Consider the following 539,185-nt stretch of genomic DNA (forward strand, 5'->3'; position numbering starts at 1 on the left):
AAGTAAGAAGTCTTACAACACCAGGTTAAAGTCCAACAGGTTCGCCTCGACATCACTAGCCCCCGGAGCGCTGCTCCCTCCCCAGGCGAACGAAGAGGCATGCTCCAGAAACATACACATAGACAAATTCAAAGATGCCAGACAATGCCAGAAATGCGAGCATCAGCAGGCGATCAAATCCCCACAGATCCAGAAGGGACGGGAACGTGGCCCACAGCCCGTACCTGTCAACCATTCGGTCCATTTCCCTTTGGAAGACCGAGACCCCGTTGGTGACGCCGAAGGGAACCTTGAGGAAGTGATAGAGGCGGCCGTCTGCCTCGAAGGCAGTGTATTGACGGTCCTCCGGGCGGATAGGGAGCTGGTGGTACGCGGACTTCAAGTCGACTGTAGAGAAGATTCGATACTGCGCAATCTGATTGACCATGTCAGATATGCGGAGGAGGGGGTATGCATCGAGCTGCGTGTACCGGTTAATGGTCTGGCTGTAGTCGATGACCATCCGGTGCTTCTCCCCAGTCTTGACGACCACCACTTGGGCTCTCCAGGGGCTGGTACTAGCCTCAATGATCCCCTCTCGCAGGAGTCGCTGGACGTCTGACCTGATGAAGGCCCTGTCCTGGGCACTGTACCGTCTGGTAGCGACGGGCTTACAGTCCGGGGTGAGGTTTGCAAAGAGAGAGGGTGGGGCGACCTTAAGCGTCGCGAGGCTCCAGACGGTGAGGGGGGGCAGGGGTCCGTTGAACTTTAGGGTAAGGCTCTGGAGGTGGCACTGGAAGGCGAGCCCCAGTAATAGGGCAGCGCAGAGATGGGGGAGGACGTACAGCCTAAAGTTGGTGTACTCTACGCCTTACACAGTGATGGTCGCGACACAGTACCCCGGATCTCCACTGCATGGGGTCCGGAAGCCAAGGAGATTTTCTGGGTCGCGGGTAACATGGGGAGGGAGCAGCGCCTTACCATATCTGGGTGTGTGAAACTGTCTGTGCTCCAGGAGTCGAAATGCAGGCCGTCTCGAGCCCGTTGATCCGGACGGTCATTGTAGACTTCGCGAGGTGGTGCGCTGGGACTGGTCCAGTGTGACGGATGCAAGTGTCGGAAGACGGTCAGCGGACCAGTTGGTGATAGCGGCGGCCAGCTTACGGTCGGGCGAGCTGGGTTCCCGGGAGGCAGCGGAGGGGTCCCAAGATGGTGGCCCCCATGAGTCGCACGTGGCGGGCGAGGTGCAAGATGGCATCCAAGATGGCGGCCCGTGAGTCGCACGTGTCGGCTGAGATTAAAGATGGCGGCGCCCACGGGTCGCACATGGCGGGTGGCACGGCAGCTCAGGGTGGCCCCCAACCGGCAGCAGGCAGCGCTGCTGGGCCTAGAAGATTTGGGGGAGGGGAGGGCCTGGAAGGCTTTTGCGAAGTGGCCCTGCTTCCTACAGCCGTTACAAGTAGCGTTCCGTGCCGGGCAGTGTTGTCGAATGTGAGTACCCTGGCAGCAAAAGTAGCACTTCGGGCCTCCGGCGTTGGCGGCCCGCTGCGCGACGCAGGCTTGTGTCACACCCGGGTCGGTTGATGGCTGCACCCACAAGGTCCACGAGGGTGCCACTCGGTCGCAGGTGTAGGCCCCCATGTTCTGGGAGGTCACCTCTAGTGAGTTGGGGAGCTGGACTGTCTCTGGGAGGCCGAGTGTCCCCTCTTCTAATAAACGCTGGCGGATATAGTTTGAGTGCATGCCCGCGACATAGGCATGCCTGATCAGCAGCTCCGCGTGCTGGGTATCCGATATCGCCCGGCAGTCAGTTTTGACAGAGGATGTGCAAGGCGCACAGGAATTCCGCGAGTGATTCCCCAGGGCATTGGCGTCTCGTGGCGAGGAGGTGCCTAGCATATACCTGGTTGACGGATTTCACATAATGTCCTTTTAGCAGCATTATCACCTCCGCGTTCAAGGGGGCATCCCTGATGAGGTTAAAGACTCTTGGGCTCACCCGTGTGTGGAGGACCTGCTTCTTCTGGAGTACCGTGAAGTTTTTGTTGAAAGATGCAAGATAGGCCTCGAAGCAGCTTAGCCAGTGTTCAATAGTCTCTGTAGTGTCAGCTGCTTGTGGGTCCAGGTGCAAGTGATCAGGTTTGAGTGAGGAGTTCACCTTGAATGAAGAGTCCATCTTTAGAAGTTTAGTGTATTAAATTGATACACCATCAATAATAGCCGACGAGTGATAAATGTAATTGAGGCTTTAATACAATAAACAGCAAGTCTCCTGCCTCTAGACCCGAACTGGGTCCGGAGGCGGAGACTTGCCACTTTTATGCAGAAGCCCCGAGGGAAGGAGCCACAGGCAGAGCCAGCCTGGACAAGCCCAGTGAATCTAATACAATGAACACAATAATGTGGTTTACCACATTTGCCACGATATTGGCGGAGCTACTGGGGGAGGAGGACGATCCCTCTCGATACGAACTGGATCTGGCTCATAGGTTGTGGAGGCCTGTACCAAAGGCGAATGCGCCGCCAAGAGTAGTAACTGTTTGTTTCCATATGTACAGAGGCGAAGGCAGGAGAAGGTCCTGTGCTGGGCAAAGCAGAAGCGGGAGATGCAGCGGACTGGAGCTGGTATACGCATATACCAGGGGCGGTATTCTCCCCCCCCCCCCCCCCCCCCCCCCCCCCTGCCGGGTGGGAGAATCGCCGGGCCCCTGCTAGCCCCATGGAGGGGGGAGAATAGGGGTCTGGGAACAGGCACCGACGCCGGAGTAAAACACTCCGGTTTTTACTCCGGCGTCGGCACTTAGACTCCCGTTGGGAGAATCCCGCCCCAGGACTTTACGGTGGAGCGGGCGGCCTTCAGCCGGATGACGAAGGCACTGTACAACAGCAAGTGCAGCATAGTGTATCCTGCTAAGTTGAGGGTGACCCAAGGACTTTTATTTTGGGACGGCGGAAGCGGCGGAGGGGTTTGCGAAGGCAGAAGGACTGTGGCAGAATTGAGAATTGGGATTGAGAGTGGGTCTTGTACCGATGTAGCCTCATGTAACTTTATTTTTTCACTGCGTGTTGGTGTATGTACTAAATGAGTCGACGCTGTATATATTTGGACAAGGGAAGAGATGGGACTCTCATTTGCAATGATGGTTCTTTGGGGCTTGGGTTTGTATGCTGGGGTTGTGTGCTCAAGGGGATATCTTGGTTTTCCTGCGGCCGGGCAAGGGGGAAGGAGACCCGAGCGGGGGCCTCCACGCTGGCTTGTTTAAGCCGGCCAGTGAACGGGAGTGAGGTGGGGGGAGGGGAGGCGGCCATCGGAGCCTGGTAGAACAGGTTTCGATGAGTCTAGCCAGGGTCAAATTTGGGGGAAGGAACCGAGGCTGGGAGGAGGAGTTTACAAGAAGTGGAGGGGAGGAATTTGTGTGTTGTGGGGGGGGGGTCTACAATTCATGGGTGTCATTCACAGTACTCTTTCGGGGATTGAATGGCGTTGAATATTGCGGGGGAGGAGGGGTGGACTATATATGTCAATGGTGACCATAGCCGATTCCTTTATCTTTTCTCTTTTTTTTTCTCCTTGGGAGGTTTTGTTTTATTTGATGCTTATATTGTCAGGTGGGCCATTGTTTGGGGGTTGGTGGGAGGATGGGATCGCGGTTGTTAATAAGGGGATTGACATTGTATTCGTTGGTGGGGTGCAAATCTTGGAGAAAATGTGAAAATGGAGAATAAAAATATTTTTTTAAAAAGAAAGCATCCTGTCTGGCTGCATCACAGCCTGGTAAGGCAACTGCTCCGCCCAAGACTGCAAGAAACTTCAGAGAGTCATGAACACAGCCCAGCCCATAACACAAACCTGCCTCCCATCCATTGACTCCATCTACACCTCCCGCTGCCTGGGGAAAGCGGGCAGCATAATCAAAGACCCCTCCCACCCGGCTTACTCACTCTTCCAACTTCTTCCATTGGGCAGGAGGTACAAAAGTCTGAACACGCACAAACAGATTCAAAAACAGCTTCTTCCCCGCTGTTACCAGACTCCTAAATGACCCACTTATGCAGTGTTCTTCAAACTTTTTTTCCAGGGACCCATTTTTACCAAACGGCCAACCTTCAGGACCCAACCATGCCGACCTTCGCAACCCACGCCGGCTGACCTTCGCGACCCACGCCAGCTGACCTTCGCGACCCACAGCGGCTGACCTTCGCGACCCACGCCGGCTGACCTGCGCGACCCACCACTTTCTCTTACCTTGTTTGCTGCTGACAAAAATGGATGAAATGGTTTTGGATCCCTTTGGCCCTCGTACACACTCCTCCAATGGAACCTGTTGGGTGAAGGTGAAGCCTTCCGGTGTCGGAAAGTATGAAGTCTCCATCTGTCCAAAGTTCTGAATTTTTTTCCTGTAAAATGTTATCAAATAAAACCCCCACCGAACTTGTAAAAAAAAAAATTTCAAAAACATTAGTGAAAAAAATGAATAAAACCCTCTGAACTTGTAAAAAAAAATGAATAAAATAAATGAAAAAAAAATTAAATGAATAAAATAAATGAATAAAAACCACTATAGAACTTGTAAAACAAAAAGTTGCAACCGTTTAAACAAATAGCGGCCGCACTGCGCATGCGTGCCCGATTATCGGCGCGCATGCGCATTTGAACAATGGCATGCACATCTCCCAAATACAACACGTAATCACTAATCTTCTGTCCTCCCTCTTGCTGGACAAGGTGGCAATTGCAGGGTGTACAGCACAATCAGTGGCAGACAAGTACACCTGCATGTCCTGCCGAGGCGAAGTCTCTCAGTATCATGGCATCCAACATCGCTGAGAACATTCAGGGTTATGGTATGTTCCTGTCTTATGCAATTTCCCAACTCTGAGCTCACCCTCATTCTGCTATTGGTGTGACCATGGGGCCTTCTGCTTCCCACTTTACCCACCCTCCCCTCACCCCAAACTTCCTCTCTGATTTCCTATTCTCAGATACCTAGGAACTGGCATCTGCCCGCAGAGTGAGAGAGAGAACAGCAGCACAATAGTTTCTTCATTAATGATCTGACACTGCAGCCACCAGCTCAGATACAGACACTGCACATACCATGGAGGCAAGTGTAGAGGTGGAATCGGCTCGGTGAGTCATCTGGGCATGAGTGGATTGCAATCAGGCTGGTGGGAACAAACAGGTTGTTTGCCTGCTCATCAGAAAGTGAAATTGTAGATGCTTTTTGCCAAAGAGGATTATAACAATAACTTACACAAGCTAGGGTTATGTTAATGGAATTTAGAACAGTTAAGGGATACTTTGATCAAAGTTGCATGATGTTACGTGGAGCAGATAGGGTAGATAGAGAGAACCTATAGCTGCTGGTTGGAGAGTTCCGGACTCGGGAGCATGGTCAAACATTTAGAGCAAAGTGTTTAATGGGGAGGTTTTATGGGGAGGCAGTGGCTCAGCGGTATTGTCACTGGACTAGTAATCCAGAGACCCAATGTAATGTTCTGGGGACCCGGGTTCGAACTTCACCACAGTAGATGGTGAAATTTGAATTCAATAAAAATCCGGGATTAGAAGTCTAATGCTGACTATGAAACCATTTCATAGAATTTACAGTGCAGAAGGAGGCCATTCGGCCCATCAAGTCTGCACCGGCTCTTGGAAAGAGCACCTACCCAAGGTCAACACCTCCACCCTATCCCCATAACCCAGTAACCCCACCCAACACTCAGGGCAATTTTGGACACTATGGGCAATTTATCATGGCCAATCCACCTAACCTGCACATCTTTGAACTGTGGGAGTAAACCGGAGCACCCGGAGGAAACCCACGCACACACAGGGAGGATGTGCAGACTCTGCACAGACAGTGACCCAAGCTGGAATCGAACCTGGGACCCTGGAGCTGTGAAGCAATTGTGCTATCCACAATGCTACAGTGCTGCCATTGTTGATTGTTGTAAAAACCCATCTGGTTCACTAATGTCCTTTGGGAAGGGAATCTGCCATCCTTACCGAGTATGTCCTATATGTGGTTGAATCTTAACTACCCCCTCAAGGGCATTGAAGGGTGGACAATAAATGCTGGCCCAGTCGGCGGCGCTCATGTTCTGTAACAGAATCTTTAACAAATTAGGATATACTTCCGCACACAAAGGGTGGGAGACTGTGGTAGTCACCACTGTTGTATTATATTGTATATATGGGTATTACGGTAAGGCCCCTGTACTACAGGTACGGGGGTAGATCCCTGCCTGCTGGCTCCACCCAGGAGGCGGAGTATAAATGTGTGTGCTTTCCGAACAGCAGCCATTTTGTAAGCTGCTGTAGGAGGCCACACATCTCTGTGTAATAAAGCCTCGATTACATTCTACTCTCGTCTCGTCGTAATTGATAGTGCATCAGAGACGTTTGGAACACTTCAGCAAATGGCAGTTGATACTGGATCTAAATTAAATGGCCTACTCCTGTTTCTGTGTTCCTCTCCACAAGGATGCAGCTACACTCCCTACACTCCCTGGCACATCCAGGGAAAAACTGCAGCCATCCAAAGTCACACCTGTGGTCGTGTGACCCCTTTAAGGGCCGATTGTTTGCGGGTCATGTAACCGCCTGGGGCCTAGCATGCGGGAGCGTATGAACCCTGGCCAATGGGAAGAAACATGGGACTCGGGAAGCAGGGGCCTGGGGAGTGTGGATTCAGGAGTCAAGGAGTAAACTGCTATTCCTGTACATAGTTTAACTTTATTGTTTGTTCCAATAAATCACTTGTGATTCAAGTAGCCTCCTTGTTGATACCTAACGCTATTACAACTCCAGAATACTTCCAGACACTTTTCAAAAGCAGAGGTTTTTTTTTTTAATTGCTTACGTGCAAGTTGGGAGCCTGACCCTTTAAGGAGCTCAATGCCGGACCCACCTTGCACCTTAGCACTTTTTTGAACAGTGATGTTTGAATTTGTCCTGGCATTGTATCATTGGTTGGGCTATGCCCACACCCCACAACAACATCTTTGTCCCCCTCCCTGGCAGCTGACGGTGACCAACTCTTTAAGTTACAAAATAAACGGTTGCTTTCTTTTGTAGAACCCCTCAATAACTCCCCTCATGGTGTACTTGACCTTCTCGAGGTGTAAAAACCCTAGCCATACTGAGGCACTGGGTGGAGAAGCTGACCTCCACTCCAACAGAGCCCACCTGTGAGCAATCAGCGAGGCGAAGGCCAGAGAATCAGCGCCCGTCCCAGTCTGCAATTCCAGTCGGTCTGACACCCCAAATATGGCCCCTAAGGGACAGGGCTCCAATTCAATTTGCAGAATCGCCGACATGGTGCTAAAGGAGACCTAGAATCTCACGAGCTCAGGACATGACTGCAACATTTGCACACGGTTGGCTGGGCTCCCCCCACATCGCTCACACTTATCCTCAACTCCCTTGAACAACCTACTCATCCTAGACCTGGTTAAGTGCATCCTGTGCGCCACCTTCAACTGTATTAGCCCTAGTCTGAAATACTAAGATGTGGTTTTCATCCGCCGCAGTGCCAAACCTTATTTCAACAGTTGGAGCTTCTGCTGGAAAGATGAAATTCACAGCCAGGGTGACACAATAGGTTTAGATTGGATTTGTTTATTGTCACGTGTACCGAGGTACAGTGAAAAGTATTTTTCTGCGAGCATAATAGGGCAACACAAGGTACACAATGTAAATACATAGACACTGGCATTGGGTGAAGAATATAGTGTAGTATTAATCAGCTCAGTCTATAAGAGCAGTGTTCTTCAAAGTCGGGTGGCTCGCGGGCGGGTGTCGGGAGGGTCGCGGAGCCGTTGTCCTCGGCGCTCCCGATCGCGCAAATCCCCGCGCAGCAGCCGGCTTTTCATTACGCCGGCTGCAAGCGGCCGCGAACATCTTAAAAAGAAAATTTGGCCGCACATTGAGGCAAATGAAGGCAGCAAGGGGTGAGTGGAAGGTTGGGAGCATTGGTAAGTTTGTGAGGGAAAGGAGAAGTATCGGATTGTCAGGGAATGCTGATGGATGAGTGATAGCAGTGTGATGCATTGAGTAGTGTGAGATGTTGATGCTGTGTTGGGTAGACAATCTTATCAGAAGATGCATTCACTGATTTTGACCACCTGTGTGAGGTATTTAGATTTTTTGTGGCACAACTGCCCGATCCTGGGTCCAGATTCCAGGAATTGATCTCCCAGGCCACCTGACCAGTTGAAAGTAGCCCCTGAGGGCCTCCTGGCCTCCCCTATGGTGTCTCTCCCCCTACCCATCTCTACCATTAATGCTGTGGTATTCCATTTTCAATGTTTTAAATTCCAACACCATTAATCACTGCAGCATCCCTTTAAGGATGAACCTTGCTTGTTGTAGTGCTCTGAATCTCACGCTCGCTGGGCGAGATCCAAATATGCAGGTTTAAATGAGCCGTGCCTGGGAAACCTTGCCAGAGCACCATTTAGCACTGCTTTCCACAAATGTGGACCAGGCATAACGGCACCTGAGGGAGTCTTCCAGACCATTCAAGACCCCAGAGTGATCAAGCATTGGGCAGGGTGGCACACTGGCACGTTTGCTGGCACCTGGGAACTTTGACACTGCCACCTGAGCACCCTGGCAGTGCCCCTCGATCAGCCAGCGTGTCCAGATGGCACTGCCAGGCCAGCACAGGCATTGCCAGGGTGCCAGGCTGGCAGTGCTAAGGTGCCCAGCTGCCAGTGGGAGTGCCAGGATGCCACCCTGCCCAATATCTGACCACACAGGGTGCCTTGCCTATAAGAGGATCCTGGAAGAGGCAAGTTGGGTGCAGTGAGGTGGTCTGTAGGCCGTGGTGGGGTTGATGAGTGGGGCCGAAAGATCAGGGCTGGCTTTAAAAATGGCACCCCGATCCACGGGTTCTCTTAGAGCCTTAGAATTCCTTCAGAGCAGAAGGAGGCCATTCGGCCCATCAAATCTGCACCAACCCTCTGAAACAACATCCTACCTAGGGCAGCACGGTAGCACAGTGGTTAGCATAGTTGCTTCACAGCTCCAGGATCCCAGGTTCGATTCCCCGCTTGGGTCGCTGTCTGTGCGGAGTCTGCATGTTCTCCCCGTGTCTGCGTGGGTTTCCTCCGGGTGCTCCGGTTTCCTCCCACAGTCCAAAGGTGTGCAGGTTAGGTGGATTGGCCATGATAAATTGCTCTTAGTGTCCAAAAAGCTTAGGTGGGGTTACTGGGTTACGGGGATAAAGGGGTACTGTGGAGCTGTGGGGCTTAAGTGGGGTGCTCTTTCCAAGGGGCGGTGCAGACTCGATGGGCCGAATGACCTCCTTCTGCACTGTACGTTCTATGATAGGCCCACTGCCCCGCCTTATCGCTGAGCTCGTCAGTGCAGGAAATGATGTAAGTGCGGCCTCGACGGGGCATTCCCCGCCGAAGCAAAAAAACAGGAAAGTGCCATTGAAAAGCAGGGTCTTTGTCGACACTGTAGCCACCTGAAACCGGACTCTGTTTTCTACCGGTTGAATCGTACCCCTGGTTTCTATTGTTATCGTGCCCATCCTGGTGAGATTGTGGAAATATATTATGGCTGTGGTTGAGAATCCTGTGGATGAGTGAGTTGACACTTAACGGCCTCCTCACTCCAAGTGGGCGTAAGCTTTTTCTGGTTTGCTTGGTGGTTCCCATACCTAGGAGTTTGTTCTTCCTGCATTAAATCTGCTCCAGAGGTCCAATGTGTCTGAGTCAGTTATTTTGTGTTCTCTCTCATTTTAGTGGCATGGCCTGTGGTTTTCTTGGTATCAGTGCTGCATTCCTCCAACGCCACTCAGCTTCTGACTCCATTACAGCCTTGGTCAAACAGGGACAAAAGAGCTGAACTCAAGATGAGAGTGACTGCCCTCGACATCAAGGCGGCATATGACCGATTGTAGCACGAACGGAACCCTAGCAAAACTGAAGTCAGTGGGAATCAGAGGAAACTCTCCACTGTTTGAAGTCATACCTAGCGCAAAGGAAGATAGTTGTGGTTGTTGGAGGTCAATCAATTCAGTTCCAGGACATTACTGCAGGAGTTCACACCCCATCCACAAATATTCATTCCCTCCATCACAGGAGCAACAGAGTGTACCATCTAAATAATCTTTACTGTCACAAGTAGGCTTACATTAACACTGCAATGAAGTTACTGTGAAAAGCCACTAGTCGCCACATTCCGGCGCCTGTTTGGGTACACAGAGGGAGAATTCAGAATTCTCAGCTTGTACGGGAATTGAACCCACGCTGCTGGCCTTGTTCTGCATCACAAACCAGCTGTCTAGCCCACTGAGCGAAACCAGCCCCGGTGCCTTGCCCAAAAGAGGATAAGTGGGCTAGACAGACCTCACGCACGACCCACTACAAGCTGACTGCAGGAACTCACCAAGGCTCCTCAGACAGCACTTTCCAAACACCAAGTAGTAATTCGGGGTCAGATTTCACTAATACAAATGTTTAAGAAATAAGTTGTATTGCAAGAATCTGAACAAGGAAATACCAAACATGCTGGAGATTAAACTTCAAGTTATTCATAATGGTAAAATAAAGTGGAGCAATAATTATAATTAAAATGGGAGGGCGGGAGACTTCCGGGTGCGGCGATGACCAGCTGAGTCGCACGTTTCGGCAGCTCCCGGTGAAACGGACTTTTGGGCTCTTGATAGGAGCCCCAACGGCAATTTTGACGGCTAAAAACACTGTGCGGTAAACCAGAAGGGAATCCCCCCTGGATACGGATGAAAAAAGGAGGCGAAAGTGGCCGGATTGCAGTGGATCCTTTAGAACAGCGGCAAGGAAGGCAAGCAAAAACCAAGATGGCGTCGGAAGGTGGCAGTTTAACATGGGACCCTGAACAACAAGAGTTCTTGAAATGCTGTGTGGAAGAGCTCAAAAAGGAAATGAAGAAAGAGCTGTTGGCCCCGATACTACAGGCGATCGAAGGGCTAAAGGAGGAACAAAAGACCCAGGAGTGGGAGCTTCGGGTCGTGAAGGCAAAGGCAGCCGAGAATGAGGACGACATACAGGGCCTGGTGGTGAAGACGGAGGTGCATGAGGCACATCAGAAACGATGTGTGGAAAGGTTGGAGGCACTGGCGAACAATGCAAGGAGGAACAACCTGAGGATTCTTGGTCTTCCTGAAGGTTTGGAGGGAGCGGACGTCGGGGCATATGTGAGCACAATGCTGCACTCGTTAATGGGAGCGGAGGCCCCGGCGGATCCGTTGGAGGTGGAGGGAGCATACCGAGTGATGGCGCAAGGACCGAGAGCAGGAGAAATTCCCAGAGCCATAGTGGTGAGATTCCTCCGTTTTAAGGATAAAGAAATGGTCCTTAGATGGGCAAAGAAAACTCGGAGCAGTAAATGGGAGAACGCGGTGATCCGCGTTTATCAAGACTGGAGTGCGGAGGTGGCGAGAAGGAGGGCGAGCTTTAATCGGGCCAAGGCGGTGCTTCATAAAAAGAAGATAACATTTGGAATGCTGCAACCGGCAAGACTGTGGGTCACATATCGAAGAAGGCACCACTACTTTGAGACGGCGGATGAAGCGTGGACTTTTATTGTGGAAGAAAAACTGGAATGAGCGGGTTATTAAAAAGAACGTTTGAACAAAGTGGTGGGGCGAATGTGGGGGGCGAAGAGGGGGGTTAAAAAGGGGGGAAAGAGGAGTTTTATGTACTAATCCTGCGATGTGGTAACTTTTCTCTCTTCCACAGGTGGTGATGGGGGGAGGAGGGGAGGTGGAGGAGATGGGGCGTTGGCCATTGGGGGCGGGGCCAAGGGAGAAGCGCGGGCTTGGTTCCCGCGCTATGATAATCATGGCGGGAATAGAGAAGCAGGAAGGAGGGGGCGAAAAAGGTGATGGCTAATCGACAAGGGGGGGGGTAGGAAGCCCCACAACCCGGCTGATCACGTGGAACGTGAGAGGGCTGAACGGGCCGATAAAGAGGGCACGGGTACTCGCACACCTTAAGAAACTTAAGGCAGATGTGGTTATGTTACAGGAAACGCACCTGAAACTGATAGACCAGGTTAGGCTACGCAAAGGATGGGTGGGGCAGGTGTTCCATTCGGGGCTAGATGCGAAAAACAGGGGGGTGGCTATATTAGTGGGGAAGCGGGTAATGTTCGAGGCAAAGACTATAGTGGCGGATAACGGGGGCAGATACGTGATGGTGAGTGGCAAACTACAGGGGGAGACGGTGGTTTTGGTAAACGTATATGCCCCGAACTGGGATGATGCCAATTTTATGAGGCGGATGCTAGGACGCATTCCGGACCTAGAGATGGGAAAGCTGATAATGGGGGGAGATTTTAATACAGTGTTGGAACCAGGGCTGGATAGGTCGAAGTCCAGGACTGGAAGGAGGCCGGCAGCAGCCAAGGTACTTAAAGATTTTATGGAGCAGATGGGAGGTGTAGACCCGTGGAGATTTAGCAGACCTAGGAGTAAGGAGTTCTCATTTTTCTCCTATGTCCATAAAGTCTACTCGTGAATAGACTTTTTTGTGCTGGGAAGGGCGTTGATCCCGAAGGTAAGGGGAACGGAGTATACGGCTATAGCCATTTCGGATCACGCTCCACACTGGGTAGACTTGGAGATAGGGGACGAAACAGGAGGGCGCCCACCCTGGAGAATGGACATGGGACTAATGGCAGATTAGGGGGGGTGTCTAAGGGTGAGGGGGTGCATTGAAAAGTACTTGGAACTCAATGATAATGGGGAGGTCCAGGTGGGAGTGGTCTGGGAGGCGCTGAAGGCGGTGGTTAGAGGGGAGCTGATATCAATAAGGGTACATAAAGGGAAGCAGGAGAGTAAGGAACGGGAGCGGTTGCTGCAAGAACTTTTGAGGGTGGACAGACAATATGCGGAAGCACCGGAGGAGGGACTGTACAGGGAAAGGCAAAGGCTACATGTAGAATTTGACTTGCTGACTATGGGCACTGCAGAGGCACAATGGAGGAAGGCACAGGGTGTACAGTACGAATATGGGGAGAAGGCGAGCAGGTTGCTGGCACACCAATTGAGGAAAAGGGGAGCAGCGAGGGAAATAGGGGGAGTGAGGGATGAGGAAGGAGAGATGGAGCGGGGAGCGGAGAGAGTGAATGGAGTGTTCAAGACATTTTATAAAAAATTATATGAAGCTCAACCCCCGGATGGGAGGGAGAGAATGATGGGCTTTTTGGATCGGCTGGAATTTCCCAAGGTGGAAGAGCAGGAAAGGGTGGGACTGGGAGCACAGATCGAGGTAGAAGAAGTGATGAAAGGAATTAGGAGCATGCAGGCGGGAAAGGCCCCGGGACCGGATGGATTCCCAGTCGAATTCTATAGAAAATATGTGGACTTGCTCGCCCCGGTATTGACGAGGACCTTTAATGAGGCAAAGGAAAGGGGACAACTGCCCCCGACTATGTCTGAAGCAACGATATCGCTTCTCTTAAAGAAGGAAAAGGACCCGCTACAATGCGGGTCCTATAGACCTATTTCCCTCCTCAATGTAGATGCCAAGATTCTGGCCAAGGTAATGGCAATGAGAATAGAGGAATGTGTCCCGGGGGTGGTCCACGAGGAACAAACTGGGTTTGTGAAGGGGAGACAGCTGAACACGAATATACGGAGGCTGTTAGGGGTAATGATGATGCCCCCACCAGAGGGGGAAACGGAGATAGTAGTGGCGATGGATGCCGAGAAAGCATTTGATAGAGTGGAGTGGGATTATTTGTGGGAGGTGTTGAGGAGATTTGGTTTTGGAGAGGGGTATGTTAGATGGGTGCAGCTGTTGTATAGGGCCCCGATGGCGAGCGTGGTCACGAATGGACGGGGATCTGCATATTTTCGGCTCCACAGAGGGACAAGGCAGGGATGCCCTCTGTCCCCATTATTGTTTGCGCTGGCGATTGAGCCCCTGGCGATAGCGTTGAGGGGTTCCAAGAAGTGGAGGGGAGTACTTAGAGGAGGAGAAGAACACCGGGTATCTTTGTATGCGGACGATTTGTTACTATATGTGGCAGACCCGGCGGAGGGGATGCCAGAAATAATGCGGATACTTGGGGAGTTTGGGGATTTTTCAGGGTATAAATTGAACATGGGGAAAAGTGTGTTGTTTGTGGTGCATCCAGGGGAGCAGAGTAGAGAAATAGAGGACCTACCGTTGAGGAAGGTAACAAGCGAGTCTGGGAGCGCTGACCGAGAAATATGGGTTGCCCCAAGGGAATGCATTCAGGTATATGCAACTGAGGGCTTTTGCGAGGCAACAGGTGAGGGAATTCCCGCAGCTCCCGACACAAGAGGTGCAGGACAGAGTGATCTCAAAGACATGGGTGGGGGATGGTAAGGTGTCAGATATATATAGGGAAATGAGGGACGAAGGGGAGACTATGGTAGATGAACTAAAAGGGAAATGGGAAGAAGAGCTGGGGGAGGAGATCGAGGAGGGGCTGTGGGCAGATGCCCTAAGCAGGGTAAACTCGTCGTCCTCGTGTGCCAGGCTAAGCCTGATTCAGTTTAAGGTATTACACAGGGCGCATATGACTGGAGCACGGCTCAGTAAATTTTTTGGGGTGGAGGATAGGTGTGCGAGGTGCTCGAGAAGCCCAGCGAATCATACCCATATGTTTTGGTCATGCCCGGCACTACAGGGGTTTTGGATGGGGGTGACAAAGGTGCTTTCAAAAGTAGTAGGGGTCCGGGTCGAACCAAGCTGGGGGTTGGCTATATTTGGGGTTGCACAAGAGCCGGGAGTGCAGGAGGCGAGAGAGGCCGATGTTTTGGCCTTTGCATCCCTAGTAGCCCGGCGCAGGCTATTGCTAATGTGGAAAGAAGCCAAGCCCCCGGGGGTGGAGACCTGGATAAATATCATGGCGGGGTTTATAAAGCTAGAGCGGATTAAGTTCGTCCTAAGGGGGTCGGCTCAAGGGTTCACCAGGCGGTGGCAACCGTTCGTCGAATACCTCGCAGAAAGATAGATGGAATGGAAAAAAGAAGGCAGCAGCAGCAGCCCAGGATCGGGGGGTGGGGGGGGGGGGTGGGGGGGAGAGGGGGGGGGAAGGGGGGGGGGGGAGGAGGAACCAGAAGGACTCTCAGGGTTGTTAATATATACTGTATAATATGTATCGGTCGTTGCTACAGATAATTATATATTGGACTGTTAAATTATATTTTTGGAGAGTATTACTTGTGATAAAGCAGTTGCCAATTAGGGTTAGTTTTCATTTTTGTTATTTATTATTTATTCATTTTCTGTTTATAAAATAGGTCATTGTTATTTGTGTTGCTATAATATTGTGTAAAGGATGCACAATGTACTGTGTTGGTTGACCAAAAATTTTCAATAAAATATTTTTTTTTTAAATGGGAGGGCGGCATGTGGCACAGTGGATAGCACTGGGACTGCGGGGCTGGGGACTGCGGGGCTGAGGACCCGGGTTTGAATCCCGGCCCTGGGTCACTGTCGGTGTGGAGTTTGCACATTCTCCCCATGTCTGCATGAGTTTCACCCCCACAACCCAAAGATGTGCAGGTTAGGTGCATTGGCCACGCTAAATTGCCCCTTAATTGGAATAAAAATAATAATTGGGTACTCTAAATTATAAAAAAAAAAAAAATTAAAATGTGTTTCTATAATCGGAACAAAACTAACTTGATTTCACGTTCTTTAATTTATTTTGCACGCTCTAAGTGTCACATCCATTCAATTAATTTCATTAGATCTTTGTTGAAGTAGGGCCTTTCTTACTCTGTTGCTATACTACTAGTCCTAAAATTATTGTCCCCAGAATATCGGTTTGCAATATGACCACAAACATTACTGTACAAAGTTAAAAGAACAAACAGCTGGACTTTACTTATTAATTGTATATACTATTTCTACTTGAAGAAATGAACTAAATTGTGTTTCTTCCAAGTGGCTACAATTCACACCAAACGTGTGACATGCAACTTCAAATTATAAAACACATTGGGCTTCCAACTAGTGTTAGAAAGCGATGGCCCGCTGGAATTACTTGACTTTCAAGAGCACTTACCTGCTCTCGTAAATTGCACTGAAATCTAAGAGAATGTAGGGTAAGTGGGTCGGACGTGAGGTCGGTGGTTGGGTGGGGAAGTCGGAGTGGGGGGGGGGGGGGGTTGGAGGTCAGAGTAGTGGGTCAGGGGTGTCAGACATGGCGGCAAATATCGGGGAGGCAGTAGGGAGGACCATGGGGATTCGAAGTCGGCTCATGGTGAGGTGGGGTGTCAGGTTGAATCAGGGGGTTCATCTGGGTCAGGGGTTCAGGTCAGATTGGGGGGGTGTTGGGTCGGGGGTGATCCTGCCAAGTTGGGTCAGGGATGAGAGTTGGACCCTGGAGTTAGAGGAGGGGGTGAGCCTGTGTGTGTGTGGGCGGTCAGGGGGTGGAGAATACTGTGAGGGTGTAGTTAGTTAGGCGGGTTGTGGGAGTCCCTGGGGTTCAGAAGTGTAGGGAAGTCCTGTGCGGGCATCTGTCTGGGTACGTAAAATAGTTACACAGACATGTTTTTAATATAAATTTAGAGTACCCAATTGTTTTTTTTCCAATTAAGGGGCAATTTAGCATGGCCAATCCACCTAGCCAACACATCTTTGGGTTGTGGGGGTGAAACCCACACAGACACGGGGAGAATGTGCAAACTCCACATGGACAATGACCCAGTGCTGGGATCGGTTACGCAGAAGTTAATGGTTCTATTTTTTCTAACTTTTTCTGAGTAACTATTAGTGTAACCTTGGCTGACCTATCCAAAGTTAGTGATATAAATTAGTCGGATTGTTCCCAGCGCAGCGTAATTGCAGAGAGAAAGTTGGTGCTTCTGAACAATTGCCATGTAATTCCATACCTGGAACCTTCCCCAGCGCATCTTTGGGGTATTCCCCAAACCCGCCGCTGGGGAGCCAGGTTACAGCCCACTCTTGTCTTGACAGTGTCACCTAATCCTCTGGGAATTTAGTTAACTCTTAATGCATTACTTGCCCTGTACAAATCTTGTTTCATGTGTTTTTTTGGAAATTGGCTTACTCTTTTCCCTTTGGCGATCATTCCCTAATGAGTATGATTGTCCAACTATGAAACTCTGTGTCATTGGTCATGGGTTCTGTGGATCCTTGCGTGGTTGATGAGCCCGATCCTACAGCCACATCTCCGACCGCACTCTTGGCAGGTCTTTCCGGAAGGTGGGATTAGTCCTTGGACTCAAGATCACTGGTATTCATTTGTCTGGCTCCTTTTCCAGACCTCCTCTTGCCCTCAGGTGTTCTCCTCTAGCAGAACAATGTGTTAATGATGACAAGTTGGTGTTCTGTGCATTTGGTGAGCAGGAGAACCCTGTTGGAGTTGCAAGTCCCAACTCTTTCCTTTCCAATGGTTCTTTTCCAGAGCTGAGAGTCCTTTTCGATCCTGGTGTTGAAGTCCGCAAAGTGGATCATCTTATCCTCCTTAGGGATGTTGGAGAGGGTGGGATCCTTCTTTGGACTCATCATCATTATCAAGGGTTGGTGCATCGGCACTCACAAACATTGCCTGCTGGTTCTTGGCAAGCTGCAGACCCAGAGAGTCATGAGGCATTCTTTGTTGCTGGCAGGGAGCCCAGAGTCAACTTACAAGTTTGTTCTTGATGGCAAATCCAATCCAATGCTTTCTGGGCTGATTCTTGGGTTTTCCTCTCCAGAAGGTGTAACAACCACTTTATTCCCTCAGCTGCCCTTCGCCTGCTCTTCAGGTCTCTTGCAGGGCAGCGACATCAATGTTGAAGTGCCTGAGGTCAACAAGGGTAGTCCTCCGTTCCAGTCGATTGTTTTGCTCATTATCTATTCGTACATTCCAGGTTCCGAAATTGAGTTTAACTTTGTATTTCTGACCACAGGATGATGAGCTCCCTGATGCAGTTTTCCAGCCATGTTGGGGCGGAACAGACCATTTTTCGGGCACCTTTTCTAGCCCTTTCCCCATGTGGGGTAAGCAGGGTGGATCCTGAAGAGGGCTGATCAGTCGCAAAGAAAGTTGCTGAAAACCCTCCTGTTCCTATTCCAAGAGCATAATCACTGAATCAAATTCCACCACCTATGTGCCAGTCCGAAGCCAGCGCCTTCCAGATCTTGCAGTTCTGTCCCCATCACCTCTCGCCAATTGCCGCAGGGCTCGTTTGTGTGAGGGTGGTTTCCTCAAAGTAGACATCTTGGGCTGGATTCTCCGATCCCCGACGCCGAAATCGCATTCGGCAACGGGGTGGAGAATCCCCGATGACGACAGAATCGGGGACAGCACCGCTTTTGCGATGCTCTGCCTCCTGAAAAGCGGCATACTCTAGGAATACACCGCACACCGTATCCACGGCCTCAAGGCCATTGCCTGAGGCCCGCCCCACGATGCTTCGTCTCCTACCGGCTGAGTTCCCGACGGCGTAGGACACGTGTGGTCTCATCCGTCGGGAACTCGGCGTGGCGGCTGTGGACTCAATCCAACGCCACCAGTCGGGGGAGGGCCGACCCGCGGGCAGGGGGGGCTTTAATCGGGGCTGGGGGCACTGTGGTGGGGTGGTCCTGGAAGCACAAGGTGGCCGAAGGGGGGACTGTTTCTGCTGTCCGTGTCCGGGGGCTGCGTCCGCCATGAAGCACGGACACGGACCCGGCAATGCTCCGGGCCGTATCGGCAGTTAGAGCTGGGAACTCTACACTGCCTGGCTGCTAGCCCCCCCCCCCCCCCCCCCCCCCCGAGCAGTGAAATCGGTGGCCGTTTTGCACCAGATGTCCTGGCGTAAAACACCACCGTTTTCACGCTGGGTGGGGACTTAGTCTCCCAAACGGAGAATCCAGCCCTTTGTGTGGGACATCTTTTAACGTGGGAATTACCAGACACACCGTCCTTGACGAAGGTAGGTCCAGTTCCAGTGGCGAGGAAACTTCGATGACTGGGAATCTCCCTACTGCTGCAGTCTTCATCACAGCCATTGATATCACGAGTATCTTCTGCCTGATTTGCCACCAAGGACTTGTTTTGTGTTGCGTTTTGTCTGGTTTCTTCCCTCCAACCTGACCATAACGGGTGACTCTGCCAGGAGTTTAAGACTCCTGACGGCATCGCTCTTGGGATCAACAGAATGCTCAAGCCTCTCCACCATGGCAAGGTGGCAAGCCACAGAAAATAATTTGGATTACATCTGATGCATATTTGAGCAGCTAAGCAGAAGAACCTGCAACAATAGTGCTGAATGACCCAGTAACCATTAAAATAGTCAGATAAACAGTATAAATAATAGCCAATGAGAGCTACAGGCAGAAAATGCCATCTTGTACACATTGATTAAGATTACATATCACACTAATTTTTCTCATGGATTGGATCTCCTGTAGAAAATTTTGAATGTTAGTGGGACATACTGGTTATTTTAATTTTCTTCCCACTTTCATTTTTCTAATACTGCTCCTGTCCATAGGGTGGGGCAATTTTCCTCTTACTTCATAAAATATTAGACAGTTTGCAAATTGAAACATGAAAACTAGCAATTTTCTAAAACCTTAAAGCTGAGAAAAATCATGCAGTTTTTTCTAGATGCAATGCTGTTGTATATTTGCAACATTGCAATTGATCTTATTTTAGAAACATCAAAAATAGGAGCAGGATAGGCCAGTCGGCCCTTTGAGACTGCTCCGACATGATCACATCATCTCCGAAACTCCAAATATTGCCACCTACGGGCTCAAAGCCCCCCTTACCCCTAGAATCTCCGACATTGCTTCTGCAAAAGTTTCCCCAAATCCCTCCAACTTCGGACATGCCCAGAACATGTGGACGTGGTTCGCCGGCCCCCCTGCATATCTCCCACATCTATCCTCTACTCCGGGAAAGAACTGACTCATCCTAGACACCATCCTGATCGCCGTATGCACCACTTTAAACTGGATGAGACTCAACCTTGCGCATGACGAGGATGAGCATACCCTTCACAGAGCCTCATTTCATACCCCAGCTTCAATGATGTTCCTCCCAGCTCCTCCTCCACCAAAGATCTCTCTCGCTCCATCAGCTCCCCATATATGTTCGAAACCGTACCGTCACCTATCTCATCATCCGACAGAATTTTATCTTGTAGCGCCGGGGGTGGCAACTCCGGGAACGAAGCCAGCTCTTTCCACAGAAAGTATCTAATTTGCAGGTAGCAAAACCCATCCCCTTTGGCACTGGTACTTCACGTCCAACTCCTCGAACCTCCTGTCTATAAACAGGTCCCTGAGGTATTCTATCCCTGCCAGCTCCCACATCCTGAATTTAGAGCTCATTCCAGCTGGGAAAAACCTATGATTGCCCCAAATTGGCACCCACATTGACATACCTTCCATCTTAAAGTGCTGTCCACACCCTCAACCCTGATACCACTCCAGAGCCCGTGGAACACCTGGCCAGCGAGAACCCGAGGCGCCAGCAATAACGCTCTCAAATGCGACCCTCTGCATGAGGCCTCCTCCATCCGTCCCCACACCGATCTCTCCTCCACTGCCCACTTCCTAACCTTTGCTGCCCAGTAATAGTTCTGCAAGTTTGGTAATGCTAATCCCCCCCCCCACCCCCCCAACCCCACCCCCCACCACCCACCCCCCCCCCCCCCCCCACCCCCCAACCCACCCCCAGTCTATCCTTCTCCAAGAACACCTTTTTCATCCGAGATATTTTATCTGCCCATATAAACTCTGCGGTCATTTTATTAACCTTTCTGAAAAAGGGTTTGGGCACAAAGATCGAGAGGTTCTGGAAGACGAACAAAAATTTCAGCATTTCAGGTTTTTCAAACATGTTTCCCTTTCATAAGTGCATTTTGACTTTGTCTAATCCTGTTGATATTTTCTAAGTTATTGCATCCTGTATAATACAATAGAAATAGCATTATAATAGCATTTTCCATACCACTGTGAGGCTAACCAGTCTGTAATTCCATTTTCTCCCTCCCTCCTTTTTTAAATAGTGGGGTTACATTTGACACCCTCCAATTTGCCAGGACTGTTCCAAAATCTACAGGATTTTGGAAGATGACAACCAATGCATCCACAATTCCATGGCTACCTCCTTTGGTACCCTGGGATGAAGATTTTCAGGCCCTGGGGAATTATCAGCTTTCAGTCCAACAATTGTTCTTTTAGTAATTCTAATATACTTCAATTCCTCCTCCTCACTTGCCTCCTGGTTCCTTAGCATTTCTGGGAAGTTATTTGTGTCTTCCTCTGTAAGATAGTACTGAAAAAATGTATTTCCTTCACAACAATAGTGCCAACTTGTTCCATCCTATTCTTTCAATGCTATCCTTCAGAACTCAAAACTGCCATCATCGAGTCTGCTTCGCCATTCAATCATGGCTGATATTTTCTCATTCCCATTCTCCTTTCTCCCCATAAACCCTGATCCCCTTATTAATCAAATATCTATCTCTGTCTTAAAGACACTCAGTGATTTGGCCTCCACATCCGTTTGCGACAGAGTTCCACAGATTCACCACCCTCTGGCTGAAGAAATTCCTCCTCATCTCTTAAAGGATCGTCCCTTTAATCTGAGATGGTGTCCTCTGGTTCTAGTTTTTCCTACAAGTGGAAACATCCTCTCCACGTCCATTCTATCCAGGCCTCACAGTATCCTGTAAGTTTCAATAAGATCCCCCCTCATCCTTCTAAACTCCAACGAGTACAGAACCAGAGTCCTCAACCGTTCCTCATACGACAAGTTCTTCATTCCAGGGATCATTCTTGTGAAGCTCCTCTGGACCCTTGCCAAGGCCAGCATATCCTTCCTTAGATACGGGCCCAAAATTGCTCACAATACTCCAAATGGGGTCTGACCAGAGCCTTACAAAGCCTCAGAAGTACATCCCTGGACTGGTATTCTAGCTCTCTTGACATGAATGCTAACATTGCATTTGCCTTCCTAACTGCCGACTGAACCTGCACGTTAACCTAAAGAGAATCGGGAACAAAGATTCCCAAGTCCCTTTGTGCTTCAGATTTCCTAAGCATTTCCCCATTTAGGAAATAGTCTATGCCTAAATTCTTCCTTCCAAAGTGCATAACCTCACACTTTTCCACATTGTATTTCATCTGCCACTTCACTGCCCACTCTTCCAGCTTGCCCAAATCCTTCTGCAGCCCCCTTGCTTCCTCAATACTACTTGTCCCTCGACAGATCTTTGTATCATCTGCAAACTTAGCAACAGTGCCTTCAGTTCCTTCTTCCAGATCATTAATGTATATTGTAAAAAGTTGTGGTCCCAGCATAACCCCTGAGGCACACCACTAGTCACTGGCTAGTATCATGAAAAAGACCCCTTTATCCCCACTCTCTGCCAGTCAGCCAATCTTCTATCTATGACAGGATCTTACCCTTAACACCATGGGCTCTTAACTTATTTAAGTCTCCTTGGATAATTGTTTTCCAATGTGACCATGAAATAGAGAGACATGGGTCTTATATATCCAATGATTTCAGCAAAAACCTAAACCAGTGTCAGCTAAAATTGTACCCACCCAAAACATCATAATGAACAACATTCAACCATTTCATTAAGTAAAAATAACGAAACTTTAGTCACCGGATTAAACCAAAACTAAATTCTAATCCTACTTGTATATAACACACACAACCGGGGTGTCTTACACTGACGTTTGAGAGTTTGTTAAAAGTCTGTTTGTGAGCATTCTTAGCAAGTTAACATGCCCGAGTTCAAAGGAGACAGGTGATGGAGGCAGCAGATAGTACAGGAGGCAAAGTAGCCATCCCATCTCCTCCACAGATATATTTTTAGGCTTATGTCCATCTGGTAACTGAAAGTGTGTTCTCATTGACATGAACTTATCCCTCCTTTTCACAGTTCCCTGGCAAACATTTATCCCTCAACTAACACCACCTAAAACAGATCGAGACTGGTCATTGATCGCATTAGTTTGTGGGACCTTGTTGTGTCCATTCTAATGGTCATGATTCCCTAAATAATCATTAAATCTCTAAAATAATTCATTGACTACAAAATGGCTTGGAGCATCCAGAGTACATAAAAGATCCTCTATATATCCAAGTCATATTCTACCAGCAGAGCTTCAAAATCAACATTTTAATCCTTGTGTTCAGCTCCTTCAATGAACTCGCCCCTGCCCATTTTGAACCTCCCACAATCCTCTGAGAACTCTGCTTTTCTGACCTTTTGTACATCATGAATTTCCTTTGCTCCACCATCAACTTTGCCCTCAGCTAATCAGGTCATAAGGCACAGAATTCTTTTCCCAAGACAATCCACAAAACTGCCTTTCACTAAGGCTTTGCTCACCTGGTGCAATATCTCAAATGTTGTTTGGTGTCAAATTTGAATAGTTGATGTTTCTGTGAATGACCTTGGGATTTTTTAATCTTTTAATATGCAAACTGTTAAAAATCCAAGTGTGTGCTTGCACAACAACCTCATTCATATTGTATATACCAAGGCCACACACTCAATTTGCAAGTGTGGATTTTTGGTACACATGGTTGTTATTCTGCCATCCAGGTAAAAGTATTTCATTAACTCTGCTGGTATGGTAACAGGTTGCAAAAAGGCTACAGATGTATTATGTCAAGGATTAATGTGGAAAATGTCTTCCTTTCAACAGGGTGCAGTCACAGGCAATTTAATTAAGGACAATTGAACTTTTCTTTAAATGTTGCAGCTATGCTCAAGGGTGTAAGATACTATGGTTTCAGATAGTAACATATTGGACAAAATACTAAACAAAGCAACAAGATGTTTTCTATTTGAATTGCACACATGTTCTCTGGTTCTGCAATGTTTTCCAACTCCAGGACCATCCATATCTATTGAGCAAATAATACAGCACATGTCAACACAGCCAATATGATCACAGCCCTCAGTTCCTTAAAAATTAGTTCACGGGATAGGAGTTATCCTGGTTGGTCAGCATTTATTGTCCGTCCCGAATTGCCCTAGAGAAGGTAGAGAAGACAACGGAGTGGAATGCTGGGCATCAGAGAACGTTTAAGAGTCAACACATCACTGAGTCTAGAATATGTTGGCAACGAGGGAAGGACAACAGATTCTCTTCCCTAATGGACATTAGTGAATCAGATGGGTTTTTACAACAGTCAACAATGGTTTGTGGCCATCATTAAATTCCAGACTTATTAAATTTGAATTCCATAAGCTACCATGGTGGGATTTGAACCTGTGCCCAAGAGCATCTGAATTACTAGTCCACTGACATTACACCACACGATCGCCACCCTTATTCTTCATCCCACATCAATCCTTGACATGATACATTTTCGTAGAATAAGGAGGCCATATACACTTTGGAAAATGTCAACAGAGTAGACAAGCAGAGGGGCTTAATGGTACACTTAAGTTGCAACATAGGTTGGGAATGCCAGAAGAAAAGCAAACAAAAGCATTGGCTTTCATTTCTGGAGGGATAGAACTAAAAAGCATACAAGTTATTTAAACTTGTACAGAATCTTGGGTCACTTTGATCACTCTGAACAGTTCTGGTCTATCAAATCTAAAAAAGGCACATAAAATGAAAAACACATTTAGGATACCAAAATTGATGTTGTACCCAACAGGAAAGGTTGAACAGGCCAAAGCATTTATGGGTTGAGGGGGAAGAGGAGTGATGGACCTGATATAATCTTTTCATAATCATAAAGACCTACGTTAAGCACAAAAATATAGTTCCTGTTGAGGCAAGGCCAGATGTCGGGTTGTAAATATAAGTCACAAATAAATTGAATCAGGAATTCAAGCAAATTCTTTATCCAGAGAGAGCTTAGAATATTGAACAAGGAACAGCACGGATGATTTAAAGGGGAGAAAGTAATAGGATATGCTGATGGGATATGTTGGGCCAAATGACTTGCTTATGCTCTGTAAATATATTGTAATAGTATGTAATGAAGTTGCTCAAGAGCAGTGAAATATTTATTTGGGCCTGCTGCCATTTCTGGAACCTGCACTCCAAAAAAGATGCCAGTGCAGTTTTTTTTAATATCCGTCAACCTTGGAATAAAGACAATGTTAGCAAGGCCAGGACTTCTTGTCCATCGATCGCTAAGTGCAGTCGAGAAGGTGGCTGTGCTTCAAGCTACTTCATTGTTGTAAAGCATTTTTGGAGACAGAGGATCCGATAAGCTGCAAGTTATTTAATTACTGGTCAACCCTAGCTATACCGATTGGTGTATAGGATTCTTACAGTAGTTACCACCAGTTCGGAGGTGAGTACATTGCAGTTGGATTAGTCAGTCCTAAAAGCATGTGTACAAATATTTTGCACGATGTAGTACTATGCCAGGTCAGTCTTAATCCCTAGTCAATGACTGCCATTTTCTGAACGTGACAAGAGATCAAAAATAATAGGTCAAGTCCTGAAGTACATGGTCTTTTAGTGGAAAATTCAAACTACTAGTGGCAAAATCACCAAGGCCGGTTAAAAAAAAAAAGAGATGAAGACCATTTTAAACTTTACTGTTTATTAAATGAATTCACCCACCTTAAGTTTTTTCACAAACTTGAATGAGAAACAGTCTTATCAATTACAGCAAATTTGTGAGATATTCTCACAAGAGAAAGTAAACTTCAGGTAGTTGTACTCCACCCGATTTTCTTTTGACAGGATCATTAGCAGCTTTTAGTCAGAGATTTATCATTTTTCTATGGTATTCTAAAGGGAAAATTTGACAGCCAAGTATATTAACTAGCCAGGTCATTTTGCCCTACAGAAACAAAATGTTTTTGAAAGGTGAGGATTAAGTTTTTGTTGAAATCAATAAAAAGTTCTTAAACTGTGACCACCTGAATGATTTTACCACTACATTTTTTTTATTTTTATGAAGCATTTGGTCAAACAATAATTACCCAATTCAGAGACTGAAACGAAGAGCATCTCGCTGCATCTTATTCACATCTTCAAGACTAGCTTTAATTTTAGGAAGTCCCAACTATACACGATATTCTTTTCTCGCAAATTCTAAATGCGTGTTTTGGTAGAACCAGACTGTAAACAAACGCAATATTACTTGATACACAAGAGCTGCTTAACAGAAAGTCATTTTCATAAATACAAATATTAAAACAATCCTCAACACACTGACGTCACAATTAATCTGCACCACAATGCAGCAAAATAATGAGCAAAAACTTCCAACAATTCTTATTGAATGAGTTTAGTTTGCATAACATACACAACATTCTAAAGTTTTCTTTTAATACAGCTCTTTTTCCATCGAGAAGTTCCAGAGCATGCCATTATATACACCAACTACTGCCTTTATTAACCAATAATCTTGTGTAACATATATATCTGCTATGATCAGGCAACAAATGTCTTGGTTTCACTCCCTCATCTTTACCCCTCCCCCCCCCATCCAAGTAAAAGCTAAGATTCCAAATGGCTTTTAGATCACCGATGTCATCATTGCCTTGATAAGAGAAAATAAGTTACTCTGCACCACTATTGGATTTATTTGTGGTTCGAAACATTATTGTGGCCATACATTTCAGATATCCAGGTCATTTTTTGTGGGTATTTAGTATTGAGGAAAATTGACAAGACATGAATAGGAAGTGAGGTTTTTGAGAGAGAGAAAGTTTTGGATCCATTAAAATTAATTGCTGTAAGTTTGTCCTTCAGGGGGCTGTGAAATCTTCATATTCTCTTTGCATGTCATCATACGTCGTAGGTCTTGAAGTACAGCCTTAATACTATAGGAATTTTGCCACTTAGATAGAACAGGTATGCTACGTGTATCCACCTGCAGGGAAGGAAAAAAGTTGTGTAAAATGCACAAGTACAATTTTAAATTTTCTTTTAACATAGGCAACCAACAATCAGGCACACGGTCATGGTTTAAAGTAAAGTAACCAAGAGTCAGCCAATTTAAATTTATCCTTGAAAGTTGTCAGGAGATTTTCATCAAGAACGAAAGCTTGTCCGAGGTGTATTCAACATTTAAAAAACTTGCTGCAGGTTTTTTCCTCCTGAATTAGGATTCTAAAAGGAAAGTGACATTTTCTGATCGGATATTCAGAAATTTAGCCAAAATGAATTTAAATGTCCATGAAAAATACATTCTTTGATAGGACTGAATAAATCTATTATTCTATTTCAGCTCTGCCGCCTAAAGTCAAAATCTCAACGACTTAAATCTCACCACACAGAATTAATTTCCACCACGTTGTGCCTGCCGGTACATATTCAGATAAGCTTTTTGTAATTATTCCAAATCCTTAATGTAGTTGCCTAATTTATCAACATGAGAAATAATTTAGCTTACTACAGTCAAACCTTGTTCATAGATTAACAGGTGGTTTAATCAAGGAATTGCATTTTATTAATAGCCTACAAGGGGGTACACCAATATCTATTGCTTTGGTCCAAGTTTTGATCCCAACAATATTAGGTTCACACTGCAGTGGCCTCTCCTCATCGATTCCACTGTACTATCAGCAGAGCGGCAATGAGATTTGGTGAGAATGTGGAAATCACAATGATGCAACAGTATACAGAATCATGAAATGGTTACAGCACAGGAGACTGTTTTGCCTGTTGTGTCCATGCCAACTCTCCAAGAGCAAATCAGTTCAACCCATCAACCACCCCGTGCCCCACCCACTCCCTACCTACGCTTTTTCTCTAGGTGCTTACCAATTCCCTTTCACACGTGACAACGGAGTTGGCCTCCACTACACGCTCAAGCAGTGCATTCCAGATGCTAGTTTGTATCACCATTGCTTCTTTTGCCAAATACCTTAAATCGATGTCCCCTCCATTAATAGAAAATGTTTATCTCTACCTGTTCTGTTTAGATCTTTTATGGTCTTGAAAACCTCACCAAATCTCTTCTAAATCTAAGGGGAACAACGCCAGCTTCTCTAATCAATTTGTGTAACTGAAGTCCCTCATCTCCGAAACCATTCCACAATCATAGAAAATAGGAGTAGACCATTCGGCTCTTTGAGCCTGCTCCACTATTTGACATGATCATGGCTGACCTATACTCCAGCATTCTCCCCATACTTTCGTCTTTTCAACACCCTTGCTAAAGCCTTCACACCCTGCCTAAAATACATCACCCAGAAGTGGGGACAACATGCCAGTTAAAGCCAAACCAATGTTTTATAAATGCTCAACATAATCTTGTTTTTGTATTTAGATTTATAAAGCTCAGGGTCCCATATGCCTTTTAAACACTTTCTCAATGTGTTCCACCATCTTCAATGATTTGTGCATGTGCATCTCCATCTCTCTTCTGTTCCTGTACTCCCTTTAGAATTGTACTCTTGTTTTGCCTCATTCGTCTGAGCAAAATGTATTAACTTCACATTTCTCTGCATAAAATTTTATCTGCTCATTCAGTTCCATTCCCTTCATTCCATCAGCCTCTGTCCTCTTGAAGCCTCTCATTATCCTAGTCACAATTCATAGCACCAAGTTGTGCCACTTGCAAATTTTGAAATTGTGCTCTGTGCATCCAAGCCTAGGTCATTAATACACACTATATATGTGCCAATGGTAGGACACAAGTTTGTCTTTTCAAATGTAATGTCCTAATTACAACTACACCATTGAGACAAACGGGAAGAGAAATTAGAAAGGCTTCCTTGTACTGCTTCCTCTGTAACTGTGCACTAGCTCCCCATCATTTTCCTGCTTACCAAAGAACATGCACAACAACAGATAGCAGGGAATTAATTATTAGTTACCCAAAAATAACTTCTGCAATTGTTTTGTGTGCATCAGCATTCCCCTACCCCACAATCCTTGGTAATATAATGGTGCAAAGACACAGAATCTCTTAGCATATTCATTTCTTTTAGGTGGGGAGTTACAAAAGGATTTACCATTTGCCATATCTCAGTGGTTGTACTAGTTAGTGAAAAAATGCATTTCTATGTCACCTAATCACACCTTAAAATCTCATCAACTTCACACATTTTTTGATGTGCAGTAACTTATATAGATAAACGTTTATGCACCACAATGTCCGAAGCACCAATAAATCAAACTACCAAATGATCTGTTTTGGTGCTGTAGGTTAAAATAAGAATATTAGTCAGGGGAAAGAGGCTGATTTTCATGTATAGTTGGGTTTTTAAATACCTACCTGATTCCTTGGTTTGACATTCCGTACAGATATGGCAAATCCAACATTGCAGCACTTTATTGTACTGCAATAGAATGCCAGCTTGATTGCTTATTAAATTACTGGAATGAGGGATGAATCAAAATTAAATGAGAATACCTCCATTTGAGCCAAGCTGATAGTTAATGGGAGTGGGGTGCAGTTCTTGCAGGGGACAAAATAATTCCAATTAAAGCAAACAGTTTTGCAGTGGCATCACCCAGCATCACTGATGTGGATCCCAACTGTTACTCTACTTGATTAAAGCTGCATCACTGCACTGCCAAATACAGAGTGAGAGAATTATCACAGTGCAGTAGCCCCATCGTGTCTGCACCGGCTCTCAATGAGCATTTCACCTAGCTTCTCCCCATAAACCCTGCACATTGATTCTTTTCAAATAGTCACCTAATTCCCCACTAGAGTGTCTGGAGTGAACTTGCTTCCGCCACACACTCGGGCAGCACATTCCAGGCAGTAACCACTCGCTGTGTGAAAATGTTTTTTTCCCATATCACTTCTGCTTTTCACCAATTACCTTAAATCTGTTCCCTCTGGTTCTCGATGCATCCACCAATGGTAACAGTTTCACCCTATCTAAACTCATCCTCACTTCCACTTATGTATTCTGAACAGCTGATCTTCAAAACTGACGAACATACATGCTGATCATCTACATAAATTCTCAGCGCACCACATGCAGCAAAACTCAATTAAAGGCAAAAAGAAGATTGGAGAGTCAGAAGAAATTGAGAAAGGTCAAAAGGCAAAAAGTGAATGTATCTTAGATTGCCAATATGCCAGTCATTGGATAATAGTTTACTCACCAGTCCATTGGAATTATTTATCCCATTCATATTTATTTTTGTTACAAATCTAACAGTTGGAGCTATATCAGGATATTTACTTCCACACTCTATTTTCAGGCTGTATATTCTGTTTTCAAAGCAAGTCTGAAAAAAGAACATTAGAATTTATAATATTTCATATAGCAAATGCAAAAGTAGGAGTGCAGACATATAAAACATGATCCTGAAAGACTTTTGCATCAAGTTTCACCGGGCACTATGTCAACTGCAACTGAGTGGCAAACAGGTAGGTTTTTAAACTGCTCAGTTGGAAACTGCTTCAGATTTCACCACCGACAATCCAATGCCAACACCTTTATTTCCTTTCAGATAAACCTGAGCAACACAGAGGAGCAGTCAAGGATCAAGGACTCCAATCTTTCCTTCCATCACTAGTTCACCTATTGGATCTTTGTTTCCCCTATATGTAGAATCAGCTCAGCAGCATCCAGCTGCAATGATGTGCTACTTTACGCTCGTAAAGATCACTTGGTGGATTAAACTGGGCTTTAAAGATTCAAGCAATTTGAATGCTTTCCTGCTGTTCAGTGGCAAGTCAAGATCCATGCCAGCATCAATGTTCCAGCATTTACAAGAAAGCTGCCTCAGAACATGTCAATCTACATATCCTTCAATTATACCACCACCCTCCCCTGCCCCCCAGTCTTTAAAACGCTAGTGTACATTAGGTGTGAAAAGAGGATGGTTTTTCCATAGCTCAAGGACGGACTTCCTTCAGCTGGTCCTTCGTTTCACCAAGGTGAGTACCACCGAGGCCCCAAAATTTCCATAAAATGGCAAATATCTACCTCTGAACCTTCTACCCACAGGCTTACAGTATCAATACAGCACAAGCATTAAGGTATTACACAGCATGACAATAGATTACAGCCACTTTTTGGAGTTCATGGGTATTTTGGAAAGGGTCCCTGCTAGTAATCATTACAGCAAAATTTGTGGCAATCAACACTGGAAAGTGGAAAAACAGGAGTATAATTTTCTCTTCAAGATATAACACAATAATACTTTACATTTTCAAATCCCGGCATTGCTGCTAAGTTACTGACCCTGGGTGGCCCAATAATCATTCCTGTCCATCGTGTGAGTGTCATATCTTCATCATCCTCGAGGCCCCAGCTCACAGTTCCATCACCTACACCTTTCTGGCCTTCTTCAAGCTCTTCCAACAAACAAAAATTGCGAGGAACTGTCCAACATAAAAAAAATTTAGTTAGTTGTTGCACGATAAGGCAACATCAAGATTTGTGACCAAAAAGAAACTCCATCAAAGGACCAGAACTATCTTCTCTTGCATATCAAGTTAGAAATATCCATACGGTCTACCAAATGCAACAGTACAAACTATGCAATTCAAGTTTTGTCTGCACATTTTAAAGTATGAAAAGAGTGTTTATGATTGAATTAACAGAAATTGAACTTTAACTATAAACATAAAGTCATTTTTGCTTTATCCTTAATGCGTTGACATTGTTCCAGAAAATATACAATTACAGAAGGTACTCCCAGTAATATACATTTTTAATAAATCTTACACAACCTAAAAATCTAGCAGTTTCATAACCACATTCTGGTAATTGAAGCCAGAAACCACTTCACATTTCAGTCTGCCAAATGTAATACACAGCAAACATGGGCCTATTGCAGAGAAAGGTAATTGCTGGATCGGTTTTACACAATCCCACACATATTATTACAATGGTGTGTATTTTTGCTGCTTGCAGCGTGTGGTGCTTTGCTCCCGAGACAATAACTCCATCCATGTTCAGAACTTGTGTAATATTTGCCGCTTCGCTGCAAACCACATATTCACGCCATGTCGAAGACCTGCTATTTCCACGTCCATAACATCGCCCATCTCTGCCATGCCTCAGTTCATCTGCTGATAAAATCCTCATCTATTTCTTTGTTAAGGGTTCTTTGCTAAGGGCAGCACGGTAGCACAGTTGCTTCACAGCTCCAGGGTCCCAGGTTCGATTCCCGGCTTGGGTCACTGTCTGTGCGGAGTCTGCACATTCTCCCAGTGTCTGCGTGGGTTTCCTCCGGGTGCTCCGGTTTCCTCCCACAGTCCAAAGAAATGCGGGATAGGTGGATTGGCCATGATAAATTGCCCTTAGTGTCCAAAAAGGGGAGGTTGGGTTATGGGGATAGTGTGGAGGTGTGGGCTTAAGCGGGGTGCTCTTTCCAAGAGCCGGTGCAGACTCGATGGGCCAAATGGCCTCCTTCTGCACTGTAAATTCTATGATTACCTCTAAACTGGACTATTCTAATGTTCCCCTGGCCGGCCTCTCTCATTCTCAAGTTTACGGAGGTCATCCAAAACTCTACTACCCGTGTCCTTAGTTGCACCAGTCCCATTAGCCCATCATCCCTGTGCTCCTGGTTGAGCAACACCTCAATCTCTTTGTTTTTGTATTTAGATTTTCTTATCCTAGCTTTCAATTCCCTTCATGGCCTCGCTGCTCCCAATATCAGATCTCCTCTAGCCCCACTATCCTCAGATATCTGTGTTCCTTATTCTAGCTTCCTGAGTATCTCTAATTCTAGCATTCCATCAGCTGACATGGCCCAAACTCGCCAATGCCCTCGCTCAACCTGTCTCACCACCTTTCCCCCTTTTAAAACAGTCCTGAAGACCTACTTTTTTTTTAATAAACATTTTATTGAGGCATTTTTGATACAGCAACAACAAAATAAACAATATACATGAAACCATAAACATAGTGCAAAAGCCATTTACCTCTTGTACAGGTCCCACCATAATTGACCCCCTACTCTAATCTAAACTATTCCCTCCCCCTTCTGCTGACGATTAATTTCCTGCAAAGTCGACGAACGGTTGTCACCTCCGGGTGAACCCTAACGGTGACCCTCTCAAGGCGAACTTGATTTTCTCCAAACAGAGAAAGCTAGCCATGTCCGATAGCCAGGTCTCCGACTTCGGGGGCCTAAAGTCCCTCCAAGCTAATAGCATCCGTCTCCGGGCTACCAGGAAAGCAAAGGCCAGAACGTCTGCCTTTCTCCTCCTGGATTCCCAGGTCTTCCGATACCCCAAAAATCCCCACCTCTGGACTCAGCGCCACCCTTGTTTTTAACACCGTGGCCATGACGTCCGCAAACCCCTGCCAAAATCCCCTAAGATTCGGGCATATCCAGAACATGTGGACATGGTTCGCTGGTCCTCCCGCACATTTTGCGCACCTGTCCTCCACCCTAAAGAATCTGCTCATCCGGGCCACTGTCATGTGAGCCCGGTGAACAACCTTAAATTGTATCAGGCTGAGCCTGGCACATGTTGCGGACGCATTGACTCTACTCAACGCGTCTGCCCATAGACCATCCTCTATCGCACCTCCCAGCTCCTCCTCCCACTTGCGCTTCAGCTCCTCGGTCCGCGTCTCCTCCGACCCCATAAGCTCCTTATAAATGTCCGAGGCGCTTCCTTCTCCTACCTACCCTCTGGAAACTACCCTGTCCTGAATCCCCCTTAGCGGTAGGAGAGGGAAAGTTGACACCTGTTTATGAAGGAAGTCCCGCACCTGCAGATACCCGAATTTGTTTCCCCTCGCCAACCCAAACTTGTCCTCCAACGCCCTCATACTCAAAGCTCCCCTCTATAAACATATCCCCCATCCTCTCAATCCCCGCTCTCCACCATAACCGGAATCCCCCGTCCATACTCCCCGGGGCAAACCGGTGATTATCACAGATTGGGGCCCAGACCGATGCTCCCACTGCTCCCACATGCCGCCTCCATGGCCCCAAACTCTCAGGGTCACCACCACCACTGGGCTGGTGGAGTACCGTGCCAGCGGGAACTGCAGAGGCGCAGTTACCAACGTCCCCAAACTGGTGCCCTTACATGAAGCCGCCTCCATACACACCCATCCCCCACCACCCACTTCCTGATCATGGCTATATTAGCCGCCCAGTAATAGTTGCTAAAATTTGGCCCTCTCCCCGACTCCTCTCAAACATTACCTTCCTTACTCGCAGGGTCTTGCCCGCCCAGACGAAGCCCGTGATCACTCCGTTGACCCGCTTAAAAAAAAGGACCGCGGAATAAAGAATTTCAGACACTGAAATACAAATAGGAATCTCGGGAGAACCGTCACCTTCACCGTTTGCACCCTCCCAGCCAGAGACAACAGAGGCGCGTCCCATCCCCGAAAATCGTCCTTCATTTGGTCCACCAGCTGGGCCAGATTCAATTTATGCAGCCGGTCCCATTCCAGCGCCACTTGAATGCCTAGATACCTAAAGCTTCCCTCCACTGACCTAAATGGCAGCTCTTCCAGTCGCCTCTCCTGTCCCCTCGCCTGGACCACAAACATCTCACTCTTTCCGATATTAAGCTTCGACCCCGAAAACCGGCCAAATTCCCCTAGAGCCCTCATGATTTCTTCCATCCCCTCCATTGGCTCCAAAACGTACAGAAACAGGTCATCCGCAAAGAGCGAAACCCTATGCTCCCCCCCACACCCCCCCCCCCCCCACCCCCGGCCAAACCGCGGACCAGTCCTCTCCAGCCCCTCGAGGCTCTCAGAGCAATTGCCAACGGCTCTATAGCCAAGGCAAACAACAGTGGGGATAGGGGGCATCCCTGTCTCGTCCCCCAGTGCAGTCTAAAATTGTCCGATGTTGTCCTATTCATCCGTACACTTGCCACAGGAGTCTGATACAGTAACCTGACCCAGTCAATAAAGCTCCGCCCGAATCTTAACCGCCCCATTATCTCCCACAGATAGTCCCATTCTACCCGATCAAAAGCCTTTACTGTATCCATTGCGATCACTACCTCCACCTCCCTACCTTCCGGGGGCATCGTGATCACATTTGACAGCCTTCTTACATTGGCCACCAACTGCCTGCCCTTAAAGAACTCCGATTGGTCCTCCCCAATAACGTCCGTAACACAATCCTCGATATCGGAGGATAAGACTTTGGCCAGCAACTTGGCATTTACATTCAACAGGGAGATCGGCCTGTCAGACCCACACAGCTCCGGGTCCTTGTACCGCTTATGAATCAGCAAAATCGTTGCCTGTGACATCGTCGGAGGCAACACCCTTCTTTTCCCTTGCCTCATTAAACATCCTCATCACCAATATCCCAAAGAACTTTTCATAGAACTCCACTGGGTACCCGTCCGGCCCCAGGGCTTCACCCGACTGCATGGCCTTCAGACCCTCCACTATCTCTTCCAACCCGATCGGGGCCCCCAGCCCTTCTACACGCTCCCCATCCACCTATGGGAAATTCAGCCCCTCCAAGAAATGCCTCATCCCCTCCGGCTCCATCGGGTGTTCCGACCTTTGCAGCCTGCTGTAGAAATCCCTAAATGCCTTTTATTCACCCCTACTGAATCACCAACCAGGTTCCCATTTCGGTCCTTTACTTTCCCTATCTCCCTAGCTGCCTCCCTTGTCCTAAGCTGCTGTGCAAGCATTCTGCTGGCCTTCTCTCCATGTTCATAGATTGCCCCCCTCGCCTTTCTCAGCTGCTCCACCGCTCTCCGTGGTCAGCAAGCTAAACTCCGCCTGTAACCTCTGTCATTCCCTCAAAAGCCCTGCCTCTGGGGTCTCCGCATACCTCCTATTAATCTGTAGTATCTCCTTTACCAGTCGATCAGTCTCTGCCCTGTCCACCATCTCCCTATGGGCCCGGTTTGAGATCAGCTCCCCCCTGACCACTGACTTCAGTGCTTCCCACACCACCGCTGCTGAAATTTCCCCCGTGTCATTGACCTGCAGGTAGCTCTGAATACATTTCCTCAGCCGCTCGCACACCCCTTCATCCGCCAAAAGTCCCACATCCAACCTCCAGTGCAGGCGCTGGTTACTATCTTTACTAGCCTGCAGGTCAACCCAGTGCGGAGCAAGGTCTGAGATTGTAATCGCTGAGTACCCAGTGTCCACCACCCCAGCCAGCAAGGCCCTGCTCAAAATAAAAAAATCAATCCAGGAATACACTTTATGCACGTGGGAGTAGAAGGAGATCTCTTTCACCATCGGCTGCCCAAATCTACCTGGATCCACCCCCCCTCGCTTTCTCTCCCCCCCCTCTTTCTCTCTCCCCCCACCCCCACCCCCCTCTCTTTCTCTTCCCCCCCCCTCTCTTTCTCTCCCCCCCCTCCCCTCTCTTTCTCTCCCCCCCTCCCCCTCTCTTTCTCTCCCCCCCTCCCCCTCTCTTTCTCTCCCCCCCTCCCCCTCTCTTTCTCTCCCCCCCTCCCCCTCTCTTTCTCTCCCCCCCTCCCCCTCTCTTTCTCTCCCCCCCTCCCCCTCTCTTTCTCTCCCCCCCTCCCCCTCTCTTTCTCTCCCCCCTCCCCCTCTCTTTCTCTCCCCCCCTCCCCCTCTCTTTCTCTCCCCCCCCTCCCCCCTCCCCCTCTCTTTCTCTCCCCCCCTCCCCCTCTCTTTCTCTCCCCCCTCCCCCTCTCTTTCTCTCCCCCCCCTCCCCCTCTCTTTCTCTCCCCCCCTCCCCCTCTCTTTCTCTCCCCCCCCTCCCCCTCTCTTTCTCTCCCCCCCCTCCCCCTCTTTCTCTCCCCCCCTCCCCCTCTCTTTCTCTCCCCCCCTCCCCCTCTCTTTCTCTCTCCCCCTCCCCCTCTCTTTCTCTCTCCCCCTCCCCCTCTCTTTCTCTCCCCCCTCCCCCTCTCTTTCTCTCCCCCCCTCCCCCTCTCTTTCTCTCCCCCCCTCCCCCTCTCTTTCTCTCCCCCCCTCCCCCTCTCTTTCTCTCCCCCCCCTCCCCCTCTCTTTCTCTCCCCCCCTCCCCCTCTCTTTCTCTCCCCCCTCCCCTTTCTCTCCCCCCCTCCCCTTTCTCTCCCCCCCTCCCCTTTCTCTCCCCCCTCCCCTTTCTCTCCCCCCCTCCCCTTTCTCTCCCCCCCCCCTTTCTCTCCCCCCCCTCCCCTTTCTCTCCCCCCCCTGCCCTTTCTCTCCCCCCCCTGCCCTTTCTCTCCCCCCCCTGCCCTTTCTCTCCCCCCCTCCCCTTTCTCTCCCCCCTCCCCTTTCTCTCCCTCCCCCCCTCTTTCTCTCTCTCTCCCCCCCTTCTCTCCCTCCCCCCCTCTTTCTCTCTCTCTCCCCCCCTCTTTCTCTCTCTCCCCCCCTCTTTCTCTCTCTTCTCCCCCCCCTCTCTCTCTCTTCCCCCCCCTTCTCTCTCTTCCCCCCCCTTCTCTCTCTTCCCCCCCCTTCTCTCTCTTCCCCCCCCTCTTTCTCTCTCTTCCCCCCCCTCTCCCCCCCTCTCTCTCCCCCCCCCTTTCTCTCCCCCCCTCTTCGCCCCCCCTCTTTCTCCCTCTTCGCCCCCCCTCTTTCTCCCTCTTCGCCCCCTCTCTCTCCCCCCCCTCTCTTTCTCGTCTCCCCCCCCCTCTCTCTCCCTCTTCCCCCCCTCTCTCCCCCCCCCTCTCTTTCTCTCCCCCCCCCTCTCTTTCTCGTCTCCCCCCCCCCCCCCATCAGCTCCATGAACCCTCTTAGTTCCTCTGCCATTGCTCGCACCCTGCCTGTTTTCGAGCTTGACCGGTCCAAGCCAGGGTCCATAACTGTGTTGAAGTCCCCTCCCATGACCAACCTGTGCGAGTCCAGGTCCGGTATCTACCCCAGCATCCTCTTTATAAACTCATCATCCCAATTTGGCACATACACATTTACTAATACCACCTGCACCCGCTCTAGCTCCCCACTGACCATAATGTACCGACCTCCCACATCCGAGATTATTCTACCAGCCTCAAACATCACCCGCTTATTGATCAGGATTGTGACCCCTCTAGTCTTTGAATCTAGTCCCGAGTGAAAGACCTGACTGACCCAGCCTTTCTTCAGTCTAACTTTGTCCGGTTAGACTGTTGCGTCTCCTGCAACATTACCACGTCCACCTTCAATCCCCCAAGATGAGCGAACACATGTGCCCTTTTGAACGGCCCATTTAACCCTCGAACATTCCAGGTGATCAGCCTAGTGGGGGGGGGGGGGGGGGCTCATTGCTGACCCCCCCCCCCCCAACCAATCAGCCATCCCCTTCTTTAGGCCCGGCTCCAGCCCGTGCCTCCACCGGTCCATGCCTAGGCAGCCCCCCACCTCCTCTCTGTCCCTCAGCCCAAGTCCCTACCTCGTCAGCAGAACATTCACCCCCCCCCCCCCCCCCAGTAACAACACCCTGTAACGCAACCCCTTTACTAAACCAAACATATGCACACCCCGCACTGCGCTTCCGAAAGCTAGCTCGCCCAGTTAGCTTTGCGGCCCCCACCCCCGGCGCTAGATAGTCTCCCACCTATTGTTCCCTCCCCACCACTCATACAAACTCCAACATCAAACAATCCCCACACAATTGCCCAACAGAAAAACACCAAGATCAAAACAAGCACACCTCCATTCCCCAACAGTGGAAATGAAAACCTTAACTCACTCAGCTCTACCACTGGTTCCAAATCAATGCAAACGGCATCACAAACATCTTCCATGAAATGCAAAACGAGAAACTTTTTACAAACACAGTGAAACAAAAAGAAAAAACAAAAACATGAACGTTGAAGCCAAGTTCAAAAGTTCTCAATCCATCACCAGCCCTTTCTTTTTCGCAAAGTCCAACGCGTCCTCAGGCGACTCGAAGTAGAAGTGCTGGTCCTCAAGCGTAACCCAGAGATGGGCTGGGTATAAGTCAAAACTTCACCTTTTAAAACCTACTTCTTTGACCAACCTTTTGACCTCTTAACCAAATATTGCCTTTAGTGACTCAATGTTGAATTTTGTTTTATAACGCTACTTGGGACATTTTATGTTAATCACTTGTCATGTGAGTGTCCCTTTAGGAAAGGTTTGTTTGACCACATGGCTTGTAGCACGGCTTCAGTGATGTCATTTGTGGGTGGAGCTGGGCTGTGGCGGTCAGGTGAGAGGAGGTTTTGGTGTTTTGGTTTCCTTTTCAGTTTGTTGGTTTGGACTGTAGAAGAAGAGCGGTGCTTCACTGTTTTCTTTTTAAAGCTGTTCCAGTGAGCAGAAAGCACACTGGGTGTGGCAAACTGCTTTGGTAACTTTAAAGATAGAGTTGCTTTCCGGAAAGAGTTTTGAATCTGCTGGTTGGAGGCGGGATCTCAGAGAAAGGACCAGTCCCATTCAAGTGAGATTACACTGTGCTGGGCCATGCTGTTGAAAGAGTTTATTGGATTTTATATCGAATTGAAACAGCTACGAAGGGGGATTCATTAAGAGTTATATACATAGATTACTGTAGCTGTTGTGTATGTTTTTTCACGTTTGTAATGGAGAACAACTTCTTGTTAACTATTTTATATATGTTAACTACATTCTTACATTAAACTTTGTTTTGATAAACACGCCTAGGAAGTCTGATGAATCACACCTGAAGTGAAGGCTCTTGTATTCATCCTAGCCAAATTCTACATAAAAGATATAGGTCTGGTGAGCTTCATAATACACTTGAGTTTCTAAGCCCTGGCCCATAACACACTTTACAAGTTCTATGAGCCAGATGCCATTAGCTGGATTCCTCCTTTCTGCACAGCAGAAAAGGCTCCTTTTAAAAAAAACGGCTGTCCCACTTTTTCCGGGTTCAGGAGCCACACCCTATGGGATCACCAATCTTGTGATCAAAGGAGGAAAATTTTAAATATTCAAACTTGGAATGTTACACTTCTGGATAATCTCAAGAGTCCAGAAAGCAGAACTGCAATCGTATCATGTGGGAAATCAAGATATCAAACTGCCTTCAACGAGACCCGCCTTTCTGGGGAGGGGCAACTGAACAAGCAAGAGGAATTTACCCTCTAAATGGAACAGAAAAACTAACAGCACTCATGTCCACAGAGTTGGCTTTGCCATCCAGAATAGGGTCTTGAGTGCAGAAATTTTATGAAAAACTCATGACACTTCACCTTGAGCTCAGTCATAACCAATATGCCACCGTCATCAGCGTTTATGTTCCGACCCTGGACTTCAATGCAGAAGGAAAAGTTCTATTCTGACCTGGATGATGTCCTCACTGCCATCCAAAGAACTATGATCCTTCTGGGGGCATTTAATGTCAGGGTTGGGCAAGACTCCGATGCCTGGAGCCATTAGAAAAAACAGGGTGGGAAAAGTCAGTGTATTGCAAATGGAGTCCTCCTGCTGACAAAGTGTGCTCAGTATGGCCTCACCATAACTGATGCCCTTCTATCAGAGGGCAAAAACAAAATGCATGGATTTCTCCAACATCATAGCACTAGTATCTCATAGATTGTCATTGTTCGGCTCAAAGATCGAAGTGTTGGCTCTATCACTCAATCCGTGCAGGGGACGGATGCCCAATAGACAGATCTTCGACCTGCTTGATCAGTGACAAACATCCACCAAAACATTGCAACGCAAATGTCCCAGAGGAAGATTAATATTTCAGCTCGACTGAAGAGAGGGATATCAAGCCCAGTTTGGAAAATGTTCACACATCTGTTTGGAACAGCAGGATCAAACAAAGTCAGCTGTACTCGGCTCCTGTTGACCATTGGGTTTAAGTGCAAGCATCACCAGGGCTGATTCAATGAAAACATTGTTGCAATACGTAACCGCCTAGAACAAATTAGGCTTCATTGCCTGGCAGAATAGTCCAGGTTACATGTAAAGGCAGCAGCATTACAACAGTTCAAGGCGGATACCCAAATGCAATTTCAGAAGATAAGGACGAGGTGGAAAGAGAAAGCCTGTGAAATCCAAAAGTTCGCTGACCATGACATGGGTGTTTTGAAGCCTTCAAGGTCAAGATATAGACCAGGGTCAAATGGACAAAATCCCCTTCGCTCACTTGATATCCATCTTCAAGGATGACAATGCCATCTATCGATCCTGAAAAGGACATCTTCAACAACTAAACTGTGAATCCAGAGTGGCAGCTGACGGTAGCAGAGATGCTTCACAGCATCAGGGTCCCAGGTTCAATTCCCGGCTTGGGTCACTGTCTGTGCGGAGTCTGCACGTTCTTCCCATCTGCTTGGATTTCCTCCCACAAGTCCCAAAAGACGTGCTTGTTGGGTGAATTGGACATTGAGTTCTCCCTCAGTGTACCTGAATAGGCACCAGAGTGTGGCGACTAGGGGATTTTCACAGTAACTTCATTGCAGTGTTAATGTAAGCCTACTTGTGACATTAATGAAGATTTGATGTGATATTCTTCAGGCCATCCCCCAATATGCTGTGATAAAATCCACGAGTGAACCACTATCAATGAGAGAGCAGCAACATGCAACCAAACAGATCAGAAACAACAAAGTGTATGGCCCCAATGGTATTCCAGCTGAGGTCTTCAAAGTTCACCGATCTTTGCTCACATCAAGACTTCATGCGCTTATCCTTTGGACTTAGTTCCTCAGGTCCCATGGAGGACAATGAGCATCATGACTCTGCCGCTAGCCCCAGTCAATCGCAATCGTTTTCGCTCGAGCCCAGGTGGTGTCCCACTCAGGGGTGCCCTTAAAATTCTTCGCCAGATTTTCTTTTTCCAGCTTACGGCCTCTGTTCTACTGTAAATCTAGCGACGCATACGCCCAGGAGACATTTTTAATCTGCCTGCTTCACTCATCTGTCACAATACCATCTAGATGGAAGACACAACCACCGTGGATATACATGATCTACAGTTTGCAGAGGATTGCAGTGTTATTGCCCACCCTGCACCATATTTACAATCAACTCTCGATCTCTTCAATTCTGCAAACAAGAATAATAATAATCTTTATTATTGTCACAAGTAGGCTTACCTTAACACTGCAATGAAGTTACTGTGAAAATACCCTAGTTGCCACACTCCGGCGTCTGTTCGGGTACACCGAGGGAGAATTCAGAACGTCCAATTCACCTAACAAACACATCTTTCGGGACTTGTGGGAGGAAACCGGAGTGCCGGGAGGAAACCCACATAAACACGGGGAGAACATGCAGACTCCACAGTGACCCAAGCGGGAATTGAACCTGGGACCCTGGCGCTGCTGAGCAACAGCACTGTGCTACCGTGCAAACTTACCCTGACCCTGAATGTTGTCAAAACAAAACGCATATGAACCCAAACCTGGTCAGCCAAATAATCCACCTGTCATACAAGTTGAAGGAGACACTCTGAAAAAAGTTAAGTACTTTCTAAATCTTGGCAGTGACTCCACTCAAAATGCCACCACTGATTAGGAGATCCAACAGTGGATAAGCTGTCCACAAACCACAGCAGTAAGTATTTGACAACAAAGAACTCCTGCATAGGTCAACAAAAGCCCTACTGTACTGCAGCGAGACCTGGATTGTGTATCAGCAACACACAAGAGCACAAAAAAAAATTCCATCAGCAATGCCTCTGCTGCATACTCTGGATTTAATGGAGGACTAAACAAACGCTAGTGTCCTTCCTGAAGCCAGCTCCACAAGCATTCAGAAAAAAAATCCTACAACATTAACGAAGGTGAACTGGGTGGCCAAAAACAGTCTGCCCTGCCATGTCCTGGTTCCTCAACTCTCAATGTCAACTTTGCAGGGGAGGGCAAAGAAAACACTTCGAAGGCACTCTGAAGCCCTCCTTGAAATGCAACAGCATTAACATTGACAGGGAGAACTTTGCGACCATTTGTTCAAAATAGCGGCAAGTTGCCTATGAAGCTGCATCACACTTTTGTGTGACAACGTCTTTTGATGAGACAGAACAGTGGCAAAGAAGGAAAGAAAGCAAATCCTGCATTCTGGATCCCACTGCATGGTGGGACATCCTGCCCCATGTGCCTGAAGATCTGTGGATTGAGTTTCAACCTGCTCAGTCATGTGATGACCCACATGAAAAACCCGCAACCCCGAATGGAGGTGATCCTTGAATCAAGGGACAGCCAATGGTAACAACAGTTGTAGAAGCAGATAAGAGTTACAATACTGCCTTCAACCACTGTTATTCTGTGAAACATGCACAGGTCATTCCACTGACATAGAACCACTGACATGAAACCAAGCTTATTAAATTAAGTCAAAATATTAGTTTCTGCTCAAAGACAGCTGTAAAAGAAATAATATAAATAACAGTTGCAAAAGAAATAATATCCAATTGCCATGCTGGTCAGGTTACAAAATAATATTATGGATAATGAAACATTTTGTTTACACCAAATACCAAAGTTAGAAACTCATTGATCAGGTACTGAATGTGAAGAGCAAACAGGAAAGTATACCCAAACTTGCATTAATATTTTTATTGTTTCTTAAATATCAACATGTTAAAACTATGCTACAAACTCAAACTAAATTCAAACGTTGAAATCTGAATAAAAACAGAAAACGTTGGAAACACCAGTCAGTCAAGGAGTTTGCAATCTGAATTTTGGAGTGATAACGATGGTGAAACTGGCAGCAGTCACTGTCATTACACTGAAATTGATAGCAACTTCTGCAATCTACTCATGCAGTTAAATTGTTGTTAGTGATTCCCAATCTGCCACAAGATGTTGAAATCCTCACAAATAGAAATCAATAAACTTCCCCTTTTTTGATATGAAAATCCTTTAAAAAGCGGAGACTTGTTGAATGAGGTGTAAAGTAAAAGTTTTTAAATAGCATGGCGGTTGTGTGTTACATGCTTGTTATAGTCCAAAGTTATGGAAAGTAATGGTAAAAGCTACAATGTGTTATTACATGGCTGACAAAGAATCTCTCCTGCTCCTACTACCCGTCATTGGCATGTGTAGGAAGGATTTGCAGATTAATTCTTAACCTGTTTGGCTATCCAGCCCTAAGGTGGGACTTGAACCCAAAGCATCTGACTCAGAGGCAAAGATGCTATTCCAATGTGCCACATGACTTCCCTGTAACATACTAGGTCATAATTACTGAACCTATCTGGCCCTCAAAACTAGTTTCATATTTGTGGACAATGGTCTCAGCTGCATGGCGCCGTCAGAAGTAAAATAACATCAGGAAAGGTGAACCAAAGTTCGCCAGATCTTTGCAGGTTGCTTTCTTACACAGCAGTCAATTATGCCAAGTGTGAAATTAGGGTTAATGTTTCAGACCAATGACCTCATTAGTATCACAACATTTCAAGTTGAATCAATCTCCATGGAAGTTGCCTGGCCTGCCGAGTATTTCCAGCATTTTCTATTTTGATTTCAAATTTCCAGAATCTGCAGTATTAGGTTTTTTGCTGTTAAATATAAATGGCTGAACATCTCCCATCAGCTTTCCTTCAGACCAAGTTCCTGCATTCCAAAATTGAAGGAAATCTTGTATATATTATTGGTTTGATTGATCAAGTTAATCTTGATAATCTCCCCAAGGTTTCTATGCTTCACAGTAAATCTCAGGCAGGAGCCAGAGACTTTGCCCTCATTTAACTATCTCATTCTATTATCCTTATCACTTGACCAGAAATTTTATTTATTCAAATACTGCCTCTGTGGCCCATCCTCCCAGGAATTCTATGCGCGAGATACTGCCTAAAGTTTGCTCCATAAACATCAAAACAAGTCATTTTGTTTGTTATCCCTCGATTCCCTTGGAATCTTTCAAATATATATTGCAAAAGTGTTTGTCATTTATTTTAATATTCCTCATTTTTCTACCTTTAAAGGAGGTTAAGGAGCCATATTGTTTTTAATATTCATTCCAGTCCAAGCTTAAGGAATAAAGCAAAGTGTTAATCAGTCCTTCATTCTAAAACCTCCCCGATAGGAGTTGAGTTCCAATGTGGCCATTTTGGAATCTAAAGGCAGACGAGTCAACCAGAGGCAATACGGTTCCTGCCCTTGCAGTGCCCATAAATCTGCATGGAACATGTAATTTACAGTAGAATTCCAGGTTACATCTTCTGTCCCTTGCCTATGGATGCCAAATCTAGTAACATCTCGCTGCCTCCCAAGCTAAAATCAGCTTAAGACTCACGTGTCTTATCCTGTAATATTCATACTTGTATTTTTTCATAAGAATACCTCTCATTGCACGTCTGCCTTTTGTTCAACATTGCCTACATCAACCATCTGTACAGTCTCTGCTCGTGTTTTAACAGCTTTACAAGAGTGGTGCTTTGTCTTCTGTTGGAATTAAAATATGTCAAGAGTCTGTAACTCAAGCCAACTCTACAATGAGAAACGATTTAGGTACACACACTTCTCAATCCCTATTTGGTATCAAAATGACAAACACTGGAGTATATGGACAGCTAAAGTAGGATACATGAAGGCAAATTAGTGCAACATGGGTACTCTATTAAAACGGACTTGAGCATTGTCAGGGCAGAGTAAAAGAGATTATCTAGATCCTTCAGGTGCTGAAACAGGAGAAGTTATAATGGGGAATATGGAGATTGCAGAGACATTATGCAAACGCTTGTTTTGTCTCCTAACATGAAGACAAGATACAAAACTGGACATAACAAGGAACCAAGGTGAAAATGAAGGATGTCTGTGCCAGCTGTGAAAGTGACTGCTACTCAAGAATTAGCCTCTACAACCTCAACAGATGAGGTTCAATACAGAAGTGGCACCTTCCACTGTCATTCGGGATGGACAGATGCCAATGACAAGTAGTAGGTTGGTATAGAGGGATTAACAGGAGTAAAAGCCAAAAATCCCCTGGACCTGATGGCCTACACCCTAAGATTTTAAGAGGTGGCCACAGATGATGGATGAATTTGTTTTTACTTCCAGAATTCCCTACATTCTAGAACAGCGGTGGGAGTCGCCAACATCAATCACAATAAACAATTTATATTACACTTTTGATCTAACAAAACGTCCCAACACACTGAACCATTAGATAACAATGCCAAAAACATGGCCAAGGAGGTAGGTTTTAAGGAGTGTCTTCGGAGGAAAATAAGATGGAAAGATGTGGGAAAGGGAATTCCACATCGTAGGGCAACATATTGATTAAAATCAGGGATGCTCAAAAGGAAGAGTTGTGGGTTGAAAGAGATTAAATGTAGAGAAAGTCAAGGGCTATGGAGGAATTTGAAAGTAAGGATGTGAATTTTTAAATCATTTTTAAAAAAATTTGGAGTACCCAATTAATTTGTTTCCAATTAAGGGGCAATTTTAACGTGGCTAATCCACCTACCCTGCACGTCTTTGGGTTGTGGGGGCGAAGCCCACACAAACACAGGGAGAATGTGCTAACTCCACACGGACAGTGACCCAGAGCCGGGATCGAACCTGGGACCCTAGTGCAGTGATGCAGCAGTGCTAACCACTATGCCACCGTGCTGCCCAGTGAATTTTGAAATCATGACATCAATCCAAGGTTCCAGTGAATTTAAAAGGTAAAAATATAATCCTGCAATTAAACTATCGGCAGTGACATCCTTCCATCTATGTATGACGGCTATGCAAATCCATTAGGGACGGGAGTAGCTTCATAGCCACCATTTTCTTGATGCTTATGGCAAGGAAGAACAGGTTACAGGTATGGGAGAGACAATCTTAGAGTCTCTGTAGCTGACTTTCCATGTGGACAAATAACACATCATCAGTAGCGTAGAAGAGCTTGCTGATCAAATTATGCTGTATGTTTCTTTGCTCTCAGTTTGGACAGATTGTAGCTTTCTGGCCTAATATGCATGTAAACCCCTTCCTTATCTGCAGGGAAGGCAAGGGTCAGGAGCATAGAGAATACCGAAGTGTGGGCTAGGACAGAGCCTTGTTCCACTCCATTCTTCACCCTGAAATGATGCTGTCAAAATGTACAGCACATGAAAAATGCCAATGAGACAGAAACTTTGGTGGATAGGCAATTCCCCCCCTAAATTTGGAGTCCTCACTGATGGCATTGAATGCTTTAATGAGTTCCACAAAAGGTAATGATGTATATCTTGCTCCTCACACTTCCTTGTAGCTGGTGTATAGAGATCACGATGTTCTTTGTGGAACTGCTAGCACATAATCTGCACTGTACTCTTCTGGATACACTCAGATTCAAGTAGTTGGAGACTTTTAAGCATAAACTAAGTGAAAACCTTCCCAGTGACACAACGGCATGAGGTGCCCTTGTAGTTGTTGCAATCGCCTATGTTAAGTTAGTTTTTGTGTAATGTGGTGATTGTGTTACGCATGTCCTGTGGAATCTAACCTATGGAGAAGCAAGAGGTCATGAAGGCGTGGCTTTAAATGGGACTTTCCTTGCAACAGTAGTTTAGCTGGAATTTCATCCTTGCAGAGTGCCTTCCTGTTGCCAAGGAATCAATGGCCTGTTCAAGCTCAAGTGATGAGAGTTCTTCATCTAACACGACCATGCCAGCAAGTGATGGGAGAGCATCAAGCAGACTGGACGATGCCAATCTCACAGGTGTACAGCTCACAGTAAAGTGTAATGCAGTGGTACATCGGTTTACTTCTGTAGGGGAGTACGTCACTATCTGCCAATTTCAGGAGTGTAACGTTGATGATGGTAGGACGCAGTGCCTTCTTGATCCTATTCCGTTGTCACAGGCAGTTTGTACCTCTTGACACAAGTTGATGCAATGTTTATTTGTGCAATATTTCTCTACCTTCTGCACATTGTCTTGGTTACTTTCAAGTTGGTGTTCTAGCTGTTGGGTATTGTGCATCATATAGGTTTTGTTTTAATGACAGATATGATATGGTGGTATAAAAATTTGCACTTAATTTATTATGCTGACATGTGAATCAAGGTAACTACCAACATGACTCATACTAGGTAAACAGATTAAAACGTCAATTAATAGAAATAAACAATCTGCAACCTAGGTGGCTACCAAAAAATCCAGAAAGGGTTGCAAAGAGCTTCAGTCAAGGAGGCAAAAGGGGAAAAGGACCCATGACAGAGCACCCGCCCCTCTCTGATGTCTCGGATTTAAATGGAAAAAAGGGTTGCGATTTTGAATAAGCATACCAAATATTGTCCAGACTCATAGCTGTAACAGTTACCAAAAGAGAAAATGCTGGAAAATCTCAGCAGATCTGGCAGCATCTGTAGGGAGAGAAAAGAACTAATGTTTCGAGCTCAAATGACCCTTGGTCAAAGCTGAACAGTTACATCAGCTTCTACTAACTTTAAAATTTTAAGATTTGAGTTTATTTTAAATTAAAGTATTATTTCCAAAGATTGGACAATTCCTGCAAAATGAGGTGTACCACAAAAACTTGCCCAGTTTGGTACCAATTAGCAATGTCAACCCAGGACCACAAAAATGGGAAGAGATTTATGAAAGAGGTCAAATTGAGAAGGACCTCGTTACTTTGACATAACTTTCTTGGTTAGGCTCACACAAAGGATGACAACTGAGGCTGATAACAAAGTAAATAGCACCCAAAGAACCAATATCAGTGAAGGGACTGGAGACACAAAATCCTCTATTATTGATTATTAGCTTTTAGTATTATATTTGCCCAACTAGAAAGTGAAAATGCCAAAAGTTCAATGGCTTTTATTTTATAATATTGGGCAGCCATGGAACCATAAATTTCAAGAATTTCTGCTGCATAAAATGTTACTACGAATTGGAAATAATTTTATGGAAGAAACAGACTGACGCACTAAGAAAGCTTGTGAGCTGAAAAGTGAGCCTTTTCTCCAGACAGGCAACAGCATCGACTGTAGGCTTCCTCTCCAACTGAGTTTATGCAATCTCAGTAGAAGGCTGCGTCAAATTATAATTGATAGCACCAACAGGAGTTCCCTTTCCTATTCCAAGTTCCTAACCTCAGCTGCATTGCCATGTAGAGTCACTGATCAATATAGAAAACAAATAGGAGAATCGTTATCCAACTTCTCCCATTTCTCTAAACAATCAAACAGCATCACACACAGCAGTCTCCAAAAAGTCACAACCATAGAAGTCAATTGTGCAGACAAAAAGGGCAGCATGGTGGCGCAGTGTTTAGACTGCTGCCTCACGGCGTCGAGGTCCCAGGTTCGATCCTGGCTCTGGGTCACTGTCCGTGTGGAGTTTGCACATTCTCCTAGTGTTTGCGTGGGTTTCACCCGCACAACCCAAAGATGTGCAGGGTAGATGGATTGGCCATGCTAAATTGCCCCTTAAGTGGAAAAAATGAATTAGTTACTCTAATTTTTTTTATTTATTTATTTTTTAAATTGTGCAGGCAAATTACAGGGTGGAAACAGGCTGGCAAATCAGAATGGATGCTACCTCATCACTACATTACCTTCCAAAAATATCACCCACATGCCAAAAATATTAATGCTTTCAGCTATCACTGCTTCATTAATTTATGAACAAATTGCATTGGATAATTTTCTTTTTAAAAGAACTACCCACCCAATTGACCAAACACTCCATTTTTAAACAAAGATGAAAACACAACATATAGCACAACGGATATCCACTTAATTCTGAAGACAAGTGAGCCATCCCAAATGGTTTCTGTAAAACTGGCATTATCCAGGTAATGGCTATTTATTTCAGGTGACCCAGTACATCAGTATACAAATAATTCTTTAATATCTAAAATCACAAAAATGACAGAAATTCATTTACATGGCACCTTTCGCGTAACAAACTTTCAAAAGGATTTTGCGGGAGATCAGAAAACAAGTAAATTGGAGGAAAGTACAAGAGAGGAAACACTTTGTTCCGTCAAGAAAGTAAAATTTTCAAAATGATACTTTAAATTGGGGCGGAAAAAAGTGGTAAGACAAGGGTTTAAGAGTTGCAGCTGCTCTTTACTGATTCAAATTTCTCACTTTAGCAATATCCTTTAATACTCACTTTGAATGTAGCTATATTATTTTTAATAACCTCCATCATGCTGCTCAATGGTTTTGAGAGCTTGGAATTTACAAACAAAGTTTAAACTATGTCAATTCCCTCCATTTTTAACCTCTCAATCAGATCACCTTTTAACCTAATTTGTAGGGAATATAACCAAGGTTCACCAAGTCTTGCATAGTCATTGCCACTGTTTGGTAACTGCTATCTCCTGGTCCTAATTATCTTGCTTAACTCATTGCCTACCCCCGTGATTAATATTTTCCTTTCTCTCCATGTTATTGCTTCTGTATTTATTTTTTTCTTTTTCCCTTTGCAATACTTTACCTACAAGTCTATCAGCACTCATTTGGTTCAGAATTGTTCAATTTACAAAACTTGCATTCACCCAGAACTCAGGCCAATGATGCAAGAACATGAACTCTCCACAATATCTCAAGCCAGAATTTAATGCATCAATGCAGGCCTCGGAGAACATAAATCAGCACAGGAGTAGACACGCCCCTCGGCCTATTCCATATTCAATACAATTATGGCTGCTCCTCAGTCTCAACTACACTTTGCCGTTTGATCGTTATATACCTCGATTCCCTTATAAACCAAAAATCTGTCTCAGTCGTAAATATATTTACGGTCTTAAACGTATTCACCAATGGAGCATCCACAATCACTGGGGTAGAGAATTGGGGAAGATTCACAGTCCTTTGAATGAGATATTTCTCATCGGAGTCCTAAATGATTGATCTCTTTTCAAGGGGTTGCCTCAGTGTTCTAGATTCCCAAACCAGAATAAGCCTCGTGTCTACTCTGTCAAGCTCTTCAAAATCTACTGTGTTTCAATGAAATTGCCTCATTCTTTCAAACTCTCGAGCCCTCCAGAGCAGAGGCCCAATTTACTCAGTCTCCGATCACAGAATAACCTCTTATCCCAGGAACCAAGCTAGTGAATGTCTGCTCCACTGCATCCAATGAAAGTATATCCTTTCTTCAATATGCAGACACCTGTGCACAGTATTTCCAAGAGTTGTCTCACCAAAATCCTGCACAATTGTAGCAAAACTTTCTTATTCATGCATTCCAATCCACTTGCAATAAAGGACAACATACAATTTTCTTTCCGAATTAGTTGCCATATCTGAATGCTAACTTTGTGTTCCTTGTACGAATACACCCAAGTCCTTTTGAACACAAGAGCATAGGAACTTGGAGAAGGAATCTGCCATTCGGCCACTTGAGCCTGTTCCATCCTACAAAATGATCACGGCTGATCCAATTGTGGCCTTAATTCCACTGTCCTGCCAGCTCCCATAACTATGAACTCACTAGGAGATTAAAAAAAAGAAGAAAAAAGAAAGAAAAAAAAAGAAAAAAAAAAAAAAAAAAAAAAATCGGTCTAACTTAGCCTTGAGTATGTTCATTGACCCAAACTTCCCCTGTCCCCTGGGATATAGAATTCCAAAGTTTTACATCTCTCAGAGGAAACTCCTCTTCATCTCTTAAATGGGAAATCCATTATTTTGAAACTGCATCCATTGTTCTAGATTTCACCTGAATGGGGAAAACATCCTCTGTGAAACCCCCCCTCAGAATCTTTTATGTTTCAATAAGATCACCTTTCATTCCTCTAAACACTAGAGTATAGACCTGCTCAACCTTTTCTTCTTCCCAGGAATCAACCCATTGAAACTTCTCCGAACTGCCTCCAATGCAAGTATACCCTCCTTAAATAGGACCAGAACAGCACGCAGTACTCTTAGTTATGGTCTCATTAATGTCCTATACAGTTGCAGAGCAACGTGCTTACTTTTATACTCCACTCCACCTTGCAATAAAGGCAATGTCGATGTTATAAGTTTCACAGAATAAAAAATATTCTGTTCTTTTATTCTTTCCAGCAAGTGAATATCTCACTTGCTCACATTTTATTCCATCTGCCATTTTGTTATGTACTCACTTGCGTCTCTATCTCTTTGTACCCTTCTCAGTACAAAGCTCCTGGCAAAATGTTCAGAACATGACCTGGTCATCACAAACATCCTGTTCCACCAGAAGACCTCATGGCAACAGCCATGCTCCAAGCACTGGCACCTAATAGACTATATCATAGTCTGGGCAAGGGACCGCCACAACCGGAACCATCGACTGCTGGACTGACCACCGGTTAATCCGCTTTATCATCTACATCACTCTGGCCCCAAACTGACACAGGCAGAAGAAACCCTGCCGCAGGAAATTCAATGTCACTGAACTCAAAGACCCCGAGGAAAAGAACTACTCAGCCAGCGCCTCACAGCTAACCTAGCGACGACCAACGAGCCAAAGCTGCAGAACGTCCGCCTTAAAAGCCACAATAGTCAGCACCTGTGAGCACAGGGGGTTCCTGAGCTGGCGACTCCACCAAAACTCGAGTGAGGGGAAACAAGTCTACAGGCAACTGAAGCCTGAGGTAGCAACAAAGAACCCACGACCTAAAGAACAGATGGTGGGTGGAAAGAGCGCGGGTGACTCAGCAATTCGCCAACAACCACGATGCACACGGCTTCTTCAACACAATCAACACCATCTATGGTCCGAGTATCCAGGGATCCACCCCAGTGAGAGCCAAAAACTAAGAGAGGCACTCAAAGACAGACGGACATTCAATGCCTGCTGGAGGGGGCACTACGAGGACTTCCCCAACCAAGACACAGCCTTCGACACAAGTGTCCTTGACACCATCTCGCAACACGCTACCATCTCAGTACAACTCCAGCTTGCCGTGAGGCCGAAAAAGATACCCGACAGCTGAAGAACAAGAGCTCTGACGCAGAAGGAATCTCCACAGAAGTACTAAAATGTGACGGGTGATGCACTCTCCACAAGAATCCACAACACCATTGTCTGGAAGGAAGAGGGCATGCTCGGTGATCTCAGAGATGTCTTAATATTAACCATCTTCAAGAAAGGGGCAGGTCAGATTGCAGAAATTAGAGGAATATCCCTACTCTCCGCCACGGGAAAGGTCATCGCGAGAATACTCCTCAACCACCTCCAAGTCGCTGAAGAGCTCTTCCCCGAGTTTCAGTGCGGCTTCCGCCCATCAAGGGGCTCAATGGGCATGATTTCAGTGCATAACAAAACCAGGAAAAGTGTAGGGAGCAGCATCAACCTCTCTACATGGCCTTCTTTGATCTCGCAACTGTCTTCGACTCTGTCAACGCTGAGGGATTGTGGAGCATTCTCCTCAAATCCGGCTGCCTGCAGAAATTTGTGACCATTCTCCGCCTGCTCCACGATGACAAACATGCAAGCTGTATTTCTTACCAACGGAACCACCACAGACCCAATATGTGCGCAAACAGGGCTGCGTCATCGCACCAACGTTCTTCTCCATGTTCCTTGCAACAACAATCCACCCAGTCACCCTGAAGCACTCCGAAGATCCCCACTGGAATGGAGCTAACCTACCAGACAAACAGGAAACTGTACAACCTCTTGACACCGCCAGGCCACAACCAAGACCACCCCAACCTCGGTCATCAAGCTGAGGCATGCAGACGATGCGTGTGTGTGTGTGCATACACACACACACACAAAGGCTGAGCTATAAATCGTCGTCGCCGCATTCACTGAGGCATATGGGAGGGTGGCCCTCAGACTAAACATCCAAAAAACAAAGGTTCTTTCCCTGCCCGCTCCTGCCACACAAAACTGCCCCCCAATCATGAAGATCCAGGGTGAGCCCTTGGACAATGTGGATCATTTCCCATGCCTCTGGAGCCTCGTCTAGGTACAAGCAGACATTGAACCGAATGAGCCAGCCGAGGAACAGAGTATTCGCAGACTGAGACCTCAAACCCAGCACCAAGCTTATGGTCTACAAAGCAGCCGCGGACCCTGCCCTCCCCATCAGAAACATGGACAAATTACAGCAGACACCTCTAATCCGCAGTATGGCAGCACAGTGCTTAGCACTGTTGTTTGACATCACCAGGATCCCAGATTCGATTCCCGGCTTGGGTCACTGTCTGTGCGGAGTCTGCATGGGTTGCCTCCAGGTGGCCCGGTTTCCTCCCACAAGTCCCAAAAGATATGCTTGTTAGATGAATTGGACATTCTGAATTCTCCTTCTGTGTGCCCGAACAGGCGCCGGGATGTGGCGACTGAAATTCGGTAGCGCAAGCCCCCCTCCCCCCGATTCCGCTCGAGCATCACCTTCTTCACTCGCGGGGACTTACCCGCCCACACAAAGCCCAGGATGATTTTATTAACCCTCTTAAAAAAGGACCGTGGGATGAAAATTGGGAGACATTGAAATACAAATAAAAATCTCAGTAGGACCGTCATTTTGACCGTCTGCACTCTCCCAGCTAACGACAGCGGGAGCGCATCCCATCTCCGAAACTCGCCCCTCATCTGTTCAACCAACCGGGACAAGTTCAACTTGCGTAACCGGCCCCAGTCGCGCGCCACTTGTATCCCCAAGTACCTGAAACTGTCCCCTACTAATCTCAATGGCAGATCCCTCAGTTGACCCCTTGCCTGGACTACAAACATCTCACTCTTTGTCATATTCAGTTTATACCCCGAAAACCAGCCAAATTCCCCCAAAATCGCCATAATTTCACCCATCACTGCCCCTGGATCTGATACGTATAAGAGCAGGTTTGTGCGCGTACGAGACCCTATGTTCCACCCCATCCCCCGGTTATCTTGTGTTTTAACCGTTGGAAATCCAAGTAGACAACATCTACTGGTTCCCCTTTATCTAGCCTACAAGTTACATCCTCCAAAATTCTAATGCCAGTTTCTTTTCATAAAACCATGTTGGAGGTTCTGATCATACTGTGATTTTATAAGTACATTATAATACATTTTAGAATACTAGATTTCAGTAATTTCCCAACAACTGAGGCCTAACTGACCTTTTTTTTTATTTATTTGTTCATGGGATGTGGGAATCACTGGGACAGCATTTGTTGCCCACCCATGAGGGCATTTAAGAGTCAACCACATTGCTGTGGATCTGGAGCCACATGTAGGCCAGACCAGAAAAGGACGACAGACTTCCTTCCCTAAAAGGACATTAGTGAACCAGATGGGTTTTCATGACAACCAACAATGGTTTCAAGGTCATCCAGATTTTTATTGAATTCAAATTTCACCTTCTGCCATGGCGGACTCGAATCCGAGACCCCAGAACATGGTTCTGGGTCTCAGGAGTACTAGTCCAGTGATAATACTACACCACTCCCCACTGTAGTTCCTCATCTCTCTCCCTCTTTCTTGAATGGTGGTGTTACATTTGCTAACTTGCAACCCACTGAGACCAGATAACCGGTCCAACAGAAGTGTAATTTTAAGATTAAAACGGTTAGGGTCCAGGGTGGCAGTGGTTAGCACTACTACCTCACAGCGCCAAGGACCCAGGTTCCATCCCAGTCCTGGGTCACTATCCATGTGGAGTCTGCACATTCTTCCCGTGCCAGCCTGGGTCTCACCCCCACAACCCAAAGATGTGCAGTGTAGGTGAATTGGCCAAATTAAATTGTCCCTTAATTGAAAAAAAGAATTGTGTACTCTAAATGTATGAAGAAAAAGAACTGTTAAGGTCCTGCATTCTATTTAAAGCACCAAACTACTCTACGTATTATAATTCATACTCAAATTCTCAACCTGCCTTTTCAAAATCACTTTCCTCCTGTGATATTGACATATACATCTTTTTTTCTAACTTCGCAACTTTCTTATCCTGCACCTTAAGCATCAATATAAAACATACTGTCCCAGTTTCATGATTTCTTCTTCACTTCTACAAAAAAGTAAATTTGGGCTGGTGTTTTGGGTTGTCAATGTGGAAGGACACTAGGCTCCGAAGATGAGAAAAAAAGCTTAAATGTATATTTGTATAATTGGCCATCATTGCTTTGCAGCTCAACCAATGAAAAGGGCAAAACAGTATAAAGCTTCTTCACACAATATGCTTCATACTATCTGGCAACCCATACCTCTGGTTCATGCATCTGCCACTATTAGAATAAAGCCTACAATCAGCAATTTTAGTGAGTTACAAAATACACTATTTTAATGCAAATCAATTAACATTTCATCTGAATTCTCTGACTAAAATACTAAGATCACAGTCTAGCAATAACTATTTCAGAAACCTTTAACAAAAAAAAATTAAACTCAAGAATTTACACCAACTGATGACAGAAGAAAATGGCATCATCTGGGTGTGGCAAGTGCCACTATGACGATCAGTGGTTCAGCAACAGGTGCCACCTCTTAAACCAACTCAACGACACTGAATAACCACTTCATCAGCAAAAGTGCCCATGTGAAACTACAAACGGATTTGATTCGCTGCATGTCCTTCAAATAATCTTTTTGGAAAGATGCACGTGACGGTTTTCAATTATTTGCTGAAACTAATATTCTGAACCCACCATAGGGGTCAAACCTGGGTCTTTTAATAAAATTGCAACCGCTGTTCTCTCCCAAGAGTGACATTGAAGGTTGCCTGCCATTTACCAAACTGTATGAAGCCGACTATGCAAAGAGAGCACATTTTGAAATGTGATAGAAACAGTTGGAGATTAATACGCCAAGCAAATGATTAAAATACACCAAAATTCTTAATTCATTCTAATGTTGAAAGCTCGTTCATCTCCGAGCCTCTATCAAGAAATCTCAACACGCTGGTAACAAAACGTTCCAACAAAAACGCAGAAAATGAGGACGATTACGACGGCAAATATTCGCTCGCAATCCACCAAACTTCCAACATCTGAAAAATCACATACAACAAAGTTACAAATTTTGAAGCTAAAAGTGTTCGGGCTGCTAAATATAATGCAGCACTTCCTCTTTGCAACAGCTGCATTTGTAAAGTGCGTCGTCGTCGCTGGAGTTTGTAAATAAACTCGATCTCTAACACACCTTGCAGCAGAAAAACCGTCCTATCAAAAGAGTCTGCAGCGCGCGACAGGACGTGAGATTTAACGCGGAAAGCATTTCACAGACTTCTGCGGCCTGAGAGGCTCTGCAGGCCGAACACGCCGCCAAGGCCAAAACACGCAGGGGCTTTCGATTCACGGACACATTGGCTGCTGTGTGTGTTCATTACAAACACATGGAACTGGAGAAGCCTCCCCTCTGCCCACATTTTCAGATCAGATACAAAGAGTCTCTACTGCACCAGCCCAAACACACATCCAACTTCCTTCCGCTGCTGAGTGAGCGGCGGGCCGCGGAAACAGCGCCTCAGGCTGGCCTAGCCTGGCTCCCCAAACACCCTCCGCCCAGGCCGCAGAGCTGACTTGCAGCCTGCCTCCCCATAGCCGACACGGCGCGACCGCCCGGAACCGATCCCCGGCCGCGCTTCCCATATTCCAGCCCCGGTACCCGCCCCGACCCGGGAACCCTGTCCCACCTTCCCTCCCGGACCCGGATATTCCCCCCCTTCCCCGCTCACTCGGCCCCGGGTAGCCGATACACCCCCTTCCCCGCTCACTCGGACCTCGGCAGCCTGTCATCTTGCTCCGACCCAAGGAACCGGCGCCGACTCCGCCGCCCGCGCGTCACTTCCGGCCCGGCGCTCCCACCGTGTGCGCATGTGCAGCCGCTTCGGGCTGCGCCGACGCAGAGCGCTCGGCTGGACAGACAACTCTTCTCACAATTCTCCTACTCTCGCCACTCTTTTGAGATGCACCAACAAAACAGAAGAAAGGAAACAAACTGATGGACAAAGCAAAAAAGGGCTGCTCCTGTTAGGTGCCCGGCCCAAACATAACAAAGATCAACGGAAAAGTAAAAACATTAAATAATAGTGCAATTAAAGGGGTCAATAAAGCATCCCACCCCTGCGGTGTCCACCGGGCACGGAAGTCTCCTGGTCTTGCCATGTCAAATAATGGATTAATAGATATGTTAATGGAACCATCAGGACATTTTTAAAAAAACATTTTATTAGCGTATTTGTAGTTTTTATAATAACAACATTAACAGCAACATAAACATGGTACAAAAACATTTCCATCCCTATCATGTTCTTCGCATCCCGATCAATGAAACAATAGCCTAATCCCCCGCCAGCCCCTAGATTTCTGCCTCTGCTGACATTTTAATTTTCTCCGAGAAAGTCGACGAACAACTGCCACCTCTGGACGAACACTGACATTGACCCTCTTAGGGCGAACTTTATTTTCTCAAGACTGAGAAATACAGCCATGTCACTAACCCAGGTCTCTAATTTTGGGAGCTTCGGTTCCTCCATATTAACAGTATCTGTCTCCGGGCAACCAGGGAGGCAAAGGGTAAAATGTCAGCCTCTCTCGCCCACTGGACTCGACCGGCTCTTCCCACACTCCAAAGGCACTCTCTCGCCACCTCTGGACTTGGCACCACCCGTGTTTTAAGTATCGTGGATATAGCCTTAACAAAACCCTGCCAAAACCCTCCAAGCTTCGGGCATGCCTAAAACATATGGACATAGTTTGCTGGACCTCCCGCGCACTTCGCACACCTGTCCTCTACCCCAAAGAACTTGCTCATCCGGGCCACCGTCATGTGTGCCTTAAATTGTATCAGGCTAAGCCTGGCACATGATGAGAATGTGTTAACCCTATGTGGACATCTAAAATGGCCACCCGCTAAGGATAATGGGAATTGTGGTCAGGTTGGGACACTGACGATACACAGCCCCTGTGTATTGTGCAGAAGAAACCAGACCTACACAGAGACCTGCACCTGCTACAGGTCAATCACCGATTTCCCCAGGGCAATGGGACACAGATTGAAACATAGCAGCAGTAACAGACTTGGGGGTGCCTATATAGCTTATTTGGGTGTGCCTACTGGCCTTGGACAATAACAACTAGGACTCGCCCAGCTATCAAGGTACCCACCCCTAATTGGCCAGAATCGATTCGGGTGATTGAAGTCCTATTGATCCATTGGATCCCGGGTTGGGACCGCCCAAAAGAGCGCGGAAGATCAGAGGATAAGAACTGCGTGACCAATATTCTGTATCTTTTAGGACCGGCCTCTGTCCCACCAACTGCAGCACATTGATCAGCCAAGTTCAAGGACCCGCGATCGCTACCTGAAGAACGAGTCACAGCCGAGACATACCTGACGACTTCTAGCCGCCACACGTGGGGATTCAGCCAAAGGCCCTGTCTAACCTGCACAGAGCCGGTCACTTGAAAGATAAGTAACGGTAATTTAAGCTGTTAGGTATAGTTTAATGTGTAGCTGTGTGTAGATTATTACGCATAGAACCGAGCCTATGTTTAATAATAAACAATAATTGAACTAATATACTGGTTGTGTGGTCATTTGTCCAATACACGGAACGTACTTGCTTCTTGTGGTTATTAAAGATAAAAGAGCAACACCTGCTTAAGGCATCCGCCCACAGGCCCGCCTCTACCTCTCCCCTTAGTTCCTCTTCCCACTTGCCCTTTAGTTCCTCTATCTGGGTTTCCTCCGACTCCATAAGTTCTTTGTAGATATCTGATACCTTCCCCTCTACCATCCATGTTCTGGAAACTACCCTGTCCTATGTACCCCATGGTGGCAGGAGCGGGAAGGTCAGAACCTGCCTTCTCAGAAAATCCCATACCTGCAGATATCTAAACCCATTCCCTGCTGGCAGTTCAAATTTCACCTCCAAATCCTTCAAGCTAGGGAAGCTCCCATCTAATAATAGATCTCCCATCCTCTCAATTCCTAATCTCTGCCATCTCCAAAACCCTCCATCCAGCCTTCCTGGCACAAACCGATGGTTGTTGTAAATCGGGGCCCAGACCGATGCTCCCTCCACTCTCCTATATTTGCTCCACTGCCCCCAGACTCTCAGAGCCGCAACTACCACTGGGCTTGTGGACCACCGGGCTGGCAAGAACGGCAGAAGTGCCGTTATCAGTGCCCCCAAACTTGTGTTCTTACACGATGCCGCCTCTACTTGCTCCCACACCGACCCCATCACCCCCACTACCCACTTCCTAATCACGGCTATATTAGCCGCCCAGTAGTAGTTACAAAGGTTCAGCAGTGCCAACCCACCCTCCCCCAACTACGCTCCAACAACATTTTCTTCACTCGCGGGGTTTTACTGTTGCTAACTTTGCCTTAGTTCAATTGCTCTGTTTTATTACCTTTGCTCTTGAGTCGCCAGGTATCTTTATGATACCGCCACATGGTTCAAGTCCGAGCAATGATCAATAATCCAATACGCCGATTAGTAAGATTCAAATCAAAGCACATTTATTATACACAGTAATCACTACTCATGCACAAATTCTACGCCTAAGCTACTTCTACAACTAACAGGCCTATACTTAACTTGGAACTGGCCAACCAGGTCAGGGAAACAAATGGCCTTTCTTTCGGGTTCTGAGCTTGCGGGATTCGAAGTTGATACAGATTGGTAGCTAGGAGTGCCTATCTCGTAGCTAGCGTTGAATTAAACTTACGATTCGATCTTCACTACTCCGGTCACGGTCAATGTTGTTTCGTTGTTGCTGGATGACCCGGGCAGGACGAAGAGCTCAAAGAGGTGGAGAGGAAGAGAAAAGAGCGATTTGAACTTGGGGCTCAATTCATATAGTCCCCAGGGGCTTCCCGCCTTTCGGGGCTGACCCTGTACCTGGTCCCAAGTGATTGGACTTTGTCCCAATCGCTTGGTTCGATTTTCTCCAATGCTGGAGCGGTTCCCTGATCGATGGACGGTCTTGAGGTGCTTGTTCACCTCCTTTTGTGTAGGCTTCTGCTGGCGCCGAAGAGTCTGGTTTTGCTTTGTGTGTCTAAATGTTGCTTATTGTTCCCAGGGATTGCTCATTAGTATGCAGATGGTTGTTGTTTTATTATGCTGATGGTTGCTGGTATCGATAGTGTCTGGCCTTTCCAGAGGTAAATACACAGCCAACCTGCAGCTGCTCGTTTTTGTCTTGTTGGCTGACTTTCCCATCAGCCTTTGCCGTTCGCCATTTTAAATCGGGAGTTGGCCATTTTAAGTGGCTACATTACCCGCCCACCCAAAGCTCAAAATCACCTTATTCACCCATTTAAAAAAGGCCCTCAGGATAAAAATGGGGAGACACTGAAAGACAAATAGAAATCTGAGGAGGACCGTCATTTTCATGGTCTGTACCCTCCTCACCAGTAGCCCATGGCGCCAGACATCCTATCTTCCCATTGTTCTCCCTCCTCCCCACGTCTTGGATATACATATTCAAAGAATCACAGTCCCCAGTAAACAAACAGTAGAAAAAATCCCTTCACCCTCCTTCCAATGGAACAGAGTTAACTTACATTCTGAGCAGCTGCTCATACATCTTATCACAATGAAAACCAAAGAAAAAAGGAAGGGGCAAAAAAAAAAAACCCTTGTTACAGAGAGCACTGCAGTTTCAAAACAGCACAGAAGTCATTTTGACTAAATCGCCACCGCAATGCCCTGCCCCAGGGTTCAGAGACCTTAATCCCCTGCTAGCCTTTTGTCCTTGATAAAGTTCATAACTTCGTCCAGTGATTCAAAGTAAAGTTCCTGACCCTCAAACGTGACCCCAAGACGCTCTGGATACAACATCCCAAACTTCACCCTCTTGTTAAATCCAATTCGCCTTCTAGCCAGTTCCACTCCCAGGTCCTGGTAGATGAGCAACTCACAGATCTCCCACACGCAGCTCCGTATCTGCTTGGCCCACCGCAAAATCTGTTCCTTGTCCAGAAACAGGTGCTTTGCACCACCATCGCCCTCAGCGGGTTATTTGCTCGTGGCTTCCTTGCAAGAGCTCTATGCACTCTGTCCACTTAATAATAATATAATAAGGGTTGCCCCAAGGGAATACATTTCGGTACATGCAATCGAGGGCTTTTGCAAGGCAACAGGTGAGGGAATTCCCGCAGCTCCCGACGCAGGAGGTGCAGGATAGAGTGATCTCAGAGACATGGGTGGGGGATGGTAAGGTGTCGGACATATATAGGGAAATGAGGGACGAGGGGGAGGTCATGGTGGATGAGCTGAAGGAGAAATGGGAAGAAGAGCTGGGGGAAGAGATTGAGGAGGGGCTGTGGGCTGATGCCCTACGTAGGGTAAACTCATCGTCCTCGTGTGCCAGGCTAAGCCTGATACAATTCAAGGTGTTACACAGGGCGCATATGACTGGAGCACGGTAGAGGATAGGTGTGCGAGATGCTCGAGAGGCCCAGCGAATCACACCCACATGTTCTGGTTAGAACGGATTAAGTTAGTGTTAAGGGGTTCGGCTCAGGCGTTCACCAGGCGGTGGCAACCGTTCGTCGAGTACCTCACAGAAAGATAGAGGGAATGGAAAAGAAGTAGACAACAGCAGCAACCCAGGGGGGAGGGGGGGGGGGAAGGGGGGGGGGGGGAGGAATCGGACGGACTCTCAGAGATGTTATTGTATATGTATAACATGTATAGGTATTTGTTATAGGTAATTGTATATTGGACTGTTGGATTGTATTTTTGGAGTGTATTTAATTTGGACAAGGCAGTTGCCATTCAGTTTTGCTTTTGTTTTTGTTTATATATTATTTATTTATTTGTTTAAAACTGGCCATTGTTATTTATATTGCTTTATTGTTGTGTAAAAGAAACACTACGTACTGTTATGTTTGGCCAAAAATCTTGAATAAAATATATATTTTTTAAATAATAATATAATAATAATTGCTTATTGTCACACGTAGGCTTCAATGAAGTTACTGTGTGTGGTGAACACCACTAGTGGTATATTATATGTATTATGGCATTGCACGTATATTAGAGGTATGATGGTAAATCCCTGCCTGCTGGCTCTGCCCAGCAGGCGGCGTATAAAAGTGTGTGCTCTCCGAACAGCAGCCATTCTGGTTCCAGCTCCAGGAGGCACAACATCTTGTTCAATAAAGCCTCAATTGTTCCACCATTCTCGTCTTGTGGTAATTGACGGTACATCAATTTATTGAACAAGATTTTTAGACGATGGATCTCCTCATCAAGCCTGGTCGCCTGCAGCTGAGCCCTCAAGCAGCCAACGCCACGTCCACCTTTGACCACTGGCTAGCCTGCTTCGAAGGCTATCTCAGAGCAGCCGCTGAAGAACCCTCGAACTCGCAGAAGCTCCAAGTCCTCTATTCATGGGTGAGCCCTGACATTTTCCCCCTCATCTGGGATGAGCCCACCTACTCCGAAGCTATGACGCTCCTGAAGGGACATTACATTTGACCGGTGAATCAAGTGTACGCCAAGCACCTCCTGGCCACAAGACAGCAACTTCCTGGGGAGACCCTGGACGATTTCTTGCAGACCCTACAGATCCTAGGTAGGAACTGTAACTGCCAGGCAGTTTCGGCAGTCCAGCACACCGAACTTTTAATTAGAAACACTTACGTCACAGGCATGAAGTCTGCGTGCATCCGCCAGCGGCTATTGGAAGGGGGTACGCTCGATCTTGCGGGGACTAGGCAGCTCGCTAATTCGTTAGAAATGGTCTCCCGTAACGTTCAGTCCTACGCCTCCGACCGCGCGGCACCCTCGTGGGCATCGTGGGCCCCACCAGCTGCCGACTCCAGCTCACCGCAAGCCTGCGCCGCGCGGCAACCAGCCAACTATGGGGGGCCCCAAGTGTTATTTTTGCGGACAAAACAAACACCCCAGGCAGCGCTGCCCGGCGCAGCGCGTGACCTGAAATGAGTGTGGGAAGAAAGGACACTTTGTTTCTGTTTGCCAGGCCCGGTCGGTCGCCGCTGTTTCCAGGCCCAGCATTTCTACACCACCCAGGGGTGCTGCCATCTTCCCCTCCACAAGCCACGTGCGGCCCGTGGGCACCGCCATCTTCCCCACTGCAAGCCACATGCAGCCCATGGGTGCCGCCGTCTTTGATGCTGTCCGTCATGTGCGCCCAGTGGGCGCCGCAATCTTCGGCGCCATTTTGGACCGCGCCTCAGGACCTCTGCTCGTTTGTCGCCTACCGCTATCTCCGCCACCACTGATCAGCCCAGGACCTCCCAGCATCTTCCGCAGCTCACCTCTGCCACCCTGGATCAGTCTCGGCCCTGCAACCTCGCGACTGCTACGATGACGGTGAAGATCAATGGGCAAGAGACGACCTGCCTCTTTGACTCCTGGAGCACAGAGAGCTTCATCCATCCCACTACGGTTGTTAACCGTTTTAGTTTCTGTGATATGAAGAGTCTAAAGTTCTTGTTCCTTTTCACCAAACACCATTTATTTCACTTCCACAGCCTCTGCTCAAAACTCTTAACAACACACCACCTGACAGAGGCCACCTGAAGCCCCTTTACATATCAGTGTCAATTAGTGGATACTTAACATAAATGAGACAACTAATTGCAGTGTCTCTTAACCCTTTACTTAACAGTCTCCCCTTCCTTGGAGAAAAAAAAATAATTAGGTGAAAACAAAATTTCAAGAAACTCAAAAACACACATGATGCGCCCCTTTTTTTTGTTTGGACGAGAAAGAGAAAAAAAAACAGTCACAGAAACAAGCGCCCTTCATTAACAATATCCAAAAGTTTCTGTGAACTTGCCCCTCTTTCCGTAAAACAGTCTGACAGTTGAAAGCTCCTGTCGACCCATTTAATTTTTGTTATTTCCCCTCTGTCCAACATCTGCTTCAAACGTGCGATGTCTATCCGTAACCTCTTTTCATTGACACTTTTTGTAGAGTGCACATTTTCCCACAGGGATTTATTGTCAATGTGACAGTCAATAGGTATATTACCCAAATCCCCTAATCCCAAAATTTCTGTCAATATCATACTTATATAAAGGCCATATCCACCGCCTCTATAAGACTTAACGTCTCAGCAGCCAAAGTGCTTTTTACCACTCTCCTTATTTTCTTTGTTTCCCACACAAGCGGGCAACATTTACCATTGTTCCCCAAAAGGAAAATTATAAAACCTCCTGCGCTTGAAACCCCGTCACATAAATTTGCGTAGGACGCATTACTATAAACTTTGAGTTTCAAGTGCTTAAGGTCACCTAAAACTAGGAACTTCAAAACACACTCCTGCATTTTTAGTTTGGCCAACGCTTTATTTGCTCTTATTATGTCTTCCACTTTGGAATCATTCATTTTTGTACTCAACTCTAAGACATCAAAACTCACGTCCGGTCTAGTCTGTCTATCTAGCCAGTTCAGTTGCCCAATTAAACTTTGCAGTTGCTCTTTTTCTATCTTTGAAACCATTGCGTCTTTTTGTGAAACTCGGCCACGACTAATTGCTATTGGGGTGATGCTTTCCAAATAAGATTGCTGACGTAAAGTTGCCCCTAACTTAGTCTATCCAATTTCCAGTCCAATATATTTAAATGCACCGGAAGCCTGACTTCCAACCCTGAATTCTTTCCTCAAACCAGAGATTACAATAGCTTCAAAATCACTAGTCCCACCCCACAAAAAATCATCGACATGCATCATAAAAATGCCAGAAAAATGTCCTTGATGGTGCCAGTAAAACATTGCAGGATCTGCTTTCAACTGGCAACAGCCTAACTTTAACAAAACTGACCTTACCGAAAAATACCAGACTCTAGATGCATCATTTAATCCATATACACATTTGTTCATCTTCCAGAGTACCCCTTCTGTATTAGCTGCTTCTTTAGGAGGACGGAGAAAAATGTCTCTCTGGAGCTGATGCCCCTGCAAAAAGGCAGCTTTTATATCTATAGATTTGCATTCCCATGCCTTTGTGGCTAATTGAGCCAAGAAGATCTTTTAAATAACCTTTCCTGCTGTAGGTGAATCTACCCTTAAATCCTGATCTTCTAAGTTTTCTTCAAATCCCATTGCCACAAGTCTGGCCTTTGCCTTATAAGTTCCATCCAGAAGAACCTTTTCCGTGCAAATCCATCTGTGGGATAGAGCTCTTTGTCCCCTATCCGGTACTTCCGTGTATACCCCAAATTCACTCCAACTATGCAATTCTTGCTGTTTAGCTTCTTTAATAACTTTTTAATCTAATTTATTTGAAGCCACCAAAATCTCACGTGCATGTGGCCTTCTACTCCTATTAGTATTCATAGTCTTACTCATGTTCCGAGATCTTGACAAACTACGTCCCCTCTCCCGCCTGGTATCTCGTTCTGTACTGCTACTGCTTGATCTTTCCCTTCTGCTGTGGGATGTCCTTTCAATAGTTCTTGACCTTTTCCTGCGGGCCTGTTCACTATCCGATATACTATCTGAACTTGCACTGCGTTTCTGTGCCCTCTATTTTTGAACTTCGTTTTCCCAATCCATTGTTTTGACTCCTTCCCCTGAATGCTGTACATTCAACCAATGTTTATACTTTCCAGTGGCCTTCCCTGCTCTACTTGTTGCATCCTTCCATTGACTAGACCCTTCAGGCAAGTATGTCACTTTTGTACCAACTTTTGGCAGTTGCCCTTTTGGAAAAATGGCCTGTTTTAATTCACCAGAAGTGTTGTGTTCCTCCACAGAAACCCTGTCTATATCATTTAATTGGTCCTCATAGTTCTGTAACACATGCGTACCAGATGACTCTGGTTCCTCGTCATGTCTACCTGCTCTGTCTAAATTTGAAAATTTGTAATCTGTACCCATTATTCTTGATGAATGTACCCTAACAGTTTGATTACCATGTTGCAAAATAATTGTTTTGCCATCTATGCCTATGATCTGCCCTGGGCCTTTCCATTCATTAGAATGGTCTCTCTTATAGTATACCGTGCCTCCTTGCTGAAAAACGGCATCTGATGGCCGTACGTTATGTCTTAAAGCTCTGCGAATTCTTTCAGAGACTTCTGCTTCCAAAAAAGCTTTTCTACTGCTATGTAATGCATTTAAATGTTCAGCAAAACCAGAGCTAATTGTAGTCCCCTCCCAAGCTGGGGCTGGTCATCCAAAATGGACGAAATTTTAGGATTTCAACCAAACACTAATTGATAAGGACTATAGCCCCCAACCATCTGCAATGAATTCTTTGCATGTACTGCCCATGCTAAAGCTGAATTTAGCCTGCAATTTGGTCAATCTGCCAAAATTTTCCGAAGCATGTCATCGATGACAGCATGATTTCTTTCACAGACACCATTACTAAATGGGCTTTCTGCAGCCGTATTCATAACTCTGATATTCATGTTTTCACACATATCCCTAAACTCATCATTAGCAAATTCTCCCCCATTGTCCGTAAGAAATTTTGCCGGTGGACCCATTCCTGACCCTATCCATTTTTCCACGATTTGATCCAGAATTACTCTCTTTTCTTTACTTCGTACAATCGTTGATTGACTAAATCTGGTTGCTAAATCTACAAAATGCTAAATAAATATATTATTTGCTTTATCCCAGATCTTAAGGTCCATGGCCACAATGTCGTTAAAAATCCCTGGCCAAAGGTAGGGTTACTATCGGTCGTGCTGGTGTCCTTCTGTACTTCCTACAAACTTCACAGCGGTCACTAACCTGTTCTATCAGTTTAGTACAGTCGTCATCCCTTACCCCTGCATCCTTTAATACATTTTTCATCCTTCGAGGAGACGGATGTGCAAATTGCCTATGCAGTTTTAATACCACAAGCTTTTTATCAGCTAAAGTCCCATTTTCAACTGCCATTAACACATCCTTAACCACTCTACTTGAAAAATTATTTGTCAGTAATGGAATACAATAGTGTCCCGACTGTGTAAATTGTAAGTCCACAGTCTTTCCAAAAACTGTTGCCTTATACTGTTTCATATCCAGTTTCATGTGTGCTTTCTTCATCGATGGTCCGCTCAGAAGCAAAGATATCTCACTTGATACAACATCCATGCTAATGAAATGATTCACTCCCGCAAGATTGCAAGGGATCACCACTCTTTTCAGCGACTTCAGAGTATTATCATCCCCAAACCTGAAACTTGTGGAACTTTCAAATTCCTTAACCTTGTTACGATTTTCAGCATTCAAAGAGTCCAGGTAACATTTTAACCAGTCAATTCCACACACAGTAGATGTGCAGCCACTGTCCAATACAGCACAGTTGAAGGATTCTGCAACCAACACCCTCATTACCGGTGTAAAACTGCTTGTCAATAGGACAATGCCTTCTTTCTAGTCACTATCTTTTTCCTCTTCTGACTCTTCTGTGTCATGTGCCGCTTCAAACACTCTATCATAACGAGTTGGACAGTTGAAAGCATAATGGTATTGAGAGTCACATCGAAAACATCGATTTATCATGCCCCGTGCATTTCTGGGGTTCATCTTCCTATTGTAGGTTCTAACTGGGTTTCGGTCTTCATAATTTCCTTGTCTCGGTCTCCGTCTATAGTCTTGAGCCCTGTTCACAGCCATACGATTTTGCCATCCTGTTACTAGTGTATCTTCCATATCTGCCTCATTGCAGGCTGACCTATTTGGGTCATCAGAGCCATCGGAATCGAATGTTTCCCCAGAAACCTTTGTAAAGCTTTTGTCATCTGTTCAAATAAGGTATCTTTATCAGTAAACTGAACTCCTAACCAGGAGCCTATCCATGTTGCTCACTCTAGCACAGTCAAGTAATTTAAAGGCCAACACAGACTGTGGAAATTCCAGATTGTGTTTCTGCAGCCTTTTATATAGTCTGCCAAATTCCATTATATAGTCTTCCATGGAGATATCCTCCATTTTCTGGAACTTATCAAAATCCAACCATGCTTCAAAAGCACTTAACAAGTCATCTTTCTTATAAATCTTATCCATATAATGTAATAAAGTCTCCAGACCTTCTTCTGAGTCTAACTCTTCCAATTCCAGCTCAGAAAGCACTTTGTTTCGGATTTTACTGCCGTATGGTAGAGAAAGAGCCAATGCCATACCTTGATTTCTCTTTCCCAAAGCAGTTACTTTAGTCCACATAACTACTGCACTTCTCCATTGGTCATACGATTCTCTTTCAGAAAATAAGGGAGGATAGTCATATCCAGCCATCTTTATCCTCGGTTCAGCCATATATCCCTTTTTTTTTCCGTTTCTCACTCACTACTTGGTTTGATCTGGAAAAGTTGTATCTTTCAACACTTCACATTTACACTGCAATCCTCCTCTGCTACCAATTGTTGACCATTTTAGTTGCTGTGATATGAATAGTCTAAAGTTCTTGTTCCTTTTCACCAAACACCATTTATTTTACTTCCACAGCCTCTGCTCAAAACTCTTAACAACACACCACCTGACAGAGGCCACCTGAAGCCCCTTTACATATCAATGTCAATTGATGGATACTTAACATAAATGAGACAACTAATTGCAATGTCTCTTAACCCATTACTTAACAAAGGTAAAGCGCTGCTCCCTCCCGTTACACCCCGTCACCCAGAAAGTCTCCCTGGCCTCCGGATCCCATTCCATTGAAATCCGTGGGTACTGTATCACGACACTCACAGTCCAGGGTGTAGAGCTCAGCAACCTCCGGCTCTATGTCCTCCCCCACCTCTGTGCTGCCCTGTTACTCGGCCTGGATTTTCAGTGCCATCTCCAAAGCCTGACTTTAAAATTCGGCAGACCCCTACCCCCCTCACCGTCTGTGGCCTCACGACCCTTAAGGTCGATCCATCTTCCCTGTTTGCGAATCTCACCCTGGACTGCAAACGCGTTGCCACGAGGAGCAGATGGTACAGTGCCCAGGACAGGACCTTCATCAGGTCGGAGGTCCCACGGCTTCTGCAGGAGGGGGTTATTGAGGCCAGCAACAGCCTCTGGGGAGCTCGAGTAGTGGTAGTGAAGACTGCGGAGAAACACAGGATGGTCATTGGCTACAGTCAGACTATCAATCGGTACACGCAGCTCGACTCGTACCCCCTCCCACGCATATCTGACATGGTCAATCAGATTGCGCAGTATCGAGTCATTTCCACAGTATTGAAGTCCGCCTACCATCAGCTCCCCATCTGCCCGGAGGACCGCCAATACACTGCATTCGAAGCAGATGGCCCCCTCTATCATTTCCTTAGAGTTCCCTTCGGCGTCACCAATGGGGTCTCGGTCTTCCAGCGAGAAATGGCCGAAATTGGCCAAATGTTGCCGAATGGTTGACCGGTACGGACTGCAGGCCACTTTCCCGTACCTAGATAACATCACCATCTGCGGCCACGATCAGCAGGACTGATGCACAATCAATTGCTACAAAGACGAGAGTAGTGAATAATCAAGGCTTTATTGAGCAAAGATGTGTGGCCTCCTATAGCTGCTCCCGGAGCAGCTCCGGTGAGCACACACATTTATATGCCGCCTACTGGGCGGAGCCAGCAGGCAGGGATTTACCCATGTACCTCTAGTACAGGAGCCTTACCGTACTACATCTAATATACAGTTGGTGGTGGCTAGCACATTCACCCACTGTTAAAAAAAGAGTCCGGCGGGGGTGTGGAAAATTTACATGGTCAGGCAGAATTTACATGTTCAGGCAAAATTTACAAGTTCAGTCGGTCGGGTGCCTTGATCCTCCGATGAGATCGCCTCGGTCCCGGTGGTGATGCGGGCGCCGACTTGGTCACCTGTGACTCCGGAAGCATGTTGTCCTCGTCTTCATCGCTCCCGAGTGGAACCAGTGGGAGGACAGATACTCCTGGGGCAGTGGCTGTGGTGAGGTGCGCTGGGGGGAAGGTGAGTGGCGCCGGAGCAACCGCAGGGGGGTGTCGGGTGGTGGGACGTGGGTGGGGATCCAGCGGGTGCCAGGTCCTGGAGGGAGACTGTGTCCTGGCGCCTGTCGGGATGCGCCACGTAGGCTTACTGCGGGTTCGCATGCAGTAATTGTACTCTTTCGACCAACGGGTCCGCCTTCTGGGTCCGCACGTGTTTACGAAGGAGGACGGGTCCAGGAGCTGCCAGCAATGTTGGGAGTGAAACCCCGGAGGTGGACATCCTGGGGAAAGCAAGAAGACGTTCATGAGGGGTTTCGTTAGTTGCGCAGAGGAGTAATCGGATGAGTGGAGTGCGTCGTGGAGGACATCCTGCCAACGGGAGACCGGGAGATTTTTAGACCGTAGGGCCAGCTGGACGGCCTTCCAGACCGTCCCATTCTCCCTCTCCACCTGCCCATTTCCCCAGGGGTTGTAGCTGGTCGTCCTGCTTGAGGCAATGCCCTTGCTGAGCAGGAACTGACGCAGCTCATCGCTCATAAAGGAGGATCCCCGGTCGCTGTGGACGGAAGCGGGTAAACCGAACAGGGTGAAGATGCTGTTGAGTGACCATAAGACCATAAGACCATAAGACATAGGAGTGGAAGTAAGGCCATTTGGCCCATCGAGTCCACTCCGCCATTCAATCATGGCTGATTTCAACTCCATTTACCCGCTCTCTCTCCATAGCCCTTAATTCCTCGAGAAATCAAGAATTTATCAACTTCTGTCTTAAAGACACTCAACGTCCCGGCCTCCACCGCCCTCTGTGGCAATGAATTCCACAGACCCACCACTCTCTGGCTGAAGAAATTTCTCCTCATCTCTGTTCTAAAGTGACTCCCTTTTATTCTAAGGCTGTGCCCCCGGGTCCTAGTCTCCCCTGCTAATGGAAACAACTTCCCTACATCCACCCTATCTAAGCCATTCATTATCTTGTAAGTTTCTACTAGATCTCCCCTCAACCTCCTAAACTCCAATGAATATAATCCCAGGATCCTCAGACGTTCATCGTATGTTAGGCCTACCATTCCTGGGATCATCCGTGTGAATCTCCACTGGACCCGCTCCAGTGCCAGTATGTCCTTCCTGAGGTGTGGGGCCCAAAATTGCTCACAGTATTCTAAATGGGGCCTAACTAATGCTTTATAAAGCTTCAGAAGTACATCCCTGCTTTTATATTCCAAGCCTCTTGAGATGAATGACAACATTGCATTTGCTTTCTTAATTACGGACTCAACCTGCAAGTTTACCTTTAGAGAATCCTGGACTAGGACTCCCAAGTCCCTTTGCACTTCAGCATTATGAATTTTGTCACCGTTTAGAAAATAGTCCATGCCTCTATTCTTTTTTCCAAAGTGCAAGACCTCGCACTTGCCCACGTTGAATTTCATCAGCCATTTCTTGGACCACTCTCCTAAACTGTCTAAATCTTTCTGCAGCCTCCCCACCTCCTCCATACTACCTGCCCCTCCACCTATCTTTGTATCATCGGCAAACTTAGCCAGAATGCCCCCAGTCCCGTCATCTAGATCGTTAATATATAAAGAGAACAGCTGTGGCCCCAACACTGAACCCTGCGGGACACCACTCGTCACCGGTTGCCATTCCGAAAAAGAACCTTTTATCCCAACTCTCTGCCTTCTGCCTGGCAGCCAATCGTCAATCCATGCTAGTACCTTGCCTCAAATACCATGGGCCCTTATTTTACTCAGCAGTCTCCCATGAGGCACCTTATCAAAGGCCTTTTGGAAGTCAAGATAGATAACATCCATTGGCTCTCCTTGGTCTAACCTATTTGTTATCTCTTCAAAGAACTCTAACAGGTTTGTCAGGCACGACCTCCCCTTACTAAATCCATGCTGACTTGTCCTAATCTGACCCTGCACTTCCAAGAATTTAGAAATCTCATCCTTAACAATGGATTCTAGAATCTTGCCAACAACCGAGGTTAGGCTAATCGGCCTATAATTTTCCATCTTTTTCCTTGTTCCCTTCTTGAACAGGGGGGTTACAACAGCGATTTTCCAATCCTCTGGGACTTTCCCGGACTCCAGTGACTTTTGAAAGATCATATCTAACGCCTCCACTATTTCTTCAGCTATCTCCTTTAGAACTCTAGGATGTAGTCCATCTGGGCCCGGAGATTTATCCATTTTTAGACCTCTTAGTTTCTCTAGCACTTTCTCCTTTGTGATGGCTACCATATTCAACTCTGCCCCCTGACTCTCCGGAATTGGTGGGATATTACTCATGTCTTCTACTGTGAAGACTGACGCAAAGTACTTATTTAGTTCCTCAGCTATTTCCTTGTCTCCCATCACAAAATTACCAGCGTCATTTTGGAGCGGCCCAATGTCAACTTTTGCCTCCCGTTTGTTTTTAATGTATTTAAAGAAACTTTTACTATCATTCCTAATGTTACTGGCTAGCCTACCTTCATATTTGATCCTCTCTTTCCTTATTTCTCTCTTTGTTATCCTCTGTAGCCTTCCCAATCTTCTGACTTCCCACTACTCTTTGCCACATTATAGGCTTTCTCTTTTGCTTTGATGCATTCCCTAACTTCCTTTGTCAGCCATGGCTGCCTAATCCCCCCTCTGATAACCTTTCTTTTCTTTGGGATGAACCTCTGCACAGTGTCCTCAATTACTCCCAGAAACTCCTGCCATTGCTGTTCTACTGTCTTTCCCACTAGGCTCTGCTCCCAGTCGATTTTCGTCAGTTGCTCCCTCATGCCCCTGTAGTTACCTTTATTTAACTGTAACACCTTTACATCTGATTCTACCTTCTTTCTTTCAAATTGGAGATTGAATTCTACCATATTATGATCACTGCCTCCTAAGTGCTCCCTTACTTTAAGATCTTTAATCAAGTCTGGCTCATTACATAACACTAAGTCCAGAATGGCTTGTTCCCTCGTGGGCTCCATCACAAGCTGTTCCAAAAAGCCCTCCTGTAAACATTCAATGAATTCCCTTTCCTTGGGTCCACTGGCAGCATTATTTACCCAGTCCACCTGCATATTGAAGTCCCCCATGATCACTGTGACCTTGCCTTTCTGACATGCACTTTCTATTTCGTGGTGCATTTTGTGCCCCCGGTCCTGACCACTGTTAGGAGGCCTGTACATAACTCCCATTATGGTTTTTTTGCCTTTGTGGTTCCTCAACTCTACCCACACAGACTCCACATCATCTGACCCTATGTCATTTAGTGCTATTGATTTAATTTCATTCCTAATTAACAAGGCAACCCCACCCCCTCTGCCCACCTCCCTGTCTTTTCGATAGGTTGTGAATCCCTGGATGTTTAAATGCCAGTCCTGAACCCCCTGCAACCATGTCTCTGTGATGCCTACCACATCATACCTGCCAGTCACAATCTGGGCCACAAGCTCATCTACCTTGTTCCGTACACTGCGCGCATTTAAATATAGCACCTTTAATTCTCTATTGACCGTCCCTTTTTGTTTTCTTAGTGTGGTGGACCTTGGTTTACTGAGCTTTTCCATACACTGTGTCATATTTTGTGGGATGGGGACTATCGTAACCTCTCCCGAGTTTTGTCTTTTCGTGCTTTTTTGTATTCCTAAGCAGCTACGCTTCCCACTGATTACTTCACCTCTTGGTTCCCTGACTTTCCCTTCCCCCCCCAATCTTTAGTTTAAAGTCTTATTGACCACCCTATTTATTCTTTTCGCCAGAACACTGGTCCCAGCTCGGTTCAGGTGGAGACCATCCCAACGGTATAGGTCCCCCCTGTCCCAAAACTGATGCCAGTGTCCCATGAAAAGGAACCCCTCTTTCCCACACCACTCTTTCAGTGTGCTTTAATGACCGTGGCAGAAGTCATATCGGGGCATGGGATGGCGAAGGGAAATCGGGAGTACTCATCGACCACGTTCAGGAAGTACGTGTTTCGGTCGGTGGAGGGGAGGGGCCTTTTGAAGTCCATGCTGAGGCACTCAAAGGGACGGGAGGTGTTCACCAGGTATGCTCGATCTGGCCGGTAGAAGTGGGGTTTGAACTCCGCGCAGACTTGGCAGTCTCTGGTGACAGCTCTGACCTCCGCAATGGAGTAGGACAGGCTGCGGGCCTTTATGAAGTGGAAGAACCGGGTGACCCCCGGGTGCCAGAGACCATCGCGTAGGGCCCGGATTTGGTCCACTTGTGCGCTGGCACATGTACCTCGGGATAGGGCATCGGGGGGCTCGTTGAGCTTCCCAGGGCGATACAAAATCTCGTAATTATAGGTGGAGAGCTCAATCCTCCACCTCAAGATCTTATCGTTTTTGATCTTGCCCCGCTGTGTATTATTGAACATGAAGGCAACTGACCGTTGGACAGTGAGGAGAGTGAATCTCCTGCCGGCCAGGTAATGCCTCCAATGCCGCACAGCTTCCACAATGGCTTTGGCCTCCTTTTTGACAGAGGAGTGCCGAATTTCGGAGGCATGGAGGGTACGGGAAAAGAATGCCACGGGCCTGCCTGCCTGGTTCGGGGGTGGCGGCCAGAGCCACGTCCGATGCATCGCTCTCCACCTGAAAGGGGATGGACTCGTCGACTGCGTGCATCGTGGCCTTGGCGATGTCCGCCTTGATGCGGTTGAAGGCCTAGCGGGCCTCAGCCATCAGGGGAAAAACTGTGGAGTGAATGAGTGGGCGGGCCTTGTCCGCATAGTTAGGGACCCACTAGGCATAATAGGAGAAAAACCCCAGGCATCGTTTCAGGGCTTTGGGGCAGTGGGGGAGAGGGAGTTCCATGACGGGGCGCATGCGGTCGGGGTCGGGCCCTAGAACTCCATTTTCCACAACATAGCCAAGGATGGCTAAGCGGTTGGTGCAGACCACGCACTTCTCCTTATTGTACGTGAGATTAAGGAGTTTGGCGGTGTGGAGAAATTTGCGAAGGTTAGCATCGTGGTCCTGCTGATCGAGGCCGCAGATGGTGACGTTGTCTAGGTACGGGAAGGTGGCCCGCAGTCCGTACCGGTCAACCATTCAGTCCATCTCACGTTGGAAGACCGAGACCCCGTTAGTGACACCGAAAGGAACCCTAAGGAAGTGATAGAGGCGGCCATCTGCTTTGAATGCAGTGTATTGGCGGTCCTCCTTGCGGATGGGGAGCTGGTGGTAGGCAGATTTCAGGTCCACTGTGTGATGCACGATCAATTATGGCGAGACGAGAGTAGAATGTAATCGAGGCTTTATTACACAGAGATGTGTGGCCTCCTACAGCAGCTTATGAAATGGCTGCTGTTCGGAGAGCACACACATTTATACCCCGCCTACTGGGTGGAGCCAGCAGGCAGGGATCTAGCCCCGTACCTGTAGTACTGGGGCCTTTCCTTAATACCCATATATACAATATAAAATAACAGTGGTGACTACCACATTGTGGAAAAGACCCGGTACTGTGCAATCTGATTGACCATATCAGATATGCGTGGGAGGGGGTATGCGTCGAGCTGCGTGTACCGATTAATGGTCTAACTGTAGTCAATGACCATCCTGTGTTTCTCCCTGGTCTTTACTACTACCACTTGGGCTCTCCAGGGGCTGTTGCTGGCCTCAATGATGCCTTCCCGCAGAAGCTGCTGGACCTCCGACCTGATGAAGGTCCTGTCCTGGGCAGTGTACCGTCTGCTCCTGGTGGCAACGGGTTTGCAATCCGGGGTGAGGTTTGCAAACAAGGAAGGTGGATCGACATTAAGGGTCGTGAGGCCGCATACGGTGAGGGGGGGTAGGGGTCCGCCGAATTTTAACGTTAAGCTTTGGAGGTTGCATTGGAAGTCCAGACCGAGTAACAGGGCAGCGCAGAGGTTTGGGATGACGTAGAGCCGGAAGTTGCTAAACTCTATGCCCTGGACGGTGAGGGTCGCGATGCAGTACCCCCGGATTTCCATGGAATGGGATCCGGAGGCCAGGGAAATTCTCTGGGTAACGGGGTGTACCGTGAGGGAGCAGCGCCTTACCATAGTGGGGTGGATGAAGCTATCTGTGCTCCCTGAGTCAAAAAGGCAAGAAGTCTTGTGCCCATCGATTTTCACCATTGTCGTTGCGGTTGTGAGGCGGGACTGGTTGAGGGTGATCGAGGCGAGCTGCGGCTGATGCTGGTAGACCCCCGGTTGGTCAGCGGTAGTGGCAGGCGATGAGTGGCCAGACGAACGTCCCGATGAGCAGGGGTCCTGAGGCGCCGTCCAAAATGGCGCTGAAGATGGCGGCGCCCACGGGGTGCCCATGGCGGGCGGCATTAAAGATGGTGGCGCCCACGGGCCACACGTGGCCTGCAGGGAAGAAGATGGCGGCGCCCACAGGTCGCACATGGTGGGGGGTGTAGGAATGCTGGGCCTAGAAACAGCGGCGATCGACCGGGCCTGGCACAGAGCAGCAGAATGTCCCTCCTTTCTGCAGCCCTTGCAGGTTGCGCTCCGCGCCGGGCAATGCAGCTGGTGGTGTTTGGTCTGCCTGCAGAAGTAGCATTTGGGCCCCCCGGGGTTGACTGGCTGCCGCATGGCGCAGGCTTGCGGTGGGCTGAGGTCGGGCCCACGATGTCCACGAGGGTGCCGTGCGGTCGGGGGGCGTACGACTGGACGTTACGGGAGGCCACTGTTAGCGAGTTCGCGAGCTGCCTGGTTCCCACAAGGTCAAGCGTGCCCCCTTCCAATAGGAGCTGGCGGATGTACACCGACCCCATGCCCGTAACAAAAGCGTCTCTGATTAAAAGTTCTCTATGCTCGACTGCCGAAACTGCCTGGCAGTCACAGTTCCTCGTCAGGATGTGCAGGGCATGCCAGAAATTGTCTAGGGACTCACCGGGGAGTTGCTGTCTCATAGACAAGAGGTGCCTGGCATAGAGTTTGTTAACCGGCCGAACGTAATGTCCTCTCAAGAGCTCCATTGCTTCAGAGTAAGTGGGTGCATCCCGGATGAGAGGAAAAATGTCAGGGCTCACCCGTGAATAAAGGACCTGGAGCTTCTGTGCGTCCAAGGGTTGTTCAGCCGATGTTCGGAGGTAGCTTTCGAAGCAGGCTAGCCAGTGGTCAAAGGTGGACGTGGCGTGGCTGCTTGAGGGTGCAGCTGTAGGCAATCAGGCTTGATGCGAAGTACCATAGTTTTAAAATCTTTGCTCAATAAATTGATGCACTATCAATTACTACAAAGTCGAGAGTAGTGAATAATCGAGGCTTTATTGAGCAAAGATGTGTGGCCTCCTGCAGCTGCTACCAGAATGGGAGCAGCTCCGGTGAGCACACATATTTATACGCTGCCTACTGGGCGAAGCCAGCAGGCAGGGATTTACCCATGTACCTCTAGTACAGGAGCCTTACCGTACTACATCTAATATACAGTTAGTGGTGACTACCACAAGGACCACGACGCAAATCTCCAAAAATTCCTCCATACCACCAAACTCCTTAACCTCACATACAATAAGGAGGAATGCGTGTTCCGCACCAACTGCTTAGCCATCCTTGGTTACATAGTGGAAAATGGAGTCCTAGGGCCCGACCCCGACCGCATGATCCTCCGCCTGGTACTCCCTCTCCCCTACAGCCCCAGGCCCTGAAACGATGCCTGGGGTTTTTCTCCTATTACGCCCAGTGAGTCCCTAATTATGCGGACAAGGCCCGCCCACTCATTCAGCCCACAGTTTTTCCCCTGACGGCTGAGGCCCGCCAGGCCTTCAACCGCATCAAGGCGGACATCGCCAAGGCCACGATGCACGCAGTCGACGAGTCCCTCCCCTTCCAAGTGGAGAGCGATGCATTGGACGTGGCTCTGGCCGCCACCCTCAACCAGACGGGGCAGACCCGTGGCCTTCTTCTCCCGCACCCTCCATGCCTCCGAAATTCGGCACTCCTTTGTCGAAAAGGAGGCCCAAGCCATTGTGGAAGCTGTGCGACATTGGAGGCATTACCTGGCCGGCAGGAGATTCACTCTCTTCACTGACCAATGGTCGGTTGCCTTTATGTTTAATAATACATAGCGGGGCAAGATCAAAAATGATAAGATCTTGAGGTGGAGGAAAGAGCTCTCCACCTATAATTATGAGATCTTGTATCGCCCGGGGAAGCTCAATGAACCCCCTGATGCCCTACATGTGCCAGTGCACAAGTGGACCGACTCCAGGCTCTCCACTATGACCTCTGCCACCCGGGGGTCAACCGGTTCTTCCATTTTGTCAAGACCCGCAACCTGCCCTACTCCATTGAGGAGGTCAGGACCGTCACCAGAGACTGCCAAGTCTGCGCAGAGGGCAAGCCGCACTTCTACTGGCCAGATAGAGCGCACCTGGTGAAGGCCTCCCGCCCCTCCACCGACCGCAACACGTACTTCCTGAACATGACTGACGAGTACTCCCGGTTCCCTTTCGCCATCCCATGCCCCGATGTGACTTCTGCCACGGTAATCAAAGCCCTGCACAGCATCTTCACTCTGTTCGGTTTCCCAACCTATATCCACAGCGATCGGGGATCCTCTTTCATGAGCGAGGAGCTGCACCAGTTCCTGCTCAGCTAAGGCATCGCCTCGAACAGGACAACCAACTACAACCCCCGGGGAAACGGGCAGGTGGCGAGGGAGAACGGGACGGTCTGGAAGGACGTCCTGGTGGCCCTGTAGTCTAAAGATCTTCTGGTCTTCCGTGGGCAGGAGGTCCTCCCCGAGGCGCTCCACTCCATCCAGTCGCTCCTCTGAACCGTGACTAATGAGGCCCCTCACGAACGTGTGTTTGCCGTCCCCAGGAGGTCCACCTCTGGGGTCTCGCTCACAACATGGCTGACAGTTCCTGGACCCGTCCTCCTCCGGAAGCATGGACGGTGCCATGAATCGGACCCCTTGGTCGAGAAAGTCCACCTCCTACATGCAAACCTGCAGTACGCCTACGTGGCACACCCCGACGGGTGCCAAGATACAGCCTCCCTCCAGGACCTGGCACCCGCTGGATCCCCACCCACGACCCCCGACCTGACACCGCCTCCCCCCCCACCCCCAGTTGCCTCATTCACCCCTGCGCCACTCACCCTCCCTCCAGCGAACCTCACCGCAGCCCCCACCCCAGCAGGATCCGTCCCCCCACTGGATCCACTCAGGCGTGACGAAGACGAGGACAACACGCTCCCAGAGTCGCAGGTGACCAGGACGGCGCCCACATCACCACCAGGACTGAGGCGATCACGGAGGAGGCTCCCGACAGACTTAACTTGTAATGTTTCCACCGCCCCCGCCGGACTCTTTTTTTAACAGGGGGTGACTGGTGGTATATTGTATGAATTACGGCACTCCATGTATATTAGAGGTACGATGGTAAATCCCTGCCTGCTGGCTCCGCCCAACAGGCGGCATATAAAAGTGTGCGCGCTCCTGAGCTGCAGCCATTCTGGTTCCAGCTACAGGAGGCACAACATCTTGTTCAATAAAGCCTCGATTGTTCCACCATTCTCGTCTCGTGGTAATTGACGGTACATCATTGTGAAAAGCCCCTAGTCGCCACATTCTGGCGCCTATTCAGGGAGGCTGGTACGGGAATTGAACCCGCGCTGCTGGCCTTGTTCTGCAATACAAGACAGCTGTTTAGCCCACTGTGCTAAACCAGCCCCTCTGTGCTAAACCAGCCCAAGGGCTGCGTAAGCGCCCCATCTCCCATCAATGTTACCAACATACTTGCCACATATGCCCTCACGTCCGAACCCTCACTGCCCTCAGGGAGGCCGACGATCCTCAGGTTCTGTCTCCTGGACCTGTTCTCCAAGTCCTCCAACTTCTCCTGCGACCTTTTCTGGTGGTCCTTCATCAGCCCCACCTCGACCTCCAAAGCGATTAAATGGTCCTCTTGCTTGGACCATTTTCCTCCACCTTCTGAATCGCCCGTCCGTGGGTTTCTAGACCCTGTTCCACCCGATCGATCGATGCTTTAATCGGGTCCAGCATATCTTTCTTTAGCTTGGTGAAGCTCTCCTCAAAGAACTCCACCAGCTGTACCGTCGACCACTGTGCACCGCACCAGGATCCTGCAACTCCGCCATGCTTTCCTGCGCTGCCGGCTCTGCGCGCGTCTTCTTTGCTTGACTATGTCTCCTTACACGGCCACTTCTAGTCGACTGCTCCATACACTGGTGGGGGATTTCTCCTCACTGTCTCACTCTCCACCGATTTATCAAGTGAAATTCTGAAAAAAACAGGAGAAAAGGGTCCAAAGATTTCATCACAAGCAGGAGCTACCAAATGTGCGACCTCCTAATCCACTGGAAGTCCACCATCAAGATATTAATGATGTAACTGTGGCATCAGTAGTCAGATGACCACGGAGCTCAATAGATTGTGTCCTGAATACCTGAGTGCTGAACCTGAGTTCTTCTAAATAGTTCTTTATAAATAGTTTGAAGTTAACTATGCCAACTATCTGAAGTCTGCCATTGGGAATCAAAGCCTCATGGAGGTTTGCTAGAAAGCATAGGATTAGTAAAAGCTCGGTAACAACATCAAAACATCTCTGCGTTATTTTTTTCAGTGTTTTCTTTTGCCCAACCCAATCCCATTTCCCAAGGCATGTACAGACCTAACAAGGCTTTCTTTCAACCAGTACATTTGTGTAGTATCACTGACAAGCATTTTTATATCAGAGTCTTTGGCCATTGATTCAGAAAGATCACATTGCAATTTTAGTACTTCTGTTGACAATTCAGAACTTTCAATTCTGCAGATTCATCAGTTGTTTTCTTATTGTCCATTACTGTCTTTGATACATCAATAATATTATTTGGTTCAGTCCTTTGCTCATCACAATCACTATTTGACAATGAATTTTTATTCACAGGAACAACTTTTGAATTGCGACTTTCCATACCATCCATATTCTTCATTTCATCCATTTTGTTTTGAAGTTCAAAAATCTAATTCTTCTTATCACTACGAAGGTCTTAAAGTTCATTAGTTTTCCTTTTTAATTCTGCACCAAGCAAATATTTAGATTTACCAGGACCGCCTTTTCTTGTTCAAGGCATTTTCTGCAGTCCTTCATAAATACTTCTGATGCTTGATGTTCACCCAGTTTTAATTGAAGATCAATCTTTGCTAGTCCTCATTCCACTTCCCCTGACTGATTCTCAATTGTTCTCATCAGTTCTCTTTTTCATTCGCAATCTCCTGTTTCATATGTGAAATTTGATTTTCTGTGTTGACCAGGTTTTCCTCCAATTGCATTTCAAAAGCTATGTTAAGGTAACACTGTCTGTTGCAGTACGGTTATCATCACATTACTGACTTGACAAGCCAAATTATTACCTAGCATGAAATCTATAATTCCACCATAACAACTCCATTTACAAAATTACTTAAATTAACTTTACACAAAGTAACAGGTTCATCGCTTACATTGATAGCTCTTACTAATACATTTTCCTTCATGAAACATCATGGAATACAAATTGTATCATTGGCCACCATCAATGGTCAATTTGCTCCAGTATATCTTTAAATTTTAATTTGTTCAATTATTTTGTTAGACAAGTAAGTGACTACTTCTCCCTTTGAAATAAAACATCAAGAACCCCCAATTTTGATTTTCTTCACCAGCATTCAAATAATATCTGAACGATCTTGAGATCTATCCCCCTTTCTTGTGGTCTTTGAAAGAGCACAAGTCAGCTGCACCACTGTTACAGTTTTAACAGCCATTTCCTTTTCAGGTGCTTCTTTTCCTACCACTACAACTGGTCTTCCATTTGAAAAAAATGCTTTTTATTGATTTTCCAAAGGAGATAATGAGCGGACAAACAAAGTACAATGTAATACAGTAGATCCTCGTATGGCATACTTAATCTTCTCCAAATACAGAAAAGTAATTACGTCTTCCAACCAGGATGAAGTAATGGTGGCCTGGAGGACATCCAGGTTAATAGAATCTGCCTGTGGGCTATTAATGAAGCAAATGCAACAACCTCTGCCTTAATCTTAGTGAAACTGGACAGTTCAGATGGGATTCCAAATGTGGCATTCAAAGGACAAGGCTGCAAGTCAATATTTCAGGCTTTGGAGAGAGTGTCAAAGAAGGAAGATAAGAAACCGGCCATTGGATGGCACGGTGGCACACTGGTTAGCACTGCTGCCTCACGGCGCCGAGGACCCAGGTTCGATCCCAGCCCCGGGTCACTGTCCGTGTGGATTTTGCACATTCTCTCCATGTCTGCGTGGGTCTCACCCCACAAACCCAGATTGGTCATGATAAATTGCCCCTTAATTAGAAAAAAAAGAATTGGGTACTGTCATGTGAGTGTCCCTTTAAGAAAGGTTTGGTCTCTTACCATGTGACTTGTAGCACAGTTTCAGTGATGTAATTTGTGGGTGGAGCTGAGCTGTGGCTGTCAGGTGTGTCATGTGAGAGTACCTTTAAGAAATGAGTGTTTATTACTGCAGTGATGTCAGAGAGTGGGTGCAGCTGGGCTGCCTGTCAGCTTTTTACTTTCGTTTTAGGATGTTTGCTGCAGGGTATGTTTTAGTTTCATTTTCAGAGCTGGATAGCTGCAGTCACAGCCAGAAGGTGTATGAATCTCTTTCTGTAATCTAAAGACTGTAAATTGATCCTGGTGATTTAAAACTAATAACAGTAGTGACTTTAACCTGATGTGCTTCTGGTAAAAGGTGTTTTAAGTCTTATGGATGTTAAAAGGAAAGCTTAAAGGATTACTTAGTGTTGTATTCTTTGGGGTTGTATTTGAATTAATGGTTGCTAAGATGTTCACTGTATGTTTTAAAAAGGTTAACTTGAGTTCATAGAATAAACATTGTTTTGCTTTAAAAAATACTTTTTCATGTCTGCTCAACCACACCTGTAGAGTGGGCCATGTGCTCCCCATACCACAATCTAGTAAAAGTTGTGGGTCAAGTGAGCTCCATGATACCCTTTGGGGTTCTCAAAACCCTGGCCCATAACAGGTGAGAGGTTTTGTGGGGGGGGGGGGGTGGGAGGGGGGGGGTTCAGTTTCGGTTTCGCTGCTTTGGACTGCAGAAGGAAAGAGAAGTATTTTCCTGTTTTTCTGTTTTCATTTTAAAAGCTGTTCAATGAAAAAGCACATTGTGTGTGGCAAACTGCCTTGGTAACTTTAAAGAAAGAGTTGCTTTCCGGAAGGAGTTTGAATCTGCTGGATCAGAATTTCAGTGAAAGGACCAGTCCCATTCAAGTGAGAATACGGTGTGCTGAGCCACGCCATTGAAAGGCGTTTTGGTTTATTGGATTTTGTTATTGAATTGGAACAGCTAAGGGGGGATTCATTAAGTGTTATATACATAGATTACTGTAGCTGCTGTGTTGCCTTTATGTTTGTAATTGATTAAAAATTCTTGCTGTGTTTATTAATATGTGTTAACTAAATTCTTAGAATAAACCTTGTTTTGATTAAAGCGCCTTGGAAGTCTGATGAATCATACCTGAAGTGAAGGCTTTTGTGCTCATCCTAGCCAAATTCAACATAAAGGCTGTAGGTCAGGTGAACTTTGTAATACATTTTGAAGTTTCTAAGCCCTGGCCCATAACAGCACTCTAAATGTATTTCAAAAAAGAAACTGGCCAGCCTCAGGCACAACCAGAACATGTGGGCATGATCTACAGGGGAGAGTGAGCACCTGCCGCATTTGTTGTTTGTGTTCGAAAAAAAACTTAGTAACTCTGGCCTTGATTAAGTTAATTCTGTGCAAAACCTTAAATTGAATAAAGCTTAACCGAGCACAGCAGGATGTGGTGTTGACCCGAAGAAGGGCCTTCTCACACCAGTCGTCCACAAGGCCAAGCCCAAGCTCCACTTCCCAATCATTTCTTAATGAGAGGGCAGGGTCCAGAGGATAGCATGAGATCATACAATCTTGAAGTAAAACCACCGCTGGTTTGAGGCAATGACAAAATCCCTTCCAATAATGCGCTTGGAGGTAGTTGAGGAAAGGATGAACAGTGTGAGTGAACAAAACTAAGGGCTTGAAAATAGCAGTAAAGACTTGACTGAGGCAAACTAAATTTGGCTGCAAGCTCACTGGAGCTGACAAAGTTCCCATCCACAATGGAAGCCTGCAACAGCGTAGAGGGGAGGTCCCCCCTCTCCCATGCCTCATTAAACGCCCTCACCAGCAGTGGCCCCAGGTCTGACCCAAACTTTTTATGAAGCTCCATCGGAACCCGTCCGGACCAGGGGCCCTCCCTCCTGCATCGCCCCCATACTGTCCATTACCTCCCTCAACCCAATTGGGGTCCCCAATCCCTGAACCAGCTCCTCTTCTACCTTGGAATACTCCAATACTCCAGCCCATCCAAAAACCGTCGTTATCACCCCCCGACCCACCCCCGGCCGTGGGGTACGACTCATATAGCGTTCTATGAAATGCATCAAACACGCCATTCACCCCCTCCCGGTAACGCCACCCTGCCCTTATCATCCTTTACTCTGCCAATCTCCCTCACCGCCTCTTGCTTCCTCAACTGGTGGGCCAGCATCCTTCTCACCTTGTCCCATTTTGTTACAATGGAAACACTTATCCCTCCAAATGTCACTTCCACTCTCAGCACCTTCCCTTCTGATTGGAGGTGAAATTTCATGACCATTCCCAACTGTTTCATCTCTTCCTTGACTATTTGGTTTTTTTTTCTCCTTCCTATCTTTTCTCCTTCTCATGTTGAACTTAATGATGAAAAAAGGTTTGGTTCTATGGACCAATTTGCAATCATCAGCCAGCTCTGCTGCCTGTCGAGAATGTTTTAAATTTTTGTTCCTCAACATGCATCCTAATAACCAAAAGAAATGAATCTTTAAATTCTTCTAAACGAATCTCCTCTCTAAGAGCTTCATATGTTCTCTCTATCTTTAATGCCCTATCCAACAGTGAAACTATTTTGCTTCATGCTCTGGAATTCAATGAGTTTGTCCCAGCTGGTTCCTTGTATTTAAAAATGTCTGTCTGTACACCTCAGGAACCAACTCATATGCACTAAGCATAGCTTTCTTCTCGACATTATTATCTACAGATATATTTTCTGGCAATGATGTATACACCTCACTAAACAAAAACAAAGAACAAAGAAATGTACAGCACAGGAACAGGCCCTTCGGCCCTCCAAGCCCGTGCCGACCATACTGCCCGACTAAACTACAATCTTCTACACTTCCTGGGTCCGTATCCTTCTATTCCCATCCTATTCATATATTTGTCAAGATGCCCCTTAAATGTCCCTATCGTCCCTGCCTCCACTACCTCCTCCGGTAGTGAGTTCCAGGCACCCACTACCCTCTGCGTGAAAAACTTGCCTCGTACATCTACTCTAAACTTTGCCCCTCTCACCTTAAACCTATGCCCCCTAGTAATTGACCCCTCTACCCTGGGGAAAAGCCTCTGACTATCCACTCTGTCTATGCCCCTCATAATTTTGTATACCTCTATCAGGTCGCCCCTCAACCTCCTTCGTTCCAGTGAGAACAAACCGAGTTTATTCAATCGCTCCTCATAGCTTATGCCCTCCATACCAGGCAACAGTCTGGTAAATCTCTTCTGCACCCTCTCTAAAGCCTCCACATCCTTCTGGTAGTGTGGCGACCAGAATTGAACACTATACTCCAAGTGTGGCCTAACTAAGGTTCTATACAGCTGCAACATGACTTGCCAATTCTTATACTCAATGCCCCGGCCAATGAAGGCAAGCATGCCGTATGCCTTCTTGACTACCTTCTCCACCTGTGTAGCCCCTTTCAGTGATCTGTGGACCTGTACTCCTAGATCTCTTTGACTTTCAATACTCCTGAGGGTTCTACCATTCACTGTATATTCCCTACCTGCATTAGCCCTTCCAAAATGCATTACCTCACATTTGTCCAGGTTAAACTCCATCTGCCATCTCTCCGCCCAAGTCTCCAGACAATCTAAATCCTGCTGTATCCTCAGACAGTCCTCATCGCTATCCGCAATTCCACCAACCTTTGTGTCGTCTGCAAACTTACTAATCAGACCAGTTACATTTTCCTCCAAATCATTTATATATACTACAAAGAGCAAAGGTCCCAGCACTGATCCCTGTGGAACACCACTGGTCACAGCCCTCCAATTAGAAAAGCATCCCTCCATTGCTACCCTCTGCCTTCTATGGCCTAGCCAGTTCTGTATCCACCTTGCCAGTTCACCCCTGATCCCGTGTGACTTCACCTTTTGTACTAGTCTACCATGAGGGACCTTGTCAAAGGCCTTACTGAAGTCCATATAGACAACATCTACTGCCCTACCTGCATCAATCATCTTAGTGACCTCCTCGAAAAACTCGATCAAGTTAGTGAGACACGACCTCCCCTTCACAAAACCGTGCTGCCTCTCACTAATACGTCCATTTGCTTCCAAATGGGAGTAGATCCTGTCTCGAAGAATTCTCTCCAGTAATTTCCCTACCACTGAAGTAAGGCTCACCGGCCTGTAGTTCCCGGGATTATCCCTGCCACCCTTCTTAAACAGAGGAACAACATTGGCTATTCTCCAGTCCTCCGGGACATCCCCTGAAGACAGCGAGGATCCAAAGATTTCTGTCAAGGCCTCAGCAATTTCCTCTCCAGCCTCCTTCAGTATTCTGGGGTAGATCCCATCCGGCCCTGGGGACTTATCTACCTTAATATTTTTTAAGACACCCAACACCTCGTCTTTTTGGATCACAATGTGACCCAGGCTATCTACACCCCCTTCTCCAGACTCAACATCTACCAATTCCTTCTCTTTGGTGAATACTGATGCAAAGTATTCATTTAGTACCTCGCCCATTTCCTCTGGCTCCACACATAGATTCCCTTGCCTATCCTTCAGTGGGCCAACCCTTTCCCTGGCTACCCTCTTGCTTTTTATGTAAGTGTAAAAAGCCTTGGGATTTTCCTTAACCCTATTTGCCAATGACTTTTCATGACCCCTTCTAGCCCTCCTGACTCCTTGCTTAAGTTCCTTCCTACTTTCCTTATATGCCACACAGGCTTCGTCTGTTCCCAGCCTTTTAGCCCTGACAAATGCCTCCTTTTTCTTTTTGACGAGGCCTACAATATCATTCGTCATCCAAGGTTCCCGAAAATTGCCGTATTTATCTTTCTTCCTCACAGGAACATGCCTGTCCTGTATTCCTTTCAACTGACACTTGAAAGCCTCCCACATGTCAGATGTTGATTTGCCCTCAAACATCCGCCCCCAATCTATGTTCTTCAGGTCCCGCCTAATATTGTTATAATTAGCCTTCCCCCAATTTAGCACATTCATCCTCGGACCACTCTTATCCTTGTCCACCAGTACTTTAAAACTTACTGAATTGTGGTCACTGTTACCGAAATGCTCCCCTACTGAAACATCTACCACCTGGCCGGGCTCATTCCCCAATACCAGGTCCAGTACCGCCCCTTCCCTAGTTGGACTGTTTACATATTGTTTTAAGAAGCCCTCCTGGATGCTCCTTACAAACTCTGCCCCGTCTAAGCCCCTGGCACTAAGTGAGTCCCAGTCAATATTGGGGAAGTTGAAGTCTCCCATCACCACAACCCTGTTGTTTTTACTCTTTTCCAAAATCTGTCTACCTATCTGCTCCTCTATCTCCCGCTGGCTGTTGGGAGGCCTGTAGTATACCCCCAACATTGTGACTGCACCCTTCTTATTCCTGATCTCTACCCATATAGCCTCACTGCCCTCTGAGGTGTCCTCTCGCTGTATAGCTGTGATACTCTCCTGAACAAGTAGCGCAACTCCGCCTCCCCTTTTACATCCCCCTCTATCCCGCCTGAAACATCTAAATCCTGGAACGTTTAGCTGCCAATCCTGCCCTTCCCTCAACCAGGTCTCTGTAATGGCAACAACATCATAGTTCCAAGTACTAATCCAAGCTCTAAGTTCATCTGCCTTACCCGTAATGCTCCTTGCATTAAAACATATGCACTTCAGGCCACCAGACCCGCTGTGTTCAGCAACTTCTCCCCGTCTGCTCTGCCTCAGAGCCACACTGTCCATATTCCCTAGTTCTCCCTCAACGCTCTCACCTTCTGACCTATTGCTCCCGTGCCCACCCCCCTGCCATACTAGTTTAAACCCTCCCGTGTGACACTAGCAAATCTCGCGGCCAGGATATTTATGCCTCTCCGGTTTAGATGCAACCCGTCCATCTTATACAGGTCACACCTGCCCCGGAAGAGCTCCCAGTGGTCCAGATAACCGAAACCCTCCCTCCTACACCAGCTGTTTAGCCACGTGTTTGTCTGCTCTATCTTCCTATTTCTAGCCTCACTGGCACGTGGCACAGGGAGTAATCCCGAGATTACAACCCTCGAGGTCCTGTCTTTTAACTTTCTGCCTAGCTCCCTGAACTCCTGCTGCAGGACCTCATGCCTCTTCCTGCCTATGTCGTTAGTACCAATATGTACAACGACCTCTACCTGTTTGCCCTCCCCCTTCAGGATTCCCTCTACCCGTTCGGAGACATCCTGGACCCTGGCACCAGGGAGGCAACATACCATCCTGGAGTCTCTTTCACGTCCACAGAAGCGCCTATCTGTTCCCCTGACTATAGAGTCCCCTATAACTATTACTCTTCTGCGCTTTGACCCTCCCTTCTGAACATCAGAGCCAGCCGTGGTGCCACTGCTCTGGCTGCTGCTGTTTTCCCCTGATAGGCTATCCCCCCCGACAGTATCCAAAGGGGTATACCTGTTCGAGAGGGGGACAACCACAGGGGATTCCTGCACTGACTGCCTGCCCTTTCTGGTGGTCACCCATTTCTCTGCCTGCACCTTGGGTGTGACCACACTTACATAACTGCGATCTATGACGCTTTCCGCCACCTGCATGCTCCTAAGTGCATCCAATTGCTGCTCCAACCGAACCATGCGGTCTGTGAGGAGCTGCAGTTGGGTGCACTTTCTGCAGATGAAGCCATCCAGGACGCTGGAAGCCTCCCGGACCTGCCACATCTCACAGTCAGAGCACAGCACCCCTCTAACTGACATTGCGTCAATTAATTAAAATTAAAATTTGTCTTTTTTTTTTATAAATACTTTTTTTTTTTTAAATTACAAAGTTACTGTCAACTATCTGTTTCCTAGCACTAGATTTCTAATAGAAATGCGATAGCTAACTATAATATCCTCCGATCTCTGGCTTAGATATCCTCTAAATTATAATTAAGTTATTATGTTTAATTAGTTCCCAAATAGTCAAAAAAAATTTAGGTTAGAATCCCAACCAGCCACTCAGGTCACAGCTTTTCTGTCCCCCCCGACACACACAATTTGAAAAAAGGTATAAAAGTAAAAATCACTTGCTTACCTTCTGAGATGTTCTCACTGTATCTACTGGTCTACTTCGTAAAAGTAATGTCCAAATTTCTTTTGGCCATTTCATCTGTTTAACTACATTTGCAAAAGAAATAAAGAATGTTTCCTCATCATTTTCTTCAAACTTTGGAAGAGCTTGTTTAATTTAAACATTTCCCTGCTAGGTTCATGTCTAGAACTACGTTCTGCCACAGCTTGCTTTAGTGTCTCTGCTTTTCTCTTTTCGCTAACATCTTCATTTCTAATTCCCTTTTTAAAAAAATTCTTTGTCTCTTTCCCTTTCCTTTTCCTGCATTTCAAGCTTCCTCATTTCCATTTCTTTCTTTTTTTTTCTTCATTTAGAATTGCTTCATTTGTCACTTTTGGTGACAGTGATGTGCTGAGTGGACGCACATCAGGTGTCTCTCCTCCAGACCAGAACCAAATAGGCAATTGTAGGCGAATTTAGCCCAAAAATTCGAAAGTAACTTTGCCTCAACTGAGAAAAGAAGACTTCCGGGTGCGGCGATGACCAGCTAAGTCGCACGTTTCGGCACCTCCCGTTTCAACGGACTTTTGGGCTCTTATCGGGAGCCCCAACGGAAATTTTCAAAGGCTAAACCCAGTGTGAGGCGACATAGGAAGGAGTCCCCCCGGGTGTGGATGGAAAGAAGTGATAGTAGTGGCCAGATTGTGGAGGATCCTCTGGAGCAGTGGCAGAGAAGAGAAGGGAGAAACAAGATGGCGGCTGAGGGAGCCCAGTTGGTATGGGGCCTGGAACAGCAGGAGTTCCTCCGGCGATGTGTGGAGGAGCTCAAGAAGGAGGTGCTGGCGCCGATGCTGCAGGCGATTGAGGGGCTGAAGGAGACGCAAAAGACCCAAGAGATGGAGCTCCGTGGAGTGAAGGCAAAGGCTGCCGAAAATGAGGACGAGATACAGGGCTTGGTGGTGAAGACGGAGACGCACGAGGCGCTACACAAGAGGTGTATGGAGAGACTGGAAGCCCTGGAAAATAGCTCGAGGAGGAAGAACTTAAGGATTTTGGGTCTTCCCGAAGGGGCAGAGGGAGCGGACGTTGGGGAGTACGTGAGCGTGATGCTCCGTACCTTAATGGGAGCTGAGGCCCCGACGGGCCCCCTGGAAGTGGAGGGAGCGTACCGAGTCCTCGTGAGAAGACCAAAGGCAGGGGAAATACCGCGAGCAATATTGGTGAGATTCCACCGCTACAAGGACAGGGAGATGGTCCTGAGATGGGCTAAGAAAACACGGAGCAGCAGATGGGAGAACGCGGTGATCCGCGTCTACCAAGATTGGAGTGCGGAGGTGGCGGGAAGGAGGGCGAGTTTCAATCGGGCCAAGGCGGCGCTCCACAGGAAGAAAGTGAAATTCGAATGTTGCAGCCGGCAAGACTGTGGGTTACACACCAGGGCAAACACCACTACTTCGAGATGGCAGAGGAGGCGTGGACATTCATTCAAGAGGAGAAGTTGGACTAGATTTGGGAAAGGATGTTTGGAATGAAGTAGCGAGGTGGTGGCAAGGAATTGTAAATCAGATGGGGGAATTTTTTCCCCTCGAAGGGGGGACACACGAAGAAATGTGGGCGCCGGTGGGGAAGGGGATGGGGAAGGAGAGAGGGAGCTGCGCCATTAGGGGCGGGGCCGAGAGGGAAGCGCGGGCTTTGTTCCCGCGCTATGGAAACTGTGGCGGGAAAAGGGGGCGTAGGAACGAGGGGGCCTCACACGCAGGGAGGCTAGGGATAAACGGGGGAAGCCGAGGTCAGCCAGAGTTTGCTGACTCCGGGAAGCAATATGGGGGGTGCAAGCAAGCTAGAGCGGGATCTAGCGGGGGGGGGGGGGGGGGGGGGGGGGATGGGGGGGGGATGGGGGGGGGGGGGGGGGGGGGGGATGGGGGGGGGATGGGGGGGGGGGGATTAACTGGGTTGTTGCTGCTAAGGGGAAGGGGGAGCTGTTACGGGATGGGATGGTTGGGACGGGAGGGCGCCGTCTGGGGGACAAGCGGTTGCGTGGGAACCGGGTGAGGTGCTGGTTTAAAAAAGGGGATGGCTAGTCGACGATGGGGGGGGGGGGGTAAAGACCCCCCCAACCCGGTTGATCACGTGGAACGTGAGAGGGTTGAATGGGCCGATTAAGAGGGCAAGGGTATTTGCGCACCTAAAGAAGCTAAATGCAGACGTGGTTATGCTTCACGAGACGCACCTGAAACTGGCGGATCAGGTCAGATTAAGAAAAGGATGGGTGGGACAGGTATTCCACTCGGGCTTGGATGCGGAAAATAGAGGGGTGGCAATACTGGTGGGGAAACGGGTATCGTTTGAGGCGAAGACCATAGTGGTGGACAGTGGGGGTAGGTACGTGATGGTGAGTGGCAGATTGCAAGGTGAGGCGGTGGTGCTGGTGAACGTATATGCCCCGAACTGGGATGATGCAAACTTTATGAAGCGTATGTTGGGGCGTATCCCGGACCTGGAGATGGGAAAGTTGGTAATGGGGGGGGGGACTTCAACACGGTGCTGGACCCAGGGCTGGACCGGTCCAGATCTAGGACCGGGAGGAGGCCGGCAGCGGCCAAGGTGCTTAAGGGCTTTATGGAGCAGATGGGAGGAGTGGATCCCTGGAGATTTACTAGACCGAGGAGTAAAGAGTTTTCCTTCTTCTCTCACGTCCATAAAGTGTACTCCCGGATAGATTTCTTTGTCCTGGGAAGGGCGCTGATCCCGAAGGTGGCAGGAGCGGAGTACTCGGCTATAGCCATTTCAGATCATGCCCCACATTGGGTAGATCTGGAACTAGGTGAGGAAAAGGAGCAACGCCCACTTTGGAGATTGGACATGGGACTGTTGGCGGACGAGGGGATATGTGGAAGGGTGAGGGGATGTATTGAAAGATACCTAGAGGTCAATGATGATGGAGAGGTCCAGGTGGGAGTAGTCTGGGAGGCGCTGAAGGCGAGGGGGGAGCTGATCTCCATAAGAGCCCATAAGGGGAAACAAGAGGGTAAAGAAAGGGAGAGATTGATTGGGGAGATTCTGAGGGTGGATAGGCAATATGCGGAGGCTCCGGACGAAGGGCTGTAAAGGGGAAGGCGGAGACTACACACGGACTTTGACTTGTTGACCACGGGTAAGGCGGAGACGCAGTGGAGGAAGGCACAGGGAGTACAGTATGAATACGGAGAGAAGGCGAGCCGACTGCTGGCCCAACAACTTAGGAAGAGGTGGGCGGCGAGAGAGATCGGAGGAGTTAGAGACGAGGAGGGAAGGATGGAACAGAGAGCGGAGAGGGTGAACGGGGTATTTAAGGTATTCTACGAGAGGCTGTATAAGGCCCAACCCCCGGAAGGGAAAGAGGGAATGATGCACTTCCTAGACCAGTTGGAGTTCCCGAAGGTTGAGGAGCAGGAGAGGACAGGACTGGGAGCGCAGATTGAGGTAGAGGAGGTGGTAAAAGGAATCGGGAGCATGCAGGCAGGGAAGGCCCCGGGACCAGATGGGTTCCCGGTGGAATTCTATAGGAAATATGTGGACCTGCTGGCCCCACTCCTGACGAGAACCTTCAATGAGGCTAAGGAAAGGGGGACACTACCCCCGACGATGTCGGAGGCGACGATATCGCTGATCCTGAAAAGAGCCAAAGACCCGGGGCAGTGCAGGTCATACAGGCCTATCTCCCTCCTGAACGTAGATGCCAAGTTATTGGCCAAAGTGATGGCGACAAGGATAGAGGACTGTGTCCCTGGGGTGGTGCATGGGGACCAAACAGGATTTGTTAAAGGGAGGCAATTGAATACCAATATACGGAGGTTGTTGGGGGTGATGATGATGCCCCCACCGGAGGGGGAGGCGGAGATAGTGGTGGCTATGGATGCAGAGAAGGCATTTGATAGCATGGAATGGGACTACCTGTGGGAGGTGCTGAAGAGATTTGGATTTGGAGAGGGGTTCATTAGATGGGTTTGGCTCCTGTACGGGGCCCCGATGGCAAGTGTGATTACGAACAGGCAACGATCCGACTACGTCCGACTGTATAGGGGCACAAGACAGGGGTGCCCCCTGTCCCCGTTACTGTTTGCATTGGCAATTGAGCCATTGGCCATAGCGCTGAGGGGCTCTAAGAAGTGGAGAGGGGTACTTAGAGGAGGAGAAGAACATCGGGTGTCATTATACGCGGATGATCTACTGTTATATGTCACGGACCCAGTGGAGCGGATGCCTGAGATAATGCAGACACTCGGGGAGTTTGGAGAGTTTTCGGGATACAAACTGAATATGGGGAAGAGTGAATTGTTTGTGATGCACCCCGGGGAACAGGGCAGGGGAATAGACGAGCTGCCGCTGAGGAGGGTAACAAGAGATTTCCGGTATTTAGGGATCCAGGTGGCTAGAGACTGGGGAACCTTGCATAAGCTTAACTTGACACGACTGGTAGTGCAGATGGAGGAGGACTTTAAGAGGTGGGATATGGTGCCCCTGTCATTGGCGGGCAGGGTGCAGGCGGTTAAAATGGTGGTCCTCCCGAGGTTTCTTTTTGTGTTCCAGTGCCTCCCCATACTGATTACAAAGACCTTTTTTAAGAAGGTGGACAGGAGCATCATGAGCTTTGTGTGGGCCGGAAAGACCTCAAGGGTAAAGAGGGGGTTCCTGCAGCGCAGTAGAGATAGAGGGGAATTGGCACTGCCGAGTCTCAGTGATTATTATTGGGCCGCTAACGTGTCTATGATATGTAAGTGGATGAGGGAAGAAGAAGGAGCGGCGTGGAAAAGGCTGGAGATGGCGTCCTGTAGGGGAACTAGCTTAAAAGCACTGGCGACGGCACCGCTGCCGTTCTCCCCGAAAAGGTACACCACAAACCCAGTGGTGGTGGCGACTCTGAAGATTTGGGGGCAGTGGAGACGACATAGGAGAGTGACCGGAGCCTCAGTGTGGTCCCCGATAAGGAACAACCACAGGTTCGTCCCGGGAAGGATAGATGGGGGTTTTCAATCTTGGCAGCGAGCAGGAATTGCAAAACTGAAGGACTTGTTCTTGGACGGGACGTTCGTGAGTCTGGGAGCACTGACAGAAAAATACGGGTTGCCACCTGGGAATGCATTTCGTTATATGCAAGTGAGGGCATTTGTGAGGCAACAGGTGAGGGAATTTCCGCAGCTCCTGTTGGGAATTTGTACTGGATATTGTATGAGCTAGGTATGGAATTCAGAATCATAGGTTTTAGTGAAATGATAAAGCAGATTTAGGTGAGTAGTGAAATGGGTATGTAACCTATGTAACCTAATGTAATTTAGAGTAACCTCGTGTGACCTAACGTAATCAAACATAGAATAGATGACCTAATGTAATCAAGTATAGTTGATATGATCAAAGCAGAAGACCCAGAAAAGTAGTATAGCAGTCACTAATTAACGAAGGCAAACAATAGTCACTTGGGGGAACAATGAATACTGCTCAGTGGCTCACTTTAGTAGTTGACCATAATAAAAAAGAGAGAATAAAGTGAGCAGGTGTTTCCACACATTCGGCCTAAGTCAGCTAAACCACGATTGTTGCACAAGTAGAGAAGTGTAGATAAGGGCAAGAGTTATAACCACCATGGTTTAAGAGACAAAGAGAGGAAAAAGGAAGCGACCAATCTTGAATAAGACAGATAAAAGTCAACTAAAAACAATGGTGGCCAAAGCAAGGTCCGGCTGTAAAGTAAGATAATAAAGATAAGAATCTTGAGATACGGAGCTGAAATGTACATAAAAAGACTGTAAGCCTGAGGGCTCATCGGATTGTTCCGGACATCCCGATTTTATTCTCTTGTGCTAGGTGAATAAAGTCTACTGCTTGGAAGATTGCTGCTCAGACTCTCTGTTTTAATCGGTGTAAACGAATTGTCGTCCTGGGGAACCACGACAAAATTGGCGCTGCGAGCAGGGTTGGAGAGAGATCGCCCAGAAAAGCATCTGGAAGGAGTGGCGGAGGCGGAGGTCCGACCGGGGCTGGACATCCCAAAGCCGGCATTCTGACAGCAAGGTGAGCAGATTTGTATTGCATGTAAATCCTTGTTGTCGGAAAAGGGATCTCGAGGCCCGGCGCACCCGACTCTCTGCTGGTCCTGGATCTCCCCAACCCAAAAGATATCCTGCATAGGTAAAACTAAATTGTGTAAAATATTTTGAGAGACTGAGTCTGATCTGAAGAGTAGAGCTTTGCATGCAAAAGCGCGCTGAGAATACTGTATTGTCTGTGAATGGGTAAAAAGTGAGACGGGAAAAAGGCCGAACGCTAAAGTAATGCAATTAGGTTAAGTCAAGCGGTTTGGAGCGGGTTTTCAGGTTACGACTTGCCCAGAAGAGAGTAAGTGTGGGAAAATCTGCCAGTCCAAACCTACCCAGGGCCTCGGGTAAGGGACGTCAACCGAGAGGGAGAGAGATCAGTGAGAGATCGCTCTCTGACCTAATACGGTAGTCAAAAGCACAGGAGTGGAATCTAACCCAGAGAAGGGGATTAGCAGCTAGAATAGAGGAAGTAAAAGACCAATTTGAACAAACTGATCTGAGGTAGCGGCGTGGAGGACAGAAATAAGAGGGAGAATCGGAACACAGGTAGGGTAATAACTAACAACTTGGAAAGATTACACTGACAAAACCGCCTAGTGGCGAGATTGGTACAACCGGTTGAGAAGAAAAAGTCAGGGGATTAAAAAGAATAATAACAAAAACGGAAGCAACACTGGATTGGAAAAAGATTACACATATAACTAACTTAGAGGAGATAAAGAATGAGTGGCCGTATGTAAACTGGGAAGGAATAGCCGATAGGAATTGGATAGACTAAATAAAATTGGAAACTCTAGAGAAATTAATAAAGGAATCCGACCGATACAGGGTTTCTGTACACATAGACGAGCAAGTGAAAACCTACTACCCTATAGCCCGGGAGAGGAAGATAGTGCCGGGACAGGGGACTACGGGGAAGTGGATATCGGGACCCCGGTTAGAGTTACAGATATTGGCAAGGGAAACCCAAAAGAAAGGTAAACAGGGGACTGAGCACGGAAAAATAATACAGCGAGTAATAATCACTGTGATACCTAACTCTGACAGATTAAGTGATAAAAATTGTGACAGTAGTCCGAAAAGACGAGTAATGGCACACAAAGTTAAAACACCAGTGGAGATACTAGGGGATAAGTTCCCAGCCCTCAGGGGAGATATAGAACACGTCTCTAAAAAATGGGCCAAAAGAACAAGTAAGACCAATACACAGTGGCCGGAGGAAGGCACATGGGACATAGAGAGGTGTGGGGACCAGAAGGGAATGATAAAGAACTATAAAATTAAGGATAGGTCGAGCAAAAGAAGAGAGAAGCGAGAAAAGGAGTTAGAGATACTAGCACTATTCGAACGAGAGGGGAAAGAGAGAAGAAAGGTATGGAGGGGAGGTAGGATGCAGATGCCAGTACAACTTCAGGAAAAAGCAGAATTGGAAGATCCAAACGTAGCCCCGCCCCCATACTTAGGGGAACAGAGCTCCACGGGACTGTACCCAGTTATATCAGGCACAATGAATTTTGAGGGAGAATATGACATAGAACAGATGACGAAGGAGGAATGGGCACAAAGGGAGAGAGAAAAGAGACAAGGTATAGAAGAAGCGGCTAGGAAAACGGAAGAGGATTTGGATGGGCTGAGCCAAAGGAGAAAGGAGTTGGAGGAAGAAGTAAATGTGGTAGAACTTTTGAAATGGGCAAAGGAGGTAATGAAAGTGGATAAGGAACGAGAAGGGAAAGGAAAGAATGTTAGAAAAGAATATGAGGGGAGAACAGAAGATGATCCCTCCGAGTGTGGAAGTGAGACATCACAGGGAAAAATAGAAGGAAAGAGAGTCGGAGTGAACAGAGAGGAAAAAGAAAGAGAAAGGAGCATGGAGGAAATATGCTGGGGAGTGCACAACGGGGCAGACAGACGAAGATTGGGGAAAACATGGATGTGGAAGCACCCAGAGAAAAATAGAATAGAGGGAAAGATGGAGGGAGAGACAGAAGAAAGTAGTGAAGACGAAGGGGGACAATCAGTGTTAGGGGAACAAAGAAAATCAACGCGGAAAAAACACAAACCTGTGAAGTTTCCAGCTGAGGATAGGAGAGAGAAAAGGATGCTCCCGGTGATTCTGAAGGGTGGCAGACTGCAGTATATCCCTTGGTCAGGTCAGGATTTGCCTAGTTTAATTAATGAATTACCCAGTATTTTGGATGGAGCTGGAAGGTGGATTGGACAGTTGGAGGCAGGAATGGTGGGAAAAAGGATGGCATTGGGCGACATCAAAGCTCTCCTGACAAAGGTGCTAGGAATGGACCAAATGGCGGAAGTAATGAGACGTGCTGGCATCCCGACCGCAGCTTATGACCCAGAGGTAGATGGGACACTCATGGACCCGTATCGCCACGACATCTGGCAGGCACTGCGGGATATATACCCCAACCGAATGGATGTAAAAACCCTAAGGGGAGAGCCATTGGGTGAGGAGGAGAATGCAGCTGTGTATGTGGAAAAGCAGTTAAAAAGATGGAGAAGGGACACGGAGAGGGACATTCTAATAGACCCGCTGACCAACTCCATGTTCCGGGCTGCAATCCTAGAGGGCTTGCCAGTCCCAGCTAAGACAAGACTGGAGGAAGTAGTGGGCTTGGACTCAAAAAGCTACCGAGAGTTTGTGGATTATGTTGCCCATGCAGTAGAAAGACATCGCAAAGATGAAAAGAATGCAGACAAACAGCTGAAGGAGATACAACGTAAACTCCTTCAGGCACAATTGGAGGAAATCAAAAGCAAGGATAAAATAAAGGCAAAAGAGGATCTCGTACCCAGAAAAATAGCACCGATGATGGTGGAGCAAAAGTCAGAGGAAATACCTGCACCAATATTAGGGGGGAGCGGAGATGGAGGCCGGCCCATCATAACCTATAACATTTCTGCCTTCCCACTGTCCATGAACCCAGAAGCCTATGGCCTAAATTATCAAAACCCATACGCCCTGCAAAGTCAGACTGACTGGAATAGAAATGGGAAAGGACAGGGAGGTGGTAGGCCACCCTATCAGAATCAGAGAGGACAGGGACAGGTTAATCATCAGACTCCGAGACAGGGACCATTGCCTGGCCCTTCAGGTGTGTGTTGGGGGTGCGGGGAGGCAGGGCACATAAAAAGGAATTGCCCGCGGAATTCCTACAGGCAGGGAGAAAACCAGCAGCAGACAGGCCAGCAACTGATCCAAGTGTCGCCGAACAGCATCCCGATGTTTCAAGGGCCGGTAAACCATCAGAGTTCCCCATAGGGAGGCCCAGAGAACCCCAAAATGGTAGGACAGTACGTACAAATAACAGAAACCGCAGAGCAGGAACCTATAGTTAACGTTAGAGTAGGAGGGATCGAGGTCCCCATGATGATAGACACCGGCGCCACATGTACGTGCATACAAACGAAATATGCGGATCACTTACCATTGTCAAACCAGTTTGTAAAAACTGTGGGGTTCTCGGGGAAAGTAACATTAGCTCGAATGACGACGCCGGTGCCTGTTACCATTGGAAATAAGACTACCCATGTACCTATTTTAGTATGTGATAAAACTCCTTTAAATCTATTGGGAAGGGATGCAATCCTAGGTCTAGGACTGAAATTAGAATGCACTGAACAAGGAATTGATTTGATGGGAATGTATCCACTTGAAATACCAGGAAAAGAAAGGGTTAATGTATATTGGTTGGGAGATATAGAGGAACAAGTTAAAAAACAGATATGGGAAGTTTGGGGAAAACTTATAGACGCCTGGGTTCCACAAGCCAAATGGCCAAGAACAGAATTACACAGTACAATGATATTTGATGAAAAGCAGGAACCTGAGGTACAGGAGAAATGGGAAAGGGAGGCAGGACGAGAACAGGAAATAAAGTCAGGAAGTATTTTAATCGGACTAGAGGGAGCGGCCCTCACAATCGTTAGGAACGAATGGGTTGACAAATGGTTCTCTGTATCTGGAGCGGAGCCACATGTCACATTGAAAGTGAATCCGGGATATAGATCAAAAGACCTAGGACCAATGGTGTTGAGAGCACAAGACTTAGAATTTGTCCAGACAAACAATGTAGATATTTGGACGTCCAGCGATGGACAAATGATGAAAATAATTTTGGATGTTAAGATGCTTGGGAAACCAAAGCAAATAACAATAGGAGTGCAAATTGAGAAACAGGAACTGGAGTGGAGAGAGAGTTTAGAGCAGGATTTGAACTCCCTCCCGCAGGAGTTGTGGTCCAGACAGGACACGGATGTAGGGAGGGTTAAAACCGCTAATCCAGTTGAAGTCAGATTAAAGACAGGACGCCAGGGGCCTTATAGGCCGCAATACCCAATCAAGACAGAAGCAATTGAAGGAATTAGAGAAACGATTAAGGGATTGATAGAAGCAGGGGTATTAAAAAAAACCCGGAGCAGGTGTAATACACCGCTGCTACCGGTAAAGAAGGCGGACGGAGAAAAATGGAGATTGGTGCATGACCTCAGAGCAATTAATGAGGTAGTGGAAGATATGCCAGTTGAGGTTCCAAACCCTTACACCTTGTTGACAAATATACCACCTGAAAGTAGATGGTTTACTGTGATAGACCTATGTTCGGCATTTTTTAGTGTGCCGTTAGCTCAAGAAAGTCAGTATCTCTTTGCATTTACGTTCGAGGGGAAACAATACACATACAATAGGATGCCCCAAGGATTTAAACACTCCCCACATGTATTCAATCAGGTGTTGAGAGCAGATTTAAAAGGAGTGCAGTTGGAAGGAACACTGATACAATATGTGGATGATTTATTATTATGCACAGAAACGCAAGAACAATGCAGGAAGGATAGTTTAAAACTATTGGAAAGACTAGCAGAAGGGGGCCATAAAGTATCCAGGAAAAAGCTGCAGCTGTGCCAGAAAAAAGTAGAGTACTTGGGAAGAGAAATATCAGCAGGGCAGAAGGGGATAGCTTCTCAGCAGATAGAAGCTGTACTAAAAGTTCCGAAACCACAGACGGTGGGACAAATGATGACATTTTTGGGAATGACAGGATTCAGTTCAGAATGGGTGGAAAGCTATGCGGAAAAAACGCAGGCACTACGAAAGGTAATGAAGGAGGCTGGGTGCGAAGAATTAAGAACCAAACTAAGATGGGATAAAGATGCTTCAGACGCATTTGAGAATATAAAGAAAGAGATGGCACAGGCACCAGCATTGGCTTTACCGACCTATGACAAACCCTTTGACTTATTTGTGAGTAACAGAGAAGCCGGATTTGCTACAGCAGTGTTAACGCAGGAAAATTGCAAGGGTAGACGAAGGCAGGCTGTAGCATATTACAGTACCAAGCTAGACGACGTAGCAATGGGATATCCCCCGTGCTATCAAGGCCTGGCAGCAGCTTGGTGGGCATATGAAAAGGCAGCTACAGTCACAATGGGATATCCGATAAACATACATGTGTACCATAAGGTAGCTGAATTGATTGAAAAAGGGAAGTTTGTTCTGACGCCGGCTAGAATTCATCATTTTCAAATGCTGACCACATTCCCGGACATTACGATAGTGAAGTGTAATAGGGCCAACCCAGCTGACTATATGCCATTACCACATGAGGGAGAGGAGCATGAGTGTGTAAAAGAGACAAGAGTGTTTATGAAACTGAGGAAAGACTTGAAGGCAGATAGATTAAGCACAGAAGAGAAGAGGACGTTGTACGTTGATGGTTCGTGTTATAGGGATCATAGGGGAAATCATGCTGGCTATGCAGTAGTTGAACAGAGAGGGGAATCATTTGAGGTAATAGAGGCAAAAGAATGTGAGCAGCCATGCTCAGCCCAGTTAGCGGAGCTTGAAGCACTGACCAGAGCATGTGAGTTAGCAAACGGGGAAGCGGTGGAGATTTATACTGATTCGGCCTATGCCCACGGGGTCTGTCACCTGTTTGGGGCAATATGGAAGCAAAGGGGATTTATGAAAAGTGGAGGAGGACCAATACACCACGAAGGTCAAATCAGGGCTTTAATAAGGGCCATGATGGGTCCAAGGGAATTAGCCATAATTAAGTGTCAGGCGCATAAAAAGGGAACGGATAGCATCACACAGGGAAACACCAAAGCCGACAAGGCAGCTAAAGAAGCGTCAGGATGCATTGAGGCTACGATAGCCCCAGTAGAAATAGCAAGGCCACACCCAGGGCCAGGTGTGGGGAATATCGAACCTCAAATCACATTAGACGATGTGGCACAGTTACAGGAGGAAGCCCCTGTAGCTGAAAAGACAATGTGGAAAGATAGAGGAGCAATACAGGGACAACATGACAAAATATGGAGAAATGGGGAGGGATTGGTCATAGCACCCACATCATTACTAACCATACTAATCAGCGAAGCACATGGAGTGGACCACTGTGCCAGAGGAGAGGTGGCTAGAAAGATCAAGAAAGAAGGATTCTGGTCACCATACCTGCAAAACTCAATTGACTACATACTAAGTCAGTGTGAGGTGTGTGCTCAGAATAATATCAGGAAGGGCATTACTGCCCCAATAGGGCATATACCCATTCCCGAAGGACCATTTAAACATCTATGCATGGACTATGTAGATATGGGAAAGGTGGTGAGGGGGAAAAGATACATGCTAGTGATTATTGATAGATTCAGCAGATGGATAGAAGCAACACCATCCAAAGATCAAGGATCTGGAACGGTGATTAACTTCCTGTCAAAAGAAATTATCCCAAGATTTGGCATACCCATGCAATTAAGTTCAGATAATGGATCTGCTTTTATAGGAAGGGCACTGAGAGAGACGCTCTCAGCGCTCCGAATAAAGCAGAAGTTTGGATGTGTGTATCATCCTCAATCCCAAGGAATGGTGGAGAGAGCAAACGGGACCCTTAAGGCTAAAATAAGCAAAATCTGCAGCGAGACAGGAAAAAACTGGATGGATGCTCTGCCATTGGCTCTAATGCAATACAGGAGTCAGGAAAACAGAATCACACATTTGAGCCCACATGAAATGATGACAGGAAGAGTAATGCCGGTGCCAAAGATCAGGGGAGCAGGGGGCCCCGCGCTGGAAGGTTTAGATCAGGACGCAAGGGAGTATGTACGACAATTAACTATTATACATAGAACTATATTTGAACAGGAAAAGGCCAAGGAGGAGGAGAGCCCTGCAACGGAACACCAGATTAAACTTGGAGATCAAGTATACATCAGGAAGTTCCGGAGACGTTGGAACGAACCGAGACGAGAAGGACCGTTTGAAGTCACCAAAGTGTCTCCCACGGCGTTGCAAGTAGAAGGCAGTACACTGTGGTATCACTTGAACCATTGTACCAGAACGATAACAGGGGTAGGGGAGAGAAGGGAGATTGAAGACAGTGGCAGTGCGGATAGAAGTAGCAGCGAGGAAGAGATAGAACTACACGGGGAGAATCGTGGGGAGGAGGAACAGAGCCAAAGTAGAACAGAAAGAGTAGAGGATGATGAAAGTAGTTCTGTGCATGAGCTGGCTGATGATACAAATGCCCAGCCTGGGCCTGTTAGTCAAGGTGCCGGGGGAGGTGAGAACAGGGAGGGGGCCTCGTTCCCCACCTGGGACTTGGAAACTATTTCCTTTGAGGACTTCATTGACCCGTGACAAAGGAAAGTGGGATGCAGAGGACATAAGGGTGCAGAATCAGGAAGGTGGAGTATTAAGACAAGAAAGACGTAAACGATCAGTGAGCACAGATACTATTTGGGAGAAAGCACAGAAAAACATCTGGTGGAAATGGGCTGAGTATACTGGTAAGAAAAACAGTGATGGGAAAGACTGTGTGATATGTGCGGCAGAAAGACCACGCACCCAAGTAACTGATATACCGTGGGGATCAGGAGACTGTTGGACCATGCTGCTAAAATGGAAAAAGGAAAATTGCCGTACATATAACACATACACACAGACATATACGCATAAGAATCAGACGTACACGTATGAGACGATAAACTGTTCAGGATCCGCGTGTGATAACCTTTGTAAGGGGAAAATGCCGAGGTGTCCATTCGAATGTATCCTGCGTGCTGGGGTAAAAAAGCGCACCTACCATGTGGCCCACGATTGTCCAATATGGCCAAAGACGGCAATGGACGCGGCCCCAGAGGAATGGAGGGTGGAGCCCAACTTACAAATCCAGGATTGCTATTGGAGGGAAGGCAGCACGGGAAGTAGTTTGGGAAACTACACAGGACAGTGTGAAAGGATTTGGGATATATCCGACATCCGTGGTCTGCTCAACCCTGCTGTTCCCGCCCGGACAGGGGGAACGCCACCCTCTCCTTATGTATTAGAATATCAAGTAAATCAACTGGCCGATCTCTGGTGGCTTTGTGGCCCGGAAAAAGGGCTGCTGGCTCGATTACCACTGAATTAGACGGGACTATGTGCCCGAGTTATGCTGGCCCAGAGCACTGTGATACTGCCGGTGGAAAACGGAACTAAATCACAAAGAGTTAAGAGGGCATATACCCTTGACCCTAACGTACAAATGGACGCAATCGGACAGCCCCGAGGCATCCCGAATGAGTTCAAAGCTAGAAGCGAAATAGCCGCAGGGTTTGAATCCATCTTTTTTTGGATCACACCCAACAAAAATACTGAGTGGATCAATTACATCTATTATAATCAGCAGAGGTTTATTAATTATTCAAATGCTGCCCTGGAGGCCTTGGGAGAGCAGTTGGATGCGACCAGCAAAATGGCGTGGCAAAATCGACAGGCATTAGATTGGCTCCTGGCAGAAAAAGGAGGTGTGTGTGTTATGTTTGGGGATCAGTGTTGCACATTTATCCCTAATAACACTAGTCCAGAGGGGTCATTTACACAAGCCATGAATAAGTTAAAGAATCTTGCGAAGGAAATGAAAGAAAATGCTGGGTTTGGACAGGGGGTATGGAGTTGGCTGGATAGAATGTTCGGAAGATGGGGGGCATGGTTTGCCAAGGCTGGAGCTATAGCAATCACAACAATAATCATTCTGGGATTAATATTTTGTTGCTTTCTACCCGTCCTGAGATCCTTCCTTACCAGGGTGACAGCGCGGCAGATGGTGACTCGGGTGATACGCAATTCTCGCTCAAAAGGAAAAACGGAGGAATGGGGAAACTTTGAGCCGCCCCCGCTGAGTGAATTTACCATGACCTTGGTCGAAGTTGAAACTCGTCACTCTGTAAACTAACTACGATAGTGGAAGATCGTCTGGTGACAACGATAAGCACCTTGCTGAAATCCGCGGGGGACCAAGAGAACTTAGTCTGTACACAGGAATCAGTCTTTTTCCCTTCCCTCGACAAGAGTGGGAAGGTTTTTGGCTGATGACTGTCAGGAGCAGGCAATCTGGGGGAGCAACCCAAGAATCAGAACCTGGATAAACACATTATGATAAAGTTAGAACAGGGGCATTGATCCCTGACCAAAGTATTCGGCTCCTCCACATTGCCTGCAAAGAGTGATTAAAATAAAAATGCGAATGGGATCAAGCGAGGGGGTTATTTGAGCTTGGAAATTGAGATGAGGCTAGGAAATAGCCTCAAAGGGGGGACATGTTGGGAATTTGTACTGGATATTGTATGAGCTAGGTATGGAATTCAGAATCATAGGTTTTAGTGAAATGATAAAGCAGATTTAGGTGAGTAGTGAAATGGGTATGTAACCTATGTAACCTAATGTAATTTAGAGTAACCTCGTGTGACCTAACGTAATCAAACATAGAATAGATGACCTAATGTAATCAAGTATAGTTGATATGATCAAAGCAGAAGACCCAGAAAAGTAGTATAGCAGTCACTAATTAACGAAGGCAAACAATAGTCACTTGGGGGAACAATGAATACTGCTCAGTGGCTCACTTTAGTAGTTGACCATAATAAAAAAGAGAGAATAAAGTGAGCAGGTGTTTCCACACATTCGGCCTAAGTCAGCTAAACCACGATTGTTGCACAAGTAGAGAAGTGTAGATAAGGGCAAGAGTTATAACCACCATGGTTTAAGAGACAAAGAGAGGAAAAAGGAAGCGACCAATCTTGAATAAGACAGATAAAAGTCAACTAAAAACAATGGTGGCCAAAGCAAGGTCCGGCTGTAAAGTAAGATAATAAAGATAAGAATCTTGAGATACGGAGCTGAAATGTACATAAAAAGACTGTAAGCCTGAGGGCTCATCGGATTGTTCCGGACATCCCGATTTTATTCTCTTGTGCTAGGTGAATAAAGTCTACTGCTTGGAAGATTGCTGCTCAGACTCTCTGTTTTAATCGATGTAAACGAATTGTCGTCCTGGGGAACCACGACACTCCCGGCGCAAGGGATCCAAGACAGAGTGATTTCGGGGGCATGGGTGGGTGACGGTAAGGTGTCCGATATATACAGGGAAATGAGAGACGAGGGGGAGACGATGATAGAGGAACTGAAGGGAAAATGGGAGGAGGAGCTGGGGGAAGAGATTGAGGAGGGGCTGTGGGCAGATGCCCTAAGTAGGGTAAATTCCTCGTCCTCTTGTGCCAGGCTCAGCCTGATCCAATTCAAGGTACTACACAGGGCGCATATGACGGGAGCAAGATTGAACAGGTTTTTTGGGGTGGAGGATAAGTGCGGGAGGTGCGCGGGAAGCCCTGCGAACCACACCCACATGTTTTGGTCATGTCCGGTATTGCACGAGTTCTGGGTGGGTGTGGCAAAAGTGATTTCAAAGGTGGTGGGGGTCCGGGTCGAACCAGGCTGGGGGCTGGCTATATTTGGGGTTGCAGATGAGCCGGGAGTGCAGGAGGCGAGAGAGGCCGATGTTTTGGCCTTTGCGTCCCTAGTAGCCCGGCGAAGGATTCTACTTATGTGGAAAGAAGCTAAACCCCCGGGCGTGGAGGCCTGGATAAACGACATGGCAGGGTTTATAAAATTGGAGCGGATAAAGTACGCACTAAGAGGTTCGGCTCAAGGGTTCACCAGGCGGTGGCAACCGTTCCTCGACTATCTCGCAGAGCGATAAGGGAAAATAGGAAAGACAACAGCAGCAACCCGGGGGGGGTGCATTCGGGTCTTCGGGGTTTTTTTGTGTGTTGTTATATATTTGCTGTTCATATTTCTTTTTGTTTCTTATTTGTGTTGGCAATTGCCGTTAGTTAATATATTATTTTAAAAACGATCAATGTATATACTGTTACAAAGTTGTAAAAATGGAAAATTCCTGGTTGATCGGAAAACTTTAATAAAATATATATATTTTTTTAAAAACTGAGAAAAGAAATGAATAGAACCAGAATGCCAGTGAATGGGAGCTTCGGGGGGGGGGGGGTCAAAAGGGTGGCAGAAGTGGCAGAAAAGGCCACAAGCAGCAGGTGGACGAGCTGGCAGACCCACAACGCAAGGGAGTCCTGGTCACCCAAGAGAGAGGGAGGCCAACGACACGAGCACCAGCCTCCCCCCAACACCTGGAGTCGGTTGGAAGACATTCTTTATGAAGGAACTAACCGCCATGAAAGAGACGATAAAGATCGAAATCCAGGTGGCGGTGACAGAGGCGATGGTCGCCGTGCAAAACACAATCGACGGATTGGGGAAGAAGGTGGAAGCATAGAAAAAACAATCCACGAATTAGAGAAAGCCTCTAAACCAGAGCGACAGAATCATTGCCCTGGAGGCAAAAGTTTAAAGGTTGGTGGCGGCTCAAGGAAATCGGTCCCGACGCGAGAACATTCGGATCATAGTTCTGCCAGAAGTATTGAGGGCATGGACCTGACAGGCTACGTCGCCCAAATGCTGTGCAACAAGTCGGGAGAGACTGCTTCCCCAACCCCCCGGAGATCGACAGAGCACACAAGTTGCTCAGGCCGAAACCCAAGGCAGGGAACAACCGAGGGCGGTCATCGCGAAGCTATACCGATGCCAGGATCGTGAGTGGATCCTAAGGTGGGCGAGATAGACCAAGGCGAGTACCTGGGAAGGACACAAAATCCGAGTATATGAGGACATTGGGGCGGACTTGGCAAACGCAGGGCCGAATTTAATCAGGCAAAATCGGCCCTGTACAAGAAAGGGGTAAGATTTGGAATGCTGTTCCCAGCCAGGCTCAGGGTCACATTCCAGAACAAGGAGCATTATTTTAACACCCCGGTGGAGATGAACGAATTTGTGCGGACAACCGGCGTGGACAAGGGGCAGGCAAGGCAGCGATGAAGGTGGAACAGAGAAGGAAAGCAAAAGAGATAGAGACTTCTTGGACACTCGATATGTTTGTGCGGGATTGTGCTGCCTTGCTCTGATCAAAAAGACCGGGGTCACAGGAAAAGGCGAGGACAGGGGAATGCAGGTGAGGGTGAGGCACAGGCAGAGGGAGTAGTCAGACAGCGGGCATAAGATAGGGGTAAGATTAGCCCTGGGATGGGGCCTACCACACTAGCAGGGATAGCTAGCACAGTAAGACAGACAGCAAGGGGGGCTGCGGCACACCTCCCGGTTGGGAGGGAGCACCTGGCTAGGGCACAGGGACAGGAGGAGAAACGCATGGGGACGGGGATGGGGACGGGGAGGGTGGTGGTAGGGGGGGAAGAAGGAACACAAAAGGAACACGATGGGAAGAAACGGTTGCTTTCTGGATTGCCTCGGCAAGTAAGGTGCAGGCTGAAGGAACAAGTTGGCGCCACAAGCAAAGGGAGAACCCGGAGTGCAGGAGCGCACCCACGTGGTGTACACACAGTTGGTGGCCATGTTGGGTGCCCCCTGTACAAAGTGAAACCCTGGAGCGCAGGGGCCCGACCTCATGGTGAGATTGGTGACTACAGCCATTCTAGACAGCCCCCTAACAAAGGGAAACTCCAGAGTGCAGGAGCGCATCCACCAGGTAAATATGGTTGATCCCACAGGGCGGGGACAAAAATCCACCACCAGGCCCAGTGAAAAGATCCAGAGTCTTCACCCATTTGAGAAGTTTGAAAGCCGATATAGCCTTCCTACACTTGAGGGAGAAGGACCGAATGCGGGTAAGGAAGGGCTGGGTGGGACATGACGTAACTCATGTTATGGCATGAGGGGTAGGGAAGTAGCCATTCCGATTAGTAAGAAGACGGTGTTTACGGTGACAAGGATGGTTACGGACCCAGGGGGATGGTACGTCATGGTCAGCGGTGTCCTGGACGGCACCAATAGTTCTGGTAAACGTGTGCGCACCCAACTGGGATGACACAGATTTCATAAAAAGGCCATGGCGTAAATCCCCGACATTGACACACACCGACTGACCATGGGGGGGGGGGGGGGGGGGGGCGGCTTCAGCTGTGTTCAGGACCCACTGATGGAACGATCGAGCCCCTGAACAGGGAAAAAGACAGGCATGGCTAGAGAACTCGGAGCATTCATGGAACAGATGGGGCAAATGGACCCATGGCGGTTACTACATTCCGGAATTCTCGGTCTTTTTGCCGGTACACAAAGTATACACACGGATTGACTTATCTACAGTGGGGAAATCGGTGCTTCCAGAAATAGTCAGAGCGGAATACTCCGCGATAGTCATCTCCGACCACGCTCCACATTACATGGATGTGAGGTTGGAGAGAGGCCATTCCCAAAGCCCACGTAGAGGTTGGACACGGACCTTTTGGCCGACAAAGTCTATTGCCAGAAAACATCACAGGCCATAGGCGAGTACATCACTAACAACCAGAACGAGGAAGTCTCACTTTCCACGTTCTGGGAGGCACTGAAGGCAATGATTAGGGGGGAGATTATAGCCTATAAGGCACGTAGAGACAGGGAAGAGAGGGCGGCTAGACAACAACTGATTGACTCCATCCTGGAGGTCAACAGAAAGTACTCCGAGGCCCCGACTGCAGAGTTTCTGTTGGAGAGGAAAAAGCTGCAAATGGACTTTAACCTGCTATCCACCAGGGAGGCAGTGCACCAACTCCACCAGACACGGGGGACCTTCTACGAACATGGGGGAAAGGCTGGCCACGTACTGGCTCACCAGCCAAGAAAGCAGGCAGCCACGAGGGAGATAGCGTAGGTGAAGGACAGCAGAGGTGGACTGGTAGCCGAACCAAAAAAGGTCAAACAAGCATTTGAGACCTTCTACCGGGGACTGTATACCTCCGAGCCCCCCCAATGGGGAAGTGTGAATGAGATAGTTCCTCAATGGACTCGACATGCCAGTCATGGGGGACGATAGACGGAGGGAGCTGGAAGCACCAATAGGACTGGGAGACATCATGGAGAGCATCAGCTCCAAGCAGGCGGGGTCTTCTATAAGAAATTTGCACCTGCCCAGGCCCCACACCTATAGGACATGTTCGTAGATTCACTAGCAAAGGGCACCCTGCCTCCAACGCTAACACAGGCCATGATATCGCTGATACCAAAAAAAGGCAAAGACCCAATGGAATGTGGATCATATAGACCCATTTCACTGCTCAATGTAGATGTTAAAATACTCGCGAAAGCCCTGGTCAAGGGACTGGAGAACTGCATACCAGAGGTGGTTGCTGAGGATCAGACGGGCTTTGTCAAGGGTAGACAGCTAACTGCGAACAGCAGGCAGCTGCTGAATGTAATAATGATCCCATCTGGGGAGAGAACACCAGAGGTGATCGTCTCCCTGGATACAGAAAAGGCCTTCGACAGAGTCGAATGGAAGTTCCTCATTGAGGTATCGGAACGGTTTGGGCTAGGGACGGGGTTTACCTCATGAGTGAAACTCCTGTACAATGCCCCCACGGCGGACATTTGGACCAACACCAACAGCTCTGAATATCTACAGGTGTACAGAGGCACGAGGCAGGGTTGCCCACTGTCCCGCTCCTGTTTACTCTGGCAATCGAACCCCTGGTGATCACTCTGCGAGACGCGAAAGGCTGGAAGGGCATCCAAAGAGGAGGCAGAGACCACAGAGTCTCACTATATGCTGCTGACCTGCTGCTCTACATTTCAGACCCACAGAACAGCCTGAAAGTAATCATGAAGCTCCTGGAAGAGTTTGGGGCTTTCTCAGGCTACAAACTCAACCTGGGCAAGAGCAAGGAATTCCCAGTGAACCCGAACGGAGGAGAGACAGAGATGGGGAGTCTATCATTCAAACTAGCCCAAAGCAAGACTCGTTAGCTGGGGATCCAGATAGCCCATGACTGGACACGGATCCACAACTGGAATCTGACCAGTATGGCGGAGGTAGCTTAAAAGGATCTACAGACCGGTTGCGGCAATGCGGAGCTAAGCCGCACATTTCGGCATCTCCTGCTATCACGGATTTTTGGGCTCTCTAGAGGAGCCCCAAAGGAAATTTTTTGATTGAATCCCGTGTGGGAAGGTGAAGTAAGGTCCCCCTTACGTTGTATGGCAGGGATTAGCGGTGGAGCGTCGGAGAAAGAGGCTTTGGAGCAGCGGCAAAAACGAGGGGGAAAAAACAAGATGGTGGAGATCGAGCAGCATGGGGGCCGGACCAGCAGGAATTCCTCAGGCGCTGTGTGGAGGAGCTTAAAAAGGAGGTGCTGGCGCCAATGCTGTTGGCGGTCGAGGGGCTGAAGGAGACCCAGAAGGCCCAGGCGGTGGAGCTCCGTGAGGTGAGGGATAAAACTAATGAGAACGAGGACGAGATCCTGGGCCTGGCAGTAAAGATGGAGGCGCATGAGGCACAGGAGGTGGGCCGAGAGACTCGAAGTCCTGGAGAACAGGTCGAGGAGGAAGAATCTCCAGATTCTGGGTCTCCCCGAAAGAGTGGAGGGAGCTGATGCCGGGGCGTACGTGAGCACGCTGCTCCATTCGCTGATGCGTGCAGAGGTCTCTCCGAGCCCCCTGGAGCTGGAAGGAGCTCACTGGGTCCTGGCGAGGAGACCCAGGGCTGATGAGCCGCCAAGGGCGATAGTGGCGAGGTTCCATCACTTCACGGACAAAGAAAGTGTCCTGAGATGGGCCAAGAAGGTGCGGAGCAGTAGATGGGAGAATGCGGTGATCCGAGTCTACCAGGACTGGAGTGCGGAGGTGGCAAAGAGGAGAGCTGGCTTCAACCGGGCCTAGGCGGTGCTGCACAAAAAAAGTCAGGTTCGGAATGCTGCAGCCTGCGCGACTGTGGGTCACTTATCAGGACCGACACCACTATTTCGAAACGCCAGAAGAGGCTTGGACCTTTATCCAAACGGAAAAATTGGACTCGAACTGAGGGGCTGTGGTTGTGGGGGGGGGATGTTGACTGTATACGGGGTTGTAAATATGGGTAAAGAATGTTTCATGGGTGGGATGATGGATGGGGATGTGGGAAGAGTTCTTGTTAAATTTTTTTTTTCTGTTGACGAGATAGTGGGAAATGTGGGCGTCGGTGGTGGAGGGAGGTGAGACTCGGGGATGGGGGAACTGGGATAAGGGTGCAACAGGAGCTGCGCCACAGGGGGCGGGGCTGGCTCAGGAAAGCGCGGGCTTTTTCCCGCGCTAGGGAGGGGGGGATGGAGGAAGGTGAGGAGGAGAGACTCCCACACGGGGGAGATCAACGGGAAGGCGGGGGAAGCCGGGGTCAGCGGAAGTCAGCTGACTCACGGTGGGTAGCCCCCCTAATCCGGCTGATCACGTGGAATGTGAGAGGCCTAAACGGGCCAGTTAAGAGGGCCCGAGTGTTCGCGCACCTAAAGGGACTGAAGGCAGATGTGGTCATGCTTCAGGAGACACATCTGAAGGTGGCAGATCAGGTCAGGTTAAGGAAGGGATGGGTAGGACAGGTGTTCCATTCGGGGCTGGATGCAAAGAATAGAGGGGTGGCAATACTGGTGGGGAAGCGGATGTCGTTTGAGGCCAAGAACATAGTAGCGGACAATGGAGGCCGATACGTGATGGTGAGCGGTAGGTTGCAGGGGACGGAGGTGGTATTGGTAAATGTATACGCCCCGAACTGGGACGATGCTGGATTCATGAAACGGATGTTGGGGCGTATTCCAGACTTGGAGGTAGGGAGCTTGATAATGGGTGGGGTTTTCAACATGGTGTTGGACCCAGCATTAGATCGTTCCAGATCTAGGACGCGGAAGAGGCCGGCGGCGGCCAAGGTGCTCAGGGGGTTTATGGATCAGATGGGGGGGGGGGGGGGGTGGGGGGGAGTAGATCCGTGGAGATTTGCCAGGCCTTTGGCCAGAGAATTTTCTTTTTTCTCCCATGTACATAAGGCCTACTCCCGGATAAATTTTTTTGTTTTGGGCAGGGCATTGATCTCAAAAGTGGAGGGAACGGAGTATTCGGCCATAGCCATTTCAGACCACGCCCCGCATTGGGTGGAGCTAGAGCTGGGAGAGGAGAGGGACCAACACCCGTTGTGGCGGTTGGATGTGGGACTGCTGGCAGACGAGGAAGTGTGTGAGAGGGTGCGGGGGTGCATTGAAAGGTACCTGGAGGCCAACGACAACGGGGGGTGCAGGTGGGAGTAGTATGGGAGGCGCTGAAGGCGGTGGTCAGGGGAGAGTTAATCTCCATCAGGGCTCATAGGGTGAAGAGAGAAGGCAGGGAAAGGGAGCGGTTAGTGGGGGAGATTTTAAGGGTGAGGCTCCTGATGAGGGACTACTCGGGGAGAGACGAAGTCTCCAGACGGAGTTCGACCTGTTGACCACAGGGAAGGCAGAGGCACAGTGGAGGAAGGCACAGGGGCCGATATATGAATATGGGGAGAAGGCGAGTCGGTTGCTGGCACATCAGCTCCGTAAGAGGATGGCAGCGAGGGAAATAGGTGGAGTCAAGGACGGCAGGGGAACCACGGTGCGGAGTGCGGTGAAAGTGAATGAGGCATTTCAGGCCTTTTACGAGGAGCTGTATAGGTCCCAGCCCCCAGGGGGAAAAGAGGGGATGCGACGATTCTTGGACCAACTGGGGTTCCCGAGGGTGGAGGAGCAGGAGGTGGCTGGTTTGGGGGTGCCCATTAGGGTGGAGGGGCTGGTTAAAGGACTGGGGAGCATGCAGGCGGGGAAGGCCCCGGGGCCGGATGGGTTCCCGGTGGGGTTTTATAGGAAGTATGTAGACCTGTTAGCCCCGTTGCTGGTAAGGACCTTCAATGAAGCAAGGGAGGGGGGGACCCTGCCCCCGACAATGTCGGAGGCGACGATCTCTTTGATCTTGAAGCAGGATAATGACCCACTGCAATGCGGGTCGTATAGACAGATCTCGCTCCTCAACGTAGATGCTAAGTTGCTGGCAAAAATGTTGGCTACAAGGATTGAGGACTGTGTCCCGGGGGTGATTCACGAGGACCAGACGGGATTCGTAAAGGGTAGGCAGCTAAATACCAATGTGCGAAGGCTCCTAAATGTGATAATGATGCCATCGGTGGAGGGAGAGGCGGAGATTGTGGCAGCCATGGACACGGAGAAGGCCTTTGACCGAGTAGAGTGGGAGTATCTCTGGGAAGTGTTGAGGAGGTTTGGGTTCGGGGGAGGGTTTATTAGTTGGGTTAAGCTCCTGTACAGAGCCCCGGTGGCGAGTGTGGTCACAAACCGGCGGAGGTCGGAGTATTTCCGGCTGTACCGAGGGACGAGGCAGGGGTGCCCCGTCCCCTCTGCTGTTTGCATTAGCAATTGAACCTTTGGCCATGGCGTTAAGGGAGTCGGGGAAATGGAAGGAGGTGGGCCGAGGGGGAGAGGAACATCGAGTGTCGCTGTACGCAGACGACTTGTTGCTCTATGTGGCGGATCCAGTGGAGGGGATAGTTGAGGTAATGCAGATCCTAAGGGAGTTTGGAGACTTCTTGGGCTATAAGCTCAATGTGGGAAAGAGTGAGCTCTTTGTGGTGCAGCCGGGGGATCAGGGAAGAGGGATAGACGACCTACCGTTGAGGAGGGCGGAAAGGAGCTTTCGATACTTGGGGATTTAGGTAGCTAGGAGCTGGGGGGCACTGCACAAACTTAATTTGATGCGGCTAGTGGAACAGATGGAGGAGGACTTTAAGAGGTGGGACATGTTGCCACTCTCGCTGGCGGGCAGGGTACATTCGATTAAAATGGTGGTTCTCCCGAGGTTTCTTTTTGTATTCCAATGCCTCCCAATTGTGATTACCGAGGCCTTCTTTAAGAGGGTAAGCAGGAGCATTATGGGATTTGAGTGGGCGAGCAAGACCCCGAGGGTAAGGAGGGGGTTCCTGGAGCGTAGCAGAGATAGAGGAAGGTTGGCGTTGCCGAATCTGGGTGGCTACTACTGGGCAGCCAACGTGGCGATGATCCATAAGTGGGTGATGGAGGGAGAGGGGGCGGCATGGAAGAGGTTGGAGATGCTGTCCTGCAAAGAAACGAGCCTGGGGGCGCTGGTGACGGCACCGCTGCCGCTTTCGCCGACAAGGTACACCACGAGCCCGGTGGTGGTGGCAACGTTAAAGATCTGGGGGCAGTGGAGACGACATAGGGGAGCGATGGGAGCCTCGGTGTGGTCCCCGATCAGGGATAACCATCGGTTTGTCCCAGGGAGGATGGACGGGGGGGTTTCAGAGCTGGCATCGCGCAGGGATTAGAAGAATGGGGGACCGGTTCATCGACGAGACGTTTGCGAGCTTAGGGGCGCTGAAGGAGAAATTTGGACTACCCCCGGGAAATGCTTTCAGGTATATGCAAGTGAGGGCGTTTGTGAGGCGGCAGGTGAGGGAATTCCTGCTGCTCCCGGCACAGGGGATTCAAGACAGGGTGATTTCGGGCGTATGGGTCGGGGAGGGCAAGGTGTCGGCAATAAACCAGGAGATGAAAGAAGAGGGGGAGGCTTTGGTAGAGGAGCTGAAAGGTAAATGGGAAGAGGAGCTAGGGGAGGAGATTGAGGAGGGGCTGTGGGCTGATACCCTAAGTCGGGTTAATTCCTCTTCCTCATGTGCCAGTCTTAGCCTGATACAGTTTAAGTAGTAGTTCACAGAGCGCATATGACGGGGGCGAGGCTGAGTAGGTTCTTTGGGGTGGAGGACAGATGTGGGAGGTGCTCAGGAAGTCCGGCGAACCATGTCCATATGTTTTGGTCATGCCCGGCACTGGAGGGGAGTTGCGGGAACAGTATCTAAGGTGGTGAAAGTACGGGTCAAGCCAAGCTGGGGGCTAGCACTATTTGGAGTAGTGGACGAGCTGGGAGTGCAGGAGGCGAAAGAGGCCGGCATTCTGGCCTTTGCGTCCCTCGTAGCCTGGCGAAGGATCTTGTTAATGTGGAAAGAGGCGACTCCCCCCAGCGTGGAGGCCTGGATAAATGATATGGCAGGGTTTATCAAGTTGGAGAGGATAAAGTTTGCCTTGAGGGGGTCTGCGCAGGGGTTCTACAGGTGGTGGCAACCGTTCCTAGACTATCTCGCGGAGCGTTAGATGAAGGTCGGACAGCAGCAGCAGCAACCCATGGGGGGGGGGGGGGGGGAGGGGAGGGGAAGGGGACATCTTTCTTTGGGGGGGGGGGGGAGGGAGGGGGAAGGGGGGCCTTTCTGGGGGGCATTTGAGCAAGAAAATACATGAATGATCAGGGAAACGGATATCAAATGTACAAAGTTCTGTATCATATTGACGTGCCATGTTCATGTCTTGCTATGGGGGGTTGTTTTGTATGGTTGAAAATTTTGTTAATTCTTCATAAACATATTTAAAAATAAATAAATAAAAGGATCTACAGAGATGGTCTGCACTCCCACTTTCCCTGGCGGGGAGGGTGTAGACAATAAAGATGAACGTATTGCCGAGGTTCCTCTTCCTGTTCAGATCCGTACCGATCTTCACCCCAAGGCCTTTTTCCAAGGGTTAGACAAATTGAGCATGGCATTTGGGGGGAAAGAACTCAAGGATCCCAAGCCAACATTGCAACGGAAGAAAAATATGGGTGACCTGGCCCTACCAAACTTGCAGTACTACTACTGGGCAGCCACAGCCGAGAGGGTGAGGGGATGGATACGAGAACCCAACATGGAATGAGTGAGGCTGGAGGAGTCCTCCTGCAAGGGAACAAATCTCTGGGCCCTCGCTATAGCAGCGCTCCCATTACCCCCGGCAAAGTACACATCATGCCCAGTGGTAGTAGCCACATTAAGGACATGGAACCAAATGTAGCAACATTTTGGTTTAACCGAGATGTCCTACATGGTCCCCATCTGCGGCAACCACAAATTCCCGGCAGCCATGCTCGGCGCCACCTTCAGAAAATGGAGACCATAAGACATAGGAGCAGAATTAGGCCACTCGGCCCATCGAGTCTGCTCTGCCATTTAATCATGACTGATATTTTCTCATCCCCATTCTCCTGCCTTCTCCCCATAACCCCTGATCCCCTTATTTAAAATTTTTTAAAAAATTCTCCTCCTTTTTCACATTTTCTCCCAAATTTACACCCACCAACAATAAACAATAATCAGTAACAAATATGTCAATCCCCACATCAACAACAACGATCCCATCCTCCCACCAAACCTCAAACAGTAGCCCGCATGTTCACATAAACAAATGACAAAAAGGAATCAGGAATCACCCATTGTCACCATTAACACACACAGTGCCCCCCCGCCCCCCAACACCAAACTAATGTTCGATGATATCCAGTTCTTGGCAGTGCATAATAAATGCCCAAGAATTGTAGAACCCCTCCATCCTTCCCTTCAGTTCAAACTTAACCTTCTCAAGAGTCAAGAATTCCAACAGTCCCCCCGCCACGCCAGGACACAGGGTGGAGAGGCTGCTCTCCAACCCATCAGGATCCACCTTTGGGTGATCAACGAGGCGAAGGCTACAACATCTGCCTCCGCACCCGTTTCCAACCCTGGCTGGTCCGACACCCCGAATATGGCCTCCCGGGGGCCCGGGTCAGGTTTCACGTGCACCACTTTAGAAATTACCCTAAAAACCTCTTTCCAGTAATCCTCCAGCTTTGGATAGGACCAAAGCCTGATCCCCTTATTAATCAAGAACCTATCTATCTCCGTTTTAAAGACACTCAAGTGATTTGGCCTCCACAGCCTTCTGCGGCAAAGTTCCACAGATTCACCATCCTCTGGCTGAAGAAATTCCTCATCTCAGTTTTAAAGGATCGTTCTTTCATTCTGAGATTGTGTCCTCTGGTTCTAGTTTTTCCTACAAATGGAAACAACCTCTCCACGTCCACCCTATCCAGGCCTCACAGTACCATGTAAGTTTCAATAAGATCCCCCCTCATCCTTCTAAACTCCAACGAGTACAGACCCAGAGTCCTCAATCATTCCTCATATGGCAAGCTCTTCATTCCAGGGATCATTCTTGTGAACCTCCTCTGGACCCTTTCCAAGGCCAGCACATCCTTCCTTAGATACAGGGCCCAAAACTGCTCACAATACTCCAAATGGGGTCTGACCAGAGCCTTAAAAAGCCTCAGAAGTACATCCCTGGGCTTGTATTCTAGCCCTCTTGATATGAATGCTAACATTGGGCAGCACGGTGGCACAGCGGTTAGCACTGCAGTCTCACAGCGCCGAGATCCCAGGTTCGATCCCGGCTCTGGGTCACTGTCCGTGTGGTTTGCACATTCTCCCCGTGTTTGCGTGGGTTTCGCCCCCACATCCCAAAGATGTGCAGGGTAGGTAGATTCACCATGCTAAATTGCCCCTTAATTGGAAAAAATTAATTGGGCACGCTAAATTTAAAAAAATGAATGCTAACATTGCATTTGCCTTCCTAACTGCTGTCTGAACCTGTACGTTAACCGTAAGATAATCTTGAACAAGGACTCCCAAATCCCTTTGTGCTACTGATTTCCTAAGCATTTCTCCATTTAGAAAAGTCTATGCCTCCATTCCTCCTTCCAAAGTGCATAACCTCACACTTATCCACATTGTATTCCATCTGCCACTTCTTTGCCCACTCACCTAGCCTGTCCAAGTCCTTCTGCAGCCCTTCTACTTCCTCAATACTACCTGTCCCTCCACAGATCTTTGTATCATCTGCTAACTGAGCAACAGTGCTCAGTTCTTTCTTCCAGATCATTAATGTATATTGTGAAAAGTTGTGGTCCCAGCACAGACACCGGAGGCACACCGCCAGTCACCGGCTGCCATCCTGAAAAAGACCCCTTTATCCCCACTCTGCCTGTCAGCCAATCCTCTATCGATGCCAGGATCTTATCCTTAACACCATGGGCTCTTAACTTTTTTAACAGTCTCCTATGCGGTACCTTGTCAAAGGCCTTCTGGAAATCTAAATAAATCATGTCCACTGGTCCTCCTTTTTCTAACCTCCTTGTTACCTCCTCAAAGAACACAAACAGATTTGTCAGACATGACCTCCACTTGACGAAGCCATGCTAAGTCCTATTTTCTTTTTAGAAAATATTTTATTGAGGCATTTACAATTTTAACATTCTAAATAACAGACCGGTCCAACAGATGCAAAACCCCCATAATAATATACCAAACTTCCCCCCGCCCTAACTCCTAGCTACCCATATATTGGATTCCCTGTCCTTATACTTCACTTCCATGCCTCCCCCTCTCCTGCTGACGGTCAGTTTTCCTTAAAGAAGTCCACACCCTCAGGGCTGCCACTACCACTGGACTGGGGTGCCGTTAACAGAGCCTTCAGATTCGTGCCCTTGCAAGGTGCCGCCTCCACTCGCCCCCACACCAACCCGTCCCCCGCTACCCATTTCCTAATCATTGAAATATTGGCCGCCCAGTAATAGTTAACAAAGTTCGGAAGGGCCAAGCCCCCTTCACCGCGCCCCCGCTCAAGAAAGACCTTCTTCAGCCTCGGGGCTTTCCCGGCCCGTATAAAACCCGAGATCGCCGCATTCATCTTCCTAAAAAATGCCTTGGGGATGAAGATTGGGAGGCACTGAAACACAAACAGCAAACTCGGGAGGACTGTCACCTTCACAGTCTGTACCCTCCCCACCAATGACATCGGTAGCACGTCCTACCTACAGAAGTGCCCTTTCATTTGCTCAATCACCCTGCCCAAATTTAGCTTATGAAGCTGACCCCAGTCCCTTGGCACCTGAATCTCCAGGTACCTGAAACTTCTTCCCACCACTTGAATTGCATCTCCCTCAGTCTCCTTTCCTGCCTCCTTGCCTGGATCGCAAAAACCTCACTCTTGCCCATATTCAGTTTGTAACCTGAGAACCGGCCAAATTCGTCCAGTGTTTCCATAATTTCTTCGATTCTCCCCAACAGGTCTGTTACATAAAGGAGTAAATCATACGAGTAGAATGAGACCCGATGTTCACCCTCCCCCCCCCTTCATTATCCCCCACCAAATGTTCGATGCCCTCAGCGCCAAAAGCTCTATGGCCAGGGCAAACAGTAGTGGGTAGAGTGAACACCCCTGCCTTGTCCCCCTGCACAGACTAAAATATTCTGGTCGAATCCGGTTGGTCCTTACATTCGCCACCGGTGCCTAATAAAGCAACCGGACCCAATCCACAAATCCCTGCCCAAACCCAAACCTTCCCATGACATCCCACAGGTACTTCCACTCCACCTGATCAGAGGCATTTTCTCCGTCCATGGCCACTACCACCTCGACCTCATGCCCCTCTGCTGGCACCATTATTACATTTAGGAGCCGCCTAATGTTGAACGTCAGGTGTCGTCCCTTCACAAATCCAGTCTGGTTCTTCCCTATTATTCCCGGAACACAATGCTCTATGCGCATGGCCAAGATCTTTGCCAGCAATTTTGCATCTACATTTAACGGGGGATTGGCTTAGATGACCCACAGCTCTCCGGATCCTTATCCCGTTTAAAAATAAGGGAGATCGATGCCTGCGATGTTGGGGGGAGCATGCCCGACTCCTTGGACTCATTAAAAGCCTTTACCAGGAGAGGCCCCAACAGCCCGTCAAGTCCTATTTTATCATGGACTTCCAAGAAGCGATCTCATCTTGAACAATGGACTCTAATTTCCCTTCTTCTGCCTCCCTCCCTTCTTAAACAGGGGTGTTACATTAGCCACTTTCCAGTCCTGTGGGACCCTCCCTGCCTCCAGTGAATCCTGAAAGATCACGATCAATGCTTCCACAATCTCCTCAGCTCTCTCTTTTAGAACCCTGGGGTGTAGTCCAACCGGTCTGGGTGATTTATCCACCTTCAGACCTTTCAGTTTCCCCAGAACCTTCTCCTTTGTGATGGCTGCTCCTCACCTGTGCCCCCCCAATTTTCCTGGAGCTCTGGCATCCCACTGGTGTCTTCCACCTTGAAGACTGATGCAAAGTAACTATTCAGTTCCTCTGCCATTTCTTTGTTTCCTATTATTACTTCTCCAGCCTCATTTTCCAGTGGTCCAATGCCTATTTTTGTCCACCATTTACAAGGCACAAGTCAGGAGCATGCAGGACCACTGCTCGGTTGTATGGATGAGTGCAGCTCCAACAATACCAAAGCAGCTTGACGCCAATCAGACAGTGCATCCCAATTGATTGACATCCCATCTGCAAACATCCACTCCCTCCAAAATGGATGCAGTGACAACAGTGTGTACCGTACACAAGATACACTGCAGAAACTCACCAAGGTCCCATTCATGGCACCTTCCAAACCAGTGGCCAATACTACCCAGAAGGCAGCAGATGTAATGGGAACATGACCACCTGGAAGTTTCCCCCCCAAGCCATCCAGCATTCTGACGTACAAATATACCACCGTTCCTTCACTGTCGCTGGATGGAAACTCCTGTAATTCCCACCCCAACAGTACTCTGGGTGTACTTACACCACATGGACTGCAGCAGTTCAAGAATGCAGCTCACAACCACCTTCTGTGGCAATTAGGGACAGGCAAAAAATGATGCCCTAGCCAGCAATGCCCACATCTCATGAATAGGTAAAGAAAATTGGAATGAGCAATAGGTCAAATTTAATGGTCATTTCATTTAATATTAATTTAGGTATTTTAAAAAATAAATTTAAAGTACCCAATTCTTTTTTTACAATTAAGGGTCAATTTAGCATGGTCAATCCACCTACCCTGCACGTCTTTGGGTTGTGGGGGCGAGACCCACGCAAACACGGGGAGAATGTGCAAACTCCACACGGACAGTGACCTGGATCGAACCCGGGTCCTCAGCACCGTGAGACAGCAGTGTCACCACTGCGCCGTCCAAATATTAATTTATGTATGTCCATATTGCACATCTTTCCACCATTCAGCTTGTCCAATCTAAAACACTCACCATTTGAAATGGGTCTCCAGGGTTGCTAGGCGTCGGGGGAAACTGAAGCAAATTGAAAGGACACAGCAACAGTCAATCACAGGCTATCAATTATATTTATTTGGTGACCGTTGTTCTATTTTTTCCTTTGTTAAATAAAACACCTGTTAACATCTTTCAACATTAAAAGCACTATGTAAATGTATCTGCTGTTATTTGCTTAGACGCTCTTAAGCCTTTATGCCAATTGGCATGAAAGGCTAGGTGCATTAGTGAGGCTCTATACCCACACCTGCAGAGGTAAACAAATCATTGCATACCAAGGATGACGATACACAAATCCCCCTTATTCTTCCCCGAAAGAACCCTGATCACAGTCTTACATTCAGGAGGAAACAAAATCCCAGGATCAGCAACCAATGTATCCTGATTGGCCAAACCCTTCAAAGATACCACCAACCGTTTTTAGGGGCATTTGTACATCTAAAGTGCAGTGACCATGGGGAACTTTCTTCTCGTATAAAGCCACATTGTAGATCAGCACATCAGCTGCATGGCCACTATACAGATACTATGCAGCACTGGTCTGGTCTGTTCAGTACAAGTCAGGTGGAGCCTCTAATCTGCTTTTACAGTGCTGCAGGCATGCTGTCATAGTGACCTACCAGAAAGGTGATGAATGCACAATGGCTTTGAAACCCCTTCAAACAGCCCCTCTAGTTCAGGGCAGTTATCAATTGGAAGCATGTGCTTTGCTGGCACCATCATTATCCTGGAAAAACTCACCAACAGATTCCATTTGCTATGATTTTGTCAGTCATTTCTTACTTCTGTGCCTCATCAGCCTTGGCAAAAGTCACAAACAAATTGAGAAGTTTTTAAAAAATGATCTGTAAGATGTTGCCAATCTCAGAGTCCTTTAATTGTTTGATTATCATTAAATTCATTCACTTGCACTTTTCCACTGGCTTAGTCCTTTGCATGTCTAAAACTACCTGAGGCCATGCCAAAGAGCTCCTCAGGAAAAATGGGTGCAAACGAACATCCATGTGAGTTGGTATAAAAAACTTACTGGCTGAAAATCTAGATTTTCTGGTTCTAAAGAATAACTTATTTCTAATGCAGAAGGGTGTGTCTGCTGGCTCAAGTCCATTTTATTCACGTCACTCATCACTTTTACCTATAACAGACTTTGCAGAGTTTGTCAACATCCAAACACCAAGTCTGATACCATCAGTGTTGTCTCAACTTTATCAGCTGACAGGAATATCAAATTTATGTAGACAATTGTTTAGGATTTAGAATGTTCAGTCTTATTTATAAGGCTCAAGTTTAACATCTAGCATTGATAGAGATCCAAATGTCTTTATTTTAATCTTCCATTCTGGAAAGTGGGCAGCTTGCATCTTCATATCAACAAACTCGAGAGAAAAAATAAATTAATGCAAAGTTTTATTGATCGCAGAAATCAAACATTTTCACTACTCGATTAACATCTTTGTCCAAATGATTTCATTTCCTTCAGTCTCTAAACTGGCACGATGCATGAAAGTGTAAAATTCCAATCTGATATTTACATCTCTGGCAGTGACATTAGCTGGTTGCTTTAGTTTTGAATATAATATCAAGAGACATTACCTTAAGCTTGGCCACACAAAACTGAAAAATAGCTCTAAAAAATGGGTATGAGATAATTATGCAAAATAATGTAAAATACATCTACCAATTAGCAAAACAGCTTCAGTAACCAATGTCAGATGTAAGCATAGTTTGTTGAACTGGTGCCTTTAAAGCAGTCTAACAGTTTTCCCAGTTACAGTTAAGAAGTCTTCATCTGCCAGAGCTCGGAGTGCCTCTTCAAACATATCCTTGGTAATCGCCTGAGAAAATGAGAAAAACAATTCGAATCAGATCCAAGTTGCAAGCACACAAGAACAAAAATAGATCTTTTGGTGTAAATACATTGGTGTATTATCTTTGGTATATGATAGTCAAACAATACCAGTAACAGAGTAGCAAGAATCCTTTTCCTGTGCATCATTGGTTGTTCTTGTCCTGTGACCATGGCATAACAAATGCCTACCTGCACCACACAATCCCCAGGAAAGCTCCAGTTGCTGTGGTCTTTGCAACGTCATAAATTATAGTAACTACAAAAAATGATTCCCGTATTAAAAAATAAGAGTGTTGGGTCATCTAGTAAGACTACAAGTACATGGAGCAGTGGCTAGCACTGCAGCCTCACGGCCCCAGGTCACTGTCAATGTAGAGTTTGCACATTCTCTCCGTGTCTGTGTGGGTCTCATCCCCACAACCCAAAAAGATGTGCAGGGTAGGTGGATTGGCCACGCTAAATTGCCCTTTAATTGGAAACATATTAAAAACGACTAGAAGTACATTCAAGTAAGCCTTTGCTCAGAGTTTGAGATATCAGACCTTGGAGAATTGTTTTTTTTCACTCGAGGACTTCTAACTTTCCATAAATGTCACTGCCAATAATAAGAATCCATTTTCTCAATGATAATGGTTGCAAACATGGATCCCAGTTACAATGTTATCAAAAATACCAAAGAGTAGAGTAAGAAGGGAAAATGGAGGGAAGAGAAAGAGAAAAGAAAAACAAACAAACAAGATGATCCTCAAGAGCCCCCATTTCAGACATGGATGTAATAAAATTTCAATTATTTCTGTTCCAGATAAAAACTAACTTACAACATCAGATTGAGATCTCATATCTTCAAAAAGTTGCTGGTATTTCATTGCTGGAGTTTTGCCTTTAGATTGAATGAACTTCTTCAAGGCTTCTGCTAATTCCTCCTTGCGTTTGCGAGCAGTGGCACTCATTCCTGCAAACAATTAAAGGCAAAAGACGTTCAAATTCACTTCACGGTTAGACAATATGGTAACCCTTCAAGCTGAATGTGCAGTTCCACCTAATCCGTGTGCTGCTGAGAACATTAGGGCTGGGGAATGGAATGTTTCGACAATTCAATGCCAGAATTAAACCAGCCCAGGTCCAATGTAGCACAATTAGTTGTACTGATATTCCTTCTTTTAAAAAAAAGTAACAATGGTGCACTGAAGCCTTAATCTTAAAAATGTTATTGGAACAGGAGTAGGCCATTCAGCCCCTCGAGCCTGTCCCGCCATTAAATGAGATTGTGGCTGATCAGTGGCCTCACTCCATATACCCGCCTTTGACCCATATCCCTTAATATCTTTGCTTAACAAAAATCGATCTAACTCAGATCACAAGCCCTAATACATATGTATTTAAAGTAAATTGTGGAAAGCAGTCACAAATACATATTTGTTCGATTGAAACCTCTAATTTATCTTTTATTAAGACACATGGCAACTTCCGTAACTTTGCAAAAGTACCTTTTCCTAAAAATGACACCCAAAATGAAAACAATAACTCATTCTCATTACCTGTTGTAAGGATAGATATATCTACAATTCCAGTCCTCGGGTCAGTGGCAGACTGTTTCAGAGCTTCACGGTGAAGGCGTTTTGCCTCTTCAACATCTATATTTTCCACTTTTTCTGAAAAACGCACTTTGGCATAAGCTTCTGCCAGACGTATCAGTGACTCCAGCTGTCGGGGGTAAGCTGACACCATACCTCTACCACCACCAACCTTCCTCATGTCCACATATGCCTTTAAGATGAAGGAAAACAAAAATACTGATAATATTAAGAGAGGTGGCGTATTTCATAAAAACATAATCAACACTTTCATACATCACAGAAAGAGGCCATTCAGCCAATTGTATCTGTGCCGGCCATCAAGCAGCTATCTATTCCTGGTAATATTAATTTATTTACCCGTCAGTCTGGCCTCAATAAAACTCGAGATGGATTTGTAGGTATAGTATTATTTATTTTTAACCAACTTGCAAGTCTGACTCGCTTCATAATGAGCCTCAGAACACACAAGCTGTCTTCTGAAACCCTAGGAACTGAGTGAGGTCGGAGACAAAGAGATCTCTGCAAATACATTCAAATGGCATCAAATTTCACATACAAGATTCCCATAGGCCATCCTATACACCTCCTGACCTGGCCATATATCCTGATTGGCTCACTTCTCATTCCTTAACCCTGGGCCTCTTGTTACCCAGCATCCTTTCCCCACCCTCCACCAGACACGTCTCCCCCCTCCTTGCCACGCTTTCTGAAATCCTTTGTCTGTGAACTCGCTACTATTAGACTGATCACATCCAAATTACTGTAACTAATATTTGAATTAACTATTTTATATCACATTCGTTTGTTCAATTCCTCATTCCAATCTCATTTCCCAGAACTGCCCCTGATTATTGACCCTTCTACCAAGGGTAGATTCTTCCCACCTACCTTATCTTTGTCCTTCATAAATTTTGTACACCTCAAGTAGATGCCCCCTCAGCCTTTTCTTCTCTAAAGAGAACCCCAGCCTACCAACCTTCCTTTCATTGCTGAAACGCTCCAGCCCAGGCAACATTCAGGTGAATCTCCTCTGCACTCTTTCTAGTGCAATCACATCCTTCCTGCAGTGTGAACAGAACTGCACACAGTAATCTGCCTAACCAGCGTTTTATACAGCTCCATCATAACATCCCTGCTCAAATGTTCTATGCCTTGGCTAATAAAGGCAAGTATCCCATATTCCTTATAACCACCTTATCTACCTCTCGTGCTGCATTCAGGTACCTACGGAGAGGCAGCCCAAGGTCCCTGTGATCATCTAGGGTACCATCATTCATTGTGTATTCCCGTGCCTGGTTAGTTCTCCCAAAATGCATCACCTCAAGCCAAGTATCGAGTTCTCACCTCAATCAATGATTGACCGGCTTCTTCGCTAAGTCTAGGGTGGATATAAGTGCGGCCATAGGCAATGTAATCCCTCAACACTGCCATGTCCAAGTATTCTTCTTCCATTTGCTCTTCACTTTGATAATAAAGTGAAACCAAGTGGTGGGCAAGACGCCGATCATAAGCTTCATCTTGTGGGTCCAACATAAGGAAGATCAAGTCAAACCTAGAAATACAACCAACACGCTTACAAGTGTGCCTAATATGCGGAAACACTAGCCATTTACATGACTTAGGTCTTGATTGTAAAACAGAAAATGTTTATCCTACCTGGACAGTAGTGTATGTGGAAGCTGGATGTTTTCTATTGTTGTTTTTTTGGGATTCCACTGTGATTCCACTGGGTTTGCAGCTGCCAGGATAGATGTGCGGGCATTCAGCTGACAGATAATTCCAGCCTAAAACATACAAAAAGTCATGAGCAATGCAGAAAAATATAGAGATCTTGCCAACTCATAGAGCTGAGTTTTCACATGCTGCTTACATATTTACTCCCAATTCGAAATGCTCATTTTAAACAATAACGTAAAAAATATTACCTTAGCAATGGAAAGTGTTTGCTGCTCCATAACTTCATGCAACACAGATCTTGTACTATCATTCATTTTGTCAAACTCATCTATGCAACAGATGCCGTTATCACTCAGAACAAGGGCACCAGTCTGCAAGGCCAGTTGCCTCGTCTCAGGATCCTTTGTCACATAAGCAGTGAGACCGACAGCGCTGGAGCCTTTGCCAGAAGTGTACTGACCTCTGGGCACCAGGTTGTACACATACTGCAACAATTGAGATTTACTGGTGCCTGGATCACCACAGAGAAGGATGTTGACCTCTGCACGGAAATTACCACGGCCAGTGTGACTGAAATCTTTGCGCGTGCCACCAAACAGCTGCAGCAAGATACCCTGGTCCAAAATACAAAGAACAACTGTCACAAATTTAAGTTTGATATAGAATTACCAGTAGATGCACATAGCCATTAACAATTTAGTTAACCTTATATATTGGGTATCATGTTTCAGGAGTGAAGGATTGATATAAACTATAGTCAGGTTGAGAAACAAGTCTGGAAACTGTTGGCATATGGTGAATTATGCATCCTGTGACAATTTCCCAATCTCAGCCTAATTGGGAGATATGGAGTGGATATTTTGAATAATTCATAAAAAAAGATGGATGACCCAATGTATAAAAATAGTCGAACCCAGATTTGCCATTTAAATATTATAACATGGCTCTAGGAGTTAACATGCTAAAAGCAGTTTGTTCATCTGCCTCTCAGGACTGTTGTGTACTGCACATGAAATAAGGGGTAAGTGGGGAAAAAGGAGAGAAGACAGAAATGTAACACGGTAATATTTCTAAGCTTATTAAAATAAATAAACATACTCAGACCACAGAAACTAACCAATTGTTTAACTGAAGTGACCACACACTTTAAACTTGTACTTTCAGAAAGGAAATTCAAGAAGTAAATGTATGGCAAAGATTCTAGTGATTCATATGCTATGTTTAATAAATAAAGTCATGTGTCATCATATAGGAAAATGTAAAGATGTGTTCCAAGACCATCTTATACCTTTTTGATATCTTCATGCTCATAAATACTAGGAGCCAAAGCAGCAGAAAGTCGTTCATAGATATCAGGCTTCTTAGAGAGCTCTTTCAGCATGTCAACACGCTGTTCAGTGAACAATTTCTGCTCCTTTTCATCTCCAAGTCCATGAAGTCGTTTCTCATCAGTTTTGCGAAAGTGAATGACATCAATGTGAGTCTTGTACACTGATTTCACGTTACTAACTCTGGGATTCACACGGATAGGAACAGCTCTGTAGATGCCTAGCCAAAAAAAAAATTCACATCTTAACACTCCTTCGTCATCTCTAACAATCAGACATGAACCACCTGAAAATAGACATTGTGTTTGAGAATCTAGGTAGGATTTACCTGTGACATTCACACGATCTCCAGGCTGCACTTTATCCACCAGGTCATTGTGAGCGAACAGTATAACTGTATGTGGTGTTTGTCCTGCAGGCATATCTTCAGGGGACTCCTGCAACTTAACCTGCAAGATTATAAAAGTTAAACTAGTTCATTATGAGACCAGCAAGAACAGCTGCACAATATAGTATGGCTACCATTTCTGAAGTTAATACACCTGCTGCATTTGAAGAACATAAAGGCACTATATCCTTCCAAAACATAAAATTCTTATTTGAAATTCATTGGATTCTAGTTACAATCAACACTGTTTTTGTTTTCTGTCACCATGTCTCCCTAGATAGATCCCATTCTTAGAGTTTAGTTTTCTTCTCCATTATAAGCTCTATGTTGCAACTGCTCCCAGACTATCAAACTTGTGCCATTTGGTACATATAATGACGAGTAAACCTAAGTGACTACTTCTGGGGGAGGTGATAGCATAGTGGCATGGTCACAAATGCTCCGTCCCCGGTTCGAATCCCACCATGGCAGATGATGAAATTGAATTCAATAAATACCTGGAATTAAAAGTATAACGATGACCATGAATCCATTGTCGATTGTTGTAAAACCCCAACTGGTTCACGAATATCCTTTAGAGAAGGAAATCTGCCATTGTTACATGGTCGGGCCTCTGTGCTTGACTCTGAAATGGCCTTGCAGGCCATTCAGTTCAAGGGCAATTAGGGATAGGCAATAAATGCTGGCCCAGCCAGTGACACCCCATCCCATGAATGAAAAAAACCCAAAGTTCTGTGGGAAAGTATGCAGTCTATTGTTCAGCACTTCCCTGATGACTGTCAAGTGTGGGCACTTATCAGATGAGCATCATGAACAGTTTTCTTCATTCCATGATGAAGCATAGATATAAGTACTAGTTGAATTACTTCCATCATATTGCACTGACTCTTGTCAAGCATTTAACAGTTATTTTTGAAGCATTGCTTTATGGTTAGGGGGAAAATTATTTTGTTGCAATCCAGTTATTTAGCATTAACTGTACAAGTGTCTTTCTGAACAACTTACCATCTGTTTGTCTGAAAATACTGAACGGTTGTGAATTAGAGCCATGCTGTGTGTGGTATTGCAATTCTTGCACACAGATGGCTCAGCAATCCGGCCACGATCAATCTCCACCCTTGTGCAAAAAGCACACACTTGACAGCTGAAAAATGCCTCTTGCATTTCAGGGATCAGTTGAGAAGATCTGATCACCATGCCACTGATCGTGATCAACTGATCAATATCTGCAAGGAAAAATGCAAAACAATAATTATATGCATTATATTAACTTTACAATGAAAATAAAATCTTCTGAACTAACAAACATGGCTTTACTGCAGATGGCTTACAAGAGAAATCTGAAACTGTTCAAGTTAGCACCGACACATAAAACAGAGTTAACAACTAAAACCAGTTGTCTTTTCTCTGCAGTAATATCCTACCTTCTGGATTCAAACTTCTCATATTTTTGGTTCTCAAAGCGTTGTATGGTCGAACTTGGATCTGATGCTCCAGTAGAGAGTCAGGGAAACGCTCAAAAAACAGTTCATTGACAGCCATGTCGAAAGTAGGAATCACTTCCTGTACATTAAAAAGGATTGTTTACCTTCAAATCACTGATTCACATTTTAAAATTTCAACGTGCTTTCAAAACTTCCGATACCAAAGCAATTATTTATTGTATAACATATATTACCTGTGGGTAACAAATCAGTTGTCTGTATAGTTCAGGGTCAAAAGTTCTTAAATGAGAAGAGTTCACATTTAGAAATGGCTCTCCCACCAAATTCATCTACAATAGAAGCACAAAGTCAAATTTCCTACAGGGCTGGAATATTTACACAAGGAAAACAAAAGAAGTAATTAGTGAAAGTACAGGCGAGGGCAAGATGTACATTACCTCTTCAAGCCGTTGCATGTAAAGTGGTTCATTGATGTCAAGACCTGTAATTTCCTCTTCTTTAGCAGAAGGGTCAATAAAGCGCTGAAGAAACCTCTGAAAGAGAATGGTACAAGGACTACTTTCCCTTCTGTAATATCATGGAAACGACAGATCTTAATACCTGTTTAATATTGCTACTTAACAAAGCCAAGCAAGCCAATTATCGTGCAATAGTCTACTATCAACTATCAGCAAAGTGATGTAAGATTTTGTTGATAGTGCTATCAAATGGCATTTACGCTGCAATAATCTGCTCAATTTCTATTCTGTTCAGCTCCTGACCTCCTAACAGCTTGGTCTAAACGTGGACAAAATAACTGAACTTAAGAGGTGAGGTGGGAGTTACAACCTGGACACCATGGAATTTACAGTGCAGAAGGAGGCCCTACTTAAGCCCAAACCCCCACCCTATCCCCGTAACCCCACCTAATCTTTTGGACACTAAGGGAAATTTAGCATGGCCTGCACATCTTTGGACTGTGGGAGGAAACCGGAGCACCCGGAGGAAGCCCCCAGGGCAGTATCTGACCAAATATCATATCAATAAATTCTAGAAAAACTGAAGTTAATGGGAATTGAGGGGGAAAACGCTCTACTGGTTGGGTCACATTGAGCAGAAAGGAATATGGCTGTGCACAGTCCCAGGGGTCTCACTGCAGGAGTTTCCCAGGGTAGTTAGTGCCATTATTCAAATATCTTGAGCTGCTTTATCAATGACTTTCTCTCTATCATAAAGGTCTTAAGCAGGGATGTTCACTGATGATTGCAGTGTTCAGTGCCATTTGTGACTCCTCAGATACTAAAGCAACCAATATGCATTTGCACCAAGACCTGGACAATATTCAGGCCTGGGTTGGTAAGTGGCAAGTAATATTCGTGACACAAATATCAAGCAATGACCATGTCCAACAAGAGAGAATCGAACCATCTCCGCATGGCATTTATCGGCATTATCTTTGTTGAATTCGAAGTTGAAAATTATGTAGTGGGGAATTCATCTCGCGATTCCCCTAAGCCTGCCAGGAGTGTGATGGACGACTCTTCCCTTGCTTGGATGGGTGCAGTCTACACTAGCCTGACACCATCAAGGACAAAGCAGCTTGTTTGATTGGGATCCCATTCACCTTAAACATTCACTCCCTCCCATTGATGCACACTGGCGGCAGTGTACCATCTATAATATGTATTACAGCAATTTGCCATGTCTCCCTTCGAATCAGCTTCCAAACCCATGACCTGTACCACCAAGGCGGACAAGGGCAGCAGGTGCAAGGAAACACCACCACCTGCAAGCTACCCTCCAAGCCACATATCATCCTGGCGTGGAATAAGATCATCATCCTTTCACGGTCCCTGGGTAAAAATCCTGGAGCTCCCTGCCATAACAACACTGTAGGTGGACATAAATCAGGTGAACTGTAGCTGTTCAAGGTGCCTGCCCACCACCTTCTCAAGGATATGTAAGAATGGGGAACAGTGATGCTTACATCACATGAAAGAATATTAAAGCTCTGGTCTATTTTATAATCTTAAAAAAAAAAGCCCTGCTTCAGCATTACAATGCCACCAAAAACACGTGTTTGTACCGTCAAAAGGCCAGCTATGCCGGATGTATTGTTGGAACTTTATGGTCAGAGAAATAACTAGAATTCTGAGTGGGAACTACAAACTCCAGGGATGTTTCCACTTTTGTGCGCATGCATGACTTGCCTGACAGTTGTGGATGCATTTCAGTAATGACATTTTGCAGCAAATGGTGGATAATTAAGAATTGCTTCCGAATATATTCAAGAGAAGACCGGGCATTTGAAGAACAAAAACAGCAAAAATAAACCAATAGCTATCTGAAACCTACCTGAAACTTTTCTTTACATGCAGCCACATTGACATCTGTTCCCCATATTACCAGTTTCTGGCCAAGGGATTGCTCACTGGTCACAACTTCATCTGCTGAAGGCTAAAAAGAGGCGATAAGGCTCTTAAAAAAGAAAGCAACTGATAATGGTAAATTTACTTCTGCAAAATAATATAGAAAGATAAATTAATTCACTTAAACTTGGCTAATCTGCACATCTTCTATTGGGTACCTACCTGATCTGCATGCAAGTCAACCTGGCGGACCTTACGTGCAGACCCAAGATCAGGACGCTGACGAATAGGTGTACCCCGCACACCACTGCGAGGTGTACCTTCCACTCTAGAGCTGGGAGTGCCATAGGTCAAAGGAGAGCTTATGTCAAATTCACTGGCAGCTGGGAGATATTAAAATATTTTGAGTTACTTGAACAGAAGTGACTAAACCTACACATACATAAGTATATATGTAAACTTTTAAACATCCCGGTATATACTAACTTAAAACGTGTTAGATGCACCTGGCTCTAAAGTTGAAAATAATTTGAAACGTTAATGATAAAACACCAAAAGACTGGAGTTAATGCAATAAGATTAGTGCTCGTTCTCGCAATACAGTACTTAGCAGAAAAATAGGTTTAACACGGGAATGCCCTCGTGTAAAGAAAAAAACTAGATGTTTCTTCTGGTACGTTTCATATTAGAGTCAGAGTCCTACAGCACAGAAAAGGCCCTTCGGCCCATCACGTGCACCTGTCAAAGCCAACCACCTAACTCTTTTAGTCCTATTTTCCAGCACTTGGCCCATAGCCTTCGGATCGAAAGTGCACATATAAATACCTCTTAAATGTAATAATAATAATCTTTATTAGTGTCACAAGTAGGCTTACATTAACATTGCAATGAAGTTGCTGTGAAAATCCCCTGGTCGCCACATGCCGGCGCCTGTTCGTTAATGAAGGTCTCTGCGAGGCAACGAGTTCCAATCTCCCACCACCCTCTGGGTAAAAGTATTTCCCCCTCTAAATCCCCTGCTCCTAACCTTAAATCTATGTCCCCTGGTCACTTATCCCTCCACCAAGGGAAAGGTCTCTTCCTGTCTACTCTATCTATGCTCCTCATTTGATACATATCAATCATGCCGCGCGACCCCCCCCCCGCCCCTCCGCGCCCCCAGTTCCAAGGAAAACAACCCAAGTCTACCCAATCTCTCTTCATAACCGGAACTCTCCAGCCAAGGCAACATACTGGGAAATCTCCTCAGCGCCATTTACAGTGCAATCACATCCCTCCTATAATGTGGATTCCATAATGGCACACAATACTCTAGCTGTGGCCTAACCAACATTTTATACAGTTCCAGCATAACTTCCCTGCTCTTAAACTCTTATGCCTCAGCTAATAAAGGCAAGTATACCATATGCTTTCTTAACCACTGTATCCACCTGCTCTGCTACCTCAGTGCTTCCTAGCTTCCTGCTCTATATTGTCCTCTGCTGTACAGCCACAAGAGGGCAAAATACTTGTTGTGGACATGCTCTGCACTACTGAAAAATATCTGAATTGTTGCATAGTTTAAAATTTAAAAAAAAAAATTCTCCTTTTTCACATTTTCACCCATCAACAATAAACATTAATCAGCAAGATATGTCAATCCCCATAACAACAACGATCCCATCCGCCCACCAACCCCCAAACCTCAGCCCACATGTTTACATAAACAAATGACAAAAAGGAATCAGGGATTACCCATAGTCACCCTTAATCTACACAGCACCCCCTCCCCCCCACCCCACCCCAACTAATGTTCGATGTTATCCAGTTCTTGAAAGTGCATAATAAATAGTGCCCATGACTTGTAGAACCCCTCCGAGCTTCCACTCAGTTCGAACTTAACCTTCTCAAGGGTCAAGTATTCCAACAGGTCCGCCCGCCATGCCAGGGCACTGGGTGGAGAGGCTGCTCTCCATCCCAGCAGGATCCGCCTTCGGGCGATCAACGAGGCGAAGGCTATGATATCTGCCTCCGCTCCAGTTTCCAACCCTGGCTGGTCCGACACCCCGAATATGGCCTCCTGGGGACCCGGGTTCAGTTTCACACGCACCACCTTGGAAATTACCCTAAACACCTCCTTCCAGTACTCCCCTAGCTTTGGACAGGACCAAAACATATGAACGTGATTTGCGGCCCCCCCCCACCCGCATCGCTCACACACATCCTCTACTCCTTCAAAAAATCGGCTCATCCTCGCCCTCGTGAGGTGCGCTCTATATAGCACCTTCAGCTGTATCAGCCCCAACCTCGCACATGAGGTGGAGGCATTCACTCTCCGGAGCACCTCACACCAGACCCCCTCCTCTATAACCTCTCCCAGCTCTTCCTCCCACTTTGCTTTGATCCCTTCCAGTGGTGCCTTATCCTCTTCCAGAATAGCTCCATACACCGCCCCCTTCTCCAGTCCCCTTGTCGTCAACACCTCCTCCAGCAATGTGGAGGCCAGTTCCTCTGGGAAGCTCTGTATCTCCTTCCTGGCAAAATCCCGAACCTGCATGTACCTAAACACTTCTCCCTGCTCTAGCCCATACTTCGCTTCCAGCTCCCTCAGTCCTGCAAACCGACCCCGAAGAAACAAATCTTTTAGCGTCTTAATCCCCTTCTCTTCCCATTTCCGAAAACTTCCATCCCACCTCCCTGGCTCAAATCTGTGGTTCCCCCGAATCGGCATTTCCCTTGACCCTAAACCCAACCCGAAGTGTTGGCGAAACTGCCTCCAGATTTTCAATGAAGCTATTATTACCGGACTCCCTGAATATTTCCCCGGAGCTATTGAGAGCGGCGCTGTTGCAAGTGCCTTCAGCCCCGACCCCCTGCACAAACTCTCCTCCATTCTGACCCACTGAGAATCCACCCCTCTGACCCAGCTCCGCACTTTCTCCACATTCGCCGCCCAGTAGTAGTACAAGTAGTTCGGGAGACCCAAACCCCCTGCCTGCCTTCCCCTCTATAGCAGCACCTTTCTCACTCTGGCCACCTTCCCTCCCCATATGAATGAGGTAATCCTTCCCTCAATCTCCCTGAAAAAAAGGCTTTGGCAGGACAATCGGTAGGCATTGAAAAATAAACAGGAATCGCGGCAACACATTAATTTTAACCGCCTGTACCCGACCTGCCAGTGACAGAGGAAGGCCGTCCCACCTTGCCAGATCGGCTTTCACTCTCCCCATCAAACTAGTGATGTTGTACCTGCGAAGCCTCCCCCACTCCCGGGCAACCTGCACCCCCAGATACCTAAAATGAGTCCCTGCTCTACGGAATGGCAGCCCCCCCACCCCTGGCCGAGACACCACAAAGTACTCCTCTTGTCCAGGTTCAACTTGTACCCCGAGAAAGACCCAAATACCCGCAGTAGCTCCAATATTCCTCCTATCGACGCACTCGGCTCCGACACATACAGCAGCAAGTCGTCGGCATACAAGGACATCCTATGCTCTATCTCTCCCCCCCCTCCCCCCCGCACTATTCCTTTCCATGCTCCCGAACTTCTCAATGCGATGCCAGCGGCTCAATCGCAAGTGCAAACAGCAGGGGGGACATAGGACATCCCTGTCTCGTCCCACGGTGGAGAGAAATATCTCAAACTGATATTATTTGTGCGGACACTCGCCTTCGGTTCCTTATATAATAGCTTTACACAGTTCACAAACCTTGGTCCAATCCCAAACCGCTCCAGCACTGCCATCAGGTACCCCCATTCTACCCGATCAGACGCCTTCTCGGCGTCCAATGCCACAACTACCTCTGTTTCCTTTCTTTCCGCCGGTGCCATAACAACGTCCAAAACCCTCCTAATGTTCGAAAACAGCTGCCTCCCTTTCACGAACCCCATCTGATCCTCCCCTATTACCTACGGAAGGCACTCCTCCAGCCTACCTGCCAGTACCTTCACCAACACTTTTACGTCCACATTCAGAAGTGATATGGGCCGATACGAACCACACTCCGTCGGATCCTTATCTTTTTTTAGTAACAGGGAAATCGATGCCTGCCCCAAGGTTTGCGGCAACACCCCCTTCCCTATCGCCTCCTCAAACATCCCCACCATCAGGGGTGCCAACCTATCCTTAAATTTTTTATAATATTCCACCGGAAACCCATCCGGCCCTGCCACCTTCCCCGACTGCATCCTCCCAATCGCATCTCCTGCTCCACTATTGCTCCTTCTAATGTAGCCCTGTCCCCCTCCCCTAGCCTCGGGTACTCCAACCCATCGAGAAATTCCTGCATCTCACGGTCTCCTCCGAGTGGCTCTGACTTGTACAACCTCTCATAAAACTCCTCAAAAACCTTGTTAATCAGCACTGGGGCCACCACCAACTTCCCTGTCCTATCCTTCATCTGAAGAATTTCCCTTGCCGCTGCCTCCCTCCGGAGCTGACCTGCCTTATCTCCATGTTCATAAACTGCACCCCTTGCTCGTCTCAGTTGGCTCACCGCCTTCCTGGTGGACAGTCGGTCGAAGCTCGCTTGTAGTTCCTTCCTCTTTTCCAGCTTCGCCGGGTCCCCATCCTCTGCATACCTCCTATCTACCTCCAACATCTCATCTATTACCCTCTGCCGCTCCAACCTCTCCTCCTTATCCACCCTAGCCTTAAACAAAATTACCTCACCTCTCACCACCGCCTTTAGAGCCTCCCAGACGACTGCCTTCGACACCTCACCCGTACAATTGAAACCTACATATTCCTTAATTACATTTTCAATATTCTCACAGAATACTTGGTTCCCCAAAAGCCCCACATCCAGTTTCCACCCCGGTCTCGGCGCTGCCCCCTTCTCTAGCACCATATCCACCCAATGTGGAGCGTGATCTGACACTGCAATTGCAGAGTATTCCGACCCCTTGTCTCCAGCTTGCAAAGCCTTCCCCACCACAAAAAAGTTGATCCGCGAGTATACCTTATGGACAGCTGAGAAAAACGAATACTCCCGTTCCCTTGGGTGCAGGAACCTCCAAGGGTCCACCCCTCCCATTTCCGCCATTAGCCCAGCCAGCGCCTTCGCCCCCCCCTGATGGGACCAGCGAGCGCGGCCGTGATCTGTCCAACCTTGGCTCCTGCACCAGGTTCCAGTCCCCCCCCCCCCCCAATCAGCTCATGCGTATCCAAGTCGGGAATAGCCCCAAACACCTTCCTCGCGAATCCCACATCGTCCAAATTGGGACCGTATACACTTAACAGCGCCACTAATCTCCCCTCCAATGTCCCTGTCACAATCACATATCTACCCCCCTGATCTGCCACCACCTTCTCCATCTGGAAGCATACCCTTTTGCTGACCAGCACCGCTACCCCTTGAGCCCTTCCATCAAATCCGGAGTGAAACACTTGGCTAACCCAGCCCTTTTTAAGTCTCACCTGGTCCTTCACCCTCAAGTGAGTCTCCAGCAGCATTGCTACATCGGCTTTCAAACGTTTAAGATGTGCAAGCACCCTTGACCTCACCTCCTAGCCCTCTCACGTTCCACGTGATTATCCTTACTGGGGGTCTTTCCGCCCCCCCCCCCCCCCACTCTTATCCACCATCACCATACCACCGGGCCCTGCCCCATAAGCCTGACCCGCCCCTGTCCATTGTTAACATCGAACCCCTTCCCCCCTCCCAAGAACCCCCCCTACAAAAACATCCCCCAACATCCCTCCCTCCACCCCCTCTTGCTCGCCTCGTAGGCCCATTGAAGCCTGCTATCCAGGCTCCAACGTCCGCAGTCCTCCTCTCACCTCACCCCCGTTCACTAACTGACTCTAGTTAGCTAGCGCGGATGGCTCCCCCCCCCCCCCCCCCCCCCGCCAATACCTCTCGCCCCCTTCCACCCAGTCCCAGAGAAAGAAACACCAAAACAAACCCACCAATCCAACCCCTACAATTCACTAACATAACATTTAACCGTCGCAACACAGAACGCCATTAACTTGAACTCTGTAACAATGCAAAGAGAAGTAAATTTCAAAGCAAATCAGTAAAAAGAAAGTTGTAACATTTGTACATTTTCCAGCCGCTCAAACACAGTCCAGTCTTTCTTTCAGTTCCGCTCTTCACGTCTGTCCCAAGCCTTCTGCCCTCACGAACGCCTCAGCCGCCTCCGCTGTCTCAAAATAAAAGTCTTTGGCTTTATATGTTACTCTCAACTTCGCCGGGTACACACCAAATCACACCCCCTTCTTGTACAAAGCCGCCTTCACTCGCCCAAACGCCGCTCGTCTTTTTGCCAACTCCACCGTCCAGTCCTGGTAGATCCGAACCGCAGTACCACCCCACAGCACCTCACGCTTCTGCTTCGCCCAGCTTAATACTTTCTCCTTCATGCAAAACTTATGGAAGCAGATAATTACTGCCCTTGGCGGCTCGTTCACTTTGGGCTTCGGCCTTAATGACCGTTGAGCTCGGTCTAGCTCATACAGGGTGGGGTTCTCACCCTCCCCCATCAGCTCCGCCAACTTCTTAGCGAAGTATTGCGTTGGCCTTGGGCCCTCTGTCCCTTCGGGCAAGCCCACAATTCTCAAATTGTGCCGCCTTGAGCGGTTTTCCAAGTCTTCCAGCTTTGCTCGGAGCCCTCTGTTAACCTCCACCAACCTCCGCAGCTCGTCTCCCATCGAGGTGACCAGGTCGCTGTGTCGTGACACAGCCTCCTCCACCTCCTTCATCTTCTCGCCCTGCTCCCTCACCTCGGCCAATGCCTTTGCCACCTCCACCCTGATCGGGCCAATTGCCTCCTCCAACAATGACCTCACCACGACCACCATCTCTTTCCTCAGGATCTCCATGTGCCTCACCAAATGTTTTTCCAGCTCCACCACCATCACCTCGGTCATCTTCTCCACCGTAAGTAGTGCGGTCCCGCCTTGCAGTTCGGCTTCCGCCATCCTGTCAACACTTTTGCTCGTCCTCTCCTTCGGCGGCGAACCCACGTTTCCTCCTTTCTTTGACGCTGCTTTTCGCATCTTTTAGCGGCTTATTGTTTTTTATCTTCTTTCCTTTCTCCTCTCTCCCCCTTCACCCTCCTGCCCTTCATCAATCTGACATTCTTCTTTTTTGAGAAAAAAAAACTTTTTCCAAACTTCCATAAATCTTCTTTCTTTCTCCTCTACATTCACCTGGGACCAGCCTTCAACCTTCCTCTTCCTAGGTGGGAGCCATCCGACGTGGAGCAGTCTCCCTACATGGCGCTCGGGCCTGCCGCCACGGCCTCTTCGTAGCTCCGCCCCCGCAGCTCCGACCACCAGGCGCCTCAGGCTCCGCCGCCAGACACCCGCGCGGGGTTCTTCGCCGTCTTTTAAACTGGCCCCGCTGGCTGCCCCAAAGGCCGACGATAGTCGGGGAGTGCGTGGGGTCTCGGGGATTTCCCCGAAATCGCGGCCACCGGCGGGAGCTCTTTTTTTTGCGGCCGCCCTGCTCGCCCACCCCACCGGAAGCCAATTGTTGCATAGTTGTATTAATTTCCTCTTTAATCATGGGCAGTACAGTGGTTAGCACTGTTGCTTCACAGCACCAGGGTCCCAGGTTCGATTCCTGGCTTTGATCACTGTAAGTCTACACGTTTAAGTCTGTGAAGTCTGCACGTTCTCCCCATGGGTGCTCCGGTTTCCTCCCACAAGTCCTGAAAGACGTGCTGAGAGTTGAATTGAACATTCTGAATTCTCCCTCTGTGTACCCGAACAGACGCCGTAGTGTGGCAACCAAGGGATTTTCACAGTAACTTCATTGCAGTGTTAATGTAAGCCTACATGTGACAAGAATAAAGATTATTATTATTAATAGTTGACTCTAAATGACAAGCAGCAAACCTGAATGGCGTGATCGTGCTGGGCTGGATAAGAAGGAGGACTCCTGCACGCGTGGGCTCTGAGCATCTGCTGCTGGAGAAGTTGGCATTGGCTGCAGCTCCCCAATAGATGTTGACTCCTCTATGCGTTGCGTTTGAGAAGACGGAGAATGTACTCCATCACTTCGAGCTGTTAAGAAGTTGATTTATTGTTAGTAACATGTCAACTACATTTTCCAGTTTTTGCAGTGAAGTATTGTTTTGAAAATGCAACTAACATAATTCTAGCCCATATGAACATCAACTACAAAATAAAGTGAGTTCAGATTTCAAATCAGCAGGAACATAACTTGAAATGAACTCTACAAGGGTCTGTAAACATTTTACACACTAATGTGAATAGTTTATCAACCGGAATCTCTCACTGTTACAGCAGTCTATTGTTAGAAACAAATAATATTTTCCCTCCTGTCAGCTGGTAACTTGATGCAGGATTTGGTACATCATTACAAACTGAATATTTGTGTGAAAAAGAGTCAAATATTGTGTGTAACATTTTGAGAAGGAAAGGCATGGCAGGGATGGGAATATCGTAAACTGGCTGGATAATTCAGCCACTTTCAATTCTTCAGTGATAGTTAAAGTTATATGGCAATGATCACCTAATTTAAACTAAAGTAGTCAAACGACTTTTGTTCAAAAGCAATGACCGAAAATGATGTCAGTAGAATATTTTGTACCCAATGAAATAGAATGACTTCAAAGCATTTTTTTAAGTCTCAAGAATTCCGGATACACATGGATGCAGTGAACAGTAAAACCTACGTGTGGGAGGGTTACTGCCTCTTCCACGCTTGTTCCCTTTACGACTAGGCGTAGATCTTGGTGAAGACATCTTGAGTGCTAGGATCGGAAAAAATACAAACATTTTGCATTCAAACATGTTTGACAGATATGAATGTGAAGAGCATAAATACTAGTATTACTTGATTAACCATTCACATTAAAAATCCTTTCCCTTAACACAATTCAACAACATGAAATTTAGAGCAAAAAAAATTAAGCCTTATGTCAAAAAGAATGTACAACCTGACATTTTATTCACAGGCCTTACTCCAATTCTCAAATTATTTATTTCAAAAGCAGCATTATCAAAAATACTCCAACACACCCATTATTCTCTTCCAAGGCTTAGCTTTTTGCAAACATGCTATTTTATTAAATGGGTATGATTACAGGTGAATTTGCCACACTGCAAAGATTGCTGGTCTCTCAGTGGAGCTCACAGGTTGTGACGGTGATACTAATACAGTACACAGAGCGCACCTGACACATTTACATGTTCTGGTCCAGCCTGAAGTTGGAGAATTTCTGGAGAACTTGGGAGTTCTATTGATTGAAGAAGGTTAAGTTCATTTTGAAGGAGGTGAGTGAGGGGTTCCACAAGAGATGGGGTATTATATTGATATTACACTTTAAAGAGCTGGTTACAGTCAGCTGCTGAGTGGGGATTGGGATGTTTGCTCTGAGTTACTGGGGTGTTGAAGGATAGGGGGGGTGGGGTTGTTTGTTTTACTTTGTTGTGTTGCATAGTTAAAATGTTAAAAATCAAATAAAAATATTTTAAAAAAACTAGTCCAGTTTTTCTCTTCTGGTGGTTGAGAAACAATGGGGATACTGAACCATGAGAGAGAAGCTCCACAAAACTGATTTTTGCTGCTATATATCTGAAGAGTTGAGAAACAAGGGACCTTCATAGTGGAAAGATGGTGGTATCTCAGCCATGTACAAGAGAGTTGACAGTATAGAAATGGCTTGTCCCGAATAATTATCCTTTAGTGTCCAAAAGGTTCGGTGGGGTTATTGGGATAGGGTCAGGGCATGGGCCTAGGTAGGGTGTTCTTTCCAAGGGTTGGTGCAGGCTCGATGGCCTCTTTCTGCACTGCAGAGATTCTAGGATTCTATAATTCGAAGGTACGTTCAAACTAGCAAAAACCCAACTTTGGGATATTTCTCAGGAGATTCTTAATACAAAGAGTCATCAATTCTTGGACTGGGTTACCCGGTCAGAAACCGTGGAGTCACATTATCTAAGCAAAATCGCTTTTGTTCCATTCGGGACCTACATGTTTGTTTTCGGCCAAATCATGTTTGAAACTGTCTTGAAATAAAATTGCATAAGCAAAAAGTGATTTTTAAGGAGAACAAAATTGAATCCACGCGGGTTCGTAACTAATCTGCTGGCCTAACGAGAGAACCTTGGGAGAAACTCGCTGGAGGATATACCTTGTCTGACCTGTCCAAAAACACTCTGTGGCCATTTACAATTTACTGACACGACTAACTGCAAAGAACACGCACCTATTTCTAATAATTTGGAATGATTTCCGAGAGGACATCAATTCCTACCTTCCTGCTCTCCCCGGCACTCTCACAACACTTTTCCCGCGAAGGGGGTCAGCTGACTCCGCGAGGCGCGCGTTTTTCCAGCCAATCACCACCGAGCTCCCCATCTGCCGGGGTAAGGGGGGGGCGGACCCGGTAGAGCCTCGGCCGGAAGTTGTTTAAAATGGGTTTTCCAATCCGATTGGACGGCTGATGTTTGTGACGTGTGGGATTGGCTGGTCGGTCGGACTGATCCGGCCCTGTGCTGTGGAAGGTGGAGCAGCGCTGGCTCGCGCGCGGAGCCGGGACAATGGCCGCTGGAACGCAGTGGCGGCAGGGGGCCGGCTTCGAGCCGGAGCGGCGGCTGCAGCAGCTCCAGCAGCTCTTGTCAGCCAGCGACAGCAAGAACGCTGCACTGACCTCGCTCACCATCGTCACCAACCTCAGCCACGACTTTCTGCACAGCGGCCAGGAAAGCCGGCTGGGTGCGTATTTTGCAGCCAGGCTGCCGCTTCCGTTCGGTGGGGCGAGCGACGCCAGGTTTGAGTTTCAGCTTCCCGGGAGGGCACCCGGGTAGGAAGAAGCCCACAGTATCCCGGGGTGGCTCTGTGCAGTCAACGGCAGGAAGACGAGATCATCAAGACGCTCACCTGTGCATGTTGCTGCACCCGCACACCTTTTTAAACATGTACTCGTCACTAGAATACCATTACTCTTCCAGTCAGAGCCAAGCTGACGTTGTAGTAACGAGTAATTTTATACTCCGCCAGTTTGTCTAATAGGGGGTCAGATTCTGGAATATGGAGAGAAACACCTTGCGCACCTGGTGTAGTTGGAAGAAGAGTTAGCACATCTTGTAAACAAACCTATGCACGGGAGTCAAAAGACTTCTTACTGTTTAATAGTAAACATTTTAATCTAGTATTGTGCTATCTCTTTCCCCCCCCCCCCCCCCTCAATAAAAATAAACTGGCGACCTGGACAATGACAGTTGGGGAAGACCTATTTTTAAGGGATTTTGAAATACGCTTTGCATATCGGCGAAGAGTCTTGTAAAATTGAGCAAATTGCTGAGTATAAATTTTACGATTGATACCGATTTGAAGAAGGCACCTCCACTTTATTTAATTTGACAAGATGAATCTGCAACTCCCTTCGCCTTTGTATCCCATTTACAGATAATTTATTTTATTTTGCCCATACTACTTTTGATGACTGGTGATCACACTTGTGTGAAGATGTCAGCCCTGAATTTGACTTGCACTAGTTAATTCCATGACCCCTTTGTACTATTTAGTATCTTTTGCATTTCTTTTTTATAGTGTCCTCTTGGTTGCTTCAAGGCTTTTCAGCTCCTGTTTTTCCAATCATCCTTGTAGCTGTGCTGTGCCCTACCTGCACAACTTCAACATTCCCTTGTCTTGGCATTCAAAGCTGGTGTGGAATGCTACAGTTTAAGCATGACCTCCTTCAAATTATACACTTTCTGGCTGATTCTTTAAGCATTCTGTTGTCATTGGTGTTCTGCAGTGATTAATATTTAAGTATTAAATCTATTAATGCCTCTATTTTTCATGAGTCTCAGCCGGAGTCTCAGCCAGCATGTGTTTTCCAGTTCTTCTCTTCCCGTGCACTACTATGCCCTATAATGTTTAACATTTTCTGTAGGTATTTGACAGCTGTTGAGGTTGATCCACCTCTATTGCCATCCGTTATATTAAATTGATACGTTTGGATTCAGCATCTGAATCCAAGCTATCAAATAGAAATGCTAAGGGTTGCGCACCAATCCTGGGAATGTTCAGCACTATTAATGTTATCCACTGCTCCAGTGCCTGCTGCTTTAATAATCTTTATTGTCACAAGTAGGCTTGCATTAACACTACAATGAAGTTACTGTGAAAAGCCCCTAGTTGCCACATTCCGGTGTCTTCGGGTACACTGAGGGAGAATTCAGAATTCTCAGCTGGTACAGGAATTGAACCCCCGCTGCTGCCCTTGTTCTGCATCACAAACAAGCTGTCTAGCCCACTGAGCTAAACCAGCCCCATATTGCCCTTCAGTTGGTTTTATTCACTTTGGTTTTATATTGAAGTCCCATTACTTAGTGGCAGCCTTTTGTGCAGCATCTTGTCTAAAGTTATGTTTTAAAACTTTCTACGCTTCAGCTGGGATGGCCCTTCACAGATGTTGCTTGCATTTAATCAGCGATTGCGATCATAAATATTTTTTTATTCATGGGATGTTGGCATTGCTGGCTAGGCCAGCATTTAATGCCCACCCCTAATTGCCCTTGAGAACTAGTGAGCTGCTGCCTTGAACTGCTGGAGTCCTGAATTGTAGGTACCCCCACAGTGCTGTTAGGGAGAGAATTCCCAGATTTTGATCCAGCGACGGTCATAATGGCAATTATATTTTCAAGTCAGGATGGTGAGTTACTTGGAGGCGAACCTCCAGATGGTGGTGCTCCCATGTATTTGTCCTTGTCCTTCTAGGTGATAGTGGTTGTGGGTTTGAAATGTGATGCCTAAGGAGCCCTGGTGAGTTCCTGCAATGCATCTTGTAGATGGTGCACACTGCTGCCACAGAATGTTGGTGGTGGAGGAAGTGAGTGTGAATGGGGTACCAATCAAACAGGCTGCTTTGTCCTGGATGATGCCAGGCTTGAGTGTTGTTGGAGCTGCACTTGTGGAGAGTATTCAATCATACTCCTGAAGTGCCTTGTAGATGGTGGACAGACTTTGTAAAGTGATGAGAGTTACTCTGCAGGATTCCCAGTCTCTGGCCTGCCCTTGTAGCCACAGTATTTATATGGCTAGTTCCAGTTCAGTTTCTGGTCAATGGTGACTCCTAGGATGTTGATGGTGGGGATTCGGTGATGGTAATGCCATTGAATGTCCAGGGTGATGGTTAGATTCTCAGTTGGCAATGGTCATTGCCAGGCACATGTGTGGTGTGAATGTTAACAGCCCAACCTTGCATATTGTCCATGTCTCGCTGCACTGGGGAGCTGTGAATGATGCAATTGTAGCAAACATCACTTCTGACCTTATGATGGAAAGCAGTCATTAATGAAGCAGCTGAAGATGTTGGGCCTCTGAGAAGTACCCTGAGCAACTCTTGCAGGTAATGTCCTGGATCTCATGATTGACCTCCAACAACCAGAGCCATCTTCCTTTATCAATAGAAGGATGGATTTGTGTTGAACAGTAACCTTGAATTATCATAACCTAGTTAATAGGTTACAGGCTCAGACTATTTCTAGCATTTCAAGTACAAGTATTTTATCATCTTTCTAGCATCACTTTAGTTCCCTGCCCTCGTCTCCTGGTTCTAACTTTTAACGTTCATAGCTTAACTGAATTTTATTTACATTTTGTTCTCTTTCCATCTACACCTGTTGTAGCGATCACCCCTTCCGCCCTCATAGCAAAAAACATTCAGGAATATGGGGAGCCTGGTTCATTAATAGATGTGATTTAGAAACGGAAATCAAGTTTTTCCCCATCTGATTGGTTGATTAAAGCACTGGCAGAAATTGCCAAATTACTGCTACTGGGTTTTACTAACTCCGTACATTTCTGCTGTTTCAGGTTCTGTATAAAGCATTGTACTGAGTCCAACTATTTTCTGGCCACTAACAGTTCTGTAACCTGTGTGGCTTGGCTTTAAACACTCAATAGTGGAACTTAACACAAATTTCTGGCAGTTGGGGTCGTAGTGCAGGCTGGCTTGAAATATTTTGCCCCTGATCTGGCCTCCAGTAAAATGTCTCTTTGGTGGGATGGTATAGGCAAATGGGTATACCTTCTGGTCATGGGAAATGACATGCTCATCTGACTCCACTCGTGCTGAAAATCCGGCTCCATGCCACTAATTAGCACCTTCTGCATCCATGGTTATGAGACTTTTGTTCCATGATCCATTCCGCACTAAATCCTGACCACTCAATGACGTTTGTCATAATCCTCTATAGTTTTAAATAATTCCCATTACTATTCCCCTCCATTTCAAAACTGCCTCTCACTTGTCTCTTCAAAGAATCTGTCTTTGAGTCTCCCATCTTAAATCATTCTATTTGTAGCTAAGAAACTTTCGCCAGCTCGTTCTGTTTATCTCCAGCAGTTTCCAGTTTGAATTCCTACAATCGGCCTTTTGCTGTGTTCGGAACAGAGACTGCCCTGGTCATAGTCACCTATGCGATTCCCCGTGGCATAACCATGGCAAGCTATCTGCATCAGGTTTGATTTGGTTAGCCGTTCCATCCTCTTCCATGGCCCATCTCCTTGGCCACCATCATTTGATTTAATTTATCTGCTCTAAAGTAGCTCGCGTTTTTAAGCAAAGTCAGTTCCCCTCTTGCATATGATCACTGCTGAGTAACCTAAAATTTGATCGTTGGTTTCTTTCCCTCCTCTGTTTCTGTGTATATGCTGATGATATGCAGCCCAGAGCTCCATTTCAGTTGTGGATGCGCCACCTCTTGCTTCAACATAACATTGCCAAGACTGAATAGATGTTATTTGTTTCCATTGGAAACCAGTCTCATTCCTTCATGGGTGTCAAAGCATACAGTTGTTTCAGTCTGACCCTGGAACCCACTCCCTAAATTGTTTTTGCCGTGCTACTTCTCTCCTTTTAAAAAGTTTTTCCAATCCCAATCTTTTGCCATATATTTGATCATCTTATCTGTGGTCAAGTTCAGTATCTCCTAGTGAAGCATCATGGGAGCTTTACTTTATTAAAGGTCCTATATAAATGCACGCTGTTATTTCTTTCCTTGTTCACCCACCCTCCTGTTTCACACCTATCTTGCTCTGCAACAAATGACTGGGGGATATATGAGTGGCATGAGATGAAGCAATGCTGATTTTCACCCCTTCCTGTTGGGAAAGTGACTGGGACATTTCTGTCACTGTCTGAAATCAGGAATTCAGGCTGTTGGGACTTATGGATTCTAATTGACGTTGTTTCACTACATGGCAAAGGCTATTGATTCAGATTATGTGCAGCCTGGAGCAACTTTAGTTGACCAAAGAAAAGTAAACATTCAATGCCCCACAAACATTACAAAAGACTACTTTTATGTTAAATGTACTCCCGTTCATCACTGACTTGCTGATCGACAGTTTAAAATCCAAACTTGTGATAATATTGAGTAAATTGACTGAATATATTGAATTAGGGTAAATACCTTTCTATTGCTAATATATTTTCTTCAATAACTTGTTCCATTTTTAAAATAAATTTCAATGCGTTTGCATTGGTCTTTTATGGTATAAATAGTGTTTCTTTTGATAGTACATGCTCACATTTCTTTTGTTTGTACGCAGCCCTACACAGCTCATTGATGTTCTCCAAGGATGAAGGGTTGCTAATCTTTCTTCGAAAATCGCTAAGCAATGAAGACGTAAGTTTCCCATCAAAAATAGACCTTCATTTCTATAATGCCTGCATTATTTGCCAAAATGCATCACTGTCAATGTCACTATTCTAATGTATTAAATTTGGTAGCTAATTTGGGCACAGCAACTTCCTACAATTAGCAATGTAATAATGCTCAGGTAAATTTGTTTTCTAGATTCTTTCATGGGATATGGGTGTCGCAGGAAAGACCAGTATATGTTGCCCATCTCTAATTGCCCTTGAATTGAGTGGCTTGTTAGGCCATTTCACAGGGCAGCTAAGAGTTAACCACATTGCAGGTCTGGAGTCAAATGTAGGCCAGACTGGGTCAGGGTGGTACATTTCCTTCCCTAAAGGACATTCATGACTCAGATGGGTTAATTGAATTTTGGGTTTTGAACCTGTGTCCCCGGAGAAATCTGGGCCTCTGGATTACGAGTCCAGTGATATTACCACTACACCACTAACTCCTATGTTTTGCGGATTAATATTGGACAGGGTACCAGGGAGAACATGCTGTTCTTCAAAATTGTGACATAAAATATTTAATGTCCACATGAGAGAGCAGGCAGAGTCTCTATTTAACTTCCCATTTGAATGATTGCACCTCCGACCATGCAGTACTCCCTCAGTACTGCACTGGAGCGTCAAAGTAGGTTTTGTGCTCTCATTTTAGATTTTGGGACTTGAGACCTTCAGACTCTGAAATGATCGTTGTCACTGAGCCACAACTAGCATCTCAACAGATAAAATGTGTTCTTAAAATTTTTCTTGTGTAATTTATTGTGTAAACTACTTAGTAGAATATCTTGTATTTGGATTTCCAGTTTCGGGATTGTAGAGATGACGTTTTGAAGTTAATTACTGCATTTGTTGAAAAGATTAAAGAGACAGTTGGACCATATGCAGTTGAAATCAAGGTAAGGGACTTTGTGCCATAATTTCAAAATAAGGAACTTCTGGTGATGGCGTGCGGGAGGCAGCCGCACACTGGAGGGCTCCCATTCAGGAATGGAATTTTCGGGGTCTTAATGCCTGGTCCCAGGGGCAACGGAGGTTGCAAAAGCAGTAAGAAGGCACAGTGAGGTGAAATGTCCAGGTTAGGGAAACAAAACGGTCGTGAAAAAAGTGGTTAATGAAAGTCCGCCGGGGAGTGGAAAGGTCAGCGCGGGGAAAGTGGAGGCTGGGGCACCAGGGGAGGCCGCATTGCTCACGGCAGAAGAAATTACCAAAGTGATGGCCGTGGAACTTGGAAAAACAGTTCACAAAGCACATGGAAGCAATGAAGAAGGAGATGGAGGCGATATTGAAAGTGCTGGTGGAGTAGGCGATTGCCCCGGTGAAGGTGGTGGTATTGAACACGATGGTGGAGGTGCGGGAGCAAGGTGAGACACTGAAGGAAGTGGAAGAGGCATTATTGCAGCACAGTGATGGGGAAGGAGTTGCGGAGGATGATAGAGGCCAACAAGGGTCTGCGAGCCAAAATGGAAGACCTGCAAAACAGATCCAGGTGACAGAATCTGAGGATTGTGGCTCTGCCCAAAGGAGTGGAAGGCCCGAGGCCAACTGAGTATTTTGCCACTATGTTTGCGAAGCTATTGGGAGAGATGGACGATCCCTCCCGATATGAACTGGATCGGGCTCATCGGTCGTGGAGGCCAATATCAAAGGCGAGTGAGCCGCCAAGAGTAGTGACTCTGTTTCCGTAGGTACAGCGTGAAGGAGAAGGTCCTGTGCTGGGCAAAGCCGAAGCGGGTGGTGCAGTGGGCTAGAGCTGGTATACGCATATACCAGGACTTTCCGGTGGAGCTGGCGAGGGGGTGGGCTGCTTCAGCCGGGTGAAGAAGGCACTGTACATCAGCAAGGTGCAGTGCGGATAGTATATCCAGCTAAATTGACGGTGACTTAGAAATCCAATGATTTTTATTTTGGGATGGCGGAAGCAGCGGAGGAGTTTGTGAAGGCAGAATTGAGGAATGGTGGTATACCGATGTAGCCTCGTGTAACTTTAGTTTTTCACTGCATGTTGGTGTATGTACTGAATGAGTCAACACTGTATATATTTGGAAAAGGGAAGAGATGGGACTTTCATTTGCAATGATAGTTCTTTGTGGCTTGGGTGTGTATGCGGGGGTTGTATCCTAAAGGGGATTTCTTGGTTTTCCTGGGACTGGGCAAGGGGGAAGGAGACCCGGGCGGGGGTCTCCACTCTGGCCGGTTTAAGCTGGCCAGTGAACGGGAGCGAGGTGGGGGGGGAGGGGCTGCGGTGTTCGGAGCCTGGTAGAACAGGTTCCGGTGAGTCTAGCCAGGGTGCAAAGGTGGGGTAATGAACTGAGGTTGGGGAGAGGAGTTTACAAGAGGAAGAGGAGAGGGCGGGTGGGGGCGAGCGGTGTCTACAATTCATGTGTGTCATTCACGATTCTCTTTCGGGGATTGGATGGCATTGAATATTAGGGGGAGGGGTTGGGGGGTGGATTCTATGTCAATGGTGACCATAGGCGATTCCTTTTTCTATTTTTTCTTTTTCCCACCGTGGGAGCGTTTGTTTTATTTGATGCTTATATTGTCAGGTGGGCCGCTGTTTGGGGAGTGGTGGTAGGATGGGATCGTTGTTGTTGATAAGGGGATTGACATTGTATTTGTTACCGTTTACTGTTTGTTGGTGGGGTGTAAACTCTGAAGAAAATGTGAAAATGGAGAATAAAAATATTTTTAAAAAATAAATAAATAATAATTTCAAAATAAGCCTGAACAGGTACACTCAGAATTAAACATAACAGGACTTGTGCAGTTCAGTAGCCTGCTTAGAGAACAAAAACAATCAGCGCAGTTTTAGTTTCCTAACCTTGATCAAAGGGGTAGGTTTTAATGAGGGTCTTGAAGGAGGAGCGCCCAGGAGAGAGGCAGAGCGTCTGGGGGATGGGCACAGTTCCAAAATGTGAAACTTAAGATGAGCCTGTAGGTGATGGGCCAGTTAAATTTGGATGAGCTAAAGTTTATGGAGGATTGTAAATGGGAGTCTGGCCAGTAAAGGAGTTATCAAGACTGAAGGTGACAAAAACGTGGATAATGGTTCCTGTGGCAGATGGGCTGAGTTGGAAACAACAGGCTATGTTGATGGAGTAGATATGAACTTGAAAGCTCAGTTCAGGGTCAAATAGAAGGCTTCAGTTGTAGTGGTCTGGTTCAATCTCCGTCAGTGACCAAATCTTTCCATTATTTATCTGAGTAAATTGGGGCTCATTCCAGACTGGATGACAGTCTGACATCACGGGGGGATCGAGAGAGGTTGTGGAAAGGTAAATCGGGCTTCCATTGGCATACATGTGGGTGCTGACCCCACATTTCAAACGATAACAGGAGGAACATGCAAATGGGAGGGAATCAAGGATAGATTACTTTGGGGGAGGTCCCAGAGATAATGATGCAAAGGAAGAGAAGCAATTGCTGGCGATGCTCTGGATTGACCAGATATCTATAAATGGAACCTTGTAAGGACAGTTACACTATAATGGACGATAGAGGGAAGGTTTTGGAAGAGGGTGGTGCGGTCAACCATCTCGAAGCCGCAGAAAAGATAATGAAGAATAATGCACCACGGTCACAGTGACGGAGAATGTAGTTTGTGTTATGTTATGGGAGGGCCAGCAACCTGATTGAAGAGGTTCAAATGGAATTTCTGGAAAATTGCATGGATTTCTGAGGTGACAGCACTGACGGACATTAGAGATAAAAGTGGAGAGTAAAAAAAGAGTGGTTGGAGATGGCGCAATAGTTAACACCAGGACAGAGGGGTTGAGGGTATCTTATTTTTAATAAGGATACGAGTGGTTCTGAAAAGGAGAGAACAATCGCTGAGTTAATTGAAAGGAGAGGGGACCATTTACAATATTAGCTGGTTTGGGATTCAGGAAGGGAGGTTGGGTGGAGAGTCGTTTATTGGGAATGTGATTAAGGGATAGGATGTGGATCTTCGAGATGAGGTGAATTTGGATGAATGGGCAGCAGGGAGAGAAACTAGACAGTAACTGGGATCCAGAGCTAATGTAGAGGGAATCGTGGGGGAATTTTGGTTTAGTGGGCAAGGGTATGAGGGGAAACTGGAGGCATCCATTTATGTCCTTTAGCAGATTTCAGAGGCTCTTTAATGATGCAATGGGAACTTTACTATCCACCTGAACAAATGGTCTCCATTTTTGATGGCAAAGAAGTTCATTAACCCCTTTTTATTTGATGGGGGTGATGTGGAGTGTAGTTTGTACTAGATTTTATTATCTATTTTATAAAACATGATATTAAGGTCAAATTTATTTGGTAAAATGTAATTGGCTCCTTAATGTTGATGATGGAAAGAGCAGTAATTGGATTTTTCATGTGTGAATAAATATTGGCTATCGGACAGACTTTCAAAATTTCTTGATTGTACGCAGAAATGTTTTGAGCCACTATTATATTGAATAAATTTACTGGCGCATGATGACAAGATATGATTGCGTGAAAGAGAAAATTCTGTATGTTTAATGCCTTTCTTTATTTTCTTAGGACATATGTCTTGTGGTGTACACCAAAGAAAGGGCTGCAAAGTGTAAGGTTGCTGCCTTAGACCTTCTTCTTGTGGTAGGAGTCTTTATTTTCATTCCATTCATTGTTAGATATGTTTCACAGGTAATTAATTATCTTAGGTTTTTTTAACGGATAGTTTCTAAATAAGGGTGGATTATATATATATTTAAAAAAAAATATTTTCAGTATGTACATAACCAAGAAGTACAAAAGCCAACCCCGGCAACAGGAAACAACCCTCTCCCCTTTGCATCCCCACCCCCAAATAACACCCCCCACTCACCCTGCTGGCACCCGCCCCCCTTTTCCCATTTTTTCACCTCCACCCCCCAGACAAAAAAGTAAAACAATTCCCCCCCCCCCCCAGCAGATGCCACAATACTCCTTAAAGAAGTCAATGAACAGCTTCCACCTCAAGGTGAACCCCTCCTCTGAACCTTGAATGGTGAACTTGATCATTTCCAAATGCAAGAACTCTGCCAATTTGTTCACCCATACCCCTGCCTTCGGCGGCTCCAAGTCCTGCCAGCACAGCAAAATCAGTCTCCAGGCTATCAGGGAGGCAAAGACCAACACGTTGGCCTCTCTCCCCACCTGCGCTTCCGGATTCTCCGTCACTCCAAATATCGCCACTTCTGGACTCAGCTACATCTAGCCCCAAAACTTTTGACGGTAAAGTTCAAAAATCCCTTCCAAAACCCCCTCAACCTTGGACACGCCCAAAACATATGCACATGATTCGCCGACCTCCCCGCGCATTTCCCACACCTACCCTCCATCCCTGGAAAGAACCAAGCTTATTCTGCTGCACTGGGAGCGACAGAATTGGAAATGATGGCACCTCCTTTCTCATGAAGTCCCTAACCTGCAGATATTTGAAAGGATGCATTTATAAATGTTAACCCTTTTGAGTGCAACATTATTATGATCTCATTTAGGTATGAAGATAAGAATTTGTTTTCAAGTATTGGTGCCATTTTGGTTTAGTTGGGTTATGCATTGAAGGTTTGAGCGTATCATTTAGGCTGATATTCATTCCATGCAGAATTCTAGGAATGCTGTAGTGTTGGAAGCACCCTCCAGGGGCTGGTTTAGCACAGGGCTAAATAGCTGGCTTTTAAAGCAGACCCAGGCAGGCCAGCAGCACGGTTCAATTCCCGTACCAGCCTCCCCGAACAGGCGCCGGAATGTGGTGACTAGGGGCTTTTCACAGTAACTTCATTTGAAGCCTGCTTATGGCAATAAGTGATTTCCATTTTCCAGAGGATAAAGTATTAAGATAAGGCCTTGTCTGCCAATTCTCGTTGTAGTAAATTTTCCATTGTAGTATGCAGAAAAAAAATAGAGATTTCCTGCTGTTTCTTATCTTGTATTCGCCCCATAAACAATATTACTTAAACAGATTGATTTCACATTAATTTCATCATAGTTTATGCAGCTGATGAAAGTTAAGTTCAATAGTGAGAGCTTTACTCTGTATTTGGTTTTACTATGCTTGGAGTATTTTTAGTGCCAATGCCAGATGCCTGAAATTAAAACTTGTTCCATTCATCAGTGCTAATATTTCTCACCTTGAGAACAAAACTGAAAGGAGGGAAACATTTGTTCTGATAGGTTATTTTTTTATTAATATAGATTTTACCCGTAAAATGGACAGTGGAAAAGGAGGAAAAAATAGCAAGGGAAAAGTATCTTAAACTTGGAAGCATAATATTTGATACATTTGTTATAGATAAATTTACCTGTTGTATATTAAAAATGTTGAAAAGTCTGTAATAGTCCATCTGAAAATGCAGTGAAAGTGATGTCAGGCTACATCATAGGGGAAATTCATTTAAAATGCTCAAGTATTTGCGTACACCTGTAGATGATGTGGTGATGAACATTTAGTGTCAAATAATTGACGCATAAAATTAGGTGGAAACTATCCTATTGGTGCTGTGTTTTGGCTGTAAGATTTGGCACTCCACTTCAGTGCAAAGAACTGATTATGCTATGCCATTAATGTGATGGGTTGGAGTTTTGTTATTTATGCCAGTTTTATAATGCCTAAACTGAAATATAAATGCAGCAATTATATATGATAAGTAGTGTAATTTGCTTTTATTTATTAAGAAAAAGGTTAAATAACATTATTATAATTTCAGTTGTTGCGCTGTAAAATCAGTCTTCAGGACTTTAAAATTGGGGAAATATTCAACAAATTCTATGGAGAATTGGCACAGAAGAGCAAACTTCCAGACACAGGTGGGTTTAATTTCTGTTAAAACATTTTCCCTGAGAAGCACAAACGGCAACATATTTCTGATTTGCAGTGTTTTTTTTCTATATCCATGTGAACAGAATCTTAAGCATCTGCAGATGAAAAAAAAATGTTATAATTCATCAGTGTCGTAATTGATTTAGGAATGTTTATTGCTGCCAGAACTGGCAGTATTACTTGGAGACACAGCAAAGCTTTTCATTAGCCAACGTGTTACGATTGTCAGTTGGGCTTGCAGTTGGCACATTTGTATGTACTGGAAGCAACGTATTTACACACAGAGCCCTGTTCAATGCATATAGAAAGAACCCATATAGCTCCTGTTTCAGCTAAACCAAGTAAGTGACAGCCATTCACTGATTCATTTCCCAGGGCAATGCCTTGACCAAACAGGGTCAAGCTGCCTGGTTTAAATTTCAAACAATATTGGCGGTTAATTGTCGGTCATCATCAGCTAGTGCATTCTCCATGGCAATGCCTCTGCCAATCAGAGTCCATTTGCCAACCAATCCACATTCTCTTGTGCAGTGTGAATTGTTGTTTTCCCCATGTGTTGGTATTCTTGCATAGCATCCTGATGAGTGCAAGACAAAAAACTTTGACATGTTTCCTTTTTTCAGCAATACTCAAGTTTTGTATTACCAAGTAATTATTTGAATAACACAATGGTCATTGGAAAGTGTTCCATTCCCCAGTACTAAAACCTCACTCACAATGAGCAAGAGTTGATGGAATAGCAGTCTTTGGGCTCCATATTTATTGGTTTATCTGTTTACTTAACCTGGAATCCATTGTTTACTACTGTTAAACATGCCTAACAATCACATTATTTGTGTAAATTACAGATAATTGCATTAATATTTATTTTAAATTACTTGTCTTCATAGTGTTGGAGAAGGTATATGAGCTATTGGGTGTTCTAGCAGAAGTACAGCCTACTGAAATGCTTGATAATTCAGAAAAGCTTTTTCGTGCTTACTTAAGTGAATTGAAAACGCAGGTGAGTTTGAAATCCATTTTTTGTGTAAGATTTTATTTTCAACCATTGCTTGTTTTGTTTTTTTACCTTTAAGTCTTTCCAACATATGTTAATACATTTTCTACACTCTGTCATTGGCTTTTTTTTGTTTATTTTATCTTCTAGAAATTTGTTTTTGAGTCATGCTCTTTTCAAAGTTTGCCAATTGCCCAAAGTTTTGCCTAAAGTAATTTGGAGAATGCATGGTTTTGTAAGGACAGGAGTGATATGTGGTTTGGTCATTCTGCTGTTGGGGTGGAAGATATTCTGGTTGTATTCTGGTAAACAACTATTTTAAGATAGTAGTTCAATGGGGAAGATGCTCTTGGTTTCCTTTTTACTTGTAAAATTGTTAAACCTTTCTTTAACAACGTGTTTACCATTTCTAATCCCTCAGATGACCTCTGCAACAAGAGAGCCCAAACTTCTGGTGGTATCGGGATGTCTTAGAGGATTAATAGCACTTCTGGTAAACTTCACTAAATCTGTAGAGGAAGGTGAGTTCCTCATTTGTATTACGTTGAGATATAAATTCTTAATATATTCCAGCAATGTGGAAACAAAAGTAACCTTTTGCAAATGTACCTTTTAGATCCAAAGACGTCAAAGGATATTTTTGACTATGCAATGAAAGCCATAAATTTGCAGGTTAGTTCTACAGTGCTGGATGTTGTGCGTAGTAAATTGCCTGCTAACTGGCCGGAATAACGAATTAAAGAAGGCTTGTCCACCCGGCTGGCCAGAAAGGCCCCTCTGTGGCCCTCAGAGTGACTATTGAAAATGTTGGTAAGATGGGTCAGTGAGTTTGAAGATTTCTGCTAACACAGTGTTTCTTTTGACAGATTGACATAAAGAGATATGCGGTACCGTTGGGTAAGATATTTTTGATTAATTTTCATCACCTTTCCAAATTGATATAATGACTATTTGAAATTCAAGCTGTTTTGATTGCAGAGTTAAGCTGATCCTGTCCTCATTGGATATTTGTGCATGTGGAATAACATGATCGTGATCAGGAGTGGAAAACATTGATTATTTTCTTGCACATTATATTAAGCTAATTGCAGCCTCCCAATTACCAACCTATTTACCCACTTAGCGCCTTCCAGGAATGAATCTGGCATCTTCATAGTCTGTATGGTTCCATACTACATCACTGGGTATATTTTTCCATCTAACCATTGGTTTATTTCTGTTCAACCTGGTTGTTCTGAGATGTGCTTATAAATTTAAATTAAGCTGTTGCTACAGTTGTAACTGACTATGAAGAGAGAACCTAACAAAATCACTGATGGATGCTCAATAGTTCAACTTCTTATTTTTTTTTTAAAGCTGGGTTACGCTTGTTCACAGTACATGCAAGTCAGTTCAGCACCTGCCTCATGGACAGCTACCAAACGCTGTTTGAAATGATGTCGAAATGGTGTGGCCACTCAAATGCTGAAATGAAAAAAGCTGGCTACACTGCTCTTGAAAGTTTCCTTAAAGAGGTAATTAATTCTCATTGAATTACTACAGTATTCTGATGGAACATTTGAAAATAATACATATTTGTCAAAAGTGAATAAAAGTATTTTAAAAAAGGTATTTAACTTTTTAATTTAAAAAAAAAAGTTTAGAGTACCCATTTCTCTCTCTTTCCAATTAAGGGGCAATTTAGCGTGGCCAATCTACCTATCCTGCACATTTTTGGGTTTGTGGGGGTGATACCCACACCGACATGGGGAGAATGTGGAAACTACACACGGACAGTGACCCGAGACCGGGATAAAATTTTAAAAAAATCTAGCTTCCTCTTTCCAGAAACTGGAGTGATGCCCGCGTACTCATCAGCGGGCCACGCATCTTGGTTTCTTCAGAAAATTCATTGTTATAAATTGCAAGAAGTGAAGAAGCATTGTTTCATTTTAACAGAACCAAAAATAAGATTGTGATTCCTTTCCAATCATTGCATTATGGAAATTGTACAGCACAGAACAGGTCATTCCACCCAGCTAGTTTATGCTGGTTTTATGCTCTACTTTAATCTCTGCAACTCCTCCCGGCTCTTCTTCAAAAACTCCATTAACACACCTGTCTATTTTTCCCCACATACTCTTATCTAATCTCCCCTTAGATGGTGGGGGAAGTGAGTCCTTCTCTACACTCTACCTTATCAAATCCTTTCATAACCTTAAAGAACTTTATCTGGCCACTCCTCAGCCTTCTCTTTCCTGGAGGAAAGAACCTCACCCTGTCCAATCTTTCCTGCTCGGTATGATTTCTTCGTTCTAGAACCATTCTACTAAATATTTTTTACATCTTCTCCAGTGTGTCTAACTCATTTTTCTAATATAGGATAAATTTTTGTTTACAGTAGTCCAATTGCAACCATCATTCTAAGCTTGTTTTAAATTTTGTCCTGGAATGCACCTTTTGTTTTTTTATTTTCTTATGAACTTGCATTGTTATTTTTAGTGATTTGTGTATCTGTACTTCCAGATTCCTCCGCTCCATTTACACAGTTCTTTTCCAAGAAGTATGGGTCTTCCTTATTCTTATCTACCAAAATATACCACCTCACATCTCTACATTGAAATTAGTTTGCAATAGATTAGTCTTCCATTTTTGTGTTAACCTTTTCCTTGGTTAATTCTGACAATTTAGAATTTCTTGATACAGTGCACTGTTTTGGTTACTGTGATGATTTCAAAAGTTTTTTGAAAACAAAATTATTAATTCAGTGCCAGATAGCGTGTTCCAAGCCTGTGCGATTTTGTCCCATCTTCAGATAATAGGTAGAACTTCCACATTTTGCTTCGCTGTATAATGGGTGATATTGGGATCAACTGCTCATTATATACACTGCCTGATTTTATTTTCCATTGGAGTCGGTTAAAACAAATTCTTTGCTTCCTGAGTATTTTCAAATTAATTCCAAATCCAATTTTGCAGAAGTGTAAGTGGGACATTTTGACCATTAGTAGTCTTATCAAAGATCTATTTACATACAACGTCGTGAAAGCGACTCAGCAGAGTACTCAAACTGTTAACCCAAGCTCTTTTTATCTTTGTCATATACAGATTGCATTACAGGTGGCAGAAAATGCTCATCTACACAAAGATAAATTGCAGTACTTCATGCAACAGTTTTACGACATAATCCGGACAATGGAGTCCAGCACTAAAGAGCTTTCCATAGCCATACGAGGATATGGACTTTTTGCAGCTGTATGTTTCTCTTTTTTAAACTTGTTATATAAGCTATTACTTTATATGTATAATATGACCAAGTATAAAAGCGAGAGAAATGTTTGCATAAACATTATCGCATTTTATAATTAATACAAAAAAAATGCAAAGTACACTGGTTGCCATTTGTCATTAGTGAGTTGTGATGGATGAAAGCCACTTCTCTGATGATTGAATTAATTGGACTGGAAATTACTTGGACAACAGCAGTGCAGGTGGTATATCAGGACTCCAGAAATAATATGTACTTGCGGTAAACTGCAGTGTTAGGTGCCAAAGGCGTGTTTGATTATAATTTACTAGGATTGAGACACTATTGGGAAAGATAAAATACCTCATTCCTTGTTTAGTGTACATGGAGGGCGCTTGTTCCAGAAAAACATTTGCTGAAGGATATAACTGAAGCCGATCTTTACACACACTTCTTTGCACAGTTGCAGATTACAAGCAAGTACCATCTAATGTAAAAGCCATTGTGTGTCTATTTATAGGCACACACAGGTTATTCCCCATTCAATGCCAACCCCCTACCTACAATTAGCCAGGATTTAATCTTTTGCAGATTGGCTTCTGTGTTTTATTTTTTTAATTCTCCTTCGAATTTCATGGTTTCTTACAAAAACAAGTGTAACTTTTCACTGCACCAATCATCAAACTAGAAAGAAAATTGTACAAAAAACTCAAATATATTCATTAAGAGCCTCAGCAGTATATTGTGTCAACTTACAGGAAGTTCCCTTTCTCTCTTGTAGGTAGAAATCAATTATGAAATTGTGTTAATACTGATAAAATAAGAAAAGCAATCATATCATTGCTAATTTATGTTTTTGTATCTCAAACATCTGTTTTTATTCCTAAGTAATTATTTTGCAAAAATTAATGAAAGCTGCAGTTTCATCCCAGGCCATTCAGAATTTAAAGATAATTAGCTCCATATTGTGATTCATTTCACCTGTTTTGTTTTGTTGCAATTATATAGTTGTTCAGCTGCTTCTGTGAAGCACCTTGGCATGTTTTATTATGTTAAAGGAGCTATATAAATGAGTTGTTGTTGAATTCTCAGTACTGACTTGTAGAAGAAAACAATTGCAATATGTAGGTTATAATACAAGCAACATCCAAGGTTTCTCATTTACCTTATTGAAGATCCTTTAATGTGGATACCTCTTTCAGATATCCTTTCAGTTTTGTATTTTCTAAGGTAATTTCTGATGGTTTTTCCTTATTCCTGGCATCATCTGAGCCAATTTCTTAAGTACCATAGAACCACTACAGTGCAGAAGGAGGCCATTTGGCCCATCGAGTCTGCACTGACCCTCTGAAAGAGCACTTCACCTCGGCCCACTCCCCCCGCCCTATCCCCGTAACCCTCCACCTAACCTGCACATCTTTGGACTGTTGGAGGAAACTTGAGCACCCGGATGAAATCCATGCAGACACGGGGGGAGAGTGCAAACTCCACATCAGACAGTTACGCAAGGCCGAGGTAACCAAAGGCAACTTCTCTGGTCTTGATGTTCTCCCTAAAGTCCAAAATTAACACTGTATTCCGATTACAGCCTAATCAATGATTCACCATTAATTCTGCTTTAGTGCTCTCTGCTCTTGTTTATTAACCTTGAGCTCCCTTAAGCTTTTTAAGTCAGTTTATCAATTTGTTCTCCCACTGTTGAACATTCTTTCTGGTGTTGAAATCCTTCTACTGATTATTATTCCCATTTATTGTTTATACATTCTCCTTTTCTTCCTTTTAAAATGTACCAATAACTCCTTCCCTTTGCATTCTTCTCCGCAAAAACTTCTCTGGAAATAGTATAAAAATTGCTATGTGCTGACATTTGAACATCAATTTTTAAAAATTCACTCAAATGACGTGGGTATCACTGGCTAGGCCAGCTTTTATTGCCCGTCCCCAATTGCCCCTGAGAAGGTGGTGGTGAGCTGACTTCTTGAACTGTTGCAATCCATGCATTGTAGGTGCACCCACAGTGCAGCTGGGGAGGGAGTTCCAGGATTTTGATACAGTGACCGTAAAGGAACAGCAATATATTTCCAAGTCCGGATGGTGTGTGACTTGGAGGGAAATTTCCAGGTGGTAGTCTTCTCATATATATGCTGCCTCTTGTTCTTCTAGATAGTAGTGGGTTGTGGCTTTGGAAGGTGCTGCCTAAGGAAACCAGTTGAATGGAAACCATTGATTTTATGTACATAAATACATGGCAAGAAAAACAGGGAGATGATTAGAATTTTTTTTCTTATGCCGTGTGTTCTGATCTGGAATGCGTGGCCCGAGTGGTGAAAGCAGATTCAGCAGTTACATTCAAAGGGAAATTGGATAAATACTTTAAATGGAAAAATTTGCAGGACTGTAAAGAGCAGGAGAGTAGGATTCATTGAGTAGCTCTTTTAAATAAATGCTATTAAATCACATCACAATTGCATTAAATTTCATTCAATATCTATCTGTCCAATGTACCTTGCTGCCTGTATCCCTTCATTATTACCATCCTCTTCCTAGTTAGCCAATCTCTCCCTGTTGTCTGTAAACGCAAGAGTTCGGATAACTTTAGAGATGATTACTGGTCCCAACTCAGACTGCTGAAGAAAATCACTGTTTACATCTTTCCACTTCATCAAGAAATATCTCTTAGCCAGAATGCTTTTGTACAAATCTCAAATTGGCCTCTGTCTTTTGGAAATTTTATTCTTTTAATTTTCCTCCTGATCTGTTTTTTTTTTGCTTTCATGGTTTCTCTTTATTCTTTCCTAAACTCCTTGTCCTCTTGGTATTCTTTTCAACATCTGCTTTCTAGCAATTTCCTTTGCTTATAAAGGAAATTCCCACATTACAAATTAATCAGGTAAGGTCCATCTTTCTTGATCAGACCACTTCTACCCTGAACAGGTCCCAATGCCCGAGGAATCTGAACAGCATCCAGTCATATATTTACCTCTCTTCACTCTTCACAGAAACCTGGGAGTTCAAGTACGCACGTAGCTGAAAGTGTGAGAGTGCAGGTGGATTAGTCCATTAAAAAGGCCAAGAGCATTTTGGGTTTTATGAATGCAGGGATAGAGTATAAGTGTTAAGGTGTGCTGATAAATTTGTAGAAAACATAGGTTAAGCCATTAATAAAGCACTCCATTATAGGAAGAAGATTAAATCCTTAGAAAGCACATAGCATGGGTTCACCAGGATCACAACAGGCTTGTAAAATTAGTTCTGAGGAAAGACTTGAGATACTGGGGCAATTCCTACCAAAGCAGAGAATGTGAAGAAAACATTAAAATTGTGAAAGGTTTTAGCAAGGTAAATTGTGCTAATTAAACTTTTTTTTTAGAATACCCTATAATTTGTTTCCAATTAAGGGGTAATTTAGCGTGGCCAATCCACCTAACCCGTACATCTTTGGGTTGTGGGGGTGAAACCCACACAGACACGAGGAGAATGTGCAAACTCAACACAGACAGTGACCCGGGGCCGGGATCGAACCCGGGTCCTCAGTGCTGTAGGCAGCCATGCTAACCACTGATAAATTGTGATAATTGATTATAGTGCCCTTGATGAGGGTGGCACTAAGTTTTAATGGGAGGTTAGAAGAAATATCTGTGGAGGATTAACATAGTTTAACATAATTACAGTATAGAGATGGGCCATGTGGCCTGCCTACTCTATGGTGGTGGTTATTTTGCACATGAGCCTCTCCCATCCTCCTTTGTAACCCCTGCTCATTTTGCCCCTTGTGTTTATCTAGCTTGCTCTTAAATGCATAAATGCTAGTCACCTCTTATGCTAGCAAGTCCCACATTCTAACCACACTCTGGAGAACAAAAGTTTCTCCTATTTTAGTTATTCGTGATTATCTTATATTTATAGCCCCTCATTCTGGTCTCCCCTTCAAATGAAAACACCCTATCAAAGTTTCTGACTGTTACCTCTGTCGGGTCACCATCAGTCTCTTCTACAGAAAAAAGACCCAGTCTATTCAATCTTTCCTGGTAGGTATTATTCAAGCTAATCATGTTTTGCTCCTTCTGTAGCTTTTTGTGCTTCCTATAATATCGAGACAACTGTTCATGGTACTCCGAGCTTGCTGGTTTAGCACAGTAGGCTAAACAGCTGGCTTGTTATGCAGAACAAGACCAGCAGCGCAGGTTCAATTCCCGTACCGGCCTCCCCGAACAGGCGCCGGAATGTGGCGACTAGGGGCTTTTCACAGTAACTTCATTGAAGCCTACTTATGACAATAAGTGATTATTATTAATTGTAGCTTAGACAAGGCTCTAAGTTTTTTGACAAGGAGCAATTGAGACACACACACCTTGTGTCTTATTGAGAAAAAATTAGTTAAATAATTGAAGCAGAGGAAGAGCATGAGGGAGTGTGATTAGTTTTGGATTGCATGAACAAAGGTGGCACAGAGCAGATGCACAGGTGGTTTCTTCATGTACTGTAAACCTATATGTAATAAATTAAGCAAAAATGCTGAAAAATAATAGTGTAAGACTGGTACATTCATGTTCCTTTGCATTTAATTCCCAATAGTACATTCCCAATGCAGACTTAAATTATTTAATTTTATTTTCCTATTCTATGATTTTAGCCCTGTAAGGCTGTGAACTCTCAGTATGTTGACTTTATGTATACGGAGCTGATTCAGCGTTGTAAACAGATGTATCTCACTGAGGCAGACACAGAAGATGACAATGTTTATCAGCTTCCCAGTTTCCTCGACTCTCTTGCAAGTGTCATCTTCCACATCGACAAAGTAAGTGTTAGTTTCTTCGGAAAATGTAATAACTAACCAGTGTTTGTCCATTTTTTTTTAAATGTGGGAGTTCTGTGTTTTGAGAATATGCTCGGTTCAACCCTCATTTGCATTTTTCGACTTTAAGAATGGGTTGCGTTTAAAATTTTTTATTTTAATGGCGAAGGTTGCAAAGCCATGAAGTCATAGGTGAGATTGAGCAGCAGTTTCATTATTTTTCTTAATCTTAAAAAAATAAAAATAATCCCAATGTCATTCTGGATCCAGTCACTGGCAGGTGAGCCAATCTTTGATTTTCTCAATTTTATTGAGGTATTTTTGGTCTAGAAACAACAACAAAATAGAACATGAAACCATAAACATAGTGCAAAAATCGTTTACCTTTCGTACAGGTCTCACCATTATTGACCCCCTACTCTAATCCAAACTAATCTTCCCCCCCCCCCCCTTACTGACAATTAACCCCCGTCTACTGACGATTAATTTTCCGCACGGAAGTCGACGAAAGGTTGCCACCTCCGGGTGAACCCTAACAGTGAACCTACAATCCCACTTCTACTTAGTTCATTTACTGACCGCATTGCTGAAATCTTAAGCTGCTTTCCTCATGGGGAATTGCAGGTGTAGCCAATGAAATGCCAATCTGCAATGGAATATGAATACCAGTGCACTTCCTAGCTAAGATAGAATTGATATTTTAGTCACCGTGCCTAATTTGTTGGCAAGTGTACTTAAAACCCAAAATACGTCTTTGCAGAGTGATTTTTAAACTGTACTAATACTAATTAAATTGTATTTACTCTATTGGTAATGACAGAACAAAAGAAAATGTTGTTCTTCAGCAATTTGAATATTGTGAAGGAATAATTTATTGTAAAGTTTGCATATTCAGAATTTATTTGCATCATTGGATTTATTTTTCCATTCAGATCCCTGGAGTTTACACTTCTGTGCTAGAACGTCTACTAGTGGTTCAGATAGACAGCTTCCCACAGTACAGTGTGAGGATGCAGCCAGTTTGTTGCCATTCCATAGTTAAACTGTTCATTGCTCTTGCAGGAAAGGGCCCTGTTCTATGGAACTTTATTAGCACTGTAGGTGAGTACCACAATAAACAAATGTATTAAATTGTTAGACCCCCGTCAGCAGTGCACCTTGTGCATTGGTGAAGCACTGCAGGGTTTTGTGGTCATTCTACTAACATTGAAAAAAACCACAGCTAGACTGGCAAAGTATTCCCTAAGGTTTGTTAACACTGGGTAGTATTAAAGTCACATTCATTTAAACAAACTGTATGTGTAGTTCCGTGTTACTGAATCCACCTTGTTATGCTAAATCTGTTTATGCAATAGAAAACAACAAACTTTGAACCATTTCCAATGGAAATAAGTTCATTTTATATTATGTGGCTTTCATAAATTACGGGCGGTTTTCAGTGAGATGCCGCAGAATTTGTGTTTTTGAGAATTATTGTTCCCTTCAGGCCAGCTTTATATGACAACATTGATCTAATCTATTTTTTGCTAAATTTGTAAGAACAGTTGGAATCATTTTTGCAAGTAGTGAAGAGTTTAATGATTTGCTTTATATTGTTTATATTGTCGCTGAGCTAAATTAAAGTTGATTTGTGAAGATAGGGAGTTTTGTTGTTCCGATTGGGAGTAAAATAATTCGGTGCTTACACAGGCATAGAGCCACTGATGTTACGAGAAAAATTCATTGCAGCTATGTTGGTGAATTATTGAATCACATCAAGTTTCTACATAAAATAATTTGTCCAATTAGTGTATAGCAACGGTTTTGAAATTACCCTCAAATGTGGCAATTAATTTAGGATACCTATTCAAGGTATTAAACTTCGACTCATGAAAATGATTCTGACTATTCTTACAAATGTTGCACAAAACGCTTTGGCACAACATTCCCACATGTAGCTTGACCCACTTACATTTTGTGAATTGTTTTTTTAATTTAAAAAAAAAAATCTGTTTCAGTGCATCAAGGTCTGATTCGTGTCTGTTCAAAGCCAGTTCTCCTTCCTGGGGTAAGAAAAATTTACGTGACATCTTGCTTCGTTCAGCAACAAGCATCACCAGTTGCGTTGAAATTGGGTTGTGTAAATATTAGCAGCAAAATGCTCATGGACTTAGTTTATTGGGAATAAAGGAATTTCATACGGAGGCATTGAATAATATTAAAAAAAAAAAAAAATTTAGAGTACCCAATTAATTTTTTTCCAAATAAGGGGCAATTTAGCATGGCCAATCCACCTAACCTGCACATCTTTGGGCAGTGGGGGCGAAACCCACGCAGACACTGGGAGAATATGCAAACTCCACACCGACAGTGATCCCTGGCCGGGATCGAACCTGGGCCCTCAGTGCCATAGGCAGCAGTGCTAACCACTGTGCCAACAGTGGGGAGAGGGGACATCCTTGCCTTGTCCCCCGGTGCAGCTTAAAATAGCCTGACATCAGCCAATTCGTTCGAACGCTTGCTACTGGTGCCTGATATAGCAACCGCACCCAATCAATGAAGCTCTGTCCAAACCCAAACCTCCCACAAATAATTCCACTCCACCCGGTCAAAGGCCTTCTCCGCGTCCATCGCAACCACCATCTCCATCTCTTCTCTTTCTCTTTCCCCCCCCCCCCTCCCTCTGAGGGCATCATGATAATGTTTAGGAGCCTTCTAACATTGGCCGTAAGTTGCCTGCTCTTCACAAACTCCGTCTGGTCTTCCCCTATCACCTCTGGAATACAGCCCTCTATCCTTGTGGCACAACATCTCGGAGAACTTCTTGTAAAATTCCACTGGGTAGCCGTCCAGTCCCGGGGCCTTACCCAACTGCATGGCCTCCAGCCCCTCCATTATTTCCTCAATTTCCATTGGGGCCCCCAACCCTTCCACCAGTCCTTCCTCCACCTTCGGGAACTTTAACTGACCCAGGTACTGCCTCATCCCTTCCAACCCAGCCGGGGGTTCCGACTCTCATAACTTGCTATAAAACTCCTTAAACACCCCATTCACCCCTACTGGGTCCAAGACCGCATTCCCTCTTCTGTCCTTTACTCTCCGTATCTCCCTGGCCATCTCCCTTTTCCTCAGCTGATGCGCTGGCATCCTACTGGCCTTCTCCCCATACTCGTATACCCCCCTCTACTTCCTCTATTGCTCCACCCCCTTCCCTGTAGATAACAGCCCAAACTCCATCTGTAGCCTCTGCCGCTCCTTCAGTAACCCTGCCTCCGGAGCCTCCTATCTGCCTGGAGTATCTCCCCAACCAGCATATCCACCGCTGCTCGTTCCATCTTTTCTCTATGGGCCCGTATCGAGATTAACTCTCCCTTAACCACTGCCTTCACAGCTTCCTGCACCGTTGCTGCCGAGACTTCCCCCATATCATTTATTTCCAGATAGTTCTGGATGGACTTGCTCACCCGCCCGCACCCCCCCCTCATCTGCTAAAAGTCCAACATCTAACCTCCATAGCGGGTGCTGCCCTCTCTCCTTACTCACCTGTAAATCCACGCAATATGGGTCATGGTCCGACACAGCGATCGCCAAATACTCTATCAACCACCACCGCCAGTAACGCCCTGCTCAGGATAAAAAAGTCGATCCGAGAATATACTTTGTGCACATGGGAGAAAAAAGATAACTCCTTCACTCTTGCCCCATGGATCTACCCCCCACCTGGTCCATGAACCCCTTTAGTTCCTCCGCTATGGCTGGCACCCTCCCTGTCCTAGATTTCGACCGGTCCAACCTTGGGTCAATGACCGTATTAAAATCTTCACCCCATGATCAGCTTATGTGACTCTAGGTCCGGGATCTTATCTAGCACCTGCCTCATAAATTCCACATCGACCCAATTTGGTGCATATATATTCACAAGTACCATCCGCGTCCCCTCAAGCTTCCCACTCATCATGATGTACCTGCCCCCCGCATCTGACTCAATTCTCCCTGCCTCAAATGCCACCTGTTTGTTGATCAGGATCGCGACCCACCTGGTCTTAAAGTCCAGCCCTGAATGAAGTACTTGCCCGACCCACCTCTTCCTCAGACAGGTCCAGCCTATAACCTTCAGGTGTGTCTCTTGTAACATTGCCACGTCTGCCTTCAGGCCCCTCAGGTGTGCGAACACGCGAGCCCTCTTAACCAGCCATTTAGCCCTATGACATTCCAAGAGATCAGCCATCACACTTCTTAGGCCAGCCTCCAGCTCGTGTTCCTCGCCTCCTCAACCTCCCTTTTGTCCCCTAACAACAGCTCCTCCCCTGTCAGCAGAGCAGCTCCGCCCCCCCCTCCCACATTAGAAGCACCACAATCCCAACCCCCCATACCAAGCTTATGACCTGCTCACCCCCCACTGCGCTTCAGTGAACTAGCTCACCTAGCTAGCCTGGTAGCACCCACCTATGGCGCCAGACCCCCTATCTCCCTATTGTTCTCTCTCTTCCCCCTCCCTGCTCGGACATACATATTCAGAGCATCACAGTCCCCAGTAAACAAACAGTAGAAAAAAATCCCTCCACCCATCACCCACCAGAGCAGAATTAAATTACATTTCTGAGCAACTGCTCAAACATCTTGACAAAACGAAAACCAAAGAAAAAGGAAGGGGCAAAAAAAAACAAGAATAATCCCTTATTGCAGAGAGCACTGCATATCCAGAACCTCTCATAAATAACTTTAAGCCAAGTCGACTCTGCCATGCCCTCCCCCAAGATTCAGTGTCCTTAGACCCCTGCCAGCCATTTACCCTTGATAACGTTCATCGCTTCGTCCGGCGATTCAAAACTTGACTGCTGTTCGACAGATGAAGGCTGCAGTAGAACAAAACATCCAACTGTCTTGGTTTTCTTGTTAGTGGATCAAAGTTTTGTTCTGTCGAAGCACATTAGACAAGTGAAGGAAAGCATCAAACAGAAGGAAAATGCATATAACTGTGCAAAGATGAGTGGCAGGTCAGATGATTGGTCAGAATCATGGTCGGCGAAGTATGTCCCTTAGTGTCCAAAGGTTAGGTGGGATTGCGGGGTTGCAGGGTTCGGGGGGTGGGGGTGGAGAAGAGTGCTCTTTCAGAGGGTTGATGCAGACCCGATGAACCAAATGGCTTCCTTCTGCATTGTAGGGATTCCATGATTCTGTGACTATAAAGAACGGTAGAGAATGACTAAAAGGTTAATCAGGAGAAATAAAATAAGAGTATGAGCAGAAGCTAGCTAGAACTGTAATAATGGATGGCAAGAGTTTCTACAGGTATTAAAAAAGGGTAGGTGAAAGCAGTGGAGTGTTTTAAATGTGGTGGGCCACACTATGCGAATCACTGCAAATTTATGAATGCTATTTGTCACCGGCACGAAAGGAAGGCACTTAGCGAAGAAATGCAGGGGTCAGAAGAGCAAGGCGAAGGGTGAGCAAGAAAATTGCAATCTACTCGGATGATATCTTTTTAAAAATAAATTTAGAGTACCCAATTAAGGGGCAGTTTAGCATGGCCAATCCACCTAACCTGCACATCTTTGGGTTGTGGGGGTGAAACCCACGCAGACATGGGGAGAATGTGCAAACTCCACACCGACAATGACCCAGGGCCGGGATTCGAACCTGGGTCCTCGGCGCCGCAGTCCCAGTGCTATCCACTGCGCCACATCCCGCCGCCTTGGATGATATCTTTATTTCAGGGAAGACTAAAGACCAGCACGTCAGCAATCTGGATCAAGTTTTAAAAGTGTGCAGAGGTGGGACTGAGTCTGAAGAGAAGTGAGTGCGTTTTCAAGTCACAAAATGTAGAGTATCTAGGCCACAGAATCACTGCACAAGGCCTGTGCAGCGGAAAATTTGAGCCATTAAGGAAGCTCTCTGGGCCCAGGAATGTGTCCGCTAAGGTCATTTTGGGGCTTGCTAAGCAATTACGGAAAGTTTTTGACAGACCTGTCTACAGTGTTAGCTCCACTGTACCTACTTCTGCACAAAGAAACCAAATGGAAGTGGAAGTCCACACAGAAGAAGGCTTTCAGGGATGTGAAAGAACTGCTGCAGTCTAGTCCATTTTGATCCAGACAAGGAACTTATCTAGTCATGTGATGCCTCGCCCTACGGTGTGAGGGTGGTACTTTTTCATTTAATGGATGATGGGTCCGGAAAATCCATCAGTTTTGCACCAAGGACACTGACAAGGGCCGCAGAGGGGATATTCCAGTGGTCAAAGAAAGAGGGTCTCTTTCAAAGAAAGATTGGACCTCTAAGGTTGTTTGTTCACCAGATGTACTGACCACTTAATGAGTCTTCAGTGAGGCAAATGTGTTCCTCCCATGACCTCAACTAGAATGCAGTGCTGGGCACTTACATTGTCACCTTATCAGTATAATATTGTGTACAGAGCAGGAGACTGCGCAAATGCAGATCCTTTGAGTCCTCTCTCTCACTGGATTTGCCATCCAAGATTCTGTGTCCTCCCGAGACAATTTTCGTACTCGGTGACTTGCGCATTCTCCAGTAAACACAAAGCAAATTAAGCAGTGGACGGACAGAGATTTTCTGTCGCAAATAGAAGATGATGAGTTGAAGCCTTATGTGAAGCTTAGAGAAGTGTGCGAGGTGGATTCATACTGTGGGGGTCAAGAGTGGTGGTTCCAACCCCATGTCATTCGAAGGTCATGGATGAAATTCATGAAGGTTATCCAGGTGCTTCTAGAATGATGAGACGAGCCAGGCTGTATGTTTGGTGACTTAGAGAACAACATGAAATCCTGTTCGACATGTCAGAGAAACCAGAAGATGGCGACACCAGGACCGCTTCATCCGTGGGAGTGGCTTGATAGGCCCGCTCGGGTGCAGACTACATGTGGACTTTTCCGGACCTTTCATGTGCCACATGTTTTTGGTTGTCGTAGATGCACATTCAAAATGGTTGGAAGCATATTTCATGAGTTATATTACAGTTCCTATGATAATTGAGAAGCTAATCAAATTTTTGCAAATCATGGTCTGCCAGATTTGCTTGTTTCTGATAACGGCACAAGAATGGTGTAGCCATATATGTACTGCGCCGTTTCATCTGACCTCGAATGGTTTGACGGAGTGAGCTGTCCAAACTCTGAAAGAGGAATTGAATAGAATGGCACGTGATATTCTTGAATACATAGCTCTCAAGATTCTTATTCCAGTATCGTTTCATGACACAATCCAAACCGGGCTCTCTCCAGCAGAATTATTGTTAGGTAGAAGACCGAAGTATCATCTGGATCTGCTCATCATCCAGATTTCAGAGCAAAAGTGAGCACGAGACAGAGGAGCAGAAGGAACAACACCACTGCCTTGCCAAAGGGACAGTTCAAACCGGATGATCAGGTTTACATGAACTTTGGCACTGAGAGGTGGTTACTGGAATTGATTTTAAACCAAAGTGGTCTAGTATCTTGGGTTGTCAGACTGCAACATGGAAGAGTAGTTCGCAGACATCAAGACCATATTTGTTTACGTTATGATTCAGCGTTTCTGAGTCAGCAACTGTTGCAGATAACCTGGTAGAAGGTGATGCTGCTGTACGCATTTACAAGGAAGTGGTATCTCCAGGTTTGCCAGTCGACTTTGCTGGGGAGTTCAAAAGGAACGTCCATGTTCGGATTCTCAATCTACCTCTTCGCCTATGATTCTAGATTAGCCATTACAAGAGTCACCACTGGTATTGTGTGAGTCACAATGCAACCGCAAAGTTCCTGGCAGACTTTTGTATAGTTAAGATATTAATTTTGTCACATTTCTGTCCTGATGGAGGATTGAAATTAGTGTAATTTTGAGTGCAGAGTGTTCTTGTAAGGCTTTCTTTCTGTGTAATCCTAATTGCCTTGATTGGAGGCCAGTAAGGAGGTCTGAGCAAGGGGGACCATTGGATGCTTTGCAAAGGAGATTGGAAGGCAAGTGGATAAAATGGATCCAGCAACTGAGTGGACCGTACCTCCTTTTAGCTGCCCAAGGCCCAGGAAACTGGGATGGCTAGAGTTAAATTTTAAATTAGAGTTAAATGAGGCAAGCATCTTCTATATAATTTAACCCTCCCACCCCCAATAGCCATTAAATTGGAGGTGAGCTAGTTAGAATCGGGCTTCTGAAATTTAACATTTTAGCTTTCCACCTGACTCAAATCGCCTGCTTTTTTGGGGGGTGAAATTTATCCCATTGAGTTAGTTTTTTGCCGATTTGTGACTGCATTGACAGGATCAGGGGGCTACATTCGACCACCTAGAGCTGGCTCCCCAAAATTTTGAAATCTAAACATGTTATAAACAGGAGGGGATTTAATTTAAAAGGTGCTAATATCTCCTCTTGCCACTCTTAAATGGAAAGGTATTTTTGTTTTTTTAATGACCACAGACGAGTTTGAGGCAAGTGTATAAGAGAAACCAGTATTTAGTACATTAATAGTATGTGCAATACTCTTCAGATCCCAGCCGGGTCTGAGGCATCCGTTCCAAACCTGGCTGACCTTTATATTACAGGTAAATAGAGTCCCATGGGCTCCCCGCCCCTCAGTGGGGGAGCTCGTACTCAGCGAGGCTCGTGGGGAGGCTAATTGCTTCTACCCCATAGATCTTGTGCAGGTTATAAGAGATTTGCTTTCCCCTTTATGAGCAGTCGTGTATTTCCACCTCTTTGGTTTTGATGGATCTAATTTCTGTTAATAGTCCCACAGCAGACCTGAGATCTGATGAACTCAAAGCTTTAGTTTATTTGCGCACACACAAACGTGGGTGGCGGGTTGCAATGTTGCCTCCTTTGCATTCATACAGTAAAAGAGGATAGAGAAAGTAAATATTTAAAGTGCAGAGACCCACAAAGAAAGATAATATGATTTCATGTGGGTTCCAGAATCCAAGTCCAATAAGCTATTATTTCCAGGAGGCTGGCAGGTTGACAACCAATGCTGGATAATTCACTTTTTCGGTGGTGACACAATGAGATAGGTATGCAGAGTTAATTCAGTCGTGTAGGTAATAGTACAGCCTTTCTAGTAGGAGCAGTGTAGGTGGGGCCAGGTATCCCAACTGGGCCAGAGCTCCTTGACTGTGATGCTGCTTGTTAGATGGTAAAATGGCAGATTGACTTTGCCGTACAGCAAGGCAATATCATTAGTTCCGCAAACCTGATGTGCATGTCGCATGACTCCCACCTCTTCACACTATCATTGACAAAGGGTGCGTATCCCTCAGATTGAATGTCCCGAGAGTGAAATGTCTTGACCATTAAGAATTGAAAGGAAGGTCATGGGGCCCCTTGTCTTAGCAGACTCCTGTTGGCAGCCTGGGTTATGAAATACAGATGGCCATTGCAAACCTCTCTTTGAATTTGGGGTCTGTGCATGTCACAATGTGTTGTTGGTGGCTCTTTAGAGATGTTGGTGTGCGAGTTTCCCTGATACTGCCAGGTAGCTCCTTTTGTTCGAGGGTCACAGACAGACGTAGTTTCAGCCATTTTAGATGTGTCCAGTTTTACTTTTTTTTTTAGAGGTAACAATGAGCACATCAAGATTGCAGGGTGGGGGTCTAGGTTCTTCGACAAATGTCATTTGTTTTTCTCATTCACCTAAATTTGGGATCTTCTGCAAAATCTAATTTTGGGATCTTCTGCAAAATAGCTGATTCTCATCTTAATTTGTATTTCTCTTTCAGATCCTGACTAAACTGAACTCTAATTTTAGAGTTTGTTTTTTCCTGTTGTCTATCTTAGTTAAGCAAGTCGCTTCATAGTATTTTGCAATGTAATGTTATAGCCACTGTAAATCTTAATGATTAATTCCTCAGGAGGGAATGGGAAAAGCTGAGCCATGGTCCAATGCACAACAGTCACTTGACAATGGCAGTGTGGCAGCAGGAAAATGGAGGGTGCCTTCTTATAAAGATTATTTGGAGTTATTCAGAAGCCTGCTGGACTGTGGGAAAATGAAGGTGAGTTTTGGTTGTAATGTAGAACTCTCCAACACCTCATCTCATTCAAATTTGATATTTCTTTTAAAAATTCAGTCAAATAAAAAGAAGTGAAATTAAAAAGGGAGTTAGTGGTCCAGATCTCTGGAATGCGGATTGCTAGAGTCCGAGTGTATCTTCAAGATGTGCCACTGTGGGGACCCTTTGGGAGTCCTAATGTATTGACTTTGTAGTAATTGTCCGCAAAGTTTGAACTTGTGGTGAGCCATTTTCCTGCTCCCCAGGACACTCCAAAAACATCTCTAACTCTGAGTTGGAATCGCAGGCTTGAGACAGTTTTGACTTACTTACTTAAACAATTACCCAGGAAATGTTAGACAGAAAAATCCTAGTCAAACTTCTCGGTAACAGAACCTGACTACCTCTCCCCACCATCTGACCCATCTCCATCCCCTGACCCGACGTGATCCAAGCTCGCCACCCTAACTCATTACTCACTTACTCATTCACTAATAAAGAAGAAAGAAAACTACAGCACAGAAACAGGCCCTTTGGCCCTCCAACCATGTGCTGACCATGCTGCCCGTCTAACCTAAAACCTTCCGAAATTCCAGGCTCCATGGCCGGGATTCTCCAATCCCACCAGCAAGTTCTGACGCCGGCGTGAAAAGTGGTGTGAACCACTCCGGCGTCAACTATCGTCGATTGTCAGGTATGCAACCCTTTCTAGTGGGCTAGGTCTGTGCCGGGGTGGTCTCCGTTGCTACAGCTGGCGTGGCACGGCATACACGGGTCCACGCGTGCGAGCCGCGGCTGGCGCGAGTTCGTGCATGCGCATGTGTTCCCATCTCCGCGCCGGCCCCCGGGCAATATGGTGGAGCCCTACAGGGGCCCGGCGCGGAGGAACATAGGCCCCCACAGAACCAGCCTGCCCGCCGATCGATAGGCCCCGATCGCGGGCCAGGCCACCGTGGATCTCTTTCCCCCCCCCCCCAACTCGGTGCGGGGTTGGAGAATCCTGGCCCATATCCCTCTATTCCCATCCTATTCATATATTTGTCAAGATGCTCCTTGAACGTCACTATCGTACCTGCTTCAGCCACCTCTGATAGCGAGTTCCAGGCGCCCACTACCCTCTGTCTAAAAAGACTTCCCTCGCACATCTCCTCTAAACATTGCCCCTTACACCTGAAATCTATATCCCCTAGTTCATAAGATATAGGAACAGAATTAGGTAATTCAGTCCATTGAGTCTGTTCCACCAGTCTATCATGGCTGATATGTTCCTCATCTGTTGCCTACAATGCTGCAGACCAAGAGCTGGATGATGTAATCAGCCTGAGTGTCTCCTCCTTAGAACACACAAACCTTCAATCTGATCATGGACGATCTCACTCTCCTGCCCCCTCTCTATAACCCTTCAACCCATTACTAATTGAAAATCTATCTAACTCCTCCTTAAATTTGCTCACTGTCCCAGCATCCACTGCACTCTGGTGAAGCGAATTCCACAGATTCACAACTCTTTGGAGAAGTAGTTTCCCCTCAAATTTGTTTTAAATTTGATACCTCTTACTTTAAGATTATGACCTCTTGATTTAGAATGCCCACACGAGGAATCATCTGTTCCACGTCTACTTTATCCATACTTTTTAGTATCTTGTATATCTCAATTTGACCTCCCTTCATTCTTCTAAACTCTAGAGAGTAATGGCCTAAACTGTTCAATCTTTCCTCATACGACAAACCCCTCATCTCTGGAATCAATCTAGTGAACTTCCTCTGAATTGCCTCCAATGCCACTAATCTTTTCTCAAATAAGGGGCCCAAAACTGTGCACAATACTCCAGGTGTGGTCTCGTCAATGCCTTGTATAGTTGCAGCAACACTTCCTTACCTTTATACTCAATTCCTTTTGCTATAAATCCCAACATTCCATTTGCTTTCCTTATCTGCTGCACCTGCATGCTTGTTTTCTGTGTCTCATGCACGAGGACACCCAGATCCCTCTGCATCGGAGCTCCCCGAAATCTGTCCCCATTTCGGTAATAAGTTGCGTTCCCATTTTTTTGACCCAAATGCATGACCTCACACTTGTCCACGTTAAACTCCATCTGCCACATTTTGGCCCACTCTCCTAACCTATCTATATCCATTTGTAAGGTTCTTATTTCCTAATTGAAACTCACTGTCCCATCTATTTTTGTGTTATCCCTGTATCCAAGTCATTATTATAGGTTGTAAATAGCTGGGGCCCAAGGGTCGAGCTCTTTGGCACCCCACTAGCTACATCTTGCCATCCAGAAAAAGACCCATTTATCCCGACACACTGTTTCCTGTTCGACAGCCAGTCTTCCATTCAAGCTAATAAATTACTCCTAATCCAATGTGATCTCACCTTATGAATTACCCTTCTGTGTGGCACCTTATCAAACGCTTTCTGGAAATCTGGATATACTATAGGTTCCCCATTATTCACTTTGCTTGTTATATCTTCGAAGAACTAGTAATTGATTCTTGCACCCTGGTATAAGCTCCTGACTATCCAGTCCATCCATGCTCCTCAAAACACACTGAAAAACTGTTTAAAAGCTGTCTCAAACCTTTTCAGTGTATTAATTAACACTTGACAGAACACGGCAGCTCATGCAGTAAAAAAGATATGTCAACTGTGCAGATTCCCTGTGCTAATGTCTCCAAGGTTTCTTGAGTTCTGCAGGATCCTCCATTGGAGGATTGACCAGAAAATGCAGAGGATGGTAAGTAGGTAGTATTTTTGTAATCATCGTCTGAAATGTTGAAAGATTTGGGCCATTATGAGCATGGTTCCCTTTTCCCCTCTGTTTCTGAGGCTTGTAGAAAGCTTGAAACGTTCACGCTTAACTTTAGCTTGCAATGCCCTGGTCTACATGCCCTTTTTCAGAAACGTAGTGAAGGTTGTCACCACGATCATGAAACCAATCACTGTACCGAGAGGAAGTTTATAAAAAAAAATTTTTTTTAAATGCTTTAAAATATATATTTCAAATATATCTGTTGTAGTGTATTTTTGTGGTAAATATATTGAAGGACATGGGTTTAGGTATGTGCAGATACGAGACTTTGAGAAGGCAGGTTCCGGCCTTCCCGCTGCTGCCGCCACGGGGAACACAGGACTGAGTGAGCTCCAGTACATGGGTGGGAGAGGGGAAGGTATTGGACATCTACCAAGAACTTAAGGAATCGGAGGAAACTCTGGTGGAGGAAACTCTGGTGGAGGGGCTAAAGGGCAAGTGGGAAGACGAGCTGGAGGGAGAGATCGAGGCGGATCTGTGGGCGTATGCCCTAAGCAGGATTAACACATCCTCCTGTGCCAGGCTTAGCCTGATACAATTTAAGGTAGTCCACCTGGCACACATGACGGTGGCTCGGATGAGCAAGTTCTTCGGGGTAGAGGACAGGTGTGCGAGATGCGCGGGAAGTCCAGCAAATCATGTCACATGTTTTGGGCATGTACGGAGCTTAGAGGGTTTTGGCAGGGTTTTGCGAAGGCGATGTCCACGGTACTCAAAACACGGGTGGTGCCGAGTCCGGAGGTGGCTATCTTTGGAGTGTCGAAGAGGCGGGAGTTCAGGGGGTGAAAGAGGCTGACGTTTTGGCCTTTGCCTCCCTGGTATGCTGGAGACGAATCTTATTAATGTGGAGGGACTCTAAACCCCCGAGTGTAGAGACCTGGATTAGTGACATGGCTAGGTTTCTTAGTCTCGAGAAAATAAATTTCGCCTTAAGAGGGTCAATGCTGGGATTCACCCGGAGGTGGCAGCTGTTCGTCCACTTTCTCGGGAAAAATTAAAATGTCAGCAGAAGCAGAATTCAAAAAGCGGGAGGGGGGGGCAGACTGCAGTCTTATTGTTGGAGGTGTGAAGTTTGCGATGGGGGTGGAAATGTTTATTGTGTCATGTTGACGTCGCTGTTAAAATAACAAAATTGCAAATACCCCAATAAAAATATTTTAAAAAATATATATATTCAAGGACAAAGCTATTGTAAGAAAATCTCTGCCTTTCCAGATATATAAAAATAATCTTTATTAGTGTCGCAAGTAGGCTTACATTAACACTGAAATCATAGAATTTACAGTGCTGAAGAAGGTCATTTGGCCCATCGTGTCTGCACCGGCTCTTGGAAAGAGCACCCTACTTAAGTCCACACCCAATCCCAGTAACCCCACCTAATCTTTTTGGACACTAAGGGCAGTTTAGCATGGCTAATCCACCGAACCTGCACATCTTTAGACTATAGGAGGAAAACGGAAATAAAGGTACTGTGAAAGTCCTCTATGCGCCACACTACTGCGTCTGTTCGGGTACACCGAGGGACTTGTGGGAGGAAACTGGAGTACCCGGAAGAAACCCATGCAGATTCGGTGAGAATGTGTAGACTCCACACAGATAGTGATCCAAGCCGGGAATTGAACCTGGGTTCCTGGTGCTGTTAAGCAGCAGTGCTTCCGTGTCGCCCATATCCATCTCTGGTCAGGAAAGTTAGTAAATAACATAAAAACATAAGAACTAGGAGCAGGAGTAGGCCATCTGGCCCCTCGAGCCTGCTCCGCCATTCAATGAGATCATGGCTGATCTTTTGTGGACTCAGCTCCACTTTCCGGCCCGAACACCATAACCCTTAATCCCTTTATTCTTCAAAAAACTATCTATCTTTATCTTAAAAACATTTAATGAAGGAACCTCTACTCCTTCACTGGGCAAGGAATTCCATAGATTCACAACCCTTTGGGTGAAGACGTTCCTCCTAAACTCAGTCCTAAATCTACTTCCCCTTATTTTGAGGCTGTGCCCCCTAGTTCTGCTTTCACCCACCAGTGGAAACAGCCTGCCCGCATCTATCCTATCTATTTCCTTCATAATCTTATATGTTACTATAAGATTCCCCCCCCCCATCCTTCTAAATTCCAACGAGTACAGTCCCAGTCTACTCATAATCCAACCCCTTCAGCTCTGGGATTAACCTAGTGAATCTCCTCTGCACACCCTCCAGTGCCAGTACGTCCTTTCTCAAGTAAGGAGACCAAAACTGAACACACTACTCCAGGTGTGGCCTCGCTAACACCTTATACAATTGCAGCAGAACCTCCCTAGTCTTAAACTCCATCCCTCTAGCAATGAAGGACAAAATTCCATTTGCCTTCTTAATCACCTGTTGCACCTGAAAACCAACTTTTTGCGACTCATGCACTGGCACACCCAGGTCTCTCTGCACAGCAGCATGTTTTAATATTTTATCATTTAAATAATAATCCCTTTTGCTGTTATTCCTACCAAAATGGATAACCTCACATTTGTCAACATTGTATTCCATCTGCCAGACCCTCGCCCATTCACTTAGCCTATCCAAATCCCTCTGCAGACTTCCAGCATCTTCTGCACATGGTCCCTTATTGTGTGTCATTTTGTGACTGGCAGGAAGGGATATGCAAAGACCCTGGATTAACTCACCTTCTGAATTTCAGACATATTTAAAATTAGATTATATCAAGAAAACTGGGATGGGGGGGGGGGGAAATATTAATGGTCCCCAAAACCATATTGCACTCATTTCTCATATTCCCATCTTTGCTAAAGTGCCTCCAAGGAACTTGGTTGTTGCTTTTGAGGAACACACTCTTTGCCCCAACCCCTCCCAGCCCCAGCTGTCTACAAAACCTAACTTGTATGGCTGCTCTGAATCTGTTCTCGCACCTCTTGCCATCCTGAACAAGACACAGAGCAGAGGTGATCTCTGTTATCTGCATCTTAAACTTTTCCTTTTTAACTCCAGTCTTCCTTGCCTTTATTTTAGCAGTGCCACATGTCATTGAGAAGCTTGTGAGAAAAGAGAGAAACAATTTAAATACTCATTTATTATTAATAATAATAATAATAATAATAATCTTTATTGTCACAAGTAGGATTACGTTAACACTGCAATAAAGTTACTGTGAAAATCCCCTAGTCGCCATATTCTTGTGCCTGTACACTGGAGGAGAATTCAGAATGCCCAAATTACGTAACAGCGCATCTTCATTTCTTCATGTATCCTGCTCACATTTTCCGAGAAAACCCTATGCTTTTAAAGACAGTTCTAAAATTCAAGCTTCAAAATCTTATCATTGTGCGTTTTGTCTTCCCTTCTACTATTTTTAATCTCTGTCTCCTGTATGATAGTTTCAGCTGTTTGGTTAGACAAATAAAAGGAAGGTCTAATGGAGGTCGGGAATATACATCCAGTGAATGGTAGAACCCTCAAGAGCATTGACAGTCAGAGATCTAGGTGTACAGGTCCGCAGGTCACTGAAAGGGGCAACACCGGTGGAGAAGGTAGTCAAGAAGGCATACAGCATGCTTGCCTTCATTGGCCAGGGCATCGAGTATAAACATTGGCAAGTCATGTTGCAGCTGTACAGAATCTTAGTTAGGCCACACTTGGTATAGTGTTCAATTTTGGTCGCCACACTACCAGAAGGATGCGGAGGCTTTAGAGAGGGTGCAGAAGAGATTTACCAGAATGTTGCCTGGTATGGAGGGCATTAGCTATAAGGAGCGGTTGAATAAACTCTATTTGTTCTCACTGGAACGAAGGAGGTTGAGGGGCGATCTGATAGAGGTCTACAAAATTATGAGGGGCATAGACAAGAGTGGATAGTCAGAGGCTTTTTCCCAGTGTAGGGGGGTCAATTACTAGGGGCATAGGTTTAAGGTGTGAGGGGCAAGGTTTAGAGGAGATGTATGAGGCAAGTTTTTTTACACAGAGGGTAGTGGGTGCCTGGAACTCTGCCGGAGGAGGTGGTGGGAGCAGGGACGATAGTGATATTTAAGGGGCATCTTGACAAATAGATGAATAGGATGTGAATAGAGGGATAAGGACCCCGGAAGTGCAGAAGATTTTAGTTCAGACGGGCAGCATGGTCGGTACAGGCTTGGAGGGCCGAAGGGCCTGTTCCTGTGCTGTACTTTTCTTTGTTCTTTGTTCTCTGGACAACAAAACTGCAGTTTTTCCCCCCAATTTCAATTAAAGGTAAAATGATTTTAAAATTAGAAAATATAATCAATTTCTTTTAAATCATCATGATTGAACTTGTGAAGCATATAAGACAGTGAGTGCACAATGAACCAGGATCTGCCATTTCAGGATAATAATCTGACTATTCATGTTTTATATTTTAAGGAATTCGGATTGGTTGAGACATTCCAGATGTTTGATTCACCCCTGAAATCTTTAAATCAGCTGCTGTATGATGAGTTTATTAAATCGGTGCTCAAGATCATTGAAAAGTTGGATCTGACAGTGGACAGACAAAGCCAGAGTGAAGAAGGGGTATTACATTTTTGCCTTTACATTGATCAGTGGAAATGGAATCTCTTGTATTGCCAGACTTTCTTTGTTTACAAAGTTGCTGTCTCACAGAAGAACTTTAAAGATTAGTATTAATTTTGGATTGTCAGTGTAATTTAAAGTTGGACATGTTTACAGTTTACACCGAGGCCAGGACCTTCTTACATTGATGCAGGGATAGCAAACTGAACTTCTTCTTGCAGCTCTAGGTATCTGTTTAATTGAAATTTACTGGTGCCTCAGTGCCAGTTAAATTTTAATATCTCTTGGAAGGTAATTAGGGATGGGCAATAAATGTTACTGCACCACATCCCAAGCTGTTTCTGTATAACGGCAGCACTGATATCTACCCGGTAATGTGGGAAATTGCCCAGGGAGCTCCTGTCCACAACAAGCAGGACAAATCCAACCTGATCAATTAGTCTACTCTTGATCATCAGCAAAGTGATGGAAGAAGTCGTCAGCAATTATATCAAGTGGCACTTACCCAGCAATAACCTACTCACTGATGGTTCAGTTCCACCAGGGTTATTCAGCTTCCAATCTCATTGCAGCCTTGGTCCAAACATTGCAAAAAAAGTGAGTTGAGGTTCTTTGCCATCGACATCAAGGCAGTACTTGACTACATGTGGCATCAAGGGACCCTAGCAAAACTGGAGTCCGTGGGAATCGGTTGGGAGGTGGGGGGGGGGGGGAAGGAAAGGAGAGAGAGACTCTTCATGGTTGGAGTCATCCCTGGCACAAAGGAAGATGGCCAAGGCTCCTTCAACAGCACCTTCCAAACCTGTGATCTATTCCACCTCAAAGGCCAAGGGAAGTAGATGTATGGGAACACCACCACCTGTAAGTTCCTCTCCTAGCCAGAAGCCATGCTGACTTGGAACTGTATTGCTGTTCCTTCACTGCCACTTGGTCAAAATTCTGAAACTCCCTCCTAAACATGACTGTGGGAGTACCTACACCACATGGACTGCAGCGGTTCAAGAAGGTGGCTCACCATCTTCTCCAGGGCAATTAGGGATGGGCAATGAATGGTGACACGCCCAGTGAAAGAAAAAAGTGTAATGTTTGAAACTGAATTTTAATCTGATTAACAATTGCCTATTTAAAAATCATGAGATGGTGTGATGTTTAGCTGCAGAAACTAGCTCAGAGCAAAAAGAATTTATTAAAGGATGTGCCATGAAGTGAATTTCCCTGTTTGCTTTGCAGGGCTCAGGTGACATCAACAGCAGTATTGTAATCCCTACATCTGATCCAGCAGCAAATCTACAGCCAACTAAACCAAAAGATTTTACTGCCTTATTCAATTTAGTAGAATTCTGTGGGTAAGTGTGCAGACTACTTCATGAAATTGTATATAATTCAGTTTAATAATTTTAAAATAAAAATACCATCTGATACGTTATCACAACCTACAGTTTCTTTCTTTGTAGTTGTGGACTGACTTCATTGCAATTGTGCATTGGCCCTTTGAAGTCACGACTCCAGATGGTGGCATTTAAATAATGAATATATTTAAAAATCAGGGGCGAAATTCTCCCCAAACGGCGCGATGTCCGCCGACTGGTGCCCAAAATGGCGCCAATCAGACGGGCATCGCGGCGCCCCAAAGGTGCGGAATGCTCCGCATCTTTGGGGGCCGAGCCCCAACATTGAGGGGCTAGGCCGGCGCCGGAGGGATTTCCGCCCTGCCAGCTGGCGGAAACGGACTTTGTTGCCCCGCCAGCTGGCGCGGAAATGACATGTCGGGGCGGCGCATGCGCAGGAGCGTCAGCGGCCGCTGACAGTTTCCCACGCATGCGTAGTGGGGAGAGTCTCTTCCGCCTCCGCCATAGTGGAGACCGTTGCGGAGGCGGAAGGGAAAGAGTGCCCCCACGGCACAGGCCCGCCGGCGGATCGGTGGGCCCCGATCGCGGGCCAGGCCACCGTGGGGGCACCCCCTGGGGCCAGATCGCCCCGCCCCCCCCCCCCCCCCCCCCCCCAGGACCCCGGAGCCTGCCCACGCCGCCTTGTCCCGCCGGTAAATAGGTACTCTAATTTACGCCGGCGGGACAGGCAATTTATCGGCGGTACCGGAGACTTCGGCAACTGGCGGGGGCGGGATTCACGGCAGCCAACGGCCGTTCTCAGACCCGCTGGGGGGTCGGAGAATGACGCCCCAGGTGATAGACACTTAGTGCTAGTGGGGACTTGATACTGTATATTGTGCCAATCTTTCTGATCGGTTTTGGCTCTGACTGGTCTGGTGTGCACCCATAAAAACAAATATAGTCCTTCCTAGCTCTGGGCGAAGTATAGTAGGTCCACATAGTTCAAAGAATAAAAAAAATGTAACTTTTAAGCTTGAATATGTCTTGAGAATTTGACCATCAGGACTGCCTGCCTCTGAACCATAATTTGGAAATGGGATTGCAAACAGTAGAGTTTGATTGCACAACAGTGTGTATGTCATGATCGTACTTCACATCGCACTTGATTGGTGATTAGGGTGGTGCCATATATGTTATCTAAAACACATCATTGGCAATGTATATCTACCATGTGAAACATGTTCAAAATTTAAATGCTTTATAGTGAATTATCACCGAGTTAGCTTCCGAGCACAGGTGCACAATTTTGTCCAAGCCAAACCTCTTGAGAATATTATTTGCATTACTGTCTTGCAATACTTGAAATTTTTCTGTTTCTCATCAACAAAAATTGTTTCATAAATCAGGGAATTGTTGTTAGAAAAACACACCGACTTCTTTGAACAGTGGGTGTATAGATTTGGACACGAGCTCATTCTACGATCGACACAATTTCCACTGGTCAGCGGATTCTACAAGCTTCTGTCGGTCACAATGAAAATAGCCCAAAAAATTAAATATTTTGAGGTAAAGAAATGATACACATTTTTCTTCCTTCTCTTTCTGTTATTTTGCATGAAATACTTTTCCTTGTCTGAGAGGGCGGAGGTGTGCAGCTAGCTGAGAAACCCCGGCCAAGGTCACATTTGAGCTAGTTACTGCATCGTATGTTAGAACAATCTAGTGTGACTATCCCTCCTCTTGGGAGAAGGCCTCATTTTAGCTCTTGTCCTCTAAAGCTATGGGTAAACCCTCAGACAAGTTGCTTTTAGCTCCAAAGCTGCCAAGGTGAATTTTATCAAATGACCTATTTTTGTGAATTATTAACATTCTTCTAACTTTAATAAAATCTGTTATATTCAAGTGTGCAGCACTTTGTATTACTCATTGGATAAAGACATTTTTCCTGAAATCCCTGTTGGTGACTATATTATATTTTTGACCTTTATTTTCTTTTACATTTCCCTATCAAATCCTTTCAGTATTTTAAAGACCTCTATTGGTTCGCCCCTAGGGAAAAGAGCCTCAGCCTGTTTGATCTTTTGTGATAAATATATCCTCTCAGATGATGTCATCCATGTCAGCTTGTACCTACTCTGGTACCTCTGTATTCATTTCAATAGTATGGCAACCAACTAAGGTTTAGTATAAGCTTAATGTAACTTTTCTACTTACCAATTTTTTCCCCTCTGGACATAAACATCAATTTTTGAATTGAACATCGACATTTGACTTGGGCGGAACGGTGGGGCAGTGGTTAGCACTGCTGCCTCACAGCACCGAGGACCTGGGTTCGATCCCCGCCCGGGTCACTGTCCGTGTGGAGTTTGCACATTCTCCCCGTGTCTGCGTGGGTCTCACCCCCGCAACCCAAAAAAGTGCAGAGTAGGTGGATTGGCCATGCTAAATTGCCCCTATTTGGAAATAAATATTGGGTACTCTTAAATTTATTTTAAAAAAATAAATTGAACATCAACATTTGGTTTACTCTTTTATGGCCTTATTAACCTGCATCACTACCTTTAGTGGTTTGTGTATCTGTATCCTTAATTCCCTTTTCTCCTTTACCCCATTCAGGCCCTTATTATTCAAGAAGTATGTTGCTGCCTTATTCTTCCTACCAAAATATACTACTTTAGACCTATTTATTCCAGAATTAGTTTGCCAATTACATGTGCATTTTGCAAATTTCTTAATGCTGCCCATTATTTTGTCACTTTCTTCCTTTGTATCTGCAAGTTGCCTGTTTAAAACAATAGATTGTAGACCCAAATGCAGATACAAAGGAAGCTGAAGCTTCAAATTTGGTGTCATCTGCAAATTTTAAAACAGTACTTCCAATTCCAGAGTCCAGATCATTCATATAAATTGTGAAAAACAGTGGTAACAGCTTCAATCCCCGTAGAATGCCTGTTGGTACACTGAGTAGCTATATTTAACCCCTAATCTCTCCTCTTCGTTTTGAAGCCAGTTTGTTAACCATTCTGCCATTACTCGCATGACTCGCATGCTCTGATCACAGTTGTGTGTTCACTAAGAGCAAAACGAGGCTATTGATGTGTCTTCTGCTCATGTGTTTTTCTCCATTGCTTGAATATCTGACTATAAGGGGAAAATTGTGTTTTGCCAGGGTGTTGGCGCAAAAACTCGAAAACAGTGTTCGAAGTGTCCAGAAAGGTTTGCCTGCTTTGCATTATTTGGGAAGTTTGGAAAGGAGGTGAGAATAATCTCAAATGCTGTTGAATATTTTTAACCTGGAAAATAAATGTTGAATACAAATTTACCACTGATAATTGAAAAATATTTTCCACTGAAAGTAATCTAAATTAGTGAATGATGCAGCAAAGTGGGAATTTTATCCTTAAAAATGCTAAATGATTAGACAATTTGAGTTAAGCACTTTCAAATTAAGAGCATACTGTATTTGCATTAATACAGCTAGGAAAATGACAGTGAAAAATGGAGCATAAATTATTAGTAGCTCTGTGTTCAGCTCTTTTCTGGCTGAGTTGTTAACTCATTTGACCCTGTACAACTGTGTTGTAAGTAAAGCAGAGGTTTCCCTCTTTAAAATTTTCCTTAAAATTTAAAGTACCCAATTCTTTTTTTTATTCCAATTAAAGGGCAATTTATTGTGGCCAATCCACCTACCCTACACATCTTTGGGTTATGGATAAAATAAATGAAAAAAATAAAAATCTTTGGGTTATGGGCGTGAGACCCGCGCAAACACAGGGAGAATGTACAAACTCCCCACAGACAGTGAACCGGGGTCGGGACCGAACCCGGTTCTTTGGCGCCATGAGTCAGCAGTGCTAACCACTGCGTCACCATGCTGCCCTAGCAGAAGTTTGCCTCTTTCAGCAATTTCATGCTATTTGGTACAGATTGTAAGTTGCCTGTTCAAAACAATAGATTGCAGACCCAAATGCTATTTTATTTTTCATGTTGTACATCCTTAAAGCAAGATTGCCTGACCCGCCAGCAACAACATTTTGAGGGTTATTAGCATTTGGCACAATTAAGTCATCCACCAAGTGATGGAAAGATGGATTTGTCAGGTGGCACGTTGGTGAGCACTGCTCCCTCGCAGTACCAGGGACCGGGGTTCAATTCCGGCCATGGGTGACTCTGTGTGGAGTTTGCAATTTCTCCCCGTGACGGCATGGTTTCCTCCGGGTGCACCGGTTTCCTCCCACAGTCCAAAGATGTGCAGGTTAGGTGGGGTTACGGGGATAGGGCCGGGGAGTAGTGCACACTCGATGGGTCGAATGGCCTTGTGCATTGTAGCAACTATAGCAAATCTCTGAATTGCTTATAAAATAAGGAAATTCCACATACCCTTGTTTGGTAGCTACATTTCTTGTCTTCCAGGAATTATACTTTTGACCTTTTTGTTTAAGAAACATGGGAAATTCTTGCATTACTTGAGTCTGGCTTTATTGGATTTCCCCAAATGTTATGAGTGATATTCAATATGTTTCTTTCAATGTTGGGCAAAGTTGGTTAAAACTCAAAACACTGACTGGGAATGTAACTAAATAAGAACAAGTGGAATGCTAGTTGATTGCTAGTATATTCAGACCAAGTTTGTCATCTTGATACGTTTTATGAAAATATTTTGTATCTCTGTAAACCTTTCCGAGCAGTTTGGGGCAGTGGTTAGCACTGCTGCATCATGCTGCTGTCCCAGGTTCGATCCCGGCTCTGGGTCACTGTCCGTGTGGAGTTTGCACATTCTCACCGAGTTTGAGTCAGTTTCGCCCCCATAACCCAAAAGATGTGCAGGGTAGGTGGATTGGCCATGCTAAATTGTCCCTTAATTGGAAAAAATAAACTGGGTGCTCTAAATTTATTTTAAAAAAACTTTCCTAACGGTTAAAGTTTTTATATTTTTAACTTGATAGAATGCTTAAGGATTAATTGCATAATGGGCCCAGATTTTCCGGTCAGGGGGCAGCTAATGCTGACTGATTTAATCTGCCCACATACCATTTCATGCTGGAGCCATTGCACCATCTGATGCTGGCTCCAGCAGGGATGCAGGACAAGTGGAATCAGAAGGCCGATTGCTGAGTGTAATTCTAGCGCAGCCATTCCCCCTTTCTCATCATGAACTGTAGATGCACCTCTTAAGGTCTCTCTTCAGTTTGTTCACTTACTTTGTTTTAAATGGAGCCGTCAACTTCTGAAACTGCACAGCCTTACCTACTGACAGTGTTCACCAATGGGGGTGGGGGAAGGTGAACATTTCCAGGTGAGGGTGGTATTGGGGCAGTGAGCATTGCTGTCGGGGTAGGGGGTGGTGGGAACACACCACACGCATTGCGACCATGATAAAAAGAAGAGTTGTGGTTTCACGTGAGCTTGGAGTCCAGAATCAAAGGTCCAGTGGCACCTTCCTTAGGCTGATTGTTCCAGGGTGATGCGTATTTCCAGAAGTGAGGACTCCCACAAAGGGAGTAGGCATGTAGAGATATGTTAGTTTTGAAGGCACAATGTTTCAGTCTTTCACAGTGTAGATGAAGGACAGATTTATTTCCACTGTTACCTGCTCGATTGTATAATTGGTAGACCGAAACCGGCTGCTGGCCAGGGGTCCTGCTTCCTTTACTGAGGTCAAACAGTGACTGAGTTCAGTTCCACTTGGCAATATTCCAGGTTTTATCGCCTGGGGAGTTCATGTGACCTCCTGGGTCACTTCTCCTGGGTGTTGGACGAAGGATGTATTTCATACGTCTCGAATCTTGAGGCATTTAGTAGGAGTCAGGGTTCCTTTAATCCCAGCATCTCCGATGGCCAGAATTATTCTTTCAGGATCTCAAGAGACTTTGTTTAGTTCCAGGAAGGGGATTTAGCAGCTTTTTAAAAAAAAAAAAAAGAGATAACATGTCTCTGATGTTTGTCTGAAGGTTAATGCTGAATGATGCAAGGAGGAAGGTGGTAAATGATGCCGAAGGGGTGAACATTGACAAAAGGGTTGTGAACATTGTCAGGAGAGAGGTGAATGTTGCTGGGTGGGGGTGGTGAGCTATCAACAATGTTATGGGCTGCCCTTGTGCTTTGACACAGCAGTTGAGATGTACTGTTTTTTTTATGTGTGTGAAACCCGAAGTCTCGCCACGCCTACACGGTTATGGCCATCTGTCGTTGGAATCACTGAGCAATCCGGGCAAGTTTAAACTGGCAATTGCAAGTTTAAACTTCCCATGTAAGTACTGCAGATTTGAATGTTGGGACTTCCCCAGAACCCCGATGCACAACAGCGATGATGCAAGTTAAGTTGGAGGTCTCTGAAGATTTGGACCATGATTTAGATCTTGCACTTTGTCATGTTATTTATTATAGGTAGCGATCAGAATGAAACAGTACAAGGATGAGTTACTGGCTTCGTGCCTGACGTTTGTGCTCTCTCTACCGCATGACATAATTGCACTCGATATCAAGACTTTTATTCCGGCGTTGCAGGTTGGTATAGAAACCAAGTTAAATCTTGTTTTGAAATAATACTTTCCAGACCAATCTCGGCTTTAGTTTATATTATGGAGTTGGCTTTTGGCTGTTTAAAATAAAATGCCCTGCAGCTGTTCTAAAAATTTTTTTAATAAAAATCTGTTGATGAGGCTTGGTTTTCAATATTTCATTTTGATCAATGTCTGTTTCTATTTCTGTAATGTATCTACATGTTTCTGCATGGATTGGGGGGTTGTGGGATTGCTGGCCGTAGCCAACATCGGATGGGAGAAAGTGTCTTATTACTGGGAAGGATGACTGAGGGTCTGGAAGGCATTTCTTGCTCCGTCTTTTGTTTAATTAATTTTTACAGATTTGTGCTTCGCTGGCTTGGCGAGCATTTGTTGCACATCCCTAATTGCCCTTGAGGTGATGGGGGGAGTGGGGGGGGGGGCTGCAGCCTTGAACTGTTGTAGTCCATGTGGTGTAGGTACATGGAAAGTGCAGGGATATGTGATTCAGTGGTTGATGTGCAAGTTAGATGGATTGGCCATGCAAAAATTCCCCCTTGGTGTCTAAAGATGTGCAAATTAGGTGTTATGCCAATCGGGCGGGTGCTCTTTTAGAGGGTTGGTGCAGACTCGATGGGCTGAATGGCCTCCTTCTGCACTTGGGATTTTATGGACTGTAACAGAGCTGACACAGCCACGCTGGGATGAATTTACTATAAAGTCAAATTACTTTGTGATTACTTTCTCTCCAAAATCAGACTGCATTTAAACTTGGCCTCAGCCATATCCCACTTGCTGATGTTGGATTGGATGCTCTGGAGCATTGGTCAATTCATATATCCAAGCATGCAATTGAGCCTTATTACAAAGACATTTTACCACATCTGGATGGCTACTTGAAAACCGCTTCAAGTAAGAGTCTTCAATTTCTCTTCGTTGTTAGCACCCTATTCAGTTAACAGTTTTCTTTTCATCTATTAAATAAAATTGTTCAGTGGGAATGTAAAAGACCTGGATGAAGGGCTGTGTGTGAGAATGTTACAAAATGTTCAGACTTTTTCACTCCACACTTGGGTGTACATTATTGTGATGACTCATTTTATGGAAGTAGAGCTGTTGGATTATACCCTGATCCATTGGTTGAAATGTATGGTAATAACCAGACTTCTCAAACAAATGACCGTCAGACAGCTGGAGAATTTATAATCGATGCTCAGCAAAGTCCTCTTATTCAGAAGCCTAAATGATGTGCTAAGACTCTATGTGAAGCACACTTCAAAAGAGAAATAGAAAATCACAAATAGCTGACATTCAGAAATTAGCTAAATTAGCTAAAATCCAGAAATCGCAATTAGCTGACATCCATGTTTGGCATTTAGAAGCTTGCCGATTTAACCAAGGAGGGAGTTAAAGAATTTCAGAACACCAGGATTCTGAGAGAAAATGTGACATGTGAAGTGAGAGTTTTGGAAACGTGAAACCAATATTCAAAGATTATGTAAAATGCCATTTAATGGTACAGTGCAGTTCAAAGGGCACATTACCAAAATTCAACCTGGACTAATTCCCAGCTGTACTTGCGAATGTTAAATTTAAATTAATTTTGTCAAGCTATCTAAAAATATATTTTGGGACATCGGGACTTCCGATTTGTTTTCCAGTCAGTGTACTTTTGCAGTGAAGTCGCATGTGTAACATAGGAAACAAGGCAGCCAATTTATGCACAGAAAGCTCACCCAAACAGGAATTTAAGACATAACCAAGTAATCAGTTTTTTTTAGTGTTAATTGCAGGATGTATATTGGCCTGGAGACCAGGAGAACTCCCCATCTCTTCTTTGAATAGTGCATTGAGATCTTTTGAGTCAACCAGACAGGATAAATGTTTCACATCTCACCTGAAAGATAGACTTTCAACAATGCAGTCCTTAGAATGTCAGCTTGGATTGTTTGCCCAAATCTTTGAGCGTGGTTTCAATCCTCTGACTTAGAGGCATAAGTGCTACCAGATGAACCACAGCTCGCACCTGCATTTTCTATATCCTCAAAGACATCAACTGATGTGAAGAAATGGCTGGACTTGGCTGTGTTTTAGAATTTGGCAACCATGCATTATCATTTTTCTAAACATCAAGTATTTTTATTATGGAAACTTCATTTTAAAAAAATTACTTCAAATTAGATGAGATTGAAAACAATTGGGAAATGATGAGCATCAATACTTCAAGTAAAGGAGGAAACAAAGTTCTTGTACGTCGCCTGAAAAATGCAAGGGATCTCTCTATGGTATGTGACTATCATTTGAAATGATGTCTCCTTAGCATGTGCCTACAATATATTATTGAATGATGCAAATTTGCTTTTAAATACAAGTTTTATTTTTCATGAAACAGAACGAAGAGTCCCCTGCTGCAGCTGTGAGGAGTAGAGTCGTGCGGTTACTTGGGTCTCTTGGGGGGCAGATCAATCGCAGCCTGGTTGCAGGTGGGTGTAACGACAGTTGGAATTATGTCAGTAGATTGAAAACAGTATACATACAAATGAAGAGGACACTCAGTAAAGCACATACCTCTGCCACGCTGTGTTGACTCAATGGTATTGCAATTTTGCAGCTCTTCTGTGAGGCGTTTTCCTGCTTGGTTGACGTTTTGTAACTGTAAAGCAGAAAAAATATATTCTATTATAGGTTTGCATCTCGCTGAGGAAGCTTCAGACCAATCCACATCCAGCAACCTGATGTGAAATCTCTAACCGCTACAAATTGTCCCAGTGCGCCTCCAACAATGCACAACATTCTAAATAAAACAACCAAAACATTCTAAAAGAAAAATGTCAATTCATCCTATCTCTCAATATTAACAGGGATCTGGATTCGGATCTGCATCTTTGTCAAAAAATACTCCGTTCCTCCTTGGGTCATACTCTATCTGTATACCAAGTGTCACTGAAATGCATCTATTAGACTTAAGCAATATTATTTACAGGCAAAGAATCTAACGGGGGAAAAAAACATTGGTGGAGGTTAAAAAGAGGTGGAAATTTAAAGCTGTCAGACATTGTGTACTTGTTCTTTTTTTAAATTTAAAAAAAATATATAAATTTAGAGTACCCAATTCATTTTTTTCCAATGGCCAATTTAGCATGGCCAATCCACCTAGCTTGCACATCTTTTGGGTTGTGGGGGGAAACCCACGCAAACATGGGGAGAATATGCAAACTCCACATGGACAGTGACCCAGAGCTGAGATTGAACCTGGGACCTCGGCGCCGTGAGGTAGTGCTAACTCACTGCACCACAGTGTTGCCCTATTGTGCACTTGTTCTAGGTTTAATCTACACGTTGCCACTTTACCAAATCATTACAAAATTTAAACCCAATGTATCATGGGCGACATGGTGGCATAGTGGTTAGCACTGCTGCCTCTCAGCTCCAGGTCCCCAGATTCAATTTCAGCCTCTGGTGACTGTCTGTGTGGAGTTTGCACTTTCTCCCCGTGTCTGTGTGGGTTTCCTCCGGGTGTTCCGGTTTCCTCCCACAGTCCAAATATGTGCAGGTTAGGTGGATTGGCCATGATAAATTGGCCCTTCGTGTCCAAAAGGTGAGGTTGGATTACTGGGTTATGGGAATATCTTTCCAAGAGCCAGTGCAGACTCAATGGTCCGAATGGCCTCCTTCTGCACTGTAGATTCTATGATCTATTAGTTAGACCATAAGAACATAAGAACTAGGAGCAGGAGTAGGCCATCTGGCCCCTCGAGCCTGCTCCACCATTCAATGAGATCATGGCTGATCTTTTGTGGACTCAGCTCCACTTTCCGGCCCGAACACCATAACCCTTAATCCCTTTATTCTTCAAAAAACTATCTATCTTTATCTTAAAAATATTTAATGAAGGAACCTCTACTCCTTCACTGGGCAAGGAATTCCATAGATTCACAACCCTTTGGGTGAAGACGTTCCTCCTAAACTCAGTCCTAAATCTACTTCCCCTTATTTTGAGGCTATTCCCCCTAGTTCTGTTTTCACCCACCAGTGGAAACAACCTGCCCGCATCTATCCTATCTATTCCCTTCATCATCTTGTATGTTTCTATAAGATCCCCCCTCATCCTTCTAAATTCCAACGAGTACAGTCCCAGTCTACTCAACCTCTCCTCGTAATCCAACCCCTTCAGCTCTGGGATTAACCTAGTGAATCTCCTCTGCGCACCCTCCAGTGCCAGTACGTCCTTTCTCAAGTGAGGAGACCAAAACTGAACACAATACTCCAGGTGTGGCCTCACTAACACCTTATACAATTGCAGCATAACCTCCCTAGTCTTAAACTCCATCCCTCTAGCAATGAAGGACAACATTCCATCTGCCTTCTTAATCATCTGTTGCACCTGTAAACCAACTTTTTGCGACTCATGCACTGGCACACCCAGGTCTCTCTGCACAGCAGCATGTTTTAATATTTTATCATTTAAATAATCCCTTTTGCTGTTATTCCTACCAAAATGGATAACCTCACATTTGTCAACATTGTATTCCATCTGCCAGACCCTAGCCCATTCACTTAACCTATCCAAATCCCTCTGCAGACTTCCAGTATCCTCTGCACTTTTTGCTTTACCACTTATCTTAGTGTCGTCTTCAAACTTGGACACATTGCCCTTGGCCCCCAACTCCAAATCACCTATGTAAGTTCTCCAGCTTAATATTCACATTTAGTGAAATGTTAGTGATATGAAGAAACACATTAGAACTCCGTTCCCTGGCCGATCCAGATTGGTCTTTTGTATTTGAAAAATGAAAATTATGATTTACAAGAGAGAGCTGAATGCAATTGGTGAAACAGATTAATGAATAAAAATAGCGTAACTGCTCATTCTAAGTAAGTTTTTTTGATTCACTTATGTAGCCCATGCACTTTAATTGTGGGACCTCCTTATGTAGGATGGTCTTATGTGGGATGGTCTACATCTGAACCATAGTCGGGTTAACATCCTTGCGGTTGGGTTTGCGAGTGCTGCTGGGAGAAGTTTAAACTAATTAGCAGGGGAAAGAGGACACCGACTGTTAGCAGAATAGGGACACCGCATAATATAATAAAGCTATTGAGTCAGATGGAGTACAGCTGTATCAAGTTTCAAGGGAGTAAGGCAAGGCTGGATGGCCTTTACTTTAAAGCCAGAAGCATTACAGGTAAAGCGGATGAGTTAAGGACGAGGGTTGACAGGTGGAATTGTGACATTGTTGCCATCACAGAGACCTGGTTGAGGGAGCTCAACATTCCGGGATATAGAATCTTCAGGTGAGATGGGGGAGGGAGGGGGTAAAAGAGGAGGAGGCATTACATTGTTAGTTAAGGTGTCAGTTACTGCAGTGAGGAGAGATGATATCTTGGAGGGGACATTGAATAAAGCTTTGTGGGGTCGAGCTTTGGAATAAAAAAGGGGGCAGCCACATTGCTAGGTGTTTATTATAGATCCCCAGATATTGGCAAATTGAGGAGCAATGCGCATAGGTGTGCAAAAATAATAACAATAGGTTTGTTCAGTAATTTCAACTTTAACAACATTAATTGGGAAAGTCATAATGTTGAGGGCTTAAATGGAGTGGATTTCTTAAAATGTATACAGGAGAACGTTTTGGGTCAATATAATAGAAGGTTCAACAAGGGATGGTGCAGTGCTGGACCTAATTCTGGGGAATAAAGCCGGACAGGTGGTTGGTGGGGAGAATGCTTTTTAAAATATTTTTTTATTCTCCTTTTTCACATTTTATCCCAAATTTACACCCAACAATAAACAAAAATCCGTAACGAATGTAATGTCAATCCCCATATCAATAACAACGATCCCATCCTCCCACCAAAGTGCCAAACATTAGCCCGCATGTTAACATAAACAAATGACAAAGAGGACTCCGGAATCACCCATAGTAACCATTAACACATACAGTCCCTCTCCCCCCAACCCTCCCAGCCCCCAACCCCGCTAATGTTCGATGTGATCCAATTCTCGAAAGTGCATAATGGATAATGCCCATGAATTGTAGAATCCCTCCATCCTTCCCCTCAGTTCAAATTTGACCTTCTCAAGCGTCAAGAATTCTAGCAGGTCCCCCTGCCATGCCAGGGCACAGGGTGGAGAGGTTGATCTCCACCCTAACAGGATCCACCTTCGGGCAATCTACGAGGCGAAGACTACAACATCTGCCACCACGCCTGTTTCCAACCCCGGCTGGTCCGACACCCCAGATATGGCCTCCTGAGGGCCCGGGTCGTGCCTCTTCTACCCCCCTCAATGAGCTGGCTCATCCTCGTCCTTGTAAGGTGCGCTCTATAAACCACCTTCAGCTGTATCAACCCAACCTTGCACACGAGGTGGAGGTGTTCACCCTCCGCAGCATCTCACACCAGAACCCCTCCTCCATACCCTCGCCCAACTCTTCCTCCGACTTTGCCTTGATCCCTTCTAACGGTGCCTTTTCCTCCAAAATAGCCCTGTAAACAGCCAATACTATTCTCTTTTCCAGTACCCCTGTTGTCAGCACCTCCTCCAGCAATGTGGAAGTCTGCTCTACTGGGAAGCTCTGTATCTCCTTTCTGGCAAAGTCTCAAACCTGCATGTATCTAAATATTTCCCCTTGCTCCAACCCATACTTCGCTCCCAGCTCCTTCAATCCTGCAAAATGACCCCAAGAAACAAATCTTTGTGTCCTAATTCCCTTCTCCTCCCATCTCTGAAAATTTCCATCCCACTTCCCTGGCTCAAGTGGGGGAACGTTTTGGTGATAGAGAGCACAACATATGATTTAAGGTTGTTCTGGACAAAGAAACCGACAAATTGCAAAAAAAAAAGTTTAGGATTGTGGGAGAGCGGAGTTTAGTCAAATAAGGCAGGATTTTGCCAAGGTAAACTGGGAACAGCTACTTGTGGCAAAAGAGCAGGGGGGGGTTCAAAAAGGAAATGGGGAGGGTACAGGCCCAACATGTTCCCTCTAGGGTGAAAGGAAGGAGTAACAAGCCCAGAGAACCATGAATGACCAGAGATATTCAGGATACAATGAGAAGGAAAAGAGGGACTTTTAACAGGTACAAGGGGAACAAATCCATGGAGGCATTAGTGGAGAACAGATAGTGCAGGGTGAAGCTTAAGAAAGCAATTAGGAGAGCAAAGAGGGGATATGAAAAAGCTCTGGCTGGTAAAAGTAGGGAACATCCCAAGATATTCTATATGTGCACCAATGGGAAGACGATAACCAGGGACAGAGTAGAGCCCATTAGGGACCCAGGGGGCAATCTGTGGGTGGAGCCAGAGGTCATTGGTAGCCATACTTCACATCCGTCTTCACCCTCGAGAGTGAGGATGTCGGTGTGGAACCTGTGGAGAGAGAAGGTGAGGTTCTTGAGCAAATTGACATAGGGAGTGTCAAGGTATTAGAGATGTAGGCAGCCTTAAAAGTGGACAAATCTTCAGGTCTGGATGAATTATGTCCCAGGTTACTGTGGGAAGTTAGGCAGGAGATTGCAGGTGCTCTGACACAAATTTTTAATTATTCTCTGGTCACGGGAGAGGTGTCAGAGGACTGGATAACAGCTTATGTGGCTCCACTATTTAAGAAGGGTTGTAGAGATAAGCCAGAGAACTACAGACCAGTGAGTCTCATGGCAGTGATGGGGAAAGTACTGGAAAAACGTCTGCAGGAGAGAATCGACCTTCACTTGGAGAGGCAAGGTTTGACCAGGGATAGCCAGCATGGCTTTATCAGAGGGACGTCATGCCAACCAAATTTGATTGAATTTTTTGAGGAGGTGACCAGGTGTGTCGATGAGGGTAGCGTAGTTGGTAATGGATTTCAGCAAAGCCTTTGATAAGGTCCCACATGGGAGACAGATAAAGAAAGCAAATACACATGGGATACAGCATAATTTGATAAGGTGGATTCAAAATTGGACTAGTTGTAGGAGTCAGAGGGTGATGACAGAAGGCTGTTTTAATTACTAGAAACCAGTGACCAGTGGTGTACCGCAAGAAGCATGACGTTAGTCTTACTTAGGTGGTAGGCAAAGTAATGGAAAGGGTACTGAAGGATAGGATTTCTGAACATCTGGAAAGACACTGCCTGTTTAGGGATAGTCAGCATGGATTTCTGAGGGGTAGGTCTTGCCTTACAAGTCTTATTGAATTCTTTGAGGAGGTGACCAAGCATGTGGATGAAGGTAAAGCAGTGGATGTAGTGTACATGGATTTTAGTAAGGCATTTGATAAGGTTCCCCATGGTAGGCTTATGCAGAAAGTAAGGAGGCATGGGATAGTGGGAAATTTGGCCAGTTGGGTAACGAACTGGTTAACCGATAGAAGTCAGAATGTGGTGGTGGATGGCAAATATTCAGCCTGGATCCCAGTTACCAGTGGTGTACCGCAGGGATCAGTTCTGGGTCCTCTGCTGTTTGTGATTTTCATTAATGACTTGGATGAGGGAGTTGAAGGGTGGGTCAGTAAATTTGCAGACGATACGAAGATTGGTGGAGTTGTGGATAGTAAGGAGGGCTGTTGTCGGCTGCAAAGAGACATAGATAGGATGCAGAGCTGGGCTGAGAAGTGGCAGATGGAGTTTAACCCTGAAAAGTGTGAGGTTGTCCATTTTGGAAGGACAAATATGAATGTGGAATACAGGGTTAACGGTAGAGTTCTTGGCAATGTGGAGGAGCAGAGAGATCTTGGGGTCTATGTTCATACATCTTTGAAAGTTGCCACTCAAGTGGATAGAGCTGTGAAGAAGGCCTATGGTGTGCTCGCGTTCATTAACAGAGGGATTGAATTTAAGAGCCATGAGGTGATGATGCAGCTGTACAAAACTTTGGTAAGGCCACATTTGGAGTACGGTGTACAGTTTTGGTCGCCTCATTTTAGGAAGGATGTGGAAGCTTTGGAAAAGGTGCAAAGAAGATTTACCAGGATGTTGCCTGGAATGGAGAGGAAAGGTTGAGGGTGCTAGGCCTTTTCTCATTAGAACGGAGAAGGATGAGGGGCGACTTGATAGAGGTTTATAAGATGATCAGGGGAATAGATAGAGTAGACAGTCAGAGACTTTTTCCCCGGGTGGAACAAACCATTACAAGGGGACATAAATTTAAGGTGAAAGGTGGAAGATATAGGAGGGATATCAGAGGTAGGTTCTTTACCCAGAGAGTAGTGGGGGCATGGAATGCACTGCCTGTGGAAGTAGTTGAGTCGGAAACATTAGGGACCTTCAAGCAGCTATTGGATAGGTACATGGATTACGGTAAAATGATATAGTGTAGATTAATTTGTTCTCAAGGGCAGCACGGTAGCATTGTGGATAGCACAATTGCTTCACAGCTCCAGGGTCCCAGGTTCGATTCCGGCTTGGGTCACTGTCTGTGCGGAGTCTGCACGTCCTCCCCGTGTCTGCGTGGGTTTCCTCCGGGTGCTCCGGTTTCCTCCCACAGTCCAAAGATGTGCGGGTTAGGTGAATTGGCCAATGATAAATTGCCCTTAATGTCCAAATTGCCCTTGGTGTTGGGTGGAGGTGTTGAGTTTGGGTGGGGTGCTCTTTCCAAGAACCGGTACAGACTCAGGGGGCCGAATGGCCTCCTTCTGCACTGTAAATTCAATGATAATCTATGATTAATCTAGGACAAAGGCTCGGCACAACATCGTGGGCCGAAGGGCCTGTTCTGTGCTGTATTTTCTATGTTCTATGATCTGTGCTCGGTCCCCAATTATTTGTCATTTACATAAATGACACAGATGAGAATGTGGGGACAGGATCTGTAAATTTGCAAATGAAACAAAGATTGGTCAGCTGGTTCACAGTGAGGTTGAGTGTCTTGGGGTACATGAAGATAGAGATGGGATGGTCAAATGGGCAGATAAGTGGCAGATGTAATTTAACCCTGAAAAGTGTGAGGTGATACACTTTGGAAGGAGTAATCTGATGAGGAAGTATTCGCTGAATGACATTACACGAGGAATTTGAGGAACAAAGGTGTGTTAGTGCATAGATCTCTGAAAGCAGGTGGGCAGGTTATTAGGGTGGGGAAAAAGGCACATGGGCCACTTTCCTTTATCAATCGAGGTATCGATTACAAAAGCAGGGAGGTCATGATGGAGCTGTATAGAACTTTGGTTAGGCCACCGGAGTACTGTGTGCAGTTCTGGTCACCACATTATCGGAAGGATGTGATTGCACTGGAGGTGGTGCAGAGGAGATTCGTCAGGTTGGTGCCTGGGATGGAACATTTAAGTTATGAAGAGAGGTTGGATAGACTTGGGTTGTTTTCGTTGGAGTAGAGAAGACTGTGGGGTGACCTGATTGAGGTGAACAAGAATGGGGCATTGACCGGGTGGATTGGGAGCAGCTGTTCCCCTTTGAAGGGTCAGTCACAAAGGGACATGGGTTCAAGGTGAGGGGCAGGAGGTAAACGTTTTTACCCAGAGGGTCGTGGTGGTCTGGATTACGCTGCCTGGGAGGGTGGTAGAGGAGGGCTGCCTCACATCCTTTTAAAAGTACCTGAATGAGCATTTGACACGTTCTAACATTAGGTAGGTAGGTCAGTTGTATCTTTCTCTCCCCCGCCCCCTTCCAACATGAATTTGTTGGATCAACTTGTTTTATCCATGTTGTAATTACTATATAGTTTTGTGAAACATTAACAAAATAGATTCTGCTGTTGTAAAACATGAAATTCTTTAGAAGTCAGAGAAACTTTAGAGCTAGCTGATAGTATGTAGCTTCTTTGCAAGAGACTGTCGTTAAATTGTATTTTGAAATGCATTATTCTCCATATTCGTTCAGAAATAACTAACTCAAAAAATACAGTATTGCATAAAGATGTCAGGAAATACTTATGCATTCCCATTTGAATCATACAGCTGCGACTTCTGAGGAAATGATGAAGAAATGTGTTGCATGGGTGGCAGAGAGGCCACTAAGTTTTGCGGTACCATTTACAGACATGAAACCTGTCATATACTTGGATTCATTTCTACCCCACATCTCTGAACTTGCGCTTTCTGCCAATGATCGACAGACAAAGGCAAGCCAACGTACTCTTCATCACATTTTATGTTCTGTTCCTGGTCAGGTGCAATATCCCTACTGTAGGGTAGCTTAATGTGTCAGAATGCATTCTGCCCCCATAGCTCTTCTACTAATATATCCTCTACATGAATAATGTAGCAGTTCTCAATAATTGTTATGTTGCCCAGTAATTATTTGCATTTTGTCCAGCCTATGAATACTGCATTTATTTACCATTTATAGTTAGATTTTTTCTTTTGGATTTTATTCATATCTGTTTTATGAATTTCTTTCTAACCTTTGGGGTCGAATAAGCTCATTTCTGACTCGTAACTGAAAATGAGGCATTGTGAGCACATTGAAAGTGTGTTGTCACAAACAAGGGATTGGATTCTGTGCACTTCATAGTTACAGCTCTCTTGCCAGTTTTTTTACGTGGCAAATACATTTTAAAACATTTCTCCATATTTTTAACATGCTAAAATTAAAAAATATATATATATTAAATCCTGCCAGGTAGCGGCTTGTGAACTGCTGCACAGTGTGGTAACTTATATGCTAGGAAAAGGATCCCAGATCTCAGAGGGACACCAGGAAACAATGTACAAGCTGAACAAACACATGTTTCCAGTCTTGCTCCGCCTTGGTTGTGACGTGGATAAGGTAAGAAAGCTATGGCCGTATGTGCAAGAGTACGTTTATTTATTTTTATTCTGTCCTGGGATGTGAGGGTCTCTGGTTAGACCAGCATTTGTTGCCCATCCCTAATTGCCTTTGAGAAGGTGGTGGTGAGCCACCTTCCTGAACTGCTGCAGTCCCTGTGGTGTAGATAAATCCACAGTGCAGTTAGGAAGGGAGTTCCAGGATTTAGATCCAGTAACAGTGAAGGAACAGTGATATAGTTCCATGTCAGTATGGTGCGTGGCTTGGAGGAGAACCTGAAGATGCTGGTGTTCTCATGTGTCTGCTGCCCTTGTCCTTTAAGGTGGCAGAAGTCACGGGTTTGCAAAGTACTGTCAAGGAGCCTTGGTAACTTGCTGCAGTGCATCCTGTAGTTGGTATACACACTTACCATTGTGTTTGATGTTGGAGGGAGTGGATGTTTAGGTGGTTGGGGTGTCAATCAAGCGGGCTGCTTTGTCCTGGATGGTGTCAAGCTTCTTAAGTGCTGTTGGAGCTGCACTCATCCAGGCAAGTGGAAAGTATTTGATCACTTGTGCCTTGTAGATGGTGGACAGGCTTTGGAGAGTCGGGAGGTGAGTTACTCGCCACAAACCTTTGTGGCTCTGACCTGCTCTTGGAGCCACAGTATTTATGTGACTGGTCCAGTTCAGTTTCTGTTCAATGGTAACCCCCCAGGATTTTGAAAGGGGGGGGGTCAGTGATTTAAAAAAAATAAAAATAAAAAAATAAAAAAAAATTAATGAATACCAAATACACTCAGAAGCACTCCATGTCTATATGCAGCAAGATCTGACACCATTCAGCTTCAGGCTGATAAGTGGCAAATAATACTCACGCCACAAAACAGGCAATGATCATCTCCAACAAGAGAGAATCTCCTCTTGACATTCAATGGCATTCCTGTCACTGAAATCTCACCCAGAGACTGTGAATAAGTATGTTTCATTCATATGCTTAAAGCTTCCCTTCAGGGGTATGGGAAAACTTCACAATTTTTTGTGCTCTGAAAATATGTAAACGTTAATTCCCTTTGGTTAACAAGCTGGAGAGATTCCATGAGGATACAACTTAAACACATTCTACAGAGAAGAGTGTGATCCTTTTCCTTCTATAGTTCCTTGTATGTTAAACATACCCTGAGTAGGATACGCTAATGTGATTGTTTAGGACAGGTCCACACCACAGCAGTTGAACCTCAATATCGTGACTTGTTTTTGTGTTATTTTTTAATTAAATATAGGTAACCAATCAGTTGTTTGAACCGCTTGTTATGCAGCTTATCCATTGGTTCACTAACAACAAGAAATTTGAAAGTCGGGATACTGTGGCGCTGCTGGAAGCTATTCTGGTAACAATTATTCACTTATGCTCTTTGCGTTTGAATACTCAAAATAAACTTTCATTCCCTGTAAACAGAGTGATTGTAAACATCTGTCTAAAGCCACATGAGACTGAAAGTTTTTTTGTTTATAAAAGCAAGACAACCAACATCTATGTAAACCACAAAGTTCAAAGAAATGACAACTGGAAATGAACCAGGAAACTCAGTAATGTTGGATAAATAACAATTTCAGATATTTATTTGAAGTTTCTCTCATTTACAATTTTCCTTTATGGCTTTCTGTACTTAACTATTCCTGGTGCTAGCTACTAAACGTTTATTTCCTAAAGATTGGAGGTATTGACATAAATATCCAAATTAATTTATTACTTTTTAAAATTCTGGCAAATAATTTCCTTATTCAAGTGTCCAAAGATATTTAACGAGTGAATGTATATCCAGAAGAGCAGGAAAGGTAACAGAATTGAACAATTCATTTTTAAAGTTGTTTGTTGTCAATGATGAATCACAGTCGGCAAAGATGATCTTGATGCTGACGAATTTTTAAATTTTATTTATAAATTTAAAGTTTCCAATTTGTTTTCCAATTGAGGGGCAATTTAACGTGGCCAATCCACTTACCATCTTTGGGTTGCGGAGGTGAGACCCACGCACACAGAGGGAGAATGTGCAAACTCCACACTGATGATGCTCCCGAGTTTGAGGCAAACAACTAATCTAGTAGTTCAACTTGATGTACACCTCACCCACTGAATGGAGAATTGGGTGTTCCATTTACTGGGCAGTGCTTTGTGTACTGATACAGATTGCAACGTAGGAGGCATGTGTTGATTTTCTTCTGAAAGCAAATATCTAATTTTGTTAGGATGGCATTGTGGATCCAGTGGACAGTACTTTGAGAGATTTCTGCGGGAACTGTGTTCAAGAGTTCCTCAAGTGGTCTATAAAGCAGACAACTCCAGAGCAGCAGCAGAAGAGCCCAGTAAATACAAAATCACTCTTCAAGCGATTGTATAGTCTTGCCCTCCATCCCAATACTTTCAAACGACTGGGGGCAGCCCTTGCCTTTAACAGCTTGTACAGAGAATTCAGGTAGGCTTCTTAACATGCATTTTTATAATTTAGGTAATTTCATAGATGGAACAACATAAAATCCTGAACAATGTATTGAACCTTGAAGCAGAGTTGAACATTTTGTGTTCCACAAGGTAACTGCATATGTGGGTTTTCTGTGAACTTCACTTTTTGTAAGTATTCTTTAAAATTAAATTGTTTGGAGTGTGTATCAACCTATTTTTAGCTGTAGATTCTAAACTTTCATTACTTTTTTTAAATTGTAGAGTTATTAACCTTTCACTATTTAAAAAAAAATGTTTGTAAGAAATTGTTCATTTAATCTGAAAAGTTAATTTGAAGTGTGAAATGCAAATTCCAACGTGGCTCATGTATCATGAGTGCTCTAATCACTGAAGTGTGAGGTGCTACATTTTGGTAGAAGGGACAGAGAAAGGCAATATAGATTTAATGGAGCCAGTCTAAAGAGTGGGTGAGACCTGGGTGTGCAAGTGTATCGATCTTTGAAGGTGGCAGGACATATTGAGGAAGTGGCTAACAAAGCATATAGTGTCTTGGGCTTCAATTGGCATTGAGTACAAAAGCAGGGAATTTAGAATGATCCATATAAAGCTCCGGTAAGGCCCCAGCTATCGGGTGGAATTTACCGGCTGTTCATGCCGGTGGGATATTCCAGTCCCACCAATGGCGCATGGGCTTCCCGGCGACAAGGAGTGCAGTCAACGGGAAATCCCATTGACGACGGCAGGACCAGAAAATCCCACTGGCGGGCTGTCTCCGCTGCCGAAAAATACGACGTGGTTGCTCGGTAAATCCCGCCCATAGTATTGCATTCATTTCTGGTCCTCTCACTTTAGGAAAGCTGTGAAGATGTTTCAGAAGGTGTAGAGGAGATAGAAATTAGTAGTCAGATGGAAAACCTGGGTTGATTGGGAAGAGCCAATATAGATTTAAAAAAAAAAAATGTTTTTATTCTCCATTTTCATATTTTCCTTCACAATTTACACCCCACCCACAAACAGTAAACGGTAACAAATACAAAATCAATCCCCTTAACAATACCAACGATCCCATCCTCCCACCACCCCAAACAACGGCCCACCTGTCAATATATGCATCCCATAAAACAAACCCTCCCACGGTGGAAACAAAAAACAAAAGAGAAAAAGAAAAAGGAGTCCGGGACCGCGCATGGTCTCCATTGACCTATAGAGTCCACTCTTTCCCCCACCCCCCCACACTCAATGCCATCTAACCTCTGAAAGAGTACCGTACATGATGCCCAAGAGTTGTACCCCCCCTCCCCAGTCTCCAACTCCTCCCGTCCACTGCCTCTTGTACAACCCCCCCCCCCCCCCCCCCCCCCCCCCCCCCCCCCTCGCCCCCAACTTTCCACCCCGGCTAGACCACTCGGACCCTGTTCTGCCAGGCTCCGATGGCCGCAGCCCCTCCCCCCACCTCACTCCCGTTCACTGGCCGGTTTAAACCGGCCAGCGTGGAGGCCCCTGCCTGGGTCCCTTTCCCCTTTGCCCGGCCCTAGGAAAGCCCAGAAATCCCCTTTTTAGCACACAATCCCCGCATATCCACCTACACCCCAAAGAGCCCTCATTTCGAGTGAAAGTCCCATCACTTCCCTTGTCCAAATATATACAACATTGGCTCCTTTAGCCCATACACCCGCACGCAGTGAAACAAAAAAAAGAAGAAAATACAGTCAGTCATGAGGTCACATCGGCACATGGCCATTTCTCAATTTGTCAGTTCTGCCACAGTCCTTCTGCCTTCGCAAACTCCTCCGCTGCTTCCGCCGTTCCAAAATAAAAGTCCCTGGGCTTGTAAGTCTCCCTGAGCTTCGCTGGATATACAATGCCGCACTGCACCTTGCTAATGTGCAGTGCCCTCTTCACCCGGTTGAAGGCAGCCCGCCTCCTCGCCAGTTCCACTGTAAAGTCCTGGTATACACTTATACCAGCTCTAACCCAGTGCACCGCCCGCTTCTGCTTGGCCCAGCTCAGGACTTTCTCCTTCACACTGTACCTACGGAAGCACAGAGTAGCACTACCTTTGGCGGCTCACTCGCCATTGGTACAGGCCTCCACGACCGATGAGCCCGATCCAGTTCATATCGGGAGGGATCCTCCCCCTCCCCCAATAGTTTCACCAGCATCGCGGCAAAATACTCAATCGACCTCAGTCCTTCAACTCCTTCGGGCAGCCCCACAATCCTCAAATTTTGTCGCCTGGATCTGTTTTCCAGGTCTTCCATTTTTCCTTGCAGATCCTTGTTAATGTCCATCACCTTTCGCATCTCCTTCCCCCATCGAGGCAAGTTGATCACCATGCTGCAATAATGTCTCCTCCACTTCCTTCAGCGCCTCCCCTTGCTCTCGCACCTCCGCCACTGCGCTCGCCACCGCCATCATCACAGGGGAAATCGCCTCCTCCACCAGTGCACTCAAAACCTCTCATCTCCTTCCTCATTGTCTCCACGTATCTTGTAATCTGCCTTTCGAATTCCGCAGCCATCACCCTAGTTATTTCTTCAGCCGTAAGCAATGCAGCCTCCCCTGGTGCTCCAGCCTCCATTTTCCTTGGTGATCCCGCGGTGACTTTTCCACTCCCCGACGGACCTTCAGCTGTTTTCTTTACGGATGATTTTTTGCTTACCCTCGACATTTTTTCTTCACTGTGCCTTCACTGTTTCTTCCTGCTTTTGCCGCGTCCGTGGACCCTGGAACCGGGCTTAGCCCCGAAAATGCTATTCCCGAACGGGAGCCCTCCATTGTGAGGCCGCCTCCCACCCGCCGTCACCGGAAGTCACCAATATAGATATCTAACGGGGAAATTGTGTTTTATTAACTTGCTGCAGCTTTTTTAGGAGGTAACGGAAAAGGTCTAGGATGATAATGCTGTTGATGTGGTGTACATGGACTTTCAGAAGGCATTCGACACAGTGGCACACAACAGACTTGTGAGAAAGTTATAGCTCATGGAATAAAAGGGACAGTAATGATGTGGACACAAAATTGGCTGAATAATGGGAAGCAGAGAGTAATGGTCAATGGATATTTTTTAGGCTGGAGGAAGACTTGTGTTGGTCTTCCCCAGGGACGCTTGAATTTCCTGATATGTATTCATGATCTAGATCTTGGTGTGCTGGACACAATTTAGAGTTTGCGGATGAAACACAACTTGGGAAATATTGTCAACTATGAAGAGGACAGTATAGAACTTCAAAAGGACATAGCTAAGTTGGTGGAGTGGGCAGATAGGTGGCAGATGAAATTCAATGCAGAAAAGTGTGGGGTAATGCACTTTGTTATGGAGAACATGGAGAGACATTACAAAATATGGAATAACATTCTTAAAAGGATGCAGAACAAAGGAAAGTACAGCACAGGACCAGCCCTTTACCCCTCCAAGCCTGTGCCAATCATGATACCCTAACTAAAAACAATTTTTCTGCCCTTACTTGATCCGTATCCCTCTATTTCCTTCCTATTCATGTACCCATCCAGAAGCCTCTAAAATGTTGCTAATGCGCCTGCTTCCACTACATCCTCTGGCAGCGCGTTCCAGGCACCCACCACTCTGTGAAAAACTTACCCTGCACATCTCTCGCAAACCTTCCCCCTCACCTTGAACCTGTGCCCCCTTGTAATTGAAACTTCCACCCTTGGAAAAAGTATCTGACTATCCACCCTGTCTATGCCCCTCATAATTTTATAGACCGCGATCAGGTCTCCCCATAGCCTCCGTCTTTCCAGTGAAAAGAATCCTAGTTTATTCAACGTCTCCTTACAGACAATACAGGTTAATCCCAGAGTTGAGGGGGTTGGATTATGAGGAGAGGTTGAGTAGACTGGGACTGTACTCTGATTTTAGAAGGATGCGGGGGGGATCTTATAGAAACATATAAAATTATGAAGGGAATAGATAGGATAGATAAGGGCAGTTGTTTCCACTGGCAGGTGAAAGAAGAATAGCCTCAAAATAAGGGGAAGTAGATTTAAGACCGATCTTAGGAGGAACTTCTTCACCCAAAGGGTTGTGAATCTATGGAATTCCTTGCCCAGTGAAGCAGCTGATGCTCCTTCAGTAAATGTTTTAAAGATGGATAGTTTTTTGAAGAATAAAGGAATAAAGGGTTATGGTGTTCGGGCGGGAAAGTAGATCTGAATCCACAAAATATCAGCCATGATCTCATTGAATGGCGCAGCAGGCTTGAAGGGCCAGATGGCCTACTCCTGCTCCTAGTTCTTATGTTCTTATATCCTCAAGTCCAGGCAACATCCTGGTGCACCTTCTTTGCACTCTCTCCAAAGCTTCCACGTCCTTCTGGTAATGTGGTGACCAGAATTGCACGCAATACTCCAAACGCAGCCTAACTAAGGTTTTATACAGCTGCAACATGATTTCTCAATTCCTGTACTTAATGCCCCGGCTGATGAAGGCAAGCATGCCAGATGCCTACTTATGGGGGACACAGTAGCACAGTGGCTACCACTGTTGCTTCACAGCACCAGTGACCTGGGTTCAGTTCCCACTTTGGTAATTGTCTGTGCGGAGTCTGCACGTTCTACCCGTGTCTATGTAGGTTTCCTCCGGGCGCTCTAGTTTCCTTCCACAAGTCCCGAAAGACGTGCTGTTAGGTAATTTGGACATTCTGAATTCTCCCTCTGTGTACCCGAACAGACGCCAGAGTGTGGTGACTCGGGGATTTTCACAGTAACTTCATTGCCGTGTTAATGTAAGCCTACTTGTGACACTAGTGAAGATTATTATTATAATCACCATGGCCCCAACACTCAACTCACTCACCCCATCCCCAACACTCACTCACCCCATCCCCAACACTTACTCCCACTCCATCCTCACTCACTCACTCACTCCCACTCCATCCTCTCTCACACTCACTCCAACCTCACTCACTCACTCATCACTCACCCCATCCCCAACACTCACTCTCTCACTCACTCACGCACCCCATTCCTAACACACTCATTCCCACCCCATACTCACTCACTCTCCAACCTCACTCACTCACCCCATCCCCAACACTCACTCAATCAACTCACTGTCCACACACTCACTCACTGTCCACACACTCACTCACTGTCCACACACTCACTCACTGTCCACACACTCACTCACTGTCCACACACTCACTCACTGTCCACACACTCACTCACTGTCCACACACTCACTCACTGTCCACACACTCACTCACTGTCCACACACTCACTCACTGTCCACACACTCACTCACTCACTGTCCACACACTCACTCACTCACTGTCCACACACTCACTCACTGTCCACACACTCACTCACTGTCCACACACTCACTCACACTGTCCACACACTCACTCACACTGTCCACACACTCACTCACACTGTCCACACACTCACTCACTGTCCACACACTCACTCACTGTCCACACACTCACTCACTGTCCACACACTCACTCACACTGTCCACACACTCACTCACTGTCCACACACTCACTCACTGTCCACACACTCACTCACACTGTCCACACACTCACTCACTGTCCACACACTCACTCACACTGTCCACACACTCACTCACACTGTCCACACACTCACTCACTGTCCACACACTCACTCACACTGTCCACACACTCACTCACTGTCCCCACACTCACTCACTCACTGTCCACACACTCACTCACTGTCCACACACTCACTCACTGTCCACACACTCACTCACTGTCCACACACTCACTCACTCACTGTCCACACACTCACTCACTGTCCACACACTCACTCACTGTCCACACACTCACTCACACTGTCCACACACTCACTCACTGTCCACACACTCACTCACTGTCCACACACTCACTCACACTGTCCACACACTCACTCACTGTCCACACACTCACTCACTGTCCACACACTCACTCACACTGTCCACACACTCACTCACACTGTCCACACACTCACTCTGTCCACACACTCACACTGTCCACACACTCACTCACTGTCCACACACTCACTCACTGTCCACACACTCACTCACTGTCCACACACTCACTCACTGTCCACACACTCACTCACACTGTCCACACACTCACTCACACTGTCCACACACTCACTCACTGTCCACACACTCACTCACTGTCCACACACTCACTCACTGTCCACACACTCACTCACACTGTCCACACACTCACTCACTGTCCACACACTCACTCACACTGTCCACACACTCACTCACACTGTCCACACACTCACTCACACTGTCCACACACTCACTCACTGTCCACACACTCACTCACTGTCCACACACTCACTCACTGTCCACACACTCACTCACTGTCCACACACTCACTCACACTGTCCACACACTCACTCACACTGTCCACACACTCACTCACTGTCCACACACTCACTCACTGTCCACACACTCACTCACTGTCCACACACTCACTCACTGTCCACACACTCACTCACTGTCCACACACTCACTCACTGTCCACACACTCACTCACACTGTCCACACACTCACTCACACTGTCCACACACTCACTCACTGTCCACACACTCACTCACTGTCCACACACTCACTCACTGTCCACACACTCACTCACACTGTCCACACACTCACTCACTGTCCACACACTCACTCACTGTCCACACACTCACTCACTGTCCACACACTCACTCACACTGTCCACACACTCACTCACTGTCCACACACTCACTCACACTGTCCACACACTCACTCACACTGTCCACACACTCACTCACACTGTCCACACACTCACTCACACTGTCCACACACTCACTCACACTGTCCACACACTCACTCACTGTCCACACACTCACTCACTGTCCACACACTCACTCACACTGTCCACACACTCACTCACTGTCCACACACTCACTCACACTGTCCACACACTCACTCACTGTCCACACACTCACTCACACTGTCCACACACTCACTCACACTGTCCACACACTCACTCACTGTCCACACACTCACTCACACTGTCCACACACTCACTCACTGTCCACACACTCACTCACACTGTCCACACACTCACTCACTGTCCACACACTCACTCACTGTCCACACACTCACTCACTGTCCACACACTCACTCACACTGTCCACACACTCACTCACACTGTCCACACACTCACTCACTGTCCACACACTCACTCACACTGTCCACACACTCACTCACTGTCCCCACACTCACTCACTCACTGTCCACACACTCACTCACTGTCCACACACTCACTCACTGTCCACACACTCACTCACTGTCCACACACTCACTCACACTGTCCACACACTCACTCACTGTCCACACACTCACTCACTGTCCACACACTCACTCACTGTCCACACACTCACTCACACTGTCCACACACTCACTCACACTGTCCACACACTCACTCACTGTCCACACACTCACTCACTGTCCACACACTCACTCACTGTCCACACACTCACTCACACTGTCCACACACTCACTCACTGTCCACACACTCACTCACTCACTGTCCACACACTCACTCACACTGTCCCCACACTCACTCACTGTCCACACACTCACTCACTCACTGTCCACACACTCACTCACTGTCCACACACTCACTCACTCACTGTCCACACACTCACTCACTCACTGTCCACACACTCACTCACACTGTCCACACACTCACTCACACTGTCCACACACTCACTCACTGTCCACACACTCACTCACTGTCCACACACTCACTCACTGTCCACACACTCACTCACTGTCCACACACTCACTCACTGTCCACACACTCACTCACTGTCCACACACTCACTCACACTGTCCACACACTCACTCACTGTCCACACACTCACTCACTGTCCACACACTCACTCACACTGTCCACACACTCACTCACTGTCCACACACTCACTCACACTGTCCACACACTCACTCACACTGTCCACACACTCACTCACTGTCCACACACTCACTCACTGTCCACACACTCACTCACACTGTCCACACACTCACTCACTGTCCACACACTCACTCACTGTCCACACACTCACTCACTGTCCACACACTCACTCACACTGTCCACACACTCACTCACTGTCCCCACACTCACTCACTCACTGTCCACACACTCACTCACTGTCCACACACTCACTCACTCACTGTCCACACACTCACTCACTGTCCACACACTCACTCACTGTCCACACACTCACTCACACTGTCCACACACTCACTCACACTGTCCACACACTCACTCACTGTCCACACACTCACTCACTGTCCACACACTCACTCACTGTCCACACACTCACTCACACTGTCCACACACTCACTCACTGTCCACACACTCACTCACTGTCCACACACTCACTCACTGTCCACACACTCACTCACTCACTGTCCACTCACTCACTCACTGTCCACACACTCACTCACTGTCCACACACTCACTCACTGTCCACACACTCACTCACACTGTCCACACACTCACTCACTCACTGTCCACACACTCACTCACTGTCCACACACTCACTCACTCACTGTCCACACACTCACTCACTCACTGTCCACTCACTCACTCACTGTCCACACACTCACTCACTGTCCACACACTCACTCACTGTCCACACACTCACTCACTGTCCACACACTCACTCACTCACTGTCCACACACTCACTCACTCACTGTCCACTCACTCACTCACTGTCCACACACTCACTCACTGTCCACACACTCACTCACTGTCCACACACTCACTCACTGTCCACACACTCACTCACACTGTCCACACACTCACTCACTGTCCACACACTCACTCACTGTCCACACACTCACTCACACTGTCCACACACTCACTCACTCACTGTCCACACACTCACTCACTGTCCACACACTCACTCACTCACTGTCCACACACTCACTCACTCACTGTCCACTCACTCACTCACTGTCCACACACTCACTCACTGTCCACACACTCACTCACTCACTGTCCACACACTCACTCACTCACTGTCCACACACTCACTCACTGTCCACACACTCACTCACTCACTGTCCACACACTCACTCACTCACTGTCCACTCACTCACTCACTGTCCACACACTCACTCACACTGTCCACACACTCACTCACTGTCCACACACTCACTCACTCACTGTCCACACACTCACTCACTCACTGTCCACACACTCACTCACTGTCCACACACTCACTCACTCACTGTCCACACACTCACTCACTCACTGTCCACTCACTCACTCACTGTCCACACACTCACTCACTGTCCACACACTCACTCACTGTCCACACACTCACTCACTGTCCACACACTCACTCACTGTCCACACACTCACTCACACTGTCCACACACTCACTCACTGTCCACACACTCACTCACTGTCCACACACTCACTCACTGTCCACACACTCACTCACTGTCCACACACTCACTCACTGTCCACACACTCACTCACACTGTCCACACACTCACTCACTGTCCACACACTCACTCACTGTCCACACACTCACTCACACTGTCCACACACTCACTCACACTGTCCACACACTCACTCACTGTCCACACACTCACTCACACTGTCCACACACTCACTCACACTGTCCCCACACTCACTCACTGTCCACACACTCACTCACACTGTCCACACACTCACTCACACTGTCCACACACTCACTCACACTGTCCACACACTCACTCACTGTCCACACACTCACTCACTGTCCACACACTCACTCACTGTCCACACACTCACTCACTGTCCACACACTCACTCACTGTCCACACACTCACTCACTGTCCACACACTCACTCACTGTCCACACACTCACTCACTGTCCACACACTCACTCACTGTCCACACACTCACTCACACTGTCCACACACTCACTCACACTGTCCACACACTCACTCACTGTCCACACACTCACTCACTGTCCACACACTCACTCACACTGTCCACACACTCACTCACTGTCCACACACTCACTCACTGTCCACACACTCACTCACACTGTCCACACACTCACTCACTGTCCACACACTCACTCACTGTCCACACACTCGCTCACACTGTCCACACACTCGCTCACAGTCCACACACTCACTCACTGTCCACACACTCACTCACTGTCCACACACTCACTCACACTGTCCACACACTCACTCACTGTCCACACACTCACTCACTGTCCACACACTCACTCACACTGTCCACACACTCACTCACTGTCCACACACTCACTCACACTGTCCACACACTCACTCACACTGTCCACACACTCACTCACACTGTCCACACACTCACTCACACTGTCCACACACTCACTCACTGTCCACACACTCACTCACTGTCCACACACTCACTCACTGTCCACACACTCACTCACTGTCCACACACTCACTCACACTGTCCACACACTCACTCACTGTCCACACACTCACTCACACTGTCCACACACTCACTCACTGTCCACACACTCACTCACTGTCCACACACTCACTCACACTGTCCACACACTCACTCACACTGTCCACACACTCACTCACACTGTCCACACACTCACTCACTGTCCACACACTCACTCACTGTCCACACACTCACCCACACTGTCCACACACTCACCCACACTGTCCACACACTCGCTCACACTGTCCACACACTCGCTCACACTGTCCACACACTCGCTCACACTGTCCACACACTCACCCACACTGTCCACACACTCACCCACACTGTCCACACACTCACTCACTCACTCACTGTCCACACACTCACTCCCATCCCCAACGCCCGCTCGCTGTCCGCCTGCGCGCCCGCTCGCTGTCCGCCTGCGCGCCCGCTCGCTGTCCGCCTGCGCGCCCGCTCGCTGTCCGCCTGCGCGCCCGCTCGCTGTCCGCCTGCGCGCCCGCTCGCTGTCCGCCTGCGCGCCCGCTCGCTGTCCGCCTGCGCGCCCGCTCGCTGTCCGCCTGCGCGCCCGCTCGCTGTCCGCCTGCGCGCTCGCTCGCTGTCCCATTATTAAAAAAAACAAGTTCAAATTTTTATTTGTCTTTTGTTGAGCTGATCTGTGGAGGAAATAAAGGCCGTCCACCCCCCTTGCTGTAAACACGTGCTTTCCCGAATTGCTAGATATGCTCGCGTGTTAATCCTCTGACTTGTGAACTGGGCCCCCAAATTCCTCAAACATCTACTAGCCGCCCACCTTAATTTAAAAAAAAAAAAGAAGTCTGCTGTTCCATTTCTCCTTGAAATGCGCTAACTTCACGCATCCCGGCATTTCATTCCTTTCCATCACCACCTCGGTTGATAGTAATGGGTCTAATTCTTTTACAGCCTCTTTATGTCCTCCTCACGGCATACTTTCCCACCGAGTTGGCTGCATAACATTGGGCCCCCTCATCGAAGCCAGTGGCATGGATTGCAAATGGCTGAGGTCTCCAATCCCCAAAATGACCCCTTTATCCCAATTCCCTGTTTTCTGTAAATTGTCCAACTTTCACCCGATTCTATCTATTATCTTTAATCCTGTGAATCCTCGGGCGCGATTCTGCAAAATGGAGACTAAGTGTTTGCGCCGTCGTGAATGCCATCGTGTTTCATGACAGCGCGAAACGGGGGTGGGGACACGGGCGTGAGGGCCAGCATGGTTCTAGAGCCCCCCTTCCTGGCGACAAATGGGCGCCACACCAACCCGCACATGCGCAGCTGGGCCGTGCCAACCCACGTCTGCGTGGGGGACTTCTTCAGCGCGCTGGCCCCTACGCAACATGGCGTGGGGGTTCAGGGGCCAGCCGCGCAGCAAAGTCGGCCCGGGGGGTGAGGGAGGGAAGAAGCGGACCCGCCGATTGTTGGGCCACGATCGTGTGCCAGACCCCATCGGAGGCCCTCCCCCCACAGCCCCCCCCCCCCGGACTCTTCGTGCAGAGTTCCCACCAGCAGAGACCAGGGGTGAACAGCACCGGCGGGATTCTGCCGTTTCCGCACGGCCGCTCTGCCCATCCGGGCCGGAGAAAACTGCCTGCGACCGGCACCACGCCAGCGCAAATGGCGCCAATTCTCCGCACCTCGGAGAATCGCGCGTCGGGGCGTGGTTGCGCCGATTCTCCGGCCCAGCGCGGTGCTCGAGAATCGCGCCCCTTATGTTGTGTAACAACCTCGCCTTGCTTCTGAGGATACGAATATGGAGTATCCACTGATTGCTTCCTTCTCTATCCGCTACTTACCTCTTCGTAGAAACTCAGTAGCTTTGTCAGGCATGGGGCCGGATTGTTGGTGGCGAGTCCTCCCCACTACCGCTGCTAGCGAGGACTGAGAATTTGCCGCGCCATTCGCTGGCGGTGTGATTCTCAACTCCCGCCGCTTGTCGATGGTTAGGTGGGGTTACAGGGATAGGATGGAGGTGCGGGCTTCGGTAGGGTGCTCTTTCCAAGGACTGGTGCAGACTCGATGGGCCGAAGGCCTCCTGCACTGTAAATTCTATAATTCTATGGCCAACTATGTTGCCATTTTTAGGGAACTGTGGACCTGCACACCCAGATCCTTCTGTATGTTAACGTTCCTAAGGATTCTGCCATTTACAGTATAATTCTACCTAGATTTATAGACGTAGATATAGAACATAGTGCAGAAGGCCATTCGGCCCATTGAGTCTGCACTGGCCCCTAGAAAGAGCACACTACCCATGCCCACACCTCCACCCTATCCCCATAACCCTACCTAACCTTTTTGGAAACTATGGGCAATTTACCATGGCCAGTTAACCTAACCGGCACGTCTTTGGACTGTGGGAGGAAACCGGAGCGCCCGGAGGAAACCCACGCAGACACTGGGAGAACTTGCAGACTCCGCAAAGAAAGTGACCCAAGCCGGAATCGAACCTGGGACCCTGGCGCTGTGAAGCCACAGTGCTAGCCACGTGTGCTATCGTGCTGCCTTAATCCGCCAAAAGCATTACCTTGCATTTGTCCCAATTAAACTCCACCTGCCATTTCAGTGTCCAAATCTCCAATCTATCTATATCCTGCTGTGTCCTCTGACAATCCTCTGCACTATCAGAACTGCGCCAAACTTTGTGACATCCGCAAACTTACTAATCAGCCCACCCACATTTTCCTCCAGATCATTTATATATACTACGAACAACAGAGGTCCCAACACTGATCCCTGTGGAACACCACTAACTACAGATATCCATTCAGAAAAATACCCACTGCTACTGTCTGTCTTCTATAACCAAGCCAGTTCTGTATCCCTCTAGCCAACCCACCCCGACTGCCATGTGATTTCAGTTTTTGTACCAGTCTGCCATGTGGAACCTTGTCAAATGCCTTACTAAAATCCACATTAACTACATCCATAGCCCTTCCCTCGTGAATTTTATTTGTCACCTCTTCAACAAAATTCAGTAAAGTTGGTGAGACATGTCCTTCCTGTCACTAACCAGACCATTTTCCTCCAGATGTGCAGATATCCTGTCCCTTGGCATCTTTTCCAAAAGCTTCCCCACCACTGATGTCAGGCTCACCTGCCTATAATTTGCTGGATTATCTCTGCTTCCTTTCTTAAACAAGGGAATAACATTCGGTATTCTCCAGTCCTCTGGAACCTCGCCTGTGGTCAAAGAGGATGTGAAGATATTTGTTAAGATCCCAGTTGTTTTTCCCCTTGCCTCCCACAATAACCTGGGATAGATCCCATCCTGCCCCGGGGACTTGGCTACCTTAATGCAATTTAGGATACTCAACACTTCCTCCTTTGATTTATTGACATTCTCTTTTTTTTTTTAAAAATGTTTTATTGAATTTTTTTTTCCTAAACAACAATTTTTCCCCTCTTACAAAGCAAACGCAACAATAACAATACAGAAATTTTTAACAATACACAAGTAACAAAACCCCTTGATCTTTGACCTAAACTAAACTAACCCCCCCCTTCCCCCTGGGTTGCTGCTGCTGGTCATCTGTCTTCCCTCTAACGTTCCCCTACGTAGTCGAGAAATGGCTGCCACCGCCTGGTGAACCCTTGAGCCGATCCTCTCAGGGCAAACTTTATCTGCTCCAGTTTAATAAACCCCGCCATATTGTTTACCCAGGCCTCCAGTCCGGGGGGTTTCGCCTCCTTCCACATGTGTAGGATCCTGCGCCGGGCTACTAGGGACGCAAAGGCCACAACATCGGCCTCTTTCGCCTCCTGATTTATTGACATTCTCAAGATCATTCACACACCTGTCCCTGAACTCAACATCCATCATGCCCTTCTCCCTGGTGAATACAGATACAAAGTACTCATTAAGGATTTCACCCACTTGTGGTTCCACGCATGACTTCCCTCCATTGTCCTTGAGAGGCCTACTCTTTCTCTTTGCTACATTCTTACTTTTAATAGCTGTATAAAAAGCCTTGGGATTCTCCTTGATCATGTTTGCTAAAGACATTTCATGGCCCCTTTTAGCCCCCCTAATTCCACTCTTAAGTTCCTTCCTACTTTCACTGTACTCCTCAAGTGCTTTGTCTGTTTTTAGATGCCTAGCCCTATGTATGCTTCCTTTTTTCTTTTGACTAAGCTTACAATTTCCGTCGTCATCCATGGGTCCCGAATCCTGCCATTTCTATCCTTCATTTTTGCAGGGACATGCCTGTCCTGTATTTCAATCAACTGGTCTTTAAAAGCCACCCACATGTCAGATGTGGATTTGCCTTCAAATAACTGCTCCCAATCCACATTCTCCAGTTCCTGTCTAGTTTGGATGTAATTGGCCCTCTCCCAATTAAGCACCCTCACCCACGGGCCACTCTTGTCCTTATCCATGACTATTCAAAACCTACCAGCGCCCGCTGTGGCGCTTGGAGGTGGGGCTGTTGGCGGACGAGGTGAGCGAGCGCGTCCGAGGAAGTATAGAGAGGTACTTGGAGACCAACGACAACGGGGAGGTCCGAGTGGGGATGGTATGGGAGGCATTGAAGGTGGTGGTGAGGGGAGAGCTGATCTCCATCAGGGCCCACAAGGAGAGGGAGAGGCTGGTGGGGGAGATGGTGAGGGTAGACCGAGGTACGAGGAAGGATTGTTGAGGAAGAGGCGCAGCCTCCAGGCCGAATTCGACCTGGTGACCACCTGGAAGGCGGAGGTGCAGTGGAGGAAGGCCCAGGGGGCAGTCTACGAGTATGGGGAAAAGGCAAGCCGGATGCTGGCCCATCAGCTTCGGAAGCGGGACGCAGCTAGGGAGATTGGGGGAGTTAAGGACAGGGGAGGGAGCGTGGTGCGGAGTGGGGTTGGCATCAATGGGGTCTTCAGGGACTTCTACGAGGAATTGTACCGATCCGAGCCCCCACGGGAGGAGGGAGGGATGGGCCGTTTCCTGGACCAATTGAGGTTTCCAAAGGTGGAAGTGGGACTGGGGGCCCCGATTGGGCTGGAGGAGCTGATCAAAGGGATAGGAAGCATACAGGCGGGGAAGGCACCGGGGCCGGACAGTTTCCTGGTCGAGTTCTATAAAAATATATGGACCTGTTGGGCCCGCTGTTAGTTAGGACCTTTAATGAGGCAAGGGAGGGGGGGGCTTTACCCCCGACGATGTCCCGGGCACTGATCTCCTTGATCCTGAAGCGGGACAAGGATCCCCTGCAATGTGGGTCTTACAGACTGATTTCCTTGCTAAATGTAGATGCCAAGGTGCTGGCGAAGGTCTTAGCCACGAGGATTGAGGATTGTGTGCCGCAGATCATCCATGAAGACCAGACGGGGTTTGTGAAGGGGAGACAGTTGAACGCGAATGTGCGGAGGCTTTTGAACGTTATCATGATGCCGGCGAGGGAGGGGGAGGCGGAGGCGGAGATAGTGGTGGCAATGGACGCTGAGAAAGCCTTCGATAGGGTAGAGTGGGGGTACCTGTGGGAGGTGCTGAAGAGGTTCGGGTTTGGGGAGGGGTTTGTCAGGTGGGTTAGGCTGTTGTACGAGGTCCCGATGGCGAGTGTGGCCACAAATAGGAGGAGGTCCGAGTACTTTCGGTTGCACCGAGGGACGAGACAGGGGTCCCCCCTGCTCTTCGCACAGGCGATTGAACCCCTGGCTATGGCACAGTCGACGAACTGGAGGGGGTTGGTGCGGGGTGGGGAGGAGCATAGGGTGTCGCTTTATGCGGACGACCTGCTGCTGTATGTGGCGGACCCGGTGGGAGGAATGCCAGAGGTAATGAGGATGCTTAGGGAATTCGGGGACTTTTCGGGGTACAAGCTCAATATGGGGAAGAGCGAGCTGTTCGTAGTTCAGCTAGGGGACCAGGAGAGGGGGATTGGCGAGCTCCCACTAAAAAGGGCGGAGAGGAGTTTCAGATATTTGGGGGTCCAGGTGGCCAGGAGCTGGGGGGCCCTGCATAGGCTTAACTTTACAAGGCTGGTGGAGCAAATGGAGGAGGAGTTCAAGAGGTGGGACGCGTTGCCGCTGTCCCTGGCGGGTAGGGTGCAGTCAATCAAAATGACGGTGCTCCCAAGGTTTTTGTTCCTGTTCCAGTGCCTCCCCGTGTTTATCCCGAAGGCTTTTTTCAAGTGGGTTAACAGGAGTATAATGGGGTTTGTGTGGGCGTGTGGGACTCCGAGGGTGAGAAGGGTATTCCTGGAGCAGAGTAGAGATAGGGGGGGGGGGGGGCTGGCGCTGCCCAACCTCTGTGGGTACTACTGGGCCGCCAATGCGACAATGGTGCGCAAGTGGGTGATGGAGGGGGAGGGGGCTGCATGGAAGAGGCTGGAGACGGCGTCCTGTGTGGGTACGAGTCTGGGGGCGCTGGCAACGGCACCGCTGCCACTCCCTCCAAGGAGGTATACCACTAGCCCGGTGGTGGTGGCGGCCCTCAAAATTTTGGGGCAGTGGAGGTGGCATAGGGGGGAAGCTAGGGCCTCGGCGTGGACCCCATTATGGGGGAACCACCGGTTCGCCCCAGGAAGAACAGGTGGAGGATTTTCGGGGTGGCACAGGGCAGGCATACGAAAGTTGGGGGACCTGTTTGTGGACGGGAAGTTCGCGAGCTTGCGTGAGCTGGAGGAGAAGTACGGGCTCCCCCCCCCGGGGAACACCTTCAGGTACTTACAGGTAAGAGCGTTTGCCAGACGGCAGGTGGTGGAATTCCCACGGCTACTGCCACACACAGTACAGGACAGTGTGCTCTCGGGAGGGGGTGGGTGGGAGTGGGGAAGATCAAGGAAACTTACCAGGTGATGCAGGAGGAGGAGGAGGCCTCGGTGGTGGAGTTGAAAGGTAAGTGGGAGGAGGAGTTGGGAGAGGAGATCGAAGAGGGGACGTGGGCAGATGCCCTAGGGAGGGTGAACTCTTCCTCATCGTGCGTGAGGCTCAGCCTCATACAGTTTAAGGTGCTGCACAGGGCACACATGACCGGGACAAGGATGAGCAGGTTCTTTGGGGGTGAGGACAGGTGTGTTAGGTGCTCAGGGAGCCCAGCAAATCACACCCATATGTTCTGGGCATGCCCAGCGCTGGAGGAATTTTGGAAGGGCGTAGCGAGGACGGTGTCGAGGGTGGTAGGATCCAGGGTAAACCGGGCTGGGGGCTCGCAATATTTGGGGTGGCAGAGGAGCCGGGAGTGCAGGAGGCGAAAGAGGCCGGAATTCTGGCCTTTGCGTCCCTGGTAGCCCGGCGAAGGATTCTCCTTCAGTGGAAAGATACAAGGCCCCCAAGCGTGGAATCCTGGATCAGCGATATGGCAGGGTTCATTAAATTGGAGAGGGTGAAATTCGCCTTGAGAGAGTCGGTACAAGGGTTCTTTAGGCGGTGGCAACCGTTCTTAGACTTTCTGGCAGAACGCTAGACATTGGTCAATGGCAGCAGCAGCTCGGGGGGGGGGGGGGGGGGGTGGGGGTTTACTTTATTTTTGTTTATGTTATTTGCACTGGAAGGGCCTGAGGGGGTGTATACACCTGTTGTCTTAAGTCGGGGTGTTAATGTTAATTTATTATTTAGGTACGGGGGGGGAGGGGTTTGGGGGGTTGCTTTTTTAGATTGTGTTTTGTACTTAACCCTGTTGGGTTCTTTTTTCTTTCTCATTTTGTTATTGATATTTTATGAAAACCTTTAATAAAAATTATTAAAAAAAAAAAAAGACTATTCAAAACCTTTTTTTTAATATAAATTTAAGAGTGCCCAATTATTTTTTTCCAATTAAGGACAATTTAGCATGGCCAATCCACCTAACCACATCTTTTGGGTTGTGGGGGCGAAACCCACGCAAACATGGGACGATTCAAAATCTTATGGAGTTATGGTTGCTAAGCCCAAAATGCTTCCCCACTGAAACATCAATCATCTGGCCTGGCTCATTCCCCAATACCAAGTCTAGTATGGCCCCCTCCCTGGTTGGATTGTCAACATACTGTATCAAAAAGCCCTCCTGGACACATCTAACAAATTGCTCTCCAGCCGAAATCTGGCTGCAAAGGATTCCCAGTCAATATGGGCGAAGTTAAAGTCATCCATCACACTACCCTGCTTTTTTTGTACCTTTTCAGTATCTGATTACACAATTTCTCCTCGGTCTCTTGCGGGTTGTTGAGAAGTCTATAGTACAATCCCAACATTGTGATTTCACCCTTCTTGTTCTTGAGCTCCACCCAGAATGCTACAAGATCCCTCTAATGTGTCCTCCCTCAGCACAGCTGTGATCTGCTCCCTAATCAACAATGCAACTCCCCCACCTCTTTTATTTCCCCTTTTGTCCCGTCTAAAAGAGCAGAGGGACCTTGTGTATATGTGCATAGATCATTGAAAGTGGCAAGACAGGTGGAGAGAGCAGTTAATAAAGCATATATTTTGGGCTTATTAATAGGCACATCGGGTACAAGAGGAAGGAGGTAATGCTGAACTTGCACAAGACACTAGGTAGACCTCAGCTGGAATATTGTGTACAATTTTGTGCGCCACACTAAAGGAACTACTGTGCCTTTTCTTCAACCAAGTCAATTACAAGTGTACAGGAAATTGCAGGAATGAAAAGATTTCTCTAAAGAAACGCTGCGAGGACGACTTCTTTGTGCGTAGATGGAATAGAAGCATGGCTAACCTGGAGGATGAACTTTAATTATAATAAATCGCAATTTGGAAATGAAAGAAAATAGAGCAGAGGACCGTAACTGACTGAATTGCTCTGCAGAGAGCAGGCAGACCTGATGGGCTGAATGGCCTCCTTCTGCACTGTAAATGACGCTGATTTGTGTTGAAAAACCTATTTAAAAGGTCATTTTTTAATCTAATGAAAAGATTTCATCGATTGTTAGGACTTCCTGTGGTAAAAGCTTGATTTTAAAACTAAAGATTTTAAAAACTAAGGTTTTTCTGTAATATTCAAATAATTATAAACGGCAAAATTGATATTAAGCCCTTTTAAGCTACAATGGTGCATGTCTAAATTCTGCAACTCTAGATTTTTATCCAAGGTTCATATGGGGCTGGTTTAGCACAGTGGGCTAGACAGCTGGCTTGTAATGCAGAACAAGACCAACAGCGCGAGTTCAATTCCCATACCGGCCTCCCCGAACAGACGCTGGAATGTGCCAACCAGGGGCTTTTCACAGTAACTTCATGAAGCCTATTTGTGACAATAAGCGATTATTATGTCTGCCTTTTGTTTCACCTGATTAATATATAGTGCAGTTCTGTTGGAGAACTGAGGCTGTGTGTGCACCTTTAGGCAAATGTTATTAGTGTTATTCCAGTAGCTTAATCTCTTCTATCTCCCAGTATGTACCTTTTAAGTCACAGGATTGTAAATGTCACCACAATTAATGCCCAATTGGCCTACTCATTGAAAAGTCAGATGTAGTAAGGCCACGTGAACACCAAATCCTCCTCCAATCCAATCCAGAATCATCGTGCAAGGCTATCACAACCCCATCCCATTTCTCTGTGATAAACTGTCTACAAAATCCTCTGTCCTCTCTCCAACGTCACATTTGGTGAATTCATGGGTATTTATTTTCCCCTAATATTTGGATTATTTGTGCGGGGCACTTCTGCCACATATTCAGCTTTCTCTTCTCAACCCTGCCATTGATCTCCAGTTCTGAATCTTTAGCACTTTACAGTTTGTTTTCTATTTTCCTCGCCTGTTCGCTCTAAGCTCACTCATTACATGCATCCCGATTATTGCTCTCTTGCCCCCTCTCCAGTCAGCTCTTAGTCTCTCAATTATCAGTCCGCCCCATGCTTACTAATATTACTAAAGACTCCTTAATGCTGAGACGGCGTCTATTTTTCAAAACAGCTGCTATCACACTTCTTACCTTATCAACTCCAATACTAGCCCATTTGCTTCCTCCCCTCTCCCTAAAATCTTTGACTCTTATTATCTCGTAGCTCCATGGTCATCTCTGCCATGATCCCCTGTTTGAATCCTTTCTGTCCATGCTTATAATATCAAGACTTCTCTGGCCAAAGTCTCAAATGCCCATTACCATAAACTCCAATCGTAGAATTTACAGTGCAGAAGGAGGCCACCCGGCCCATCGAGTCTGCACCGGCTCTTGGAAAGAGCACCCTACCCAAGGTCCACACCTCCACCCTATCCCCACAACCCAGCAACCCCACCCAACACTAAGGGCAATTTTGAACACTAAGGGCAATTTATCATGGCCAATCCACCTAACCTGCACATCTTTGGACTGTGGGAGGAAACCGGAGCACCCGGAGGAAACCCACGCACACACGGGGAGGATGTGCAGACTCCGCACAGACAGTGACCCAAGCCGGAATCGAACCTGGGACCCTGGAGCTGTGAAGCAATTGTGCTATCCACAATGCTACCGTGCTGCCCTAATCCTTCTCCTTTGGCTCCATTCCCCTGCCCAGCCACTCTTCCCGGGTGAATCACACTATGCATAACCTTGGCATCCTCTTCAACTTGGAACTGAACTTCAAACCGCCACTCCCTTATCAAGTACTATTTGCTTCCACCTGCCCAAGTATTACCTCCCTGCACCACTACATCAGCCCGCCACTGCTGAAGACATTAATGAGCTTTTATCACCTCTAGACTATTTTTTAAATCTTGTATTTGTCACCTTTCATAAAGTTAATCTATGCAAAGTTTCGCTGCTGATAATGAGTACTGCACATAGTCCAGCTCATCCATCTCCATTACGCTCATTAACCCATACCTTGCTTCCCATACATTGAGGTTAAACTCCCTCTGCAGCCTTACCTCAGAATCTTGGCAGTTAAGATTGACCACTAAGTTCTCCAGCTGTCGTTTTGCATTCTACTTTCCCTCTAACTCAACATTGGTGATTCAGTTGTCATGGACTTGCTCTCTTGAATTTTCTGCTTAAACCCTTCAACCTCATGAATAAACATCTGAAACATCACTTTTTAGACAAGCTCTTGGTCATCCTCCCATCTCTCTCACTATTACTGCATGTCTGTTCCTTTGTATTGTATACTTCTCCCCTTCTCAAAAACATCTTTAGACATTTTCTTTGTTTAAGGTATTTTATATGTGTGAGTTGTTATTGTTGTAGTTGATAGCATATTTTTATTTGGTGCATAGATAAGTAGAAAGAATTGATTGTTTAGCACTTAATGGGAGAATTAATTTTTCTGAGCAAAGTTCATCCTATACTGAGCTATCTGACACTGATGTGCAAATAATCTCGAGATTTATTTAAGTTCGCAGTTACCAGTGCCACTTTTCTGGTTTTTTTTCTAGGGAAGAAAATGTCTTGGTTGAGCAGTTTGTGTTTGAAGCATTGGTTGTTTATTTGGAAAGCCTTGCTCTAGCACATTCAGATGATAAATCATTGGGTAAGTTCTGAAGTCACATCAACTTACAATTTATGGATATGCAACCATGCTAATGTATCATCATTTTAAAGACTTGTGTCTTATTTTAACCGTGCTACCCTCCTTTGGAAGGAAGTGGATTGATGTATTGATAGTATCTGCCTTTTTACCTATTAATCTATGAATACAAACTTGTCACCGCTTCAATAATTTAAAAGTGACGTCAGCCCATTGGTCATGATTTCCCTAGAATTCTGCATCTGTCCCATATGTAAGACATTTCCTTTAAACTATTTTGTGTTTTATTTATCTGTAATGCATAAATAAACTAATATGGCAAGTGTATGGTAACCGATGCAAGAGGTCGGAAGGAAGTAAGGTGGGGGCAGGAAAAAGGTAGTAAAGGGAAAACGGAAGGCGGGGAAACCAAAGGCAAAAATCAAAAAGGGCCACATTACATCATATTTCCAAAAGGGCAATAAATGTCAAAAAAACAAGCCTCAAAGCGAGGAGCATTTGTAATAAGGTTGGTGTATTAACTGACAATCATTAACAGATATGATGTAATTGGTATCACGGAGACCTGGCTCCAGGGTGACCAAGGATTGGACCTCAACATCCAGGGGTTTTCAATATTCAGGAAAGATAGAAGGAAAGGGAGGTGGGGTGGCACTGCTCGTTAAAGTGTAGGTTAACACAATAATAAGGAAGGACATTAGCCTGGACTATGTAGAATCTGTATGGGTGGAGCTGTGCAACACCAAAGGGCAAAAAACATTAGTGTCAGTTGTGTACAGATCACAAACAGTAGTTGAGTTGGGGGTGGCATCAAACAGGAAATTAGAGATGCGTGCAGTAAGGGTACAGCAGTTATGGGTGACTTCAATCTGCATATTGATTGGGCTAATCAAACTGTAGCAATGTGATGGAGGAGGATTTCCTGGAACATATAAGGGATGGTTTTCTCAACCAATATGTCGAGGAACTAACTAGAGAGCAGGCTATCTTAGACTGGGTATTGTGCAATGAGAGGAGATTAATTGGCACGGTTGTGGTGCGAGATCCCTTGGGGAACAGTGATCATAATATGGTAAGAGTTCTTCATTAAGATGGAGAGTGACACAGTTAAGTCTGAGTCTTGGGTCCTGAACTGAAAGAAAGCTAACTTTGATGGTATGACACGTGCATTGGCTAGGATAAGCTGGCAAAGGATACTTGAGGGGTTGACGGTGAATAGGCAGTGGCAGACATTTAAAGAACACATGGATGAACTTAACAATTATACATCCCTGTCTGGCGCAAGGATAATATGGGGAAGGTAGTTCAACCATGGCTAACAAGGGAAATCAGGGATAGTGTTAAAGCCAAAGAGGAGGCATATAAATTGGGCAGAAAAAGCAGCAAGCCTGAGGACTGGGAGAAATTTAAAATTCAGCAGAGGAGGACAAAGGGTTTAATTCGGAAGGGGAAAATGGAACACGAGAGTAAGCTTGCAGAAAACATTAAAACTAAATGCAAAAGCTTCTATAGATATGTGAAGAGAAAACGACTGGCGAAGACAAATGTCGGTCCCTTACAGTTAGAATCGGGTGAATTCATAATGGGCAACAAAGAGATGGCCGAGCAATTGAATAAATTCTTTGGATCTACCTTCACTAAGGAGGGCACAAATAACCTCCCGGAAATACTAGGGGTCAGGGTCTAGCATGAAGGAGGAACTGAAGGAAATTTTCATTAGTTAGGAAATTGTATTGGGGGAATTGATGGGATTAAAACCCGATAAGTCCCCAGGGCCTGATGCTCTGCATCCCAGAGTACTAAAGGAAGTTGTCCTAGAAATAGTGGACACATTGGTGATCATTTTCCAGCATTCTATAGACTCTGGAAGTTCCAATGGATTAGAGGGTAGCTAATGTAACCCCACTTAAAAAAAAAAAAGGAGAGAGAAAACGGGGAATTCTAGACCGGTTAGGCTGACATTGGTGGTGGGGAAAATGTTGGAGTCCATTATTAAGGATGAAATAGCTGAGCGTTTGGAAAGCGGGGACAGGATGGGTCCAAGTAAGCATGGATTCACTTAAAGGAAATCATGCTTGATAAATCTTCTGGAACCTTTTGAGGATTTGACCAGTAGAGTGGACAAGGGTGAACCAATGGATGTTGTGTATCTGGACTTTCAAAAGGCTTTTGACAAGGTCCCACTCAAGAGATTGGTGAACAAAATTAAAGCTCATGATATTGGTGGTATTGTATTGACGTGGATAGAAAACTGGTTGGCAGACAGGAAACCGAGAGTGGGAATAAACGGGTCCTGTTCAGAGTGGTAGGCAGTGACTAGTGGGGTACCTCGGGGTTCAGTGCTGGGACTCCAGCTGTTCATAATATACATTAATGATTTGGACGAAGGAATTGCATGCAATATTTCAAAATTTGCAGACAAGTGTGGCAGTGTCTGCTGTGAGAAGGATGCAAAGAGGCGGCAGGGTGCCTTGGACAGACTGGCTAAGTGGGCAAATACTTGGCAAATGCAATATAATGTGGGTAAATGTGAGGTTATCCACTTTGGTGGCAAAAACAGGAAGGCAGATTATTATCTGAATGGTAGCAGTTTAGGAAAAGGGGAAGTGCAATGAGTGGAACAGTGTCATGGTGGAACAGCTGAAGGTTGACCTGCAGGTACAGCAGGCGGTGAGGAAAGCTAATGGCATGCTGCCTTCATATCGAGAGGATTTGAGTATCTGAGTAGGGATGTCTTGCTGCAGTTATACAGCGCCTTGGGGAGACCACACCTTGAGTATTGTGAGCAGTTTTGGTGGTCTCGTTTGAGGAAGGACATTCTTGCTATTGAGGGTGTCCAGCGAAGGTTCACCAGACTAATTCCCGGGATGGCAGGACTGATGGATGAAGAAAGACTGGATCGACTGGGCTTGGAGTGACTGGAGTTTAGAAGAATGAGGGGGAATCTCATAGAAACATATTTAAATTCCTGATGGGACTGGACAGGTTGGATGCGGGAAGAATGTTCCCGATGTTGGGGTCGTCCAGAAGTAGAATAAGGAGTAAGCCATTCAGGACTGAGATGGGGCAGCACGGTGGCATAGTGGTTAGCACTGTGGCTTCACAGTGCCAGGTTTGATTCCCTGTTGGTCACTCTGTGCGGAGTCTGTACGTTCTCCCCGTGATCTGCGTGGGTTTCCTCCAGGTGCTCCGGTTTCCTCTCACAGTCCAAAGCCATGCATGTTAGGTGGATTGGTTATGCTAAATTGCCCTTAGTGTCCAAAAAGACTAGGAGGGGCTATTGGGTTAGGGTGGAAGTGAGGGCTTAATGGCCTCCTTCTGCACTGTATGTTCTATGATGACGAACCACTTCTCTCAGAGTTGTGAACTTGTGAACCCTAACTTCTCTACCACAGAAAGGCTGTTGGGGCCATTTTTTTTTTTTTTTTTTTTTTTGTGGATATATTCAAGAGGGAGCTGGATGTGGCCATCACAGCTAAAGGGATCAAGGTGTATGTAGAGAAAGGGGGAGTGGGATAATGAATTTGCTTGATCAGCCATGATCATATTAAATGGTGGTGCAGACAAGGGTCGAATGGTCTACTCCTGTACCTATTTTCTATGTTCCTATGTTGTATTGTTTTATTTTATGCAATTTGAAAGCCACTTCTGTCAATTGGAAATTGACATAATTCCATTTAAACAGAATTTAAACCCTTGAATTTAAATTGATGAGAATTGTACTATTGTTCTTAGTCGGTTCTTAATCAAAACAAATTGTAATTTTCCTCTCTAGGTACAGTTCAGCAGTGCTGTGATAGTATTGATCATCTGAAACGGATTATCAAACAGAAAGCCCGTGATTTAAATACACCTGTCAAAAGACGTGTGCCCAGGTTTGTGTCTAGCTCACTATGAAGTTGTGCATATTGCCAAAAGTTGAATGTAGAACAGTATTATTTTAATTTTTTAATTTATAGGTCACTTCATTTTCCCTTCACTTCCCCATGCTCTTCTACCAAAAACAGTGCTGATTTATTGCTGGAGAACAGGTCATTCAAGCCAGCCATCATTCAATAGACCACAGAAATGTCAACCTTGATATTGAATTTCATCAAAATATTTGACTGGGCAGCAAAACCCAATTTGTTTGCTCGCCTCGTCCGTGTATGGTTTTCCAGAAGGGGTCATCAAGATTGTGAATCCTAGCCATTGATCCCACCTCCTTTCCCTAATTGTTCATACACTATAGCCCTTGCTCAGGGAACTAACTTTGTACACGAGTAGAGCCAAGCCTGGCAACCTTTTTGGGCATGAAAAGCTTACATACACACATTTTTGCTAAGTCATCAAAGAAGCTTGTCGTGGGCAAAATAGCACCACCAACTTGGCATTATCCTTTGCACTCTGGAACTAAAGTTTGACGTGTTCCCTGGAATTATATGAAGCTCTTTTCTGGTGATAAGTGAAATGGGTTGCAAAAGCCTTTTAACAATTGCTAATGGTCACGGTGCCACAGTTTAAAATTGTATATTAGTTTAACACTTGAATTGGTCATCTTATTTAGAGAAGTCATAGAACCTACTGAAAACTCCACACTGTACATGTTATGGTAGAAACTGTCTCATTTGAAATTGTGCATGAAAATGCATTGTTGCGATGACATTTAGAGTGCTGTTACTGAGCGATGATCACCTGCAGATCGCGGTATCCTGTATACAGAGCGGTGAGTTGTTGATCAGAGATCAGGCACTTGCTCACAGGAAAAGGGGTGAAATTGGGTTAGAAATTCACAAAGCAGTTCCGGCCACCAGTTCAAGAAGAATATAGATGACAGCGTTATAATAGACCACCTCAATATTTTCTCACTTGTCGAACTGTGCATAAGATAAAATATGAAGCAATACACATGAGAAAAGAAAAATGTGTTGATGGTGTGGAAAGAGCTTTCTTTGCAAATTCCTAAAGCCTAAGCCCTGTGATTTAAAATAATCTGGCAACAAAAAATTGCTCATGGTATTCATTTTGTGCAATTAGTGTCTCTGGATACTTATAATCTAAGGACTATGAACAGTTAGTTGTATATAAAAAAAACATAGAGTACCATCTGTTCTTTATATCTTTCACATTTGTTTTCCACAGGGGATTTTCCTCTGATCAGATGGTATGTTTAACAGACATTGTCATGTGGCTGTTGGCTCAATGTGGACGACCCCAAACAGAGTGTCGGCACAAATGCATGGAGCTCTTTTATGAGCTAGTTCCTCTTTTGCCAGGTTTGCTTTTTACTTCTGTGCAGAAGACCTATACTCATTCAGAACAAATGGGCCATTAATTTCCTTTATTTATAATATTTTTAGAAAAATAAGATCAAATATTCAAGTTGCATGTAACTTTGACATATTGATGAAAAGCTGACAGTTTGTTTACTAAATATGGCACTTTTTTCCTTAACTGCTTTTTCTATATTGTAGTTCATTTAGTTTCAGGGATATTCCAGGATTGATTAATTCAACCGAAAAATCTCTGATGGTTTTTTGTTATTTATAAGAAAAACTTGAGGTGTGTGAATCTCTCCTTCCCTCCGCGGTTTCACTCGTCTCCTTGGCATGTGCATGAATCATAGCTGAGATGGCAGGCTGTTGACCTGCGAGCATGCTGTGCTGATATCACTTTGAACTGGGTACTGTGAAGTATAAGAAGGCTCTCCCTTCCTCCAGCTTTCTGTTCCAGATGCTTCACTCTCACTTGCCGTTTCCAAAAGCAATGCAGCTGATGCTGCATCAGTACGATGGGGAAATCAGACATGCAACATGAGCAATGACATTGTGCATTGGCACCTCAGTACCATTGTGTTGTCAGATTTTCCATAATTGTCTTAAGTTGGTGTATGACTTTTAAAAACAAACAATAACCAGTGTTGTCTGTGTATTTGCTTTTAGGAAACAAAACACCATCATCTTGGTTGGATGAAATTATAAAGAAGAATGGTGTTTCATTTCTGGTTAATAAGTTTGAGGGAGCTGGTAATGAACATGACAAATGTTCAGGAATAATTTTTCATCCCACATTTAATGATCTGCAACAGCCCTTCAGTGTAAGAGCTGCCCTGCAGTGGATGGATATGTTACTGGCAGCTTTAGATTGTTACAATACATTCATAGGACTGCATTTGATCAAACCCAATGAACTACTGGGTGAGTTTGAATTTATATATTTTTGAATTCCATTTAATTTGCAACTGGCTCCATTGAAAATTAGAATATGGAGCGGGATTCTCCCATCCCTCGGCAGAGTGTATGACGGCGTGAACGGGCCCCTGCCAGAAGTAATTCTGGCCCTTACGGGGACCAGCACGGCGCTGGAGCGGTTCACGCTGCTCCAGCTGCCGATTCCGGCGCGAACTGGGCGCCGCGGGAACCGCGCATGCGCAGTGGCGCTGGCACCAACGCGCGCATGTGCGGTGGCCTGCTTCAACCCGCCAGCACCGACGCAACATGGCGCAGGAGTACAGGGGCCGGCGCGTAGGAAAAGAGGCCGGGGGACACAGGCCGGCCCGCCGATTGGTGGGCCCAGACCGTGGGCCAGGCCGCATCGGAAGCCCCCCCCCCCACAGGCTGCCGCCACCTGACCCTTGCGTGCAGAGTTCCCGCCGGCTGTGAGCAGGTGTGGACTGCGCCGGCAGGACTCGTTTTTTTCTTCTCTGCCCATCCGGACCGGAGAATCGGCGAGCCGGCCGCGTAGAGCGGCCTGCGACCGGCACCGCGCCAACCACGCCGGCGCCATTGGCGCCAATTCTCCGCAGAGCGGAGAATCGCGTGCCGACGTTGTGGCTCCGTGGCTCGGTCGCGGGAATTTTCCGGCCCAGCCCATGGCTGGGAGAATCCAGCCTATGTTTCTTGTGTTCATCCAGGTGAAGGCCTGCATCTGAAATTTTTATATATCTCACTTTTCTGATATTGAATGTTTTTCCAGCATTTTTCATTCTGTCTTTCTGCATTAATCCTGTTCTATCCAGAAAAAATTACAAGTTTTAAATCATGGAATATATCTAAAATTTTCTGCTGTGGTATCCAGCTTGCCCCTCAGCAAAGAAAACATTGCATCAAGAATTTCCACTGCAGAGTGGATCTCCAGAGCAGCAGTAGCATTTGGTCGAAAGTGGCAATGAAAGCTGATAGTTCTGTGAACTGGCTGGAGAGAAAGAGGAGAAGGGAGTTGCAGTGTGAATTAAGAGCAGGGGATGGGTGCAAGAGGAGATAATGCCTGCGTGACCTTTATTGGGGAGAGAGGAGAATGACTGCTGTTATGAACTGGTGGAGAGCAGTGAGGAATAGTGCTAATATTAATGAAGAAGTGGAAGGGATAGAATAGTGCCAGTGTGAACTGGGCCAACATGACATGAGCGACAATTTTCATTTAAAAAAAACACCATTAACACAGGAAAATGTCTAAAAGCACATCACAGGTGCTTAATAGGCAAAAAACTGACACTGAATCAAAGGAGGAGATATTAGTAGATGTGACATTTTAGTCTTAATTAAAGGAAGGTTATAAGCAGTTTCGTATTGGAGGAAAGAGAGGCTTAGAGAAGGAAATGTGGAAATTATAACTAGGGCCTAGCTGTTTAAAGGTACTGTCACCAATGACAGAGCAATGGGTGTGGGATGCCTATGAGACCAGAGTTGTAGGACTGGGGAAGGTTATAGATTAAGGGGAAGTGAGGACATGGAAAAATGTGAGAAAGAGGATGAGAATTTTAAATTCAAGGCAATGGTGGCCATGAGGCAATGTACAGCACAGAGGATGAGTGGCACCTGTAAGTTGGGATTCGGTAGGAGAATCTTGGATGAGCTTAATTTTATTGAGGGTGGGTAATGCAAGGCCAGCTGAGTAAATTGGAAGAGTTGAGTTTGGAGGTAATAAAAATCTGGATGAAGGTTTCAGTGGCAGATGATGCAGGGGCAAGGATGGATTATGTTAAGGAGGTGGTCTTTATCATAGAGGGCATATAGAGTTGGAAGCTCAATCAAGGTCAAGTAGGACACAGATTATGAACAGCCTGCTTTGGCCTGTGACAGTGGCCATGGATGAGATGAAATTGCTGATGAGGGAATGGAGTAGGCGATGGAGGCTGACAGCAATGACTTTGTGTTTGCCTATTGCAAATCCAGGATTGGATGTCAGGCAAACACCCTGAAACCACAAGGCAGTGAAGGGGTTAAGGGAGTGCATGCAGAATCTTCGAAGATTATCACCGAGGGTGGCAATTATTGAGAGATAGGTGGTCAGTAATAATTCCTTGAAGGGCTTCAAAGATTTGGTGTGGAGCAGGGAGAGAGCAATTGCAAGAGATTGTCGTATGACTGGATGGTAAGAGTGGAATCTTACATGAATCCCATTCACTGAGACAGCAGAGGAGAGGCTTTGGTAGAGAATAGTGGTCAGTCGTGTCAAAGGCTCTGAAGGCTTGGAGAATTGTAATGAGCCAGCGCAGTGATGGGGTACAGGAAGACATTCATACCAGTGTAGGGGTAAGATAGTGAAAAAGGTTAGTTCTATGAACTGGAAGGGAAATTATGATTAGAAATTATTTTATTACATTTCAATAATCAGATATAGCAATATTGAATATAAATGCATATCCATAAAGGTCTACAAATGTTGTCCCAATTTTCCAATTATAACTTCAGAGTTTCTGTAAATACTAGGGCTGTCCTGCCTTTCATAAGCCAATGTTATCCCATTAGCTTGCCTTTGCTCTTGAATTGTTTCCTTAATAGCATTGTAGCATGATTCCTGTTAAACATGTTACACCAGTAAATGTATAATTCCGAGGATCAATGCAAAACTATCCAGTGCAAGCTTTGGTCTGTCGGTGAAATTTTGTTCGAATGATTCCAAACGGGAGGGAGGGAAGGAAGAAGAATGGAAGTTCTGGATGAGCTTCAACCTTTTACTAAATCTTACAGGTGCTTTCTTTGACCATTTTCAGGAACCTATCAGAAATCTGGCTTCATGAAAGCCCTGCATTTCTTCCTGAAAAATCTTGCAATGTGTGACATCACAGCTGCAGAGGAGTGCTTTGCTTATGGGATCAAAGGTATACTTTTCAGCCCAAGGGAGAGAGAAGAATACAATTACAGTAAATGCACTATCATAGTCCGTATTATGGAATTTGTTAGCATGGTCCTGGAGAGCTGCGAGCAGGATTTATGGAAGGTAATAATTCAAATTTTTTACACAAGCTATCGGGTACTTTCATTTGCTCAGATTGAGATATATAATCATTGCTTAATAATGTAGCTGAAGGGCAGCACAGTGGCACATTGGTTAGCACTGGGACTACGGCGCTGAGGACCCAGGCTCGAATCCCGGCCCTGGGTCACCTGCCCGTGTGGAGTTTGCTCATTCTCCCTGTGTCTGCATGGGTTTCACCCCCACAACCCAAAAGATGTGCTGGTTAGGTGGATTGGCCACGCTAAATTTCCCCTTAATTGGAAAAAAGATAATTGGGTACTCTAAATTTATTTAAAACAATAATAATGTTGCTGAAGCAATTTTTTGTTTGCTCCTTTTTTTATTCCAACAATGACTGTTATAGACCTGATAGGTCTACAAAATTATGAGGGGCATAGACAGTGTGGATAGTCAGACATTTTCCCATGGTAGAGGGGTCAATTACTGGGGGGGCGTGCAAGTGGCAAGGTTTAGAGGAGATGTATGAGGCAAGTTTTTTACACAAGAGGGCAGTGGGTGCCAGGAACTCGCTGCCAGAGGAGGTGGTGGAAGCAGGGACGATAGTGTCGTTTAAGGGGCATCTTGACAAATACATGAATAGGATGGGAATAGAGGGATGCGCACCCGGAAGTGTAGAAGATTTTAGTTTAGACGGGCAGCATGGTCGGCGCAGGCTTGGAGGGCCGAAGGGCCTTTTCCTGTGCGGTACTTTTCTTTGTTCTTTGTTGACCTTGAACCACCTATATTATGTTGCACCAGTCTTTGTTCCCCTGCTCACGAGTGAATGCCTTAATTCTATACATCACAACTGTGATCTATTAACTCATTTATAGAAGATTAAAGCCACAATTCTGGTTGCCATATTATAGGAAGGATCTGATTGCTGCAGAGGTGATTCACCAGGATGTTGCCTGGGATGGAACATTTAAGTTATGAAGAGAGGTGGATAGGCTTTGGTTGTTTTCTCTGGAGCAGAGAAGACTGAGAGGCAACCTGAGCGAGGTATACAAGATTATGAGGGGCATGGACAGGGAGCAGCTGTTCCCCTTCGGTGAAGGGTCAGTTATGAGAGGACACAAGTTTGAGGTGAGGGGCAGGTGGTTTAGTGGAGATTTGAGGAAAAACATTTATACCCAGAGGGTGGTGACGGTCTGGAATACACTGCCTGGGATGACGGTAGAGGCGGATTGCCTCAAAAGTCCCTGGATGAATACTTGGCACACCCTAACATTCAAGGCTATGGACCAAGTGCTGTCAAATGGGATTAGGTAGGTCGGTCAGGTGTCTTTCATGCATCGGTGCAGACTCGATGGGTCGAAGGGCATCGTCTGCGCTGTATTATTCTGTGAGCTATCCGGACTCTTCGAGACAGTTTAGGTAAGACATAAAAATCAAAGCTAAATGGTCCTAATGAAATCATCAGTAGTTCCCTCACAAATGTTAGACTATGCTCCAGCTCAAATTTGATGTCTACCAGCTTCCCCTACATGACAGAAAATTAAATATATCGTGAAGGAAATACATCTAAGTAAAGATTCTCAATTTCAGTTTATTTATACATTTATACACCCAAATGGATGTATTGAATAGTCTGATCTTCGGTTTTACTTTTCTTTTTGATTGTGGAAATGATACTTTAAAAAAAATTTTGTTGGACTTTTTTATTTTCCATTTAGGTGCTTGAGAAAGATTTATTAAGTTCCAATCTGTTTGAACTTGTCGCAATAGTGGTGACTGATCCACCAAGTATTGGATTTAATATGGCAGATGTGCAAGTGATGAAACGTTTACCAGATATCGGTGTGAGACTTTTGAAAGCAGTGCTCAGATTGCCTTATCAGGATACATTAGAAAGCAATATGAGGAAACAAATTACACCGCAGAGGTAAGATGGGGAATGCTGTTGGAGTAATAATAAAAGTGAAATCTCTGTTGTAACTTTGTTTACAAATTTGTAAATGTGAGCTCCATTGACATATGAAAACCGCTGAAGGCACTATAGAAAAGTATATAAAGACTAAAATTGAGAGCAAGGGGGTGGTGGTGAAAAGATTGATAATAGAAATGGGTTTTAAGAATAGTCTTAAGGGACGCAAGGAAGGTGGAGGCTTTGGGCATGAATTCCAGAGCCGTAGTCCTAGAATACCCCCTCCCTCCTCCGGAGAAGCAGTGAGTGGAAGGGCTCTCCCTGACCCTCCTGATTCATCTCCCCATCCCAACTCTCCTCCCTCCCCCACCCTCCGGTCTTGTGTGTGTGTGTGTGTGTCCGTCCGTCCGTCCGTCGAGGCAGCGAGTAAGAGGGTTGGGGTATGAAACGGTGAGTCAGGAGATGGGAAGTAGTGAACAGGAACCAAGTTGAAAGTTTTAAGAGTAAGAGTGGACAAGAGGATTCCTGGGGCAGCAAATAGTTCTTTAATGTAAAAATTACAATCAGGGATGTAACTCGGCCTTAGCACCTGTTTCCTATGGAAAAATGATTTTTGTTTAGCATGTTTTTGTTTAGCTGTTTTTCGGAGCTCATTAGGTGTGTTCAACAAGGGAGAGCTGTATGCAGGAACCGCTGTTTTGGCATGTATGCCACTGCTGGAAAGACCACACTTTTGGTTTGTGAGAGTGAATTTTGAAAGACTCAGCAGGATATTTGGAAAAGGACAATCAATGAGGAAGGAGAATTCTTGAGTTACTGTTGTGTAATGGTTGGTGTGTTGACTGAGAAACTTTTGTCCGCATCATCCATGGAAATGTTTGCACCCTTCAATAAGTGGCATGAATTTGCAAAGAAAAATGAGTAAGAAATTCAGGGAAGGCATTTAAAAATGTTTTTATTATAGGATAAAAATGATAAATGCTCAATACAATGTAGCACCATTATCATCTGTAAAACTGATTAACATTTCAGGTTTAAATCTTGCATTGGAACTTTTAATGAAAACGCTGACACAAAATGTTAACCCACCCGTTTTGTTTTCAGGTGATAATTGACTGCTATCAGCGCTTTGCATTTATTTCAGATCTCCTGCATTTCCACGTGTTTTAATTTGTAATTTATGTTTTTCTGTTTGTGGCAGCATTGAAGGTCTGTGCATTGTAGATCTATACAGACAGACCGATCATGACAAATTGAGCTCCATCTTGTTGGCGTGCAAACAACTTCACAAAGCCGGACTTCTGAACTCAGTACTGATGTGCCAGGTAATTGTTATGTCACCAAGTCAACTGCACTGTCTGAATTGCACACAGTTTTGAGCAATTTACTTTTAGCTAAATTCTCAAATATGCGGCAGACAATTGAAACAAATTTATTTTTCATGAACTGGTGCCTAATGGTGGCATTTCAAACCTAATAAGGAAACTTCACATCCAAAAGCTAATTGATGATTGGATGGAGAGCACTGTTCTTGCACAGGATATGATTTTACTTTGGAGATTGATGTCAGCGTAATAAGAGGGTTTGAGCCAAACCATTGGTGTAATAGTAATGTCACTGGGTTAGTAATCCGGAGGCACAGGCTAATGTCCTGAGGCCATGGGTTCACGTTCCACTGCAGCAGCTGGTGGAATTGAAATTCCATTAATAAATCAGGATTGAAAAGCTTGTCTCAGAAATGGTGACCATGAAACCATTGTTTTTTTTTTTTTGGCATTGTAACAGCAGCAATATAAATAATGCACGTGAGAATATAAATATAGTGCAAATACCACCTCCCTCTCCAACAGGTCCCACCATTAATTAACCCCCTTATCTACACTAACCCCCCCCCCCCCGCCCCGGCTGACGATTAATGTTCCGCGAAGAAGTCGATGAATGGCTGCCACCTCCGGGCGAACCCTAACTGTGACCCTCTCAAGGCGAACTTGATTTTCTCCAAACAGAGAGAGCTAGCCAGGTCCGATAACCAGGTATCTGACTTCGGGGGCCTTGAGTCCCTCCAAGCTCATAGTATCAGTCTCCGGGCTACCAGGGAGGCAAAGGCCAGAACGTCTGCCTCTTTCTCCTCCTGGATTCCCGGATCCTGCGACACCCCGAAAATCGCCACCTCTAGACTCAATGCCACCCTTGTTTTTAACACCTTGGACATGACGCCAGCAAACCCCTGCCAAAATCCCCTAAGGTTTGGACATGCCCAGAACATGTGGACATGGTTCGCCGGTCCTCCCGCACATTTTGCACACCTGTCTTCCGCCCCAAAGAATCTGCTCATCCGGGCCACTGTCATGTGAGCCCGGTGAACGACCTTGAATTGAATCCGGCTGAGCCTGGCACAGGTTGCGGACGCGTTGACTCTACTCAACACGCCCGCCCAAAGGCTGCCCTCTATCTCTCTCCCCCTAGCTCCTCCTCCCACTTTCGGTTCAGCTCCTCGGTCTGCGTCTCCTCTGATCCCATAAGTTCCTTGATCTACCAACCGGGCTAAGTTCAATTTAAGGAGCCGGTCCCATAAATACCTAGATACCTGAAACTGTCCCCTACCAATCTAAATGGCAGTTCCTCCAGTCGCCTCTCCTGACCCCTCGCCTGGACCGCAAACCTCTTGCTTTTCCCCATATTAAGCTTATACCCCGAGAACCGGCCAAATTCCCATGATTTCTTCCATCCCCCTCAATTGGATCCGAAACATACAGGAGTAGGTCATCTGCGTAAATGAAATGAAAATGAAATATAAATCGCTTATTGTCACAAGTAGGCTTCAAATGAAGTTACTGTGAAAAGCCCCTAGTCGCCACATTCCGGCGCCTGTTCGGGGAGGCTGGTGAGGGAATTGAACCGTGCTGCTGGCCTGCCTTGGTCTGCTTTCAAAGCCAGCGATTTAGCCCTGTGCTAAACAGCCCCTCCACTTGTTTGTTCCCCCTTCTACAAACATTCAAACCTTCCACCACCAATAAACAGTGGCAGCCGTGTGTACCATATACAAGATGGACTGCAGTAACTCACCAAGATTCCTTAGGCAGCACCTTCCAAACCCATGACCACCACCATCTAGAAGTAAAGCGAGACTGTGCCATGAAGCCATTGTTGATTGTCGTAAAAACTCACTTAGTTCACTAATGTCTCTGAGGGGAGGAAACCTGCCATCATTATCTGGCCCACCCTCCATGTGGTTCCTGACTCTCATCAATGTCATTGACTCTTAAACTGCCCTGTGACAATGGAGTGGCAAACCACTCATTTCAAGGACAAATAGAGAATGGGAAATAAATGCTGACTTTGTCAGTGACAACCACATCCTGTGAAAGAATAAAGGAACCCCCCCCCCCCCCCCCCCCCCCACACACACACACACCGCCACCACTGATTGCTATAACATGTAGCCTGGGAGCTTCGAACTCCTGGGCCTCATATGTCAGTTATTAGGTCAGTGCCAGTGGGAAATAGTAACTGTCTGGTGGGCAGGAGGGGAAAGGTAGGATAGGAAAAATGCACCACTGGAGCCGAAAATAAGTCTGATAAGCGGTTCTGGGGACCAAATGGTCATAGTGGGTGAGTGAAGCACAGAGCAGGGTAGGTCTTTTTCTATGCCCCCACACAGATGGTTTGAAAACAAAGGAGAAACATTTACATTTCTAAAAAATTCTTCACGGGATGTGGCGTCGCTGGTTAGGCCAGCATTTATTGCCCATCCCTAGTTGTCCTTCAGAAGGTGGTGGTGAGTTGCCTTCTTTAACTCTGCAGTCCTTGAGGTGTAGGTACACCCACCGTGCTGTTAGGGAGGGAGTTCCAGGATTTTGCCCCAGTGACTGAAGGAACAGCAATATATTTCCAAGTCAGGGTGGCGAGTGACTTGGAGGGGAACCTCCAGGTGGTGGGGTTCTCGGGTATTTGTTGCTCTTGTCCTTCTAGATGGTGGTGGTCATGGGTTTGGGAGGTGCTGCCTAAGGAATCTTGGTGAGTTACTGCAGTCCATCTTGTAGATGGTACACACAGCTGCCACTGTTTGTTGGTGGTGGAAGGTTTGAATGTTTGTAGAAGGGGGAACAGTCAAGTGGGTTGCTTTGTTCTGGATGGTGTTGAGCTTCTTGAGCGTTGTTGGAGCTGCACTCATCCAGGCAAGTGGATGAGTGGTTATTCTGGCCCTGGCTTCTTTTCCTGCAATATTGACCCGTGGGGAAGCCAAATGCCCCGCCAACACAGCCTCTAATTAAACAACAGTTAATGTTTCTGGAGCCTGATCTGTGTGGTTAAAGAAAGGCAATGAGACTTTCAGAGGGTTGGATTTGAACAGGTTAAAATCGGAAAGACTGGATCACTGGGTAAGTCCCAAGAGTATTTTTCCAGATGGCTTTTTATTGCACAAGGACTTATCCCCTAGAGTCTGCTCTTCCAAGCAAAAGAGATATAATTGAGGTACAACATCTAGGAAAACACAAGAATAAACAAGCTATCTTTCAGAGTAAAAGGCCTTTTGGCCTACTATAAATGTTAGATCCTGAATCTATTGCTGTCAGGGCTAGTGACAGATATTATTGTCTCTTTTTGCATTCAGCAGGTCTGGAGCCTTTCTCAAAATTATTGATTTAGTTATCATTCCTCTTGCTGTACTACACATCAGATCATAAGCCAACAAAAGACACATCCACAACAAAAGCATTCTAACTAACTCAATGAGAAAAGTGCCCTTGCCCATCTCTCCACTCATTTATTGAGCAGTCATCAACTTATAGAATATACATGCTACGTAGGTAGAAAAGGAAAGTTGAATATTGACTCATTGCAGTTTGCAGCTCTACGTCTGATAAATAGTTTCAGAGCAATGGCCTCCTGCACTGTAACTTCTATGTCTAATGGGAGTGCAATTTGCATATTTCCAAACGAGAGAATGATAAACTGCCGTGGAGGTGTTGGAAAAGTAGATTTTCTTCTTCAACCACCAAATAGCTTGCTAGATTGTGCTATTTTTGGGAAACAGAATTATATCCCAAAAAATTGCTGTTAACCTGTGATGCATTGAAAATGTTCTGACAATGATCAGCATAATTTGCAACCTGAGAGTTTGAGGTCAGTAAATGAATATTTTACATTGCTAAGGCCTTGCAGCCCAGTGTTTATACGTGAAAGTTGTTTCTCGTGTAGGTCACTTGGCTAACGTCATCCAAGCATTTTGACATAATTTTGTGTGTTTATCCATATCGTGTGAATCATTTGGTTAATTTAGCATTTACATATTGGTTTGCTCATTAATGTTTCAAATACTATTGTTATTTAATACAGACTGGGAGTATTGGCCTGCCACTGAATTCAAAGCTTTTATCAACTGTCTACAAAGGAATTGCACCTGGAGATGAGAGGAAATCGCTCCCATCAATAGACGACAGCAGTAAGATGTTAGCAGATGGACTACTACAACTGTCTTTTTCCCTTGGTGGACAGGTCAGTGTGTGATGAATAAAAATGTATTTTACCAGCAGCTGATGGGCACATCGCCATGTGGGGACACCACCAGGTATACTCTGGTGCCTTCCTTTTGGGTTTGGGTCTGGGTCCTGATCGTGCACCCTGTGGCCCATGGAGACTGCAACCCGTGCCCCCAACAACATCAAAGCTACTCCTTTGATAGAATCCCCTGTCAACCCTCCGGAAGGAACCCAAACGCCCCTTACCATGCCCTAGCTAAATGACTCTGCGAGCCTGACTCCACTTAGCTTGGGTCTTGGGCCTTTTCCATTTTTCCACCTATGCTACTGTTACTACCTGATTCAGATATAGAACAAATAGACTACAAGATAGCCCAATCCCCTGCTATATAAAACTCATAAGTAGTATTTTAAATGATGGAGAATTTAATGAACTCAACGTGAAAACATTAACACCAAATACAGATTGCAGTTGACCTTTCATTCCAATTCCGCAAATTATACAGACCTTATTTTGTGATTTATTTTGATTATTTGTATACTGAAATGATCAAAATTGTGCAATCCTTTCATTATTTTATCCTTTATTTTAATGATTGTCTGTAACTATACTGTTTTATTTGAATTCTCATCACAATTCAGCACTTGCTACCATGGTTATTTTTACAATAATCCAATTATCTATATGTTCCCAACTGTGGCCACTGCTCTCAGTGATAATACTGGGTCGGACGGGCTGCCAGCCATCCAGTTGGCTGGCAGCTCTTGGGAACAGGAATTGCCCCTTAAAGGGATGGAAGCCCTGAATGTGGGCAAATAATTGCCTGCTACATGTAAAATTGAGTCAGGGCTCCACAACTGAACAAAATTGGGTACCCTCCGCTTTCCAGGTGGGGCCATCGCAATGCGTTGACCCATTCTTTGTTTGAACATTCATGACCCTTTGGCTGTTTGCAACAGGCAATGGGCTGACCATGCTCAACTAACCCATACTTGCAGAACTCGGAATATAATGTCCAACATTAGGTGTGATTCTGCGATTGGACAACACGTATTGAAGACATTTTGATTGTGCATCCCTAAATCCCTCTACCTCTCTTTCCTACTTTCCCTAAAACCTATTCCTGACCAAACCCTAATACCCTTTGGGCTGGATTTTCCGCTGCTGGTGGTGGAGTTCCTGATGTGGTGTGGAGTCCAGCATCGGCCAAAAAACAGGATGGGCGCCTGGTCCTGGCTGACGGTGGCATTGAGGTTCCTGTCCACCCCGCCAGCGGGAGGATGCAAATAGGTCAGATTGACCCATTTACATCTTATTAACGGGCCGATACCGGATTCTCCAAGCCTGTGGACAGTCCTTTCCTCTGGACCAGGATTCACGTGGGTGTGAATTGGCGCAGATATTTCCAGCATGGCCAGATGCGGTGGACCTCACAGTGGGCCAAGGGAGTGTCTATTTTAGGGAGTTGCCCTCAAAGTCCATTGGAAGCCCCCTCCCCGCAGTGCAAATCTGCTGGATCAAAATGGCAGCCCGATGGGGGATTCACGCCTGAATCCCCCGCCATTACAGTAATTTGCATGGCAAGGGATAGTGAATTGCCTCTGCAATCCCGCTCTTAGCGCGACCGCAAATCAGAGGCGATTAATTTCCGGTGGGAGAACATAGTCTCCCAAAAGGAGAATTCAGGTCTTTGTGTGTTGGAGTGTCAAATTTTAATGCTGTCGTGAATCTTTTTGGGATGTTCTACTTTGTTAAAGACATTCGGTAAATGCAAGTTGCTGATGTTGTATAAGATCAGTTTAGATTTGAAGATGATTTGTGACTGACATTTTGAATATTGTTGGGAAATGAAGCTGAAACCACCTGAATATACTCTCTCTCTTGATCCCTGTAGTGTGAGGAATTGGTCTCCTTGCTGTTGAACACAGTTGAGCTATCTGTGCCACTGTCAGGGGCATCCCAGAGACATTTCATCAGTTTTTCCCATGGTGAATACTTCTACAATTTGTTTCCTGAAACCATTAACGGTGAACTGCTTAGAAATCTTAACTCTGCAGTGACCCAGTTGATGGGATCAACAAGAGAAAATCCTAAAATGGTAAGCACTATTCAAATGACAATTGTATAGAGATTATTTTGGATAAATTGTTCACCGTCAGTCAAGATATAATTACAGCATTCTTTTTTTCAGTACATCAGGAGATCTCCTGTGGTGTTTCACATTGTTAGTCAAAGGATGCTGTTTTCTAATAGTCAGGATATGATATGCAATATATGAAATGAATAATACTGCAATGCATGGTACTGATGAAGAAGTATTTTCAAGTATAGTCATTGTTGTACTATAGAATAAGGATGACTCTGATTAGTATTGATTTGTTCTGAACCATGATGGCTCCTGTTTCTACAAATGAGATTTACGTAAGATATACTCTATATTTTTTCTTTAAATTTTATGGTATTGTTTTTTTAAATACAGCTTCCATGCATAGCCCAGTCAAGCTAGCTAGTTTATGTTGCCTCATATAGGATGTGTTAATGCCCAGTGTAGTAGCTCACAAATGTAAAAGCTTGTAAAGCCCAAAACCATCCAGGAAATTAGGATTTGTGGATTAATTTAATGGTAATTTATACAGTATGTATGTATGTCAAAAAAACATCAATGTATGGAGAGTGGTTTGCAGAGTTGAATTTGTAGATTATGTGGATGCCATAAGATTTTTAGCCATTTCACACTGACTTTGAACACTTACGATGCTCATTTCTTTCTCTGTTTGTTTAGGTGAGCATTGTTCTGAATGGAATGCTTGATCAGAGTTTCAAAGACCACACTGTACGGAAGACGCAGGGTATTCTTCTGGCCAATGCTGTACTTAAAAATTGGGCAAAACTTGCTTCATGGTGGTCGGAGGATTCTATTCCTGAGAGCAAGATGGCTGTCTTAACACTGCTTTCCAAAGTGCTGCAGGTATATTATGTTTTCCAGCAGTCTCTGATACATGTGGTAATGCAATCAGCATATGAAATTTAAATCCATGGCAGGATATACACCTTCATCAAAAGCACATTACTGTTTTGGAGCGAGCTTGAAAGTGATGAGAATGTTCCGTGTTGTTAGAAGAAAAATTAAGAGAAGGCATGATACAGGTTTTGTTTGTCCTAACATAAAAGTATTAATATTGGGCATGATTGTATTTAACATGGTTTAATAAATAATTTGAACAATGAATCAGGCTGTTCTGAAGAGTTGGTAGGTAGCAACACTGCTTTCAGCCGCCAAGGCCACATGATCCTTTCCTCCCCTCTCCCCATAACTTTGAAATCCACCTCTTTTCAAAATTCAGCCTTCATGATATGTCTTACTTTGGCTTGGTCCAAATGTTAATCTTTGTTTGATTACACCTCTGAAATGGCATCATTAGCACAGAGGCTCCCATTTGGTCCAAGGAATCTGGACTGACCCTTTTGGAGAGCAATTCAGCTGCTCCCACTGCTCTACACTTCCCCGATATCCCTACAATTTTTCTCCTTCCAAGTGTTTATTAAATTTCCTTTTGAATGTTACTATTTGAACTGTATCCGATTTAAGCAGTACATTCCAAGTCCTTCACCTATTGCATTAAAAATGTTTGTCCACATGTTGCGTTTAGTTCTTTTGTCAATTCTAAATCTATGCTCTCTGGCTATTGATCCTTCAGCTATTGGAAACGGTTTATTTTTATTCGCTCTGTCTTCTCTTAACCTTCTTTGCTCTAAGGAGCACAACACAGATTCTCCAGGCAACCTCGTCTCTTGTCCCAGGAACCCCATTCTAAAGTCCAATCTGTGCAAAACATGTATTTGTAAAGTGCCTTCTCAGTTGAAAAAACGAGTTGCCTGGGATCATGATTGTGAATAGATTGAGAATGGGATTTTCCAATTGAAATTGTTTTGCTGCTGATCCTCACCCAAACTAATCAGTTCAATATGTTTTTTCAAATAAAACATCAATGTGTATCTGTTAATTTGTTACTCAACCAAAATAATCTTCCAATCAGATTATGAAATTACGATGTTGTGGCTGTCACAGAAATATGGTGAAAGGAAGGGCAGGGTTGGTAGCTGAAAGTTGGGGGATATAGGTACTTCAGGAGAGATGCACGGGGATGTAAAAGGGGTGGGGGAGTAGTATTACTGGTTAAGGAGAATATTATAACCATACTGCGGGAGGACACCTTGGAGGGGTCATACAATCCCCGTGCATCTCTCCTGAAGTACCTATATCCCCCAACTTTCAGCTACCAACCCTGCCCTTCCTTTCACCATATTTCTGTGACAGCCACAACATCGTAATTTCATAATCTGATTGGAAGATTATTTTGGTTGAGTAACAATCTGCAATAGAACATACAGTGCAGAAGGAGGCCATTCGGCCATCACGTCTGCACCGACCCACTTAAGCCCTCACTCCCACCCTATCCCCGTAATCCAATAACCCCTCCTAACCTTTTCGGACACTAAGGGCAATTTATCATGGCCAATCCACCTAACCTGCACGTCTTTTGGACTGTGGGAGGAAACCGGAGCACCCGGAGGAAACCCACGCAGACACGAGGAGAATTGAATCTGGGTAGAGCTCAGGAACAGGAAGGGGGAAATCACAATGTTGGACGTTTATTACAGTCCTCCCAACTGCTCGCGAGTGATAGAGGAGCACATAAGTAGAGAGATTTTGGATAGGTGCAAAAGTAATAGGGTTGTTGTGGTAGAGGATTTTAATTTCCCTTGTGTTTACTGGGACTCGCTTAGTGCAAGGGGTTTGGATGGGGCAGAGTTTGTAAGGTGTATCCAGGAAACCACCTTGGTGCAATATGTAGATAGTCCAACTAGGGAAGGGGCAGTACTGGATCTTGTATTGGGGAATGAGCCTGGACAGGTAGTTGAGATTTCAGTAGGGGAACAGTTTGGGAGTAGTGACCACAATTCCGTAAGTTTTCGGGTACATAGGGCAGCACGGTAGCACAAGTGGATAGCACTGTGGCTTCACAGCGCCAGGGTCCCAGGTTCAATTCCCCGCTGGGTCACTGTCTGTGCGGAGTCTGCACGTTCTCCCCGTGTCTGCGTGGGTTTCCTCCGGGTGCTCCGGTTTCCTCCCACAGTCCAAAGACGTGCAGGTTAGGTGGATTGGCCATGCTAGATTGCCCTTAGTGTCCAAAAAGGTTAGGAGGGGTTATTGGGGATAGGGTGAAAGTGAGGGCTTAAGTGGGTTGGTGCAGACTCGATGGGCCGAATGGCCTCCTTCTGCACTGTATGTTCTATGTTCTATTTAGACGGGGATGAAGGTAACCCTCACGTTACGGTGAGAAACCGTGGAAAGGCAAATGATAACATTAGACAGGAATTGAAGAATTTGGATTGGGAGTTGGATTGGGATTGGCTGTTGGATAGTAAATCAACATCGGACATGTGGGGGTCTTTCAAGCGACAGTTGATTAGGATTCAGCAAAGTCACGTTACTGAGAGAGCGAAGGATAAGTATGTGAAGTTTAGGGAGTCTTCAATATTGAGGGATATTGTGAACCTCGTCAAAAAGAAAAAGGATGGACCAGTCAAGCTTGAAAACGGACAGGGTGCCAGCAATGGCAAAGGAACTAAAAGGGTTCATGGAGCAGATGGGGGGGGGGGGGGGGGCGGGTGGATCCATGGAGATTTGGTCAGCCGAGGGTGAAGGAGTTCTCCTACTCTCTCGTGCATAAAGTGTACTCCCGGATTGATTTCTTTATTTTGAGCAGGGCCTTACTGGCAGGGGTGGTGGACACTGGGTACTTGGCGATCACAATCTCAGACCATGCTCCACACTGGGTTGACCTGCAGGTTAGTAAAGACAGTAACCAGCGCCCGCAATGGAGGTTAGATGTGGGACTTTTGGCTGATGAAGGGGTGTGCGAGCGGCTGAGGAAATGTATTCAGAACTACCTGCAGGTCAACGACCCAAGAGAAATTTCAGCAGAGGTGGTGTGGGAAGCACTGAAGGTGGTGGTCAGAGGGGGCCGGACGGGTACCCAGTGAAGTTTTATAAAAAGTTCTTTGGGATATTGAGGTCCGTGTTAATGAAGATGTTCAATGAGGCAAGGGAAAGAGAGGTGCTGCCCCCGACGATGGCACAGGCCACGATTTCGCTGATTCTGAAGTGGGACAAGAACCCGGAGCTGTGTGGGTCCTACAGGCCGATATCCCTGTTGAATGTGAATGCCAAATTTCTGGCCAAAATTTCGTCCTCCAGGATTGAGGATTGTGTTCTGGATATTATTGGGGAGGACCAGACGGGGTTTGTTCAGGGTAGGCAGTAGGTGGCCAATGAAAGAAGGTTGTTAAACATGATCATGATGCCCCCGGAAGGTAGGGAGGTGGAGATAATGATCGCAATGGATGCAGAAAAGGCTTTTGATCGGGTAGAATGGGATTATCTGTGGGAGGTACTGGGATGGTTCGGATTTGGGCGGGACTTTATTGACTGGGTCAGGTTGCTGTATCAGACTCCTGTGGCAAGCGTACGGACGAATAGGACAACGGGCTATTTTAGACTGCACCGGGGGACGAGACAAGGATGCCCCCTCCCCCCACTGTTGTTTGTGCTAGCTACAGAGCCATTGGCAATTGCTCTGAGAGCCTCAAGGGGCTGGTCCGGGGGGGGTGTGGGAGCACAGACTCTCGTTTTATGCAGACGACCTGCTTCTGTATGTATCGGACCCAATAGAGGGGGATGGAAGAAATCATGAGGATTCTAGGGGAATTTGGCCGGTTTTCGGGGTATAAGCTAATATGGGGAAAAGTGAGATGTTTGTGGTCCAGGCGGGGGGGCAGGAGAGGCGATTGGGGGAGCTGCTGTTTACATTAGTAGGGGGAAGCTTTAGGTACCTAGGCATTCAAGTGGCGTGGGAATGGGACCGGCTGCTTAAATTAAATCTGGCCCGACTAATAGACCAAATGAAGGATGATTTTCGGAGATGGGACCGCTTCCGTTGCCACTCGCTGGGAGTGTGCAGATGGTGAAGATGATGGCCCTCCTGAGATTCCTGTTTGTATTTCAGTGTCTCCCCATCTTTATTCCGTGGTCCTTTTTAAGCGGGTCAACAAAGTGATCACTGGCTTTGTTTGGGCGGGCAAAGTAAGGAAGATAATGTTTGAGCAGGGTCGGGAGAGGGCGGGCTGGCGCTGCCAAATTTTAGGAACTATTACTGGGCGACGAATATAGCCATGATCAGGAAGTGGGTGGTGGGATCGGGGTCGGCATGGGAGCGTATGGAGGTGGTTTCATGCAAGGGCACCAGTCTTGGGGTGTTGGTAACTGCGCCTCCGCTGTTCCCGCCGGCATGGAACTCCACCAGCCCCGTGGCGATGGCGGCCCTGAGAGTCTGGGGGCAATGGAGGAGACATGTGGTAGCAGAGGGAGCATCGGTCTGGTCCCTAATCTGTAATAATCACCGGTTTGCCCCGGGAAGTATGGAAGAGGGGTTCTGGATACGGCAGAAAGCAGGGATTGAGAGGATGGGGGACATGTTTATAGAGGGGAGCTTTCCGAGTATGAGGGCACTGGAGGAGAAGTTTGGGTTGGCGAGGGGAAACAAATTTAGGTATCTGCAGGTGCGGGACTTCCTACGTAAACAGGTGTCAACCTTCCCGCTCCTACCGCTAAGGGGGATTCAGGACAGGGTAGGTTCCAGAGGGTGGGTCGGAGAAGGGAGCGTCTCTGACATTTACAAGGAACTTATGGAGTCAGAGGAGACGTAGACCGAGGAGCTGAAGCGCAAGTGGGAGGAGGAGCTGGGAGGAGAGATAGAGGATGGTCTATGGGCAGGCACGTTGAGTAGAGTCAACGCGTCCACAACATGTGCCAGGCTCAGTCTGATACAATTCAAGGTCGTTCATCGGGCTCACATGACAGTGGCCCGGATGAGCAGATTCTTTGGGGTGGAAGACCGGTGTGCAAAATGTGCGGGAGGACCAGCGAACCATGTCCACATGTTCTGGACATGTCTGAAGCTTAGGGGATTTCGGCAGGGGTTTGCTGATGTCATGTCCACAGTGTTAAAAACAAGGGTGGCACTGAGGCCAGAGGTGGCAATTTCCGGGGTGTTGGATGACCCGGGAATCCAGGAGGAGAAAGAGGCAGACGTTCTAGCCGTTGCTTTCATGGTAGCCCGGAGACGGATACTATTAGCTTGGAGGGACTCAAAGCTCCCAAAGTCGGGGACATGGCGAGCGTTCTCTGTTTGGAGAAAATCAAGTTTGCCTTGAGAGGGTCACTGCTAGGTTTCGCCCGGAGGTGGCAACCGTTCGTCAACTTCTTCGCGGAAAATTAATCGTCAGCAGAAGGGGGGCGGGGTAGTTTAGCTCAGAGTAGGGGATTAATAAAGGTGGGACCTGGGAGGATGGGAGACGGCTTTTGCACTATGTTTATAGTTTCATGTACATTGTTTATTTTGTTGTTGTTACACCAAAAATACCTCCATAAAATGTTTATTTAAAAAAAGAAAAAGGAGACTTTTGTACGGTCTAGAACAGTGTTCTTCAAAGTCGGGGGTACGACCCGCGGGTGGGTCGCAGAGCCGTCTTTCGCAGCGTTCCCGATCGCGCAAATCTCCACGCAGCAGCCTGCTTTTAATAACGCTGGCTGCAAGCGGCCTTTAAAATGGCCACGAACATGTAAAAAAAAAAAAAATTGGCCACATTGTGCATGTGTGCACGATCATCGGTGCGCATGCGCAAAACTATGTGCATGCGCGCCAATGATCGGACGCGTATGCGCAGTGCTGCCGCTATTTTTTTTTAAACGAGCGCAGCTTTTTGTTTTACAAGTTTGGGAGGGTTTTATTCATTTATTTTATTCATTTGATTTTTTTTTCATTTATTTTATTCATTTTATTTTATTTTTTTACAAGTTAGGGGGGTTTTATTTGATAAAATTTTACAGGAAAAAAATGCAGCACTTTGGACAGATGGAGACTCCATACTTTCCGACACCAGAAGGCTTCACCTTCATCCAACAGGTTCCATTGGAGGAGTGTGTACGAGGGCCAAAGGGACCCCAAACAATTTTCTCCATTTTTATCAGCAGCAAACAAGGTAAGAGAGATAATGGTGGATCGCTCAGGTCGGCAGTCATGGGTCAGGAAGGTCGGCCGGGTTGTGTCCCGAAGGTTGGCTGGTTGATAAAAATGGGTCCCGGAAAAAAAGTTTGAAGAACACTGGTCTAGAAGGGTCGGGACAGTCGATACCCTTGAGTATAAAGAAAGTAGGAAGCTACTGAAGCGCGAAATTAGGAGGGCTAGGAGGAGTCATGAAAAGTCCTTTGCAAGCAGGATTAAGGTGAATCCCAAAGCTTTTTATTCATATGTAACAAGCAAGAGGGTGGCCAGGGAAAGGATTGGACCACTTAAGGACAGTAGGGGGAATCAATGTGTTGAGCCAGAGGAAATGGGTGAGGTATTAAATAAGTACTTTGCATCAGTATTCACCAAAGAAAAGGACTTTGTGGAAGATGATTCTTGGGTAGGGGGTGTGGACAGTCTGGTTCATGTTAACACTGAAAAGGAGCAGGTATTGGGTCTTTAAAAAAATATTAAGGTAGTCAAGTCTCTTGGGCCGGATAGGATCTAACCCAGAATTCTGAGGGAAGCAAGAGAGGTAATTGCTGGGGCCCTGACGGACATCTTTGTATCCTCATTGGCTGCAGGTGAGATCCCAGAGGACTGGAGAATAGCTCATGTGGTACCGCTGTTTAAGAAAGATAGCAGGGATAATCCTGGAAACTATTGGCCGGTGAGCCTCACGTCGGTAGTAGGTAAATTATTGGAGAGAATTCTCAGGGACTGGATTTATACCCATTTGGAAACAAATAGACTCATAAACAATAGACAGCATGGATTTGTGAAGGGGAGGTCGTGCCTCACTAACTTGTTTGACTTTTTTGAGGAGGTGACAAAGATGATTGAGGGGAGGGCGGTGGATGTTGTTTACATGGACTTCAGTAAAGCCTTTGACAAGGTGCCTCATGACACACTGGTACAAAAGATGAACGGGATCAGATGTGAGATGGTAAGATGGATACAGAACTGGCTCGGTCACAAAAGACAAAGGGTAACAGTAGAAGGGTGTTTTTCTGAATGAAAGGTTGTGACTCGTGGTGTTCCACAGGAATCTGTGCTTGGGCCTCTGTTGTTTGTAGTGTACATAAACGATTTGGAGGAAAATGTAGCCGGTCTGATTAGTAAGTTCGTGGCTGACACCAAGGTTGGTGGAGTGGCAGATTGTGTTGAGGATTGTCTGAAGATACAGCAGGACATAGATAGGTTGGAGACTTGGGAAGAGAAATGGCAAATGGAGTCTAACATGGAGGGGAAATATACCATACATGGCAAAACTCTTAGGAATATAGAAAGTCAAAGAGATTGGGCGTGCTGGTCCACAAATCTTTGAAGGTGGCAACACAAGTGCACAAGGTAGTCAAGAAAGCATATGGAATGCTTGTCTTCATTGGATGGGGCCTTGAGTATAAAAACTGGCAAGTCGTGCAACAGTTGTATAGAACCTTTGTAAGGCCGCACTTGGAATATTGGGTACAATTCTGGTCACCACACTACCTGAAGGATGTGGAAGCTTTGGAGAGGGTGCAGAGGAGGTTTACCAGGATGCTGCCTGGTCTGGAGGGTGTTAGCTATGTGGAGAGGCTAAATAGATTTGGACTGTTTTCATTACCTGATTGAGGTCCACAAGATAATGAGGGGCATGGATAGAGTGGATGGGCAGGCACTCTTTCCCAGGGTGGAGGGGTCAGTTACCAGGGGGCATAGGTTTAAGGTCTCTGGGGCAAACTTTAGAGGAGATATGCGAGGCAGGTTTTATAAGCAGAGGGTGGTGAGTGCCTGGAACGCATTGCCAGGGGAGGATGTGGAAGCAGATACATTAATGGTGTTCAAAAGGCATCTTGACAAACAGGGATAGGATGGGTATAGAGGGATACGGCACAAGGTAGTGCTGAGGGTTTTGGCAAAGGTTGGTATCATGACCGGTACACATTTGGAGGGCCGAAGGGCCTCTACATGTACTGTAATGTTCTTTGTCTGGGCTCGATCGAGATATGTGCATAGCTTTGCTAATTTGAGTGTATGTGATTTCTTTCAGATTGATTCTTCAGTTTCTTATGGTGATAGTCATGAGGCATTTTCAATGGTATTCCAAACCTATACCACAATATTGACCGACTCTACATTGGCATTAAACTTGAAGGTATTTCTTTTCAGTTTTTTGTGGGGAAAGCTGTAAATGATGTAATATATCAAAGGTTCTGGATATCTTATTAACTATTTCGTGGTGTGAAATCCATCTTTCTTCCTTTTTAGTCCAAATCTCCAGGTGTCACCTGCAGTCAAAAGATGCTTAAGTGCATGTAACTGATACTAGCCTCTATCTGCTTGTGCTGCTTTTCTGCGGGCGAGTTGTGCGAACAAGAATGACTCCGTCACAATTCCTCTCTCATTTCCTTTTTCCCTCTATTCTATTCTCCCACGGAGAGATGGAAATTCTCTGCGGGTTCGGCTCCTCCAGCAGCAGGACTGCAAAAATGGAGACTTTAAAACAATTGTGATAGTAAGAAGATCACAATTTATAAATAAAATAGATGAACTAGACAAACCAGTATCTGGAGTATAATGTGGTAGCCCTGCCTAAACTTGGGTAATTTTGAGAGCTCAATCTACCTGCCGCAAGATTTTTTAAAGAAATTATAAGGAAGAAAAGATGAGAAAAATAGTGAAAGATTTTGACAGAACAGATCAGGAGAACTGTTCTCCTTGGCAAGGGTGTCAATGCCTATTGATAAGTAATTGACAAAAGAGGCAGAGGGAAGCTGAGGATTGCCAAAATTTTCACAGCAAGTTATGATCAAGAATGCATGCTTGAATGAATGATGGGTGCAGATTCATCAATAATATTCAAAGGGAATTGGATAAATACTTGAAAAGGATAATAATTGCAGGAATTTGGGGAAGAAACAGGGAAGTGTGATTAATTGGAATTCCTGTTAAAGCTTTGCTCATTATTGCTCTCACCAAATTTGAAAAGCTTATCCACTGAAATTAATACTAAAAGATTCTGAGACTTTCTTTTATTTTTGCAGACCAAAGCAGTGATTATACTACCGTTTTTTGCAAACCTTCCAGAGGAAAATCTTAGAGAGCTTAAAAATGCCCTCAACCAGTTCGTAGCTGCCCATTTCCCTATGAAATCAGATGAATTTCCTAAGGGTACATTGAGGTATAATAACTACATTGACTGTGTCAAAAAAGTAAGTACATTTATTAATAATAATCTTTATTGTCACAAATAGGCTTACATTAACACTGCAATGAAGTTACTGTGAAAAGCCCATCATAGCTATGTTTGTTTTGGGCTCAATGTTGGGATAATTTTAATGTCTTTAGAAAAATTGAATTGGCACTCTTCTCTAAGTGTTCAGGATTGGAAAGGTAAGTTTTTAGAGAAAATTAAAAATATGAGGATCAATCTTCTTCCAGTGTTTGTGAATGCATGCATTTTATTGTAGTGCTCCTCTTGCATTGATGAAAGAGAAGCCTGTTACAGGTATAATTTCAGCTGAAGTAGAAATGCTGCATGGAGCAATTTTACTTTGTCTCGCATTGCGTAAGGGGTTTGCCCCAAAAATGGATGCTTTCCCCTCTTCCCACATTTACATTTGTGATGAACACCTGTTCTTGTAATAAAAGACATTTGGAGAATATGTGTAATTTAGATGATTTTCCTGAACCTCACCAAGAATTCTATTGTCAACAATCAACTGCTGATTTAATCAGTGAAATCAGTGAAAGTTTCAAAGGTGCCTGGGTCCTAAAGGACATTGCTGCTATACTGGGACTGTGGCACGTGGCGAGGGAAAAGCAAACTTTACCCCCCCCCCCCCCCCCCCAAAAAAAAAACTGCTTGCCACATATGCATCTGTCCATGACCGTATCGGTTGGAATGACCACCGCACAGTCCTTGAGGAGACAAAGTCCCATCTTCACATTGAGGATACCCTCCATTGTTTTGTGTGGCACTACCACTGTGTTAAATGGGATAGACTTCGAACAGATCTAGCAGCTCAAGACTGGGCATCCATGAGGTGCTGTGGGCCATCAACAGCAGCAGAATTGTACTCAGCCACAATTTATAACCACATGGCCTGGCATATCCCCCATCCTAACATTACCGCCAAGCCAGGTGTTCAACCCTGATTCAATAAAGTGTTCGGCAGAGCATGCCGGAAACACCACCAGGCATGCCGAAAAATGACGTGTAACCTGATGAAGCTACAACACAGGACTGCTTGCGTGCCAAACAGCATAAGCAGCAAATAATAGGCCTAAGCAATTCCACAACTAACAGATCAGATCTAAGCTCTGCAGTCCCCTCACACCCAGTGGTAAATGTTGGTGGACAATTAAACAACTCATTAGATGAGCAAGCTCCACAAATATCCCCATCCTCCATGATGGAGGAGCACATCTGCATTTGCAACAATCTCCAGCCAGAAGTGCTGAGTGGATGATCCATCTCTGCTTCCTTCGGAGGTCCCCATCATCACCGATGTCAGTGTTCAGCCAATTAAATTCACTCCACGTGATATCAAGAAATGGCTGAAGGCACTGGGTACTGCAATGGCTATGGGCCTGACAATATTCCAGCAATTGTCCTGAAGACTTGTGCTCCAGAACTTACCGCACCCCTAGTCCAGCTGTTCCAGTACAGTTACAACACTGGCATCTACCAGGCAATGTAGAAAAGTGCCCAGATATGTCCTGCACACAAGAAACAGGCCAAATCCAACCCAGACAATTACTGTGCCATCACTTTTCTCTTAATCATCAGTAATGTGAAGGAAGTGGTCATCAACAGTGCCATTAAACCTCACTTATAAAACAAAAAAAGAGTGGCCAAGGTAAATATTGGTCCTTTAGAGGATGAGAAGGGAGATTTAATAATGGGAGATGAGGAAATGGCTGAGGAACTGAACAGGATTATTGAGTCTGTCTTCACAGTGGAAGACACAAACAACATGCCAGTGGCTGATAGAAATGAGGCTATGAGCACCTTGAGAGGATTGTTATCACTAAGGAGGTAGTGATGGGCAGGCTAATAGGGCTAAAGGTAGACCAGTCTCCTGGCCCTGATGGAATGCGCCCCAGAGTGCTAAAAGAGATGGCTAGGGAAATTGCAAATGCACTAGTGATAATTTACCAAAATTCATTAGACTCTGGGGTGGTCCCGGTGGATTGGAAATGAGCAAACGTGACACCACTCTTTAAAAAAGGAGGTAGGCAGAAAGCGGGTAATTATAGGCCAGTGAGCTTGACTTCGGTAGTAGGGAAGATGCTAGAATCTATCATCAAGGAAGAAATAGCGAGGCGTCTGGATGGAAATTGCCCCATTGGGCAAACGGTGCATGGGTTCATAAAGGGCAGGTCGTGCCTAACTAATTTAGTGGAATTTTTTGAGGGCATTACCAGTGTGGTAGATAATGGGGAGCCAATGGATGTGGTATATCTGGATTTCCAGAAAGCCTTTGACAAGGAGCCAAACAAATGGTTGTTGCATAAGATAAAGATGCATGGCATCAAGGGGAAAGTAGTAGCATGGATAGAGGATTGGTTAATTAATAGAAAGCAAAGAGTGAGGATTAATGGGTGTTTCTCTGGTTGGCAGTCAGTAGCTAGTGATGTCCCTCGGGGATCAGTGTTGGGCCCACAGTTCACAATTTACATAGATGATTTGGAGTTGGGGACCAAGGGCAATGTGTCCAAGTTTGCAGACGACACTAAGATAAGTGGTAAAGCAAAAAGTGCAGAGGATACTGGAAGTCTGCAGAGGAATTTGGATAGGCTAAGTGAATGGGCTAGGGTCTGGCAGATGGAATACAATGTTGACAAATGTGAGGTTATCCATTTTGGTAGGAATACCAGCAAAAGGGATTATTATGTAAATGATAAAATATTAAAACATGCCGCTGTGCAGAGAGACCTGGGTGTGCTAGTGCATGAGTCACAAAAAGTTGGTTTACAGGTGCAACAGATGATTAAGAAGGCAGATGGAATGTTGTCCTTCATTGCTAGAGGGATGGAGTTTAAGACTAGGGAGGTTATGCTGAAACTGTATAAGGTGTTAGTGAGGCCACACCTGGAGTATTGTGTTCAGTTTTGGTCTCCTTACTTGAGAAAGGTAGTACTGGCACTGGAGGGTGTGCAGAGGAGCTTCACTCGGTTAATCCCAGAGCTGAAGGGGTTGGATTATGAGGAGAGGTTGAGTAGACTGGGACTGTACTCGTTGGAATTTAGAAGGATATGGGGGGATCTTATAGAAACATATAAAATTATGGGAATAGATAGGATAGATGCGGGCAGGTTGTTTCCACTGGCGGGTGAAAGCAGAACTAGGGGGCATAGCCTCAAAATAAGGGGAAGTAGATTTAGGACTGTGTTTAGGAGGAACTTCTTCACCCAAAGGATTGTGAATGTATGGAATTCCTTGCCCAGTGAAGCAGTAGAGGCTCCTTCATTAAATGTTTTTAAGATAAAGATAGATAGTTTTTGGAAGAATAAAGGGATTAAGGGTTATGGTGTTCGGGCCGGAAAGTGGAGCTGAGTCCACAAAAGATCAACCATGATCTCATTGAATGGCGGAGCAGGCTCGAGGGGCCAGATGGCCTACTCCTGCTCCTAGTTCTTGTGTTCTTACTCCAAAATAACCTGCACTTGTTTGGGTTCCGCCAGAGTGACTCGGCTCCTGACCTCATTACAGCCTTGGTTCAAACATGGACAAAAAAGCTGAATGCCAGAGATGAGGTACAAATATCGTATCAAGGAGCCCTAGCAAAACGAGTCCGTGGGAATCAGGGGTAAAACTCTCCGCTGGTTGGAGTCATACCTAACACAAAGGAAGGTGGTTATTGTGATGGTTGAAGGTCAATCCTCTCAATTCCAGGATATTGCTGCAGAAATTCCTCGGCCCAACCATCTTCAGCTGCTTTATCAATGACTTTCCTTCCATCATAAGGTTAGAAGTAGGGATGGCCGCAATTGACTGCACAATGTTCAGAACCATTTGTGACAACTCAGATACTGAAACAGTTCCTGTCCAAATGTAGCCAGTCCTGGACAATATCCAGGCTTGTGCTGATAAGTGGCAAGTAACGTTCGTGCCACGCAATGATCATCTCCAACAAGAGAGGATCTAACGTCGCCCCTTGACATAAAATGGCACTACCTTCGCTGAATCCCCCACAATCAACATCCTGAGGGGGTTACCATTGACTAGAAACTGGACTATCCATATTAATACTGTAACTACCAGAGCAGGTCAAAGGTTAGGAATCCTGTGGCGAATAACTCACTTCCTGACTGCTACCCACCGCCCCTCCCCAAAGCTTGTCCACCATCTAAAAGGCACAAGTCAGGAGTGTAAACAAATACACTCCACTTGCTTGGATGAGTGCAGCTTTAACAACACTCAAGAAGCTCGACACCATCCAGTGCAAAGCAACCCACTTGATTGCTACCCCTTCCACAATCACTCCTTCCATCACCCACGAACAGCGGCAGCCCTTGTGTACCATCTACACGATGCAGTGCAGGAACTGACCAATGTTTCTTAGGCAGCACCTTCCAAACGATGACCACTACCAGTTGAAAGGACAAGAGGCAGCAGATCTAGGTACCCCACCACCTGGAGGTTCCCCTCCAAGTCGGTCACCATCCTGACTTGGAAATATATCGGTGTTCCTTTACTGTCACTGGGTCAAAATCCTTGAACACTCTCCCAAACAGCAGTGTGGGTGTACCTGTAGCTCGGACTACAGCGGTTCAAGAAGGTAGCTCACCACCACCTTCTGAAGGGCAGCTAGGAATGTGTAATATATGCTGGTCTAACCAGTGACGCCCACATCCCGTAAATGAATTTTTAACAAATTACTGTATGGCCAAGGGAGCAATCCACTGCAGTCTCCAAATAGTGTTGTTTATGCATGATGCTGCGATTCAAACCCGCAATTGAATTAATTTGGAAAATTGGATAAGAGCTTTTATTTGTTTGCTGGGCTTTTATTATGCCCACCATTAATTTCTTACTGATAACACCAGAGAATCAAAAAAATAAGACTTATAACTCGATGAATAGAAGATGATTGATAAGTTATATTTTATGAATCGTAAGTTTACTGTTTACTCCAATTGGTGATTCACTGTATTTTTCAGTTACTGGATGCTTTGGAGCTATCTCAGAGTCCACTGCTGTTAAAAATTTTGACTGAGGTTCTATGTCGCGACAGCAAACATGTCATGGAAGAAGCATTTCAGATCTGTTTCCAAAACATTGTTAAAAGGTACATACTGCATGTGATGTAGAAAACTAAAATATAGGGGGCTGTAGAAGTGTGAATGTCAGTGTTTTTAACCTTACTGCTACTTCACATTAATAGCACAATTGGGTCTGATATATATGCTAATAGGTGATGGTTACAGCCCTAATGCTTGAACTTAATATTACATTTGTTACTCTGGGGATGCCTAAAGGTTTATATGTGATATTATATCAATATTTGTACTTTGCCTTGATTTTTAGTGCGATAAGTAAATTTTTTGTTTGCAGACATAGTTGATTAAAAATAAGCTCTTTGTGGAATATTTATTGAATACCTTTTGCTCTGTTGTCATCTCCCAGTCTAGATATTCTCTTCTCATACATCATCCATAACTCAAAGGGTAGATAGGTAATCAGTTCTCAGGGCTGCACCTGTGCTGATTTGAACTGGTTGATAGGAACAGACTAGAATGGTGACCAACTTTTGTGAATGGTTGCCCAATAATATTGATATTTGGAACCTGGATAACCAAGTGAAATGAAATGAATGAAAATCGCTTATTGTCACAAGTAGGCTTCAAATGAAGTTACTGTGAAAAGCCCCTCGTCGCCACATTCCGGCGCCTGTTCGGGGAGGCTGGTACGGGAATTGAACAGTGCTGCTGGCCTGGTCTGCTTTCAAAGCCAGCGATTTAGCAAGTGCCCTGTGGCACTTCTGCATGCATAAACTGATGGATCTTTATCTGACAGCCGCAACCAAAATTTGAGGAGAAATAATACTTAAAAAGATCAGGTGTGATCCAATTTTAATTTTGGTATATGCAGCAAATTCTGGAATTGGAGGTTGGTGGGTGGTACAAAGAAGCAGGCTGCCAAAGTATGCCAGAACCTTTTGTTCATAGGTGCAGTCTTGATCCAGAATCATCTCCTTGGTTCCACCTGGGCCTACCTTCAAATTCAACGGAAACTAGTACAGGACATGATGATGACCCCTGGGTCTGCCCCATGCTTGGGCTTAGTGACCCAGCTCAGATACCAACAATACTGAAGAACATAGGTGTGGATTTTATATTACACCCATGGTAACTTGCATAGCTACAACTGGAACTGGAGCCTCTCCACATCGTACAGTGTGCCTAGAGGTCAGATTGGCATCCTCCTCCCTGGCATCTACCGATGTTTGCTTTGTATCTACCGATGTTTGCTTTGTAACTACCGACAACAACTCATTGGGCATTTTCGCAATCTAAGGTGGTTTTACTTCAAGCTTTCTTACCGCTGTTTTGCCTGGCCACCACTCAGTGAATCACCGATGGCAGAGAAGTGATTTTGAACTCGCTGCTATTCAAAGTATTAGTCCAACTGGTTGTCGATTTTTCTGTCAGTTTGAGATTGCATTATGGTGTGGCGTTTTACTGAGCAATTTGAAAACTGTGTTTATTGTTGCATGGTTTTATAAACAATGTGTTCTTTTGATTTGCACTTTAAACTTGGATCTTTTGTTCAACTGTATTAGGGGTACCTGTGAAAAGCAAGTGGTCCTGCTGGAAGCTGCATACGAGATGTTCAGGAATGAAGAAATGCTTTCTGATACTACTCGACAGTTTGTTATGGACCGTTCTCTTCTCACTCTTATTGTCCATTGCAGTCCAGAAGCTTTAAGAGAGTTTTTCTGCAAAATTGTTAAGGATGCCATGGAGATTGTACAATCTAGATTCATAAAGGTAACCAGTGAATAGTTGACATTTCTTTCTTTCAATATTTTCAATATAGTTTTACATTTTTACACTGTACATAAAGATAGATGAGACAGTTACAGTTTACCTGTTCTTTTTCTGCTCCCCCCTCCTTCCCTTCTTCCGGCTCTATCAGTTGTTAGTTTTGCACAGGTCTTGGAACAGGATGGTGAATGGCTCCCAAGTTTTGTGGAAGCCATCTTCTGACTCTCGGATAGTATACTTGATCTTCTCCAGTTGGAGAAATTCCGATAGGTCTGCCAGCCAGTCTGCAGCTGCAGGTGGAGCTGCTGATTGCCAGCCGAGTAGGATTCTCCGGCGGGCGATTAGGGAAGCAAAGACAAGGGTATTGGCCATCTTCCCCATGTGTAGTTCCACCCTACTTCCGCCCCAAGCTCTTCCTCCCATTTTCCCCTTGTTTCGTCCAGTGGGGAGTGCGTCCTTTCTAAGTCGTCCGTATATGTCCTGGCAGGTCCCCTTTCCCAGACTGTCTGCGTCCAGTAACTCCTCCAGCATTGTGTCTCTTGGGGCCCTTGGATTCTTTGTTGTTTCCTTGCGGAGAAAGTGTTTGATTTGCAGGTGTCTGAGTTCCTGTTCGATCGATAGTTCCAGTCTCTCTGTCAGCTCCTGTAGGGTCGTTAGTCTGTTCTCCGCGTAAACCGTCAGTGTCCCATCCCCGTCACTGTCCTGCCTCCACCTCCAAAGGGTTCGCGTGATGGACTGGACTGTGTTCGCGACTCTCTGTAGTTTCTTCTGGAAAATCTCAGCAGGGCTGGCAGCATCTGGAGGGAGTGAAAAGAGCTAACGTTTCGAGTCCGATGACTCTGTCAAAGCTAACGGAGAATGTGGGAAATATTTATACTGTGGAGTGAGAATGAAAGATGAGTCATAGCCACAGAAACCCTGGGAAACTGGGTGCTAATAGCCACAGAAACCAAGGGGAAAGAGTGCTAATGGCAGTCCCCAGAGAGAACAAAAGGTTTGAAAGGCCAAACAGCAGAGAAACTAACATCAGAGGGTAAACTGTGACAAATGTAGATGTAGGGGGAGGGGAAGAGGGAAGCAAAGGAGAGAACGGGTAAGGGAAGGTGGATAAGATGGAGGGGGGTAAATATATATAAAGAAAGACAAGAAAAAAAGAAATTGTAAAAGACAGTTAAAATGAAATGGGATGAAAACAAATGGGTCGAGGTGGGGTAGAGCTAATCATCTGAAGATGTTGAATTCGATGTTGAGACTGGAAGGCTGTAACGTGCCTAAACGGAAGATGAAATGTTGTTCCTCCAGTTTGCATTGAGCTTCACTGGAACATTGCCGCAGGCCAAGGACAGACATGTGGGCATGGGAGCAGAGTCTTGTGTTAAAATTGCAAGCAACGGGAAGGTCAGGGTACAGAATGCGCACCGACCGAAGGTGCTCAGCAAAGCGATCACCCAGTCTGCATTTGGTCTCTCCGATATAGAGGAGACCATATTGGGAGCAGCGAATGCAATGGACTATGTTGAAAGAGGTGCAAGTGAAAACCTGCTTAACCTGGAATGAGTTTTGGGCCTGGGATGTTCAGCATGGAAGAGGTAAAGGGGCAGGTGTTACACCTTCTGCGATTGCATGGGAAAGTGCCATGGGTGATGGGAGAGGTGTTGGGTGTGGTGGAGGAGTGGACTAGATTATCTCGGAGGGAACGGTCTCTGCGGAATGCTGACAGAGGGAATGAAGGGAAAGATGTGTTTGGTGGTGGCATCACACTGGAGTTGCCGAAAATGGCGGAGTATTATGCTTTGCGTACGGAGGCTGGTAGGGTGAAATGTGAGAACAAGGGAGACTCTATCCTTGTTCTGGGAGGGGGGGTGGGGTGGGGGGGGGGGCGAGGCTAGTGGCAAGGGAGATGGACCGCACACTTGTTGAGGGCCCTGTCAACGACTGTAGGTGGGAAATCACGGTTGAGGAAGAAGGAACACATTTTTGAAGCACCATTTTGGAAAATGGCATCATCGGAACAAATGCGACAGAGGAGGAGGAGTTGAGAGAAAGTGATGGAGTCCTTACAGGGTGTAGAGTGTGAAGAGCTGGAGGCCAGGTAGCTGTGGGAGCCGGTGGACTTGTAGTGGATATTAGTAGGTGGTCTATTGCCGGAAATGGAGTTAGAAAGATCAAGGAAGAGATGTACCAACCGAAAGTGATGGAGGGGTGGAAACTGGAAGCGAAGTTGATGAATTTTTCCAGTTCCGGACAAGAGCATGAAGCGGCACCAAAATAGTCAGCGATGTCCTGGTAAAGGAGTTGTGTAAGGGGACCAGGGTAGGCCTGGAACAAAGAATATTCCACATACCCCATAAAAAGACAAGCGTAGCTAGGGCCCATGTGGGTACCCATTGCTACACCTTTGATTTGGAGAAAATGGGATGAGTTAAAGGAGAAGTTGTTGAGAGATCAGTTCAGTACAAATATTTCCCACTTTCTCTGTCTTTTAGCTTTGACAAAGGGTCATCTGGACTCGAAACGTTAGCTCTTTTTTTCTCCCTGCAGATGCTGCCAGACCTGCTGAGATTTTCCAGCATTTTCTCTTTGGTTTCAGATTCCAGCATCCGTAGTAATTTGCTTTTATTCTGTGGAATCATAGAATCATAGAATTTACTGTGCAGAAGGAGGCCATTTGGCCCATTGAGTCTGCACCGGCTCTTGGAAAGAGCACCCCATCCAAACCCACACCTCCACCCTATCCCTGTAACCCAGCAACCCCACCCAACACTAAGGGCAATTTTGGACACTAGGGGTGATTTAGCATGGCCAATCCACCTAACGTGCACATCGTTGGACTGTGTGAAGAAACCGGAGCACCCGGAGAAAGCCCACGCACACATGGGGAGAACGTGCAGACTCTGCACAGACAGTGACCGAAGCCGGGAATCTAACCTGGAACCCTGGTGCTATGAAGCAATTGTGCTAACCACTACGCTACCGTGTAGTTTCTTACTGTCTTCTGCTGAACAGTTGCCCTACCAAGCTGTGATGCAGCCAGATAGGATGCTTGGTGCATTTGTAGAAATTGGGAAGAGCCAATGTGGACATGCCGAATTTCCTGAGGAAATATAGGTGTTGTTGTGATATAGATATGATCAACTTTGCTGTTCTGCTTATTAATTTTTACCCTACGCAAACTCAGTCAACATTCATTCCTAAGCACTCAGAACTCATTTCTAGTTCTGCTTACATTATTGGTTCTCATGAGGACCCCAACAACTGGGTCCTGTCAGCATAGACCTGGCAACCCGGCCTTCGGGACTTTCTCTCTCTCTCGCCAAAATTCCTCAAGTTCCTAACTGCATTTTTGGTTGTTCAGGATTTCATTGGCCTCCACTAACTTCCACATGCTGCAGTTATGACACAGCATCTGACCTGTCACCCCTGCCTAACCTTGTTTTATATATTTACCTTGTACCATTTAAAAAAAAAACATGAATATAGGATTGTAGTTTTATAAATTATTTTCCATATCACTTCAAAAATGATTATTTTTTGCAGATAAGTGAATCCTCCTTTGACAACCAGTTGACAAAAAAAATTGGCTGTTACAAGCTTTTTGAAGTCATGTACGGACGCCTGCCAAAGAATGATGTCTACACAGACACATCAAAGATAATCCAGGCTTTCCATTCTTCGGGTGTCATAGAGGGCAACAAACTTTCAAAGACTTTACTGAAGTAAGGCTTAGCGATCCCCAAAACAGAAAATAAGTCTACACAAGCTCTTAATTTTCTTCTTTGTCCGTATACATAGTTTGAAGATGTTGTTGTGGTTGCAGTTGCTTATGCACAGAATGTATACAAGTATTTATTGATCCCCCTCGTTTGTTCATTATCCACATTCAAACCCAGTGGCTTTTTATCTCATGGAATCACCAAATGTTGTGCTACAGTACTGGCTCATTCTGTTAATCAAATCTGTGCTGCTGTTTTATAATAGAAGCATCATAGAACCCCTACAGTGCAGAAGGAGGCTATTTGGCCCGTCATGTCTATACCGACCCTCTGAAAGAACACCCTACCTCGACCCACTCCCCTGCCCCATCCCTGTAACCCCATAATCCCAACTAACATTGTGAGAACTTACACTTTAAAAGCAAAAATGGGCAGTACCTTCTGAGCTCCCCAGCTTCAGATCGGGATGGTACCCCAAAGAAGTGCTGGGGAATCCCCCACGGAACTTCACAGCTAAGGAAGGGTTTGCATGGCAATTGGACCGCAAGTACAGACTTCCTCTGGGCAATTTCCCTGTGCAGGGAACCATCTAGAAATGCAATTTAAATCGCAAACTTCAGGTGGTTCCGACAGAGTTATATCAATCCAACACTAGTCGCCACTCACAAGAAAGTTACGGCCTTGTGTTGTATGTGTAAATCATTGAGATTTCAGTGTGATTAAGCATTATGTAATATCTATAATTATATTCCTGTGAAATTGATCAGGCTGTCATGCCACTTGGATTTTAAAAAAATCCGAGCTGAAAATGTTGTCATTGACTTTTTCAGAAAACACTTTGCAGTTATGCAAGTAACAGAATGTTTGTTTTCTTTCTGTCCTCTGAAGGTCCTGCTATGATGCAGTTACTGAAAACATGGCTGGTGAAACTCAGCTTGTGGAGAAGAGAAGACAGTATCATTGTGCTGCTTATAACTGCATGATTGCAGTCCTCTGTTGTATTTTCACAGAAGCTAAGTTTTATCAAGGCTTCCTTTTTAGTGAAAAGCCAGAGAAGGTAAGATGGAATTCTTGAATTTAAAAGTCAAATTCTGCCTGAGATTATGCTTTGCTTAATTATTTCCATGTCCGTTACTGATATTAGGAACAGTTGCAGTTAATAGTGTCATAATAGTGCAGAACGTGAGCATTCTTGGAAATGATTGCAGTATTTGTACTTTCTTTTAATGAACATGATTAATCCCTGTGGTATGGAGTGGGAAGATGGTATTCTTTTTGTGAATTCCTACATGGTGTTTTGAAGGCCCAGGAACATAATTGGTAGACATTTGATAAAATCTCAAGTGTAAACTGCAGGAGGAGGAGACTATTGGTCCACCATGCTTGTGATAGCCCCCCAAAGAAGCGATCTACTGACTCCGATTTCCACACCCTTTACTTTCTTTGAAAATAGATTCTTATTTATTTGATGTCTTGTTGAAAATTAATGTGGATTCTTCTTCCTTTACTGTTTTTGATGAGGAATTCTATGACTTAATAATCCTCTGCAATGCAAAACTCAAACCTATCACCTCATTCTTTTTTGTGATCTTAAATTTATACCCTTGAGTTAGCAATATTTCATGGAATTGTAGTCTAGCATAGCACAGGAAGAGGCCAAAAGACCAACTGTGTTTGTGGTAGCTCTTTGAAATAACTATTGATTAGTCCCAGTCCCCATTTCTTTCCCCATAGCCCAGAGCATTTCCTTTCTCAAGTGATCATCCAATTCCCTTTTGAAAGTTCCAATTTAATCTACGTCCACCACCCTTTCAGATCATAAGTCACTGCGTAAAGTGTTTTCCCTCGTCTCTGGTTGTTTTGCTGTTTTTCTTAAATCTGTGTCCTTGGGTTCTGACCCCACTGCTACTGGAAACAAATTCTCCTTATTTACTGTATCAAAAGCATTTATGACTTTGAACACCTCTATCAAACCTTCTCTTCGCCTTCTCTACTCCACTGGAGAAGTCCCAGTTTCTCTTGACTCTTCTCACAACTGAACTCTTATTCTTTGTACCATTCTTGTAAATATCCTCTGCATCCTTTTTAAAGCCTTGACATCCTTAGCAAAGAATGATGCCTAGAACTGGAGACAACATCCAACTGGTGCCGAACCAGTATTTTATAAAGGTTCATCATAGCTTCCTTTCTTTTGACCCCTGTGCCTCTATTACAAAGCCAATGATCCTAACTGCTTCTTTAACAACTAGCTCAACTTGTCCTGCCACTCCAGATTTATGTTTGTGTACCTCCAGATTCTCTGTTCCTGCCCCCTTTCAAAATTGTATCATTTAGTTTATATTGCCTTTCTGCATTCTTCTGACCAAAATTAATTATTTCACACTTCTATATTAAATTTCATCTACCACATGCCTGCCCTTCTCACCACTATGTTCTTAGAGTTCTTTGAGGAAGAATGCAACAAGGAGGGTGAGGAAAATGGGCAACCAGTCGATGTAACCTATTTGGATTTCCAAAAGTCATTTGATAAGATACCACATGAAAAGAGTCACCAGATAAAGAGATAATGGTGTTGGTGGGAGGGGAGGGTATTGTATTATGTTGGCATGGATCGAGGATTGGCTAACCGGAAACTGAGTCAGGATAAATGGGTCATTGTCAAGCTGGCTGACTATAACTAATGCAGTGCCACAGGGATCTGCAGGGGCCTTAACTATTTACAATCTATTATAATGACTTGGATGAAGGGACAGAGGGTATTGTAGCCAAATTTGCAGTTGATATAAAGATAGGTAGAACAGGAAGTTGCGAGGTGGAGAAGAGTCTGCAAAGGGATATAGATAGTTTAGGTGAGTGGGCAAAAATTGGCAGATGAAATATAATGAGGGAAAATGCAAGGTGTCTACTTTGGCAAGAAGAACAGAAAGGCAGAATTTTTTTTGAAACAAACTTTAAAATGTAGGTGTTCAGAGTGACTTGGATATATGTGTATAATGAATATGGAAAGCTAACATGCAGTACACCAAACAATTGGGAAGCAAATGCTATTTGGCCTTAATTGCAAGGGGATTTCGAGTATAAGAAGAAGGAAATTGCTTCAATTGTACAGGGATTTGGTGAGACTGCATTGTCTACTGAGGTAATATGGGCTGAGGTTAGAAACAGGAAAGGAGAGGTCACCCTGTTAGGGGTTTTCTATAGGCTTCCGAAAAGTTCCAGAGATGTAGAGGAAAGGATTGCAAAGATGATTCTGGATAGGAGCGAAAGCAACAGGGTAGTTGTTATAGGGAACATTAACTTTCCAAATATTGACTGGAAAAGCTATAGTTCGAGTACTTTAGATGGGTCCGTTTTTGTCCAATGTGTGCAGGAGGGTTTCCTGACACAGTGGGCGGGATTCTCTGACCCCCCCCCCCCCCCCGCGGGTCGGAGAATCGGCAGGGGCTGGCATGAATCCCGCCCCCGCCGGTTGCCGAATTCTCCGGCACCGGATATTCGGCGGGGGCGGGAATCGCGCCGGTTGGCGGCCCGTATGGGCCGAAGACCAGCTGCTGGAATGCCTGTCCCGCCGACGAGAATCAAACCACCTCTTACCGGCGGGACAAGGCGGCGCGGGCAGGCTCCGGGGTCCTGGGGGGGGGGGGGGGGGGGGGGGGGCGCAGCCACGGTGGCCTGGCCCGCGATCGGGGCCCACCGATCCGTGGGCGGGCCTGTGCCGTGGGGGCACTCTTTTCCGTCCGCCTTCGCCATGGTCTCCACCATGGCGGAGGCGGAAGAGACCCCCTCCACTGCGCATGCATGGGGATGCCGTGAGCGGCTGCTGACTCGCCCGCGCATGCGCCGCCCGGCAAAGTCAGTTTCGCGCCAGCTGGCGGTGCACCAAAGGCCTTTCCCGCCAGCTGGCGGGGCGGAAGTCAGTCCGGCGTGGGCCTAGCCCCTCAAGGTGAGGGCTCGGCCCCTCAAGATGCGGAGACTTCAAAGGGGCACCAAAGGCCTTTCCCGCGCACCTTTGGGGCGGCGCGATGCCAGACTGATTCGCACCGTTTTTGGCACCAGTCGGCGGACATCGCGCCGATTGCAGAGAATCCCGCCCAGTATGTAGATAGGCCAACGAGAGGCGAGGCCATATCGGATTTGGTACTGGGTAATGAACCAGGACAGGTGTTCGATTTGGAGGTAGGTGAGCACTTTGGTGATAGTGACCACAATTCGATTACGTTTACTTTAGTGATGGAAAGGGATAGGTATATACCGCAGGGCAAGAGTTATCTCTGGGGAAAGGCAATTATGATGCGATGAGGCAAGACTTAGGATGCATCGGATGGGGAGGAAAACTGCAGGGGATGGGCACAATGGAAATGTGGCACTTGTTCAAGGAACTGCTACTGCCTGTCCTTGATAAGTATGTACCTGAAAGGCAGGGAGGAAGTGGTCGAGCAAGGGAACCGTGGTTTACTAAAGCAGTCAAATCACTTGTCAAGAGGAAGAAGGAGGCTTATGTAAAGATGAGACGTGAAGATTCAGTTAAGGCGCTCGAGAGTTGCAAGTTAGCTCGGAAGGACCTAAAGAGAGAGCTAAGAAGAGCCAGGAGGGGACATGAGAAGTCTTTGGCAGGTGGGATCAAGGATAACCCTAAAGCTTTCTATAGCTATGTCAGGAATAAACGAATGACTACGGTAAGAGTAAGGCCAGTCAAGGACAGTAGTGGGAAGTTGTGCTTGGAGTCAGAGGAGATAGGAGAGGCGCTAAATGAATATTTGTCGTCAGTGTTCACTCAGGAAAAAGACAATGTTGTCGAGGAGAATACTGAGATTCAGGCTACTAGACTAGAAGGGCTTGAGGTTCATAAGGAGGAGGTGTTAGCAATTCTGGAAAGTGTGAAAATAGAAAAGTCCCCTGGGCCGGATGGGATTTATCCGAGGATACTCTGGGAAGTTAGGGAGGAGATTGCTGAGCCTTTGGCTTTGATCTTTAAGTCATCTTTGTCTACAGGAATAGTGCCAGAAGACTGGAGGATAGCAAATGTTGTCCCCTTGTTCAAGAAGGGGAGTAGAGACAACCCCGGTAACTATAGACCAGTGAGCCTTACTTGTGTTGTGGGCAAAATCTTGGAAAGGTTATTAAGAGATGGGAAGTATAATCATCTGGAAAGGAATAATTTGATTAGAGATAGTCAACACGGTTTTGTGAAGGATAGGTCGTGAGTTCTTTGAGAAGATGACCAAACAGGTGGATGAGGGTAAAGCAGTTGATGTGGTGTATATGGATTTCAGTAAAGCGTTTGATAAGGTTCCCCACGGTAGGCTACTGCAGAGAATACGGAAGCATGGGATTCAGGGTGATTTAGCAGTTTGGATCAGAAATTGGCTAGCTGGAAGAAGACAAAGGGTGGTGGTTGATGGGAAATGTTCAGACTGGAGTCCAGTTACTAGTGGTGTACCACAAGGACCTGTTTTGGGGCCACTGCTGTTTGTCATTTTTATAAATGACCTGGAGGAGGGCGTAGAAGGATGGGTGAGTAAATTTGCAAATGACACTAAAGTCGGTGGAGTTGTAGACAGTGCGGAAGGATGTTACAAGTTACAGAGGGACATAGATAAGCTGCAGCGCTGGGCTGAGAGGTGGCAAATGGAGTTTAATGCATTTAATTCATTTTGGAAGGAATAACAGGAAGACCGAGTACTGGGCTAATGGTAAGATTCGTGGCAGTGTGGATGAGCAGAGAGATCTCGATGTCCATGTACATAGATCCCTGAAAGTTGCCACCCAGGTTGAGAGGGTTGTTAAGAAGGCATACGGTGGCTTCCGGTGACGGCGGGCGGGAGACGACCGCACAATGGAGGGCTCCCGTTCGGGAACGGCATTTTCGGGGCTTTAAGCCCGGTCCCAGGGTCCACGGAGGCGGCAGAAGCAGGGAGAAGGCACGGAGGAGGCACAGTGAAGACACAGGAGGGAAAAAAAAACAAAGAAAAATGTCGAGGGTGAGCAAAAAAATGGCCGGATAAAAAAACAGCTGAAGGTCCGTCGGAGAGTGGAAGGGTCACCAAGGAAAATGGAGGCTGGAGCACCAGGGAAGGCCGCACTGCTTACGGCTGAAGAAATAACTAAGGTGTTGGCTGCGGAATTTGAAAAGCAGTTGGCGCAGATTGTGAAATGCATGGAGATGGTGAGGAAGGAGGTGAGGGAGGTTTTGAGTGTGCTGGTGGAAGAGGCGGTTTCCCCGGTGAGGACGGAGGTGCAAGAGCAAGGGGAGGCGCTGAAGGAAGTGGAGGAGACGTTATTGCAGCACGGTGATCAACTTGCCTCGATGGGGAAAGAGATGCTGAAGGTGATGGACACTAACTAGGATCTGCGAGGAAAAATGGAAGACCTGGAAAACGGATCCAGGCGACAGAATTTGAGGACTGTTGGGTTGCCCGAAGGAGTTGAAGGACCGAAGCCGACTGAGTATTTTGCCGCGATGCTGGCAAAACTATTGGGGGAGGGGGAGGATCCCTCCCGATATGAACTGGATTGGGCTCATCGGTCGTGGAGGCCGGTACCAAAGGCGAGTGAGCCGCCAAGGGCAGTGACTCTGTGCTTCCGTAGGTACAGTGTGAAGGAGAAGGTCCTGAGCTGGGCCAAGCAGAAGTGGGTGGTGCAGTGGGCTGGAGCTGGTATACGCATCTACCAGGACTTTACAGTGGAGCTGGCAAGGAGGCGGGCTGCCTTCAACCGGGTGAAGAGGGCACTGTACATTAGCAAGGTGCGGTGCGCCATTGTATATCCAGCAAAGCTGAGGGTGACTTACAAGCTCAGGGACTTTTATTTTGGAACGGCGGAAGCAGCGGAGGAGTTTGCGAAAGCAGAAGGACTGTGGCAGAACTGACAAATTGAGGAATGGCCATGTGCCGATGTAACCTCATGACTGACTGTATTTTGCTTCTTTTTTGTATCACTGCGCGTGAGTGTAGAGGCTAAAGGAGCCAATGTGGTGTATATTTGGACAAGGGAAGGGACGGGACTTTCACTCGAAATGAGGGTTCTTTGGGGTTTAGGTGGATATGTGGGGTTTGTGTGCTAAAAGGGGATCTTTGGGCTTTCCTGGGGCCGGGCAAGTGGGAAAGGGACCCGGGCGGGGGCCTCCACGCTGGACGGTTTAAGCCGGCCAGTGAATGGGAGTGTGGTGGGGGGAGGGTCTGCGGCCATCTGAGTCTGGCAGAACAGGGTCGAGTGGTCTAGCCGGGGGGGAAGGAACCGAGGTTGGGAGGAGGAGTTTTACAAGAGGCAGTGGACGGGAGGAACTGGAGACCTGGGGGGGGGGAGGAACTGTGTAAGATTAAGGGTGACTACGGGTAATCCCTGATTCCTTTTTGTCATTTGTTTATGTAAACATGCGGGTTGAGGTTTGGGGGTTGGTGGGTAGATGGGATTGTTGTTATTATGGGGACTGACATATCTTGCTGATTATTGTTCATTGTTGATGGATGTAAATGTGGGAGAAAATGTGAAAAGGAGAATTAAAAAAAAAAAAAAAAAAAAAAAAATGTTTTTAAAAGAAGGCGTACGGTGTGTTAGCTTTTATTGGTAGAGGGATTGAGTTTCGGAGCCATGAGGTCATGTTGCAGCTGTACAAAACTCTGGTGTGGCCGCATTTGGAGTATTGCGTGCAATTCTGGTGCCTTTTTCCTTGGATGGTGATGTCTAGCACGAGGGGACATAGCTTTAAATTGAGGGGAGATAGATATAAGACAGATGTCAGAGGTAGGTTCTTTACTCAGAGAGTAGTAAGGGTGTGGATTGCCCTGCCTGCAACAGTAGTGGACTCGCCAACACTAAGGGCATTCAAATGGTCATTGGATAGACATATGGACGATAAGGGAACAGTGTAGATGGGCTTTAGAGTGGTTTCACAGGTTGGCGCAACATCGAGGGCCGAAGGGCCTGCACTGCGCTGTAATGTTCTATGCGATATGGGCAGTGAGGCAATATGGGCAGAGCTCAGAAATAGGAAGGGTGCGGTAACAATGTTGGGGTTGTACTACAGACCTCCCAACAGCGAGCGTGAGATAGAGGTACAAATATGTAAACCGATTATGGAAAGATGTAGGAGCAACAGGGTGGTGGTGATAGGAGATTTTAATTTTCCCAACATTGACTGGGATACACTGCGTCAGAGGTCTAGATGGAGCAGAATTTGTAAGGAGCATCCAGGAGGGTTTTCTAGAGCAGTATGTAAATAGTCCAACTCAGGAAGGGGCCATACTGGACCTGGTGTTGGGGAATGAGCCTGGCCAGGTGGTTGAAGTTTCAGTCGGGGATTACTTTGGGAATAGTGATCACAATTCCGTAAGTTTTAGAATACTCATGGACAAAGACAAGAGTGGTCCTAAAGGAAGAGTGCTAAATTGGGGGAAGACCAACTATACTAACATTCGGCAGGAGCTGGGGAATGTGGATTGGGAGCAGCTGTTTAAGGGTAAATCCACATTTGAAATGTGGGAGTCTTTTAAGGAAGGTTGATTAGAGTGCAGGACAGACATGTCCCTGTGAAAATGAGGGATAGAAATGGCAAGATTAGGGGACCATGGATGACCGGTGAAATTGGGAGACTAGCTAAGAGGAAAAAGGAAGCATGCATAACGTGTACGTGACTGAAGACAGACAAAGCTTTGGAAGAATATCGGGAATGTAGGACCAATCTGAAACTAGGAATCAAGAGGGCTAAAAGAGGTAATGAAATATCTTTAGCAAACAGGGTTAAGAAAAATCCCAAAGCCTTTTATTCATATGTAAGGAGCAAGAGGGTAACTAGAGAAAAGGTTGGCCCACTCGAGGACAAAGGAGGAAAGTTATGCGTGGAGTCAGAGAAAATGGGTGAGATTCTTAACAAGTACTTTGCATCGGTATTCACCCAGGAGAGGGACATGACGGATGTTGAGGTTAGGGATAGATGTTTCATTACACTAGGTCAAGTCGGCATAAGGAGGGAGGATGTGTTGGGTATTCTAAAAGGCATTAAGGTGTACAAGTCCCCAGGTCCAGATGGGATCTATCCCAGGTTACTGAGGGAAGTGAGAGGGGAAATAGCTGGGGCCATAGCAGATCTTTGCAGCATCCTTGAACACTGGTGATGTACCGGAGGATTGGAGAATTGCTAATGTTGTCCCCTTGTTTAAGAAGGGTAGCAGGGCTAATCCAGGTAATTATAGACTGGTGAGCCTGACGTCAGTGGTAGGGAAGCTGCTGGAGAAGATACTGAGCGATAGGATCTATTCCCATTTGGAAGAACATGGGCTCATCAGTGATAGGCAACATGGTTTTGTGCAGGGAAGGTCATGTCTTACCAACTTAATAGAATTCTTTGAGGAAGTGACAAAGTTGATTGATGAGGGAAGGGCTGTAGATGTCATATACATGGACTTCAGTAAGGCATTTGATAAGGTTCCCATGGTAGGCTGATGGAGAAAGTGAAGTCTCATGGGGTCCAGGGTGTACTAGCTAGGTGGATAAAGAACTGGCTGGGCAACAGGAGACAGAGAGTAGTAGTGGAAGGGAGTTTCTCAAAGTGGAGAACTGTGACCAGTGGTGTTCCACAGGGATCTGTGCTGGGACCACTGCTGTATGTGATATACATAAATGATCTGGAGGAAGGTATAGGTGGTCTGATTAGCAAGTTTGCAGATGACACTAAGATTGATGGAGTAACAGATAGTGAAGGGGACTGTCAGAGAATACAGCAGAATATAGATGGATTGGAGAGTTGGGTGGAGAAATGGCAGATGGAGTTCAATCCGGGCAAATGCGAGGTGATGCATTTTGGAAGATCCAATTCAAGAGCGAACTATACGGTAAAGGAAAAAGCTCTGGCGAAAATTGATGTACAGAGAGATCTGGGTGTTCAGGTCCATTGTACCCTGAAGGTGGCTGCGCAGGTCGATAGAGTGGTCAAGAAGGCATACGGCATGCTTTCCTTCGTCGGAAAGGGTATTAAGTACAAGAGTTGGCAGGTCATGTTACAGTTGTATAAGACTTTGGTTCGGCCACATTTGGAATACTGCGTACAGTTTTGGTCGCCACATTACCAAAAGGATGTGGATGCTTTGGAGAAGGTGCAGAGGAGGTTCACCAGAATGTTGCCTGGTATGGAGGCCGCTAGCTATGAAAAGAGGTTGAGTAGATTAGGATTATTTTCATTGGAAAGACGGAGGTTGAGGGGGGACCTCACTGAGGTCTACAAAATCATGAGAGGTATAGACAGGGTGGATAGCAAGAAGCTTTTTCCCCAGAGTGGAGGACTCAATTACTGGGGGTCACGAGTTCAAGGTGAGAGGGGAAAAGTTTAAGGGAGATATGCATGGAAAGTTCTTTACGCAGAGGGTGGTGGGTGCCTGGAACGCATTGCCGGCAGAGGTGGTGGAGGCGGGCACGATAGCATAATTTAAGAAGTATCTAGATGGATACATGAATGGGCAGGGAGCAGAGGGATACAGATTCTTAGAAAATAGGCGACTGTTTTAGATAGAGGATCTGGACGGCGCAGGCTTGGAGGGCCGAAGGGCCTGTTCGTGTGCTGTAATTTTTCTTTGTTCCATGCCGTTCGACTCCAGCACCAGTACTGTCAGGCCCACACCCTACCCGTCCTCTAGATCACATTTGTGGCAAACCTTAGCTATGTCTTCCAAATGCCATGCTTCTTCACAATGATTTCAAAGGGCCTTCTTTCTTTTCTTTTCACCTGACTTTCTGATGCACTGTCAAACTCATGATTTTCACATCAGTTCTGCCAAACCCCAAACCATTCCCTGTTCTATCAAAACCGTGGACTGCTCCTCTTGTAGGCGAAAACTCATTAACCTTCTCCAATAATGTTAAATACCAATGTCTACCTTTAATCAGGGTATCTTGAATACCCTTGGATTCACAGCAGTAAAAATCATAAAGTGTGAGCATTAAAAACACCATTAAAACAATGCATATCCGTTATAACCATCACCCATTTACATTTTTGCAGAATAATGGACAAAATTGTGAAATTAAATCCCCAAAGACCCAGTAAGAATTACGGGATATAATTGAATCAAAGTTGAATTTAACTTGTTCAGTCATTGTACACAAGTTCCCTTTATTATTCCTTGTATGACAAAGACACCCCACTGCTTTAAATCAGCAAATCCAAGAACACCTGTCTCGTATTAATATACTAAAGATCTTGATTTGTGAACACGCTTCCAATCAGCCTTTTCCATTATGATGTCTACATTTATAATTGCAGCCACCTACTTGTGGAAGCGTGTAGTCAGCATAGTGAACTTGCATAGAAATTTCAATAGTGTATGTTTATATTGGAAATGTAATAAGCACAGAATATAGGACTTAAAAATGCATCCTCAATTGTTTGTGCTTTGATATAATTAACCGTTGTCTTCTAGTTCAATCAGAAGACTACAAAAGCTTTCTTTTTAATGTCTTCAATGAGCATGTTAAAATTGGCAACTCCAACATGCAAAACGTTTGTTAGCTTTCATGTGGTAAATAAATTGGCTTCCTTGTTATTTTGAGGTAAAAAAACAATATAATACAAAAAATAACCAATTTAGAATCCCTGCTTAACATGCATGATCCCTGAACAATGTGCTTGGAGAATTGCAATATCAACTACAATTGAAGCAAAGTTTATTTTAAGACCAAATCCAAGTGTAGCTGCTAATTTGGATTGTGGGGTAGTCTAGCAGAGAGAAACCAGGTGCGCTCTGTTGGTCTACTAACATTGAGTGACACTGGATGGTGGACTTGTGGTGATGCAACTAACTAAACAGGAATTTCTGAAGTGGGGAGACCTTAAAAGGGGGAAGGGGAAAAAATGGAACCGATTAAAGGAATAAAAATAAATGTGTATATTCCAAATGGGGTTAGAATAGATAGATGCTTGATGGCTGGTGCAGAGACGATGGGCCGAAGAGCCTCTTTTTGTCCTGTAAGACTTTTATGACTTAATGCTTTTTTCAAAAAAAATTTTATTAAGGCATTTATAATTTTACAATAATAACAGTACAAATAGTGCAAAGACAACCTACCTCCCTCAAGTCCCACCTCTTCTAAACAATAATCTAACTCTTTTCCCCCCCCACCACCGCCACACACCTCTGCTGACAGTTTTCTCCAAAGAAGTCGACAAACTGCTGTCACCTCCGGAAGAACCCTAGCATTGACTCTCTTGGGGCGCACCTTATTTTCTCTCGTCTAAGAAACCAAGCCATGTCACTAAGCCAGATCTCTGAATTTCGTGGCTTCGAGTCCCTCCACGTGAACAACATCCATCTCTGGGCTACAAAGGAGGCAAAGGCCAAGACATCAGCCTCTCACCCCTGGACTCCCGGATCTTCCGACACTCCGAAAATCGCCACATCTGGACTCGGCACCACCCTTGTTTTTAACACCGTGGACAATACAGCTGTAAAACTCTGCCCCGAATCCCCTAAGCTTCGGACATGCCCAAAACATATGGATGTGGTTTGCTGGCCCTCCTGCACATCTCGCGCACCTGTCCTCTATCCAAAAAAACTTGCTCATCCGGGCTACCGTCATGTGTGCCCGGTGAATGACCTTAAACTGAATCATGCTGAGCCTGGCACATGTGAGGATGTGTTGACTCTGTTCAACACATCCGCCCAAAGATCTTCCTCTGTCCCCCGCCCCCCTCTGAAATATTCCTGACTAATCAGGGAATGGCTTTTGTTCTTATCAGGTGCAATACCCAAATCATTTTTCTTTTACAGAATGTCTTTATCCTTGAAAATCTGATAGATGTCCAACGTACATACAGTTTTCCTGTGGAGATTGAAGTAAGTAATATTTTTGTATATACAGCAGTAAGTATAGAAGGTGATAGATTCTGTATTTTCTGTGGAAATGTCTGTGATGCATGCTTATCTGAGCATTGGCGTGTGGAGGAGTAAAGAAAGAAATTGGGAGTGAATGCAACAAGATTAAAGAAATAAGGATCTGTGCGTTAGGAAAATGAAGATCTAGGAAACAAAAGTGAATGGAAACCAGGAACAAATAGAACACTTGGAAAGAGCGCAAAGAGAAAGATAAAAGTGAAGCTGGGAATTATGTAACAATAAATATTGTACTAGAACCGTGCTCAAACAAACTTTTATAATACCCCAATTTCACTGTCTCCATATTTTACATGATACGAGAAAACATTCTGGAAAGGCAAAAAGCTTAACATATGGGAAATATTTGATCACGATACAGAAGATTTGTAAATTTTAAATGCCCTGTCAAATTAAATATTCTGTTCAAGGTCCCAGTGGAAAAGAAAAGAAGGTATTTTGCTATTCGAAAAGAGGCAAGAGAAGCCACAGATGGAGATTCAGGTTTGTGTGAAATTTTACTGCATAATCTGGATTGTGGAATGAATTAAAAGTTGATGCATCTAAATAATACTGTCCAATAAAGGAGCAATATTTATGTTTGTTGATGTTGTTCCTTTTCCATTGATGAGGTCACCACAGAACACATGACCAAGGAAAGGATGGATATGCAACCTCTCCCCTTGCGCACGAATCAGCGTACTCGAGTTAAAGTCTGCTTAACGGCACATTTAGCGGGATCTTTCTTGGTGCCTGCAGACTCTATGCTTTTACTCCCTTTTTTTGGCATGTAATAAGGGACTCTATGAATGCAAGTTCTTTCACCCATTTATTCCTGTAATAGTTTAGCCACTCATAATTTTTGTAGTCTTAAGCACAATACATTATTTCCTAGCTGTATTGGTGATCAGGTGCCTACTCCCAGGGGTTTGCCAATGTCACACTATCTGTCAATTGGATTGTGCACTAAAAAGTCTCACGGTGACGCTGTAATTTCTCAATCATCCTCCATATGAGGAAGTCAACACCTCAATTTAATATTTTCCTATAATGCCATAAATAAGATTGAGAACTCTCATGGGTGCTTGTATGAACTCTGGTCCCAGAACAATTATGGTGGCAGTTCAAAGTAACATGTTTTGCCACTCAATATTTGGTTCCGACAAAAAGTGAAGATTTTCAGGATTATAACTGTGAAGTGAGACTTTGGCTGCTGTTGTTTAAACCTATTTCTCAGCCCCTTGTGAATTCTAAAAATTGAGTGAAATATTTATTAAACCAGCAGATACTTTGTGAATTAATTCACAATCAGATGCATGTATTCCTCTTGCAATGATTTGAAGCATTCTTCGTGTGGATATCATGTGAGTTACCGGCAAAGGTATAGAGACCCCGGAGAAAGGGCAAAACATATTTACAAGGCTTATACAGGAAGTGAGAGATTAGAGCTATCAGGAAAGGCTGAGCCGGCTAGAGTTTTTTTTCTGCCTGTACTTGAGGACACTTGTGGGTGGGCAATAAATGCTGGCTGAGCCTGCGATACCCACATTCTGTGAATGAAATAATAAAGAGAAAGCTGAGGCCCAACCAGATAAAATTATGAACAGGTTTGAAAAGGTAAATGTAGAGACAATGTTGGGTAGCTATATAGGATAGTCACTCGTATATCCAATAAAGACTTGAGGAGAAACCTCTTTCGTTTGTGATTTGGATGTGGAAATTGTGACCATATTGAGCAGTTAAGATGAATAGCATAGATTCATAGGAGCTAGTTACGCACATAAGGGAGAAGAGCATGGAAGAATATATTGATGGGCTGAAGTGAAGTAAATAAAATGGGAGGAATAAAATGATATGCTCTCTTCTGCGGAAAGATTCACCATGGCATATTCTTTATTCATAAAGTCAGGGTTGGGTTCAATGTATTTTTGTCTTTTATTCTGACAATGTAACTTCAGGGCACAATTTGGCATTATTTTACATTGCACCAGTTTCGCAAAAAAATAAACAGAATCTGCAGTTTCTGTGAATAGAGAAGCTGGGATTATCCAGTCTTTGTTAACTCTTCTTGCTAGTAAACAGAGGTATTGATAGTGGTCATGGAGTAATCTGCAGTTCAGATTGTTCTGTACCCCTTCTTAGAGCAATATGGCGCGGTGGTAAGTGCTGTCCAGTAACGGGGAGAAAATAATTTCAGACATTTTTAAAAAAAAATTTTATTCTCCTTTTCTACATTTTCATCAAATACACAACAAACAAAAGGTAACCAACAATAACAAATACAATACCAATCCCCTGACCAGCATCCCCTTCAACATACAAACCCAGACATCACCCTTACATTCCAAATACAACAAAACAGAAAAAAACAAAAGAGAATCAACGGTCATCCCATACACAGTAAACAGTAAACCCACCCCCCTTCTCCCCCTAATGTTCGATGGCATCCAATTCTTGAAAGTGCAAGATAAACAATGCCCATGAGTTGTTGAACCCTTCCATCCTGCCCCTCAACTCAAACTTCACCTTCTCGAGCGTCAAAAATTCCACCAGGTCCCCCCACCAAGCCGAGGCACAGGGCGGAGAAGCTGACCTCCACCCCAGCAGGACCCGCCTCTGGGCAATCAGCGAGGCGAAGACTAAAATATCTGCCCCCGCACCTGCCTGCAGCCCGGGCTGGTCCGACACCCCGAATATGGCTTCGAGGGGCCTGGTTCGAAACTCACATGTACCAGCCCCGAGATGACCTTAAAAACCTCCCTCCAACCTCTGGCAGGACCAAAACATGTGTCAATTAAGACATTTTAACCTACTATCAAAATGAATTGAGAATTGTTGCGAGCACTTCAGAAGAAAGTACTACTGGTTAGAAGAATTAGATTTTTTATTACATTGTCAAAAATGTAACCTTGGCAGTTCTGCAACTTGACTAAACTTTGCTAATGTTGGTGACTCTTCTCTTACTCCAGATGAACCCCATTATTTATCATCGCAATCATACATGGTTGATAGTAGTCTCAGTGAGGAAATGAGTCAGTTTGACTTTTCTACTGGTGTCCAGAGCTTCTCGTATAGTTCGCAAGATCCCAAAGTATCTGTTGTTCGTACCAGAAAAACGGTAATAAGTTATTTCATATTTGGTGTCATTATCAGGAATGTAATGGTTTGGGGCTGGACATGTAGTAGTGGTAATCAGCTTAAGGGTAGGTCCTTGGATCATTTATTCATGCATCCCGGTTTCCGCTTTCCTCTTCAGTCGCTCGTACCAGCCTCCCATTTTCAGTTTCATGTGGTCTGTCATCGTCATTCTCCTCCTTCTTTGTCAACGTCCCTCTAACTTTGCAGCAATCACATTCTTTAGTAAGTTTTCATGCTTTTGAATATGGCCAACCCAACTATGTTGGCATTTCTTGATGATATTTATTATTGGTCACTAACGTGTTTAACTTCAATTTAAGTTAAATTGTCATCATCAGTAGAATAGGACAATATGATCACCAGGAAAAGGAAGAGTAGGTTATTTAGCCCCATTGCCTGACCCTGCTTCGCTCATCAAAAGGATCATAGCTCCGAGGTCCCAGGTTCGATCCCGGCCCCAGGTCACTGTCTGTGTGGAGTTTGCACATTCTCCCTGTGTCTGCGTGGGTTTCGCCCCCACAACCCAAAGATATGCAGGTTAGGTGAATTGGCCATGCTAAATTGCCCCTTAATTAGAAAAAATGAATTGGGTACTCTAAATTTTTTTTTAAAAAAGGATCATAGCTCATATTATTGTGGTCTAAACTCAACCTGCCTGCTAGCTCCCCCATAATCTTTGACTTATCGTCGATCAAAAATGTGTCTAACCGGTCTTGAATATATTCAATGGCTCAGCCTTCACTGCATTTGGTGCGGGGCGGAGAATTCCAAAGATTAATGACCTTCTGAGAGAGGAAATTCTTCCTCATCTCCATTTTAAATGGAGATCACTTATGTTGCATCTGCAAAATCTCCGATGCTTCGACCAGTATTAATCAAAGTTTTATCCAGATGTCTTTAATAGCGAGGAGAACAAAGGACAACACAGGTATAAAATCAAACCAACTTTCCTTTTTTAAAAAATTGTTTTTATTAAAGCTTTATTCAAACAGAATTTTTACATAACTAATAACTGAAAAATATTTAACAAAACTAGGTGGCTGTTATCATTATACAAAAAGAAAATGTACATTAAATAGACAGTCTTCTGACATCCCAAAGATCGCTATTGTTGGACTCTGCTTCACCCGCGTGTCCAAAATCCTGGACATAGTCCTCGCAAAGCCCTGCCAGAATTCTTTGAGCATGCCCAGAACATATGGACATGGTTCGTCGGACTCCCTGAACACCTCGCGCACCTGTCCTAAAGAACTTGCTCATTCTCGCCGTCGTCATGTGAGCCCGGTGTACCACCTTAAACTGAATTAAGCTGAGCCTGGCACATGATGCGGAAGAATTCACCCTGCCCAGAGCGTCGGCCCACAGGCCCTCATCTAGCTCCTCACCTAGCTCCTCCTCCCACTTGCCCTTCAGTTCCTCCACTGAGGCTTCCTCCGCCTCCTGCAGCTCTTGGTAGGTGTCTGACACCTTCCCCTCTCCTACCCAGATGCCAGACACCACCCTGTCCTGTATCCTTCGAGGGGGTAGCAACGGAAATGTCCCCACCTGCTTTTTGAGAAAGTCACGGACTTGGAGGTACCTAAAGGCATTTGCTGGGGGCAGGCTGAACTTCTCCGCCAGCGCCTTCAAACTAGGGAAAGTCCCATCTATAAACAGGTCTCCCATCCTTCTAATGCCTGCCCTATGCCAGCCTTGAATCCCCCCCCCCCCCCCCCCCCCCCCCCCCCCCCCGTCTCTTGCCCGGAGCAAATCTATGGTTGTTCTGTATCTGGGTCCAAACTGAGGCCCCCTCCTCCTTCCTGTGCCTTCGCCACTGACCCCAGACCCTCAGTGCTGCTGTCACCACCGGGCATATGGTGTATCGTACCGGCGAGAACGGCAGCGGTGCCGTTACTAGTGGCCCTAGGCTGGTGCCTTTGCATGGCACGCCTCTAGCCGCCCCCACGCCGACGACTCCTCCATTAGTCTTTTAACTCGCGGGGTCTTGTTTGCCCACACAAATCCCGTGATAATCCTGTTCACCCGCTTGAAGAAGGATCTGGGGATGAAGATGGGAAGGCACTGAAAAACGAACAGGAATCTGGGGAGAACCGTCATCTTCACCGTCTGCACCCTTCCCGCCAGGGAAAGCTTTTAAAGTCTCCCTCCATCTGCTCTACAAGCCGAGATAAATTGAGCCTGTGTAGGGCATCCCAGTTCCCAGCCACCTGTATACCCAGGTAACGAAAGCTCCTCTCCACCATCTTGAGCAGGAGCTCTCCCAGTCTCCCCTCCTGACCCCTAGCGTGGATTACAAACAGCTCACTTTTCCCCACATTCAACTTGTACCCCGAGAAGCACCCAGCGTCCCTTAGGATCCATATGACCTCCCTAATCCCCTCTAGCGGGTCCGAAATATACAATAGCAGGTCGTCTGCGCAGTGGGAACCCCCCCCCCCCCCCCGCCGCCGACCAGCCCCCTCCAGTTCCTTGAAGTTCTCAGCGCTATGGCCAACGGCTCAACTGACAGGGCAAATAGTTGCAGGGATAGGGGGCACCCCTGCCTCGTCCCTCGGTGCAATCTAAAATCCTCCGACCACAGCCGGTTCGTGGATGCACCTTCTACGGGGACCTGATACAATAGCTTGACCCACCCTATGAATCCCTCACCGAATCCAAACCTACTTAATACTTCCCACAGGTACTCCCATTCCACCCTGTCAAAGGCTTTCTCTGCATCCATTGCAGCCACTACTTCTGCGCCCCTCCTTCTGAGGGCATCATAATAATATTCAGGAGCCTCCTCACATTTGTGTTCAATTGCCTGCCCTTGATGAAACCCTTCTGGTGGTCCTCAATCACCCCCGGGATGCAGTCCTCTATTCTGGTAGCCAAAATTTTTGCCAGCAGTTTGGCATCCATATTCAGGAGCGATATCGGCCTGTAGGACCCACATTGAAGCAGATCCTTCTCCCTCTTCAAAATGAGCGAGATCAATGCCTGTGACATCGTCGGGGGAGGGTTTCTCTCTCCTTTGCCTCGTTAAAGGTTCTTAGCGAGTGGGCTCAGTATCTCCGACAATTTCTTATAAGATTCTACAGGGAAGCCGTCCAGACCCAGGGCCTCGCCCGACTGCATACTATCCAGGCCCTTAACTATCTCCTCCAACTCAATCGGGGCCCCCAGTCCCTCCATCAGATCTTCGTCCACCCTTGGGAACCTCAATTGATCCATAAATTGCTTAATCCCCTCCCCTCGGTGATTCTGACTCGTACAGCTTCCAGTAAAACTCCTTGAAGACTTCATTGATCTTCTCTGGGCCGAACACAGTATTACCTTCCTTATCCCTCACTCCCCCGATCTCCCTGGCCGCCTCTCTCCTGCGAAGTTGGTGCGCCAGCATCCTACTTGCTTTTTCCTCATACTCGTAGACTGCCACTTTCACCTTCCTCAGCTGTGCCTCCGGCTTCCCCGTAGTCAGCAAATCGAACTCCGCCTGTAATCTCCGGCGCTCCTTTAGCAGCCCCTCCTCGGGGGCCTCCGCGTACTTCCTGTCTACTCTAAGTATCTCTCCCACCAGCCTCTCCCTCTCCGCTCTCTCTCTCTCTCTCTCTCTTCTCTCTGTGGGACCTAATAGAAATGAACTCCCCTCTTCATAGCCTCCCAAACCATTGTTGCTGTTGCCTCCCCTGTGTCATTTGTTATCACATTGCTTTGGATGCTCCTCCTTAACTGCCGACACACCTCTTCATCCGCCAGCAGCCCCACATCCAGTCTCCAGAGAGGGCGCTGCCCTTGCTCGGCCCCCAGTCGGATGTCCACCCAGCGCAGGGCATGGTCCGAGACCGCAATGGCCAAATACTCGACCCTCTATCACCCGGGCTCCCTGCAGCTTGCCACTCACCATTATGTACCTGCCCCCCTTGTCCGCCACAATACTCCCTGCCTCGAATGCCATCCGTTTACTAACCCGAATTGCCACCCCTCTGGCCTTTGAGTCTAGCCCCAAATGGAACACCTGGCCCATCCATCACCTCCTTAACCTTGTTTGGTCATCGAGTTTTAAGTGCGTCTCCTGTAGCATGGCCACGTCCACCCTCAATCCCTTTAAATGCGAGAACACGTGGGCCCTCTTGACCGGCCCGTTCCGAGCCCCCTCATTCCACGTGGTCAGTCTGGACGGGGGTGTTGACCCCCCCCCCCCCTGTCGACTAGCCATCTCCCTTTTTCGGCCAGCCACGTGCCCACGCCCCCGCTCGCTCGAGCCCTCCTGCCGGAGGCCCCCCAACCCGACTCTCCATCCGTCCCCAACAGTTGGCTCCCCTTCAGTCAGCAAAGCAGCAACCCCCCCCAGCCCCCCAATCCCAACCTCCCATGCCAAGCACCCGCTTAGCACTGATTTTCCCCCCCCCGTATGCTTCCGTAAGTCAGCTGACCCATGCTGACCCCGGCCGCTCCCGCCTCTTATCTCCAAACTTACTATTGTCTTCTCCTTCAGGCCCCCAACCCCCTCCTCCCCCACAGGGTAAGAGGGCAAGTGCCATACTGATCCTTCCCGTGCAACTAAAAACAAAACCCGGGCGTTCCCTGCCCCCTGAAAAAAAAACAGAAAAAGAAAAGCAAACAACTTAAATTCTGCTACCAATCTTACATCCGGCCAACACCCGCTTACACATCCCCGCCAGAGCATTTCACCCACGTGCAGCTGCCCCTTGGTTCGAGTCCAGCTTTTCGTGCTTAATAAATGTCCACGCCTCGTCCGGCGTATCGAAGTAATGGTGCCTGTCCTGATACGTTACCCAAAGATGCAGGAGCCCGAACTTCACCCCTTTGCTGTGGAGGACCGCCTTAGTCCGGTTGAATCCTGCACGCCTCTTAGCCAGTTCAGCTCCCAAGTCCTGGTATATGCAAATCTCGCCTTTCTCCCACTTACTGCTCCACTCCTTCTTTGCCCAACGCAAGACACACTCCCTGTCTGTGAAGCGGTGGAACCTTATCACCAGCGCCCTCGGTGGTTCGTTTGCCCTAGGCTTCCTTGCGAGGACGCTATGCGTCCTGCCCAGTTCCAAGGGCCACGGGAAGGCCCCCGTGCCCCCAGCATTGTAGTCAGATACGTGCTCGTGTGGTTCCCCCCCCCCCCCCGGCACCTTCAGGGAGGCCCAGAATCCGCAGGTTCTGACTCCTAGACCTATATTCGGGGTCATCCAGTCTCTCCTGCCATCTCTTGTGTCGGGCCTTGTGTGCCTCCACTCTGACTGCCAGGCCCAGGATCTCATCTTCATTGTCCGATACCTTCCTCTCCACCTCTTTAATCGTCTTCTCCTGCACCTTCTGAGTCTCCACCATCTTTTCCATGGAGGCCTCCATAGGGGCCAGCATCTCCATCTTCAGCTCTGCGAAGCAGCTTCTCAAAAAGTCTTGCTGCTCTCTCGACCACTGGGTCCATGCTGCTTGGTCCGCGCCGGCTGCCATTTTGTCCTCCCGGACCCGCTTCCCCGCAATGGTTTTTTAACAGCCCCGCTCCTGGTTCCCTACATACAGCAGTGTGGGGGGAACCTCTCCAGCGTCCTTTGCCACGCCGGGAATCACCGCCAAAGTGCCGTTGCCGCTCCGTTTAAAGGCCCGAAACTCCGATCCCGATGGGAGCAGCCATGTGCGCAACCTATTCAGAAATGGCCGCTACCGGAAGTCCAAACCAACTTTGCTTAACAACAATATTTACCCTTAAATTAACCCAAAAGCATTTACTAAAGATCCCCAAGATTCGTTCCTCGTAAAGATGACTTTGGTTGAGCCAAGGATCCGATTTTCTGAGTCTCTCCAGTCTGTCCTTGCGAAGGTGGGTCTCACATGCTGCTTCCTTCCGCCTCTGGTCAGATGTCTCAATTGCCTCTGCCTGGAGTCTGAGTTGCTGATGTGCCTCGGGTGTCTGTTTTCATCCCCCTCCCTACGCGTCCTTTTGCTATTTCCTCTGCTTTCTGCCAAAGTTGCTTTGGAGGGGGGTCTCAACATCCAATGGTCCGGTTGATCACCGTTAGACAGGACACCTGAGCCCGTCCCAGGTGTCCCATCTCTGATGGTGTGGTCTGCACATAACCTGTTCCCATATAAGGTGACAACAGAAACTGTGGGTGCCCGAGAGTCTGGTTCGATCTTAGCGGCATGGTACTACAGTGGTTAGCATTGTTAGAATTTTCACAGTAACGTCACTGTAGTGTTAATGTAAGCATACTTGTGACAATAATAAAGGTTCTTCTTCTTCACCACCTTCTTCTTCTTCACCACCTTCTTCTTCTTCACCACCTTCTTCTTCTTCACCACCTTCTTGTTCTTCACCACCTACTACTTCTCATCATCATCAATAGACTGGTGCATGTCAATAGGATGCGATGATCTCCTCATGGGTGATTGACTGGTGTGTTCCAGACCCTGTCAGGTCACTACACTTATGTTTAAACTGTGCTTCAATTGTAGATTTCCTCCAAGATGGGAAGCTTCCTCTGCCTCCTAATGGGCCCTACTCTATAAAAAGTGTTCGTGTGCCAACATTTCTTTCATGCCCTTGCTTTGCTTTCTGAATTTCTTATTCAATTTTACCATTGAGCAAAGAACAATACAGCACAGGAACAGGCCCTTTGGCCCTCCAAGCCTGTACCGGTCATGATACTAATCTTTGCCAAAACCCTCTGCGCTTCCTTGTGCCATATCCCTCTATACCCATCCTATCCATGTGTTTGTCAAGATGCTTTTTGAATGCTATTAATGTATCTGCTTCCACAACCTACCCTGGCAACACGTTCCAGGCACTCACCACCCTCTACGTAAATAACCTGCCTTGCACATCTCCTCTAAACTTTGCCCCTCGGACCTTAAACCTATGTCCCCTGGTGACTGACCCCTCCACCTTGGGAAAAAGTGCCTGCCCATCCACTCTATCCATGCCCCTCATAATCTAGTAGACCTCTATCAGGTTACACCTCAACCTCCGTCTTTCTAATGAAAACAGACCGAGTCTATTCAGCCTCTCCACATAGCTCACACCCTCCAGAAGTTTTTATAATCCTCTAGGTCTTCTGCAACATTGAGCAGTAGCTGTCATGAGCTTCCTCTTTTTTTTTTTTCTTTAGTCTCTTTAAGCCCCTTGACATCCATGGGGTTCTAGATTTGTTAGTTCCCCACTTTTTAAAAAAAAAAAGAAGATACTTGGGCTGAACCTCACAATTTCTTCCTTGAATGACTCCCACTGACTCCCACAGATTTACCTCCAAGCAGCTGTTTCTAGTCCACTTAAAACCACATCTATGGGAATTTAATTTTACACATCCTGCAACAGGAACTGTGTTTGAGCACTGTCTTTACGCTGTCAGAAAAATTAAAAATGTGAATCGCCATTCACCGTGGCTTTCTGATTCATTTTTCATGCTTTATTTTTTTTTAAATTGATTTTAAACTGCAACCTAAAGGTTACCTTCAAAATAAGAACAGGCCGCTCGGCTTTCTTCTGTTTTCCAGCAGGAATGGACAGAGTCAAATGTCATGCAGAACGACATTGTGGAACTTGAGATGGATGAGATGAACCAGCATGAATGTATGGCGACCATGACTGCTTTAGTCAACCACATGCAGAAAATGAACATCACACCAAAAGTTGAGGAGGTTAGGAAGTCTATTCTTTTTAAGAATAAATTTAGAGTATCCAATTTTTTTTTCCAATTAAGGGGCAATTTGTGTGGCCAGTTCACCTAACCTGCACATCTTTTTGGGTTGGGGGGGTGAGACCCACACAGACACTGGGAGAATGTGCAAAGGAAATCAATTTTACTACAACTATGTAATTTACTGATTTCTGTGATGGACACATGCCCCTCAATAAAGTTTAAAGTAATATAGGTTTCTAAAAATGTTGAGGGAAAAATTAATTCACATAGAGCTACAATGTTCATTGATAAAATTGAAGAAACCCCCAGAGATATTGGCCTGCATGGAATCGACATAGTCGGCATCATGTTGCTCCAAACAAATGTGTGCACAAATAATTCCCTTTGTATATTTACGCAAGACTGTTTTAAACAGATCTAATTATCGAAATAAGGATAATTATGTTTGTGTGTTCATAGGGAGACAGATGTGGCTGCCCACATCTGTGTACAGGAAAATCCCACAGAGCAATGACCAGTATATACAAAAACAAAATTCTGTGGATGCTGGAAATCCAAAATAAAAACAGAAAATACTGGAAATAGTCAGCAGGTCAGGCCGCCTCTGTGGAAGGAAGCAGAGTCAACGTTTCAGGCCGATGCCCTTGCAACGGAACACAAAACATGTCTGACCGAAAATACTAACCCTGTTTCTCTCGCCACAGATGCAGGTTGACCTGTTGAGTACACCTATCATTTTCTGTTTTTCTGTATAAAGCCCGGTTAGCCTGTTTCTTTTTTTTTTTTTTGTAGTGTTGATTGAACAAGGTGAATTTGCTAGATTACCTCCCATCTCTTTTGGAACAGTGTTGTGGGATCCCTTATGGCCAGCTTCTCGATTTTGTGCTCGGGTTTCAGAAACCATAACCTTCTGACTCAGATGCAACTGTGCCAAACTTACAGATGGACAAACAATTTCATCATTATCTCATAGTTTTGTTAAAATGCCAAAATATTGATGTTTTGGATTCAATATCTAAGTGAATTCCTTGTAATCTTTTCCATACAGGGGCAGACCCCACATGAGCCTCCACCTTGGATGAAGTTTCTGCATGGAAAGTTGAGAAATTCTGCTACACCGTTAAATATCCGACTCTTCATTGCAAAGCTTATTGTTAACACTGAGGAGGTTCTAAGTTTATTAGCTTTTTTTAATATATCTGTTTCTCTGTGAAATCCTGTGATTCACTGACTGTGTTGAGATTTTCCTGTTTGATATCCTGGGCGCGATTCTCCGACCCCCGACCCCCCGCCCCCCCAAAACCGGGTCGGAGAAATACCGGGGGTTGGCGTGAATCCTGCCCCCCGCCGTGTCCCGAATTCTCCGCCACCAGAGATTCGGCGGGGGTGGGAACCGCGGCGGGGGCGGTTATCGCGCCGGTCGGTGGGCCCACCCCTGGCGATTCTCCGGCCCGCGATGGGCCGAAGTCCCGCCGCTGTCAACCCCTCCCGCCGGCGTGGATTAAACCACCTTTTGAACGGCGGGACAAGGCTCCGGGGTCCTGGGGGGGGAAGGGGCAGGGGGCTGCGCGCGGGACGATCTAGCCCCGGGGGTGCCCCCACGGTGGCCTGGCCCACTGATCCGCGGGTGGGCCTGTGCCGTGGGGGCACTCTTTTTTTTTTTTTTTTTTGTCCGCCTTAGCCATGGTCTTCACTATGGCGGAGGCGGAAGAGACCCCCTCCCCTGCACATGCGCGGGGATGACGTCGGCAGCCGCTGAAGCTCCCGCGCATGCGTCGCCCGGCGAAGACCTTTCGGCGCCGGCTGGCGTGGCGCCAAATGCCTTTCCATCCAGCCGGCGGAGCGGAAACACTCCGGCGCGGGCCTAGCCCCTCAAGGCGAGGGCTTGGCCCCTAAAGATGCGGAGACGTCCGCACCTTTTGGGGCGGCCCGACGCCGGAGTGGATCCCGCCACTCCATTACGTCTGAACCCCCTGCCCCGCCGGGTAGGGGAGAATCGCGCCCCCTGATTGTCGGGTTGGGTGGACAAGATAACTCCAAATTTTTGCCTATACCAATGCGCAACTGGCCAGTAAAATGATTTGCCGAGTTGACTTTCCTTCCCTCAGGTATTGCATTTCCCTTCACTCCTGCAGGGCCCCATCCAACTTTTGCTCCGAATACCTGCGAACACTCCGAACTCAAACAAATCACCGCAATGATTCTTGCGTTCTAATACCATATCACAAAAAGCTGGTGTGTACACTATTGGCCCTGAAACATCAGATTTTGGGTTAATTTTCTACTAGTTAATTGTAGAATTCCTGTAAGAACATGCAAATTGATCAAATGTATCTTTATGCACATACTGTCCACACAGTTTTGATGGAGAAATGCTACTGCTGACCTATTGTGAATGGAATGATCCTCGATCACCTATATAATTAAAATCACACATTGATGCAGTATGTTGTCAATTTTGTCATTATAAATTCCAGTTTCCATGTTTATAATAGAAACTGCCTCTCAAAGCATATCTTGCTGTAATTACATCCTCACTGTGCCATCAACTTAGGGTTGGCAATACAATTCTAATTCCACAAGGCAGATGTAAGCAAAATATATTCTCTTTTCACAAGCTCATGACATAGAATAGAAGGAGGCCATTCGGCCCAGCGAGTCTGCACTGGACCTCTGAAAGAGCACCCCGTCCCCTGAACCCAGTAACCCCACCTAACCTTTTGAACACTAGGAACAATTCAGCTTTCAGCATGGCCAATCCACCTAATCTGTATATCTTTGGACTGTGGGAGGAAACCGGAGCATCCAGAGGAAACCCATGCAGACACGGGGAGAGGATAAATCTAATTCTCGAGTATGGACCTAGAAGCCTAACCTATTTAGCAAAATGTTCTGTTACTCTATATATTAATGATTTCAATACACATAATTTATGATATACAAGATTAGTTTCAATAATTATAGTTCTGGCCTGAAAGAGCTCATCTGAATCTTTTTGAGCTGATGATTAAATCTTATTGCTTTGTAGATTTTCCAGCCATATGCCCAGCAATGGTTGGGGCCCCTGCTGCAGTTCGTGGTTTCTGGCAACAACGGAGGTGATGGCATTCACTACATGGTGGTAGAAATTGTAGTTACAGTTCTATCTTGGACAAGTGTGGCCACCCCAAAGGTACAGAATATCTTTCATGGATCTGTTGCATAATATTTGTGTTGAGACCTTTTGGTGTTCATATCATTGACTTCAGGAATATTAAATTGTAATTTCCTGCTGTATGTTCTTGGCTGCAATTTGTTTAGATCCCTTCTGTCAAGGGATCATACTTTTGGTTCTATCAAGCAAGGTTTTTGGGGAGGAATAAAGAAATGTGCATTCAATTATGATTTCCTAATGTCATGCTCCGTTAATGGAGTGTATACATTGATACATAGAAGATAGGAGCAGGAGGGGGCCTTTTGGCCCTTCGAACCTTCTCCACCATTTACCAGGATCATGGCTAATCATCCAACTCAAGAGCCTAATCCTGCTTTCTCCCCATAACTTTGATCCCATTCATCACAAGTGCTATATCTAGCCACCCCTTGAATACATTCAATGTTTTAGCATCAACTACTTCCTGTGGTAATATACCAATAAGGTGATCTAACTCAACATTTTGTGAATAAAAGTGCAAACGGCCAAATACCTCCCCCTGTGCCGTAACTCCTATTATTTAAGTGCCTCTGTAAAAATTCATTAAAATTTACACCCCGTACAAATCAACAGAATGAATTAAATTTTCAAAGCTGTATATATTTGTAATGGTATTTATCCCTATACATCCCTATTCCCACATTCTTTTTTTTTTGTGGTTTCATGGGCCACACAATAACTACATCTGTAAATTCAAGAGTGCATGGATTCACCAGTCACTGCAAGGTCCAATGCAGCAACCTGGTATGGAAACATCTTGTCCTGATCTTTGCCCTAGCAATACCTAGCTAACAACAGCAACAACAATGTTTAACTCCCTTTCTCTCTTCCCAGATGCTTCCAGACCTTTTCAGTATTTACAGCACTTTCTGTTTGCATTTCAGCTTTACAGCATCCACAGATTTTGTTTTTGTTATAGTTGTCGATGCAAATTGGGTTACTGGCAGCAAGAGTTTTGGACAAGCTCAAGTTTACAAAAAGGTGCAAGTTGGGAGACCAGCTACAAGAATAATAGAATAGTTGTGTCTAGAGGGAACAAAAGCCTGGGTGAGGGTTTCGGAAGGCGATGAGCTACGGCCGAGACTGGTAACTTCGGTCAGTTCTAGAGCATTCTTGGTGATAGTGAGCAATAATAGTGAGGATGGATTCCCAAGTGTGTCAGAACTACCACAAGGACTGCGAGGATGCTGTTAACAAGCAGATCGACTTGCTGTTGTATTCCTCCTATGTTTACCTCTCCATGTCCTCTTACTTTGACCGGGATGATGTTGCCTTGCGTCACTTTGCTGAGTACTTCAAGGAGCAGCCACATGAGGAACGGGAACACGCGGAGAAACTGATGTAATTCCAGAATAAACTTGGAGGCCTGATCATCCCGGAGGATGTCAAGTAACCAGAGCAGGATGAGTGGAGAAATGGTCTGGAGGCAATGCAAAGAGCTCTGCAGATGAAGAAGAATGTGAACCAGAGTCTGCTGGATCTGCACAAACTCTCCTCTGGGAACATTGACCCTCATCTTTGTGACTTCCTGGAGGCTTACTACTTGGATGAACAAGTGACGATGATCAAGAAGCTCAGCGATCACATCGCCAACCTGAAGAGACTGGGAGCCCCTGAGAATGTCACAGGAGAGTACCTGATTGACAATCTCACCCTGGGGGAGAGTGACTGAATTGACTACAGGAAGAAGCTTATTGTGTTTAGTATCATATTTGTATAATCTGCCAGTTTGATGTTGTACAAAGAGCTGTTGAACCAGGGCTCCATTATGGAAATGTACAAACTATAAATAAATGCTTCAAAATAGGAAAAATAAAAAGCTGGTAACTTAGAGCTTTGAATTGGCAGATGGGAATGGAGAGCATATGGGATGTGAAACTCGGCTCATGGTTAATTGAGTGCCAGGTTTGCAAACTGTCTGCTGAAGGTTCAGACAATGGTGAAGGAGAGGGATAGAGTAGTTGTATAGGAAACACAGTTTGAGGTGGTGGACTAAAATCGGTGGCAGTGATCTTCCCTATATTTAGTCGAAGGAAATTTATCGTCACCCAGAACTAGATGTTGGACAAGCAAAGAACAAATCAGAGGGAGTGGAGGGGTCAGGAGGTAGTGGTGAGGTAGAGATGGGTGCCGTCAGAGTAAACATGTAACATTAGGAGTTCAGTGGAGTGGAGAATTGAAACTGTCGCATCGTTTCATGCTACGATATGATGACGCACAGTTATGCAATATTCAGAAATATGGTTACTGAAGGAAGTAGCAATGTCATTTAAAATTATTATATAAAAATACAAAATAAATAAATAAATCTTTATTGTCGCAAGTAGGCTTACATTAACACTGCAATAAAGTTACTGTGAAAAGCCCCTGGTCACCACATTCTGGCGCCTGTTCGGGTACACAGAGGGAGAATTCAGAATTCTCAGCTTGTACGGGAATTGAACCCGCGCTGCTGGTCTTGTTCTGCATCACAAACCAGCTGTCTAGCCCACTGAGCTTGTATGAATGAAGGAATAGCATTTGGAATTGTAAAGTGGGAAATGCCAAGGAAATCTGGTGAGGGTGTGTTGAACACCTCGAGTTGCTGTCTGCTTTGGTGGTCTTTTACTGTTTTGACAAATTGCTGTTTTTGTATCAATACAAATTGATTTCCTACGCAAATCTTGGGTAGAAAATGATATAAATGTTATGCAAAATGTTTTAATACAACTCCGGGGTCAGATTGTTAATCTGATTCCTGAATGCACCGAAGCCAATTAGTCTGAGATCATGGCAGGGAGATAGTGATCCATTGACAGTACAGGAACAGGGGTAATATAGCTCCCAAGTGTGGCTTGGAGGGGAACTTGCAGCTGCTGGTGTTCCATGTATCTGTTGCCCTTGTCCTTTGAGATGGTAGAGTTTGCAGGTTTGGAAAGTGGAAAGAATCTTGGTGAATTGCTGCAGTGCATCGTGTATGACACATACTGCTGCAAACTGATAGGTGGACTGAATGTTAAGGCGGGTGGATGGGGTGCCGATCAAGTGGGCAGCTTTGCTCTGGAAACCTTCAAGTCCAGCTCCCGAACTAGAAACTTATCAGAGCTATGATTATGTCTGGCAGATGATGTGTATGTGAACTTTCAAAAGGCGATTAATAAATTGCATTGAATTCTTGTAGTATTAATGAGACAGTGAATGATACCCTGGATATAAAATTGGCTAAGGGATAGAAAGCTGAGTAGTTGGTTTACAGACTGAAGAAAGTGTGCAGTGGTGTCTATCACCTTGAGGTTGGTATTTGATATATTGGAAATAGGGGGCTTAATTTTGATGTTTATGGATGACATCAGAGTCAGAAATGCAGTAAACAATTTGGAGGATAGTAATGAACTTCTGGAGGACATAGAGACTGCTGAAATGGGCAGATGCATGGCAGATGTCAAGTGATGCATTTTGGAAGGACTAATGAGGAGAGGCTATAAATAGTACAATTTTACTATTGCAGGAACCGAACAGACCAAAAGCATTCTTTGCTTTATGAGTAGAGACATAGAGTACAAAAGCCAGAATGTAATGCCAAATGTTTTAAAGTACTCCAGTTGAAGTGTTGTGTGCACACTTTAGGATGGATATCAAGGCTTTGAAGAGGGTACGGAGGAGATTTACCAACATAGTGCTGGGGATGATGGATTTCAGTTACATGAGAAAGCTTAAGAGCAGAGGGAAATTTAGGAGGCGTTCAAAATTATGAAGGATTTTGACAGAGAAAATAAGAAGAAACTTTTTTCACTGCAGGATGATTGATAACCAGAGAATACACGTTTGTGATAATCTGCAAAAACTCAGGGTAGAAATGAGAGGCTATAGTGCAGAGCGAGTTCTGACCTGGAATGCACTGCCTTAAAGAGTGGTGGAAACAGATTCAGTCGTAACTTTCAAAGAGGAATTGTGTGTATATATTTGAAAAGGATAGAAATGCAGAGCTATGGGGAAGGAACAGGGGAGCAGGATTCGTTGGATAGTCCTTAAAAAGAGCTGACACGGACACAATGGACCAAATGGCTTGCTGTGCTGTATGCTCTGATGATAAGAGAAGTACGGCCTGAGATTAAGTTCCGTTAATTCTTGATTATTGTTAGGGAAATCCGACTAATGAGATCCTGGCAGATCGCCTCCTGGCATTCCTGATGAAGAATTCCTTTCATGAGAAGAGGGCGGTGTTCAGGCACAACCTGGAAATTATTAAGACGGTTGTTGAATGCTGGAAGGATTGCCTGTCTATCCCTTACAGGTGAGTAATCGGTTTTGCCTCAGATTGTCCATTGGCATTACTAATACGTTTGCAAATCCAAGAGGTGTGATGCTGCCTGGTAATTAGACTACAATAAAACAGGCGGAGAAGGTTTTGGCAAAAGAAGAGTTTCAGCCAGAAGCCATGATTTATGCTTGAAGCAACAATTTTTTAAAAATCTAACATTTATGTTAAGCCTTTTACAGCCTCAAAACATTCCAAATGGCTTTATAACTACTTAAAGACTTTTAATGCATGGTAACTGTTTTAATGTAAGAAAAGCGATATTTGCACAAAGCAAGGTCCCATAAACAAAATCTGTTTTGTGATGCTGGTCAGAGCCAGGGGTAACTCACTTTTTTGAAAATCGTGCAATGGGATCTTTATTGCCTACCTGGTAAGGGCAGATGTGGACTAGCATTCCATCTGAAAGATGGCACCTGAAAACGTGGAGCAGTCCCTCATTTGCTGCACTAGAGTATCACTAGATTTATGCACAAGTCACTGTACTGGGACTTGAACACATGACCTTCTGACTCAGAAGTGATGATGTTACATTGAGCTATGGCTGACACTTTATTTATAGGGAGGAAGCATAAAAAATTTGTGGCACAGAGGGAGGCTGTTCGGTGCATAATGTTTGTGCTAGCCAAAAAGCAGCTATCCAGCCTAATCTCTCTTTCCAATTCTTGATCTGTAGTGTTGGTAACAACATCTTCTGTGCATATCCAAGTGTTTTAAAAAAAAAAATGATGTGGGTTTTCACCTCTACCACCCTTTCAGGTATCCAGATCCTCTTTTCCCATCTAATCTTCCTGCCAGCTAGCTTAGGTCTATCCCTGCTGACTATTGACCTCTCTGCTAATGGGAATTTAACATATTCTATTCTTTAGCTAGGCTCGAATATACCTCACATAATTCTGCCTATGGACTCCTCTGTTCCAAAGAAAACAATCCCAACCTTTCCTCACAGCTAAAATTCTCCATTCCAGGGGACATTCTCGTAGAAAAAACTTAATTGGAAGGTTAAGGCATTTTGGAGGTCTAATACAGGTAGGGGATATACAGTGAATGACAGAATCCTCAAGAGTATTGACAGTCAGAGAGATCTAGGTGTACAGTACACAGGTGGAGAAGGTAGTCAAGAAGGCATACAGCGTGCTTGCCTTCATTGGCCAGGGCACCGAGTATAAAAATTGGCAAGTCATATTGCAGCTGTATAGAACCTTAGAGGTCTCCAAAATTATGAGGGGCATAGATAGAGTGGATAGTCAGAGGCTTTTTCCCAGGGTAGAGGGGTCAATTACTAGGAGGCATAGGTTTAAGGTGCGAGGGGCAAGATTTAGAGGAGATGTACGAGGCAAGTTTTTTTACACCGAGGGTAGTGGGTGCCTGGAACTCGCTGCTGGGGTAGGTGATGGAAGCAGGGATGATAGTGACGTTTAAGGGGCATCTTGACAAATACATGAATAGGATGGAAATAGAGGGATACGGACCCCGGAAGTGTAAAAGATTTTAGTTTAGACGGGCAACATGGTCGGCGCAGGCTTGGAGGGCCGAAGGGCCTGTTCCTGTGCTGTACTTTGCTTTGTTCTTTTGGATAAGATAATAGTAAAAGGGAAAAAATGTTGCGTTATACAATGTACAACATTGTAGCAACTGCTGTTAGATTAAATACGTAAAAGATCTTTGTTACTGTCATGCATGTTTTATCTTAACATTTGAAAATGTTATTGTCAATTGTGCAGCTTGATCTTTGAACGATTTGCTGGAAGGGATCCGAATACCAAAGACAACTCTGTGGGCATCCAGTTACTTGGGATAGTCCTTGCCAATAACTTGCCTCCATATGAGCCTACATGTGCAATTGACAGTGAAAGGTAAGATTAAAAAGTATTTGCTAATATTAACAGGAAAAACTTGAGGATTCTGAAACTGCAAATCAAATTTCCATGATTTCCAGAACTGGAGTTTCATGAATCTAAAATTGTAATAAAAATAGAATGAAACCGTGCTTAGTAATGAAATTCTGTGGCATTGTGCCGTTAGTGTATACATTGTAAGCACATGTTTATATAGAGACAACATTGCGCATCACATGTTGAGTGAAATTTCAATCTGCAGCGTTGTTGCTATGTATTAAATTAAGAAACTATTCAACTTGAACATCTATAGTCATTTTGCACTGTTCAAGTGGCACATCAACCACCCATTGGACTCGATGTACAGTTACTTCTGATTCCACACTCGATAGAACAGACAACTCTGGGAAGAATGAGAAGAATTTATGATTAAAATAACAACCACATATTCAAATAGACTTTGGATACTTGGGGCCTGAATTTCTCGGAGTGAAAAATGGAAACATGGTAATCATCTCTGAAATTTAATAACCAATTAGCAAAAGTGCAGAAGAGAAAAGATTTTACTTTTAAGAATAAAACACAATCAGTGGGCTATTAATTTTTGAAAAAAACAAGCTGCTTTTCATTTTGTTAAGAATCCTTCTTTCTATTTCACCTGTTATCAGTAGGAATGAGAATGGAATGTATCAAGTGAGCCCTTTTCATAGAAGTAAAATTGCTTTCAGTGCGGGTAATGATGCAGAATGTCTATAAACTTGTAAATTTAAAAAATATATCTTTTCACTGGATGTAAGCATCGCTGGCTAGGCAGGCATTTATTGCCCGCCCCTAATTTCACAGTAATTGGTGCTACATTCAGAGTTCACTTATAAAAGACTTATAAAATTCTAACAGGACTAGGCAGGGTAAATGCAGGGAAGATGTTACCAATGATGGGTTGTCCAGAACCAGGGATCGCAGCCTGGGGATTCAAGGTAAACCATTTCGGACAAAGATAAGGAGACATTTCTTTACACAGAGTGGTGAACCTGTGGAATTCATCACCACAGGAAGTAGTTGATGTTAAAACGTTGAATATATTCAAGAGACGGCTGGATATGGGATCAAAGGCTATGGGGAGAAAGCAGGATTAGGCTATTGAGTTGGATGATCAGCCATGATCGTGATGAATGGCGGAGCAGGTTTGAAGGGCCAAAAGGCCTCCTCCTGCTCCTATCTTCTATGTATCCATGTAAATGGGTCTCTTGAGCGTTCCAGTGCCAAAACAGCGATCTTTTAATCTGCTGAACTAATCGTCTCTGGTTATTGAAAACTAAAGAAGGTGATGGTGATCCACCTTGAACCACTTCAGTCTATGTGATGTAGGTACAGCCACAGTGCTGTTAGGGAGTTTCTGTATTTTGACCCATCGACAGTGAAGGAATGTCATAGTGAAGGTAATATAGTCCCAAGCCAGTAATTTGCAGGTGGTAGTGTTCCCATGTGTCTGCTGTCCTTGGAAGGTGCTGTCGAAGGAGGCTTGGCGAATTGATGCAGCACATCGTGTCGATGATGCACTTTGTGCATTGGTGGCGGATGGAATCAATGTTTAAGGTGGTGAATGGGAGACTGATCAAGGAGTGTACTTGCTCCTGGATGATGTTGAGCTTGAATGTTGTTGTGGTGCACTCATCCTTATAGATTTGGAAACAGATTTGGAGGAGTCTGGAGGTGAGATACTTGCTGCAGAATTCCCGGCCTCTGACTTCCTCTTGCAGCTACAGTATTTATATGGCTGATCCAGTTCAATTTCTGGCCAATGATAAACTCCAGGATGTTGATAATGGGGCATTCAACAGTGGTATACTGTTGAATGTCATAGGGAGATGATTAACTTCTCTCTTGTTAGCGATGGATCATAGCATGGCCATTGTGTGGTGTGAATTTTAACTTACAACCTACCTGGCAAGACAGACCTTGGTCCATGTTGTATCTGAGAAGTTGCAAATGGTACTAAATGCTGTGCAATCTTCCGCGACCATCCCACTTCTGACCTTATGATGGCCATTGATGGAGCAGCTGATGAAGATGCTTGGGTCGAGGACAATACCCCGAGGAGGTCAGGGACTGCAACAAAATCTTCATGCTGAGATGATTGGCCTACAACAGCCACAACCATCTTCCTTTGTGCTGAGAGAGAATCCAACAATTCCTTTGATTCCCATTGACTCAATTTTTACTAGGGCACCTTGATACCATACGGTCAAGTACTGCCTTGATGTCAAGGGAATTACTTTCACCTCCCCTCTGCAATTCAGCTATTTTGCCCAAGTTTGGACGAAGACCCCAATGAGGTTGGGAGCAGAGTGGCCCTGGTGGAACCTAAACTGAGCAATGGGTTAAGTGGAATATTGTTCAGTAAGTGCCACGTGACAGGATTATCAAGACAAACCCCCATCCCTTTTCTGATTATTGAAAATAGACTGATGGGGTGATAATTGGCCAGATTGGATTTGTCCTCCTCTTTGTGTAGAGGACAGACCTGGACAATTTTCCACCTTGTTGGGTAGATGCCGGTGTTGTAGCTGCACTGGAATAACTTGTCTAAGGCTGTAGCCAGTTATGGAGCATAAGTCTTCAATGCAACCAGGAAACCTTTCGGCACCCATAGGGCGCGATTCTCTACTCCCACGCCGGTTGGGAGAATTGCCTGGGCCGCCGAAATTTCCAGGGACGCCGGTCCGACGCCCTCCCGCGATTCTCCCAAGCGGCGGGAATGGGCCGGTCGAGTTTCGCAGGCCGGAGAATCGCCGGAGATACCCAAAATGGCGATTCTCCGGCACCCCCGCGATTCTGAGGCCCGGACGGGCCGAGCGGCCAGGCCAAAACGGCGGGTTCTCCCTGGCGCCGTCCACACCTGGTCGCTACAGTCGTGGGTGGTGTGTGAACGCTGGGGGGGCGGCCTGTGGGGGGGGGCGAGGGGGGATCCTGCCCCGGGCTTCACCTTGAATGTGGGGTGGCCCGCGATCGGTGCCCACCGATCGTCGGGCCGTCCTCTCTGAAGGAGGACCTCCTTCCTTCCGCGGCCCCGCAAGATCCGTCCCCCATCTTCTTGCGGGGCGGATTTGGACAGGACGGCAACCGCGCATGCGTCCGTTATGCGGTGCCGGCCGCGTCATCTATTCGGCGCCGCTTTTACGCGGGCGACAAGGCCTGGCGCGGGTAGATGACACGGCCCCCATACTGGCCCATTGTCAGGGCCTGAATCGGTCGGGACCGGGGCCGTTCCGCGCTGTCGTGAACCTCGACGGCGTTCACGACGGCACGGCCACTTCGGCGTGGGGGTGGAGACTCGCGCCCATAGTCTTTGATATGTCCAGTCCTTTCACCTGTTTTTTGACAGCACTTGGAGTGAATTGAATTGTTTGAAGACTGGCATCTATGATGATGGAAACACCAAGAACAGGTGGTGATTAATCATTCATTTGGCACTTCTGGCTGTAGATGGTCGAAAATGTTTCATCCTGTCTTTTGCACTGGCATGCTGGGCTTCCCCATCATTGGGAATGAGGATTTTTCTTGAGCTATCTCCTCCAAATAGTTAATTGTCCACCACCATTCACGACTGGATGTGGCAGGACTACAGCACTTTGAACTGATTGTTGATTATGGGATCACTTACTGTCTATAGCATGCAGCCTCATTTTAGGTGCGCTTAATCTTGTTCCTGGCATGCTCTCCTGCACTTCTCATTGAATCAGGATTGGTCCCACAGCTTAATGGTAACGGTAGAGCGAGGGATGTGCCAGACCTAAAGATTATAGATTAATGGAATACAATTCTGCTGCTGATAGTCCATAGCACCTTATGGATGCTCAGTTTTCGAGCTACTAGTCTTGTTTTGAATCTATCCCATTCAGTATGGTGGTCGTGCCACACAAGATGATAAACAGTATCTTCAGTATGAAAGTAGCACATTCATTCCACAAGGACTGTGGTGGTCACTCCCACCAACACCGCCATGGATAGATGTATTTGCGGCAGCTAAATTGGTGGTAACGAGGTCAAGTAAGTTCTTGGTTCTCTCACCACCTGTCATAGGACCAGTCTAACTGGTATGTCCTTCAAGACTCAGCCAGCTCAGTCAGTATATGTATCTGAACCTGGACCGTTACTCCCAGCTTCCCGACTCACTGCAGAATGTGTGATGTTTCTACAAGTGCTTCCCAAATTAGCAAGGATAATAAAATAGGGGAGATGGTGGCATAGGAGAGATGATAGCATAGTGACATTAGTCACAAGACTGGTGACCCAGAGACCCAGGCTAATGCCTCGGGGCTATGGGTTGAAAATCCCACGACAGCTAGAGGAATTTAAATTCAATTACCAAAAGAATCTGGAATTGAAAGCTAGACTCTGTAATGATGACCATGAAAATATCATCAATTGTCATAAAAACCTATTGTTTCACTAATGTCCTTTTGGGGAAGAAAATCTGCCACCCTTACTTGGTCTGCCCTACATGTCACTCCAGACCCACAGCAATGTGGTTGGCTCTCAACTACCCTCTGAAATAGCTCAGCAAACTACTTGGTTAAGGGCAATTTGGGACAATCGACAAATGCTGGCCTTGTCGGTGATGCCCATATCCCAGAAAGAGTAAAGAAAAAATATCCACCCGTTGGAAATTGGGCAGGCCCAGGTTAGCTGCCTGCATTATACCCTGCCCAATTTTAGTTTCCATCGAAGGGAGTAACCCTCGCACTGAGTTAGATTACAGTAATCCTAAATGCTCTGCACAGTTTCGTTCATCCAAACAGACTGAAAGGAATCTTAATATTAGGGTTACTCTGGCATGGGTGGTGGGGGACGTAGTTTTAAAAAAAAAAAAAAAAAAAAAATTTAGAGTACCCAATTCATTTTTTCCAATTAAGGGGCAACTCAATGTGGCCAATCCACCTATCCTGCACATCTTTGGGTTGTCGGAGCGAAACCCACGCAAACACGGGGAGAATGTGCAAACTCCACGCGGACAGTGACCCAGAGCTGGGATCGAACCTGGGACCTCAGCACCGTGAGGCAGCAATGCTAACCGCTGCGCTACAATGCTGCCCTGTGGTATAGTTTGACAGTTGTTCAGGCATACACATCTGCCATAAGGGGACTCGATGAAGACTCCCCAAGTTTGCACAAAACATAGGCCGGGATCTTCCGGTCCCACTGAAAGTCAATGGGCTTTTGGCGGGTCCCACTGCACCCCCTGGGATCAGGCCCAGTCTCTTTTTTTATTCAAAATGTGTGAAGGTTGTTATATTAGGAAAATATTATTTAGGAAATGAAAGAAAAATGTTTTTGTTGATCTGCAATAAATAAATAGTTCCAGTCTTTTTTTCAATCAAAATGCGTGAAAGTTGTTATATTATGTTACTATACCTGTATAGTGTTTCCTTTATTCTAGATACTGTATTGAATGACAGCAATTTGTACTTAATTATTTAAAACTTGTATGAGCAGATTGTCTTAATGCATATTTTTTTTCTGTCAGATACTTTCAAAGATTGGTGCAAAACATTTCCTTAACACGATATAAGGAGGTGTATGTAGCTGCTGCAGAGGTCCTTGGACTGGTCCTGCAATACTTAGCAGAAAATGTGAGCAACCTTATTTAAAAAAATTTTTTTTTTAAAATTTGATGCAACTTCTTTGTTTTTGGTAGACTTTTTCTTGGCAGTCTTTTGAGTGTATATTGACTTTCTGCCTTATGAGTCACATGGTGGGGTGTGCGGGAGCGCAGCAGATGTGGATACAGTTATTGTTGAACATGAACTTTTTCCTCGTTTAAGGAATTCATGACCCTCCCTCTTTAGTTTCCTATACCAGATATCATTCCTCAATGAGGATAGGGAGGGGTCTTTCTCCGATGTCAGCCAGCATTATTTTTCTATTCTAACTGTGCACAAGATTGGAGCAATAGGACTTTTCTTTGAAGTTTTAACCTTGCCTCTTATCATGTAGTGATGCAGGTAAATCATAATGTCACTGTTTGGGGAACTGTTGTCATCAGCCAATATCTGATGTATCACAGCATGATGTTTCAACTATGCAGCCATTTTATTCCAAATGTAAATTTATAAATATGAAGATTGGAGAGCGAGTTTGACACTTTTCCTCTTGCTAAATTGAGTTCTTTGCATCTCGTATTGACAAAGCATCGAATTGCACTTTGTAGAAGTGTCAGGAGAGGTCCCCAATGCTTTGCCGCCTCCAGGAGAATTACCTGGGGTGGGCTGGGAACAACATTGGCACCCCGCTCCATGGAGGTGGGCAGCTAATTAGGTCAAATATGGCCCGACGTTTGGGCTATTTTCCAAAGGCAGTGGCAGTTTCCTGCTGGTGGACCCCCCCCCCCGCCCCCCCCCCAACCGCCGCCACGACCACGACCAAAGAAACCTCTCCACAATGATGAATAATGGAGATTTCACTGTAGTTCTGATGTGTGACATTACTTTTTTTAAACCAGTTTGAACTATTATACTCCGTAGGATTGCAGTGTTATTATGGAACTCTATTTAGCATTTAACAATCTAAGGCTTCAAAATATCAGATTATGCTTCCACTATTGTAGCTTACTCCTTATGATGGTGTTATCTGCATGGTTTCCTTGGATTAAACAGAGTATTTTATTATCTCATTAATATTTTGGGCTGAATTTGGAGTTCAAGTCAGGAGGCGAGCATAAATCTCCATCACCCAGAAGACAAAAAAGTACAATAACGCAAATATGCTTGTGCATAGTCTAATCTTAATTTAACAACAGAACCTCGGTATAACTCTCAAGTTCTGTGTTCTGCCTGGCAGGAGACCAGATGGACAGATTGGCTGGATGGGAAAATCATTGGGAAAAGCATCAAATGAGAGTGGGGAGAAATGTTTGAGCCTGAGGGGCGGAAAGGGTGGTCGTTATGGAAAGAAGAGAGGTCAGATATCAGGACATGAGGGAGGTCAGTAGTCGCAGAGGTGGGGAAAGAGAGACTGCAATTTGCAGAAGGGAGACTGAAGGCTTCTATTGTTGGGAAAGGAGGGGATGAGTGGGGCAGAAGTATCCCTGCTCATCCTAGCCTACAAGGAGTGCTGTAAACAGTCCTTATCTTCCTGAGCTGGGAACTCCTACTTCCCTTTTTATGGAAAGTTTCCTGAGCATTGGGAAACCTGCATGTTAACAGTTAAAATTAAATCCAACTGCTTGTGGCACTGCGGGAACCTAATATAATTAAATGTCCCGCATCTCTAGGTTGTGACACTTGCATACCTGAGCGTGCAGCCACGAAAGTGCAGACATATTTTTCTTTTAAATCCGCAATCTCTTCCATCCATCGTGGTCACAATTTTGTCGAGGCCTATGTATAACTTTGAGTAAAATAATTAACTTTTGAGTAAAGATAGCAATCCCGCTCAAAGTTTTGAATACTATTTACAGAACCCATCAGCATTTATAATCCAGAAGCATTAGGAAGTTAAGGAAAAGAGGTTAAGGAAAGACCTGTCTTCAGTAGCCACCCAAGCAGATTAAATAACTCCGCTCTAGCCTCAAAACCCCCCAATGATCCTAGCTAAACATGTCCATTAAGTCAGCTGACAAGTACAAGTTCTGAAGAAAAGTTGTCGATCTTCTTGCTTTGCTGCTAAAATAACTTCATTTTATCCATTATTGCAGCAAAGTAATGTAATTCTTCTGATCTTTGCCCAGCTGTTGGTGTATAATGTTAAATATTACAGCCACATTTTTATTTTGCAGCAAATGGATGATGCGATTCATGATTTAGTTGTTAAGGAATTACAGCAACTTCGCAACACAAAGGAGGACAAGTTTATTGTGTGTTTGAATAAGATTGTCAAGCATTTCCCACCTTTTGCTGACAGGTAATGAGTTGAAATTTGTACTGCATCCTGAAAAAACATAACTTTACAGTACGCTCCTACTATGCTGATTGAAAAGATCCGGTACAACAACTGATTTTTGGAGCCAGTTTAATTTATATTGTACATTGAGTCAGTAGGGTTGAATACTGAACCAGGTTCTGAACTGAGTCCCCTCGGGCTAATTTAGGCCAATTGAAACATTTTGGTTTCACACTATCTTTTCCTTTTTAAATATTTTATTGCTTCTGGTATATTGGGGGTGGGTTAACGATTACTGAAGGCAGGTGGAGATTTTCCGGCCGTTCTCACCAGCGGGATCTCTGGCCCCACCATGGCGAACCCCCACTGTGGGTTTCCTGGTGACCGGGGGAGAATTCAATGGAAAATCCCATTGACAGCAGCAGGATCAGAAGATCCCAATGACTGGCCACCAAGAAACACGCCATGGGAGTGTGTGGAAAATCCCCGCGTTTGTTTCTATTGCCTTTTCACATTTAGGTGAATTTTGCGTCAATTAAACTGAAAAGCGAGTAAGAAGTTTTCTACTTCTGAGTCCCAATGTCCATATGAAGTATTCCCAGGTAAAAGCACAAGAGAATGTGAAGTATAGTTCCCTTTAAACTTACTTATTTATACCAGTAATTCTTCTCTAACTGAGATTGCTGCTTACAATTGCAGAACCGCCAGAAATTTGTGGAGTCCTCTAAAATTTCATTCATGTACGAGCATTAGCCCTGTTGTGCTGAAGCCTGAGACAATGAACCCACAACCCCATCTGACCCAGAAGATAAAGTGAACTGAGCCACAGCTAAACATTACATTGGCGGTGGACCTTCAATGATCTCTTGACTGTAACTTTCAGGAACGGTTTCAATAAATTAACAATTGCAAGATGCTGTAAAATGTACAATTGTTTTTAAATCATCAGTCCATTAGCGGAGCTTAAATTAAAATAGAGCCTCAGCGTGATGTTGATTTCTACTTGCTGTTTGGCGCTCACTTAATGAGGGTTACACATGGGCATTGATGGTATGCAAGCCCCTGGTACTTTGTCCATCAGAATCAGAGATTATTGATGATAAAATGCTCAGACTAGTACAAGTCGAGAGTTGGATGATAGTTGGATGGGTAAATAGGCCCATCTTGTTCTCATTTTCTTGGCAACAACAGCATGATCTTGCATACAAACAGAAGTATTAGGAGCAAGAGTTCACCTCTCGTACCCTTGAGTCTGTTCCGCCATTCAACAACATGGCTTATCTGATTGCAACCTCAGTCCCACACTCACATTGTTTCATCCTTTTTGTTATCAAGAATCTTCTACAATTTTTATGTATTTGGAGTCAACGTTTCTTTCCCTCTTTGGAGTTCAATGAATAACTGGAAGATTTTTCTCTCTGTTAAATTAGTCTAATTTAGTTATTCTGGATTGTTTATTTCAAGATTAGTAGGGGGTCTCCCAGCAAAGCAGTACTAAAGTTTGATGAAAATATTTTAAATGGAGGAGGAGCTGAAAGGATTCATTTGTGTTTGGCTGCTCACTGATAGTTCCATAAGGAGGGGATTATGGTATTACATCCTGAAATCTTGATTTCTTATTAATCATGTGCTTTCACAGAAACTGCTGTTCTGTTACGGCATTTTCCAATGATTAATTTTGTTGATGACTAACTGGTGTAAGAGGATTTTGAATGGACATTGAATTTGAAGAAGTTGGCATTAATATTTGAAGTTCTTATGCGCCTTGTGTATGTTTGTTTTCAAGGTTCCTGAATGCAGTATTTTTCCTATTACCAAAGCTATATGGCGTGCTAAAAACACAATGCCTTGAGGTGGTGATGTATCGGGCAGAGGAGATACCCGACATCAACATACAACTAAAGAGCAAAGATTTTGCACAGATCATGAGTCACAGGTGAGCAAGTGGGCTTTATTGATCAGGTTTCATGAGAATCTATTTCCTATATGACTGCTTATTTATTTCAAATTTTATGTTTCTTTTTAGACTTTAACACAAATGTATTTTTACTTTCTGATTCATTAGATTTTGAAAAGGGCTTCCCCTGCCCTCCGTCTCTGTCAGCATAACTCTTAATCCAGTGTGATGAATTATGTCAGAGTGGCAGTGCATAACTCCAGTTCATCCCTCCTTGTTAGGAGGGAAGTATCTGGTGCCACTTGACATTTATCTCCGAGTTTTATTGAGGTCGTTGACTAAGCGATTTGGCCCCGGGACCAGACGGGTTCCCGGTGGAATATTACAGAAAATATGTGGACTTGTTGGCCCCGTTGATGGTGAGGACGTTCAATGAGGCCAGGGAAGGGGGGACTCTACCCCCGACGATGTCGGAGGCGACGATATCGTTAATTTTGAAGAGGGATAAAGATCCGTTGCAGTGCGGGTCCTATAGACCCATTTCATTGTTGAACGTGGGCGCCAAATTGTTGGCAAAGGCACTGGCATCGAGGATAGAGGGCTGTGTCCCGGGGGTGGTGCACGAAGACCAGACAGGGTTCGTAAAAGGGAGACAACTGAATGTTAACGTGCGATGACTATTAGGGGTGATAATGATGCCCCCAGTGGAGGGGGAGGCAGAGATGGTGGCGGCAATGGACGCAGAGAAGGCATTTGATAGGGTGGAGTGGGAGTATTTATGGGAAGTGTTAAGGAGGTTTGGGTTTGGGAACGGGTTTATTAGCTGGGTTAGACTTCTTTATGGGGCTCCAACGGCAAGCGTAGTTACAGGTCGACACAGATCGGAGTATTTCCGACTATACAGGGGAACAAGACAGGGATGCCTGCTGTCTCCATTGTTGTTCGCGTTGGCAATTGAACCTCTGGCCATGGCGTTGAGAGACTCCAGGAAATGGAGAGGGGTGATTAGAGGGGGAGAAGAACACCGAGTCTCGTTATACGCGGATGACCTATTGTTATACGTGTCGGACCCAGCGGGGGGGATGATAAAGGTTATGCGAATTTTGAGGGGGTTCGGGGATTTCTCTGGGTATAGGCTAAACATGGGGAAGAGTGAATTATTTGTGATACATCCAGGGGACCAGAGTAGAGAGATAGAAGGCTTGCCTCGAAGGAAAGTGGAAAGAAACTTCCGATACCTGGGGATTCAGATCGCTAGGAGCTGGGGAACCTTGCACAGACTTAATCTGACACGGCTGGTAGAACAAATGGAGGAGGACTTCATGAGGTGGGACATGCAGCCTCTATCGCTGGCGGGCAGAGTGCAAGCAATTAAGATGATGGTCCTCCCGAGGTTCTTATTTGTATTTCAATGTCTCCCTATACTAATCACCAAGACCTTTTTAAATAAAATAGACAGGAGCATCACGAGCTTCGTGTGGGCAGGGAAAGTTCCGAGAGTAAGAGGGGGTTCCTTCAGCGTAGTAGGGACAGAGGAGGATTGGCACTACCGAACTTGGGCGATTACTATTGGGCCGCCAATGTGGCAATGATACGTAAATGGATGATGGAGGGTGAGGGAGAGGCGTGGAAAAGACTGGAGAGAAAGTCCTGTAAAGGGACGAGTTTAGAGGCGCTGGTGACGGCGCCGCTACCGTTCTCACCTTAAAAAGTTTACCACAAACCCGGTGGTGGCGGCAACATTGAATATTTGCGGACAGGACTTCCGGGTGCGGCGATGACCAGCTGAGTCGCACGTTTCGGCAGCTCCCGGTGAAACAGACTTTTGGGCTCTTGATAGGAGTCCCAACGGCAATTTTGACGGCTAAAAACACTGTGCGGTAAACCAGAAGGGAATCCCCCCTGGATACGGATGGAAAAAGGAGGAGAAAGTGGCCGGATTGCAGTGGATCCTTTAGAACAGCAGCAAGGAAGGCAAGCAAAAACCAAGATGGCGTCGGAAGGTGGCAGTTTAACATGGGGCCCTGAACAACAACAGTTCTTGAAATGCTGTGTGGAAGAGCTCAAAAAGGAAATGAAGAAAGAGCTGTTGGCCCCGATACTACAGGCGATCGAAGGGCTAAAGGAGGAACAAAAGACCCAGGAGCGGGAGCTTCGGGTCGTGAAGGCAAAGGCAGCCGAGAATGAGGACGACATACAGGGCCTGGTGGTGAAGACGGAGATGCATGAGGCACATCAGAAACGATGTGTGGAAAGGTTGGAGGCACTGGAGAACAACGCAAGGAGGAACAACCTGAGGATTCTTGGTCTTCCTGAAGGTGCGGAGGGAGCGGACGTCGGGGCATATGTGAGCAAGATGTTGCACCCGTTAATGGGAGCGGAGGCCCCGGCGGGTCCGTTGGAGGTGGAGGGAGCATACCGAGTGATGGCGCGAGGACCGAGAGCAGGAGAAATTCCCAGAGCCATAGTGGTGAGATTCCTCCGTTTTAAGGATAAAGAAATGGTCCTTAGATGGGCAAATAAAACTCGGAGCAGTAAATGGGAGAACGCGGTGATCCGCGTTTATCAAGACTGGAGTGCGGAGGTGGCGAGAAGGAGGGCAAGCTTTAATCGGGCCAAGGCGGTGCTTCATAAAAAGAAGATAAAATTTGGAATGCTGCAGCCGGCAAGACTGTGGGTCACATATCGAGGGAGGCACCACTACTTTGAGACGGCGGATGAAGCGTGGACTTTTATTGTGGAAAAAAAACTGGAATGAGCGGGTTATTAAAAAGAACGTTTGAACAAAGTGGTGGGGCGAATGTGGGGGGCGAAGAGGGGGGTTAAAAAGGGGGGAAAGAGGAGTTTTATGTACTAATCCTGCGATGTGGGAACTTTTCTCTCTTCCACAGGTGGTGATGGGGGGAGGAGGGGAGGTGGAGGAGATGGGGCGTTGGCCATTGGGGGCGGGGCCAAGGGAGAAGCGCGGGCTTGGTTCCCGCGCTATGATAATCATGGCGGGAATAGAGAAGCAGGAAGGAGGGGGCGTCGCACGGTGCGAGCCGAGGTCACGGGGGGAAGCCAGAGTTTGCTGACTTCTGGGAGCAACATGGGGGGAGTAATTACGCTAGCGGGGGATCTAGCGGGGGGGGGTGGGAGGGGGGAATTACTGGGTTGCTGCTGCTGGGGAGAGGGGGGAGCTGGTATGGGAGGGGATGGGCGGGGGGGCACCGCCTGGGGGAGATACAGCTGCGTGGGAACCGGATGAGGAGCTGGAAAAAGGGGATGGCTAATCGACAAGGGGGGGGGGGGGTAGGAAGCCCCCCAACCCGGCTGATCACGTGGAACGTGAGAGGGCTGAACGGGCCGATAAAGAGGGCACGGGTATCGCACACCTTAAGAAACTTAAGGCAGATGTGGTTATGTTTCAGGAAACGCACCTGAAACTGATAGACCAGGTTAGGCTACGCAAAGGATGGGTGGGGCAGGTGTTCCATTCGGGGCTCGATGCGAAAAACAGGGGGGTGGCTATATTAGTGGGGAAGGGGGTAATGTTCGAGGCAAAGACTATAGTGGCGGATAACGGGGGCAGATACGTGATGGTGAGTGGCAAACTACAGGGGGAGACGGTGGTTTTGGTAAACGTATATGCCCCGAACTGGGATGATGCCAATTTTATGAGGCGAATGCTAGGACGCATTCTCCGAGATGGGAAAGCTGATAATGGGGGGGGAGATTTTAATACGGTGTTGGAACCAGGGCTGGATAGGTCGAAGTCCAGGACTGGAAGGAGGCCGGCAGCAGCCAAGGTGCTTAAGGATTTTATGGAGCAGATGGGAGGTGTAGACCCGTGGAGATTTAGCAGACCTAGGAGTAAGGAGTTCTCGTTTTTCTCATGTCCATAAAGTCTACTCGCGAATGGACTTTTTTGTGCTGGGAAGGGCGTTGATCCCGAAGGTGAGGGGAACGGAGTATACGGCTATAGCCATTGCGGATCACGCTCTACACTGGGTGGACTTGGAAATAGGGGAGGAAACAGGAGGGCGCCCACCCTGGAGAATGGACATGGGACTAATGGCAGATGAGGGGGTGTGTCTAAGGGTGAGGGGGTGCATTGAAAAGTACTTGGAACTCAATGATAATGGGGAGGTCCAGGTGGGAGTGGTCTGGGAGGCGCTGAAGGCGGTGGTTAGAGGGGAGCTGATATCAATAAGGGCACATAAAGGGAAGCAGGAGAGTAAGGAACGGGAGCGGTTGCTGCAAGAACTTTTGAGGGTGGACAGACAATATGCGGAAGCACCGGAGGAGGGACTGTACAGGGAAAGGCAAAGGCTACATGTAGAATTTGACTTGCTGACTACGGGCACTGCAGAGGCACAATGGAGGAAGGCACAGGGTGTACAGTACGAATATGGGGAGAAGGCGAGCAGGTTGCTGGCACACCAATTGAGGAAAAGGGGAGCAGCGAGGGAAATAGGGGGAGTGAGGGATGAGGAAGGAGAGATGGAGCGGGGAGCAGAGAGAGTGAATGGAGTGTTCAAGACATTTTATAAAAAATTATATGAAGCTCAACCCCCGGATGGGAGGGAGAGAATGATGGGCTTTTTGGATCGGCTGGAATTTCCCAAGGTGGAAGAGCAGGAAAGGGTGGGACTGGGAGCACAGATCGAGGAGGGCGTCCTGTAGGGGGACTAGCCTACAGGCTATGGTGACAGCCCCATTGCCGTTCTCACCGAGGAACTACACCACAAGCCCGGTGGTGTTGGCTACACTGAAGATTTGCGGACAGTGGAGACGGCATAGGGGAAAGACTGGAGCCTTGGGGGGAGTCCCCGATAAGAAACAACCATAGGTTTGCCCCGGGGGGAATCGATGGGGGATATGGAATGTGGCAAAGAGCAGGAATAACGCAACTGAAAGATCTGTTTGTGGATGGGAAGTTCGCGAGTCTGGGAGCGCTGACCGAGAAATATGGGTTGCCCCAAGGGAATGCATTCAGGTATATGCAACTGAGGGCTTTTGCAAGGCAACAGGTGAGGGAATTCCCGCAGCTCCCGACACACGAGGTGCAGGACAGAGTGATCTCAAAGACATGGGTGGGGGATGGTAAGGTGTCAGATATATATAGGGAAATGAGGGACGAAGGGGAGACTATGGTAGATGAATTAAAAGGGAAATGGGAAGAAGAGCTGGGGGAGGAGATTGAGGAGGGGCTGTGGGCAGATGCCTTAAGCAGGGTAAACGCGTCGTCCTCATGTGCCAGGCTAAGCCTGATTCAGTTTAAGGTATTACACAAGGCGGATATGACTGGAGCACGGCTCAGTAAATTTTTTGGGATGGAGGATAGGTGTGCGAGGTGCTCGAGAAGACCAGCGAATCATACCCATATGTTTTGGTCATGCCCGGCACTACAGGGGTTTTGGATGGGGGTGACAAAGGTGCTTTCAAAAGTAGTGGGGGTCCGGGTCGAACCAAGCTGGGGGTTGGCTATATTTGGGGTTGCACAAGAGCCGGGAGTGCAGGAGGCGAGAGAGGCCTATGTTTTGGCCTTTGCGTCCCTAGTAGCCCGGCGCAGGATATTGCTAATGTGGAAAGAAGCCAAGCCCCCGGGGGTGGAGACCTGGATAAATGACATGGCAGGGTTTATAAAGCTAGAGCGGATTAAGTTCGTTCTAAGGGGGTCGGCTCAAGGGTTCACCAGGCGGTGGCAACCGTTCGTTGAATACCTCGCAGAAAGATAGATGGAATGGAAAAAAGAAGGCAGCAGCAGCAGCCCAGGATCAGGGGGGGGGGGGGGGGGGGGAGGAGGAACCAGAAGGACTCTCAGGGTTGTTAATGTATAGTATAATATGTATAGGTCGTTGCTACAGATAATTATATATTGGACTGTTAAATTATATTTTTGGAGAGTGTTACTTGTGATAAGGCAGTTGACAATTAGGGTTAGTTTTCATTTTTGTTATTTATTATTTATTTATTTTCTGTTTATAAAATAGGTCATTGTTATTTGTGTTGTTATAATATTGTGTAAACGATGCACAATGTACTGTGTTGGTTGACCAAAAATTTTCAATAAAATATTTATAAAAAATAAAAAAAAAAGAATATCTGGGGACCGTGGAGGCGACAGAGGGGCGCGGGGAGCCCTGGTGGGGTCCCCAATCAGGAACAACCATAGGTTCGCCCCAGGAAGAATGGATAGAGGATTTCAGAGCTGGTACCAGTTGGGAATTAGGAGGGTGGGAGATTTATTTATAGATGGGACTTTTGCCAGCTTGGGAGCATTGGAGGAAAAGTATAAGTTGCCCCGGGGAAATTTCTTGAGATATATGCAGGTGAGGGCGTTTACTAGACAACAGGTGAGGGAATTTCCGTTGCTCCCGACACAGGGGATACAGGACAGGGTGCTTTCAGGGGTGTGGGTCGGAGAGGGCAAGGTGTCAGAGATTTACCGAGAGGTGAGGGACGAGGGGGAGGAGTCGGTGGGCGAACTAAAAGGAAAGTGGGAAGAAGAACTAGGGGAGGAGATAGAGGAGGGTATGTGGGCTGATGCCCTAAGCAGGGTAAATTCCTCTTCCTCATGCGCCAGGCTTAGCCTGATTCAATTTAAGGTGCTACATAGAGCACACAACGGGAGCAAGATTGAGCAGGTTCTTTGGAGTGGAGGACAAATGTGGGAGGTGTGGCGGGAGCCCGGCTAACCACGCACATATGTTTTGGGCGTGCCCGGCATTGGAAGGGAGTGACGGAAGTGATTTCACAGGTGGTGAAGGCCCGGGTCAAACCAGGCTGGGGGGTTAGCTCTATTTGGAGTTGCGGAAGAGCCGGGAGTGCAGGAGGCGAAAGAGGCCTACGTTGTGGCCTTTGCGTCCCTAGTAGCTCGGCGCAGGATCCTACTCATGTGGAAGGAGGCGAAACCCCCCGGACTGGAGGCCTGGGTAAATGATATGGCGGGGTTCATTAAACTGGAGCAGATAAAGTTTGCCCTGAGAGGATCGGCTCAAGGGTTCACCAGGCGGTGGCAGCCATTTCTCGACTACCTAGGGGAACGTTAGAAGAAAGACAGATGACCAGCAGCAGCAGCCCAGGGTGGGGGGGGGGGGGTGTTTAGTTTAGCTTAGGTCAAAAGATAATGGGGTTTTGTTACTTGTGTATTGTTAAAAATTTCTGTATTATTGTTGTGTTTGCTTTGTAAGAGGGGAAAAATTGTTGTTTGGGAAAACATTTTCAATAAAATATATTTTTTTTTAAAAAGACTAAGCGATTTGGAATCTCTAGTGTTCACCCACATCATACCAACATAGCACCTTGTCCTGCAGTACCAGATTCACTGTATTACATAACATTTCCCCATATGTTACATTTCTTACATTGCAGAATTGACTCAGTCCATCATTGGCTGTAAAGCATTTGGAGATATTTGATGGTTGTGAAAGGGTCTATGTAAATACTTGTTCTGTTTTGTAAAGCTTCTGTAGATGTCATACATTGTCACGATAGCTCAATTTGTTCATGTGCCTCAATCAACTTAGTATCGCATGCTGCAAGAGTAATATGACTTTAAGTAGCCACTTATTGTTAGATTGGCTCCTTAATGAACTCTGATAATTCAAATATTTGGAAAATAAAAATCTTGGGATGTTTGAGTGTGCTTTAGCTACATGCTTACTTTTGATGGCACTGAATATCAAAAAACGATTCCTGAATTATTTTAACTTAAAACAAAATTGAAAGTTTCATTCTGCTTATCGGTGGGCATAATTCACCTTAAACATGCATTTAGGATCAAAAGCATATTTGTAATTAATTGAAAACCATTGTTGAAGTGAAATGTCATTTTTATTTAATACCATGCAACTGAAAATGTTCTCAACTGTAAAAGGCATACAGCAGTTCACGTGTGGATGCACTGCAGACTTTCCTGACATCTTGGGGCTAAATACACCACCCAGAATGAAACGGATCCAAGCCACATAGGAGTTAGGGTGGATTTTTAGTCTGTTTTCAGTTGGCTGATCTGACCCATGACATGTAAGAGAATTACACAGTTAGAGAGGAGAATTAGGAAATTAGCTGGGTTTTCAGGCCCTGATCATTATCCAATAAGAGTGTGCAAACATCTGGTGACGACATGCTGAGCCTAGCTATGGTATCCTCACTTACTGAACTGGTTGGCGTATCCAGGGTTTACAGGCAAAGGATGGCTATTTGGATAAAAGTACTACTAACTCTTAACGATTCTCTCCTTTTATAAGGGATGAGGAACGACAGAAGGTTTCTTTGGATATCGTATATAAGATTAAAGCCAAGTTAACGTCAACCGAACTGAAAGAGATGCTAAGTTCAGTGATGGCCTTCATTTCGCATCCATCTCCCATTTGTCGAGAGAGGTTATACGATATTCTGATGTGGATATATGACAATTACAGGTATGGAATTAATAAAATGCTGAATCCAAGCTGAAAAAGTTTTATTTGATTGGAGTGATTGACCTTTTCAATGGTACTTCATTGTAAACCTACTTGACTGAAAGAAGCATTCTAGGGCGCATAATGAGATTTGCTACACTTCAATTCTAATTATTTTAAATATTTTAGAACAAAGTAATCAAAAAATTCTGATAAAGTTCACAGGTCATACCTATATAATTAGTAGGTTAACATAAAAAAGACCTGCAAGAGGTTCTCTCCAGTAAAGACTGCTCCTCTCTGGACCTACAGCTTGAGTTCTATGTCAATGTTGGAATCAGGACTTGGGGACGTGGTGCGAGCACTCAGGACACCAATTTAAAAATAAGGATCTCCATTTAAGATGGAGATGGGAAGAATTGTGGATCTTTGGAACTCTTTCCCCCCCCCCCCCCCCGGAGGCTGGGGCAATGAATATTTGCAAGATTCTTGATTAACAAGGGAGCCGAAGGTTACCAGCAGTAGGTGGAATGTAGAGTTGGGGACACCGGCAGATCAGGCATGATCTTATTGAATGGGGGAGCAGGCTTGATGGGCCGAATGGCTTACTCCTGCTCTGAATTTGCATGTTTGTATTTCATCTGGACTTTGGTTATTGGAAATTTCCCGCTTCTGTTGACAAAATCTGTGTGGTTACAGAGTATTGTTCGTATATGTGAGAAAAGGAGGCAAGCCATTGGGTTTGTGATTTTTATTCTCCTGTGGATCGTGCCATGACCATTAGCAACACAAGCTGATTTAAAAGAAAGATCCTTCACCTGCTCTGATCATTGAAACATAGAAAATAGGAGCAGAAGTAGGTGACTGAACCGTATGAACCTGCTCTGCCATTCAATATGATCATGGTTGATCCTCTATCTCAATTTCTTACTCCTGCATCTACCCATACCCCTTGATGTCTTTTGAGTTCCTTCTTAAATATATTCAGTGACTTTGAGTGAAGATGTTTGTCCTTATCTCCGTCCTAAATGGCCCACTCCATACCAGTTCCAGCACTTGCTAACAAACTCATGAGAGTTGCAGTTTCACCTTGACCTCATACAATGTCTAGGCAACTGCTCAAAATTTACAAAGAACCGTTCGACATGAGGATAGAAAAAAATCAAACATTAGAATTTTAAAATGTTTTACAGTGTAAGCTATTAAAGTAGAAGAAATTGATCTAAAGGTGTTTATGGTTTATTTGAGTCTTTGAGAAGCACTAATGTTTGCTAGATGTTGATCAGCTATTTTGGTGCTGAGCTCTGACATTATACTCTGACTTAGTCAGGCCCAGTCCATGGCAACTGATTCAACCTCCTGAGCATTGGAGACTTGACTATAGCAAACCTTTTTGGTGCAGTGCTGTATCAATGACAGTTTAGCAAGAATTGAAAACCCAAAATGCTGATGGTTCTACCCTTATTAGACTCAAGTTTGAGATCATGCAAAACACTTCAATAAATCATTGAGTAGACCACCGATCATTTGATTTGAAGCCCTTAACAAAAGTATGCAGTGGCTGTAGCATTAAAACAAATGGTCACCACTGCTGTGCTTGGAGACGATTAAAGGGTTTTAAAAAAAATATGATTAGTTGCTTTATCTATTCCTCAAAATTGCTGAGGTTCGTGGAAATGTTGTGGTCAGCCATTAATTGATTTATTGAGTATACTAAGGATACAGTTAAAATACAATACAAGCAAATCTATTAGTTCAAACTCAAACGCGTTAACTATTCTGAGCTAACAGCAATGTTGCTTCTTAAAAAATTGTTAGAAGTAGGAGGGGTAGGTACCAGTATGTTACATCTTCTGAATGGGAAACAGGCAGCATGAATTTAGAAGGAAAATATTTTGCTTGGCAAACCTGCTTGAGAACTTCATTGTTGATTTCATATTATGTTTAATTGCAGGCAGGTGGTTAACTGGGGATTCACTACTAATCCTGTAAAGGGAAATACCGAAACTGTGGAGGGTGGGTTAGGAGATGCACATTTGTATGTGCATCCCCATAAATAAAATATTTGAACATGAAGGATTAGGTTCCAATTCTATCCTTCACTGCCTGACTTCATGGAATAGAACATGATAGCAGAGGATGGATGCCTAAAGGTGAAATTCGCAAATGAAAAAATGGTTTTCCTCAAAAAAAAGATTTTCTAGTGACCATTGTGGAAATTGTCAGAAAACAGCTTGAACAGTGTGTAACTCTCCTCCAATGTCCTCATAGAGAATGAGCTCTATGACCAATGCAAGAATCAGGTTGATATGGGGACATGGGCAATGATTCTACCAAAGAAAAATCAAGGTATGACCTTGGTATTGCCGCTTCCCACAAGAACTAAATTGAGAAATATTTTGAGGTGGATGGCCGTCAGTTGGATTGTGGTGAAAGTTTGGACCTCTGTTCTAGTTCGCGGGTGAAATCTGGACGAAAGACGCAGCTGTTAAATAGCTGTAAATCCATGCTCAGAATTGCTGGATTTCAGAAAACTCATGATCATTTCATGGAAGAATATGTCATGAATTTTTAACAGACTGTGTAAAAGGCTGACAAAGTCCATATTGGGGATACCTGAGTCAGTACAAGCATTTAAATTGCTGGATTGTGCTAATGTGCCCCATATGGACAGGCATGTGGTTTGACGGAGACCATGTCGGATCAGGTGTTTGCTGCCTTGAAAAATGTAAGCCGTTTCCTTCAGATTTCATGGAACAGAAAATTGATGTCACAAAAAACAGAAGACTCCATAATTGCCAGATTTCAGAATAGTTCAGACGTAGGACTCAATAAAAGATTCAAGGCAGATAGAATGAGCGTGGAAGCATCTTTAGTTGATATGGCAATTACAGCAGAAGACAAAATCGAAACAAAATAATCGGTGAATGAATCCAATGGATACCCCAGGAACAGTTAAAAGGTGCTTCCGGTATGATTTGGGCAGTACCCGGATTGTGCGATGGACTGCCCAGAGCAGCGAGGCATAACCCTTGAACTGACACGTAATGAAGAGAATTCTCAGGAAAAGCAGGACGATCATGTTGAATCTGAGCAAATTATACCGGTGACCAGTAATTTTACGTTTGTGATGAATGTTAGTTGTGGCCTCCTTTAAGTGTCCAGTTCTAGATGGTGCTTGCACCTTGCCCAAATGTGGATTAGATTGATTAAAATGTTATCTTGATTCACTAAATAGTGAGGATCGGTACAAGGTTAAGGAATATCAAAGTGTTACTTGCTTTAGATTTGTGATGATAGCACCTTGAGGTCACTAAAGAAAGCTGATTTAGACATGAGGCAGAGTTGATCTGGAATGATTTTAAAAACTGTTCAGAGACTGTTACTCCCATCCCAGTTAATCATTTAGGATGTCACTGAAAGCTGACATATCTTTAAAAAAAATCAATTGTGAAGTTTAATCGGTCAGTTGAATTGTTTGTGCACTCGGACTAGATCAGAGGTAGTTTTGATGTATTCAAGTTTATAAACTCATAGAAATACAGCAGAAGGAGGCCATTCAGTCCATTAGGTCTGTGTGGCCCTGTGTAGAAGCGGTTAACCCTGCCTTTTCCCCTTGGCCCTGCAAAGCTTTTCTTTTGAGATAAATGACCCAATTCTCTGAATGCTTCGATAAAACCAGCCTCCACCAGAGTCTCAGGCAGTGCATTCCAGATCTTAACTACTTGCTGCATGAAAAAGTTTTTCTTCATGTCACCATTGCTTCTTTTGCCAATTACCATAAATTTGTGCCCTGTTGTTCTCGATCCTTCACTGATGGTAACGGTTTCTCCCCACCTAGCCTGTTCAGACCTATCATCATGATTTTGAATACCTCTATCAAACCTCCTCTTGGCCTTCTCTTCTCTAAGGTGAACAGTCCAAACTTCTCCAATCTTCCTTCTTAACTGATCTGATGGCACAGTGGTTAGCACTGCTGCCTCATAGCTCCGGAGTCCCGATTTCAATTCCAGCCTCGGGTGACTGTCTGTGGGTTTGCACTTCCTCCCCGTGTTTGCATGGGTTTCCTCCGGATGCTCTGGTTTCCTCCCACAGTCCCAAGATGTGCAGGTTAGGTGGATTGTCCATGATAAATTGCACCTTGTCCAAACGTTTAGGCAGTGATACTGGGTTATGGGGATAGGGTGGAGGCGTGGCCTTAAGTAAGGTGCTCTTTCCAAGGACTGGTGCAGACTCGATGGGCCGAATGGCCTCCTGCACTGTAAATTCTATGATTCTGATCCTTTTTGATTCTTGTGAATCTTTTCTGCACCCGCTCCATCTTCACATTCTTCCCAAAGTGTGGTGCCTGGAACTGGGATGCAGCACTTCATTTGAGATTGAACCAATGTTTTATAAGTTTAACATCATTTGCCTGCTTTTGTTTCTGCTCCTGTTGATAAAGCCCAGAATGCTTTGCACCTTATTCACCGCACTCTCTCAACCTAACCTGTTACCTTCAATTATTTATGCACATATACACCCAGGTTCCCCCAGTCCCCTTTAGAATTGCACCCTTTGTTTTAGATTGGCTCTGCGTTCTTCCATCCAAATGAATCGCTTCACACTTCTCTGCATTAATTGAATCTACCTCTTGCCCACCCATTCCACCAACCTCTGTCCTTTTTGAAGTTCTGCACCATCTTCCTCATGGTTCATAATATTTCCATGTTTTGTATCATCTGCAAGTTTGGTAATGGTGTCCTGTACACCAAAGTCCAGTCACTAATATTGATCAAGAAGAACAGGGGCCCTAATACCAATCTGGAAAACGCCATTAGCCTCCCTCCAGTCCGATTCACCACTGTTGCTCACCCAATTTCATACCCATAGTGCTGCTGTCTCTTTTATCCATTAGCTTTAATTTCCTCACTGATATGTTTTGCAGCCCTGTAACAAATGCCTTTGAATGTCCATGTATACCACATTAAAATTATTACCCTCACCAACCCTCTCTGTTCCTCTTCAAAAAAACTCCAGTTTAGTTAAATATGATTTGCCCATAGCAAATCCCTACTGGCTTTCCATCATTAAGCCATATTTGTCCTAGTGACTTTCAATTTTGTCCCAAATGATCATTTCTAAAAGCTCCCTCGCTGCTGGGATTAAACTGCTCTGCAGTTGCTGGGCTCACCTTTGCACACTTTTGAACAAGGGTGTAACGTTTGCAATTCTCCACTTCTCCAGTTCCTGAGTCTAAGGAAAACTGAAAAAATATGGCCAATGTCTCTGCAATTTCTGCTATCACTTCCCTCAATGTCCCAATTGGATGCATCTCACCCACTCCTGGTACCTTATCAACTTTTAAATACAGGCAGCCTATTCAATACTTCCTTATCAATTTTAACCCTTCCAAGTGTCTGAACCTTCTCCTCATTCACCAAGATGTGGGCAGCATCTTCCTTGACAAAGACAGATGCAACGTATCAGAATACAGGAGGGAGATAGAGAACCTAGTGGAGTGGTGCAACAACAACAAATCTATCCCTCCGTGGCAGCAAAACTAAAGAGCTGGTCATTGACCAGGAAGCAAATTACTGTACACACCCCCTGTCTACATCAACGGGGCTGAGGCGGAGATGGTTAACAGCTTCAAATTCCTAGGGGTGCACATTACCAAAAATCTGTCCTGGTCCACCCACGTCGACGCTACAACCAAGAAAGCACAACAGTGCCTATACTTCCTCAGGAAACTAAGGAAATTCGGCAACCACTCTGACTCTTACCAACTTTTACAGATGCACCATAGAAAGCATCCGATTTGGCTGCATCACAGCCTGGTAAGACAACTGCTCGGCCCAAGACCGCAAGAAACTTCAGAGTCGTGAACACAGCCCAGTCCATCACACGGACCTGCCTCCCTTCCATTGACTCTTATCTACACTTCCCGCTGCCTGGGGAAAGCAGGCAGCATGTTCAAAGACCCCTCCCACCCAGCTTGTTCACTCGTCTAACTTCTTCCATCGGGCAGGAGATATAAAAGTCTGAGACTTTCGGGGCAGCACGGTAGCCTTGTGGATAGCACAATTGCTTCACAGCTCCAGGGTCCCAGGTTCGATTCTGGCTTGGGTCACTGTCTGTGCGGAGTCTGCACATCCTCCCAGTGTGTGAGTGGGTTTCCTCCGGGTGCTCCGGTTTCCTCCCACAGTCCAAAGATGTGCAGGTTAGGTGGATTGGCCATGATAAATTGCCCTTAGTGTCCAAAATTACCCTTGGTGTTGGGTGGGGTTACTGGGTTATGGGGATAGGGTGGAGGTGGGGACCTTGGGTAGGGTGCTCTTTTCAAGAGCCAGTGCAGACTCGATGGGCCGAATGGTCTCCTTATGCGCTGTAAATTCTATGAGAACACGCACGAACAGATTCAAAAACAGCTTCTTCCCCAGACTCCTAAACGACCCTCTTATGGACTGACCTGATTAATACTACACTCCTGTATGCTTCACCCGATGACGGTGTCTATGTATTTACATTGTGTACCTTGTGTTGTCCTAGTATGTACTTTCTTTTTATTTTATTTTCATGTATTAAATGATCTGTTTGAGCTGTTCACAGTAAAATACTTTTCACTGTACCTCGGTACACTTGACAATAAACAAATCCAATTTAATTTAATACCTCCGCCATGCCCCCTGCTTCCATGCATAATTCTCCTTTCTAGTCTCTAATCGGTCCTACTCTTTTTAACACCTTTTTAGATACCAACAGAAGACTTTTGGATTCCTTTTTTGTTAACTAATTTTCTACTCTTACTCTTTACCTTTGTTTCTCTTATTTGCATTTTCAATTCCCCCTGAACCTTCCACATTCAGCCCGGTTCTCAGTTGTATCAGTTATGGCAATGAAACAAACTAAAGTAGAGTGTTTTAAGGACAAGTAAAACATTAAGGAAGTTAACTCTGGATAAATGTGTACTTAAGTACCCATCCTTGGGTGACCTAAACAGCATGAAGTTAGTTACTTTTAGCAAAGCTTCACAAGTTAATCTTCCTGATCCAGCGAAGCTGGTTTCATAATATTTCTTCTGGGTCAAATTGGGAAATGTCATTTAGCTTGGGAAGCTATGAAAGTAAAAAGGGTTGTTGAAAGCACATTCGATACCAAAACACTGGCTCTTGTGTCCTCAGCCCAACTATCTTCAGCTGCTTCATAAATGACCTTCCCTCAAACTTAAGGTCAGAACTGGGATCTTTGCTGATGATTGCACAGCATTTACTTTCATTCCCAATTCCTCAATTAATAAGACTGTTGCACAAGCATGCAGCAAGTGTTACACAGCATCCAGGTTTGGGAATCATATAAGTGCCAAGGTGTCCGGGTGCTAGCAGAAGTGCCAGGGTACCCCCCCCCCCCCAACCCAGAGCCTGACCACCGGGTCTCTAATGACCTGGGACCCCCATCCCCCAGGTGCTATTAAGCCTGGTCCACAGTTGTGTAAATATATTTAAATGAGGCTAATGCCTCGCTTAAATATGTTAATCTGGATCATGCCCAGTGAGTGCGAGGTCCAGATCGCGACATTTTGCGAAAACTCATTAGATCTGGTGAGATGTTCTGGGCATCATAGGCGTTCAGGCCTCTCGTGACATTTAACGGCCTCATCGCGTCACCGAGTCGGGTGTGACAAGGTCATTAGATCGTGCCCAAAGTTTAACCATCTCCCCTTTTCATTCGACAGTATTATCATTGTTAATTCCCTTAACATTCTAGCGGTCACCAAGAGCATAAACTTAACTGAATCAGCTCCTTGAATACTGTGGTTATAAAGGCAGGTTGGAGACTGGGGTAGTCCGCAATGTGTGACTCTCCTCCTGATGCCCTAAAGCCTTTCCACCACGTAAAAGTTGCAAGTCAAAAATGTAATGCAATGTTGTCCACTTGATTGGCTGAGTGCAGCTACAACAACCATTGGACAGCATCCAGGAAAAACGGCCTGCTTAATCAGAATTTCATACTCCCACCAGGGACGCAGAAAGGTCCCGCTCCCTTCAACTGATCAGCCTTCTGCAACATCAAACCCGACAGTTGCATGTTGAGCGCAGGCCTCTACTGCCGCCAGTTAAATCTTGAACGGTGGCGCTATGATGCCCTTAAATGGGCATTAGTTACCCATTTACAACCTCAATTGGGCCATGGACCACAGCCCACCCAACACCTTCCCCACCGCTCATAAAATCATGGCAAGGGGCAGGTCACTGATGGGCCTGCTGTCAAATGCCGTGGTGCCTTATTTTACAGATCCCCACCTTCCTGCTTTTTGTCCACAGGTGACCTGTAAAATCCAGCCAATGGTGTGTTTCAATGTCGAGATGACACTGAATAGTAATTGAAATAAACCAAGAGCATGTTGAGGTGTAACCGGCAAAATTTTGGAAATATTGAACAGCATCTATGGAGAGAGAAACAGTTTTTAAAAATAAATTTGGAGTACACAATTCTTTTTTTCCAATTAAGGGGCAATTTAGCGTGGCCAATTCACCTACCCTGCACATCTTTTTGGGTTGTGGCGATGAGACAAACGCAGGCACGGGGAAAATGTGCAAACTCCACACGGAGAGTAACCCGGGGCTGGGATCAATCCCAGGTCCTCGGGGCTGGGATCAATCCCAGGTCCTCGGGGCTGGGATCAATCCCAGGTCCTCGGGGCTGGGATCAATCCCAGGTCCTCGGGGCTGGGATCAATCCCAGGTCCTCGGGGCTGGGATCAATCCCAGGTCCTCGGGGCTGGGATCAATCCCAGGTCCTCGGGGCTGGGATCAATCCCAGGTCCTCGGGGCTGGGATCAATCCCAGGTCCTCGGTGCCGTGAAGCAGCAATGCTAACCACTGGATCCAAAAGAGAAAATGGAAAATCTCAACAGGTCTGGCAGCATCTGTAAGCATCACCACACTTCCCCTGAGAGAAACAGAGTTAACATTTCTGGTCATAATCTCCCATTGGAACTGTTCCGATGACATATCATTTACCATAAACATTTGCACCCTGTTCACTGAGCACAGATGGCGACGTGGGTCCAAAATATCGCAAGAATCAGAAAACGGGAAACTCCCCAGCAAGATCTTGCTTTTTTGATTTTCCCTGCCCTCGCCGGTGACTTAATGAGCAGGAACCTCACCTCCCTACATTTTATTTATTTAAATTTAGAGTACCTAATTCATTTTTTCCAATTAAGGGGCAATTGAGCGTGACCAATCCACCTACCCTGCACATCTTTGGATTGTGGGGGCGAAACCCACACAAACACTGGAAGAATGTACAAACTCCACATGGACAGTGACCCAGAGCCGGGGTCGAACTTGGGACCTCGGCGCCGTGAGGCAGCAATGCTAAGCACTGCGCCACCGTGCTGCCCTCTTTCCCTACATTTTAAATTGAATCGCGGTCTTCCCTGCCTTAGCATTCTCCCACGTTTGGAATTCCCCTGTCAGCAAGGTTTACAACTGCTTTTCACACAAAGGGAACCCGACAGAGGCGCACAGGTAAATATAGCCCGGGGGGGGGGGGCTGCCCTGCCCTGCCCTGGTACTGCCCTGCCCTGGTACTGCTCCGCCCTGGTACTGCTCCTGGTACTGCTCCTGGTACTCTGGCAGTGCCAGGGGTCAGTGTCAGGGGTTGGGCTCTCTGGGAAGATCCATTGGAGGCTTCTCTTGTACATGGTATGGGTTCCTTTTTTATATTAGGGATCGGGGGGTGCCCTTTAAAAAAAGCCGCCTTGACCTCCGGATTCCCAGTTTCTGACATTGCCCTGCCAGTGTGATGGCGTGAGCCAAGCCTGCAGCATATTTTTTTGCAGTCTTTAAAAATGTGGTGGGAAAAGCTGGCAGTGCAACTTCACACCCCTTCTCTCGCCTGAGCCCAATGCTTTGGAAAGAAAACTGGAAAATCCCACTGTTAATTCTGTTTCTGTGTCCACCAATGCTGTCTGACCTGCTGAGTATTTCCATTATTTCCTGTTTTTAATTTCAGGATGATAAGGTGTATTGCCAGAACAGTAGGCGTGCAGACATTCTGACACTTGATAATGCCAGCCATGTTCTGGGTCACCAGGGTTCAGTGGAGCCATGCAGGGGAAATGTGCAGAGAATGCTAACCAGGATTAACCCAAGTGTAAAGGCACTGAGTGAGCTATCAGGAATGATTAGAGAAGCTCAAGGTGTTTCAGTCAGAGGGAGAAGGTGGTTAAATGAAGACCCCATCAATCTCCTAAGAAGTATTAAATGATGAATAAATACTTTGGACTCCTGAACCCAGAATGATATTTCATGGTCGTCAGGACCAGTATGCCCAAATCGTTTCAACTTCCATTAATGAAAAGTAGATTCAAAACAAAATCTTTTAAAGTGTCATTGGATGCATGGGCTGGGTAGGTTAGAGTATAAAATAGGCATGTTTCATGGGTTTTATTTTTTTTAAAATAATTTTTATTGAAGTTTTCACAAAATATCAGCACCAAAATGCAAAAGGAACCCAATAGAATTAAATACAAAACAAAATAAAACAGCCCCCGTGCCCCCCTCCCCCTTATACATAAATAATAAATTAACACCCCGAATTAACACATAGCAAATATATACGCCCCCTCAGATCCCCCAGTGTAGACAAAGAAAAATAAAATAGAACCCCCCCCCGGGTTGCTGCTGCTGACCATTGTCTACCGTTCTGCCAGGAAGTACAGGAACGGTTGCCACCGCCTGAAAAACCCTGGCACCGATCCCCTTGAGGCAAATTTCACCCCCTCCAATTTAATAAACCCCGCCATATCGTTGATCCAGGATTCCACGCTTCGGGGCCACTCATCCTTCCACTGAAGAAGAATCCTTCGCCGGGCTACCAGGGACGCAAAGGCCAGAATCATAGATTATCATAGAATTTACAGTGCAGAACGAGGCCATTCGGCCCATCAAGTCTGCACGGCTCTTGGAAAGAGCACCCTACCCAAGGTCAACACCCCCACCCAACACAAAGGGCAATTTTGGACACTAAGGGCAATTTATCATGGCCAACCACCTAACCTGCACATCTTTGGACTGTGGGAGGAAACCGGAGCACCCGGAGGAAACCCACGCACACACTGGGAGGATGTGCAGACTCCGCACAGACAGTGACCCAAGCCGGAATCGAACCTGGGACCCTGCAGCTGTGAAGCAATTGTGCTATCCATAATGCTACCGTGCTGCCCAGCCTCTTTCGCCTCCTGCACTCCTGGCTCCCCTGCAACCCCAAATATTGCGATCCCCTAGCCTGGTTTGACCCTGGATCCTACCACCCTCGACACCGTCCTTGCGACGCCCTTCCAAAACTCCTCCAGCGCTGGGCATGCCCAGAACATATGGATGTGGTTTGCTGGGCTCCCTGAGCACCTAACACACCTGTCCTCACCCCCAAAAAAACGGCTCATCCTTGTTCCGGTGTGCCCTGTGCAGCAACTTAAACTGTATGAGGCTGAGCCTCGCGCACGAAGAGGAAGAGTTCACCCCCTCGAGCATCTGCCCACATCCCCTCCTCGATCTCCTCCCCCAACTCCTCCTCCCACTTTCCTTTCAACTCCACCGAGGCCTCCTCCTCCTCCTCCTGCATCACATGGTAAGTTGCCGAGATCTTCCCCTCTCCAACCCACACCCCCCGAGAGCACCCTGTCCTGTACCGTGCGTGGCAGCAGCAGCAGGAATTCCAGCACTTGCCGCCTGGCAAACGCCCTTGCCTGTAGATACCTAAAGGTGTTCCCGAGGGGAGCCCATACTTCTCCTCCAGCTCACCCAGGCTCACGAACTTCCCATCCACAAACAGGTCCCCCAACCACCTTACCCCGGCCCTGTGCCATCCCGAAAATCCTCCCATCTATTCTCCCTGGGACAAACCGGTGGTTCCCCCGTATTGGGGTCCACACCGGGGCCCCCACTCTCCTCTTTCTCTCTCTCCCCCCCCCCCCCCCCCCCCCCCCCGTGCCGCCTCCACTGCCACCAGATTTTGAGGGTAGCCACCACCACCGGGCTCGTGGTATGCCTCATTGGAGGGAGCGGCAGCGGTGCCGTTGCCAGCGCCTCCACACTCGTATCCTCACAAGACGTCGTCTCCAGCCTCTTCCATGCAGCCCCCTCCATCACCCACTTGCGCACCATCGCCACATTGGCGGCTCAGTAGTACCCACCGAGGTTGGGCAGTGCCAGCCCCCCCATCCCTATTCCGCTCCAGGAACACCCTTCTCACCCTCGGAGTCCCTCGCGCCCACACAAACCCTGTTATGCTCCTGTTGATCTGCCTAAAGAAGGCCTTCGGGATAAAAATGGGGAGGCACTGGAACAGGAACAAAAACCTTCGGAGCACTGTCACCTTAACTGACTGCACCCTACCTGCCAGGGACAGCGGCAACGTCTTAAACTCCTCCTCCATTTGCTCCACTTGCGCCGTGAAATTAAGTCTATGCAGGGCCCCCCAGCTCCTGGCCACCTGGACTCCCAAATACCTGAAGCTCCTCTCCGCCCTTTTTAGTGGGAGCTCGCCAATCCCCCTCTCCTGGTCCCCTGGGTGAACCATGAACAACTCCCTCTTCCCCATGTTGAGCTTGTACCCTGAGAAATCCCCAAACTCGCTGAGGATCCTCATTACCTCCGGCATTCCCCCCCCACCAGGTCCGCCACATAAAGTAGCAAGTCGTCCGCATAGAGCGACACCCTATGCTCCTCCCACCCCGCACCAACCCCCTCCAGTTCCTCGACTCCCTCAGTGACAAAGCCAGGGGTTCAATCGCCAGTGCGCAGAGCAGGGGGGACAGGGGACACCCCTGCATTGTCCCTCGATGCAACCAAAAGTACTCGGACCTCCTCTTGTTCGTGGCCACACTCGCCATCGGGACCTTGTACAACAGCCTAACCCCACCTGACGAACCCCTCCCCAAACCCGAACCTCTTCAGCACCTCCCACAAGTACCCGCACTCTACCCTATCAAAGGTCTTCTCAGCGTCCATCGCCACCACTATCTCCGCCTTCCCCTCCCTCGCTGGGATCATAACGTTCAGGAGCCTCCGCACATTCACGTTCAACTGCCTCCCCTTCCCGAACCCCGTCTGATCTTCGTGGATCACCTGCGGCACCCAGTCCTCAACTCTCGTTGCTAAGACCTTCACCAGCACCTTGGCATCTACTTGTAACAACAAAATTGGCCTGTAAGACCCACACTGCAGGGGATCCTTGTCCCACTTCAGGATCAAGGAGATCAGTGCCCGGGGCATCGTCGGGGGCAAAGCCCTCTTGCCTCATTGAAGGTCCTAACCAGCAACAGGTCCAAATATGTTTTGTAGAATTCACTCGGGAAACCATCCGGCCCCGGTGCCTTCCCCGCCTGCATGCTCCCTATCCCTTTGGCCAGCTCCTCCAGCCCAGTCGGGGCCCTCAATCCAGCCCCCAATCCCTCCTCCACCTTCGGGAACCTCAATTGGTCCAGAAAGCGGCCCATACCTCCCTCCCTCCAGTGGGGGCTCGGACCGATACAGTTCCTCATAAAAGTCCCTGAAGACCCGATTGCTGTCAACCCCACTCCACACCACACTCCCTCCCCTATCCTTAACTCCCCCGACCTCCCTAGCTGCGTCCCGCTTCCGAAGCTGATGCGCCAGCATCCGACTTGCCTTTTCCCCATATTCATAAATCGCCCCCTGGGCCTTCCTCCACTGCGCCTCCGCCTTCCTGGTGGTCAACAGGTCGAATTCGGCCTGGAGGCTACGCCTCTCCCTCAGCAGTCCCTCCTGTGGAGGCCCAGGATCCACAGATTCTTGCGCCTCGACCGATTCTCCATCTCCTCGAACAGTTCCTGCCATTTCTTGTGGAGCGCCTCGTGCGCCTCCACCTTTACCGCTAGGCCCAAGATCTCGTCCTGGTTATCGGAGATCTTTTGTCAGACCACGCGGATCGCCACCCCCTGGGCTGTCTGGGTCTCCAGCAGCTTATCGATAGAAGCCTTCATCGGCTCTAGCAGGTCTGCTTTGAGCTCCCTGAAGCAGCGCTGGATAACCTCCTGCTGCTCCTGCGCCCACTGCATCCACGCTGCCTGGTCCCCGCCCGCCGCCATCTTGCTCTTCTTCCCTCGCACTTTCTTTGGGTTCACCACCACTTTTTTAGTCGCCCGGCTCCTGGTCCAAGCCATGCACTGTCGGGGGAATGTTGCCGTCGTCTTCCCACACCGGGAAATGTCGAAAAATGCCGTTGGGGGCCCTGAAAAGAGCCCGAAAGTCCGTTCCAAGCGGGAGCTGCCGAATGTGCGACTTAGCTCTGCATAGTCGCAACCGGAAGTCCCGTTTGATGTGTTTTATGACCACTTCTCATCTTTGTTTATTGCCCTGTAAACCAAAACTAGACTATATCTGTTGGATTTCTTCAGACAAAACAAATAAATAGATCAATTCAAACTGTGTATGTTCGAAAGTGTGAATGAAAATGCAGAGTTATTAAGTATGGAAGTTTGTTCCCAAGTTTACTCTGCAGAAAGTTAGCAGGAGAAAAATGTTCCATTTATTAATGCATTTGGAAATGAATGAGGTATATCTCCTCTCTTTGCAGAGACCCTGAAAATCAACCTGACCTTGAATCAAAAGAGATATACATGTCAGCAACAGATGCATTACTTCAGGGACTGACTGATGAAAATCCTGCGCTACAGTACGTAACTAATCACTTGTTAAACATTGCCAAGAATTGGATCATTCATAAATATTCAGTTCCTGTAGAGTCTTGTCAGTTGATATTGATTACTTTTGAAATATGAATTTAAAATCTTTTTCATGTTCTTGTCAGATTGTATGTCAGAAACTTCTGGAGTCATGAAAACAGACTTCCAACTGGCACCTTGGACAGAATAATGGCCATTCTTGGATCTTTGTATTGCAACAAGATAGAGACCCAGTATCTCAGTATAGCCACCAACGTGCTACTGGAAATGACAAGTCGCAGCCCTGACTACTGCCGTGAGATGTTTGAATATCCCCTGTCTGAATGCAAATTTCAAGTAAATACGAAAAAATTGTTTGTTATATCAGATTAATTTTTCATGTATATTTTTCTACATTCAAGATGTAACATAATTAATTTTTTTGAAGACTACAATTGCATCATTACTCCTTTTAAAACAAAAATGCAGACTTCAGAGTTCACCCATTTTATAAACTCTGATTGGAATAAAAATGCCTATTTCTTTTAATTTATTTTGTATATGAGTGATGCTGGTACGGCCAGATTTATTACCCTCCATTTTCATTTGCTTATTGCTAATCAACCCATTCACGTTTTTTAATAATAAAAATCGTTTAAATTTTTCATATAGCAACTCCTGCCTGATTTACTAGGTTCAACTTGCATTTGTGTTTCTTCTTATTGTTACCTTACAAAACATCCTATTTAGCCAGAGGAACTCAAGAGGACTAGTTGCACATCTTCCTGAAGCTTATTAAAAAGTCTGCCATGATTAGTTAATCCACTTTATTGTTGCATGCTACAGAATGTTCTGCAGCTGTTCCCATTGTGTTTATATGTGTGTATATATAGATGTATGTTTGCTCCTACAGCTTTTGCCTTTTTTTTAAAGATTTAAAATAATCAGTGCTACAGTGCCACAGATAACTGAGTTCAAGTTTAATTTTTAACTCATTTTGCAAAATGTTAGTTATCACATATCGCTCATTGTTCCACAATCTGTACTTTTTATTTAGGATTACAGCATTGATTCAAGTTGGCATCAACGCAGTAGAATTCTTACTCCGTTGTTTGTGGAAACTCAGGCTACGCCAGGCAGTATTAGAATCCCAACACAAGATGCATCGGCTGCAGGTCAAAGGCCAGTGGGTGGCCAAATTAGGGCCACCCAAACTCATTATGAGTTTACACCAACTCAGAATCCTGGTAAGTGTAACTCTGTTTGCATTCTAATTCGTGGTGACACTTTTTGGGGAAATGGTTATACTACTGGACTAATAATCCAAGGAAAGCAACTTCAAATCTCACCAGTTTGATAATTTGAATTTGGTTTTTTAAAAAAATGTCTGGAAATAAAAAGGTAGCATCAGTAAAAGTGAACGTGCAACTTTCAGATTGTCGTTAAAAGCCTAATTTGTCCATTAATGTTCTAAATGACAGTGAAGGAAAACCTTCTCTGGTCTGACCTACATGTGATTCCAGTCTCCCACCAACATGGTTGACTCTTGGCTCCGAAGTCACCAAGGAAGCTACTCAGTTGGTTCACCACTCACCACCTCGGAGTAGGCAATAAATTCCCACCTTGCCAGAATATCATTATGCCTAAAACCTGTGACCATGGTGGTGCAATTGACTGTTCTATTGTTAGTAAGATTCAAATCTGAATGTCTTTTGAACTTGATGAGTTATATTTGAATTTGACCCAACAGACTCTAAAGAAAATGGTTGAATGTGGGATGCTATCTGAGGTTCTTCCCGAAGGATATTACCTTGAAGGGAAAACAGAATATACTGGACAATCTCAGCAGGTCTGACAGCATATGTGGAGAGAGAAGGGAGCTAATGCTTAGAGTGTGGGTGACTCTGCAACAAAGAGCCATCCAGACTCAAAATGCTAGCTCTCTTCTCTCTCCACAGATGCTATCTGACCTGCTACCATTGTCCAATATTTTCTGTTTTCGTGTCAGATTCCAGCATCCGCAATAATTTGCTTTTTATATTATTGCCTTGAAGGGACTTCAGTGAAGGTTTATTGGATTGATTCCTAGGATGAGGGGAGTATCCTATGTGGAGAATTTGAATAGAGTAGCATAGGTCTATATTCTCTAGAATTTAGAAGAATGAGAGGTGATCTATTTGAGCCATAAAACATTATGAAAGGACTTCATAAATCCGATGTTGGGACGTTTCCCCTGGCTAAGGAATATAGAACTAGGCCCACAGTTTCAGAACAAATGGCCAGCCATTTGGGACTGATGATGAGACATTTCTTCACTCAAAGGGTTGTGTACCTTTGGAATTCCCTATCCCAGGAACTGTGGAGGATTTTCAGTTGCTGAGTATATTTAAAAAAGGGATCGGTAGATTTTTGTGTACTTTGGGAATTAAGGGATTATGGGACAGAGTTGGAGAGTGTAGCTGAGTAAGAAATTTAGCCTTGATCTGATTGGATGGCGGAGCAGGCTCACCAGGTCAAATACCATGCTCCTGTTTCTTATATGCTTACATTTCTGATAGTGGAAGACTGTTTGAGAAATGCCTAGATTTGTCTGAACAAAAAATATTCCAAATGTGGGAAGTGAGTATTATCCTTTTGTTTGTACTTGATGTCTCTGTCTAGGTGCACGGAACTTTAATTGGTTAACAGGGAATAGTTTGGACACCTTTGCGGAATACTCCCTCCTTTCCTCAGAATCCGTATCCTCTTCGTTACTTGTGTATTCTAAACAGAGTGAGAGGCAACAGAGAGCAGCAATGAAGCCTGTTGGTCCAGAATTTGGCAAAAAGAGACTTGCTGTGCCAGGAGATGAAGTTGACAGTAAAACGAAAGGTATCTTCAAAGACATTTAGTATTATTATTGTATTTTGAATAAACACAATAAATTACTGAAATTAGCACTTCAAAGTTCCACACGTGCTATATCCAATTGTTAATATGATGACACTACTTCAGAATAAATCAGTTTTATTTTGCCTCTAAGTTATCTATGAATCATTAAATTTATAAACTTATTTCTTCATTTTACTGTACGAATAATAATCATTTATTGTCACAAGCAGCCGTCAATGAAGTTACTGTGAAAAGCCCCTAGTCGCCTGTTTGGGGAGGCCGGTACGGGAATTGAACCCACGCTGCTGGCCTTGTTCTGCATTACAAGTCAGCTGTTTAGCCCACTGTGCTAAACCAGTATGATAGTCTCTGTGACGTAGTTGCATATCTCACCCATGGGAAAGCACTGAATGGAGGAACCCCTTCCCTTTCATCCATGGTCTTCCATCCTTGGCCTGGACCGTCTCCAATCTACTTTGGCTTCATACCAAACTGTTTCCTCACTTTTAACTTCTGCTTAACTTTGAGTATCAGGTTTCCTCCTCATTCACCATTGGACTCCATATACCATCGGCTCTTTCAATTATGTTTTGTGCCTGGCTACCACATTTTAGGAATCTGTGCACATTAACCTCTAAATTTTTTTCAACTTCCACTGTTCTAAGCTTTTCACCATTTAAATAATACTCAGATCAATCCTTTTTTTGGTCCAAAATTGTTGACCTAACTTAGTTGTGCTGAAATCGATATGCTATAGTTTTGCCCACTCAATCATCATTTTGTCTCTATAGTTTTACTCTTCCAGCTGCATCACTTAATTTTCATCTACGTTTCTCGTGTATTGTCTGTACTTCTCAATTTGTCTTCCATAATTTTCCTTCCATCTCATTCGTGTGTGTGTGCTTCAGCAGCCCCATACCATAATTATTGATCCGCCATGACATCAACTAGAAGGCTATGCAGCCTTCTGTATAAGACTTTCTTTCCCAAGATCTCTCCTGGATAAGACTCCAACTCTTTAGTTTTCTGACTCATTGATTAATTTCACCCTGCCTGGCCCAGATCTACCATATACAAATACACTTAGCTGCCTGCCTTAGCCTTCAGGTTTTTTTTGGTGCAACCTTTGATCAATTAAACTGCAGAAAGAAGAGGAAATTATGGAAGACATCGGTGAGCAGGCTATTCGTAGCTACTGCTTGATAGCCCGTCAAAAGCATGTTTCATCACTTTGCTGATGATTAAAGACTGATGGGCAGGAAGGCTGTACCTGAGCAATTTCCCACATGGTTGAGTAGGTTCCAGTCTCTTGTTGTATTGGAACAGCTTGGATAAGGGTGTGACAAGTTCTGGAGCGCAAGTCAGCTGGGATGTTATCAGTGCTCATTGTGTTTACTGTCTCCTGTGTGCTCACCCTTTTCTTGTATCGCATTAGCTGAAGACTGGCACATGTGATGTTGAAACTTATTTCCACAAAGACCATGTGCGATGGTCACCTAGAAAGTTAAGAGCTGATTGGATTGAACATTTTATCGATTTTGAAATAAATTAATAGGGTAGTGGAGAGAAATCTTTTTCTGCTGATGAGGGTGTCGAAGTTAAATTCAGAGTATGGACATTAATGAGAGAAGTTAGGAAACACTTTTTATCTTGCAGTGTATGATAGAAGTGTAGAACCCTTACCCACAAAATGCAGTAGCTCAATTCATTTTAAGTCTGAGATGATAGAGTTTTAGACAGGGGTAAGAAAGAATATGGAGACCAGGGAGGTGGATGGAATTAAGATAAGAGATCAGCCATGATCCATTGAATGGCAAAACAAGCCCGAGAGACTGTTTCTATACAAGGAAAGAAAATGAGTACAAAACCAATAGAATGATACAAGGACACACAAAATTAGGGAGTGAGCAAAGCCGAGAAATGTCAAGAAGACAAATATGATTTTTTGAATCTGAGCAATGCCATGGGTGATCAGCTCCCCTTTTTATGCATTACAGCAGTAGCGGACCAGAGGGCAGACATCCTACGCCTGAGGCGAAGGTTTCTCAAAGATCGAGAGAAAGAGAGCCTAATCTTTGCCAGAAGGAACATTCGGGAAAAGCATCTGGCAAAGGTAATTCAGCTTAACATCTTTAAAAGTGCTACAGCTGAAATAGCATTTAAAAATGTCATCCCCGAGGTATTTTGTTACCGAAAAATGTTTACTTCACTGCTGTCCCCTCAGTGTCTGCAGGTTCACAGAATGAACTTTGAAATAGTTAATCTTTTGATGTAAACATATAGTTAATTAAAACAATCCAATATATTATAGTGTAGCCAACATTTGATGTACTTCAATATGTCAGAACAAGATCTGTTTATCACAAAAATGTGTTATGAATATTGTGTATTATTTTTAAACAAATAATAAACAAAGTAGGAGAAGTTGATTTTGAACTACACCTACAGAAATTCTACACTAGCTCATTAAGGCAGCATAACTATTGAAATTTAAACCATGGTCTGAATCTAGATTTGTTTGAAGAATGGGTTGTAAAATATCAGCGTGCAGTACTTGTTGTTTTGCTCATGTAGCTTGATTCCCTCCAATCCAGATATAAATTTCTTATAACTTTTTAAAAGCATTTGGGGGGGGGCAGTGGGGACATTGCCATTTTTGATGTGCAAGGGCTTCTAATTAGTCATGAATGTTCATTATTTTAGTCTTTGCTTCACTGGAAAGACACCACTTACTCATGAGGAGGTTATTCGAATGTACCTTTTTGCCTTTGTACTGGTTAAAAATAAAGTTTGACAATTGACAGTTAATCTGGTATGACAAACCAGCTGGCTAATTTCATTTAACTTTATTCAACATTTTTCCAGGAAAAGAAAACTGAACAGAAGATGAAACGTGATGCACAGGTTACTCTGTACAGATGTTATCGGGTTGGAGATCTGCCTGACATTCAGATCAAATTCAGTAGTTTAATTGCCCCATTGCAGGCTCTAGCTCAGGTCTGTAAATACAATCTAGCAATTTTAGCCTTGTCTCAAGTGGTCTCGTTTTAGCTGACCAGTATTTGCTGATTTTCTTCTGGTAAATTTAATTTTCCATATCTTTACCATTAATTTTCAATGTGTATATTAACTTTGCAAAGACTTTTTGGGATTTATAGAATATTTGATATTTACTCCCACTTCATGCACCTGAAATTGAAATGATAGATAAATTACTTGCGAAAGCTTTTTGTCTTCAGGATAATTTGCGTGAAAAATGTGAAGTTCGCTTTTGTACAAAGCCTTTTCAATAACTGCAGGCTAGATATGAGTTTCATTTATGGTTTTAAAAAAGTAGTGGTAAATAGCCGGCAGAATGGTGAAGATTGCACAACTAAGGAAGGTAAAGGAATATAAAGGTGAACAGTTCTTTAGGTTTGTCTGCACTCGCAAAATAAGATCAATCAGACGCAGCCTTCTGAGCAGCACCAGTCTGGAGTGGGGAAGGCTCAGTGTAAATGACCTTTTCACAATCTTGTAGCAGCACTTTGCTATGTCTTGTTGGAGAGTGATTCAGCCTGAGATTCATACAGCTGACTGAGTCCATTTGGGCCATCAATTGTGTACCTTCTCTGCTCCGAGGAAAACAACCTCGGCCGATCAAATCTCTTGATAGCTGAAACGCTCCAGCCCTGGCAACATTCTGGTGAATCTCCTCTATGCCCTCTCTGGTGCAATCACCTCCTTCCAATAGTGTGATAACCAGAACTGCACACACTATTTCAGCTGTGACCTAACCAGCGTTTATATAGCTCCATCATAACCTCTCTGTTCTTGTAGTCTGTGCCTCGGCTAATAAAGGCAAGTAGCCCACATGCCTTCTTAACCACCTGACCTACCTGTCCTGCTGTCTTCAGAGATCGAGGTCCCTCTGATTGTCTGTACTTCATAGGGTCCAACAATTTATTCTATGTTCCCTTGCCTGTAAGTCCTCCCAAAAGTCCACCCCACCTTATCTACCTCTCCTGCTGACTTTAAGACATGGACTCCAAGGTCTCTTCTAGCCTTCTTAGCATCTTACCATTTATTGTGTTTTCTCTTGCTTTGTGTTTGCCCTCACCAAATGCATTGCCTCACATTTCTCGGGATTGAATTACAATTACCACTTCCTGTATACCTAACAAGTTCATTGACATCTTGCTACAGTCTACAGTCTCTCTCATTATCAACCATATGTCTAATTTTTGCATCAAATGCAAGCTTCTTAATCATTTCACTGCCCCCCCCCCCACCACCACCACACACACACATTTAAGTCTACATCATTGATCATATATGATGAAAAGCAAAAGCCATGCAGAACCCACTGGAAATGGCCTGCTCGTGACGAGAATGCCAGTCAATTATTTATTTTTGCTTCCGACTACTGAGCTAATTTTGGATCCAAATTGCCCTTGGACTCTTAGTTTTCTGACTAGTCTGCCATGTGGGATTTTGCTACAATCCATGTAGACTATATTGAACGCTCCAGTCTCATCGTTCCTCTTAAAATATTCAATCAAGTTAGTCAGATGTGACCTTCCCTGAGATCAATGCTGACTGCCCTTGCTTAATCCAAGTATATCTAAATTGTGATTTATACTGGCCTTCAGGCTTTTTTCCAGTAATTTTCCCCCCTCTCCCTTTTTATCAGCAGCAGTACGATGCGTTCTGAAAGATGAGCTGTTAGGTGATTTGGACATTCTGAATTCTCCCTCTGTACCCGAACAAGCGCCGGAGTGTGGCGTCTAGGTGATTTTCACAGTAACATAATTGCAGTGTTAATGTGAGCCTACTTGTGACATTAATAAAGATTATTATTATTAAATGCATCACCTCATACTTTTCAGGGTTAAATTTCATTTGCCACTACCCATCTAAGTAGCCCGTCTATATCATCCTGTAAGCTAAGGCTTTCCCCTATTTACCACACCACCAATTTTTGTGCCATCTGCGAACTTACTGATCATACCTCCTTCATTTACATCCAGATCAGTATTGTAGGCTACGAACAGCAAGGGAATAGACACCAATCCCTTACAACACCACTGGGCACAGGCTTTCAGTCACACAAAAAACTGTCAACCATCACCCATCAACATGTGCCTCCTGACACTAAGCCAATTTTGGATCCAAATTGTCCTGGATCCAATGGGCTCTTATTCGTGACCAGTTTCCCAAGCAAGACCTTGTCAAAAGCCTTACTGAAGTCCATGTAGACTACATCAACTGCACTACCCTCATCTACACCTCTAGTCAGTTCCTTGAAAGATTCAATCAAATTTGTAAGATGTGATCTCCCTTTGAGAAAGCCATCCTGACTATCTGAGATCAATCCTTGTAATAATAATAATCATCATCACTTTTGTCACAAGTAGGCTTCAATGAAGTTACTGTGAAAAGCCCTTAGTCGCCACATTCCGGCGCCTGTTCGGGGAGGCTGGTACGGGGATTGAACCCGTGCTGCTAGCCTTGTTATGCATTACAAGCCAGCTGTTTAGCTCACTGTGCTAAACCAGCCCCATGTGTATCCCCAAGTGCAGAGTAATTCTGTCTCTCAAAATATTTTCCAATAGTTTCTCTACCTCTGATGTTAGACTCACTGGCTGTACACTGCCCTGTAATTTCCTGGTATATCCCTACCAGCCGCCTTGAATAATCGTATCATATTAGTTGCCCTCCAGTCCTCTGACACCTCTCCTGTGGCCAGAGAATATTTGAGAAGTTATTGTCAGAGCCTCTGCTATCTCCTTCCTTGCCTCCCACAGCGGCTTGCGATTCATCTCATCTGGGCCTATGGATTTATCCACTGTTAAGCCTTCTAAACCATTAATATCTACTTCCTCTTGAAGTTAATTTGTTCAAAAACACCACCGCCAGATATTGTCTAATCCTATTAAAATTATCTTTCTACCAATTCAGAACCTTTATTTCCAGTCCATCTTTGTCCCTTTCAATAGCTACATTAAATTCTACAGAATTATGCTCCCTGCCACCAAAATGCTCCTCCATCAAAGCTTTTACCACTTGCTCAGCTTCATTCCCTAAAACTAGATCTAGCACCGTCTCCTCTCTTGTAGGACTTTCTATGTACTGACATAAAAAGCTCTCCTGGATGCATTTTAAGAATTCCGCCCAGTTAATATTGGGAAGTTGAAATCCCCTATGATTATTACCCAATTTCTCTTACAATTCTCAGAGATCTGCCGACATATCTGCCCTTGGGGGCTGGTTTAGCACAGTGGGCTAAACAGCTGGCTTGTAATGCAGAACAAGGCCAGCAAAGTGGGTTCAATTCCCGTACCGGCCTCCCCGAACTGACGCCGGAATGTGGCGACTAGAGGCTTTTCACAGTAACTTCATTGAAGTCTGTTTGTGACAATAAGCGATGATTATTATGTTAGATTCTCTCTCTCTCTCTCTCTCCCTGAGGGTAGCATAGTGGTTAGCACAGTTGCTTCACAGCTCCAGAGTCCCAGGTTCGATTCCCGACTTGGGTCACTGTCTGTGTGGAGTCTGCACGTTCTCCCCGTGAATGCGTGGGTTTCCTCCGGGTGCTCCGATTTCCTCCCACAGTCCAAAGATGTGCGGGTTAGGTGGATTGGCCATGCTAAATTTCCCTTGGTGACCAAAAAGGTTAATTGGGGTTACTGGATTAAGAGGATGGGGTGGAGGAGGTGTGTGCTTGAGTGGGGTGCTGTTTCCAAGGGCCGGTGCAGACTCGATGGGCCGAATGGCCCCCTGCACTGTAAATTCTATGATTCTGACTATTTGGGGCTTATCGTACACCAATGTGATTGCCCCCTGATTTTCAATGCGATTGCCCCCTTTTTGTTTCTAAATTCTACTCGTATGGCTCCATTAATACTGTAATTGATTCCTTGGTCAATATTGCGAGACCGCCACCACTTTTACACCCCCTTCTCTCCCACCCCCATTGTCTCGCCTGAAGATTCTTTACCCTGGAATATTGAACTGTCAGTCCTGCCCCCTCCCTCAACCATGTCTCTGTGAAGGCAATAATCCAATTTTCCCATGTGTTAATCAACATCCTTAACTCATCTGTCTTGCTCGCAAGACTCTTTGCATTAAAATAAATGCCATCCAGCCTTGCCATACTACTCCCTTGTGCTTTAACTTGTCCATAATCACTCTACCTTCCATACTGACTTGGTTTTTCTTCTGTATTTGGCTATGCATCACCCCATCTCTACCTCCACTCCATATCCCATTCCCCCAGCCAAATTAGATTTTCTGCACACGTGGTCCTCCAGACTGCAAAGTGCGTCTACAATTTCCCACATGCTGCAGGTGGTGCAAGACACAGGACTGAGCTCCCTGCCTTAGTTAAAAGACCTTAAATGCATGCCCAGTAGAAATTTATTAAAGTATTTTTTAAAAGCTAGAACGTTGATCGTAATGTAGTTTTAAGCAGTGGTTATCACTGTTGCTTCATAGCACCAGGGACCCGGGTCAATTCCCAGCTTGGGTCACTGTCTGTGTGGAATCTGTACGTTCTTCCCGTGTACGTGGGTTTCCCCCGGGTGCTCCGGTTTATTCCCACAAGTCCCGAAAGGCATGTTGTTAGGTGAGTTAGGCATTCTGAATTCTCCCTTGGTGTACTCGCACAGGCGACTAGGGGATTTTCACAGTAACTTCATTGCAGTGTTAATGTGACACTAATAAAGATTATTATTATTATTAATAATATGGAGAAAATAACTTGCCCCCTACTCCCACCAGTCAAAGAACAAAAATGTACAGCACAGGAACAGGCCCTTCGGCCCTCCAAGCCCGTGCCGACCATGCTGCCTGACTAAACTACAATCTTCTACACTTCCTGGGTCCGTATCCCTCTATTCCCATCCTATTCATGTATTTGTCAAGATGCCCCTCAAATGTCATTATCGTCCCTGCTTCCACCACCTCCTCCGGTAGCGAGTTCCAGGCACCCACTACCCTCTGTGTTTTTAAAAAAAAAAAACTTGCCTCGTACATCTACTCTAAACCTTGCCCCTCTCACCTTAAACCTATGCCCCCTAGTAATTGACCCCTCTACCCTGGGGAGAAGCCTCTGACTATCCACTCTGTCTATGCCCCTCATAATTTTGTAGACCTCTATCAGGTCTCCCCTCAACCTCCTTCGTTCCAGTGAGAACAAACCGAGTTTATTCAACCGCTCCTCATAGCTGATGCCCTCTATACCAGGCAACATTCTGGTAAATCTCTTCTGCACCCTCTCTAAAGCCTCCACATCCTTCTGGTAGTGTGGCGACCAGAATTGAACACTATACTCCAAGTGTGGCCTAACTAAGGTTCTATACAGCTGCAACATGACTTGCCAATTCTTATACTCAATGCCCCGGCCAATGAAGGCAAGCATGCCGTATGCCTTCTTGACTACCTTCTCCACCTGTGTTGCCCCTTTCAATAACCTGTGGACCTGTACTCCTAGATCTCTCTGACTTTCAATACTCTTGAGGGTTCTACCATTCACTGTATATTCCCTACCTGCATTAGACCTTCCAAAATGCATTACCTCACATTTGTCCGGATTAAACTCCATCTGCCATCTCTCCGCCCAAGTCTCCAAATAATCTAAATCCTGCTGTATCCTCTGACAGTCCTCATCGCTATCCGCAATTCCACCAACCTGTGTGTCGTCTGCAAACTTACGAATCAGACCAGTTACATTTTCCTCCAAATCGTTTATATATACTACAAACAGCAAAGGTCCCAGCACTGATCCCTGCGGAACACCACTGGTCACAGCCCTCCAATTAGAAAAGCATCCTTCCATTGCTGCTACTCTGCCTTCTGTGACCTAGCCAGTTCTGTATCCACCTTGCCAGCTCACCCCTGATCCCATGTGACTTCACCTTTTGTACTAGTCTACCATGAGGGACCTTGTCAAAGGTCGTACTGAAGTCCATATAGACAACATCCACTGTCCTACCTGCATCAATCATCTTTGTGACCTCCTCGAAAAACTCTATCAAGTTAGTGAGACACGACCTCCCCTTCACAAAACCATGCTGCCTCTCACTAATACGTCCATTTGCTTCCAAATGGGAGTAGATCCTGTGTCGAAGAATTCTCTCCAGTAATTTCCCTACCACTGACCTAAGGCTCACCGGCCTGTAGTTCCCTGGATTATCCTTGCTACCCTTCTTAAACAGAGGAACAACATTGGCTATTCTCCAGTCCTCCGGGACATCCCCTGAAGACAGTGAGGATCCAAAGATTTCTGTCAAGGCCTCAGCAATTTCCTCTCCAGCCTCCTTCAGTATTTTGGGGTAGATCCAATCAGGCCCTGGGGACTTATCTACCTTAATATTTTTTTTATTTTAAATTTTTTTTTAAAAGTTCTCCTCCACTTTCACATTCTCTCCCACACCCACATCCATCAACAACAAACAACAATCAGCAAGACATGTCAGTCCCTACAACAACATCTACCCACCAACCCCCAAACCTCAACCCGCGTGTCCACATAAACAAATGACAAAAAGGACCACCCGCAGTCACCCCCAATCTTACACAGCTCCCCCCCCCCCCCCCCCCCCAAGGTCTCCAGCTCCTCCCGTCCACTGCCTCTTGTAAAACTCCTCCCCCACCCTCGGTTCCTTCCCCCCCCCCCCCCCCCCCAACTTTCCACCCCGGCTAGACCACTTGGACCCTGTTCTGCCAGACTCTGATGGCCGCAGCCTCTCCCCCCACCTCACTCCCGTTCACTGGCCGGCACAAACCGGCCAGCATGGAGGCCCCCCGCCCGGTTCCCTTTCCCACTTGCTCGACCCCAGGAAAGCCCTTTTAGCACACAAACCCTGCATATCCACCTACATCCCAAGGAACTCTTATTTCGAGTGAAAGTCCCTTCCCTTGTCCAAATATATACCACCTTGGCTCCTTTAATCTCTACACCCGCGCGCAGTGATACAAAAAAGAAGCAAAATACAGTCATGAGGTTACATCGGCACATGGCCATTCCTCAATTTGTCAGTTCTGCCACAGTCCTTCTGCTTTCGCAAACTCCTCTGCTGCTTCCGCCGTTCCAAAATAAAAGTCCCTGAGCTTGTAAGTCACCCTCAGCTTCGCTGGATATACAATGCCGCACCGCACCTTGCTAATGTACAGTGCCCTCTTCACCCGGTTGAAGGCAGCCTGCCTCCTTGCCAGCTCCACCGTAAAGTCCTGGTATACACGTATACCAGCTCCAGCCCACTGCACCACCCGCTTCTGCTTGGCCCAGCTCAGGGCCTTCTCCTTCACCCTGTACCTACAGAAGCACAGAGTCACTGCCCTTGGCGGATCCAGGCCTCCACGACCGATGAGCCCGATCCAGTTCATATCGGGAGGGATCCTCCCCCTCCCCCAATAGTTTTGCGAGCATCGCGGCAAAATACTCAGTCGGCTTTGGTCCTTCAACTCCTTCGGGCAGCCCCACAATCCTCAAGTTCTGTCGCCTGGATCTATTTTCCAGGTTTTCCATTTTTCCTCTCAGATCCTTGTTAGTATCCATCACCTTCCGCATCTCTTTCCCCATCGAGGCAAGTTGATCACCGTGCTGCAATAACGTCTCCTTCACTTCCTTCAGCGCCTCCCCTTGCTCTCGCACCTCCGCCTCTGCGCTCGCCACCTCCGTCCTCACCGGGGAAACCGCCTCCTCCACCAGCACACTCAAAACCTCCCTCATCTCCTTCCTCACCGTCTCCATGCATTTCACAATCTGCGCCAACTGCTTTTCAAATTCCGCAGCCATCACCTTGGTTATTTCTTCAGCCGTAAGCAGTGCGGCCTTCCCTGGTGCTCCAGCCTCCATTTTTCCTGGTGACCCCGCGGTGACCTTTCCACTCCCCGACGGACCTCCAGCTGGTGTTTTTTTCGGCCGTTTTGCTCACCCTCGACATTTTTCTTTGGGTTTTTTTCCCTCCTGTGTCTTCACAGTGCCTCCTCCGTGCCTTCTCCCTGCTTCTGCCGCCTCCGTGGACCCTGGGACCGGGCTTAAAGCCCCGAAAATGCCGTTCCCGAGCGGGAGCTCTCCATTGTGCGGCCGCCTCCCGCCCGCCGCCACCGGAAGTCCACCTTAATATTTTTTAAGACGCCCAACACCTCGTCTTTTTGGATCTCCATGTGACCCAGGCTATCTACACCCCCTTCTCCAGACTCAACATCTACCAATTCCTTCTCTTTGGTGAATACTGATGCAAAGTATTCATTTAGTACCTCGCCCATTTCCTCTGGCTCCACACATAGATTCCCTTGCCTATCCTTCAGTGGGCCAACCCTTTCCCTGGCTACCCTCTTGCTTTTTATGTACGTGTAAAAAGCCTTGGGATTTTCCTTAACCCTATTTGCCAATGACTTTTCGTGACCCCTTCTAGCCCTCCTGACTCCTTGCTTAAATTCCTTCCTACTTTCCTTATTCCACACAGGCTTCGTTTGTTCCCAGCCTTTTAGCCCGGACAAATGCCTCCTTTTTCTTTTTGACAAGGCCTACAATATCTCTCGTTATCCAAGGTTCCCGAAAATTACCGTATTCTTCTTCCTCACAGGAACATGCCGGTCCTGAATTCCTTTCAACTGACACTTGAAAGCCTCCCACATGTCAGATGTTGATTTGCCCTCAAACATCCGCCGCCAATCTAGGTTCTTCAGTTTCCGCCTCTCCCTTGTGCTGATGCCACTTTTCAGGAATTGACGTCAACTCTTCTGGTGTCGCTGGGACTTGGGAGTTCTCTGCTCCGCCCTGCTGCTCCTTCCCAGGTCAGCTCCTGTAGCTGTAACCAATCTGTTATTATCTACGTTCCTCAGTCGCTTATATATACTGATTTTGCATGTTGGGTCCTTTCCCCTCTTCTCCAAATTCCCACTGCCTCCAAATTCCCAATTAAGCTATTCTGTTCAGACCGTTCTTTTTTTTATTCGTTCATGGGATGCTGGCCAGCATTTTATTGCCCATCCCTGAAGGCATTTAAGACTGTGGATCTGGAGTCACATGTAGGCCATATCAGGTGAGAACAACAGATTTCCCTCCCTAAAGGACATTAGTGAACTAGATGTGCTTCTACCACAATCAACAATGGTTTCATGGTCACCTTTAGGCTTTTAATTTCTGATTTTTATTGTATTCAAATGTCAACCTCTGCCTTGGAGGGATTCGAACACAGGTCCCCAGAGCTTTACCCTGAGTCTCTGCATTATTGGTCCAGTGATAATGTCACCAGGCCACTGCGTCCCCTGCACCATCAGCTCTTGGCTCAGTCTGGTTGGAGGATAAATTCTCAGGAGGTAGCCACAGAAAGTACTTCATTGCAGTGTTAATGTAAGCCTACTTGTGGCATTAATAAAAAGAGAGATCTGTCATTGTTTTGCAGAAAGACCATTTACTTGCTAAACAACTTTTCACTTCCCTGTTTTCTGGAATACTGGAAGAAGTGAAAAAATCAAAAACAGCTGCTGAAATGAGTGGCATTGGAAAAGAGCTCATGGAACATTTTAATTGTTTACTTAAAAGTACAACTTTGTGTTTCCCGCCATTTGTAACCTGCATTCAGGTAAGGACGATCGCTGCTTAATATAATTATTGTTTATTAATTTACTGATTACAATTTTGAGATCTGTGTGGGAGGGTATAAGCTGCTGCGATTCAAACTAATTATTATGAATCTTTATTGATACTCCGCTGTCAAACGGTTGAAAGCTGTTAAATTTATAAAGCTTCTTAAAAATGATGCTGACAATAATATAGAATTATAAGCTGTATTTCCAAATTGGTTGCTTGGCTGGTTGATCTTCATGGCATGCCTTGTTTCTGTAATTATCTCATTATGCTGTGTATCAGTTTCTGTGTTTCTGCTTTTCTACGGTGCTTCTTATGCTAAATCAGATCCTTCATACTGTTTTAGATTTAGTAAGAAAAAACAATGGATCGGGTGGGAAGGAAAATGTACGAGGAGGCTAGGATGGGGTGTTGCAAGGTTCTAAGAGATTTTTAAACACTGCGTAAGATGCAGCAAGGTGGAGAGAACTGGTTATGGAGTTCCAGAGGTCAGGCATCTGTGGTTGAATGATCAGCCACCAGTGGTGAACTGCAGGTTGGAGGGATCGCGGAAGGATGTGAAGGCCTCAAAAGGATGGGACAGGGCCAAGGCGGGTTTGAAAGTGAGGCTGAGAGGCCTGAAGTTAACTGAGTGGAGAATGGTGAACAAGTGAAGTTTTGAGAGGATAACATTGGACGATTTAGGTGGGAGAACTGATAGGAACATAGATAATTTAGCCCCTTGAACCTGTTACATCGTTCAATATGTTTGTTACCATGATGTGATCTAACTGTGCATCCACCTTTCCCCTATAATCCCTTAAAAACCCTTCAAACTCCGATGTAAAATTCACAGTTGAACTCTCACCAATTGCTGTTAGCAGAAGTGTTCCAAACTTCTGCCTACCTTTGTGTGTAAAAGTGTTTCCTAATTTTATTCCTGTGTTTTGCTCTAACATTGAGCCTATCCCCCGTGCCCAGTCTTAAACTTACCAGTAAAGATAATTTATCTCTATCCACCTTAATATCTGTAAAATTTCCATAGAATCATCCCTTAATTTTCCAAATTTCATAGAATACATCTAGTTTGTGTAATCTCCTCTCCTGATTTAGCCCTTGGAGGCCGGAGATTATAGTAAACCTGCGCAATTCCTCCCTGGCCAATGTATCCTTCCTACTGTGCTCAGAAATGATCACCATACTCCAGGGCAGGTCAACCAGAGCCTTGATTAGCTGAAAGCATGACTTCTGATTCCTTTATACTAGACCTTTAAATATAGAAACCAGCATTCCATTAGCATTTTAAATTATCTCCTGTACCTTTTAATGTACCTGGGCTTTCCCGGACACTTTGGACCTCTTCTGTTTCAAGGTTTTTACCATTTCAACCCAGAATGGTGACTTCACATTTCCCTACATTCAGTAACACTGTGCAAATAGATTTCATTCACTAAATGTGTGCAAATGGATTTCATTCGCTAAATGTATCAGTTTTCTGCTTGTAATTTTGTACTTCCGTCTACAATGGCTATAATTCTAGCTATCTTGTGCATTGGCGAAGTTTAGCCTTGCACAGATCTGAGAGAGGCAGAGGCAAGCACTTTTATGGACAGAGCAGATCTGGTAAAAGGGATATTAGCTCTATGCTGAAGTTTTGCACTTCCTGATTCCATACCTTCATCAACTTTGCTGACCGTCAGGTTCAGAAGTATATGGGAGCCAAAGGGAAGGCTTTGTTTCCGCCAACAATAAACTTGTTTATCACTGGTCTTAATGGTTGGATGGGTATCTTGAGTGTTGCAGCAAGCTTTGCATCAGTGGAAAACATTGCCTATATGTGGAAATGGCTCCCCTGGATAGGGGATGTCGCATAAATAATAAAGAGAGAAGGATCTTGATCTCCCCCCCCCTTCCCCAAGAATGTAGAAAGGACACTGCAATACACAAGGGTGACAGTTGAAGAGAATATTATTAGAGAATGAGGATATGATAGAAAGAGGACCATAGTCACCATCAGAGATTATTTGTAACATTGGGTGGTGGAGTTTCAGTAATCTGTACAGGGCCAAAACTAGATCAAAGGACAGCGCGGTAGCACAGTAATTAGCACTGTCGCTTTATAGTTCCAAGGTCCCAGATTCGATTCCCGGCTTGGGTCACTGTCTGTGCGGAGTCTGCACGTTGTCCCCGTGTCTGTATGGGTTTCCTCTGGGTGCTCCGGCTTCCTCCCACAGTCCAAAGATGTGCAGGTTAGGTGGATTGGCCGTGATAAGTTGCCCTTAGTGTCCAAAAATTTAGATGGTATTGCTGGGTTACGGGGATAGGGTGGGGATGTGGGCTTAAGTAGGGTGCTCTTTCCAAGTGCCAGTGCTGAATCGATGGGCCGAATGGCCTCCTTCTGCACTGTAAATTCTACGATTATATGATGCTGAAAAAGGATAGGTGGGAATAGACTCAAGTGGCAGTGCTCTCTAGATCATTGGCAATAAAGAAAAGGCTGATTTATGGCATTGATCAAATAGTGGGGTTTAGGGTAGGTTGTGGGGTAGAGTTTAGGAAAGGTTTGGGGGGTTTAGGGTAGGTTGGTATGATTGTGGGGGGGGGGTTTCGGGTATTTGGGGTGATCGTGGAGTTTAGGGTAAGTTAGAGTGATAGTGGGGCTTAGGGTAGGTTGGGGTGACAGTGGGATTTAGGGTAGGTTGGGGTGACAGTGGGATTTAGGGTAGGTTGGGGTGATAGTGGGGCTTAGGGTAGGTTGGTGTGATGGGGGAGTTTAGGGTAGGTTGGGGTGACGGTGGGGTTTAGGGTAGGTTGGGGTGATGGGGGGAGGGGGGTTGAGGTAGGTTGGGGTGACGATGGGGTTTAGGGTAGGTTGGGGTCCTGGGGGTGGATAGGGGAAGTTGGGGTGAAGGGGATAAGGGGAGGTTGTGGGGGTTAGAGTAGGTTGGTGTGATGGGGGTTTAGGGTAGGTTGGGGTGATGGGGGGGGGGGGTTTAGGGTAGGTTGGGGTGATGAGGGTTCGGGTAGGTTGGGGTGATGGAGGATTAGGGTTGGTTGGGGTGATGGGGATATGGGTAGGTTGGGGTGATGGAGGATTAGGGGAGGTTGGGGTGATGGGGGTTTAGGGTAGGTTGAGGTGATGGTGGAGTTTAGGGTATGTCGGGGTGATAGTGGGGTTTTGGGTAGGTTGGAATGATGGGGGTTTAGGGTAGGTTGGGGTGACGGTGTTTAGGGTAGGTTGGGGTGATGGGGGGGAGGGGGGTTGAGGTAGGTTGGGGTGACGATGGGGGTTTAGGGTAGGTTGGGGTCCTGGGGGTGGATAGGAGAAGTTGGGGTGAAGGGGATAAGGGGAGGTTGTGGGGGTTAGAGTAGGTTGGTGTGATGGGGGTTTAGGGTAGGTTGGGGTGATGGGGGGGGGGGGGGGTTAGGGTAGGTTGGGGTGATGAGGGTTCGGGTAGGTTGGGGTGATGGAGGATTAGGGTTGGTTGGGGTGATGGGGGTTTAGGGTAGGTTGAGGTGATGGTGGAGTTTAGGGTATGTCGGGGTGATAGTGGGGTTTTGGGTAGGTTGGAATGATGGGGGTTTAGGGTAGGTTGGGGTGACGGTGTTTAGGGTAGGTTGGGGTGATGGGGGTTTAGGGTAGGTTGAGGTGATGGTGGAGTTTAGGGTGATGGTGGAGTTTAGGGTATGTCGGGGTGATAGTGGGGTTTAGGGTAGGTTGGGATGATGGGGGTTTAGGGCAGGTTGGGGTGACGGTGTTTAGGGTAGGTTGGGGTGATGGGGGTTTAGGGTAGGTTGGGATGATGGGAGGGTGTTCGGGTAAGTTGGGGTAATGGGTGGGTTTAGGGGTAGGTTGGGGCGATGGGGGGGTTTAGGGGTAGGTTGGGATGATGGGTGGGGTTTAGGGTAAGTTGGGGTGATGGTTTAAGGTTGGGGTGGCAGTGGGGTTTCGGGCAGGTTGGGGTGGTGGGGGTTTAGGGTAGGTTAGGGTGACAGTGGGGTTTCGGGCAGGTTGGGGTGATAGTGGGGTTTAGGGTAGGTTGGGATGATGGGGGTTTAGGGCAGGTTGGGGTGACTGTGTTTAGGGTAGGTTGGGGTGATGGGGGTTTAGGGTCGGTTGGGATGATGGGAGGGTGTTCGGGTAAGTTGGGGTAATGGGTGGGTTTAGGGGTAGGTTGGGGCGATGGGGGGGGTTTAGGGGTAGGTTGGGATGATGGGTGGGATTTAGGGTAAGTTGGGGTGATGGTTTAAGGTTGGGGTGGCAGTGGGGTTTCGGGCAGGTTGGGGTAGTGGGGGTTTAGGGTAGGTTAGGGTGACAGTGGGGTTTCGGGCAGGTTGGGGTGATGAGGGAGTTTAGGGTAGGTTGGGGGCAATAGTGGGGGTTAGGGTAGGCTGGGGTGATTGTGGGGTTTAGGGTAGGTTGGGGTGATTGTGGGGTTTAGGGCAGGTTGGGGTGATGGGGGAGTTTAGGGTAGGTTGAGGGTAATAGTGGGGTTTAGGTTAGGTTTGGGTAATAGTGAGGGTTAGGGTAGTTTAGTGAGGACATGGTGTGTCCACACCAAGTAAAATAAAGAAACGTAGTTTTGTTTACACTGCCCAGTAGATCCCTACTGGGTTACTGCGCTGGTCGGTGCCTTACTGGCCGACCTTTTATACAAAGGATAATAGAGATCCCTGCCCCTCGCGGGGGAGCACGTACTCCGCAAGGACCACGGGGAAGATAATCATTCCCACCCTTTTAGGTTAGAGCTGACAATGGGTGGCTTTGATTTTGGATATTCGAAGCTTCATGAATCATACTGGCATGGAATTTGCTCAAACTGTTTGGCATAACCACAGCATAAAAGTGGAATTACAATTGTTTCCGATGAAATTTTTACCATACTGATGTATGGTGCTTGTACGTGCAAATTTCCTTCATCGTTTGCACTATTCTGAAGTACATCCACTGAAACTATCTCTTTATTTAAATAGTCCTGGCCACATACAAAAGACCAGCTCACATACATTGCCCATGTCAGTTATGCACTGACGTAGGTTTACCCATAAAATGTTAGCCATGATGTGGAGATGGCGGCATTGGACTGGGATGAACACAGTAAGAAGTCTTATAACACCAGGTTAAACCTGGTGTTTTAAGACTTCTTACCATAAAATGTTAGGCACTGCAAGACTTACAATCAGCATAATTGGAAGCTTGAAGGGTCCTTTGACTTGCTGTGACAGGAAAAGTTAAATTGTCCGGTTCAGTCTGGCAGTGAACCCCTGCTCTGGTTAGTAAAGAAACGTGTTTAAGATTACACCATGTGGATTTGATGTTGCAACAGTAGTTTTTGGACCAAGGGAAGCAATGGGGCTGCAACGCGATTGAGACTTAAATGGGTTAACGAAGGTGTTGTAACTGAGGAGGATGACTTCAGTTGAAAATTACGGTAATTGAACACTTCATATAGTATATAAATATAGTTGTATAAATGCAAGTTGTTGTCAGGCATGAATCTTGATCGATAATTGGAGAAACAAAAAGTCATGGCATTGCTGTAATGTTTTGCAATGTTGAAATATCAAGCGTATGATTAGATGTATAGAATATTTCTTGAAAATGAAAGTGAAACTTCTGGTTTGATTAGGTTGATTAAATTTAATCTCAATTTACATTTCTGTATCCAGTTAAATGGTTACTTATAATTGGGTAATTTGAAGGGTTTGTCTAATTTATGCAGGATAGAAATTAAATGATCACTTTTATTATGAAAACTTGTTGTATTTGGAGATGAGGATTAAATAACTTAGATTTTGATGTATTTCATTGTTCTGTTCTGTTTTGCTTTGTAAGGATATGAGTCGTCAGCACTCAGATCTGCTGAATCTTGATCCCTCTATTGTAAGTTCGACCGCCTTAACCAGTTTACAACAGCCAATGGGAATTCTGCTTCTGGAGCTGAGTTTAATCCATCACACCCTCCCAGAAGAACCTCCAGCGAAAAGAGCACGTGGCCGAAACCAGCTGCCTCCCGACACCGCTCGATGGGTACAGCTGGCTAAGTAAGTCTCCGCATGTTTATTAACATAGGGTGGCATGGCGGCACAGTGGTTAGCACTGCTGCATCACAGTGCCAGGGACCCAGGTTCAATTCCGCCTTTGGGTGACTGTCTGTGTGGGGTTTGCATGTTCTCCCTGTGTCTGCGTGGGTTTCCTTCGGGTGCTCCTGTTTCCCCTCTCAGTCCAAAGATGTGCAGGATAGGTAGATTGGCCATGCTAAATTGCCCCTTAGTGTCCAAAAGGTTAGGGGGAGGACATGGATACAGGGATAGAGTAGGGGTGTGGGCCTATGTAAGGTGTTCTTTCAGAGAGTTGGCACAGACTGGATGGGCCAGATGGCCTCCTCTTGCACTGTAGGGATTCTATGATTCTATGATTCTATGTTAAAATAGCAAAGCAACCCGTAATAAAATTGTACTTTGTTATTTCCCCTTTCTTCCTTCATCCAAAAGAATTGATATTTGCCACAGTGCCTCTGAATACCTGGTCAAAGTACTTCTGTGTGAGTCTAGCCTTTGAGTCTAGATTTGAAGGGTCAGGCAGATTTTTAGCTCTTTCATCAGCTAATTATGATGTAACTATCCACTGAACAACTAGGATAATGTAAAAATGTATTTTTAGTTTGGCGAATGTTAGTTCTGAAAACTTTGAATACTTGACTTTCATCTTTTAACAGGCTGTACCGATCGCTGGGGGATTATGATGTCCTGCGTGGGATCTTCAGTGAAAAAATTGGTACAAAATCCATCACTCAAAAGGCACTACTGGCAGAAGGAAAAAGTGATTATGCAGAGGCTGTACGGATATATGATCAGGTAAAATGATTGTGGGAATACGGACTGTCTGGCCAGTATGTTAGATATACTCAAGGACATTGAGTACAAAGAGGTCATGTTGAACTTGGATAAGACATTAGTTAGGCCTCCTCTGGAGTACTGCATCCAGTTCTAGGTGCCATATTTGAGGAAGATATGAAGGCATTGGAGAGTACAAATGAGATAATGATTCCAGTGATAAACTGTAGCTGTAAGGATAGACTGTATGAGGTTGGGTCTGTTTTCTTTGTGGGGGGGGGGGGGGGAAGCAGGCTGTGAGGGGACTTGATAGAGCTATTCAAGATCCTGAGGGGGATGGGCAGGGTAAATGGTGAGAGATAAAAACAAAAATGCCATGGAGAAGCAGAGTTAATGTTCAGAGCGCAGAGTAATTGTTCAGAGCACAGATTCAAAAGACTGAGCAAAAGGAGTAGAGGTTTTGTGAGAAAAATTTATTTCACTTAGAAGGTGGTTGGAGTCTGGAACGAACTTCCTGAGGGGGTGCTGGAAACCGGTTTGATCGAGGTATTCAAAAGCATTGTTATCTGAAAAGGAAGAATGTGCAAGATTATGGTGATAAGGCAAGGGAGTGGGTCTAGATAAAATGTTCCTTCAGGGAGCCAGTGCAGGGCTGAATGAACTGAATGGCCTCCTGTACTGTAAAGATTCTGTGATTGTACAATGCACACAACCTGCTCAATTCAATGGAAACAATTGCACATATTTTATTTGTATTAAAGAAGCAGAATAGTGGATTGTAAGCATAGCCTTTTTTTGTTTGCTTGATATGGACTTCATTGGCAAGGCCACATCTATTGCGCACCTCCAGATGTGCTGGTGAGTTTATCTTAACGTTGTACTGATGATGCTTCCACAGTGGCATTAATCAGAGTTCTAATTACACAGTGAGCGATGATGAATGATAAAACCCAAGTCAGGGTGTGTTTGACTTGGACAGGAAATTGGCAGTGAGTGTTCCTAGAACATTACTGCTGATCATACGCACTGGAGGTTTTGGTGTATGTAAAAGGAAAATATGGGGACAAATTCATGGATTGCTTTTATCGTCAATATTCTTGGAATGATACCAGTAATAATCCAAGTAAAACTGATGTAGGTCATTGGTTATAGTGTGTCCGAATGAATACTTTTGTTTTCCCTGGCAGAGCCTTTTATAGTGAAAGGTTCTTGTCATTTAGCCATTTTTTTATTGGAAACCTTTTCTTGGTTGTGTGTGTGTGTATATATGTAGGGTATCAATAAGTAGAAACGGGAGCATTCCACAAATTATATGGTAATATTTTTTAAACTGCTCTTCTAGAGTTAATATGGATTTGATTTGGCAGGCCCTGAATTCCGAAGAGTGGGGAGATGGAGATCCTACAGATGCAGAGAAAGACTTTTGGGAAATTGCAGCTTTGGAGTGTTACAGTCACTTGACTGAATGGAAGTCACTGGAATACTGTTCTACTGTCAACATCGGTGACAAAACACCTGCAAACATAGAGGAGATATGGACTGACCCTTTCTATCAGGTGAACAAAAGCCCCTCAGGTTTTGGGCATGTACTTTGTTTCAACACCATAGACCTCATGTGTTTATCATGTACCAAAAGATTGAGTGAAATCAATGGAAGTTTCTTAATAGAAGAACTTTGTCTCCAGAAGCTTTAGTTAGAGGTAATGTACACTAATGACAACATTCACAGTCTTCTGTTGCTTTGGAGTTGATTACGATGTTACTGAGCACAAAGTCCAAAAACCGGAAAGCAAAATATTTGTTAATATAGAAAAAGACGGGGCGGCGCACTGCTGCCTCATGGCGCCACGGACCCGGTTCGATCCCAGCCCCAGGTAACTATCCGTGTTGAGTTTGCACATCTCTCCCCATGTCTGCATGGGTTTCACCCCCACAATCCAAAGATGTGCAGGGTAGGTGGATTGGCTATGTCAAATTCTCCCTTAATTGGAAACATTTAAAAAATATATAGAAAAAGAGTGAACCAACTCTTTGCCACAGCATGAGGGCATTTAAAAGTTTATTGGATAAACATATGGATGATAATGGCATAGTGTAGGTTAGATGGCTTTTGTTTCGGTGCAACATCGTGGGCCGAAGGGCCTGTACTGCGCTGTATCGTTCTATGTTCTATGTCTTCAGCTCGTGCTAAATGTTTTACTCGTGTCAAGATCTTAGAGCTGTAAACGCATGATAATTCATGTACATTTTACTGTTGTAACGTGCATTTGAAACATGAATTATATTCTTTAAATTGATTTTTAAAGTATGATCTATACCATCACAATAAACTATGTTAACAACTAGAAGGTCGATTGCTGAGGCATTTATCCAAGATAAGTAAACTGGGTAAAAGAGCGCGTGCAATCAGCATTATTCCAAATCGACAAACTGGTTTCAAAGCAGAACACCACACTCGCCCTCATGCTGAAGCTGAATGAGGTGAGCAGCCTCGGGCTGGTCCCTATGCACCTATCCCTTTCTATAAATCAAAAGGGTATTGATTCAATTAGCCCCCAATTAACTATTATGATTAACGCATGCAGAAATTAGTCAAACTTTTTATCTGTAATTAATTGGCACCTTCAGCAGTAAATAGAATACACAAAGGGAAGCAGACAATGTAATTAGCTCCAGAGTAGTTGCACATTTAATTTTAGAGCTTGGTGCCAGGCTGCTTGTCTTTTGTGCACAGGGGCCAGGGAAAGAGGCTGATGTTTGCTGTCAAAATTACCCAGAGACATTTGCTGACATTATACACCCAAGTTGTGGTTTACATTTTGAACCACTAGATGGTGCTGACATGATTTGTCAGTTCTTTAATACACTAAACTCTCCACTCTGGAATGTTTGGGATCAAGTCATTTAAGGATTTCAGAAATTTCAAGATTATAGAATTCCTAAGCACAAGTGTGTGCACCACAAACCAGCATGAGTATAATTATTAACTGAAGCATAAAACAGTGCTAAAATATTATGAAGTAATTAAATTGTTTTATTTATCCAAATACTCTGGGCGGGATTCTCCGACCCCCCCCCCCCCGCCGGGCCGTACAATCGCCGAGGGAGGGGCATGAATCCCGCACCGCCGCCAGCTGCCGAATTCTCTGGGGGCGGGGATCACGCCGCGCCGGTTGGGGGCCGTTGGCAGCGGACCCCCGGCAATTCTCCGGGCCCCGATGGGCCAAGCGGCCACCCGTTTTCAGCCAGTCCTGCGGGCGTGAAATAGACATGTTCCAACCTGGCGGTACCTGGCTTGGAGGGTGGCTAGTGGGGTCCTTGGGGTGGTGGGGGGGGGGGGGAAGAGATCGGGCCCCTGGGGGCCCCCACGGTGGCCTGGCCTGCGATCGGGGCCCACCGATCTGCGGGCGGGCCTGAGTCATGGGGGCACTCTTTCCCTCTGCGCCGGCCTCTGTAAGGCTCCGCCATGGCCGGCGCGGAAACCCCCTGCGCATGCGCCAGGACACTGCGGCAGTTCTGCGCGTGCACCAACTCGCAGCGGCCCTTTGGCGCCGGTTGGTGCGGCGCCAACCCCTCCGGCGACGGCCTAGCCCCCGGAAGTGCGGAGGATTCCGCAATTTCTGGGCGGCCCGACGCCGGAGAGGTTCGTGCCGGTAGGGGCCGCCCCGCCAATTGCGTGAGAATCCCGCCCAACATCTGGTGAGTTGCTTGTGTTGGCTCAACACATTTTAAAAATTCATTTGTGAGATGCGATTGTCGCTGGCTAGGCCAGTATTTATTGCCCATCCCTAGCTGCTCTTCACAAGGTGGTGAGCTGTATTCTGAACCACTGAAATCCATGAGGTGTAGGTACACCCACTGTGCTGTTAGGAAGGAAAGTTCAGGATTTTGACCCAGCGACGGTGAAAGAACGGTGATGTATTTCCAAGACAGGATGATGAGTGACTTGGAGGGGAATTTCCAGGTGGCGGTGTTCCGAGGTATTTGCTGCCCATGTCATTCTAGGTGATAGTGGTTGTGGGTTTTGAAGGTGCTGTCTATTGAACTTGGGTAAGTTCCTGCAGTGTATCTTGCAGTTAGAGTATTTGGATAAATAAAACAATTTAATTACTTCATAATGTTTTATCACTTTTATGCTCCAGGAAAATATTGAGACCCATGATGTGTTTTGGTGGACACACTTGTGCTTAGGCATTCTAACATCATTCTATAATCCATGGCTGTCACTGTTTGTCGAAGGGAAGGGTCTGAATGTTTGTGGAAGGGGTAACAATCAAGTGGGTTGTTTTGTCCTGGATGGTGTCGAGCTTCTTAAGTGTTGTTGGAGCTGCACTCATCCTGGTAAGTGGGGAGTTTTCCATTACACACATGACTTGGGTCTTGTAGATGGTGGACAGGATTTGGGGAAATCAGGAGATGGATTACTCGCTGCAAGATTCCTTTGACCTGCTCTGCTAAAGACAGTATTTGGTTGTGGAATCACTTAGCCCTGTCTATTACTTGATGCCACTGCTGTTTGGCATGCTAGTGCTGTGTTGTTGCTTCACCAGGTTTTAGGTATGCATGCTCTCTTCATTAAACCAGGGTTGATCCCCTGGCTTGGTGGTAATGGGAGAGTGGGGGATATGCTGGACCATGGGGTTACAGATTGTGGCAGAGCACAATTCTGCTGCTGCTGATGGCCCTGGGTGCCTCTTTGATTCTCAGTCTTGAGTTGCTAGATCAGTTTGAAGTCTACCCATTTTGCATGGCGATAGTGCCACATAACGTGTTGGAGAGTATCCTCAATGAGAAGATTGGATTTAGTCAAGGACTGTATGGTGGTCACTCCTATCGATACTGTCATGGGTACATGCATCTGCGGCAGGACGGTTGGTGAGGATGAGGTCCTTCTGTTGGTTCCCTCACCACTTGCCGCATTCCCAGACGAGCAGCTTTGTTCTTCAGGACCCGGTCAGCTCGGTCTGTGGTGGTACCACCGAGCCACTCTTAGTGATGGATATTGAAGTCCCACCCACAGTACATTCTGTGCCCTTGCCATCCTCTGTGCTTCCTCTACGTGATATTCAACATGGAGGAGTATTGAGTTGACAGCTATGGGGTGATGGTGCGTGATATTTAGCAGACCGTTTCCTTGCCCATGTTTAACCTGAAGCCATGAGACTTCATGGGGTCCAGAGTCGATGTTGAGGGCTCACAGGGCAATTTCCTCCCTCCTGTATACCACTGTGCTGCCACCCCTGGACATACCCTGGAATAGTGATGGTGGTGTCTGGAATATTATCTGTATCTGTTAGTTCTAATGCTTTTTCCACTACTTGGATTGGATTGGATTTGTTTCGTGTCACGTGTACCGAGGTACAGTATTTTTCTGCGAGCAGCTCAACAGATCATTAAGTACAGGGGGAAAAAAGGGAATAAAAGAAAATACATAGTAGGGCAACACAAGGTACACAATATAACTACATAAGCACCGGCATCGGATGAAGCATACGGGGTGTAGTGTCCATTAGAGGGTCATTTAGGAGTCTGGTACAGCGGGGAAGAAGCTGTTTTTGAGTCTGTTCGTGTGTTTTTTCAGACTTCTGAATCTCCTGCCTGATGGAAGAAGTTGGATGAGTGAGTAAGCTGGGTGGGAGGGGTCTTTGATTATGCTGCCCGCTTTCCCCAGGCAGCGGGAGGTGTAGATGGAGTCATGGATGGGAGGCAGGTTTGTGTTATGGACTGGGCTGTGTTCACGACTCTCTGAAGTTTCTTGCGGTCCTTGGCCGAGCAGTTGCCATACCAGGCTGTGATGCCGCCAGATAGGATGCTTTCTATGGTGCATCTGTAAAAGTTGGTAAGAGTTAATGTGGACATGCCGAATTTCCTGAGGAAGTATAGGCGCTGTTGTGCTTTCTTGGTGGTAGCATTGACGTGGGTGGACCACAAATCCGTGGACTAGGAATTTGAAACTGCTAACCATCTCCACCACGGCCCTGTTGATGCTGACAGGGGTGTGTACAGTACTTTGCTTCCTGAAGTCAATGACCAACTCTTTAGTTTTGCTGGCATTGAGGGAGAGATTGTTGTCGCTACACCACTCCTCTAGGCTCTTTATCTCCTGTATTCTGACTCGTCATTATTCGGGATCCGGCCCACTATGGTCGTATCATCACACTTGTAGATGGAGTTGGAACCAAATTTTACCACGCAGTCGTGTGTCTACAGGGAATAGAGTAGGGGGCTAAGTATGCAGCCTTGCGGGGCCCCGGTATTGAGGACTATTGTGGGGGAGGTGTTGTTGTTCATTCTCACTGATTGTGGTCTGTGGGTCAGAAAGTCGAGGATCCAGTTGCAGAGTGAGGAGCCAAGTCGTAGGTTTTGGAGCTTTGATATGAGCTTGTCTGGGATATGGTGTTTAAGGCAGAGCTGTAGTCAATAAATAGGAATCTGATGTAGGAGTCCTTGTTGTTGAGATGCTCTGGGGATGAGTGTAGGGCCAGGGAAATGGTGTCTGCTGTGGACCGGTTGCGACGGTATGCGAATTGCAGTGGATCAAGACGTTCTGGGAGTATGGAGGTGATGCGCTTCATGTCCAACCTCTCGAAGCACTTCATTACGACTGACGTCAGGGCCACCGGACGGTTGTTCTTGAGGCATGTTGCCTGGTTCTTCTTTGGCACCGGTATGATGGTGGCCTTCTTGAAGCAGGTGGGGACCTCGGAATGGAGTAGGGACAGGTTAAAGATGTCCACGAACACCTCTGCCAGCTGGTCCGCGCAGGCTCTGAGTGCACGACCAGGGATCCCGTCCGGGCCCGTCACCTTCCGAAGGTTCACTTTCAAGAAGGCTGATCTGACTTTGGAAGCTGTGATGGTGGGTATCGGTGAGTTATGGGCTGCTGGGGCACTCGACAGCGGATTGTTGGTTTCCTGCTTGAACCGAGCATAGTTCATCGGGGAGGGGTGCACTGCTGCCGGAGATACTGCTCGGCTTTGCTTTGTAGCCCGTTATGTTGTTTAGTCCTTGCCACAACTGCCGAGAGTCTGTCTGACTAGCTTGGTTTGACATTCTCTCTTGGCATCTCGGATGGCTTTGCGGAGGTCGTACCTGGATTTCTTGTATAGGTCAGGGTCATCTGACTTGAACACTTCAGACCTGTCTTTCAGTAGGGAGTCAATCCTGCGACTGAGCCACGGTTTCCGGTTGGGGAACATATGTACTGCTTTCTTTGGCACGCGGTCGTCCACACATTTGCTGATGAAGTCTGTGACGGTGGTGGCATACTCATTTAAGTTGGTCGCTGAGTTCTTAAATATGGACTAGTCCACTGTCTCTAAGCAGTCACGTAAGAGCTCTTCTGTTTCCACGGACCAGCACTGCATGAGAATCTTAGCTGGATTCTCCCGCTTGCGTATCTGCTTGTATGCCAGGAGAAGGAGCACTGTCTTATGGTCTGATTTCCCAAAGTGCGATCGGGGGATGGAACGGTAGGCGCCCTTGATTTTTGAGTAGCAGTGGTCAAGAGTGTTGTCGCCCCTGGTGGGACAGGAGATGTGCTCGTGGAAATTTAGCAGTACCATCTTGAGGTTGGCCTTGTTGAAGTCTCCGGCCACGATGAACAAGGCCTCCGGGAGTTCTGTTTCATAGTTGTTTATAACTGTGTACAGTTGGTCCAGCGCCTTCCTAATTTCTGCCTGAGGTGGGATGTAGACCGCTGTGATAATGGTTGAAGTGAGCTCACGTGGAAGATAGTATGGGGGGGGCACTTCACGGTCAGGTATTCCAGGTCCGGGGAACAGTAGGACGCCAGGGTTGCCACATTCAAGCACCAGGAGGAGTTGATGAGGAGGCAAACCCCTCCACCCTTTGCTTTGCCTGATGACGCGGTGCGGTCCGCCTGGTGAATTGAGAAGCCTTCAGGTTGTATGGCACAGTCCGGTGAGGCGAGGGTGAGCCATGTCTCTGTGAAACAGAACATGCAGCGGTCTCTTACTTCCCTCTGAGAGGTAAGTCTAGCATTAAGTTCATCCAGCTTGTTTTATATCGTTTGGACGTTTGCCAGGAGTGTGCTGGGGAGAGGGGTTGCTTCAGTCTAACCTGCAGACTGCCGTGTTTCCCTCGCTTCCTCGGTCGGCGGCTGCGACTGGATGGTCCTGGGATCCGATGGGAGAAGTCTGACCTTGTGGAAGGTAGGTGGTTGCGTCTGGCGGGGTCCAGTGTGCTGGCGGGGACCAGGGCGCTGGTTATGTTTCCAGGGTCGCGTCTGGCAAGGTCCCGGTCGCTGGTTGAGGTAGTGGTTGCTGGGCGGGCATATTTGCGATCTGGATGGGTTCCGGCGTTCTGCGGGCATGGCTATACCTTGCAGCGCGTTCGGATCCTCGTGCGGGGTCTCCACCATTTCGGGGGTCCTGGGTCGTGGGCAGGGGCTTCCTGAGGCAGGTTGGGCTGGGTCCCGTGGTCTGTTCCCTCCTTGGGCGCTCCTGGGGTTGGGTATTGAAGTAGGCCCGATCGGGCCTCCATGTGGATTTTTCTTTCTTCCATCTCCCGGTTGGTCAGGTCGCTAGGCGGGCCTCTTGGGGTCATGTTGGGCCTGGTCTCGACATCGGGGGTCGGGTCGGGAGCTCCGGGGACTGGGCTGGGAGATCCGGGGGCTGGCGTCAGTTGTTAGGCCGGGTTGGGAGCTCCGAGGTCCGGGTCGGCTCCAAATCGAGGTCAGGGCTTCAGTTCTGGTTTGGCCCCAATCCGTTTCCAGGTCATGGAGGTCAGGTCGGATCAGGTCAAAAGGACTCCATGGGCCTCGGAGGATGATCCTCCAAGAAAAGATAAAGAAAAGGGCAGCACGGTAGCACAAGTGGATAGCACTGTGGCTTCACAGCGCCAGGGTCCCAGGTTCAATTCCCCGCTGGGTCACTGTCTGTGCGGAGTTTGCACGTTCTCCCCGTGTCCGCGTGGGTTTCCTCCGGGTGCTCCGGTTTCCTCCCACAGTCCAAAGACGTGCAGGTTAGGTGGATTGGCCATGCTAAATTACCCGTAGTGTCCATAAGGGTTGGGAGGGGTTATTGGGTTGCGGGGATAAGGTGGAAGTGAGGGATTAATGTGGGTCGGTGCAGACTCGATGGGCCGAATGGCCTCCTTCTGCACTGTATGTTCTATGTAAAAATACATAGTGTGCCTTTTTCATCTAATTGCAGTGTGCAAGACTAATGAAAGTTCAATTTCATATCAAAGGTTTGAAGCACCACTCAATGTTTCTGGGTGCATAACACGTCAGGGTTGAGTGCCACTCATTCGGCTTCCAGTTAGCTCAGGTAGAGATCTTTGGAGATAAAAATACAAATTTTAAAAGGATAATTTTTTTCCCAAACACGTCCATGTACTTTTCCCCCTGAAAGCCTGAATTGTTGTTGAATAGGCTGCTAAATTGCACAGCATTGCAGAGGACTGACCATTGTAATCATGAGCTGCCTGTTTTCTCCACCTCAGATGGATGTTCTCGTGTAGCCAAAGGAAAAAGATATGGAGATGAACAGAAATGTTTTTATTTTAATGTGTTTGTGTAGATGTTTAAAGGGTTCTTGAAAATAAGTTTTATTCTTGAATTTGTTTTTTTAGGAGACTTATTTGCCTCACATGATGCGTAGTAAAATGAAATTATTGCAGTTGGGTGAAGTTGACCAGTCTTTGCTGACATTCATTGACAATGCAATGAAGATGGACCAACGGAAAACTGTTATTGAAAGCCGCTACAGTCAGGAACTGAGCCTCCTGTACATACTGCAGGATGACTTTGACCGTGCCAAATACTATGTCAATAATGGTATCCAAATTTTTATGCAGGTTAGTACCTGGCATATGGTCAGATGTTAAAGGTCTATCTGGTAAGGCGCTTTTTAATTTATTACAGACTTTACATGCTTTGTGTGGTTGGAGTTTTAAAAAGTAGTCATAAATAGTGATCAAATTACAGTAAGTCCTCATTTAAAGCTGTGGTTATATTCCTGAAAATCACAGTGAAACAATTTTGTGAATCATGGGTTCCCATTGGAATCAATTAAAGGTGTAAAAGGTTTTCTCACCTGGGGGAAAAAAAAAAGCAATGTATGAATTGAAATGATGTAGCACACATATGCAATACTGTGCATTCCTAGCTGTAATAACTAGCGAAATATAATACATCTGTGCCAAATGACAAAGTGAAACTGGCAACGTTAAACAGATGTACTGATACCATTAGCAACATTGAAGTGAAACAGCATTAAAGTGAAGCAACTTTAAATGAGTCAATGTCAAGAGTGACTTATTCAGATTTGCCTTGTGTTCTTTGGATTTGTTGAGTGTGTTTATATTTATATGGTGCATTTATATGGTGCTTTTTCGGATCACTGGAGGTCTCAAAGTACATTGCAGCCAATGAAGCACTTTTGAAGTGCAGTCACTGTTGTAATGCAAGACATGTAGCAGCTAATTTCAAGACTGCAAGCTCCCACTATTTGTATTATAATGATGCAATTATCTGTTCTTGTGCTGTTGTGATGTTGATTAAGGAACAAATATTGGTCAGGGCATTCGGGATGTTTCCCCTGTTCTTCAAAATAGTGCAATTGGATCTTTTACATTCATCTGAAAGATGGCACCTCCAACAATATAGCCCTCCTTCAGTACTGCATTGCAATGCCAGCTTTGATTTATGTATTTGAGTCCCCTCAAGTGGGACTTCAACCCACAACCTTCTCACTCAGACAAGAATGCTACAGGATTTCCTGCCTGCCTCGTGCCAGGGTTAAAGACAGCTCCTTGTGGCTGCAGGCAAACTTGTAGTCAGAGCAGAAGGATCTATGTAGGAACCAACAGCATAGGAAGAGCTAAGAATGATGTTCTGCTGAGAGAGTTTGAGGCATGGGTTTCCTCCGGGTGCCCCGGTTTCCCCCACAGTCCAAAGATGTATGGGTTAGGTGGATTGGACACGTTACATTGCCCCGTAGTGTTCAAATGTTAGGTAGGGTTGCTGGGTTATGGGGATAGGGTGGAGGTGCTCTTTCAGGGGCCGGTGTAGACTCGATGGGCCGAATGGCCTTCTTCTGCACCATACATTCTATGATTTCTATGAGTTATGGTCCAAATTAAAATGCAGAAACCTTAAGAAGATATTACCTGAGATATGCGCCAATTGCATGGCTTCAAGTAGGTCAGAGAATGAAATGCGCAAAGAGCTGTGTGGGAAGTAGGGGTTTGACTAATGGAGTTCTGGCACCAGTCCTGGGAAAAAAAGGAACTCTTCCAATAGGATGGGCTCCACTTAAACCAGACTGAGATTGTTGTCCCAGTGAATCATCCTTGGAGGTGGGGGTAAATGCAGGGTTAAAAAAGTGGAGATTTCGAAATCGAAAGAAAAATATTGAGGTAATGATGGAACACAAAAGGGACGGAGTTTAATGGTCTTCCTGCATCAGTGAATAAGGCTCTTGCAAAGAAATAGTATTAAAGGAATAATAATTGATTTATTTTTTAATAAACAATTTTAATGAGGTATTTTTGGCATTGTAAACAGTAGAATTACAGAATGAAACCAAAGGACTGTACAGTAAACAAAGTACATAGTGTAATTGCTGTAGCCTGCCCCACCCAGATCTGCCTAATTGACCCCCTACAATACAATAATAATTGATTTTAACTGAATGCATGAAGCATTCGTAACAAGATCAATGAACTCGGGGCACAGAGCCAAAAGGTTTATCTGTTCGCCATTGCAGACACGTGGTTACAAGGTGACCAGGGATAGGAAATATTCCAAGGTATGCAACATTTTGGAAAAATGGGCAGAATGGAAAGGAGAAGGAAGAGCCCTGATAATGAGGACAATAGTAAGAAGGGATCTTGTCTCAGAAGATCTGGAAGTAGAATCAATATGGGTGGAGATCAGAAATACTGTACCTTCCATGTTTCAGCTGTCAGAAAACACTGGTGAAGCATAACCTCCCTATTTTTGTAATCAATTCTCACAATAAATGATAACATTCTGTTAGCATTTGTAATTATTTCCTATACCTGTAAACTAACCTTTTGTGATTCACTTTGGAATGCACCAGAACACCCAGATTCCTCTGCACCCCAGACCTCTGCAATTTCATCATAGATATAAAGTATTATCATGGAATTTACAAGGCAGAAGGAGGCCATTCAGCCCATCGAGTCTGCACTGGCCCTTGGAAAGAACACCCTACCTAAGCTTACACCTCCACCCCATCCCTGTGACCCTACCTAACCTTTTGGACACGAAGGGGCAATTTAGCTTGGCCAATCCACCTAAGCCGCACATCTTTTGATTGTGGGAAGAAACCGGAGCACCCGGAGGAAACCCACGCAGATACTGGGAGAAAGCAAACTCCACACAGACAGTGACCCAAGCGGGAATCGAACCAGGGACCCTGGAGCTGTGAAGCAACTGTGCTAACCACTGTGCTATCGTGCCTCCCTAATTTCTCGCCATTTAGATAATAAGCTTTTTATTGTTCCTGCCAAAACGGACAATTTGACATTGGCTCACATTATATTCCATTTGCCAGACCTTTTCCCACTCACTTAACATATCTATGTTCTTTGTAACCTCATTACGTCCACTTCGCATTCCTTTCCTGCCTATCTTTGTGCCGATCACGTTGCACCAGGTTCATCGATAGACGGGCCCAAATTGGGCTTCGCGCCCGGCGCAAAACCCCACATGAGTCACCCGACCCATGGCACCTGGCACTATCTGGAGAATACCCTAGTTGGCCGTGACCCAGATAACAGCTCCTTTAATAATTTGTGGCCTATTTGAGGCCAATATGTTAACCCCTGCACCATGTGCTTTCAGTTAACGCAATAACCTTTTGATGTGGCATCTTTTCAAATGCACAAAGGCAGAAGATAAATTTGTAGAATGCATTTATGGCAACTTCCTTGAGCAATATGTTGAGGAACCAACTAGGAACAAAGCTATTTTCGACCTAGTATTGTGCAATGCGGTCAGGTTGATTAGTAATCTCAAAGTAAAAGCTCCTCTGGAGGAAAGTGATCATAATACAACTGAATTCCATATTGGGTTAGAGAGGGCAGCACAGTGAGTAGCACTGTTGCTTCACAGCTCCAGGGTCCCAGGTTTGATTCCCGGCTTGGGTCACTGTTTGTGTGGAGTCTGCACGTTCTCCCAGTGTCTGCGTGGGTTTCCTCCGGGTGCTCCGGTTTCCTCCCACAAATCCCGAAAGATGTGCTGTTGGGTCATTTGGACATTCTGAATTCTCCCTCTGTGTACCCGAACAGGCGGCGGAATGTGGCGACTAGGGGATTTTCACAGTAACTTCATTGCAGTGTTAATGTAAGCCTACTTGTGACAATAAAGATTATTTAAAAAAAGAGCAACATTCTGGTGTGCAAAACAAGAAACTTAAGGCCAATTACATATGAGGGGAGAGCTGACTAAGATTCACTGGGTGAATGGTCTAAAAGGTGTGGTGGTAAATAAACAAAGTGAAGCATTGAATAAAAGCATTCAAAGTTTTCAAGAACAATATGCACCTTTTCTTAAAAAAACAATAACCCGGCAAGCTTCACCAGTGGCATACTAGGGAAGTTAAAAATACTATCAGATTAAAAGACGAGGCTACTTATATTTTAAAGATTGTGAATGTTTTAGTAACCAAAGGGCCTCCATAAGAGCTAATTAAAAGGGAAAATATGAAGTGCGAGAGTAAACTAGCCAGGAATATATATATTCTTTAAATTTCCAATTAAGGGGCAATTTCACATGGCCAATCCACCTACTCTGCACATAATTGAGCTGTGGGGGTGAAACCCAAGCAGACACGGGGAGAACGTGCAAAGTCCTCACGGAACTAGCCAGGAATACTAAAACCTACTGTAATAGCTTTTATAAGTATACAAAATAGAGTGTCTAAAGTAAATGTTGGTTCCTTTAGAAGTAGAGACTGGAGGAATTGTCATGGGGGCTGAGGAAATGGCAGAGACATTGAAGGAATATTTTGTGTCTCTCTTCACAGTGGAAGACACAACATACACACCAGAGTTTAACTAAGGGACTAACAAGAAAGAGGAACTTATCAGCAGAAAAATGAAGTATGAGTGAAACTTAAGGGACTAAAAAAAACAAATTCCAGGAACATTCTAGTGTTCAAAAAAAGAGATAACGACAAAGATAGTGGATGCACTAGTTGGTTTTCCAAAATTCTCTAGATTCTAAAATGGAATTCCAAGCAGATTGGAAGTTAGAAAATGTAATACTGCTTTTCTGGACAGGAGGGAGAGAGAAAGCAGGGAATAAGCAGTAAGGTTCTAAGAAAAGAATGCTTGTGCTCGATAACAAATGACATGCATTTATCAAATCATATTCTTTCTTTTTCTTAGAATTATTCCAGCATTGACACACTGCTACATAGGAGTCGACTTACCAAGTTGCAATCTCTCCAAACTCTAACAGAGATCCAGGATTTTCTCTCTTTCATCACAAAAGGATGTAAGATTCTGTGTTTTACTGAATTGGTAACTGGAGGCTGGTGTATCAGACAACGTCTTGTTCATGTTCCAGAGTAAAACTTGCCAGTGACCAGATGCAATCAGTTTACATGCTTTTATAATACAAATAGTAGTCCGAAAAAACACCAAATGCATAATTTAGCAGGATGTAGCTAGTGTGGTATCACAAGGATCAGTTCTTGAGGCCCCAGTTGTTCACAACATATATCAATGATTTGGACGTGGGGACCAAATGTAATATTTCCAAGTTCAGGGATGATACAATGCTAGGTGGGAATATGTGTTGTGAAGAAGTGGTTACAGAAGGATTTGGGCAGACTTCATGAGACATGGCAGATGAAATATAATGTTCAAAAATATGAGGCAATTTACTTTGGTAGAAGGAACCGATGTGCAGAGTGTTTCCTAAATGGTAAGAAATTAGAAAGTCAGATGTACAAAAGGACAAATGTACAGCTTTGACAAAGGGTTGTCTGGACTCGAAACGTCAGTTCTTTTCTTTCCTGACAGATGCTGCCAGACCTGTTGAAATTTTCCAGCATTTTCTCTTTTGATGTACAACGGGACCTGGGTGTCCTTGTCCATAAGACTAATGGAATAAGTAGCCTTTGTTGCAAGAGGATTTGAGAACAGGAGTAGCGAGATCTTGCTTAATTGTGTCGAAGCTTGGTTTGACCCTGTGTGCAGTTTTGGTCCCCTTACCTCAGAAAGGATAACATTGCCACAGAGGCAGTGCAACAAAGGTTCACCAGACTTGTTCCCAGGATGGCTGGACTGTCTTATTGAGAGAGATTGGGGAAACTGGGTCTGTATTCTCTAGAGTTTTGATGAATGAGAGGTGATCTCATTAAAATCTACAAAATACTTAAAGGAATAGATAGGGTAGATGCAGGTAAGATATTTCCCTTGGTTGAGGAGTCTAGAACCAATGGGCACAATTTCAAAATAAGGGGGATGCCACTAAGGACCAAGGTGGGGAGAAATTTCTTTACACAGTGTTGTGAATCTTTGGAATTCTCTACCGCAAAGGGCTGTGGAAGCTCAGTCATTGTTTCTGTTTAAAGTTGAGATTGATAGATTTCTGATTAACAATAATGAAAAGAGTTATGGGGATAGTGGATGTAAAAGGCATTGAAATGTTCGATCAGCCATGATCCTATTTAATAGCAGGGCAGGCTTTACGGGCTGAATGGCTTACTCGTGTTCCTATGTTCGTAAACTTTTATTTTAAATGGGTGTGTTTGCTAAATACATAAAATAGTTTGAATCATATTGAAATGCATCATCACAATACTTAGCAATGACCTTGTGGGTCTCCTCCATGTCTGAAACAAAAATAAATAGTTTTGTGGAGTCCTTGCCCCTTTTAAGTCAAAAACCAAGGACTTGTGAGCAAGATATCACAAATATCTATGACTTGTTACAGGATAAGTAATGCCAGGCACCGTATTTCAATCTGGATCAGATAACCTTAGATTTATTTCTGTTTGCTCTTGAGATGTTACTGTGGATAGTCCGTCTCAGGGCCTTTTGCTTTGTTTATCTTTGCTATGAGAAAAGTCTATTGATATTATCTGCGTAATTAGAAGAACTGCATGAAACTTTCACCTGTCACAAGTCAAAAATATGACTTTATTGTAATAAGTGGCGAACCAATTAAGAAATTTTCATCCAAGAATCAGTAAACATTACTGATAAACAATTCCTCTGCACAGGGGAACAAGGCAGGGGTGCCCCATGTTCCCCCTTATGTTCATACTGGCAATAGAGCCCTTGCCCATTGCGCTGAGGTGGTCAGATACATGGAGGAGGATAAGAATGGGGGAAGGGTGGAGCATACAGTGCCCTGTATGCTGATGATGTGCTCTTGTATATCTTCAATCCGGGCTCATCGGGGGGGGGGGGTGTAATGGGTCTGCTTAGGAGGTTTGGGGCTTTCTTGGGCTACAAGTTAAATTTGGGAACAAGTGAGTGTTTTGTGGTATCTTCTCTGGGGGCAGGAGTTGGGGCGGGGGAGGAGTTCCCATTTTGGGTGGCAACAGCCCACTTTAGGTACCTGAGAGTGCAGGTGGCTCGGGACTGGCTCGGCTCCATAAATTGAACCTTACGAGTTTGGTGGGCATTGTTAAGGTGGATTTGCTGAGGTGGGATAGCCTTCCCTTATCGTTGACGGACTAGGTGCAAGCGGTTAAGATGAACATTTTGCTACGGTTTTTATTCTTGTTCCAGTGCCAGCTGGTCTTATTGCCGAAAATGTTTTTTCCGGGGGTGGGAGACTGATTTTGCCGTTTGTGTGGGCAGGTTCGGTAGCGAGGATTAGGACGGTGCCCCAGAGGCTTGACCCCTTTGAACTTGTTACACTATTACTTTGCGGCAAATGTTGAGAAGGTGTAGGGCTGGAGTTGGCGATGTGGGGCTTTGAAGATGGAGGCAGATTTTTGTAAGGGGTGGGGGATGCGGGCGTTGGCAATGGTGCATTTGCCCTGGGGGGGTATTCGGGGAGTCCGGTGGTAGTGAGCATGCTGAAAATATGGAGACAGTTTCGGCAGCATTTTAAGTTGGGGGCGGGGTCGAAGTTGATGCCGATTCGAGGGAACCATGGTTTAAGCCTGGGAGGGTGGATGTGAGGTTTCGGGGCTGGGAGGAGCGAGTGGTGGTGGGAATAAAGGATCTAATCCTGGAAGGACAGTTTGTGAGTCTGGAGAAGTTGGGGGTGCCACGAGGGGAGGATGTCAGGTACATGCAGGTCCGGGATTTTGTGAAAAAGATCTGTCCATCCTTTCTGGTGGCATCACCCTTGTTGCTGGAGGGGGTGTTGTCGGTGATTGAGTTGGAAGGGGAGGAGGGTAGTCTCGGTCATTTATGGGAGGATTCTAAAGGAGGTGTCTCTGGAGGGTTAAGGCCAAGTGGGAAGAGAAGCTGGGGATGGCGCTGGAAGAGGGACTGTGGTGGGAGGTGCTGCGGCGGTGAATGCCTCAACCTTGTGTATGAGGCTGGGGTTGATGCAGCTAAAGATAGTGCACAGAAGTCGAGGATGAGTCAGTTGTTTGAGGGGTAGAGGACATGTGTGAGCAGTGTGGGAGGGGCCAAGTCAATCACGTAGATATGTTCTCCTGCCCAAAGTTGGAGAAGTTTTGAGGGCCATTCTTCAGCATCATGTTGACAATCTTGCACATGGACTTAGAGCCTAGCCCCTTGTGGGCCAATATTTGGGGTGTCAGACTTGCCGGGGTTGCAGACGGGCAGATGTTTTGGCCTTCGCCTCGTTGATTGCTCACAGGCAGGTCCTGTTGGGGCCGATTTCAGCTTCTCAGCCCCGTGCCTCAGTGTGGCTGGGGTATCTAATGGAATTCTTGCATTTGGAGGAGGGGCGTGAGTGAGGGGTTCCACAAAGGATGAGATTTGTTTGTATTGCATTTTGGGGAGCTGGTGCTGCCAACTGCTGTTGGGGGGTGGGGGGGCTTGGTTTTGGGGGGTGTGGTGGTGGGAGGGGGTGGCTGGGGTTTTGTTTTGTTTTGGGTTGGTTTTATTTTGTAAATGTTATCTTTTATATGTTTAGTTGTTAAAATGTTAAAATCTGAATTAAAAACATTTTTTTAAAAACTTGACTGATAAACAGTTCACAAAAAGAGGAACTGATAAAAGTAATATATCACATGGGTCAGCTTTCACATGTATGCTGCTGACAGCCAGCTCTACCCATCTGCCACTTCTGTTGACCCTCCATTGCCTGTACTGTCCAACATTCAGTTTTGAATTAGCTCAACGTTCTTCCAGCTAAACTTGAACTTTCAAACCCGTACCATTGCCACCATAAGGATTGCCTCAACACCGCCTGCATCCACCCCACCTCATTCAAGCACCTGTAACCTCCATCTTGACTATTGCAATGCTCTTCTGGCCATCATCACTTTTTGTAAACTTTAGCTTATCTAAAACTCCTGTACATATTCAATAATTGCACCAAGATGAACTTGTGTAGAACTGCATTCCCCCCACCTCAGCCCCTTTGTGTGTAAAACTCCAGCCTCTTGTACAAAACCTCTTTGCTCCAACTTTCTCTAGCAGTTGCACCCTTATGTGCTTCGGCTCATAGAAAAGCAAAGGACTGGATGTGAAAGGTAGTAACTGTTGTAAATGTGTATGGACATAGTAAAACCATCTTTTCATCTGATGTCTTATTTTCCATAGTGAGCGTGCTTTTTTGGTTTTTCATGTTAGTGAGAATTTTTTTTCAAAAGCATTTTGAATTAAGTGGTTCGATAACAAATCACAATTGATGCTAAATGTTTGCATATAGACTTCTGATTACAAAATGTTTGCATACAAAATCCAGTTACAAATGTTCACAGGAAGTAACATTTATAGACCGAACCTATATTTGTGTAATCAGCGTTGTTATTATACATCATGTTAATTTGATTTGTACGTAAGACTTTCACAACCCTGTCTAGATTTGTGAATTAGTCCTCCTGTTTTGCAGTTAATTTAACCTCTGATGTACCACTCCGAAAACTCATAAGAACTTGGACAGGTCGGTACCCGGAATCAAAGCTGGATCCTATGAGTGTATGGGATGACATAATCACAAACCGGTATGATACTGGAATAATTTTGTCCATATTTGCAGCAAAGAAATGAATTGAAATCCCAAATTATTTGAAATGGATAAATAATTTTGTATGATGGCCTTCTAAATAGCTTAGCAAGAAGATTTTGAAATTCTGAAGGGATGCATGAATGATATTCCTTATCTATATCTATACTGTGATTCTGTTTATTGTACAGTGACCCTGACCTCTTGGGAGTCCAGAGACAACATTGAGGACTCCCAGAGCCACTCCCCACCCTGCTGTATACCACCGTACATCCAACCCTGATTCCTCCATGATAGTGGGACATATCCAGGAATGGTAATGCAGGAGAGTGGTACATTTGGATGCGAGTCTGACTGTTAGGCTGTTGCTTGACTGGCCTGTGGGTCAGATTTTGGCAGAAATGTTCGGAAGAATTTGCAGGGTCTGGGTCCTGGTATGACTTTGTCATTTCTGGTGCTTGGGTCTATAATGGTGGTCAATCTAATTTTATTCATATTTGGCTTCTTACTGACTGTTTGATAAAACTAAATGGTTTCCAAGATCATCTCAGAGGGCAGTTAAGATTTGACCACATTGCTGTGGTCCAAACCGGGTAAGAATGGCAGACTTCCTTCCTTAAAGGACATTAGTAAACCAAATAGGTTTTTATGACAAACCTGTGGTTTCATGGTCACCATCACTGAGACAAACTTTTTATCCCGGATTTAAGGGCAGCACGGTAGCATAGTGGTTAGCACTGTGGCTTCACAGTGCTAGGGTCCCAGGTTCAATTCCCTGCTGGGTCACTGTCTGTGCGGAGTCTGCACTCCCACAATCCAAAGACGTGCAGGTTAGGTGGATTGGCCATGCTAAATTTCCCTTCGTGTCCAAAAAGGTTAGGAGGGGTTATTGGGTTAGGGGATAGGGTGGAAGTGAGGGCTTATGTGGGTCGGTGCAGACTCGATGGGCCGAATGGCCTCCTTCTGCACTATGTTCTATCTATTTACTCAATTAATTGAATTTAAGTTCCCCAGCTTCTGTGGTGGAATTTGCACCAGTATCTCTGGAACTTTATTCAAGTCCTCTAATTACCAGTCCAGTAATATAATCACTGACTACCTTTCCTGTATATGAAAATTGCTAACAAAAATCCTTTGTTTCATTTAATATAGTTTGGCTAGGGTTAATCGGTTTATCTGCTTAATTATAAATTGTGTGTCTGTTTTAAGCTTGCATCATTGCTATTTGGTCCTTTTCTTTACTTCGTGGACCAACCAGACGTTTTAAGCTCTTTAAAAAAAAAAAAAAATATGTTTCACATTCTTCTAAATCTGTTATAATTTTGATTAATTATATGCCGCTAGATTCTGATTTACTTTGCCCCTCTGAACAAAGCCAAGTTGCAGTCTGCCTGACCAGGTCTATCTGCCCTCAACAACCTCACCCCAATGAAACCTCACCTGTGTTACTGTGTCCCACCCCACACTGACCTGATTGGGGTTACTGAACCCAATATGTCTGGTATCATCACTCCTGACTTCCGTTTATAAAATCTCACTGTTCAGGGGGGTTCTGTTCCCGCGAAGCCTCGCAAGCGACGAACATACTTTATAATGCAAGTCAATTAGGTAGGTTCCAGTCATTCTATGTAAATTCTATGATTCTAAGCTTTTACATAGATTTTTTTTTAAATCAAAGGCAATAGAAGAAGCTATGTTTTAATAAATTTAAAGAGAAATTTACTGGAGAAATTGTTTAATTATACCAGAAAACAAGAAAAATCTAAATGTCATACTTGATGCACTTTACTGGAGAGTGGAGGTGGACTGATCAGGAATTAAATCGCAGCAATAAGGAGGATTCACGTGCAAACTACGTCAGGCGATGCACAGCAGTGCGCAATTCCTACTGCAGGAAAAATCATTTTTTAAACTTAATTAGGTGTTTGTTTTTCTCGTTAAAATATAAATGATTTGGAGGAAAATGTAACTGGTCTGATTAGTAAGTTTGCAGACGACACAAAGGTTGGTGGAATTGCGGATAGCGATGAGGACTGTCAGAGGATACAGCAGGATTTAGATTGTCTGGAGACTTGGGTGGAGAGATGGCAGATGGAGTTTAATCCGGACAAATGTGAGGTAATGCATTTTGGAAGGTCTAATGCAGGTAGGGAACATACAGTGAATGGTAGAACCCTCAAGAGTATTGAAAGTCAAAGAGATCTAGGAGTACAGGTCCACAGGTCATTGAAAGGGGCAACACAGGTGGAGAAGGTAGTCAAGAAGGCATACGGCATGCTTGCCTTCATTGGCCGGGGCATTGAGTATAAGAATTGGCAAGTCATGTTGCAGCTGTATAGAACCTTAGTTAGGCCACACTTGGAGTATAGTGTTCAATTCTGGTCGCCACACTACCAGAAGGATGTGGAGGCTTTAGAGAGGGTGCAGAAGAGATTTACCAGAATGTTGCCTGGTATGGAGGGCATTAGCTATGAGGAGCGGTTGAATAAACTCGGTTTGTTCTCACTGGAACGAAGGAGGTTGAGGGGAGACCTGATAGAGGTATACAAAATTATGAGGGGCATAGACAGAGTGGATAGTCAGAGGCTTTTCCCCAGGGTAGAGGGGTCAATTACTAGGGGGCATAGGTTTAAGGTGAGAGGGGCAAGGTTTAGAGTAGATGTACGAGGCAAGTTTTTTACGCAGAGGGTAGTGGGTGCCTGGAACTCGCTACTGGAGGAGGTAGTGGAAGCAGGGACGATAGGGACATTTAAGGGGCATCTTGACAAATATATGAATAGGATAGGAGTAGAAGGATACGGACCCAGGAAGTGTAGAAGATTGTAGTTTAGTCGGGCAGCATGGTCGGCACGGGCTTGGAGGGCCGAAGGGCCTGTTCCTGTGCTGTACATTTCTTTGTTCTTTGTTTGTTATTTTAAAGATGGCTTCTATTTTTTATTTTTAAAACCGAGAACAAGTGAACATTTGGGCCTGCAAATGGGTGAACTGGTGAAAAAAGATTTTTTCACAGATAAGTAAATTCATGAAAGAGGTTGTTGCAAAAAGCAGGACTTTGCTCTATTTTTAATCCACAACTAATGGCACAGTTACTTTTATTACAATTCTTCCTGATTTCTTTTATCTTCTTTATCGCAGCTGTTTCTTCCTTGACAAGATTAAGGAGCGACTGTCAATTGCTCAGGCTGATGATAGTATGGAGGTGGATGATGAAGGAACTGATACAAAAATGGATGTGGACAGAGAAGAGGAAGATACCAACATGCTCATAAGAAGCTGTAAATTTAACATGAAGTTAAAAATGTCAGAAAGTGCTAGCAAACAGGTATGCAAAAAAAATTACTGCTGCTAACTGTTGATTAAATGCAGTAAGCATAAACTTGTGATCTGTGATCCTCTGGGTCAGAAAGCGCCATGAATTGCTATCAATGTGAGTTTTCCCATTGACATCATTGCTGAAGATCGTGCAGTTGGCAGCCTCTGATGCTGACTGATCCTAGAGAATCAGTCACTTCCCCCTTTCTGATGCAAGGGGGGTTGGATTTTAGTGGCTCCCCTTTCCAGATCCATTCTTCAGCCACTGACTGGCTTTCAATGAGGGATCCCTCCTACAAAGTCTCGGGTACCATGGGCAGAACGGTAACACAAGTGGATAGCACTGTGGCTTCACAGCGCCAGGGTCCCAGGTTCCATTCCTAGCTTGGGTCACTGCCTGTGTGGAGTCTGCACGTTCTCCCCGTGTCTGTGTTTTTTTCCTCCAGGTGCTCCGGTTTCCTCCCACAGTCTAAAGACGTGCAGGTTAGGTGGATTGGCCATGATAAATTGCCCTTAGTGACCAAAAAAGTTAGGAGGGGTTATTGGGTTACGGGGATAGGGTGGAAGTGAGGGCTTAAGTGGGTCGTTGCAGACCCGATGGGCCGAATGGCCTCCTTCTGCACTGTATGCTCTATGTTCTAAATGAAACCGGGTTTTTAATGGGTGGACTTCATGAGAGTCTGATTAAATCTCTGAGCCACCATTAAATTCCAGTGGGCTCAGGGTTAATTGTCTACCAAGTGGCTTATGATGGGTCTAATCTCAGCCCCCCGCTGTTGGGATTCCCATATTGGACTCTTCCCACCCCCCATTAAATTGGGGTCGGTTTTCCCAATGCCAGAATTTGGAAGAAGGTACTCCTGCCCTATTCTCTTGATTCTCAACCCCCCTGCCCTATTCTCCTGATTCTCAACCCCCCTGCCCTGACCATCATTCCCGCTCTGGTCAGCTCTTAAATCCCGGTCTTTCAAGGTAGAAGACATCAAATATATCTGAAAAATGGATGGGAACCAAGAATCTAATGTAAATAAGGAACTTGGGGATATTATCAGTTTAAAAAAGAAATTAATGAGGAAGTTCCCTTGGAGCTGATTACCTGTATCCTCAGGTTTTAAAAGAAGCAGCTGCAGAAGTAGTGGATGCACTGGTTTTGATCTTCCACAATTCCCTAAATTTTATAATAGTTCCCAACAATTGGAAGTAGTAAAAGTAACTTGGTATTAAAGAAAGGATGTGGAGATGCTGGCGTTGGACTGGGGTGAGCACAGTTAGAAGTCTTACAACACCAGGTTAAAGTCCAACAGGTTTGTTTCAAACACTAGCTTTCGGAGCACTGCTCCTTCCTCGGGTGAATATATATGTTCCAGAAACATATAATATATATAGACAAAGTCAAAGATGCAAGACAATGCTTTGAATGCGAGCATTTGCAGGTAATTAAGTCTTTACAGATCCAGAGATAGGGGTAACCCCAGGTTAAAGAGGTGTGAATTGTCTCAAGCCAGGACAGTTGGTAGGATTTCGCAAGCCCAGGCCAGATGGTGGGGGGTGCATGTAATGCGACATGAATCCAAGGTCCCGGTTGAGGCCGTACTCGTGTGCGGAACTTGGCTATAAGTTTCTGCTCGGCGATTCTGCGTTGTCGCGCGTCCTGAAGGCCGCCTTGGAGAATGCTTACCCGGAGATCAGAGGCTGAATGCCCTTGACTGCTGAAGTGTTCCCTGACTGGAAGGGAACATTCCTGCCTGGCGATTGTCACGCGAAAGGAGTGAGAGAAAAATCAGGGAACTATTGCCCAGTTATTCTTGTATCTGAAGTAAAGAAAATGCTAGAATATATTGCAGTGTGGTAACAGGGCATTTGGAATATAATAATTTTTACTGAGCGAATCACCATGGAATTATCAGAGAAATTGGGCTGGATTCTTATTTTCAGGGACTATGTCCCCACGCCATCGTGAAAACTGTGGTCTTTTATGCCAGAAAAACTGCCGTCAAAAGGCCACAGATTCACAGTCTTGCAGGGATCTAGCAAGCAGCTGCCCTTATGGCCCCCCCACACTTCTGGGTCAGAGGCCGCGCATGCGCACGGTGGTGGCCTCCAGCGGCTGCGCCATGCTCCATGGCAGACTCAAACCGCGGAAATACTGCCCTCGATCGGCCGTGCGCCCGACCAGGACCGCCCCACAATAAAGCCCAGCCCCGAATGAGGACTCCATGCCCTCCGATCGGACCGCCGCTGGCTGTGGGGGCCGCGGAGTGTGTCCGCAGCTGCCTCGTGAGTATCCCGAACGGTGGGACCGTGAGTGGTCCACGCCATCGGGAATTCAGCCAGTCGGGGACGGAGAATAGTGGGGTGCGCCTCAGGTAATTGCCTCAGGTGGTGGATAATCGGTGTACTATGCCGCTTTTCGGGGGGCGGAGAATCGCTGATCTGGCGCCGGTCCCGATTTCATGCGGGAAACTCTGCCCCGTTGCCGAACGCGATTTCGGCGTCAGGGCGTGGAGAATCCAACCCATTCTCTTTGACAAATACGTTAAGAGTTTCTTGAGAATTTGTTAGTAGAGGGGATAATAAGGGGGAACCAGTAATGTGTATTTTGATTTTCAAAATGCAATTGATAAGATTCCACACAAGATATGGGATATGGGGTAATCCAGTAACATGGATTAAGTTTTAGTTAATGGACAGAAAATAGTAGGCAGCAAGTTTTCAGATTAGCAGGTTGTGACTAGTGAGGTACTGCAAAGTTCAGTGCTTGGGTTCAGCTATTTGCAAAGTTTATCAATCACTCAGATGAGGGCACTAGTGTAACGTATCTGAATTTGCTAACACAAAAAAGGCTAGTGGGGAATTAAATGGTGAGGCGGATACAAGGAGACTGGAAAGGGATATGACAGTTTAAGAGGTTGGGCAAGAACATGGCAGATCCATACAAACACATGAATTAGGAGTGGGAACAGGCCACTTGGCCCCTCAAGCCTGCTCCACCATTCAATAAGATCATGGCTTCCTTGGCGAGAGGGCCCCTTGCAGAGGTCCCGCCCCCTATCTTCACCCACACACGAGCAGCACATGCTTGTCAGATATTCCTGACCTTCGTGTGGCCTTGCACATAAGGAATCAAGGACCATATATTGGTGTCCTTGGCAACAGGTCCCATGCAGAGGTCCTGCCCCCTCCTCTCCACCCAGCATGCTAACAGCGCATGGGTGTCCGGTGATCCTGACCTTCACACGATCTCGCATGAGGCATTGAGTAGCCTGCATTTTACTATTGGGATAAAGAAATCTCGTCGAGGGTCGACTCCAGGAGCGATCATCTACATCAACAAAGGCCTGTACAGTATTGGAAATTGTAAGCTGTGATGTGATGCAATTTTAAAATCTTCGTTTCTACTCTGCTCTCTGAGAATCCAGATTCCATCCTTAATAATTTAAAAACACAGATGGGTCATTTAAACCCTGCTGCATTGTTCTCTGTGCAGTATTATAGAGTTTTTCATATTACTGAATGTTTGAAACTTAATTTGAAAACACCCACTCATGATGTACATCTATGTAACAGCATTAGATTTGCATTTTCCGTTCGTGTTTTCGCTTTGTACTTCAGATCGGTGGGCATTTTTTCTTTGGAATTAAAATACCGATTTTACTGCCAAAATACTGATTTTTGGCACATGGAATACTGATTTCTGTTCGGAAACATTGGCAGCTCTGCTTTCCACCCCCTTGTTAATCAAGGATCTCTCTAGCTCTGCCTTAAAATATATTCAAAGACTATGCTTCCACTGTCTTTTGAGGAAGAGAGTTTCATAGACTCACAATCCTCTGAGAGTGAAAATATTCTTCATCTCTGTGACCCCCTCATTTTTAAACAGTGACCCCTAGTTCTAGATTCTCTCACAAGAGGAAACATCCTTTCCGCATCCACCCTCTCAATACCCCTCCAGATCTTAAATGTTTTGATCATGTTGTCTCTTACTTTTCTAAATTCCAGTTGATACAAGCCTAACCTGTCCAACCTTTCATCATAAGACGACCCATCCCATTCCTGGTATTCATCTGGCAAACCTTCTCTAAACTGCTTCTAATGCATTTAAATCCTTCCTTAAATAAGAAGTTAAATTTTGTACACATTACTGTAGATGTGGTCTCACTAATGCCCTGTACAGATGAAGCATAACCTCCCTACTTTTGTAATCAATTTCCCTCACAAACACAATAACATTCAATTAGCTTTCCTAATTACGTGCTGTACCTGTATACTAGCCTTTTGTGATCCATGCACTAGGACATTCATATCAGTCTGCACCTCAGAATTTTGAAGTCTCAATATTTAGATAATAAACTTATTATTCTTTCTGCCCAAATGGAGAATTTCACATTTTCCTACATTATATTCCATTTGTCAGATCTTTTCCCACTTACTTAACCTATCTATGTCCCTTTGTAGCCTCCTTCCATCCTCCTCACAATTTACTTTCCAAACTTATCCACAAATTTAGCAACCATACCGTTAGTCCCTACATCCAAGTCATTTATATGAATTTTTAAAAGTTGAGGCCCTCTGCATTGATCCCTGTGGCACACTTCTAGTCACATCTTACCAAGCAGAAAAAAATCCACTTCTGCCAACTCGGTCTCCTGTTGGCTAGTCAATCTTTTACTGTAGGTTAGCCCCTATGCCATGAGCTTTTATTTTCCGCTATAACCAATGATGTGGCACGTTATCAAATGCGTTTTGGAAATCTAAATCCAATACATCAATTCCCCTTTATCCACAGCACATGTGACTCCTTCAAAGGACTCTAATAAATTGGTTAAATGTGATTTCCCTTTCACAAAACCACGTTGTCTCTGCTTAATTGCCTTAAACTTTTCTAAGTGCCCTGTTATAACACCTTTAATAATAGCTTCTAACATTTTCCCAATGACAGATGTTAGGCTAACCGGCCTGTAGTTTCCTGCTTTCTGTTGGTCACTCTCTTTTTGAATAAAGGAGTTATATTTGCTATTTTCCAATCAATGCACCAACTATCTCACTAGCAACTTCTTATTAAGGCCCAGGGATTGCCAGCCCACAGCTCCAACAATTTGCTCAATACACCTCCTCCCTGGTGATTGTAATTTCCTGAGTTCCTCCCTCCCTTCCAGTTCCTGATTAACCACTATTTCTGGGATGCTACTCATATCCTCCATAGTGATGACCTATGCAAAATACCTGTTTAATTCATCTGCCATCTCCCTATTTTGCGTTATTAATTCTCCAGTCATACTTCCCATAGAACCAATGCTCACTTTGTTAACTCTTTTCATTTAAATAGCCATAGAAACACTTCACATCCATCATTATAATACTAGCTAGCTTTCTCTTGAAAATGAAATGAAATGAAAATCGCTTATTGTCACAAGTAGGCTTCAAACGAAGTTACTGTGAAACGCCCCGAGTCGCCACATTCCGGCGCCTGTTCGGGGAGGCTGGTACGGGAATCTTGTCCTCTAATCTTCTCTCCTTATTAATCTTTTTGCCATTCATTACTGTTCTTAATGTTCTTGCCAATCTTCTGACCTGCCATCCGTCTTTGCACAATTATATGCTTTTTTTTAAGTTTGATACGGTCTTTAACATTTTTAGTTAACCATGGATGGTGGGTCCTCCCCTTGGAATTTTTCTTTCTCATTGGAATGTATCTATTCTGTGTACTCTGAAATATCCCTTTAAATGACTGCCACTGAACATCTGTCAACCTATTCCTTAAGCACATTTGCCAGTTCACTTTAGCTAGCTCTGCTTTCATGCCCTCCTAAATACCCTTATTTAAGTTTAAAATATTAGTCTTGGACACATTCTTCTCTCTCAAATGGAATGTAAAATTCAATCATATGATGACCACTGCTACCCAGGGGTGCCCGCGCTATGAGGTTATCAATTTATCCTATCGCATTGCAGAATTTAGTATAATTTGGGGAAGTGAAGTTATCTATGTTGGAAGGAAACATAGCAAAAGAGTATTTTTTAAATGGTGCCAGAGAAATGTTCAGAGTGACCTCGATGTCCACATACATGAATCGTAGAAAGATAACATGATGTTACAACAGGCAATAAGATATGCAAGTGGTATCTTGGCCTATATTAAGGGGTTGGTATACAAGAGTGAAGGATTTTTACTGCACATTTTAGCACATTTGTAAGACCACACCTGGAGTACTGTGTGCAGTTTGGGTCACTAAGGAAGGATAGGCTTGCCTTAGATCGAGTGAAACAAAGTTATACTGGGTTGATTCTTGGGATGCGGCAGTTGTCCTTTGAGAAGAGAGCGAGTAAACTAAACTTAATATTCCCTAGCCATTAACAGAATGAGATGTGATCTAATTGAAACAAATATAATTCTTAAGGGCCATGATGGGGTCGATGCTGGGAGAACGTTTATCCTGGCTGGGAAGTTGAGAACCAGGGGGTCATAATCTCAGAATAAGGGGTCAGCCATTTTAGAAATAAATTAGGAGAAATTTCTTCACTTGAAGGGTTATGAATCTTTGGAATTCTGTCCCTCAGATGTCCGTGGGTGCTCAGGGTGGTGAGTATATTCAAAGCAGAGATTGATAGATTTGGGAAATTAAGGGATATGGGGATAGTGTGGGAAGGTGGAATTGAAGTAGGCGTCAGTCATGATTTTAATGGTGGCGTACGCTTGGAAGGTAGAAGGAGCTGTTCCTATTTCTTGTGTTTTTAATTATTCATGAAGAAACATTGGCAGGGATATTGAAATTCCACATGTTTAATCATAGTATTTAGTCTTTATACAGGTCAATCCCAAACCTATGACCATAAGACCCGTTTTAGCCAGGATTCCAGCTTCTGATTGCTAACCACTGTCCCCTGCTGCAAAGATGTGCCTCTGATGTCAAGTAATGTTTTCCAGTCAATTACGCAGCCAGCACTCGCTGCTGAAGGCTATACATGAATAATAGTCACTTGGGCAAGGTAACAGGAGGTGAAGCAAAATTAAAAAGTAATCAAGATGGGGGGAAATAATGGTTTTTTTAAACAGCAGAAACCCTGGGTGCAGCTTCTTTGTACCTGTTGTGAAAGATTACAGGGTGCTAAATTGCAATTATCTATTTTATGGCTGAAATACATCATGTTACCCAATTAACTTTAAACTTGTTGCAACTGTAACAAATTCAGAAATTGCCAGCGTGTTAAACCTGCATCTTCAGTTACAAACTATTCATTTTTCAATTTATTTTTATGTTCATTAATGTAAATACTTTATTTTCAGAATGTTGTAACCTTTTTTCACAAAATCAATCCTTTCCCTTATTTCAGAACAATTTTTCAGTATCGACAAAACTGCTGAAAGAACTTCACAAAGAATCCAAGGATAAAAATGACTGGAGAATGAGATGGATACAGAGTTATAGCCGATTTAGTCACAAGCGCTGTCGGAGTTTGGATAAACCAGAGCAGATTGTGACGGTGATGAAGACCATCCCCTTGCTGGGTAATGGCTGATAGATTCATCAAAATAATGTAGTAAACAAAAAATAATCAATTCCTTATTTTTTTAATGGTCTTCTGACAGCTTCTCTGCATGTTTTTAGTATTTTCAGAAGACACTGACTTCGAAAATGTTTTCTTCTTTTAGAAAACCACATGGGGGCAGCATGGTGGCACAGTGGGTTAGCACTGCTGCCTCACGGCACTGAGGACCCAGGTTCGATCCCAGCTCTGGGTCACTGACTGTGTGGAGTTTGCACATTCTCTCCGTGTTTGTGTGGGTTTCGCCCCCACAACCCAAAAGATGTGCAGGGTAGGTGGATTGGCCATGCTAAATTGTCCCTTAATTGGAAAAAATTAATTGGGTACTCTAATACATTTATTAAAAAAAGAAAACCACATGCATTTGTTCAGTAGCAAATATTAACAATTAGAATTTTTAGATAAAGAACATTCTTCTGGCATAGCTTTAATACGTAGCAAAGGATGTTGGATGATGCACCTTTCACGGGGTGAGCTCCTGCCTAGAATTATGCCACCAAATGGAAACAACAGGCCAATTCTCCACAGGCAAAGAAGCAGTTCAGAAAAGTGGATTATCCTATAACACCTCATATCCACCCACTAATCAGCAGCTGAATCAAGAGCATCAGAAGCATGAGATGCTGCTATTAAGAATGTGAAAGAAATGTAGTTAGTAAATATAGAAACAGATGGTAAGAGTTTCTACAATTATTTAAATAGGAAAAAAATAACTAAAGGTGGTGTTGGTCCTCTAGAGAGGGATGAATTGATAATGGAAAACAAAGATGTTGGAAGCATTGAACATGTATTATGTGTCAAAAACAAAATGGTGGACAATCTCAACAGGTCTGACAGCATCTGTGGAGAAAGAATGGGGCTAACCTTTCTCGTCTGGATGATTCTTTGTCAAAGAGTTTGTGTCTGTTCTGACTGTAGAAGACTTAGAAAACCTCCCAAAGAAAACCTCGCCATCACTAGGGAAAATATGCTGGGAAAACTATTAGACCTGAAGTCTGACCAGTCCCCAGAACCAGATGGTCTGCATCATAGGGTTTAAAAGAATTGGCTACAAAGACGGTAGGTGCATTCGTTTTAACCGTCCAAAATTCCTTAGATTCTGGGAGAGTCCAGGGGATTCTGGAAGAGTCCAGGGGATTCTGGAAGAGGCAAATGTGACACCTTTATTCAAGAAAGGAGGGAGACCAAAAGCAGGAAACTATAGACAGTTAGTCTAACATCTGTCATAGGGAAATTGCAAGAATTAATTATTTAAGGGGGTTATCGCAAGATGCTTAGAATATCTTTTCACAGTAACTGCATTGAAGCCTACTTATGACAATAAGCGATTATTATTGTGATCAGGCAGGGTCAACATGGTTTTATGAAAGGGTAATCATGTTTGACTAATTTATTAGTGTTTTTTGAGGAAGTAACATGGATATGCTGTACATGGATTTCCAAAAGGTGCCGCGTCGAAGATTCACTACATAAGATAACAGCACATGATGTAGGGGGTAACATATTAGCATGAGTAAAGGATTGGTTCGCTAACTAGGAACAAAGAGTAAAGACAATAGGATGGAGAAGAGAAAATGATGGAAAATCCAGCATTTTCTCTTTCATTTCAGATTCCAGCATCCGCAGTAATTTGCTTTTAAAGATAAAAGGATATTTTTCAGATTGGCAAGCTGTAACTAGTAAAGTGCTACAGAGATATGTGCTGGAGTTTCAACTATTTGCAATCTACGTAAATGTGTTGGGTAGCTGACTTTTCCGAAGACTCCAGGATAGGTAGGAAAATAAGTTGTCAGGAGATAGAGTCTGTAAAGCGTATAAATGAGTGGTTAAGATTTCAGAGATGCTGTATAACATTGGAAAATGTTAACTTGCCCACTTTTGCACGAAGAATAAAAAAGCAGTGTATTATTTATATGGAGAGAGATTACAGAACTCAGTGGTACAGAGGGCTGTGGATGTCTTGGTGCGTGATTCACAAAGCATTAGTGTGCAAGTACAGTAAGTAATTAGGAAGGCAAACATATGTGAGTGTTTATTGCAAGGAGAATGGAATATGAAAGTAGGGAAGTTTTACTGCAGCTGTGCAGGGCTTTGGTGAGACCACTTCTGGAATTCTTTGTGCAGTTATGGTCACCTTTGTTTAAAATAAAAGGTATAATTGTGCTAGAAGCAGTTCAGAGAAGATTTCCGTGGCTCATTCCTGGAATGGAGGGTTTGCCTTATGAAGAAGGGTTGAACAGTTTGGGCCTATTGGAGTTCAGAAAGATGAGAGGTGACCTTTTTGAAACATAAAATCCTGAGGGGACTTGATAGGGTGGATACCAGGAGGATGTTTCTTCTGAAGGGGGAGACGAGAACTAGGAGACACAGTTTAAGTATAAGAGGTCTCCCTTTTAAAACAGGGCTGAGAATTTTTTTCTCTACAGATGGTTGTCAGTGTGTGGAATTCTCTTTCCCAGAATGCAGTGGAGGCTGGGTCACTGAATTTATTCAAGGTTGAGGTGGACTGATTTTTAATAAAAAAGAGAGTGAAAGATTATGGGCAAGAAAGTGGAGTTGAGACCTCAACCAATCAGCCATGATCTTATTAACTGGTGATGCAGGCTGGAAAGCTAAATGGTCTACGACTGCTCCTAGATCCTATGCTCTTACATCAGCTTAGAAAAGACCACATGATGAAAGATGGAAAAGAAAAATACAAATCAGAAAATTATTCTTAATTATCACTATTCTTCAAAAATAAATGGCGGCGACATGAAAGAACCGTATTCAAATCTTTTAAAACGATTGTTTTCTAAATTTTTGAGGTACGCGATACCTTGTCATTTAAGGTCTACAATATACAGAATAACTGACATACAAGGCACCAAAGCAACTTCAGAAAGAAAAAGTTAATGAGGATTTAAATGCTGCTGTCTTGAACAGAACTCTTATCTTACAGTTGAAGCTGAGGTGGGTACTCTAAATACACGACAACATGCTCTCAGAGACCAGAACACATTGCTTGGTACAACCTACCACATTATGGCTAATGCTCTGAAAAAAGACCCATCAATTCTTCAGCACATTGAGGAGGATCGAGCAAGAACTGTTATAGAACTTTCTGGAGCTACCAGTGACGATGTAGTGCAGGTAGGAAAAAAAGTCCTAACTGTAACACAGGGTACATAAATCCAGTTAATATTTCAACCATTTTTGACAGCTCATTGTTGCTTCTCAGGTTTCAATTGGATTATACAGAAAAGCTCATGAATATCTGCGAAATGCCGTTAAAAAGGTTGAAGAAGAGCTGCAGTCTCTTTCTGAAGAACATGTTGATACAGTGGGATTGATTAAGGCCTACATGAATTTGGCAAATTTCTGTGATAAATGTCTGCGCGAGGAAGAAGAAAGTGAAAACTGTAAGAGTTTTTCTGTTCTGTATAATGCTTGTACTGTGTATAGATACGGCATGTTGCTACTGGAGCTTAATGTACGGTACCACAGTGACTGGGACCAGTTGTGCTACACATTCTGGTTGCTTTTATTTTTGCCTTCCTTGGCTGAAAGGAAATCTTCCCATTTTCTTCTCTGTGACTTTAGTCTAATATCCTGCATCTGTTATCTTACCAGTTTTCCTACCTCTCCCAACCTCTTCTGCAAATTGTTTTCTGGATTTTCTGGTAAGTCCATTGCACCAAAAGAAATGCAGCAAGATGGACTTGTCCTTCTCTTAAAATCATGATCTTATCCCCAGATGGTTTTCTGACCTGAAAGTCTTTGCATTTCCCACATAGGCCACCCAAACGTTGGCCTTTAGGAGAGTGACCCATGCGCAAAGGCTTGTGAGGAGACCTGCTTATACGTTTGAACAATGTATTTATCATTCACTATTTGTTACAGTTTTCACAACTTCTCACCAATGTTGCTCCCAAATACATTGTTAATGCATCATGCATTGTGTTCTTTGATGTTTTTAAATAAATAAATTGATGTTTCTTACAGTTCTGAATTTCCCTGAGCTGCAGACATTCCCAGCACGTGTAGTGGAGAATATGTTGAAAGCCCTTAAGTATAATTCAAGAGAAGCCAGACTGAGATTCCCTAGATTGTTACAGATTGTGGAATTATATCCGGCTGAGACACAGGACCTCATGACAAGAGGGGTATGTACTTGTTCAGTTGTCTGCTATTTTACATTAACACTTCAACAGCTGAATTCTACAGGCTTTATCAGCATTTTTACAGTGTCACAGTCTGTTCTTATTCATCCAGCTGAGGGAGTAAATCTGTGTCACAAAAAATAAGTGATTTATTTTTTATATCTGGCAGTGTACATGTAACTGATTGATTGGCTGTCATTAATTTAATGAAAAAACCACCAAAAGATATGAAATAACATGCCTGACTTGCAAACTGTTTTCTTCATGTTTGAGTATGTTTTTTATGATTGCTCCTCTTCCTTTCTCCACGCCACATATTTCCTTCCCTGTCCAGAGGTCAGCTAGCATGCTGTCTGTCAGAGCCACTGCAGTGGCATATTTGAGATGCAGTTTACTTTGTGGTGTGGAATAGAAGGATACCAGTTGAGTGTGCTGGAGTGGACTTCCGGGTGCGGCGATGACCAGCTAAGTCACACGTTTCGGCAGCTCCCGGTGGAACGGACTTTTGGGCTCTTAAGAGCCCCAACGGCAATTTTAACGGCTAGAAGCACTGTGCGGTAAACCAGAAGGGAATCCCCCCTGGAAACGGATGGAAAAAGGAGAGGGAAGTTGCCAGATTGCACTGGATCCTTTGGAGCAGCGGCAAGGAAGGCAAGCAAGAACCAAGAATGCGACGGAAGGTGGCAGTTTAACATGGGGCCCTGAACAACAAGAGTTCTTGAAATGTTGCGTGGAAGAACTTAAAAAGGAAATTAAGAAGGAGCTGTTGGCCCTGATATTACAGGCGATCGAAGGGCTAAAGGATGAGCAAAAGACCCAGGAGCGGGAGCTTCGGGTCGTGAAGGCAAAGGCTGCCGAGAACGAGGACGATATACAGGGCTTGATGGTGAAGACGGAGATGCACGAGGCACACCATAAACGATGTGTGGAAAGACTGGAGGTGCTGGAGAATAACGCGAGGAAGAATAATTTAAGGATTCTTGGTCTTCCTGAAGGTGCAGAAGGAGCAGACGTCGGGGCATATGTGAGCACGATGCTGCACTCGTTAGTGGGAGCGGAGGCCACGGCGGGTCCGCTGGAGGTGGAGGGAGCATACCGAGTGATGGCGCGAGGACCGAGAGCAGGAGAAATTCCTAGAGCCATAGTGGTGAGATTCCTCCGGTTTAAGGACAAAGAGATGGTCCTTAGATGGGCAAAGAAAACTCGGAGCAGTAGGTGGGAGAACGCGGTGATCCGCGTATATCAAGACTGGAGTGCGGAGGTGGCGAGAAGGAGGGCGAGCTTTAATCGGGCCAAGGCGGTGCTTCACAAAAAGAAGATAAAATTTGGAATGCTGCAACCGGCAAGACTGTGGGTCACATATCAAGGGAGGCACCACTACTTTGAGACGGCGGATGAGGCGTGGACTTTTATTGTGGAAGAAAAACTGGAATAAGCGGGTTATTAAAAAAGAACGTTTGAAACAAAGTGGTGGGCCGAGTATGGGGGGGCAAAAGGGGGGGAAAGATGAGTTTTATGTTATTAATCCTGCGATGCGGTAACTTTTCTCTCTTCCACAGGTGGTGGTGGAGGAGAGAGGGCGTTGGCCATGGGGGGCGGGGCCAAAAGGGAAGCGCGGGCTTTGTTCCTGCGCTATGATAATCATGGCGGGAATAGGGAAGGAGGGGGCGTCGCACGGTGCGAGCCAAGGTCACGGGGGGGAAGCCGAGGTCGGCCAGAGTTTGCTGACTTCTGGGAGCAACATGGGGGTGTAACTACGCTAGTGGGGGATCTAGCGGAGGGGGGGGGGGGGGGGGGTTACTGGGTTGCTGCTGCTGGGGAGAGGGGGGAGCCGGAATGGGGTGGGGTGGGCGGGGGGGCACCGCCTGGGGGGGACACAGCTGCGTGGGAACCGGGTGAGGAGCTGGAAAAAGGGGATGGCTAATCGACAGGGGGGGGGGGTAAAAAGCCCCCCAACCCAGTTGATCATGTGGAATGTGAGAGGGCTGAACGGGCCGATAAAGAGGGCACGAGTACTCGCACACCTTAAGCTTAAGGCAGACGTGGTTATGTTACAAGAGACGCACTTGAAACTTATAGACCAGGTTAGACTACGCAAAGGATGGGTGGGGCAGGTGTTTCATTCGGGGCTAGATGCGAAAAACAGGGGGGTGGCTATACTAGTGGGGAAGCGGGTTATGTTTGAGGCAAAGACCATAGTGGCGGATAGCGGGGGCAGATACGTGATGGTGAGTGGCAAATTACAAGGGGAGGCAGTGGTCTTGGTAAACGTATATGCCCCGAACTGGGATGATGCCAATTTTATGAGGCGCATGCTAGGACGCATCCCAGACCTAGAGGTGGGAAAGTTGGTAATGGGGGGAGATTTTAATACGGTGCTGGAGCCAGGGCTGGACAGGTCGAGATCCAGGACTGGAAGGAGGCCAGCTGCAGCCAAGGTGCTTAAAGATTTTATGGAGCAGATGGGAGGTGTAGACCCGTGGAGATTTAGCAGACCTAGGAGTAAGGAGTTTTCGTTTTTCTCCTATGTCCACAAAGTTTATTCGCGAAGGTGAGGGGGACGGAGTATACGGCTATAGCCATTTTGGATCACGCCCCACATTGGGTAGACTTGGAGATAGGGGAGGAAACAGAAGGGCGTCCACCCTGGAGAATGGACATGGGACTAATGGCAGATGAAGGGGTGTGTCTAAGGGTGAGGGGGTGCATTGAAAAGTACTTGGAACTCAATGATAACGGGGAGGCCCAGGTGGGAGTGGTCTGGGAGGCGCTGAAGGCAGTGGTTAGAGGGGAGCTGATATCAATAAGGGCACATAAAGGAAAGCAGGAGAGTAGGGAACGGGAGCGGTTGCTGCAAGAACTTCTGAGGGTGGACAGGCAATATGCGGAGGCACCGGAGGAGGGACTGTACAGGGAAAGGCAAAGGTTACACGTAGAATTTGACTTGCTGACAACGGGTACTGCAGAAGCACAGTGGAGGAAGGCACAGGGTGTACAGTATGAGTATGGGGAGAAGGCGAGCAGGTTGCTGGCCCATCAATTGAGGAAAAGGGGAGCAGCGAGGGAAATAGGGTGAGTGAGGGATGAGGAAGGAGAGATAGAGCGGGGAGCGGAGAGAGTGAATGGAGTGTTCAAGGCATTCTATAAAAGATTATGCGAAGCTCGGCCCCCGGATGGGAAGGAGAGAATGATGTGCTTCCTGGACCAGCTGGAATTTCCTAAGGTGGAGGAGCAGGAGAGGGTGGGACTGGGAGCACAGATCGAGATAGAGGAAGTAGTGAAAGGAATTAGGAGTATGCAGGCGGGGAAGGCTCCGGGACCGGATGGATTTCCAGTCGAATTTTATAGGAAATATGTGGACTTGCTTGCCCCGATACTGATGAGAACCTTTAATGAGGCGAAGGAAAGGGGACAGCTGCCCCCGACTATGTCGGAGGCAACGATATTGCTTCTCCTAAAGAAGGAAAAAGACCCGCTGCAATGCGGGTCCTATAGACCTATTTCCCTCCTAAATGTAGACGCTAAGATTCTGGCCAAGGTAATGGCAATGAGGATAGAGGATTGTGTCCCGGGGGTAGTCCATGAGGACCAAACTGGGTTTGTGAAGGGGAGACAGCTGAATACGAATATACGGAGGCTGCTAGGAGTAATGATGATGCCCCCACCAGAGGGGGAAGCGGAGATAGTGGTGGCGATGGATGCCGAGAAAGCATTTGATAGAGTGGAGTGGGATTATTTGTGGGAGGTGTTGAGGAGATTTGGCTTTGGAGATGAGTATATTAGATGGGTACAGCTGCTGTATAGGGCCCCGATGGCGAGCGTGGTCACGAATGGGCGGGGGTCTGCATATTTTCGGCTCCATAGAGGGACGAGGCAGGGATGTCCTCTGTCCCCATTATTGTTTGCACTGGCGATTGAGCCCCTGGCAATAGCATTGAGGGGTTCCAGGAAGTGGAGGGGAGTACTCGGGGGAGGAGAGAAACACCGGGTATCTCTTTACGCGGACGATTTATTGGTGTATGTGGCGGACCCGGCGGAGGGGATGCCAGAGATAATGCGGATACTTGGGGAGTTTGGAGAATTTTCAGGATATAAGCTGAACATGGGGAAAAGTGAGCTGTTTGTGGTGCATCCAGGGGAGCAGAGCAGAGAAATAGAGGACTTACCGCTGAGGAAGGTAACAAGGGACTTTCGCTACTTGGGGATCCAGATAGCCAAGAATTGGGGTACATTGCATAGGTTAAACTTAACGCGGTTGGTGGAACAGATGGAGGAGGACTTCAAGAGATGGGACATGGTATCCCTGTCACTGGCAGGGAGGGTACAAGCGGTAAAAATGGTGGTCCTCCCGAGATTCCTCTGTGTTTCAGTGCCTCCCGGTGGTGATCACGAAGGCTTTTTTCAAAAGGATTGAGAAGAGTATCATGAGTTGTGTGGGCCGGGAAGACCCTGAGAGTGAGGAAGGGATTTTTGCAGCGTAGTAGGGATAAGGGGGGGCTGGCGCTACCGAGCCTGAGTGAGTACTACTGGGCCGCCAACATCTCAATGGTATGTAAGTGGATGGGAGAAGAGGGAGCAGCGTGGAAGAGATTGGAGAAGGCGTCCTGTACGGGTCTTGCCTACAAGCCATGGTGACAGCGCCGTTGCCGTTCTCACCGAAGAAATACACCACAAGCCCGGTGGTGGTGGCTACTCTGAAAATTTGGGGGCAATGGAGACGGCATAGGGGAAAGACTGGAGCCTCGGTGTGGTCCCCGATAAGAAATAATCATAGGTTTGCTCCGGGGAGAATGGATGGGGGATTTGGAACATGGCAAAGAGCAGGAGTAACACAATTGAGAGATCTGTTTGTAGATGGGACGTTTGCAAGTCTGGGAGCGCTGACCGAAAAATATGGGTTGCCCCAAGGGAATGCATTCCGGTATATGCAACTGAGGGCTTTTACGAGGCAACAGGTGAGGGAATTCCCGCAGCTCCTGACGCAGGAGGTGCAGGACAGAGTGATCTCAAAGACATGGGTGGGGGACGGTAAGGTGTCAGACATATATAGGGAGATGAGAGACGAGGGGGAGATTATGGTAGACAAGCTGAAAGGGAAATGGGAAGAAGAGCTGGGGGAGGAGATTGAGGAGGGGATGTGGGCTGATGCCCTAAGTAGGGTAAACTCATCGTCCTCGTGTGCCAGGCTAAGCCTGATACAATTTAAGGTGTTACACAGGGCGCATATGACTGGAACACGGCTTAGCAAATTTTTTGGAGTAGAGGATAGGTGTGCGAGATGCTCGAGAAGCCCAGCGAATCACACCCACATGTTCTGGTCATGTCCGGCACTACAGGGGTTTTGGGTGGGGGTGACAAAGGTGCTTTCGAAGGTAGTGGCGGTCCAGGTCGAACCAAGCTGGGGGTTGGCTATATTTGGGGTTGCAGAAGAGCCGGGAGTGCAGGAGGCGAGAGAGGCTGATGTTTTGGCCTTTGCGTCCCTAGTAGCCCGGCGCAGGATACTGTTGATGTGGAAGGAAGCCAAGCCCCCGGGTGTGGAGACCTGGATAAATGACATGGCAGGGTTTATAAAGCTGGAACGGATTAAGTTCGTCCTAAGGTGATCGGCTCAAGGGTTCACCAGGCGGTGGCAACCGTTCGTCGAATACCTCACAGAAAGATAGAGGGAATGGAAAAGAAGAAGACAGCAGCAGCAGCCCAAGGGGGGGAGGGGGGGGGAGGGGGAGGAACCAGAGGGATTCTCAGGGATGTTAATATATAAGTATAATATGTATAGGTTGTTGTTATAGATAATTGCATATTGGACTGTTAAAACATATTTTTGGAGAATATTTATCTGGGACAAGGCAGTTGCCATTTAGTTTTGTTTTTGTTTATATATTATTTATTTCTTGTTTATAAAACTGGCCATTGTTATTTATATTGTTATATTACTGTGTAAAGGCTACACAATGTACTGTGATGGTTGGCCAAAAATTTTCAATAAAATATTTATTTAAAAAAAAAAAGTGAAGTACTTTTAAAGTGTAGTCATCCTTAAAATCTAGACGTGATGAATATTGCTGGGACATTGTGAGGGAGCATGCAAATTTTTAATCCATTTACTTTGTACAGTTTTTCATTTATTTCTTATTACACTATTAATGTATGCCATTAGAACAAAAGCATAGCAGCGATGTAATTTAAAATGCGATTTGATTTGATTTTGATTTGATTTATTGTCACATGTACCGAAGTACAGTGAAAAGTATTTTTCTGCGGTCGAGGGAACGTACACAGTACGTACGTACATAGTAGACAAAGAGAATAATCAACAGAGAACATTGACAAATGGTACATCGACAAACAGTGATTGGTTACAGTGCGGAACAAGGGGCCAAGCAAATACCTGAGCAAGAGCAGCATAGGGCATTGTGAATAGTGTTCTTACAGGGAACAGATCAGTCCGAGGGGTAGTCATTGAGGAGTCTTGTAGCTGTGGGAAGAAACTGTTCCTATGTCTGGATGTGCTGGTCTGCAGACTTCTGTACCTACTGCCTGAAGGAAGGGTCCGGAAGAAGGCAATGCCTGGGTGGGAGGGGTCTCTGATAATGCTGCCTGTCTTCCTGAGCTGCGGGAGGTGTAGACAGAATCAATGTGAGGGTGGCAAGCTTGTGATGTGCTGGGCTGAGTTCACCCCACACTGCAGTTTCTTGCGATATTGGACCGAGCAGTTGCCATACCAGGCTGTGATGCAGCCGGATAGGATGCTCTGGCACATCTGTAGAAGTTTGTGAGAGTCGATGCAGACGTGCCAAATTTCTTTAGCTTCCGTAGGAAGTAGAGACGTTGTTGGGCTTTCTTGACTGTTGCATCAACGTGAGTGGACCAGGACAGACTGTTGGTGTTGGTGACCCTCAGGAACTTAAAGCTATCGACCATCTCCACTTCGGAGCCATTGATGCAGATGGGAGTGTGTGTCGTGCTACACTTCCTGAAGTTGATCAGTTCCTTGGACTTTCCGACATTTAGACCGAGGTTGTTTACGGTACACCATGCAACCAAGTGATTTATCTCCCTCCTGTAGACTGATTCGTTGTTGTTTGAGATATGGCCCATCACAGTCGTATCATCCGCAAACTTATAGATTGAGTTGGAGTTAAATCTTGCCACACAGTCATGTGTGTATAGGGAGTACAGTAGAGCACTGAGCACGCATCCTTGCGCATCCCTGTGTTTAGGACTAATGTGGAGGAGGTGCTGTTGCCTATCCTGACAGATTGCGGTCTGTTGGTGAGGAAGTCAAGGATCCAATAACATAGCGGTCGACAAGTAATCCAGACACCTGCGTCAGGATTTTCCATGCCTGATCAGGATGGGCATGTTAAATTATGAGATTGTAAAGTATTACGTGAATGTCCAAAGTGTATTTCCCGGCGATGTAAAACCAGGAAAGCAATTGTTCTTCCCCCACCACTCGCACCACCACCCTGGTGAACGATGAGCCAAGTTTACTGCCATCAAACTTCGTCAATATCATTAGCATGCATTTCCAGCTCATTATTGTGGTCACATGTTGGAATCACACCCGCACGCCAAATTTGAATGCCATGTTGGCATCAATGGGGGGTGGCATGATTTACAGATACTTTTAAAAGATGTGCAGCTGGTGACCTGAACTTCGAGGGGAACCCGGAGGTGAGCTCACACAGCTCTACGCTTTCAAGGAACCCCCAATAGGAATGCAAGGAAGTGCTGCCTTGGATTCAGGGGGCTCGCAGTAAGTTTCCACAGTGGCTTTGTGGCTGGCTTTTGTGGTTCGAGGCAAGACTGCCAGACTGAAGGAATGTGAGGAGGGGGGGGGGGTTGTGCAACACCGACTGAAGGAGGGGAAAGGGCTCCAGTGTGAAACTCGCTTGATTGGCACCTCATCCACCACCTTAAATATTCATTCCCTCTGTCACCGATGACTAGTGGCAGCATTGTGCATCAACTACAAAATACACCGCAGCAACTCACCAAGACCCCTTCAACAACACTTTCCAACCTGCAACATCTGCCACCGAGAAGGATAAGGGCAGCAGACGCATAGGAACAGCACCACCTGTAAGTCGCACAACATTTTGACTTGGAACTCCATCACTGTTGCTTCAATGCCATGTTCAAAATCCTGGCACTCCTTTCCTAAAAGCACTGGGTGTATCGACACCATATGGACTGCAGTAGTTCAAGAAGGTGGCACACCACCCCTTCCTTGTGAAAGTTGGGAATCAGCACTAAATGTTGGTCTTTCCAGTGATGCTTACACCACATGATAAAAAATCATCTGGTGCTACCTAAAGAAATCAGATTTTATTTCTTACCTTTTCCTTTTTGGAGTGTTCCCGTTGTTGTCAGTGGATGTTGTCGACCAGCTCTTGTTAATCAAGCACTACAGTATATAATTGTGACCTGCAGGTGACTTGAGCTTTTTTCCCATGCAATAGTCTTCTCCTAACTCTTTCTTCCTTGTGGGAAAGCATGTGACCTCCAATGAAGACCTCCCAACATCTTTATTGCTGAGAATGAAAAACTCAGCTTGCTACAGTTAGGCCCTTATATTTCTAACCTAGCTAACTGTCCAGTGCTCACCCATTTATTTTTCTAGTGTTTAACAATTCTTCCTGTAAACTGGCTGCCTGTTGTGCCCACCATTAAACTGATGTGAATACTGGCTACAATAACTTTGGGCAGTGCTTGTGCAATGAACAATAGATTGTCACTTATGACCTGCTTTGGTCTACCAAATCTCGCAAATATTTCATCCAACTTCCAAATAGTTTGTTCTGCTGTCATAATCACTATTTCTGGCCATTTAGAATGTGCACCTATAATTACTAAAAACACGTGTCCCAATTGGACCAGCCTAGTCTGTGTACTCTCTGCCATGGATGTTGGAGCCATTCCCCTGGACTATGGGTTGCTGTGGTGGAGTGTTTCTTAGTTTTGCACAGGGCTGACATTGCCCCACTTTCTCTTTGATTTGTGCATCTAATCTTGGCCACTAAAATAGCTACTTGCCAGTTCTTTAATTCTCATAACACCAGGATGTCCCTCCAGTAGTTGGTCATGAATTTTGTTTATACAAGCACAGAGGAATAATCACTTGGATGTGGGTAAATATAAAACTCAGCCTCTTTCCAGCTGAACATAATTTGTTTCTGTGCTAGTAAGAGCTTGTGAAGGAAATGCTATCGGTCGTTCCTCTCCCGAGGGCCTTTTGTTAGAGACAACTGCGCCAACCCTGTAGGGTGATGTCGCAAGCAAGTGAAAAAATGAAAATGTAAATCGCTTATTGTCACAAGTAGGCTTCAAATGAAGTTACTGTGAAAAGCCCCCTAGTCGCCACATTCCGGCGCCTGTTCGGGGAGGCTGGTACAGGAAGTTGTAACTTCAACTTAGAATTGTAGTGAACCAATAGTTCTTACTACTTTAAGGTGTCTTTTGCCTCTTAATATGCACTTTCGCATTATTTTGTCCAGTGCTAAGCCTGTTTGGCACACACCGTCTGTAATCACATTAATAGCGTTGCTAAATTTTGAATGAATGTCCCGTAATAGTTTATTAAACACAGAAATGACCTCAGTTGCATCTGAGGAAATGGTGCTTCTAAGATTTCTATCTTATTCGGACAATGATATGACCCAAGTAGTTTATGGACGCCTTGGTAAAAGTCATATTTTTCCTTTTTTACTCGGTAGCTTCCAAGTTCTTCAAGTGCTCTTGTCCACTTGAGACGGTAATGAGGATATCATCTTGATAACCATTTAATCCACTCAGAATTTGATCCATGGACCTCTGGTATAGAGCAGGTGCAGCTGGCATCCAAATGGGAATCTCCTGTCTCAGAACAGACCTTTGTGCGTCACGATAGGGAGTATGGGTTGTGATTTTGCAGCCACATTAATTCGCTTCTCATAAATCTATTTTACTCAATTTCTGACCTCCAGAATGTCCAGCAAAATAAGTCTTGTATCAACAGGATTGGATAGTGATCTGTGCACAATACTGGGTTTATTGTTGTCTTAAAATCTCCAAATGTTTTTACTGAGCCGTCTGGTTTGAGTACAAAAGCTATTGTGGTAGCCCAATCACTTGGAATAACTGGTTCAGTGGCTCTGTTTAGACTAGTCTTTTTAATTGTTCATCCAATTTTCATCTAATGGCGTATGGTACGGTTTTGGCCTTGAGACATTTTGGTGTACTGTTTGGCTTAATTTTGAGTTGTACTTCAACTCCTGCCATTGAGCCAAGTGAGTTTTCAAACACCTTTTTATACTTTTCCAGAAGTTGCCGTAGGTCCAGTTTTCATTCAACCAATTGATTCACCACTCCTCAGTTGAGTTTGATTTTCCCCAACCATGTTCTACCGAATAACGCAGGAAGGTTCCCCTGGACAACATGAAAAGGCAACTTTGCTGTTTATCCATTTACTTTTACCATAATGCATCCTTTTAACGGTGCAATCTCTTCTGTGTACATCCGAGGGATGACATTTGATGATTTAAATGGCAAATGCATTAGCTTCAGGTTATAGATTGTCACTGGTATAAATGATACAGCTGCTCCCCTACCTACTTCCATTTTTGTCATAATATACACGAGTATATCATGGTGCAGACACACACTGATGGACACACAGTGGGACCAATCAACACACACAATGCCGCAGCCAATCACCAGTTAGAGCACACGCATTATAAAGATAGGGGGCATCAGAGTTCCCGGGCATTCGAGCTGCAGCTAGCTAGGAGGACAGAGCTCACAGCCTGCAGCATAGACATTTACCATGTGCTGAGTGCATCGACTGATGAGGACAAGGCAAAGATCTTTAGTTAAAGCTATAATCGTGTTAACCCACAGTCAGAGTATGTTAAACAGTTGATGATTCAATAAAATAGTGTTGCATTATTTCAAGTGTTGGTGACCTGTATGTGTTCCACGGATCCAGAACACCCAACACAACATGATACCAGGAGTTGAGGGATATTAGCACTTCTGAGACCTAGCTGCAAGTGATCTGCCTTCCGCCAGCATTCCGTCATCCTGCAACATGGACAACATCAGCCCGCCGCTGTCGCTCCGCATCGCCGGCAACCTAGGGGCCAACTGGAAGATATTCAAACAGCGCTTCCTGCTCTTCCTTGAGGCCACAGACAGGGAGGACGCCTTGGATACCAGGAAGATTGCTCTCCTCCTCTCCACGTCTGGAGACCATGCCATCCACATTTTCAATTCTCTCACCTTTGCAGATGATGAAGATAAAACAAAGTTCAAAACGGTCCTCCTCAAGTTTGACACTCACTGCCGCGTAGAGGTGAATGAAAGTTTTGAGCGCTACGTATTCCAACAGCGTTTGCAGGGTAAGGATGTACCTTTCAAATCCTTTCTCATGCACCACCGCATCCTTGCGCAGTCTTGCAGCTACGGGCCCACCTCCGACTCCATGATACGCGACCAGATCGTTTTCGGTGTTCAGTCGGATCCCCTACGACAGCAGCTCCTCAAAGTAAAGCAGCTCACCCTAGCAACCGCCATTGATACCTGTGTCTTACACGAAAATGCCACGAGTCGGTATTCCCACATCCAAGCGGCTGAAACGGCGCGGCAAGGTCCCCACGAGGCGGAACGGGTCCAAGAGATTGAGGTACTCCAGGGCCTCAGCCTGGATGAGGGCGGCCTTTTCGCGGACTCCCACGCTCGAGGGGACGGCGATGTCGAAGAACGTAATGTGCGCACCATGCACGACTGCACCACGCATGCGCAGCGAACATGCTGACGCTACGACGTGCGGCAACTGTGGCTCTGCCCATTTAAAACGGCAATGCCCTGCCAAATCCCGACAATGCCTACGATGTGGCAGACTTGGCCACTCTGCTGCCGAGCAGCTCAGCCTGCCAATTCATATCGCTTCAGCCAGCCTCGCAGGAATGTCCGGGCAATTCAACCCGCGGTCACCGAGTCTGATGCCGAACTCCCACACAGCAGTGACACCGAGGACCCGAAGGCGCCTTTTCGAGTCAGTGTCGTGACAAAAAACAGGCTGTCCCCGAAGCAAAGACACCAGCCGCTGTCGGGATACAGCATCGATCCAGACAATGAGCGGTGTGCCACCCTGATGGTCAACCAGAATTCGTCACCCACCTCGGAGACTTAATTTGTGAACTTTGTGGACTTATGGACTTTCTGATTTGTTCTGTTCTTCCGTTTAATCGTTTACATGGTTTGTATATAGTGTTCATCTCGTTATTCTTGTGACATACTGTTTTTCTGCACCAGGCACCTTCCCATGTGAATAGCTTAGTTCTCATGTACATAGTCCTGTAAATATTTCGCACACACGTAGTCAGGGACATTCTCTTTTTTGTGGGGGGGGGGGGGGGTATTAACTTTGTTTTAAAAAAAATATTTGTATTAAGAATTTTTCAATAACAATATTTTCCACCTTGCAAACAACCCCCCCCCCCTGTGAAAAAGAACTCGCGTGGCAAGACTTGAACATGGCAAGTCAATAAAATACAGAACTTTGTACATTGGATTCTTCCCGTACTTGTCAGTTTCCGGATCATTCATGTGCTTTCTTGCTCGCATGCTCCCCAAAGGAAACCCCCCCCCGGGTTGCTGCTGCTGCTGTCCGACCTACATCTAACGCTCCGCGAGATGGTCTAGGAACGGTTGCCACCGCCTGTGGGACCCCTGCGCAGACCCTCTCAAGGCAACTTTATCCTTTCCAACTTGATAAACCCGGCCATATCATTTATCCAGGCTGGGGGGCTTCGCCTCCTTCCACATTAGCAAGATCCTTCGCCGGGCTACTAGGGACGCAAAGGCCAGAATGCCGGCCTCTTTCGCCTCCTGCACTCCCGGCTCGTCCGCTACTCCAAATAGTGCTAGCCCCCAGCTTGGCTTGACCCGGACCTTCACCACCTTAGCTACTGTTCCCGCAACTCCCCTCCAGAACCCCTCCAGTGCCGGGCATGACCAAAACATATGGACATGATTCGCCGGACTTCCTGAGCACCTCCCACATCTGTCCTCCACCACAAAAAACCTACTCCGCCTCGCCCCTGTCATATGCGCTCTATGAACCACCTTAAATTGTATCAGGCTAAGCCTGGCACACGAGGAAGGGGAATTAACCCTACTTAGGGCATCAGCCCATAGCCCCTCCTCAATCTCCTCCCCCAACTCCTCCTCCCATTTACCCTTCAGCTCCTCTACCAAAGCCTCCCCCTCTTCTTTCATCTCCTGGTATATCGCCGACACCTTGCCCTCCCCGACCCATACGCCCGAGATCACCCTATCTTGAATCCCCTGTGCCGGGAGTAGCGGAAATTCCCTCACCTGCCGCCTCACAAACGCCCTCACTTGCATGTACCTGAAAGCGTTTCCCGGGGGTAGCCCAAACTTCTCCTCCAGCGCCCCTAAGCTCGCAAACGTCCCGTCAATGAACATGTCCCCCATTCTTCTAATCCCTGCCCGATGCCAGCTCTGAAATCCCCCGTCCATCCTTCCTGGGACAAACCGATGGTTGTCTCTGATCAGGGACCACACCGAGGCTCCCGTCCAGTGTGCCATCTCCACTGCCCCCAGATCTTTAGCGTTGCTGCCACCATGGGGCTCGTGGTATACCTTTGTCGGCGAGAGCGGCAGCGGTGCAGTCACCAGTGCCCCCAGGCTCGTTCCTTTGCTGGACGCCATCTCCAACCTCTTCCACGCCGCCCCCTCTCCCTCCATCACCCACTTATGGATCATTGCCACGTTGGCTGCCCAATAATAACCACCCAGATTCGGCAATGCCAACCCTCCTCTATCTCTGCTACGCTCCAAGAACCCCCTCCTTACCCGTGGGATCTTGCTCGCCCACACAAATCCCGTAATGCTCCTACTTACCCTCTTAAAAAAGGCCCTAGTGATCACAATTGGGAGGCATTGCAATACAAAAAGAAATCTCGGGAGGACCACCATTTTAACCGACTGTACCCTACCCGCCAGCGAGAGTGGCAACATGTCCCACCTTTTAAAATCCTCCTCCATCTGTTTCACCAATCGCGTCAAATTGAGTTTATGCAGTGCCCCCCAACTCCTAGCTACCTGAATCCCCAAGTATCGAAAGCTCCTGTCCGCCCTCCTCAACGGTAGGTCGTCTATCCCTCTTCCCTGGTCCCCCGGATGGATCACAAAGAGCTCACACTTTCCCACATTGAGCTTATAGCCCGAAAAGTCTCCAAACACCCGTAGGATCTGCATTACCTCAACCATCCCCTCCACTGGATCCGTCACATACAGCAACAGGTCGTCTGCGTACAGTGACACTCTATGTTCCTCTCCCCCTCAAACCACCCCCTTCCATTTCCCCGACTCCCTTAACGCCATGGCCTAAGGTTCAATTGCCAATGCGAACAGCAGAGGGGACAGGGGGCACCCCTGCCTCGTCCCTCGATACAGCCGGAAATACTCCGACCTCCGCCGGTTCGTGACGACACTCCCCACCGGGGCTTTATACAGGAGCTTAACCCAACTGATAAACCCTCCCCCGAACCCAAACCTCCTCAACACTTCCCAGAGATACTCCCACTCTACCCAATCGAAGGCCTTCTCCACGTCCATGGCTGTCACTATCTCCGCTTCTCCCTCCACCGATGGCATCATTATCACATTTAGGAGCCTTCGCACATTAGTATTTAACTGCCTATCCTTTACGAATCCCGTCTGGTCCTTGTGAATCACCCCCGGGACACGGTCCTCAATCCTCATGGCCAACATTTTTGCCAGCAACTTAGCATCTACATTAAGGAGCGAGATCGGTCTGTATGACCCACATTGCAGTGGGTCCTTATCCCGCTTCAAGATCAAAGAGATCGTTGCCTCCGACATTGTCGGGGGGCAGGGTCCCCCCCCCCCCCCCCCCCCCCCCCCCCCCCCCCCCTCCCCCACTCCCTTGATTCATTGAAGGTCCTTACCAGCAACGGGGCTAACAGGTCTACATACTTCCTGTAGAACTCCACCGGGAACCCATCCGGCCCCGGGGCCTTCCCTGCCTGCATGCTCCCCAGTCCTTTAACCAGCTCCTCCACCCCAATTGGCGCCCCCAGACCAGCCACCTCCTGCACCTCCACCCTTGGGAACCTCAACTGATCCAAGAATCGCTGCATCCCCTTTTTTCCCACTGGGGGCTGGGACCTATACAGTTCCTCGTAAAGGCCTTAAAATCCTCATTCATTTTCCCTGCACTCCGCACCGTAGTTCCCCTACCATCTTTGACTCCACCTATTTCCCTCGCTGCCATCCTCTTACGGAGATGGTGTGCCAGCATCCGGCTCGCCTTCTCCCCATATTCATATATCGCCCCCTGTGCCTTCCTCCACTGTGTCTCTGCCTTCCCTGTGGTCAACAGGTCAAACTCCGTCTGGAGACTTCGTCTCTCCCTGGGTAGTCCCATATCAGGAGCCTCTGCATAGCTCCTGTCCATCCTTAAAATCTCCCCCACTAACCTCTCCCTTTCCCTGCCCTCTCTCTTCACCCTGTGAGCCCTGATGGAGATGAACTCTCCCCTGACCACCACCTTCAGCGCCTCCCATACTACTCCCACCTGCACCTCCCCGTTGTCGTTAGCCTCCAGATACCTTTCAATACACCCCCGCACCCTCCCGCACACTTCCTCGTCTGCCAGCAGTCCCACATCCAACCTCCACAACGGACGTTGGTCCCTCTCCTCCCCCAGCTCCAGCTCCACCCAGTGCGGGGCATGGTCTGAAATGGCTATGGCCGAATACTCTGTTCTCTCCACTTTCGGGATCAATGCCCTGCCCAAAACAAAGAAATCTATCCGGGAGTAGGCCTTGTGTATGTGGGAGATCACGTGGAATGTGAGAGGCCTAAATGGGCCAAAGGCCTGGCAAATCTCTACTGATCTACTACCCCCATCTGATCCATAAACCCCCTAAGCACCTTGGCTGCAGCCGGCCTCCTCCCAGTCCTAGATCTGGAACGATCTAATGCTGGGTCCAGCAGAGTGTTAAAATCCCCACCCATTATCAAACTCCCTACCTCCAAGTCTGGAATACGCCCCAACATCAGTTTCATGAATCCAGCATTGTCCCAGTTTGGGGCATATACATTCACCAGTACCACCTCCGTCCCCTGCAACCTACCACTCACCATCACGTATCGGCCTCCCTTGTCCGCTACTATGTTCTTGGCCTCAAACGACACCCGCTTTCCCACCAGTATTGCCACCCCTCTATTCTTCGCATCCAGCCCCGAATGGAACACCTGCCCCACCCATCCTTCCCTTAACCTGACCTGATCTGCCACCTTCAGATGTGTCTCCTGAAGCATGGCCACGTCTGCCTTCAGTCCATTTAGGTGCGCGAACACCCATCTCCTATTTAGGCCAGTCCCATGCTCGCGCGTCCCTCACCCTCCACTCGTCCAGACGGGGAACCCCCGCCCCGACCACCTCTCCCATTTTCAGTTCCCCCTCGGACAGTGTAGCAGGAACTCTAGAATCCCCCGCCCCTCCCCGCCCCCCGCTAGATTCACATCTAGCACTTTTGCTCCCCCCATATTACTTCCATGAGTCAGCTGACTTCTGCTGACCCCGGCTTCCCCCCGCCTTCCCGTTGATCTCCCCATGTGGGAGTCTCTCCTCCTCCTTCCCTTCCTCCATCTCTCTTTCTTCCCCCCCCCCCCCCCCCCCCCCCCTTTGGCGCGGGGAAAGGCCTGCGCTTTCCTGAACCAGCCCCGCCCCCTGTGGCGCAGCTCCTGTTGCGGCCATCACCCCAGTACCCTCATCCCGGAGTCTCACCTCCCTCCAGCACCGACGCCCACATCCCCATCATTTTGTCTACATAAAAGAAAAAAGGAAATATTAGGAATTTTAACCAGAACTCTACCCACATCCCCATCCATCACCCCACCCACCAAATATTCTTGACCCATATTTACAACCCCATATACAACCACATCCCCTCAGTTCGAGTCCAGTTTTTCCATCTGTATAAAGGTCCAAGCCTCTTCTGGCGTTTCAAAATAATAGTGTCTGTCCTGATGAGTGACCCACAGTCGCGCAGGCTGCAGCATGCCGAACCTGACTCTTTTTCTATGCAGCACCGCCTTGACCCGGTTGAAGCCAGCTCTCCTCTTTGCCACCTCCGCGCTCCAATCCTGGTATACTCGGATCACCGCATTCTCCCATCTGCTGCTCCGCACCTTCTTGGCCCATCTCAGCAGACTTCTACAAAAAATTCACACCAGTCCTGGCCCCACTCCTAACTGACATGTTTGCAGACTCACTGGCAGGGGGCACCCTGCCCCCAATGCTAGCGCAGGCCACAGTCTCACTAATACCCCAAAAAGATAAAGACCTGATGGAATGTGGATCATACAGACCCATTTCACTGCTGAACGTAGATGCAAAAATACTCGCAACGGTCCTGCCCAAAAGTCTGGAGGGCTGCGTACCCGAGGTCGTCGCAGAGGACCAAACGGGCTTTGTCAAGGGTAGGCAGCTCACAGCGAACATCAGGCAGTTGCTGAATGTGATAATGACCCCCCCCCCCCTCGGGAGAGAATACCAGAGGTGATCGTCTCCCTGGATGCAGAAAAGGCCTTTGACAGAGTTGAATGGAGCTACCTCCTCGAGGTACTGGAACTGTTTGGGCCAGGAGCGGGATTCGCCACCTGGGTGAGGCTCCTGTACAACGCTCCCAAAGCGAGTGTCCGAACTTAACCCCACCAACTCTGAATACTTCCAGCTACAGAGAGGAACAAGACTGGGCTGCCCCCTGTCGCCACTCCTGTTCGCGCTAGCGATCGAACCCATGGCGATAGCCCTGTGGGACGAAAAAACTGGAAGGGAATCTGGAGAGGAGACAGAAAGCACAGAGTCTCACTCTATGCAGATGACTTGCTTCTCTTAAGTCTCGAAGCCGCAGGAGGGACTGATGGCAATGCTATAAATACTGAAAGAGTTTGGAACCTTCTCGGGCTGCAAACCTAACCTGGGCAAAAGCGAGACATTCCCAGTAAACCCAAAAGGGAGAGGGACAGAGCTGAAGAGGCTCCCGTTCAAAACGGCCCAGAGCAGATTCCGTTACCTGGGGATCCAAATAGCCAGAGACTGGACACAGATCCACAAGTGGAACCTGACCAGCCTGGTGGAGGAAGTAAGAACAGACCTTCAACGATGGGGCTCACTCCCACTCTCCCTGGTGGGGAGAGTGCAGATGATCAAGATTAACATACTGCCAAGGTTCCTCTTCCTGTTTAGATCCATCCTGATCTTCAACCCCAGGGCCTTTTTCGAAAACAGAGACAGGCTAATCATGGCGTTTGTGTGGGGAGGTAAGAACCCGAGAATTCCCAAACCGACACTGCAAAGAGGGAAAGTCAGAGGGGGTTCTGACTACCGAACCTACAATACTTCCACTGGGCAGCAACGGCAGAAAACGTGAGGGGATGGGTACAAGAACCCGACACAGATTGGGTACAAATGGAGGAGGCATCCTGTAAAGGAACAACCCTCCGGGCCCTGGCCACAGCAGCACTCCCATCCTCCTCAACAAGGTACACAATGAGCCCAGTGGCAGCGGCCACGCTGAGAACATGGACCCACTTGAGACAACACTTCGGGATAACCAAAATGTCCCCAAAGGCCTCCATCTGCGGCAATCACAGATTCCCCCAGCCATGCTAGATACAACCTTCAAAAGATGGAGGCGGGATGGGGGCACATTGACGGTCGGGGACTTCCACGTAGGGCACAGACTGGCGATACTGGACGAACTGACGAGGAAGTGGAAACTAGCAACAGGACAGGAATTGAGACACCTCCAAATAAAGCACTTCCTCCGCAAAGAGACAGTAGGGTACCCCGGGGCCCCAGAAAGCACACTACTAGAGGACATAGAACATAGAACATAGAAAATACAGCACAGAACAGGCCCTTCGGCCCACGATGTTGTGCCGAACCTTTGTCCTAGATTAATCATAGATTATCATTGAATTTACAGTGCAGAAGGAGGCCATTCGGCCCTTTGTGTCTGCACCAGCTCTTGGAAAGAGCACCCTACCCAAACTCAACACCTCCACCCAACACCAAGGGCAATTTGGACATTAAGGGCAATTTATCATTGGCCAATTCACCTAACCCGCACATCTTTGGACTGTGGGAGGAAACCGGAGCACCCGGAGGAAACCCACGCAGACACGGGGAGGACGTGCAGACTCCGCACAGACAATGACCCAAGCCGGAATCGAACCTGGGACCATGGATCTGTGAAGCAATTGTGCTATCCACAATGCTACCGTGCTGCCCTTAAGAACAAATAAATCTACACTATATCATTTTCCCGTAATCCATGTACCTATCCAACAGCTGCTTGAAGGTCCCTAATGTTTCCGACTCAACTACTTCCACAGGCAGTGCATTCCATGCCCCCACTACTCTCTGGGTAAAGAACCTACCTCTGATATCCCTCCTATATCTTCCACCTTTCACCTTAAATTTATGTCCCCTTGTAATGGTGTATTCCACCTGGGGAAAAAGTCTCTGACTGTCTACTCTATCTATTCCCCTGATCATCTTATAAACCTCTATCAAGTCGCCCCTCATCCTTCTCCGCTCTAATGAGAAAAGGCCTAGCACCCTCAACCTTTCCTCGTAAGACCTACTCTCCATTCCAGGCAACATCCTGGTAAATCTTCTTTGCACCTTTTCCAGAGCTTCCACATCCTTCCTAAAATGAGGCGACCAGAACTGTACACAGTACTCCAAATGTGGCCTTACCAAAGTTTTGCCCAGCTGCATCATCACCTCATGGCTCTTAAATTCAATCCCTCTGTTAATGAACGCGAGCACACCATAGGCCTTCTTCACAGCTCTATCCACTTGAGTGGCAACTTTCAAAGATGTATGAACATAGACCCCAAGGTCTCTCTGCTCCTCCACAATGCCAAGAACTCTACCGTTAACCCTGTATTCCGCATTCATATTTGTCCTTCCAAAATGGACAACCTCCATCTGCCACTTCTCAGCCCAGCTCTGCATCCTATCTATGTCTCTTTGCAGCCGACAACAGCCCTCCTTACTATCCACAACTCCACCAATCTTCGTATCGTCTGCAAATTTACTGACCCACCCTTCAACTCCCTCATCCAAGTCATTAATGAAAATCACAAACAGCAGAGGACCCAGAACTGATCCCTGCGGTACACCACTGGTAACGGGGATCCAGGCTGAATATTTGCCATCCACCACCACTCTCTGACTTCTATCGGTTAGCCAGTTCGTTATCCAACTGGCCAAATTTCCCACTATCCCATGCCTCCTTACTTTGTGCAGAAGCCTACCATGGGGAACTTTATCAAATGCCTTACTAAAATCCATGTACACTACATCCACTGCTTTACCTTCATCCACATGCTTGGTCACCTCCTCAAAGAATTCAATAAGATTTGTAAGGCAAGACCTACCCCTCACAAATCCGTGCTGACTATCCCGAATCAAGCAGTGTCTTTCCAGATGCTCAGAAATCCTATCCTTCAGTACCCTTTCCATTACTTTGCCTACCACCGAAGTAAGACTAACTGGCCTGTAATTCCCAGGGTTATCCCTAGTTCCTTTTTTGAACAGGGGCACGACATTCGCCACTCTCCAATCCCCTGGTACCACCCCTGTTGACAGTGAGGACGAAAAGATAATTGCCAACGGCTCTGCAATTTCATCTCTTGCTTCCCATAGAATCCTTGGATATATCCCGTCAGGCCCGGGGGACTTGTCTATCCTCAAGTTTTTCAAAATGCCCAACACATCTTCCTTCCTAACAAGTATTTCCTCGAGCTTACCAATCTGTTTCACACTGTCCTCTCCAACAATATCGCCCCTCTCATTTGTAAATACAGAAGAAAAGTACTCATTCAAGACCTCTCCTATCTCTTCAGACTCAATACACAATCTCCCGCTACTATCCTTGATCGGACCTACCCTCGCTCTAGTCATTCTCATATTTCTCACGTGTGTAAAAGGCCTTGGGGTTTTCCTTGATCCTACCCGCCAAAGATTGTTCATGCCCTCTCTTAGCTCTCCTAATCCCTTTCTTCAGTTCCCTCCTGGCTATCTTGTATCCCTCCAATGCCCTGTCTGAACCTTGTTTCTTCAGCCTTACATAAGTCACCTTTTTTCTCTTAACAAGACATTCAACCTCTCTTGTCAACCATGGTTCCCTCACTCGACCATCTCTTCCCTGCCTGACAGGGACATACATATCAAGGACACGTAGCACCTGTTCCTTGAACAAGTTCCACATTTCACTTGTGTCCTTCCCTGCCAGCCTATGTTCCCAACTTATGCACTTCAATTCTTGTCTGACAACATCGTATTTACCCTTCCCCCAATTGTAAACCTTGCCCTGTTGCACGTACCTATCCCTCTCCATTACTAAAGTGAAAGTCACAGAATTGTGGTCACTATCTCCAAAATGCTCCCCCACTAACAAATCTATCACTTGCCCTGGCTCATTACCCAGTACTAAATCCAATATTGCCCCTCCTCTGGTCGGACAATCTACATACTGTGTTCGAAAAGCTTCCTGGACACACTGCACAAACACCACCCCATCCAAACTATTTGATCTAAAGAGTTTCCACTCAATATTTGGGAAGTTAAAGTCGCCCATGACTACTACCCTATGACTTCTGCACCTTTCCAAAATCTGTTTCCCAATCTGTTCCTCCACATCTCTGCTACTATTGGGGGGCCTATAGAAAACTCTTAACAAGGTGACTGCTCCTTTCCTATTTCTGACTTCAACCCATACTACCTCAATAGGGTGATACTCCTCGAACTGCCTTTCTGCAGCTGTTATACTATTTCTAATTAATAATGCCACCCCCCCCCCACCTCTTTTACCACCCTCCCTAATCTTATTGAAACATCTATAACCAGCGACCTCCAACAACCATTTCTGCAACTCTTCTATCCACGTTTCCGTGATGGCCACCACATCGTAGTCCCAAGTACCGATCCATGCCTTAAGTTCACCCACCTTATTCCTGATGCTTCTTGCGTTGAAGTATACACACTCCAACCCATCTCCGTGCCTGCAAATACTCTCCTTTGTCAGTGTTCCCTTCCCCACTGCCTCATTACATGCTTTGGCGTCCTGAATATCGGCTACCTTAGTTGCTGGACTACAAATCCGGTTCCCATTCCCCTGCCAAATTAGTTTAAACCCTCCCGAAGAGTACTAGCAAACCTCCCTCCCAGGATATTGATAGGCACAAGCAGTAAGACGGGGGTGCTATGTGGGAAAATATACAGACAGCTACTGGATAGAGCCCGAACACCACTGGACGGGACCAGACAAAAATGGGAGGACGAACTGGGGACTGAGGTAGGATGGGGACTCTGGAGCGAAGCTCTGAGCAGGGCGAGCTCCACCTCCTCCTGCGCAAGGCTAAGCCTAATGCAGCTCAAAGTGGTGCACAGAGCGCACCTGACCAGACCCGAATGAGCAGGTTCTTCCCGGAGGTGGAGGACAAATGTGAGAGGTGCCAGATGGGCCCAGCCAACCACCCCCACATGTTTTGGGCTTGCCCCAAACTTGCTGGGTTCTGGACCGCCTTCTCCGAGGCAATGTCCAAGGTTGTGGGAGTGAGGGCGAAGCCATGCCCAATAGTGGCAATCTTCGGGGTATCTGAGCAGCCAGAGCTACACATGGGGAAGGGGGCCAACGCCCTTGCTTTCACTTCCCTAATCGCACGCCGGAGAATCCTGCTCGGCTGGCAATTGGCAGCACCACCCGGCAACGCTGCAGACTGGCTCGCTGACCTCTCGGAATTTCTCCACCTGGAGAAGATTAAGTACGCCATCCGAGGGTCGGAGGAAGGCTTCCTGGATACTTGGGGGCAATTCGTCGGCCTGTTCCAAAACTTGTTTGAGGCCGGCAACGAGGAGTAAGTCAGGGGAAAAAAATGAAGAACCAAAGGACTGCGCGACCCGGTGAGGGGGGGGTGGGGGATGAAAATGGGGAAACCACAAGAGAAGAGGAACGGTGCTGAAACCAATAAGGGGGGGGGGGGGGGGGGGGGGAGAGGAAGGGGGGATATCATAGACCGATCCAGAGAGCAGCAAAATGTACATAGTTAGTCAAATGAAGGACAAAACAAACCTCTCTGCAAAATAAAGCAAATTAGCGCGGGCAAGAAAAATGTAATGTATATAAGCAACACCTGTTTATAAATATGAGAAAAGCCAATAAAATGATATTCCACAAAAAAAACAATGTCCAAATCGCCTAACAAGTATGTCTTTCGGGACTTGTGGTAGGAAACCGGAGCACCCGGAGGAAACCCACGCAGACATGGGGAGAACGTGCAGGCTCCGCACAGACAGTGACCCCAAGCCAGGAATTGAACCCGGGTCCCTGGTGCTGTGTAGCAACGGTGCTAATCATATAGTTCAGTAATGACTTAAGTCCTGTCCTTTCTGCTCATGCCCAACCAGAAAAGGGCAGGCCCGACTGCAACAGTGGAGCTATATTTTTCATTTCTCACTTCAGTTATCCAATGGAATTAATGATTTTAATTGAATAAGAACATAGAACATAGAACATACAGTGCAGAAGGAGGCCATTCGGCCCATCGAGTCTGCACTGACCCACTTAAGTCCTCACCCTATCCCCGTAACCCAGTAACCCCTCCTAACCTTTTTGGTCGCGAAGGGCAATTTATCATGGCCAATCCACCTAACCTGCACATCTTTGGACTGTGGGAGGAAACCGGAGCACCCGGAGGAAACCCACGCAGACACGGGGAGAATGTGCAGACTCCGCACAGACAGTGACCCAGCAGGGAATCGAACCTGGGACCCTGGCGCTGTGAAGCCACAATGCTATCCACTTGTGCTACCGTGCTGCCCCTAGAATAAATGGGATAGTATTTGTGGGAGAACTGATAAAAATGATTTTCACTTTTAATTCTTCCATACCATAACTTGCAATTTGATTTGAAAAAAATAACACTTGCAGATTGTGTCACAAGGGTAGAGGCTATAAATGACAAAAATTTGGAGACAAATTCTTCGGTTTAAATGTCTGATTTTAAAAGTTAGGCAAATATCACTTGTTTTGCTCAGGGGTTTATTTATAGTGAAGCTGCTTTGCGATATAATAACTAGCTGACAAATTGGCTAGTGGAATGTTTCATTTTAAAACTGATTTGAAAGTAAATTATAAATTAAAGTATTTGCTTAGTTTTTAATAAAAGATGATGATATTCCGATAACTCTTCTTGAACATTTATCAGGTGTCTTCCGTTCCATGCTGGCTGTTCATTGGTTGGATTAGTCAAATGATGGCTGCACTTGACAAAGAAGAAGCTAGTGTCATACATCACATCATAGAGGACATTGCAGATTCCTACCCACAGGCTATTGTGTACCCGTTTATGATCAGCAGCGAGAACTATACATTTGAACCATCTGCAAGCGGCAACAGGAACAAAGAATTTGTTGAGAGGTAAAAAGAAATGCTGTTGTCCCGTCACCCACCTTTTTACTGAAAGGCTTTTACAAATTGCAAACGTAGGAAATCATTTCATATTTGCAAACATGCCTTTTGGAGGTTTAGAATGTATCTAAATTTTGTGACATTTCCATGGAATGGCTTATCTCATTTTACAGCAAATGCAACATTGAAAATTATCCAAGGCATTTTTCCTGAGGGATGAGAGAAACAAATTAATAATATAGATAAACACTGTTCTTGAGCTTCATATTTATAGAGAGAAATAGTGGAGTGGAGGAGCTTAGCATGGATAAAGGCATCAGCAGTAATGTAATATAGGTGGATGATGCAAGTATCGTGATGATTTGAATACGGTGTTTGTGTGTTCTGTCATCAAGAGAAGTTCAACACGGGAACAACAGTATATGTCATCAACAGACGTATGCAATCTGACTCAAACTTATGATATTAAGAAGGGATAGTATATTGATGGAAAACCTGAGGGGTGGTGGCAGTAATACATTTTGTGTGACTTGGTGGAGTAGGAAGAGAATCCAAAGTGGTAATTTTGGTTTGACAGGTTAAAAAAGAGAGCAGTCCCATTGGCTGGACCATGAAGGGGAGATGTTATAGAAATATAGAAATAGGAGGGGGCCATTCAGCCCTTCGAGCCCACTCTGCCATTCATTATGATCATGGCTGATCATCAAGTTCATTACCATGATCTGCCTTCCTCCCCCCCCCACATCCCTTGATCCCTTTAGCCCCATGAGCTATATCTAATTCCCTCTTGAAATTACACCTTGTTTTGACCTGAACTACTTTCTGTATTGAAAGCTACGGAGAGGCCAAGGGGTAAATTAAGATTTTTTAAAAATCACAGAATCCAATAGTGACCGAGACCAGTGTTGAGCAGGACAGTTATTTGTTACTCCCCCCTGGGCAATAGCACGGTCAATTCCAGCCCTGCGTGTCCCGGAGTCACAACACAAGTGAATTAGCCAATCATTCTTCTAAAATTTCCTGAAGTCTTTGGCCCTTGGTTGCCCAATAATTACAATCATCAGGTTTGTAAGTTGAAGCACAACTACTGTTTATTTATACCAAGAACTATGATATATGCAGTAAGTACAACTGGATAACAACAAGCAAACACCTACTATCCCCTTTAACTGTCCCATCCCTCTACCGTACACACAAGACACGCAAACACAGAGGGATGGAAAAGAGTGAAATAATTAGGATGGAGATCAAAAGAGTCTTTGCTTCAAATAGTGGTTCTTTAGCAGGCTTTCCTCACAGCATGCTGGTTGGTCAAAGTCTTTGGTTTAAAGCTGGTAATGGTCTTCCTTGCAGAGTCATTCATTTGGGGTCCCAATAGGTTAGAAGATGCAGAACGTACAGGTAGCAGGCTTTCTAGAGACACTTTTCTTATCTAGCTGGGCCTTCAGCTCGAGGTTCACATTCAGGCCTATTTCTGCATAGACACTATTTCACATTTAATCTTCCTTTCAGCTCGTGATTTGACTTCAGCTCTTTGCCGTCTCAAGGGGACAACACCCAGACTTGCTGGAGAGAGAGTCAGCCCTCACAGTGGCCTTCTGAAGAGGATTAGTTAGATCTTTTTGGAGAGAGTTAGTTAGATCCTGCCATCCAGGCTGCAGAATCAAAACTGAAACCCAAAATGCAACCTCATGACTGAAAATATTCAAGTGGGATAATATCCAATCACCACCGGGCAAAGCACAGCCTTTTGGGCTCATTCATTGGCCACCAACCAAATTGATCAAACCAAGTCATCACTGACACTGGTCAGTCTGCAATCACCAGTCTAAAACAACACAGTCCTTTGGAATCTTCTGTTTGAATTAAAGGAACAGGCCACTGCTTCCTTCTTAATTAAAGATGCAGGCAGCCTTAAAGGCATATGTCCATAAATCCTGTATGGGTAAAGAAAGGGGAAATAAGGGAATAAAGCAAGAAGGACCATTGCAAGTTGGACTAAACAAACGCAAATATGAATCAACCAAATTCAGCAACAATTTTTAAAAAACTTTTTGTCAAGGTGTGGGCGTTGCTGCCTAATGCACCTCTTTAGTTTCCCATGTCAGTAGTGGTGAACCACATTCCTGAACAACTGCAGTCCATATGGTGAAGTGCGCTGTTTAAAGGTAGGGAGTACCAGGATATTAATTCAATAACAATTAAGGATGCTGAGAGAGTTGGGAAAACTTCTAAATAATGATGTTCTCATTACTCTTGTTCATTTAAGTGGTGGAGGCTGCAGATTTGGCAGCTGCCACCAAAGACGTCTTACTGAATTGCTTGAGTGCATTTTATCTATAGTATACACTGCAGACCTCATTTCAGGATGGCGCCGGAGCATGGCGACACTCTGCGAGTTCTCTCACCCAGACCCGTTTTTAAAAATCTCTTATCACCGTTCTGACTTACTAAAACTCTTTTCTACTTCATATATAATTACGAATAATGTTCTTCTGCTGTTGCTCATGTATTTGCTTTGTTTGGTTCATTGTTCCGCACTGTAACCAATCACTGTTTGTCGATGTACCATTTGTCAATATACTCTGTTGATTATTCTTTTTTTGTCTACTATGTACGGACTGTGTACGTTCGCTTGGCCACAGAAAAATACTTTTCACTGTACTTCGGTACATGTGACAATAAATCAAATCAGATCAAAATCAAAAATCTATCCGACATGCACCCTGGTGGTTGAATGGGTAACGTTTAGGCCAATAGCTGACATGCTGATTAACAGGACAGCTTTATCTTGGATGTTGTCGAGCTTCTTGAACTTTGGCGTAACTGTGTCCATCTAGGAAAATGCAAAGTATTCCTCATACTTCTGACATGTACCTTGTGGGTGATGGAGTGACTGTAAGACATCAGGAAGTGGGCTACTTAGTGTAGAATACCTGGCCCCATCCCGCAACTCTTTTATAGGTGCATCGGTGGTTGTTTCGGTACCGCATCATGTTCCCGTCTGAACCTGGGAAAATGTATTAATTTTGCTTCCAATTTCCACCACTCTATAGCCTTAACATGGTCCATCTCCGACACTTCCCTTCCTTGACCTTTGCACTTCAATTTCTGGAGATAGACTATCCACTAGTATTGATTACAAACCCACCAACTACCTTGACTACAGCTCTTCACATCCTGGATGGCGGCACAGTAGCACAGTGGTTAGCACTGTTGCTTCACAGCGCCAGTGTCCCAGGTTCAATTCCCACTTGGGTCACTGTTCGGAGTCTGCATGTTCTCCCCGTGTCTGCGTGAGTTTCCTCCGGGTGCTCCGGTTTCCTCCCACAAGTCCTGAAAGACGTGCTTGTTAGGTGAATTGGACGTTCTGAATTCTCCCTCTGTGTACCCAAACAGGCGTCGGAGTGTGGCGACTAGGGGATTTTCACAGTAACTTCATTGCAGTGTTCATATATGTGACCATAGTAAAGATTATTATCATTACACTGTCCACAACATCTTTGTCAATCTCCACCTATTGCTGGCCGTCTATCCAGCCCCACTACTCCATGCCCCCCCCCCCTCACAAACACACACACACACACACACACACACACACAACAGTAGCAATCTGACACTATTTCCAGTTCTCTCCAGCTTTGACAAAGTCATCCAGACTCGAAACGTTAGCCCCCTTCTCTCTCCACAGATGCTGTCAGACCTGTTGAGATTGTCCAATATTTTCTGCTTATTATTATTATTATTATAAGGACTCCATCCATTCTCCCAGTTCCTTTGCCCCTGTTCTGATGATGCCGCTTTCCAAAACAGTGCTGCTAACGTGTCTTCATTCTTCCTGAATCGTGGTTTTCCACCCACTGTGGTCGGCAGGGTTCTCAACTGTGTCCAACTGATCTCTACTCTCACCCATCCCCTCTCCCCAGAACCAGGATAGAATCCCCTTGTCCTCACTTCACCCCACCAGCCTCCACATTCAAAGAACCATCCTCTGCCAGTTCTGCCAACTCCAGCCACCACCAAACACATCTTCCCCTCACTCCCCCGTCAGAATTGTACAGGGACAGTTCTCTTCGGGGTACCCTGGTGTACTCCTCCATCATCCCCAACACCTCGCCCTCTTCCCACACAGCACCCCATGCAATCGGAGGAGGTGTAACGCCTGCTCCTTTACTTCCTCCCTGCTCACCATCCAATAGCTCTTTTCAAGTAAGGCAGTGCTTCACGTGCAGCTCCTTTAATCTGGTCCATTGCATTTGCTGCTCCCATTGTGGTCTACTCTACATTGGAGAGACTCAATGCAGACTGGGTGATCACTTCGCAGAACACCTTTGGTCCGTCGCAAGCGGGACCCAGACCACCTTGTGCTTGCCATTTCAAGTTCATTCATTTCCGTTTGTGGCCCGCTGCAATGTTCTTATTAAGCCTAGTGCAAACTGGAGGAACAGCACCTCATCTTCCGATTAGGCACGTTACAGCCTTCCGGACATAACACTGAGTTCAACAACTTCAGACTGTGAACTCACTCCACCACCTTCACCCAATTTTTATTTCTATCAATTTACTTTCATTTCTTCCATCACTCTTTCGTCCCCTCATCGTTGTTACACTTGTGCCATCCGTTCCGTGTTCCTAGGTATCCTTTGACATGCTGCTTAACTTTGCTCTGCCATTTAAATATTCAAATCTCCTTATTTGCCACTATCAGCACTCTTGTTGGCCTTAAACACCCAATTTACATTCCCTTTGTCTTTCTGTCTATTATGTTATGTTATTTGAGTAACAAGTCGCTACTAACCGTAGACAATGTTGAAAGATACTCCAGTCCTCGAAGAAAGTTGAAAGTATTTATTTAGTAACGACAAAACTACTAGTTGAGTTCGACACTCTGCCGATCTAACTATAATAACACAGTGAACTTGACTAGCTGTTCAAACTTTATCTCGGCCACATGTGGTGGCGTGATTGAGATCTATGCTACACTCCTGTTGTTCCTCCAGTCTCTGCTAGGTGAGTGAGGGCTAGGACTTGATGAGCTGTGCTTTAATCGTGGTTGTGTAATGCCCTCTAGTGGTTGTGCCACAGCTGGGAGTTCTGATTAGCCCCACACACACACACACACACACACACACACACACACAACAGTAGCAATCCGACCCTATTTCCAGTTCTCTCCAGCTTTGACAAAGAGTCATCCAGACTCGAAACTTTAGCTCCCTTCTCTCTCCACAGATGCTGTCAGACCTGTTGAGATTGTCCAATATTTTCTGCTTTTGTTGTCCAATACCCAGTCAATAACCTGACCTTAGTCCAACTGAGTCTCTGATCAGTGGTGACCCCCCGCCCCGAAGATGTTAATGATGGGAAATCATTGCATTCGCTCAGGTTTGAGAATACCATTGCCCTGCATTTGTGTGATGCAAATGTTACTTACCACTTATCACCTAAGCCTGGACATGTTTACATGCAGTTGGATTGCTTAATTTCCTGCGGAATTGTTAATGTAACTGAATACTGTGCAATCCGCATGCCTGGCCTGAGAGGGAAGATTATTTATTAAACAGTTGACCATGTTTAAGGCAATGAGATATCTTGATATCAAGTAAGTGGCCACGTGTGGTCATGAGTTTAAGTGAAGGATTTTGTAAGATTTGCTGCAGATGTGAAGATGGTAAAATTCGATGATTTTAGTCTGGTTCCCACCATTTTGTTGACCTTTGATGTTTGTTAATGTAACAAATGAAATGCAAATGTGAATTGTTATTAAATACCCTTCATGTTGATCTATAAAATCTAACCTGTCCTGTCATGAATATTGTGTTTTTCTCTCCAGGTTGAAAACTAAACTGAATAAAGGAGGAGTGATTGAAAATTTCATTAATTCCTTAGAACAGCTGAGTAATCCAGACTTGCTCTTTAAGGTAATATTCAGAATTTATCCCGAAGGCTTTTTTCAGGCGGGTTAACAGGAGTATAATGGGGTTTGTGTGGGCGTGAGGGACTCCGAGGGTGAGAAGGGTGTTCCTGGAGCGGAGTAGCGATAGGGGGGGGGCTGGCGCTGCCCAACCTCTGTGGGTACTACTGGGCCGCCAATGTGACGATGGTGTGCAAGTGGGTGATGGAGGGGGAGGGGGTTGCATGGAAGAGGCTGGAGACTGCGTTCTGTGTGGGTACGAATCTGGGGGCGCTGGCAACGGCGCCGCTGCCGCTCCCTCCAAGGGGGTGTACCACGAGCCCGGTGGTGGTGGCGGCCCTCAAATTTTGGGGGCAATGGCGGTGGCATAGGGGGGAAGTTGGGGCCTCGGTGTGGACCCCATTACGGGGGAACCACCGGTTCGCCCCAGGAAGAACAGGTGGAGGGTTTTTGGGGTGGCACAGGGCAGGGATACGAAGGTTGGGGGACCTGTTTGTGGACGGGAAGTTCGCGAGCTTGGGTGAGCTGGAGAAGTACGGGCTCCCCCCGGGGAACACCTTCAGGTACTTACAGGTAAGAGCGTTTGCCAGATGGCAGGTGGTGGAATTCCCGCGGCTACTGCCACACACAGTACAGGACAGGATGCTCTCGGGGGGGGGGGGGGGGGGGGGGGGGGGGGGGGGAGAAAGAAAGAGTGGGGAAGATCTCCGAAACTTACCAGGTGATGGAGGAGGAAGCCTCAGTGGTGGAGTTGAAAGGTAGGTGGGAGGAGGAGTTGGGAGAGGAGATCGAAGAGGGGACGTGGGCAGATGCCCTAGGGAGGGTGAATTCATCCTCTTCGTGCGCGAGGCTCAGCCTCATACAGTTTAAGGTGCTGCACAGGGCACACATGACTGGGACAAGGATGAGCCGGTTTTTTGGGGGTGAGGACAGGTGTGTTAGGTGCTCAGGGAGCCCAGCAAATCACACCCATATGTTCTGGGCATGCCCAGCGCTGGAGGAATTTTGGAAGGGCGTAGCGAGGACGGTGTTGAGGCTGGTAGGATCCAGGGTCAGACCTGGCTGTGGGCTCGCAATATTTGGAGTGGCAGAGGAGCCGGGAGTGCAGGAGGCGAAAGAGGCCGGAATTCTGGCCTTTGCGTCCCTGGTAGCCCGACGAAGGATTCTCCTTCAGTGGAAAGATGCGAGGCCCCCAAGCGTGGAATCCTGGATCAGCGGTGTGGCAGGGTTCATTAAATTGGAGAGGGTGAAATTCGCCTTGAGGGTCGGTACAAGGGTTCTTTAGGCGGTGGCAACCGTTCTTAGACTTTCTGGCAGAACGATAGACATTGGTCAATGGCAGCAGCAGCTCGGGGGGGGGGGGGGGGGGGGGGGTTTACTTTATTTTTGTTTGTTATTTACACTGGAGGGTTTGAGTGGGTGTACACACCTGTTTGTTGTGTTAAGTCGGGGTGTTAATGTTAATTTATTATTTATGTACGGCGAGGGGGGGGAGGTTGCTTTTTTAGATTATGTTTTGTACTTAACCTTGTTGGGTTCTTTTTTCTTATTTTGTTATTGATATTTTATGAAAACCTTTCATTAATTTTTTTTTTTAAAAAGGTAATATTCAGAATTCAGACGTTTCGTAAGAATAATTTATGTCTCAATTCAACAGCAAAACAAAATTTTGTTCATTCACAGGACTGGGTTAACGATTTCAGGAATCAACTGGAAAAGAAAGTGAAAATTAAAAAGATTCTGAAAAACATGTATGATGAGATGTACTCAAATTTAGCATCTTCGCAATCTCCAGGAATTGGAGCATTCAGAACAAGATATGCTCAGGTTTGTGAAAGTTAATCAGTAAATTTTATGTCCAAAGGATCAGTGTTGGAAGTTATTCTTCTGCTTCTGGGACTGGATCTGAGTGGGGAAAGTAGGCCGTAGTGGTAATGTCTCTGGACTAATAATCCAAAGGTCCAGGCTAATGCTCTGGGGATGTAGGGCGGATCCCACCATGGCAGCTGGTGGAATTTAAATTTAATTAATTAATATGAAATTGAAAGCTGAAACTCAATAATTGCGATCGTGAAACTATTGTTAAAAGGCCATCTGGTTCGCTGGTGGCGCAGTGGTTAGCTCTGCTGCTTCACGGCACCAAGGATCTGGGCTTGATCCTGGTCTCCGGTCACTGTCCGTGAGGAGTTTGCACATTCTCCCCATGTCTGCGTGGGTCTCACCCCCACAACGCAAAGATGTGCAGGGTAGGTGGATTGGCCATGCTAAATTGCCCTTTAATTGGGAAAACGTGATAGCCTCAACTGCTTCACTGGGCAGGTAAATTCACAGATTGAGAACCCTTTGGCTGAAGAAGTTCCTCCTCAACTCAGTCCTAAAAATGCCATCCCTTATTTTGAGGCTCTGCCCCCTAGTTCTAGTTTCACCCGCCAGTGGAAACAACCTCACTGTTTCTATCTTATCTATTCCCTTCATAATTTTATATGTTTCTATAAAATTCCCCCCATATTCTTTTAAATTCCAATAAATATAGCTGAGTCCAGTCTCCTGCATTCCCTCCACCAATCCAATGTGTACATGCGTCAGTGTTTAATAGGGATTGTTAAGATAATATGGAGTAGAATATTTTGCAAAATTTCTTCTCCGCACCCCAGATTGATCAGGCTTACTGTAGCATCCTTGGTCATCTACCTACCATAAGCTAGGGACCAAACCTTGTATCTTTATGATTTGCCTGACTCACTTTAAACTATATATGGGCTTATCAATGAGTTTTATTCCTTTTTGAAAGTATGGCGGGTATTAATTTTACATCTAAAGATACTTCAGAATTGATATGTTGTTATCCTCTTAACTATAATATGTTCTGGCCATCACATTCATAGTTGGGTGTTCTTACTGTAATTCTGCTTTTAAAACCAGACATTCAAAAAGCTTTTTGATCAATATTTTGGAAAAGAAGGCTCAAAACTACTGGACATGAATTTAACAACATTTAATGAAGCAACAAAGAAAATCCAGGACAGCATAAACAAGAAATCGTGTGAGCAACCTGGGAACCTGAAAGAGTACTCACCATGGATGAGTGAATTCAAGCCTGAGTACCTAAGGAATGAATTAGAAATTCCTGGCAAGTTGCATCCTCTTAATCTGACACGCTATTCTTTAAATTGTTTTTAACTTTTTTTAGTTTATTTTTATAATTTTGCTGTTAGGAACGTTTGCAATGTTTTCATGAATATTGACTAGAGAAATACAAATATACACTTCCTGTTGCATGTTTGCTTAAATAGTAAGTGCTTGCCAAGTTAATCTTCAAAGATTTAAACCTGGGGTTCTCTTAACATTACTCAAATAATTTAACTAAAAAGAAATATTGTGCTTTTGTTTGAAGATGGAGCACTTTGTCTGATCCTGGTCATATGTAATATTGTCTTCTGTCTCTGCAAATTTCTAATAAAGATTTCATGCATTCTGAAGGGGAAACTAAAGCAACAAAATTTGGTGGCTCAAATAAAATTAAAAACTTGGGTGATTCACTGATCTTGGTCCATTGTTGCTAATGACACCACCTTGGATACCCATTGCAAATGAGTCTTTACAATCAGTATAAATCTCATGACATTTCTCACAACTGAAAAAAATGTGGGTGAGAGACATTTTCCAACAAAAGAAAGTAGGAAATATTTTCTGGTGACCAGGGGCGAAATTCTCCGGAAACGGCGCGATGTCCGCCGACTGGCGCCCAAAGCGGCGCAAATCAGTCGGGCATCGCGCCGCCCCAAAGGTGCGGAATGCTCCGCATCTTTGGGGGCCGAAACCCAACCTTAAGGGGCTAGGTCGACGCCGGACGAATTTCCGACCCGCCAGCTGGCAGAAAAGGCCTTTGGTGCCCCGCCAGCTGGCGCGGAAATGACATCTCCAGGCGGCGCATGCGCGGGAGTGTTAGCGGCAGCTGACTGCATTCCCGCGCATGCGCAGTGGAGAGTCTCTTCCGCCTCCGCCATGGTGGAGACCGTGGCGAAGGCGGAAGGGAAAGAGTGCCCCCACGGCACAGGCCCGCCCGCTGATCGGTGGGCCCCGATCGCGGGCCAGGCCACCGTGGGGACACCCCCCGGGGCCAGATCGCCCCGCCCCCCCCCCCCCCAGGACCCCGGAGCCCGCCCGCGCCGCCTTGTCCCGCCGGTAAGGTAGGTGGTTTAATCTACGCCGGCGGGACAGGCATTTTAGCGGCGGGACTTCGGCCCATCCGGGCCGGAGAATGGCGGGGGAAGGCCCGCCAACCGGCGCGGCGCGGCGCAATTCCCGCCCCCGCCGACTATCCGGTGGTGGAGAATTCGGCAACCGGCGGGGACGGGATTCACGCCAGGCCCCGGCGATTCTCCGACCCGGCGGGGGGTCGGAGAATCTCGCCCCTGGTCTTCTATAAAGATTGATAAAGATTAGTAATCCAGGGCCCCAGGCTAATGCTCTGGGAGGGTGGGTTCAAATACCACCATTGTGGCTGGTAGAAATGAAATTTGGTTATTAAAAAAACTGGAATGGAATGGTGACAATGAAACTATCATTGATTGATGTAAAAACCCATTTGTTCACTCTTTCCCTTTTTAGGGAAAGAAATCTGTCATCCATACCTGGTCTGTCCTACATGTGACTCCAGATCCCACAACAATATATAGAATCATAGAATTTACAGTGCAGATGGAGGCCATTCAGCCCATCGAGTCTGCACCGGCTCTTAGAAAGATCACTCCACTTAGGCCCACGCCTCCACCCTAACCCAGTGACCCCAGCTAACCTTTTTGGACACTAAGGGCAATTTATCATGGCCAATCCACCTAACCTGCACTTCTTTGGACTGTGGGAGGAAACTGGAGCACCCGGAGGAAACCCACGCAGACGCTGGGAGAACGTGTAGACTCCACACAGACGGTGACCCAAGCCAGGAATCGAACTTGGGACCCTGGAGCTGTGAAGCAACTAGCTAACCACTGTGCTACCATGCTTCCCTAAATTCGTAACTACCCTTTGAAATGGCCTAGCTAGCCATTCAATTCAAGGGGAATTGGAAAGTATATGAGAAAATAAATAATACGCAAAAAGCCTTTTCTTCTCATTAAGATCAAGAAACTGATATAAATCAGCCATCAATAACAGTTTCATTTTCCATCTAGGACAGTATGACGGCAAATCCAAGCCGATGCCAGAATATCATGCACGAATCACTGGATTTGATGAAAGGGTATGAACTAGCTATCATGTGCCTGCAAATATATTTTGATTGTTCGTCATTTCTTTAAGGAAATTGTATAGCTTGCACTGATCTTACCTCCTTAAAGATGGCCAAACTATTGGAAGCTGTTCCAAACACACAATTGCAGCTGCCAGAACTGAAACAAAAAACAAAATTCTGGAAAGACTGAACAGTCCGGCAGCATTTGTAGAGGCCAGTTAAGTTAGTTAATGTGGAGACTTCTCAAGAGAAGACAGCTGCAAATCAATTCTTTGCCGATGCATACTCTGCTTTTACGTTCCACAATGTGATTCTATACCATTATAATATACTATGAAAATTGCAATATTTTACCATATTCATGTAAACATATTACTTGCAGCCCTCAATGGAACCTGCATTTTTTTTGCCCGTTTTGTGTATCTGTATTCAAACTTCACATACCTTTTGTCTTTCATTGTTGTATTTTTATATGAACATTTCAAATTTGTGTGCCTCGTTGTAAGAGAAATATAAAACTGATAATGTGACTGAGATAGTGCACTACTAAACCAGTAAGCATCTTTGTGACTTCCTGTTTAGTTATTCAGTTGTACTGAACTAAAACATGTTCAGGAACTATTTTTATTTCTAAACAGGAAGTAAAATTATTCTATATCAGAATTACAATAACTGGATTAACAATTTGGGTAATAAAGGAATGAAAGTTTTTGGTGAGAAAACTTCATTTGCAATTTGCAGCTAATACTTAATTTAACAATTATTCTGAAGTAACAATCTGAATGGAAAATCTTTGCTGGTGCTAGTAGTAGGTATGACAGTGTTCCCGAGCCAGTATCACATGCAAGCTCACTTTCACTGCAGTGGTAATAACATGAACGTATTTTAATTACTGCCCCCATGATTTTACCCAGATAAAAGTTATGAACTCTATAAGGAAGCCAAAGCGCTTGATAATTCGTGGCAATGATGAAAAGGAATATCCTTTCCTTGTGAAGGGCGGTGAAGATTTACGACAAGATCAACGAATTGAGCAGCTATTTGACATCATGAACATTATCCTTTCTCGGGATGCAGCATGCAGTCAAAGAGGTTTGCAGTTGAAGACTTATCAAGTCATTCCTATGACATCAAGGTACGGCAATTAGATTAAATCAGTAGTGGTTATTCTTGAAAATTGACAGTTATTCTATCCATCAGCTCTGAATAACTGAAATTAAACATCTGTTGAATGACCCATACTACTCCCCAGGGACACCATACCACCAGATCACTTGGGATAATACCTTTCCATGGTACAGCTTTGAAACTTGTACAATTCCTCTGGCTGTGGAAATATTCACTGAAAACTGACGTGCTGACTTAAAGTTATATATATTTTGGAGTAGGCTGCATTGCTTCTTCTGCGACAGTGGTTTAAATTTCACCTTACCTCAACCATTTTGTAACGTGAGGCATTTTTTGACTCGAAGGGCCGAATAGCCTTCTGCTTCTATTTTTTATGTTTTCTATGTTGACTTAAAAGTTCCCTTATTTTTTCCAAAGATATATTTTTTAAGATACAACAAAATACTCCATCTGAGAAAATCTGCTAGCTTGAAATGTACACTTAAATACTGTATTAATTGTGAACACGATACAGTATAGAATCATTGCTGCAATTTTCAAATATTTTTACAGCAATTTCAAGAAGAAAATTTAGTAACTCAATTACTGGGATTACTTGCAGTTTTACTTGTTTTCATTCTTCCCCATACATTTCATCACCAAGTTCTCATTAATTAAGCAAGCAGGAGCAGTCAACAATGTGGCCACAGGTTGAACAAAATACAGAGGTTCATGTGGGATGAAGTAGAACATGGCAGTCTCTCTTGCTTCCTTCATCCCATCAGAAAAACAATAAAAATACTCACCCTGTTGCAGACAGTCGCATTAGGATTTAAACATGCAGCAGATTGGATAGGAGCTGAGCAAGCTACTGCTTGGATGTTCCTTGTTTATCTATGGGGGAAAATCCCTTTATTTGCTGTTTATAGTCTATTCCTAAATATGAGTATAAAGACCATATTTATGATTTAATTACAAATAGCGACCAGAGGAAGCCTTCCCTATTATGGTCATTCCAATGCTTTTGTATTTCTGCAATAATATAAATATATATTAACTTGATTTGCCTTAAACAAAATCAACCCACATATTTTTGTAACTTAAAAGCTTATCTGGTATGTTTAATAATTTGGATGTTGCATAGCAGGAACATTATACACTATATATTATGACATTTCGGAAAATACTAATTTTTTTTTTCTTAAGACTTGGTTTGATAGAATGGCTCGACAATACGTGCGTAGTCAAGGATTTTCTTTTAAGCAACGTGACTGAGGATGAGCGTAAAAGGTAATGTTTAAAATGATCAGATGCAGCACCAAATGCAATTAAGAACTAAGTCACTCTATAGGATAAACATCATGGTAGGTCCATGAGATAGGACATGGGATTTAGTGGAGTGAATTGGGGACAAATGCTTCAAACAATCCAAGCAAATAATTTATATTGCATCATTTTGATTTGCAATTGTTTGCCAGAATTCCGTACCCAAATTTTTTGTGTCTTTCATTTTCTGTGGCTCAACATCTAACTTACCCATTGTCCATTTAAAAAATAAAAAATAAAAAAAAATTGTATGGTGATAATGAGCTGTTTTTGCTATCAGCAGTGAATGGTGGTCGCCGCTGATCTTTAAGAACCCTGCCAACAAAGATCTAACAATCTCCACGGCATGGATTTCAACTTTCCCGATGCAATTTCAATCGGGTCTCAAGTCAAGGGGATTTTAGGGCGTCCAGCAATAGTGATGTCAGTAGGCAGGCTTAAAAATACTGATTATACTTTGTTACTAATTTAACTTTTTAAATAGCAAAATAAATTATGATGATTAAATTAAGTAGAAGTTAAAATGTCAAACTATAAATCATTTTAAAAATGTGCAATTTTTTCTACCATAATCTGTCATTTCGCAAATATAAATTTAGCATTTCAGGATCAGTGAGGGTGTTTAACAGTAATTATGAATTTAGTATGCTGTAAACATTGCAGTTACAAGTCATTTAACATGTGTAACCTTTCAAGGGTTTTTAAGCAAAACTAATGGTGTAAAATTAGACATTTTTGTCAGTTTGTGAATTGCTTAAGATTTGCTGGGGGATCGCAACAGTGCATCCTCTGGCAGAGCTTGAAAGGTGCACATTGAGGTGGGGTAGAGGAATAAAGGGATCTTGGAATACAAATGCACCAATCACTAAAAGTTCCATGAGTTAGCAGGATTACTTTACAAAAGCAAACCAAGTTATTAGGCTTTATTTTTGGAGGAATAAAAAACGTTGGGATGTTATGCTAAACATGTTATGAACCTTGGTTAGACCACACTTGGAGTACCATGTGCAGTTCTGGATGCCATATTATAAAAGGGAATTAGAGGTTCTCTTTGATGGAGAGGTGCAGGATACTTTTGTGGCAAAAGAGCATAACTAGAGGCCATAAATATAAGAGACACCAAGAAATCCAGTAGGGAATTCAGAAGAAATGTCTTTACCCAAAGAGTGATAAAAATCTGGAACTTGCTTCCTCTCGCTTTTAAGAGGAAGTAAAATATATGATGGAGAAGGAAATAGAGAATTATGATGGTAAATTTAGATGAGAAAAGATGGGAGGAGGCTAGAGTGGAACATGAGCACCCATTCCTAAAATTGCTGTCAGTTTCAGTGGAGTAATGATGACGAATGCTGACAGTTTTTTAGTTGTTACCACTGCAAACTCTGGTCAATTTTGCAGTGAAAGAAACTGGGCCCCTGGAGTCTGAGGCAAGGAACTGTATATCTCCTTAACTAATCAAGTTGATGGATTGTGAAACTAATTGTTAAAAGAATGAGAAAGAAGTCAATTAGAGAGGGTGAATTTGACTTCCGGTTGCGGCTATGCGGAGCTAAGTCGTACATTCGGCGGCTCCCGCAAAAACTGACATTTGGGCTCTTTTCAGGGCCCCCAACGGCACCTTTTTGACGTTTCCTGGTGTGGGAAGGAGATTATAACAGCTTCCCGATAATGTATGGCTTATACTAGGAGCGGGGCAACTAAAAAGGTGGTGGTGGACCCGAAGAAGGTGCGAGGGAAGAAGAACAAAATGGCGGCGGGCAGAGACCGGGCAGCGTGGATGCAGTGGACGGAGGAGCAGCAGGAGGGTACCCAGCGCTGCTTCAGAGAGATTAAAGCGGACCTGCTAGAGCCGATGAAGGCTTCTATTGATAAACTACTGGAGACACAGACGGCCCATGGGGTGGCGATCCGCGAGGCTCGACAAAAGATCTTCGACAACGAGAACGAGATCTTAGGCCTGGCGGTAAAGGTGGAGGCGCACGAGGCGCTCCACAAGAAATGGCAGGTGCGGTTTGAGGAGATGGAGAATCGGTTGAGGCGGAAGAATTTGCGGATTCTGGGCCTCCTGGAGGGGCCGGATGTGGGGGCCTATGTGGTCACCATGTTGAACTTGCTGATGGGAGCGGGGTCCTTCAAGGGGCCCCTGGAGCTGGAAGGGGCACATAGAGTGGTGGCGAGGAGGCCCAAGGCTAACGAGCCTCCACGGGATGGTGCGGTTTCATCGGTTCGTTGATCGGGAGTGTGTGCTCAGGTGGGCCAAGAAGGAGAGGAGCAGCAGGTGGGAGAATGCAGAGGTTCGAATATACCAGGACTGGTGTGCGGAGGTGGCGAAGAGGAGGGCTGGGTACAATCGAACGAAGGCTGTGCTACACAGGAAGGGGGTGAAGTTTGGAATGTTGCAGCCGGCGCGACTGTGGGTTACCTACAAGGACCGGCACCATTATTTTGAGTCTCCGGAGGAGGCGTGGGCCTTTGTTCAGGCCGAGAAGTTGGACACAGATTGAGGGTTGGGATGGGCGTTTGGGGACTGCGATTAATATGTTAATTTTTTGAGGGGGGGGGGGGCCTTTGCTTTGCTCCTGGTTTCTTTTTCTCTGTGTTTTTCTCTTTCGGGTCGGTGAGGGTGGTTGGGGCGGGTTGGGCACTGTTTTGGCTGGGTTGGTCGGGGGGGGGGGGCTCTTGGAGGGGGGTAGGTAAACGGAACAGGGGTGGTGGCCGGCGGTGAGATGGGGCCCCGAGGGAGAGGGGGAAGCCCGAGTCGGGGGTGAGGGGACTGGGCCTGTAAAAGGAGCTGTGTCAGAGGTGGCGGGGCCGGGTAGGTGGAAAGCGCGGGCTTTTTCCCGCGCTGGAGACTGGAGGGGGCGGGGCCAGGGAAGCGAAGGTTGTTTCCCGCGCTTAGAATGGAAGGGGGAGGAGGAGAGCCTATGGATGGGGAACGGGAGAGGAGGGTGTGTCACAATGGGAGGAGTCGAAGGAGTGGCCGGGGTCAGCAGGAGTCAGCTGACTTGCGGAAGTGCAATGAGGGGAGTAAATCAGCTAGGATGGGTCCTTGGGGGGGGGGGGGGGGGGGGCGGGAATAGAGTTGCTGCTGCTATGGTCAAGGAGGAGCTGGAGCAAGTGGGGGGAGGGGGGGGGGGGTCGAGACGGGGGTATGCCACTGTGGGGAACGGGCCGAGTGTGGGCGCGTGGCTGGCCGAGGAGGGGTCCTGGCTAGTCGGCTGGGGAGGGGGGCGGGTAGCCCCCTGATCCGGCTGATAACCTGGAATATAAGGTGACTGAATGGGCCAGTTAAGCAGGCCCGCGTGTTTGCGCACCTGAAGGGGCTGAAGGCGGATGTGGTTATGCTCCAGGAGACACACCTGAAGGTGGCAGACCAGGTAAGATTGAGGAAAGGGTGGGTAGGTCAGGTGTTTCACTCGGGGCTGGATGCCAAAAATCGAGGGGTGGCGATCTTGGTGGAAAAGAAGGTGTCATTCGAGGCGTCGAGCATTGAGGCAGATAATGGCGGTAGGTACGTAATGGTAAGCGGCAAGTTGCAGGGAGAGAGGGTGGTACTGGTCAATGTGTATGCCCCGAATTGGGATGCGGGTTTTATGCGGCGTATGTTGGGTCAGATCCCAGACTTGGAAGTGGGGGGCCTGATAATGGGGGGAGACTTTAACATGGTGCTGGATCCGGCACTGGATCGCTCCAGGTCTAGGATGGGTAGGAAGCCGGCGGCGGCTAGAGTGCTGAGGGGGTTTATGGACCAGATGGTAGGGGTGGACCCTTGGAGATTTGCAACGCCGGGGGCAAGGGAATTTTCATTGTTCTCACATGACCATAAGGCTTATTCCCAAATCGACTTTTTCATTTTGAGTAGGGCGCTGATAGCGAGAGTAGAGGATATTGAGTATTCATCAATAGCCATTTCGGACCATGCCTCGCATTGGGTGGACTTGGAGATGGGGAGGAGAGGGACCAGCACCCGTTGTGGCGCTTGGAGGTGGGGCTGTTGGCGGACGAGGATGTGAGCGAGCGTGTCTGAGGAAGTATAGAGAGGTACTTGGAGACCAACGACAACGGGGAGGTCCGTGTGGGGATGGTATGGGAGGCACTGAAGGTGGGGGTGAGGGGAGAGCTGATCTCCATTAGGGCCCACAAGGAGCAGAGGGAGCGGGGGGTGAGGGCGAGGCTGGTGGGGGAGATGGTGAGGGGAGACGGGAGGTATGCGGAGGTGCCCGAGGAAGGATTGTTCAGGAAGAGGCGCCGCCTCCAGGCCGAACTCGACCTGGTGACCACCAGGAAGGCGGAGGTGCAGTGGAGGAAGGCCCAGGGGGCGGTCTACGAGTATGGGTCATCAGCTTCAGAAGCGGGACGCAGCTAGGGAGATTGGGGGAGTTGAGGACAGGGGAGGGAGTGTGGTGCGGAGTGGGGTTGGCATCAATGGGGTCTTCAGGGACTTTTACGAGGAATTGTACCGATCCGAGCCCCCACAGGAAGAGGGAGGGATGGGCCGCTTCCTGGACCAATTGAGGTTTCCAAAGGTAGAAGAGGGTTGGAAGAGGGACTGGTGGTGGGATTGGGGGCCCCGATTGGGCTGGAGGAGCTGACCAAAGGGATAGGAAGCATGCAGGCAGGGAAGGCACCGGGGCGTGATGGTTTCCTGGTCGAATTCTATAAAAAAATATATGGACCTGTTGGGCCCGTTGCTCGTCAGGGCCTTCAATGAGGCAAGGGAGAGTGGGGCTTTGCCCCCGATGACGTCCCGGGCACTGATCTTGATCCTGAAGTGGGACAAGGATCCCCTGCAATGTGGGTCTTACAGACCGATTTTGTTGCTAAAGGTAGATGCCAAGGTGCTGGCGAAGGTCTTAGCCACGAGGATTGAGGTTTGTGTGCCGCAGATCATCCATGAAGACCAGATGGGGTTTGTGAAGGGAAGGCAGTTGAATGCGAATGTGCGGGGGCTTTTGAATGTTATCATGATGCCGGCGAGGGAGGGGGAGGCGGAGATAGTGGTGGCGATGGACGGTGAGAAAGCCTTCGATAGGGTAGAGTGGGGGTACCTGTGGGAGGTGCTAAAGAGGTTCGGGTTTGGGGAGGGGTTTGTCAGGTGGGTTAGGCTGTTGTATGAGGTCCCGATGGCGAGTTTGGCCACAAACAGGAGGCGGTCCGAGTACTTTTGGTTGCACCGAGGGACGAGACAGGGGTGTCCCCTGTCCCCCCTGCTCTTCGCACTGGCGATTGAACCCCTGGCTATGGCACTGAGGGAGTCGACGTACTGGAGGGGGTTGGTGCGGGGTGGGGAGGAGCATAGGGTGTCGCTCTATGCGGACGACCTGCTGCTATATGTGGCGGACCCGGTGGGGGGAATGCCGGAGGTAATGGGGATTCTTAGGGAATTCTGGGACTTTTCAGGGTACAAGCTCAACATGGGGAAGAGTGAGCTGTTCGTGGTTCACCCAGGGGACCAGGAGAGGGGGATTGGCGCGCTCCCACTAAAAAGGGCGGAGAGGAGCTTCAGGTACTTGGGGGTCCAGGTGGCCAGGAGCTGGGGGGCCCTGCATAGGCTTAACTTTACAAGGCTGGTGGTGCAAATGGAGGAGTTGTTCAAGAGGTGGGATGCGTTGTCACTGTCCTTGGCGGGTAGGGTGCAGTCAATCAAAATGACGGTGCTCCCAAGGTTTTTGTTCCTGTTCCAGTGCCTCCCCGTGTTTATCCCGAAGGCTTTTTTTAGGCGGGTTAACAGGAGTATAATGGGCTATGTGTGGGTGCGAGGGACTCCGAGGGTCAGAAGGGTGTTCCTGGAGCGGAGTAGAGATAGGGGGGGGACTGGCGCTGCCCAACCTCTGTTGGTACTAGTGGGCCGCCAATGCGACGATGGTACGCAAGTGGGTGATGGAGGGGGAGGGGGGCTGCATGGAAGAGGTTGGAGACGGCGTCTTGTGTGGGTACGAGTCTGGGGGCGCTGGCAACGGCGCCGCTGCCGTTCCCTCCAAGGAGGTATACCACGGGCCCGGTGGTGGCGGCTGCTCTCAAAATCTGGGGGCAGTGGAGGTGGCATAGGGGGGATGTTGGGGCCTCGGCATGGACCCCATTACGGGGGAACCACCTGTTCGCCCCAGGGAGAACAGGTGGAGGGTTTTCGGTGTGGCACGTGGCAGGGATACGAAAGTTGGGGGACCTGTTTGTGGACGGGAAGTTCGCGAGCCTGGGCGAGCTGGAGGAGAAGTACGGGCTCCCTCCGGGGAATACCTTCAGGTACTTACAGGTAAGGGCGTTTGTCAGACGGCAGGTCGTGGAATTCCCGCGGCTACTGCCGCGCACCGTACAGGACAGGGTGCTGTCGGAGGGGGGGGGGGGCAAGATCTCGGAAACTTACCAGGTGATGCAGGAGGAGGAGGAGGCCTCGGTGGTGGAGGTGAAAGGTAGTTGGGAGAGGAGATTGAGGAAGTGATGTTGGCAGATGCCCTAGGGAGGGTGAACTCTTCCTCATCGTGCGTGAGGCTCAGCCTCATACAGTTTAAGGTGCTGCACAGGGCACACATGACCGGGACAAGGATGAGCAGGTTCTTTGGGGGTGAGGACAGGTGTGTTAGGTGCTCAGGGAGCCCAGCAAATCACACCCATATGTTCTGGGCATGCCCAACGCTGGAGGAATTTTGGAAGGGCGTGCGAGGACGGTGTCGAGGGTGGTAGGATCCAGGGTCAAACTGGGCTGGGGGCTCGCAATATTTGTGGTGGCAGAGGAGCCGGGAGTGCAGGAGGCGAAAAAGGCCGGTATTCTGGCCTTTGCGTCCCTTTTAGCCCGGCGAAGGATTCTTCAGTGGAAGAATGCGAGGCCCCCAAGCGTGGTATCCTGGATCAACGATATGGCGGGGTTCATTAAATTGGAGAGGGTGAAATTCGCCTTGAGAGGGTCAGTACAAGGGTTCTTTAGGCGGTGGCAACCGTTCTTAGACTTCGTGGCAGAACGGTAGACATTGGTCAATGGCAGCAGCAGCTCGCGGGGGGGGGGGGGCGGGTGTTACTTTATTTCTGTTTCTGTTATTTACAGGGGGGGGTCCAGGGGGGTGTATATACCAGTTGTGTTCAGTCGGGGTGTTAATGTTAATTTAGTATTTATGTACAGGGGGGAGGGGAGTAGGGAGGGTTGCTTTTCTTGACCCTGTTTTGTACTTAACCCTGTTGGATTCCTTTTTCATTTTGTTATTGATATTTTATGAAAACCTTAATAAAAACTATTTTAAAAAACAAAAAGAAGGGGGGTGAATTTAATGTCAAATCAGGTACAGAACAAAACAGAGGGAAAGAAAGATTGGATTAAGAGACCAGAAAAAAAGAGACCAGAAAAATTCGCGGCCCCAATACGCCAACATCTTCATGCACCGGTTTGAACAAGACCTCCTCACAGGACCTTCAACCGACGTTATACACCAGATACATCGATGACACTTTTTTCCTTTGGGCCCATGGCAAAGAATCACTGAAACGACTACTCGATGACATTAATAAGTTCCATCCCACCATCAGACTCACCATGGACTACTGTCCAAAATCAGTTGCATTCTTGGACACACTTGTCTCCATCAAGGACGGTCACCTCAGCACTTTGCTTTACCGCAAGCCCACGGATAACCTCACGATGCTCCACTTCTCCAGCTTCCACCCGAAACACATTAAAGAAGCCATCCCCTATGGACAAGCCCTCCGTATACACAGGATCTGCTCAGACGAGGAGGAGCGTAACAGACATCTACAGACGCTGAAAGATGCCCTCATACGAACGGGATATGGCGCTCGACTCATCGATCGACAGTTCCAATGTGCCACAGCAAAAAAAAAAACGCACCAACAACGCACCAACCTCCTCCGAAGATGAGCACGGGACACAACCGACAGAGTACCCTTCGTCGACCAGTACTTTCCCGGAGAGGAGGAACTACAATATCTTCTTCGCAGCCTTCAACACGTTGTAGCCATGTAAAATGGCTGACTCCCGATTAGAATGACTGACTCCCGATTTAAAATGGCGAGCGGAAGAGGCTGATGGGAAAATCAGCCAACAGGACTCAAACAGACAGCTGAAGGTAAAACAGTGTATTCGCCTCTGGAGAAGCCAGACCAAACCGATACCTGCAGCCATCAACATAACACCCCAGCCATCTGCATACTAAGCAGCAATCCCCGGGAACAATCGATACAAAATAGACACACAAAGCCGACCCAGACCTTTCGGCGCCAGCAGGAGCTGTCACAAAGAAAGGTAAACGACCACCCCTCGATCAAGGAATCGCTCCTGCATTGGAGAATATTGGACCAAGTCCAATCACTTGGAACCAGGTACAAGGTCCGCCCCGAGAGACGGGAAGCCCCTGGGGACTATAAGAATAGGGGCCAAGTTCAAATCGACCCTTCTTCTCCTCCCGGCTGCACCCTTCTTCACTCCAACAACAGCCGAATGAAACGTAAGTCTTACTCCAACGATCACTACCAGATAGGCACTCCTGACTATCGACCTGTACCAGCTTTGAATCCCGCAGGCTCAGAACTCCTTCGAAAGGCCATTCGTTTCCCTGACCTGGTGGGCCATTTCCAAAGTTAAGTATTGGCCTGTTCGTTGTAGGAAGTAGCTTAGAAGTAGAATTAATGTATAAGTATTAATTGCTGTATATAATAAATGAGCGTTGATTTAACTCTTACGAAGCAGTGTATTGGATTATTAATCATTACTCGGACTTGAACCACGTGGCGGTATCAGAAAGATACCTGGCGACTCGAGCAGAGGTGACAGAATTAGAGCAATTAAACTAAGGCTAAAACGAGCAACAACGTCATCGATGAAGATGAACATCTTGCCAAGGTCATCCCCCCCCCCCCCCCCCCCCCCCCCCCCCCCCCCCCAAACTACTTGCCTTCAAATAACCACGCAACCTCAAACAAACCATTGTTTGCAGCAAACTACTCCGCCTTCAGAACAGTGACCATGACACCACACAACCCTGCATTGGCAATCTCTGCAAGACGTGCCAGATCATCGACATGGATACCACCATTACACGTGAGAACACCACCCACCAGGTACGCGGTACATACTCTTGCGACTCGGCCAACATTGTCTACCTCATACGCTGCAGGAAAGGATGTCCCGAAGCGTGGTACATTGGCGAGACCATGCAGACGCTGCGACAACGAATGAACGGATACCGCGCGACAATCACCAGGCAGGAATGTTCCCTTCAAGTCGGGGAACACTTCAGCAGTCAAGGGCATTCAGCCTCTGATCTCCGGGTAAGCGTTCTCCAAGGCGGCCTTCAGGCCGCCCGACAACGCAGATTCGCCGAGCAGAAACTTATAGCCAAGTTCCGCACACATGAGTGCGGCCTCAACCGGGACCTGGGATTCATGTCGCATTACATTCATCCCCCACCATCTGGCCTGGGCTTGCGGAATCCTACCAACTGACCTGGCTTGAGACAATTCACACCTCTTTAACCTGGGGTTACCCCTATCTCTGGATCTGTAAAGATTTAATCACCTGCTAATGCTCACATTCCAAGCATTGTCAGACAGCTTTGAATTTGTCTATATATATGTTTCTGGAACAAACCTCTTCATTCATCTGAGGAAGGAGCAGTGCTCCGAAAGCTAGTGTTCGAAACAAACGTGTTGGACTTTAACCTGGTGTTGTAAGACTTCTTACTGTGCTCACCCCAGTCCAACGCCGGCATCTCCACATCAGAAAAAAAAAGAGGCAACCGAAGAAAGTTATGAAAAAGTAAAATTTAAAAATGTTTTTTAAATCAAGAAGAAAGTGACACCACACTTATAATGGCTAATTTTCCAGGTGAAAAAGATTAACTGGCAGTAATTAACATTTACCACTATATTTAATGTGCAGTCAGACTGAGTCGGACAATACAACATTGTGTCAAGTTTAGTTTGTATCTTTGTACCATGCAAATATAGCATTGCCCAACATTTAATGTAACAGACAGTAACATGCTGTTTTATCACCAGTAATAACAGTGGTGAATCTCTCAGCAGCTTTTGAATTTTCACATTTAATGGCACATTTGCCCTTGCCCGAAGTTGCAGTAGCATTTGTGTATAAATGACGTTAAGCAGCTCCTTGCCATTATTTGAAAGCATGTTATATAGCTCAGGCTCAATATTTTTGTCTATGGATTTAACTGTTTAGTAGGGTTTAGCTTGTGTGCTTTTTAAGTAATGAATAGTATGAAATATTTCTGAGTTTCAAAACGATTTGAATACTAGTGTAATATATATGCGTGGCATTATGACAGTGGTCAACACTGCTATCTCAGAGCCAGGGATCCAGGTTAAATTCCGCCTCGTCTGTCTGGAGTTTGCATGTTCTCCCAGTGTCTGCATTGGTTTTCTCCAGGTGCTCTGGCTTCCTCCCACAGTCCAAAGATGTGCAGTTTAGGTGGATTGGCCATGCTAAATTGCCACTCTGTGTCCAGGAATGTGCAGGTTAGGTTACAGGATTATGGGGGTGGGCGGAGGAGTGGACCCCTCTTTCGGAGGCTTGGTGCAGATTCGCTGGGCCAAATTGCCTCCGTCTGCATGGTGCTCTATGATTATATACAACTCCATTAATAATAACAAAAAAAAATTTCAAATTTAAAGGTTTTATTTTACTTGGTTTCTGGTCATAAAATCAATAATATTTCAACAAGCTTTGCATAATAAGTCACTTATGTTTATTTTAATTTCCCAAGGGTGCCAAGAAGACAGTCACCCAGGGAACTGTTTACTGAGTGGCTACAAAAGATATCAGGACCAAAGATTGAAGGTCCACCCCAATATGGACTTATGTACATGTGAGTATAATTTGCCTTGGAACATAACTTTGACTTTTAAGAATTTTAGTGTTTCAGTTGGTTTCATCCTTGTACGCCAACTCAGACTGTATGGCCTGATTAGTACTACTTTTGCTAAAATCTAGTTGAAGGAATATGTCAGAGGCAAACAATTGAAGCCACATATCAATTAAATAAGCCAAAAAGTAGGGGAAAAATCAATGAATGCACTTAGAAGCCATCATTTAAGCCATTACTTTGTCTCCAGGGCTTCATAGATCAATTAACTGAAGCAAAATAAATTGCAGTACTACATATAAAAGGGAGAGGAGTAGTGGGCCGAGATGAGACATTCTTCCAGAGAGCCAGCAAGGGCAAGATGGGCAAAATGGCAATCTGTGCTCTAACCATTCTATTATCTTCTGCATTGAGTAGTTAACTATCCGCCCTGTGCATTGGTTAATGTATAGCTGAGTCCAGATCCACCATAAAGGCGCAAAAATAGAACCTGCACCATTTTCCTTATTAAAGTATCAAAATAACACTCCTCCTTTCTGACCGATGCTTCTAATCAGAGTTTCAAAATGTTTGAAATGCCCTAGCACATTATCAGTGAGTATCAAGTACAACTGGTCTCTGTCTGTAGTTTTGGTGATTATTCTCTTGTTACATCCATTTATGGACCCAAGTGAAATTAAAATCCACCTAGAATCCGCAGAATAAGGGACACGCGATGTTCATTGAGTAAGAAAAGGAAACATGTTGGTTGTTTAACGTACAGATGAAGTTTGCCTTTCATACGTGGAGTCTGAATTAAACTCCATAGCCTTAAATCAGATTACAGTTTTCAGAATGCATTCAGACCAGGGCATTTAAATAACTAGTAGCAGTCGAATGTGGCCCAGAGACAACGTGACAGTGTAAAGCTATGGGCAGGCCAGGACAGCCGGAAAGAATATTGGACTCCAATTAGTAAGCACCAAATATTACTGCAGTTTGAAGTTGCTGCACTAAAATAGGAAGTATTTGATATATTGAAAGTTAATTGTATCCACATGACATTTAGTTAGTGCAAGAGAGGCTATATTCAAAGTGTAAATTGATGAGTTATGTGGCTCGTATACATACACACAAACTAACCTCTTCCAAAGTTCCTATTTTTCAAGAGGCATGTTGACAACTAATTTTGATCTTTAAAAACGATACTTAATTCAGAAATGTTCATTTTTTCCATTTAATCGAAAAATATATTGTGATGTTTTGCTGCCTGGTGCATCATTTTAAATCAAACCAGCTTATGCTACTTTCTAGCCTAAATAAAGCATTGGTATTAATTTTAAAACCATTATTAGAGTAAGTGCATTAAAGAGCAATAATGGTTTATAGTATAATTTTTAATACCTGAAAGGAAATATATTCGGGATGGCCTAGCACATTAAGTGTCTCAAAAAGAGATGCGTGTTAAGATATTCTGTCTCATTTTCTTCAGGCTTTAGATTTGATGATCAGATACTTTTGATGTAATGGTGGTTAATTTATTTTCTTTCCTCATTTCCCATTCTCTGTATGCCATGAGGCATCAGTGAGTCCTGGTCTCCTGTCAGCATCTGTGAATGTACTTTCTGAAAATGGCTATAGGATAGTGTTTAGCAGTACTTCACACTTTGAATTTAATTCCCTCACTGAAGAAGAGTGGGCCTCTGATCACTGAATTTCCATGACGCTGAGAACAAGAATAGTTTGTTTGAATCTCATCCAGTGGATCACACTGCTTGTACTGGTAGAAGAAATGGTGTCAACTTAGGGGTTATCAGAAATATGTTTTGCATGAAGAGGCATAAGGAGACGATAGAGAGACATAAATAGGTTAAGTGAGTTAGGAAAAATCTGGTAAATGTAGTATAATGTGGGCAAATATGAAATTGTCCCATTTTGGCAGGAAGAATTTTTTTAAAAAGCTTATTTAAAAGGTGAGAGATTACAGAGCTCTTGAGTTGTAGGGGGATCTTGGTGTCCTAGTGCATGAATCACAAAAGGCTAGTATATAAGTACAGCAAGTAATTAAGACAGCTAATAGAATGATATTGTTTATTGTGAGAATAATTGATTACAAAAGTAGGACGGTTATGCTTCAGTTGTACAGGGCATTGGTGAGACAACGTCTGGAATACTGTACACAATACGCGTCTCCTTATTAAAGGAAAGATGTAAATGTGTCAGAAGCAGTTCAGAGAAGGTTTACTAGACTAATGCCAGGAATAGGCAGGTTGTCTTATGAGGAAAGGTTGGAGAGGTTACGTTTTTATCCACGAGTTTAGAAGTGTACGAGGCAATTTGATCAAAACCTTTAAGATCTTGAGGGATATTGACAGAGTGAATGTGGGGACCATATTACCCCTGTCAGAGAATCTAGAACTAAGGATCACTATTTAAAAGTAAGGGGTCACTCATTTAAGATGGAGAGGAGGAGTATTTTTTTAAATCTGAGGGCCATGATTCCCTGCAACTCTCTTCAAAAGGCAATGCAAGCAACGTATTTCAATATTTTTAAGGTAGAACTAGGTAGATTCTTTATTAATAAGGGGGTGAAAGGTGTTAGCTTCTGGCTGCTGTTGAGTAAAGAGTCAAGAGTTCTGCTCCTTTCCCAAACACCTTTATTTTCCTTGAACACAATCTATACAAAACTCTATCACCACCACATGTGCCACCTGCAACCCTTTACATATAAGTGTCAATTATTGGATACTTAACATCAATTTGACGTGTAATTGGAATGTCTTTTAATCTATTCCTAACAAAAGGTTATCGGGTAGGCAGGAATGTGGGGTTGAAGTTTTGGCAACTTGACCACCAAAAGGTAGTCGAAACGTATTGTGAAAATTGATCATCTTTAATATATAAAAACAGTGAAGCTTAAAATACACTATGGACAAAAACAGGAGCAGCTAATTAAACATTGAAATAACAGAATAGAATCAGAACTAACGGTAGTTAAATATGAACATACACAGGTAAGAAAAACTAATGTCACAACACTTACTGATGACATCAACAATTGACTAAAATAAGATGTATGTATGTTCATAACACTATAACACTCCCACACACGGGAACCTTGCACAGACTTAATCTGACGGTTGGTCGAACAAATGGAGGAGGACTTCAAGAGGTGGGACATGCAGCCTCTATCGCTGGCGGGCAGGGTGCAAGCAATTAAGATGATGGTCCTCCCGAGGTTCTTATTTGTATTTCAATGTCTCCCTATACTAATCACCAAGACCTTTTTTAATAAAATAGACAGGAGCATCACGAGCTTCGTGTGGGCAGGGAAAGTTCCGAGAGTAAGGAGAGGGTTCCTTCAGCGTAGTAGGGACAGAGGAGGATTGGCACTACCGAACTTGGGCGATTACTATTGGGCCGCCAATGTGGCAATGATATGTAAATGGATGATGGAGGGTGAGGGAGCGGCGTGGAAAAGACTGGAGAGAAAGTCCTGTAAAGGGACGAGTTTAGAGGCGCTGGTGACGGCGCCGCTACCGATCTCACCTAAAAAGTTTACCACGAACCCGGTGGTGGCGGCAACATTGAATATCTGGGGACAGTGGAGGCGACAGAGAGGGGTGCGGGGAGCCCTGGTGGGGTCCCCAATCAGGAACAACCATAGGTTCGCCCCAGGAAGAATGGATGGAGGATTTCAGAGCTGGTACCAGTTTGGAATTAGGAGGGTGGGAGATTTATTTATAGATGGGACTTTTGCGAGCTTGGGAGCATTGGAGGAAAAGTATAAGTTGCCCCGAGGAAATTTCTTGAGATATATGCAGGTGAGGTCGTTTACTAGACAACAGGTGAGGGAATTTCCGTTGCTCCCGACACGGGGGATACAGGACAGGATGCTTTCAGGGGTGAGGGTCGGAGAGGGCAAGGTGTCAGAGATTTACCAAGAGATGAGGGAAGAGGGGGAGGAGTCGGTGGGCGAACTAAAAGGAAAGTGGGAAGAAGAACTAGGAGAGGAGATAGAGGAGGGTATGTGGGCTGATGCCCTAAGCAGGGTAAATTCCTCTTCCTCATGCGCCAGGCTTAGCCTGATTCAATTTAAGGTGCTACATAGAGCACACATAACGGGAGCAAGATTGAGCAGGTTCTTTGGAGTGGAGGACAAATGTGGTAGGTGTGGCGGGAGCCCGGAAAACCACGCACATATGTTTTGGGCGTGCCCGGCACTGGAAGGGTATTGGAAGGGAGTGACGGGAGTGATTTCGCGGGTGGTGAAGGCCCGGGTCAAAGCAGGCTGGGGGTTAGCTCTATTTGGAGTTGCGGAAGAGCCGGGAGTGCAGGATGCGAAAGAGGCCGACGTTGTGGCCTTTGCGTCCCTAGTAGCCCGGCGCAGGATCCTACTCATGTGGAAGGAGGCGAAACCCCCCGGACTGGAGGCCTGGGTAAATGATATGGTGGGGTTCATTAAACTGGAGCAGATAAAGTTTGCCCTGAGAGGATCGGCTCAAGGGTTCACCAGGCGGTGGCAGCCATTTCTCGACTACCTAGGGGAACGTTAGAGGGAAGACAGATGACCAGCAGCAGCAACCCAGGGGGAGGGGGGTTTAGTTTAGGTCAAAGATAAAGGGGTTTTGCTACTTGTGTATTGTTAAAAATTTCTGTATTGTTATTGTTGCGTTTGCTTTGTAAGAGGGGAAAAATTGTTGTTTGGGAAAAAAATTTCAATAAAACATATTTTTTTAAAAAAACACTCCCCCACACACACATTTTAAGGGGATTAAAGACAAAAATATAATTAAACTAATGCCTTTATTATGCATCAGTCTTTGTGATTGCACTGCGATTTGCATAGTAACACTGATGACTCCGACAACACCTCCTCCATTTTGCCTTTCATGGCGTGGCGCACTGTCCTCAATTTGCAAAAACGAGAAGTAGCAGGAGGATCTACAGACTATTAACTGTAGTGCCCCGCAACGTATCCTCACAATATTTTTGAATGACATCTTCTCACTTTTGTGTGCTTTATCTTACCCCAGTTCAACTACATTTTCCTGAGCCAGTCACACCCGGGCAGACTAGGCCCGTGCCATGGAGCCGTGCTCTTGCTTCTTGGTTGTTACATGCAATGGCCACTTCTAAGGATGTGGAGATGCTGGCGTTGGACTGGGGTGAGCACAGTATGAAGTCTTACAACACCAGGTTAAAGTCCAACAGGTTTGTTTCGATGTCACTAGCTTTCGGAGCGCTGCTCCTTCCTCAGGTGAATGAAGAGGTATGTTCCAGAAACACATATATAGACAAATTCAAAGATGCCAAACAATGCTAGGAATGCGAGCATTAGCAGGTGATTAAATCTTTACAGATCCAGAGATTGGGTAACCCCAGGTTAAAGAGGTGTGAATTGTACCAAGCCAGGACAGTTGGTAGGATTTCGCAGGCCAGATGGTGGGGGATGAATGTAATGCGACATGAATCCCTGGTCCCGGTTGAGGCCGCACTCGTGTGCGGAACTTGGCTATAAGTTTCTGCTCGGCGATTCTGCGTTGTCGCGGGTCCTGAAGGCCGCCTTGGAGAACGCTTACCCGGAGATCAGAGGCTGAATGCCCTTGACTGCCTCCCGAAAATACATAAGGCCAACACACCAGGCCGCCCTATCGTTTCAGGCAATGGGACCCTGTGTGAGAACCTCTCTGGCTACATCGAGGGCATCTTGAAACCCATCGTACAAGGTACACCCAGCTTCTGTCGCGACACGACGGACTTCCTACAGAAACTCAGCACCCATGGACCAGTTGAACCAGGAACGTTCCTTGTCACAATGGACGTCTCGGCACTCTACACCAGCATCCCCCATGACGACGGCATTGCTGCAACAGCCTCAGTACTCAACACCGACAACTGCCAATCTCCAGACGCAATTCTGCAACTCATCCGCTTCATTCTGGATCACAACGTCTTCACCTTTGACAACAAGTTCTTCATCCAGACGCACGGAACAGCCATGGGGACCAAGTTCGCACCCCAATACGCCAACATCTTCATGCACAAGTTTGAACAAGACCTACTCACCGCACAGGACCTTCAACCGATGTTATACACCAGATACATCGATGACATTTTTTTCCTTTGGACCCACGGCGAAGAATCACTGAAACGACTACACGATGACATTAATAAGTTCCATCCAACCATCAGACTCACCATGGACTACTCTCCGAAATCAGTTGAATTCTTGGACACACTCGTCTCCATCAAGGACGGTCACCTCAGCACTTCGCTTTACCGCAAACCTACGGATAACCTCATGATGCTCCACTTCTCCAGCTTCCACCCTAAACACATTAAAGAAGCCATCCCCTATGGACAAGCGCTCCGTATACACAGGATCTGCTCAGACGAGGAGGAGCGTAACAGACATCTACAGACGTTGAAAGATGCCCTCGTACGAACGGGATATGGCACTCGACTACGATCGACAGTTCCAACGCGCCACAGCGAAAAACCGGACCGACCTCCTCAGAAGACAAACATGGGACACAATCGACCGAATACCCTTCGTCGTCCAGTACTTCCCCGGAGCGGAGAAACTACGTCATCTTCTTCACAGCCTTCAACACGTCATTAATGACGATGAACATCTTGCCAAGGTCATCCCCACACCCCCACTACTTGCCTTCAAACAACCGCGCAACCTCAAACGAACCATTGTTTGCAGCAAACTACCCAGTCTTCAGAACAGTGACCACGACACCACACAACCCTGTCATGGCAATCTCTGCAAGACATGCCAGATCATCGACATGGATACCACTATTACACGTGAGAACACCACCCACCAGGTACGCGGTACATACTCGTGCGATTCGGCCAACGTTGTCTACCTCATACGCTGCAGGAAAGGATGTCCCGAAGCGTGGTACATTGGCGAAACCATGCAGACGCTGCGACAACGAATGAACGGACATCGCGCAACAATCACCAGGCAGGAATGTTCCCTTCCAGTTGGGGAACACTTCAGCAGTCAAGGGCATTCAGCCTCTGATCTCCGGGTAAGCGTTCTCCAAGGCGGCCTTCAGGACCCGCAACAACGCAGAATCGCCGAGCAGAAACTTATAGCCAAGTTCCGCACACATGAGTGCGGCCTCAACCGGGACCGGGGATTCATGTCGCGTTACATTCATCCCCCACCATCTGGCCTGCAAAATCCTACCAACTGTCCTGGCTTGATACAATTCACACCTCTTTAACCTGGGGTTACCCCATTGCTGGATCTGTAAATATTTAATCACCTGCTAATGCTCGCATTCCAAGCATTGTTTGGCATCTTTGAATTTGTCTATATATGTGTTTCTGGAACAGACCTCTTCATTCACCTGAGGAAGGAGCAGCGCTCTGAAAGCTAGTGACATCGAAACAAACCTGTTGGACTTTAACCTGGTGTTGTAAGACTTCGTACTGCACTTCTAAGGCGCCAAGCGATGGTTTGGTCTCGCCGATGTACATCCGAAAGTTGATTCCTGTCTGAGTAAGGGCTGGCGCCTGCTTATAGCCCCAGATTTTGGTTAAGGTCCCCTCATTGATTACCAACGCAAAGACTCCTGAACCACTTCCATCTTGATTTTCTGCCCATCGGCTTTCACTGTAGCATAAATAGGCTCTGCACGTCCACACTCATTTTAATATGTCGTAATTGTGCTCCTCGACTTTGGCTTCGTTGCATTTGAAGTTCCTTGCTCAGCCTTCGAATTTCTCTTAGCATCCTGGCACTTCTTCACTAAATGCCCCTTCTTGTTGCACTGGTGACAAAAAGCATCCATAAACTTCCAGGGATTCACACAGTGTGAATCTTCACACCTAAAACACTTGACTGAATTCACCTTTTTACTTGAAGCTTGATTTTTTTTTTACTTGATGCAGTGCACCTGCCTGTGGGCTGCCATTGGCCTTCTGAATATCTTTTGTGTTATTGACAGCAATTTCCATACCGTGAGAGATTTCTAGAGCCTTCTTAAAAGTAAATGTGGCTTCTCCCAGAAAGCGCAAATGAATGCTGTTCCTGTTAATGCCATAAATTAGTCTGTTCAGAAGCATGGGCGCGATTCTCCGACCCCCCACCGGGTCGGAGAATCGCCGGGGGCCGGCGTGAATCCCGCCCCCGGCGATTCTCCGGTCCGCGATGGGCCGAAGTCCCGCCGCTGTCAACCCACGCCAGCTGGCGTGGATTGAACCACCTTTGGGACGGCGGGACACAGCGGCGCGGGTGGGCTCCGGGGTCCTGGAGGGGGCACGGGGCGATCTGGCCCTGGGGGATGCCCCCACGGTGGCCTGGCCGTGGCGCCCTCTTTTCCTTCCGCCTTCGCCATGGTCTCCACTATGGCTGAGGCGGAAGAGACCTCCTCCACTGCGCATGCGCGGGGATGCCGTGAGCGGCCGCTGTCGCTCCTGCGCATGCGCCGCCTGGCAAAGTTATTTCCGCGCCGGCTGGTGGGGCACCAAAGGCCTTTCCCGCCAGCTGGCGGGGTGGAAATCAGTCCGGCGCGGGCCTAGCCCCTCAAGGTAAGGGCTCGGCCCCTCAAGATGTGGAGAATTCCGCACCTTTGGGGCGGCGCGATGCCGGAATGATTCGCGCCGTTTTTGGCGCCGGTCGGCGGACAATTACGGAGAATCCCGCCCCATATCTTCCAAAACTGCTCCAAACTTACAATATTCAGAGTGCTGGTGCAGTTCAGCATAGTCCCATCTTCCAAAAATATATGGAATTTGAAACGGAGGACTTAGGACAGTGGTTATTCTGAACATGTGTAACTAAATCTGCAAATGAAATGTCCCACATTTTCTGTGGCGTAGCTAAATTTCTCACCAGCTTGTAATTCTTCGCCCCACACACATAGGAGAATTGAGGGCTTGCTAGCCTAGTTTGTGATTCTGTTTGCCAAGGAAAAGTGTTCCAATCTTTCCACATATTCAGTCCAGTTCTTGTTCTATTCCACAAACTCATTGATAGACCCAAATATAATGATGGTGCTGCTAACTTATCTTCCGTCGGTAAACTTAGCAAAACTGTGTGTTGAATGTGCTGAAATTCGAAGGATTTTTTTGTCACCAAAAAGATTTGCTAACTTGACCACAAAAAAAATAGTTGAAATATATTGTGAAAGTTAATCTTTAATATATGTATAGGAACGGAAGAAGGCCATTCAGCTCCTCAAGCCTATCGTCCCATTCAATGAGATCATGGCTGTTCTGTGGCCTAACTTCATGGCCTTTGACCCATATCCCTTGATATCTTTGCTTAACAGTATATCAAAATAGTGAAGTTTAAAATAACATATGGACTCAAAAATGAGAGCAGCTTGTTAAATGTCAAAATGATAGTAACAGAATAGTATCAGAACTAATGACTGTTAAATACGAATATGCACAGGTAACAACAACTAATGACAGCACTCACTGATAACCTCAGCAATGGAGTTAAATAAGAGGATGCAAAATAATATTCCATAACAAGGTTACAATCAGATCAGTCATGATCTTATTGAATGGCAGAGCAGGCTCAATGGGCCAAGTGTCCTACTCCACCTAATTCATACGTGTAAAATTGTTCCCTTGCTTGACCAGCTTATTTTCAAATTTGATCCATCAGAATTATTAAGGTATCTGATAGTTTGACGTTTTCCCCTTACAGGAAAGCCAGTCGAACTGAAACAGTAAAAACATTCAGAAACTGTGAACAGGCCGTACCACAAGATCTGTTAAGGTGAGTAAAGGCATTACACACGTAGTTTATTATGTTTGTCGCCATGATTGTCAATAACCTATGCAACTAATTTGACTGCTCTCTCAATTTCTCCATTATTTATGTTACTATTACCTTTCTGTCCCAAATTAATTGCTTGATGGTGGTTGATGGAGACTTTGAAGTTGCTTTCCTATCGGTCTCCTATTTTCACTGTAACTGGATGTGCCCTAAGCTGTGACTAATGCTGGTTGCGACTTTTGGGCCATTCACGCTGGCGGGATCTTACAGTCCCACCGACAGCACACCCTGCCACGGTTTTCCCGGCTATTTGTGAAACCTGATTGTACACCAACTGGTTCTAGAGTTGTCACCAACTGATTTCTAGAGTTGTCTAACAAAATAATAGTGGCTACACTCGGGGGAGGGGGGGCTCTCAATTTGGCTGGAAAGCACTTTGAACACCGTGAGGCATTATAGTCATCTTTTTTGCATGACGACTGTATTATGTTTGGCTGCACAGTGGATCTGATAGTGCAGTTGTTCGTGTTTGCAATAACAATAGCTTGTATTTACATATAGTGCCTTTAACGTATTGAAATATACTAAGACACTTTGCAGGAGCATTATACGAAACAAAACTTGACACTGAGCTAAATGGGGGAGAAATTAATGCAGTTCAACAAAAGCTTCATTAAAGAGATAGGTTTTAAAGAGCATCTTAAAGGAGGAAAGAAAGTGTAATGTTCTTGTCGGATGGCCTGATTTCTAGAGTTGTCTAACAAAATAATAGTGGCTGCACTAGGGGAAAAAAAGCTATCAATTTGGCTGTAAAGCACTTTAAACACCCTGAGGCTAAACCTATAAACGATTTGATAACATTAACTGTGGGTAAACTATATACAAAACAACAGATGAATAACAGTAAGATCAAGCACAAGCAACCTCCCTCCCAGCTTCCTCCAGTCGTCTGAGAGGTCACCTGACTCACATTCATTTATATGCTAGTGAGGCTCCTAGTGGTCAGTTGGTGAATTACAACGCAACTATGATATCACTACACCCCTTTCCTTTGATGGAATCAATTAATACATTGGCTCATGTAAATATACTGATGATAATGAGTCATCAGTATTAATTTAAAAAATTTTTTTTAAACTGGTTCAACAAATATATATTGCTTTGACAAAGGGTCATCTGGACTCTAAACGATAGCTCTTTTCTCTCCCTACAGATGCTGCCAGAGCTGCTTGAGATTTTCCAGCATTTTATCTTTGGTTTTATATCCACACACACAAGAACAGCAAGCATAGTATGTCCAAATTGTCCAAATCTACAAATTGAGTCGATCAGGTTTTCTTCTGACTGGTTGAGATCCCAAAGTTTGACCTTGCTGCTCAGAAGTTGTAGATTCAATGTTCACCATGACGGTCTCATGCTCAGGAACTGCTGAATTATCTGACACTGCAGCTGACGTTGATTCTGACATGGATTCGTCACCCATCACATTGTGATGAAATTCTTCTCTGGTTTTCAAGTGTGCGCAACAATTTCTTCTGAAAACCAACCCATCCTCTGTCTGTACATTGTAGGAACAAGGTGCTACTTCTTCAAGTACAATGGCTTTTCTCGACCAATTGCCTGAATCTTCTACTCTCTCAATGTCATCGCTACTCAGAGATGGTAAAGTTCCAGGCAATCTATCATAGAACTGCTTTTGTTTTGCTTTCATGTTTTGCATTTCCTGCAATGTCACTGCATTCTCCACCTTCTTTGTGTGGTTGTGTGGTACGCAACCATCTATTCATGAATAACTGCTGGCAATCTACCATGTGGCAATGGTGACGCTCTGTAACTCAATAGTGCGAGATATGAATCAGAGTGGCCTCCATTGCCTTCTTCAATAATTGCGTGACAATATGTACACCTTTGTCGGCTTTGCTATTGGCATGTGGGTACAACGGACTTGATGTGATTGAAATCATGCGTGACTGCGAAGTGTTGCCACCCTTGTTTGCTTGCAACGATGCCTCTGGCGTGTGTCACAACATCTGACCATCCTGTCAATATCCTGGTTTATACCTGGCCAGTAAACCGAGTCACAACCTCTCCTTGTACACTTCTCAATCCCGAGATGTCCTTCATGTATCCTCTTAAGTACATCCTTACGAAGAGATTGAGGTATAACTGTAGTGTTCAAACAAAGTACCACTCCATTAATAATACTGAGTTCAGATTTTATATTGTAGAACTCCATACATTGACCTCTGGGCAAGTGTGAGTTGATGTTCTTCTCCATGACATTCTCATGCTCAGGAACTGCTGAACTATCTCACGCTGCAGCTGACGTTGATTCTGATGTAGGTTCATCATCCATCACGTTTTGTGAAAGCCTTCTCTGCAACGAATTCTTCTTAAAACCAACCCATCCTCTGTCTGTACATTGTAGGAATGAGGTGCTACTTCGTCAAGTACAATGTCTTTTCTCGACCAATTGCCTGAATCTTCTACTCTCACAATGTCATCATTACTGAGAGGTGGTAAAGTTCTAGACACTCCATCATAGAACTGCTTTTGTTTTGCTTTAATGTTTTGTATTTCCTGCAGTACCACTGCATTCTCCTCCTCCTTTGCCAAGTGTGGAAGTGTGGTACGCAACCTTCTATTCATGAGTAACTCTGGCGATCTACCATGTGGCAACGGTGACGCTCTCTAACTCAATAGTGTGAGATATGGATCAGATTGGCTGTCCATTGCTTTCTTCAACAATTGCTCAACCATATGTACACCTTTTTCGGCATTTCCATTGGCTTGAGAGTACAACGGGCTCAACATGACGTGACTGAAATCATACGTGACTGTGAAGTGTTGCTGCTCTTTACAGCTAAAACAAGGACCTTGAGAAATTCCGTGTGTAGCAAAAATTGACTTGGTATGCAGTATTGCACTGCTTGCCGTTATGCTTGACAGTAGAGCCATTTTTGGATAGTTTGAAAAGTAGTCTATGATCATTAAATAATCTTTCCCTCGTAGGTGAAAGAGATTCATAGCTATTTTCTGCCATGGAGCGCTAGGTAAATCAGATATTTGCATCGGTTCTCTTGTTTGCTTGCAACAATATGTATGACGTGCCACAACTGACCGTCCTGTCAATATCCTGGTTTATACCTGGCCAGTAAACAGAGACACGAGTTCCCCGTTAATATTTTTCAATCCCTAGATGTCCTTCCTGTATCCTCTTCAGTACATCTTGTGAAGAGATTGAGGTATGACTATAGTGTTCAAACAAAGTACCAGTCCATTAATGATACTGAGTTCAGATCTTTTATTGTTGAACTCCATACATTGACCTCCTGGCCAGTGTAAGTTAATATTCCTCATCACCTCTTGAAGAGTTTGAACCTTCCTGGTCTCTTCTTGGATCTCATGTACTTTTGTATCTGTTACTGGTAGTGTGGAAATAAAATTGACATGAAGATCCACATCTGCAGCAATTACACTACTAATACTTTGTATCGCCGCTCTCGATAATGCATCTGCTGAGAACAAATATTTGCTTGGTGTGTAGCTGAGATTGAAGTCATAGCTTCATCGTTAACCTCCGAGTGCACGGAGACATATGGTTGAGCTTTTTTTGATGATAACCAGAGGACAATGATCTGTCTCAGCTGTGAAAGTTGGAAGTACATAGACACAGTCGTGGAATTTCTCCAAGCCTACAACTAAATCTAGGCATTCTTTTCGATTTGAGCGTACCTCTGCTCTGATGTTGTCATGGATCGTGATGCATACTGGTTTCCAATTATCATGCTCGAGTTGCAGAAGAACTGCTCCCAGACCATCTTTGGACTCGTCTCTTGACACTTGTTAATCTGCTTAGACGGGTCAAACAAATGTGAGAACTGGCGTGGTGGTTAGTGAAGTCTTGAGCTTCGCTTAGTCCAAGTGAAATCTGTCCTGTGCAGGGGATGACGTAGATGTATTGTTTTTGCTGACCGGTTTGGAATGAATTTCCCTATAAAATTGATCATACCCATCACTCTTAAGTTGGCTTTCTTGGATCCCGACCCTGGGTCACTGTCTGTGTGGAGTTTATACGTTCTCCCTATGTCTGCGTGGGTTTACCCCACAACCCAAAGATGTACAGATTAGGTGGATTGGCCATGCTAAATTGCCCCTTAATTGGAAAAATATAAATAATTGGGTACTCTAAATTTTAAAAAAAAGATGGCTTTCTTGTCGTCGTGTGATGTTGAGAATTGCTTGGATTTTATCCTTGTCAGGTTCAGTGCCATGCAATGAGAGCTTGTCATTTAGGATTGTGACCTCAGTTACTCCAAATTGGCACTTTTGCTTGTTGAGCTTCACCCCATTTCTCCTGACGCTCGTTAGAACTTTAAGCAACCTCGTATTGTGCTCTTCCATGGTTGAGCCCCAAACGATTATATCATCCATGTACACACAAATACCTTTGATGCCTTCGATTATGTGCTCCATGGCAGGGTGAAAAATTTCTGATGCTGAAATTATGCCAAACAGCATTCGCAGAAAACAGTACTGTCTAAATGGTGTATTAAAAGTGCAGATTTTGTACTTTGTTCCTCTAGCTTTAGTTGCCAGAAACATTGAGATGCATCAAGTTTTGTACAAAATTGTGCACCAGCCATCTCAGATGATTTCCGTATGCTTTGGTATTTGGTAATAGTCTCTTTTGATATTCTCGTTAAAATCTTTAGGATCGATGCATAAGCGAATATCGCCATTCTTTTTCTTTGCACAAACCATGGCGTTTAGCCAGTCGGTAGGTTCTTCTATCTTTCTGATTACTTTCAATTTTGTCATTCTGCCTAGCTCCTTTTTGAGGTGATCCTGAAAACATGCAGGTACTCTTCTTGGTGCCTGTATCACAGGTTTGCATCCTCTTTGAGTTGTATCTTGGTGGTGAATGGTAGCGTAGCAAAACTTGTGAACAGATAGCTGAATTTGCTGATACTGTTCTCCGAATCGTTGATTGTTGATCCAATCTGTTGTGGATGCTCTATACCAACTGCACTAGACTTAATTCGTCACAGGACTGATCACCTAATAATGAATCCAAGCCCTCCGATATAATATAGACTGGGACAGAATAAACTATGTTCTTCACCACCTGAATCCGATCACAAGCACTATAACATGTAATGCTTGAACCATTATAATCTCTCAGATGTTTTGTGATTTCTTCTAATCGTCTGAATTTTTAGATTTTTAAAATCAGTCTTGCTAATTAAATTGGCTTTGGTACCAGTGTCTAACTTCAATTGAACCACTGTACCATTCATTTCAAGTGGTAGCAGCCATTTGTCCTCATCAACAGCATTTATTTTAAATGGAGTATCAGTTTGCATTTTTTAAGTGCTGGAGAATTTTTTGATGTCTCCAAACAATTCTTCTTCTCTGTTATTACTCCACCGAACAATGATGTTTCATCAGTGGAGACTGTGTCTTCTACTGTGCTGACTGATCTGAGGTTGAACTTATAGTAACAATTCTACGCAAATTGATTTTTTTTCCTTTGCATCTGGAACAAAACTTGCCAAACGCTGGACACTGCCTTAATTTGTGCCTTTGACCACATCTTTTACACAGAAATACTTTGTCCTGATTTTTAACCTGTTGGTGTGCGAGGATCTGCAGTAACGTTCCTGCCTTTTTTTTTTTAAATTTCCCGCCATTTTGGATAAAGGGCGGCAACCGGGAGTGTCTTCCTCCAAGAAAACGCTGCCATTACTGAGAAAAATCTTAGATTGCTGTGCTGGTAGCTCATGAGCTTGACAAATCTTAACTGTTTGTTCCAAAGACAGCTCCGATTCCCTCAGCAACCGTTCACCACAATCTGGCCCCGAATCATGGAAGATTCCACCGCAGAAAAATTACAAGATTTAGCTTTTAACTTTAAATCAGTGATGAAATGTTCTATGGACTCCCTGCCTTCTGTGAACATGATCTAAACACATAGCGTTCATAAATGTAATTCTTTCTGGGGCTGCAATGGGCATCAAATCTTCAAATTACTTTGCAAATTTTTTAACTATCTTCATTGTTTGCAAATGTAAAGATATTAAACACAGCAATTACTTTGGGCCCTGCCGCTGTTAGGAGCATCGCTCCCTTACACTGGAATGCACTGCCAAGTGAGGCAGATACGTTAGCGACCTTTAAGACTTATTTGGATAGGCACATGAAGAGACGGAGTATAGAAAGATACAGGCGGTTGGTCTAGATAGGACACATAATCAGCGCAGGCTTGGAGGGCCGAAGGGCCTGTTCCTGTGCTGTATTGTTCTTTGAATCTGATTGATCTTCTAAATTTACTGCAGTAAGAAACAGATCAAATTGTTGTTTAAACACACGCCAGTTGCTGTCCACATTACCATGAAATCTGGGACTCATTGGTGGCTCCAAGGACTGCATTCTTGCAGTCTGCAAAAATCTTCAAAACCCTGTGGACCTTGTGGCAGGCTTGTTTTTTTCCAGTTTTTAATACCATCCAACCCAGGTACCATGTAATTTACCTGTCGGGTGGCCTGATTTATATTGCAAGAACACTTGTAGCTAAAGCTATAAACAATTTATCAACATTAACTGTGGGTAAACTATATACAAAACAACAGATAAATAACAGTAAGCACAAGCAACCTCTCTCCCAACTTTCTCCAGCCATTCTGTGGGGTCACCTGACTCTAACATTCATTTATATACCAGTGAGACTCCTAGTAGTCAGTCGGTGAATTACAACACAACCATGATATCACTACAAAGTGTAGGGAGGAAATTTTAGAGCTTAAGGATTTGACAGCTGCTGCCAGTAGCAGAGTAATAGAAATCCAGGATCCTCAACACCAGATTTGGAGGAGTTCTTGTATCTTGGAGGCTTATAGGACTAGGTGAGCTTCCAGAGCGAGGGGAGGGGCTAGGGCATGCAGGAATTTGTAAACGGAAATGACATTTTTAAAATCAACGCATTGCTTAATCAGGGGCCAATGTAGGACAATGAACACGATGGTAGCAAATGAACAGGTCGCGGTGCAAGTTAAGACATAGGCAGTGGAGGTTTGGATGATTTCGCAAATTACGGAGTGTAGAACATGGGAGACCAGTCAGGAATGTATTGGAATGGTCCAGCTAAAGGTAACAAATGCATCACTTCATACTTCTCTGCATTAGATTTTATCTGTCACATATCCACCTACTCCATCAGCCTCTCTGTGCCTTTTTGATGTCGCTATCACTATTCTACTCAAAATATGCTATTGCTTCATCTGCAATTTTTTAAATTGTGCCCTGTACACACACAACTACACTATTATTATAGATAAAGAAAAGCTGTGGTCCTAGTACCAATGTTTTGGGAACCCCACTTCCTCCTTCCATCCTTCCAGTCTGAAAACAACCTTTCATCACTAGTGTTTCCTGCCCCTGAGCTACCTTTGTGTCCATGCTGTCACTAATATTTTATTCCCGAGGCTTCAACTTTGCTGGCAAGCCTATGTGGTACTTTATCAAAGCCTTTTCAAATTCCATATGCATTGTATCAAATGCATTGCCCTCATCAACCTTCTTTTAAAAAAATATATATTTAGAGTACCCAATTCATTTTTTTTCCAATTAAGGGGCAATTTAGAGGGGCCAAGCCACCTACCCTGCACATCTTTGGGTTGTGGGGGTGAAACCCCGCAAACACCGGGAGAATGTGCAAACTCCACATGGATAGTGACCCAGGCCTCGGCGCCGTGAGGCGGCAGTGCTAACCACTGGACCACCGTGCTGCCCCTTCTAATACCAGTTTAGTTAGTTGTACACAATTTCCCTTTAACAAATCCAGCTGGGTTTCCTTACATAATCCATATTTGTCCCAGTGGCTGTTTTTGTCCCAGATTATCATATCTTAAAAGCTTTTCCATCGTTGAGGTTAAAGTGACTGGCCTGTAGTTGCTGGGTTTATCCTTGCATCATTGTTAGGACAACTTTCACCAGCTCTCTTGCACTACCCCTACATTGTAATTTCCACTTGTGCTTCCCTCAGCAGCTCATCTAGTCTAGCAACTTGTATAGCCAGCCTTGATAGTAGCTCCATTTCATAATCATAATTATGATCTTTATTATTGTCACAAGTAGGCCTGCATTAACACTACAGGGCGGCACAGAAGCACAGAGGACGGCACGGTAGCACAGTGGTTAGCACAGTTGCTTTACAATTCCAGGGTCCCAGATTCTATTCCTGGCTTGGGTGACTGTCTGTGCGGAGTCTGCATGTTCTCCCCCTGTCTGCGTGGGTTTCCTCCGGGTGCTCTGGTTTCCTCCCACAGTGCAAATATATGCAGGTTAGATGGATTGGCCATGATAAATTGCCCTTGGTGTCCAAAAAGGTTAGGTGGAGTTACTGGGTTACGGGGATAGGGTGGAGGTGTGGGCTTAAGTAGGGTGCTCTTTCCAAGAGCCGGTGCACACTTGATGGGTCGAATGCCCTCCTTCTGCACTGTAAATTCTATGATTCTATGAATGAAGTTACTGTGAAAATCCCCTAGTCGTCACACTCCAGCACCTGTTCAGGTATGCTGAGGGAAAATTGAGAATGTCCAATTCACCTAACAAGCATGTCATTCGGGACTTGTGGGAGGAAACCGGAGCACCCGGAGGAAACCCACGCAGACACAGGAAGAATGTGCAGACTCCGCCCAGACAGATAAATAACAATTCGTCAATTAATAATTCATCAATTTTTAGTTCATCAAATTACCTCCTCTTTCATTATAACGTCAACCTTATCTGCTTCCTTGGAAAGTAAATTGGAGGTACTTCAGCCATGCCCTCTACCTTCATATGTAGATCTCCTTTTGGTCCCCAATCAGCCCCAGTCCTCCTCTTACTACCCTTTTGCTGCTCGTATGCCAATGGAAGGCTGTCAGATTTCCTTTTATGTTAGCTGCCAGTTTCTTCCCATTCTCCCTCTTTACCTCTTATTTGCTTTTTCAATTCCCCCCAGAATTTTCTTAATTCAGTACCGTTCTCACTTATATTATCAACCTGACATCTGTTTTGTGTCCCTTTTTTCTGCTCTATTACACTGTTCACTTTTTCATCATCCAGGGAGCGCTTGTTTTGACTGCCCTACTTTTTTCCTTTGACTCTACCAAAACATCTTTAAATGTTGCCCATTGTTCAATTACAGTTCTGCTCACCTACTTGATTCCGATTTACTTGGGATTTATTGTTCTCTCCTCACTGAAATTGGCCCCTTTCCACTTAGGGATTTTTACTCTAGATTGCTCCTTGACCTTTTCTGTAGCTAATCTAAACTTTATGACAAAATTATCACTCTTCCCTAAATGTTCCCCAACTGAAACTTAATTCACACAAACCACCTCAAACTAACTGTTACTGTCAAGTGATATGACTGTAAAGCTTATTGGGAGATTGGCACATTACTTTTAAAAAGCAACATCGAAAAAAGGACACCATAGAAAGCTGTCAAACATAGACTCCAGAGAGTCAGGTGACTTCATTTGTGGTTTCTGTACAGGCACAGAAACAGACATGTCTGAACATATCTCTCAGAAGTTATTTAAACCGTAAATTTGTTCCCAGGTGCTCATAGAATCATATATAACAGAAACAGGCCCTTTGGCCCACCAGGTCTATGCCGACCATCAGATACCAATCTATACTAACCCCATAGCCAACTATGCCTTGTCAATTTAAATGCACGTCCAGATGCTTTTTAAATGTTGTGAGAGTACCTGCATCAATCACCCACTCAGGCAGTGCTTTCCATATTCCACCACTCACTGGGAGTTTCCTCGGGTCCCCTCTAAACCAATTACTCCTCGCCTTAAAGCTATGCCCTCTGGTCTTAGACACCTCTGCCATGGGGAAATAGTTCTTGCAATCTACCCTATCTATGCCTCTCATAGTTTTGTGTACCTCTATCCGATCCCCCTTCAGCCTCTTCTGCTCCAGGGAAAACAAACCCAGCCTATCCAGTCACATAGCTGAAACTTTCCATCCAGGTAACATCCTGATGAATCTCCAGTGCACCCTCTATAGTGCAGTCACATCCTTATCTGCTCCTATATTCTATGCCCTGGCTAATGAAGGCAAACATTCCGTATGCCTTCATCACACTATCTTTCTGTGCTGCCATCTTCAGGGATCTATGGACTTTTACACCAAGGTCCCTTTGTTCCTCAATACTCCCTAGGGCCCTACCTTACATTGTGTATATCCTACCCTTATTTGACCTCAAAGTGCATCACCTTACACTTATTAGGATTAAATTTTGTCTGCCATTGCTGTGCCCAACTTACCAGCTGATCAATATCAACCTGTAGCCTACGACTATCCTCACTACCACATCATTCCCCCCCCCCCCCTTTTTTGTGTCATCTGCAAACTTCCATCTACATTCACATCCAAGTCATTAATGTAGATAACAAACAGCAAGGGTCCCAGCACCATCCCTGTAGCACACTGCTGGTCACAAGCTTCCAATATAAAAGCAACCCTCCACCTTTGCCTCCGATTAACAAGCCAATTTTGGATCCAATCTTCCACCTTGCCTTGGATCCCATGGACCTTTTGGACCATCTTTCCATGTCGTACTTTGTCAAAGGCCTTACTGAAGTCCATGTAAACCACTGCGCTACCCTCATCAATATATTTGGTTACCTTTTCAAACATCTCAATTAAATTCGCTAGACGGGATCTCCCACCAACAAATCCGTGCTGACTCTCCTTGAGCAGTCCCTGCCTTTCCAAGTGCAGATTAAACCTGACCTTCAGAATTATTTCCAGTAATTTCCCAGTTAGAGTAACTTGCCTGTAATTACCTGGCTTATCCTTGATGCCCTTCTTGAATAAAGTTATCGCTTTAGCTATCTTCCAGTCATCTGACACTTAACTTGTGGCCAATGAAGATTTAAATCTGTCCGTCAGGGTCCCAGCAGTCTCTTCCCTTGCCTCCCACAGCAGTCAGATACATCTCACCAGGCACTGGATTTATGCAACTTATCTAATAAGCTAAAACATCATCTACCTCATGCTTATTAATCTTAACTTGCTCCAGAACTTCACCCTCCCAATTGAAATCTCCCAACTACCATGTCTTTCTCCTTAGTGAATACAGATGAAAAATATTAAATTAAGATCTCATCCACGTCTTCTGGCTACATACACAGATTGCCCCTTTGCTCCATAATGAGGCCCATTCTTTCCTTGGTCATCCTCTTGCTCTTAATATACTTTTTTTAAAATGCCATGGGGTTTTCCTTAACTCTATCTGCCAATGATATTTTGTGGCCCCTCTTTACCCTCCTAATTTATTTTTAAGCACCCTCCCCACACTCCTGAAGTGCCTCCCCTGTTTATAGTGCTCTATATCTACCATATGCTTCCTATTTTTGTTTATTAAACCCTCTACCTGACATCCAGGGTTCCCTGGACTTGCCACCTTTGTCCTTCATTGGTCGAGGAACATGTTAGCTCTGAGCTCTCGCTGTTTCACTTTTAAAAGACACCCACTTTCCAAATGTAGATTTATCTGCTAGTAGCTGCTCCCAGTCTACATTTGCCAGATCCTGTTTAATGATATTGAAATTGGCCTTCCCCCAATTCAGACACTTGATTTTTGGATTATCCTTATCCCTTTCCATAATGACTTTGAAACTTACAGAATTATGGGCACTATCCCCAGAATGCTCACTTGCCCCGACTTAATTTCCCAGGATTAGGTCTAGCAGTGCCCCATCCGTAGTAGGACTATCTATGTACTGGTGCAAAAAGCTCTTCCTGTATGCACGTTAAAAATTCCACTCCATCTAAACCTTGCACTCTTGGACGACTCCAATTAACATTGGCAAAGTTGAAATCTCCTACTACTAATCCAATTCCTCTCGCACACCTCTGTGATTTGCCTACACATCTGCTCCTCTATCTCCCTCTGACTGTAGGGAGGCCTGTAGTATAATCCACAGCAAAGGGATTGCCCCTTTTTTTTATTTCTAAGATCAACTCATATGGCCTCATTTTGAAGAGCTTTCTAAGACATCCTTCCTCATTAATAATAATAATCTTTATTGTCACAAGTAGGCTTACAGCAACACTGCAATGAAGCTACTGTGAAAATCCCTTAGTCGCCACACTCTGGCACCTGTTCGGGTACATATAATAATGATCTTTATTGGCACAAGTAGGTTTACATTAACACTGCAATGAAGTTACTGTGAAAAGTCCCTGGTCGCCACATTCTGGCGCCTGTTCGGGTACACAGAGGGAGAATTCAGAATGTCCAAATTACCTAACAGCATGTCTTTCGGGACTTGTGGGAGGAAACAAGAGCGCGCGGAGGAAACCCATGCAGACATGGGGAGACCGTGCAGACTCCGCACAGACTGTGCCCCAAGTGGGAATTGAACCTGGGTCCCTGGCGCTGTGAAGCAACAGTGCTAATCACTGTGCTACTGTGCCGACTGCAGTGGTGCTCTCATTTATCAATATGCAATGCCCCCTCCTCTCTGACACCACCCACCTCCCCATCACGCCTGAAACCTCTGAATCCTGTAATGTTGAGTTGCCAGTCCTTCCCTCTTTTCACAGAATTCCTACAGTGCAGAAGGAGGCCATTCAACCTATTGAGTCTGCACCGACCCTCTGAAAGAGCACCTTATGTGGGCCCACTCCCCCGCCCTATCCTTGTAACCTCATAGCCCCACCTAGTCCACAAATCTTTGGACCCTAAGGGGCAATTTAGAATGCCCAATTCACCTAACCTGCACATCTTTGGATACTAAAGGACAATTTAGCATGACCAATCCACCTAATCTGGACATCTTTGGAATGTGAGAGGAAATTGGAGGAAACCCATGCAGACACACGGAGAAAGTGCAAACTCCACACCGACAGTAACATAAGGCCGGAATTGAACACAGGTCCCTGGCACTGTGAGGCAGCAGTGCTAACCACTGTGCCTCCATGTCTCCGTGATTGCAAAAATATCATATTACCACGTGCTGACCAACATTCTAAGACCGGCTCCTTGCATTAAAATAGATGCAATTTAGCCTTCCAATCCTTCCATGTGCCTTGTGCCCATGGCTTTTCTGCCTGCTGGACTGATCCAGTTTGCCTTCTATATTTGATTGAACCTCCATCCCAACTGTACATCTACTCTATGTCCCACACCCTTGTCAAATTAAATTAAAACCTACCTGCAAGGATACTGGACCTGTTCCGGGAGTTCAGGTACAACCTGCCCAGTTTGTACGGGTCAAAATTACAGCAGTAACTGTCCAGATGTTTCAAAAACCTAAAGCCCCCCACCCCACTTCCTAAACCATCGCTTTAGTGACGGGCTCATCTGACCTATCTTCCCATTCCTGTAGTCAGTAATGCGTGGCAGAGAAGTAATCCAGAGATTACAACCTTCGAAATCCTGCTCTTCAATCCACCTAGCTCCCTAAATTCTTGTTGCAGGACCTCATCCCTTTTTCTACCCATGTTGTTGGCACCGATGTGTATCAAGACCACTGGCTGCTCCCCCTCCCCCTTTAGAATGCCCTGCAGCTGCTCTGAGATATTGCTGACCCGGGCACCAGGGAGGCAACATACTATTCAAGTGTCTCGTTTGTGGCCACACGATCACCTGGTAGCTCCCCTTACAATTGAGTACTCTATCACTAAAGCTCTCCGTCTTTTTTCTCCCCTGCTGAGCCAACTATGGTGCCACAAAAATGGCTGTTGCTGATTTCGACTGAGGCCATCCTCCCCAACAGTATCCAACATGGTATATCTGTTTGAGGGGACAATGACCACAGGAGACTCCTGCACTACCTGTCGTCTACTCTTCCTGGTGGTCACCCAACGCTCTTCTGCCTGTGCAGCCGTTGCTAGTGGTTGACTACCCCTCACCATATCAATGGGAAAAAAATTAAATGACAATGACTGTTAGACTTGCTGGACCATGAGAATAGAATTTCAAATAAAGACATTTCAGAGGCTCAGCTGTCAATCCATTATGTGGGAAATGTAAAACATACAGTTGTTACATGAGAGAAACTGGCTTATGATCAGACATACCAGGATGTACTTTATTAATTCATAAGGATAGGGCAGGGAGATCACTCTGGGATATGAAGCCTAGAGGAAAGAAGTCTCCTGCCCTGCACAAGAGACAACTCTTCCTCAGGAGTCATCCTAAGCAAAGAATTGGGTATTATTTGTTTTACCTGCCAGGATCTAGCTTTTCATGAGATGAGCTCAACCAACTTTAGCTGGAAAACCGTAACTTGCTGTTGTTCAGGGTGAACCAGTGTGAATTCATCACTAGAAACTCTAGCCCTCATTTTTCTTCAAACAGAATCCTTGAGGTCTGCAACATTTCAACTATTGTTTTGCAGACTGATTAGAAGTGACCTTTTTTTCCATCTGTTGCTAATTGTGTTCTCTCTTAATTTGGCTCTGTTTAATTATGTTTGCTCAAGAGTCGCCAGGTATCTCTCGATACTGCCACAAGGTTCAAAACTGAATTTTGATCAAAGACCCGATACACCAGTTAGTGCTCATTTATTTACACACACGGTCAAATATACTCATGCATAAAACTCTACAACCTAAACTATCACTACTGCTAAAGCCTATACTTAGCTTCGGGTGCCCACTCAGTCAGAGGAACAATGGCCGTTGCTCGGTTCTGAGGCTGCTGGGTTAAGCTGTTTACAGGATAGCAACTAAGAGCGTCTATCTCGTAGCGTGCGTTAACTTGGAACTTACTTGGTCTGGAGCAGCTTTGGCAAGTCTCTCCTCGCTGAGAGCCAAGGCCAAGAGAGCGATTCTCTCTTGGGGAGTCCTTTTTATACTCGAAAGGGCTTTGCGCGCTTTTGGGCAGGCCTTGAACTTGGCCCCAATTAATTGGGCCGTTTCCCAATCTTTCTTAGCGATTTTCCTCCAATAGAGGGGTGGGTTCCCTGGTTGCTGGGCGTGTCCTAGGTGGCCATTGGTCTGCTTTGTTTTAGTCTCCTCTGGCTCCGGAGTGTCTGTCTTAGCATTGTTTACCTAAATGTTACCCTTTTGTCCCCAGAGATGGCTCATTAGTATGTAGATGGTTCTGCAGTCTCGGTCTTGTCAGGGAGCTATAGCTCCAATCAACAGACAAATCTTGCACCTGCTTGCTTTCTTGGTATTGTCCAATTTTCCCTGCATTCTTTGCAAAGTGTCCATTTTGTAATCGGGACGTGGCCAACCCAGATGGCTACACATCCTTTGAGTGATTTAGGCATGTGTAACATCTCAGAAATCATTTTGTGTGTATCTAGTCTGTGTGATGAGTGACTGTTGAAATTTAATGTCGGGTGGTGGGAGAAATAAACTTTCATCGTTTCTTTCAATTTAAATTTGCTAAGAAAGCTTATTTCATTTCTGTTCTTTAAAGTCACAACAATCACTCCTTTAAAACACTCCTTTTCAAAATATATCTTGCTGTGATCAGCAAAGAGATGAGAAGGGAAAAATTATCCCACATCTCGCCCCACCCATAACATGATGGAAAAATTAGATATTACACATATAAGATTAGCATTCCAGACCCCTGTGGTTTTTCAATAGTTAGGCTGCTCCCCAGTTACACCCTGTTAGTCAGGATCAACTTTTTCAGTGGTTAACAGTGCAAAAGAAAAAATTATTATCTAAAGATTTGCAGTCGAGGGGTCGGGACCGGGGGGGGGGGGTTCCTCTGTGGAGGAACAAGGAATCACTGGTGACAGCTTCTGAATTTTCCCATTAAGTGCAGATGCCAGATATTGCTGATAGCTTCTCTGCGATTACAAATGAAAGTCCAGGCCATTGTTCCTTTGCTTTGTTCTGGAAATGTTAAAATACAATGGAGCAACTGAAAGCAAATTTTACATTAATGTAATTTTGTTCCCAGTTCTCATTCTCCCTATTCTACTCATGTTATTCAGGAGAGCATTTACAAAGATGAGTACCACTCCAGAAGCTTTCCTAACTCTTCGCTCCCACTTTGCCAGTTCTCATGCATTAATGTGTGTCAGCCATTGGATTCTGGGTATCGGTGATCGACATCTCTCCAATTTCATGATCAACTTGGAAACCGGGGGAATGGTGGGAATTGATTTTGGTCATGCGTTTGGTTCTGCTACTCAGGTATGATTATGAATCTTGTTGTAAGATAATTATCAGTAAAAGGAAAAGCAGAATAGATCTTGTCTGTAATTACCACCAGAAAATAAATCATAGATATTAATATTTGTCAGTACCTTCCTTTTTCTTAAAAATAACTTCTTAAAAAGGAAGACTCTGATTGTTTTCCTGAAAGGACCGTGCAAGATATTTATACTTGGAGACAATGACTGCAGTCTCTTTGTATGGCCATGAATAGGACCTGAGTATCCCAAAGTCTTAGGTATTGAGTTGTAAACTGTGGTGCTTTACATCTAAGATGAAAGGAAATTGGGATCAAGGATAATGAATTAGCATTTCTACCTAGATACAAAGCTAATGTATTTCCCGTTGTCATGGGGAAGAAGGTAGAGTGAGCCATTTTGAGATTAGATTATAGATTTCCTTTATCAAACTATGAATATCACAGATAGACAGTAATTTTGCAGTTTTGCTCTTGCGTGGTCTGCAGCCACCTGAATCATAGAATCAAGGTAGTGAGCAAGTGATAGAAGCAGCCAGGCCTGCACCTTCAGCAGAGAAAATGCTTACTATCGTTCACTACGCAGAACGCGGGTAGAAACTTGCGCTCAGATTGAAGACTGAGTTTGTGAAGATTTAAGAAGACTGAAAGAATATCTTAGCTTGGAGCTTGAGGAAGGGGTCTACAGCATAACACAGTGAAAGGCAGTTCTGGTATAGACATTACCCAGCTGGGAAAGTTGAAAAGGAGGCAAGCTGAGAATAATTCTAGACTGGTTCTGTTGCTAACTTTTGGTTGGTTCAATTGGCTCTGTTTTATAACCTTTGCTCTCGAGTCGGTATCTTTATGATACCGCCACGAGGTTCAAGTTCAAGTAATGATCAATAACGCAATGCACCAATTAGTAATGTTGCAGGGGAAAAAGTCAGCCTGAGTCAGAAGTTTGAATCGCAAGACAGGGTTTATTGTCTGAAGCTCCAGGGAGAACAGCGGGCCGGAGTTAAAAGACAGCATGGTCCACACTGAACTCAAAGTACTTACAGAAAGGCTTCATCTTGTATAATACGGATTTCTTACTAGTTTTGGCGGGCTTTTGGGTTAATGCATATTTACAGTTTTACCCTGCAGACATGATTCTTGGCGGGCTTATTCATGAACGTATTATCGTAGGGCAGTTTCAGTGGGCCATTACCGGTTCCCACTTCACAGCCCATTCATTCATGATTTCATTCATTCATAGTTTTCGCGGGCGTCCTGGCTCTGACGTCAATACCATGCTTTTTAATAGGATTTATTTAGGTTCACAATAGAGTTCCCTTTAACATGATCAAATGGTGATGGCTTTTGGCTGGCGGTTGAGATGTTCCGGGTTTCATAACGAGGTGTTAAATGCAGGCTTTGTATTGATTGGGAATACTTTCTTGTCCTGATACGATCTGTCTGTGCTTTTTAAGTGTGGTCTTTCTGTGCTACCCATCTGATTTAACCCTTTGCCTGCCTGTTTCTGATACAGTGTCAGCCATGATTTATGGTCTTGATCCATTGTCCCGAATTTTCCCCTTACAACTCCCCCCTCTCTGCCAGGGGGTCCCATTCATGTCCGACCCCCCTCAGGCAGACATTTGTTCATAGATATCTCGTTGGTAGTTGAAGATCTTCTGGGGGAGTGAAGTCGCGGGGCTCTTCTGTCATTAGACTTGCGGTTGGAATTGCTTTGGACACTATTAATTTGCAACACATTTTTACACAACCCAGGCCTAGGCAGAGTACAAACAGTGTGGATAGCAGCAGAATCACCCCATTCATCAAATATGTTCCCCAAGCCTTACCCAGTAACCAGCCAAGCCAATCATTATTTCCCTGGGGCCCCTGTCTGAACCCATTCAGCTGTTTGCGTATTGCAGCCATTGCTGCTGTGATATTGAGGGTCTCATCATGTACATATGTTATTCATTTGTCCTGAATAATAGTGCACACCCCTCCTTGTCGGACCAGCTGATAGTCTACCACATAGCGAGTTTGTTGTGTGTACAGCCTAAGTTCCGCGAGTTCCTGATTAATAGCCCCTAATGCGTGCAAAGTGTGATTCCCGAGAATGGTTAATCCACAGATGATGATAATTCCTGTTTTTTGCACTAACCACCCCGGCCGCTCCCCCTAGGGATACAGTCCCTAGGAACCGCTATCCTAATGATGACCCCAATGTAGTAGGTGTCTGCCAGTCAGCGCAGAATTCTGCACTGGCAGATCGAGAAACTATTCGTTTTTGGACGTGTCCCTCGCTTGGGCATGGAACAGTAAGGGGTTTAATAGTCCCTACTGTGAAGAACCTCCGGGGTCGTGCTGTGACTGTTGCGTAAACATTTTTAAACAAGAACACATATCCCTCCTTTGCCCGGTAGCACCCTGTGCTCCTGGGTCGCTTAACCCTGTGGTTCCATGTGGAGGAACCCTCCCTTTCCCTCGACTCCCCAGTTGATTCTACCCCCTGGTAGAAATCAAATGGGTATGTCCATAAGGCTGAGCTTACGTGTGTGCCGTTGCACATACCACACACAAGCTGCCTTCCCTTTGTAATTGCGACGCGTTCCTGCTGCATGCAAACTCAGGTGAAGTGTCCCTCTCGAATCTGACATTTCTGCTGGGTACACTGTGTCTGGACGCACGAATTGCTTCTTGGAACTAGGGCATACATGCATCCCCAGCCCTGTCCTTTGAAGCATTGGGGGTGCTTTAGGATAGCAGGTGGTCCTGTTCCCATGTATCTGGGTGTGGGGTTTATAAAACGAGTTCTCCTCTATAAGTGACATTTTTACATTGGTAGGACATAGATATTGGAAAATATATATAGTTATAAGAATGGACTTGTCTAGCCCCATGTTGTGGGCCTCAATATAGTTATATACAGTACAGAAATATAACCAATATTAAATAGGGTGTTGTCTTGCTGGTCGATCTTTTGATGAATTGAGTTCCTCCTGTAGTCCAAAAAGGGAAAAATCAGTATTTAGATTTGGATATCTGTACATGGTTTCAATTGGGTCCAGTGCTTCCAAATCCCTTGTCCTCTGATATCTACACATGCACAGGTGTCTCCACTAATAATAATTTCATATGGTCCACACCACTTTGGGGCAAATCCCAGTTTTGCGGGCAGTATTTTTACAAAGACGCGGTCTCCAGCTTCTGGGACCTCGGGGAATATTTCTAGGTCCCTCTGTGCGTCGGCTTGTGTCTGATTAGTAATTGTGGATCGGCGCATCCCTTTCAGTTGGGTGCTAAGATCCTGGATGTATCGCCAAATTTTGTCTTTTATTGGACCCACATCGGTCCCACCTGTGACGATATTTTCGGACAGTTGCATGGCTCGCCCAGTCATTAACTCGTACGGGGTTAGACCCGTGGTCCGGTTTGTGGTTGCCCTAAGTCTCATTAAAATCGCCGGCAGGACCTCTGTCCACCTCTTCCCAACGTTTGTATAGCTTTAGCTAGGGCAACTTTTAAAGTTCGATTCATTCGCTCTACCATCCCTGAGCTTTGAGGGTGGTATGGTATGTGGAATTTCTGTTTTATATCTAATAATTGGCAAATGGTTTTCATGACCTTACCTGTGAAATGTGTTCCTTGGTCCGAATCGATTTGTACTGGCATTCCCCATCGGGGAAGTATCTCCTCTGCTAAAATTCTGGCCACAGTGGTGGCAGTACAATTTGTTGTTGGGAGTGCTTCCACCCACCTGGTAAATTGGTCAATAATAACCAGGCAGTATGTTTTCCCATGAGAGGGTGGCAACGGTCCTATGAAGTCCATTTGTATCTGTTCCGAGGGCCCCCTTGGTCTCGGCTGGTGTCCCATTCTAACTTTTATGGGTCTCCCGGGATTGTGCTGTGCGCACACGGTGCAGTTGCGACAATATGTTGCTACATTTCTCCCCAATCCCTTCCACCACCATTCTCTCTCTCCAGGCTGCTTATCATTGCATCTCTGCCTGTATGGGAGAGTCCGTGATGTAGTTCCAATAAGGTGGTCTGAATGCATTCTGGTGCCATTACCCTATTGTCCTTCCTCCAAATTCCATCAGCCCCCTCGGCTGCCCCTAATTCTCTCCATCTATCTCGCTCCGGTTGTGGAATGTCCTCATGTAATTTCTGGATATTGATTTCCTCCCTTTCTATCCCTCGTACTGCAACGGGTTGTTCCTCTATAGCACTGTCTTCCAGTGCTCGTTGTGCTGCTCTGTCTGCGGCTTGATTTCCTTTATAATGAATCCACCCTGGGGTACCTTTCCCTGGCTCCTTTTGGTGGGCTTTTATTTTTATTACTGCGGCCTCTTTAGGCCCTTCGCTAGCTTCTAGCAGTGTTTTTATTCGCCGCTGGTGTTTAATGGGGGTACCACCAGTCGTAAGGAATCCCCTTTTATCCCATGCGGTCATGTAATCATGGATCACACCGAACGCATATTGGCTGTCCGTGTAGATGTTTACAGTTTTTTCCTTGGCTTGCCGTAATGTTTGTGTGAGGGCTACCAATTCTGCTACCTGGGCGGAGTGACCCCCATCAATCCTTCCTGATTTTATGGTTTCTAACTCCTGATTTACCACGGCCCACCCCGTTCTGGGTGACCGGTTAATATACTTGCGGGACCCATCTACATAGAGGGTCTCTTCTGCTATTGGAAGGGGTACGTCCCTAATTTTTCCATCACTCTCATCTCTGTCCACGTCCTCACAGATGTGCTCCTCCCCAGTACCTAGAATTCCCTCTGCGGGGTTCTCTCCCGTGTCCCTAACTATAGTAACCGAATTACTGGGTGGCAAGAGGACTGCTTCCCACCTTGCCCTTCTCTTCCTGTACCCCGCTAGCCCACTCAACTAGCTCATCATAACCTTGGGAGGCTATCACTCCCATTCTCAGGATTCCCTGATGCGTTTTGGATAACCCGTCCTTAAAGGCTTGGACAAAGGCTCTGTCCCCCCTCTCGGAGTTATCCTGCCCTGAGCATTCTTTATAGATTTTAAACAATCGTTCCCCAAATTCGGAGGCTCTCTCTCCCTTCTGCTGTTTTGTGTTAGTAATCTTGCTCCAATTAGTGGGAGAGTTCCCTAACACCCGCTGTATTTCAATTTTAAATTGCGCAAAGGAAACCAGCTGCGCTTCTATTTCTGCCGTTAAGCGAACGGCATGGGTCCATCTTCCCCCATTATAATCCTGGGCGGCTGGAGCGGTGGGTCCACCAGCTACCAGTCTCCACTTATCCACTGGGCAGGCTGCCCTGACCAGCTGGTGTATATTTCTGAGGTGTAGTTGGTGTCCCACCCAGAGTGTATCCATTTCCTCCCAAAACTTCAAATTTGCACTTCTGGGACTCAGTCGCCCCAGGGAGGCCATAATCTGTTGTCACTCTCCTGGGATAAAAGGTTTGTAATTTGCTTTTGGTTGCCCCTCAGTCCCCCCTCTGGTGACTGGTGCCAAATTGTAATTCCTCGTGTCCCACTCCTGTTGCGGAGCGGTAGCCCCAAGTTGCACGGGCTCATATGGAGGTGAGGGGTCTGTTCTCCTTTCCCTCTACTTTACCTTCAACATGTAATTCTTTTGTTCGAACTCCCTAATCTTCTCCTCCAGCTCACTGATTTGTTTGGTTTCTTTCTCCTTTTCATCCAAGGAGGCATTTATTTTCTCAAACAGTCCCGCTAATTGAGTTACTAACATGATGCCCATCTTCTTTACTTTATCCCGTTTTACCCCATTTATCCATTCTCTTTGGTGTTCTAAAGGTTGTATTGCATCCCACCCTTTTCTCATCTTGGCTACTATCGCTTCTCTGGCTGATAAATACTTAAACATGAGGGAGTCTGCAGACACTCGCTTCAAAATAACACTGTCTGCCATTTTCTGGACAGACCCACAACCCCCGCGTGCTTGACTACAGTAAAGTGCCCGACTATTTATCCCACTCCTATTCACTCTCCTGTCCCAGCAGCGTACAGTATTGCAATGTGTCCTCGTAGTGTGGTCACAGTGGGTCTCCTTGCCCCTGTACCTCTTTTCTCCCCCCCCCCCCCTATTCCTGGCACCTCACACTTGGCTTATTGCTGTCCTAGTAGGGTATACGCCCGAGGATCACCCCAAGTCAGACACCTTCCAGCACCTCCCGCTTGGCCACCGCCTGCACCTACCAAGGCTGATCCGTTGGCCCCCTGGCCACCTGCTATTCAGACGGTGTTCCACATAGACGAACAGTTGTGACACAAAATTTGCAGGTCCCCACAATGATTGCCGCATAAAAACGTGGACTTTTGGTCAGAGGGGATCGATCTCTTATTCCTCCCCACAACACTATACTTATCAGCAAAGCCCCTGTAAGTTAGTAACCCTTTTTCGACCCTGCGTTGTTCGCCACTACAGGGTCTTTTTGGTTACGCGATTTCCACCACCTGTGTCCTTCACTCCAAGTGCCCTTGTGTCTCAATTCCTACTTCAAATCCTGACCTTCGCGTGGGAGATTTCTCCCCTTGACGGCCAGTCCAAGGCAAGGTTTTGAGACAGACACTGTCCTTTGCTTAGGGACACAGGTAGTGCTTTCTATACACAATACATGGGTTAGTTACAACAGTTATCAGCATGCGGTTTATCTTACTTTGAATCTACACCTGGCTGATGAAATTCAATGTGGGCAAGTGCGAGGTCTTGCACTTTGGAAAAAAGAATAGAGGCATGGACTATTTTCTAAACGGTGACAAAATTCATAATGCTGAAGTGCAAAGGGACTTGGGAGTCCTAGTCCAGGATTCTCTAAAGGTAAACTTGCAGGTTGAGTCCGTAATTAAGAAAGCAAATGCAATGTTGTCATTCATCTCAAGAGGCTTGGAATATAAAAGCAGGGATGTACTTCTGAAGCTTTATAAAGCATTAGTTAGGCCCCATTTAGAATACTGTGAGCAATTTTGGGCCCCACACCTCAGGAAGGACATACTGGCACTGGAGCGGGTCCAGCGGAGATTCACATGGATGATCCCAGGAATGGTAGGCCTAACATACGATGAACGTCTGAGGATCCTGGGATTATATTCATTGGAGTTTAGGAGGTTTAGGGGAGATCTAATAGAAACTTACAAGATAATGAATGGCTTAGATAGGGTGGATGTAGGGAAGTTGTTTCCATTAGCAGGGGATACTAGGACCCGGGGGCACAGCCTTAGAATAAAAGGGAGTCACTTTAGAACAGAGATGAGGAGAAATTTCTTCAGCCAGAGAATGTCTGATGGTCTTCTGGTCTTATACACCCTGTGATCACTTACTTCTTACCCTGTCAATTTCACTAATAATGGATTTTACTTTTAGCTCTGTTCCTTATTGTATGGAAAATTGTTAAACAATAATTACCTGTTTTCTGAGGTTGCTCCGACCTTTACCTCTGGGTTCCTTGACTCTTCACCTTGAGTAAACTCACTTGCTCCGGAATTAAAAGTTTCTGTAAGTCAACTTATATTTTAAACAGTTACCATACTTAGTCAAGAAGCCCGTTCCCCCAAATTTAAGAACCCCAAATTTCCCCAAAGGTACCTTTTTGTTTAAACCGTGTCTTGTATCCGTTCTGACTGTTTTTCCAGATTCGTTGGAAATCTGACCCCGACCTCCGTGCCGTGGCCAGGAAGTCAGAAATCAGACCCTTGTTTGCAGCGCCATTTGTTGCAGGGAAAAAAGTCAACCTGAGTCAGAAGTTTGAATCGCAAGACAGGGTTTATTGTCTGAAGCTCCAGGGAGACCAGCGGGCCGGAGTTAAAAGACCACACTGAACTCAAAGTACTTACAGAAAGGCTTCATCTTGTATAATACAGATTTCTTACTAGTTTTGGCGGGCTTTTGGGTTAATGCATATTTACAGTTTTACCCTGCAGACATGATTCTTGGCGGGCTTAATAATGAAGGTATTATCGTAGGTTAGTTTCAGTGGGCCATTACCATGATTTCATTCATTCATAGTTTTCGTGGGCTTCCTGGCTCTGACGTCAATACCATGCTTTTTAATAGGATTTATTTAGGTTCACAATAGAGCTCCCTTTAACTAGATCATATGGTGATGGCTTTTGGCTGGCGGTTGAGATATGTTCCGGGTTTCATAATGAGGTGTTAAATGCAGGCTTTGTATTGATTGGGAATACTTTCTTGTCCTGATAGGATCTGTGTCTGTGCTTTTTAAGTGTGGTCTTTCTGTGCTACCCATCTGATTTAACCCTTTGCCTGCCTATTTCTGATAGTGTCAGCCATGATTTATGGTCTTGATCCGTTGTCCCGAATTTTCCCCTTAGAGTAAGATTCAAATCAAAGCACATTTATTATACACAGTAATCGCTACTCATGCATAAATTCTACTTCTAAGCTACTTCTACAACTAACAGGCCTATACTTAGCTTCGGACTGGCCCACCAGGTCAGGGGAATAAATGGCCTTTCGTTCGGGTTCGGAGTCTGCGGGATTCGAAGTTGGTACGGACTGGTAGCTAGGAGCTCCTATCTCGTAGTGAGCATTGACTTAAGACTTACTGGGTCTCGGCAGCAGGGAGAAAATGTGAAAAAGGAGGAGAATAAAGAATTTTTTTTTTTTTAAAAAGTACTGTTAAGGTTGGACATTTATTAATGTCATCTCAACTCAAGATCAGTTACTGCCTTAGAATTACGTTTGTTATATACTGTTAGGGAATTATTTATTATTGTGGTTTTTAGTTTAGCACTGCAGAAACGGCAAAGGGTGGCACGGTAGCACAGTGGTTAGCACTGTTGCTTCACAGCGCCAGGGTCCCACGTTTGATTCCCGGCTTGGGTCACTGTCTGTGTAGAGTCTGCACTTTCTCCCCGTGTCTGCGTGATTTTCCTCCGGGTGCTCCGGTTTCCTCCCACAAGTCCCGAAAGACGTGCTTGATAGGTGAATTGGACATTCTGAATTCTCCCTCCGTGTACACAAACAGGCGCCGGAGTATGGCGACTGGGCTTTTCACAGTAACTTCATTGCAGTGTTACTGTAAGCCTACTTGTGACACTAATGAAGATGATTATAAGATGGCTGGTCTGTTGTCACCTGTCATGAAACATACAACAGCGATTTATAGAATTATTTTGTTGCATAGAACAGGAAATCTTAATGTTGCTACGCATTTTAATATTTCATTTCACATCTTGAGCACTATAAGGAGTTCTTAGTAAGAATGCATTGACCTTTTGAGGGAGTCAAGAGTAGATTTAGCAGAAACATACCTGGGCTACGAGGAGAGATTACACAAACTGGAGTTGTACTCCCTAGAATTTAGAAAGTTTGGGACTAATTTGATCATAGTTTCCAAAATATTTAGGGGAACAGATAGGGTAGACATGTGCAAAATTAAGAGCAGAGTGTAAACATTTTAGTCAGCCTTTTTAGGAGTGAAGTAAGGTGTAGAAGTATGGAGAACACTTCCACAAATTGCAACTGATTTTGCATCAATTCCTAATTTTGAATCTAAGATTGAAATGTTTTTGTTAACCTAAGAAACTAAGAGATATGGCGCAAAGACTGGTATTTGGAATTAGGTCCCAGATCTTATTGAATTGTAGAACAGACACCGTCTGTTCCTATTAATTTCAGTCAAATGATATGCTTTCACCCAATTTCTTCTTTCCATTTTCCTGAAGATGCTGGCTTCTGTGCGGTAATGTTCCATGAGTTCCAATTTCTCTCTGGTATCTCATCCAAATGATCATTTTCTGTATGTGAACCTAGAGGGTAGCTGATACTCTCATTATCAGACAAGCACACACTTTTGCTGCATAAAGTTTCTGTATAATGATGAGGTTCAGGAGTAGAATGCCAATTGTTGCTTCTCTTCTACTGCCCAATTGAGATTGGCAGCTCAGCTTGTGCCACTAATCAAACCCAGGATGTTACTGACCTGTATAAACATGCACTGTTACTTAGGCTGGCATGGTAGCACAGTGAGCACCGTTGCTTCACAGTGCCAGGGACCCGAGCTCTATTTCCGAGTCTGCACGTTTTCCCTGTGTCGACGTGGGTTTCCTCCGGGTGCTCCGGTTTCCTCCCACCTGTCCCAAATGACGTTCTGGATTCTCCCGAACAGGCTCCGGAGTGTGGCGACTAGGGAATTTTCACAATAACTTCATTGCAGTGTCAATGCAAGCCTACTTGTGATACTATTATTATTAAGATGGCCTGTTCCCAGGATTTTGATTCTGTTAATTCTGAACATGGAGCTAAGTGGTTCTGATGAAGATTGTGGTTGCTTTAACCTCTCAGTTTTTGGGGAAAATCTTCACATCACTGCTTTGCAGTTATTACAATTCCCTGTAATAAGTTGCAGGATGGACCTAGCTGCAGAGTGTTAATGATAAGACACTAAGTTAGGGCACCACATATGTTGTAATGCTTTGTAAGAAACAACAAGTAAGTTATAATAAGCAGCAAGCTTCACTAAAGTTGCACTGCCCATTTTCTTTATTTGTGTAAAATTCTCACCTTTTGGAGAAATGCATCATTTGCTCCATTTAATAGGAATGGGTTAAGCTGTGGCTAGGTACATGTGGGATTGTGGAGGCCAAAAGCAGCAGAAGAATTGTTTTTGTGTAAGTCATCAACTTCAGAAAGAAATGGATGGGGAGAGAAAAAGAGGCAACACCGCTTCAGTACTACTTTCAATCCATTCCATTTTTAATTTGGAGAAATGTACATTGGACATATTGGATCACGATATATGTTATAGTTCTGTACGTTTACCTACTCACTTCTAGACCGGAGTTTGTGCCAGCGGGTTCCCCGGTAGTGGGACGGACAAGCCACGCAAAATGCCATAGACATCAGTGGGACTGGAAGATCCTGCCGGCAGCCTATGGCGAGTCTCCTCTACCGCTGGGAAATACCCATCTGTAGTTTTCTGCTTCTGCTTCTGAGTGATAGCAAAAATGTGCTTACATTAAAATCTGTGTTGTAAGGTTGAAGTGTTAGTTATGGCTTTATGTCCTTTTCAGTTTCTGGCAGTGCCCGAGTTGATGCCATTCCGCTTAACCCATCAGTTCCTGAACCTTATGCTCCCCATGAAGGAATCTGGTCTTCTCTACAGCACAATGGTGCATGGATTGCGAGCATTCCGTTTAGATCCAGATCTTCTCCTCAGTACCATGGATGTCTTTGTGAAAGAACCATCATTGGACTGGAAGGTAACTTGAAATGGAAAAGAACAATGAAAATGCACTGTATTTAAAATGAATGATTTCATGCTTATTCAACCGTAATTTTGGTTTGATGCATCACCTCCTGGGAACTTAAGAAATTATGTAACCAGAGTATGAATCAGGGGTTACCAGACAAAATATAACCTGAAATCTGCATTGCATTGTGAGGAAGGAAGAGCAGGAATGGGAAACAGGATGATTATCTCCTATGTCAAAATCTTTTTTTTTTAATAAATATTTTATTGAAAATTTTTGGTCAACCAACACAGTACATTGTGCATTCTTTACACAATATTATAACAACACAAATAACAATGACCTATTTTATAAACAAAAAATGAATAAATAATAAATAACAAAAATGGAAACTAGCCCTAATTGGCAACTGCCTTGTCACAAGTAACACTCTCCAAAAATATAATTTAACAGTCCAATATATAATTATCTGTAGCAACGACCTATACATACTATACAGTATATATTAACAACCCTGAGAGTCCTTCTGGTTCCTCCTTCCCCCCCCCCCCCGATCCTGGGCTGCTGCTGCTGCCTTCTTTTTCTCATTCCGTCTATCTTTCTGCGAGGTATTCGACGAACGGTTGCCACCGCCTGGTGAACCCTTGAGCCGACCCCCTTAGGACGAACTTAATCCGCTCTAGCTTTATAAACCCCGCCATGTCATTTATCCAGGTCTCCACCCCGGGGGCTTGGCTTCTTTCCACATTAGCAATATCCTGCGCCGGGCTACTAGGGACGCAAAGGCCAAAACATCGGCCTCTCTCGCCTCCTGCACTCCCGGCTCTTGTGCAACCCCAAATATAGCCAACCCCCAGCTTGGTTCGACCCGGACTCCTACTACTTTTGAAAGCACCTTTGTCACCCCCATCCAAAACCTCTGTAGTGCCGGGCATGACCAAAACATATGGGTATGATTCGCTGGGCTTCTCGAGCACCTTGCACACCTATCCTCCACCCCAAAAAATTTACTGAGCCGTGCTCCAGTCATATGTGCCCTGTGTAATACCTTAAACTGAATCAGGCTTAGCCTGGCACACGAGGACGACGAGTTTACCCTGCTTAGGGCATCTGCCCACAGCCCCTCCTCGATCTCCTCCCCCAGCTCTTCTTCCCATTTTCCTTTTAGTTCATCTACCATAGTCTCCCCTTCGTCCCTCACTTCCCTATATATATCTGACACCTTACCATCCCCCACCCATGTCTTTGAGATCACTCTGTCCTGCACCTCTTGTGTCGGGAGCTGCGGGAATTCCCTCACCTGTTGCCTCGCAAAAGCCCTCAGTTGCATATACTTGAATGCATTCCCTTGGGGCAACCCATATTTCTCGGTCAGCGCTCCCAGACTCGCGAACTTCCCATCCACAAACAGATCTTTCAGTTGCGTTATTCCTGCTCTTTTCCACATTCCATATCCCCCATCCATTCCCCCCGGGGCAAACCTATGGTTGTTTCTTATCGGGGACCCCCCCCAAGGCTCCAGTCTTTCCCCTATGCCGTCTCCACTGTCCCCAAATCTTCAGTGTAGCCACCACCACCGGGCTTGTGGTGTAGTTCCTCGGTGAGAACGGCAATGGGGCTGTCACCATAGCCTGTAGGCTAGTCCCCCTACAGGACGCCCTCTCTAATCTCTTCCACGCCGCTCCCTCCTCCTCTCCCATCCACTTACTCACCATTGAAATATTAGCGGCCCAATAATACTCACTTAGGCTCGGTAGTGCCAGCCCCCCCCTATCCCTGCTACGCTGTAAGAATCCCTTCCTCACTCTCGGGGTCTTCCCGGCCCACACAAAACCCATGATGCTCTTTTCAATCCTTTTAAAAAAAGCCTTCGTGATCACCACCGGGAGGCACTGAAACACAAAGAGGAATCTCGGGAGGACCACCATCTTAACCGCCTGCACCCTCCCTGCCATTGACAGGGATACCATATCCCATCTCTTGAAATCCTCCTCCATCTGTTCCACCAACCGCGTTAAATTTAACCTATGCAATGTGCCCCAATTCTTAGCTATCTGGATCCCCAGGTAACGAAAGTCCCTTGTTACCTTCCTCAGCAGTAGGTCCTCTATTTCTCTACTCTGCTCCCCTGGATGCACCACAAACAACTCACTTTTCCCCATGTTCAATTTATACCCTGAAAAATCCCCAAACTCCCCAAGTATCCGCATTATTTCTGGCATCCCCTCCGCCGGGTCCGCCACGTATAGTAGCAAATCGTCCGCATACAAAGATACCCGGTGCTCTTCTCCTCCCCTAAGTACTCCCCTCCACTTCTTGGAACCCCTCAACGCTATCGCCAGGTGCTCAATCGCCAGTGCAAACAATAATGGGGACAGAGGGCATCCCTGCCTTGTCCCTCTATGGAGCCGAAAATATGCAGATCCCCGTCCATTCGTGACCACGCTCGCCACTGGGGCCCTATACAACAGCTGCACCCATCTAACATACCCCTCTCCAAAACCAAATCTCCTCAACACCTCCCACAAATAATCCCACTCCACTCTATCAAATGCTTTCTCGGCATCCATCGCCACTACTATCTCTGTTTCTCCCTCTGGTGGGGCCATCATCATTACCCCTAACAACCTCCGTATATTCGTGTTCAGCTGTCTCCCCTTCACAAACCCAGTTTGGTCCTCGTGGACCACCCCCGGGACACATTCCTCTATTCTCATTGCCATTACCTTAGCCAGGACCTTGGCATCTACATTTAGGAGGGAAATAGGTCTATAGGACCCGCATTGTAGCGGGTCCTTTTCCTTCTTTAAGAGAAGCGATATCGTTGCTTCAGACATAGTCGGGGGCAGTTGTCCCCTTTCCTTTGCCTCATTAAAGGTCCTCGTCAGTACCGGGGCGAGCAAGTCCACATATTTTCTATAGAATTCGACTGGGAATCCATCCGGTCCCGGGGCCTTTCCCGCCTGCATGCTCCTAATTCCTTTCACCACTTCTTCTACCTCGATCTGTGCTCCCAGTTCCACCCTTTCCTGCTCTTCCACCTTGGGAAATTCCAGCCGATCCAAGAAGCCCATCATTCTCTCCCTCCCATCCGGGGGTTGAGCTTCATATAATTTTTTATAAAATGTCTTGAACACTCCATTCACTCTCTCCGCTCCCCGCTCCATCTCTCCTTCCTCATCCCTCACTCCCCCTATTTCCCTCGCTGCTCCCCTTTTCCTCAATTGGTGTGCCAGCAACCTGCTCGCCTTCTCCCCATATTCGTACTGTACACCCTGTGCCTTCCTCCATTGTGCCTCTGCAGTGCCTGTAGTCAGCAAGTCAAATTCTACATGTAGCCTTTGCCTTTCGCTGTACAGTCCCTCCTCCGGTGCTTCCGCATATTGTCTGTCCACCCTCAAAAGTTCTTGCAGCAACCGCTCCCGTTCCTTACTCTCCTGCTTCCCTTTATGTGCCCTTATTGATATCAGCTTCCCTCTAACCACCGCCTTCAACGCCTCCCAGACCACTCCCACCTGGACCTCCCCATTATCATTGAGTTCCATGTACTTTTCAATGCACCCCCTCAGCCTTAGACACACCCCCTCATCTGCCATTAGTCCCATGTCCATTCTCCAGGGTGGGCGCCCTCCTGTTTCCTCCCCTATCTCCAAGTCCACCCAGTGTGGAGCGTGATCCGAAATGGCTATAGCCGTATACTCCGTTCCCCTCACCTTCGGGATCAATGCCCTACCCAGCACAAAAAAGTCTATTCGCGAGTAGACTTTATGGACATAGGAGAAAAACGAGAACTCCTTACTCCTAGGTCTGCTAAATCTCCACGGGTCTACACCTCCCATCTGCTCCATAAAATCTTTAAGCACCTTGGCTGCTGCCGGCCTCCTTCCAGTCCTGGACTTCGACCTATCCAGCCCTGGTTCCAACACCGTATTAAAATCTCCCCCCATTATCAGCTTTCCCATCTCTAGGTCCGGAATGCGTCCTAGCATCCGCCTCATAAAATTGGCAACATCCCAGTTCGGGGCATATACGTTTACCAAAACCACCGTCTCCCCCTGTAGTTTGCCACTCACCATCACGTATCTGCCCCCGTTATCCGCCACTATAGTCTTTGCCTCGAACATTACCCGCTTCCCCACTAATATAGCCACCCCCCTGTTTTTCGCATCGAGCCCTGAATGGAACACCTGCCCCACCCATCCTTTGCGTAGCCTAACCTGGTCTATCAGTTTCAGGTGCGTTTCCTGTAACATAACCACATCTGCCTTAAGTTTCTTAAGGTGTGCGAGTACCCGTGCCCTCTTTATCGGCCCGTTCAGCCCTCTCACGTTCCACGTGATCAGCCGAGTTGGGGGGCTTCCTACCCCCCCCTTGTCGATTAGCCATCACCTTTTTCCAGCTCCTCACCCAGTTCCCACGCAGCTGTATCTCCCCCAGGCGGTGCCCCCCCGCCCATCCTCTCCCATACCAGCTCCCCCCTCTCCCCAGCAGCAGCAACCCAGTAATTCCCCCCTCCCACCCCCCCCCCCCCCGCTAGATCCCCCGCTAGCGTAATTACTCCCCCCATGTTGCTCCCAGAAGTCAGCAAACTCTGGCTGACCTCGGCTTCCCCCCGTGACCTCGGCTCGCACCGTGCGACGCCCCCTCCTTCCTGCTTCTCTATTCCCGCCATGATTATCATAGCGCGGGAACCAAGCCCGCGCTTCTCCCTTGGCCGCGCCCCCAATGGCCAACGCCCCATCTCCTCCACCTCCCCTCCTCCCCCCATCACCACCTGTGGGAGAGAGAAAAGTTACCACATCGCAGGATTAGTACATAAAACCCCTCTTTGCCCCCCACATTCGCCCCACCACTTTGTTCGAACGTTCTTTTTAATAACCCGCTCATTCCAGTTTTTCTTCCACAATAAAAGTCCACGCTTCATCCGCCGTCTCAAAGTAGTGGTGCCTCCCTCGATATGTGACCCACAGTCTTGCCGGTTGCAGCATTCCAAATTTTATCTTTTTATGAAGCACCGCCTTGGCCCGATTCAAGCTCGCCCTCCTTCTCGCCACCTCCGCACTTCAGTCTTGATAAACGCGGATCACCGCGTTCTCCCATTTACTGCTCCGAGTTTTCTTCGCCCAACTAAGGACCATTTCTCTATCCTTAAAACGGAGGAATCTCACCACTATGGCTCTGGGAGTTTCTCCTGCTCTCGGTCCTCGCGCCATAACTCGGTATGCTCCCTCCACCTCCAACGGACCCGCCGGGGCCTCCGCTCCCATTAACGAGTGCAGCATCGTGCTCACATATGCCCCGACGTCCGCACCCTCCACACCTTCAGGAAGACCAAGAATCCTCAGGTTGTTCCTCCTTGCGTTGTTTTCCAGTGCCTCCAACCTCTCCACACATCGTTTCTGATGTGCCTCCTGTATCTCCGTCTTCACCACCAGGCCCTGTATATCGTCCTCATTCTCGGCTGCCTTCGCCTTCACGACCCGAAGCTCCCGCTCCTGGGTCTTTTGTTCCTCCTTTAGCCCTTCGATCGCCTGTAGTATCGGGGCCAACAGCTCTTTCTTCATTTCCTTTTTTATCTCTTCCACACAGCATTTCAAGAACTCTTGTTGTTCAGGGCCCCATGTTAAACTGCCACCTTCCGACGCCATCTTGGTTTTTGCTTGCCTTCCTTGCCGCTGTTCTAAAGGATCCACTGCAATCTGGCCACTCTCTCCTCCTTTTTCCATCCGTATCCAGGGGGATGCCCTTCTGGTTTACCGCACAGTGTTTTTAGCCGTCAAAATTGCCGTTGGGGCTCCTATCAAGAGCCCAAAAGTCCGTTTCACAGGGACCTGCCGAAACGTGCGACTCAACTGGTCATCGCCGCACGCGGAAGTCTCCTATGTCAAAATCTTGAAAAACAACAGGCTGCAACAACACCAATTTTCAAGCTCATTGAGCTGTCAGTTTTATTCTGCTTCTTATGAATTATGTGAGAAAGAAGAACAAAGAAAAGTACAGCACAGGAACAGGCCCTTCGGCCCTCCAAGCCTGCGCCGACCATGCTGCCCGTCTAAACTAAAATCTTCAACACTTCCGGGGTCCGTATCCCTCTATTCCCATCCTATTCATGTATTTGTCAAGATGCCCCTTAAATGTCACTATCGTCCCTGCTTCCACCACCACCTCCGGCAGCGAGTTCCAGGCACCCACTACCCTCTGTGTATAAAAAAAAAAAAAAAACTTGCCTCGTACATCTACTCTAAATCTTGCCCCTCGCACCTTAAACCTATGCCCCCTCGTAATTGACCTCTCTACCCTGGGAAAAGGTCTCTGACTATCCACTCTGTCTATGCCCCTCATAATTTTGTAGACCTCTATCAGGTCTCCCCTCAACCTCCTTTGTTCCAGTGAGAACAAACCGAGTTTATTCAACCTCTCCTCAAAGCAATGCCCTCCATACCAGGCAACATCCTGGTAAATCTCTTCTGCACCCTCTCTGAAGCCTCCACATCCTTCTGGTAGTGTGGGGACCAGAATTGAACACTATACTCCAAGTGTGGCCTAACTAAGGTTCTATACAGCTGCAACATGACTTGCCAATTTTTATACTCCAATGCCCTGGTCACTGAAGGCAAACATGCCGTATGCCTTCTGGACTACCTTCTCCACCTGTGTTGCCCCTTTCATTGACCTGTGGACCTGTACACCTAGATCTCTCTGACTATCAATACTCTTGAGGATTCCACCATTCACTGTATATTCCCTACCTGTATTAGACCTTCCAAAATGCATTACCTCATTCGTCCAGATTAAACTCCATCTGCCATCTCTCTGCTCGACTCCAAACGATCTAATCCTGCTATATCCTCTGACAGTTCTCATCGCTATCCACAATTCCACCAACCTTTGTGTCGTCCGCAAACTTACTAATCAGAGGTTATGTCTTGAGGCACGATCAATTGAACAAAGACTACAGTTGGATACAACTGAGGCTTTATTGCTCTAAGATGTGTGGCCTCCCACAGCAGCTGGCTAAATGGCTGCTGAATGGAGGACACGCATATTTATACTCCGCCTACTGGGGGGAGCCAGCAGGCAGGGACTACCGGCGAACCTGTACTGCAGGTACTACCTTACATCACCTAATACAGGTGCAACAGTGGTTTACCACATTTACCCCCTGTTAAAATTGAGTCCGGCGGGGGTGGTGGAGAAATATATACAGCAATGAATTTATATTTACAGTATTTGATCAGAAAAAAAAAATGTCTTTTAAAGTCCGGTGCCAGTTCGAGATTTAACCGGTCTGGTGTCTTGATGTTCCGCTGGGAGCAACGTAGCGGTGGTGGCGATGTTGATGCTGGCCTGATGTTCGGTGCCTCCGGGAGCGTGCCGAAATCCTCTTCATCCTCTGGCGTGGGCAGGGGAAGGACGGATGGTCCTGGTGGGGTTAATGCTGGGGGCGCCAGGGGAGGAGAGGGTGGCGCTGGGCCGGAGAGGTGTGTGTGCGCGTGCGTCCCCCCCGACCCCCTGCTGAGCAGGAACTGATGCAACTCATCGCTCATGAATGAGGATCCCCTGTCACTGTGGATATAGGGGGGAAACCGAACAGAGCAAAGATAGTCTATAGGGCTTTGATGACGGTGGCAGATATCAGGGCATGGGATGGCGAAGGGGAACCTGGAATACTCATCGACCACACTGAGAATATACGTGTTTCGGTCGGTGGAGGGGAGAAGCCCTTTGAAATCCACGCAGTGGCGTTCAAAGGGGCGGGAGGCCTTCACCAGGCGTGCACGGTCTGGCCAATAGAAGTGCGACTTGCACTCCGCACAGACCTGGCAGTCTCTGGTGATTGTCCGTACTTCCTCGACGGAGTAGGGCAGGTTGCAGGCCTTTATGAAATGGTACAACCGAGTGACTCCCGGGTGACAAAGTCTGACGTGCAGGGTCTGAGTCGGGTCTGCTTGTGCGCTGGCACATGTACCTCAGGATAGGGCGTCTGGGGGCTCATTGAGCTTCCCAGGTCGATACAAGATATCATAATTCTAGGTGGAGAGTTTGATCCTCCACATTAGGATCTTGTCATTCTTCATCTTGCCCCGCTGTGTATTATTGAACATGAAGGCAACCGACCGTTGGTCAGTGAGGAGAGTGAATCGCCTGCCGGCCAGGTAATGCCTCCAATGTCACACAGCTTCCACAATGGCCTGGGCTTCCTTTTCGACGGAGGAGTGTCAAATTTCGGAACCCTGGAGGGTACGGGAGAAGAAAGCCACGGGCCTGCCCGCCTGGGTGAGGGTAGCGGCCAGAGCAAAGTAAGACGCATCGCTCTCCACCTGGAACGGGATATATTCGTCTACTGCATGCATCGTGGCTTTGACAATATCTGTTTTGATGCGGTTGAAGGCCAGGCGGGCCTCAGCCATCAGGGGAAAAATGGTGGATTTAATGAGTGGGCGGGCCTTGTCCACATAATTGGGGACCCACTGGGCATAATAGGAAAAGAACCCCAGGCATCTCTTCAGGGCCTTGGGGCAGTGGGGGAGTGGCGCATGCGGTCGGGATCGGGCCCTAGGACTCCGTTTTCCACAACGTAGCCACGGATGGCTAGGCGGGTTGAGCGGAAAACGCATTTCTCCTTATTGTATGTGAGGTTGAGCTTGGCGATGTGGAGGAAATGTTGGAGGTTAGCGTCATGGCCCTGCTGGTCATGGCTGCAGATGGTGACATTATCCAGATACGGGAACGTGGCCCGCAGTCCGTACTAGTCAACCATTCGGTCCATCTCCCGTTGGAAGACCGAGACCCCATTGGTGACGCCGAAGGGGACCCTGAGGAAGTGGTAGAGGCAACCATCTGCCTCGAAGGCAGTGTATTGGCGGTCCTCCAGACGGATAGGAAGATAGTGGAGAAGACTCGGTACTGCGCAATCTGATTGACCATGTCAGATATGCGGGGGAGAGGGTACGCATCGAGTTGCATGAACCGGTTGATCGTCTGACTGCAGTCGATGTCCATCCGGTGCTTCTCCCCAGTTTTGACGACCACCACTTGGGCTCTCCAGGGGCTAGTACTGGCCTCTATGATTCCTTCCCGCAGGAGTCGCTGGACCGCTAACCTGATAAAGGCCTTGTCCCGAGCACTGTATCGTCTGCTCCTAGTGGCGACGGGCTTCCAGTCCGGGGTGAGGTTAGCAAAGAGCGGGGGTGGGGCGACCTTAAGAGTCGAGAGGCTACAGACGGCGAGAGGGGCAGAGGTCCATCGAACACCAAGGTAAGACTTTTGAGGTGGCATTGGAAATCTAGACCTAGTAGTAGGGCAGCGCAGAGTTGGGGGAGGACGTAAAGCTTGAAATTTTTGTACTGTACGTCCCGTACTGTAAGGGTTGTGACACAGTACCCACGGACTTCCACGGAATGTGATTCGGAAGCCAGGAAGGTTTTCTGGGCCGCGGGTAAAATTGGGAGGGAGCAGCGCAGTACCGTATCTGGGTGAATGAAACTCTCCGTGCTCCTGGAGTCGAAGATGCAGCTCGTCTCATGGCCGTTGATCCGGCTGGCCATCATGGATTTAGTGAGGTGATGAGGTTGGGATTGGTTGAAGGTGATGGAGGCGAGCTTCGGAAGGTGGGTGGGCTGATCGAGGATAGCGGAGGACAGCGTACGATCTGGTGAGCAGGGGTTCTGGAGGCGGCAGGGTGATTCCAACATGGCGGCTCCCATGGGTCGCACGTGGCGGGTGGCATTGAAGATGTCGGTCCCCACGGGTCGCGGGTGGCGGGTGGCGACCAAGATGGCGGCCCCCATGGTTTGCACATGGCGGGTGGCGTCGATGATGTGCAAGATGGGGGCGGTCCCCGCGAGCTACACGCAACGCTGCTGGGTTTAGAAACTGGTCGGGCCTGGCAGACTTTGGAGAAGTGGCCCGTCTTTCCGCTCCCGTTGCAGATCGCGCTCCTCGCTGGGCGTTGTCTGGGGTGCTTACCCTGGCCACAGAAGTAGCATTTCAGGCCTCCGGAGTTGTTGGGTCGCTGCGCGGCACAGGCTTGTGGCGCCCATGGGTCGGGTGATGGCGCGCCCACGACATCCACGAAGGTGCCGCATGGTCGGAGGTGTAGGCATCCATGTTATGGAAGGCCACTTCCAACGAGTCCGAGAGCTGAACTGTGTCTTGGAGGTCGAGTGTACCCCCTTCTAGTAGGCGCTGGTGGATGTAATTAGATTTTATGCCTGCGACATAGGCGTCCCGGATCAGCAATTCGGTGTGCTTGATAGCCGATACCGCCTTCCAGCTGCAGTTCCAGCCGAGTACCCACAAGGCGCTCAGAAATTCAGCTTTCGATTCTCTGGAGCGCTGTCGCCTCGTGGCAAGGAGATGCCTCGCGTATACCTCGTTGACTTCCTTAACATGCTGCCCCTTCAACAGCATTATCGTATCCTCGTACGAGGTAACGTCCCTGATAAGGAAAACTTGCGGGCTCACCCGGTAGTTGAGGACTCTCAGCTTGTGGGTCTCGGCGGCGGCGGAGGAATCAATGTAAAATTCGAAGCAGTTTAGCCAGTGTTCAAACGTGGCAGTGGCGTCGGCTGCTTGGGGGTCCAGCTCCAGGCGATCAGGCTTGAGCAATGGATCCATCTTAAAATTTTAGCTGATTAAATTGATGTACCATCAATGACGACAGACGAGAGTCGGAAGAGTAAACTGTGGCTTTAATCGGCTAAAAGATACCTGCTGGCAGCTGGTCCCAGAATGAGGGCAGGGCTGGAGGTTAGCCACCTTTATACTTGAGCCTGAGGGGCGGAGCCACAGGCAGAGCCAGCAGGGACAAACCCAGACATGTAACAAACAGTAAGTACAATAAATAAGAACAGTAAGTGCAATATAATAGTCGTTTACCACAGTTTTAAACAGAGATAAGGAGAAATTACTTGAATCTGTGGAATTACCCCACAGTGCAGTGGATGATGAGGCATTGAATAAATTTAAAGAGGAGATAGACAGATTTTTAATTAGTATATGGTTGAAGGGTTATGGAGGTGAGGCTGAGTTTAGATCAGACATGGTAGTATTGAATAGTGGAACAGGCTGAATTGCCTACTCCTGCTCCTAGTTCTTAGAATAGAATATAAAAACAAAGCAGTTATGGAGGAACTTTATTTATCATTGGTTAGACGTCAGCTAAAGTATTGTGGGCAATTCTGGCCACCATACTGCAGGAAGGATATAAAGGCCCTAGAAAGGTTACAGGGAAGGTTGACTTAGAAGTTACAGTTATGGGGAGAGGTTGGAAATGTTATGATTTTTTTTTTTTTGGAACAAATAAGGTTAAGAGGTGACCTAATAGAGGTTTTCAAGATGATGAGAGGTTTTGATAGAGAAAACATGATTTCCTCTGGTACATGTAACAGTAACTCAAGGCCTTAGATTTTTAATGAATGGCAAAAGATCTAGAAGCAAGATGAAGAAATAATTTCACTGATTCTTCAGGAGCTGAAACGCTGTGCCTGAAAATTTGGCAGAAGCTGATTCCATACATTTTAAAGGAGAGGACAAAGAACTTACAGGGTTACAAACAAACAGCAGAGCTGTTGAACTAAGAAGAATTAGTATAGGCATCGATGGGCTGAATGGCCTTCTGTGGTGTAAGTTTCTATGATTCAATAATGAGACAAATTATGTATTCAATCGGTAAAATCTTTTTGACTGCAGTGTATTTGTTCAAAAATGTCAAAGCTATCTTAAGTAGCAATTATTTATGATTTTGTTGATCCAAAGCATTTGGAATATAATTTAATTCCAAGAGTTTGTTATGCAGTACTTTTTTAAGCAATATTGTTTACATGTCTTCATTTTTGCAGAACTTTGAACGGAACCAATTAAAAAAAGAAGGGTCGTGGAGTAAGGAAGTTAACACAAATGAAATAAATTGGTATCCAAAGCAAAAGGTAAACTGTGCCAAACGGAAACTTGAAGGAGCTAATCCATCTGCTATCACCAGGTACGTTGAACATTAGGAATTAATATACTTCTAGCTTATAAAGCTGAATCTTGTAACAACCCAAGACAGACAGTATCTCAAATGTAGTTCATTTGGCTTTGCTTGATTTGGATTTTTATACAAGATTTATTTAGACTATTAGACTGTTGGATGATAATTGCAAATATAGTGATGTTGCTTCAAGTTACTTAATGATTTAATACAATAAATTTCTCTACAAACCTACAAATGTTGTTAAACGCCCACCCCCAAAGTCCTTACTCATTTGATAACAATCTCAGCTCCTTAGCTCCTTAAACCTGTCCTTTTGTAATGCCTAGATCCTTTTGTAAATACTGGGAGCAAAATAAGATGTCACCCATTTGGTGTATCTGCTTAGAGATGCTCTATAAATGTCATGCACTCTTGCCACCATATTTTCTTTTGCGTTATGGTCCTGCTGCTGTTTGGTCGGTTATTCTAAATTATTTTGCTGATGCATTTAATGTAAGTGAAAAGTATTTCATTTTTTCATATTCACTAATTTTAACAGTGATTTGAATTACCTTATACTTCACAATATTAAATGCGATGCTATTTATTTGCTTTGCTGCCATTATTCTAGGTCTCTAACCCTGGTGCACCTTCTTGAATATATTAACTTTTTGCCCCGTAGGGCTTTGCATCAAAAGTCAAACAGACATACTACTCGTAAAGTATCATTCTTGGGTATTAACATTTTTAATATTAACAATTTCCATTTATAAATGCACAAGTAAGGTTGCCAGATATTAATGGTGGGGGCTGTTACTTCTACTGCAAAATCCAGGCTTTGTGCTCCCTGAGTTTTCAGGGATTTCAATGTTGAATTTGTATTCACAAATCGCCTTTTCTCAAATTAAGAACAATTATTTTCATTTCAGAGATGAATTGCGGTTGGGGCATGAAAAATCAAAGGCTTATACTAGCTACATAGCTGTAGCCATGGGAGACCAGGACCACAATGTCCGAGCCAGAGAACCAGAAGAAGGGCTTTCTGTAGAATGCCAGGTGGATTGTCTGATTGATCAAGCTACGGACCCGAATATTTTGGGTAGAGTTTGGGTGGGCTGGGAGGCATGGATGTAATGGATAGAATGCAATAAACTGTGATATGAACTGGCGATCAGGGGAACGGGTAACATTTTCAATATACCTGAATATAAAGATGATTTTAGAAAAAGAACCAAAGGTGTTTTTCTGCTTTTATAGAAGCATGGATGACAACCGGCAAGAAATTTTATGTTGGATGATTTGTCAGAGATGTTTTCGGGGGCGATTCTACGGTATGGAGGCCAAGTGTTCGCGCCGTCGTGAATGCCGTCGCGTTTCACGATGGCGCGAACAAGGCCTGGGCACGACCTATTCTGGCGGCCCCCACAGGAGCGGTTCACGCCGCATGTTGGGGCAGCCCAATCCTGCGCATGCGCAGTTGGGCCGCGCCATCTTGCACATGCGCGGTGAACATCATACGCACGCCGGCCCCTCACCAACATGGCAGCGGTGTTCTCGGGCCGTGCGCGGAAGGAGGTAGGCCCGGGGGGGGAGAGGCCGGCACGGCGATCGGCGGGCCAGACCCCATCGGAGGCCCCCCCCCCCCCCAGCGTTCCCGCAGAGTTCCCGCTGGCAGGACGGCGCCGTCGGGAACCTGTCGTGCCATAGGCGGCCGCTCGGTGAACCAGCGAGCGGTGATTCTCCTGCCCGCATGGGCCGAGCGGCCGCCTACGACACGACAGGTGCGAATCACGCGCCGCTGGTTTCCGGGGGGTGGAAGAATTGCGTGCAGCGGTCGGGGCGCGATTCGCACGGTGCCCTGGCGATTCTCCCACTCGCCGTGGGGGGGGGGGGGGGGGGGGGGGGAGGGGGAGAATAGCGCCCACCATTCATGCCCTTGTCATCAAAAGAGCAAGGCGAGATGTTTCATCATCGAAATAGAGGGAAACCTGGCTGATAATTCTCCTTGGGGCAGGTTTGCTCACTTTCTTCAGCTGAAGCAATTGGCAACAACCTCAGAGAAGTAATTTTTTTTACCTGAAAATTGTATACGATCCATGGAGGGAAATGAGATGCAATAAATGTAAGAATGAGAAAACACAATTTTAAATGGTAATTTTGAAGTTGGCAGTTGGGTAAAGGGGTTTTAGGCACAGTTAAGATTTTTATAATACTTGAAAATGTCACAGTGGCAGAAAACAGGGTTATCTGAGCTTGATAATGAAACAATGGAGCAATCTAGAAGGAAGCTATTAATTGACAAAGTGTGCATTATATGCTATCTGTACATCTTGCTTACATACTACATAAAATTGAAGGAAATGTAAATACTTTTAGTGTAAAATACTGTATAACAAATTTGTAGATTGTTTTTTACTCCAGTCTTTGTGACCTGTCAATAGCCTTCAACCACCTGTCTTAAAAAATCAAAGATACAATCCAAATAAAAATCTTATTCCCCTGTCTGTTTTACATTCTTATTATTTTATATGAGCATAGAATCCAAAGGTTGCCATTTAAGTGAAGGTGGTGAATTGTCAGAATTATCTTTAGTGATTCTAGACGGCAGGTTTACAAACTGATTGGAGTCTGTGTATTACTGGATTCGCCTCTGAAGCAGAAACTCCTGACAGTGTGCATTTGCTTCGCTTAATTAATCAATTAAAATTATTTTTTGGGGGATCAATAGAGGTGTAATGACTTTTGAGAAAAGCAAAATAAGTTCGGCACTTGACCTTATTTCTTAAATCTTTTAATTCATCACATTGCTTTCATTTAGTATGATATCTGTATAAATTTCCTTGAAGGATGATTTTCTCTTTAGCCAATGTTATGTAAAATATTTGAAAATGTAATAAATGAAACATGTATGTATTATGCGCACACACCAATTCTTATATTTTTTCAAGATTTTAATTCCTATTCAACATTTTATTGCCCACTCAAAGGTTCATAACAAGATGGGGCACTGTTGAAGTTTGAAAAATTAAGTCCCATAAATCCGTATTTCTATGGCTATAGGTACACTTTAGTTTTACGGAAATGTCTAAAATCCAAATTAAATAATATTCCAGGCTGCACTGATGTTTGAGTAGAGTGACTTCAAGGATCATTCCGTGCTATCTATACCTGTTATTTGTTCCTCCCGAATCTCATTCTGTTTGACTTTTTCAAAATTGTTTTGTGTGTTCTCTACTATAATTAAAAGTTCTCATCTTGCTGCAAAAAGTTAATAGGTCACAGAAATAACTTGGCTTTTGTGAAAAGCTCAAACACAATTTATGTAGAAGTAAAAGGATGTGGATGCTTTGGAGAGAGTAGAGAGGAGATTTACCAGGATGCTGCCTGGACTGGAGGGCATGTCTTATGAAGAAAGGTTGAGGGAGCTAGGGCTTTTCTCACTAGAGCGAAGAAGGATGAGAGGTGACTTGATAGAGGTGTACAAGGTGATGAGAGGCAAGGATAGAGTGAATAGCCAGAGACGTTTCCCCAGGGTGGAAATGGATGTCACGAGGGGACATCATTTTAAGATGATTGGAGGAAGGTATAGGGGAGATGTCAGAGGTAGGTTCTTTACACAGAGTGGTGAGTGTGTGGAATGCACTGCCAGCAGAGGTGGTGGAGTCAGTCATTAGGGACATTTAAGCGACTCTTAGACAAGCACATGGATAGCAGTAAATTGAAGGGGTGTAGGTTAGGTTGATCTTCGATTAGGATAAATGGACGGCACCACATCGTGGGCTGAATGGCCTGTACTGTGCTGTACTGTTCTATGTTCTAAACCCTACAGAACTCACAAAATGACCCACTGCTTTATTTTTCTGGTTATTGTACCAAGAAAACCTGTGTATTTTGGTGAGGTAGCACACTAAAATTCAAAATATTCTCTCTTAATATTGGGTGCAACCCTTTGGTTTTTGTTTTTAAAAAAAAAAATAAAAGCAACAATTGTAAAAAAATCCTATGAATTTGTAAAATGTTAGTTGAGGAAGAATCAGATTTCAAAAAAGATGAAATTTGCATTTCATCTATTAATCTTAATTCAGAGTGATCTTTGAATAAACAAAATAATATAATGTTGTTTTCTAGAAATGGCACACCCTACTCTCCTCAAAGGATTAGCAAATCCGTGTTTACATCAGGGATACATGGTTTCCTGGGAGCTAGCTACAGGCTATAATTAAATCTGGGAGTTCAGGCATCACAAAAGGCTAATAACTCATTTCATCCTGGAATTTAGGTTGTCGTAAGCTGAAATACTGCAGATTTTGGAAACCTGAAATATAAATAGAAAATACTGAAATACCGAAGTTCAGGCAGCATCGTTGGAGAGCGAAACACAGAATTAATGTTTCAGCCTGATAATCTTTTTGTTAGAACTGGGCAATGTTATGGATCTAATGATTTTTAGGCAAATACAAAGATAGGGAAAGGTGGGAAAAGTACAAAGGGGACACGTGCAGAAACAAAGGATGGGGCTGGAGGCAGCAGTAAACGGCAACAGTGGAATCCTTACCAGCATGCCTTCACTGGAAAAAAATGGTCGCAAGAATTACCTGTTTTTGTTATAAATTTCCAGTATCCACACAATTTTGACTTTCTACAGTCTAAATTTCAGGTTCAAATGACCGTCACTAACCATTTGTATTGTCTGGACTCCCAGATTTAGTTCGGTAGGTAAAGCCTGAGACCACACGTCAAGCAGAGAAGGCTGTAAACTGCCTAATCAAATGGTGAGATGCTTTTCTTTACCCTTCCACTGAATGCCATTGAAACAGTGTAGGGAGTAGGACCACAAATTGAAATGGTAAACGACAGGAAGCTCAGGATCATGCTTTTGTGATCTTTGTTGAATGGGCGAGGGAAGTAACTGCATCTCCTGCATTTTGAAAATGCCATGGGAAGGGGAGTAAGTGTTGGGTGTGATGAAAGAGGGTGCCAAAGAGAAGAATCCTTGGTTGAAAAAAAAGGATGACAAAAACATTGGTGTGGAAGGTGACATTTAGAAGATATACAATGACACCAGAAAAGATGAGAGAATGTGATAGAGTGCTTCGAGAATGCTGGGTGGGAGGAACTGTATTCAATAGATGTAACTCTACCTCTAATCTCCAAAGGTTCTGGCCTCTGATTATAATCACACCACTGTTGGTAGCTATGCCTTTAGCTCCCAAAACTCTGGAATTTCCTTACAAAACCTCTGTCTCACTTTCCTCCTTTAAGATGATTCTTAAAAGCTGCATCTTGAACCAGGTAACCCAACAGGAGTCATGAGGCATTCCCCCCCCCCCCCCCCCAAAAAAAAAAAAACCCTACCCTTTTAACATTGGATCTATGGTGGAAGTTGGGACCTGAAAATTGGGCTGTGCTCTCACCCATGTGGTGTATCTTTGAAGTGATCTTATTAGGCATGCAGCATTTCTGCATGAGATCAACAAAGGCCTATTTAATATATATATCTGAGGGTCCTGCATACAAATGCCATTTCAACCATTTTAGCAAAGCTATACACCAGGTCTACAATATGCCCACTAAGCGGCTTGAAGAGTTAGCATTTACAGCATTATTTAAAGATAGTTCATTAGTATGTACGGTTTGACAGCTTGTGCGCTGATTTCACCTTGGCCTTTGATTTTGGCCTAAACGTTGACGATAGAAGTTGCCAAAAATGTTGCCTGGACATTTGACCAGAAAATTCAGGTTGGCACTGTGGATTTGATGTTTGGGATGCCATCTGGCAGGACAAGGAGGACCCTTTACAAGCAATAATAGTTTACAGACCCATGTACAGTCTCAGGTTTTCCTGTGACTAAAGATGACCACAGCTGTGAATTGTTAAGCCTCAGAATTATCTCAGGCTGTAACAGGTGATGGCAATCAACCTACTGTGCATAGCTTCATCAAGCAGGTGCAAGATGTGCTCTGAGCCGCAGGTATCTCCTTCCCAATGGAGATTATTTTGCAGGAAGACAGAGAAAGCAAGTCCCACTGGTAAATTTTTTTTTTTAAAGTCATCGTGGAGCACTGGAGTTAAATTAAAATTATTCGCCTGTATTAACAATCCAATTAAAAGTCCCAACCGTTTCATTCTTCTGAAGAATTTACTCAGCTCAAACATCAGCTTGATTTTATTTGTCAAGTTTAATGCTTTAATAAACATATACCCACCAAACAAAATTAGCACCCCAAGAGCACTGTTAAAATGTCATGCTCTGACTATTTTGATGCTCCTGTGAGCTACTGCCTGATGACTTCAGCAGATGAGTTGGAAGATTAATTCACTTCCAATGACGGCACAAGATGGCTGGATTGGTGATGTAGAGAAGCTTGCATCTGAGAAGGCTCAGCTGCGCACTGCAGTTCTCATCTACTGCTGATAGTGTTGTAGCCTAACTAGCTGCCTGGTACCAGAATGCTCATTGGTTGGCAAGATGGAGTAGAAGTGGATTAATTTAGCAAGGACAGTGGGTGACTTTCCCATGTAGCAGACATTTGCATGGCGCTGCACCTTTTGTACTTGTATGCTCCATTTCCCTATATCACTTCTGCTTGCTGATCTATATTGACTCCTGATCAAGCAATGTCTTGATTTTTAAATTCTCATTTTTTTCAAATCCCTCCAAAGCCCTTCCCTATTTTTGTCATTTCCACTAAGCCCCACAATCTCAGAGATATTTGCGTCCCTCTAATTCTGTGCATTTCCAATTATAACTTTCCTAATCATTGGTGGCCATGCCTTCAGTTGTCCAGGCCCTAAGCTCTGGTGGTCATATGTGCTGCAGGATGGCCCACACACAATATCTACAAGCATTTACAGAACAGGAACAGGTCATTTGGCTCAACTGTTTATAGGTCGGTATTTATTCACCACATGGGCCTCCTCCCATCTTCGTGTAATGTTACCAGCCTATCCCTCATTTTTCTTTCTCCCTCATACACTTAGTCAACCTCCTCTTAAATGCATCTATGCTATTGGTTGGAAAGATCTTGGTGTAGTGGTAATATCACTGAGCTAGCAAACCAAAGTTTCAGGCTATTGTCTAGGGGGCATAGGTTCAAATCGCACAATCAGAATGCAGGAGGGAGATGGAGAACCTAGTGGAGTGATGTAACGAGAACAATCTCTCCCTCAATGTCAGCAAAACTGAAGAGCTGGTCATTGACTTCAGGAAGCAAAGGACTGTGCACTCTCCTGTCTGCAGCAATGGGGCTGAGGTGGAGATGGTTGGCAGCTTCAAATTCCTAGGTGTGCACTGCCAAAAATCTGTCCTGGTCTCCCCAAGTCAAAACGACCAAGAAATCACACAGCACCTATGCTTCCTCAGAAAACTACGGAAATTTGGTATGTCCACATTGACCCTGACTAGCTTTTACAAATGCACCATAGAAAGCATCCTATCTGGCTGCATCACAGCTCGGCCCAAGACCAGAAGAAACCACAGAGTCGTGAACACCGCTCAGTCCATCATGCAAACCCGCCTCCCATCCATTGATGCTGTCTACACCTCCCGCTGCCTGGGGAAAGAGGGCAGCATAATCAAAGACCCTTCCCACCCGGCTTACTCCCGCTTCCAGCTTCTTCCATCAGGCAGGAGATACAAAAGTCTGAGAACATGCACGAACAGACTCAAAGCATGATGTGGCGATGCCGGCGTTGGACTGGGGTGAGCACAGTAAGAAGTTACACCAGGTTAAAGTCCAACAGGTTTGTTTTGAATCACTGTTTTGGAGCACTGCTCCTTCCTCAGGTGAATGAAGAGGTGGGTTCCAGAAACATATATATAGACAAGGTCAAAGATGCAATACGATACTTTGAATGCGAGTCTATGCAGGTAATTAAGTCTCTACAGGTCCAGACGGAGCAGCTGGAGAGAGGGATAATCACACGTTAAAGAGGTGTGAATTGTCTCAAGCCAGGACAGTTGGTAGGATTTCACAAACCCCGGCCAAATGGGGGGGTGAATGTAATGCAACATGAATCCAAGGTCCCGGTTGAGGCCATACTTGTGTACGGAACTTGGCTATAACTTGCTGCTCGGCGATTTCGCCTGGGAGAATGCTTACCCGAAGATCAGAGGCTGAATGCCCTTGACTGCTGAAGTGCTCCCCAACTGGAAGGGAACACTCTTGCCTGGCGATTGTCACACAATGTCCGTTCATCCATTGTCGCAACGTCTGCATGGTCTCGCCAATGTACCACGCTTCGGGACATCCTTTCCTGCAGCGTATGAGGTAGACCACGTTGGCCGAGTCACACGAGTATATACCTTGTATATACCTGGTGGGTGGTGTTCCCGTGTAATGGTGGTACCCATGTCGATGATCTAGCACGTCTTGCAGAGATTGCCATGGCATGTTGTGTAGTGTCGTGATCGCTGTTCTGAAGGCTGGGTAGTTTGCTGCAAACTGGTTTGTTTGTGGTTGCGTGGTTGTTTGAAAGCAAGTAGTAGGGGTATGGGGATGACCTTGGCAAGATGTTTGTCGTCTTCGATGACGTGTTGAAGGCTGCGAAGAAGATGTTGTAGTTTCTCCGCTCCGGGGCAGTACTGGACCACGAAGGGTACTCTGTCGGTTGTGTCCCGTGTTTGTCTTCTGAGGAGGTCGGTGTGGCTTTTTGCTGTGGTGCGATGGAACTGTCGATCGATGAGGTGTTTAGAAAAATTCTGCAGCCAAGCTCTGAATGTCCTTGGAAGTGAAAACAATTTCTCTGCATCTAACTGGTCAAGATTCCAAAGACTTGTATGGGCACACATTCAAAACCTGGAAGTGTTTTGTGTCCCAGAAACTAGAGTATTGCTAAGAGTATTGCTAATCCCGTGTACAATTAGCGACTTGCATATTATTTAGTCTGGAAAAATGCTAGGCTTAATGTTATAAATCAATCATATGCGTACCTCCTAGATGCAAAGTACTGCTGTTTTTAAGGTTGATTTTATTATTCCCTGCTTATTTTCGTACTAATCCATAAGTAGGGGTTCAAAGAGGCACGTCTTACTCCTGTTTTCTGAGAGGGATTCGAATCTCGATCATGAAGGGAAAGAATCAATGTGTTAACCATTATGCCTGTCAAATAAACAAGTATGCTGTTCTCCAAAAGGATAGTTCTCTTTTGCATATACTTTGGAACAGTGATGGCCCTTCCCACAGATAATGAACCTTTCATTCGACCAGATCCTTTCAAGCCATCGCAAGTATGCATGGCTTGTCAGACAATTTGCAGCTTTAAAACATTTTAGAGTACCCAATTCATTTTTTCCAATTAAGGGTTAATTTAGCGTGGCCAATCCACCTACCCTGCACATCTTTAGGTTGTGGGGGCGAAACCCACGCAAACATGGGGAGAATGTGCAAACTCCACACAGACAGTGACCCAGAGTTGGGATCGAACCTGGGACCTCGGCGCCGTGAGGCAGTAATGCTAACCACTGCCACCATGCTACCCCCCACAATTTGCAGTTTACGCCTACATCATGATTTGGGTTTATAGGGTGGCACAATGGCACTGAGGACCCGGGTTTGATCCTGGCCCTGGGTCACTGTCTGTGTGGAGTTTGCACATTCTCCCCGTATCTTCGTAGGTCTCACCCCCATAACTCAAAGATGTGCAGAGTAGGTTGATTGGCCATGCTAAATTGCCCCTTAATTGGAAAAAAATAATTGGGCTCTCTAAATTTAAAAAAAAAAAAAAAATTTTAATTTGTGTTTACAAGGAGGAACACCACCACCACCTGCATGAGTCCTTTACATGGGATGCAAGACTTGTAATAAGAGATTGCAGAAATAATTTTGTTGACAAGACACTATCTAGATGTATAGTGCTCTAACTTCTGACCTTATTAAGGGAATATGCTTCTCATTAAACTCAGCTACCATCCAGCTAATGAACATTACAATTAAATGTGCTGAAGCTTTTAAAGTAAATTACCTTGGGGCAATTTTTCCACTGCATTGCACCTGGTGCCAATCTCACTGTTCCCAGTGAATAGCAGGAGAGGCCATAACAGGGCTGGATTCTCTGTCCCACCCTGCCTCGACCCGCTGGCGGGATTCTCCGTTACGCTGGCCGGTCAATGGGGTTTCCCCATTGTGGGACAGCCCCACAATGGGAACCCCCCCCCCCCCCCCCCCAGTGCCGGCAAAACGGAGAATCCCGCCGGCGGAGAATCCAGCCGTGGGTTTTGTGCCGGGCACTGAACCAAGTGCGCTGCACCTAACCTGCTACACCCAACGTGATCTGGATCATGCCCTCACGGGGCGTGATCCAGATCAGAAAACTTAAATGAGTCATGAAATTGATTTAAATATGCACAGTCCGTTCGAGGCCGGAGTCTCGGTATTCACCGGCCCCACCAGCGAAGCCTGTGCTCGGCGCAAATTAGTACTCGTCTCCAAGAATGTAATCAGATGTGATGGCCACACTATTGAAGCCTGTGGGTGGTCGGGGCAGGACGGGACACTGTCCTGGCACCTTGGCAGTACCAACCTGGAGAAAAACATCTAAACTTGGGATTTTTCAGAGAATCTCCCCAAACTCCAAACAAAATGACACTGTGGGTGAATACTAATCTGGAGAGCACCCAAACACCCGGCGGGAATCACCTGCAAAACCTACCCACAGTTTCCATTCCTGAAATGCTGTTGTGCCCCAAAACTTCTAAATACAATTTTCATAGTGAAGTCTTCATTTGATGGTTTGTTACTTGACATTATCAGTTACCAGCCTAATCACGCAAGTGAATTTCTATCAGTATCTGGAAATGTGATGCCTTTAAATGCTTACAATGTTAAATGGAAAAACGTTTGTTGGTTGAAGCTGAGTAATAAGTTCAGATGTTTATGATGTGGTAACATCATGCTATTCTCTATTGTGTACAATTGATCCTTTCTCAGCATCTACCACTGCATAGTGAGAGTTTAGTTTGAGAACGCAACTGTATTTTGAAATATTGAAGACATTTGAAAACTTAATTCTGGCTTGGGAGCTCAATGTTTTTCTTCACAAGCTCTGAGCAAACTAATTTGAGTCCATTTGTTTTCTATGGCTCTAGATGTTTACATTAGAAACTATCTTCACTTGTGTCAGAGGGTACTGGAATTGGTTGAAAAATATTTTGGAACATCCTGAGGATGTGATATAGTTCCACGTATTAACTAATTTCCATTGTGCAGTAGTGTCATTAATTCGCTGATGGTTAATTCACATACATTTTGTACACAGATAGCACCTTACCGAAAACACTGTAGTTTCACTGATACATTTGCTGTTTTGATACCAAAATGGTATCCATGCCTCGTGCATCTGGTTAGATGCAGCCAACCCTGAGCATCATCTTGGGGAGGGCATGAGTGCAGGCATTAAGAGCGTGTGCTTGTGTAAAGTAGAAAGCTTGTGACACACTGATCTGATGCCGGTGCTACCATTCTTGACCTCACCGTTCCAGCTGACATCCTCATTGCTTAGCAGATATTTAGCATCAACAGTAGCCCCCTTCCACTCTATCAGCATTATTTAAAACAATCACCTACTTTCAGTTAAGTTACTGATTAATTTCTACTGGTTCTGTTGTGGAAGTACTTGCTAATTTGCAAACTTGGTAGAAGCTGATGAAGTCGACAAAGTAGCAATACACACAGAAAAGGCTTTGGTTCTCACTTCAAAGATTTTGGTCAGCCATTGCTTATCATGGGTATTGTCGTTACAATTCCCTCATCAGCTATATTATGACACTGATATAAAACAGGAGGCAAGAGGGGAGGAAGGCCTCTCCAACAGGAACTCATCCATCTATGATCTTCCAACATATTGGGTGGGATTCTCTGTCCCGCCACACTCGTTTTCTGATGCGGCATGGTGCGGATCTTCCGTCCCGCCAGCCGGCCAATAGGGTTTCCCATTATGGGCATCCCCAAGCTGTCGGGAAATCCGCCAGCGTGAGTATGCTGCCGGCAAAATAGAGGATCCCGCCGGCGGAGAATCCAGCCTATTAATCTCTGACTTTTAAAAAATATATTTCATTGGTTATTACATTTGCTTGACAATATTGCAAAGAAAGAGAAACTAATTAAAAAATACAAACCGAAAAATAAATTTAAAAAGGGAAAACCGGGGACTTCCGGGTGCGGCGATGACCAGCTAAGTCTCACGTTTCGGCAGCTCCCGGTGGAACGGACTTTTGGGCTCTTGATAGGAGCCCCAACGGCAATTTTAACGGCTAAAAACACCGTGCGGTAAACCAGAAGGGAATTCCCCCTGGACACGGATGGAAAAAGGAGAGGAAAGTGGCCGGATTGCAGCGGATCCTTTGGAACAGCGGCAAGGAAGGCAAGCAAAAACCAAGATGGCGTCGGAAGGTGGCAGTTTCACATGGGGCCCTGAACAACAAGAGTTCTTGAAATGCTGTGTGGAAGAGATAAAAAAGGAAATGAAGAAAGAGCTGTTGGCCCCGATACTACAGGCGATCGAAGGGCTAAAGGAGGAACAAAAGACCCAGGAGCGGGAGCTTCGGGTCGTGAAGGCGAAGGCAGCCGAGAATGAGGACGATATACAGGGCCTGGTGGTGAAGACGGAGATACAGGAGGCACATCAGAAACGATGTGTGGAGAGGTTGGAGGCACTGGAAAACAACGCAAGGAGGAACAACCTGAGGATTCTTGGTCTTCCTGAAGGTGTGGAGGGTGCGGACGTCGGGGCATATGTGAGCACGATGCTGCACTCGTTAATGGGAGCGGAGGCCCCGGCGGGTCCGTTGGAGGTGGAGGGAGCATACCGAGTTATGGCGCGAGGACCGAGAGCAGGAGAAACTCCCAGAGCCATAGTGGTGAGATTCCTCCGTTTTAAGGATAGAGAAATGGTCCTTAGATGGGCGAAGAAAACTCGGAGCAGTAAATGGGAGAACGCGGTGATCCGCGTTTATCAAGACTGGAGTGCGGAGGTGGCGAGAAGGAGGGCGAGCTTTAATCGGGCCAAGGCGGTGCTTCATAAAAGGAAGATAAAATTTGGAATGCTGCAACCGGCAAGACTGTGGGTCACATATCAAGGGAGGCACCACTACTTTGAGACGGCGGATGAAGCGTGGACTTTTATTGTAGAAGAAAAACTGGAATGAGTGGATTATTAAAAAGAACGTTTGGACAAAGTGGTGGGGCGAATGTGGGGGGCGAAGAGGGGTTTTATGTTCTAATCCTGCGGTGTGGTAACTTTTCTCTCTCCCACAGGGGGTGATGGGGGGAGGTGGGGAGGGAGAGGAGATGGGGTGTTGGCCATGGGGGGCGGGGCCAAGGGAGAAGCGCGGGCTTGGCTCCCGCGCTATGATAATTATGGCGGGAATAGAGAAGCAGGAAGGAGGGGGCGTCGCACGGTGCGAGCCGTGGTCACGGGGGGAAGCCGAGGTCAGCCAGAGTTTGCTGACTTCTGGGAGCAACATGGGGGGAGTAATTACGCTAGCGGGGGGGTCTAGCGGGGGGGGTGGGAGGGGGGAATTACTGGGTTGCTGCTGCTGGGGAAAGGGGGGAGCGGGTACGGGAGAGGATGGGCGGGGGGGGGCACCGCCTGGGGGAGATACAGCTGCGTGGGAACTGGGTGAGAAGCTGGTAAAAGATGATGGCTAATCGGCAAGGGGGGGGGGTGGGAAGCCCCCCAACTCGGCTGATCACGTGGAACGTGAGAGGGCTCAACGGGCCAATAAAGAGGGCACGGGTACTCGCACACCTTAAGAAACTTAAAGCAGATGTGGTTATGTTACAGGAAACGCACCTGAAACTGATAGACCAGGTTAGGCTGCGCAAAGGATGGGTGGGGCAGGTGTTCCATTCGGGGCTAGATGCGAAAAACAGGGGGGTGGCTATATTAGTGGGGAAGCGGGTAATGTTCGAGGCAAAGACTATAGTGGCGGATAACGGGGGCAGATACGTGATGGTGAGTGGCAAACTACAGGGAGAGACGGTGGTTTTGGTAAACGTGTATGCCCCGAACTGGGATGATGCCAATTTTATGAGGCGGATGCTAGGACGCATTCCGGACCTAGAGACGGGAAAGCTGATAATGGGGGGAGACTTTAACACGGTGTTGGAACCAGGGCTGGATAGGTCGAAGTCCACGACTGGAAGGAGGCCGGCAGCAGCCAAGGTGCTTAAAGATTTTATGGAGCAGATGGGAGGTGTGGACCCGTGGAGATTCAGTAGACCTAGGAGTAAGGAGTTCTCGTTTTTCTCCTATGTCCATAAAGTCTATTCGCGCATAGACTTTTTTGTGCTGGGTAGGGCATTGATCCCGAAGGTGAGGGGAACGGAGTATACGGCTATAGCCATTTCGGATCACGCCCCACACTGGGTGGACTTGGAGATAGGGGAGGAAACAGGAGGGCGCCCACCCTGGAGAATGGACATGGGACTAATGGCGGATGAGGGTGTGTGTCTAAGGGTGAGGGGATGTATTGAAAAGTACTTGGAACTCAATGACAATGGGGAGGTCCAGGTGGGAGTGGTCTGGGAGGCGTTGAAGGCGGTGGTTAGAGGGGAGCTGATATCAATAAGGGCACATAAAGGGAAGCAGGAGAGTAAGGAACGGGAACGGTTGCTGCAAGAACTTTTGAGGGTGGACAGACAATATGCGGAAGCACCGGAGGAGGGATTGTACAGGGAAAGGCAAAGGCTGCATGTGGAATTTGACTTGCTGACTACAGGCACTGCAGAGGCACAATGGAGGAAGGCGCAGGGTGTACAGTATGAATATGGGGAGAAGGCGAGCAGGTTGCTGGCACACCAATTGAGGAAAAGGGGAGCAGCGAGGGAAATAGGGGGAGTGAGGGACGAGGAAGGAGAGATGGAGCGGGGAGCGGAGAGAGTGAATGAAGTGTTCAAGACATTTTATAAAAAATTATATGAAGCTCAACCCCCGGATGGGAGGGAGAGAATGATGGACCTTTTGGATCGGCTGGAAATTCCCAAGGTGAAAGAGCAGGAAAGGGTGGGACTGGGAGCACAGATCGAGGTAGAAGAAGTGGTGAAAGGAATTAGGAGCATGCAGACGGGAAAGGCCCCGGGACCGGACGGATTCCCAGTCGAATTCTATAGAAAATATGTGGACTTGCTCGCCCCCGGTACTGATGAGGACCTTTAATGAGGCAAAGGAAAGGGGACAACTGCCCCCGACTATGTCTGAAGCAACGATATCGCTTCTCTTAAAGAAGGAAAAGGACCCGCTACAATGCGGGTCCTACAGACCAATTTCCCTCCTAAATGTGGATGCCAAGGTCCTGGCCAAGGTAATGGCAATGAGAATAGAGGAATGTGTCCCGGGGGTGGTTCACGAGGACCAAACTGGGTTTGTGAAGGGGAGACAGCTGAACACGAATATACGGAGGCTGTTAGGGGTAATGATGATGGCCCCACCAGAGGGTGAAACAGAGATAGTAGTGGCGATGGATGTCGAGAAAGCATTTGATAGAGTGGAATGGGATTATTTGTGGGAGGTGTTGAGGAGATTTGGTTTTGGAGAGGGGTATGTTAGATGGGTGCAGCTATTGTATAGGGCCCCAGTGGCGAGTGTGGTCACGAATGGACGGGGATCGGCATATTTTTGGCTCCATAGAGGGACAAGGCAGGGATGCCCTTTGTCCCCATTACTGTTTGCACTGGCGATTGAGCCCCTGGCGATAGCGCTGAGGGGTTCCAAGAAGTGGAGGGGAGGAGAAGAACACCGGGTATCTTTGTATGCGGACGATTTGCTACTATATGTGGCGGATCCGGCGGAGGGGATGCCAGAAATAATGCGGATACTTGGGGAGTTTGGAGATTTTTCAGGGTATAAATTGAACATGGGGAAGAGTGAGCTGTTTGTGGTGCATCCAGGGGAGCAGAGTAGAGAAATAGAGGACCTACCGTTGAGGAAGGTAACAAGAGACTTTCGTTACCTGGGGATCCAGATAGCTAAGAACTGGGGCACATTGCACAGTTTAAATTTAACGCGGTTGGTGGAACAGATGGAGGAAGATTTCAAGAGATGGGATATGGTAGCCCTGTCAATGGCAGGGAGGGTGCAGGCGGTTAAGATGGTGGTCCTCCCGAGATTCCTCTTTGTGTTTCAGTGCCTCCCGGTGGTGATCACGAAGGCTTTTTTTAAAAGGATTGAAAAGAGCATCATGGGTTTTGTTTGGGCCGGGAAGACCCCGAGAGTGAGGAAGGGATTCTTACAGCGTAGCAGGGATAGGGGGGGGGCTGGCACTACCGAGCCTAAGTGAGTACTATTGGGCCGCTAATATTTCAATGGTGAGTAAGTGGATGGGAGAGGAGGAGGGAGCGGCGTGGAAGAGATTAGAGAGGGCGTCCTGTAGGGGGACTAGCCTGCAGGCTATGGTGACAGCCCCATTGCCGTTCTCACCGAGGAACTACACCACAAGCCCGGTGGTGGTAGCTACACTGAAGATTTGGGGACAGTGGAGACGGCATAGGGGAAAGACTGGAGCTTTGGGGGGGTCCCCGATAAGAAACAACCATAGGTTTGCCCCGGGGGGAATGGATGGGGGATATGGAATGTGGCAAAGAGCAGGAATAACGCAACTGAAAGATCTATTTGTGGATGGGAAGTTCGCGAGTCTGGGAGCGCTGACCGAGAAATATGGGTTGCCCCAAGGGAATGCATTCAGGTATATGCAACTGAGGGCTTTTGCGAGGCAACAGGTGAGGGAATTTCCGCAGCTCCCGCCACACGAGGTGCAGGACAGAGTGATCTCAAAGACATGGGTGGGGGATGGTAAGGTGTCAGATATATATAGGGAAATGAGGGACGAAGGGGAGACTATGGTAGATGAACTAAAAGGGAAATGGGAAGAAGAGCTGGGGGAGGAGATCGAGGAGGGGCTGTGGGCGGATGCCCTAAGTAGGGTAAACTCGTCGTCCTCGTGTGCCAGGCTAAGCCTGATTCAGTTTAAGGTATTACACAGGGCGCATATGACTGGAGCGCGGCTCAGTAAATTTTTTGGGGTGGAGGATAGGTGTGCGAGGTGCTCGAGAAGCCCAGCGAATCATACCCATATGTTTTGGTCATGCCCGGCACTACGGGGGTTTTGGATGGGGGTGACAAAGGTGCTTTCAAAAGTAGTGGGGGTCCGGGTCGAACCAAGCTGGGGGTTTGCTATATTTGGGGTTGCACAAGAGCCGGGAGTGCAGGAGGCGAGAGAGGCCGATGTTTTGGCCTTTGCGTCCCTAGTAGCCCGGCACAGGATATTGCTAATGTGGAAAGAAGCCAAGCCCCCGGGGGTGGAGACCTGGATAAATGACATGGCGGGGTTTATAAAGCTAGAGCGGATTAAGTTCGTCCTAAGGGGGTCGGCTCAAGGGTTCACCAGGCGGTGGCAACCGTTCGTCGAATACCTTGCGGATAGATAGATGGAAGGGGAAAAAGAAGGCAGCAGCAGCAGCCCAGGATTTGGGGGGGGGGGGGGGGGGGGGAGGGGTTGGGGGTGGGCGGGGGGGATGTAACTTGTGACAAGGCAGTTGCCAATTAGGGCTAGTTTTCATTTCTGTTATTTAATATTTATTCATTTTTTGTTTTTTGTTTATATAAAATAGGTCATTGTTATTTGTGCTGTTATAATATTGTGTAAAGGATGCACAATGTACTGTGTTGGTTGACCAAAAATTTTCAATAAAATATTTATTAAAAAAAAAAGGGAAAACCGAGTAATTAGGTGTGAATACATATGAAACATGTATACAGCTACGAGGAACATTGGGCCTCCTGTGATCGGTTACCACAACTGTATTATTTGATTATTTATATGTGGCCCCATAGTATTAAAACATACCGGGGTGTATTTGCAGCTACCCAGGCATACCCTGTTTTGTTGTGGCCACACCAAGGGCTCTCCTTCCTTTGGTGCCCTTTGGTTTCTTTGCCCTGCTTCCCCTGTACTCTGGGTAGTGTCTTAACTTTTCAATTTCACCTCACTCCCTTCCCTCCTTCCTCTGTCTATATCAATCGTCCCCTTCCACGCTCCCTAATTCCCCCCACCCCCTTCTTTTATTGGTTGCTAGTCACAAACAGGTTGGTAAATTGCTTCCATGTGTTGCAAACGCCTTCCTCCGATCCTCTGATGGTGAATTTTATCTTTTCCAATTTGAGTAATTCCGGTAAGTCGAACAGACAGTCCTTGGCCTTGGGTAGCCCTGCTGATCTCCAGCTGAGCAGGAGTCACCGGCAGGTGATCAGGTAGGCAAAGGCTAGGGCACCTGCCCCTCTCCCCATAAGTTCTGATACCCTGAAGACCGCCACTAATGGGCATGGCTTCACCCTCACTGAATAGGGAGAGGAATCTTGGCAGCAGGTTCATTTTGATTGTCTGCACTCTCCCCGCTAGGGGGAGCGGGAGAAGGTCTTACCTTCGCATGTCCTTCTTAACCTCTTCCACTAAACGCGATAGGTTCCCCTTGTGGATACGTGTCCAGTCTTGGGTGTCTGGATCCCCATGTATTGGATTCCCAATTCTCTTTCCCCCCCCCCCCCCCCCTCTGAGACCGTCTACCCTTGCAGTCCCCTCTTACTTTACCCTGTACCCCTGTTACCTTACCCCCCCCCTCCCTATCCCTTTGTTCCCCCCTCCCCCTGGTTCGTTGTTTTGTGTCCCCCCCCCCCCCCCCACTTCTGCCAAGCACACCCTCCCTTTCTGGAGCTGCACCACTTCCCTCCCCCCTCTTTTTACTTTCTTGCACTAGCATACTCACCAATGTGGTGGCTCCCCTCAGTGAGCAGCTTCCTCTACCCTCAGCCCATTTTGTTCTCCCCCGTCTCTTCACGTTTCAGTGTGTCTCTGTCTTCTCTTCCTCCCCTCCCCACCCCCCAGGTTGTGTAAGAGTTCAGCCCAGAAAAAGAACAGTCTCGTTTATGAGTTCTCAATTGTCCATTATTGTTGTTTTCCCAGCCCGTTTTTCGGGATGAACTCATTTGCGTCTTCTGGCATGTTAAAGTAATATTCTTTGTTGCCATGGGGTTACCCAAAGTCACGTCAGGTACAGCATGCCAAAGCACACCTTATTTTTAAATAAAGCTGCATTGGCTCCATTAAACTCTCCCGGTGCTTGACCAGGTCCGCTCCAATCTACATGACCGCATGCTCCTTGGCCAGTTCAGCACCTCTTTATCTGGAACCTAAGGAGCGTTGTTATAATTGCATGTAGTGCTTCTCCTGATTTGGGCTTTTGCCAGAGCGACCTGTGGGCCTGTCCACCTCTGGGTTTAGCGAAGCCTTTCCCTCGGGCCAGCTTCCCGAGCATTCTCATGACATACTCAGTGGGGTTTCTGCCATTTGTGCCCTCAGGGAGCCCAACAATCCTTAGGTTCTGGTGACGGCACCGTTTTCCTGATCTTTCATCTTCCTCTCGAATGCTCTATGTGCTGTTACCAATCTTGCCACCTCTGCCTCGAGTGAGGTTATGCGATTGCTCTGGTCGTGGCCACTCTCTCCAGGTCCTGCACTGTTACTTCCTGGGTTTCCAGTCTCCGCTCCGTTCTTTCCAACTCTTTGATGGAGGCCAGAGCAGTTTCTATGGCCGAGCTCATGGCCAACATGAGGCCCTCCCTGAGTGGGATTTTCTGTTGGCTGACACCAAAATCACAAAACGCGATTGGGCGGAGAATAGGTTCCGACACCAAAATTGAGGCAAGTGCCGATTTGACGCCAAATCACAATTCTCCATCACCTCAACAGCGGCGTCAATGCGGTCCAGAATGCACGTTTAGTAAACACCCTTTGCATATAATTAGCGGGCCCGACCCGGTATCCTCTTGGGGCCTCCATGATGCTTCGCCTCCGATGGGCTGAGTTTCCGACTGCGCTGTTCACCTGAGAATCGTGAAACCGCTGTTGTGGCTGCTGAGGGAGAGAGAAGGTACGGAAGGTGTCCAACATCACCATAGTTTGCCGACAGTTGTGCCGCTGGCCGTGAGACTTCTGCCAGGGCTGGGCGGAGAAGTGGGGGGGGGGGGGGTGGTGGTGACCAGGAGGTGGGCTGTGGGGTCAGTCTTGACGGGCACGAACACCATTGCCACAGGCGGCAAGGCAGCCATGCAGCTGCGCACACCGTTAACAGCCCACTGTTAACGGTGTGCGCAGTCGTATTGGTGTCCCCTGGCCCCAGCCGATTCATCAGCTGTATGGGTGCACTCCACAGCCAGTGCCATCTTGTTGGCTGGGATGAGTGTGTGTGTGTATATGCGGCTGCAGCTTGTCAGCTTCCCGAGTGTCAATCATGGACCCGGTGAATCCCACACCATTTTTCATCGGAATCGATTGTGTCCATGTGGCACCAGTGCTAGATTAGTCACAGATTATGAGCCATTACTCTAGGCTACAATGCTGAAATAAAAGCAACCACAAAACAACTATTCCAACCCAACATTACCTAACAAGCCATCCAGTATTCCATGCAAAAGTAATTTATTCAGCCTTGTGCATTTCTCTACTGCCTGCCTTTCATGTGGCCTTATAGTACTTCAAAGTAGCACTACCCGAGAGACTAGCATGTCTGCTGACTTTGAATGGGGAGGCTTGCAATGGCCTTGAGCTGCCATGTGTCTAAGGCATTTCTCACATTGTTGCATTAACTATTAACTTTGGTTCGCCATCGACTTCCGGTGGCGACCATGGTGTGAGTCGTTGCATATTTGGTAGCTCCCGCTCATGGTGGATCTTTTGGACCTTTTCCCCCAATTTACGGTGGGTTTGATTGACAAAACAAGGGACTGGTGAAGTAGAGAAGAAGGATTCCCCACCAGTGTATGGATTTGTGAACCAGAAGTGGTCCGAAAAGAAGAGAACATTGGTTGAAGACTGGAGTGGAGCCTGCGACTCGGCAATATGGCGGAAGGTCAGGGACCGAAGTTGCCGGCTCAGTGGTCGATGGAGCAACTGATGGACTTTCTCCATGAGAAATTTGCTCAGCAGAGAAAAGAATATCTGGATCTGATTATGGCAGGGATTGATAGTGTGGAGCAGAGACTGGAATTCAGGGCCAGGCGATCCAGAAGGTGGAAGAAACAGTGGCTGAGCACGGTGATCAGATAGCCGCGATGGCGGTGGAGACTGAGCTGATAAAGGACCACCAGAAGAGGCTGCAAGATGCAGTGGAGGACCTGGAGAACAGATCGCGTAGACCGAACCTGAGGATCGTTGGCCTGCCGGAGGACAGCGAGGGATTGGACGCAGGCGCATATGTGGCGCGTATGTTCGTGAAGCTGCTGGGGAAAGCTCATGGAGCGGCAGAAGCTGCAGATAGAGTTTGGTCTGCTATCTACAGGGAAGGCAGTGGGGCAGTATATGAATATGGGGAGAAGTCCATTAGGATGTTAGCACACCAGCTCAGGAAACAGGAGGCTGCTATGGCGATAGGAAGAGTGAAGAACAGAGGAGGGAACATGATCTTGGACCCAGTGGGAGTGAACGGGATGTTCAAGGAATTTTATAGTCGGCTGTATAAGTCGGAGCCCCCAGCTGGGGTGGAGGAAATGAGGTGATTTTTGGAGGGTTTGGAGTTGCCAAAGGTGGAGGAAGGGTTGGTGGACGGTCTGGGAGCCCTGATCGGGCTCGTTGAAGAAGTGGAGGGATTGGAGGCTAGGCAGTCGGGCAAGATGGATACCCAGATACCCAGGGGCCAGACGGATACCCAGTGGAATTTTATAAGAAGTTTTGAGGGGTGCTGGGTCCATTGCTGGTGAGGGCATTTAACGACGCTAGGGTGTTCTTCCCCCAATAATGTCACAGGCTTCGATCTCATTGATTCTGAAGCGGGAGAAGGACCCAGAACAATGCGGGTCGTACAGACCAATCTCCCTACTGAATGTCGACGACAAATTGTTGACCAAGATTTTGGCCTCGAGAATAGAGGATTGTGTTCCAGGGGTGACGGGAGGACCAGATGGGATTTTTCAAAGGAAGGCAGTTAATGGCCAACGTTAGAAGGCTATTGAATGTCATCATGGTGCCTTCAGAAGGTAGGGAGTTGGAGGTAGTGGTCATGATGGACGCAGAGAAGGCCTTTGACTGGGTGGAGTGGAAGTATTTTTGGAAGGTCCTGGGGCGGTTTGGGTTTGGGCAGGGCTTTGTAGACATTGGTCTGGTTGCTGTACCAGGCACCGGTGGCGAGTGTGCGGATGAACCGAGTGAGTTCAGACTCTTTTAAACTGAGCCGGGGGACAAGGCAGGGATGTCCACTCTCCCCACTGTTGTTTGCCTTGGCTATAGAGCCATTGGCGATGGCGCTGAGAGCATCAAAGGACTGGAAGGGGTGAGTCCGGGGGGATGGAGCATAGGATCTCGTTATATGCGACAACCTATTCCTATATATTTCTGACCCGTTAGGGGGAGGTGGGAGAGATTATGCGGATCTTGGGGGAATTTGGCCGGTTCTCGGGGTATAAATTGAACATGGTAAGGAAGGTGCTGTTGGAGCAAAGCTGGGGAAGGGAGGGGCGGGGGTGGAGAGGGGGGGGCTGGCTTTGCCAAACTTTAGGAATTATTACTGGGTGGCACATATAGCCATGATCAGGAAGTAGGTAGTGGGGGAGGGGTCAGTGTGGGAGAGGGTGGAGGCGACGTCATATAGGGACACAAGCTTAGGAGCACTGGTAACGGCACCTCTGCTGTTCTCACCGGCTCGGTACTCCACAAGCCCGGTGGTGGTGGTAGCTCTGAGGGTGTGGGGACAGTGGAGGAAGCATATGGGAGTGGAGGGAGCGCCCGTGTGGGCTCCCATTTGTGGCAGCCACTGGTTTGTGCTGGGGAGGTTGGATGGAGGGTTTCAGAGGTGGCAAAGAGCAGGGATTGAGAGGTTGGGGCATCTGTTTATCGATGGGAGCTTTCCTTGCTTGGAGGATTTGGAGGAGGTGTTTGAATTGCCAGGTGGGAATGGGTTTCGCTATGCAGGTGAGAGACTTTGTACGAAGGCAGGTTTCGACCGTTCCGCTTCATTTCACAGGGCATACAGGTAATTTCAAAAACGGGAGTCAGGGAAGGGAAAGTCTCGGAAAGTTATAAAGAGCTCATGGAGTGAGAGGAAACCCAGATAGGGGCGGTAAAGTGCAAGTGGGAAGATGAACTGGGTAAGGAGCTAGAAGCAGGTCTGTGGGAGGATGCTCTGAGTAGGATCAACATGTCCTCATCATGTGCCAAGCTCAGCCTGATCCAATTCAAGTTGGTTCACTGGCCACACATGACGGTTTTTGGAAGGGGAGGAGAACAGGTTTGGGCGCTGTGCGGGATGTCCCACAAATCATGTCCACATGTTTTGGGCATGTCCGAAGCTTAGGAGATTCTGGCAAGGATTTGCGGATGTCATGTCCATGGTACGAAAAACGAGGGTGGTGCATAATCCAGATGTGGCGACTTTTGGAGTGTCGGAAGACCCGGGAGTCCAGAGGGCAAAAGAGGCTGATGTTTTGGCCATTGCCTCCTTGGTAGCCCGGAGATGGATCTTATTAGCATGGAGGGACTCGGAGCCCCTAAAATCGGGGGTATAGGTTAGCGACATGGCTGGGTTTCTCATGCTTGAGAAAATTAAATTTGCCTTAAGAGGATCAATGTTAGGGTTCGTCCGGAGGTGGCAGCCATTTGTCGACTTCTTCGGGGAAAACTATACTGTCAGCAGATACAATAGGTGGGGGAGGGCTAGGGAACGTGGTGGGGGGGGGGGAGGTAGGGGGAGTTAATTTAGTTTAGGTGGGATCAGCGAGAGGAAGTGGTGGGTCTGGGGAATGGTGTGTATAAGCCATGTTGGCTGGGTATGGTTGTTGGTTGGCGGGTTATTAATTGAGTTACGTTTACATTTGTAGTTGCTGTGAAAAAAATCATAAATGCCTTAATAAAATGTTTTCCAAAAAAAAACGTTGATTCCCTGTCAAAGAAATGAAGCTTGATGCTTGATTAAGGCCTTTTATTCTTGGAAGGTGGTTGTGGTACAGTGCATGTATACATCTGGTATGCCATCTTTTAAATAAAATTATCCCATCAATCTTTCCTGTTTGAACAGTATTAGCTTCTTTTTTGTATCTGCAGCTTTAATTTTGTTTACAGAATGAATAATATTTTCCATCAACAACATTAACTTCCATGCTTACAAATATAGGCAAATGAGTGCAGTAAAATATTCAAATGTAAATATTTTTAATGACTCTAATACTCCAGATCTATAATACTATAGATTCCAAATGTTACATTAATGTTGTTTACAGAACAATATGTGGCACTACATAAGCAATTAAAGCACATGGAAAAAGACGTACCACAATATATTTAGTAAGCATGAATCATGATATGTTGATTGCAACAGTAGAAGTCCACAACTGATCCAAATTTGTAAATTAACACCCTTATGTGAGGTTTGCTTTCTAAATATTGAAAGGGTCAATTGTGACCTTATAAGGTCTTCAAGGAGTTTGAAGCTTGGTAGAATGTGACCTCGGGAAATGACACCCCTTCAATCTGGTTGGTTGAACTGTTTTCACCCCACTAACTCCTTTTTATAGAGCAAAAGTATAAAACTATTGTAATTTTAGAAAAAGTTATTGCTTTTTATTTTCTGGTCAATGCATTTTTAACTTGTTACATGTATTCCTAAATTTTACTGAAAACTAATGGATGAAATGTAGTATTCTCTCATATCTCCTAATGTGGCCGTTGATTTAGTTTATGAAGCATTTGTTCTTTTCTCTTGAAAATGTGAATGGTTGGATGTAGAAAATCCAAATTAGTTGTAAACAAGAATATTGAAATGAAAATAAAATGCAACAGATTTACAAGAAAGCTGATGAGGCAAGTGTTTGTGAGTGAATGAAGAAAATACAAATGAGCAATATTATATGAATAATAAAGAACAAAGAAAAGTACAGCACAGGAACAGGCCCTTCGGCCCTCCAAGCCTGTGCTGACCATGCTCACCGTCTAAACTAAAATCTTCTGCACTTCCGGGGTCCGTATCCTTCTATTCCCATTCTATTCATGTATTTGTCACGATGCCCCTTAAATGTCACTATAGTCCCTGCTTCCAACACGTCCGGCAGCGAGTTCCAGGCACTACCCTCTGTGTAAAAAAACTTGCCTCGTACAACTCCTCTAAATCTTGCCCCTCGCACCTTAAACCTATGCCTCCTAGTAATTGACCCCTCTACCCTGGGAAAAAGCCTCTGACTATCCACTCTGTCTATGCCCCTCATAATTTTGTAGACCTCTATCAGGTTGCCCCATAACCTCCATCGTTCCAGTGAGAACAAACCGGGTTTATTCAACCTCTCCTCATAGCTAATGCCCTCCATACCAGGCAACATCCTGGGAAATCTCTTCTGCACCCTCTCTAACGCCTCCACATCCTTCTGGTAGTATGGCAACCAGAATTGAACACTATACTCCAAGTATGGCCTAACTAAGGTTCTATACAGCTGCAACATGACTTGCCAATTTTTATACTCCGTGTTCCAGCCAATGAAGGCAAGCATGCCGTATGCCTTCTTGACTACCTTCGCCACCCGTGTTGCTCCTTTCATTGACCTGTGAACCTGTACACCTAGATCTCTCTGACTGTCAATACTCTTGACAATTCTACCAGTCACTGTATATTCCCTACCTGCATTAGACCGTCCAAAATGCATTACCTCACATTTGTCGAGATTAAACTCCATCTGCCATCTCTCCGCCCAAGTTTCCAAACGATCTAAATCCTTCAGTATCCTCTGACAGTCCTCATCGCTATCCACAATTCCACCAACCTGTGTCGTCTGCAAACTTACGAATCAGACCAGTTACATTTTCCTCCAAATCATTTATATATACTACGAACAGCAAAGGTCCCAGCATTGATCCCTGCGGAACACCACTAGTCACAGCCCTCCAATCAGAAAAGCACCCTTCCATTGCTACTCTCTGCCTTCTATAACCTAGCCAGTTCTGTATCATCTTGCCAGCTCATCCCTGATCCCGTGTGACTTCACCTTTTGTACCAGTCTGCCATGAGGGACCTTGTCAAAGGCCTTACTGAAGTCCATATAGACAACATCCACTGCCCTACCTGCATCAATCATCTTTGTGACTTCCTCGAATAACTCGATCAAGTTAGTGAGACACGACCTTCCCTTCACAAAACCATGCTGCCTCTCACTAAAACGTCCATTTGCTTCCAAATGGGAGTAGATCCTGTCTTGAAGAATTCTCTCCAGTAATTTCCCTACCACTGACTTAAGGCTCACCGGCCTGTAGTTCCCTGAATTATCCTTGCTACCCTTCTTAAACAAAGGAACAACATTGGCTATTCTCCAGTCCTCCGGGACATCACCTGAAGACAGTGAGGATCCAAAGATTTTTGTCAAGGATAGTTGTCAATGAATGATTATCCTTGTTTTACATACCCGCTCAGTGCAACCGGCACTTAGAGAGGATTAGTAAATCATTAGCACAGTAGAGTTGACATTTAAGCACCAAGATGATACAAATCATAAAATAAGTGTGACATTTAAGTGCGATACTAAATATGCCTTAAGAATCTCACACAGCATGTGAGAAAATAGTTGTCATTGTCTTCTAATTTATGCCAAAATCAAATTTAACTTAAAAAAAATAAAATTAATATTATTTGCAGATCTTGGCTTCGAAACAATATTACTATACTACAGTCAAAATAGTTTTGTAAGTGCCATTAGATAAAGCTCCATAGTACTATATGTGAATGTAGCGTATTACTAAGTGGAATAATCAAACTTTCAAATTTTATTCCCAAGTTTGAGTTTCCTTTTGTTAAGTACTTCATTAAACACAGTTTGGCGACTTCCGGTAATGACCGTGGAGTGAACGGTCGCACATTTAGCAGCTCCCGCTCTTAGTGGTCTTTTAACGGGTTTTAAGCTGGATTTCCGTGGGAACTTTTCAACATCAGTGGATAAAATTTATGGAGCGATGCCCAAGAAACAATCGGAAAAGAAGAAAAGTTGGTTGGGAGTTAAGTTCAGAGTTTGCTGGATGCAATGGCAGAGAAGCAAAGTTCGACCACACCAGCTCAATGGACGATAGATCAGTGTGTTAAATACTTGGATGAGAAGTTTGTCCGGCATCGTAAGGAGTGTGCGGAGGACCTGACCTGGGCGGTGGCCTCGATAAAGGAGGTGGTCGACCGGGTGGAGGAGAAAGTGACGACCCAGGGACAGGCGATCTAAAAGTTGCAGGAGCTGGCGGCGGCGATGGAAATTAATATCCTACAGGGTCGGCAGAAACGGCTGTTGGAGAAGGTGGAGGACGTGGAGAATCGTTCTCGCAGGCAGAATATCCGGATCGTCGGTTTGCCAGAGGGAAAGGAGGGATCGGATGCCCATGTGTATGTGGGAAGATGCTGGAGAAGATGGTCAGGGCAGATGCATTCCACAGGCTGTTAGAAGTGGACCAGGCTCACAGGGTGCTCATGCGGAAGCCCCAGGGGTGTGAGTCCCCGAGAGCGATGGTGGTGAGGTTGCATCGGTTCCTGGACAAGGAACGCATTATGAGATGGGCCAGGCAGACAAAACGGTACATGTGGGAAGATTTTGAGATCCAAGTGCATCAAGACTTGGGAGCGGAACTCGCAACGAGGAGGGCAAGTTTTAATAAGGTTAAGGCGGCCCTGAATGCGACGGGAATAAAATTTAGACTGCTCTACCCGGCCCGTCTTTGGGTGACCTATTAGAACCGGGAACTATATTTTGGCTCGCCAGAAGAAGTGGCGGTCTTCATGAAGGGCAATAATCCGGTAGAGGCATAATGACTTTAAAATCTAGATGGTAGTGGGCGGAGTTAAAAGTCTTGTGTTGCTTTATATTAAAAAATATCAGCCTTTCACTGTAACTTAAGTTGGGGGATCGGGGAAAGAAGGATATCTCGGATTGGTTTGATTTTGATCCGTTGCTGTATGTACCGAGGTACAGTAAAAGAGTTTTTAAGTTGCGATGTTCTAGGGGGGAAAAGAAAAAAGAAAAGATGTTTGAGTTTTTGCATGCAAAATTTATTTTCTTATCCTGCTTGATTTATCTTCTATTGTTTTCGGCACTGTTTGAAGGTGATGGGACTGATAAGATGGTGTAAAAGGAGGGGTGGACCTCTGCTCCCGGACCTTGGAAGATTGTTTGTTTGCTTTCTGTGTTTGTTGCTATTGTTTTGAGAACTTATGTGAAGAATGGGGGGGGTGAGGATCCAGCAGGCGGTAGGATGCTAGGTGCCAGGGGCGGGATCTGCTAGGCTAGCTGAGAGAGCTGGTTCATGGAAGCAAAGTGGGGGGGAGAACTGAAGAGAGACGGAATAGGGGGGCTGAGAGGGGACTGCTGACGACTAGGGGACTTTTAGGAGGTTGGAGATGGAGACCAGATGGCTGTGGCTGCTGAGGCGCGGGCTAGGGGAGGTGTGGGACATGGGCTGAGGGCTGGCCTAGGAAAGGTCATGGCTGATCGACAGGGGAGGGAGGTATTCTCCTCGACCAGACTGGTTATGTGGAATGTTCGTGGACTGAATGGGCCGGTCAAAAGGGCCCGTGTGTTCGCATTTTTGAGACAGCTAAAAGCGGACATGGCCGTGCTACAGGCGACACACTTGAAGCTGGGAGACCAAGTTAGATTGAAGAAGGGATGGGTCGGACAGGTATTCCATTCGGGACTGGACTTTAAAACAAGGGGGGTGGCCATCCTGATTAACAAAAGGGTGGCATTTGAGGTAGGGAAGATGGAGGCAGACCCGGGAGGCAGATTTATTATGGTTAGTGGGAAACTGGAGGGAATGGCAGTGGTGTTGATAAATATATATGCCCCAAACTGGAATGATGTCGCGTTTGTCAGGAAGGTGCTGGGAAAGATCCCGGACCTGGACTCGCACCGGTTGGTTATGGGGGGGTGACTTCAACACGGTCCTGGATCCGAGAATGGACCGGTCGAGTTCTAGGTCAGGGAAGGTATCAGCAATGGCGAAAGAACTACGGGGGTTCATGGAGCGCATGGGAGGGGTTGAACCGTGGAGATTCGAGAGGCCACGGAGCAAGGAATATTCATTCTACTCTCATGTGCACAAGGCATACTCCAGGATAGATTTCTTTGTACTGGATAAAATACTGTTGGTGGGGGTGGAGGACACTGAGTACTCAGCAATTGTGGTGTCAGACTACGCTCCACATTGGATAGACCTGCGGGTAAGTACAGGAATGTCCCAGAGCCCGCAGTGGAGATTAGATGCAGGGCTGTTAGCAGACAACGAGATCTGTGAGCAAGTGAGGGAGGCCATTCGGGGTATATAAAGAACAATGACACTGGTGAGACCGCGTCTGGGGTGGTGTGGGAGGCATTGAACGTGTTCCGTGAATTCTATAGTCTACTATATGAGTCGGAACCCCTGGTCGGGGAGGAGGGTATGAATCAATTCCTGGAGAGGCGAGAGTTCCCGAAGGTAGATGAGGAGCTGGTGGAAGTCCTGGGGGGCCCAATTGGACTGGGGAGTTGATACACAGATTGGGGGCGATGCAATCGGGTAAGGTCCCGGGACCTGATGGATTCCCAGTGGAATTTTATAAAAAGTTTTCTGGGCTACTTGGGCAGCTTCTGGTCAAGGCTTTTAATGAGTCTAAGGAGCTGGGAGTGCTTCCCCCAACTCTATCACAGGCATCAATCTCTCTCATCCTGAAGCGAGACAAGGACCCGAGAGCTGTGGATCATACAGGCCAATTTCCCTTTTGAATGTGGATGCTAAATTGCTGGCAAAGATCTTGGCCACCCGAATAGAGGATTGTGTTCTGGAGGTAATCGGGAAGGATCAGGCGGTATTTGTGAAGGGCAGGCACCTGACTTCCAAAATTAGACGGCTTCTTCATGTTATAATGATGTCAGCGGAGGAGCGCGATGTTGAGGTGGCAGTAGCTTTCGACCGGGAGGAGAGAAAGTACCTTTGGGATATTCTAAGCAGGTTTGGGTTCGGGCAGGGATTTGTGGATCGAGTCTGGCTGTTATATCAGGCTCCAGTGGCAAATGTAAGAACCAACCAAGTCCAGTCAGAATACTTTAGTCTCTGTAGGGGGACAAGGCAGGGATGCCCGCTCTCCCCATTACTGTTTGCCTTGGCCATCGAGCCCTTAGCAATGTCCCTTAGATCATCAAATGCCTGGTGGGGAGGGGGGGTGGGGGGGGCGGTGGAGCACAGGGGCTCTCTCTCTCTATGCGGACAACTTGCTGCTCTATGTCGCAGACCCGATTTTTTGGGGGGGGAGCGGAGGGCCGAAATACAAGATACTAGGAGAATTTGGGCAATTTTCAGGTTACAAGTTAAATATGGGAAAGAGTGAGATGTTCGTGATCCAGGCATGGGGGCAGGAAAGGAGACTGAAGGAGTTACTTTTAAAAGTGGCTGAGAGGAGTTTTAGATATCTGAGGATCAAGTGGCTAAGGATTGGGGGCAGCTTCATAAGTTAAATCTGGGCAAAGCGGTCGATCAAATGTAAAGGGACGTCCGCAGATGGGGACATGCTCCCGCTGACGCTGGTGGGGAGGGTCCAGATGGTGAAAATGACGGTCCTTCCGAGACTACTCTTTTTTCAATGTCTTCTGATTTTTTTCCCAAAGGCTTTTTTCAGGAAAATGAACGCGGCGATCTCTGGTTTTGTGGGCTGGCAAAACCCCGAGAGTGAAGAAGGCACTCCTGGAATGGGGTCGCGGAGAGGGGGGCTTGGCCCTCCCGAGTTTTATTAACTATTGCTGGGTGGCCAACATATTGATGGTCAGGAGGTGGGTAGTGGGGGAGGGGTTGGTTTGGGAGCGAGTAGAAGCGGCATCCTGCAAGGGTACGAGTTTGGAGGCTTTATTAACGGCGCCTCTGCTGTTCTCACCGACTCGGTACTCTACAAGCCCTGTGGTGGTGGCAGCCCTAAGGGTGTGGTGGCAATGGAGGCAGCACATGAGATTGGAGTCAGGTGTGGTCACTGATTTGTGACAACCACCGATTTGCCCCAGGGGGTCTAGATGGGGGCTTTAAGAGATGGCAGCGAGCAGGGATTGAGAGATTTGGGGACCTTTTCATCCAGAAGGGCTTTCCGACCTGGAAGGCACTAGAGGAGGAGTTTGAGTTGCCGGGTGGGAACGGGTTTCGATACCTTCAGGTGTGGGACTTTGTCCGGAGGCAGGTTCCAAGCTTTCCTCGCCTCCCCCTGAGGGGCCGACAGGACAAGGTGATATCAAAAACAGGGGTTGGAGAGGGGAGGGTTTCGGAGATATACAAGGAGTTGATGGAGTAGGAAGGGGCCCCTATCTGAGAGGTGAAGAGGAAGTGGGAAGGGGAGCTGGGAGGAGAGCTGGAAATTGAACTGTGGGAAAAAGCCTTGAAGAGTCAATTCATCCTCGTCCAACTTGCCTTGATCCAGTTCAAGATGGTCCACAGGGCCCACATGACGGCAGCCTGGATGAGAAGGTTCTTTGAGGAGGTGGAGGTCCGATGTAGGCGGTGCGGGGGTAGCCCGGCGAATCATGTACATATGTTTTGGGCATATCCGAAATTGAGAGGATTCTGGCAGGGATTTGCAGACATTCTGTCAGAAGTCCTGGAAGGGAGGGTGACTCTGTTTTCAGAACTGGCAATATTTGGGGTATCGGAAGATCCGGGGGCCAAGGGAGGGGGAGGGAGGCCGATGTCCTGGCCTTCTTCTCCCTGGTGGCCCGGAGACTGATTTTGCTGGGATGGAGGGACTTGGAGCCCCCGAAGTCAGGTGTGTCGGTCAGCGATATGACAGGGTTTCTCAGTCATGAAAAAAATCAAGTTCGCCTTGAGGATCAACTTGGGTTCGTCCGGAGATGGCAACCGTTCATTGATATCTTCAAGGAAAATTGAACATCAGCAGTAAGGGAGGTGGGGGGTGAGTGTCATGAGAATGTCGCTTTAAGAAATGTTTGGCTGCTCATAATACTACAATGATGTCAGAGTGTGGGTGGAGCTGGGCTGTCCTATCAGCTTTTTACTTTCATTTTTGAGCAGGCTGCAGGGTGTATTTTAGTTTCGTTTTCAGATCTGGATAGCTGCAGTCACAGCCAGAAGGTGTATGAGTTTCTCTCTGCAATCTAAAGACTGTAAATCGATCCTTTGGTGATTTAAAACTAATAACTGGTTGCAGTAATGACTCTAACCTAATGTGCTTCTGTTGAAAGGTGCTTCTTTTGGATGTTGTTTGGGAAGTTATTAAGCATTACTTAGTGTTGTATTCTTTGGGGGTTGTATTTGAATTAATGGTTGCTAAGATGTTCACTGTATGTTTTAAAAAGGTTAACTTGAGTTCATAGAATAAACATTGTTTTGCTTTAAAAAATACTTTTCCATTTCTGCTTTACCACACCTGTAGAGTGGACCATGTGCTCCCCATACCACAATCTGTTACAAGTTGTGGGTCAGGTAAACTCCATGATACACTTTCGGGTTCTCTAAACCCTGGCCCATAACAAATTGGGGGCTCGAGGGGGATGAAAGTTTATCTATTGGATTGGCTTAGTGAACTTAAAGACCGTGAGGGGAAGAGCATATTGTGGTTGCTTTTCAGTGTGATATTTTAGTTTAAGTAGGGAGTGTGTTGTGGACAATGGCTCTTTCAGAGGCTCTGAAGTTTTTGGGGGTGGAGACGGTCACACGCAGTACCTTAAGGACAGAGACGAAAAACAGACTCTTAGATTTGGCAAAAAAGTTGCAGTTAACATTACCTGACGAAATGCGAAAAGATGAGTTATTATGGCGGTGGCTAAACATTTAAAGTTGCCTGAGATACAGTCTGACTCATTAGAAATGGCAAAGATCCAGTTGCAGATTAAGCAATTTGAACATGAAAAAGAATTAAAGCAGCTTGAATATGCAATGAGAGAAAAAGAAAGAGAGAGGCAGATACAGATCGGGGAAAAAGAAAAGGAGAGAGAAGAAAGAAACAAAAAGAGTAGCCATGGCAGAACAAAAAGAAAGATAGAGAGGAAAGGGAAAAAGAGAGAGAGTTTGAACTTCAGAAAATGGCTATGAAACATAACAGTCAGTTAAAATTGGCAGACGTAAAGGGAAACGTACAGTTGGATGATAGTGATGAAGATAGAGAGAAAGAGCATCAAAGTCGAAGGCTTGGTGGGGATCTATTTAAATATGTCCAAGCATTGCCAAGGTTTGACGAGAAGGAAGTGGAAGCCTTTTTCATTTCATTTGAGAAGGTAGCTAAACAAATGAAATGGCCACAGGACATGTGGGTATTATTGATTCAAACAAAGCTGAAAGGTTGGGCTAGTGAAGTGTCTACATCACTACCGGAGGAGGTATCTGGGACGTATGAGGAGGTGAAAAAAATCCATCTTGGGTGCATATGAACTAGTGCCTGAAGCCTACATACAAAGGTTTAGAAATTTAAGGAAAGAATTTGGTCAAACATACATGGAGTTTGAAAGGCTCAAACAGAGTAATTTTGATAGGTGAATAAGGGCTTTGAAAATAGACCAAACGTATGAAGCTCTCAGAGAAATTACACTTTTGGTGGAGTTTAAAAATTCAATTCCTGATGTAGTGAGAACTCGTGTGGAAGAGCAGAGGGTTAAAACTGTGAGATTAGCAGCAGAAATGGCAGATTATTATGAATTAGTTCATAAATCAAAGCTTGGTTTGCGACATCAGTTTCACCCTGTGAGGGATAGAAACTGGGGGCATGAGAAATACTCAAGTGGTAAAGGTGATCTGATGGGAGATAATAAGGAGAGTGTACCTCAGATTAAAAAATAAATCCAGGAGGGTGGAAAAGAAAGTTTCTAATGTTTTCACTGTAATAAACTAGGCCATGCAAAGTCACAGTGTTGGTGGTTGAAGAAAAGCACTGGGAAGGCTGATGTGGTAAAACAGGATAAGACAGTGGGATTTGTTAAAGTGGTAAAGGAAAGCCCAAGTGAAGCGAAGGAGGTGCAAAAGATTGTACAGCCTGATCAAGAGGTGATTGATAAGAAGGTGCCAGATGTCTTTAAAGAATTTACTTGTGTGGGTAAAGTTTACTCGTGTATCAGGAGGAGTAGGTAAAGAAGTCACAATTTTAAGAGATACGGGAGCTAGTCAATCTTTAATGGTAAGAGATGAGGAGTTATGTAGTTTGGGAAGAATGTTGCCAGAAAAGGTGGTAATATATGGAATTCAGGGTGAGGAGTAGTGTTCCATTATATAAGGTAAGGTTGGAAAGTCGAGTGAAGAGTGGTGAAGTGGTAGTAGGAGTAATAGAGAAACTATCTTGTCCAAGAATACAGTTTATCTTGGGTAATGATATAGCTGGATCGCAGGTGGGAGTGATGCCTACTGTGGTTGATAAGCCAGTGGAAAATCAGACAACTGAAGTGTTGAAGGACGAATATCCTGGGATTTTTCTGGATTGTGTAGTAACAAGGTCGCAAAGTCACAGGTTAAGACAAGAGAAGAAATCAAAGAGTGAAGATGAAGTGGAAGTGCAATTATCAGAAACGATTTTTGATCAGATGGTTGAAAAAGAACACGAACAGGTGGAGGATGAGGCGGATATTTTTAGTTCAGGAAAATTGGCGGAGTTACAACAAAAAGATATAGAAATAAAACGGATGCATCAGAAAGCATACACGGAAGAGGAATCTGAGTGTATACCAGAGTGTTATTACCGTAAATGTAATGTCTTGTTGAGATAGCTTAGGAATAAAACAATTTAAATCAACTGCGCACCATCCAGAATCGCAGGGAGCATTAGAAAGGTGGCATCAGACATTAAAGACAATGTTGAAGGCTTGTTGTCACGATTATCCAGAGGATTGGGATAAAAGAATTCCATTTGTACTGTTTGCAATTAGGGATGCACCTAATGAGTCGCCTTTTGAACTAATTATGGTCATGAGGTAAGAGGATTAAATTGATTAAGGAAAAATTGGTGAGTGAGAAATCGGAAATTATATTATATTGGTCAAATTTGAGGGAACGATTAAATAGAGCAGGTGACTTGGCTAGACAACGTTTAAAAGTTGCACAAAATGTGATGAAACGGGTAGCGGACAAGAAATCCAAAGTTCGTAGTTTTGCCAGTGGAGATAAAGTTTTAGTATTGTTACCAGTGGTAGGTGAACCTTTAAAAGCTAGGTTTTGTAGACCGTATCAGATTGAAAGGAAATTAAGAGGTGAATTAGGTGGTAAAAACACCAGATAGAAGGAAGACTCACCGAGTGTGTCATGTGAATATGCTTAAAAGGTACTTTGAAAGAGAAGGAGAGAAAAAGTAGGAGGTTTTAATGATTCTAACTCAAAGTGACGAACCAAATCCAGATGACTGTGAATTTGACATACCTCAAATTAAATTGGAAAACGAAGATGTTCTTAAAAATTGGGATAATTTATTGGGTTATCTTCCAGAGGAAACGCAAACTGACCTGAAAGAGTTATTGATATTAAATGAGGAAGTTTGTGGAGATAAATTGGGAAGTACTAAAATGACTATACATGATGTAGATGTGGGAAATGCTGTTCCAATCAAACAACATCCATATAGACTTAATTCTTTAAAATTGGCACAGGTTAACAAAGAGATTGAGAGTATGCTTAAAAATGGCATAATTGAAGTGGGTTGCAGCCAATGGAGCAAACACATAGTGATGGTACCAAAACCAGACAGTACCGATCGGTTGTGTGTGGACTATAGAAAGGTTAATGCAGTTACAAGAACGGACTCTTATCCTATCCCACGTTTGGAAGATTCCATTGAGAAAGTGGGACAATCAGCTTTTATTTCCAAACTGGATTTACTTCGGTTGCTGGCAGGTACTTTTATCCGAAAGGGCGAAGGGGATTTCAGCTTTTGTGACTCCAGATGATACATACCAATTCAAAGTTATGCCATTTGGCATGAAAAATGCCCCAGCCACATTTCAACGGTTAACTAACAAAGTTGTTTCAGGATTACCCAATTGTGCGGTATACATCAACGATCTGGTAATTTTCAGCCAGACATGGGCAGAACATTTGAAACATCTGATCGACTTCAGGAGGCAGGTTTGGTGATAAACTCCACTACAAACTTTCCTTCAGTCTTAAAAAATTTCCATTAACCATTACTCTCTATTTCCTGTCACTTCGCCTCTCAGGGCACTGGAGATAACTCCCTTGTTCTTCTTTGAAATAGTGCCATGGAATATTTTGCATCGACCTGAATGGGCAGACAGGGCCTCAGTTTAATGTTCTCCAAGGCGGCCTTCAGGATGCGCTACAACGCAGAATCGCCGAGCAGAAACTAATAGCCAAGCTTCACATGCATGAGTATCGCCTCAACTGGGACCTTGGATTCATGTCGCATTACATTCACCCCCCACCATCTGGTCTGGGCTTGCAAAATCCTGCCAACTGTCCTGGCTTGAGACAATTCACATCTCTTTGACCTGTGATTATCCCTCTCTCCAGTTGCACTGTCTGGACCTGTAAAGACTTAATTACCTGCAAAGACTCGCATTCAAAGTATCATCTTGCATCATTGAATTTTTCTATATATGTAATTGTGGAACTCACCTGAGGAAGGAGCTGTGCTCCGAAGCTAGTGATTTCAAACAAACCTATTGGACTTTAACCTGGTGTTGTAAGACTTCTTACTGTGCCCACCCCAGTCCAACGCGGGCATCTCCACATCACATCTCCATTAAGACCCGGCTCGGTGATCCTCTAAGATTTGGTTATGTTTCTTTCCTTCTCTGCCGCTCCTCCGTTTTATCAATAAGACGTGACTCCAAGCATGATCAGCTTGGTGAACAAATCAGAGCCATCTTGAATAATTGGTAGCAAGTTCCTACTAGTCATTAACGTTAATGTTGTTGTGTTTGAAGGAGAGCTGAATGTCTTTGAAGCTTTTCCTTTGTCCTCCTTTGGACCGCTGGCTATTTGAGAGTTGAGAAAACAATGCAAGATGGGGGAAACATCTTTTGGCCATCTGGTGTCCAGTCCATTGAAGTTGATTTTACAGGAGGTTTGCCTTAATGCTTGTGGAGTTGGCTTCAAGAATACCAATCGCGTTTATTCGATGGACCTCCCATTGAATTTGGAGGGTGCAGCAGAGGCATTGGTGTGGATTCATGGCTGAAGAGATGTCTTTTCCAGCATTCACCAGTGGCATTATCAACCTTAAGAAGAGAAACACCATCAAATGAGCAAAGGGGATTTTGTTCATTTGGCCTTGGTAGCTTCAAAAAAATCATTGCATGTTACTTTGATCAGTATGTTGTTGTTTCTCTTGTGCTTTCTCTTCCCATCACTTGTTTGTTATCTTCTGGATTTGTCTTTGGGTGTCAACACTTCAGCTGTTGCAATGCTGCCTTCTTGACTTGTGACTTTGAGTTACACTGCCAGCAATGAAGGCTGCTCAAAGTTAATGTTTCTGAGTCCAATATGACTCTTCTTTGGAACTGGGTTCTCAGTTCTGAAGAAGAATCATATTGGACTCACAACTTAACTCTGGTTCTCACTCCACAAATGCTGCCAGATGAGCTGAGTTTTTATCGCACTTTCTGTTTTTAATAAAGATCTCCAGGAACCATAGATTTTGCTTTTGTTTTAATGAAGTCAGTTCATTTTTGTTCTAGGAGGCCCCATATTTTAGCATTGTTTTCGTTGAAGCAGTCCTGTTGACAACGATGCTCAAACCGAATGGTCTGGACACAGAAGTCTAGTTAATATAACTGGCTTAGGGCAGCACGGTGGCGAAGTGGGTTAGCCCTGCCGCCTCACGGCGCTGAAGTCCCAGGTTGGATCCCGGTTTTGGGTCACTGTCCGTGTGGAGTTTGCACATTCTCCCCGTGTTTGTATGGGTTTCGCCCCCAAAACCCAAAAATGTGCAGGGTAGGTGGATTGGCTACGCTAAATTGCCCCTTAATTGAAAAAAATGAATTGGGTACTCTAAATGTATTAAAAAAATATATAACTGACTTAATTTGTTCCCACTGTTCTGAAATGGAGTTGGATGTGTGAAGCTTTTCCAGATTAGTTGTGAACTGCACTTGTAATTCCTCTCTTCAGTCTAACTGCTTTAGGGCTAATACATTGATCTTCTTCCTCTTGGATCTTGTTATGTCTTAGTGCTTGGTGGATATTCATCACTGATCAAACAAATTGATGATCTGGCCAGCAGACATCAGTTCCCAGCTTGGATCTAGTGACATGGACATCATTTAGACCTTTGACTTGAACAACGATATAATCCAGGAGGTGCCAGTGCTTTGATCCAGGATACCTCCATGTGGTTTTGTATTTGTCCTTCTGATGGAAGAGGATGTTTGTTATTTTGAGGCCATGCTGAGCACACTTTGTGTGCTTTTCCCACACCATTTTTCCCAATGGTTCTTTTCCAGATATCCGAGTCACAGCCAGCCCTGGCATGACTCTCTCAGAATGACAATTTATTCTTCTTTCAGGATGACATTAAGGACCTTATCAAGGGCAAATTACATTTCCTGAATATCTTCATTGGAGTTAAGGGTCATAAGCACTGATGACGGTGGCGGGCTGGTTACAGCTGAGCTGTAGTGAAGTGTCATGAGCCATTCATTAATAAATTGGGGAGTGCTGCCAGTGCATCCAAGATCCTCTTCTAGGTGGCAAAGCCAACTCCATGGATACAAGTATCACTGTCAGCCTTTCCTTTCCAGTAGAAAGTGTGTCCCTGCTTGCTCCTTCAGCTGTACCTCCCCAGGAAGGCAGGACTCATTGAGGACCACAATGTCAGTTTGGAGTCTTGATAGCTCACATGCTGTGATTGCAGTTCTTCTTTCCAGTCATTCTTGAGATTATCCATAAGTTTAATAACATTCCAAGTTGCAAAATGTTTCAACATTGTGGGGGCTGTATGCAAGCTGTTTTAGAATCAAAATTGATTCCGTCTCTTAGGCCCAACCAGCTTTAGCTGCTTCATCAATGACCTCCCTTCCGTCACAAGGTCAGAAGTGGGGATGTCTGCAGGTGACTGCACATTGTCCAAATGCAGCATGACCTGGATAATATCCAGGCTTGGGCTGACAAGTGGCAAGTTACATTTGCGCCACAGAAGTGCTAGGTAATGACCATCTACAAGACAGGATTTAACCATCACCCCTCAACATTCAATGGCATTACCATAACTGAATCCCCACAATCAACATCCTGGGAGTTGATCAGAAACTGAACTGGACTAGCCATATTAATGCTGTGGCTACCAGAGCAGGTCAAAGGTTAGGAATCATGGCGAATAACTCATCTCCTGACCCCCAAATGTCTGTCCTCCATATAAGGCACAAGGCACATACAAGAATCTACAAGGCACAAGTCAGGAGTGTAATGGAATACTTTCCACTTGCCTGGATGAGTGCAGCTCCAACAATACTCCAGAAGCTCAACACCATCCTGAACAAAGCAGCCTGCTTGATTGCTACTCCTTTCACATTCAATCCCTCCACCACTGACTGACAGCGGCAGCCGTGTGTACCATCCACAAGATTCTCTGCAGTATTTCGGCAAGGTCCCTGGGGCAACACGTTCCAAACCCACAACCACTACCATCTAGAAGGATAACAGCAGCAGATACCTGGGAACCACACCATCTGGAGGTTCCCCTTCAAGTCATTCACCACTCCGACTTGGAAATATATTCCTTCACTGTCACTGGATCAAAATCCTGGAACTCCAGCGGTTTAAGAAGGCAGCTCACCACCACTTTCTGAAGGGAAACTAGGGATGGGCAAAAAAATGTTGGCCTAGCCAGCTACATCCACATCCTGTTAAGTATTATTTGTTTTAAATTGTCTGTCGACAGGCATGAGTATCAAAGATTTCTGAAACTACTGTCTACAGTTCAACACATTCCATTGCTTTTTCTGGTTACCCCGTACAGGAATTCTTGTCTGGTCAAAGGAACTGACATGTTGAATAATATGTATTGAATGTTCTTTAAATAATTAAGGTTGAACTTTTCACAATAATATTGTTTGCATTTACACCAGTATAGTGGTCACATGTTGACCTGATATTTGGTTCATCGACTAAAATTAAGAAAGCACTCTATGAACCTCATGATATCTGGGCATAAAATAAATTAAAGGCATTTTGTCACATATCTACTTGCGGAAAAAGTGTCTTTTCATGGGTCCAAGAGGTCTAATATTGGGTTAGTTTGGTAATATTTTGAAAAGTACACATTTGAAATACACACTCAAATCTGACATTTGGGTGATAGGGGTTTTGTAAAAAGCATTCTTTGGATAGGCTGATCTACTAGTTTGTTTGAACTTTGCTGAAGATTTCTAGAAACCCAAACCAGCATGGGAAGGGAATACAATGGGGAAAAAGAATTCTCATTGCCCCTTTAATCCTACTCAGAAGCTGCCTGCCCCACCCCACATATTGTGTTCAGTTTCAGGAGGGACCATTAGACTACAATCTTGGCACAAGAGCACTAAGATCACTATAACCCTCAACTGACCCCCCCCCCCCCCCACTAGCTGAGATCAATCAACTCAGCACTGATTAGGTGCAGAACCTAGGCTCTTACTGGTCTGTAGTGTTCAGTTACTCACCAGTTTCAACAGCTTAGCTATTTGCAGAGTTATACTAATTTCCTATCATGAGGCAATGAGCCAAAAATTGTTTACCATGACATCCACCATTGCAGCAAACCTAAGTAGACACTTTAGCTCACATTTGACTACATTTACGTGTCAGGGGGTGAGACATGACATGGTCAGGAGTGGAGGAAGGGGCCATCTGGGATTGACTAAGTATAGGGTGAAATTAAGGGAGCGGGAGTTAAGTGGGGAAGATTACGGACGGTGGAATTGGAGGAGTAGGCCTCCGGTAAGGTTGGTAATGTGGAACGTCCGGGGACTGAATGGGCCGGTTAAAAGGTCACGGGTGTTCACGCACCTCAGGAGCTTGAAAGTGGGGGTGGTCTTTCTGCAGGAGACGCACCTCTGTGTGAAGGACCAGGTTAGGTTCAGGAAGGGGTGGATCGGGTAGGTTTTTCACTCGGGGTTTGATTTGAAATCGAGGTGAGTGGCGATTTTAATGAGCAAAAAAATGGAAATTGTCAGTGTGAAGGAAGTGAGGGATCTGGTTGGGAGATATGTGATTGTGAGTGGGGTATTGGAAGGGGCACCAGTGATATTGGTAAATGTGTCTGCTCCAAATTGGGATGACGTGGGTTTTATTAGGGGGTTGCTGGCTATGCAACAATTGATCATGGGAGGAGATTTTAACTGTGTCCTGGAGCCGAGGGTGGATAGGTCGAGCCCCAGGTCGATGGGTAGGGTACGAATGGCGAGGGAGCTGAGGGGAGTTTATGGAGAGGATGGGTATGGTGGATCCATGGCATTTTCAGAATCCGGGGGAAGAGAGAATTCCTTCTTTTCACACGTCTATAAGGTGTATTCGAGGATTGATTACTTTGCAGTGAGTCGGGAGATTTTGGTTGGGGTGGAGGGGGCAGTTTATGCGGGGATAGTTATCTCGGACCATGCGCCCAACTGGCTGGAGATTTGGTTTACATCGGGATGAGAGCAGATGCCAGGGTGGAGGTTTGACTCGGGGTTGTTGGCGGATGGAGGTTTTTGTGATAATGTGCGGGCGGTGATTAAGGAGTACATGGAGTTGAATCAGAATGGGGAGATGTTGGCAGACATTTTTTGGGAAGCACTGAAGGCAGTAGTCCGGAGGAAAATTATTTTGTTTAAGGGTCATGGTGTGAGGGAAAGGAGGGAGAAACATGACCGTCTAGTGAGCGAGATAGGGGAGATGGACAGGGAATATTCGAGGGTGCCCACCGTGGAGGGATTGGCGAGGAGGAAAAAGTTGCAGGGGCAGTTTGACAGGCTGACAATGGGGAGGGCGGTCGGGCAACTGCGTAGGGCAAGAGGGATGCAATATGAGTATGGGAAGAAGGTGAGGCGCATGCTGGCACACCAGCTGCGGAAGCAGGTTGTGTCCAGGGAAATATTGAAGATACGGACTGGGGCTGGGGATGTGGTGTCGGAGCCAGTGAAGATAATCGAGGCGTTAAGGGAGTACTACCAGGGACTTTACAAGGTGGACCTGGGGGAAGAGGAGGCGGACATGGGCCAGTTTCTGGATGAGTTGGAATTTCCCCAGGTGGAGGAAGCAAAGGCGAAGGCGTTGGAGGAGCCCTTGGGGCTGAGGGAGGTGTTGGATGGTATCAGGAATATTAAGTCGGGGAAGGCCCCTGGGCCAGATGGGTACCTGGTGGAATTTTATAAGGAATTTGTGACGGACCCGGCACCACATCTGTTGCGGGCATTTAATAAAGCACTGGAGAAGGGGGAGTTGTCAAAGGCAATGACGCAGGCAGTAATCACACTAATCCCCCCAAAAAGGGAAGGACCCGGTGGAGTGTGGGTCATATAGACCTATATCACTATTGACCACGGATGTGAAAGTATTGGCTAAGTTGTTGGTGGATGGAGGACTGTGTCCCGGGGGTGTTGCAGAAGATCAAACAGGCTTCGTGAAGGGCAGGCAGCTCGCGAATAATATAAGAAGGTTGTTGAATGTGGTGATTAATCTGTCGGGGGCTCTTGTACTGGAGATGGTGTTGTCCATGGATGTGGAGATGGCATTTGATCGGATGGAGTGGCGATACTTGTTCGCGGTTTTGGGAAGGTTTGGGTTTGGGCCGAGATTTGCGGCATGGGTGCGGTTGCTGTGTGTGACACCAAGGCGAGGGTGAGGACGAATGATATGAGCTCACAAAGCTTTGACTGACACGGGTACGAGGTAGGGATGCACTCTGTCGCCATTGCTGTTTGCGCTGGCCATAGAGCCATTGCCAATGGCTCTCAGGAGGTCGGAGGGGGATTATGAAGGGACCGAGGGAGCATCTGGTGTCGCTCTATGCCGATGACCTCTTGTTATATGTTTCGGATCCGTTGGAGAGTATGGGAAGGATTATGGGCCTGCTGGGGAGGTTTGGAGGGTTCTCTGGGTACAAACAATGTAGGGAAAAGTGAGGTATTCCCGGTGAATGAGCTGGGACAGCTGGCTAATTTATGGGGGATGCTATTTACGGTAGCGAGTGATAGGTTTAGGTATTTGGGGATTCAGGTAGCGAGGGAATGGACAGGGCTCCATAAGTGGAACTTTTGAAGCTGGTGGAGGAGGCGAGGGAGGACCTTAGGAGGTGGGATACACTGTCGGGGAGGGTCCCAGTGGTGAAAATTAATATTCTGCCGAGGTTCTTGTTCATCTTTCAGGCTCTCCTGATCTTTATACCAAAGGCATTTTTTCGGAAAGTGCACATGATCATCTCTCACTTTGTATGGGCGGGGAAGGTGCCGAGCATGGGGATAAATCTGCTACAAAGACAGGAGCACCAGTGGGGGTTGAGTTGCTGAACTTGCTTCATTATTATTGGGCGATGAATGTGGACAAGGTGTGGCGGTGGTGGGAAGGAGAAGGGGTACAGTGGGTTAGGATGGAGGAGGAATCTTGTAAGGGGTCTAGTTTGAGGGCAATAGTGACGGCAGCATTGCCAATGGCTTCTGAGTAGGTATTCAGAGAGCCCGGTGGTGCAGTCCACGGTGAAGACATGGAATCAGCTGAGGAGGCGTTTTAGGGTGGAAGGGATGTCAGTGCTAACAACGCTGTGCGAGATTCATGGGTTTGAGCCAGGGGGGATGGACAGTGCATGGGAGATGGAGGGAAGTGGGGCTGGTCAAGGTGAGGGATTTGTATTTGGAGGAAGGATTCGTAGAGCTGCCGAGGGGAAATGAGTTCAGGTATCTGCAGGTTAGGGACTTTGCGTGAAAGGGTTGGAGGGAGTTCCCTAGGTTGTCGGGATACACCCTGCTGGAGCGACTGCTGCTTCCGGATGTGGAAGGGGAGGGAAGAATTGGGGATATATACACACTACGGCGCCTGTTCGGGTACACTGAGGGAAAATTCAGAATATCCAATTTATCTAACAAGCACGTCTTTCGGGACTTGGAGGAAACCGGAGCACCTGGAGGAAACCCATGCAGACACTGGGAGAACATGCACTCCGCACAGTGACCCAAGCCGGGAATCAAATCAGGGTCCCTGGAGCTGTGAAGCAACAACGCTAACCACTGTGATACTGTGCCGGAATTAGGGATAGTATTAGATTTAAAGGAGAGGCGTACAAATTAGCAAGAAAAATCAGTAGACCTGAGGACTGGGAACATTTTAAAATTCAGCAAAGGCAGATCAAGGGATTGATTAAGAAGGGGAAATACAATTTGAAAGTATACTAGCGGGGAACATAAAAACTGACTGTAAACGTTTCTTCAGGTATGTAAAGAGAAAAAGATTAATAAAAACTAACGTAGGCCCTTTACAGTCAGAAACAGGGGAATTCATAACAAGGAACAAAGAAATGGCTGAGGAACTAAATTCGTACTTTGCTTCTGTCTTCACAAAGGAAGACATGAATAGTGAACCGGAAGTTCTGAGAATTGGATTGGATTTGTTTACTGTCACGTGTACCGAGGTACAGTGAAAAGTATTTTTTGCGAGCAGTTCAACAGATCATTAAGTACATGGGAAGAAAAGGGAATTAAAGAAAATACATAATAGGGCAACACAAGGTATACAATGTAACTACATCAGCACCGGCATCGGATGAAGCATACAGGGGTGTAGTGTTAATGAGGTCAGTCCATAAGAGGGTCATTTCGGAGTCTGGTAACAGCGGGGAAGAAGCTGTTTTTGAGTCTGTTTGTGCGTGTTCTCAGACTTCTGTATCGCCTGCCCGATGGAAGAAGTTGGAAGAGTGAGTAAGCTGGGTGGGAGGGGTCTTTGATTATGTTGCCCGCTTTCCCCAGGCAGCGGGAGGTGTAAATGGAGTCAATGGATGGGAGGCAGGTTCGTGTGATGGACTGGACGGTGTTCACGATTCTCTGAAGTTTCTTGCAGTCCTGGGCCGAGCAGTTGCCATACCAGGCTGTGATGCAGCCAGATAGGATGCTTTCTATGGTGCATCTGTAAAAGTTGGTAAGGGTTAATGTGGACATGCCGAATTTCCTTAATTTCCTGAGGAAGTATAAACGCTGTTGTGCTTTCTTGGTGGTAGCATCGACGTGGGTGGACCAAGACAGATTTTTGGAGATGTGCACCCCTAGGAATTTGAAACTGTTAATCATCTCCACCTCAGCCCCGTTGATGCTGACAGGGGTGTGTACAGTACTTTGCTTCCTGAAGTCAATGACCAGCTCTTTAGTTTTGCAAAAGTTTTACTAGTTAAGCTTTAGCTAAAACTTAGCTTAAGTTTTAGCTAAAACTTAGCATAAGTTTTAGTTTTACTAAAGCACAAGTTTTAGTGAGGAGCTGAAGGAAATTAGTAATAGTAAAGAAATGGTTTGGGGGAAATTAATGGGATTGAAAGCGGACAAATCTCCAGGACCTGACAGTCTTCATCCCAGAGAACTTAAGGAAGTGGCCTTAGAAATTGTAAATCCATTGGTGGTCATTTTCCAAAATCCTTTGGACTCTGGAATAGTAACTACAGATTGGAGGGTAGCGAATGTAACCCTGCTATTCAAAAAGAGAGGTAGAGAGAAAATAGGGAACAATAGACCAGTGAGCCTAACATCGGTAGTAGAGAAGTTGCTGGAGTCCATTATCAAGGATTTCATAGCACAGCATTTGGAAAGCAGTGTGTAATCAGACAAAGTCAGCATGGATTTACAAAAGAAAAATCATGCTTGACAATCATCAGAATTCTTTGAAGATGTAACTTGTAGAGTTGACCAGGGACAACCGGTGGATATGGTTTATTTAGACCTTCAAAAGGCTTTCGACAAGGTCTCACATAGCAGATTAATATGTAAAGTTAAAGAATGCATAAAAAGCTGGTTAGCAGACAGGAAGCAAAAATTTGGAATAAATGGGTCTTTTTCCAATTGACAGGCAGTAACTAGTGGGGTACCACAGGGATTTGTGCTAGGACCCCAACTGTTCACATTATATATTAATGATTTGGACCCAGGGAACTAAATGTATGCTCTCCAAATTTGCAGATGATACAAAGTTGGGTGGGAGGGTGAACTGTGGGGAGGATGTAGAGATGATTCAGCAGAATTTGGACAGGCTTAGTGAGTGGGAACATGCATGGAAGATGCAGTATAATGTAGATAACTGTGAGGTTATCCGCTTTGGTAGCAAAAATAGGAAAGCAGATTATTATTTGAATGGGTGTAAATTAAGAAAGGTAAAGTTCTTTGAAGAGATAACAAATAGGTTAGACCAAGGAGAGCCAATGGATGTTATCTATCTTGACTTCCAAAAGGCCTTTGATAAGGTGCCTCACGGGAGACTGCTGAGTAAAATAAGGGCCCATGGTATTCGAGGCAAGGTACTAACATGGATTGACGATTGGCTGTCAGGCAGAAGGCAGAGAGTTGGGATAAAAGATTCTTTTTCAGAATGGCAACCGGTGACGAGTGGTGTCCCGCAGGGTTCAGTGTTGGGGCCACAGCTGTTCTCTTTATATATTAACGATCTAGATGACGGGACTGAGGGCATTCTGGCTAAGTTTGCCGATGATACGAAGATAGGTGGAGGGGCAGGAAGTATGGAGGAGGTGGGGAGGCTGCAGAAAGATTTAGACAGTTTAGGAGAGTGGTCCAAGAAATGGCTGATGAAATTCAACGTGGGCAAGTGCGAGGTCTTGCACTTTGGAAAAAAAGAATAGAGGCGTGGACTATTTTCTAAACTGTGACAAAATTCATAATGCTGAAGTGCAAAGGGACTTGGGAGTCCTAGTCCAGGATTCTCTAACAGTAAACTTGCAGGTTGAGTCCGTAATTAAGAAAGCAAATGCAATGTTGTCATTCATCTCAAGAGGCTTGGAATATAAAAGCAGGGATGTACTTCTGAAGCTTTATAAAGCATTAGTTAGGCCCCATTTAGAATACTGTGAGCAATTTTGGGCCCCACACCTCAGGAAGGACATACTGGCACTGGAGCCGGTCCAGCGGAGATTCACACGGATGATCCCAGGAATGGTAGGCCTAACATACGATGAACGTCTGAGGATCCTGGGATTATATTCATTGGAGTTTAGGAGGTTGAGGGGAGATCTAATAGAAACTTACAAGATAATGAATGGCTTAGATAGGGTGGATGTAGAGAAGTTGTTTCCATTAGCAGGGGAGACTAGGACCCGGGGGCACAGCCTTAGAATAAAAGGGAGTCACTTTAGAACAGAGATGAGGAGAAATTTCTTCAGCCAGAGAGTGGTGGGTCTGTGGAATTCATTGCCACAGAGGGCAGTGGAGGCCGGGACGTTGAGTGTCTTTAAGACAGAAGTTGATAAATTCTTGATTTCTTGAGGAATTAAGGGCTATGGAGCGAGAGCGGGTAAATGGAGTTGAAATCAGCCATGATTGAATGGTGGAGTGGACTCGATGGGCCGAATGGCCTTACTTCCACTCCTATGTCTTATGGTCTTAAATACTTAACAAGACCTTAGTATCCTCATGCATCAGTCACTGAAAGTAAGCATGCAGGTACAGCAGGCAGTAAAGAAGGCAAATGATGTGTTGGCCTTCATAGTGAGAGGATTTGAGTATAGGAATAAAGATGTTTTACTGCAATTGTATAGGGCATTGGTGAGGCCACACCTGGTGTATTGTGTGCGGTTTTGGTGTCCTTATCTGAGGAAGGATGTTCTTGATATATTGGGGGGGGGGGGGGGGGGGGTGCAGCAAAGATTTACCAGGCAGATTCCTCGGATGGCGGGACTGTCATATGAGGAGAGAATAAATTGGTTAGGATATTCATTGGAGTTCAGAAGAGTGAGAGGGGATCGCATAGAAATTTACAAAATTCTAACAGGATTAGACAGGGTAGATTCAGAAAGAAAGTTCCCGATGGTGGGGGAGTCCAGAACTAGGGGTCATAGATTGAGGATAAGGGGTAAACCGTTTAGGATTGTGAGACAAATTTTCTTCACCCAGAGAATGGTGAATCTGTGGAATTTGCTACCACAGAAAGTAGTTGAGGCCAAAACATTGTGTAATTTCAAGAAGGAACTAGATATAGCTCTTGGGGCTAAAGGGATCAAGGGATGTGGGGGGAAGGCGGGATCAGGGTATTGAACTTGATGATTAGCCATGATCATAATGAATGGCGGAGCAGGCTCAAAGGGGTGAAAGACCTCCTCCTGCTTCTATTTTCAATGTTCTATGTTCCTACCAACTCTACATATGACTCAAAACTCCCCTACACCACCCAACAATGCAACAAGAGCCATACTCTAACCAGTTGTGTCATGGAGAAAACCCATGTTCTAAAATTATGGTTCTATTGCCTGCATCAGTTGGAGGGAGCTTTCCGGTATATCTGAGGCATCTCCAAATTCATCATGGTCTGTTGACTCTTCCACAATTGGTTCTCTTGAAGATGCTGCTCTTGCCATATTTTGTAAGGGCCTTAGAGGAAGGAGGAGGGGAAAGAGAAGAAATATCTGGAATCCTTTTGCTCTGGAAGACATATCCACGAACAACGAATCAGACACCAGTTCTCTGAAAATCATCTCCACATCACTGCTGCTCCACAATTCCCCATCTGTCCATTTCTCCACTATGGACCATTATAGCTACAACTTCACCAAAGTCCTGGAATGAAAGTCACCACACAAAAAAAATCCAAGGCAACATTATCCCACTACAGTTCAAATGTAATTGAGCTCTTCTCTTCTGCTTTCCCATCATCTGTCTTGAGGGTGCCTTTGCCTAGTCTGGTTCTTCTACAGTAACCAGGGATTGCTGGTGAATGGCCTTTCTGGATGATCCCCCTGGGCAGCACCTCAGCAATCTGAGTAATCTGCTGGAGTACAGATTGCCTGCTGTGAGATCGCTGGTATTGTAGCCATGATGCCAGTAGTTTGAGTCTGCAAAGCAGCAAGCTTGGGCTTGTATGGCAGGAAGCATGGATATCATGGCCTCGGTATGAGTTTCAGCTATAGCACTGAGACAGAATCACAGAATATTTATAGTGCAGAAGGAGGCCATTTGGCCTAACGAGTCTATATTGATTCACTGAAAGAGCATTCTATCTAATCCCACTATCCTGTCTTATCCCCGTAACCTTGAACGTTATTCGTTTTCGGATCGCAATCCAATTCCGTTTTGAATATCTCGGTCAAACCTGCCTTCAGCACCATTTCAGGAAGTTCGACCCAAAACATTTTCCTCATATCACTTCTATTCCTTTTGCCCAATATTTTGAACCTGTGCACTCTAGTTCTTGATGTACTCCTGAGAGAGAACAGTTTCTTATTAGGTAAAGATAAAGTTGCCATAGTCCCAGATGACCATATGCTGCTTTCCCTTTGAGGGGGAGAGCTGACTGGTGGTGATTTAACCTGAGAATCATCACACCTCAGGCGCAAGGTTGAGAAGGTGAGGCCTTCATGAATAACCTCAGCCGCTAAGGGAATTAAACATGCGTTGTTGGTCACACTCTGTATCACAAACCAACTGTCCAGCCAACTGAGCTCACTATTTACCTGTTCAAACTCCTTATAATCTTGAATATCTCTATCAAGTTCTCCTCCCAGCCTTCTTTTCTTCAGGGAAACCAGGCCCAACCTTTCCAATCTATCCTCAGAGCTCCAATTGTTTATGAGTGGCTTCCACCTGTGCTGCATTGGAAACTAGGAAATCAGAGGCTGAATCATGGTTGGCTTTGCATTGGTTGTTGTCTCAACATACATATAGAACTGACCTAGTGGACCTATCATTTCAGCTTACTCCTGCCGCACTGAACTGATCTTTTCCCAGCTCGAATCTATTTTTTCTCCCCTTATCTACTACATCTGTGACTCTTCGAATGTCCTCTGTCACTTTAGTTTCAAATTTTTTGTCCTACCACCACTTCATGATGGATGTCCAATCTCTCTACAGCCCAATACCCCACCAGGATGGCCTGAGGACTGTCTTCTTCTTCCTTGAAAGGAGATCCAACTAATCTCCTACACCACCACCTTCCTCCACATGGCTGCACTTGTTCTCTCATTGAACAATTTCTCTTTTAACTTATCTCACATCTTCCAAATAAAAGGTGTTGCTGTAGATATCCATATAGGTCTGAGCTGTGCCTGTCTTTTGTGGGGTATAGTGAACATCCTTGTTACAGTTCTACTTGCACCTCTTCCCTCAACCTTTTTTCTAGTACTTTGATGTGGTTTCCTGCTCTTGCCCCGAATTGGAAATTTTTAACAACTTTGCTTCAAATTTCCACCCTTTTCTCACTGTCACATGGTCTATCTCTGACTCTTCTCTTCCTTGAATCACTTCGCACTGCATTACATTTGCCACTTGACACTAATCCTACCAACCTACCTATGCCCTTTTTGAGTTTGACATTATCCTCCTCACACTTGACAACACTTCCAAGTTTTGTATCATCGTCAAGTTTTGAAATTGTGCTCTGTACACCAAGGTCTAGGTTATTAATATATATTAGGAAAAGCAGGCATCCCAATAGTAATGCATGGGAACCCCATTATAAATCTTCCTCTAGTCTGAAAAACATCCATTAACTCTGTTTCCTGACACTCACGCACTTTTGCATCCAAGTTGCTACTGTACCTTTTATTCCATAAGCTATGAACTTTTCTCACCTCGGTTTGTTGCATGGATCTTTATTAAATGCATTTTGGAAGTCCATATATACCACATCAACAAGATCACCCTCATCAAACCTCTGTTACCTGTTTGAAAATCTCCAGCATCTGGGTTTTTCTTAATTTTAAAGTACCCAATTCTTTTTTTTCCAACTAAAGGGCAATTTAGCATGGCCAATCCACCTACCTTGCACACCTTTGGGTTGTGGTGGTGAGGCCCATGCAGACACAGGGAAAATGTGCAAACTCTGCACGGACAGTGACCCACGGCTCGGATCGAACCCAGGTGCCTGGCATGCCTGGTGCCATCTGGGCACCTTGGCACTTACAGCCTGGCAGTGCCAAGATGCCAGGCTGACATTGTGCCCGCTCCGGGATTGGGCCTGGGGGTGCCCTGCACATGTGAGGTGGGATGTGGGGCTCGATGACCCCCTTATCGGTGAATTGGGGTGTTGGGGAGCCTGGGGATTGCATTGGGGTGGGGTCACAAGATCGGCATGCCATTTTGTGAGAGGAGTTCTACTTGCCAGAGCGCCTCAGTGCAGGAAACTGAGCTGAGTGCGGCCTCACTCAGGGGTGGGGGGAGAGAACGTTTTCCCGCCGGGGCACTAAAAAGAAAGAGTGCCGTTCTAAAGCGGGGGCATTCCTGGCACAAGCACTGGGAATGGCACCGCTAATTCCGCCCAGGACAGATTATGTTTTTAGGTACATCGCGCTTATCATTTTGAGTTGCTTCCTCATCATTAACATTAAACTGACTGGCCCATCCTGGGAATATTTTTACACATCTTTGAACAAGAGTGTAACATTTGCAATTCTCCAGTCCCCTGGCATCACCCTTGAGTCAAAGGTGGAAAATTAAGGCCAGTATCTCTTCAATTGCCACTTTTGCTTCCCTTAGTGTCCTTAGAATCATCTGTATTAACTTTAATTCCATTCCATTCACTCATTTTTTCCATCTGTACCATATGATTCTGATGATGCAACCTTCCATACCAACATTTCTATTGTGTCTTCCTTTTTCCTCAACCTGTGATTCCTCCCACCATGTTTAAAATTGCTGTTGACTGCGTCCTACTCAGTAGCACAGTGGTTAGCACTGTTGGTTCACAGCTTCAGGGTTCCAGGTTCGATTCCCGGCTTGGGTCACTGTCTGTAAGGAGTCTGCATGTCTCCCTGGGTGCTCCGGTTTCCTCCCACAGTCGAGGTTCGGTAGATTGGCTATGCTAAATGACACTTAGTGTCCAAAAAGGTTAGGTGGTGTTACGGGGTTAGGGTGGAGGTGTGGGCTTAAGTAGGGTGCTCTTTTCAGGGGCCAGTGCAGACTCAATGGCCCGAACGGCCTCCTTCAGCACTGTAAATTATATAATTATTTCAATTTTCTTCTCTCCCAGAACCACAATCTTCCCCTTGGCCGTACACCCTACTAGTCTTCGTATTTAAAGGATCATCCTCCACCATTTCTGCCACCTTCAGTGTGATGCCACCACCAAACACATCTTCCTCTTCCCTTTCAGCCTTACCAAAGGACCATTCCCTCCACAATACCTTGGTCCACTCCCTAATCAACCCCAACACCCAATTCCCTTCCTACAGCACCTTTCCGTGCAAGTGCATGTGTCATGACCACGTAAAAGGCATTTCCTTAAAGTAGTCTGTAAAGTCGTCTGTGAGCTAAGCATTTGTATGTGTGTATCTATCACCCCTTTTAATTTCCGAGTGTTTAAAAGTAGCCAAGTTGACGAGCTTTAGTCTTAAAGAAGACAAAGGTTAATTTATTATCAAACAATTATGCTGAAAGTTAAGTGATAAAGTTATTAACTAAAATACAAATACAAAGATTAATGCAGATAAAGAAAAAGAGATACTTAAAGATTTCAAATCAGTCTCTGTGAGATATCATTGCAGGCCAGTTGCTTGTAGTCCTTCTTTCTGAAGTCAAGGGGTTGAAATCTGAGATTAGCTTCAGGAGCTGCGATGCCTTCAGAGCAAGTCCTAGGAGTGAATGAAGGCTCCTGTTTTCACCTTTATAATACTGCAGTTGGCGGTTCTTGGTAGCCTGATTTAGTACACAGTCTGATAGATCTATCTCAAAACCTTCCTAAGTCTCTCCATGATGACAAGCAGTTTCTGTTTCAAGGTGTCTCATGATGTTCAAGATGGTTCTCTCTTTAAGCAGCTTCCACCCTTTTTCCTATCAAATCTATGATGGCTGCTCTAAAATTGCGAATAATGCTTCCGTACATGGTATTGGGCATTCAGACAGTCTTTCCCCTAGCTGGGGTTCTTTCTTTAGCTTGCCATTAAGATTCCTATCACGTTCTGAAAGAACACCAGCAAATGGATGGATCTCATTTACACTGTGGAACACTCCTTGAATTCCAAAATATTTTCTTCTTCTTCGTTCATGGGATGTGGGCGTTGCTGGCTGGGCCACCATTTATTCCCCATCCCTAATTGCCCTTGAGGGGGCAGTTAAGAGTCAACCACATTGCTGGATTCACATGTAGGCCAGACCGGGTAAGGACGGCAGATTTCCTTCCCTAAAGGACATTAGGGTTTTTATGACAATTGACATTGGTTTCATGGTCAGCTTGAGACTTTAAAAAATAATTTTTTTAAGAGTATCCAATTCACTTTTTCCAATTAAGGGGCAATTTAACGTGGCCAATCCACCTATCCTGCACATCTTTTTTAGGTTGTGGGGGTGAAACCCATGCAAAGACGGGGAGAATGTGCAAATTCCACACAGACAGTGACCCAGAGCCGGGAACGAACCTGGGACCTCGGTGCCATGAGGCAACCGTGCTAACCACTTGCGCCACCGTGCTGCCCAGCTTTAGACTTTTAATTCAAGATTGTTTTTATTGAATTCAAATTCCACCATCTACCGAGGCAGGATTTGAACCTGGGTCCCCAGAGCATTACTCTGGGTCTATAATCCTATTGTAATCTTAACAATTTCTGTTCCTATACTTCCTTCTATAATTATAGGAGATCTATTGTTTAGTTTTGAGAAATATACGGTACTCCTTTGGAGTCAGCAGCTTGGTCCTCTGTCTAGTTCTCACAAAATCGCAATTCGTATACTATAAATTTGTTCCTGGATCCTAGATTTCTATCTCTGGCAACCTCATATTTGATTTTAAATATCTTAAGCAATAACATCTGAACACATATTGTATAGATACAAAATATAGGCAGTAATATGTTGGAGGGATTGCTTTTAATCTTCTTTCCAGCAGCGCTGATGGGAAATACTGCTCGCAGGGAACTTCTCAGAAACTTCACAAATGGAAAAGAACCTGTGCTGTTAAAATTTTCTCACTATGAGCATTCTCTTAGAAATGTTGAATTGCAGAATCATCCCTATAAACTTTTACGCCGTTGACTTATGGCAATATTTAACAAGTGCCCGTCTTTTAGTTGCTGTAAAAGTAACCTTTCTTGCAAAAAGTATTACAGCAGCTATTATGTTCTGCATATCTTCGGCCTAAATAGGTCTTCACTTTCTCACTAAGAAAATGGGGCAAGAGAGAGTGAGGGAAAAATATAAAAGTCATAGCGCTGCATTCTAACTTAATTTCAAGTGCATGGTTCAACACAAATTGGTCAGTGGTCATGCAACAATTGGTAGCTTTTATGTATGTTAAAATATCGATGTTCAGCTCCAGTCTGTTCAGTGTCCAATCTCAACCACAATTTTTCTACAAGGTGATGTTGAGCACAGGGCTGAGAAGAAAATGTGGTGTAATTCCATAAAACCATTCCTCGTGCTCCACATTTTGTAGTGGTTAAACGAGACACAGTAGGGGACTGCACGTGGCGCAGTGGTTAGCACTGGGACTACGGCGCTGCGGACCCGGGTTCGAATCCCGGCCCTGGGTCACTGTCCGTGTGGAGTTTGCACATTCTTCCCGTTTCACCCCCACAACCAAA

At 45.9% G+C, this 539,185-nt stretch overlaps 3 protein-coding genes across 8 annotated transcripts; 1 reads left to right on the forward strand and 2 right to left on the reverse strand.

Annotated features, from left to right (window-relative positions):
- Nucleotides 1-25,484: 25,484 nt before the first annotated feature.
- ube2v2 (ubiquitin-conjugating enzyme E2 variant 2) lies at nt 25,485-57,322 on the reverse strand. The gene is made up of 4 exons (XM_072467799.1): nt 57,206-57,322; nt 31,068-31,207; nt 29,980-30,105; nt 25,485-26,782 (listed from the first exon to the last, which is right to left on the reverse strand). The coding sequence occupies exons 1-4, from the start codon at nt 57,219-57,221 to the stop codon at nt 26,636-26,638; spliced, it is 429 nt and encodes a 142-aa protein (XP_072323900.1). The 5' UTR covers nt 57,222-57,322; the 3' UTR covers nt 25,485-26,635.
- A 65,925-nt stretch (nt 57,323-123,247) lies between these two features.
- On the reverse strand, nt 123,248-142,789 carry mcm4 (minichromosome maintenance complex component 4). 2 transcript variants are annotated; one of them, XM_072467805.1, is made up of 17 exons: nt 142,683-142,789; nt 141,099-141,176; nt 140,296-140,463; nt 132,692-132,852; nt 132,456-132,557; nt 130,559-130,654; nt 130,355-130,450; nt 130,101-130,239; nt 129,682-129,902; nt 128,617-128,737; nt 128,249-128,508; nt 127,209-127,574; nt 126,940-127,067; nt 126,628-126,835; nt 125,245-125,473; nt 124,525-124,658; nt 123,248-123,692 (listed from the first exon to the last, which is right to left on the reverse strand). In XM_072467805.1, exons 2-17 carry the CDS (start codon nt 141,166-141,168, stop codon nt 123,600-123,602), a joined length of 2,592 nt encoding a protein of 863 aa, XP_072323906.1. In that variant the 5' UTR covers nt 141,169-141,176; nt 142,683-142,789; the 3' UTR covers nt 123,248-123,599. The 2 variants fall into 2 exon arrangements, with proteins under 2 accessions (XP_072323906.1, XP_072323907.1); XM_072467806.1 differs by having other exon boundaries at nt 142,635-142,726.
- A 136-nt stretch (nt 142,790-142,925) lies between these two features.
- On the forward strand, nt 142,926-487,071 carry prkdc (protein kinase, DNA-activated, catalytic subunit). 5 transcript variants are annotated; one of them, XM_072467800.1, is made up of 86 exons: nt 142,929-143,143; nt 147,992-148,068; nt 148,892-148,984; nt 152,607-152,681; nt 154,775-154,874; nt 155,778-155,890; nt 156,306-156,405; nt 156,501-156,556; nt 156,751-156,781; nt 157,241-157,398; nt 158,972-159,118; nt 163,744-163,908; nt 164,838-165,006; nt 165,903-165,952; nt 173,721-173,864; nt 181,044-181,193; nt 182,424-182,539; nt 183,931-184,090; nt 185,694-185,780; nt 188,912-189,031; nt 189,786-189,939; nt 191,209-191,312; nt 191,420-191,510; nt 199,916-200,079; nt 200,580-200,726; nt 201,988-202,095; nt 202,955-203,181; nt 224,911-225,005; nt 228,778-228,877; nt 230,124-230,257; nt 230,924-231,178; nt 233,977-234,203; nt 235,898-236,106; nt 237,290-237,413; nt 241,429-241,587; nt 243,467-243,670; nt 244,355-244,540; nt 252,736-252,840; nt 253,730-253,897; nt 258,855-258,982; nt 260,477-260,684; nt 264,219-264,397; nt 265,283-265,451; nt 277,153-277,218; nt 277,686-277,758; nt 280,224-280,372; nt 287,884-288,027; nt 289,078-289,197; nt 291,058-291,201; nt 295,344-295,495; nt 297,244-297,375; nt 302,885-302,990; nt 305,135-305,259; nt 307,025-307,174; nt 315,370-315,543; nt 330,112-330,210; nt 330,346-330,556; nt 331,257-331,446; nt 332,861-333,070; nt 335,068-335,183; nt 335,936-336,067; nt 345,466-345,645; nt 351,466-351,674; nt 352,349-352,487; nt 353,834-354,022; nt 362,064-362,288; nt 366,852-366,960; nt 371,464-371,575; nt 374,713-374,899; nt 382,222-382,396; nt 385,376-385,566; nt 385,655-385,835; nt 386,419-386,579; nt 410,904-411,115; nt 416,940-417,027; nt 418,704-418,847; nt 419,943-420,150; nt 422,195-422,262; nt 423,168-423,388; nt 424,567-424,650; nt 435,414-435,515; nt 445,177-445,248; nt 461,220-461,421; nt 472,432-472,620; nt 484,455-484,594; nt 485,497-487,071. In XM_072467800.1, exons 1-86 carry the CDS (start codon nt 142,969-142,971, stop codon nt 485,699-485,701), a joined length of 12,417 nt encoding a protein of 4,138 aa, XP_072323901.1. In that variant the 5' UTR covers nt 142,929-142,968; the 3' UTR covers nt 485,702-487,071. The 5 variants fall into 5 exon arrangements, with proteins under 5 accessions (XP_072323903.1, XP_072323904.1, XP_072323901.1 ...); XM_072467801.1 differs by having other exon boundaries at nt 287,887-288,027; XM_072467802.1 differs by lacking the exons at nt 472,432-472,620; nt 484,455-484,594; nt 485,497-487,071 and adding an exon at nt 446,462-446,539 and having other exon boundaries at nt 142,926-143,143; nt 461,220-461,373.
- The last annotated feature ends 52,114 nt before the right edge of the window (nt 487,072-539,185 follow it).

The sequence above is a fragment of the Scyliorhinus torazame genome, chromosome 11 (assembly GCF_047496885.1).
Source record: "Scyliorhinus torazame isolate Kashiwa2021f chromosome 11, sScyTor2.1, whole genome shotgun sequence".
In the NCBI taxonomy this organism is placed as follows: Eukaryota; Metazoa; Chordata; class Chondrichthyes; order Carcharhiniformes; family Scyliorhinidae; genus Scyliorhinus; species Scyliorhinus torazame.

What these genes read in the sequence shown, in the direction of transcription:
- mcm4 (XM_072467805.1), bottom strand. Translation starts at nt 141,168, where the DNA reads ATGTCTTCACCAAGATCTACGCCTAGTCGTAAAGGGAACAAGCGTGGA. An exon ending in AACTGATTTGTTACCCACAG is followed by an intron (nt 130,240 to 130,354) that starts GTAATATATGTT and finishes TTTAATGTACAG; the next exon opens with GAAGTGATTCCTACTTTCGA. An exon ending in TATTTTCAGACAAACAGATG is followed by an intron (nt 128,738 to 129,681) that starts GTAAGTTGTTCA and finishes ATAATCTTGCAG; the next exon opens with GTTAAGTTGCAGGAGTCCCC.
- ube2v2 (XM_072467799.1), bottom strand. An exon ending in TGATTATTGGGCCACCCAGG is followed by an intron (nt 30,106 to 31,067) that starts GTCAGTAACTTA and finishes TTCTTTTTTCAG; the next exon opens with ACTTGCTTTGAAAACAGAAT. An exon ending in TAAATAATTCCAATGGACTG is followed by an intron (nt 26,783 to 29,979) that starts GTGAGTAAACTA and finishes CCTTCCCTGCAG; the next exon opens with GTGGATACACGTAGCATACC.
- prkdc (XM_072467800.1), top strand. Translation starts at nt 142,969, where the DNA reads ATGGCCGCTGGAACGCAGTGGCGGCAGGGGGCCGGCTTCGAGCCGGAG. An exon ending in ATGCAAGGGATCTCTCTATG is followed by an intron (nt 191,313 to 191,419) that starts GTATGTGACTAT and finishes TTCATGAAACAG; the next exon opens with AACGAAGAGTCCCCTGCTGC. An exon ending in GTCAAAAGACGTGTGCCCAG is followed by an intron (nt 228,878 to 230,123) that starts GTTTGTGTCTAG and finishes TGTTTTCCACAG; the next exon opens with GGGATTTTCCTCTGATCAGA.